Here is a 425,910-nt window from a genome sequence, read left to right on the forward strand (position 1 = left end):
ATGTTTTTGCTGCTGAATGCAATCAAATCATCACAGCAATGCTCCAAAATTAAGTAGAACCCCTTCTCTGGACAATGTATTAGCAGGTATAATTTATTATATTATATTGTCCTCTTTTTTTTAATTCATCATTAACTATTTGCCATTTTGCTTGTTCTCTTTTTCATTTTCTAATATATTATTATTCATAATACAAATAAAAGTGATATTAAAAACACAGGCACAGAATATCACCTTGACCGTTCTGTCATTTATCTTCATTTGGGATGTTGCTGGATGGAGATTTTCCTCTATTCTGTCCATCAATGGCCCGGTGGAGTGCACGGCTGTAGGAAACATATGATTTGAAGCTTGAAGCTCACTGTTGAGAACGTGAGGTGGACATTAATGTAAAACAGATGCTGCAGGACACATTAAATCTCTCTCTCTCTCTTTCTGTCTCTCTGTATCTTTCTATGTCTCTCTGTATCTCAGATATTATAGTGCTGTAGTTTTTGATGTGATGGGTGGTACTTTATTTTTTATCTCCAGAAAGTCTTATTGAACACTCACCAAGTCTCTGGTCAGATATGTGTGTGTCTCTACTTTCATGCTGAAATGAAGAATGAGAATAACAAGAGAAGGATAAGGCGTGAGGAGGTGTGAGGAGCGGGCCTGCATTAGGACTCACAGTGTCCATTAGGTGTTATTAGACTTGCCGAAGGCTAGGCTCCGTCCCTTCATTTGACGGATTGCTTCAGAGGCCTCCAACATGGCGGACCCTATGAAAGCTGGTCTGAATTTGCTGCTGTTTATTCAAAATATACATAGCAGATTCGCCTCGTCCGGCTTAAACACAGACAAATCTGCCAAATGGTTATCAAGTTAAACCGAATTAACAGCGCAAACAGCTCCCCTCGAGACACGTTTACTTTCCAACTGCCTTTAAGAGTCGTACAACGGCTCTTCAAATAAACGCCACAGCAAAGCAAACAAGCACGGCCCTTTAAGTGAACCGGCTGTTAGCTGTTAGCGACTAGCCATGAGGGTCTAATAGAGAAACTGGAAAAACAGCCATATTCATGGCACACCTGGCCACATGGGCAATGGGGAGAGAGAGAGAGCAGGAGAGAGAGTGAGTGAAAGGCCCAGATCTAATTGATTCCATGCCTCCTTGTTAAGACATGCTGTTTTTTTCCCGCCGACACATAAAATAAAAGGAGCCGGTAAGGCTATCTCAGAAAAATCCATTCCAGCTAACGTTTCGGAAAAGCAGGGCTTCATAAAAGGAAAAAAAAAATCACATCACAGCTGCTAAAGGGATTTTCCTCCAAACCTTACCCCCAAAAGTAAGACATCAGGGTAAAACGAGCGAGGGAAAGGGAGAGGGATGATATCATCCATCTTTCACCTTCCCACCCCCCTTTTCTTCCATCCCTCGCTCGCCTAATTTAATTGTCAGGGTGAAAACGAGAAGTTCCACAGTTTCGCTTCATAAACGTCCAGCAGTCACTGTGGAGTGAGCAGGTTAGGCCCATCTCTAGTGGACAGAGAGAGAGAGAGAGAGAGAGAGAGAGTGTGTCAGACTGTCTGTGTGCAGTACAATACACATTGCTTTAGCATTATGGGACATACAATAACGTATTTTTGCTAACTCACTCTATTTCCCATGACATATATACCAAAAACAATGATATCTGTCAAATATATTGTAGCTTTTTTATTATTAGTTTGCCAAAATGTAAATCCAAATACAAACGCTCCAACAAATAAAACTGTTTTACATTGACTTCCATATTATTTAAACTGGGTTTCACTGTTTGGTCATGTATATAGGACTTATTATTATTGCATATTCCTTATTACATATATAAACAAATTTTATATAAATATAAACAGGTCTTTAATAATAAGTCTTAATGTGTGAAAGTCATGGCAAAGGAATCATTTGAAATGATCCAAAACAAAGGCCTACTATCTCTTTACATTAAAACTATGTACCGTATACTCCAAGTCCTTGCATTGTATAAAAACAGAACTGTGCGTGTGTGTCTCAGTCTCTGAGTGTGTGTCTGATAGATGGTGTAACGAGTGTTTATGGTGCATGGTGTGTGATATTCAGGCTGGAGTAAAGAGTCTGCGGGAGGTACGGTGTTCTCTGGAGAAGTATAACTCTGGCAGAGAGGAGGAACGTTCAGCAAACACAGCCGGTTCCTCAGGAAGCAGAACAGAACAGAAAATGAGGCATATTCATGAATAAACACTTCTACGACCCACTGTAGACACAAAGCATACACTACTACTACAGTGGTTCACAACACCCACCAATTCTGTACGGATAGACACACAATAATACTGTATGTTGTCTGTGGTGGTCTTATGGTGGTCTCTTTTTGTAGCTTGACACAGGGCACACGGGGGATGATTGTGCTCAGTGTAAGGTGTAAGGTGATATACTACATCATCTAGTTAGCGTGTCTGATATCAATACTACGGTTGATTGACTGTTGTATACGATGACTCCTTAGATCATCACACCCACAAGTTGGGTCAGTGTTTCACACCACAGCAGCGGCAGTATTAAAGCATTTACCAGAAGGCATCCATATTAAAACTCAATTGTCGTCAGATCCCAAACAGAACCTGAATTTATCACTTAAATACATGATACTTCTGTTGTTTATGATACTTCTGCAAGCGAAGGTGCCAGTGGCTGGCTGATTGATGACCTGAAAGGAGAGCAATTTGTCGAAACGGCCATAGTGCTTTCCTCAGTAAAATGGTGTGTCCCCTCTCAAAGTCCCTCTAGTGGACAAATTGTCTTCATCTCTTACCATAACTGTATGCATAACTGCATGCCAAGTTTTGCAGCCATCCAAAGTACTTTTTTGGTCCATTATGTGGACTATATTTACTTTTTTATTGATCATCAAATAACTGAACCAGAACCACTGTGCAACATTTTTAGATTTCAAAACTTCATAATTATAATAAGGCAAGTTAGTTGCATTGTGGCAGCTGTGAAATAATACAGCAGAGCCACTCACAAGCCTCATATATGGTTATAACTAGCGCTAAAAAGGTCTAGAATGCAGGATATATATTGTATATTTCTGTAGAATACACTTCTAAAAACAGCCCAGCCAAAATTACAGTGGACAAAATTACAACTCTAACAAAAAGATCCAATTAACTCTGTAATTAAGCCTAGGCCTAGACTAACAAGAGCTTAATATATCTGCAAAACTGAACCACTGTGCCATAACAATTAGTATGTACAATGTAAAATCTACTTTATGCCAGAAAACAAATGGAGATTTAAATGGACATTATTCCACTGAAAACATTTACAATCAATATAGTACACAAAGTGAAATCGTCTTTAACTGGCCGTGTTCATCATAAAAACTGAAGATCAAGAAAATGCTGTTATCCTTCATCTCCGCTTCACTGCAGATGTTGCCCTGTGAGTCCGGCCCTGTTAAACTATTTGCTTCGAGTGCTAAGCCCAAACAAAGAGCCACAGTTTCCCCCTTCTTTCTTCTCTGGCATTTCCCTCTCTTTCCTCTCCTCTCTTTCCCGTCCATCTCTCGTTTTTTTCTCTCCCTCTCTCTTCCTTCTCTTATTGTTGCTATAAATCCGAAGGGCCCTTTTGCAGTTTTACTGGAACAGAGAGTCATTAAATGGTTGATTTCAGATGGCAGAGTGCGAATGTTTTAAATTAACTTTATTGATCCGCCAGTCCACCAGCCAGCCAAGGAAAAACTGACAGCAGGCAGGACTGGTGCATGGGCAGTAGATTTGCACCTCCAGCCGTTTAAGACGCCTGCTTAACGGCGCTGGAGCCGCTTCACTCCCTCTCTGGCTGTGGCTCTGGGTGGCAGCGGAACTAATGCATTTACATCCAGCAGGTGAACACAACGTTTCAGGAGGCCCTGTTAGTAAAATCATATAAACACTGAGCTGTGGAGATCTGTTTTTATATATATGGAACATTAACACTGACATAAGCATATTTGTACCTAAAGACATTTGTGTTAGAAAAAATTAAAACTAATAAACTATACATTGTAGGTTAATATGTGTGGGTGTGCAAATTCTCCTGGAGGAAACCCAGTGTTTCCAGTACCCATCCAATATGTAGTTTCACAAATTTAAGGCATATTTACTTACTTACTTATCCATGACAGTGGATTCAACAATAAAGGCAGCATTTACTATATACTGGCATGGTGATGGTGTATGAGGTATTCGTGTATGTTGTGCTGGTACGAGTGGATCAGATACAGCAGTGCTGCTGGAGATTTTAAACACATCAGTGTCAGTACTGGACTGAGAGTAGTCCCTGTAGAGACATATTTGCAATAGAACAGGACTTTATTGCAGATACATTATAATCTATTGGCACCACAGATAATTCCAGCACTTTCAGTAGAATCTAGTAAAATCTAGTTAAAAATGTTTCCTAGACATACATAAAAGCAGAGAATTATATAGTGTAATAAATTATATAGTCTATATAGTGTACAGTACGTGTATACACTATGTATACATGGGCCAAAGAATGTAGTGTTTCAAAAGAAAGTGAGAGAAAAACATGATCAGTTTTAAAATAATCACACAGTTCACAGTTGCGCATTCTACTGTGGAGGCTGCATTGACACATACCAACACTAAATATGTTCTATACACTCTTATACTGTCTTTCTTTTAATCCCTCACTCTCTCACACTCTCTCCACCACAACTGGCTTTAATTCCCTGGTCCCTGAGCTGATCTGTCAATCACTCTGTCAGAGGAGTCCCCCCCAGTGGAGGCCAGGTGACATGCTGGGGGCTTCGTGGCTGGAGGAGAAAATTAAAGGGAGAACAGGGGAAGAGTGGTGTTTCTGTCAACACCTGCCTCAAACTAAACACACACTCACACACACAATTCCCATTCAGTGTTCAGATATCTTATTTATATAGCCTCCTACCCACTCCAGCACCTGAACCATTTACATGTTTCTAGTCACACACACACAAAGCAAATCCACCAACTAAAGAACCAGTTATATACACACTCAAAAGCTACCAAAACTCTACCAGCCAGGAACCAGCCCGCTCTATACACACACACACACACACACACACACGTTCTGCATTCTGTCATCTCTTTTCCTGTCTGCCTGGTTTCCCATGTGTTTTTTTCCCTCTGAATCGTTTCTTCATTAATTTCATGTGTTCTGAGCTGAAGCCCGCCGAGCCGCAGAGAGCGGCCGATTGGAGCTCTGAGCCCATCATTACACCAATAACTGCACACATTAATCTTTCATACCAGTGCTGTTATTACACTGCCCAGGAAAAGGAACACACACACATATACCCATACACACCACAACCTCTGCTGAAACGAAGTAAGAATAAAAATAACCATTATTCCATTCACAACTTCCATTCAGGACTCTAAGCTGTTTGGGCCGTGATCCTTCCGTTCGTCCTCCGGTGGGACGCGGGAGACAGAGCTGAGTCTGGCTTTAATGCTGAGACCAACAGAGAAGCTGTTTCTGCCTTCTAAGCTACTTTTCACCTTTAATGACACCATTTCTCAATGCTGGTCTGATATTTATTTTAATATTTCAAGATCATTAACTAATAAAGCTGAGCATGTGGAAACGGCAAGTGTATGAATTCCGGATGTGTCTTTAAAATGTCACAGTAAATCAAATAATAAAGGTAGCTTTTATATACCGGTACTCAGAAATACAGACAATACAGACCAATAACAAACGATTGTTTTTATGCCAGACTGTTTTATAGCGTTATATCAAACTTATATATATTAAACTACACTGAAATGACAAAAGTAATCGAATAGAAGTGTGTAAAGTGATCAATAACACAGACTCAAGTGAGCCCTGATAGATCTGCATCCATTATGAAGCATTCACCTTCATTTAATAATTAATTGTAGCAGCATCTGGCACTTTTATTAAGGCCAGATTGGACATGCAGCACACTAAATACACTAGGGCAAATTTTTAAGTTGCTGGGGACAAAGCTCGCAAAAGCTATTTTCTCCTCTGAGAGGCCTTTTTTTTTTTGAGAATTTGGTAAGTTTGGCCAATTGTTAAAGTTGTTTTCGAGTCTAATACAGAAAATCTCTGGATCCCCTGAAATTAGTGATTAGGTGTTTGCCTTAGGCAGTCTATGTTGTGTGTGGGCTTACACGATTGATATATTTTATCACGTGACTGCTTCTTATCTACTTATCATCTGCATAAGCCCCTTGTTTCAGTATTGCAAAATGCCCTGACTCTAGAAAGCACTTTTCATTGGTTGAGTGTGTACCTATCTATCAATTTGTAGAACATTTTCTGAGCGTTAAAATTATTGTTCTTGGAACGTTTAATCTGTTGTATTTTCTGGACATTCTTAGAACTTCTTTATAGTTCTGGTAATGTCACTACAACATCACGTGTGTCGATGTCTTAATTTTTTAGTTTTAGTATCTAGCCAGAATTGTTATTTGAGAAATATTCTAATAACATTATGATGCAAACTATTATTACATCACACGTTTTCAGAACATTACTGAAACATTATTTCAGCAGTGCTACAGGCTAACTTTACTGGAACCTTTTCACAATGTTGCTAAACATTCTTATAATGTCCCTGCTAGTCGGGTAATTGTGTCTTTGGGGCAAGTGTAAAAAAAGGCCAAAGTCTTTTAATTATATGTATTAAATGTGACATTTGTGTAATTTAATGTTTCACTGGATACATGAAATTGTATGCCATCTTGGCTCCTCTTGGCTCTGCTAAGGCAGTTTCCTGCGGCTCATGGAGGTCCGAATTTTAGTGCAGGCATCTGCAGCTCAACCGGAGCCAACCGCCCTCAATACGGTCCCAAACAAGGCTTTTAAACCAGAAGAGTCTGTGTTCCAGCAGCTGGCCTTTAGCAGTAAAAAGCAACGCTAGCTCGTGAACTAGTGCCGAGGGCCTTCCTCCACAGTCCTTTCCACTCTTATAATTAGACATACATGTTTATGATTTTCATATTCGGTAAATAATGTGGAAAATGGACTCGGAAAATCAAACTAAATGAATTGAATGAATTTATGAGTAGTGTCTCAGCTGTTTACGGGCATGGCTATGGGTCAGTCTTTCTCACACTTTTATATTCTTCTCGGAGAGGGACCTCGCATTTTGGACCTCGAGGTGTAAACTCTTTCATCTCTCCTGGACGTTCCCAGCGAGAAAGTAGGGAGAAAAGCGATAAAATGAGATTCCAACTTTAAGCTCACTATTCCTTCCAATCCAAATGATGTCAGGGTATGAGGCTTGAGTTTTCTTTGACATTTTTTATTCTTTTCATAATATATCTGCATATTATCTGGCATGCACGGATGGCTATGAGGCAAGTGATCAGTGGATTTGTGTTTCTCTTCAGAGCCGCTCCTGAGAACGCAGGCCAGCGTTGGCAGGCGGAATCGGAGGCGTCCTGTTAGCTGTTTACTTCTGTGTTTGTGTTGAGCTCAGACTCAATAAACAATATTTTCTAATTTGTTACAAATGAGGACTGAAATAATATACTGTGAAACTGTAAAACCTCATGGATTGTTTTTCTTGTCCTGGGCCTGAGAACTTAGGCCTTTGGAGGAAATGTAAACATTTAAACTTTATAAAACTGTTTAATTCTGGAGCTGCTTTCAAACACAAAGGGCATCTAATGCTGTGATGATCTCTGTCTGTGAGAAAAATAGAAGAATTTAGCATTAACACAATGTTTCCACAAAACATCTCTCGTTATGCCAAAAATCTGCAAAGGGCATATTGAGTTTTCAAGGGTAGCTTCTTTGTTTTGTACCAGAGGTACAGGGCTAGTGTAGCTAAAAAATAATGGAAGTTAACTAAATCCATATCAGCAAATCAGCATACTCCACATGTCTGTGGACACCCCGTTTAATGAATGCATTTAGCTTTTTTGGAGATGAGTTAGAGAGGTGATCATCCAACATCAACAAAAAATACCTGGACCTAGACAGTTGAGACAGTTACTCCAAGTAAAGCAGGATAAATTATTTTTTAATTACACTTGTTATATGGAATTACGATTCCGTATAGTATAAATCATCATACATTGTACTTAAATCCTCAAAATGTTACATTGTTAAATAATATCTACTATGCTTGGTCACAAAGTTATACTACAGTACAGACAAAGTACAAACTTCGAAACAAACTGCTTTAAAATCAATATGTTCATTTGATATTTTGGCTTGGGTATAATAGTTTTTTATTGTGAAGAATTAGCTCCAAACTCCCAAACATTTAAAAAACAAACATTTTTTTTCTGACTGCGTTTGGACATAAGAAGAAAATTGTGTAAATATGATTTTACACAATAATTGACTTTGTAAAAAATATTCCTTTGCTTAAGGTACACACTCGCAGTAAAAACCCTGCCTTGTTGCTATTTTGTTCATCACCACACACCTTCATTTTAACTACATAATTCTAGAGCCTGATCACTTCATATAATAAGTATTTGGATTGTATCCTGAAAAGATTTTAGCCGTATGGTTGGTGTGGCGCAGTGGATAACACCACCCCCTGCCAACCTGTAAGCTACTACATCATGTGGGAGACTAGAGATCAATTCCCGGTCTGGATGACTAGGCTGTCTTACACTAATAAAAGTCCTTGGGGCAGACTACTAACACTACATTGACCCACTTCTGTAATAGAAATAACCTTGTAAGTCACTCTGGATAAGAGCGTCAGCTAAATGCCATAAAATTAAATGTAAATTTATTTACACTTTATAGTCAAATGTGTCAGAGGTTAATAAAAATTTAAAAATAATAAAATTTTATCACTGTGTGGGTCAGAATAAAATGTGGATCAAACATGTCTCTGATCACCTCCTGAAGTGTTTTAAGTGAACAGATTTGTACATGTTTTAAAATGTTAATGTGCTTTGGTCTTATCCAGATATAATCCTGATTCTGAAGACGCATGAAGTGACCAGGTGTAAACAGGGTCTCAAACAACTGTATACACTGTAAAAATGATGAACCTTAAAAATGACTTCACATGGTTAAAGGCAGATGAAATAGTTTTGTTTCAGTTTGAACTCCAATAAAATATTTAAATAAACCAATGAATAAATGAAGTGCTTTAAAAAATAATAAAGTGATAAATTGCATCACTCATAATTTACTTAAGTTGAAAAGTCTAGTGTCTGCTTGTTTCCACATGAAGTCATTTTTAGGTTGAACTTTTGAACCATTTTTACTGTGTTCAGGATTTTAATAGTTTATTTACTATATACCATCAAACGCCTCAGTTTAAGATATGGACAGATAAAGAGAGAGAGACAGAGAGAGTAAAGAGAGAGAGAGAGTGAGACAGACACTCATTCTCAGCCAAAAAAGAGAGAAAAAGAGAGGAAGAGGAAGCGTTGAAAGAACCATTAAATAGATGATGGATGACTAAGAGAAAGAAATAAAAAAAACGAATGCCTTTGGTCTGTAAATGCCATTTCGTTATCCAAACTTTAAAACAAGACTGGGGGGGGGGGGGCTCGTTCTCATTAGCTGAGTGTGTTTGGAGCAGGAGTAGCTCTAGTTACGGCAGTAAACTGCAGCTTTGAACTTTTCATAGAGCCCTGAAATCCAAGGAGCCTTTAAATACACATTTCTGCACAACAGAGAGAGAGAGAGAGAGAGAGAGAGAAGGGGAGCACAGACCATGAATTTAAAAGGCCTTTAACTAAGAATCACTTAGGAAAATCTGGTTCCATTCACCAATTAAACAATAATAATACTACACCTGTGTCATTAACAGATTCAACACTTCAATAATTAGCACCACATTTCTCTCAAAACAACTTTATTATCTGATAGTAAACCAGTTCAGATCCTGAGCGTGATTCCACTAAAACTTGGAACAATTTTGAAAGCTCATGTTAATGCTGGTACACTGACTATAGTAGGATAAATGGCGTCTCTGTTATTGCCACTACGGGCTGAAACACTGCTACTGCACTAAGTATCTTTAGTGGATCTTTCGTTAGAACTGTGTAACACTGCATAACCTGAATCACATTAGAATGTATTCTGTATGAATTGTGTTTTTTTTTTTCCAAAATATCCTCTATTATATCGTAATAATTATTAAAATGGCTCAATAACGATCCCTCTGTTTATATCCTTTCATATTGATGCTGGCCATCCTCTTCCATTGACCCCCCAAATCACTTCCATTCAACAGTTCCAAGCAGAACAGTTTTTTGTATCAGTGAACTTGATCTTCTCATAAATGTTGTGTTCCAAAGCCTAGGCTACAGTCAAGATTATGTTTTTGAAATGGGGTCAGAACTGGTAAAACATGTAATATATATCCTTATGAATCTTTAAATCATGTATGTTGTTAAATGTCCTAGAACAGACCTTTTCAATCAAAAAACACATTACAATGCGTTAAAATTAGCTGTTCCTTTTCAACCACTAACTGAGCACACCACAAGATCACATGATCACACATTCACAAACTGTGCTGTGATGCTCTCAGGATGTTCAGTATGTGTCACTTATGGGCTTGATGAGTTAAAGTGAAGGACAGAGTACCATAAGGAAATTTCAGGGTACCTTTTTAGTTCACCCTTTGCAGGGGTTTCTTGTTAAAAGTAGTTTAAACTAAAAAATCTGTTTTAGTAAAACTTACATTTCACTTACATTCAAGTACACTTTACTCATAATTGGGTATTCACATATTCACATTCTCTTTTTAGAACTGTCTTCTAACATATGCATATTTATATTTATATTATATTTCTATGTCACATCAGTCACTTTCATAATCGATGTCATTGCTCATTGCACATTGCACTTTACTCTGTTAAGTATTTAATTATTTATGACCATTAGCAACATCTACTGCACTGCTTCGTTTACAGATAGATCCTTACCTTGTATAGTTAGGTTTTTTCTGTCTATCTAAAATTTACTAATTGTCTACTAATTCTGCACATGCTCATTTAGACTCTTTAGTTAAACAGCCTACTGAGCAATTCTGCAGGGGTTTTTAGTTGATGTTGGTCACACTATTTGCATATTAGGCGTGTCCTCCCCTCTAAGTTTTCTTCAAAACTTAAAAATGTAGTGCAGTAAGTTTTCTCAACATTTTTATTTTTACAGTGTACATGTGGAGAGAATTATGGGTAATCAAGGCCCAAAAATGATATATTTATATAGTTATTTCCTCAAAATTAAGTGTTCTTCACTGTGGAACAGCTTTTTATGACACAACAGTCATGAAATGCAGCCCACCTCTACTGCAGGCTAGGCTTTGGAAAGCAGCTACAGTGTCCAGAGTAAAAGAGCATCAGTTTGATGATCTGGGTTTCCAATGGGAGATGATGATTAATTAGACTGAGGATCAAGAATGATGAAAAATCGCTGCTTTATTCTTAAGCAAAAGTCTTAACCCTGATCTTAGTGTCTTAGTCTAGGAGAAACTACAGAGATATTACAGACATCTACTTTTTGGTGTTCTTTCCTTTGGGAAGCTGGGTGGGCATATTTGAAGAGAAGAAGTTTCTCTAAGGTCAAGCTGGCAGTTTCCACAGCCTTCCAGCCTTCCAACAGCACGTTTCCATCATTAACCCGCTCAAATGTGCCTCAACACACTCACTAATGCACCCTGTGTGTCAGTGTCAAACACAAGGCCAGCGAGCGCGGCCTGATGAAGCTGAACAGCATAAACAATCCGATTAACCATGACCGTTACTTCAACCATCCGCGCCAAGCTAAACCTGCCACACATGATCTCCTGCACATTGTTAGCTTCACAATGATCTGAAGGCAGAATATGTCTTACAATATGAGGAGTAAATCGAGGAAGACTGTAATTAAATGCACCTGTAAATCATAAATGCATCACATATAACACAACTGCACTGCAAATGTAGTGTACACAGACATATAACAGGGATCTGAGCATACCAGCTGAGCTAAATCAACTTCATCAGCATAAACTGCAGATTTGTTATTTAGTTTTTAAATCTTCTAATGGTTTTATATAATTGTATTGTTCAGAAGTGCTATGAGATTAATACAAATAGTAATTTATGTAGTTTATAAGCTGGGTTGGTCCTCAAGGTCCTCAAGTGTGAATCTACATACCCAGAGAACAATTTAATTTTAATGTTTAGCAACATATTTAAAAGGTTCCAGGCAGGTTATGCTGTAACATTACAGAAAAAATATCCCAGGAACATTCTTAAAAAATATGTGACATAATTATGGTTTGCATCACAACATTATTAAAACATTTATCACACAACGTTTCCAGCTAGATAAATATGAATGCTGTGTTTCATTTACCTCAGATGTAGAAGCTGTAAATGATGTTATACCCAAGTGCACTACGCTGCAATTAATTATTTAGATATCAGCTACAGTGGTATGAAGTGGTTTGGGCACTCCTGATAATTGTCATGATTTACATGATTTTGAGGCTCTTATTTCTGCAAAAGGAGTATCGCCTAAATATTGATGTAATTCTTTTCAGCTGGGGTATCCAAATTTATGTACATGCCTAATTTAGTTTAATGAACTATTGACCACTTTCTGTAAATCCTATAAACTTAATTTTACTTCTTAAATATCACTGTGTTCTTCTGCTATATGATATATTTAACTGAAACTGCTGATCTGAACAACCAATGATATACAAGAAAAATCATAAAAATGATCAGGACTGCCCAAACTTTGTCAAACTACTGCATCATTCTTTTAATTACTTAATTATTTTTCCCCATTTTCTTCCAATTTATCTGGCCAATTTGTCACAAGTGATGCCAGTACACAAGGAGGGTGAAGACTAGCACATGCCTCCCCCGATACATGTGAAGTCAGCCACCGCCTCTTTTTCAATTGCTGAGTAGCATCACTCGGTTCTGATACATCAGCTCACAGACGCCTTGTGCTGATCAACATCACCCTTTGGAGTGATGAGGGGAAAGAGCATCATCTACCCACCCAGAGAGAGCAAGGCTAATTGTGCTCTCTCTGACTCCGGCAGCTGATGGCAAGCTGCATAACTAGGATTCAAACCAGTGATCTCCCAATCATAGTGGCAGTGCTTAGTCCACTGGACCACTCGGCGCCCATACATAGTTTTTTTATTATTTAATTGTTTTATTTGATTTCATCGAGTTTGATAAGCTGAAAGAAAGTTGTAAACCGTTTTAACATATATGGTTAAACATAGCATTTTAAAAGAACATTTAAAAGAAAGGGAGGAGGGCTGAGCTACAAACCATATGACACACAGTTATCAGGTGAGATTTAAACATGTGTGAAACCTGCCTCTGCTACTGCATAGTGGTTTGGGCTCCAGAAGTATCCAGCTGGCCTTCAAAGGAAATCATTAATCTGCACTAGTTTTATATGAGCCTGTTTAAAGAGGAAAGCTGCAGGTGAAACATGTGAATCAGTGAAACTGATTGTATATAAACTCTACCACCAATTTTTTTTTTTTCAGTTTTTTTTTGTGACAATATAAATTGCAAATGGATATAAAAAAAATCCATGTTTCTCCTTCTTAGCTTTATATGTATAGCGTTATTCATAATATTTACAGTACCATTTAAAAGTTTGGACACACCTTCTTATTAAGTGTTTTACTTTATTTCTTTATTTAATTTATTTTCTACATTGTAGATTAATATTAAAGACTTACACAATTAAGATTCACATAGGGAATTATGTATTAACCAGTAAAAAAAGTGTTTGTCCTCCACAAGCTTCACAGCATTAAGGAAAAACATCAACTATTGTTCAGCACCTCCAGGAACTCCTTTAAGATGCTAAGAAAACTATTCCAGTTGACTCTCTCTCATGAAGACACTGAGACTAAAATATCAAGAGTGTGCAGATCTGTCCTCAAAGATAAATCTGCAACTTAGAAGAATCTAAAGTATAAAACCTATTCTGGTTTGTTTAACACTTTTTGTTTACAGTACAATAATGCATTTGTTCCTGTGTAGCTTTAATATAGTCTTTAATATTACATTTACAATGTAAAAAAAATCATTAAAAACTTTTGACTGGTAAAAATCTTTGCTAATAGGTGTCTAATGGAATTGAACAGACTGGGGGGATAGGGGGGTGTTCAGAAGACTATGAGGAAAACACTAATGACCCTAACATAGCACATGCAGTTATTATTAATGGAAGAAAGTGTCTAATTTAGAGACCATTATTGAAATTATTTCAGAAAAATCTGAATGAATGAATTTTTATGTTGCATAATATTACATTACATTCTATTACATCAAGCAGTTTATTTAAATATGTATTAAAAAAGTGAATATATATTTTTAGATTTATAATTTTGTAGAATTTGGAAGGGTTTGGGTCACCAAAACAACCCTGCGGAAACGGTTTCCACAGCTGTATCAAAGACATTCAATGCATAGCTTTCAGTACGATACAGTTCATAATAATAGTTACTATAGTGCGTGAGTTATAGGAAGAAAGTAATTATTGTTCTAATGTCCCCTTTCATCTCTCACCTTAATCATTCAATAACTGCTGCACTCAACACAAAGAAATGATAAAAGAACACAGTTCAAAACCAGCCTGAATACCATTTATTTGTAATAATCACACAGCTATAATGTGTGTATGTAGAGTGTCAGAGCTCTTCTAAACAGCACAGTGTTCCTAATCTTTTATTAAATCAGTGTGTGTCTGTACACTGAGCCGAGAGAGGACGGCTGTGCTGAGCAGTGAGAGGAGATTTGTATATTTGAGCTTTATAATGTTTACTGAACTCAGATGTGATGAGAGAATTGGACATGGTGAAAATCTGGATAAAAAATCAGGGTGTTTTACTTCCACTCTGTACAGAAAACCTCACGCTAACTGAGCGAGTCAGTGGAGAGTCTGGGATCACTTGTTTTTGTTATTTATTTAATTAGAAAGTGTGTTTTGCTTGTAAAACTTATTACTAGTATATTTAAAAACAGACACACATGCAGTTAGTGTTGCTGATCAATAAAGTATTAATATGTTGTTCAGAGGATCACAGAAGATCACAGGTCTGTTAAATAGAAGCTAGACAAACTAACCTTTACTTATACTAACCACATTAAATCATAATGGTTATTTAGTTATTTTTTACGTGAAGTTAAAGATCAGGTGTGCATTTACAGGTAAACAGATTTTATTAAATTTTTAACAGTTATTAAATTCCTTTTTCATTTTTCATATTTTTCATTGATGTTTTAAAAATTAATCAGCTGGTAGTTTAACATAGTTCACAAGGAATGATCTGTGTTCAAACTTAAAAAGATTCAATTAAATAAACCTATTTAATTCTAAATAAAATTCAATTGTGAATATCTTATAATAATTTATATTAATAATCTTTTATTTCACATTTAAATATCCATTGTTAAAAGTTAAGAAGAAAAACACAATTCATCACATATATAGCACATTGTGCAATTCATTATTCAATTTAAAATTGGATATAACTTCATTGATGTTGTAGATATAATTTCACTGATTCCTCAAAATAATCTTAAACATATAGATTTTTACACCAAACTAAAATCTTCTATATTTATTATTTAAATGTTATCAAGAGACATAGCTAGTACAGAGTACATTTTAATGTTGTAACCCAATAAGCTATATTTTATATATTTACATATTACCAATTAAACACACATAATAATATGTATTGTACCATATATTTCATGTTTGTGTTGCTTTAACTACAATGTATTAGCTCTTAAACTAAATCGTATGCAGAACCTAAAGATAGATACAACCAAAAACACATGTGATGTAAAGATCAGTAAAGGTCAGTTAAACTTAGGCTCAACCTTAAATTTAATTATACGGGTATTAGTACAATCTTTACACTGCACACTGAAATATGTGCTGCTCTGATTGAATTAGACTGAGATGTGTACATCAGTCCCACTTATATTAATATGGATTAACTGAAATACAAAAATACAATAACTAATCAATAAATGGATAATTATTATTGTATATTAATGTACATCAGAATATTAATCAGATGTTGTGAAAAACATATTGAATGAGAAGAGAGAAGAGAAAATGTTAAATATAAGCTCACATATTTTATGGTTCGAAAATAATAATAGTGTAAATAAAACTGCATGATATTATTACACAATATGGATATATGTACTGAGATAGCTGCTCATTAATTTCTTAAGAAATTAGGGGTATTTTCTACTAGATTTTAAAATGAAACATTGCTGTCATGATTTCATTGTATTCAGCACAAGAGCATTACTGAGGTTAGGATGATTAGATGATTATCACCTCCACCACACCCTAAACTCCACAACTCTATCACAACTCTTCTTATTCAAAAGTACTGGAGCACCATCATCATTCCAGAGAACACACTTCCACTGCTCCACAGCTCAATGCTCTGAGTATTTTACTGTTGACATAAAATCCTTATACCTTTAGAGAATATAGTATTACATTTTTTTCACCTAGTTTGTTGTTTTGATCCCCCCACGCCTGCCAGACCTAATCAACATGCTTGTACAGAAACAAGAGCATAATTTCCACATGAATAAAATACATCAATATAATTACAGCCAAAAGTAACCAACTGACAGACAAAACTGTGATGATTCCATATTTGTCACATTTTTTCATGTGGAAATTCACTTTCGAACCAAATGATACATCACAGGTCTTTGCTGCACACTCTCTATCACACACACTCTTACACACTCACACACACACACTTGCAAAGTAGTTCTCTTGGCTTAATCTGATACTATCTAAACCCACAGAAGTCACAGTGACAGTCTGAGAATCACTGTAGTGCCAAAGGGAAGAAACATGGGAAAACACAAACACTTCTAAACACACACTCACACATACACACACACACACACACACACACTCACACACTATGTGCCCGCAGGCGAGCCCTGTCCCCTCCTGTTGATCTATCTAATCATGTCCAGAAAATCTTTTAAAGGGAAAAGTCCACTCCTCGCTTTCCCAGGATCTGCAGCCTGCAGGAAGCACTCAGAGCAGCCGCTGCCAATCAGAGCGGGAGAGGTCAGGTGGGGTGGGGAGCTGAGGGGTTCAGCTGACAACACACACACACACACACACACACACATACATACACATACAGGTGGACAGCTTGGGTGATCACTGGGCAGATCAAACATGTGAATGCCTGAAGAAAGTCATAAATCCAATTTACCTGCACTAAAATTCCACATGAATAGGATATAGGACATTTTGCCATACCATAGTAAAATACACACTATGAGCCACAACATTAAGAGCACCTGCGTTATATGCTGTTAGCGTAAACAGCTCACTTTACCTATGAAGAATTATGGTATCCACTGGCATCTGACATCTAGACATTAGCATCCTGGACACTTTATCTGACAATATAATGCAATGTAAGCGATGTAAAGAAATATATATATATACATCCATCCATCATCCATCCATCCAAGTATAATTAGTGAGTAAAGCAATTGACATCATTTACATGAACTTACAATTTAGGCATAATAAGTACAAGTTTTTCATATAGTTCATGCTTCAAATGGTCAGATCGACTGTGGTGACACAAAGAGGACAAACTCAGTATTAGCCAGGTGGTACATATATCATGTCATTAGTTATGATTAGTATACATCTATGTACATCATCTGTTTATATTACAGAGACAAATATGTGTAAAGACAAAATTACAATTAACATTATATTAACATTGCTACTATTTCAGTTGCATATTTGCTCATTGTAAATGAATGTAATTTAGTAGAATGTAAATATATTTATCTGGATAGGGGTTTTTATTGAATGATGAGAAGCCGGGATGAAAACAAGCTTAAATGTAATAGGATTAACGAGGCTATTTTTTATTTTCTAAAGTTCAGATAATTGTGTAAAAGTGTAAGAAGTATAAATAAAAAGTCGTCTGAAAAATAATTACTCCAGTAAAGTATGGAAAAACAACATGTGTACTTCATTACTTGACACCTCTAGTTTCAAAACTATTATTGCTTTTTTCAGCTCTAACATATATTTCATATTGATGATGCTACAATACAGAGTGTAGGATTATTATAAACCCAGGTTTTGTACTGTCTGTATATTATATACAGAACTTGGCTGTGTTCTCTCCTCATTTCTAACAGATTAGAGCAGTGGAGATTGCAGTGTGTGTATCAGAGGCCTTGCTGAATGTCTCCATATTCAGTCTGTGTGCTTGGCCTATCTGTGGTGCTTATCATTCCGTTTGAAGTCTGTTTTAATATTCCCGGACTCGCTCTCAGTGCGCAAAATTAAAATATCCGCTCCTTCAATAGCATGGCGGGGCTCCAGGGGCCAAACCCACACGGCTAAGCAAATAAAAAGAGCCCGCTGCACAGATCTTGGCAAAAGGCACATCATCAGATATACAGTTTCAGAAAGCCAGCATGGAAATATGCGCAACCCGAGACAGGATCAACAAACACGTCCTCTGCATGTTCAGGCCCAGATTAGAAAGAGGGTCCGCAGCCGAGTGCAAACAAACGGCACTGTGTGCAGAAACGCTGCATCTGAGACGGACCTCCGATGACCACAGTCCGCCTGAGATCCTGAACAATCAGATCTGTACAGCAACATTGTGCATCCAGAGCAGAGCATTAAACACACACACTGATAACAAGCTAAAACTGTATAGAAATAGAATAGAATAGAATAAACTAAATAGAGTTAAAGATAAGAATAGATTTTTAGAATAGAATAGAATATACTAAATAGAGTTATAGATAATAATACACTAAATGGAGTTATAAAATAGAATACACTGAATAGAGTTATAGAATAGAATACACTAAATAGATTTGTAGAATAGAATAGAGTTATAGAATAGAGTTATAGAATAGGATACACTAAATAGATTTGTAGAATGGAATAGAATTATAGAATAGAATAGAGTTATAAAATAGAATACACTAAAAAGTTACAGAAAGAGTTAAAGAATAGAATATAATAGAATACATTTATAGAATAGAATAGAATACACTAAATAGAATTATAGAATAGAATACACTAAATAGAGTTATAATATATAGAATATAGTATATAGATTAAAAAGCAATAGAATAGAAACACAATAGAATTGAATTAAGTTATGCAATCTTACAAAATAAAACACAAAATAGAATACTAAACTAAAATAGAACCCAAATTAAGAAAATAAAATTAGAAGTCAAAAATAGAAAGCATGCAACAGAATAAGTAATTAAACTGAATTGAATATATATCTGAATAGAATAAATAAAATAAAATACAATAATACAAATAGAACATAAACTATAAAATAAATCTTAAAATTCACTCAAACAGCTGCATTGGCATTTCCCTGGATTTGCTGCGAGTGATATTATTATCACTAAAATGCCAAAACATGAATTCGTAACATGCAAATATACATTTAATGATGTGGCTGAAACTATGTGTATAATTAAAAACATTATCATTATATCATTTTAATTCTCTACTGATTAAGCATGATGTAATAATGACTGATTAAGCCCAATCGTCTTTAATTAGGACTGACATATTTATCTCATGAGCTATTTCATAGTACAATACTAAAATGTTACATTATTATTAAATGAAACAATTACAAACCCTTAATATCTCCAAAAGTAGTGGAAATTATAGTTTAAATAAAATGAGCCATTTTAAATTAAATCTGAATTTTAACAATGTTTTAATTATAAAACAACGGTGTGCTTTTGATCCATTTAATTCAATTGTAAATCATTTCTGAAGAGAATGTGCATTTTTTTTACGTTTAAGACACATTACAATTGATACAATTACTATATTATGTACTGTGTCTGTATAATGTGTTTTATTTGCAGATGAAAATGTTTTTTAAAACTACAGCTTGTTCTTCTACTATTAATGCTAATAGTTATAGTAAAATTAGCGGTTAATTGAGCTAATTTGAATGTTTAAGGTGTATTAAATAGGAAAATTGGTGAGGCTTTTGTACTTTTACTGAGATCTGATTATAGTATTTTCATGTGTTGAGCTCTGTCTCCCTCTAGCGGCTCAAAGTTGCTACCTCACGCTATAAATAATAGCTTATATAGAAACACGAAAACACTAGAGCTGAAAAATTTGTCTGTGTTATTTATATTCACTGTTAGGCACTTCATTCTTCACTCTGCTAACAACTTTTTCCATTTCATTTTCCAGCAGGACTTGGCACTTGGCCCACACTGCCAAAATGGCCAATGGTCTGAAATAATATTCTAATTTTCTGAGACACTGATTTTTTTTTGTATTGGCTGTAAGCCATAATCATCATCAATAAAAGAAATAACCGCTTCACTTCACTATGTGTGTAATACATCTATATACAATATGAGTTTCACAACTGAAAGTAACTTTTCAATATTCTATTTTTTTTTAGATGCACTAAAATATATACTAAATATAACAGATTACTATTTTATGTGTTGAGCTCTGTCTCCCTCTAGCGGCTAAAAGCTGCTAGTTCACCCTATAAGTAAAAGATTGTTAATATACATAAAAATACCAGACCTGAAAAATACCTTTATATTTTTAGATTATACTGTTATGACACAGATATAATAAAATATATATAAATGTTTGTATTCAAATTAATTATTTTAAATAATATTCCCCTCTGAATCTCTTACAGCGCTACGTTTCCCATCATCCCCTGCGCGCGTTACCATGGAGCCGGTAGGTTTAACAGTATGGCGGTGAGTGCAGCCTGGGTTTTCGGCTCTCTGGTTCCAGCCGGTGCGGGATTTAGCGGAGAAATGGAGGAATTAGGTCTTAATCACGCGGTAAAACCGAGTTCCGAGCCCCTGCGAGCCCCGGCGAGGCGCGTGGAGGTAACGGGCAGCGCGGAGCTCCGCTCTCCGCCGGACCGGGCCGCCCTGATCGTCTCCGTTACCAGCAGTAAAAACAGCGTGAACGACGCGGCGAACAGCGTGACCCGCCGGCTGGAGTACATCCTGCAGACCCTCCGACAGCACGCGGTGAAGGTGGGCTTCTTGAGTCACTGCTGAAAGAATCGTTTAACTTCTTTCCGATCCAGTGATTCATTCATTCATTGTTTACCGTGATTCTTTGGTGAATCGGTTCTTTAGGGAAGTAACTCTTCTGTTCATTAGGCCAAATTCAACTTATAACAGTGATGAACAAAATACAGAACAATACAGTTACTTGAGTTACAGTAAAGACACTAAAATTTAAACTATAAATATTACTATTAAAGTAAAAGACTTCACTTTTTTCATCCACTTTAGTAAAAGTTAAAGAAAGTGTAAGAAAATATTGATTTTGTGTCCGACTGTGATATTATTCTACTATTTACTATATTACTATTTTTAAGGATGCACGATGATCATAAAGCTTGGCATCAGCGGCCGGAGCCCTGAGAGAGCACAATTTGCCTTGCTCTCTCTGGGTGGTTATATGGCGCTCTCTTAACACATCACTCCAAAGGGTGATGTTGATCAGCACAAGACATCTGTGAGAATCAGAATCACTAATGATAGTGGGATTCCTAATGATCGTGTTGGGTAATTGGCCATGTAAATTGGGGAGACAATAGAAAAAAATAGAAAAAAAGGATGCACAATGATATCTAATTATATCGGTTTGCAATATAGATGGATGCCGATGATTATTAAAAAAACAATTATCGGCCGGTACATTTCATTAGAATAATCGATATCAGACAATATTTCAAATTGATACTTGCTGATTTACTGTATGCTTGAAAATGAACCAAGCAATAAAAAAAAAATTGTAAGGCAAATAAATGTTGAATTTTTTTTACTGGGGTGTCTAATCTCTCTGAAAGTTATAAATGTGTATATCGGCAGATATATACATGTGTAATATCATATTGTGTAGCAAATATGTAGACGTTTATTTAGTAGGGCCCTATGATTTCTGCAAAAATGGAAAACGTGGAAAACATAGACAGAATCACAGAAATAAAGAATAAAGGCAGAATTCAGATATAAACTGAAGACCAGAGTAATGTAACTAGCTGCAGTCTTTATAAACACATCATATCAAATAGCAGGACTTACCAGTTAGCTTTCAAGCTAACACCCTCCAATCCTCCCTGCTGGGTTCGACTGTTAGGTATCATTGAGCCACTAGCTGCATTCCGGCATTCTGAGGTAAATTACAAAAAACAGCACAGTTCCTTCCATCTGTTAACAAACACCAGCAATTAATTCAGCTCAGAAAACTGTTAGCATCACAAGTTAGCCCTTATGGCAAGTCTGACATTTGGACTTCATAATAAGAGTCCCACAGCAGAAAATATATATGTAGATAATTATTAAATCATATTAAATAATAAAGAACATCCTTTTTATATTGGGATTTTTTTCATCTCATTTTAGTAGTAGTTAGCTACCACTAGTTACTTTTTAATACATATCTAAGTAGCATAAAATCTCCTGAAAATACCCTCTCGTGTGTGACCGTCTTCTATAATTGATTTGTAATTTTTAGGTGAATAGAGGTGCAGTATTTAATTTAATAGATTTTAATCTATGCCAGTTACTCGTTCATTTATTTGCTCCCCAGCTTAATTAAATTAAATTGTATAGTTTTTTTGAGGATGAATACAATTAAATGTGATTCATTTATTTTTTGTTTTCATGGCACTATTAAAAATCTAGAAATCTGAAAAGTTTGATAAATACTGAAAACATAAAAAAGGTAACGGAATTCACCAAATAATAAAACATATTTCATAGGGCCCTAATTTAGTGTTGTGTTTAAATCCCACTTCGTTTTTTTTTTTTTCCTTGTCCAGGTGGCACTTTAGCAAAGGTAAAAGCTGGAATGTATCAAAAGTTAATGTAACCATGATTTATGGTATTAGTCTAAAAATCAGAAAGTAAAATGTGGTATGGTAAAAGGTGGTATTGTGCTACATAAAGGTCCTCAGTTTCCTCATCACAGTACAGTACTCTAGCACTGGCACTGATATCTGCTGCTAAAGTTAATTTACTCTTTATTTTTTTCAGGAAGAGGACACAGTTGTAACGAAACACATTCAGAGAGAAGAGGACCTCTACTGTGTGCAAGCTGAGGTAAGCTATACCACACAAATTTACAAATCCAGCATCTTTCAGCATCAATCAACAGCTGCCTTCCAACATGTAATGTATGTGTGTGTGTGTGTGTGTGTCTTAGGTGAGTGTGGTGTTTTCAGACTTCGAGAAGATGCAGAATGTGCGTTCTGTACTGATTGAAAAACTGGACAGAACTGTATACATTGGAGACCCTCAGTTCTCACACAGTGAAGAGTGCCTCAGTCTGTTAAGGTAACAAATACACTGATTAACATTAGTGCTGTCATATACTATAAATGTTTGTAGACACTTTTTCTAATGGATATATTTAGGTACTAAGGTTGCACCTATTGCTGACACAGATGTGCAATTACACAAACACAGCTTATCTAGTCACTGAAGAGAAGTATTGCCAATAGAATAGGATCCTTTGGAGCAGATAAACATTAGCCTATTTGCACCATGCCTATGAAAGACAGGTGTGGGTTAGAGGGCCCAGCTGACAGAGAACTTTATAAGAACGTTTAATGACATTCTAAAACAGTTACAAAGAGGTTTGTTTCAGAAATAATGTTCCGGGAATGTTCTGAAAACATGTGACATACTACTTGTTTGCATCACAATGTTATTACAATATTTCTCACATAACGTTCCCAGCTAGACAAATGCTAACATTTTGGAAATATTAAAAGTAACATTCCTAAAAGTAAAAATGAAAACACTGACACACATGATGTTGCAGTGACTTTACCAGAACGTATAAAGATGTTAAATAAAAACATTCTAAGAATATCTAGAAAACTTCACAGATTAAACATACTAAGAACATTATTTTAACGATCAGAAAACAGTCTACTTACCAAAAGATGTTAGCTGAGGGGTCACTGAATGCAATCAAGTCCTCACAGCAATTGTCCAAAATTTAGTAGAAAGCTTTCCTTAAGCAGAAGAAACAGTTACTCCAGCAAAAGCTAGATAATATCCTTATTAATAAAATTTATTTCAGAAGAAACTAAGAAATGAAGAAGCAGGTGTCCCAATACTTTTGTCTATATAGTTTGTCAGACTATAAACTGCAATCTTTACATTTTCACGTGCCACGCATGAGCTAAATTGGTTTATCACAGTTTAAAATCAGTTTATCATAACTGGAGGTCATAGTCATGTCTATCCTTTTAACCTAAACATTAAAATTAGCAAACACACCAGTCATTTTCAGTAGATGATCACTTGCTGACTGCATGTCTTACTACAAAAATGGAGAAAACTATCTGGCATTAGATATTTAAACCTATTTAGCCATTTAAGAATGTTTTTAACTGTAGCTTGGCTAAATAACTGGGGAACAGTGGATTTGCTTACCACAGCTCGGGAAAAACACGACCAGCACAGCAGGGGAGCTCAGTGTTAGATTTCCATAAGCTGCCATTGAGGTTTGTGAGGTAGGCCTGAATACTCCGGGGGGAATTACACACATCTTCATAGTGGGCTGAGAGTTTCCAAAGACAAATTGAAAGTGCAGCCGCAGAACAACCTTTCTGGTTTGTTTGTAAGTAGGTTTTAAATATGTGCCTGTAAACTCAAGTCTCTCAAAATATTTTAGACACAATTTAGAACATTTTATGGGCTCACTTAGGCATATGGTTGAAATGCTTTAAGACCATGACTAAAACTGATGCTAATAGGATTGAACTTTTCTTTACTCAGATTTTATACTGTAAATATAAGTTTTTATACTATTACAGTTTTCCTAAAATTGGCATATACAATAAAATTGACTTCTATGACATTTTCCTGGAACACGTAACACTGTATATATGGAGAAATGTTAAATGCCACAAAGGCTACCTGAAGTGCTATCTGGCACCCGGCATCAGGCCTCACTTTAATTCTCATAATTAATAGAGCCTTGCCATGAGCACCTTGGCCATTGTTCAGCCTCACTCACAAAATAACACCTCAAAAATCATACTGGACTGGGCATTCCCAAGCTGTTTCCTGATGTAACTCTTCATGGTCAGTTTTCATACTTCTATCCCATGACTTTTGGCATCACTAATTGTTTTTGTGCTTTCTGGTGCTCTCTGCAGAAGACGCGTGTGTGTTGCGGCTGTGGAGACTGCCCGTCTCAAAGCTACAGAGGTGTGTAATGTCCTGGGACAGGCTCTGGGACGCCCCCTACTGGTTCGAGAAGAGGATTTTCAGGAGTGGACATGTGGCCAACAACGGGGTGCGGCCAACCCCCTGACACTACAGCAGAAAGTGGGCCAGATGACTGTGTGTGCCTCGTCACGGGTGTTTGTCACTTTTGAACTGCGTCCTAAAGACAGCACAAGAAAGAAGCTATGAAGAACACACTTCTGGTTGGAGGTCTGTCTACAAGCGTCCTGTGCTTTTGGGTAATACTTGAATTTAACAATCTGGCTAAAGATTTGCACAAGTTTAAAGTAAAAAAAAAAAAAGTCATTTAGCCAATCATTTTGAGTCTGAAAGTGTACCTGTATTTTGTACTGTAGTTGTATGATATTTTACCAAAGCATCACTTTGAAGGCAGTATGAAGAACCTCAGTATTACATTGGAGAAGTGACTCCTGCTGACATGTTTATACTCAAAGACACTCTTGTCCAAACTTGGTCAAAATGATTGCTTTATTCTTAAACTCAAGCAGCAAGCATGGTCAACTTCTTTTCATTTTCAAAACATTTTCATCAGGCTGAAACAGGATCTGAGTTTCAGGCTACTTAATTTTTTCAATGTCTTCATGGTTTTATTAATGAAAACAATAAAAAAATGACGCTGTAGATTCAACATCAGTCCAAAAAATCTGGCCTCAGATTACCTTTGTTCATTAATATAAATAAACCTCATTTATCTTAACTGCGGAACCCACATAATACACCAAAAGCTAGTAACAGATCTGCTCCATCTAGCTCAGCTATTCAATACATATTCTAAAGCAGTGGTCCCTGCTACTGATAATCTGTTGTATCCTCCTCAGAAGTTCACTTCCAGTTGAACAAATCTTATCCATTTCATCAGTCCACTAAAAGTGAATTCTGCTTGGAGGTTTTTTTTTTTTTTTTTTTAGAAGCATGGTTGGTGATCATTGATTTAAAATTACATTCTAGCCAGACTAAGAAATGCAGCCTCTTTTGGCAATGCACACTGGCAAGCCAAATTACTAGTGCGAATCTATCCCATTACTTTTGCCATGTGCTTTGAGTTAAGAACACTGAACTGAGCTTTCAATACCTGAAGATACATCATCAGAGGCTGTCCTAGTCTGGTCAGGTTTTATTTTTTACCCTTAAGTTTATAATAATGACTATTCATTTTTACAACAAATTTGGCATCTTAAAACCCACTGAAAATATAATACTGTTGTACAGCATACAAAAATCACATGACCCGCATTAGCCTGATTTATATTCACCCTCACCAGTGCCTGTATGATCAGCACTGGTAATTAAATAACAGAAAGAAAGAAAAAGTCTGTCTTTCCATGTTCTATGTCTTTTCATCTATGAAGGTTCCATCGTAAAGGTACAATATATAATATGTTCCTATATTTCAGTTTTTTAAGTTTTAAATCTTTTAAATATGTACTGCAGACACTATGGCTGATTGTGTAAGAGACATTTTTCAGCTCACAAATGACTTTGTACCCTTGCAATAAGATATACATGTATTTTAAATAAAAGGTACACATTGCTCCTTAAAGGTATGCGATTTAAAGAAACACTACATAAAATATCTCTGCTGACCCAATTCAGGGAGCAGTAAAGGCCCTGTAAGCATGAAATCTACAAGTTGCGTCCCAAATTACCTCCACTCTACAGCAGGAGACTTTTAAGGCATGGCAGTAACAAGGACGCATCCCAAAGTGACTAAAGTGCACATTCAAAAAAAACTGCTGTGGTTGTGTGTCCACTGCCGAGAACATCGTCCACATGTTTCCCAGAGAGACTACAGAAGAGCATCTGTACAGTCCTGAAGTGTCCAGTCTCTTTTTCCAGTCACTCTTCAGTCTTCAGGATAGCGTTCCTTCAGCCACTCCTGCATCACAAACCTTTTCCCATCAAAGTGATAGAAATAGTTACCTAGAGTGGGGATGTCCGGCTACAACACACAAGAGAGTCAATACTGTAAACAAATAAATCAATCAATAAAACAAACATATTGCTTGTGGTAGGATTAGAAATGTAAGTCCTCATAGTTTTAAAGTAGAATTGCTTTATATATTATATGTTAAAGCCGTTGTTAAAGCAGTATTCCCAGCCCCAGATAACCCTTGATTAAAAAGAAAATTCCAATTTGATTTACTATTGGACAGTGCAGTCCAAGAGAAACCTAATATAGCCTTAATATGTGTCTGGGAAATAAATTTGGTAGAAAGTGTTGAGTCTAGGGGGGCTCTGATTGGTCCAGCGGACAAAGGTGCTGTCACTATGATCAAGAGATCGCTGGTTCAAATCCTGTTCATGTAGCTTGCCATTGCATACCGAAGCCCTGAGAGAGAACAATTGACCTCTCCCTTCATCACTCCTATGGTGATGTTAATCAGCACAAGGCGTCTGTGAGCTGATGTATCAGAACCGAGTCGCTGCGCTTTCCTCCGAGTGCACTGTGATGCTACTCTGCCCTGCAGCATCAGCAGCAGTTCGAAAAGAGGCAGAGTCTGACTTCAAATGTATCAGAAGAGGCACGTGCTAGTCTTCACCCTCCTGGTCTTGAGGCATCACTAGTGATAGGGGGATTCCTAGCGAGTAGGTTGGGTAATTGGCCTTGTAAATTGGCAGAAAATGGGATAAAAATTAAAAATAAAATAAACAGTGTTGATTCTAAACCTTTAATCAGTAATACTGTGTATTTTATCATGATTTATTATTGCTACACATGTGAGGGAAATTTTTTTGTGAGGGGATTTTTTTAAGTGGCATTAAGATAGTTGTGAACAGAAGTAGTTAAATAGTTAAATAGTTAACAATATATTTAATAAGTAAATAAATATTTAATATTTATCCAATGCATTAGTCTATATAGTGTACACATGGGTGGGGTGAGAGGCACACACAGAGCTGACAAGCAAGCAAGAGAGTGAGAGAAAATCCAGTTTGTGTACCTGGAGTCCATCAAATCGATGTATTGCAGTCTGTGGAATGTATCCAATCAGAAGAGAGGACTGGTCCGGACCGCTGAACAGAATTCTGTAGTGTGGGGTGTCCTCTAGTTTCTGCACCTAAACACACATTACACAGAATTAACTTTTTTATGAATTCTCCAATTAAATGTATAATATACACTGACATGTCAAAAGTCATGGGATAGAAGTAGGTAAGTTGATATATACTACATATATCTGTATTTGTTATGAGTTGTTATCCTGTCAGTGGAGTTGAACACTGACCAGTGTGCTCATGGCAAGGTGATGTAAATTATTGGAGTTGGAGTGATGCCTAATAGTAGGTGCCAGATGGATTGGACATTTTAGTTCTGTTTATGTGTGTATTGGAAATATTTCATAAAAAGCATTATCACCCACAGTGGACAGCGCAGTGGGTGGTAATGGTTGTAACCAGCATCATCTGGCTAGAATTGTCCATGTGACTCACATACACATTTAATGCAGTATAATAATTGTAAATTAAGAAAATAGAGACAAGGCTAAAACATATGGAGATATACTGTGAAATATACTGAGATATTTATTAAATTAGGTTAAAGAGTATTGATAACTCAAGCTTCATTCACTGTGTGTGTATATTGTGTAAGATACACACCTCTGAGTCTGTGTATTTTTTCCGCTTGATCCACTCTGGTGGGGCTCGTAGTCCAGTGTCCCAGCCCACTATCACCCCCACCATGTTATTCTGTGTCTCCATTATAACCTCTCCAACTCTGTGCAGCACGTACTCAGGCCTGGGGCTGCGTGGCTCCTCTGAGACTACAAACACACACACACACATAGTAAAGCTCAGGGCCTTGCTATTTTTAATATTGCCCTTTATAATTAAGGCTGAACTTACAAATGTGTATTGAACTAATTCTTACATAATACCGACTCACTGGGGCAGCTACAGGGTCACTCCAGGGTCATGACATCTACCATAAATACCACCACTCTAAGCTCTGTTTGCTTTCATTTATCTGTAGAATGACCTAGTGTAGTTAAATGTGGAGGGCTGGCTTAACGTCAGTGACTGACCTCACAAATGTTCACACATGATAAGATACAATCCAAAATCATACAGAAGCCTTCCCAGAAGAGAATAAGCTGTTACTGTAGCAAAGTGGGACCATCTCTATATTAATGCATATGGACCACAGGGCCACATCGGCATAATGGCTGTCCTCAAGGGCCAGATGCAACTTAAAAATGTAACAATATGTAACCAAATGAAATATAAAATAAATATAACTACATCCTAATGTTAAATAACTCTGAATGTATTACTTATTTAATTAAAACAAAAAAAATATGATTGCTTGTTGCTCTGTAATAACATAAATTATTTAATTTGTCATGTTATGAAATCCACAAACTCCAGGAATCAAGGACAAAACTATTCAAGTGAATAAAAAAAAACATAAAACACAAGTTATAATATTAACTTTGATCAAATCGTTTGACATACTGAAAAGAGGCTTAATTAGTATGAAATCAAAAATTGTGAGCTGCTAAGAACATGTGTGACAGATGTAGCATTTAAAAAAAATTTTTACTGCAACTGCCTCGCATCAAACTAATGAGTGCATTGAGTTTGACACATATGGCGTGTATAACATGTATGTCACAAAAGAGAGCCCCTAACCTCCAAAGTAGCCCTGGTCATTATTCTGCATCATCAGCTCCAGTGAGAACGTCTCCTCTAGTGCCTGTCTAAAATCCATCTCCTCCTCTTTACTTAAGAACCTGTATGTAAAGCCACACACACACACACACATGCATTACAGCATATAGGTCTCACTAAGGTCCTGGAAGGACACAGGTTATACATAATCTTATAACACACTAAAATCAACTCTTCATCTACAGCTGTAGAATCAGAAGGGTTCTGAGGCAGAATACTGAGGTCCAACCAACCAAGAGTTCAGCCAGTCCTCCCACACAGCCATGTTCAGATACGACTCCTTCACCCATTTCAATGTGTCCAGGATTCTGAATAAGGAGAAAATTGATGATTGAAAAAGCATGAATTAAACACATACACTATATTGCCAAAAGTATATTGTGCTCGCCAGTTTGTTTGGTGATGTGAAGTTTGGAGGTGTGTAGTGATGAACTAATCTGGAGCTACATGAAGTTTGGAGGTGTGCAGTGATGAAATCTGAAGCTACATGAAGTTTGGAGGTGTGTAGTGATTGTGCAAAGCACAGAGTCGCTGTCGTTTCCAGTCTCTTCCATTGTGTTATAATATCACAGACAGTTGGCTGTGAAATATTTAGTAGTGAGTAGTGAAATTACACGACTGGACTTGTTGCTGTACAGGTGCTGCATCCTGTCACGATACGACGGTGCTGGAGTTCACTGAGCTCCTGAGAGCCTGAAATTAATTCTTTTACTAATATTTGTAGAAGCAGTCTGCATGACTAGCTGCTGCTTTTATACACCTGTGGCCATAGAAGTAATTGAAAACTAAGTTCAATTATTTGGAGAGAATACTTTTTTTGAGTAAGAGTGTGTGTGTGTTGACATGACATGCCATTCAGTCTCAAAATTATGCATAGTTAAAACCTGTAATAAAAATGCTTTATTAGGTTATTTTTCCTATTTTTAGCTAAATGTAACAATTGCTCTGTGGATGACTCTTAATCATGGTACATAGGTGGTAAAAATATAATTTTACAAGTGTCTATTCCATATATGATATATGAACTTGTTCCCAAAATAAATGAAATGTTCAGTAAGAAATCTGTAATATAGAGGATTGAGTGTCGCTTATGTGGAGCACAGCAGCAATAAGAGACAAAAGCACACAAATTATATAGGACTATATAATAATTTGTTTTGAAAGAAGAAAAGAAGAAAAGAAGACTGTACCCCTGTGTTGCGAGGCTGCGCTGTGCTGCTGTACCACTGGTCCACCTGCTGAGGAGATACTGTGCAGGCACAGCAGAGAGCAACAGCGCTACCTGCAGCGCTGCAGTCAGCTGGGGCATCACTTTACCTACAAGTTAAGATTTACAGAAAACACGAACAACAGATAATATAGAAAAGGTTAAAAGTTAAATGTAACTTCTTTACTCTTTATAATAAATAAATTCTGTATGTGTCAAATATAATACAAAATTAAATGATCAAATAATTATTTGATTTGTTTAATATGTATAGGGTTAAAACAGCTCTGGGATGCGAGGATCATTATAAACTGATACCAGCTTTACGCCCCAGCAAACACTGTCACAACACTGAAATGCATGTTCTAAAATATATGATGTGTTCTACTGTGAGATGATGTATTATGAATAGAAATGAGTAAAGTTAAAAGATAGTCAAAAGGTAGTTGTATGATCAAGAGGCAGTATTACTAATGATAAGGTTGTGGCAATGCAGTGACATTCTTTGTTAAGAAAACAAAAATGGCTACAGCAGCTAAAGGCATCTCTCCAGTTAGAGTTGTAACTAATGTTAAAGCAGCAATCTCTAAGATTTTCAGTAGTTTTACTAAGTTAGGATGGAAACAAAATATTCTAATTAATGGTATTAGTGTCCTTGCAAGACCATCCCTGCAGTGTCTAATAAATTCATTTTAAAAGCTGAGGGGTCTAGTAGGATTATTGAATTTAATTTGCACTCTACATTTGACAGTATTTTATAAATAAACAAAATAAATAAATAATATACTCCAAAACATATAATTTTATACAGAAATCAATTTATATTGACTTAGTGCATTAAAAGTACTCTTCCACATACACCGTGCATTTACACATTCTCACCAGAGAGGTCTCTAAAACCTCAAATCTGCAAAAACCTACTGACTGTCACTTTAAATAACAGTAAGGGTTCGATCCTCAAACGGCAACTGGCAACAGGCAGTGACACCCACTGGCACCTGCCATTCAACTGTGGCAACAGGAAGTGACACCTACTGGCACCTGCCTTTCAGGAGTGGCACTGGCCACGAACGCTACTGGCCAGCGGCGCTCGCTAGCGGCATCTGCCATTCAGAAACGGATACATGCCGCTTAGCAAAGACACTTGCCACAGCTCCTGTGGCTTTGCACACAGCCATACCCCCTCTCTTAAATAATCAGTGATGCTGGCATTAAAACTCAATTAAACTGGACATGCAAACAAGGCAACCTAGTGGTTCCCAATCCTGTTTGTTAAAGACCTCCGGCCCTGGATATAACTAATCAGTACCCCCTGAAGTAAAGATAGTGTGTAAGAGCAGGAAACCCCATAAAGGACAAGGGGCCACTGGGGTTTAAAATGGAACTGAGGAAGTAGATTCTCTCACTCTCAAACTTCACAGAACATTCAAGAAGAACTGAAAGTAGTGTTGTTTTTAAATTGTGAGAAATATATTATACATGTTACTGTAAGTGATACAGTCAGTATTAGAATACAGTGCCTTTTAGCATTGTTTAACTTTCTAAATGAGTTAAATTCTCCAGCTTAATCATTTTATATTTTCACTTTTCACTATTTCCTGTCACAAGTGTGTCTATGCATAAAATATACTAGAAAACATTACAGTGAAAGCTTAACGTTACTCCTCTATATGTGTAGTAATCAGAGATGTATAGTAATGAAGTAGAACTGGAGTATTATTTTTATTTCCCTACTGTGCTTAAGTACTAAAATGCTGTATCTGTATCTACTGGAGTATAATTTTTTCTCCTACTTTCACTTTTATTTTACTGCATATTTTGGATGTGTTTAATAAGCTGCTCATCACTGAGTGAATCAAGAGATCAAGCTGATCTTATTTTAAGACACCCATTTGCTTTCTGTAATAACTACACAGTACTGTACTTTTACTTTCAGTACTTTAGTACTACATTTTACAGTAAACTACTTATAATAGTTAGGTACAAATAAAATGTTGAATACTTAAGCATGTAGCTAAAATAACACTTCAACTTCTACTCAAGTCACTTTTTTGACAGAGCACTTGTACTTTTACTCAAGTCTGGCAATAATGTTAGAGTAAATTATAATAAAAAAACTATTATCACACAGTGTTTCTTATGCTAGTATTAAACCATTTATTATGTTTTTTTAAGTAAAAGTAATATAATATGAGTGTATCATATAGGCTAACTAGCCAGTACCCAGTTTAACCCACATTAATAGTTGCAGTGTGCAGTGTAATCAGCCCTGAGGCCAGTCTTACCTGCAGTAACAGGTGCACAGGTAGGCTTTACTAAACTCTACAGCACGAGCCTGAGCACCGGTATCCCCTAATGCCCTCACTGTGATCTGAATTTCACCCTGAACACGCTGCCTCGCGCTCTGTAAAACTCGTTATATTTGCATGTGATGGAAGTTTCAGTTCTGCACCTGCACCAAGTACACAAACTGCGCCCAGCCAATCACTACACACACTCACACAGGCGCACCAATCACTGCAGCCCACGAGGGGCGCAGCTGTGCGCGTCTCGCGCCGCCACGTCAGGGCTCAGCACGTGTGTGTTGTTTACAGGATACAGTTCAGGTGTGTGACCAACAGAGGGAGACACCGTCCACAGAAACAACGGGCCCAGTCATTCACTATTGATCATATCAGCTGAATTAAGTGATATTTTTTAACATTTTTCAACATTTAATTTAATAGTAATTGCCTATAAGTTGCACAATATAGACAAAAGTATTGGGACACTTTCCCACTGAGTCATTTTCTTGGGGAGATATTATGCAAAAGTCACTTTTTCATGCTTTTGGGTTTCGACTACCACTATAAACACTCTTAAGCATAAAAAAAACAATCCATTCAAGAATTTGGTGTCAGGAATCATATCTTTCTATAAGCTGTTTGGATGTCTCCCTTATTCTGACGTCACAGTAAGGAAACCTGCATAGAATAACCCTGGCTCCATCCCTCAACCATTTGTTTAAGAACCTCAGACAGTACATAGCAGGATCCGTGGCGGATGCTGGTCTTTCAAGGAGGGGAAGCTCAATTTCGGCCTACATCTTAACATATGTAGTTTTATTTATAGAAAAATTCTACTCTCCCTGAGATGTTTTTTTTTTTTTTGTAAACAAAAGGCATTATTTTCAAGTTTTCACTACACAACAAAAAGGTACCCATTCTTTACATTGAACAATTACATAAAAAAGACGCTATGACATGAATAAACATAAAACATTAAAACATTACGCAGAATCTTTAAAGTTGGTAAAGGAAAAAATGCAGGTAAATTTAGTTCCTTTTTGGACAGTTTTAATTTCCTTGAATAATCCCTTTATTAATTTAAATTATTTTAATTATTTTTAATGATAACACAATGTTAGTCGTTTTTATCAAAGAACATGCCGCTATAAGGATTAGGAAAGTCTCAGGTTCAACTCAGAACAGAATGAAATTGCTCCCATCACGGAGTTTTACACTAAAAGATCGCTGATTCGCTGACTCCGCCTCAGACAGATCATCCAATCATCATGCAGAAGCTGAGCGTCCGGGCCGGCCGAGGCCAGCCCACTGCCCCATAGACCCCCAGAGACGCTGAGCGTCTGATGGGCGGGACAAAGCCCAGCATTTATCCAATGACTCGTCTCTTTTCGCCGCGCGCTTTGCTCCGCTATTGAAGTCTGTGCACTGTTTAAAGCAGCGCTGCGGGAATGAGTGAGAGGAAAGCCGCGGCGTTACCAGTGATAAGAAGCTGATTCTGAACTAAGTTCAGCGCGTTGTAGCGCATATTTAATCAGTGACATGTACACACAACAGTATATATTTAATCACTTATTTTTTTACATTTTAGGGGAAGCTGAGCTTCCCTTGCAGTCTTAGAGCAATCGCCACTGAGCAGGATTAGCCAGTAGACTTTCTCTGAGGGAGGGATCTGTACCTACTGCCTGTGTTAAATCAGCAGATGAGGGAGATGTAAATAAATCAACATAATTTCAAAAGACCTTTGTGCTTATGTTTGCATTTGAGCATGCAATAGCTTGTTTATGTGTGTTTTGTTTGCTCATACTGACCACTAGACATTGAAAAAGGCATCTCATGGCAAAGAACTCACTCAGGTTCTGCACAGAACAGGCTGATAACAACCCAAAACACACCTTCATGAAGCTGAAGGTAAAGGTGAATGACTGGCCAATGTCTCCAGACCTAAGCACAATTGTAGAAGACAGTACATACATTAACTGCTGAACAAGATGCATACAGACTACTATAAGTTAAATCCTCGTTTCATTTTTATAGTATTTAATTGTTTTTGCAAATTTGTGAGGGGTGTACCCACATTTGTAAGATCACTCAAATACAATATCAAATACAATAATAAATGTATACTATATGCCCATAAAATGAAATATTACACCATTGATATTGCCTCTGAAGGCCATTCTTTTGTTTTATTGTTGAACTCTATGTTCCCACTTTCTGATAAGATCCTGGTGAAAAAAAAATCTAGATATGTTTGTTGATTGGATGTTCTTGTCTGCACTCAGGACTGGCTTGACCACTTTGGAGGGTCTTTCATGCGCTGTTATCCCCCCTGCTGGTATGAAAAAGGCCTCCCTGGAATGCTCCAGAGGTTTTAATGAATAATCCACCACATCCCTCTTGAACTGCTGTCATGATTTGTAATGAGTTTGATAACTGGCAGACCCCCTTTACACTGCTGCTCTTCTTATCTACCATCCTCTCACATCTAACACACTGTATCCTGTACAGTACGTCCACCACAATCAGCAGACCATTAGATCTTTCTCTGACGTCTTACTGATACACTTCTAATGCTGGTCATGAGTTTATCTGGCAGATCGCTCCTCTGAATTAGAACAATGCTTCTCTCTCCTAGAGTTGAAAACCATTCATTCCTGGAGTCATTATTTTACTTACACAGCAAATTCTGCCTGTTCTAATAAACTCCCTGTGTGTACTGTCCACCAGCACTACTTCTCCTCATAGGTATTCAGTTAATACTTCAAAAGTTGTAATATTTTTTTCTGGTCATGCAGCTTGCCATCAGCTGCTGGAGCCCTGAGAGAGCACAATTGGCCTTGCTCTCTCTGGGTGGGCAGATGTGGCTCATTCCCCTCATTACTCCAATGGGTGCTGTCGATCAGCACAACACATCTGTGAGCTGATGTATCAGAACTGAGTCGCTGCACTTTCCTCTGAGCGTGCTGTGAGGCTACTTGGCTATGCTACATCAGCAGCAGTTTTAAAAGAGGCGGCGGCTATTTCACATGTATCGGAGGAGGTATGTGCTAGTCTCACTAGTGATGGGGGATATACAGCTGAATAGCAGCTAGATGGGTGAGGTAATTGGCCTAGCTAAATTAGGGAAAAAAAATTATGCTTGCCAGTAAGCAGTTACTCATATAAATCAGATTTTTATTATATATTTTTTATTTTTGTTAAGGCTAGTGTCAGAGTTTGAACATGCATAAGAAATATACTAGTGTATAAAGATCTTTCAGAGACAAAGACAGATAGCAGCACAGAAGGCCCAGTGAGTAGACAGAAGCTAACCTATGACCTAGGTGATCTATCTGTGGAGAAACAACGTGATCAGTCCTTATGAGGAAAAACCAAAAGGGTCTGTCTTTAGGTAGAGGTAAAGTCAAAGGTAAAGAAAGCTTTGTGCATTCAAGTGACCATGTATGTACGTATCAAGCTATTCAAGATTGTGTAAATGTTCCTGGTCCGAGGAGACGAAGCAGTTCCGTCCAACGGCGCCAGCCTGTTACGATGTCACTGCAATAAAGCCTGCATCTCTTTGCTCTTGAAAAGACTAGTTTTGAGATACCTGCTGTTCGAAAGAGAAAAAACAAAAAACCCAACACTAGCTTGTGTTTTTGTTTCTTAACACAAGATAAAATTTGCAATAAAGAAATGGCAAATTGCTCTTTTGGCCTATAATACTACAGACAGGCAGTCAACCAAGCATATTGTCAATACTATAAGATAAGTACAGACCATTTAAGCAAATGTTCGTCCCAGAGAAAGCAGACAATGAAGCAGTATGTGGAAACACAACCGTTTATTTCAATAAAATATCAGTATGAACTAACTAATGACAACAGTACTCCCTACACGTACATTCTATCTTAACGTTTTCTTTTTTTTTTGCATTTACCCTTATGTCTTTATATAAAAGTATACAAACTAACATAGAAAGCCCCCTCGGCCCAGGCACATAGGACCAGTGAGGGGGTCGAACCCAAACCCCTAAACTTGTTATGTCCCTCGGGACGTCTGGGACAGAGGGCCAGGTGCACATGCAGCCTCAGTGTCCGCGGGATGGCACTTCCTGTGCAGGTAGCAGTATGGGGGACTGGGTAAGGGGTCACATGGCCAAACAGAATAAGCTGTGAATATAAACCCATCTTAATGACATGTACACAAACACACACACTCCGATACATTCACACACAGTATAAACCACATGCATGCAGAGATCCACAAACAGCACACAGCCATACGTTACAAATGCCCATCCGCACAGACTCATACACACAAACACACACGTATACACACAAACACAGGGCTCTGATTCACCGAATCAGGTTTGTTTTAAAGCTATGGGCTAAATCAGTATACCACCAAAACACACTAAAAAACTGTGATGCACTGAATTTACTAGAGTGTATTGTGCGTATAATCCCCATCCACATCATTAGAAATTCATCCTGATATTATTTTATAAAGTTCTTTCTAAAAGGTATTAACCCTATAAAACTGACACAAATGTGAATATTCTACACTGAATCTTGAATTTCTGAATCTTGAATCTGCATTGAATATTGAAACTACTCATTATATGTATAATTTCTATAGTATTATGTGTTACTTGTCATTTTACATTAATACTGTTGTTGCATTCATTTAGATACCCCAATTAGCCATAACATTAACACAATATTAAAAATAGCCTGTTATTGTGTGGATCCCCTTCGGTAGTTCTGTAATTTATTGGGCACTTTTGACTGTTTACTGTCTAAACAGGTAACAAATATCTAAATTACTGGATCTTTAAACTGAGATCATTAAACCTGACCAAAGTGCAAAACGCAAATTACACTTGCCAATTATAGGGGGAGCCCCTAAGCAAGAAATACAAATTCTCAAAAAATGCTGCTTTAAAGAGTCTTAAGGAGAATACAGTATGAGTTATACTGTAATGTTCAAGCTACTGTGCACTGAATGAATATCATCTCATTTACAATTATTAAAAATGGACCAATGATTCACAGGATTTAGTGGGGAAATGTTGGAAAAGTGCAGACAGGATGATTGGCTATAAAAAAAAATCCTATACTATAGAGTTTCTGTTGTTTTTCTTATTTTGCATCTCCTAAAAAATAATAAAAATAAATATAATATTTGTGTTAAAAAAAATCGCTCAGTCCTACTGAGGAACAGATGTAGTATTTTGTGCTACAGTAGCTCTTCTGAGAGAACAGACCAGATGGGTTAACCTTCAATTAATTGAACCTTGAGTTCCCTAGACACTGTAGTAGGTTTGCACACTGGAACAATCCTCAAGACCTGTCTGATGTTTTGTAGATGTTCTGACCCAAGTTTCTGCTTGGCAATGTTTCCTGCTTTAACCCAATTTAAAGAACTGATTGCTCACTTGCTCATGTTGCCTAATATGTACAGCCCACCCCTTTAACAGGTGCAATTGGGTGCACATAATCTATAATACCCACTTAATCTCAGTGATTTTAATGTTATGGCTGATTGGTGTGTCATAATTGTTCAATATAAAGCCCATTCATATTTCTACATGAATACAACATACCATCACAATTAAATCTCTTAGATTACTAACTTCGCCAGTAACTGTGATACTATTATTAATTACTGTGGGATTAATCTGCACATCCTCAAGTTCATTCAGTGAATCACTTTCTTCAGAGTACGACCTGACTAGACCACAACTGCTGACTGTGAGCAGGACCTATAAAAACAATAAAATAATAAAAATCTTTCTGGCAATAAAATTAAGCTGTTTCTGATGAAACCAAGAACATATATGTAAAGCATCGACTGAATCAAGAAGAAAAGACCTCATGGAGACTGATTCCTTTAAAATGACTCCAGATTGCAGAATCGTTCATCAAGCAACTGAAGTACCAGGATTAAACTGTTTTACTGTAAATCTATATCTGTCTCTCTCTCTTTCTCTCTTTTACACCATATATCTTTCCAATATCTCTCTCTCTCTATCATTCTCTCTCTCTCACTCACACACATACATATATATTTATATATATATACACAAACACACAGTGTTCCAAGGCACAGGCAAAACCACAGAGACTGAATCTTTCTCTCCCTTCTGCCAGATGACCTTGACCGGCGAATGCATCAGAAAGAAACACTCCCGACCTCCTTCAATACGCTAAGACAACCACACAGTGTTTCCGACTGAGCGTTTTTGCTAGCATGAAAGGAATGTGCGCTTCTAGGAAAAGAGAAAAGGACCGAAACGTCTTGCATCCCATAATGCATTGGAAAAATACCTACTCCCGTCAACCCCTGCTTAGTGGAGCTGTCCTCTTAAATGCTAAATGAGCCCCCCCAAGGTACTGTACAGAAGTGCTGTGATGATGAATAGAGCGCTCATGAATGAATGGGTAAATGTGTGAATGTGAGTGCACGTGTGTGTGTGTGTGTTTGTGTGTATATGTGTGTGTGTCGCAGGTTAATCTCTTTGCAAGTGCCTCACTGGGAATTCAGGGCATAAAAGTGTGTCTATGCCTAATGTCACTTCAATTACATGCCTTACACACCAGTAACAGCATGAGGTCACCACTGTACCCCCCAAATACACTTACATATACACACGCACACACACACACACACACTCAGTGGTAATACAAAGACATAGTGCTCATTAGCCTATTTCACCTGTTCAATAAAACTATTTGTTCTTGATAAATCAATAACAATCAAGCATCCAATCCATTCACAGACGCACACAATACTACACAGTGTGGAGTACAAAGAAAGAACGTTGTATTTAAATGATCAAAAGGCACAAGGTATTGCTAATCATATAAAAACATGCTAAAACCAGTCGTTATGTCTTCCTTTGACTCAGAGAGAAGTTTTAAAGACAATCGTAACAGTTTAAAAGGTCCATCATTGCATAACCACCAAAATATCCTACTCTGAAACTCCACATACACACATATACACACACGCACGCACCCACATTCACACTCACACTCACCCTTGGAGAACACTCTGCTAAAAAACGAAGAATGAAGGTTTGCCTCGTTGCCATTAGCAACTACTACTGCTGTAAAAACATGGTGATGCAGGTGTGATGCAAGAGACGAAACTGCAATGTTCATCAGACCGAAGACTGAAGTACCTCGGCTTTCAATCAGTGCACATGTACGTGAAAACATTGGTAGAATGCATGTTTAACTGCGTGTGCATTTTAACGCAAAGGGAAAGGAAGTGTGTAGGGAGGAGTGGGGGTGAAGGGGGTGTGGCCTTTGGGGGCCGAGCGACCGTTTCTGAGGACTGAAGCCCTATGGTACTGAGTCGCTCAGGAGAGTCAAAAGATTCAGAGTCAGAATCAAGTCAGAGTCAGAATCAAAGATTCAGATTTACTCAAGACAGTCAAGTAGCAGCAGGAATGGTGTATTGCCCCCCCAAAACGTCGTGGGACAGCAGTGGGGCACAGATACGCACTGGAAATATTAGTCTTTGGAACCGACTAGATTCAAAAGTGCTCAGTGGTTGCACATAAAAAAATATCACATCAACATAAGCATCATATTTCAGTTTATTTAGTTTTGGCAACTGTTGTGTTCATGTAATGTTCCCTGTATGTCCAAAAGTATTATTAGTTCTACAGTAAATACAAAAAAAATACTAAATTGTGACTGTGCATCAGTATACCTAAATATATTAGTCCTATGTTGCTGTATACTGATATTACAATCAACAATTTTTAAGTAGGTTTGGCCAGTAGAGGATGCCCACCCCACCTTGTGAGCCTTGGTTCCTCCCAACTGTAAAAAGTGCTATAAAATACATATTATTTGTTTTGATTTCATGTGTACAATATAATCATATTTCTGACCTTGTTTTTTATATATTTTCCATTGTGTTTCCTTGCAATTCACTGATAATAATGCCTTCACACTCATAGCTCCTAATTATAATTAATTAAAAATTAGTTGTCAATTAAAAATGTGTATTTTCATTGCTGTGATATTATATTACCATAATTTCAGTGGAGTTCTCAGCTGGTCTTAAAATGACAAAAATACAATTTAATCACAGTTATTTCTGGAACAATACAGTATACTGTCCACAAAAATAGAACAGGTATATCTATAGCAAACTCTCTATATAACATAATTGCCTGTATGCACTAAAATGGGATGATTTGGAGCAATTAAATATGAAGTTACCATGTTTAATGCCAAACAAAGCTATAAAGCCCCACAGCATTGGGCACGGTTAAGCAGTGGAACTGTGGTCTTTGAATCTGAATGCAATCAAATGCTCACAGCCATGTTCCAACACCTAGTCTACAGCCTTCATCCTGGAAGGATGAAGACTGTTACTGCAGCAAAATGTGGACAAAATCCCAAATAATAATTAAGGAATTTAATTTCAGAAGACTTCTCAACACTGGATGTGAGGTCTACAAACTTTTGGACATAATGCACATTATCTCACAACATAACTGTCGCCTTTCAGTTAATTCCATTTGGCAGTAGCTGTGTTGACGTGATATATTTATTTTATGTGGAAATAATGCACACATTCTGAATCAAGAGGATGCTCCAAAGTGCTATATGTTTCCAGTGTGGTATGAAGTCACAAAGGACCAGCAGGTTGGCACAGTTACCAGCCAATAAGGTTGGCTTTGGCCTTTTCTGTGAGTTTGCGAACTCTGCCTTTGCTGGATGTTCCAAAAGTGATGGAAGCATCCTCGAACAGAAGCTGTCTCTGCTCTTCCTCAGAGTCTTCTTCATTGTAGAATGCTGTCCTACGGCCCTGGTTGCGCGTTCTCATTTGCCCCTTGGAGTTCCCATCGCCTCCAGACTCCTCCCCGTCCAGTTCTGGCTCCGCCTCCCTCAGAGCTGGATCAGGGGCGGGAGGCGTCGTATGTTCATTGCCACGCCTACTGCTTCTCCTCAAGCTTTTAGGCTCTGAAGGGGTTTGAACAGGTGGAGGGGGCGAAGCTTGCTCTGGTGTCCTGACTATTCGTGGTCTGCCCCGCTTCCTTGGTTGCTCGGTAAGCCCCGCCCCCGAGTCTGATAGGCTAGCGTCCTGCGCGGAGGATGAACCCTTACCCTCGTCACCTGTTGATTGGCTGAGCTCATCCTCGTGGGCGGAGCTGTTCTGTGAAGCCTCCTCCAGCTCTTTTTTACTCTTCCTGCCACGCTTCTTCCCCTGAGAGGGGGGCGATTGGGGTGGCTCAGCCACCTCTGGTGTCCTTGCTTGGGGCTCTAGTCTGGGTCTGCCCCGCCCCCTTTTCATCACGCCCAAAGTCACTTGGCTGCTGTGGCCGTTCAGATGAACACTGTTCGGTGGGGAAGGAGGATGATCCACTGGACCTGACAGAAAAACAGTGGATTAATGAAAATGCTCCACAATGAAAATCTCCACAATGTCTTTACATAGTGGAGGTGGTTTATAATATATGCATTCTTGGAAATGCATGTCTGCACCTTTTGGTGGTGTCCTATCTCTTAAATTCTTATTCACTATTATAATGGAAATTAATGCAAACTGGTGTAGGTAGTCTTAAGTCTGGAACTACTGGCATTAAGAGGGTAATTTACTTAATTAAGCACAAAAAAGGCTTATAAACCCATAAACTCTGTGTGTATAATAGGAGTGGGACAATATATCAATATTATGGTACATTGTATGGTTTTCGTTAATTAATTTTAATTAATGAATATTTTTTACTGAAACATAACTGCTCTAAACTCGTTAAAATTGCCCCTCAATATGATTTAATAAAGTTACTGCTTCATTACTCCACGCGGTGATGCCGTAGTCAAATAAATAAGGTAAACATGCGGTGAAGAATATTGGTTCTCATATTTTATGAAACTGACACCAATAAATCCTTAATTCCAGTTATATGCTTATTTAGGAGTCTTTTATCCTCTTCAGTAGCACAGATGCTGTGAAATATTGCAGAGATTTGTCCTGTGATATATGAAGTATCAAAGAATCACTGTATCGTTATATCATCTTTGTCATGGGCAATGTGTAATTTATATGGTAATATATGGTATATTGAGATTATACCTGTGATTCCCATCCATAGTGTACATTGTTCTCTTTAAAAGACGTGTAAATTTCTATACAGCTCGCTGTCCTACACCTTTACATCACAGAACAGTTTGTGAGTGCGTGTACATAAAACCTCATATAAAAATTATTGGTGTGCTTGATTAGTGCTTCAGACAAAACCAGCCTATTTTTAAAAAAAGTGTATTTAATTTGCTTCTAAAGGTCTATTCCAACACATTTAACAGCCAGAAATGTAATATATTACATACAGTTTAACCAGTTATGACCCCAAATATACATCAAAATTATACAATTCAAGATATTAAGGTTAAGATATGTGATTAATAATTTAAATCTGTTAAATAATGTGTTCAAAGTGTAAGTTTCTGATGCTGGGATATGAAATTAATGTATTAGTAAAAAATTGGATTAGGTAGCTATTTGAAATATAAACAGGTTGTGTAGGTTATAGTATTTTCTATTATTTTTATTGTTTTAAAACTGCTTTTTATTTGGTGGAAAAAACCCTAATCTGGTTTCAAATGAGAGAATTCGGATTGAAGTGAAAGAAGGAACCAAAAAATCATATTTTCAGTGTACAGTATTTTCGACTTGGCTAAAAATTAGTTAATAAATTAGATAATAAACAAATTACTATACAGTCAAAAATATTTTTCAGGATGTTTTCAGGATATTTATGTACCTGTGTTACTGGCCTGTGTTTGGTTTCATGAGTAAATACTAACTGAATGCCTTTAAACTATTTGATTAATAATAATAATACCACCAGAAAACAGTACAAATCACGAACCTGGTGTGTGCTTAACAGGAGTACGAAGTTTCCGCCTCGACTCTCTGCCACCACTTTCGTTACTGTGGGCAACGGCAGAGCCCTCAGTTTCCCGGGAGATGCTGGGAGTGGAGTGAGAATTGTGAGCGCGGAGGTTTTTGGAGGAGGGTTCAGTTCCTTTACTCGAGGCGGGGGCAGGGGGTGGAGCTGTCTGTGGGGGAGGCGGGTCTGTAGAGTGAGTTCCAGAACGGGCAGAGCTTCGTGTGCGTCCAGCAGCAGCAGTGGGCTCCACCTTTCCATTGATGTGTGGAAGCGTCTGTCTTAAGAAGTGAGGGCGGGAGGGGCCAGCCGGGGTGGGAGGAGCTGCAGTGTCGGATCGAGGAGGAGCACGAGAAGAGACACGCCTCTTTCTCTCAGGACTAATGGGGAAGATCACAGAGCAGAGCTTAATTTACTGGATTTAACATAAAATCTAACAATCATACTGTGAGTGTTATACGCACAAATTTTAAATAAACCCTATTTAAACATTCTCTTTGTTCTCTGACATGAAGCTCTTTAAGCATTATATATTATTTATCTTTATAGCTATAAGCACTGCACTGAATATTATCCACCCAAATTAAGATTCATAAAAAAATATTCTGCAGTACAAAACATTTCTACAGTACTTGTAAGTGAATATAAATACAGTTATGTTGTAAATATTTTTATATGTAGCTCTGGAAAAAAATAAGAGACCACTTAAAGAGAACACTTAAAAATGATGAGTTTCTTTGATTTTACCAAATTAAAAAAAATCTGTAATATAATCAAGAGGAAGATGGATGATCACAACCCATCAAACCAAACTGAACTGCTTGAATTTTTGCACCAGAAGTGGCATAAAGTTATTCAAAAGCAGTGTGTAAGACTGGTGGAGGAGAACATGCCAAATGTGATTTAAAAACCAGGGTTATTCCAACAAATAATGATTTGAATATGAACTTGTTTTCTTTGCATTATTTAAGGTCTGAAAGCTCTGCATCTTTTTGTTATTTCAGCCATTTCTTATTTTCTGCAAATACATGCTCTGAATACCAATATCTTTATTTGGAATTTGGGAGAAATGTTGTTTATAAAATAAAGCAACAATGTTCATTTTATTAAAACGTATAATTATAAACAGCAAAATCAGAGAAACTGTACGGAGTGTACAGAACTGTACTGTACATTTTTTTTTATATTAAACAGCACTTTCTTTATAAACTGGTCCATAAACTTCAGGTTTTAATTACTGTCTAAGGTTTCATAAATGTCTGTACCTGGAGGCGGAGCTGGATGGGGAGGAGCTTCTTCTCCTCCTCTTCATTGTCTGTCTGGTCGGTCGTTCTGTGTGCCGCTGTCTGGTCAGTCGCTCCTTTTGTAAACTCTGAGCCGCTTTGAAATCAGTTAAGATTGAGCTGACGTGCTCTTCAAACAGGGCAGACAGCCGAAGACTCATACTGTAGATCTGCAAACACACACACACACACACACACACCAGTGCATATAAACCCATTTTAATACAGAAGGATATAATCTGAAAACTGACTAATTAAGTAGTGAGGAGCTTTGCTCTGATAATATAAGAAGTACATAATAAGAATTTCTCTTAATTTTTTAATTCATTTAAAAAAACAAAGTATAAAATGTCATGTCTGTTGAGGTAGAGGTTGAGAGTTCTGTTATAATATATGAAGTACATAATATTAATAAATAATATGTCTTTATTCTCTGTTTCTTACCCTGGACTTCTTGCTGGGTGTGTAAGCTTTAGAATTACTGAAGATGAGCCGCACGTCTTTGCACAAGTCCATAGGAGACTGGTACTGTCCTGCTAGCAGCGTGTTTAAGACCGTCCCAAAGTCCATAGGAGTGTCAACAATGTCCAGGTAATCCTAAAAAAAGTTAAAACAGAATCCCTGACTTATAGTGCATATTTTAATTATGTCCTAAATGATCAGATTAACTGCAAGAAAATACAGAGTTAATATGCTTATTGTTTATTGTTATGCACTCAGTCCACTTTTGCATTACTGTTTATTTTAATATGTAACTAAATATATAAATACAATGTTTATATACATAATATTATATATTGTCCCAGTAATTACTGTAAAGAATATTAGTCATTTTAAGACCACTTTATGCCACTGACATAATCATAATATAAAAGCTTAAAAGCGTAATTACATAATATATAATTATTGAGGGGATTCAGATATTATAATTGTAATACAACTGTTTAAATATCGTTAATGATTACAACAAATAAAAATGCAAGTAAAACAAGTCCGACTATTGTATAGTGTATTAATAATATAATAATCATGAAAGGTTTACGGCTTAACGTTGATTTGTTCTATGTGCACTGGGTTACCGTGTATTCTTCAAGATCCACAGGTTGTCGGAAAGGCTCAGAGTCCTCACACTGGAAAATGAGCTCCAGTAGCTCTCTGCAGCGCCCCCTCCAGGCCTGCGGGTCTCCAGATGCAGGCTTATTCCTCAGATTTCTTAGGATAGGCTGCTGCTTCCCCTGAACAGGATAAATGAGCCAAATTTCAGACTTTTCAAATATCAATAAAGAGATAAAGAGATCAGTATGACTGTAAGTAGGGTAAGTCAGAGGAGTCTGTCAATTCTTTATATTAAAATAGAGTATACTGTGGAAGTTACGCTTTCTATATGCTATCATGTTTTCTAGTACTATATAGAACAGACTGTATAATATTGTTATTAGGGTTGTGTGCTGCAAGGTTATATTATTGACACCTTTATATCAATCAATTTTTTCTGGATTATCCCTATTGTTTTGCCTGATTTTTGTCATGTATCCATCTATGTTTCCCCAAAGGAATTAATGGAGTGCAGAAGTCAGCCTTCAAATGTAACAATAATACGAATACACTATTCACATTGTGTACCACAGCATTCTTTTTGACAACACTTAAGCAACCACCTGGGACACCACAACAACCACTTGGGATTCTATAGCACCTGTAATGCAAGTGCTTAAAGTGCCATAAGAATCACACTGCCACACTGTAGAACCCATTTAGCGTTCACTTAGCAACACCAAAAAACAAAATGTAATATCATATCAGTAGCAACGGCCTTTAGCTGATACATTTTAGCTGTGCAACCATTCTGCCTTTATTATTAATAATTCCTATTATTTACTTATACTACATTACATATTATAGTATATTTTACTTTATTATACTATGTATTTTCATGTATTATACAATACAATACAATTATTTTGATTTTATTGTATATTTTTATATTTCTATTTACTGAGTATTTTATACTTCTTATTATTGTTTATTATTTACTGTGTATTCTACATTTCTATTATTGCGTATTTTATTTTTTGTTTTTTTGTCCTATGATAACGTGTAAGGTGACCTTGAGTGCCAAGAAAGGCGCCCTCAAATAAAATGTATTATTATATTATTATTATTATTTTTAATATACTATACAATGTTCTTTAGCAGAAACCATGGCTGTTTAGAGTGTTCTTATGCTACACTTTGCACTGTAGAAATAGTCACTCAGTGTCTAAGTGTACTTTGTACATTATTGCTGCTGCAATAAAATAACAAAATCTCTCTGGTAACAATTAAATAACACAGTCTAAATACAGTCTAATCAATTAAATCAATGAACAGGCCTTCAGAATTTAGCACACATTCCAGTGCAGAATAACTTACAATTTAATTATGTTACAAAGGTAGATGAATTTGACAGAAGGAACTTTAGTGGTATAGTGTTATGGACTTGCCTGAGCAGGGAATTGAGCCCAAGCTTGTCATCTTGAAGGCAGATATGTTATACATTACACTATTCCACATTTTCATCTGATATACTTGATAAATAAGAGCTGTTGCTGGTGTAGAAAATCAGCAGGCAAATTCACCTGTGGAAAACAATATTAACACAAGAAAGCCTAATATCTTACCTTGCTATTGCGTTTAGATGTACCAGGAGTTTCAGGCTCCTCGTCTTCCTCTTCATCCTGAATTTCAAGAGAAATAGAAAAAACAAAACATAATTTAATTCATTTAAATCCCCAGTGGATCAGTGTGCACATCTGTTCATTAATCTAACAAGTCTTTTATTATGTGTGTGTGTGTGTGTGTGTGTGTATAAGTGTGTACAAGACTGTGTGTCTGTGAGAGAACTACTTACATCACTTGAGTCTGAGAAAGCCGTCTTTTTCATACTGTTATACAGTGGAATAATATCAGTGCAACTTTGGTCCCTATTAAAGACAAAAATAACTTAATGAATGTATGACTAATTACATGAGTAATTCTTCTTTATGAAAACTCAACATCTGCTTTTACATTTTTTCTAAAGTTAATGTTAACCTATGATTATTTCTTAACCTGAGAGGCAAGACAAATTACACACAATACACAATTAATTAACAAAACAGACTCAGTACTTTAAAATACATAGAAATCATATTGTAAGGCTATTCCATGGGGTACCCTAATTGTCTTTGCACACCTCCGCTCTTCACCTTGAGCATCGTGTTAAAAGTACCATTGTTAATCTAATTAAGTCTGAAGCCTGACCAAAAGGCAGTTGACACCTCTTGCTTGAAGATGTCTACTTAGCTGAAGAATCTTTTAAACGCTGGATCTGAAATGTATCTTGTTAATATGAAATGTGAATGTCTTCGTGTTTGGTATCATTTTAATGGTCTCAGTGTGAGAAGTACAATGGTCTCAGTGAAGAAATGTTCTGAACTTTGGGAGAAATGTCTCCACTCTGAAGAGACACTCCCCTTCCTGCTCCTGATGGGTTTAGGCAAATTCTAATTTCCATGTGAATATGAAGTGTATTGTTCTGGTTGGATATTTAAGGAAAGCACAAAGACCTACTCTCGGAGTTTGTCTGGTAGTATGAGACCTCCCATGCTCTGCATGTAACCACCACTTCAAATATACCATACAACATTGTATTTCAAATGTACTGTGCACTATTCTTAACTGTTATCTTTAGATCTGTCTTTAGATTACTTTAGGAATATTGTTATATTATTACATATGTCAATTAAGGTCACAATAAACCATTAACTGTTAATCTGTAGTAATTACTTTGAGTCTTTTTCCTAGTCTGAGATTCTTTAAGTTTCTAGACTTTCATAGTTACATAGTGAGTTTCACTGGGTGCCATACCAAGCTCTTAACCGCTGAGGGGAACAAGAAGTTTGAGTGTTATGTTCTGTAACTATTAATTTAGATTAAGTTGAACCGCTGAACATCTCAACCCAAGTACCAGGCTGTTCTCACGTGTTATGTAGTATTGTTGTCTAGCTTTTATGCCCATATCTCCTATCACTGAACTATTTAACCAGACCTGGTTTTATTAGACTGATTCTACTTCTCAAGTAAGTTTGTTATTGATAATAGTTAACTGGTAATTTACCTAGTTGGTAATTATAAATGGAGTCAGATTAGTTTAAATTAGTGTCTCACCTAAGTCTCATCTAAAAGTACCGGATAGACGGAATACGCATTAGGAGGACAAGGCATAGGCATGTTGTCGCCTCCCTTACAATATATAGTCAACCCATAGTCTATCAGACGGCTAGTAGCAAAAACGGCACAAATAAGTCACGTTTAATTGGATTTATATAGCAAAAACAGGATAAAGCATGATCTATTACTGCAATTATACAGGATAACTAATGAAGATAATGAAGATACTTAAGCCTGTTCATATTTTTCAAAAGTATTTCCAGAATAATTCATATTGCTTTAATTAAACCTTAGCTGCATTCAAACATGAGAAGTTCTCAGAACAGTAGGGGTGTGAATGTAAGAGAGTACATTCACAGAACAGTGTGAATGAAAGACAGAATCCTAGAACAATGAGAACGAGCATTCTAGAACAGCAAGAATGAGTATTCTAGAACAATGTGAATGAAAGAGAGTATTCTAGAACAGTGTAAATGAAAGAGTTTTCTAGAACGGCAACAGTGGGTATTCTAGAACAGAGTGAATGTAAGAGAGTATTCTAGAACAGTGTGAATTATTATTCTAGAACAGTGTGGATGAAAAGAGCGTATTCTAGAACAGTAGCAATGAGTATATTAGAACAGTGTGAATGTAGGGAAGTATTCTAGAAAGTAAGAGTGAGTATTCTAGAAAAGTGTGAATTAAAAAGAGTATTCTAGACTTGTAATGTGTATTCTAGTACAGTAAGAGAGTATTCTAGAACAGTCAGGAAGAGTATTCTAGAACATTGTGGAGGAGAGTATTCTAGAACAGTAAGAATGAGTATTCTAGAACAGTGTGAATTAGAATTCTAGAACAGTGTGAATGTAGAGAAGTATTCTAGAAAAGTAAGAGTGAGTATTCTAGAAAAGTGTGAATTAAAGAGCGTATTCTACAACAGTAAGAATGTGTATTCTAGTACAGTAAGAGAGTATTCTACAACATTGTGGATGAAAGAGAGTATTTTAGAACAGTAAGAGAGTATTCTAAAACAGTCAGAAAGAGTATTCTAGAACATTGTGGATGAGAGTATTTTAGAACAGTAAGAGAGTATTCTAGAACAGTCAGAAAGAGTATTCTAGAACAGTGTGGATGAAAGAGCGTATTCTAGAACAGTAGCAATGAGTATTCTAGAACAGTGTGAGTGTAGGGAAGTATTCTAGAAAGTAAGAGTGAGTATTCTAGAAAAGTGTGAATTAAAGAGAGTATTCTAGACCTGTAAGAATGTGTATTCTAGTACAGTAAGAAAGTATTCTAGAACAGTCAGAAAGAGTATTCTCCAACATTGTGGATGAAAGAGAGTATTTTAGAACAATAAGAGAGTATTCTAGAACAGTCAGAAAGAGTATTCTAGAACATTGTGGATGGAAGAGAGTTTTTAGAACAGTAAGAAAGAATATTCTAGAACATTGTGGATGAAAGAGAGTATTTTAGAACAGTAAGAGAGTATTCTAGAACAGTCAGAAAGAATATTCTAGAACATTGTGGATGAAAGAGAGTATTTTAGATCAGTAAGAGAGTATTCTAGAACAGTCAGAAAGAGTATTCTAGAACATTGTGGATGAGAGTATTTTAGAACAGTAAGAGAGTATTCTAGAACAGTCAGAAAGAGTATTCTAGAACATTGTGGATGGAAGAGAGTTTTTAGAACAGTAAGAGAGTATTCTAGAACAGTCAGAAAGAGTATTCTAGAACATTGTGGATGAGAGCATTTTAGAACAGTAAGAGAGTATTCTAGAACAGTCAGAAAGAGTATTTTAGAACATTGTGGATGAAAGAGAGTATTTTAGAACAGTAAGAGAGTATTCTAGAACAGTAAGGATGAGTATTCTAGAACAGTGTGAATTAGTATTCTAGAACAGTGTGGATGAAAGAGCGTATTCTAGAACAGTAGCAATGAGTATTCTAGAACAGTGTGAGTGTAGGGAAGTATTCTAGAAAGTAAGAGTGAGTATTCTAGAAAAGTGTGAATTAAAGAGAGTATTCTAGACCTGTAAGAATGTGTATTCTAGTACAGTAAGAAAGTATTCTAGAACAGTCAGAAAGAGTATTCTCCAACATTGTGGATGAAAGAGAGTATTTTAGAACAATAAGAGAGTATTCTAGAACAGTCAGAAAGAGTATTCTAGAACATTGTGGATGGAAGAGAGTTTTTAGAACAGTAAGAGAGTATTCTAGAACAGTCAGAAAGAGTATTCTGGAACATTGTGGATTAAAGAGAGTATTTTAGAACAGTAAGAGAGTATTCTAGAACAGTCAGAAAGAGTATTCTAGAACATTGTGGAAGAAAGAGAGTTTTTAGAACAGTAAGAGAGTATTCTAGAACAGTCAGAAAGAGTATTCTAGAACAGTGTGAATGAAAGAGAGTATTCTAGAACAGTAAGAGGGAATTCTAGAACAGTCAAAAAAAGTATTTTAGAACAATGAAAATTCGACATAGTATTCAACAAAAGTATGAATGGAAGAGTTTTAAAACAGTGTGAATGAAAGAGGGTATTCTATTATAGTGTAGATGATAGAAAAGTATTTTAGAAAATGTGAATTAAAGACATTATGCAAGAACAGTGTGAATAATGAATACTATTCTAGAACAATTTAAATGAGGGAAAATATTCTAGTAAAGTAGGAACGAGGTAAAATATCCTGTAACATTGTACATGGCAAGAACACCCTAGAATAGCATAAATGGGTCAACGCTTTAAAACTGCTCAAAATTATTTTAGAACACTGTGAACGCAGAACAGTGGTCTCCAATATGCAGAACAGAGGTGCTATTCACTCTGCAAAACCAACCATTATGTAATTAGAACATGTATAATAAACTAAAATAATTTTCATTTGTTTTGAGAAACTTACTTAATAAACTGCAGCAGCAGGTCAGACACGAATTTGGCAGTTTTGACGATAAAAGCTCCAGGCTCGTTAAAGGTCTGTGCGTTATGCTCAATGTAGCGGACCTCCCACATCAGAGAGGACATTCGCCTGCCAACACAACACAACACACACACACACACACAATTGTCTTCAATCATGCTATAATATAAATTCTATAAACCCTTTTGTAATCGGTAATGTAACGCATTTTACTTTTACCGTTTTTAGTGTCCAAAAGTGTATTTATTAATCAAAAAAATAAATAAAAATTGGGCATTTAAGGATTAATGTGTTATAATATGTATTGTAGGTGCATGCACATATGCTGACCTATAAAAGCGGTTTTCCAGTCTGCTCCGTATGGTGCTGAGGTCTGTGACGTAAGCCACCACGGTGCAGTACGTTGGATATGCCTGCAGATCCACCGGTAAAGCAAATGGCTTTGCAACATCTGAGAGACATCAGGAGAGAGAGAGACTGAAAATAACTGAAAAACTAAACATGCTATATATATACAAATCAATATTAATAGTTTGATGTTCACGCAGACGACCACCTAGCCAATGATAATTTGACTTTTTTCTAAGACTCAGGTTAAACATGTGAAAGAAAAGAATATGTTTAATACACCCGTGTAAATCAGAGGTGGCGTGACCTCCTACCTAGCGTGGACAGCTGGTCGATGCCGTTGATGATGCGGTCACACTCTTGATCACGTGTTCGTGAACCCCACTCTCCTTCCAGAGAACGATACAACAAAGCCTTCTGCTCCTCCTCCGTCAGCGGTACACTCAGCCCCAGCTCGTCAGGAAACACAGCTTCAGAGCGGAGAGGACAAACACAGTTAATATAATAAATCACTGGAAAACACTCTAGAACAGGGTGAACACAATATATTAAATAAGAAAAATATGAAGGGGGATGACTTTGTAGAATAGTGTAAATGCAGGTAAATATACTAGAACATTTTGGATGTAAGTCAGTATATTCTAGAAGGGTGAATTTGTGAAAATACAAATTACACCACAGTGTAAAGAGGTAGAATGTTTGTGAAACACTGTGATTGTTCTAGAATATATTCACCCACAATGTGAATGTGCAATGTGAAGAGTAATATATTCTAGAACTGTGTATATAACATAGAAAGGTGCAGAACAGTGTAAATGTGGGTAAATATGTTATAGAACAGAATGACAGGGTGAAAGAACACTCTAGAACAGTGTGACTAAACAGGAAAATATTCTGCAAGATAATTCTACAGCAGATTTTTTTCTAGAACAGTGTGAATATGGTAGAATATGGTAGAATATTCTAGAACGGTGTAAATGTAGGATACAAAACAAAAAAATATAAATGAGAGAACGTTCTCATAGTGAATATGGGGGAGATATTCTGATACAGTGTAACTGCTGGGTATACATATTCTAGAACAGTGTGAATGCAATAAATATTCTAGAACAGTGAAAATGAGGGAGAACATTCTTGAATTCTTGAACATTAAATATATGAGTATATTAAAGAACAAGTAAAAGGGGTAGAACATTCTAGAACTGTGTGAATAAAGGAAAATATTCTTGAATAGTATGGATGCAGGAGTATATAAAGTACCGGTAACATACCAGTAAATAGGGGAGAATATATTCTGATTAAAAAAATAACAGACCACTTGAAAAAATTATTAGTTTCTCAGATTTTTTAAATGTATTCTATAAACTATTGACAACATTAAAACATTAAAGTGTATTGAACTGCATTAATTTTTATGCCAGGAGTAGCATAAGGTCACCCAAAAGCAGTGTGTAAGACTGATGGAGGAGAACATGCCAAATTGCATTAAACTGTGTTTAAAAAACAGGGTTATTTCACTGAATACTAATTTGTGAACTCTTCCTGAGTTAAAACATTAGTATTGTTATGTCTATATAAATATGAACTGTTGAACTGTTGTTTTCTTTGCATTATTTGAGGCCTGAAAGCACTGCATTTTTCTGACTTTTTATCATTTTCTGCAAATTAATGCTCTAAATGACAATATTTTATTTGGAATTTGAAAGAAATGTCTGTAGTTTATAGAATAATACAACAATGTTAATTTTACTCAAATCAGAGACACTGGTCTCTTATTTTTTTCCAAAGCTGTATTCATCAATAAAGTGTACATATAAAGAGAATATATTTTAGAACAGTCAGTCTGACTCCTGGATACATGTATTCTAGAACAGTGTAAATGAGGATGAACTTTCTCAGATTATGCTGTCAGAGGACAGCATAATAACAACAAGAGTAAATAGGGAAGAATGTTCTAGAACATTGTAAATTGCATAAACTATATATTTCACCACAGTACAGATGGGGAGAACATTGTAGAACAGTGTGAGTGTGGGGTAATTGTACAGCAGTGTGAAAGGAGTGTGACTAATTATTTAGTCAGACTCAGATTTGGCACATGACACATCAGCGGGTCTGGGTTTGTTTCTGGTGTCTGGGTCAGGATGCTCTGACCAGTCTGAATTTAAAAGGCATGGTAACAGTTAACAGACCTTCAATCTAACAACTGTTACCATGACAACTAAGCTTCTAAGCTCTCCTCGCTCAGCCAGCAAGTAATTCACAAAACTGAACAAAATGGACGCATTACTTTCTTCTGGAAGAAAAGCGCTGCTTGTGTGTGTTTGTGTGTGTGTGTAAATGTTATGGGGCAGAGTGTATTTGTGGGGAATACTAGTATTTACATGTATGTGGTGCATGTGTAATAAAGAAGCAGTATCTGAGTTTATGATAAAAAGTTTTTGTTTATACATGTGTTTGTGACACCTTCATTGGGGATCTCCTCCATATCCCAGGGGCTCATCTTTTCTGTGTCTCCATTATCCCAGCTGCAAAACACACACACACACACAAACATACAAAAAAAAACACACACACACACTATCAGAGTGATGCAATCCACTGTAATCTAACACAGTAAATAAATGTTGCTTAACTAAACCATAGACCTCGAGCTGTAGCATCTAATTAAACCAAAACAGAATTTACTGCAATTACGACTCAGCGCCATTCAAAACATCATTTGGACTCAAAACATCCTCTTTTCAGTCTCCCACTGACTTGTGTGACTTGCTTATCTTTTGATACAGTCAAGATCAGGCTGTGCTTTAAGATTATTTTTTAGATCTGAAAGCCCAGACTCCAGAAGACTGAACCAAAGTTTATCGAACATGTTTTTGTAACATTGTATACAATGGGTCAGGTTCACTTAGGTTTCACACTGCAATTCACCATATATTTAACATTGATTGGTTTGTAGAAGGGCGTGATCGAAAAAGTAACTTTTTCACTTTTCCAGGTGTTGTCTCGAATTCTGCTTTTCTGACAAAATCTGCTTTCCACTTATGTGCACAAAGTGCAGTGTGTCACACAGAGGAATATAACAGATTCCCACTTGGATTTCTTTTATTTCTATTCATAAATAAGGGGTAATCTACAGTAGTACAGTAAAATCAGAAATTCAGGAAAAAGAGAGAGAAGCACAGAGAGAAGCACAGAGGAGTTTAAAAAAAATTAACAAGTGCTTTGCAACAAGCTCAGATCACTTTCAGCTGCTTTTAAAAATACTAAATATAAAACAATGCAGAAGATGTAATAATTAAGTAAAAAAAAAGAAAATTTTCCAAAAGTACACTCAAAGTTGATTATCTTGTTTGTTGGCATGCTAACACCAGAGACAACAATTGGTTGAGTGAGTATATGTTATCTATAAAAAACTGATAAAGCAAACCCAAGAGCAAAAAACATAAAAAAATTTATTAATGTGTTTGAATTAATGTACTGACGTCTAAATACATTGAAATGCTGCTTAAAGCCCTTAAAGACTAACTGTACCCAGACTACGTTCATTCATAGAGATCAAAAGGCAGACTGTACGATTAAGCAGTGTTAAATAATTTAAAGTGATAGTTTGGCAAAAAATCTAATTATCATATTTTTGTGCAATCCCCGAAAGTAAGGCAAGGCTAAGGCATGCTTGGTGTCTGAAGTCTGCTGCACAAGTTATTTCCAAGTCTAATGTAGCTCACTAATCAAACTGTAAGCCCATATCATCACACCCTGGCCTCAAACCTAGAGTTGCTTGGGGGCAACTCTAAAAGATAATCTAAAAAATCCATACAAAAGCATGGTTAAAAAAAGAACCAAAAAAATCTCAAAAAATATAAATACATAAAATTATCTCTTAAAAACGGCAACAACAGAATGCTGTAGCTTTTTTGTATGGAAACTACTTTAGTATATAAGTAAATGCAAACATGCATGAAAACAACTACTTTTGTTAACAAATATATAACAATATAGTTCATATATATTTAATATATATCATATCAGTAGTGGGATCACTAACCAGACGTTGTAGCACTGGAAGAGGCTGTCGGGATACTCCGTCTGGTACGGCTCCTGACTCTCTATCGTACCAAACCACCAGGCATCATCGATCACAGAGCGGAACCGATCACCTGAAACAAGACCATGTGATCAACATGAACGTGAAACACTTACATAGTAGAATATTTGAATTCAGACACGCCACTGACCGATCATCCACTGACGCTGTCTTGCGTTGTCAAACTGCTGACGGAGGACAAGGAAGTCAATAACGTCCGGCATGTCATGATATCTGTGAAAAAAAGAAAGTATTAAAGCACTTGTGAAGAAATCTATAAAAGCTCTGTTTATCAATTTAGCTTATCCCAATTTAGTATTCACCCATTCAGCTGCTACTCAGCTGTATATCCCCCATCACTAGTGATGCCCCAACACAAGGAGGGTGAAGACTAGCACATGCCTCCTCCGACACATTTGAAGTCAGCCACCACCTCTTTTTGAACTGCTGCTGATGCAGCATTACAGAGTAGCATCACAGCGCACTCGGAGGAAAGCGCAGCGACTCGGTTCCTATACATCAGCTCACAGACGATCATACGCCTTGTGCTGATCGACATCACCCTAAGAGTGATGAGGGGAAATAGCGCCATCTACCCACCCAGAAAGAGCAAGGCCAATTGTGCCCTCTCAGGACTCCGGCAGCTGATGGCAAGCTGCATGAAATCTCTAAAAGCTCTAAACAGAGAAATGATTCTGTCTGAGTCTGAGTGAGTCATGCCACTCTCACTACACTCACTTCATGGAGAAAGAGCCTCCGGTCAGTTTGCCAGTGTCTGGGTCCAGAAAGGCCAGCTTCAGACAGCACAGAGTAGGCAAACCCACCTCGTATTTAATGCCTACGATCTTCAACAGTTCCTGCTCCTACACACACACACACACACACACACACACACACACACACACACACACAAACACACAAACACACACACACACACACACACACACACACACAAACACACAAATAAAAATCATCAGTTTCCATGATAACAGTTCTCGCCTAAAAATACTTTAGTCCACTATGATCTGTTCTGTTTCTTCATGTCACACTGGAACTGCTAAATTAATTCCACATAATTAACTGAATGAACAGTTGCCATGTTAGCATTCATATTGAAATATGTGTACACCCACCTTTAATTATTTATTCTCTTTCACTGTTAAATGCATTTAGCTGAATTTCAGTGTATGTACGCTGCAATATAAATACTTTAAAGCCATACCCGCAGCTCCATCTTGTGCCAGGGCTGCTTCTTAGGGTTGATGCTGAAGATCTTGTCCTTTTTGGCCATCTCCACGTACGCCTCATGGCCCTGCCGAAAGTAATACACCTGCAAAGACACACATTTATGATAATCAAGTTAATGAGATCTAGATTTGGGTTTTTTCCTACAGATAATATCAAATCAAATCAAATCAAAAAAAATTTTTGTATAGCGCTTTTTACAACTGATGTTGTCACAAAGCAGCTTTATCACAGGACAAAGAATCAGACAAAACATTAAACATAAAAAATACAGAATACAGAACCCCCAGTAAGCCAGGAGGCAAGGAAACAAGAAACCTTGGGAGGACCTTTATAGTCTTTATACATCCACTAATATATATTCTAAAGTCTACGTCTAATATATATTCAGGTGTATAGCGGCGCCAGTAATGGAGTAGTTAGAGTTCAAGTGAACTTTAAATTTAAATTCAATTGGAAAGTATCATTACCACAAGTAACAGCAAATGTGTGCTGAAGATTCAAACTATTTTTGCCAACAGTTTAATAAAACAAGTTCAGAAAAATTTAGCTGAGCAAGCGCTAACTATGTAATTGCATTTCAATAGTGTAGAGAAGCTACAATAATAACCACAATGTCTGTGGACACACCTTATAATAAATACCTTTGGCTATTTTAGGTTGCATCCATTGCTGACACAAATGTGCAAATGTACACACACTGCTAGTCCAGGCCTTGTAGAGAAGTATTGCCAGTAAATAGAACCCTCTGGAGCAGATAAACCTAGAACCCATGAACCTAGTGGCACCATGCCTAATGGCAGGCATGGGCTAGAGGTGTATAAAGCCCCCTGGCATTGATCTGTGAAGCAGTGGAACTCTTCTCTGGAACTCTTCAGTGGAGTTCTCTGGAATGATAGTGATCATCCAACATCCTGACCTCACTAACAGCACTTTTCCACTGACGTGGAACCGGCACTGTTCTGGTTTGTGAACCTAATTTTGAACCCGTTCATCTTGTTTCCACCCAAAAAATAGGTTCCAGATCCAGGAACCGAATACTAAGAAATACTAGGAATACTAGGTTATACTAGAATACTAGGTCCTTCAATGGGAACCATGTTCACCGCCGCTGTGCAGCACCCTCTATTGATTACGTATGATGTGATGTCTTGATGGTTCCACTGAAACTGGTGGAAACACAGGCTGGTTCGCTAAAAAGCACTATTGTTCTTATAAGCCATAATGAAACTGGTTTAAGAACCGAAGTTTTTTTGATGAAAAAGTGCTATAATGCTACTGCTGCTGAATACAACCAAATCCTCACAACAATGCTACAAAATCTAAAAGGTAGCCTGCTCTGAACAGCAGAGACAGTTACTTCAACAAAAGATTTTAGAAGGAACAATGATTAAGCAGGTGTCCTAATATGTTTAGCATTAGACTGTGTGTATGTGTGTGTGTGTGCGTGTGCGTATGTTACCTCGTCGCCCATCTGAGGGGTGAAGGGGCATCTCCGTGGCACAGTATCAGTGATCCAGGCTGAGGGCAGCCACTCCTCTAGAGTTAGACCCTGCTCCTGGAACTCTGGTAACCGCTACAGAAAACACACAGAGACAAACAGACAGGGGGTAAATCACACAAACCAAACACTCAAAGTTTAGAACCACTGAAACTCAAACTCAACTCAAGATCTGAACCCCTCTCTAACCTTCCTCTTCTCCTTTGGCTTCTTCTTCTTTGGTAATGCTCCGTCTTTGTCTTGCTTGTCTTTTCTCCTCTCTTTCTTGGCATCTTTGTCTTTTTTCTTGTCTCCATCCTCCTCAGAGCTGCTGGCATTCTTCTTTTTCTTTTTCACAACGTTCTTCTTGGGTGGTTCTAGATTAATGCCTGCGTCCGCCGTCCAGTCTGAGTAATCGCTTGAGTATTCGCTATAAACACACACAAACAGAGAGACCTGTTCATCTTCACTTCAAGCACAGATTACTGTTTTAAAAGAAATTGCTTTATACAGAACAGTTTTAATTATGAGATTTGGTAAGTTTCCTCACATTAACTGCTTGCTTCAGGTCCATAACATTCCACAATATTTCGATGGCCATTGGCCATTCAAAAACATTAACTTAAAAAGAAAAAAAAAAAAAAAAACAGAATTCTGGCTTAAAAAATGTTTAAGTACCCTGTTGTTTTGTCAGGTGATCCTTGGCCTTCAAAAAAGCTAAATAAGTTTAAAAGGTTAAAGTTAGTAATTCCATCTAACAATAGTTTTTATAAGAATTAATAATATAATATATATAGTAAATAAGTAAAATATATAAATACAAAATAAATATAGCATAAACGTTTAGTTGCAGTTCATAGAAACACAAGATACTAAAAGCAAAGGCCCTAAAAAGTATCCATATGTAGTATTTGGTCATTTTCCTCAATAAATAAATTACCAAGTATAATATTGTTGTCTAGTTTGTTAATTTTAGCACTTGTATGAAGGTCTAATGATGTTTTTGGTCAAATACAGAACATTTGAAAGGGTTCACATCACAGTGTATTATAGGGTTCACATCACAGTGCTTATATCTACTTAAAAAATGAAAAAATATATGTACAAATCCTCTGTATCTAATCCAGTTGTATAAAAGAACATTTGGGAGGCTGTGTAGTAGTATGGTCATATAGTGTATATAGACACAAGTCTATAGCATAACATATTTCTCTCTGGTACTGTGCGGCCAGCTTGCATTGTGCAAATATTTACAATTTCTAGAATATTATAAATATTGACAATTTTGTTATTGCAGCTCCTTTTTAGTGTGTTTATGGAATAAACTTATTTTTCACTAACAAAAGCATTTAGCAGAATGGATGTGTGTGTGAGTGTATTACCTGGAACTGCTGTGGTCATCAGGCCAGGGTTCTTTATCTTCTCTCTCCTCGTCTGATGACTCTCTGCTGGGTGGCCGTACCTCTGCTTCTCCCTGGTAGAGGATATGAATGGGTGCCATTATTTTCATTCCACACACAACTCTTACTCAACATGAGCAAAACCCTGACTCAGCAGATTAAACAGAGAGTCAGCACAAAAACTCTGTTCACACTGGATTCAATTTACTGAATACTGGGTAATTAGGTAATCACCAGTGACATCAGTAATTAATAGAAATGCTGATGTCCCCATTCCAATGGGTCTGATACGTTGGATGGCAGCATCTAATTCATGTAACGTATTTTCAGTTCTAAAGGATAATTACTAATGGACGTAATTATTAAAACCAACCATGCAATTGACGTATATTTGGGCATACATATTAGTAAACATGGTTATTCACCATTATCCTGTATATACAGGGGTTGGTCAACAAAACTGAAAGATCTGGTTTTAGACCACAATAATTTATTGTCCCAACGGACAGTTCTGGTGGAAACAGGAGAGCTGAGGTGCACATTGAATTGTTGGTTTTATGTTTTTTTTTATACAATCCGGGTTAGCACCCGAACATCCCTTTCAGACAGCTTCCTGTTACAGCGTCCACAGTTAATCCTGCTGGATGTGGTTCGTCCTTCTTGGTGGTATGCTGACAATACCGTGGCTCTTTATACATCACAAAGACTTGCTGTCTTGGTCACAGGTGCGCCAACAAGACGTGCACCAACAATTTGTCCTCTTTTGAACTCTGGTATGTCACCCATAATGTAACCCTGCGAACTGAACCTTTACACTCTGCTCTTACTGGTACAATGTGCAACTAATGAAGATTGGCCACCAGGCTGCTCCAATTTAGCCATGAAACCTCCCACACTAAAATAACAGGTGTTTTAGTTTTATTTTCCAACCCCTGTACATCCCACAGAGAATTACCTGTGTATTTTCTAGGGACTCCTTGTTTTTCCTATTTTTACCCTTTCTTTTTTTTTATTTAATGCATTTACATGACATCACAGCTTAAGATATTACACAATATTAATTTACAGGATCTTACTTCACAAAAGGAGCTATTAGCATATCAACATAACACTGACTTTACATAAAGAAAAAGTCAGAGTGGCCATTCCTAGCACTATAAGTGAGCATCTGCTTTCCCTGCTTTCCCATTAGCCTTAAGTTGTAAGTACAATCAGATTAAGCATCCAATTTAAGTATTTTTTCTGCTGGTCTTTTTGCTGATGGCTGACTCAGCAACTTGTTTTTGTAACCCATTTAAAGCAGCACTATAAGAGAACTGGTATTTTTTGCTCCTGTGCTTCCTGTACAGTTGGAAAGTGAGACGCAGCTAAAGGACACGCTTTCAACATGCATTTCTGGACAAGCTGAGAGATATAGAACTGTCTCTGAAAGTGAAAGAAGCAGCAGATTAATATTACAGGATTTCAGGATTTGCAGCGTTACGCAGTTCTGCGTGTTGTCCTGCCGGCTTTACTACAGTTACACTCCAGCATGTAAAGCTCAGAGTATTAATGATAGGGATGCTATTCTCCCTACTTCAAGTCAGTTGTGTAATAAAACGATTTTAAAGCTGCTGATGCTACATAATCTTACTTTAAATTTCAGCTTGTGGTCTGGCTTTTAAATTAAAGGAGCTGATTTGGCTAAAATTGCTAGACAATACACTGCAAATGCACAATTTGCAGCTGGGTTTGTGTGATGATACTACACAGCAACTTTTTTTTCTAAAAAGAATAAAAAAAGAGATTCACAGTCATGAATCTAAACTATGAACATAAAAAAAAAAAAAATAAATTTAGCAGGCTGTTGAAGCTTCTTGTGATATGAGCAATTCAAGTCAATCAGGTGACGTTTTTATCATACCCTGTTAAGATTTCCAGCAGCATCACTTTTAAATTTACACACAGAGAGTACACAAAATAAATTCAGGTTGAATTTGATTCTCACACTGGTGCTTCTAGTCTGAATTTTTTTTTTACACATTCTACTAAAAGGACTTAGAGCTTAGATCAGGCCCAAAAAATCCAGCCCGACTCAGCCTGAGCCCTTGCACGTTCTGCCTGAGCCTGACCCGCCCCATAAACTTTTTATTTATCTCTATTTTATTTATATCTTTGTGAGCCCGAGCCTGAATTAAACCCCACATTTTTTTAGTAAGTAAAGCGTTTAAACTGAGCTTTTCAAAATCCGTTTAGAATGACGTTAATTAACATTGCAGCACTGAAGAGGCATAGACCTGTTATTTAACAAAAATGTTTATTAAGAACTGATCTCCCCATCTACTCAAATGTAATAATTTACAATGACTTTTGTATACTCTAATATAATTACAGTGTTTTAGAATATAAAATTCTTTATGAACAAACAACAATAAGGCTATGCACGGACAAGCGGAGGTGCTGATATGTTCGCAGTTCTCACATGTTCCAGAGCTGCTTGATTAGAACATTTTAACTTGTGCAACATTTTTATTTAAAACACTTCATTATATTGCGATTATCACACCATAATAAAAATAGCATTAAAAAAACAGGGCCAGAGTTCGGGTTGGGCCTCGGGTAGAGAATCTAAAAGGAGTAAATATAGAGTATTTTGTTTGTGTGTGTGTGTGTTAATGTGTGTGTGTGTACCTCTGAAGCACTAGGCTCCTCCTCGTTGGGTTCACTTTGTCTGCTTGTCTCCTCTACAGCCAGTCGCGTGTGGTAGTTGTGTTGGTTGCCCTGGTGACGCCGCCCCTCCTCCACTGCTACGTTCTCCACTGCGTGCTGCTGTGATAGATACACACCTTCATACACACTCTGACCTCAATTTAGAAGTTAAATTACAGACAGTGTGTGTGTGTGTGTGTATATATACCCGGTTTTCTCTGTGGTACTGGCTGTGTACGCTGCGTCTCCTCCGCTCTGATCTGTAGATGTTCATCTCCTCGTCTCCTCTGGCCGCCCTCCAGATCTCCTGTTTACTGCACACACACAATTAAACACACGAATACTATTAGTTATTAAACTGCTTTAAAATAACATCTAACCTAAAACTCAAAATGAGGTGTTTAGTATTTAGACAATTTGTACAAAAACGTGTGTTAAAGATTGTCGTTGAAGGAGTTCCTGGAGGTGCTGAACAAAAGTTGATGCTTTTCCTTTCCACTGTGAAGCTCCAGCTTATCCCAAATCACCTCAAATCACCACCTCAGTTTATCAGGATTAGATCTGGGGATTAATTTTGTTTACCAAGTAATTCCATATGTGTCTCTTAATTGTGATCATGTCTTTAATAATCAGTTACAATGTAGAAAATAAATGAAATAGAGACAACAATTTAAAAAATAAAATAAAAACATTGATTGAGAAGTGTGTTTTATTCTATTCTTACAGAACGTGTGGCATTTTTGCAGTACAGAAGGACATTTACTAATAACTATAATAATAATATTATATTATTATTATTATCAGAGCATATTTCGCTGAAATTTACTGCAAGCACAAAAGAGCCCTTCAAAGCTTTTAAATGAAGGTTGATTCAATGTCAGAATTTCAACACTAGCCGATTTTTATAAAGCAATGATAAATAGATGTTTAAGGATGTTGTTTCCATAATCAACCATAAAAGACATCAATTAATTAACAAGTCATGCAGCTAAAATGTAAATGTCTATTCAGTGTTCTCTGCAATCTGATTTAAACTACACCTGATTAGAACACATTCACTAACTGTTAAGTCCTTCATGAGCTGAGGCAGACGTCTCACAGCTAGACAAAAAATGTGCAGAGTTATGGATTCAAACTGAGGAATTTGACAGCACTGCATGTAAATTATTAAACAAATGTGAGAACTGTGAAAAGAAAAACTGATACAACACCTCAACATTTACAGTGAAAAAAAGTATCTATTTTATCATTTTTTATGAATTTTTATTAGTGTACATTTTTGAAGAACTCATTTTCCAAATATCTTTATTTTTCACATTTCTCCTTGCCCCCAAACATTTTCCAAGATCAAATTAAACAGACTGTTTCTCTTTTGCCTTCACGACAGATAAAATGATAAATGGCCTTCATTTAGATTGGATGTCATGTTTTATGCTTTACTCAGAGAGCACTGAAAGTAATAAAATCTATTTTAAATAGTCATGCATAAAATAATGATTACTTAGGAATGTAAATATTATTGTTTAATATTCGTTTGACAATACGGCAGTATATCGTTGAATATATATTTGTTAGTTATAGAGGTGGGCGATATCACCCTAAAATAATATCACAATAATATCATGGTATTTTTGCGATAGCGATATTCTTGGCGATATCACAAAACATTCAATTAAAACATAAATATTTTAAGAATACCCTACTGCAACAAAATGAAAATTAAATTTCAATATTGCATATGATATGATATGGCACACCCCTAACTGAGATATTAAAGAATACAAGAATTGTCATCAGATTTGTAACAGACATCAATGATCCAGTCATGATACTAATAATAATGCACTCCAAATATCTCCATATATCCAGAACTGAAGTAAAATAAACGATACTGGACAGATATAATCTGTCTCTAGTAAATATATAATGGGAAATGAGAACAGTGTGAATTTTTCTTTTGCTAAAAACAGAAAAAAGTAGTACGCTGATGTGATAATTAGTGGTGGGTGATGTGGCACGATATTTCAGGGTACAATATCGTTCACGCTATTTAAAAAAGTTGCCAATATTATCGCGTACAATATGAAATGGCACACCCCTAGTTAGTGATACATTTTCAATATGTAAAACAAATATTGATATTTGATTTTTTTTTTGTATTGTTTTTATGTTTTAAAATTTTACCAGCAGTAGAACAGTTTTAATTTATGGCAGTTTATGGCTATTTTACAATATTGGAATAATAAGAGCCTCACTTGAAAGAGCTACAGTCACTGTACATGTGTTACTGAGACACGAGAAGTAAGCTAAGCTATGTGATCTGTTGAACATTGTTTCATATTGCTCGTCAAATTCTGTAAAACTGACACCAATAAATCAATAATTCCTGGTAAAAAAAACATGACGGCCTGGTTTATGATCAGTTTATCATCCAACCTCTACAGTCATTTACATACATACACACACAGACACACATTCAAAATGGCCACTATCTATTTTTAACTATATCTCTTTGTGAAGCACCTTCAGGCTCTTTATTTGGAAGCAGCATATTTACAGAACCAGCTTTTCTGGTCTTGCTGGGCACGTTTTGCCAACATCTACCAGCTACTGCCTTGCAATATATCAACAAACCTAAAGCACAAACCTTTAGAACCTGCTAGTACTGATTATAGTGTAGAGACTTATTTATACTGAAAAAACTCTGGTTAAATGTTTTCTAAATGGCTGCATCCTTTACATAGTTTTTTTTTTTAATAGTTTTTATACTATAGTGAGGCTAAACTCCAAGTGGAGCACAGATTAGTTCTGTCCACATAAAAGAGCAGAACTACTAGGCCTGTCACAATGATTACATTATTGACTTATCGTTCAATGTTTGTACATGACCCCAATCATTTTTGCAGACCTCAATATTACTAGAAAATAGCTCTGGGTGGTCCAGCAGACCAAGGCACTTTCAATATGATGGAGAGATCGCTGGTTCGAATCTCGGTCATGCAACTTGCACAATTGAGCACAATTGGCCTTGTTCTCTCTGGGTGGGTAGATGGCACTCTTTCACCTTACCATTCCTAGGGTGATGTCAATTAGCACAAAGCATCTGTGAGCTGATGTATCTGAAGTCGCTGCGCTTTCCTCCAAGTGCACTTTGATGGTACTCGGCAATGCTGCATCAGCAGCAATTAGAAAAGAGGCCGAGTCTGACTTCACATGTGTTGGAGGAGGCGTGTTCTAGTCTTCACCCTCCTTGTGTTGTGGCATCACTATTAATACGTTGCCCACAATAACAATGATATCATGATACTGTGATTCTGTGATACTCGATATATCACAATATCACAAGACAATTCTCTGTGATACCTCATGGCATTTGTGGTACTGAATTACGGTACTTAAATATGCGAATGAAACAAAAAGAAATTAATCATTTGGTTGAATGCCAAATACAGAACTCCTGAAGACAGAGCTCTTCAAAGAGCACTTACTCTCTTAACACCTCTAACAAACTAACTCTTTCTAACCTCATTTCCTTCTTCCTCTCTTTTTCTCCTCTATCCTATTATTTCCCTTTGACCTCCTTTAGGCCCTGTCTAAAATGTTTTTTACCTTTAACTTCTATTACTCTATGTACTTCACTATTGTAAGTCACTTTGGACAAAAGCGTCTGCCAAATGTAATGTAATGTAATGTAATGTAATGTCATGTAATTCGGGAAACTATATTAGTATATCTGTACACAGTCAGAACATAGTCTGTATATAGTATGTCTGTGTGCTCACTGTGCACAAGTGGTTTACCTGGCTGTTCCCAGTGAGAGCTCAGGAACCAGTACCCGTCTGCTCCAGGCCACCAGGTCCGTCTCTGTGGCCATCTCACTGCGAGGAGCGTTACTGTGCATCTGACGGACCCCCTCAATCTGGCCACTCCGCCTCAGACCAACATTAGGAGGTGAGGAGACTTCTGTAGGAGAGCTTACAGATCCTGTATACACAACACATAAACATCTATTAATATTAGGGCTGCAACGATTACTCGATATTTTCGACAACGTTAATTATTTAAATCTATCAATTACATATTTTATTGTCGACTGATTGTTAATTTGTAACAGTACTGCTTTTCACAAAGTGCTTTAGACAGAAGCGCAATGGCAGATGGGTAAATAACTCACTCACACAGTTTACACTCAACTTAGTCTCACCATAAAAGCCCAAACACAACAGATTATATACTTAATCACTAAATATTAGTACTTTGCATGTTTAAAAAACATCCAGACATTAAAATGCCTTTTAAATTTTATGTTTAGCTGTTCCTATCAATTCTAGAGATGAAGGGCATTGCAGAAATAATAATTGACAAATCGGCTAATCGACAAAAAGTAATCGTCAGATTATTATAGTCTACTACCCAAATAATCATTAGTTACAGCCCTAATTAATATCAATACCATCTGCATTAGGAATAATATTTAATAAATACATTATACTGTACATACAGACACATGCCAAAGTTTGGGTACCTCTGGTCAAATAGAAAATAGTTTGAGAGTCCACTTCCATTCATTTCACTATACAATTACTGTTTTTCCTTAAATCTATAATGTTCTATCATATGGAAGAATACCTAAGGAGATTGCAAGCATGTCCAATGGCATTTGAGATCTAGATTTTGCTGAGAATTGTCATATTTAAGGTTTGATTTAATAGATCATTATTATTGGATTTTATCAATGTCAAAAATCAACAAAACATGTTATTTAAACAGTGGTATGCAAATTTTCACATTCTACTTAAAATGTCAAGGATTTAAGGATTCAAGGAGATTTTATTGTCATTTCACATCACATGGGAAACATGAGGTGGACTGAAATTGTATTCCCACGGTCCAGTTTACACCCACAGAGCAATTTAAAATAGATAAATATAAAGAAGAAATAAAATAAAGTAATTCTTCTTCATCATAATTATCAGCAGCAGCAGCATGGTTACCTCGAGTGGCTCGAGAATCTGAGCCCAGTCTCTGGTCCTGCTCCTGCTGTAGTCTCTGGATCATGCTATCCAGGGGACTGGCACCTTCTGCAGCCTGCTGACTCAGCACCTGATTCAGTCCTGCGATAAACAGAGGGACAGAGATGTAAAAACTGAGGGAAGGTGTGGCACAGAGAAGACAAAAAAATCAAACAGATTATGCATATCTGTTTTAAGCAGCAGTTTACAGACATTAAATATAAACGGTGTCTGATGATTGCTTCTTAAGTTTTTCCCCTGAGCTTTAAGGGGCTATTTAATGTAGCTATCAAGTGATTAACTCTGTGCTTAAAGCAAGCCTAAATCTTTACAATTTTTGCTGTAATTTTATTTACCTGATGAAGTCAGACCCATCTGTGGTATGAGCTGCTCCTCTCTGCAGTTCTCTCGGCCGGGCACTAGCCGCTGGAAGCGAGGAGGGTGAGGGTTCCCGTCCACATCCACCAGGAACGGAGGGGGCATGAGGTGAGGAGCCTGCTGCGTCTGCTCATCCAACACGTAGTTATGGGCATCTCGGATCAGCGGCCGGTAATCTGTGTGGAAGAACATCTGATCCGCTATCTGGAACACAGATCAGAACACAAACATGAGCAACAAACAAAACCACAGAAAGAACAGCTACTGTAACCACTGATAAACACGTGCGAGTCACAACTCCAGCATATTTTAACTTAACTTAAACTTAATTTAAAAAAAATCATGAAATTATATATGAACTTAATTAAACTTGAATTAAAATATTTTACAGTAATAAGTCTGGATCAGAGATCTTCACATGATTGATCTTCAAACATGCTCATGCATTTTTGCTTCTGATAGAATTGTCCTGCTCTTGACTGATCACCCAAAATCACACATATTTCACAAATAAATAACTTTCTTCAAAAAAAAAAAAAAAAAAAGAAATCTAATGGACACCATGCCACTTTATTTCATAAAACATTTATACTTTTTTATTGTTAAACAGGCTGAAAAAATAATATACAACATTTATTTCGGTCAGGTATGCTTTGCTTATGAAATGCAAAAAGTATCAGGGTTACAGGGTAACTATCAGGGTTTTGCTATTTTCAAATTCCATTTTTTGTCATGACCGTACGAATCCTAAACTATATTGTCAAGAAACCCACAAGTGGAAATGCAGACCTCTAGTCTGGACTTTGAGTTTACTTTAAGACAAAAATAAAAAATATAAGTCTAGCATAAAAGAGACAAAAAAAGGCATGAAAAATTGTGAAAAAAAAGAAAGCAAGGAAAAAAAGTAAAAAATGTAAAGAACAGCAACCGATACTGAAGTAAGTATTTCTGGGAGATACAGCACCTTGTCATATCGGCTGCTGGAGCCAAAGCCAAAGATGAGCAGGTGTCCATGAGAGTCTGTGCAGGCAAAATGCTGACCATCTGGAGAACACTTACAGTCAAACAACGCACCATGCCCCTGACCCTCAATCTGAAACACACACACACACACACACATATATACAGGTCACAGCATACAGAGAGAGGCAAATCACAGAAAAGGTTTAAACAAAAGCTCAACAAAAAAAAATACAGAACATACAGAGAAAAAAAAGTATATTCATTTACTGTTTCTACTGAAATTAGGTTTAAGTTTATACAGCTTTTGTTGGAGTAAATGTCTCTACTGTCCAGGGAAGTCTTTTTACTAGATTTCTAGATTTTATAACATTGCTATTAGGATTTTATTTTATTTAGACACAAAACTGTTTGTGAGGTCAAGATGTTGAATGATCACCACCCCCACCTCATTCCCAACTCCACAACTCCTTATCTCATCCTTAAGTACTGGATCATCATCATTTTAGAGAACACGGTTCCACTGCTCCACAGCTCAATACTGGGTGGCTTTATACCCCTCAAGCCCACACCTGGCATTAAGCATGGTGCCAACAGGTCATGTTTATGTCCGCTCAAGAGAGTCCTTCCATATTGGCACAACTTCTCTAAAGAGACTGGGAAAGGTGTGTGTCTGCATTGCACATTTGTGTCAGCAATGGGTGTAACTCAAAGTAATCAAATTCAGTACATTTAGGTATGGGCAAGTGTGCATGCACATAATCAAGTGCATAAAAGAATGTGTGGAAGTGAAAGTCTCAGAAGCCTATATGTTTGATTTGTATTTTATTTTTCCTGCCAATTATTAACTAATAACATTATAATTCATGCCAAAAAGTAACAATGTTAATTATTTAAATCTATCAATTACATATTTTATTGTCGACTGATTGTTAATTTGTAACAGTACTGCTTTTCACAAAGTGCTTTAGACAGAAGCGCAATGGGAGATGGGTAAATAACTCACTCACACAGTTTACACTCAACTTAGTCTCACCATAAGAGCCCAAACACAACATATTATATATTTAATTACTAAATATTAGTACTTTGCGTGTTTAAAAAACATCCAGACATTAAAATACCTTTTAAATCTCATGTTTAGCTGTTCCTATCAATTCTAGAGATGAAGGGCATTGCAGAAATAATAATTGACAAATCAGCTAATCGACAAAAAATAAATCATCAGATTATTATAGTCAACTACCAAATAACCATTAGTTCAGCCCTAATTAATATCAATACCATCTGCATTAAGAGTAATATTTAATAAATACATTATACTGTACATACAGACACATGCCAAAGTTTGGGTACCTCTGGTCAAATAGAAAAAGAAAAAAGTCCACTTCCAGGAACTTCACTAAACAATTACTGTTTTTCCTTAAATCTATAATCTATATCTGCCTATTATTAACTAATAACATTATAATTCATGCCAAAAAGTAATTTTAAGTAAAATGAGAGCGAAAGATGAGAAGCACTAACTGACAATCTAGCAGTTAAAGAAGTGAGATGTAAAAAATGCACCTGGCTAAAGAAATCATTAAAATATATGAAATGCTCTTTTCTGTTCCCAGCAGGAATGTTTTAAAGATAAAGAAAACAACCTCAGCTGAAAATTTCACCCACATAGAGAAGATGATTAAAATCCATGTCTTTATCTCCTGTTGTTTGCGTATTATTTCTAGTCTGGATACAAAGAAATGACAGAAAGCAGATGATTATGTAACTAGTGAATAACCAATGCATTGAACTGCTGTAATGCTGGACTGTTGAATTTCATAAGAGCAGTTTATTACTGTTATTCGATTACTATACAAGTTAAAATTACTGTATCATTTGATCAAGATAAGAAGGATAGAAAGAAAGAAATCATAAAAATGTGTTGCTAAATTAAGTTTCACAGAGTGAAGGAAAGAATTATTACATTAATTTACTTTAAGTTACACCCAATATGTGCAAATGCACACACACACAGCTTGTACAAGTCCTCCATTGACACCAGAGAAAGTTACTCCAACAAAAGCAGGAGAAACTCTATATAAATACGACTAGTTTCTGAGGAAATAATACATTGACAGTTGTCCCAATATTTTTGTCCATATAATGTACTTTATTACTGTACTTTAAGTATGTGCTTTTAATATATATATATATATATATATATAGGGAGTTCTATAACGTGTAATACTGGCACTGCTGTGCTGCGGTCGTAGACACGAGTGAACCTTGAATGTGTTTTTGCAATTATACCACAGTTCCATTATAGCTGTTTATTAATAGATTTTGAGGTAAAGAGGAAGAGAAAATATGATCTTTTTGACATAAAAACCCTGCGAGTTAAAATAGTTCCATTGCTGCTCTGTTTGTAACTGCGCTGTTTGTTTTTGAGCGCTGCATTGTTGCTAGGTTACCTGTATGTGGCGGAGTAATACATGTAGAGCTTTGGTTAAAGTAGTGCATTACCGGCTGATAACGGCACTCATAGAACACCTCTCAGCCAATCACATTGCAGGGTTGGAACTATCTGTGGTATAATAAGTATTTACTTTCACTCCGGTACAGGACATCTGTACTTTGTTCATGAGCTGATTTTAATTAACCTCAAAGTAAAGGATTAGCAATAGAAATACAAACAAATAGGGCATAAATAACATTTAAGGTGAATATAACCTCAGACTCTCTGTTATGAGGCCTCAGACTGCTATGTATACGGGTTTTATATGCAGCTAAAATGTTCTAGCTGAGATCATTGCATAATAACAAAATTAGTGCAACTATAAAAACTATAAAAGTAATTGTAGACCACTATTAATCAACAAACCACCAATTAGAAAACTATAAAGAGGGGTACAGTGGGCTGTTTACCATGTTGAAGTAGGAGCGTATTTTCGCTCCTCGTGCCAGATCCCACACAATAGCGTTGCCGTCGTGCCCAGCAGAGAACAACACTCTGGGATCAAATGGATGTGGCTCCAGTACAAACACCTCGTCCTCGTGGCCCTGAGAACACACACAGGCATTAGGTGTGATTTGGGGCATTCAATTGGATTCAGCAATGAATTTTAAAACAAACAATTAGTTTTAAAATGACCAGAAATTAAAATCACACTAATATTAAACCTGCATGCATCATGTCCCATGACTTTTGCTATGTCCTGTAGAAGCTAAACTCGCTTGTCTGTTTGCATGTATAATTGTAGCCAGACACCGCTGGTCACTATTGTGATCCACTAATGTGTATTAAGTAATGTTAAATTAACTTAAATGTTCCATCTATCTGCCACGCACTATCATGCCTCGCTTTATCTATCATATTTCACATCGCCTTGCCATGAACATGTTGGCCAGTGTTCAGCATTACACACAAGATAACACCTCACAATTTATACAGCTTTTCGCATGTCAGTAGGCTAGAAACAATAAAATAAAAGCATTAAAACCTTTTTTTTAATCGATTTTTTTATGTTGAATATTTTTTAATGTCTAAATAATAGAGGTGTGCCATATCATATCGTAAAATATCGTGCCATATCACCCATTCCATTTCCCATTATATATCTATTAGAGACAGATTATATATGTTTAGTATCATTAATTTTACTTTAATCCTGGATATATGGAGATATTTGGAGTGCCTTATTATTATTATCATGACATTCTGGATCATTGAATTCTGTTACAAATCTGATAAAATTATTGTAATTTTCAATATCTCACTTAGGGGTGTTCAGTATTATATTGTATGTAATAATAAAATAAATATATATATTTTTTTGCAGTGTATGGTGTTTTTTTTTAAAGTGTCTTGTCATAGCGCCAAAAGTATCCTTATCGTAAAAATACCAAGGAATATCGTGATATTATTTTAGGGCCATATATCGCCCACCCCTCCTAAATAACATACCGTACTTTATTGAATATTACTTAATACAGCAAAATCCATTCAATTAAATCACCACCTTTACACTGATGTCCCACAATGCAATTCAAAATGCATTAGATTCATGTATTTTAATATTTTATTAGAAGCGGCAGAGTACAAAAGAGAGATGACCTTCTTTTCATTCATAAGCAAGCGTTTAAAACGTGTATCACTCAGTACAAATGATGTACACGGTCCTGCTCTGTGAAGCTGTAGCTGTAAAGGTCATGATCAGACCTATATAACCTTTTCTTAGAACTGAAGTTTAATGAAAAACGGAGAGCTTTCGGGAGGGGGGACAGTCGCACAGAATAACTCGTGACAATTTTGGGTTAACTCATAGTAGCAGAAGTTATTACTAGAGCAAGGTGTAATCTGATACTGGGGGAAAGTAGGGCAGAACCCAATAAGATACAGTACAACATCAAGAGTCTTTTGTCCATGTAGTTATTGTCTAACCACACTCAAGTAAAACATGCTTTTACTTTTCTTTTTCAAAAAAGAAAATTTACAGACAAAAGAAATGTAATTCCAGCTGTCTTTTTTCCTGTAGCAATGCCTATAACATAATTCAGTTTTATAGTTAATATAACAATTTTAACAGCTGTCATTTTAACAAACTAACTACAAACACACTGATATCAATATTTAAAATAATGTATGTAATCTAAATATGTAATCTAATTTTTGTATTTTGCACTGTTTGTGCTTGCTTAACCCTTCACCAAGAAAAAAGCAATGCATTATAGGGAGGGGGGGTAATAATAAAAACTATTTCATTGTATATTTACTACCACACAGTTTTTCTATCATGGCACATTGGTAAAGAAGGCAAACATCAAATAGAAGGAAAAATAATTGTGTTAGATTTTGTGGCTTTTTAAACAGTTAAATCATCTGTGTGGTGGTGCAACAGCATCAGTATTATTTGGCATTTCCGTTACTTTTTATGATTTGCTATTTGTATTGATGGTTTGCATTCAGTAAAATGTATACTACTAAAAAGTCACCTTCATATATGTCATCAAGATGGCGCCGAGCACCACTTTCTTTGCAGTTTTTCCTTGTTTTTGTGTTTGTTTGTCACTCTTTTTGACTGTAACGTAAACTGTATATTTCTATTTTATCTTATTATTCTACTTTGTTGTAAATATTGTTCTCTGCATACTTGTGTGAACCTGCGCCCAAGTTTTTCACTCACATGTACACCTGTACTTTGTGACGTGACAATAAAAATCTTTAATAAGTTACAGTGGTTAAAAATGTGCTTTACCACATAGTTGAGCATAATGTCAAAGGGCTAATATGTATATTTTTGTATGGATGTACTTATACACAGGTACTGTAAGTTTAAAAGCTGGTTCTAACACCACAAAATTGAAGAGAACATTTGCTGACTGAATAGAAATCTCACCATGAGGATGTGAATGAGGTTGCCCGTGTAGGAGTTCCACACTTTCAGGGTCAGATTGTTGGCTGCAGTGATGACTGTGTTGTCGTTCCGATCCCAGGCCACCATGGTAACTTTCAGTTTAGTCACTTTGTCCTCCAGAGGTGGAGGGTTGTACTTCCTAATTACAAAAAAAAAAAACAGAACAAAAAATAAACAAACACACAACAGTTAAATGATACTTTTACTCCAAATAGTCAAATATTAATGTTAATTAATTAAGTTAATTCGCCTTTATCTTTGATTGCTACACGCATTCACTGTGGCATATGCTTCTACAGTGTTACAAGATTTATTTCAATCCAGTGTTGCATTAATTTTTCACCAAGATCTTGCAGCAGCATTGATGATGGTAGAGTCTGACCACTGCACAAAGCAGCTCTTCTCCATCCAGCACATCCCAAAGATTCTCAATGAGGTTAAGATCTGGACTCTGTGGTGAACTCTCTCAATCCATGTGTGAAAATGATGATCACAATTCCAGCCCCATGAATCCTGACATTGTGATCTTGGAATATATCGTGTTCATCAGGGAAGAAAAATCCATTGATGGAATAACTTGGTCTATTTTTGACTAGTTTATATTTTTCAAGCAGTATAAGAATCAGAAATCATCATTGTAGCATTTTGTCATAAAGGTATTGATGTCCTCACTGTAAAAAAAAATATAACATGTGCTTGGGAGCAAGGTGTGTCGTTTCTTTTAAATATTTAGATCACTTTTTATTTGACAGTGATGTTTACCCTGGTAGTTTGGTGGCCATGTCCAGCAGAATGCTTCTCCAGTCCTGCTGCTGTAGCTGCCACACTCGCGCTGTCCCATCTCTACTGCCACTCACAAACCTGTACACACACACACACACACACACACACACACTGGTTAAACTGCAAGGCAGTATTTCAGCTGACACTTACACTATGGTGTTGCTACTGAAAATGAAAGTTTAATAAAAAAAATAAATAAATAACACTTGTCTTTCACTAAATCCCTAAGTGTAATTGATCAGCTGACATGTCCGGAGTTTGATTCACTTGTGCCTTATTTAGTTTTAGCTATAGCGCCCAAAGTAAGTCACAGCTTTAAAAATCTCAGAGGGGTAAATATAAAGTAGGGCTGGGTGAGAACTAAAAACTCAAATGCTGATGATGTTTAACCCTTGTGTGGTGTTCATATTTTTGTTACTCGTTTACTTTGTTACTTGTATTTAATTCAGCAAAATTAAGCAATTTTACATTAAAATGCTTTACACATGCTTGCTTCACCTAAATTGCAAGCAATATAAACAGCTTACATGGTTAATATTTGCCCTTTACCTTTCTTATGTTACATTTCTTTTAAAAAGTGCTACTCTTTTTTTATTAGTTTTTTAATAAAATGTAAAAGAAAATGAATTAAACTCAAGATATGAGTAGAAAATTTGTTTAGTTTCAAATTCACAAATGAAGCAATGTTTATTAACCCTTGGCCAAACAGACTGTATGTAATATAAATGTGTAGGGGGGGATGTACAGTGTGTGTTTATCGAAAATGTGTTTTGATATATGTTTTTCACAAAAAAATGAGACAATGCCAATGAGTTAGAAAAAATATTTTTTTAGTATCATTTGATTAAAAATAAAAACGGGTCCCACAGACCCGAACACCACACAAGGGTTAAAAGAAATGGCAATATACAATATGATATGATACAAATATTAGATGAAAAAAGCTTTTAAATATTAAATACATAATTGCATTTACAAGAAATATAGATTTCTATTAATCAACATAAGGCAATTGCTCTCTCAGGAATGGATAACTTTGTTACAGATTGTATAATTATGTCAGTAAACTATTTTTATGGCCTAATTTGCACAAGAATGTACTCTGTTGTATACCAATCTTAAGAAACAAAGAAAAATAAATGACCCATTTAAGTTTGTTTTTTGGACCTAGAATATTAGTATGTACAGTATACAGATGTTCAGTTCTGTACTGTTCACAGCAAAAAAAAAAGTGCCAATACAAAGCAAATTTCCAAGTATGAATTCAACTATGCTACTGTTAATTTAACACTGTATTACAATTTTACCTACAGTGTTTCTTTAGCACTGGTGAAATTGCTGTGTGCAGTACAGTATACAGCATGTAGAATGGAATACATGACAGTATTGTATACAGTAGCTGTGTTACAGGAGTGCTGTGTCACCACTTATGGCTGAATCTACCTTTTCTTTCATTTTTCTTTCATATATTAACAAACAGTTATTTATTGAGTAGCTCATTTGCTATAACATTTTCTTTTTTCTTTTTTTTCTACTCTTTTCTCCTGTTTTTCTGCGCTAAGCGATTTCTTCTAAAAACATTCTCTATGCATACAAGCATGCCTATTTCTAAAACCCTCTGGCCCTGTTATACACCTCTCTCGCTCCTCTGTTCTGTCTCTCTCAACCTGCCTCCCCTTCCCCTCATTAAAATCAGTGTGATGGAAGAAAATAGAAAGATACACTCTGAGAGGAGGGAAAGATGTGATTTGTGTTTAGTGTTTTATTGCTGTGAGCTTCACTGTAATGCACTGTTACTGCAAAAGAAGCTGAAATTCACATAGTTCATATAGTGTTTAAAACTGATTTGTATCTACTAGAAATGTGTTTGTGTGTGCTTGGGTATGATTTTCCCTTCTTCCCCTCCTTCACTCCTCTATTCCATTATTTCCCCTTGACCTCCTTTTATTCCCTATATAAAGATGTTTTTACCTTCTATTACTTTTGTACTTCACTATTGTAAGTCGCTTTGGACAAAAGCATCTGTCAAATGCAACGTAATGCAATGTAATGTAATGTAATGTAATGTAATATAATGTAATGTAGGTGCTGGATTTTTACTAAATGTATTTAATAGCTTATTCATTCTTGCTGCAATTGATGTGCATAGTGTTTTTAAAACTGATGTATAGCTACTAAAGTATAGTGTGTGTGTGTGTGTGTGTGTGTGTATGCATATGAACTTGTGATAAAACGTCCATGTTTGTGTGAGTGTGCGTGAATGCGTAGGTGTTACCAAAGGAGTTGGATTAAAAAATATTTATTTATTTTGCTGACAACATCAGCTCATAATACCCAGAGGTTTCATTAATCCAAGAGAAAATCCTTTAACAACACACCAACGCATTTACACACACACACACACACACACACACACACTAGTGACAACATCTCACCTGTCTCCTCCGTGTGAAAACTGGATGCTGTCAACTTTATCCTGGAGAAAGTGTCAGAATGATCAAAACAATGGTTAAAAGACAAAATTATATTTGTTAGTTACATTTCTTACACACACGCACACACACACACACACACACACACACACACTCATTCACTCACTCACAGTGTGCGACTCCAACTCAGCTATCTTCTCTGGCTGCTCGCCGCCAAAGTAATAAACTCTGATAATGTGATCGGTGCTGCCTGTTGCCAGAAACATCCCACCTGAAAAACAACACAACAGTAATCAATACAAACATAAATCTACATATTACACACATATCCATTAGAGATGTTTAATATATAACAAATATAAAATATATCCTTTTTTTTATTAAAGTTTTTTATTACACATTTTCTTTATACATTTTTCAACAAACACAGGGCAAATCAACAGGTATGATAAAAATATATACATTCAGGATTTATTCATAGAGTCAGATGTGAAAAGGAACAAAATAATAAAATAATAAGTGAATGTAAAGGTAAATCAAATAAGTCAGGAGAAGATTGGGCGGCCAAAGGGGTGTATAAAATATATCTTTAATATATTTTTATATATATATATATATATATATATATATATATATATATATATACAAAAGACACATGTTCTTAAACAGAGAACAGCTGGATCCATGTCTACCTCTTGCCATGTTTCTGAATAATTATCCAATTAGTTGAAACCAGTAAACCAAACATTGAGATAAATGAGCCAAAAGTGTAAATTACGATAGATCAGGGTTTTTGCTCCTTTTTAAGTCAAATTTAATGCTTTTCAAGACCTTTTAAAGACCTCAACACATATAATTTATTGCCCAAAAATGTAGTCATAACTTAAGTTAAAAATAATGTATTGTATTGAAAATAAATCTTAACATTTAACATGTTATCAATTTCCTTTTTCAATTTTGTTACATTGTGATGCAGAACATGTTAGCATCTTAGCTAGCTCACCGCTAATGTTAGCTAGCTCTCTGCTAACTGTAGTTTAGTTAGCTTAGTTAACTCTCTGCTAATGTTAGCTAGCGCTACACTAATCTTATTTCTCTCCCCAGTAATGTTAGCTAGCTCACAGCTAATGTTAGCTAGCTTTATGCTAACATTAGTTCTCTCCCCTGTTAACTCACCGCTAATGTTATTATGTGCTTTCCCACCATCTAAAAATTTAATACCTAAAGCAAATTTACAGTAAATTTAGGACAATTTAAGACCTTAATTATCCAAATTTTAATGTAAGACATTTTAGGACTTTTTAAGGACCCGCGGGAACCCTGTAGATACAAACCAAGAATGAACGCTGGATATGCAATGGCAGGGTCGTCGATGCTTGTCAATAAGTGTGAGTAAGAATTAGTATCCTGGGGATAATGAGCGTGAAAACTATTCTTGATTGGTGAAATAGTGACATGAGACAGAGTCTTCCAGGAGAGGGTGGGGGGGGGGTTATGGGAACTTGACTGAGTCAGAAGTGAGACCAGGAATCATGACAAAAGGTAACATCATTTAAAAATGTCCACACAGCCCTAAAATCAGATAAAAAAAAAAAAAAAGTGTATTTTTTCCCCGCCTAATATAATCTAAAACCTCATGAGTCCTGTGTGTGGTGCCTGTGGCATAGTTAGATGTGTTTATTTGATAAGGTTTTTAAAGTGCTGTCACACTATTTTTTAGAGAAGCTCTGGTATCTCTCTGAAAATAGGATATTTATAGCTCTACTTTGAGGAAGCAAGTTTAAGCCTAATCAGTGTAGCTGCTGCACTACCAGTACCCACACACAGCAACAGAGCAACAGGTTCAGGAGTAAAAAGAAACACTGATGACAAGAAACAACCACATCCTTTTGAAAGTTCTAGCCCACTAATATTCACTTCCACATGATACTAATATCATAGTGTTGTAGGGCTGTTTACTGGCAAGTACTTGTCTAATATACAGCCCTACAAAACATAAAAACCCAATCAAACAAGTAAGTAAAGTAAGTAAAGCGATATGATAGTTGTTTAAATCTAATTTTAGACATGAACTGTCATCGTCTAAAATCACACAATTTATAACATATTTATAAAATCTGAATAAAAGAAAACTTTACTTTTTATGCAATAAGAACAGTGCTATCTATCTAGAGGTGTTCTATTTTGTAAAAAACAAAGTGTTATAAACAGTGTCTGACACCAATCTTTACATGTCATTTTATAATTAAAAATGCATAAATTAAAAAAAAAAGCTACGATACAATAACAATATTTTCTTACACCCCTATATATTTGTGCTAGTGTATTATCTATGACAAGTTACATATTATCACTGAGTCATAAAAAAAAACTTTCCACATTTGGACATAATTTGAATCTTGAATTTTAATTTGAATTTTATCAAAATTTCATTATCAGTGGACCAACAGAAGTGCACCTCAAATGCTGGCTAACTTAATGCACCAAAAACAAAATGAGAAAACTTTTTTAGCCACTACGCATCAAAACACACGTATTTACACTGGCATTTCTTCAAAAATAGTTCATTTATTTAATATACATTTACTTTTACATTTATTATTATCTTGCGTATTCTATTTCTACTCTTAATGTACATCTCTCTAAATGTATTTCTATTTTGTAAACGTTTTAATTATTTAAATAAATAATTAATTGTATATATATTTATAATGTATTATTTTATACATTAGTGTATTTAATGTTTATTTTTAATAATACTAGCATCACTTGTCTCTTATATTTTGCTTATAATTCATTTGTACACCTGGATATACAATTTATTATTTTGCTGCTTTTGTTCTTGATTATTATCTGATATTGTGAAGCACTTTGAGCTGCATGTTATGTGCAAAATCATATATAAGTTAAGGTATTATTATTAATATTGTGCTGTCTAAGACACAATATGCTGAATATTCTGAAAGAATGATGATTTGCTACATATACAGCTTATATAGATTAAGCAGGAACATATCCATTAGTGGTACAAGAATAGGTGCTTAAAACTATTTTATTTGTATCCAAGGTTTGTATGGTCCTCGTACAAATTATTGTAATTAATCTTGCTCCAATATTTAATTAGGTTTTGCCCCGAAGTCCCCTTAATTAAATGTAATATTATTTGGTCTGCTGTTTAAAATTATATTAGGTCTATTCAGCTCTGAATTAAAGCTGTTCCTGAATGTGGGTGATAATCAGCTGCCAAGGAACACCATTGGGATAATTTTCAGTCATTGATGATATCCAATTTTATCAGATTATTATCCTGCTCTAAATGAGGATTACAGTGATAAGGGTAGAGTAGAAGGGCAGGGGGTGATTACCTGCACTGAAAGATGAACAGATCATCTGCACACCAGGCCTGGGACGCTCTGTGAATTTGCTGGGTCTGGTTCTGTGTAGGCAAACAAACACACATGACCCCCCCCCACACACAGACACACACACACACACACACACACACACACAGACACACACAAACACACACACACTGTTTAGAAGCTCGAAAAAGAAAGAATCGCTGCATTTTTCTGACAGATGAAAAGACTGGCAGGGAGTGAATACCACCCACCCGAATTTGAGTGTCCGAGCATCCCACTGCCAGAAGCAGATGGTCCCGTCTGCACCAGTGGAGGACAGGAACCTTTTATAACCACTGCACAGAGGAGAAAACTACACACACACACACACACACACACACAGACAAGCCAAAAGAAGTGATATTCAGTACGGTGTGGTTTTGGAGCATTTATTTTAGTGGGACTGAACAAATAGGTGTATATTATCATATCATAAAACATCTACACTATAAACTGTATGTTCAAATCTTTGTGGGCAGCCCTTCTAATGAACGCACCAAGTAGAAAGGTGTCGCCAATAGAATAGGACTCTCTGGAGCTGATAAACATGAGACAATTAGCATTGTGTCTAATGCGGGTATAGACTAGATAGAATAGAGTATAAAACCCCACACAGCATTGAGCTATGAAACAGTGGAACTCTGTTCTCTGGAATGATGAAGCTCCAGCTGAAACTTCTGGAATAGTTAGTTGGGGAGTTGGGGATAAGGTGAAGTAGTAATCTTCCAAAATTCTGAATTCAATATCGCTAATGTCATTTACCTCAGAGCAATGCTTCAACATATAACAGAAAATCTACCATGAAGAGTAGAGACAGTTAAACTAACAAAAGCGAAATAAACTCTTTCATTCAACAATGAATGATAAGTTGCATCCCAATAACTTTGTAAATATACTGTATTTTTCGCACCATAAGCGCGCCTTATGTATGAATTTTACCAGTTATGTTGTAAGGAGCAGTAAAGCCACTCCGCCAAATTGCAGTGTTAGTTTAGTGTTTTAGTTTAGTTCTCCAGCACCTGGGCTGGAGTAGCATTAGCGTTAGCCGCTAACCGCTATTTCCATGTTCAGAGTGAAGTATTATCAGCCTGTAGCTTGTTCCTAACCCCAGCTAGCACTGCTGGAGAGGTTAGCCACTAATGCTCCAGCCTTAGTGCTGGAGAAATTCGGTAAGCTTACCGTAAATGAATGAAAGCGCTTTACTCAACCAAATAAACAGTTTTCAGGAGAGAAATCTGTGTAGATTAACATCCAGCTCTTGTTTCACTTAAAAATATTTTTTTTATTATTAAAGTTTTGTTTACTTAGCTTAGCTTTACTTAACTTAGTTAGCTACTCCCCACCACCATCCAGTGGCGAGACCTGCTAAACCAGAAGTTCCTTATAGTGTCTCGTAAAATGCGCCTTATAATCTGGTTCACCTTATGTATGAAAATAGACCAGAAGATAGACATTTATTGATGGTGCAAAAAATAAGGTAATGCATTTGCCAATAAACTGGGTATCCTAACCAACACCAATCCATGGTGCATAGTACATGTATGGTTACACCTTAATAATCACACAGCAACACCTCAGCATCTAATAGCTAGACTATAGCAACATTTCAGCAACCACCTAACAACACCTTAAACACCTGTTTGTGGTGGTTCCTTCAGGAAATGCACTTTACTATTTCAATTAACTTGATTTAGATACTTTTTGTAATCTATACAGTATAGCATAGTATTTTATATAAAGTCATTTAGCCAAGTTGAGCATCTCAAAGCAGACTACCATGTTTAAACTACTCAAACACAGTACTAAGTAACTCACAGGAAGAAACAAACATCAGCACATCACACCACACATTTATGTGCTATTCCAAGCTAGGTTTCCTTTTTACTGTTGTCATTTTTCCCTCTGATATCTGATCCATCATTTTCTGCTGATCCTCATTCCTACAATCAATACTAATATGCCATCTCATGCTTATTAGTGTCTTCCCTGTCGCAACAGAAATTATTTAAAATCTGCCCGACAACACACTGCTATTTAAGCATTTGCAGTTCAATAAGACATTTCTGATGTGCTGCAAAGTTAATACCGGGAATTCAACCGTGACATATAAACAAAATCACTATATGCATTACTATCACAAAACATGCAATATGCATCGTAATTAATTTAATTAATTAAAATGTGAAGATACTGTCATTATATACTGATGATACTGATGGACAGTACAGAAAACACTATGGATATAAGTACTGGTACATCAAGGATAATTAAAAATAGTTTACACTGTTTTTGTTGGAGTAACTGTCTCTACTGCCCAGGGAAGTGCATTGCAATGAGAATTTGACTGCATTCAGCAACAGGAGCATGATGGAGGTCAGAATGTTGCATGATAACCATCTCACCTCATCTCTAACTCATCCTAAAGGTATTGTATGGAGCTAGATCATTCCGGAGAACAAATTATCACTGCTTAATGCCCAGAAGCTTTATACCACTCTGGAATTAAACATGGTGCCAGTAGGTTAATGTTTATCTGCTCCAGAGAGTCTTATTCTAATGGCAGTACCTCTCTACAGAGACTAGACAAACTGTGTGTGATGTGTCTTTGCACATCTGTGTCAGAAATGGGTGCAACATAAAGTAGCAGAATGCATGAATTAGAAGTGACTCATAAATGTTTAGACATGGATGTGTGAGGTTACATTTAGGGGTGGACAATATGGCATCAAAACTATATTATGAAACTTTTATCAACTTTACCAAAAAGTACCAATCACTCTTGGTAAAAAAAAAAAAACAAATACTGAAAATACTATTATATATAAACAGGGATCATTATATTATGCTCAAAATAACTAAATATGCAGTTGCTCAGTTTTAAATAATGTAATTTGAAGTACTGACTAAATGCTCAGAAAACATATATTATTGTATTGTCATACTGTCCATCTATAATATCAGTTGACACAAACATAGATTATTATCAGTTATCTGAATAAAGTTTAGTGAGTAAACTTTTCCTTCGACCTCCTTTAAGCCCTATCTAAAAATGTTTTACCTTTAACTTCTATTACTTTTGTACTTGACTATTGTAAGTCACTTTGGACAAAAGCATCTGCCAAATGTAATGTAATGTAATGAGTAACTGTATCAGTGTTATCCCATCAGACTCAGTGTGTGTGCATCTCACCTGTAGAGATGTTATAGATGCTGCGTGTCCCTCCAGCACAGCGAGAGGAGCACACGTCTGTAGGCACCAAACCCTGATCATCTTATCACAGCTACCAGCCGCCAGCAGGGTGTTCTCATAATTCACCGCCATGTCTGAGATTTCCGCCGCGTGACCCCGCAGGGTCGCCAGCAGACGCCCGTCATCCGTGGCCCAGATCTTCACCAGACAGTCATCTGAACCCTGACAACACACAACATACAAGTGCTTATCCAACACTGTCCCAACACCAAATCATACTGACTGTAAAACAACCCCTAAACCTGTAGAGAAGTTATAAAACCAACAATAATTAAGTTACTTAATTTTCAGATGCATTTATAACACTTTGCTGATGTACACAACCACTTACTCATCGAAAGCCACAAATATCGCCAAAAACACAAAAAAAAAGCATGGTGCAATTTAATATATAAATTATTTCTCACTTATGGAACTGAAGTTCTGCTGCAAGTTTTAATTCTCTAAGTTGACTCTAATTTTGATATTTTATTTTTATAAATATTATACCTTTTGCGTGTACAGTCTTGTTTAGTAGCAGGAAAATCATCATTTTGTTTGTGGTGTGTTTTTGTCAGGTTTCAAGTCAAAAGTACTGATTCAATCCCTATTAAGCATCCTGGCTTGAGAAAAACTTTTTTTTTCTAGAGCAAAACGATATTTCTTGAGCATTTCCTTTGGTCCACTCAATAAGAAGAATAACTGCCAGATTCACATTATGAAAAAAATTTAAAACGGCAAAAAAATATATAAATAAATAAATATTTTATTTATAAAACCTGTTTGGGATGACATGAAAAAAATGTAATACAGCACACATGCCATTATAACATTATATAACATTATTACAGTTTAAATAACACCTAAACCAACAATTAAAAATATATACATTCACAATAATTATGGTATATATATATATATATATATATATATATATATATATATTTTTTTTTTTTTTTTACAAAAAATAAAATTATGTCTCATTGGAACGTATGAATGACAAACTAAAAATGTTTTAAACATGCAGTTAAATAAATTGTTATACAATCTGACTGTCAGCTGATACATTCTTGTGAACACAACAGAAAAGTTCTGATCTACAATGACCAATTTTATCAGATAAATCAAAACCTTAAGACCTCCAACTGATTAGTTTAAACATCTGCACATTTACCAACACTGGAATCTGAAATACTGACCCAGATCCAATCAATATCCACCAAGAAACAACACACCACAGTTTAACAGATTACTTTAGGAAAGTTAATCACAGTAACTCTCAGGAAGAAGCAAAACAATCTTCACCTACAATAGAAGTACATTTAAAAACATTTCATTCAAGTGGTTGATTTATTATGAAAGTTTGATCCAGCATAAAGAACCATTAACAGATTCACTTCCTGGTCAAATGTCAAAAACAGAAAAAAGACATTGATAGGTTAACTTAGGTTAACTTTTCATTGATGGTAACGTTCAATTCTGATCACCTCTGATCATCACATTTCTTATAGTCCATGTATGCTGAAGATATTACACAGATGTGGAATTTGAAGGAATTTTATTATATTTATTGTGTAAAAAATAATAAAATAATCTCAAAATTAATTTTAAGATTATAACTACAATATATTCTAAAAATACAAATACTGTATTTTTATAACAAACAATTTGGGGAAAAAAACTCCACTAGGGTGTTTTGGATAGGGATTCTTTTAAAACTATCCTATATTTAATTAAACAAAAAAAATGTATCAATTCACTGATCAACACATTTTTATTTGACATACTGAAATCATAGTCAATCATTATCAGGTCTTCAAAATGACAGCTATGACTAAAATTGCAGCAACAGCGATTCCCGTGATGAAGAGTAAAGCAGCAGACAAAAGAGTGATACCTGCAGCCCTCAACTTCTCTACACCATCTCTCTCTCAGAAACACTAAAACATCAGCAGAGCTTCACAATGATTAAAACTATCTTTAATTTAATTGTGTAAGCATAAATGCAGCTTGATAAACAGCACACGTTTCACTGCTTCAAATGCGCTCTGAACACAGTAAAGAGCAGCAGCAGCAGCAGCGCGGCCTCCAGACACGCAGCGAGAGGCGCATTCCTGAAGACGCATGTTAAGCACAGACTGAATGCCAATGACACACTGGCTAATAGCTCCACCAATATGAAGGAGATGATGATTCTATTCTCAGCTTCCTGCCAGAGCCACAAAAGAAACACTTCCCCAGCACACACATACAGACACACCCCCCCCAAACACACACACACACACACACTCACACACACACACACTCACGCTCAGAGAGACAGAGAGAGAGAGAGAGAGAGACAGAGGGGGGATCGAGAAGGAGAATGAGATGGAAGGGAGGGAGCAAAGGAGAGAGAGAGGGAGGGAGAGACAGGGGGGAGTAATCTTTGCAGTTCAGCCATTTTTGGAGATTTAAAAAACTATAGTGGAAGAAAATGGAACCCAAGAGTACAGAAGCAAACATCAGAAACACAAACACACTCCACTGGATCACTCAGAAAACGTCAAAACATCGTTCTGACAAGCTGTGCACTAGGGGATGTGTTATATTCCAGCATCAAACACAATAACACTGTGGTAATTTTTAAAACAATGAGAAATTCAAAATGGTGCTAATAGATAGATAACTATTGATACAGATTAAAAGTAAGTTTGAACACACACTCTCATTCAAAAACGTTCTTTATTTTTTATTTTATTTATTTTCTACATTGTAGATTAATATTAAAGACATGAAAACAATTAAGGGACACATTGAATTCCGTAGTAAACATTAAAAATAGTGTTTCTTTTCTTTACAATCACCTGGCCTAAACCTGATAAACTGAGATGGTGATTTGAGGTGATTTAATTTGGATGAACTGGAGCTTCACAGCGTGAAGGAAAAACAGCAGCTATTGTTCAGCACCTCCAGAAACTCCTTCAAGATGCTGAAAAAACTATTTCAGATGACTCTCCCTCATGAAGACACTAAGATTGAAATATCAAGAGTGTGCAGATCTGTCCTCAAATATAAATGTGCTACTTATAGAAGAATCTGAAGCATAAAACATATTCTAGTTTGTTGCTTACAAAAAGCATTAATAAGAAAGAAAACACAATGAATAAGGTATGTTTCAATTGTATCTGGTACTTTCTATAATATGTAAAATGCCAGATCATATTTGATCTTATATACAGAAACTTTGACCACTCAACATTATATTAATAAGGTCCTGCAGTTTCTAAATTATCACACTGTGGTGCACTATTTCAACAGGACAATGCTAGTCCCCATACTGCTTCCATCTAAGGAGCTTGACTTGAAGACACAGATACTATGCCATGGCCCACCACATCACCAGACCTTTATGTTAGAAAATGTGTGGGATCCTATTTGATATGCCATCAAAACTCCCCTTTTTTCCATTACACTGACACTTTGACAGCATAATGTTATGGTAATAAGGTCTTGCTAGTTCTAAAGGAACACTGTGACGGACTATTCCAACATGACAATGTTCATCCCATAAATACCATGAAATACAATGATACTGTTATTTTAGGGCCATATTGCCCAGATCGGTTGTACACACACAAACGCATTACATACACTCATCAAAGTGAATGGGGTAAATTAACAGGTGTAATATGGTCTCCTAAAACTGGACAGCACTATATATCTATATTTTAATATTTGACTGACAAAGTTAATAAACATGTGATTTCTAAACACCAGTATTAAAATTGCAGTATTTAAGTGGGATGTTTCATATAATAAACACCATCATATGAATACAAATGATTTTAAAAACATAATTTTATTACTCTTATTACCATACAACTTCAAATATTGTTTTGTTTTATTAATCAGGTAGACTCAGTAAACTCCAGAATACCTCCAGAAAAACTCACAAGACCTGCCTGATGTTTTGGAGATATTCTGACCCAGTCATCTATTCATCACAAACTAGTCATCATAGCTCTTGTCACAATTCCTCAGGGTTTTAATTGTGATCATGTTTTCTGTCTTTAACACATCAGATTTGCTATCTAATGCGTAAAATTACAACCAATATCAGGTGACATTAAAAATAGGTCATTAATCTTATTCACTGTACTTGACTTCATGGCAGTTGTTTTATTGCTATTGCTATTTTATTATCAGATGATATATAGATGAAAGTATACTGGATATTGGCAATAGCCATACATTTCCAAAATCATGTTGTATGCCATTAATACTGATAATACATATCAATAATAATACATATTAGAATAAATGTCAATAATTGGCAGTCTGTGGTTTGAGTCCAGACTCCAGACACGGGCCGTCCTATTAGGACCTGGACATACAAATACTAAGCTATATACTGATAATATACTGACTTATCATTATACATACAATTTGACATTAAGCTCCTGACCACATAAACTGTTAATATAACTATAAGGCTACTTGTATATACAGGACATAGCACTGATTTATGACAATAGCTATATGCACTGATTTATGGCACTACTAATAAAACAGCCCTGGTATAGTTTACACATAAATACAAACATCCACAAGCATCTCATATTTAAAGAGCCACAAGCAACATTGGGTATTGTATCTCATTTCATCCCTGGGGAACACTGGTTACATCTGTGTGGGGTTACACACTAAAAACAGCCATGCATCATGTGTAAATGATAACGCGACAGTAATAAAGACCAAAGGCAACATACAAAACTGCACCCCACACCAAGACAACAGGCCTTCTTGGGTGTGACATCCGACAACAAACAGCTCATCTTGGTGCTGACCACAGTGGCTTGTGACACTGTGTAGGACACAAAGAAACTCATGGCGCAGTAACAGCCTGGTTAAAGAATGCACAGACTTATAGACAGCAGCTTTTTTAATTAATAAATTAATTGCAGGAAATCATTGATTGCATTCATTGCAGCATTAATGTCAAAAGCTCTACCATCACTTTTTTATGCGTGGGTTTAATTGGTTAAAAAAATGGAGACATTATAATATAATATAACATATCAATAGTGACGATTTTTCTCCTTCAAAATTAGCAGTCCCAGGTTTTTAAGGTGCTGAACTGCAAGCAGAAGTCAACCAAAGGAGGCTCCGAGTGGTCCAGAGGGCTAACTATGATCAGAAGATCGCCAGTTTGAATCCTGGTCATGCTGCTTGCCATCTGCTGCCGGAGTCCTGAGAAAGCACAATTGGCCTTGCTCTCTCTGCATGGGTAGATGGCGCTTTCTCCCCACATCACTCCAAATAGGTGATGCCCCCAGCACAATGCTTCTGTGAGCTGATGTATCAGAACCAAATGTGAGCTGTGATTCTACTCTGCAATGCTGCATCAACAGCAGTTCGAAAAGAGGCGATGTCTGACTTGTGCTAATCTTCACCATCCTTGGGCATCACTAGTGATAGGAGATGTCCTAATGAGTGGGTTGGGTAATTAGCCATGTAAATTGGGAAGAAATAAATAGTAATAAATAATAATATATATATATATAATAAAATTACGATCTTTTGGGGAAATGCAGCCCAGAATAGTCCCTAAATAGGGCTGTAATTGGCAAAAACCAAGTGAGAATATGCCACTATATGCCTTTCTCACAGTGGCTGGAGTGTAGGACACAAAGAAACCAACAACCCAATGTTATGTTAATAATGTATGCTATTTCTGAACGCACACTTCGGTGGACTGTTCCAACAGAACAATGCTCATCCACATACTGCTGTAATCTAAAGAGCATGTCTTAAAGACACAGATGTGCTATCAACATTCCTCCTCAACAAAATCTGCAAGAATATTGAAGTTGTATGGGACTAAATGTTCATTGCCACTTGTAACATAAGTGTGCTGTGCATGCCCAACATGTGTACACGCTGCTTGTTACAAACACATCCAAATCAACCAATTTTACATCAACAATAGACAACATACAAAACAAAGTAACATTGCTGTTCCAGTAAATGACCTGCTTACGCTCCGTCAGTTACTTGAACTGGACACATCCAGGTAGCTGCGCCATTACTATAGCAATCTGCCAAAGTCAATTAATATCACAATTACAATGCTAAGCCAAGATTTCATGAAAAGCACTGCAAACGTGCTAAGCTGTTCCTAAATTACACCAGTGAGGTGTGAGAAAATGACAAATTGAAAAATAACAAAAAAACATTTATAGTGTGTCTGTTGATGCACATCACAACAGTCAATCAGGATACCATGCAAATAATAAACCCACGCTGTTATGGATGTTTTAGTCTTTATCTGCATCAGAAATCAGCCAATAAAAAGTGGAACTAATGTTAGCATGCGCACAAGAAACAATCAGCCCTATTCACAACACTGCGTCTTTAAATAAGTCAGAATTAAAAGGCAAGAATGCAAAGCAGAAAAGAATAATCAACTAACAAAAACCACTCAGCCTCAATCAGAACATTCTGTAACTTTTAAACCACTCAACCAGAAAATCTAAGGCATACCCTTTTTGCATTTACCTTACTCACAGAAACATTTACCACAGTGCTGCTGAGAACATAAAAACACACTGCTTGCTGTTTTAGCGCCAGTAAATCTAGTGCCCTCGTGAAATCCTGAAGGTCTGTTTTACTTTTTCTCATAATTTATTAACTTATATTAGTAGCTGTATAACATTACCAGTGATCATTGTGATAATGTTACATAAAATGTAATCATATAAACTGTGAATAATGAGAATTGAATCATTAGAATAGCAAAAGAAGAGCAAACCACCAACACCAACCATCATCAACCAGCAAACAGCCGGTTCAAGTACGGTCACATCATGCGCTGTGCTACTCCCCCTGAAGAACCTAGCATCATTGCTCATTAAATCAGTGGGCTGGGGCTATTATTACACCACATTATTCAGTAATTGCATATTTAATTGGGATGGGTAACAATGCAAAATACTGAATGCCATAACTTTCATATATTTAATTTTAATTAAGCATTTCATTTTTAAAGAAGGTTGATGCCTAATACAAAAAATACCTAGTAGTGCCACTTTCTAGAAATAAATATTTTCAAAAACAATATTTAGAAATATTTTTAAAGTATGTAGCTGTTATAGACACTACAGAAATACTAGAAATAGATGCCATTTTCATAAAAGTATCCTAAGACGAAATTGATCATAATAATGAACAAATGCTGTCAAACATGTGTTAGTGGCCACCACCAACATTTAAAGATCAGACAAATACCAGACAATGCATCAAATCTACAACTGATCTCTATTCTGTATTAACAGCTTCAAGACTGCACTTCTGCTATTGTTATCATGTGAACAGGCCTGTCAGGACAGTTACATTGTTGACTTTTTTTCTAATAGATGTACTGATCTTGATATTGTCCATTGTGTTTCTGTGTGCCTTTATTTGCACAAGAATCTATATTAAGAACATATATTAAGCCAGTTGTGCAATGACCAAGTAATAAAAGCACTATAGACACAGAATGGACTGTGAGAGGTGAAGGCATGTTACTTAAGTCTAATAGTTATTTTTGAAAGAATTCAACATGAAGAATTATGTTATAAACACAAATCTCATCATACATACATAAAAGCTATTTATAATAACTGCTCTTGATTAAAATAATGTTGTAAAAGCTGTTTTATGCTATTAAATAGTCATAACATCAGTGGGAAAATGGTATTAAAAATAGATATTTTAAAATGATTTCCAAAAAACACAAGACTGTAAACACAACACTATCCATGCATGTTACAATAATTATTAAGATAAATGACATTATTGTCATTTTAAGATGACCAAGTTGAAATCTATATATACTGTATTACTGTAGCAGAGCAATGCAATGGCATCATTTAGGAAAGCAGCACTGGAATTGAAAATATAACCTTTTTCAAATATCCTAAAATAAATACAACATAAATAAAAATAAAAATGCTATTTTAAACATAGTCAACATACCAGCTTATTCATATAAATAGGTTATCTTTCCTAAAATAAACATAACTGAGAAAACTGAAGCAAGCAAAAATGAATGAGGTGTATATGTATATTGTACAATACATATATTTTATGATAAGTCATTAATGTAATTATCATGACATGCCTCACACTAACAAACAGAATTTAAAATTTCAATAATTAAACATTTCCACTTCTGGTTACAAACACAACAAGATTCAGTACATGTGCGTTTAATAAAATTACTCTTACTGTTTAAATAACTTATGTAATATATGAGCAATATATAATTAAAAACGACATTTAATAACAGCTGGTCATTCTAACAGGGATAGCTTAGACTTGTAAAAATTAGCCATTAGATAAAAGTGAACAAACTGACCAACTTTAGTAAAATCTGTGGGCTCCATACCCTCATCGCCATCCAACCTACAGAACACTCTCACCCCCTATCATTCACTACTGAGAACTGCAAGCCCTCAGAATGCCTTTATAATGCCTGAAGACTTACTATATTTACTCCACAGTACTCCACAACTCCTACAAACACTCTTGGAGCTAATTCAGATCAACCTATAGCACCTGATACATGTGCATTTGATCTTCAAGAAACTTTGCCAAACTGATCATGCCACAAGCAAAAACGTGGAATAATTTAAATGATGGAACCAATTATGAAGCACAAACAATGCACCCAACAACACACCTTCCCATTTTCAGATGATCCTGTCTAAAACTGAATTATCAAATGGACGCTAAAGTAAGCTATTTATAGAGAACACACACTCCACTGTATTCTCTATTGACTATATCATTTTCCTGACCTCAGTCCAATAGAAACTCTGCGGCTGGAAAAAAACATGAACACAGTCACAAGTCCACCCACACACACGTCATCTGAAGGATCAAGAGCAACCCAGGATATTGAGGAGCAATCTCTTCCTCTGTAAATTCCAAAATCCAATGGAGCGTAACTCCTCAGACTGCAGCACCAGACAAACCTTCACTAGAGGAGAACATCCAATGCACTGACTAAACTGTGTGTGCAGCGCTGACTAGACTGTGTGTCGTGATCATAAATAATCCAATCTCATTTCATCTAGTTCTATCAGTTCTGCTCACAGGGACATGCAGGCATACACACACACACACACAAATGAGATGCTTACCGTGAAGATACGGCGGCCAGTCCGGTCGAAGGCCACACAGTACACAGAAGACAAGTGTCCCAGAATCCTTTTGTGCATCTTCATGTGGGAGTAAACGGCTGTAGGGAGTAGCTGACCCAAACGATATGAACCATTCAGCCTCCGACTGTAAGCTGTCTCCACTAAACACACACACACACACACACACACACACACACACACAAACACATACAGAAGAGACAAACATTGACATTTAATACAGAAATTCACTACATTACATTACATTTAATACTGTACAGTAAACTAATGCACTGAAGTAATTTGCTTGATTCTAATCTAATAATATTCACACAAATAAAAAATATATTTACTTACTTTAAGCAACAATAATGTAAATATAATATATTTCATATAATATAATTCATCTGCAAATAATGTACTCACTAAACCAAATCATTTTCATCATTGATTATTGCTCATTCTTCATTGCTCAAAGCTCCAACCACCACAGCCACACAGTCCTCAACATCTGAATGAAAAGAATTCCATACTTCGCTCTACCCACCCACCACAGCCAATCAGAAGAGGCTTACCAATATTGGGCGGGCTTCCATAGATGACTGGCGGCTCGGGTGGCCTGCCACAGTGCAGGGCTGCGAGGGCGGACCCCTTCCATACCACGTGCTTACAACCTGTCAACACACAAAGCACTGTCAACAAACACACGGCCAGGGTGTTGTAGAGTGGGTGCAAGGCTTTGGAGGCATGTTCAACCCCTTATAGCGGATTATCATTAATTTAAGAAAACTGCAACACACACTTGTAATTAGTGCCAGTGTTTACTATAGTGTAATAATGTATGTGTAATTACTTAATAGTGGAAAGATCAATCATGTAATTTAAAATTGTATTATTTATATGCAATGCAGATTGCAGGCTATAATCACCCATTAGTAATTATAACCATGATTTTGAGCTATTAAACTATTTAAGCTACATGCTTATTACTCCTATAATAGTAACAATCATACATTTTTTTATTTAAAGTAATGTGTCTAATATGTGTGTTTTATGATACAGTATTAAACTGAAGTGCAGGCCCACATGCAAACCACATATATATAGTAATTACAATAAAACAACAATTGCAATTAAAATATAGAACAATATTACATACATATTTCATTATATTTAAAATGTTTCTCTATATAAATACAGCAGAGTAGAAAGATCTGTCAGAGTGTTTGTCTGAGACAAAAACAGAGAGTTTACTTTTGTTAGTGCGAAGAAGAGACTGGCGTCCCACTCCCAGTAAAGAGTTAACTCCAGGTACGCTGGCTGGAACTTCCCTCTCTAAAAGAGGACCCACGCGCTCACACACTTGCAACAGGTGATCTGGAGAAATGTGCTTATACAGCTTCACCTGTACGCACAGACAGACACACAAGACAAATATGGTTATCGCAGACAAAACCAATTTCCTTTCAAACAATTATTCTGCTGATTAGACAAAAAATGCTTGATAGCAGAAATACCAAAATTACATATTTTACATATTACATATTTACATGCAATTTAATATTAATATCAGTCTTGCTACATATGTATTAATCTGGATATTTGTAATATTATCAGAATGCACAATGATATAAATAATGCCATTCATTTACACACTTAAAAAAAACCTTAAAAGACAGACAACTGAAGAACCTGCTTTCATTGTCATGTTTTCAGCATCAGTCTAATCCAATGGCTGCTCTCTCCAGCCTGCTCTTTATCTCTCGGTTCAGCAGACGCTTCCAACGCCTCGCCAGTAATTAATGTTGCTGTAATTGCATTTAGCATTATCCCATTGGTCCACATATGCCAGTCCCCCTGCGCTCGCGTGCACGCGCGCACACACGCCTAACACACACACGCGCGCGCGCGCGCCACGCACACACACAAACACGCACAGTGTGACGCTGTTTTGTATCTTAAGGTCGATGGATGCAAAGAACCACAGCCTGTAATACCAAACTGACAATAAATCAATCGGGAGAATGGATATATATATATATATATATAAAGAATAGAAATATCTATATTTTTGTATTGCGATCAGTTTGTAGCCACATAAACTTTCATTGTGTGCAAATATATATACACAACACGTTATTAAAAAAGAGAAATACGCTAATAATAATTTATATAAATAATAAAGTTCATTTGTTCGTTTTAAATTAATATTACATTTAGTAGTTATAAATGTTAATAATGCAATAACAATAAACAGTGATGTTATTATTGCTAACTATCATAACAATCGTTATTATATTATTATTACTATTTATTTTCTTATATATTTATCTCATTCTGTGACCACAGTTTAATCTGACATTCAATCGTTTGCCAATTGATCTAAAATTACCATGTTAAAAAAGAATATGCTAATAATAATAATAATAATAGTAGTAATTAGCATAATTAATAGGGTTAATTTGTTCATTTTAATTAAGAATACATGTAGTTGTTTTAAATGTTAACAATGCAAGAACAATAAACACTGATGTTATAATTGCTAATTATCATAACAATCCTTATTATATTATCATAATTATTATTACTGTATTATATATTTATAATCAATATAATCATTCTCTATTAATAAACGTGATGACAATTCAATCTGACATTTGCTTAATCGTACGCCACATCTAATCTAAATTAACCATTACATTTTATTTTAAAAAAGGTTAATTAGCTACTATAATTAATAAGGCTAATTTGTAATCAATAATACAATCAGCAGGTGTGATTATAAATAACATTAATTCATATAATCCATACTCGCTACCATTTATAATTATAAACGTCATTATATCATAATTACATAATCGCTGCTTAAATGATCGTTATTACTATTAATATAATCGTTATTATTATTATTATTAGTGTTATTGTGCTATTGTAAGTGTTCAACCAATTGAATCACGCCGCGAGCTCATTCATCCTACGTGCGAAAAAAACATAGATAAATAAAAAAAAATAATTATAATAATAAACGCTTAAATATTAAAAAATAGCGCCAACCGCAGGCGGTGCTTCTGCTCTTTCTAAACGATATGATGAGCCGAGCTTTAAAAACCTCAAATCTGGGCTCTCTCTCACACACACACACACACACACACACACACACTACGTATACGCAGCCTATCGTTCAGAATCAGCGTCTCTGCTGTCCGTCCACAACACACACACATACATATATATACACACACAAATATACACACACCTCCCTCAATTAACCCACCCAACGTGAAAACACACACACAACACACACTGTGTGTACTGACTAGTTAACAGCCCGTGAAATAAACCATCCGTCTATTATTAGTTGCGCAACTCTTACTGCTGATGGGGGGGCTGGAGGGGGGCAACAGAGGGAGGCACAAATGATAAACTTTTTAAAATGCACATTTCTTCACTTTCACCCCGACAACCATTCAACACTGCCTTCCTAAGACCCCTTAAACCCCTGTGCCACACACTCCTAAAAAGATAAATAAATAGATAGATTGATGTTTTTAATTAATCTAAAAAAAAAATAAGCATCCAGCAGCTTTAAACAACAAAATGACACAAACACAACTAACAACACACAGAAGAAGAATACAGTAGAAAGATACATCTACAAAAGATACAAAAGCCTTCTGATAGAACAGTCCAGTGCATTTAACTAATAGCCCTGCAAATAGTAGCCAACAATAACTCATCAATTAGTTATGGTTATAATCGCTATTTACCTGCATGCAGTTTGTATGCAACTTCGTCCACCCTCCTTTACAAAAAAAGTCTCGTGCTGAAAGAAGATTTGGTTCCAAACAGAAGCAGAAGGGTCAAAAATAATTATAAAAAAAAATTTAGCTAACCCTCCTGCGTTGTTAAGTCCAGGTTTAAAAAAATATATAATGTGCAACTGTCTTAAAAACTCTTTTTAAAAAGTCTCGCGCTGAAAGAAGATTCAATTCCAAATAGAAGCAGAAGTGGAGTGCATGGTGTTGCATCAAAATCGTATAAAATAAATAAAAATAAACTAACCCTCCTGTTTTTTTAAGGTAAAAAAATGTGTGTGTAATAATAAAGTAAAGCATGTTAAGTGTGTGTTTTTAGTTAAGTGCTGCTGCTGTTTGTTGTATTGCATGGAACAGGGCGCCTCCATCCTGCCCAGCTAGCTTTCTCTCTCTCTCTCTCTCTCTCTCTCTCTCTCTTTTTCTCTCTATAACACACTCTCTCTCTCTGGCGCACTGATCCCTCCTCCCCACACACACACACACACACACTCACACACACTCAGTGCCTCCTGCCCTTCCAGCACAACACTCATGACGTATCTTTATTTCTAATACATTTTCCTCCTAACTACTCAAACCTATGGTCACCAAACTCAGACCCCCAGGGTCAGTGTAAGTTTGGGGCTTTGCCTCTGAGAGTGAGAGTAAGTGTGGATTTTTGTCTGTCCTGCTCACTTACTTTTATTTCCTCCTGATTTAAAAATTGCGGGAAATTCAATTTCTTATTTTGCCCTGTAAAAAAAGTTTTTCTCATCAGAAGGGAGCCCTTACCAAATTTTCGTAACTCCCAGGGTGCTCCTTTCCAGTCCAGTCTATCCTTTTGGGTAACAGCTGTAATGGAAAAAACAGTGCTGTGAAGCGTGCCCACTGTTTAAAGGGTCGTTTCAGGGGGTTTTAAATAAATTGCACGGCGAAATCCGCGACAAATCAGCACGCTAAACTAGCTACAGTGCGGCGCAGTGCAACGCCAAGTAGTCTTGTGCAGCTTACCTCCTTCGCCTGAACCTCCCGTATGAGGGTCTGAAAAAGGCAGAAAGGCGCTGTGTTATGTCACAAAACAGTGCATGGCTATAGTTAACAGTCTTAAACGACAAATTCACCCACCTCCGCCGCGTCCTGACACGGTCCAGCTTCTAAAAAGCGGGCTATTAGGAAGTACAGTTCTGTAAGGGAGGAAGAATACATGAGCTACATTAAAGGGCGCTGTGGGAGAACAGATCTGCTTTTCCAAGGAAAAAACCTCCCCAGCTCAAGCCTCACAGCGCCTTTTACTCACCAGACTTCACCTGCGCGACGTGTTTGCTGTCAGTGGCCATATTTTTCACGTTGTTTTGGGGCTCAAGGAGAGGGTACGGTAGGTGTGTGTGGCCGTGCGAGTGGTAGCTAGCTCGGCTGCCCTGTAGTTGTCAGTGTTTGTTCACCACCAGGAAGAGCTGCGCCTCCATTCACCCAACACACACACACCAAATTCCGTATAGGCGAGACGGCACACTCGACGACCGCCTTCGCTACGCAGCCGGCCTGTTATTTCCAGGCATATAAGACCAACCTCCTATCTGTTTGAATGGGAGGGAGACTGAAAAATGGTAAAACAAACGTCAAATATCCGCTTTGGACACATATTTGACATCACTGATAATTTTTTAAACAAACCACTTAAAAGATGTATAGATTTTCGCTCTTTAATACATATAAAATACGATTTTTCTGCTTGCTTTAGCTACTACGCATGCGCACACATCCAACTGACCCAAATCGAGGCGTGGCTTCCGCCACAAGCACGCGGACCCTCCTCCACTTTTGGCAAAAGGATCAAGCTGATTGGCTCTTGTTTTGTTGAAGGGCGGGGTTTTATCCTGTAAGCCTTCGCCATGATTGGGAGCGCTAGGGGAAAATCATATTGCATTCATATTGCAGCCGAGTGGCTGGTCTCTGCATTATTTAACGTCTCTCTTTACACACACTTATATACACACTCACACACACATATATAGATAACCTAGCTACAAATATACACACACACATGCTTTCTCTCTCTCTTTTTCTCTCTCTCTCACACACACAGCTAGCTAATGCTGCTGCTACTACTACACACAGAGGCAGCAAAGGAGTGCCGGTGTTGCGTCAAATTGTGCTACCCATCGATAAGTGCTTCCTACCACCAGCACGCATGCGCGGACCCACATTCTTTTTATGTGTTTTTATATGGTGGTTTTATTTTACTTGGTTTACTTGTCTACATTGAACAACCAGGGCCACGTCAATATTTGTCTGAATGTTATAAATGTGTAAAATGAATATAACAAAAGTAATTATAATAATGAAACAATGAAACATACAAAAAACGGTTCTAATCACCTCTATCAATAATTTTAATAATTTTAACCAAACCTTAATATATGAATTTGGGCCTTTTTTAATATCCTGCCGAGATTTTTTTTTTTTTTTTTTTCAAATGTGTGCAAATAATTTATAATTATTTTTTCTGGCGTTTTTACGATTAAATATACACTAGGGTAGCAAGAATTGTCAGGGTGGCACATTTTGTCAAAACACCGGCCACGCTCTTCTTTCTCAAAGTCTTCCGCGCTTTAACAAATAGTCCCTCTCTCTAATACAACGAGCGACATCTTAAATTCGGATAATCCGACTTTAAACACAAAAGCTTAATTTCTACACTTTCAGATGCACACTCTATCAACAGAAATGAGCCGTTCGCGTTTGTTTGGGGCCCAGTTTGTGCTCGACGCCCCCTTCCTTCCCTTCAAAAAAAGAAGCACAAGCGCCCTCCGCGTAGGGATACTAGGTTAGCTATAGCTATAGCTATCTGACGCTAGCTAACCTAAGCACAGACAAGCTAACGGAGCTAGCTAACACACAGGCATACACACACAGGCAGGAGACATGAGTGTTGGGATGCTACACTAGCTAGGTTAGCGAGCTCTCTCGGGCTTATTCAACGTTTATATATAGATAGTACAGTATTAAACGTGCTGTTTGTGTGTTTCACTCGTTCATATCTGGCAGGTTTGAGGTTGTTTTTATTTAAATCAGATTTAACTGTGTGTGTTTTCGACCATGCAGATTCTCTGACCAGCGCTGCCATGTTGTCTTACTACGGACTTCACAGCTTTAACAATCATCAAATAAATGAACACAGACATTAGACAGCCTTTTATTTACAATTATCTCAGTTTTAAACACATATACTCGTCTCCAACGTATTGGAAAGGGCTTGGTAAAGCTTAAGCCGACCCCCCTGGTCTCGTTTTGGGCTCTGAAGTCCTCCATTTCTTTCCCAAATCCGAGCAGGCAGGCAGGCAGTAAAATGGGGGAAGGGTTGTAAAACAGGGGAATGTAATGAATTAAAGCTCGTCACTTACAGGAATCCACGTCTAATAGCAACAATAGAAGATGGACGACGTGGATAAACACTGTAAAATATTTTATTAGATATTATTTTGCCATACAACACACAGAAACCTGTCATTGAGTACCACCACATTTATACAGTTAATACAGTTCATACAATAAATATTACTGGACTGAACTTGAGTTAACAAACTAGGTTAAATTTTGACCTTATGTTTAATTGGTTCAGTTTTAGCTAATACTAACAAAAATATTAAAATCTCTGTAATTTCTGTAAACACTCATATTTACACTCAATATTGTAAAATGACAGAGATAAACCCAGCAGGGACACTTGTCACCACGTACTGGTAATGTAAGGTAAATCATATGTTGGTTAAATATGGACCATAACTGTATGAATTATACAATTATTATTATAACATCAGTTTTATATAATTACAGATCTCTACAGATCTGAACATGTAAAATAATTTCAGTCAAACACACACACTCACTCGGTACGCCCTTCTAACTAAATGTATATCTTGTAAAAATTGTAGACAATAATTGTATGAATTGTATAACATCAGTATTATATAATTACACATCTCTATATATCTGAACCTGTAAGGTAAAATAATTTCAGTCATACACACACTTGATACACGTATCTAACTAATTCTGTCTTGTAATAATTATGAACAATATTATATGATTTGTATAACATCAGTATTATATCATTACAGATCCTTTTGAACCTGTAAGTGAGGTTAAGCCAAATCAGTCATACATACACACTCCATACACACTAGATTTGGCCTGTCTGTTCTCAGTGTTAGTTTGAGGGGTATTAACTAATTTTACATCTTGTAATAATTGTGCAATTGCAATTTTGCTTATTTTACCATAATTATAAAAAATTAGGCCAGTTTTCTGGTCACAGGACACAAGTATGTGTTATTGTGTATATTTTCACATCAATTGTCAAAAGAGTTGTCTCTAATTATATTGGTAATGCAACATATATATTATGGTTGTATGATTGGTATAACATCAGTATTATATCATTATAGATCTCTCTAGATCTAAATCTGTAAGTAAAGTAAAATATTTTTTTCCATGTGTACACACCCGATACACACTAGATGTATCCTGTCTGCTCTCAGTGTCAGTTTGAGGGGTCTAAACTAATTCTACATCTTGTAATAATTGTGCAATTACCATTTTGATAATTTTACCAGAATTAAAAATTACAGGCCAGTTTCCTGGCCATCCACTTCTGTGTGAGTGCGTAAGTGTAAAGAAAGCTAGAAGTGGGTGTTAATGAGTTTATTTTCAGTATTATCAGTAGAGCTGTCTCTAATCATATATTGGTGATGCAATAAGACAGACAATAATTGTAAAAGGAATTGTATAACACTAGATACACACTCAGTACATACTAGATGTATGTATGTTTGGTCTCAATGTCAGTTTGAGAGGTCTTAGCTTATTTTATGTCTTGTAATAATTGTGCAATTATAGATTTGGTAATTTTACCAGAACTAAAAATTATATGGCAGTTTTCTGCCATATAATTCAGGTCAAGACTAGATCACAACAGCCTGTGTCTAGAAAGCAGGCCTGTCTCTGAACGGAAGGCCATTTTTTAAGGTGTTTATTTTCAGACCTTTAACATCCGCTACTGTGAGACAGCTTAAGTGTAAAGAGAGAGCTAGAAGAAGGTGTTAATTACTATATTTTCACATAAGTTTGAGGAATCATAACTGATTTTACGTCTTGTAATAATTGTGCAGTTACAGTTTTGGTAATTTTACCAGAATATTTTTTTATAGGTTGGGCTCACTTTCTATATTAAACTCAAAAAGGATTTCTATCAGGTAATCTTCATTGTCATTATACTAATTCAGTTCAAGACTAGGTCACGACATCCTGTGTCTAGAAGGGTAAAGGTAATGAAGGGTATTTTTAGGTGTTTTTTGTCATCTGCTCCTGTGAGACTGCGTAAGTGTAAAGACACAGTTTCAGTTCTGTTTTTAGTATTACCTCATTCATTGGAGTTGTGCCATATATAGGTTCACAACATGGCAGTATAGAGTGACAAATTAACAGTATATAGGGCCTACTAATTGACCATTTGGTAGATGATGTGTACATGATGTACACATGAGAACTGAGTACATTTTAGAATTCTTGTATATTCAAAACTGGTTTCATGCATGTACATATAAAATTGCATTTACTGCTTAATTTAAGGCATATTAATATGCAGTGTATTACAACACAAAATTATTATATTAATAATATTAAATTCCAGAGAAGTTATTCATTTATTATTACATTACTACAGTAGATATTTCGTAATTGCACGTGAACAATATATAGCAAACTATCTGATATAAATATAAAGTTATAGGAGTGAGCCATGGAAGCATGAAATTAAATGCACTGCCTGGCCAAAATAAAGGGCCACCTTTAGCTTTGATTGCTGCACACATTCACTGTGGCATTGTTTCGATAAGCTTTTGCAATGTCAAGATTTATTTCAATCCAGAGTTGCAGCAGCATTGATGATGGTAGAGTCTGACCACTGCACAAAGCAGCACTTCTCCATCCAGCACATCCCAAAGATTCTCAATGAGGTTAAGATCTGGACTCTGTGGTGAACTCTCTCTCAATCCATGTGTGAAAATAATGATCTCATGCTCCCTGAACCCTGAACTCTTTCACAGTTCCAGCCCCATGAATCCTGACATTGTCTTCTTGGAATATGGGCGTGTTCATCAGGGAAGAAATATAAAATCCATTGATGGAATAACCTGATCTATATTCAGTATATTCAGGTAGTCAGCTGACCTCATCCTTTTAGCACATACTGTTACTGAACCTAAACCTGCAGACCAACTGCAGCATCAACCCCACATCATTTGCTTAGTTAAATCCAGGTGGAGACTTCTCTATTGGCCAGGAAGTGTATATACATATTTTATGCTATAAGAGCCGTATTGAAATACACATTTACGTACATTAAATGTCTGATGTATTGTGATGTAAATCATGGTATTATGACTTTGTGTATCATTAATCTTAATGTAGTCTTGAAACAAAGTAAAGGAAATTACATAGTCTAATGATCACATGCTTACAGTGAACAGGGATGTGCAGTAACTTTGCTCATCCACTGGAGGTCAGGATCACTCAGGTGTCCGAAGTGCAGAGGCCAAGTTGGGGTCAAAGGTTACCAGGCCAAACTCAGTGGAGGATTAACCTGCCCAATTAATACCAGCCTGTGGTTTAATCTGACCTTAAGTTAACTTACTTAACCACAAATCCACTACGATTGTAACTACGAACGTACGATCCACTACGATCCCTGCGGCCTGTCTAACTCAGCCCAACCATATTCAGAGTGATTAGCAGATATAAATACTGGTAACATTCTGACAAAACACAATGTGAACAATATGAGATTTTTTTACAACAATGGAACAATTTCTGAACTATACTGAACCATTCTTTAACAATACGTATTTTTCTTGTAACTCCTACCTTGGCCTGAACAAAAGAGGCCTGAACCTGAATCTTAATTGAATTAAAGACCCATATAAACATATATTATGATTGAGGGGTTTGCCAGTTCATTTAATGCACCCTGTAACGTCAGTCAGTGACAATTGTTGTAAAAAAAAATGTATTATATTGTATTATATTGTAGTATATAATGTAAATATATGAAATGTTTATGCTCAAATGTTTAAAAATCATATCACTAATATTGAAAGATTTTCTGTCCAGCCCTATTACAACTCTGGACACCAACTATGTGCATAATAACAATTATAGTATATTGTGCATATATTAGGGCTGTCAATGTTAAAGAGTAAAGATTAATATAGAATCAGTAACACGTTATTATTCTTTTAATACAAGTTAATTACGCCATCAAGTTCGACCCTAACTTTCGCTGTAATCTGCCCTTCCAATGCCCAACACGCAGCCTTTTTTTCTGAAATTCGCTTGTGGTAAGAACGTGATCTGGTATGGATCCGACCGAGCTATGAAATACACAGTACTTCCTTTACTTAATTGAGCTAAACTAACTGCTGATAAAGTGCAGGTTAATCTAATATATTAGCCAGAAAATACATTGCTATGAACAAACGTTGTCTCTGCTGTTCCATGCTGTTTACACATGCAGTAATGTGCAGTGTTCACTGCTAACATCTGCGCTGCACATCCCATTGAAAACACTGTGTTTATATTTACTTTCTTGCGCCCACACCAGACAGCTCTGACCAATCAGAAGAGAGAATGTGCCTACATAGTTTATTGGTGCCCATTTTGGTGCGTTTAGGTTTATGCCTGTGTGAAACCAAACCAACCCAAACATCTTTTATACAATAAATTAAATTCAAATTCAGAAATCCTTACAACCAAGCTGAGATGTTTACACTAAAGTACAAAAAAATCCTATTTATCATACATTCTGTATTCCAGCGCCTCACATTGGTTTTATCTCCCTTAGAATATAAAAGTATATACTAGTATTTTAATTGCCACCACTAATATATAATAAGTATATAATAGCATTTTACATTTCTTACATTCATTATTTTATTTACATTTAAATATCCACTATAACAATTAGCATTTTAAGAAACACAAGTGCAATAAATTGCAGTTAATCACAGAATACTGTTGTTTGTGATTAATCTGATATCAATTTTTAATAGATTGGCACCACTAGAAAATATACTGTATCCATAAATCTGTCGCTGAAGGCATAGTACAATCTTTCAAAGGCCTGACAGGTTAATTCTGTCTGTCTGCATGTTTACCTTACTTCACATTCACCTTAAAACTGTCTAACCAGTGTGACCTGACACTGTTGAGTTACATTAAGTGATATTTTAATAAACAAGCACATATCCTTCAGGTACAGCTACAGCTATAAAGCTATAATACATGGCAGAACTTGTAAATGTTTTGTCCCGTGCTTTTGAGTGATCTTGGTCCCGTCCAATGAGAAGCAGCCATTCAATTTCCCCTCTCTGTTCTGATCTGTGTCTGGCACTGCTGACCTTTCACTTCCTGACATCAGCAGTTGTATTTAGTGAGTGTGTGTGTGTGTGTGTGTGTACAAGTGGTTGTTCAGGATCACGTGTCTGTGTATAGAGAAGCCCAGTGAAAAGCCTTTGTGGCGACCCCTCGGACCCTCAAGAGCTTTCCACCGAGCTAAAAATACAAACTGCACCTAAACTGAGGGCACCAGGACCCTTTGTGTGTTTACAAATACTGCTTCTGTAAAGGTCACAAAATCTGTGCACTGTAAGCCTGGATAAGCTAAATTTACTTTAATAATTTGAGGAAAGTGACATAAATGTATAAGTAATGTTTTCTAAAAACTTGAGTTAAGTAAACTTAAGTTATCGTTCCTAAATTAATGCTTAAGTTAATTTATTAATGTATTTTTGTTATACCACTTGCTTTACACAATAATTCATCCTTAACATTTGTGGTCAGATGAACAACATTCTAAAATATAAACTAAAACATGTTTGAGAAAGAAAATGCTACTGAAAGAAAAGTATAGCACACAGCCAGCACAGATTTAGCAGCTCAGAAAATGATGCGTTCTACAACATTGAGGCCAGGTACTTAAATATAAGGTTGGTTTGGGGGGAGTGACTACGCATTGACAGTGAACGTCAAAAACTGGGGGACACACTATACAAACAGACCTTTGTACAATTAACTAAGCATAATTATTATTAGTTAAATCAATTCAAAGATCTCATTTGAATGTTGCCGCAGATGTTCACCTCAAACTCAAACGTAGTAGTGTTTAGAAATAATCAATTATAAAATATAAAAAGCACCAAAAAAGCATTATTTTTGTCTTTTATTCGTTTTTATTTGAAAACATTTTCACAGACAATATTCCAAACCAAGCAAGAGGATCTCCAGAACCACGTCAGTATCAGATTTAGAACGCAACTCTCAGAATCTTTTCCAGCACCCCTCGTTTATTGCTGTGGTTATGTAGCGTCTTTAAGTGTCTTATTCAAATTATCAATTTTAAAAAGTCGAAAACGCACACGAGACTTAATCCGCCTGACAGAGAGGATTAAAAAACAAAACAAGACTTGGAAATTCTGAAAATTTAATTATGTGATCTTTAGGGATCTTCTTCTTAACTTTTCATTCATTCACATACTGGAATTAATAAGATTTCAAAAGAAAAGTCCTGCAGACTGTACAGTACACACTTAACTCATCAACCTGGATGTCCGGACTGATTGTCTCATACAGGGCACTCAGGATATGAGTTTAAGTGGCACAAACTTCAAACTTTCAAAAACCATGTGCTTGTTATGGTAATAACGGTGACAGGGTGCGGATTCCCACTGGCTAAGTGTTATGGATTGATATGGCGGCTGCTGGTGAAACATTTAAGAGGAGGAAGAGGAGAATAGGAGATCTGTCCATGTTGGTGGTGAGGAGAGGAGAACTGGGGAGGCGTGGAATTTCTGAACTTCTGAGAGGAGTGGAGTGTGAGTTCGCTAAGTGAATCTACAATGACAAGTCTAAAAAAAATGAACATTTTACAAAATACTCAATAAAGAATACAAAAAATTGTCCTTCGATTCCCCAGAAAACCAGCTAGAGTCACTCCTTATCGTCACCCTCAGCGGCATCAGACTCCTGCAGGACAGAAAGAGAGAGAGAGAAAGAGAGAGAGAGAGAGAGACAGAGAGAGAGACATAAGAAAATATGGTCATTTGATGTCAGTTAACTGCTGTTGTGGAAAGTATCAGTGTTAGCTTTGACGAAACTGAAAGCACATGGTTAGTACCACACAATCTCTATATCACGCCTCAGAAATGAGAAACAGGCCAACAGCACATTTTAATTTACTCACCCAGCCTATCTGGAAAGAAATTAATCATTTTGAGCTTTTTATACACATTGAAACACTCAACAAACAGATCTCAAGCAAGCGGCAAAACAGACTCAAACGCATATACGTGTTTTTTATGTGTATCTTAAAATTATGACGTTGTGGCATCACCTTGCAGAGCATTTTAGCTTCTATCTAACAGGGGTTCTTAACCCTGGGCTCGCAACTTACTTACTTACAGTCATGCTGCAGCCAACAAGACATTTCATCCCATCATTCTGTCCAATACTGATGACTCAAAAACTTTGCATATAATACATAGATTATAGCGTTTGTTATCAGAAGAAACTGAGCAAAACTGTATTTTGTCTCTAATAAAATGAAAAAGAAATTGTAAAGTATTACACGTAACTCAAGCCTTGTTTTGTGTTAAATTATTTAAGACTGTTTTTGCTGTGTATCTAATAAAAAAACAGACTTAACACTTATAACTATGATTTGAATGTAATGAGACCAATAAATGCAGATTAAAATATGTTACAAATGCAAACTGCATTAAATCGACTATGCAACACTACAGGCATGATTACTAGATAGGCATGATTACAATTCCATGTGGCCCTGGGGTAATTCTATCTCTCACAGGAGTAAATTTAAAACGAGGTACATTTAAAATGTATTTATTTTAGCTTGCATCCTCTGATAAAATTACAGAATCCATACTATGTATCCTGTTTACCACCTGTTTTACTGAACTACTGAGCTTTTCCTCTATTTAAAAAAATGCACTTCACTCTGTCTCAAGGGCACAGGGGATCTGAAATCCTCCAGTACAAATTATCACTCTGACAACCACAACTACTACTAGCTTTCCAAATGGAAAACATTCTGAATCACTAGGCCTTTCACAATTATACATTTTTTGGGATAATATATTGTCCCAGAAATAATTGGGTTAAAATATATTGTTGTCATTGTCACTAATATAATGATGATATAACAATGCAATTACCGGTAAGATATTTTAAAACACAGTACACTTTAAATTAGTAAGAAGTGAATTGTATAAATTCAATAAAACAATACAATAAAACTACTACTTAAAAAAAGTTTACATATCGGCTCATTCACATTACTGAGCTCTCCTCAGCAAAAATGATTGAGATCATGTCCATATATTGTATGATAAGTCAATGAAGTAATTATTATACCAGTCACAATATTAAATTAAGCAAATTTGTTGGTAAAGCTTTGGTTTTCCTAATGTTATCATGTGACCACATGATGCAAACACTGAGATACTAAAGTTGGTCGACCACAGAGTTTATTGGATTAATTTCTAGTTTGAGTTTTATCTATAATCCGTGTAAAACTAATCCACTCGGAATAGGCATATAGAGTATATTGTTGCTGTCCAACGAAAAACATGCATTTTTAAACAAGGAGAGAGATAAAACCTAAAAAAAAATTGTTTAGAAGAATTTCTATTTGTCCATTGATCAAGATGTAAAAAGGACATTTTATATGTTCAAATTATGTATTAAAAAAAGGAGATTGTTTTCGGTGTGACCTGTCGCAGGTGCAGAATGTAACATGTAACACAGACATACTTTTAGCCTCAGCACCCTCAACACCCTCACACACGCAAACAAATACACACTGAAGTGTCACTCTTCACACTCCCATACCCTTTTTACTCTCACTGTCTCCCACTGCCGTCTGACGGACAGGAAGGTGGGGGATGAACTTCTCGTGGACGACACAGTAACAGAGGAGCGAGAGATGCAAATCTATGTGAGTGAGAGTGTGTATGTATATGTGTGTTTGTGTGTGAGAGGGAGAGAAAGCAGGCGAGGGAAAGGAAAATGAGATAGAGGTTATGATTACATAATGAAAGTTAATACTCCTGACGCTCTACGAACAGCCTAGACACCAAGAGCTGTTTCCTGTTGATGTTCTTGGTAAAACAGCATGCTCAGAGAATGGAAATAATAGCTGTTCAAAGCAGGTTTCAGGTTCAGCTTTCAGGTTGTTATAAGCTGGAAGTCACAGCAGTACAGGCACTTATCAATCAGATCATTAAGCTTGATACTGTTACTGATAAGCTGGTTGGAAGAATCCTGCAAACGCACATGCAGCAATTGAGCCCTTCCAACAAATAACTGTTTATCTACCTTTATTCCTTTTTGGGGAGAAATCAGTTATTCTTTCTTTTTTATATTTTTAAACAGTGCTCTATTTTGACTTACAATTCTTTATTTATAAAGGCACATACTAGGGGTGTACCATATTCTGTCACACGCAACATTTTTGAATATCGTGAACCATAATATGTCCTGAAATATGGTGCTGTATCACCCACCCCTAATTATCACATCATAGTACTACCTTTTTGCTGTTTTTAGCAAAAGAAAAAATCACACTGTTCTTATTTCCCATTATATATCTACTAGAGACAGATTATATCTGTCCAGTATCATTTATTTTACTGTAATCCTGGATATATGGAGATATTTGGAGTGCATTATTATTAGTATCATGATATTCTGGATCATTTACTTCTGTTACAAATCTGATTAAAAAATTCGTAATTTCAGTTAGGGGTGTGCCATATTATATTGTATCATATGCAATAATTAAACATTTAATTTTCATTGCAGACTACTTTGTTGCAGTAGTTTATTGTTAAAATATATATATTTAAATTAATGTTTTGTCATATCGCCAAGAATGAAATATCCTGATATTATTTTAGGGCCATATCGCCCACCCCTATCCACACTAAGAAATGTAAGTACAGATTTGTACTTAAAAGGGTACAAAGTTTGTCGCTGGGGCTGTAGCTTATATTGAGGTACAAAAAAGTACCTTTCAGTGAATGTCCTTTTTTTAACCCATGGTTTTTGTGGCAGTAAAGATTATAAACATAATAAACATTATCATCAACTAAATATGGCTCAAAAACTTGATGATCCAAAATTGTCTGGCTTTCAAATGAAAAATGTGCAATTAAAATATATATTGTTTATTAGTACAGTGATACAGAATACTGAATGTACCTTTTGGCTGGTTAAATGGTACAAATCTGTACTTATTGCTGTTAGAAATTACTTTGTATCCTGTAAAGACCAATATTGTACCTTTGAGGGTACAATTATGAAGAGTGTACCTTTGAGTACAAAAAAGTACTCATATCATACCTCTGTTTTTAGGAGTGTCACATACAGTTAAATTATTACAGTAGTAAAGAAAATAACTGATTTCTCATTAAGGAGAGAAAAATGGTTGATACACTATTTGATTCATCATTAAAGGAGCTCATTTGTTTCAGCATAAGAATATTTGACATCTAGATAAACTGAGCAAACATACACTCACCAAGCACTTCATTAGAAATATCACTTACTCATACTAATCAAGCAATCATCTGAATAGAGCTCAGATATGCCCGTAAAGGCTAGAAGCTTCAGGTAATGTTCACATCAACCATTAGAATAAATAATAAATAAATAAATGAATTTACATGGACATTGTGGTCCTATTACCTTCTATTCTGCATAAATTAAGCCACAGAAATTGTCTGCCATGATATAAAAGTCAATTAGAAGGTCAAGAGGCTTTTGTTGTCATTACATCTGATTACAAGTACACAGTGCAAAGGACTTTTGCTCCTGCAGAACCATGGTGCAACCTCGAACAACTCTACACAATAGACAGCATGAAGTGCAAACATGCGACACAGATCTTATATAGATCTCGATCTATCTATAGATCTTGACTTGACTTATTTTGTCCAGATTGTAGTGTTTAGTGTTATTGAATGTGCAATGACTGCCTGAGTCATGGTTTTTGGGTTTTTCCAGTCCTGCTCCTCTCCTTATTAATGAGCGAGTTCCAGAGAGAATGGACAGACTGGTTAAAGCTGACCAAAAAAGACTACAGTGACTCAGATAAGCACATGTACAGTTGTGGTGAAAAATATCTCAGAATGCACATACCACCAACCTTAGAGCTGAAATTCTACTTCTGTCAGCCAAGAACAGAAAGCTGAGGCTGCAGCAGGCACAGGCACCAGCAATAGCATGAATTCATGCACCCAACATGCTTTGAGTCAATAGTCCATGCTAAAGGAGGAGGTGTAATAGTGTGGGGAATGTTTTCTTGGCACATTGTAAACTTAATTACCAATACCAATCAATCGTCTATCATTGCTTGAATGCTGCAGTCTATACAAGCATCCCTTCATGGCAATTTATTCAGTTTGAGTATATAAATATATAATATATTTACATAACTCTGGAAAAAAATAAGAGACCACTTCAGTTTCTATATGTTTGAGTAAAATGAACCTTGCTGTTTTATTCTATAAACTACGGACAACATTTGCCTCAAATTCCAAATAAAAATATTGTAATTTAGAGCATTTATTTGCAGAAAAAGAGAAATGGCTGAAATAACAAAAAAGATGCAGAGCTTTCAGACCTTAAATTATCCAAAGAAAACAAAAAGTTCATTTTTATAAAGCTTTAAGAGCTCAGAAATGAATAATTGTTGTAATAACCGTCGTTTTTAATCAGTTTTCATGAATCTTGGCATGTTCTCCTCCACCAGTCTTACACACTGCTTTTGGATAACTTAATGCCACTCCTAGTGCAAAAATTCAAGCAGCTTGTGATCATCCATCTTCCTCTTGATTATATTCCAGAGGATTTCAATTTGGTAAAATCAAAGAAACTCATCCTTTTTAAGTGGTCTTATTTTTTCCAAAGCTGCATACTCTTGTATATTTCCATCCACATGTACACAAGGATCCTTCTACTGTTGCCTCTACAGTATTTCCTCCTAATAACAGCTATGTGTAAATGAAAAGTCTAAAATGCTTAAAATCTTTTAAATCAGTTAAACGTTTTAGATGAGATAGAGAAACTTGTAACTGAACAGCAACAGCAAATAACTTACCCCCTCTTGCTTGGTCTCTCCATTCTCAGCAGGCACCGCCTCTTTCTCCTCCTTCTTTCCTTTGGCTCCGCCCTTCTTTCCTTTTACAGCTTTTTCATCAGATGGCTTCTGGAATCAACAAGGATTAATGACTGAGCCGGATACTGAAAACAGTCTGAAGGGTCACTAAAGACTCTTGAGTTCCAAAGACATCACTACTACATACTGACTAATTGGCACTATTTCCACAATTTGTAAGTGAGCTTGATTTAGGGCGTGTCAGTGTGTCTTTGCTGTCAAAACCCCGGGAAAAGTATGCATTGCGCATTTTTAAATGGACTTAATACACTGCCTGTAATGAAATGTACAGTTGGGTATGTGTTCTTTAAGCACTGATGATATCTTTAATATTCTTAATAAAACTCTCAATAATATAAGAAAATGTATCATGATGATAAAATATTATCATATTGCCCAGTTCTAGAAGAAATCTTGAATAAGGGAGTTCAAATGGGATTCAAATCTCAAAAACAGTTGCTTTCTTTTCCTGAAGCAACTGCAGGGCATTTTGTACACACAAAGAAATGTAAGTACAGATTTGTACCTAAAAGAGTACAAAGCTTGTCTCTGGGGCTGTACCTTATATTGAGGTACAAAAAAGTACCTTTCAGTCCTTTTTTGTACCCATGGTTTTGTGCAAAGATTATAAAGATTATAAACATTATCATCAACTAAATATGGCTCAAAAACTTGATGATCCAAAATTGTCTGGCTTTCAAATAAAAAATGTGCAAATAAAATATATATTGTTTATTAGTACAGTGATGCAGAATACTGAATGTACCCTTTTGGTCGGTTAAATGGTACAAATTTGTACTTATTGCTGTTAGAAACTACTTTGTACTTCAAAGGGAACAAATCTGACCCTGTAAAGACCAATATTGTACCACTGAGTGTACAATTATGAAGAGTGAACCTTTGAGTACAAAAAAGTACTCATATCGTACCTCTGTTTTTTAGAGTGTACCTTGTCCTTAGGGCCTTTGTTCTGCTGGAAAAAAATATCAAATCAAATGCAGTTTTAAGTCTTTAACTATTTAACTATATGTTTTAACTTTATCCATTTGTCCTTCTATATAAATTGACTGAGAAATAGTATTGAGACAGTGTTAAGTATAGCAAATGGTATTTTAAACCAGAAAGATTTATTTTGTCTCATCAGACTTTTTATCATATTTTTATCATATTCCCCTTTTATTATAATGTTTTTAGGATTGGGGGGACATTTTTTGCAGCTTCATTCTGAGCTCTGAGGCGCCAATGTCTTCAATCTAGTTAGCATCTCATAGAGGCAACTGATGAGACTTTTTTCCTACAGTTATGGTTGGAAGTTTACATACACTACATTTTTTTAGCTGGTAGTTTTGTCTGCACCCACATTAAACAGCAAGAAGAAGCTTTGGTGAGAAGAAAAATGTCCTGATGCTCAAGAACCTACAACCCAAGATCCATCAGGACACAGTCCTACCATGAACTGGAAGCTGCTGGAAAACCAGCACACTAACCCTGTTACAGTCAAAATTGTCAATCAAGGGCGGCTCTGAGTGGTTTAGTGGGCTAAGCGCTGGCACTATGATCGGGAGACTGGTGGTCTGAATCCCGTTCATGTAGCTTGCCATCAGCTGCCGGAGCCCCGAGATCACCAGTGATAGGGGGAGTCCTAATGAGTGGGTTGGGTAATCGGCATTGTAAATTTGGAAGAAAATGGGCTAAAAATATAAATAAAATAAAATAAAATAAAATAAAATAAAAGTCGATGAAGTTTTCCATGGACTGAAAACTGCCATTCAAGAAAGAACCTCCCGCTCCAAAACTGACACATTCACTGAGCAGCCAAAAGTCTAAATACCATTGTATATAATCTATCCAAAAAGACTCTACAGTATATGCACCAGAATCTGACTGAATAGCATAATATGCAAAACCAAACCTAAAGCTTAATATCTCACCAAATGAACACAGGCCACATGCAAAGTACATGCAAAACTCTAAAAAGTAGCCTGATGTGTGTTTTCATGCACATGAGTTTATTAAGGTGTGTGTGTGTGTGTGTTTGTAACTGCTGTTACCTTAACTGCAGCTTTCTTGGGTTTGGGTTCAGGTTTAGGAGGAGCTGGTTTCTGTAAACAAAGAAATAAAAGACAGTGAAGACACATTGTCATGATATCAGTAGCACAAGTGATTCAGCCCTAAAACATCAACTTCACCTCTTCAGCTCTGTCAAATACTCTAAATTTATACTCCTATCAGTTTTTAATCAGCTTTTTCAAACAATATATATTTATGTAAATGGTCAGTACTATTATTGCAGTAAGTAAGGGTTTATTTTATAGTTTTCCTATAGTTGGTTTGCTCTAGTCTGAGACAGTTAACGAACCACTCTGTATTTACACGAGCACAAACAAATAACATTAAGGGTAAAAATGAACCGGTCCAGTCCGGTTCAGTTGAACCCAAACCATCCAGATTTAAAAATCCCATTAGTAAAACGCTTCTAGTTGTGTGAAGTTTTTGTAATAATCACAGATGTGTATTGATAATTTAGTCTGGAGGGGACTGTGAGGATCAATACTCTGCTGTAGAAGCCATCCTCTTTTTAATTTCAGATTTTCTGTTTGCTGGTATCACAGGCATCCAAAGTTGCAAAAATTAATTTCAGGGAGGTACTCCTAGGCCTGGACTTGGACCCCCCCATTCCCTGTCCAAAAAATGCACCAGGAGTGGAATAAAGTTATCTAAAAGCAGTGGTTAAGAATGGTGGAGGAAACATGCCAAGATCCATTAAAACTGTGATTAAAAACCAGGGTTATTCCACCAAATATTGATTTCTGAACTCTTAAAACTCTATGAATATGAACTTGTTTTCTAAGCTCTGCATCTTTTTTGTTATTTCAGGCATTTATTATTTTCTGCAAAAAAAAAAATCCTCTAAATGACAATATTTTAATTTGGAATTTGGTCTGTATGTTGTCTGTAGTTTATAGAATAAAACATATAGGAGCCATGGTGCTCCTGAATGGTAGACTCTCGCAACTTCTGGGAGACTTGGCAAGTCTGGTATCAATCCACCCCAAACTTAAAAGCTAGACAGGAGTTCTTTTTATTTCCCTTAACATTTCTTTGCTCGTTGTTGACAGCAGTTCTGTGTTAAATTCATCAGTCCATAGGGCTTCTTATCGGCTTCTCCTGCTATATGGGAATCAGTCATTTATAGTTTTTATAGTTTTAAGAGTTATAAGTGTTATAATTAATAAATATGAAAGAATCATCTCGTCTTTCTTAAATATTACTAAAAAAGACAGAACGCTAACAAGCAAATGAATTATTTTTAATATATTTTAATTGGTTCATGGTGAGACTTACCGATGACAGGCGCTCCGACCTACGAGTGGGCTGAAAGAGAAAAACAGTATGTTAGCAGTTTGTGTAAATACTGACTGAGAGCTTTAACCCTCCTGTTATGTTCAGGTCATGTTCTGAAACAAAAAAAATCCTAACAAACAGTGTAAATATTGAATTACTAACTCTATTACTAATTATTCTATCAATATTTAGTGCAGGGGTGTTCCTTACCTCTAACAGGTAGTGGTTCAATTAGGATTAATTGACTTGTTTTTATTTTAAAAAATACATGTTCCAACTTTTTAAAGTTCATTATTTTATTACTTTTAAAAGACCAACATATAAAACAATAGTTTTACATAACATTGAAACATAACATTGTAATTTTGTTTTAGTTTTTACAGGAAGTGGTTGCAAATATTTGAGATGAACCATTTTCATAATATATGTTGATTACAGTCATTTAGGCAAGCAGCAGAAGTGTCATACTGAAAAAATACTTTTAACTATTTTTCCTAGATCTTCAAACTTTAAAACAGGTCAAATTGACCTGAAACATAACAGGAGGGTTAAATGCCCTACATTCTTTTAGCAGAGAGGTCCATATATACTGTATATGAACTGTTGTTTGGCATAGAGGTCAATATAAATACAGAATCAGTATATATAACATATAAATATATTATAATATCTATGATCACATTTGAAAAATGCTACCTCCCGCCCGCTGCGCTCTCATCCAATGAACGTCATTATACACAACGTCAACATACACAAAGCAATCCAGGCTGTTCTCATACAGAGTTCCCCAATAGTGGAACAAACTACCTTCCACTACCAGATCAGGAGAATCTCTCACTATCTTTAATAAACTCCTGAAGACAGAGCTCTTCAAAGAGCACTTACTCTTCTAACACCTCTAACCAACTACCTTCTACTACCAGATCACTTACTCTCTTAACACCTCTAACACACTAATTACTTCTAACCTCATTTCCCTCTTCCCCTCCTTCACTCCTCTATCCCACAATTTCCCTTCGACCTCTTTTAAGCCCTGTCTAAAAATGTTTTACCCTTAACTTTTATTACTTTTGTACTTGACTATTGTAAGTCGCTTTGGACAAAAGTGTCTGCCAAATATAATGTAAAAAAAATGATGAAAAGAATATATGATAAATAAAAATATTTACATATAATTGTTCATGTGATCATAGAGAGAGATTTCATAATTATAGTGGATATAATCCTCTTGATATTTGCTGAAGTATGCTAGATTGTAAAACTTACCTCCTGCTTTGTAACTTTAGTTGAATCTTTCCCCTCTGCTCCCTCAGGTGACTGGAGGAGAAAACACACACACAATTAAAAATGAGTTATTTATCAACATATACTTTGCACTGGCTTTCCCTTAGCTACGTGAAATATGCAATAAGCAATAACTGTCAAAAATCAGTAATTAGAAGATACTGTGCTACTAATTAACCCAATAAAGCAGAACAGTTTTAATTACAACATAATTAAAATGTAATTGTCTTTATTGTTTAATTTACTGATCTATTCAGATATTCCACTCCTTTATCTTTTGCATGCAGCTTAATTGCATAATTATAAAGGATATTTGCTTTGATATAATATCTTAAGTACTGTAATAAAAGAGAGTATACCCACACTGCCAGCTAGAGCATGTCCTAGACAAATCCAGAATAACTCCAGCCTAATACTGCAAATATTTATACAACGGATGTTTATATACATGTTGAACTAATCTTTTAATCAATTTTAATGCAATACATTTAATGCCCTGGATTATACTGTAAACTAATATTTTCAGTAAAGCTGGATTACAGGAGTTAGGATGATGATATAAGATGGAATGTGAGAGATTTGCATATGATACATATAATACAGTAAAATTATTCAAATAATAAATCTTCTGTTTTACTACAATTTCTAAAACATCCTAATTCACAAGTCTGATAACTGCAAATTACAAGAGCTTGCCTGCCAAATGACACGTAAATATGAATCTTTCCTCTGGGTGTTTAATGTGACAAATTAGTCAAATTGGAAAATTCACAGTTGTAGTTTTTAACATAAATGGAAAAGTCAGCAAACCCTGATATAATTTAAGACTGTAATGATGTAACTTCTAAATATACAGTGTTTATTGAAAAGTCCATAACTTCTAGTGAAATGTGTTTACTGTATGTATCTGTGGCTTACTGACTATAAATAACAATGAGGACCCTTTCCAAGGTGTCCAAGCAATCATAATGTAAGTCTCGAGTCTGAACTGATCAGTCTACAACATCAAAGTAACATGTAGGAGAACTTAGGGTTAGGAGAACACTGAGCCATCTGAGCAACACAATTTATATTATTGTTAATTAATAGTAACTGGGGGAAAAGGGTCAGTTATTTGTTAGTCAAACATTTTGACACACCTTCTCGTTTAATGTTTATCTTTATTTCTTTTTTATTGATTTTCTTCATTGTAGATTAGTATGGAAGACTTTTTAAGGGACACATATGGAATTATGTAGTAAACAGTAAAAAGTGTTAATTCTCCATAATCCCTTGATCTATACCTGATCTACTGAGATTTGGGATGAGCTGGAGCTTCACAGCGTGACGGAAAAGCAGCAACTATTGTTCAGCACCTTCAGGAACTCCTTTAAGACGCTGAGAAAACTATTCCAGATGACTCTCCCTCATGAAGACACTGAGATTAAAATACCAAGAGTGTGCAGATCTGTCCTCAAAGAAAAATATGCTACTTGTAAAATAATATAAAAACATATTCTGTTTGTTTAACACTTTTTGTTTACTAAATAATTCTGCATGTGTTCCTGTATATATTTAATATAGTCTTTAATATTAAATTTACAAAGTAAAAAATCTATCTATCTATGTGTATATATCTTACAAATGCCAATGTGTTTAAATATGTATAAAATCATGACTAAAAGTAACCTAACTAACACTGGAGGCATTTATCCTGGTTTCTGCCTTATCTACCTGAGTGCGTTCGTGTAAAATGTTGATGAAATTGTTGTACTAATAGCATTAATGGTATTTTTTTTATTTACTGTGGTTTATAATTTATCAAAACACAAAATATTTAAATATATTGATATAGCGAGTCATCCAGTATTGTGATACACTTGTTTTACCATATTGCCCACCATTCATTTCCTCTAAATACTTCTGTCTACTTAATTAAAACATACCTGTGTGTTTGAACATGTATTAACTCATTGTGTGAAATGGTGAGACAGAAATTGCACTGATTTTTGATGGTATTTCTTGTTTATTAAACACACACAAATCAATATTATAAAAAAGTGAGCCTTCTGATATTGTGATACTCTATTCTTTTTTACCATGGTGTTTACTCCTTCTATCTATGAAGAATAGAATACTTCTATCTATGTATCTCAAACATACCTGTGTTTTTAGATGTGGTTTAAATCATGGGTGAAATTGGTAAACCTAACTAACACTGGAAGCATTTATTCTGTTTCTACCTCATTATCTTATGTCCACAAACTGGAGCCCTGTGGAATGATTCGCATGTGCATGTCACCTCCAGCACTTTCACTGAATAGCCCTGACCTACAATGCAAATGAAGGCAGGCTGCTGTGTGGGGGAGAACCTGGGCCTGCTGTTCTCCTTGTTCTGGCCTAATCCACACGCTCTAGTTTAACTAGTTTAAGGGTCTGTGTTGAGTTGGGTTTTGGTGTTTGTGTGGTGCAGTGTAGTTACACTGAATTGTGAGTGGCACTCAATGGCAGCTGTTTTAGTCTTACTCCTATAACTCAATCATTAGTCTAATGTAGTTTTTACAAGTAATACAAGTAAAAACTCTAATTTCAGATCAGCGATGAAATATTTACTAGTAGTCACTTAGTCATTTTAAACTTTATCTAACCACCTTCAGACTGCCTGTACCTGTTTTACGTATTTATTCTTAACTTTTATTTTAGTTCCCCCCTAGTTCTTTTTTATTTCTTCATTATTTAGTTTTTTATTTTTAATAGTGTTGTATTATTGCTTTTTAACTTATTAGTGTGATTGCAGTATGCAATCACAGTATTGTTCTTCTTAAGTCTTATTCTTCTTCTTATTATTATTATTATTAGTGTGATTGCAGTAATGCAATCACAGTACTGTTCTTCTTAAGTCTTCTTCTTCTTATTATTATTATTAGTGTGATTGCAGTATGCAATCACAGTATTGTTCTTCTTAAGTCTTATTCTTCTTCTTCTTCTTCTTATTATTATTCCACTTGTTTTTTGTCCGGTTAACTAGTGCCTAGGGCTGCCACGATTAGTCGACTAGTCACGATTATGTCGACTATTAAAATAGTCGACGACTAATTTAATAGTCGATTAGTCGTTTTTTTTTTTTTCTTTGTTTTTCTCTCCAAACTGCTGCGACTGCCTTTCTGTCCTGGACGCACATGCGCAGTAGTGGAAACCGGGGTAGGTAGTGGACGACATCTCAGGACATTATACAGACAGGCTCTGGTTTCATGGCTAGAAGAACTTGCCTTCCTCGGCAGCACAACCGCGATGCACAAGCACCTGAAAAGGAGGCATGTTGTGGCTGATTAAATGACGAAGAAGCTAAATTGCTATTTAGCTGCTAAAATTAGCGTAAACAGAGCGTTAACTTAGTACTTAACTTACTCATCTTGATAGCTTTAAAACAGAGGTCACTAATAGGCGGACCGCGATCCGGATCCGGACCCAGACGTTGTCACAAATGCCGTCCCAAACCGATAAACTACAGAGAAGGATTTCATTCTGACAGTGGCTTCTGTTTTCAGTGCTTTTCGGTGCAGTAAACTGACAGATCAGTCATGTGTGGTGTAAAATCACCAAACGCTCTCCTCTGCCAATCAGATCTGTGCAGACCGCTGCCCTGTGTACGGTAATGTACACAATATCTGGACAGAGAGGCATTTTTTATTAATATACTTTTTTTCATAATAGTTCAAACAACCTCACGGTTGAGATGTTTCATAAATGCCAGTGCCTTATCCTTATTTTACACAGTTGTTTACACTTTATGCTAAACAGTAAAATAATTGTCTGTTACAACAAGCTGCATATTTCATTAAAGGTTTAATGAACTATGATTTTAATTGTTTTTATTTTTAGTTAGCATATAGCTGAAATCTAATGTTGGTTGTATAATAGCAGCTGCATTCTATTGTGATAAACTGTGTTTTATATTCAATTAACGTATGATCCGATTAGTCGACTAATCATAAAAAATAATCGGTGATTAGTCGACTATAAAAATAATCGTTTGTGGCAGCCCTACTAGTGCCGCAGTTTTCGAGATATCAACTTCGTTCAAAAGACAAAACGTGCGTCCTTATCGGGAATGGTGGGCTTGTATATAGCTTTCCGATCAGACTTACGTTTTTCGTAAAAACTTCGTAAGTGTGCGCTTTTTTGCCCACTGAAAATGAATGGGCAGAACTTTGCACGGCCGTGTACATCACAATTTTTGAGATACTAAGATGAAACCAATTGTGGACCTGTAGAACTTATTGAGCTCTTTCCGAAAATATGCGTTACGAAAAGTTACGACGTACGGATTTCGTACTATTGTCGTACGAATTGGCCCCATAGGAATGAATGGGGCCATCGGAGGATGGCAGCTAGATCGAAGGACGGCAGCTAGAACTCCAGTACTGTGTGTAATGGAGCCACGGGTCAAAAGTTTGGGTACCCCTGCCAGCACTGCAATCACACTTGCAGTTTCTGCAGGAACTGCAATCTAGTTTTGATTAGTTTCTTTTATTACAATTTCTAAATTTCTAAACTCTATTTGATCTACCTTACTTGACTTTAAACTACCTCATTCTACCCCACTCTACCTCATTCTACCCCAATCTACCTTACTTTACCTCATTCTACCCCAATCTACCTTACTCTACCTCATTCTACCCCAATCTATCTAACTTTACCTCATTCTACCCCAATCTACCTTACTCTACCTCATTCTACCCCAATCTATCTTACTTTACCTCATTCTACCCCAATCTACCTTACTCTACTTCATTCTACCCCAATCTACCTTACTCTACCTCATTCTACCCCAATCTACCTTACTCTACCTCATTCTACTCCAATCTACCTTACTCTACCTCATTCTACTCCAATCTACCTTACTCTACCTCATTCTACTCCAATCTACCTTACTCTACCTCATTCTACTCCAATCTACCTTACTCTACCTCATTCTACTCCAATCTACCTTACTCTACCTCATTCTACTCCAATCTACCTTACTCTACCTCATTCTACTCCAATCTACCTTACTCTACCTCATTCTACTCCAATCTACCTTACTCTACCTCATTCTACCCCAATCTACCTTAATCTACTCCCTCTACTTCAATTTCAATCTACCTGACTCTACCTCGCTCTGCCTCACTCTACTTCACTCTACCTCATTCTACTTCAATGTACATTACTCTACCCTGCTCTGCCTCACTCTACTTCAATCTACATCATTTTACCCCATCTACCTTATTCTACCTCACTATGCCTCACTCTACTTTGATCTACCTTATTTTACCCAAATCTACCTTACTCTACCTTCCTCTGCCTCACTCTCTTTCGATTTACCTCATTTTACCCAAATCTACCTTATTCTACCTCATTATGCCTGACTCTACTTTGATCTACCTCATCTTACCCCTATATACCTTACTCTACCTCTCTCTGCCTCACTCTACTTTGATCTACCTTATTCTACCACATTCTACCTTACTCTACTTTAATCTACCTCACTTGACTTTAAACTACCTCACTCCACCCCAATCTACTCTGCCTCACTCTACTTCGATCTACCTTATTCTGCTTCACTGTACTTTGATATACCTTATTCTACCCCAATTTACCTAACTCTACCTTGCTCTGCCTCAATCAACTTTGATCTACCTCATTCTACTCTTACTCTACCTCACTCTGCCTCCAGCCTAATTTTGTAGTTTGCTTCAGGGTTTGCTGTTAGTCATGTTATTATTGCAGTTCAAGGTTACAGAAAAACACGTTATGTGTGTGACATAATATTCGTTATTAAAATGTTTCTCATATATTTGAACATTCCCAGCTAGTGGGATTCTACTAACGTTATGGAAATGTTAAAAGTAACATTCGCAAATCTGTTAATGTTGCAGCAATGTTATCAGAAAAAAAACTTTTAAAAGCGTTAAATAAAAACACCATCCAAAAAGAACATCCAGAAAACTTGATAGATAGAACATACTAAGAATGCTATTAGCAATGTCTTGAAAGGTCTACAGGAAGGTTACAGAAATAACATTACAGAAACGTTCTGAAGATGTTTGTGTGTATGACATTATAATGGTTTGCATTTATGGTTTACTCAGCTGTTCTCACATAGATTCACATAACTTTCCCAGCTAGATGAATTTTAGTAACATTATGGCAACACTAAAATTAATATTGCCAAAACGGTTAACGTTGAAGCAATGTTACCAGGTTGGTTTAAGAAAAAAAAAAAACAACATTAAAAAAAAACATCCAGAAAACTTGACAGATGGAACACTATAAGAACGTTATCATCAATGTTTTGAAAATGTTCCAGTAAGGTTCTGAAAATGTGTGTGACACAATAATGGTTTGCATTTATGATGCAGTTATTAAATGGTTTTCACATAGGTTTACATAATATTCCCAGCTAGATGGTGAATACTAACATTATGGAAACGTTAAAAGTAACGTTGCCAAAACTGTTATCGTTGCAGTGAGGTTCCCAGAACGTTCAAAAAAACGTTAAATGAAAACAAAATCCAAACAGAACATCTAGAAACCTACGTTCTAAGAACATTAGCTAACTGTAACATTCGGAAAACGTTCTACTAGATCAAATGTTGTGATCTCTGTGTATGTGCTCTCTCTCGTTCCCGTTCTCAGTGCATACGGGTCTGCACCGCAGCAATGGGGGAGGTGGCTCGCGGGAGGGTGTCTGTCTGTCGTTTCATGTATATATAGAGCTATAAATAAATCATAATAACATCGCAAAAGGTGAGCCGCTCAAAAAATACGCAAGCTAGTTTTTTTGGCACGCGCAACTGTAGCTCGATATTTATATCGTTCGTTGCTGCATAACGTTGATGCGTTAATTGCGTTTGGCGCGAGGCAAGGCAGATGAGCACGGATAGATAGTAGCTGCTACTGGAGAGATAGATAGAGGCGCATCCTCGACAGGTGACATTCAGCGCAAGTGTGCGCACAAATTAGGGACTCTACCTGGGAAATTAATTAAACAACTAGGTAGATATCTATATATTTTTTACACGATTTATGTGGCTAACAAAGTACTAGGAAGTCCAGATCCAGATAGTAAAAATCCGTTCCAGGGTTTTGTTCCCACTGGCTGTAAGGCTCGGCTGCAGCCCATAGCTGCCTAGGCAGTCAAAACAAAATCCTGGAACGGATTTTTACTATCTGGACATGGACTTTTTACAGTACTACAACACATCTAATAACAATGATACCAGATACGACGTTTTCCCCTCCAAACTTACCTGCTAATCTAAGCATACCTGCGCTATTGCTACATTTTTAAGACAAAATTACTCACCTGAGAAAATGCACACGTTTAAACACCAGAAAAAACACCCAAAAACGTTGGAAATTCCTCTAAAAAGATATAAAAGAAATGTCCTTACCTTCCTCTTGGGCATTTTGCCAATTGTTCGTTTTTTCCTGTAACTTGTTTACTTGAAACAGCTCTGTTTATTGATTGACCTTAGAGGTGAGGGAAACAGTGAGTTAGCTAGTTTATAACTAACCACGGAATAGTGAAGCTATACCGTATCAATATCTAAAACACCTCTACTAATAACATGGTAATAATATGCAGCCCCGAAACCCCGCCCATCCACCCTTCCATTGGCCACCTCCTTCGCCATGGCCCCACCTCTCCTGTCTGATTGGCTACCCACTCGATATGTAAATTTCCAGATCGCAGGCATTGGCTCATCGCGTTCCACGAGAGGCTTCTTTCTCGACTCGCCGCGACCTCGCGCTGATTGGTTACGCGCTTTTTTCTTTTGCCATGTAAATCAGAGCACGGCGCGCGCACGGGATTGGTTGAGCGGGAAAAAAGGCGCCCGTCCAATCAGCGCGTGACACCGCGAGCTCGGTTCGCGGCGGGGAAAACGCATTCCAATATAATTCGAATCCTTTTTTTGATGCGTGTGAACAGGAAAGAAAGCAGATTGTGTATATAAATATTAAAATAAGTATTGGAATATAAAATAGTTTTAGGATCAATGTGTTTATTAGGAAATGTTGACAAATAAAACACTGAGGTGTAAAACTTTATCATTTAATATTTTTCATTTATTATAGTAAAGAAGAATTTGCAGAATTTTTGAAATTAAGTTTTCAATTTCTGCCCCTCACAATCAGAAATACAGTAAAAAGATTTATATTCATTTTTTTATTGTCCAATTTTTGCATTTTGTAACAAAAATCTGATGGTATAACCCAACCTGCTTCTTTTACAAGATGAAAAAAATATATATTTTAATTTTTTTTTTCATTTTTCCTGAAATTCAGATCCCTTAGGGGCAGAAATGAAAAAGAAAGTTGGAAAAACAAATGGACACCAAGGGTGGGTTTCCCAAAAGGTTCAAAGCAATAAGATGATTCTTAGATGGTCGAACAAGCTTCATACTGAGCATTCTCTCTCCATGTTAAAAGGGTCTTAATGCTAAGATGCTTTTTCGGAAACTGGGCCCAGTTTTTTCTTGACAATGTCAAATGGACAAAATGCAATAATTTAGCTTTACTCTAAATTTTCTATTTTCAAATGTAGTCTCAAACGGTCAGAAAATCTAAATGACCATCAGCGTAATGTTTTCCTTTTCATTATTTAATTGTTCACAGTAAAAAAAGAAATGCAATTTCACAAAAAAATTAATACATGCACATTTACTCAATTTTCAGATTTTCATCCCCAATCTGATGATATAATCAACATTATATGTCAAGATGCAAAATTTACAAAATATTTTATGAAATGAAAAAAGATAATTGGAAAAAAAATAAAAATCAATTTCTTACTACACCAAATGTGAAAAAATAAAATTATATAGTTTGGTGCCTAATTTTCTATTTTTTTTTAATGTTACACTAGTTCTGAAACTATTAAAACACTTTTTTTTATTTGGATGTGCTCTTTAATCCTGTTCACAAAAATACTATATTTTGCATCCTGTAACAAAGATAGGTTGGGTTATACCATCAGATTTAGGTTACAAAAAAATTCTAAAAATCTAGTGAAGAGAAATTAAAGTATACTACTATTCTCATCCCTCTCCAGGTAAATTACAAGGTATTGAATCAGACTCACATTCTCTCAGTGTTAATTTAACACGGGTTCACAATAAGTTTGCGATCTATGGATGGAGTTTTGCCACCCCTATTAGACAGTGTGTTGATAGGTGACCTTTCCAGTAGAGTTAATGGGATGCACTGCTGTACAGTGTTCTCGTACAGGTGAGAAACATAAATACCTGCCCAGGTAGGTGCTCCTCTAATGGAGACATGCCAAACCAATGGGTTAAATGTGATGCAGTGCTGTACAGAGTGTCCCTACCTGTGTGTGGTGATGTGGTGTTCTAATGGTGCCCTCTCAATAGGATAAACTGAAATTGATAGTAAAAAACTTTAAACATCTGTTCCATTCAATTCTCGGCCTTCCCCCTGTACAATAATAAGATATTAGAGGGGGCTAAATGTAGTCTGAGCTGTAACCCTGATATTCTACTTCAGTGTCTGAGAGATAATACAGCAAGCGATCTTTAAATTAACAAAGCCTATAAATGTAAAGATAATCATAATCTAGAATATCTTTTTAATTTTATTTTTTACTTTTAATTTTTCTGCCCCTGTCCTTCAAATAGCCAGTCCAAACCCAGCACAATAGGCCAATGGACATCCCTTTCCCTCACAATTACAATAGACGACATTCTGCGGCTGACCTCACAATGGAAGACTTTCTATAGTGATGATGCCACAATGGTCAACCTTCTATAATGCCTAACATCACAGAACATGCATGCACCTCTAGAAGCCTGCTGCCTCCCAATAGTAAACAATCAGAGGCTTCCTGTGCTTGTGTGTGTGTGTGTGTGTGTATGTGTAAATATGTCACCAAGCATATTCTTTAAATCAGATGATGTAGATCAGTCCAGCATAACATGAGTGTAAAGAGGAGAAGCTGAAAGCAGCATGAGCTGGATTGAAGCTTTATGTATTCCAGTGTCATACCAGGGTCTTTCTGGCTTGTGCTGTTCTGTGCAATGCTAGACAATAGGAGACAAAACTCAATCATTTAGTTAAACTTATATTTTAAACCATAAACACTGAGATGTACTGTCCTATACATTTATACAAAATATAAAAAAATACCATGTCACAAAAAAACAGACACTGAACAACATTGATACTGTGGGCCTTTCTTAACTATATGAAACACACATGATGACAGAACTTAAAAGAAAGATAAAAAGGTGCAAGTGCGTAGTTCTCAGATAATTATGGTTTGTATTTAAGAGCAAATGCTCCTGTAGCAATTGTTTAAATGTAAATGTATAAATCAGTTTATAATAACATTTATAACAGTAATTCCATGAATGGAGGTAATATAACAAAACACATACAACTGAAGAAACCTTTACACATTTTATGTATGAATATAATTAATAAAAATGCATTTTTTTTAATGTATGGGAAAAATTAGGAAACCCCTAAATGTATTCCTGCACACACTGTGCTACACTGTGACTAGAGATGTAAAAAGTTCTAGAGACCCAGACTTGAGTAAAAGTACAAGTGCTCTATCAAAAAAGTGACTTGAGCATAAGTTAAAGCTCTACTCTTTAGTAGAAGTATTTAAACTTTTTTGTACTTTATTCTAAAATGTAATAGTATTGAAGTACTGAAAGTAAACGTACAGTACTGTGTTATTAGTGTATTTATTACAGAAAGCACTGGAAAGTTCTCAAAATAAAAAGAAGAATGGAAGAAACTATGTCTTCTTATAAGATCAGCTTGATCTTTTGATTCAATCATTTATAAGCAGCTTCATCAAACTCGTGATCGGTGCAGATCATCTACCGCTCTGCTCTGGCTTTAGTGATAATGTGGGTTTGGAGTGATTCCTAAAATGTTTATAATTGTAAAGAGTAATGATGCAGCACATAAACAATGTATCAGAGTAAAATAGAGTAAAAACTCATCCAAAATATGTAGTGAAGTAAAAGTGAAAGTAGAAGAAAAATAATCCTCTATTAGGCACAGATAAAGCATTTTAGTACAGAATAAAATACTTTTACTTTGTTACTATACATCTCTGGCTTTGACATAACACCAGCTGCAGACGATATGAACATGGTTAAGAGAGTTTTTTTGGAGGAGCCTGTTTTATTTAAACCTCAGACAGCTGCATGTGTTTAGTTATGTTACCTTTGTCTCTGCATATTATTCCAATGAAATGATCAAATATCCAAATGTTTAACAGGATAAAGAAGTGTACAGGGGGTGTACACTTACATGCCAAAAGTCATGAATGTGAGTGTGGTGTCTGCAGCATTTAATGTGGATGTGATTTCTGCCGGAGTCTGTTCACATGTTAAATGCCTGCAAAACATTAGAAAAGGAACAGAATGCCCCCATCCACCTGCATCCGCTATCAGGCCTTGCCATTAGCATGCTGGCCAGATAACACCTCACAACTTATACAGGTATGGGCATTCCTTCCGTCCATTCATTCCGTTGCCAGGATCAACTCTTCATGATCAATTCACACACTGTCATCCCATGACTTTTGGCATGTCAGTGTATAATATTCCAAGTTTGTGATACTACATTCTCAAACGGAGTGCTGCTTCTGCAAGAATTTCAATGTTTAACTAATGGCAACTGTGCTCGATACAAAACATTTACAGTTAAAACTTCTCTTTCCACGTCAGTCCTTACCCTGAGATATTTTTAATACAGGTCACACTACCATATTTCTGTTTCGTGGTTAATAAACTAGTCTGTATTAACAAAAAATATACGCCAAAAATATATACATAAAAAACATGAATTCTCATTATCTTTTGTAAGCTAAAATATCACAAGTGCTCATATTCTCACATTATGATTTATAAAAGGCTAAAATCAGATCAAAAACTCTTTAGTTTAGTCTAGAGGGAAAAGTACTTTCAATTCTTTACAAATATATTAATGATTATCAGAAACATACTGTTCACAAATAATAAATAAAGACATGAAAACTGTTCTAAACTGATCTAAAATCTGATGTGAATCTAATTATGTGAAAGGTCACTGTTCTTTGAGATAAATCTCTTATTGTTCATTCTTTCAAAGTGTTTGTGGGACTGAAGCAGTAATATAGTGGTTTCTCTACTCTGGCACATCCAGTATCTGGGTTTCCTCAACTCAATATTACTCAATATAACCCTGTTTACACCTGGTAACTTTATATCCAATTAGATTTTTTAGCCACATTCATTTTTATACATGGGGCTCTATCTTACAACCTGTGCAAGTCACGTTGCGATGCAGGCGTGTCGAGTGTGCCCAATGCGAGTGCACCCCTGCTTGTTACGCAATTCAGTTCTAATCCCAATACTCAAGACGCATGTGATGTAAGTGACCAGGGGTAAACAGGGTCTTTGATTGGTAGTGCTTTTGAGATAGTGTGTTAAGTTTGATTGGTCAGCCCTGAAGGCATAGGAGACTAAACTCATGCCTGACGGTGCTAGGCCACATGGTGGCCATATAATGTGCTTATATTGTGTACATTTGGTTTAGATGTGCCAACATGACATCTCAAGCCTAGTATAAACTTAAAGGACCGGAAAGAAAAAGGGAAATTCCTGGAGAAGCACAGAATGAAATGAAATTATGAAATAAAATAGAAGTGACTTCTCTGCCACCCCTAACAGTCTGTGTCCTGAATTGTGCCCTTCCCAGAATACAAAATGGAAAATAATGCAAATAATCAGACAATGCCATTGTTTACTCAGTACAAACTTCAGGTATATAATAAATTAAGTATACTAATGTGTATAATAATCACAAAATACTTCCTGAAGATGGATACAACCTCATCTGCTGAGGTTTGTAAACATCTCTGTTCATCTCTCTACCTTTTTGGCCTCTCTGTGTTGCTGAACACTAATTTTTCCACCTGTGAGGTCATTAAAACTTCTCTTTTTCACAGAGTCACCTCCTCAATGTCGTCGTCGAATGACGTAATGGCCCTAACCGCAGGACGACTCTCAGAAGCTTCAAAAACACTCTTGCTAGAACCGGTGATGTTCAGTCCGGTCGGCGTATCTGCGTCCCTCCTTCTTCCACTCTGGGTTGCAGACTGAGGTTTGGCTGTGCTGACAGAACTCAGGATCTCCATCTTGCGAGGAGACTCAGGAGGGGAAGCTGATGACGCTGTAGATCCAAAAAGTTGCTGCATCAGGTTGGACTTCCTCTCTTTCACTAGTCCGTTCAGGTTCAGCCCTGTATCTCCATCTCCTGACAGCTGGCTGTTGGGCTGGCTTTGGTTGCGATGTCCGAAGCTTGATCTAGAGGATGGTTTACCAAATGATGGTTCATAGCTGCCAAAAGCAAAGTCAAGCTCCTGACTGGGTTTCTGTGCTCTGAGAGCTCCACCCCTTTTCCCAGATCCAGGTGTGCCCACCACACCCTCATCCGGCTCTGTGAAGCTGAAGATGGCGGAATTCTGGTTCCGTGGCTCGGATAATCGAGGAGGAGAGCGAATGCTTCCAGTCTCATCTGAGAAGAAGTCTGAGTCGTGTCCCTGAGTCTGCATGTCAATTTCACGCATCTTAGCCAAAAGTTGCTCTTTACGTTGACGCTCTTCCTCTGCACGCTCCTGATTGGCCAGGAGTTCCTGATCTCTCATCCACTGATCATCTTTTGGTTCATGTGACTTCTTTTGCTCTTCCTCACTCTGGAACTGGCTCCACCTTTTCTGCTTTTTCTCTTCTCTGTCCCTCCCTGCTGCACACATTAACAATTCAGCATTTAGAAAAGATTTCTGAATATGCATGTATCTCAAATCGAAAGCACAGAAGAGGTTCAATTACATAGATTTTTGTAGAAGATATACAAACCAGAAAAAGGGGGCATTATGAAAAAGGCAAATAAAACAATGTTTTTTATGCATTTATTTTCACCTTTATTTCATTGCAGACCAGCAACATATGTTTTAAACATATGTATTAAAGCGACATATGTTTTCTGCAAGAAAACTTCTCAACATATTTTCACTGCCTGGGACGTCCATGCATTTTTCAACAAGATAATGCAAACCTTAATGCTGCACACAGTACATAGGCTTGGCTGCAGAATAGTAGGCTACAGGTACTGGACATGCCTGCCTGTGGATCTGACTTATCCCGAATCAAGAATAGGTGGAGAATTTTAAAACTAAAATGTTAAAGCATATTTGCAGGAAGAATGGGGAAAAAAATCAGATGATACACTTTATCACTTGTAAAAACAAGTGTCAAAACATATTTTAAGAATTAGCAACATTACAAAGTGGTAAATGCTTTACTGTCCCAACAATTTTACAATGTGCTGCAGACCTGAAATGTCTTAGTAGATAAAAAGAAGTCGACCAGATGACCACATGAAATAACTTCTGTTTATGCTTTCTGCAATGAAATAAAAGTCCAAGTAGGTGTAATGCTTTTGCACATTTGGGGTTGTATTAGTTGTACTCTTATGTGTGAACTGAAATAGTGATCACACTTGTACAGTGTGGTAATTTTTGAGTTTATCTTGATTCAAAAAGCTATAATAAAACAAAACACCAGCACTGTTGAAGTACATAGTCAATTAGTCTAAGAATTTATAGGCATATAAGGACCTACTGCACAGCCCATAATGGGTTCTGAACAGAAAACCTGAATACAACAAATGAAGCCTAAATGAATGACATCAAAAACCGAATGTGCTCAGTGACTTACCGTCTCTTGGCCTTGCTCCCTTCTGTTCATTTGAGTTGACCTCCTTGTCTATTCTCTGCTTCTCAACCTTAATTCTGTCTTTCTCTGATTCTCTCTCTGTTTCCCTGAGTCGATCTCTTTCTTTCTCTCTCTCCCTCTCACGTTCAAAGGCCAGCTCCACCTCTTTCTCTCGCTCTCGCTCTTTCTCCCGCTCTCTCTCCATCTCCTGAGTTCTCCATTCTTTTGACTCCTTCTGCTTCTGTTCACTGCTTTGCTGCTCCTGCTGGAAAAGATGAAAGAAAGAGGAATAAAATGGGGAAAAAAGATAAATTACATAAGATATATCAATAAATAAGTTAGGAAAATGCTTATTCTTCAAGCTCATTCTACAATAATGACACTGAAGGTCGCTGCGATGCGGCATATTTTTTAAATATGCTATTCTATGTATCTTTGACACATTTGTTCCATGTTTTAAATGCATTCCACTGAACAAAATGAAAAAGGTCACAAGCGCAGACACGTTAAGCTTTTTAATACAGAATGCAAGTCAAATATAAATATTTTATGTTAATGAATAATGTTAATTTATTGCATATCTCACTGTGTAATTACAAAATAATTTCTAAACATTAAAAAAAAACATTCCAGGCTTATATGTTAAGCAAAATTCAAAACTCTTCAAAAAAATTAGCAATTTAAAACATCTCTAATTTATAGTGACAAATATATACGCTAGTTTATAAAGCCAGTGAGCAACGGGACCATCCTCACTCTGGGATTATCTCTAATCCAGTGCTATCTTTAACCAAAGGCTATGCTTCATGCTGCAGGATTAATCAATTGACTACTGGTTCAGCATTTAATTAACTAGGTTACAGATTTACTTTTAGAAAATTAGCTGGTCGTAGTCACTTGATTATTAACACTACACAATGCAACAATACATAAAGGGATAATTTACACCCAGTCCTGCACTACACAACATTTTCAATTGAGATTTTCTGGTCAATTGAGAAAACAATCTACAACTAAAATTAATCTTTGTTTGGGAAACTAACCCTAAAATGCTACATACTAAAATGCTTAGAAAAATAAAAGCATGAACTACAATAAATGTGTGAGCTTATGCTATATATAAATGGCATATATTCTATTAACAGTGTTGCATGCAGGGATGCAGGAGAGCATGCATTTGAGTCCAACCTTTTTTATCCTCTGACTTTGATTCAGAGCAGGTCGTCGAACCTGTGAATTAGTTGGTAAAGTCAATGTATTAAGCTAACATACTTCAGCAAAACTGTAAGCTAAGCTAAGTACATTAGCAAAATCAAATCAAGTGAAACATTCAGTACTGTACGAAGGTTTAGGCACTTAAAACATTTATGTATTTATGTGAGTTAGTCTGAAGAACAAAACTTGGCTCCAGATTTCTCCTGGTCGCCCCCAGCCAGCACTTCAGTGATTTACCATTAATAAATGCTGGTTTACCAAATTAGTTGTTCATTTGATGAGCGCCACCAATAATACTAGACATTGGAAGTTTTTTAATAAACCCAGTGTGGTTTTAATATTAGTGCAAAAAATATTTAATTACTGACCTATATTCTGACAATATTAGTTCATATATATATGAATATATGTTCATTCAGAGCCTTGGAAAAACTAAGCTTTAGTCCTTTTTTTCAAAATCTAAGCTCCTGCAGCAGCTAGCTTGGTAAAATCTACAAGCCTACTGTATCTTTAAAACCAATGGCAATATTTTTTAATACCATTACAATTAATACAATTCCCACTGCAGCATTTTACGACTTTAATTTAGTTTTATGTCTTTAAAAGTCTTTTTATGGATTTGTGGGAAATGATAAGTCTCAAGGGCAAGAGTAACTGCAAAAATAGCAATGTCAGAAAATTCCATATCATAAGTGAGATCATAGCCAAACTTTAGCAAGCCCACTTAATATTTTAACCCTTCTAGATTCTCAAATCAGAGCACACACTCAAACAGAACTCTCCTCCTCACTTGTAAAGGCAAGTCAGGTCTGCTGGTGAAAGTGTGAGGGACTTGCCTTTAGAGAAAGGTAGTCATCAACCTGATCATCAGCAGGAAACTCGCTGCCGTCTGTGATGGCAGGAGGAGGGGAGGGGAATTCCAGAGACAGAGCCCGCTCTTCAGTATGTACAGCTTTACTACTGATCTTAGCAAGACCTGAGACAAGAAAACACACACAGAAACACCATTAGACAAACAACTGGGCCCTTTATGATAACTGATTGTGCTTAAATAATATGAATTTTATATATTCTATCTACCGGTACATTTACTTTTATTTGATATTTGTGTATTGTATATTCAATTTACTTTTATTTTTATCTTATTTCAGTTATTACTGGTACATCAGTGTATTACTATCTATGTGAGAAATCAACATGGACTTTGAACTATTAGTAATACTATGCTAATACTATACTAATGCAAATTTTAGGCACAATTTATGCACAAAGTATTAACTAATTAGACATTAATTATTAGACATTAATTAATTAGTATTAACACATCAGACTTCAAATACCACTCGGAGTCATGCCACATGCAGAAGTTCTCTGACGACACTGCAATTGTGGGGTGTGTGCGTAATGATGATGAGAGGGAGTACAGAAGCCTGGTTGAGGAATTTGTGATGTGGTGCAAGATGAACCATCTGCAGCTGAACATCTCCAAAACCAAGGAGATGTGCATAGACTTCAGGAGGTCCAGGCCCTCTGCTCAGCAGCCAATCTCCATCGAGGGGGTCGACGTGGAGGTGGTCAAATCCTACAAATACCTTGGTGTGCACCTGGACGACAGGCTGGACTGGTCAGTGAACACTGACTCCCTCTACAGGAAGGCTCAGAGCAGACTGTACTTCCTCAGAAGGCTCAGGGCTTTCAACATCTGCCAGAAACTCCTCCTGATGTTCTACCAGTCTGTGGTAGCCAGCGTCCTCTTTTACACTGTTGTGTGTTGGGGAGGCAGCATCAGCAAGAGGGATGCTGGACGACTGGACAGGCTGGTGAGGAAAGCTGGTTCTGTGCTGGGATTAGAGCTGGAGTCCTTAACACCACTGGCAGAGAGGAGAGCCCTCAGTAAGCTGCTGAACATCATGGACAATGTTCACCACCCTCTGCACAGCACCATCACCAGGCAGAGGAGCTCATTCAGCGGCAGACTGCTGTCCCAGTCCTGCTCCACAGACAGACTCCGAAAGTCTTTTGTTCCTCAGGCCATAAGACTGTTCAACTCCTCTCAGCACAGCAAACTAAAGACTCTGTGAAACTGTTTCATTCCGGCCACTCTGGCCACACCATGGACACACCCCCAGCTATGGACACACCCTCAGACTTGCTGATGCCTAGAACACTTTTTAAAGTTCTACCATATTTTGCACTAGTAGTTCATTCACTAGTTAATTCATCTACTGTTTACGTATCTTTTGCACTGTTTACGTATCTTTTGCACTGCTTAATTTAATTTAAATTATTATATAACTGTGTATTTGCACTTTCTGTTTGGCTGACATCAGTTATCCTCACATTATGCACATCAACTGGTGTTCACTGTCTATTGTGTTCAACTGCACTACCTCCATTCTCCATCTCCATTACACACACACACACACGAAGACTGTACATTTACACTGTATATTCTATTTCTTATTTGATTGTATTTATATGTATCTTTATATTTTATATTTTATCTTTTTTAACTTTGTGTATTGTGTAACCTGCTGCTGGATGCCAAGAATTTCCCCCCGGGGATCAATAAAGTATCTATCTATCTATCTATCTATCTATCTATCTATCTATCTATCTATCTATCTATCTATCTATCTATCTATCTATCTATCTATCTATCTATCTAAATCAGGGATTCTTAACCTTTTTTACTGTGTGACCCCCCTTATAGGCTCCAGAAAATTTCACGACCCCCCCCCAAAAAAAACACCCCCGAAACACAGATACACACATACAATCTTTGGCAGCACAAATAACAAGTTATTACAAGCTAAGTTTTCTTACTTAATGTGATGGTTGCGCCTGCATTGAAGCACAAAGATGTTCCATGCGTGGCTTAGTAGGGCTCAGGAACAGTCGTAAATCATCTTCCACGTTGAGACGGGCTCTGTATTTGTTTTTTAGGAATGTAAGTGCAGAAAATCCAGATTCACACAGAAATGTTGATCCAAAGGGGAGGAGTTTTTTCAACGCCATTGAACTCAGTGATGGGAACTCCGTAAACAGGGAAATCCAGAAATCGGGCAGAGAGCGTTCTGTGAACCTCTGTTTCAGGGCTGTGTCTGTGGCCAGATCAATCAGTGACTCTTCTGCTTCAAGAGACAATCCTGCGTTCTTTGCAGAGAAAGGATTCCGTATCCATTCATCTCTTGCTGACACTGCACCGTTTTCAGGAAAGTACTCGCGAAACTGTGTCGTCATTCCATCAAGATGAGCCTGAATGACCACACATATCTCAGCCTTAGCAACTGTGCTGTTGTTCAAAAACTCCTCTAGAGCAGGAAATGCCTCAAAGTTTTCGTTTTCCAGACGAGATTTCCACAAGCACAGTTTTCTGATCCAAGCCTCAAGTTTGTCAGAAAGCGTTTTCCCCTGCAGTCCTGCATTTAACTCATTGAGCCGTCTGAAAACGTCAGCCAGATAAGCTAACTGTGCAAGCCATTTTTCTTCAGAAAACTTAGCAGCTAGAGGAGAGCCTTTCTCCAATAAAAATGCCCTCACCTCATCGCGGAGCTCGTAAAGGCGACTTAGTACGTTACCCCTGGACAGCCATCGTACCTCGCTATGGTACAGCAGCTGGTGGTGCTCTGATCCCATTTCTTGACAGAGAATTTTGAAAAGTCGTCCACTTGTTGCACTTGCCTTGATGGAATTCACAGCACGAACAGATTCATCCATTACCAGTTTGAGATCAGCGGGCATTCTTTTAGCTGCGAGAGCTTGTCTGTGAATCATACAGTGTGTCCACAATGCAAGCGGGGCAACAGCCCGGACTTTTGTGACTAGCCCACTGTGTTTGCCAGTCATTGCTCGTGCGCCATCTGAGCATATTCCCACACACTTGCTCCAGTTAATGTCATGGTCACGTACGTAAGTATCCAGCAAAACAAAAATCTGTTCGCCAGTGGCTCGTCCGGGAAGGGGGCGACAAAACAGAAAATCCTCGCCAATTTCATTTTCTTCGACAAATCTGGCATAAACAAGCAATTGTGCCTCTCCAGACACATCTGTAGATTCATCAAGCTGCAAAGCAAAGTACACACTTGACTTTATCTTGCTGATAACCTGCTCCTCGACATCTTTTGCCATACGGCCAATTCGGTTAGCCACTGTATCATTTGAGACTGGTATTAATGCTAGCTGGTCTGCAGCACTTTTTCCACACATTATTGAAACCGTTTCTTTAGCACACGGTAAGAAAAAAGTCTCACCTAGTGTGTGGGGCTTCCCAGTCTTTGCAATCCAGTGTGATATTACAAAAGAAGCCTTCAGAGCCTTTTGGTTAACAGTTGTGGCTTTTTGGAGTAAAAGTTTCTGGCCTCTTAGCTCCTGCAGTTTACGTTCAAAAAACTCCACAGGTTTTGACTGCAACGCTGAGTGCTTCGTCTGCAAATGGCGTAGCAACTTGGACGGCTTGAGACTTTCCTTGGCTAGCACTTCGCCACAAACCACACACTGCGGCCGTGCATCCTCTCCTTCGCTTGTCTGCGTAAATCCATATTCTATGTACTTTTCGTCATATTTTCTCGCTTTCTTAGTCTTTTTTGAAGTTTCTGGAAGCGGGCGTTTTGCCTCTCCACCTCGACCTTCTAAAAACCGCTCCATTTTAATCCAGCCTGGACTTGCAGAGCCACGGTGCGCATGTGTGAACCTGAATCAAGATTGAGATCGAAGAGTCGAGTACAGCGGCGAATGAGTCAGTTTGAATCAGTGAAAAGAAAAAAGTGACCTATTTTACGCATGCGGTACCTTGAATCATGAGTTGAATCAATGAGTTGTATTTACTCTTTTTTTTATCTACTTTTAGTTTGACGCCCAAATCTGATTCGTCGCAAATTTAGCTGAAAAAACGCGACCCCCCTGGAAGTATGTCGCGACCCCCAGGGGGGTCCCGACCCCCAGGTTAAGAACCCCTGATCTAAATGACTTATACTCCGAACAAAATATACCTGTTTTACAACCAATTAACTTAGCCTATTTTTTGTGCTTACTTATACAAAATAAAATTAGTGTCTGTAGAAAATGTAAATTCAGTAATGAAAATATTATTTTATTATATTTTATCTGTTGGTCAAATCTTATAATGTGATATTGAGTAACTCTCCTATTCCACGCTTTTAGACATGTTGTGTAAAACCTAAATTAAGGTTCGCACATGGAGTTAAGGCACAAAATGGTAGAACATGTCAATTATTAATGATTTTAATAATAATCGCTGACTGATTGTGAGGCAGTTTAACTATAAGAAGTTAACAGTAATGTACCTTTTTTCTTGTTGGGGTTTTCAGGCTCTTTCTTTGAAGCCGCTCTCGTGATTCTGTTAGCATAAATGTTTCTTGCATCCAGCTCCCTTTCTTTCCCCTAAAATCACAATCACAAAGCAAACACAAACAGAAAGTCAGTGTAGATTATTGTTACACAGAATCTGTCAACACAGAACCAGAACAGAACAAGTCAGCATGAGGAGAACATTCACAAAAAGTCTGGAACAGATGTTGTAAAACAAAACATGAACTGGAAAACCATTCCCAGAACTGTGTGATATGCATGGAGAATAAAAAACAGCAACAAATCACCTGGATTTGATTTGTCATACAAAATGCACAATAACCTTCAGCTCTGAATGACAATGTCAATACAGTCATATTCTAACGGATGAGGTTTCAGCTATCATATGCCTATATGATCCACTGGTTTTAAATCTCTCCACCTGTGACATAGACCAGGTGTAATAAGCAGTTTTAAAGGCACTATAACTCTATAAAGCATTGTAATATAGGTAAGTCAATAGGGAGGTCAATCCAATTGTACTGCAATACCTTAAACACACTCTAAAATTACCATAAAAAACATTAATGTTTATAGACAAAACTCAGATAACCATTTTTATAAAAAAGATCATATAAAATGTATTTAGGAAAACACCATTACGTGATATATTTAATCTTTTTTGCATCATAAATCAGCTGAATTTAACCATTCTTTTCTATTTTTATTGTAGTTTGCTATGCGAGAATCACCACCAAGATTGCTACACAACTGTAATTTGGGCAATAAGAATAAAGGAATCAGTTAATCAATCAGTCAGTCTTGCTATATATCTATCAATCATTACTGCATTGACTATAAAGAAATCTATCCATTCATCCATCAAATAATCTATCATAATTGAAATGACAAAAAAATAAATCTAAATAGGTCTGTCAGTCTATCTATTTAACCATCTATCTATCCATCATTATGGCCCTTAGGATCAGAGAGGCCAAATAAACATTCAGAACTATTAGGCACTAGACTGTGGTACATGAATTCATTTATTTACATACACGTAATTTTAACAAATGTAATATGCTGCATTTTTATGTTTATATCTGTGTACCTTAAGTATGGCACTTAGTTTCTCCGTTTCCTCCCGCAGTGCTTGAATTTCTTGCATAGCATCATGGGTTTTCCTCCGCTCGCCAGCCAGCTGCCTCTGAAAGCTTCCCTTACTCAGCTCTAAGTTCTTCTCCAGCTCCTGAGAGCAGAAGATAAAGTGCATGTGATTATTAATATATTTCTACACACACTATAAAAACCTAAACCTACACTCATCTACAGATCTTGTTCATCATTCTGAATACATGCTTTACAATTACAATAGTGAACTAAAAAGTATTTGGAACTTAAGAAATTGCAGTGTTAGCCTTATATACAGTAACAGTCGTAAGTCTAGAGCCACCACTTTCCCTTGTAGATTACTTTTGAAAGCATCAAAATGATGAAGTAACACATATGGAATTATGTAGAAAAATAACAAGTGTTAAACATCCAGAATATGTTCTACACTTTGGATTCTTTACAGTAGCAGTTTTTGCTTTAATACCAGCTTTGCCCACTCTCTCAGTCAGCTTCATGAGGTAGAACCTGGAATGTTTCTCCACCTGTCTTGAAGGAGTTCACAGAGGTGCTGAGCACTTATCGGCTGCTTTTCATTCACTCTGTGCTTCAACTCAAATTCAAATCTCATACCAAACCAGCTCAGCTGAGTTTAGTTTGGGCGACTGTGAAGGCCAACCTTATATATATATTAGGGGTGTCACGATCTCGATATTTTATCGAAATCGAATCGAAATGAGGTCACGATCTCGAGTATCGAAGTCAAAAAGAGGATCGACGATATCCTCCCGCGCGCGCTACGCAAATAGCGCAGCGCGCTACGCAAATGGCGCGGCACCAACACAGCGCATCCTATTCATTTAAATAGAGATAGCCACTGCATGAGCGCAGTCGGCGGGAGTGTGATCACTGTTTTTATCTGTCCAACGGGGGAGGGGGGGCGGGGGTTGGGCGCGCAGGTTTTGTATCTGTATCTAACGGAGGGGTGGGTGCGCGCAGGTGAGAGCGTGTGAACTCGCTGAAATGCGTGTGTCAGTGTGACTTGAGAACACTGACTATAGATCACAGTGAGGTGGATTAAAAATCTTAAACTTATAATTGACTACACCTGTTGCTTTCCATTGAATTAAAAAAACATCTTTCTCTCAGATAAAGTAAACACAAGCGTGTTTCTGACTAAAATAAAAGCTTTTCAGGAGAGATATAAGTTATGTGTAAATATTTATAAGACAATACCCACATCACTTATCTAACCAGCCTGTACTGATTTCTGCCCCCCAATAATGCTTTCAATAACCTCTTGTAACCCCTGGGAGCCAGGGGTTACACTCTAATAGCCTTTAATAGTCTTCAGTAGCCTTTAAAAGACTTACCTGGCGGCCGTGGTGTGTCCACTAAACTCCGTAGTTATAAACATCCTGAGGTTAGCAGCGCGCTAACTGACCTGTTTATAATGTAATCCGAGCAGTGACTCCGTGTCGGCTGTTCTAACCTGCTGCTGTTAGCTGCTTGGGCTGAAAGATGAACTGTAGTGAGCTGTATTATCCGGTTAGTGGGGTTAAAACCTTTATTTGTTTACAGAAACAGTAAAAACGGACTGGCTGAGCTCTGTAGCCCGTGGCTGGGCTGTACTGAAGTAGTGACTGAGTGAAGAGAGCGGGGCTTGTGCTGCTGCTGCTAGTGGTTGGATGAAGAACTGCAGCTTCATGTAATGAGCAGTTTCACCAGCCATCCATACACAGCTCTGATAAACTGCTTGTTTTAATAGTGCACACTGTTGCTACCAAAAAAAGTCACTAGATGGCATTACCATATATATATCTTAATAAATAATAATAATAATATTTATAATAATAATAATAATAATAATAAATATATTATTTAAATTTTATGAGGCATAAAATAATAACAAGAAAAAAAAACAAGAAAATCGAGAATCGAATCGAATCGTGACCCTCAAATCGAAAATGAAATCGAATCGAGGATTTAGAGAATCGTGACACCCCTAATATATATATATATTTACTACACAATTCCATAAGTGTTTTGATGAAGAAAAACTAATAAACGGAAAAAAATGAAAAACACTGTCTGCGCTACAACAATTGGCCGACACTGGCTGTGCTATCTTATGCTTATTACTCTTATTATTTTTATTAGTTAAAAATTTCTAAAGTTATGCTGGGTGTCTAATCTCTCTGTAAGATTTAAATGTCTATATTTGCGTCGGCATTGGCATTAGCAGATATTATACATGTGATATCAGATATTGGTATCGACTCTGAATTACCACATTGGTGCATTCCTAATAATTCCTAATAATTCTAAAAATTAATTTGGTCATGTACAATAGGATAATAATGAAACTTATGACTGGTACTGTGCATATAATTTTGTTATATGCACATAATACTGTTTATCTGTCTAAAAATGATCATTCTAAACTTGTATGCATGTGAAAACATCTACGTACTTTGACCCTGCGGTCGCTCTCCTGTGCTCTGGCCTGGGCGTGGGTCAGTTTGCGACTCAGCTCATCTCTTTCCCCCAGATTCTGGTCGTCTGCGAGCTGCTGCAGTTTCTGCAGCTGGCTGCGGCATCGCTGGAGCTGCGCATCTGCCTCTCTGTAGCTGCGTTCTGCTGTGCGCTCTCTCTCCTGGCTGCGCCGCAGTCTCTCGCGCAGTACATGAGTCTCGTTGTTGTGGCGGGAGATGAGCTGAGATATTTCGCTCTCTGTGTCACTGTACTTGTGCAATGCCTTCTCATGACGCAGCTGCAGCTGGCGGAGAAGGCGGTTCTCGCGCTGCAGCTCGTCTGCGTGCGTCCGTAGTTCAGACAGTGCGTTTTTTAGCTCACTGATTTTCAGCAGGCGTGCAGAGAGCAGGCGCTTGGTCACCAGATCCAGATCCTTCGGAGGAGCATCTTTACCGAGGCTCTGAGAGCGCATGCCACTGGATCTCTGCTGAGGGTGATAAGCTTGGGCACCTGGACGACGAGACACACCTTTACGCACACCTAGAAAGACAGACGCAAGGTTAATATAACATAAAATCTATGGACAAAAGTAATTCCTTGCTCATTCCTTGTTTCTACTGAAATCAATGATATTAAAAAAATCCTACTTTTACTGGAGTAACTGTCTCTACTGTGCAGGGAAGGCTTTCTACCAGATTTTGGAGGATTTGATTGCATTCAGTGACAACAGGGATAGTGAGGTCAAACTGCTGGATGATTACCACCCGACCTCATATCGTATCGTACACAATAATATCGGCAACATTTTTGAATATAGTGAACGATATTATATCCTGAAATATTGTGCCATATCACCCACCCCTAATTATGATATCAGGGTACTACTTCTTTACTGTTTTTAGCAAAAGAGTAATTCTCACTGTTCTCATTTTCTATAAAATATCTACTAGTGACAGATTATATTTGTCCAGTATCATTTATTTAACTTTAATACTGGATAAATTGAGATATTTGGAGTGCATTATTAGTATCATGTGACATTCTGGATCATTTACTTCTACAAATTCTTGTATTCTTTAATTTCTCAGTTAGGGGTGTGCCATATCATATCATATGCGATAATACAATTTTATTTTCATTTTGATGCAGTAGTGTATTCTTGAAATAATTTAGTGTTTTGTCATATCGCCAAGAGTATCGTGATCACAAAAATAGGGCCATATCGCCCACCCCTACTGGATACCCCTCTAGCTCACATCTGGCATTAGGAATAGTGCCCATATTGTCATGTTTATCTACTACCTATTTGAGTGTCCTATATTATTAGCAATACCTCTTTATAGGGACTAAACAAGCTGTCTATGTGCATTTTTTTACATCTGTGTCAGCAATGGGTGGAACTAAAAGCAGTGTAAGTTTTAATGTGTTCATTACAAGGGGTGTCTGTGAACATTTGGTGGACGAATAGTGTATGTGGAGACCCTCTGAAATGGTACGTTATATGTTGTAAAATTTGTAGACAGTGATCACAGACACTGGTGTGGCTACTCCAGCAGCACTATTCATAGGTAGGGATTTTAGTGAACATCATGGAAGCTGTGTGTGGATACTTAAAGGTCTGTGTCAAAAAATAGTGCAGTGAATTCACTTATTTTGGTACACACAGGTTTGGGATACACAGTCTTAACTAGGGGTGGGCGATATGGCTCTAAAATAATATCACGATATTTCAGGGTATTTTTGCGATAACGATATACTTGGCGATACAGGAAAACAGAAAAATAACTATTTAATTTCAGGAATATAGTATAATAGTTTAACAGCATAATCATAATGTGGCAAAATAAATAATATAGCATAAACTAATATGCAGCAAAAAATATTGCAGAATATTTAGTGCATGCATATAAACTGCAAACTAAAACAGTTATACAATAAATACACTTAAAGCTTCACAGTAAATAACTACAAAAAAAGACTACTTTTAAGACAGAACATCTCTATCATGATATGGATTTTTAATATCACGAAATTTCTGTATCACGATATATTGTATACAATATAATATTGCCCACCCCTAGTCTTAACATTACTGAAGAACAAAAACATTCTCAACTAAATAACAGTTTACTCTTGAATGGTTTGTTTTTTATATTCCTCAAAAATGTTTAAAATTATATACATATATACAGTTTTATAACAGCAATTTGATCACCTGCATTAGTTCAGAGCTTGATTACTGACATAATAAGGGGAATTCCAACCAGGAAACATTATCACGGTTTTGTTTTTGGCCTCACTTGTACCACCTGCTGGTCTTTACTGGCACTGCAGATCACATCATGTCCACTGAGATAGACCCACTAATGAATTTTAAACTGCCCATAGTTAAGACCAGAAAAGACACATATACTTTAAAATGTTAGTTATTGTAAAGTGTCAAAATAACCTTTTTTATAGTAACAAATAGAATAATCTATATAGAGTATATGTGGTAATAATATGGTTCAATACTGATGTAAAGTTCTTTTCCTTTTAGTTTTCTTAAGTAAATTTCCATTCACTGTTTGGTTAAACATGTACTGGGGTTTTGAAGATTACACACAATACACACTGTTTCATTACAGCAGGCACTGTATTCGAATTAGGTGTCAGGGGTGAACAGGGTTGTGCAGAGCAACAACTTGTCTTTGATATTCAAAGACCTTCACACCATCAGACCCTGCTCCACCTCGACCTATGCTATATATGTAGGTAAAACACTGTTTGCTGCTAGAACTGAGAAAAGTCTTGTAGCAGAGAGGGTAACTTAAGGAGTTAATGTTTTTTGCCAGAGAACGCTTTCAACAATGGTACGTTTGCTAATTTTATCTACTTATGTCTGTATATATTCTATAGCTGGACAATAAAACTCATATCTTAATATGTTTGAGAAATGTCAATATATAGCATTAAAGTATAATTATTTATTTGTAAAACTAAATACTACGTTTTTAAAATAAAATTAACATTACAGCTCATTCAAGATAATGGACTCTCCTTATTATGGTCAGCTAAATTAACTGAGGTATTATTATTATTATAATATATAATAATATTATATTACATTATATTTCAAATATAACACAATTGCACCCAGAAGGGTATTTCACTAACTCATTAAACTGCACTAGATTATGTTGTTTGAGATGTAAAATTAAAATTTAATAATAATGTTTCTACTGTAATATTTGTACTCTGTTGGGTGTCAACCCTCAAGAAATTCAGTTGATACACAAACAAAATCACAAACAAATGTTAGCCTGTGTAGCAGATACAATATTATGATCTGGTCATTTTTATATACCTTCTAAAGAATAGCTTATATAGTATTTACAATACAATATATTGCCCAGCTCTAGTATATCCCCTCCTCCAGCTCTTAAACCCACTGTTTGCAGTGCACAGGCGTTATCTGCATCCTGTTTCCTAGATACGCGTTCACAGCTCAGTCAGCAATAGGTGCTCTGGCAAACAAAGTCAGCATGTGGAAATGACAGGTGTGTGTGTGTGTGTGTGTGTGCATGTACAAGACACATTCGTCTAAGTGTATATAAAGGTGTAAATCCCTGACAGTAAAATAATTCCACCATATATTTTTGAGAATACAGGATACTAAATAAATTATTTGCGTTCATTTTGATTTCAGTTTTCAATATAACCACAGAAATGAACAAAAAATGTCATATACTTGTTTGAACACTACTGTACTGTGTTTAAACTACAACACCGATTTCCACAATACACTGTGTAAAATATACATAAATGTAAATAAAGTTAGAATACAATGACTGAGTATCTCATACACCCATATTTTGTCAAAATAGAACACAGAACTTGATGGCAGCAATGCATCTCAAAAAGGTTCAGTATTAGTGGTACTATTAAAAAGAAACCATATGTCAACACGATCCCAGCTCAGTGTTTCTGGATGGTGTTGACATATGGTTTCTTCCCTGCAGGATCAAGTTTTAACCTGCTTTTATGGGCCGAATGGTGAGCTGTGTTCATAGACAGTGATTCCTGAAAGTTTTACTGAGCCCATGCAGTGATTTCCAGTACAGAATCAGTATGGTTTGTTATTAATGCAGTGCCATCTGAGGGCCTGAAGATCACCAGCATCCAATACTGAGCACTGAATATGCACACAGGAACTTCTCTAGAAACTCTGAATCTTTTGATGATATTGTGGGTTTTCTGTCTTTGCAGATTGGTGAACCTCTGCCAATATTTGCATTTGCTCTTTTTTTATTAGTACCACTTATTTTTCCAGGCTTTTTTGTCCCATACCAACATTTTTGAGATGGGTTGCTTTTATCAAATTCAAAACGAGATAATGTTTTAATGTGTTCTATGTTTTAATGTGAATCAAATATGGGTCTAAGGAATTTGCAAATCATTGGATTATCAGTTTTTATTTACATCTATCTATATTTTACACAGCATCCCAACTTCTTTGGAATTGGGATGGTAGAATCAGTTTTAATATTCTAAACCTAAAACAGCCGAATCATCACTTTCAGATTGATTCTTGCATTTCTCCATTTACAGTGTGTACCTGTTCTGTGTAAGGGGCTGCTGGAGATCCTTCGAGTCCTGGCTGTTCTGTGTGTCGGTGGTGAGGGAGACTGTGGTGAGAAGGACCTCTCAGACAGAGAAGCATTTTCATAATCATCCGAATAGAAGGAGGCTCTGCTGTGTTCTTCATCACTGATCCGGTCCTGATCCGGGTCCCGCTTTGGCTCTCGTGTTCTGATCCGGGCTCGACCCCCTAATGAGCTCTCCGAATTTTTATGAAACTTGCCGTTCTGCTTTCCTGAGTGGAGTGATGATTCTGAATCCTTTCTGTTTCTGTGGCGTGACGGTGAGCTCTGCTCAGACTCTCTCCTTCGGTTATCCTCGAAGAAATCTAGATCATTCTCAGAATCCATGTCTGAACCTGGATCACTCTCCAACCTACAGAAGAGATGCAGACTTAGATTAGACTAAGGTGTTGAATATGAGGTAAAGATTTAATGTGATTATGGATGATTTATTGGTATTATTAATCAAGGAATTTTCTGCGATATTGATTTTAAATAAAATGTAACATTATTTGTTAAAGCCAAACAATAAATACAGGCTAAATAATAGTATGTGTACAATAGTGTACAATACCTAATTGAAAGCCTTTAAACAGACATAGAAAACATAAAAAATGTGTCTATTAGAGGTGTACCGGTATGTGTGCTCATCCCAAATACAGATCACACTATGAGGGTCCCAGTTCGGTGAACACAGTCCCACAGAGAATACACAGTTTGTCTAGCTTACAGATACAAAATATAGACAAAAATATTGGGACACTTGCTCACTGATTGTTTCTACAGAAATCAATGGTAATAAATAGAGTTTATCTTGCTGTTGTTGGAGTAATTGTCTCTACTGTCCACAGAAAGCTTTCTTCTAGATTTTGGAGCATTGCTGTGAGGATTTCATTGCATTCAAGGGTGATAAGAATTTTAGTGAATGAATACCATCCACCTCATCCCAAAAGTAATGGATGGATTTACTCCAGCTCACACCTGGCATTAGGCATGGTGCCAACAGATCCAGTCTGTCAAGACAAGACAAGCTGTGTTTGCACATCTGTGTCAGAAAATTGACATCTGTGTCAATTTTAATATATTGTCATTTATTGTCATCTGTCATTCATTTGTTATTATGTTGAATACCCAATCCACATTGACTGCAATTTGATATAATCAAAGACTTCACTGTTATTCACTTATTCAGTCTTTTCACTTTTCACGATTTTAGCTAAATAATTATGGTTGTCAAACATCTGTTGTAGAAATATTACATCATACTATAAATAATTGTAAAAACAGAATAACGCACATGCTTCTCTACATCTGTTCTCCGTACAAAAGCCACTTCAGCCATTCAAATTTGCTAATAGATTCAGTCAAAACAAGCTTGTTCCCCTGTTATCATATGCATTAGGCTCCACTCAGACTGACTCTGAATTTCCATACCTGACAATAGAAGTGTTTAGACTCCTGTCAGCCTCAATACTGTTGTCTGGATCAAAGTGATAGGCCTAAACATTAACATCAAACACAATGGTGCACAAGAGACACAGAACAGCTGGATTACTGAACGCAACACAGATTACACTAACACTGTAGCTAGGCCAACTTCTGACTCACCCGACCCAATGGGTCCAGAACATTCCATACTGTATCTGCAACAGAGATACCTCAGCTCTGCACAACCAGAGAGAGCAGATTCTGCATTTGTGACTGAGGAACTACTGTGCTTTTTTTTATAAGTATAATAACTGTCAGTACCTCTTCTGAGAATCTCTTAATATGCTGCCTATCTTTTATGGAAACAACTAAATATAAAAACCTAAAACAGTAACAAAGCATTTGTTTAAACTGTGGCTTTTGTTGCTGTCTGTAGAAACTACAGAAACTACCTGGTGTCTGTTTGTGTTTTTGTGTTTTTTTGATATGAAGAAGATTGCCTTTTTCCTGAGTCAAACAACTGTAAGTAGGTAAGTAAAAAAAAACATTTATATAGCACTTATCCCAGACAGCTGTCACAAAGTGACAACAAAACAAACATTTAACATAAAAACACATTAAAAAACCCTCAAACAGTACACCTAAATAGATTTACCAAACGCCTCATTAAACAGTTAAACCTTAAATTGATTTTTAAAAGACTCCATTGACTCAGCAACTCTCAAAGAATATGGTAGAGTATTCCAGAGTTTGGGACAATGACACAACTTTACAATGACAAATGTCATAGAAAAGAAAGTGTTATTTCAAAGGACATCTTGGGAACACCTATGCGTGGTTGTGTAGGCATTTCACATTCTTCGATCCACAGCGAGACCTGTGTACTAGGAATACATCATAGAAGGCTAATATTACCACACACAGCAGACAGTGCAGAGGGTGGTAGTGATCATGACTGGCAGCGTATGGACAGTACTCTTCATTTGAACAAACAGTGGTTCATTTTGTGTTGTGTTTAAACCCTGCCTGCTAGCAGTGTTGTACACTGCCTTCTGATCAGACTGTACTGAATGGATAAAACTGGAACAAAAATCACAATATAGCACCTTGGTTATAGCATGGCAATATTGCAATATATTAAATCATAACCCCTGTCTCATAATATGTTTCATATCAACAGGTTCTTGATAATGCACAACCTGAACAAAAAACCCGTAATGCATTGGTAATAACTTGGTTTGTGAGGCAGTGATGTGTGAAGCAATGATAGATCTGTAATTGATTTTACTAGTAAAATGCCATTATAGATAAGAGTGAGATCCATTGTAAATCAATAGTAATATATGACTAGTCAAAATTATTATTAATTTGTAAACAAAAAGTGTTAAACAAAGCAGAATAAGTTTTATACATTAGATTCTTATAAGTACATTTGATTACTTCTAGGCAGCTTTTGATTACAGATTTGCACACTTGTTTGGAAACAGAAGTTTTAAAAAAGTTACTTGCTCTTTAAAACTATGTAATTGTATTATTTCGATACTGAATCAATATTTTAGCAACATAAAATGATCTTAAAATGAAAATAATATCACTTACACACAAAAATAGCCTTGTGACAGGCCTAACTACATAAACCCTTTATGTCACTCTTAATTGTTTTTTCATGTCTTTAATATTAATCTACAATGTACAAAATAAATAAAATAAAGATAATACAAGAAAAACACTGAATAAGAAGGTGCACAACACCACAAAATGCTAGCTTCAGTTGTCAAAAACAAAAGATTTTTCAAAACGTTAATTTAAAAGGATTTAGTCGTGTATAATGGATTAAGTAAGTAACTGTTACAGCTCTGAAAAAAAATAAGAGACCACTTCAGTTTCTAAATCAGTTTCTCTGATTTTGCTATTTATAGATATATGTTTGAGTAAAATGAACATTGTTGTTTTATTCTTTAAACTATGAAACTGCAGAAAATAAACTTCAGAAATCAATATTTGGTGGAATAACCCTGCTTTTTAATCACAGTTTAATGTATCTTGGCATGTTCTCCTCCACCAGTCTTACACACTGCTTTTGGATAACTTTATGCCACATAAAGCAGTTCAGCTTGTGATAATCCATCTTCCTCTTGATTAGGTTTTAAATTGGGTAAAATCAAAGAAACCCATCATTTTTAGGTAGGTCTCTTTAATGTTTTTTTTCAAAAGCTGTATATATTACATGACAGAGGACTGTGTGAGATACTCGACTATCACTAAGAAGTGCTAGTCGTTAAGTTGTTTAGTTAGATAAGATAACTAGTAAGCTAGTTAGCTTGGTATCTAGCTACAAAACAGAGGGTAAAGCTAATCTGAGCTGCCTGTTTATCACTGCCGCTAGCCACAATTCCCCACACCAGCGTCCTGCTACCCACAGCCGGTTAACTGCCAGCGAGTTTTAGCTAGAATTCGCCTTTTTATGCAAATAAAATCCCAGTTTACCGCAGTTTCTCCTCAGGTATCCATCTGTCCTCTCCCGGGCTGGATAACAGTCGGCGGGGTGGCGGGTTTAGCTAAGCAGCTAACTAGTTAGCTTAGCTAACTTGGCTAGCTAACAGCAGCTAACGGGGATTATTTTACCAACGGCGGGTTAAAGAGTGTTTTACAGCGCAGCCGCTCAGCAGCGCGTCTCACCGCGAAACAGAGGCAGAGAGAAAACGACCACAGACATTAATTATCTACAAATTAATCGACTTTTACGAGTATCTCTATCTAAAGCTCAGCCCAGACAACAGCAGCGCGCTCTGAAACACAGACGCCTCGCCATGGCAACGCCTGTCCTGCCGCGCGCGCGTAGCAACCACTAACAAAGGCGGAGCTTTAACATAATTAATAATTAATTACATAATTAAACAGAATTAAATTAATGAATACATGCATGATTATTTTATTATTTTGTAATGCCGTATCTATCTATCTATCTATCTATCTATCTATCTATCTATCTATCTATCTATCTATCTATCTATCTATCTATCTATCTATCTATCTATCTAGATTGTATTATCAAAATACTGGAATCAGTAACCTATCAATAATCTATCTTTTTGAAACTCTCTGTTATAAAATGTACAGAAATTTACAGATTTCTTCAAAGAACCGCTTAACCCTAAATAATATATATTTTTTCATTAAAAGCTGAAATGTGTTTCTTACATTTTTATAAACATTTCTTAACCTTAAAAAAAACTTTTATTGCAGTTATGTCCACCTCTGCAGTGCCTTCACAGGTTCAACTTTGCTATAGGTAAATATGATATTTCCATGTACATTTTTATACGCAGATGCTCAAAATATGCAAATCAGTTCATCAATAGTACCACCCCCTCTGGTGGCGTCCATCTATCTGCAACTCACCGCTTTTAGAGGGACACTGTTCAGCCCAATCAGCTCTCCCTTCTGACCCACCCCTAAACCCATACAACACACCTTGCCAAACTACTCCTCTCATTTTAAAGCTTTTTCATATTTGAGCTGAGGGTGGAGTTAGAAGGTTTAGTTACCCTTTAATCACTGATGATATCCTTCATATTCTTATGAAAGCCTATTGTTGATACAATAAGAACATTTAAGAACATACGATAAAATATCAATATATTGTTTAGGTCCTCTAGGTCCAAAAAGTTTTTTTTTTTTTTTATAAATGACGGAATACATGACACAGTTCTGATATGATGTGTTATTGGTGGGTACCATGACGACAAATATGTGTAATAAAAATATTTACGATATTACTATATACTATTAATATTAATATAATTAGTAATAGTTTTATGATAAGTAGTAGTTGTAGTGTGAAGTATGGTATATTTATTGTACTCTTTATGTCTAAATATTAAGTTGCACCATTTATCTATCTGTAGTGTAGGTATGTATCGGAAACTACACTTCCCAGCATGCACCTGTGGGCCGCTCTGGTGAACGGGACACGCGCTGCGAGTTCCCCGCGATTCCTGCTGGGGGAGTGAAGGGCGCTTGAGCTGCGGACTGCATGAGCGCCGTTATTATGGTATAAATACCGGGGGCGCCCCTGTTCACGCGCTATTAAAGCACGCACGACCCAGCGCACGCCCACAGCGAGCGCGCGCGCGCGAGAGAAAGAGAGAAATAGGGACAGTGGGTAGAGAAAGCTATTGAGAGAGAGAGACAGTGGGACAGTGGAAAGAGAGAGAGAGGGGGATTAGGATGGTGATCAGGGTTTATATCGCCTCATCGTCCGGCTCTCTCGCGGTGAGTTACTGTTTTAAACAGTGCATTTATTATATGCATTATATATTACTGTCTTAAACTGTGTGTGTGTTCTGTAGGATGTCCTGCAACAGCAGCAGGTACAGGCTCGTGCAAATCTCTGTGCTATCAGTTGGTAGTATCATCTGTGTGATTAGATGTTGACATAATGTGAGAGGTCATTAATTAAATCTTAAAGTGTCATAAAGAGGGCTAAAATGTGTGTGTAGTTTTTTATGGGTCATATTTGGGCTGAATGATATGGCCAAAATTCATGTCATGATATAGTTTTTAATTTTTGTCAATACAATATCATTACGATACCGATATGAACAGTGTAGTCAGTCATAGTAATAGAGCTGGGTGATATGGTAAAAAATATTAAATCACATAAAAAAAAAAACAGGATACATAGTATATATTGTGTTTTGCTGCACATTCTATATAATTCAATGTCCAGCAGGTCAGTGTTCATTATATTTTTTTATTTTATTATAGCATATTGTATATGATAAGAATATGATAAGAGAATGTATCAATAAGATTAAATATGTATATTTTGTCCAGCTCTAGGTCTAAAATGTTTCTATATAAATTATAAAAAACATAATACAGATCTGATATGATGTGTGACTGGTGGGTCCCATGATGACAAATATGTGTAGTTACAATGTTTATGTTATTATTATATATTAATAATTGTATTATTATTAGTTGTAGTATAAAGGTTAGTACTAGTTGTAGTGGGAAGTAGGATATTTATTATACTATATTTATATATGGCTAAGTATTAAAGGACACACAGGGCAGTCTTAGGGCATTTAAATATAAGCCTATATTGGCACCATGTCAAAAGTAAGGCGTGGGGCAGTGGATCTGTGTTCTATGTAATGATGGAGCTCCATCCAATACTTTTGGATAAGATGTGTTGTTGAGTTGGGGATGACATGGGGTGATGATCATCTAACATTACTGAGCTCACTAATGCTCTTGTCACTGCATTCAGTCAAATTCTCACAGCAATGCTCCAAAATTTAGTAGAAAACATTTCCTGGACAATAGAGAAACAAAAAAGAGGAAGTGTCCCAGTACATTATCCATATATTGTGTTTATTATTAGCAATGTTGTAATATAATTATTGTTGTAATATTATATCATTAAGTAATATAGTTATTATATATTGTACTTACTGTACACTATATGTCCAAATATTTGTGAACACCGTATTTATTGAATGATTTATCTGAGACACTCTGAAGCAGATAAACATAAACATATTTACACTACAATCTAGCCCACATTTTATAAAGCCACCAGTGTTGAGCAGTGGAATTGTGGTCTCTGACAGTATGGAGCTACTTTCAGTAATCTAAACTCTACTGAAAAAGCCTTTTGTTGACAGAACACAGATATTCCAACAATAATACTCTTTGTTTCAGAAGAAACAATAAAGCAGCAGGTGTCCCAATACTTTTGTCCACATAGTGTGGTTATTATTATAATGCAATTCTTCATTATTATTTTTGCAAAATGTATATAGTAACTTTAAATAATAACATTATGAAGATGATCCTAATTTTTATTGTATTATTTTGTCTTATAAAAGGCTTCTTGTAGTGAACAAGAACTAAGCCTTCTAACCATAAAGAACAACCTTGAAAATGAGAAAATAAATGAAAACATTAATCAAAAACAGGAATATAAGCGACATATAAGCTGTGTGTGTGTGTCTTCATTAAATGCCCCTAACCCTGCTGAGCAGCTCTTTACATGCTCCACTGGTCTGTGCTCATGCTCACGGCTCTTCTGCTGCCGTACAGTACAGCGTTTCATTATGTAACCTGAGACCCTCTCCTATAATCCCGCTCACTCTCAGTTAAACAGACATCTCTCTCTGTGTTATCCCTGATTGTGTGATTGTTTGCTGGTCAGTCATGGTTCACAGACTCGTTGTGATCTGGCGTTCAGGCCTACAGTCTTTTCTCTCCACTCCTGTGGATTACTGTGAGCAATAAACAGCGAGGCTGAAGAAAGTGCATGTTTACTGTACAAACTAAGCACTTTCCCAAACCTTCAGCAGCAAATAACACAGGGCCTCGCTCAGCTCAGCTCAGCTCAGCTCACACAGGCTCTCTCCTGCCAGTTAGCCTTCATGATCATTACAAATGTCCCAGTCTGAGACTGGAGAGCGGGGATTATATTCCTTTTCTAGAGCGGAGCGCATTGATTTTTAGACCTCTTAAGACAGAGCTGAGTGGTGAGTGGGAGTGTTTTAGGCTTTAAGTGTTCTGTATGCGTGTGATTATAGAAAGTATGCTTAAATTTAGAGGTTAAAAATATAGTTTTTCATTGTATTTTTGTTCTTTCCCTAATGGCCCCTCCTAAAGCTCATAAAGAAAGATCTCTTCAAAAAGAGCACTTACTCTCCTAACACCTCTAACAAACTAACGATTTCTAACCTCTTTTCCTTCTTTCCCTCCTTTCCTCCTCTATCCCACCATGTCCCCTCAGCCTTCTTTAGGCTCTGCCTTAAAATGTTTTTATCTTGAACTTCAATGTCCTCTATTGCTAATGTACATCATTATTTGTATGTCACTTTAGATAAAAGCATTCGCTAAATGTAATGTACCAAAAATACACAAAATTTGGTATTTAGTGTTGATCAGACAGACTTTTGGTTCACTGACAAGCCAAATCATGGGATAGAAGATCATGGGATAGCAGTATGTAAATTTATCATTAAGAGTCACTGGGAATGGCAAATAAAACATTATGAGGAGATACCTTGTGAGCAAGGTCAAAAACTGACTTATAGGATTGTATATGAATTATAGGAATAGGAGCATGGCACAATAGGTTGAACTTTTAACATTCCTCGATCCACAGAGTGTGGATCAGGTGTACCAGGATTACACAAAAAAGGCATTACCACTCACAGTGGACAGTACGGTGGGTGGTAATGATTATGACTGGCTAGAATTGTCTGTGCTCACAGGCAAGCTACTCAAAATTCACATCCCCACTCATTCAGGAGGCCCCATGCACACATTTCCCACAGGTCAGGGGTTCTTTAGCTTCCATAAAAAGTGATAAAATTATGAGCCACAATACTAGGGAATTGACTTTACGAATAAATAAATAAAACGGTTTGGTTTAGATCCTAGTGTCCGTATATGGTCTGTGGAGTGAGTGGTTCTGAAGCTGTATGTGCTCAGTTCAGCTGTTCTCTCTGGTTATCAGATGGAGGGGTGCATTAACGGGGGCAGCAGTAGTGGCTGAAATGAGTAATGCACTGATTTCCTCTCTGTCCGTATTTCTACAAAACGTGGACTTGTTTAGTCAAGGAGATATTTTTAGACAAGCACGTAAATTCTTTCTCCCTCTCTTTCTCTCTCTCTCTCTCTCTCTCTCTCTCTCTCTCTGCCTCTCTTTCTCTCTCTATGTCTGGATTAAGCAGTACATACATGTATGATTTACAGTAATGAACAAGTGGATCATAGTTTTTTACATTCAACTTTCTTTCTTTCTTTCTATCGCTTTTTCTTTCTCATTCTTTAAATTCATTTTACTTTTTTTCTCTGTATATTTATCTCTCTACAGCAGTCCCTTTATCTCTTTCGGTCTCTTACTCTTTTTGTCAATTTCTCTTTTTGTCTCACTCTTTCTCTATCTCTTTCTTGCTCTCTCTCACTCTATTTCTTTTTGTTTCCTTCTACATAATCTCTTTCCTGCTCTCTTTTCTCTCTCTCTCTCTCTCTCTCTCTCTCTCTCTCTCTCTCTCTCTCTCTCTCCCACACACACACATGCACACTCCTTCGTCTTCTCTTCTTTTTTCACATTTTCTCTCTATACATCTTTTTCTTTCTTAACCCCCTCTCTCTATCTCTATCTATCTTGTTCTGCTCCTTCTCTCTCTCTCTCTCACTCACACACACACACACACACACACCATAATTTGATGAAGGAGGAACTGGTGATTAAGGTGAAGTAATTAGATATGGTGCACACACACTCCAACACTGTAATCAAATCACTATAAATCAGAATCTATCTGCATAGAGGTCAGGCAGGTGGTGTGTGGATGAGTGTGTGTGTGTGTGTGCGGTCTTGCAGCTCTGAGATGTGTGTGTTGTGTTGGGTGTGTTTTGCAGGATGTGTGCAGGATGATGTTCAGAAGAAACAGAGTGTAGGAGTTAGAACAATCCCTGAGCAGAGGCAGCTGTTTATTAACAGTAAAAGAAGAAATAAAGAGAGATGTATATACACTGATTTTGTCATGTTCCATGGATGCTAAAAAACACTGCACTGACCTGTGGGATATTCTGTTAAGTCCTGTATTAAATGAGGAGGTGATTTCTGCCTTTTCTCTGTTTTATTGGAGGATTCTATCCGGACATTGCTGGTCACAATCAATACCACACACTGTTCTGTCCACTGAGAGTGGTAATGCCAAACATGACACTGTGGATTGAGGAATGTTAAATACCCACATAGGTTCAGAAATGGAAAATCCCATCCGTCCCCTTCACTCACAAGATAACACCTCATAATGTATTCAGGTGAAACACAATGATCAATTTGATCGATTTGTTAATAAATCACAGTATATCACATGCTTACAGTATTGCAATAACTCTTAACATATTGAATTGTGATGCCTGTATAAAATACATATTACATTGACATGTTCTTGTGGGTTCTACTTCAGTGACAGTCAGAGAGAGAGAGAGAGAGAGAGAGAGAGAGAGAGATGATAAAGCAGATTATGATCATGTGAGCACAGGTAAAAACTACTCAGTGTCAAACTGTTGAATGCTTCTAATCTCCTAGGCTGACTGTACACTTTCTATATACCAGATAAACACTCACACATACACACATTCACTGACAAAAAGGACTTAACTTGACATTTTTTAGCTATGCCGATTTTCTCACCCACCTGCTCAGCAGAGGCCATCACTAGTAATCACTAGTATCACTAGTAATGCCCAAAAGGGTAAAGACTAGCACATGATTCCTGTGCATTGCCAAGTAGCCATTACGCTCGGAGGAAAGCACAACCACTCAGTTATGATACATCAGCCCTGTACACCTTGTGGTCATTGACATCACCTTAGCCTGCACATTGTCATATTATATATCATACTGTCCACCTGTAATCTTCATTATCTTAGAGATAGAAAATTCATTGACTTAATACACACTTATAACATACACCAATCATATATAACATTAAAATCACCTCTTTGTTTGTATATTTAGCTACTTTTTCAGCTCCACTGATCATGTAGGACACAGTGTAGTTCTATAATTACATACTGTAGTCCTGTAATATGTTTCTCTGCATACTTTATTACCCTCCTTTCACTATGTTCTTTTAAGGTGGTGGATCATTTTCAGCACTGCAGTGACTTTGATGTGGTTGTAGTGTGTTGCACTGTTATAATAATATATATAATATATAATATATAATATATAAGTGGTATTAGACACAATAGTGCTGCTGGAGTTTTTAAACATCCTGGCCAAATAAAGACCAAACTATGATGGCTATATGAGTCTTATTGGTCCATAATATCTTCAAAAAAATCAGGCAGGTCTTTTGGGGATGTTCCTGATGTGCAGTGGTCAGTACTTACTAAACGAACTCCATGAAAGGAAGACCAGGGAACAGGAGTCATGGGCACCTATGGCTTATTGATGTGATTCATAGTTTGGCAGCTGCTAATGTTATGGCTGATCGTGTAAGATAATGGGTTATAAAGCATCTTCTTTTGTTCTGTGCATGGACTGTAGAGGTTACATTATTAATGACGTTCAATGATGTAAAATCAAACTTTTTATTGGATGGTCATAAGTTGCTTGTTGATAGATATGGGTAGCTTAACAGACAACACTCATCATTCATCAAGACTGAATGCCTGATCCAGGTCATGTTTCCTCATAGTCCGTCTGGCCTTTGTTTAGAGATGATGTTGTCTGAGACAAAGAGATTCTCCAGCAGTAATTCAGACAGCAGAATGAGATTATAGTATTTATGATAGGTCCGATGTGGCGATATGAAAAGAAACAGTCTGATATCTGCTGCTGTTGTGTACAGTATTGTTTTTTTCCAGAGAGGAGTTATTAAGAGCAGGTCCAGGGCTGATCTTAACGGTCTGCTCCAGAGCAGCGAATGAAATGGGTTTTTAAAGAGGTCATCTACGATAAGCAGCACAACACTCCATCTTTATCTGCACTCTATTGTTTTACAGATTAAACAATAGCTACATTGTGTGACATGCAGGAGAACACCAGACTTTGTCCTGTACTCTATATTTAATAGAGAGTTATTACACCAACACACACACATTGTCACAAATTCAAGTGGATGCTGTAGACAGATTTGCTTATTATGCTCTACTCATGACCAGCTTGCAAAAACTAAATGTGTGTGTGTGTGTGTGTGTGTGTGTGTGTGTGTGTGTGTGTGTTTGTGTGTCTGTGTGTGGTTACTGTGTAGTTCAGCTAAAACAGTTCTTTTAGCAGTGCCCAGCAACTCTACACTGTCAGTCAACAGAGAGAGACAAAAAGTGACAGAGACAATAAGAAAGAGAGAGAGACAGAGACAGAAAGAGAGAATGACAAAGAAAGAAAGAGAAAGAGAGACAGAGAGGCAGAAAGAGAAAGCGTGAGAGAGACAGAAAGAGAAAGACAGAGAGAAACAGAAAGAAAGAGACAGAGAGAGAGAAAAACAAAAAGAAAGAAAGAGAGAGATGGAAAAAGGGAGACAGAAAGTGTTAGAGAGAGAGACAGGAAAAAAGAGGCGAAAAGAAAGAGACAGAGAGAGACAAAAAAGAAAGACAGAGGGAGACAGAAAGTGAGAGAAAGAGACAGAAAGAAAGACAGAGAGGCAGAACGAGAGTCAAAGAGAGAGATCTATGGAAAAAGAGAGACAGAAAAAAGGATGAGACAGAAAGAGTGAGAGAAAGAGAGAGAAAAGGGACAGAAAGAGATATAGGAAGAGAATAATGGCAAAGAACAAGAGAGACAGACGGAAGGGATAAAATTATATGAGAGAGACAGTGAGGAAGAGAGAGAGGGGGGATGGGTGGGAAAGAGAGACAGAATGAGAGAATGATGGCTAGAGTGAGAGAAAGAACAGAGGCAGAAAAAGAAGTGGGAAAGATAGTAGGAAAGAAAACAAAAGAGAGATTCTCTTTTCACCACTCCCTGCTCTCTCTCTCTCTCTCTCTCTCTCTCTCTCTCTCTCGCTGAAATCTTTTCCAGACATCAACCAGACACACCTCTGCCTCACCCTGTGTATATGTATTTGTTTGTGGGTAGACGTATGTGTGTGTGTGTTTGTTGGTGTGCTTATGTATTTGATTTTGACTCTATATGACACGGGACTGAAATATCTGCATTTAAATACATGTGTATAGAAGTTAATGCCATATTTCTACATAATGCAAGTTAGATGTAGGTGGATAGCATTTCAATTTCTTTCTGAATGCACATTGTGCAGCTTCTTCAGGCTGGAATTTCCATATTGGTGCATTCTAAGAAAAATGGAATATAACTGTATAGGGACATAATTTTTGTTGCACAAAAAAATAAGTAAAAATAGTATTTTATTGTTGCATCTTATTATTATAGACTGCATGTGTGTTGCATCAGAGTTTTAATAACAGTGCATCCAAAAATATATATCAAATCTGCATTCAGCCAGAACAACCATAATGGTATATAGAATATATCTGCATTGAACCAGAATTCCTATAGTGGGGCGTTCCTAAAAAAATAGAATGCATCTGTATTATGTGCAGGAATTCCAATACACACTAAGAAAAATAAATACAGATTTGTATCTAAAAGAGTCAAGTCAAGTCAAGAGGCTTTTATTGTCATTACATCTGAGTACAGGTACACAGTGTGATGAAATTACGTTCCTCCGGAACCATGGTGCAACATAGAACAACAAGCAATAGACAACATAAAGTGCAGGAGTGACGACAGTGCAACATAAAATTATAAAATTATAACACTAAATAACAATAAATACAATAAATACAAAAGACGAGACAATTTAAAGACAGGACAGTGCAGTACCGATACGGTATAATAAAGTGTATAGTGGGGATAAGGTGCAGAGATGTGTGACATACTGTAACATATATAATCACAGCAGTTACTGAGGTAGAGTTTATAGTTTTTAAAAGTGCAGCAAATAAAGTCATGTCAGCCTCTGTGTGCTGACTGGGTGTGTGTGTGGGTGAAGTTCAGTTCTTTGTGAGTGTAAAGGGGGGGGTGGTGTACAGTTTAGTTTTGTGCGAGTGTGTTGGGTGAGTGGTGGGTGGGGTGGGAGTTCAGTTCTGTCTCTGTGCGTTGAGAAGTCTGACTGCCTGGTGGATGAAGCTGTTGCAGAGTCTAGTAGTGGAGGCTCGGATGCTCCTGTATCTTCTGCCGGACGGCATCAGAGCGAAGAGTCCGTGTGAGGGATGGGTGGGGTCGTCCACAATGCTGGTGGCTTTGCGGATGCAGCGTGTGGTGTAGATCTCGGCGATGGAGGGAAGAGAGACTCCGATGATTTTCTCAGCTGTCCGCACTATCCGCTGTAGGGTCTTGCGGTCTGAGGTGTTGCAATTCCCAAACCAGACGGTAATACAGGTGCTCAGGATGCTTTCTACAGTCCCTCTGTAGAACATGGTGAGGATGGGGGGTGGGAGATGTGCTTTCCTCAGTCTCCGCAGGAAGTAGAGGCGCTGCTGGGCTTTCTTGGTTATGGAGCTGGTGTTGAGGGACCAGGTGAGGTTCTCTGCAATGTGAACACCGAGGAACTTGGTGTTATCCACAATTTCCACAGCAGAGCCGTTGATGTTCAGCGGGTGGTGGACACCTGGAGCTCTCCTGAAGTCAACAACCATCTTCTTGGTTTTATCCACGTTAAGAGATAGGTTGTTGGTTCTGCACCAGTCCGTCAGCCACTGCACCTCCTCTCTGTATGCTGACTCGTCGTTCTTGCTGATGAGGCCAACTACAGTTGTGTCATCAGCGAACTTGATGATGTGGTTTGAGCTGTACTTTGCAGTACAGTCATGAGTCAGCAGAGTGAACAGCAGTGGGCTGAGCACACAGCCCTGGGGGGCGCCGGTGCTCAGTATGGTGGTGCTGGAGGTGTTGTTTCCAATCCTGACTGATTGTGGTCTCTCAGTCAGGAAGTCTAAAACCCAGTTGCAGAGGGAGGAGTTCAGGCCCAGCAAGCTCAGTTTTCCGATCAGATGCTGAGGGATGATGGTGTTGAATGCTGAACTGAAGTCGATGAACAGCATTCGAACATAGCAGTCTTTGTTGTCCAGGTGGGTGAAAGCCAGGTGGAGCGCAGTAGAGATGGCATCGTCTGTTGATCTGTTTGGACGATACGCAGTAAAGATTATTAAGATTATAAACATTATCATCAACTAAATATGGCTCAAAAACTTGATGATCCAAAATGGTCTGGCTTTCAAATAAAAATGTGCAATTAAAATATATATATAGTTTATTAGCACAGTGATACAGAATACTGAATGTACCTTTTGGCTGGTTAAATGGTACAAATTTGTACTTATTGCTGTTAGAAATTACTTTGTACTTCAGAGGGAACAAATCTGACCCTGTAAAGACCAGTATTGTACCTTTGAGGGTACAATTATGAAGAGTGTACCTTTGAGTACAAAAAAGTACTCATATCATACCTCTGTTTTTTAGAGTGTATAAGTGCATAATAAAATACTGGTATATATGTATGCATCCGACCCGAATTCCCATATCAATGCATCTTAAATTATAGAAGGGTATCTACATTGGGCCAGTTTTCATATCTTTACATTCTAGTTGTAGAATATATCTGCTTCAGAAGATTTGTATTGCTATCTGTGTCTGAATTTCCAGATAAGAGGATCCAAACTCACAGCATGTTTGATTTGCTGTTCTATAGCAGTTAATTCCCATATCAGTGCATCACTAGTGATAACAGCACTCAGAAATCGCAACACCAGGAGAGGAGATTATCAGAAGAGTAGATTAAATGCAGCAGTAGCTTTTTTTTTTACCTCTGCATTTAAACAGTGTACCGTCATTTCAATTATATTAAAATCCTATGCACAGACATCATGGGATGTCAAAAATCATGGGATAGCAGTGTGTAAATTGGTTCGATTGGGGTCTAATGATCATGACTGGCAGCTTCTGGCTACAATTGTCTGTGCAAACAGAAACCACATCCATATTCAATGCAGAATATTTCCAGGGAGTTCTTTAACATCCATGGAATAGGGCAAAAGCTGTAGGGTATGATTCCAATTCTTGATCCATGACTTTTGGCATGTTTTTGGTCTGTGCAGCAACATACTTTACTTTGCCAATAGAAGCTGTACTGCAGCAGGAATTGATCCCACTTAAGAGATTTCTTTACAGCTCTTATTCTGGTATTGTAATATCATTGCTACCCCCATGGACATGGACATTAACTATCTTGGTAGTAGGTGTGTGTGAACACAGAGTGGTCATTGTGTTAGTGTGTGTGTGTGTGTGTGTGTGTGTGTATCTTTGTGCATAGTCCAGCTGCATCCTGTCCATTTTACCCTTATTAAGTCCTTATAAGGGGTTAATATCTTTTTATCTCTAATGATAATCAAATGATCTCCCCCTGATCATCAGCTGTCTGGTGCATGTGTCCAAATATATTTTTTCATATAGCATATTTAATGCAAGTATCATTCAACATTAAAGCATTTTACCATTAATTTGAATGTATTTGACATTATATTTAGACAACTTTATGTTGCTTCTCAGGTGAAAAAGAATCAGCAGGCTGTGGTGGGCTTTCTAGAGGCAAACCGGATCAGTTTTGAGGAAGTGGACATCACCATGCTGGAGGAGCAGAGACTGTGGATGTACCAGAACATTCCAGAAGAGAAAAGACCAGAGAAGGGCAACCCACTGCCCCCTCAGATCTTTAACGAAACAGTTTACTGCGGGGTGAGTGTGTCTAATACAGGCACCTAAACACACAATCAATAAACCTGATAAACTGCTTGTCATTGCTGCCATGTCACAACTCAAAACAACTATGGCACTAAAAAATGGACACTAAAAGTCATATTCATATACATTATACAGGGTTTGTATGGAACGTGAACATAGCACGTTTCAGTCCTGGATACATTTTGGAAAAATAAAAACACCCATAAAGTTTTGGAAAAGTCATGGAAATTCTTGAATTCTTTCTTTCTGTTTATTCACTGAGAAAAGCTGTTTTGGTTCTAAAAAATCATTTAATAATTTACTTTAAATTAGCTAGGTGGCTGCATGGTTCTTACTCTGACTGGAGTTTTAGCTGCACTAACTCTAAATTCACACAGAGAGAAAAATGAAAATTTTATGCTGTCTATCTTCATTCAGACAAATGTAAGACATACGTGTGCAGAAATGTTATTTAGCTAGTAAAATGTGATATTTTATTTTTTAATACAGTTTAGATTTAGTTTTTAAGAGAAAGACAAGTTTTTACAGACTTTTTTTTTTGTTTTATTGTCCACACTGCAAAAACATTAATCTTAGCAAGTGAAATTATCTCATTTCAAGGCAATACATCTTATTATTTTTTCTCTGATAATTTTTTTTGTCTTACTAAGCATCTTAAGTGTAAGATTGTTTAGAAATATAATCTTATTCAGACTCACTTAAAATTATCACCTTATTTTAAGTAATTTGAATTCAAAATAAGCTCAAAAAGATACTAGTCAGGTTATTTTGATTCTTCTGTACAAATTTAAGCCAAGAAATAAGATATGAAATTTGATAAGATTTTAAAAAATCTTACCAAGAAAGATTTACTCACCCCTTTGGCAGATTTACATATATTTACATATATTTTGTCTAGGTTTTGCCAATGGATTTTTTGCAGTGCATGTCTGTATTGATGTTTAAAAGATTATGATCATGAGAGTTTGCAGCGAAGGCATGGAAACGTCATGAAAAATTCATGGAAATGTATTGGTTAAAAGGTGTATAAACGGTGATTATAATTTACATTATAGATGATTACATTATAGATTTCCTCTTAAATTTAAAGTAACCAGTTGAGAAATATAGGACATATATGATTAATTAGTTCTGTTCGGATTTATAAATGACAGAGAATGTGAACAAAGCATCAAAGAGTGTGGCTCACAACTCAGACTAGATAACAGCCTAAATAAAGGAGACAGCCAGAAGGTAACATAGACACAGGGGAACAATGAAACATTTCCATCCATCTGCTTCACCACCCACAAACCTGAGTGATCACATACTTTCAACTAAAATATCACAATTATATGCTATAATGCTAGAAATCATTTATTTATTTCTGAGAAAGAGAATAAACATCTCTATGGTACATTTGTTTATTCTGCTTTTGTTGAAGTAACTGTCTCTACTGTGCAGCATTGCTGTGTGGATTTGATTGGAATTTGATTGGATTAGCAATTACATTATTTAGTCAGGACATACCTGATGATTCTTTATTGGACTTGATCTGACTGGAGACTTTTTAAAGATCAATATATGGTGGTTTATTGACGTTAGAGCTTCAGCTAGCATGTCTTCTTTTGCTTATTCAGTACTGCCTGATCTCAGTCTTTCTGGCAAATATTTGTATCAGAGATTTTCCACTAATACTCTCTGTGCTGGATTTCCACTGTTTTTAGTCAGTGATATACTAGTGTGTTTTTTGCGACCCAATCACATGATCACACATGGTATTTCCTTCCTGAATTTGTGGTGTAAATTTTCCAACCTCTGTTTTGACCAGCCTGTCAGTTTTGATTAGTTTTTGCACTTACACAAACACCACATATATATAAGTTTCCAGTTATTCTTTATGCTTGTTTTAGGACACTATATGTTGGAATATTTGTGGACACTTCTTCTAATGAATGCATTCAGTTTATTTATTGCTGTTACTTGAGTGAGCAAGTGTCCCAAAACTTTTGTCCATACATAGAATGATAATGAGATACAGTCTCAGAGATTTTAGTGTGAATGCATTTTATTTAGCAGTGTGTTGATGGATAAGCCTTCGCTGGATTAATGATAAGTATAATAGTGTATGTAGGAGAGCCTGTAGGAGAGCCTTTTCCCCCCAACAGTAATCTTTATATCAAACTCTGACCTGGGATTTAGAGCCTTCTGTTCACGTGGGTCTGTGTGTGTGTATAATGTTGTTTTGTGTGTGTGTGTGTGTGTGTGTGTGTATGAATGACCAGTGGTAGCATTAGTTGGATTTTACATTGCATAGCCTGCTATTATAATCTCAGTGTAATTTCTAGAGCCCAACGTCTCATTTCATGCACTGTACAAAAAGATTTAAAACTAATATGGCATCTCCAATGTCAGTCAGGATGGATATGCCCATCCCTACTTGCCTAATTTGGGTTGGATACCCGAGACTGTTGGGCCCTTGAGCAAGGCCCTTAACAGTCACTGCTACCGGGTGCCACAGCAATGGCTGCCCACCACTCCGGGCACGTGTTCTCACAAAAACACTGCGTGTGTCTTCTGAGTGTACTCACTCACTGCACAATGAGGACAAATTTCATCCGTGGCCAGCACACAAGTATAGTTAATATTATTGTCTTGTCTTGTCTTAACCTATGGTATGTGTCACTATCCGAATAATAACATAAAAACAGTAGAAGGATTAGACTAGGACATGAAATATCTTTGGTTTCATATTACATATATTTATGTATTTTTCCTTCAGGATTATGAAGACTTCTTCCAGTCTAAAGAAACCAACACAGTGTTTTCATTCCTCCGCCTCAACTCCCAACCTTCAGTGAAGGTACAGACACACAACACACAACCAGACACCAGGATTACATTACATTACATTTACAGTGTTTAGCTGATGCTAAATTTTTTAATTGAATGCTCTCTACTGAAAAAAAAGTAGATTAAAGTATACTAAGCATTATTATGCTATAGTGCACTAAAGTGTTCTTGTAGCCAGATTATTAATCAGAGTATTTAAAGAAGGCTAAAATGGAACATTTGTTTTGTCATTATTATACCTTATCTGTATAAAAATAGTATAAAAGTTACTTACTTACTTACTTACTCACTTAAATTGTGTACGTAAGTGTACTTAACTGTCGTAATATACCATACTACAATAGTATATTTACTTTCATTTTAATTTACTTTCTAAAAAGTTACATGATACATTGTACTTTAAGTGAACTACTGTAACAATTGTTTTTAACATGCTTTGCTAAACATTCACAAAAGTATATCTGGAAATAAGTATTGTAGAAGTATATTAAATTACATTGAACTAACTTTATGATTAAAGTTAACTTTCAAACATTTGATAAAAGCATAATATTAATGTACTTTTAATATATTTTAAGTAAGTACATTAATCTGGTAGTATATTTACAGCATACTTAGACATTTCTCAATAGTACAATCAAGTATATTTTTTGTTCACCAAATTAAGCATATTTATGGCTAGCAACCCTCAAAAGAGAACAAAGATGATGATTTATTTATTTGTGTTATCAAAAACATGAAAAAGAGGGCAAACACATTTTCCCGCCCTTGTATGATGAGGAATCAAAAATATGCAAATTAACCTCTAACCAGTCAGTGTTTTTTATTGTGTGCTGTGACATCTTAAACTTTTATTAATTCCTACTTATTAATGTTCTACAGAAATTCCACACACATCATGTCTTCTATATTGGCCATGTCTGTGTTTAACCCTTGTGTGGTGTTCGGGTCTGTGGGACCCGTTTTCAATTTTAATCAAATGATACTAAAAGAATATTTTTATTCAAACTCATTGGCATTGGCTCATTTTTTGTGAAAAACATATATCAAAACACATTTTTGATAAACACACACTGTACACCACCCCTCCCCCCCCCCCCCCCCCCCCCCCCACACACATCTATATTACATACAGTCTGTTTGGCCAAGGGCTAATAAACATTGCTTCATTTGTAAATTTGAAACTAAACAAATTTTCTACTCATATCTTGAGTTTAATTCATTTTCTTTTACATTTTATTAAAAAACTAATAAAAAAAGAGTAGCACTTTTTGAAAGAAATGTAACATAAGAAAGGTAAAGGGCAAATATTAACCATGTAAGCTGTTTATATTGCTTGAAATTTAGGTGAAGCAAGCATGTGTAAAGCATTTTAATGTAAAATTGCTTAATTTTGCTGAATTAAATACAAGTAACAAAGTAAACGAGTAACAAAAATATGAACACCACACAAGGGTTAAGGGACTTATTTCTTTCTGATTCAGCAGAAGCACAAAATACTGAAAAAGCAATCTGATAATAAATGGAAAATGAATCAGTATGCTTGATATGCTGAACGACAGATTTGAAACTCGGTGGCTAATAATAATTTGTGCTGTCATAGCGAATGTCAGCTGACATCATATGAAAAGGCAATTATCAGCAGAATTTAATTTCCCATAATGCATGCATGCAGCCAGGCTCTGAGCTTGGGAATAATCTGATTATCCGTCCTGGGAGAAATGTAAAGCCACACAGAGCACCAGCATCATTCAACTAGCCGGTGTGACACGGTAGATCCAGTATTGCATTTTACAAGATATGTTTGACTCCAGACATTCTGTACACACAGATGGCTTATGAGGATATGACAGCAAATAATACATGGTAGATAGATATCATAGAGAACTAAAAGATACAGTTAAAACAGTTACTGTATCAAAATGAAAAGCTCACTTAATACTAGTTAGAGTTTAATTTGTCAAGCCCTGCCATTAAAGGCAACACATGTGGCCACAAGACATCCCACACATATCTGTGTAACAATTTGTTTTAACGCTCCTGTTATGTTATAAGTCAAATCGACCCGTTTTCAAGTTAAAAAGTTTGAAGATCTAGGAAAAATAGTTAAAAGTTTTTTTTCCGGTCTGAAACTTTTTCTGCTTGCCTTTATTAGTGTAATCAACATATAATATGAAAATGGATCATCTCAGATATTCGCAACCACTCCCTGCAAAAATGCAATCTAAATGTCACGCAGGAAGGTGAGAAGATGGACGTAATTGCAGTATTTAAATTTAATATAAAGAAACAAGATAAAGAAAAACAAAACAGCAACACTGGAAATGCAGAATACTCAAAAAATAAACTGGGAAACCAAATAACTAAGACTAGAACAAAAACTCAATCAAATCTTTTAATGAAAAACAAACCTGCCGCATACACAGCAAAGTATCACACAAAATACTCCACACTGAACACTGAAACAGAGGGGCTTAAATACACAAGGAGGGTGAGGAACACCTGGGCCAGGAAAACGAGAGGCGGGGTTACAAACAAGACACTAGGTGAGATCACTAATGGCTAGGGTAGAGACAGGACAATAAAAAAACAATGCCATGTGCTTAAGAAAAAAACATGGCTGGGAAAACAGACAGAAAAACAGAGGGCAGAAGCACATAGAACCAAAAGAGGAAAAAACACAGGACAGACACAGGTTAAGGTGTGACACTAAAACAACATTGTAATTTTATGTTTCAGTGTTATGCAAACCTACTGTGTTTTATTTGTTATAATAAAGTAGTAAAACATTAAAAAAAGTTTTACTGAAAACAAGTGAGTTATCCTAATTGAGCCATTAGCTGGTAAAGGTAAAGAACACCATTGCACTAAATATTGATAGAATCATTAGCAATGGAGTTTAAAATGAAATATTCACACTGTTTGATAGTTTTTTTTTGTTTGTTTTAGACATCTTTTGGATAATTAAACATGCACCAGGTCAAATTCACCTGGAAACACAATTGCTCTATCATTTTCCAGACAAATGAACATAGCAGGAGGGTTAAGGAAAAGCAAATTAGGGGTCTTTTAATGTTTTGTTACTCAGTAAATTCAGTATCTGACAGTTCTAAATGATTTATTGACTATGCATTAGTATTATGACTCTAAGTAACACATAATCTGAGGCCTGTTGTGTGAAAACCATTAATAATTATAGGATGACCCTCCCTATTCATCCTTCACTCAGATACTCTGGTGCTAGTCAGCATGATGAGACAGAACAGACAATTAGTGTTCTCCTCTAAACATGTTGAACTACGCAGTGGTGTAGGGTTAGCATCAGTTCAAAAAAATGGTTCAGCAAATGTAGCATATTCTATACTCTTTAATTCTTTAAATCTCTGACGTCTTCTCCATATTCAGGTAATTTTCCATTTTAAGTTGCTTTTACATTTATAGAGTGCAAATGTCACTGAATAATTAATAATTTAACATATTTTAAAACCTTGTTATATGTCCAAATGTTGCACCCACTGCTGACACAGATGTGAAAATACACAAATACAGCTTGTCCAATCCCTGTAGAGAAGTACTGCCAATAGAATACAACTCTCTCTAAGAGCAGATAATAAACATGTACTTATTGATTGGGGTGTGGGCTTAAGGTGTACACCTGGATTGATGTACGTATTTAGAGATGGGAAGAGTACCAGAATCGTTCTTAATAATAAAAAAAAAAAGATCAATCTCTAAAAACTTTGACTCTTCTGCAGGATTCTGAATCCTAGGTTGGGTAGGGAACATTCCCTGCAGAAGCACTGGACTGAAGCACTGTGTCGCTGTTTTGTGATGTATCTTTCTGCCCGAGAGCGTGACGCCTTCACTGCCAGCCATGCTTTTGCCAAATCCCCAAAACCTGCTGCCCACCAGCCGTGAATCATTACTCTCAGTGGACTACAGAGACCTCTCCTGGCCTGTGATGTTTATATCTGATTATATTGTTGTTGTTCCTGATGTTTTTTAATTTTTTGTTTGTATTGTTGCATGACCTGCTATTTCTGTGACGATCAAACTGATACTTCCTGTGTTTGGTATACCGATGTACCACTTTCTGGCTCTATCTGGTGTATTATGATCCATGTAAGCTGTTTGAAAGCATCTATATACAAGAGTATATACATGTATATGTGTACTGTACTTAGTAGCAGGTAATTCCTTGTGTTTTCTATCTAACGACTAACTAAAATGGATCAAATTCAAGAATTAGAGATGCCCAACAGTCTCCCCACATTCTTACACTGCAACTGTTGCAACGTTGGACAAACTTTGCAGAACTGGCACAAATCCTACTTATATATGGACAGAACTATTGGGACGCCTGCTTAACCCTTGTCTGGTGTTCGGGTCTGTGGGACCCGTTTTCATTTTTCATCAAATGATACTAAAAAAATATTTTTTCTAACTCAAACTCATTGGCATTGGCTCATTTTTTGTGAAAAACATTTATCAAAACACATTTTCGATAAACACACACTGTACTCCCCCCCCCCACACACATTTATATTACATACAGTATGTTTGGCCAAGGGTTAATAAACATTGCTTCATTTGTAAATTTGAAACTAAACAAATTTTCTACTCATATCTTGAGTTAAATTCATTTTCTTTTACATTTTATTAAAAAAACTAATAAAAAAAGAGTAGCACTTTTTGAAAGAAATGTAACATGAGAAAGGTAAAGGGCAAATATTAACCATGTAAGCTGTTTATATTGCTTGCAATTTAGGTGACGCAAGCATGTGTAAAGCATTTTAATGTAAAATTGCTTAATTTTGCTGAATTAAATACAAGTAACAAAGTAAACGAGTAACAAAAATATGAACACCACACAATGGTTAATCATTGTTTCTATTGAAATCAATGGTATTAAAATAGTTTTGTCTAAGAAAATAATCCAGCAAAGCATAGGGTAGCTTTTAAAGTATAAACTCTTGTATATAATGGCTCACAGGCAAAACCTGATTTTATTTTCTATTAAACTAAATGGGAATTTCAAAGCAATGCTCTGTAGAAGCTTGTTCAACCTGGCAAATGTTGCTTGAAAGAATGCAGCTGTGGGCGGAGTATTGACAGGTCAGTGTGTGTGTGTGTATGAATGATGGTCAGTGAGAGATAGCTGAAACTCCTCTGTGGAATAAGGAAAGGCATTGGATGGAGGTAATGCGGGAAGCAGAGATGGCTCCTGACGTAGTGTTGTCCTTTATAAAGCTTTGAAGTCTGATGTTGTTCAGGCCAGAGGGCCAGGGCATGATCCTGCACAGGAAACACAGAATCAGATCAAAATATGCATGCACTGACCTCGCCTCTCTGTTTCCACTGCCTGCAAAACTTCGGTCAGGGACCATCACAGCTCCCCAAACTATACTGTTTTTCTGTTTGGACAGACCACATTGGGCTCACAAAGGATCAGGGGTCACATTTACAAAAACATTCCCAGTTTTTGAGATAAGTCTAAATCAATTGCCTAAATTAGTGGCTTCAATTAAAAATCAACATCAACAGTATTCTGTGATTATTAATCACATTAATCACACTGTACTTCTTTGCATTCTTTACTTTAGTGAGGAGTAAAAAAAAACCAAATAAATATGTAATATAGTATGCATTTCAGGCTTATTAAATTAGAATATCTTAATCTGCTGAATAAACATTTCAGGGAGAGTGTTAGCATTAAACACAACAAAGCTCAGACACAGAAGCCTTAATGGAGCTCAAACTTCTGGAGAGAAGCAGAAGAATGAAGAAGGGGACAGAGGAGATTTAGTCCACATTTAAACTTCAACCAAAATTCATCTACCTTTTGAACTCAGGAGGGACGCTGTGTTTATACAGAAATAAAACCACTAATGCCTCATCAGGCTCTGTAAAAAGAGGGACTCGTGGGAGAAATTTGTGACCAAACCTGATAAAATGATTCATTCGCATTTAAAAATTCATACATTAAATCATCCAGAATGATTGCATGAATTTATGTGTTAATATTGACAGCACTGTTCTGAATCAGATTCATAATGTGTTTTTAACTGCAGTATTATACACAGCTCTGCTCTTGTAAAGATGACCAATCACAAATAAGAAAACTCTAACAAACGTCAGAAAATCTGCTTTTGAATCGTTCTCACCAACTGTCCTTAAAAAGACATTTTTAATTAAAATCAACCTTTAAATGAGTTTTACAAAGGTTTTGATATTCACCATTCGCTCAAGCAAATCTTAAGCATTTTCTTTAGAGGCTCTTTGTGGTTTTCTTATAGAGCTGCTCCTACTGTAAACTTGTATTCTGCATTTTACAGCTTATCACAAACAATGCAAAACATTTTCCTATACCTAATTTATAATTGTCCAAATTAAATTTGTAAAATGAAAAAAAAAAAAAAAAAACGTAATTCAATGAATTGCTTAACAAATGTATTCCTAACAAATAGTGTACTTTTCCTAGAGAGAAAAACTTCTTGTATCCAAGATCCTGTGTTGATTCTTTCTCCCAGCTTTGCTATGAACACTGCCTTTTCCTCTTCTTCTGAATCTTCTGAATAATATGTAAATGTAGAATTCTGTTTGTGAATTATCTTCATGTTGTTGTTTATGTGAACTCTTCTATGTCTTTCTCTGACCCATCTTTAACCCAGCATCAACATGTGAACAGCACACGCATGTAATATTGTGTATACTGTACCTCAGTTCATGCTGCCTGCCATCAGCGGCCGGAGCCCGAGAGAGCACCGGGAGGGTAGATTCGTTTATCAGCTACAGAGATTCTATTCTATTTACCGTAATTATCTACAGGGACTAGACAAACTGTGTGTGTGCATCTGCATTTGCACATCTGTGTCTGCAGTAGGAGTGGTGTCCACCAACATTTGGACATACGGTGTGCATTAATGGAAATATGTCTGTTAATATATATATATGGACTATTGTTCACATGTTAATGCTAGTTTCTGAAGGGTCAGCCTCTCTCTCTCTCTCTCTCTCTCTCCTCACTGCCTCGATTAGACTCTCTCAGGTGTATGCACTATAGCATGTTTGATGTAGCACACTGTGATGCCTAAAGACAATGAAACTCTTCTTTATCAACAAGAGAATACTGTATATCCTACCGCTAAACTGCTTTATGTACTGTACCTATGTGAGATATATTATGTAATGTTTACTCTGCTTAACCTCCACACACACACACACTCTTTTTCCCTGTCTCTGTCTATTCCATGACTCTCCCACCCCCTCCTCTCTTTCATTAAATGATTCCACATGAATGATTTCTATATTAATACATTAACACACTCACTCACACACTGCTCTTCAGCCACTGCTCAGTCTTCCTTCCTTTCCCACACACATACACACACACACACACACACACACACACACACCCTCGTGTACACACAAAAGCCTACTGAAGCACTCCTCTGTCTCAGCTGTAGATGACGTATGTTCAAGTTTACTATTGTCTATTTTTCACACTAAATCTATATGACCCTAATAAAGATCAATGATTTATAATAAAGTGATATACTTGTGAATTCTTGACGAAAAAAATGGGTGATGGATGGAATAACCCTGTTGAAACTATAATATTGTTTATAAAAGCTGTGTATACAACCACAATCAGCCATAACATTAAAACCATAAAAATAATAATAATAAAATAATGCCTCCAAAACAGCCCCACATGAGCTCTGAATGTATTCTGTGGTACTAAGGCCTTAGGAAAAGATGCTTTAAAGGAGAAATCCAGTGTAAAATGAACTTGGATTGTATTGAAACACGATAACAAGTTTGACCTTTTGTTAAAAAGCCCCCACCCCCATTACTCACCCCCAGCTTTCTGAAATACAATGTTTTAGCTTCTTTAGATTCTACCAACAGGCTCACAATGCTAGTGATAGGGGCACAGCATTGCCCATGCAAAGGAATCAATATTTTTACACCATTAACAAGATCAAAGTAGTAACCACACTTCATTGGTAGATTGGTAGAGGGCCCTGACGTTTAAAACGAGACACTGAGAGCTTTAAAAGTGCACAGATAGTTTATTAAAACACGGTTTATACAGACAGTACATTGAAGTAGTTCTCCTGGCGCCAACTACATAAAATGAAGTCACATTAATTTGACTGATGAGCACGAAATTCAAGTAATTTCTGTTTATATTGGTACTGTCATTCCCCTTTTTAATCCCCCGATCATACCTAACTAGTTCACTCTCACTCTCACTTTTATATTGCACTATTACTTTGTTTCTCTTGTCTCACCAATGTCTGTGACCTTGTTGTATTGTACATTTAGTTTCTATCTCTGAAATTCTTACATTATTTATAATATTATTTATATATTATATTTTTGCATTTTTTGAGAGTAATTTAAATTCTCTGTATGCCCTGTACATATGCAGAATTGACAATAAAACTATTTGACCTTTACTCTTGACGAGTTCAGCACAGCTGTTAACTGAAAGCCTGAATTCCAGGTGACTCTACTTCAAAAAGCTGACTGAGAAAATCCAGCCAAGATGTGCAAAACTGTCATCTAAGCAAGAGGTGCTGCTTTGAATAATCTAAAATATAAAACAAATTCTGCTTTGTTTAACACTTCACTTTTTGTTTACTAACAAAACGTTAGTATTATTATTCTATAATGCAGAACATTTTAAACTTTGGACAGGTACTGTGCATTCAGTCAGGTACATTCTGTGCCTGATTTAGTTTTTTTCTAGTTCACATATAAGTAGATTGGAATTTCTGAAATATTATAGCAAGGCCTCATTATGCAATATGTAAGCAACAAGGTCTACATAAACATAAGGGGATTGAACTCTTTGTCCAGTAAGCTTGTAAATGTGGGTCACTCAACATCAGCCTCGAGAGAAAGGAGAGCCAAAGAGCGTGAGAAAATTTCCAGCACCATAAACCACAACACAATAATTAGGACTCACTTATTCACCAGCAGGGGGCTTTCTCTCCAAAAGCCCAGTATTTTTTAAAAATAATTCTAATAATAACAATCAGAAAAAAAATCTAATAAATACTCATCAGATACTGGAGAAAGATACACAAAAAAAGCATAATATCACTTTTGTAGGAATTATATACTGCACATATTGTATGTGGTGATTCACTGACACTAACCACAGCAAATGCTAATATTTTATAATTATTTAATTCTTATGTGCATAAGACAAAATATTCTCAAATAATTTTACTAATATTACAATATTATGAATAATATTATGAAAAATACATTATATATTTATAAATGTATGGGTGAGTGAATATCATTGGCAATACAGTGTATTGTCTGTACTACTAATAATGCCCCTATAAACAAAACGTGGACCTTAGATTTTGGGCTCATTTAAGCATCTGAAGGGCAGATTTTGGGCTGGATATTTTTGCTTGCAACCCTAAATATAAAATAAATGTATACATAATGTAATTAATAAAGATCAAAACACATTGTCCTCTGCTGCCATCAAGTGGACACAAAAGGGATTACTTAATTCCTTTGCTGTCTAAATATAGAGACTACATATAATTTTGCTTTCTGCATATACTCAGGCAGGGAGTGGCCAAGTCATAGGTTTAAGCTGGGAGTGGCCAAGTCATAGGTTAAGAATTGCCCAAAGGCACAAGCAGGAAAAACTAGTTAGCCATAATGGGGAACAAATTAAGCACTGCCAGACAGACTGGTTTGAAAAGAATAAAGACAAAAACATCCAGTGAGTGATAGTGCCTTGTTAATAATTAAGGTCGAAAGAGAAAGGTTGGAGCTGCCAGAAAGCTACAGTAACTCACATAACCAGTCTGTATGACTTTTGAGAGCAGAAGAGCACATCAGAATAAATAACCTTGAGGAGGATAATCTACAACAGCAGAAGACCACATCAGAGTTTCACTTCTATTAGCCAAGAACAGAAAGCTGAGGCTGCAGTGGGTACACTGTACTCACTAAACTAATATATTGTATACTGTATATTAATGTGGATTAGGAAGGAAATTAAGGCCCATAATATGGAAAAAAGAAATTTCATATTGTTGCAGACCCACCTGAGGAAGAAACCCCTGAATGACTAATAATCCAGTTAACAAAAGGTTAGCAAAACAATTCACACTACCTACCTACAAATCAGAAATGGTATAACTGCAACACATCACACAACAGGTAGTGACAAACACACTTATCTATTTCTGTACTGTAATTAAAATTATAGCCCACGGTCTAGCTTGTAGAGTGGGCCAGTGGTGCAACACGGCTGCACTTACTCCCAGTTTCTGGAAGTCCACATCAACAACCACCACAGTTAATGTTAAATATTTAAGGAATTTGATGCAGTATACCTCCCAAGTTCATAAAACCTTTATATGTTATCTAAGCTGAATGAGGCACAGTATCATGCAGCCAATCAGAAGAGAGTACACCGATAAGTATAACAAAAACAGCCCAAAATGACACTGATATGCCAAAAGTAATGGGATAGAAACTAACATTTTGGCATGCCCAATTTGAAGCTAAAGAACACTGCAGCGATCTAATACATTGAATGTAGATGTGATTTCTGCCAGAGAGAATTGTCACCCACTACACTGTCCACTGTGGGTGGTAAGGCCAACTCTATAATGTACATGTGACACTGTGGTTCGAGGTATGTTAACTATCACCACAACTTTAGAAATGGAAAACACATCCATCTGGCACTCCAACTCCCAGAATTCACACTGCTTCGCCATAAGCATGCTGATTATCTGTTGTTCAATCTCCTCCACAAGATAACACTTCACAACTTATACAGGTGTGGATGTTTCAAAGACTTCCCAGGCAACCTTTTATGTTCAAGATACATGATTTTTGGTATGTCAGTGTACAGTGACTTTTGGTAAAGGAATAAAACAGACACATGTATCATATGCGTCTTTAAAACTAACGCAGTGTTTGTTCAATAATACACATATACACTACAGCAAATCAGTTTGGCACATATATTTATTGATGATTGCACATTAAAAAAGATTATGGAATTCAGTGTTGTGTCTCAGAGTTTGAAGAACGCCTCTGGTTTGCCGTCTTCCACTGCGTCTGAGAACGCTTGATAGTCCTACAACACATACACAGCATAGAGAGAAAAGGTCAGAAACATTGCTCCAGATGTTAATACAGCCGTGCCTGTGTGATTACCTCACTCTATAATATTAACATCTCTTTAAGCGAAAGATTGAGTGAGTGAAACTGCAGATTTTGCGTGCACTGATTCCACCCCTCGGTGAGTTTGACAAGTATGGATTGTTCTAGGCGTAATAAACAAATGAGCCTAAAGACTGGAGTGTTGTGCTAAAGAGAATCAAATCAGCTCCTGCATAGAATAGAGTGAGGTGCTTAGTTTAACCTATTCAAATGCGTACATAATTTGCACATTAATAAAATATACTACATTATATCATTAACACTATTATAGGAAACGTGAATACACTAAGTGACATAATTGCATTTATGTAGTGTACTATTTAGGTGGTAAATTTGCATTGGATGTTTTGTATTAAACCACAATAAATCCAGTATTATGGCGTTGACAAAAGTTGGTGTTTCAGCAGCAGTGTTGTATACAGGTCAGTGTATGTAAGGCATGTGAGGAAAACCATCTCTGCTGGTTTTCATGCAATGTTTACTTAAAGGAATGCACTTCTTATGTAACAGCTGTTAAATACATACACACCCTTTCTAAATGAAGTCTTATGACTCACAGCAGAGCACAATACAGTAATACTACAGTGCTCAGACTATATGCAGCTAGAAACACATAGGCTAATATTTATATTTATATTCATCATATCCATCTTTCAGTGTCAAAATTCCACATTGCACACTCATTACAGACCTTTTGTGCTATAACTGCTTCACAGGTCACTGATAAAAAAACACTTACTTTTTCTTCCTTTTTCCCATCAAAAATTTGGAAGGCTAGTTACCCAACCCACTCATTAGGACTCCCCCAATAACTAGATAACACCAGGAGGGTGAAGACTAGAACATGCATCCTCTGATACATTTGAAGTCAGACTCTGCCTCTTTCCATTGGAGGAAAGCGCAGCGACCCAGATTTGATCAGCTAGCCTAGCAGACACCTGTGTTTAAGCTACATCACACTAGCAGTGCTGTGAGCATAGTTGATTGATGCTCTCTCGGACTCTGGCTGCTGATGGCAAGTAGCATGATTCAAACTGGTCCACTCAGAGTTAATATACAGGGATTTTACTAATGTGAAAACAATGTATATACACAATTTACATGCAGACAAAAGTATAGGGATACCTGCTCACTCATTGTTCCTTCTAAAATCAAGGACATTCAATAAAAGTTTATGCTGCTTTTGTTGGAGTAACTGTCTCAACTAACCAAGAGACATTGCTGTGAGGATCTGATTGCATTTACGAAACAAGAGCCTCATAAGGTCAGGATGCTGGATGATCTCCATCCCACCTCATCCCACCAAGTCCCCACCTCAACAATCCCAAAAGCACTGGATGGAGCACAATCCCAGCTACCAGAGAACGTTATTAAAACCTTTTACAAGGATAACCTGTAAAGCTAGAGAAATAAAGTTCCAGCAACGTTTAGAAAAAATGTAAAACCATAATGGATTGCATCATGATGTTATTAGAATGTTTTTCACATAACATTCCAAGCTTGATGAATTTTAACATCATGGAAGCATTAAAAGTAATATTCCCAAAACTAAAAGTTAAAATATGTGTTATTGCAGCAATGTTACGTTAGAACATTCAAAAACGTTAAATAAAAAGAACATCTAGAAAAATTGAAGAAACGTTGTAAAAATATTAACTGTTATGATCTGAACATGTTCTACAAAACAAAAATTGTTAGCTGGGATAATTCCAGAGAACACAGGAACGATGCTTAGAACCCAGAAGAGGCTTAAATGAAGAACTGGAGCAAAGTAGGTTCATATTTATCTGCACCAGAGAGTCCAATGCATCACTTCTGCTCTGTGAGTGTATGAACCAGAAAAGGACCTGGTAAAGAGACTCACCCCGCAGTATTTGTCTCCGTTGAAGATCTGAGGGGGCAGAGCTGTGTTGTTCCCCACCTTCCTCCTCATTTCGTCTTTCACATCTGAGCTCTGTGTGATGTCCAGCGCACGATAGATGATCTTCTTTGAGTCCAAAAACTGGAAGATCTCACTCTGCCTCTGCTTCACCTGAGAGGAGAGATTAATTTACCGCCAATTTACCACTGATGTACTAACTAGCATGAAAGATCTAGACTTAATTAGTGCGAGCAAAGATGTTCGCTGTTGCAGTCCTGTATTCCAGACACATGCATACATTTTCAGTCCATTTATACAGTTTTAAAACCAAATCCAAAGCTCCTGTCTAAGGGTAGACAATAGGATTATATGTATTATTCTTTTTTTTTCTTTTTTTTTTACATAATTGTCCTACAATGAGTAATTTCTGCACTCCATTGGTAGATGATTAAGGAAAAAAACATGTGTGAAAAAAATACATATAGATGCCTGAAGAAATATAAAGTACATAAAATATTAGAAAAACATACACACCAATGTTTACAAAGCTTTAACATACTTAATGGCATCAGTCCACAAATGTTTGTTGCCTAAGAATGAAAGAATCTAGTATTACTAGTATTAATACATATTTTTTCTAATAAAATGTAACAATAATTAAATAACTACATTGTTTATAATTGTTAATTGTTTGCAGAGTTTTCGGTGGTTACTGTGTTGTTCAGGCACATATTTATATTAACCCTGATGATGACCTAAGTTCTGAAGTGCGTTGGTACGACTTCGTAAAAATAAAAACAGCAAATCTACAGTAAAAAATATTTTTAGGTTACTAGATTTTTTTACTAAGCCCTCTGTTGTCCAGTGAAGTTGTGCCAGGTTAATCTACCTTTAGTAATACATAAACAACACTGGCCAACTGCATGATATTTTATAATGAAAGCATATATCAGTTAAACCATTAGCACCACTGACAGGTGAAGTGAAAAACATTTATTTTCTTTATCTACAGAGGCCTCTGTCAAGAGGTTGGATCTAAGAGAGTTTTTGAGGGTGAAGTATTTACAGACAAAAAAACTATAAAAAAAAACAGGAAGATTAAGTATAGACAAAAGCATTTAATGTATTATATTGTATTTTATGTATTTTTCTGCTGCTGTCTAACAGAGAAGACACACCAGGCCATTGTGTGTAAGGCCATGTATTAATCAAAAACAGTATCAATTCAAGAGAAAAATCATTGTGTTTGGCTCAAAAAAAAGATACAGATAAACATATCCGCATGCCTAAGCAAGACAAGATAAGGCCTAGACTAGACTCTCAGCCAGTCTAAACAGATAAACAGAAAGAGCAGATAAACACACAGCGTTCATACTGTACCTCTCTAGAGCCACTGGCGCTGCTGAAGTACACAACAATAGACATGGTGAGGGGAGATGTGTGTATGGTGCTACAGACCCTGAGAGAGCGACTGGAGCTGTAGACTGGAGCTGAGCTGGTGAAGGTGTGTGTGCATACCTTCTCTAAGACAAGGTGGGCAGGCGAGTTTTGACATGGCTCACTTGACTGCCACACCTCATGTGCTTACACACACACACACACACACACACACACACACACACACACACACACACACACACACAGATACACACACACACACACTCCTCCCATAACATTTACTATTAACATGTCAGGGCTTGATTGTTCAACACTGTGTCTGGTGTAAAAAGTAGTAATGCCACCACCTTAAAATGTAACGTTAATTTAGAATAATTGCTATAATGTCCTTTAGACCTTATCGAAAATACATTTTATCTAAAATTAGAGTGCTGTAAGCAAAACTGTATTTGTCAAAAAAGCAAAATTCACTGCTTAGGCCTGTAGATACCTGCAGATTTAGATACTGATACAGGCCACCTACATACAGTACACACACACATACACAGCCTGCAGCAGTCAACATAAGTAGCTTTTTTCTTGCCCTAAAAACTGTAATTACTAATATGAATGCATAGATTCTTCACTTAAAATATCCCACTTAAAGCTATATGGATAAGTCACCAGATTTCATAGCAAAACTGAAAAACCTAATCATTTATTTTGTGTAATGCATTGTTGCAGCTTTTGTGAGTCACTGGTTCCACCCATGTGATCAGTCTTGCTGCTAGACACTTTATAGAGGTTAAAGTTCATTAGCAGTTATGAAGGCTAAATAAGGGCACATATCACACTTCAAAACAGGACAGGTTGTGAGAGGGTGAGGACATTACTCATTTGACCAAGAAAGAAAAAGCAGGGGCTGTGAGAGTACAGTGTGTGCAGGTTTACAGTCTTTTGTAAACAGTTTTTAGTGAGAATGTATCATTGCACAGAGCATGCTAAAAAAGTACTTTTAAAGGGTGCATTTTAGTGCAGTCTCTACACTGTAGTGCAGTCTCTACACTCAAACTATATCTCTTTATCTGTGTGCATTCCTGTTACTGGCACTCACTCCTGGTACTTTTTTTTGGTAACATGACTGAAAGTAACAGGAATGAGTTTTAGTATAGAATTAGCAAAAACATGAAAAATAGCTAAATGACATCTATGCTAATAGCACGAGGACACTGAGCACATCTAGTGATATCCCCCTTTTGTTCTTTCCATGATCTCCAAAGAACCAGCTGATGTCACTTCCTGTTGTAGATGTGACTTGTAGAATGTTCCAGATGTTTCAAATGGGGTAATGTGTTACAGTAACAGGGCTGAGTGAAAACCCAGGGACACAACTAAAATGTGTGTTTTAACTTAAATATTATGGATTTATTATGATTTTTTTTTAAAGCATAGATGGGATTTGAAGTCACAATGCACAACAATACAAAGAAAATTACATCTCTAAAGGATTTTAGCAATTATATTCCATGGTAAGGTTTATAGTTAAAAAGTGGGGACAGGTAACAAATACTATTTTTTCTAAGTGTTCAAAGTAATTTTTAATTAATGTTTTTAATTACACGTTTCACTTTTTCAATTAGGTTAATGTACAAGACACTATGCTTAAAATGTATTTTAAAGTTTTTTTTGTGCACATTTGTACATGTAATTTTCTGGGGACTGAAATGGCTCCGATTTGGTGAAATGTGCCATATATGTACAGCTCAGCGAAAATTAGGAGATTTTGCTATTTATAGGCATATGTTGGAGTAAAATGAACATTGTTGTTTTATTCTATAAACTACGGACAATATTTCTCCCAAATTCCAAATAAAAATGTTGTTATTTAGATCATTTATTTGCAGAAAATGAGAAAAGGCTGAAATAACAAAAAAGCTCCAGAGCTTTTAGACCTCAAATAATTTTTTAAGAGTTCAGAAATCAGTATTTGTTAAAATAACCCTGGATTTTAATCACAGTTTTCATTAATGTAGGCATGTTCTTCTCCACTAGTCGTACACACTACTTTTGAATAATTTTATGCCACTTCTGGTGCAAAACTTTAAGCAGTTCAGTCAGTCTGTCACTCTATATATCTCTGCATGTATATTTATTTATTCTGTAAGTGTAAATAAATAAATCTAACAAATATATCAGAGGACTTTTCTTCTTTTTCTGAGGCGTTTAATGGCAGTTGGTATCCAAATTGTTGCATTGCTGCCCCCTTTAGGATCATTTGGCCCTTATTCTAAATTCTCTTTATGAGTTCAGTATCTTTTAGATATTAAAAAAAAGCAGCATTCTAAAGACCAAATTCTAAAATTATATCCACTGACACCACTGTCATACCCAGTTTCTTAAGCTCTGAAAGAGTTCTTGCCTTTCTTTATCAAATTTAAAACATTCACCTGAGAACTCTCTAGGATTTTTAGCTTTAACCGCCAAAACTTTCAAAGGCACCGCCTAATGGTGAAAGTAACCGTTACAGTTTAAACATTACTATCGAACACAAAATCACATCCGCTTTTTAAAGTCAGTTTGAATTCAAAATTAAACGGTCGTTGTTATTTTTTAAATCAGAAGTATGAATCTGGACTGAATGCGTTATTTAGCTCTAGCAGAAGCTGAGGCTGTGTGTTACAGGCAGCGCTGCGGGCAGCCCGGGTCCTGTTACCCATAAAGCGGTGCGGTCGACTGTGTGACGTTCTCTTTACCCGCAGACTGAGGGAGAACAGGGTGAGTGTCTTGAGTCGCTGAGAGAATCCGGCTTAAATCTCTGCAATCATGCAGTTAATCCCATCAAAAACATGGCCAGCGTATTAAACACTAACCCAGCCCTCTGTTTATCTCCCAATTTCAGAGTCGTAGCTCCAACATCCATCGCTGATCTACAATGGCCGAGGAAGGGTAAGCGTGTCCCCCTTCCCCACTGATTCACACTCTCACACAGGCTGGAGAGCTGCATGCTGGGGGCTGTAGTTTAGTTAAATCATTTTAATAAATGGTTATCTAAAGCACACCCTGGGTTTTGGCTGTTAAAACTACTTTAAAACTCACTGTAAACCCTGCAGACTACTGTAGCTGTCTCTGCTTAGCATTCATGCTGTTCATGGGCTTTAGGTGCAGAGCTTGGTGTGTTTTAACCAGGTTTTAAAGGATATTCTTGCCCAAAATATGATTTAAATAAAGAAACATGGCTCTTGTACTAAATCCTGGAAGAATGAAGTTAGAAAATATTGAGCTATGGACTCAAATAGCTAGTAAACTTGATCTGAATAGCAGTTAGCAGTTTGTCTCCCCAAAGAAGAACTTGACTTAATATTGCACCCAAAACTAATGTTCTTCCTCCTCCTTAACATTTAGTTTATTAAACATGAATATTCATGCAGTCTTAGCATGTCAAATACATTGTATCTAATGAAAGCTGTTATACATAACACAAATAATGTCTTTCTGACCTGTATAATAGCTCAACAATTAAATACCCCCCATGAGCACACACAACCCCTTGCCACTTGCATCTCTAAAGAGATTTATTCTGATGTAGCACTGACATTGATAGATTTTTTTTTTGTTTGTTGTGCTTTTCAAGTGTTGTAGAAGGGAATGCTCACATCTACTTTTTGGATTTTATTACTATTTTAAGATAATAGTACTTAAGTGTAAAAGTAGACAATATTTAGGGACATACTCTACTTGATCTAAAGAGTGGTTTGTGTTAAAATACTTAAGAGCTGGACAACAGGATTTTGGGAGAATCCAACTCTACATTCCATAAGTGTTTAATTGAATAATGTGCACCATAACACATTACAGTAGTAATTTGAGTTTCATTAAAACCTACAACTAGAGTGGGGCAATATTGATTTTTATCTAATTATTGAATTGAGTATTAAACAGGATTTGCCACTAACGAAACTAATTTACTTTTATATACTTATGTAGTGAGTGTGTGTGTATGAATGTGTTAATTACTAAACACATTACGGTAGTAATTTGAGTTTCATTCAAACATAGCATAGAGCATGGTGTGCTTAAAGAAAACTGACCTAACTGTACACTTTATTAATAAGTTTCATTAGTGGCAAATCCTGTTTTAAATGGATTATTTGCACCAAAAGCTGCATAAAATTGACTCATTTTAATCATGCCTGTTTCTTATCTATTTAAAGCCTAGGCAGGACCCAGTGCTGACATTGCAGTGTATTCTATGGCTAGGATAATCTCTTCCTGTTTTGGTTATTCACTACTGTTGTTGTGAATGTTGGGTGTTTTGCACTTGAGTATACTGTAAATTCTTAATTTGAACCTCGGCTGATATGATGATACTTTTTATCTTTAGTCGGATTTCCCTTCACTCCAACTATGAGTGATAATCGCATTCTGACAAGCCGATGGTTGTTGAGCATGATTGTGTTTTGAAACAATTAGCGAAGTCTTGTGTTAACTTTGTATTTGTCTTGTTGCTGCAGCATTGCTGCCGGAGGAGTGATGGATGTGAACACCGCCTTGCCCGAGGTGCTGAAGACCGCCCTCATCCATGACGGGCTTGCCCGTGGCATCCGTGAAGCCGCCAAGGCTCTGGACAAGTAAGTTTTACCTAGCTGTGTAGTTTGTATTCTGTTAATTTGCTTTAGGGCTGTGTGATTGACTTTTATAATTACGTGAAGTAAAATTTGCATTAGTATTAATCTATTAATGTGCAGCCCTAATGCATGTTGTGTATCTGTGATGATAATTTGGCTCCCTCTACTGAAGTCTCTGAGGATATCTGCCATACGTTACCCAATATTATTACTGAGATACCTTTAACTTACAGTAATGTTTGTGTTATGCACTGATAGGAGGTATTAACAGTTCCTCTTGCACTTTCAGGCGCCAGGCTCATCTGTGCGTCCTTGCTGCCAACTGTGATGAGCCCATGTACGTCAAGCTGGTAGAAGCCCTCTGTGCCGAGCACCAGATCAACCTCATCAAGGTATGAATAAATGGTCCTCTACTCCTTTAACGTTTTGCACTAGTGCATCTAGTGCATTCTATGGGGCACCTGTTGGCTATTGTGTCAGTGATGACAACTTGGCTCCCTCTACTGAATTTAGTGAGGAAATCGCCTTCTGTTACCCAATTGTTACTGAGACACACTGCCTTGACAGGTGCATGAAAAGATTGCTTATAAATAAATGCCTTTATCATGACTTTTAGTTTTGGTTTTAACAAATGCTTCCAATGACTTTTAAATCATTTGGCTGTAGTCAAGCTGACTTGCTTTGCATTGATCAAAATCCTGCTAATTGGGCAGATGTTTCATACTGGCTTTGAATGGATCTTGCTAGTAGAACTGGACAGTATGTTGACTCATCTGTTAAAGAAATTGTGATGCATTAGGTACCTTTTTTTTTTAAAGTTTGATGCACCTTTTTTTAAATCACAACAAAGGCATGCATGTTTTCATTTTTGGAATTTAGTTGTGCACCCAGGTGGTGCAATATTATACTATGCTTGTATAGGTTTTGGTTTTATTTTGGGATGTTACAATATAATAAATGCAAGCAAAGTTAATATGAGTGTTGGAGCTCATTTAACAAATATGCTAAATGCATTAACATGCTCTTCACAAGTGAGCTGTGATTGAGAGCAGGGGATTTAGAGCTACTTGCAGTAGAGTTTACAAAGTCATGCAATAATAAGTGTTTTATGAAAAGTATGGCAGTCAGGTTTAAATGTGGAGCAGGTGTGCAATCTGATTTGCTATGTAAAGTAACCTGGCCTTAATGCAATTAAATACTTCAGTTTTAAAATATTTCCTGGAACCAACCAAAGTTACCATGTTCTGACAGCTGCCTGGTGCTTTTGATTTGGGAACTGATGCATTTATTTGCCACAAACCTGAGTGATTCTCACCTTTATTGAACTTCCATAAATGGTCTCTGTGAGGATGCAATGAAATGTCACTGCAGTGAACAGGTTCTAACGTTTCCTTAATGTTCTCTTTTTCTACAGGTAGATGACAACAAGAAGCTTGGTGAGTGGGTCGGTCTGTGCAAAATCGACAGAGAAGGCAAACCCCGCAAGGTGGTGGGCTGCAGCTGCGTGGTCATCAAGGTGAGCCGGGTGAATGTGGGTCAGTGGTGTGTGAGCATGTTGTAGCCAGGACGAGTCCAGGCACTGGCTGTCTATGCTGTGTGGCTGATTTTGTTTTTATACTGGCGAGAGAGAGGCCTGGCTTACGAGCCTCAAGATCTAAACATGGTCTCTGAGGTCCCAAAAAAGGGCAACAAATTTTAGTTCTGTATGGTGATTGGTTGTTCAGGACTGTGCAGTGTTTAGCTTGGTGATCTGCAAAGATGTGTACCTGTGTAGTTGAACACATGGATTTTTAGCTGAATTGAGCAGTTTTGTTCTAAAGATCCAGTTATACCCAATAGTGTGGAGTGCCTGGGGCGCATTAAATATTTATTAGCCTTCAATGAATAAATGCATGTGCTTGTTCCTCTTTAAGCATACAATGCTAAAATGCACGTTTTCATCTTGCAGGACTACGGCAAGGAGTCTCAGGCCAAGGATGTCATCGAGGAGTATTTCAAATCTAAGAAATAAGGCGATAAATAAACCGTTTTGAAAAAGATTTGGTCTCATGGCTTTTAATACAAACTGACCTTTTTAATCTGATTTGTTGGATTTGTTTGCATTGGGCTGTTTTGGTGACTGAGCAGGATTTTCTTCTCCAGATTCTACTGAAAGTGTAATGTAAATATTTTTTTAATTTGCATTTTTATAATTTCTTAACTTTATGTTGATTATTTCCAGTGTATTAGCCAAATATACAAGAGGGTGATGCAACTTTAGATTCATTAAGGATTTCAGTCATGAGTCTTCACCCCACGATTCTGATTTGGCAAGTGTTCTGATTGACTTGATGATTTCACACAGTACCATTTTCAATTACTTAATACATTATGCAGGAACCCCTTAACTGCCCTAAACCGCAATGGGTTAAGCAGTGAAATAAGCATGTCCCTTTTTATAAGAAACATTTTGTGTGCTTTATTAAGCCTTTTGGAGCAGTTTAATTTCCTAGGTTTTAAGCTGATTTTCTGCTATATTAATGGGGAAGCTAGTACAAACTGCATTCATTGATTCTCTATACCTGCAGATTACACTAAGCTTAATGTAAAGCTAACAGAACTACAGATAATGATGCAAGTTCTGTGTCCATGATGGCTGGAGAGCTTCTAGTGGTTTATGGTGGCATAGCAGTGCAGAATTGGAAATGTATAAATGTATGTGGTATTAGTGTGTAGTATGCAATTTGGGACACAGCACCTGTCTCTGCTACAATATGGTACATCACTTCTGATTTATGTTTTGTTCAGAAGCCTAATAACTGGACATGAATACACTGGGGGCAGGCTAATTTCTTTTTAATGGAACATCTCCATTCAAAATGCTATGCAGTGGAACTACTGCCCAGATGTCTAACTGGTGTTCATACACTATAATGGCATTACTGTGTAGTAGTACAAGACTTCTACCACAATTTAGTCTGCTAGAGTAATAGAATATTATATTCTTTTGTGATCATTTTTATTCTATCAGCAATATGTTTTAAGCATAAAAAACCTGTTAAATTGGATGCTGAGCTGGATAAATTGAATAAAAATCACTTGAGTATTTATATAGTTTTAAAAAATCTGCTACTGCTGATGGATTTTGTCTTGATCAAAATACAGCAAAGAATTCTGTGCATCATGAGTGTTTTTAAATATACTAATATTTTAACTATACTTCCCAGCTTGTTTAGTGCAAATGAGGTATTCCACAGTCGGTGTGTTTAACTCTGTACGTAATTATATAAATTACGGTATTAAATTTGGCCATCTTGCCCAGCCCTTAGGTCCACTGTTTAGTTCCTATGATATTAAGAAATGAATTACAGACACCACGTTTGCATTTCAGTCTTTCATTTTGTTTTATCCTTCATCTACATACATTTTCAAAATAAACAAAAGTCACACAAAACAGTTCATAAGGCACGACAAATCATTATACACATACTTCTTAGCCAAAAACTTACAAAAAGACCAAATGAAAAAAAATATGCATTAGCAACACACAGCGTCTTTACTGTTAAAACTAGTTACCGTAAAATAATTTACATGAGTTATCAATCTATGCTAGACTGTGCATTGTATTATGTATTTTTTGGGATAGTACATTTATATCTATTGGTTTACAGCTGAGAAACCTGGAGTCTCTCTGATCAGAGAGGGCCTGTGTGACTGTGGGCTGGAGTGTCGTTCCTTTACGGTTTGTGTTGAGAGAAATGAACACCCCAGTGAAATGCAGTTTGTGAGTGTGTGTGTGTGTGTGATGTAAGACGTTTGTGAGCTCTGGTCGAGCCTGGTTTGACCGTTTAAAACCCAGCTGCCTCTTTCCCAGACAGTCCGAGTCTTTTTTTTTTAAGACAGTGCAGAGTTACCTCAGAAGCCAGAGAAATTATTAAAAAGACACAAAAACAACATAAAAGGAGATTACAGTGTACTGTTGTTCTTAAATAGTTGTACAAAAAGAGGCCTATGATACAGTCGTCGAGTGTTACAGGTACTCGAATTCCAGTGCTTGGTGAAGGGCGAGCAGGTCCGAGTGGCTCGATATTCGCCAGAATGGCATGTTGTGCTGGAAACGGAGAGAGAGAGCTCAGTCAGGTTCGGGTTGTGAAAGAGTAAAGAGGCTTTAGAAAGCCATGCTGTATACAGTATACACTGATCAAGCATAACATTATGACTACCTCTTTATTTCTACACATATTATCAATTTTCTCAGCTCTACTGATCTTATAGAAGCACTTTGTAGTTCTATAGTTACAGACTGTAGTCCCGTATCTGTTTCTCTATATGCTGTAGTTTTTTAATGCTATTTTTAATTCCTTTTTATATACTTTTTAATATATTTTTATTGAGAAGTCTCAATGCGAAATTGTCGCTGAAACAACCTCAGGTTTTTTTTTTCCATCCCTTCTTCTTATTTTTTATTTAATATAAAGCTCTGGTGTGATAATCACAAAACAAGCCTGGGCTAGGCCAGATCTAAGATCTAAGTTAAAGCATCTAATATAATTTGGGTGGTGGGTCATTTATTCTCAGCACTGCAGTGATTAGCATGGTGGTGGTGTATGAGGTGTTAGTGTGTGTTGAGCTGGTGGTACAGTGAGTAGATCAGATACAGCAGTGATTAGCAGTGATTAGCATGGTGGTGGTGTATGAGGTGTAAGTGTGTGTTGAGCTGGTGGTACAGTGAGTGGATCAGATACAGCAGTGATTAGCAGTGATTAGCATGGTGGTGGTGTATGAGGTGTTAGTGTGTGTTGTGCTGGTGGTACAGTGAGTGGATCAGATACAGCAGTGATTAGCATGGTGGTGGTGTATGAGGTGTTAGTGAGTGTTGAGCTGGTGGTACAGTGAGTGGATCAGATACAGCAGTGATTAGCATGGTGGTGGTGTATGAGGTGTTAGTGTGTGTTGTGCTGGTGGTACAGTGAGTGGATCAGATACTGCAGTGATTAGCATGGTGGTGGTGTATGAGGTGTTAGTGTGTGTTGTGCTGGTGGTACAGTGAGTAGATCAGATGCTCAAGTGCTGCTGGAGTTTTTAAACACTGTATTTAATCATCTCTTGCTGTCCTCCACTCTATAACACACTCCTACCTACAGCTGAAACACCCTGTAGATGAAGTAAAGTCAGAGAGAGAAGCTCTGAATCTGTTGCTGCACAGTTTACAGTGTTGATCCTTCATCAGTGCCCACAGGATATATTGTTGTTTGACTATATTCAGTCCTGCAGTGAGACTGAGGTGTTTAAAAACTCCAGCAGCACTGCTGTATATGATCCACTATCCCAAATAAATAGCTGCTCTGGGTGGTTTTCTCACCTGCTGGGGTTCTGAGTATTGAAAAACAGGGTGAAAGGATGATAAAAAATAAAGTATACATAGAAACAGATACAGAACTAGTCTGTAATTATAGAAATATGGTGTTTCTATATGATCAATGGAACTGAAAAAATATATAATTGTATAACAAGGATGTTATAATGCTATGCTTCATCTGTGTATGCTAAATTACACATCCATGCACTGCTTATCCTACATTTAACATACTGCTCCTAAGTGTTAAATCTTATTTATTAAGCTCACTACTGTAACTAAAGAGACAAAGCACTCAGTTACAGACAGGAGAGGCTGAGAACAGCACAGTAACAGCTGCATAAATCACATTTTAATAAAGGGTTTATTAAAAGTTCTGTGTCTTTCACTGTGTTGAGTATTGTTAAATACCTGACTAACTTTGTTTCATTTAAATTGTTATAAAGATAACATGAATGGACTGAAAAGCACACAACCTTCCACAAACCCTTTATTATATAGATACCAACATGTAGACATTTTGTTATGTAACTGTAAAAGACACACTGTTGGCAAAAATATCAGATCATATTTTGTACATTTCTATACATGGATAAGAAATGAAACAATGCGAAGTTCTCTGGTGTTTTCTAGAACAGAGATATTCATCCAGGATGAAATGCTGCTTAGCAGGAATATCCAGGAAACTATCTTTACATTCTTTAATATCGCACCAGAAGCTAATATGTGATAGGGGTGTAACAATACTTTGTGTCATTAGATTCAAATATTTTTTATTTTAAATTCCAAGTCCAATTGCCAGAAACCAATGTCTTGTATACGTCTATAGAAGGTCAGAAAGCCACAAGCTAATTATTTTTATTTTATATATTTTATGTATGTGTATTGCTTAGTCAGAATAACAACGGTTCTTTTTCTTAGTTTTTAATTTTATTTTAATGTAACAGTTGTTTTGTAGAGATCGGAATTAATTGCTTTCTCAAGAAAAATAGATTTTGCACATGAGAAAACATTTTTATCAAGAGAAAACAACAGTTTTCCACCTACAATCATTCAATAATCTGATCATAAATGGATTTCTGCAGTTATCCAACAAATGCAGAAAATCTGATTTTGTCAGCAATCTGATCTACGCATTTCATGCACTTGGGTAATCAGATGCAAGCAAACTGATTTTAAACAAGTTTACTTCACATGCTTTTGTCAGACTTTTGGCTGGCAGGAAGTAGACAGACACTTATTGCCTGACTCATGTAAACCCAGAGATTTGACATTGCCTGATTACCCAAGTGTATGTAAATTGATTGATCAGAATAGTGACAAATGTCATTTTCTGTAGTTATCGAAAAACATGCTTCTGCTTATCTGCACCACGATACTTTATTTTTTTATACTTTATTTTACACTGCCTGTACCATCTAGTGGTCACATGAAAACATTATACTCAATTTATTGAAAACAAGATGGCAGGAAACCCATCCAAAAGTTTCTACAGCCAGACAAGACATGGGCCAGATTAAAACTTTGTCTTAAACTAGTTTATTTGCTGTAGAAGTTAAAATGTTGGTTTTGAACCAACTGGGTCATTTTGATCCCAGATGGCAACTGTTTAAATATACTACTGTCCCCGTATGAGGACATTTTTTTTGCAAAAACAACTGTCAGATCCTATTAATTCCAAATAGCTAGGATAAATAAAAAGAAGTTCTTGTTATCACAAGAAAACTACTTGTGTAATCTTGCAAATCAACTTGTTTTGCTTATAAATCTCATATTGTATAAAATAAATCATTATTTGTGTATCGTGACACCCCATACCCCATCTACTGTCTTATTAAAATGCAGGCATGCAGCTTTGGTTGATTAGCTCTGTTCTGGAACCTCAGAAAGCTACAGAGCGACTGCCAGACAGAGAAAATGCAAAAACAGGTTTCAGGTAAGCAAATAAAACCACACCATCTACCATCACCAGCATTTACACACCAAACAGAGAAACCACACAACTGAGGGAACGGGCCTTCAGTCAGTCTGAGCTACGGTAAAGCACTGCTACAGCACACACAGACAGGAAGACCACTCTGGGGAGGGGAGGGGGGGTCACACACTGCTTCTGGGTCACCCGGGGGTCGTTACCTTGGCAGCAGCCTGCTCCTCTTCCACACCGTCCCCAATTACAACATACACTACCTTCCTGCCAAACCTTTGCATTACGCGCTCAAAGCAACTCTCTTTTCCTGCAATATAAACAGGGTTAAAGGTCAGACAGGTGAAGATCAGAGGGGGGTGAGGTTACCTGGCTGGCCGCGTGCTCCTCATCGCGCCCATCGCCAATCACTACATATGTAATGTTAGTGCCAAACCTGGACACTATACGCTCAAAACAGCTCTCTTTACCTGCAAAAACACGGCAGCGGCTTTAGGTCGTACACACACATATTAACGGATAGAGATGGGGCAGCATAAAAAAGTCCTGTAATGATATATATCAGTGACCAACATAATTATGCATTAAACTGATGCAACAGCAACTTTCCCACTGACTCTGCTGTACTGAATGAGCATTTATTTAAAAGTGGAATATATTTTTTATATATATATATTTTCTTTTTATTTATGCTAATAATAAAAAGCTTAAAGGATGAACCTCTATTCTTATTCTATTATTAAATATGTGCCAAATGTGAAACTCCTTTATTCAATTGTGAAAATAAATTAATACATAAAAAAAAACTTTTAATTAAAACATTCTTGGAATGTCTAAAAATAGATTAATGGATAGGGATGGGGCAGCATGAAAATGTCCTGTAATGATGTATATGACATGGGTGGTTAAGTTTACTCAGTGGCAAAAAAACAGACTGAGTGGCAGCGATAGCATTCAGTAGCTAATCTTTCACAGGATGCCAAAAGCTAAAGAAGTAAGAAGCAGATGGATTCCTGCAATTCACAGAACCAACTGGAAGCCAGGCAACCAAACGAGTAGCTTTCAGACTTTGCTTAGTGAAATGGTTTCCAATCCTGGGCCAAGAGTAGCACTTCCCTCAGGTTTTAGAGTTAATACTAATTACAGTTCACCTGATACAACTAATGCACTAACTTGACCAGCCCTCACTGAGGTGAACTATGAGTGTTACACAGTGTTACAACTCTAAAACATTTAGAGCATTGTAACTCAAAGATCAGGACTGATAAGCTCTGGATTAGCATATTTCCTTTGTAGTGAATTCAGTAATAGAACAATGGCAGAAAATCTGATTTTCAGCTGCACATCAATATCCATAGGTAATATCAATTAATTACAGTCACAGCCATGTTTTAAAAGGTTTTGACCTTTTTATGTAACATAAATGCATACCCTCTATATGGCAGGATGATTAAAGGGCTAACCCAATCGGTTTTTAAAATAAAATCTGCATAATCTTACCTTTTACATTTTAAATGATGTGGAAAAGATGAAGTACAAATTAAAATGATTCTTATCACTTTCTCTAACAGATAAGATGGACCTAACGGTATGGGCCAGATTCTTGTGAAGGAATTATGGTTAAAGAATTTTAAATTGAAAAAATATCGTTCTAGGCTGAATCCCTGTCTGGGAATCCAGACCATAGATTATTTTAGAAAACCAGACCAGGATTCTTGTTTTGCCCTTTACTGTATCATATCACTGTGATGCAAAAATTGTCTCCAAATTGGCAACCTAACAGGAGAAGGGAAAAACTACACTTTGTTCCTGTATTGGTCCATTAAACTGGGACACAATGTTAACAATAACTGCTGAAGTTCAAATTACAGGTGCACAACTACAGTCCCAGACAGACTCTTCACATCTTTAAATCTGGACCATGAATGCTATTTCAGTCCTGGATGTTGTTCATGCTGGAGGTTAGGGGAATAGTTATTGTAACTGAGTGGCCATGTAGTATCAAACCAAACAAAAGTCCAGGACTGGAAAATTAATTCAGGGTCCATATTTGAAGACGTCTGCTATAGACAAACCTTTATATTTAAGACCTTTAAGATACAATTTCTTCAAGTATAACTATTATAAATGAGATCTCAAAGAGTAAAGGCCATTTTAAAGTTTAACACTTAGAAACCTTAGCGGTTTAAGAATGCAGGTTATTTACTGGGGGAAAAATGGCACCATTACAACCCAGTGATTGAGACAGCTAACCGTCCCATCCCTACCGCTGTCAGAGTGAAGAGTGAAGATGAATGTGGTGATGAGAGCAAGTGCAGGAATAAGGGAGATAAAAAGTGCATCTGGAGGGGAGATGAGAGAAAAAAGGATTTTCCATAAACACTGAAGAGTGATACGGATTCATCCTGACACACACACTCACACACCCGACCTCCCAAACTCCCTGTTTTACTGTTCCCACGACAACCTAAATGAGCATGGAGGAGTAGGTGTGTGTGTGTGTGTGTGTGTGAGGAATCGGACTTTGGGTCAGAGAGGGACAGAGGGAGAAATACAGTGAAGTTTGTTTTAATCTAAACTACAGTTTCAATCGCGTTTAGAGGGAGGTGTGTTTTAGACTCTATGTACACATAAAGAATGGCATAAATTCAGGGTGGGGGTGGAAATGTTTTAAAGGGAGATTTTTGACCTCACTGACTCTGGCATATTATATGTAATTGAATAATTCTGAAAATATGAGAAATACACCAGCTTTCAAAGAATTAAAAAACAGTTAACAATCTTTTTCAAAAGTTTCCTGGAAGGTTAGCCTGTAACAATAACAGAATAATTCTAAGGCAGACAATAACATTATAGAAACATTTAAACATTTGAAGTAATTAAAAAAATTAAATTAAATTAAATTAAATTGATACAACAGGAACTTTCCTACTGACTGAATGAATCAATATTTCCAAATGAAAGAATTGCAGCATTTATTTAAAAGTAGAATATAATATAGTATATAATATATATATTATAGTTTATTTTTTAAAAAGCTTAAATGATGAACCTCTATTACTCTAATGCCAAAAAAAATCCAAATGTGAAACGCCTTTATTCAATTGTAAAAAAAACAAATTATGAATGTTACCAGAACATACAAAAAACATTCTAGAAACATTCAAAACTTGATTAAATATTTAAAAAATGAACCAAAAATTGCCCCATGTTCAGAATACTAACACACATTCAGAAATGCTATTTTAGGGTTATTCTTGTGAAAAATTCAAGATGAACTATTTGCTTGGGGAAAGCTGGGAAAGTGGCACATGGCTTTAATCAACCAATCAGAATCAACTCCACATGGCCACAGAGAACGAGAGCGCGAGTCATGACCAGGTCACCCTGATCTGTTTTGATTTATCATTTGATGCTAGGGTCTGAGCCAAAGCCTGTTCCTTAAACACACACACACACACACACACACACAGAAAAGACCAAAGTGATCAGAAATCCACAGTGAGATGTAGTCTTTTTTTTCTCGCTGAGGCCCTCAAGTTCTCTCACTGCTGACGGAAGCACTGCTGAATGTTCATTTAAAGTTCAGTTTGAGGGCATTTGATAAGGAATGTGAGTGTGTGTGTATGTGGTCATAATGTCACATTTACTTAAAACTTCTTTATGAATTTAAAGGGCCCATATTATGGAATTTTCTTTTCTTGCTTTTTAAAATAATAGACTGCAATGCTATGCCAGCAATAATAATATATAATAATAATAATTAATAATAATAGTTAATAAATAATAATAGTTCAATATAGTCTCAGACAGACTAATACCAGTACTGTTTTTCCCCCAGAAAATTAAGTATTTCTTCCAGAAAAGTACTGCAATCACACATGTTTATTTCCTATGCGTGTGTTGAAACAACAAAATACTAAAAATTGGACGAACACAATTATTGGCACCCTAATTTCGGCCATGACTGTACATAGTCCAATGTAAATATATATATTGAGTGTTAGGGGTGTACTGTTACATAAATACAAGTCATTTTGAACCTCGATATTGGGTGTGAATTTGGTACAATAGCACAATTCCCCAAATCCCATGTAAATCCAATGGGTACAGCTTAAGGTTTCTGAGTTATATTTGCTCTTTTGGTTCGACATTTTGTTTGGTAATGTTTATTCATTGTGTGGTTTCTTTGTCTGTAACTTTATGTATACTGTGTACACCGAACTGTGACAGCCATGCACACTAAGAAAAGTAAGTACAGATTTGTACCTAAAAGAGTACAAAGCTTGTCGCTGGAGCTGTACTTTATACTTAGGTAAAAAAAAGTACCTTTCAGTGAAAGTCCTTTTTTGTACCCATGGTTTTTGTGCCAGTAAAGATACCGTAATAAAAATTATAAACATTATCATCAACTGAATATGGCTCAAAAACTTGATGATCCAAAATTGTCTGGCTTTCAAATAAAAAATGTGCAATTAAAATATATATTGTTTATTAGTACAGTGATACAGAATACTGAATGTACCCTTTGGCTGGTTACATTACATTACATTACATTACATTTCATTTGGCAGACGCTTTTGTCCAAAGCGACTTACAATAATGAAGTACAAAGTAATAGGAATTTAGATAACCCATTTTTAGATAGGATAAAGGAGGTCGAAGGGAAATAAAGGGATAGAGAAGTGAAGGAGGGGAAGAAGGAAATGGGGTTAGAAGTAGTTAGTGTGTTAGACGTGTTAGGAGAGTAAGTGCTCTTTGAAGAGCTCTGTCTTCAGGAGTTTATTAAAGATAGCGAGAGATTCTCCTGATCTGGTAGTGGAAGGTAGTTTGTTCCACCATTGGGGAACTCTGTATGAGAACAGTCTGGATTGTTCTTTGTCTGAATGTTTGTTTCGTAAAGCGAGGCGACGTTCATTGGAGGAGCGCTGCGGCCGGGAGGTAGCGTAAGCCTTCAGGAGTGAGTGCAGGTAGGAAGGAGCCTGTTCTGTCATCACCTTGTAGGCGATTGTAAGAGTTTTGAATGTGATGCGAGCATCAACTGGTAGCCAGTGGAGCTCAATGAGCAGCGGGGTGACATGTGCCCGTTTTGGTTGGTTGAAGACCAGACGTGCTGCTGCGTTCTGGATCATTTGGAGTGGTTTTACTACACAGGCCGGGAGGCCAGTTAGCAGGGCATTGCAGTAAAAATGGTACAAATCTGTACTTATTGCTGTTAGAAACTACTTTGTACTTCAGAGGGAACAAATCTGACCCTGTTAAGCCCAATATTATACCTTTGAGTGTACAGTTATGAAGAGTGTAACTTTGAGTACAAAAAAAGTACTCATATCGTACCTCTGTTTTTTAGAGTGTGCTGTGACAAGCTGGTATGAATACACATGCCGTTACACCCCTGTCCTGTGTGTTGTAAAGGTTTATGTCACAGTAACCATTAGACTAAGGACTGACACGCAGTATCATTAATGTGAAGCATCAAAAGCAATTTGAGTACTAGCATCATCCCCTAGTGGAGAATCAGTCAGTGTGTAAGCTACACATTAGCTCCATTTTATAAGTGATTTTTTCGAGGGGAAAATTAAAAAAACAAGAAAATGTGATAAATGGGCCCTTTAAAGTGCTGTATGAAACTGTGGTTCTGTCTATTTCTTAAAGACTCACCTATTTTGGTTGCACTGTAGATGTTCTCGATAGGAAACGCAGAGCCCAGGCTGTACAGCAGCACTTTAGCAAGAGCTGGTATTAACTGTGTCGTAGTCACCAAGACATTCACACAGTTACTCCTGACAAACAACAGAAACAGACAAAATCTCTACACACTGTCATTCTATTAGTGGATATAAAACATGAAATACACTATATAAGATTAGTGCTCAAACCTGGAACTGATGATTGACAGGGACTTGAGTGCAGTTGTGAGCCATGAGTCTGTGAGAGCCTCAACCTCTGCCCTAAGTTGGAGCCACGCCTCTCTCTTGGCTGGCCCTAGGAGCCCTGAAACACATGGAAATCAAGAAAAACTGAAGCAAATATTTAAAGACCCAACATTGGAGCTACAAGACTACTGTTGCTTATAGCTCACAGGATTATAACCCCCACCAAACCGGACTGTTACATAACAGTCTTACCTCTATATTTATGTCCCCTAAATGTACATACATTCATCTCAATATAGACAGAGATATGACGCTAAATGCAACACATACAATAGGGTAAAAGCTGGTGCTAATCTAAAAGTTAACCCTATCAGATTCAACTACAGTCTCTTCAGCATAACGACACCACAGCTATCTAACTATATTATACTATTATATATTATACTGAATGAATTCCTTCTAAGTGTGTATTGGGGGTTGTGGTGCTGTAAGCCATTAGATAAAAGCAAAGCTTCTTATTTATGAAAATGTGCAAGGGTGGGTGGTGCTGTGCCGAGTTTAGGATTGAGGAAAAAATATGCATTATATAAATAAATAAATAAATAAAGTACAGTAGGAATCAAATGTTCACAGAGAAGACTCTGTCTGTCATCGGTCAGAATCATTTGTTCGGCCAATTGGTGTACAATGTCACTATAACGAGTCATAATTAATTTCAGTTCCGCTTGCCACTTCCATAGGAAATGAATGGCCGCCTGTCACTCTGTCGCATGGACATGGAGGAAGTGTGTGTGTAAAGGTCAGGCGTGGAAGCTTACCCCCCACATTGTTTTTATACGTGCAATACAACTCCTTCACTCTTCTGTAGCGGAAGGCCAGCTTCCTCATCCAGTCCACGCCTCCCCTGACGCCGGTTGCTAAGCAGAGGCTGGCACTAGTCGCAGCTGCATGGAAGCCATCAGTGGCAAAACTGTAAGTACTGTTGATAATAACAATAACAATCATGTTTAAAATATCCACAGTGATGAGAGGAGAAACAAACAGAGATAAGAGAGATAACAGAGCAGGGTCAGTGTGATTATCTGTAGCTTAGGAGCTAGAAATACTACGACAAGTAAGAGGAATTAAATATTAAAATAACAGGAATAGAGTTTACATTATCTGCCTTAGCCCGACTCGATGGCCAAACCGAGATTGGAAAAAAGCTGCACAAGTTATGTTATAATGTTATAATCACGCATCTCTGGAGTGCTCATTCATTTGCATTATGCACATGACGGGCAGCGCTGTGTGTAGCTGTTCTTAATAAACATTTTCCTTAAATAATAGGTCTGTGCTTCTTTAGTGCTGAATTGCTAATTAATTCTGCTCATTCTGAACAGATTTCACTCATTCAAACAGCCCAATTTTTTTTAAAGAACTCAGTATTGACGCTCTAGTTACTAAAAAAATGTTGTGTTTAAATTGGGCTCGGTATACAATGACAGTTCATGGGGAAGGTCGGGTCGGGCAGAATGTTTTGGGCCCGATCTAAACTCTTAACAGGAATCGTTTAACAAAATATCACATTTACACAATTTCCCTCAAATTTAGTCAACTGGTCAAGACGTTTGGTTTCTGAAGTTTCTTAAAATCTATAGTGGATCTACGATGTAAATGTAGCTCACAGTAATGACAATTAGTGCTGTCAATGTATATGCATTAAAGATTGTGATTAATCTAGGAATTTTAAGGAGTTAATATATATTTGACCAAGTTTAGCCCCAACCTTCTCCCATTATTCACTCTTTTTACAGAGCCTAGTAACGTACTAACCTAATAGTTTTATTTAGCAGTATAAACACAGAGTCACTACTGCTGAGTTCAGAAGATAGATGACTATTTATTTGTGTTGAAATATGGATTAAATCTCATAACTAACTCTCGCTCTCTTACCCCTCCCTCTTCTTCTCATGCTTCTGCTTCTCTTTCTTTTTCTTGCATGTACACACACACAGCTTCTATTTATGTGAACATAATTTAGCAATTTTCCCTCTCCTAAACAGGTAATTTACCTGTTTATCTGCTAAAATTGTGTTTTAAAGTAGATGTTTTGCTGTTTGAGCTGAGAGCTGCACTATGGCAGCTGTGGTTCACTTTTTCTCCATTAGGGCTTCTGTGACTGAGCTTTTTCATGTTGGATACTAACTTTCTCCCTAAAACCTTTTTTCAGCAGATTAAGAGATTATAATTTTTAAACGACAGCACTAATGAAAATACTATAAGTTTGACCTCTTATACCCCACATCTTTGATGGTAGAATATGTTCGAGGTTAGTGGGACATCTGCATAATTCTGATCTTATGGTGATCTTTCCAGTCCTGTAAGAGTGACAGCAACAAATAAACATGCTACAGTTACAGCTAATGCATGACTCACCTAAGGTCCTGTCCATTATCATCTGATGACACGTCATCAATGTGTACTTGATCACATTCCTGTAATGAACACACACACACATATACACACTTATGTCACCAGCGGCTGCCACCAATGATTTGTTTTCCCATCCAAATCCACCAGGGGGCAACATAACATCAAACAAATGCACACATACAGCATATACATTATATATTACATGCTAATATGTTTGTGGATACACCTTTTAATGAATGTATTTATTCCTTGATTCTCTCGAGCAGATAAATATGAACCTGTTGGGGCCATCCCTAATGTCAGGTGTGGGCAAAAGGGATACAAATTCTCCAGCATTGAGCTGTGGAGCAGTGGAACTGTGCATGGGGTGTTACTTCAACATCATGATCTTAGATGAATGCAATTAGATCCTCACAGCAATACTTTAAACTTTATTGGAAAGTCTTCTCTGTACAGTAGAGACAGTTACTCCAACAAAAGCAGGATAAACTATTTTTTTAAATAACCCACATTTGGACAAAACAACGAACGAGCAGGTGTCCCAATACTTTGTACACATCTTCTTATTCAACATTTTTATTTTTGTATTTTTTTCTACATAGTAAATGAGTATTATTGTCATCCAGACTATAAATAAACACATAAGGAATCATGTAGTAACTTAGAAATGTTAAACAAACCAAAATATTCTGTGAAACTTTTATGTTATCTTATTCGGGGAGCTGTTTGTTAACTTGCAGGTTTCTGAGGCTGATAACTCTGAGGAACATATTCTGTACAACAAAGGTAACTTATGCTCTTCCTTTCCTGGGGTGGTCCTGATGAGAGCCAGTTCCATCATAATATTTTGATGGTCTTTGTGACTGCAGGTGAGGATAATTTTTTGTAAAAAGACTGACCTATATTTCTTAAAATATTTTTTTTACTTAGTTGAGTAGTTCTTGTCATAATTTTACTCTTAATATTACTTACATCGAGCTACTCACTGTATACCTGTAACTCTACCTCTTCACAACTTTACAACTGATGCTCTCAAACGGCAAGAAATTTAAGTATTTAACTCTTGATGAGGCACAGCTGTTAACTGAAAGTTTGAATTCCAGGTCAGGTGACTCCACCTCATAAAGCTGACTAAGAAAATCCAGCCAAGATGTGTAAAGCTGTCATCTAAGGAATAGATGCTACTCTGAAGAATCTAAAATATAAAACGTATTCTGGTTCAACATTCTTTTGTTAACTAAATAATTTCATGTTTTTCTTCATAGTTTGGATGACTTTAGTATTAGAGTATGATGCAGAACATTTTAGGATAATGAAAAACCACTGAATTTAAGGTGTGTTTAAACGTTTAAATGGTACTGTATGTCTAGGTTTACATCATCTATTTTGCCAAATCAGAGATAACAGATCACAGAATTATGCAATAAACACAAGAAATCATTTATTACAGAATATATTAGGACAGATGAGGAGAGGAAAGTAGGGCTTACCTCCAAGTCATTAAAGAAGAGATGTGTGTCTGCGAGGTTAAAGATCATCTCCTCCATTCTCAAACCCAGCGTCACTGCCATAGGAGCATCCTGCCAAAACATCATTATATATTATCATTACTATTAGAGACTGTGACTACTGCAGCAGTGCTTTTACCACAGGGTACTGTGGCCAAAGGATAATTAAAAGATTAAAAGACTTCAGATAAATACAGGATTTTGCAAAGGTTTTAGGCAAGAAAAATACAATAACATGCCAAAAGTCAAGTGATATCAATATGTACATTGTATACTTTTTATGTTTTAAGTTGTTATCGTGTGAGTGAATCTGAATATGGGCCAGTGTGCTTACTTCTGAGAGCTGGAGTGAGGTCTGATTGTGGTTGCAGATGGATGATCTAACTTTCTGAAATATTTATTTATTTAATTGTGATATTTAACATTCCTTGACCCAACAGTGTCACGAGTGTACCAGAAATATGTCACATAAGGCATAACCACCCACAGTGGACAGCACAGTCAGTAGTAATGATTGGGTAAGACTTCACAATTAGGGTCACAAATAGTAATAAACAGTAATAAACACAGTTAATTGGTTAAGCAGTCAATTAGTTAAGATATTTTCAGACTATGAGGCGCATTTAAAATCCTTTAATTTTCCCAAAAATCATCAGTGCGTCTTATAATCCGGTGTATGAATTCTACCGGTCAGGTGTTAAAGAGAGTAGAGCCACTCCAGCACTAAGGCTGGGTGCAGCAGCATTAGCATTAGCTCCTAACCGCAGCCCCAGCTATTTAGAGAAGAGTATATTGGACTGTAGTCTATGTGTTTAACATGTAAAACAAACAAGCTACGTAGGTCAAACGGCTAGTTGATAGCGCCCTGGGTTACCGTAACACTCAGGGTTCCTCAGTTTAGCGATATCGGGCGGCATTTACATCCCTCTTGGACAAAATATTCGAAATCTAAGATTACTGTAAATAAACGGAAGCACTTTACTCATCCAAATGGTTTAAATAAACAGTTAAATAAACTTAGGTGCTTCCCCCAGCTTCCCCATTAGGAGGAAACCATTACGACAACCTTGCTCACTTCAATGTAGGCATCCTTTGTAGTGTTGCTTAATGCTCTTTATAATCCAGTGCACATTATAATCCGGTGCACTTTATAGTACGAAAAATACGGTACTTTAAATTCAGTGTCCCAATTAAATGAGGTAAAGAATAATGATGGTGTATTTTTACACATTATTACAATATATCATATACAATATACAGTACAGGCCAACAGTTTGGACACACCTTCTCTTTTTTAAGGCGTTTTATTTATTTTCATGACTATTTACATTGTAGATTCTCACTGAAGCATCAAAACTACGAATGAACACATGTGGAGTTTTATGTACTTAACAAAAAATGACCTGACTTCCACAGTCACTGGACCTCTATATATATATATAATATATATATATATATATATATATATATATATATATTTTTTTTTTTTTGTTATTTCACATTTTTTGTTAAGTACATAAAACTCCACATGTGTTCATTTATAGTTTTGATGCCTTCAGTGAGAATCTACAATGTAAATAGTCTTTGTAGGCATTGAAAAATTTTGGCCTGTACTGTATAATGTTTCTTGCCTTGATATTAGTTAAGTTATATAAAAGCATGTGATATACAGTGATGTCATTTAACACAATAACAATAGCACATTATCATATTACCCATCCATAACCATCATCATCAGCACCATCATCACCATCATCAGCCTCACCACAGAGGAGCTGTATTTAGTTTCTCCATGGCCAGGATGATGAGAAACTACTTAGAAGGCCTAGGAGTGTTTACGGTTCATAATCCTGGTCTCAAACAGGTCTGTCATTTACACACACACACACACACACACACATTCTACGCACACACACACACACTCATATGCACACACCCACACAAATTTCCTGTACATAGTCTCCAGCTTCTTCTCCATCCCCAGACTGCTATGTCTGCCAGTTTAAGCAGACGATGACAGACGCCCAGCACTTGTTTCAGCCCATCAGCCCACTCTCACTCCCACACACACACACACATATGTAAAAAAAAAAATAAAGAAGGGGAACGGAGGAGCAGATCAGCAGTGCTTAGAGAAGGGGGGCAAAAAGGAAGAAATAGAGCGAGGGGGGGCAGGAGAGAGAGAAGCTGTACAGATTCTCAGCTGTAAAAATCATCACATGTGAGTTGGCTGCCTTGTGTTCTGATTGGCTGGAAGTGGGGAGCCAGAATAGAAAATACTGTGTGTATATTCACACACACACAGCCTTTCTGACTTCTCGCTCACTCCTCACTGTCACACACACACACACACACACACACACATATATACATACACATCTACACTCCTTATACACACCTAATATTTATTCTGACGTTTAACACCTGCAGTTTAAACTATTTCACATATATTAGAATTAATGCAGTTGATCAATTTTAGTTTTTAACTCTATACAACTCTATACTGAATACACACACAGACATTACAATAAACATACGGTTAGACTATACTGTATAAGCTCTAGCACATTCTAAGTGGATGCAAGTGTGTTCCTCTGCCCAAACATATCTATCTGCATGTGTGTGTGTGTGTGTGTGTGTGAGAGAGAGAGAGAGAGTGAAGTCAGTTTGGCTCTCCCTCTGACGGAGTGCCTAAGATCGGGGGTCTTGCTCGTCACAGCACTGTCAGAAATAGCCCCTCAGCTGGGAATAGATGCAGCTGTCTCCATATCTCTCACAGAACCAACGACAAGAAACGAGCGAAGGTGCGAAAAGAGGACTGACGCTTCACACTTCTACTGTGGCTGCTCACCACAGAACCAAGCTAACCTTATCCGTGCACAGGGAGCAGGGTCTGCCTTACACAAACACACACACACACACACACACACACACACACACACACAAACACACACACACACACACACACTTCCAGGAGCTGAAACTGCTGAAATGTTTAAAACAACAAAAACAAACACGTTCTCCATCAAGACAGGCCGTCACCACGTCCAGTTACTACAGACAAAAGACTGAAAATGAAAAAGCTAGAATAAGAATGAACCCTCTCAATCTTGACTTTATAATATTTATTCGTAAATAATCATTAATGCAGAAACTACTGTGAATTATTTTGTTTAATGTATTTTGTGGTATCCCACAGGGTTCTATTTTGGGGTCTATAAAAGTGTGGCTCTATACATATACAGCACTGGAAAAAAATAAGAGACCACTTCAGTTACGGGCAACATTTCTCCCAAATTCCAAATAAAAATATTGTCATTTAGAGCATTTATTTGCAGAAAATGAGAAATGGCTGAAAAAACAAAAAAGATGCAAAGAAAACAAGTTCATAGCCATTGGCTTCATGCATCTTGGCATGTTCTCCACCAGTCTTACACACTGCTTTTGGATAACTTTATGCCTGCACTCCTGGTGCAAAAATTCAAGCACTTCAGTTTGGTTTGATGGCTTGTGATCATCCATCTTCCTCTTAATTACATTCCAGAGGTTTTAAATTCAGTAAAATCAAATAAATGTATAATTTTAAGTAGTCTCTTATTTTTTTAAAACATTTTTTCTACATTTTATTTTATTGAGAGAGAACAAAAGGGACAGAAAGAGGGTAAGAGGAAGAAAAAAGGACAGAAAAGAGAAAGAGACAGAGAGAGAGCATACCTTGCCATATTTCTGTGCGTAAGACCCAGTGAGAAGTGAGTGGAACACAATAATGGTCTCATCCAGATCCCAAACAAAGACTCTCTGTAAGCAGATAGACACACACATACTGTCTTATAACCCAGCAGCCACAGAGACTGATTATCATGAGATTATCCAGAGAACAATGTCCCAAACTGACCAATAATTTACTACAATTTACTAACCTGCAAAATTGGTTAAAGAATTATCTGTATGTACTGTAACCTAAGCTGTAAACATATGTATAAATGTATCCACCGATTCAGCCTACCACAGTTTAGCCCCACCCACTTTTTTGCGGACGTTTTTAGTGTTTCAACTTGGGCTGCATTTAAAATAAGGATAATACAGTATATTATTGTTTTTTGTATGGATTTATTTCTAATCTTTTCCCAATTTAGCTAGGCCAATTGTCCAACCCCAGCACATGCCTCCTCCGACACATGTGAAGTCAGGCACCGCCTCTTTTCGAACAGCTGCTGATGCAGCATTGTCAAATAGCATCACAGTGCACTTGGAGGAAAGTGCAGCGACTCGGTTCTGATACATCAGCTCACAGATGCAGTCTTGTGCTGATCAACATCACCCTTTGGAGTGATGAGGGGAGAGAGCGCCATCTACCCACCCAGAGAGAGCAAGGCCAATTGTGCTTATTCTCTCTAGCCGACGGCAAGCTGCATAATCAGGATTCAAACCAGGGATCTCTCAATCATAGTGGCAGTGCTTTAGAATGCTGGACCACTCAACACCCCTTGTATAGTGTCAAATATAGGAAAAATAAACACACCCAAATGTTAGAAGTGGACTTCAGGAAGAAACATAAAACGCAAGAAGAATGTAAGCTACAGGCCTTTAGATAAGATAGATGCGTTTTGCATTCATAAACTGTTAGTGTGATAATTCCAGATTATGGCTAAGACTAAATCAATTTTCGGTGGCGACTGATGACCAAGTGTTTTATTATGGGTTTGCTATTAAGCATTCTCATACTTTACTTGGTTTCAGGTTCAACCATACATTTATATGAATACACCTAATTATGAGCTTGACCAATAAATATCTTTCCTGTCACTCAAAACCTTGTATCTTCAGCTGTTTTATTTTATCCAGTCAAAACTCAAGCTGTTGTTCCCTACACCATGTTTAAATTATATGATAAATTGAAGCTTTTAAAACAGTAAAACAGGTTTTTATGGGACAGCAATGACATTTTACCATCACAATGCATCTATATGTGTGTGTGTGTGTGTGTGTGTGTGTGTATACCTCCAGGTCACTGTCAGGAGGTGGAGAGGGGTTGTTTTTCCTCCCTCGCCCCCTTGTTTTAGCTCCGCCTCCTCGGCACGTCCTGTCCTCCAGCTCTTTTATGGGTGTGGATGGACTCTGGCCCGCCTCAAACTCACCTAAACAAAGGTAACACACATCCTTCAGTCACTGGAGGCTTGATGCATGTTTATAACATACGTGAAAACAGATGCTGGTGTTTCTGTTGAGGCTAAAGCTGTACTGATTTGAAATTGACTATGTGTTTTTGAGATAATAAACGAATGAGTGCAGGTGTATACAGACATAATTCTAGCTTACATCTATAGCTACAGTATCTGTAAAAAATGGTGCATTTGGATGGACTTGATACAAACACAGGTTTTTTATAAATCACCCAAATAGAATTGGTCCATTTCAGAAGAAACCCCTGTACCCCTATAATGATTATTATCAGTGTCTCAATGACATCTTTTGCAGAACTCACCTGGGTGCAGTTCAGGAGCCTGTCCTGTTATAACGGGGGTGGGTTCTTGCAGCTGATAGTTGGAGGTGGAGCCTGTGTTATCCAGTGTGCTGTTGGATGTCATATAGGAGCCGTATGATGAGGCGGAGTAATACTGAGCATACTGATTCTGCCCAAACGCTGTGTATGATGGATACTCCTATAGAATAAAAAAAAACAAAGAACAAAATAACATTAATTCTATTCATAAGTTACTGCACAATTAATCATTATCAACACAGACTGTGGGTTCAAATAATTCACATTTGGCTCTTTTACAGAGGTGTCAAGTAACTAAGTACAAATACTTCCTTACCTTACTGAAGTTGAATTCTAAGTAGTTATCTATATTTTACTGAAGTAATTAGTGTTTACTGTACTTTTTTACTTCTTACATTTTAAAAATAGCCTACTTTTTAGTTTTAGTTACTCCTATTTCATCTCAGCTTGTGAATTCAATTCAATTCAATTCAATTCAACTCTCTTTGTACTGCATTTCCTAGTTTCCAACACGCTCTGAGAAAAAAGCGCAGCGACTCGGTTCTGATACATCAGTTCACAGACGCCTTGTGCTGATTGACATCACCTTATGTGTGATGAAGAAAAAGAGCACCATCTACCCACTTAGAAAGAATAAGGCGAATTGGCTCTCTCAGGACTCTGGCAGCTGATGACAAGCTGCATGACCGGGATTTGAACCAGCAATCTCCCGATCATAGTGGCCTCACAATCTCATGTGGGGTTCACATAGGTGGAATGTGGGTTAGGTGGGGGTGGGAATTACAGGGCATATCATGATATAATATTATCATTATACATTGCCAAAACTATACACACATATCACAATAGTTTCATTCTTCAATACTCAATATATCGTCAGTCGCTGACATTCATATGTGGAGCCAACACAGAACCTGTGGACAACTTTCTGGTGGGCTCCACATACAGGCCTCACATGTGCGATGCTAACTGGAATAGTAGTTGATTATTTGGGTCACTCACAACCTGAATGTGAGCTGTGAATGCTGTCAAATCGAATTAAACCAAAAAACAGAATTCAGCTTTAGGTTTTTAATGTGAACGGGTCACCACAGAATCTGTTAAACGTTAGTGTCATTTCTGGCCTCACTGTTCTGGCAGCATTTGAAACAAGAAGCACAGTGAAGGCGACTTTTCCCAGAGAGAATACGAGTAAAAAGAGAGCGAGAGAGAAGACTTGGTTGGTCCTTGGCTGGAGCACAGAGAGAGTATTTGACGGGAGGATTTTATGAATCCCTCGGTTCTTCTCTATCTGTGAGTGTTCTTCACCCACACACACACAGATGGAGATTTTTAGAGGAGATGCCTCTAAAACTGTCACTAAGTCAGTCTCAGAGCACATGAATGGTGTAGTAAAAATGCTCTCAGGAAAACGGCTTTCCTTTTTTTGCCTTCTATCATCCATTCATTCGTCTGTAGAACGCTCACTCCTTTATTTTAACCATGGTCAGAACTTCCCACACTCCTCTTTTGTTTACAAAGCAGGTTCATTTAGGGAATGTGAATAAAGTTTAGCTCTTTCCTCTGACAAAATGTCTAAGAACAAATGTTTTTACTGTGAGAATAAGTGTTTATTAGATACATGATGGCGACTGTGGTGTCTGTTGATCCAACAGTGACATAACAGTGTTGGACAGTGAAGACAATGGCATACTGACCATCAATGAACATCTCTGTGGGTAAATAAAGAACAAATGAACAAACTAATCAGTCTAAATCAACGTGAATCGTAAACAGTGTGACCAGGGGGATTTGGAATATTCCAAATAGTTAAGGTGCTTTTATTTTAAATGGTATAGGTGGTAATGGATGGTGATGGTTCAGGCCATGACTCACAGAACCATCAATCAATCAATTTAAACAGTATTAAGCCGATATAAGTGTGTAGGTAAAGACTTGGGTTACTTACAATTTAAATGTGACCTATAAAGGCTGTGAGATTTAACTGAACCAAAAACTATACAATTCATCTATAAATCTTGTAATATAAACTAGTCATCAAAAATTCAGTAGCTTCAGAAGTATCTGCACAATGAAAGCAGTTTTTTTCAGGGAGAAAACCATGACGTCAATCTGACCCATCAATCCCAAAAATCATTGACAAGCAGTTATCTGTGTGTATCGATACTGATCCAATAAAGTGCATAATCCAGTGTGAATCAATGGGAATTGAAAACAGTGTGCATAAGAGATAATAATCTAAATAGTGAGAGAGTTGGTGATGGTACCTGCTACAACACACTCATCCATCATTCCTCAACAAACATTAATAAACAGATATCTGTGCAAAGATACAAGACTAATGAAGTAAAAAAAACTGTCAATCAATGTGAATCAGTTAATAGTGTGAATGGGGAGGGCATTCCAAAAAATGAAAATGTGGTGTTTTTATTGTAAGTAAACTATAGCACTGATCCATCATTCCCCTAGCAAACACCAACAACCAGTAATTTGTGTGTAGAGAAAGAATCAATGTAGTAAATGAACCAGTGTGAATCACTGTACATTTGACGACAGTGTGAATGAGAAGAACATTCCCAATAGTGTCAATGTGTTTTTTTGTGTTATGATGGTAGAGATGATGATGGTACAGGCCATGATGGAAGAGTTGATAAACAGAACAAATTCGGTGAAAGAACCAATCAATGTGAAGTAAAAAACAGTGTAAATGAGGGAAAGGGATTCAAAATAGTATATATGAGTAAATGTGGTAATCCAGATATTCCATGTGATTTATGTGGGGAAGTGATGGAGAAACACAGCATTCTAAGGTATCCAATAAACACACAGCTGTGTTTGTGTTAGTTTGTGTTTGTGGGGTCAGGGTGCTCTGGCATTAACAGTACCTGTTGTGTGCTGAAGTTGGCTGGATTGGAGACAGAGTTGCTGGAGGTGTAGAGGCCGGGGGAAGTTGTAAACCCTGATGCTGGAAAGAGTGAGAGAGGACAGAGAGTGAGAGAGAGAGAGAGAGAGAGACTGTTACAAAGCGATTCCCAAAGAGGAACATCTGGAGAAAGGAGCATTAGATTATATTGACTCTGTTGGCCGATCTTAATGATCAACATTTCCTTACTTTTCATGGCGTCAGGACTTGGGCTGTGTGATGACTGTGGGGATTAACTGTACCTGCTTTTGTTGACTTTTAAAGTAGGGCTGCACGATACATCGTTTAAGCATCGTCATCGCAATAGTCACATCACAGGACGAGCAATGTAACTTCAATTCAAGGCAATTCAATCAAACACGTCATGTTGCAATGTTTTGATTCTTGACACAAGAAGTAGATACACAGCGCTGTCTCTGTGTCTGTGTGAGTGACAGGCTGCTGCTGCCTGAGAAGCGCGAAGGGGAGGGGTACAAGGTAACCGCATGGCCTTCATCCACATGGTTGGGCATGTGCTTGTAAGCGCACGTGTGGAAAGCTGTGCACCTCAGTCCAGCACAGTTTTGCAGCGCAGATATTTCCAGTTACAGCTGAATTCACACTTTTAATCCCAGAAAAAAACGCTCTTATTTACTTTTTAAAAAGCCATTTTAATGACTGATTAAAGGGTCGATTAGTATTGTTTTGCTGTTTTCCTTGGGTTTTGAGAGCGGGGTTGGCGAAGTCATGGGCTATATACATTTTTTTCCCAATATTGTGCAGCCCTACTTTAAAGTTACTACTGTCCACCAAATTTCAGGTATACATACTACTAACTGCACACTGTTGGACAGGGCTGTTATACTGAACTGTTTGTAATTGTCTGCACAAACTAATCATGTCCCTATCCACGTTACCTTAGGGGATGACATGGGAGTGTCCACACCAGTATAAGTTATGGGGTGTTATCTTGTGCGTGAGAATTTACAAGCTACTAGTCATTTATGGGACATTCCATTTCTGAGGTTATGCAGGCATTTTCCATTTGTTGATCTACAGTGTCACGTGTAAATCAGTGAATATATCATAGAAGACCTAAAGAAGAAGAACACTAAAGTGTGTATGGCAGGGGGTCAGGACCAGGATTGAAATCCACTGAGCTATATGATAGATATGGGCCTGATTACCTGGCATCTGGTAGGGTGAGTAGGCTGTTTGTCCGGGCTGAGGGGTGGTGAAACCAGGACTGTAGCTGAGCCCTGACTGGAGGGTGGACTGGGTCTGGGTTAGACCCCCTTCTGTCTTTATCCCTGGTAACATCACCCCCAAATCTGCTGGAAATATAGACCTGAGGATGACCTTTAAGCACTTTGCAACAATCTGACATAAAGATACAGGAATTTTAGACTGATAGCAGATATCCAGTTTTTTCAGCATATGAACACACTAGGTATAACTAGAAACATAATTAGAATGCCTATAGATTGTAAATCTTGAAACACCAATCAGTGTCCAAATGTAAAGCACATACAAAAACAAGTGTATCTAATTTATAATGAGTTATATGTGAGTGCAGCCAAAACATGTGTTTTATGTGCACACCACACCATTTAGATACACAGATAAATATATATATACATATAAAAAGAAGAAGTGGTACCATAAGTGGAGAGGCCATAGGGTTGCGTGGTTTGGGAGTATGGTGTGTACACCGTGGACTGCTGCATACTGCTGAACTGGGATTGGCCGTTATAAGGGGACATGGGCGGAGCCACAGGCGTGGACAGAATGTGGGGGTAAGGCCTGTCAGTGAAACATATGATGATGTTAAAACATTCAATAGAGAACATGAAAAACTGATGTGATTGAACGGAAGAGTGTGTGTGTGTGTGTGTGTGTGCATTCATGCCTTACTTTGATGGGTAGAGTGGTGGTGAATACTGGTGCGCAGGCCGAGGGCTGAATCCGCTGCTGGTTATAACTGCACATAAAAAATAATATATTGAGTGGTATCAGTTTAGGTCCATAAATCATTTTTGACACAGACACACACACACACACACACACACTCACACACACTAGCTACACAGAAAAACTAAACATGTGTCATTTATCATCTGCTTCACTTTTCTCTTTACTAGATCCTCAAACTATAAAAGAGAATGTACATCTTATTCTAAGGGAGTCTTATTCTAAGGGAGCATCTGCCAAGAGCTGTAACCCCCCCCCAACACACACATACACACACACACACACTCACACAAATTGTGAGTGACAGTTTACAGAAATGTTGTGCTGTGAAACAGCTGGACCTCATTCAGTAAAGAAGAGGAAAAAAATAACAGGAACTTCCCATCCAATCAAAAACTCCAACACCCGTCTACATCAAACACTCCAACACCCGTCCACATCAAACACTCCAACACCCGTCTACATCAAACACTCCAACACCCGTCCACATCAAACACTCCAACACCCGTCTACATCAAACACTCCAACACCCGTCCACATCAAACACTCCAACACCCGTCCACATCAAACACTCCCAACACCCGTCCACATCAAACACCCCAACATCCATCCACATCAAACACTCCAACACCCATCCACATCAAACACTCCAACACCCATCCACATCAAACACTCTCAACACCTGTCCACATCAAACACTCTCAACACCCGTCCACATCAAACACTCCAACACCCGTCCACATCAAACACTCCCAACACCCGTTCCCATCAAACACTCCAACACCCGTCCACATCAAACACTCCAACACCCGTCCACATCAAACACCCCCAACACCCGTCCACATCAAACACTCCAACACCCGTCCACATCAAACAACCCCAACACCCGTCCACATCAAACACTCCAACACCCGTCCACATCAAACACTCCCAACACCCGTCCACATCAAACACCCCAACACCCGTCCACATCAAACACCCCAACACACATCCCATTAAACACTCCAACACCCGTCCACATCAAACACTCCCAACACCCGTCCACATCAAACACTTCAACACCTGTTCACATCAAACACCCCAATACCCATATACATCAAACACTCCAACACCCGTCCACATCAAACACTCCCAACACCCATCCACATCAAACACTCCCAACACCCGTCCACATCAAACACTCCAACACCCGTCCACATCAAACACTCCAACACCCACTCACATCAAACACTCCAACACCTGCCTACATCAAACACTCAACACCCGTCTACATCAAAAACTCCCAACACCCGTTCCCATCAAACACTCCAACACCCGTCTACATCAAACTCCTTCAACACCTGTCCACATCAAACACTCCAACACCCGTCTACATCAAACACTGCAACACCCGCCTACATCAAACACTCCCAGGACCCATCTACATCAAACAGTCCAACACCCGTCCACATATAAAAACTCCAACACCCGTCCACATCAAACACCCCAACACCCGCTCACATCAAACACTCCAACACCTGCCTACATCAAACACTCAACACCCGTCTACATCAAACACTCCCAACACCGGTTCCCATCAAACACTCCAACACCCGTCTACATCAAACTCCTTCAACACCCGTCCACATCAAACACTCCAACACCCGTCTACATCAAACACTCCAACACCCGTCCACATCAAACACTCCAACACCCGTCCACATCAAACAACCCCAACACCCGTCCACATCAAACACTCCAACACCCGTCCACATCAAACACTCCCAACACCCGTCCACATCAAACACTCCAACACCCGTCCACATCAAACAACCCCAACACCCGTCCACATCAAACACTCCAACACCCGTCCACATCAAACACTCCCAACACCCGTCCACATCAAACACCCCAACACCCGTCCACATCAAACACCCCAACACACATCCCATTAAACACTCCAACACCCGTCCACATCAAACACTTCAACACCTGTTCACATCAAACACCCCAATACCCATACACATCAAACACTCCAACACCCGTCGACATCAAACACACCCAACACCCATCCACATCAAACACTCCCAACACCCGTCCACATCAAACACTCCAACACCCGTCCACATCAAACACCCCAATACCCATACACATCAAACACCCCCAAACACCCGTACACATCAAACAACCCCCCCCTGTCCACATCAAACACCCCAACACCCGTCTACATCAAACACTCCAACACCCGTCCACATCAAACACCCCTAACACCCGTCCACATCAAACACTCCAACACCCGTCCACATCAAACACTCCAACACCCGTCCACATCAAACACCCCCAACACCCGTCCACATCAAACACTCCAACACCCGTCCACATCAAACACTCCCAACACCCGTCCACATCAAACACCCCAACACCCGTCCACATCAAAGACCCCAACACACATCCCATTAAACACTCCAACACCCGTCCACATCAAACACTTCAACACCTGTTCACATCAAACACCCCAATACCCATACACATCAAACACTCCAACACCCGTCCACATCAAACACTCCCAACACCCATCCACATCAAACACTCCCAACACCCGTCCACATCAAACACTCCAACACCTGTCCACATCAAACACTCCAACACCCGTCCACATCAAACACCCCAATACCCATACACATCAAACACCCCCAACACCCGTACACATCAAACAACCCCCCCCCTGTCCACATCAAACACCCCAACACCCGTCTACATCAAACACTCCAACACCCGTCCACATCAAACACCCCTAACACCCGTCCACATCAAACACTCCAACACCCGTCCACATCAAACACTCCAACACCCGTCCACATCAAACATCCCCAACACCCGTCCACATCAAACAACCCCAACACCCGTCCACATCAAACACTCCAACACCCGTCCACATCAAACACTCCAACACCCGTCCACATCAAACAACCCCAACACCCGTCCACATCAAACACTCCAACACCCGTCCACATCAAACACTCTCAACACCCGTCCACATCAAACACTCCAACACCCGTCCACATCAAACACCCCAACACCCACTCACATCAAACACTCCAACACCTGCCTACATCAAACACTCAACACCCGTCTACATCAAACACTCCCAACACCCGTTCCCATCAAACACTCCAACACCCGTCTACATCAAACTCCTTCAACACCTGTCCACATCAAACACTCCAACACCCGTCTACATCAAACACTCCAACACCCGTCCACATCAAACACTCCAACACCCGTCCACATCAAACACTCCAACACCCGTCCACATCAAACAACCCCAACACCCGTCCACATCAAACACTCCAACACCCGTCCACATCAAACATCCCCAACACCCGTCCACATCAAACAACCCCAACACCCGTCCACATCAAACACTCCAACACCCGTCCACATCAAACACTCCAACACCCGTCCACATCAAACAACCCCAACACCCATCCACATCAAACACTCCAACACCCGTCCACATCAAACACTCTCAACACCCGTCCACATCAAACACTCCAACACCCGTCCACATCAAACACCCCAACACCCACTCACATCAAACACTCCAACACCTGCCTACATCAAACACTCAACACCCGTCTACATCAAACACTCCCAACACCCGTTCCCATCAAACACTCCAACACCCGTCTACATCAAACTCCTTCAACACCTGTCCACATCAAACACTCCAACACCCGTCTACATCAAACACTCCAACACCCGTCCACATCAAACACTCCAACACCCGTCCACATCAAACACTCCAACACCCGTCCACATCAAACAACCCCAACACCCGTCCACATCAAACACTCCAACACCCGTCCACATCAAACACCCCAACACCCGTCCACATCAAACAACCCCAACACCCGTCCACATCAAACACTCCAACACCCGTCCACATCAAACACTCCAACACCCGTCCACATCAAACAACCCCAACACCCGTCCACATCAAACACTCCAACACCCGTCCACATCAAACACTCTCAACACCCGTCCACATCAAACACCCCAACACCCACTCACATCAAACACTCCAACACCTGCCTACATCAAACACTCAACACCCGTCTACATCAAACACTCCCAACACCCGTTCCCATCAAACACTCCAACACCCGTCTACATCAAACTCCTTCAACACCTGTCCACATCAAACACTCCAACACCCGTCTACATCAAACACTCCAACACCTGTCCACATCAAACACTCCAACACCCGTCCACATCAAACACTCCAACACCCGTCCACATCAAACAACCCCAACACCCGTCCACATCAAACACCCCAACACCCGTCCACATCAAACACTCCAACACCCGTCCACATCAAACATCCCCAACACCGTCCACATCAAACAACCCCAACACCCGTACACATCAAACACTCCAACACCCGTCCACATCAAACACTCCAACACCCGTCCACATCAAACATCCCCAACACCCGTCCACATCAAACAGCCCTTTTCTTTTCAAATGTTTTTTCTCCTCTCTTCTTTTTTTCTCTTCTCTTCATTTCTCTCATCACCATTTAGACATCTATTTTTCTCTTCTCTTTTCCCCTTTAACTTCTCTTCTCTCATCTACTTTTCTGTCTCATGTTCTTTCTATTTTTTCTCTTTTCCAACATTTTTTTCTCATTATGTTGTTTTCTTTTTGTCTTCTTCTCCTCTTTACATATGATGCTTTCTCTTCTCTCCTTTCCTTTGTCTCCTCTCCACACTTCTCTTTTCTTGTCTTCACTGTTGTCTGCTGTTTTTCTTTTCTTATATCCCTTGCCCCTCTCTTGTTATTCGTCTCTGCTCTTTCTTCCTCCTTTCTTCTTTCCTTTCCTCTTTTCTCCTATTTAAACTCTTTCCATCAATTCACATTTCCTTTGTCTGTTTTTTCTCCTATCCTCCTTTCCTCTCACTCCTCCTTCATCTCCTTTCATCTTCTTTAGTCTCTTCCTTTCTTGTTCTCCTTTCCTCTCCACTTTTTCTTCTGTCTCTGATTTTCTCTTTTCCCTTTTGACCTCTCCTCTACTTCCTCTATATTTTTATCCTCCTATTCACATCTCCTCCCTTCTTTCACATCTCCTCCCTTCTTCTCTTGTTTTTTTGTCTTTTGCCTCTTGTTTTCATTTGTTTAATTCTTTCCATGTTATCATCTCTTCTCTTCACTTCCCTCTTCTTTCTTTTTCTGTTTTCCTCTTTTATTCTCTCCTCTCATCTATTTGCTTCTTCTTTCTTCAAATGTATCTATTCAATAAAGAAATTTTGAAGCTACTTCATAAATAAAGCTTATTTTATTTTCTCTCCCACTAAGAGACAGGTAGATTCATACACTCTTCTAATAAACTCACATATGAAACCATGCAAAGCTCTCTCTCTCTCTCTCACACACACATACACACACCCTATTCTTCTTCTCTGACTCTATTGAGACATCAGGCCCTTCTGTCAGCTGGAGTATGGGCCTCAGCTCTCTCTGCAGGGGGGCTAAATGGTTGGAGAATTCCTGAATCTGTGTGTGTGTTGATGTGTGTGTACGCGTGTGTGTGTGTGTATATGAGTGTGTGTGTATGAGTGTGTATATGTAATGTGTCTAAATAAAGAGTCAGTGCTGTCCTGATGACGTTAACCCAAGGACAGTACAAAGATTGAGGGCTCAGAGCTTTCAGCGAGTTCTCCAGCAGGGTTACGCAAGGTATTCTCTGTGTGTGTGCGTGTGTGTATGTGTGTGTGTATTAGTGTGTGTGTACGTGATATCTTACCTGACCCTGTGTAAGTGTCCAGCCCTGTATCTCCTACTGTGCTGACGGCTTCACTGCTGTTCAGAGGCTCAGTCTTTACTGAGAGATAAAGAGATAAAAAGAGGGGGAGAGTGTGAGAGAGAGAGAGAGAGAGAGAGAGAGAGAGAGAGAGAGAAAGTTTAACTTATTTGAGCTTTATGTAAGAAAAACACATGATAAAAGTTCAGATCATTCAAAAACCATTAAAATCAGGAGAGAATAACCATGAAAAGGTATGCAAATAAGAGATACACACACACAGAGAATAATGATAGAAAAAAGTACATACGAGAGAAAAAGAGATTGAGAGGAAGTGTAGGAGAGAAAAAGAGGAGAGAAAAGTATGTCAGAAAGATCGATTAAGAGAGTGAGATGAAGGAATGTAAACAAGGAAGAGGGAAAGAACTAGGAAAAAGAAAGTGTGTGAAAGAAAGATAGAGAGAGCACTGGAAAGTGATAGAGAGAAAGTATGAAAGAGGAAATGTGTATAAAAGAGAGAGAAGGAAAAAACTAAGAAGGTGGAAGAGAGAGAATTAAAAACAATGATAAGTAGGGTAAAAAGCAATGAAAAGTAAGGCTGTGACCATAAAAGGAGTGATACAGAATATGAAATTGATAGAAAGACAGAAAGGAAATAGAGAAAAAAGAGAGAGAAAAATTAATAAAAATAAAAAAGCAAAAGTGAGGAAAAGTAAGAGGTAGAATGTGTATAAGACAGAAATAATTAAAGGAATAAGGAAAGAAGTAATGAAAGAAAGAAAAAAAGGAAAGAAAAAGAAAGAAAGCAAAAGACAGACAGAAAAAGTAAATGGTTGCAAAGAAAACGGAAAAAAATGAAGGAAAAAAAAATAAATATAGATGAATACATAGAAAAGTGAAAGAGAAAAAGAATAAAGGAAGAAAAATAAATACTAAATATTAAAAAAGAGGAAAAAAGAGGGGGAGAGAATCATAGAGTGATAGAGAGAGTGAGAGAGAAAGTGAATGAGCAAGAAATAGTAAGTGATAGAGAGAAAGAGCAAAAGAATGATAAAGAAGGGGGAGAGTAACACGATGAAGGTATAAAGGTAGAGTAACACGATGAAGGTATAAAGGTAGAGTAACACGATGCAAAAATTCAAATATCAAACTCTACATTATTACAGCCAGCAGTGTTTATACACCTCCTCCTCCTCCTTCGATTCACAGCACAGCACAGCACACCCTAAACACACTCTAACACAGGGGTTCATCTCCACTACTGCAGCACAGTTCAGTCACACCACTAACCCTGGTGAATCACAGTGAGTTAAATCAGCTGTGCTCGTCCAGAGAAATCACAGAACTGTGCTGAACCAGAGCTGGACACCCCCATTATACTGAGGGATCAGGTTTATTCACTCCACACACACATGCAGTATACCATAGTCCTGCGTACTTGAGGCAGTGGGCGGAGAGCTGCAGCCCAGCAGCCAATCAGCCGTGTTTAGAATTGTCATGTTCTCTCCTGAGGGAGGGGGCGGAGTCAGTACATCACGGAGAACAATAACCATAAGCACAAAGGAACCAACACACATGCAGGACAGGTTTTTTACTTTTTAAATAACACAGGTTTACAGAGTTAAATAACAGATATATATATATATATATTTTAAGAACCTTGTTACTCTACTTTTATTGCAGCATCTCAAATAAAACTGAAAAAATAATTGGGATTAAAATGGAGGACACAGGTTCAGGTGCTGATCATCTCTCTGCACTCCACACACTATATGGATTAGTTCAGCTCCACCAGCAGAAAAACTTATTTAATTTAATGAAAGACTGATTAGATAAGGACTTTATAATATCGATAAACTTAAAATAAAATGAAATTACATACAATAAAACTTAGTAAACCATGTGACCTAAAGGTTACAGAAGCAGACTTAGGTTCCTAAGGTTGTGTGATTGCATTACAGAGAGTGTAAAATATCCTTTTAATTAAAATGACATGCTAAACAACTATAAATACTGTGTATCATAAGATTATCTTTGAATACTCTGACATAATGTTTTTCTGTATCGCCCAGCTCTATCAGCGCGTATTTAAGTACACCAAGGGTGGTGGCTTTTATACTGTTCATATCGATATCAAAATTATTTCTTATCGACCATAATTAATAAATATCATGATAGAATGTTTCATATCATATCATCCAGCACTAGTGTAACATTTAGAAAACGTTGATTGTACTAATCAAAAAATGTTAGCTGGGTATTTGCAGAAGGGGCAGAATGAAGAGCTTGATAACTCACTTAACCCTTGTCTGGTGTTCGGGTCTGTGGGACCCGTTTTCATTTTTCATCAAATGATACTAAAAAATAATTTTTCTAACTCAAACTCATTGGCATTGTCTCATTTTTTGTGAAAAACATATATCAAAACACATTTTCGATAAACACACACTGTACACACATGTTTCGCCAAGGACTAATAAACATTGCTTCATTTGTAAATTTGAAACTAAACAAATTTTCTACTCATATCTTGAGTTAAATTCATTTTCTTTTACATTTTATTAAAAAACTAATAAAAAAAGAGTAGCACTTTTTAAAAGAAATGTAACATAAGAAAGGTAAAGGGCAAATATTAACCAAGCATGTGTAACACATTTTAGTGTAAAATTGCTTAATTTTGCTGAATTAAATACAAGTAACAAAGTAAACGAGTAACAAAAATATGAACACCACACAAGGGTTAAAGTCGTGTCCTTGTTAAATGACTTTTGCCTCAAAAATAAGCATATTTTCCCAAATTTACAGCTAATGACATCTTTCATATTTCATTTTGTGATTATTTTGTAAACTCATTTTAAACTCATTCTTGGGTTCCTAGATTGTGGGTTTTATCCTCTGGACTGGCAGGAAGTGGGAGGTGGCTAAAGGAACTCTTGAGCAAAGTACTGAAGCCCCTTTTGCTCTAGTTTACTCTAGTTCTGGGTGCTATAGATGGAATAAATGCAGTAGATGAAGTGTGCTGATGTGGATTTTGGTACAAAATAACTAAAAAGAAAACTAGGTGTAGGAGGGGAACTGTAAATACTGCCATTCCTGCAGGAGAGCTTAGGAAATGGATATGCTAAAACCCCATAAGAGCATTAATATTTGATTATATTAACTGAAATTCAGATTTATAGACACACCCATTTATCTCAAACACAATATTTCCAAAAACAAAATTGACAGCCAATGCAATGTTAAAAGTTTTAGGTCATGTGCCTTCGGTGTGTGTGTGTGTGTGTATGTACGTGTGTGCACACAGGTCACTGAGAAAGTACACTTAAGTAAGATGAATGAGCGCTCAAATGCAGTGGGTTCTTGCATGTGTGTGTATGTGGGTGGTTGTGTGTGTGTGTGTGTGTGTGTACTTCACTAGAACTAGACTGTGAGTTGATGAGGTAGACTGAGGAGAATGTTGAATATGTCATTGTATTGGCAGAGTGTGTGTGTGTGTGTGTGTGTGTGTCTGTTAAAATCATTAGCTGGACTCTAATCTGAATGATTTACAGAGATCTGCTCTCTTTTCCTCTCTGTGTTCCTCTATTGTTTCATTCAGCCAGCATGTCAAAACCAGATGAGACCAGCGCTGCCCACTCACACACACACACACACACATACACAGTTTTAGACATATCATCAGTGAACTGTTCAGGGTGTGTTTAATTAACATTTTTCTCCAGAGGGAGAGAAAGAGGGAAAAAAGGGAAAGACAGAAAGAGAGAGAGTAAGACAGAGAAATAAGTGAGAGAGAAAATGCAGAGACAGAGAAAAAGAGAGAGAGAGTAAGTAAGAGAGAGAGACAGTGAGACAGAGAGAGAGAGTAAAAGAGTAAGACAAAGAGAGAGAGAGAGACAGTGAGAGAGAGGGAAAATAAAAGAGAGAGAGACAGTAAGAGAGAGAGAGACACTGAAACAGAGAGAATAAAAGAGAGACAGTGAGAGAAAGAGGGAGAGAGAGAGAGAGAGACGGTGAGACAGAAAGAGAAAGAATAAAAGACAAAAGACTGCGAGAGAGAGAGAGAGAGAGAGAGAGAAAGACAGTAAGAGACAGTGTGAGAGAATGAAAGAGAGACAGTGAGAGAGAGTGAGAAAGAAAGATAGAGAGAGAATGAAAAATGTTAAAATATTATTCTTGTGATTATTTAGTTTTAAAAACAAAATATTTGTAAAATAATTTTGGTGCGGTTTATCTGAAGTATAAACACAATATGAACCAAAGTCATTTAAATAACCCAAACTAAGGATGCAATGTGTTTTAGGCATTCCTGATGCACCCACACAGTATTACATTTTACAGCATCATTCCATGTGAATAAACATATGACTTATAACAAAAATATACACATATGCATTTAAAAAACAGAAATTTTATACTGATTTAGGAAAACATGATTTTGATAAGCCAGCTTTAAGTTATAATCTCACTTCATACTGTGGGATATATATATATATAAACTACAGAAAACATTTCTCCCAAATTCCAATTGAAAAAGATGCAGAGCTTTCAGACCTCAAATAATGCAAAGAAAACAAGTTCATATTCATAAAGTTTTAAGAGTTCAGAAATTAATATTTTGTGGAATAACCCTGTTTATAATCACAGTTTTTATGCATCTTGGCATGTTTTCCTCCACCAGTCTTACACACTGCTTTTGGATAACTTTATGCCACTCCTGGTGCAAAAATTCAAGCAGTTCAGTTTGGTTTGATGGCTTATGATGCTCCATCATCCTCTTGATTATATTATAATTTGATTAAAATCAAGAAATTCATCATTTTTTAGGTGGTGTCTTATTTTTTTTCAGAGCTGTATGGCCACAGGACCCACAAACCCACCTACTTTCTGCAGACCTGCACTCAAAGCCTTCTGTCATACATGCATGCCTTTACTTTGGTATGATTAAAAAATGCTAGCAATGAATAGAAAGAAAACCCATATTAAATGTAACAATGCAACCTTTATTGTCAGCTCCAGACAAAAGGAACTGAATGTTTAAACACTTCCTGAACTAATGCAAGTTCTCTACGCCTTGCTTTCACTGTGTGACATTTAATAAACCCAACATATAACACTGAAAAAGGCAGCATAATGCAGAAAAATCTAAATTATAACCATATTTTTTCCTTTAATAGCTGCAATGTGTTCCTTTGTAGTTATAAAACATACAGTCCTGCTGAAACATTTTATAAACATTTCCTAAAACTTTAAAAACTATTTATTGCGGCCATTTCTGCCTCTGCAGTGCCCTCTCAGGTTGAGCTGTGCTATAGTTGTGGATGATGTTTCCATGTACTTTGGTACCCAGACACATTACAATATGCAAATCAGTTAATCAATAATAGCGCCCCCCTGCTGACGTCCAACCATCTGCGTCTCACCGCTATCAGCGACACCCTGCTGCTGCTGCAGCTCAGCCAATTAGCTCTTCCTCCTGTCCTGCCTCTAAACCCATACATCACCCATTTTTCAAATTTGAGCTAAGGATAGAGTCAACCCTAGAAACTCTTTAATAAACTACATCCCCATATGATTTCTGCTCTTATGTTAATATCTCGCAAATTATGCAAATTAATAATTTCTCACCACAAAAATTTCCAAGCCTTTATTACTATTATAAGATGTATAAAATAGTAAAAGCCCTGTATATACAACATGAATCTGAGCAGAAGCTCTAATGCAATCTTAGTAAATACTGTACATTTCCTGTTTCTGTCTCTCACCTCCCGTTCCATTGGTGGAGATGTTGTTAGTGAGTTTGGAGCTGCTGTCGTTGCTGCTGGTGACGGTGTGCTGAGGGCTGGTTAAGTCCTGCATCTCCAAAGACCTGTACACAAATGAGAGACTGCTGTTAAATTATATGAGGCAATGGTCCTGTATAGATCTAATGAACAAAAACAAACGTTAGTTAGTTCTATGCCTGGTTTAAAGTTAATCAGGTTAATGAAAAACACCGGTATATGTTTTAAAATGGGTTTATTTCACACAAAAGAAATGTTTAATCACTGAGTCAAAGAACTATACAGACATACAGCTCTGGAAAAAATAAGAGATCACTTAAAAATGATGAGTTTCTTTGATTTTACCAAAGTGAAAACCTCTGGAATATAATCAAGAGGAAGATTGATGCCATCAAACCAAACTGAACTGCTTGAATTTTTGCACCAGGAGTGGCATAAAGTTATCCAAAAGCAGTGTGTAAGACTGGTGGAGGAAAACATGCCAAGATGCATGAAAACTGTGATTAAAACCAGGGTTATTCCACCAAAGATTGATTTCTGAACTCTTAAAACTTTATTATTATGAACTTCTTTTCTTTGCATTTTTTGAGGTCTGAAAGCTCTGCATTTCTCATTTTTGCAAATAAATGCCCTAAATGACTGTTCTATTTGGAATTTTGGAGAAATGTTGTCTGTAATTTATAGAATAAATCAACAATGTTCATTTTACTCAAACATATACATATAAATAGCAAAATCAGATAGTTGTATATATACCAGTCAGCCTTAACATTAAAACCACCTGCCTAACATGCCATTTAATTTCCAACCTGTTCTTTAAGGCATGTATGCAAATAGACCTCTGATAGAGTCATGTGATGTCTAGAACCCCAAGAATTTAACAGTAGATCCTTTAGAAGTCTTGTAGGTTAGTAAGGTGCTCTCTTTGGAGTTGGTAGGACCTGTCGCTGGTAGGTACTGACCACTGCATACCGGGAAACTCCTCATGAGAGCTGCCTGATGTTTTGGAGATGTTCTGTCATCACATTTTGTTTTTTGTCAGAGCTGGATTATTATGCTTGTTTAGGCCTGTCACAATAACACTTTTGTGAACAATATTGTCCCAGAAATTATTGGAATAAACAATATTATTTTCATTTTAAGATCTAACGTTTCTTGTCAACATTTCATTTGTACATTTACATTCATTACTCTAATCTGGAAGATCATGTTTCCACTGTGTGATGACTCTCCCAGATTTCTCAGAGCCCAGAGAAGTAGATGCTGTTTCATGGTGAACATAAGGCTTGTGTTGGGTACAGTAGTAAAGTTGTAAGTGGTATTAGTGAATATAGTAACTCTGTATTGTAGTAGAGAAGTGGGCGGAGCTTCTGGACATGTTGAACATAAGGCTTGTGTTGTGTACAGTAAAGGTATTAGTGCATAAATATAGTAACTGTATTGTAGAAAAAAACATAATTGAATTATATTATTGACTGTAGAGGGATAATTATAAAAGTCCTTTCTAATCTTGGTTTGAGAAACATTTGTTGGCAAACTAGATATCATATGCCCATCCTTGCACATCAAAAGCTTTGCCATTGGTGAATATTGCTTTTGTTACAGATTTGTTTATCTCATTACTGGCCTTAAATTGTCCAATCGCAATATTTTTGAAATGTTTTGCAGACTGGAAATTCAGGAATGGATGTTAAAAAATAAAACTTATTACAGAAAATATCTTGGAATCTGCCATCAAATAAACATCAAAGAAAATGAAAGCAACTCTGAGTACATGGACTTCGTTCCACCTCATGTACCACATGTGATGCGAATGACAATAAAGTGTTCTTGAATCCTTTATCATAAAAAGATGAGAGATGGATGAGAGAGGAGAGAAAAGAGTGAGAGCAGCTCTCCATCGTTCCTGAGAAATTACGACTATTGCTCGTCCTGTCGGAGGATTTTCCCACTCGCTTCATCACACCAGGAAATGAAACAACTCTCTCTCTCTCTCTCTCTCTCTCTCTCTTTCTTTCACACACACACACATACACACACCCTCTCTCTTTCTCTCAATCCCTCTTTCACTATCCCTCTCTCACTCTCTCTCTCTCTCTGTCTCACTCTCTGCTTCTTTAATCATGCTATATCATTCAGGGTGACACAGCCGCTTTCTTCCTGCTTATGGTAGAAACATTTGTATGAAAATTCAATAAGTCACACAGAGATTGAGCCAGCTAGTGTGTACACACACACACACACACACTCACACACACACTCTCACATACACACACACACAGATCCAGTCTCAGATCCAGGTATCAAAATGTCTTAGAATAAATACTCTTACAGTACACCCACTCACTTGTTCAATGACTTCAACATCTCTCTCTCTCTCTCTCTCTCTCACACTCTATGTGAGTGTGTATATGTGAGTGTGTGTGTGTGTGTGTGTGTGTGTATGTTGTACTAGCTGGCTCGATCTGTACATCTGCTACTGCTGTGCCTCTCTGAAAACACACTCTCACTGTCTAATACCACAGACCGTCATAAATAACCTCTAAATGGACATCTTTGGACACAAGTGTGTATGCCTCTGTGTGTGTGTGTGTGTGTGTGTGTGTGTGTGTGTCTGTGTGTTACCTGTTGTCTGAGAGGTCCGGACCTTGTGTATCAGAGAGAGCTTTCTTCACCTGCAGGTAAAAAAAAAGAGAAAAATATCAAATTTGCTGAATAAAAAGAATTCAAATCATAAAAAAAAAAAATCATCTTTGCCATATCAAAAGGTATAGAACAGCGGTACATAACTGATCACAAAGTGAACAATGAACAATGGCCAGTGTGCTAATGGCAAGGTGAAGTGAATTATGTATATTATATGAGTTATGAAGTGAAGCCTGATATTGGGTTTCTGAAGTTCTGCAAACATTTCCCATTCCTCAATCCTAGGGGTGGACGATATGGCCCTAAAATAATATCATGATATTTCATGGTATTTTCACGAAAACAATACTTGGTGATATGATGAAACTAAATTAAAAAAATATATATTTCAAGAATACACTACTGCAACAAAATGAAAATTAAATTGTATTGTTGCATACAGTACGATATGGCACATATATTAACAAATACAAGAATTTTGATTTGTAACAGAAGTTAGTGATCCAAAATGTCATGATACTAACAATGCACTCCATATATCTCCAGTGTGAATTTTTCTTTTGTTAAAAACAGCAAAAAAAGTAGTACCCTGATTTAGGGGTGGGTGATATGGAACAATATTTCAGGGTATAATATTGTTCACGATACTCAAAAATGTTGGCGATATTATTGCCAGGTCATGTGTCATGTGTGCAAAACATCATAAAGGCATTGCCACCTACAGTGGACAGTTCAGTGGGTGGTAATCAAAGGTGTGAAATTAATGTTAAATGTATAATGTTAATGTTAATGAAAATTAATTTACTATTTAAGTAAAAATGCTTGAGTTCCCCCCCAAAACATATTTTTCTAAAAGCCACAATGACTATAATGTTATATTAAAGTGCTAATGTTAATAAATGTGGGATGCACTAGGCTCCCTGTTTCAGCTGCATATATGCCCATTAAAAATGAATATATTTTATTACACTGCAGTTATGTGTTACACAGATCTGGTGAGAGTTCCTTTGGAGCTCCACCAAAGTTACACAGTGCAGTTCCAGAAATATTGTTCCAGGAACATTCTGAAAACATGTGACATAATAATTGTTTGTATCACAATGTTAGAAGAACAGCTAGAAGAATAATAACATTCTCTTTCACTCTTTCTCACTTTTTGCACAGTGTAGCTCTTTTACAGTATCACTCTCTGCTTCTCTCTCTCTCTCTCTCTCTCTCTCTCGCTCACACACACACACACACACGTTCCACAGTCAGCAGGTTCTTGTTTAAATTCCTCTTACTGACTTTTTGAAGGAACTAATTATACCAGACAATCTGCCAGATGAGTTTTCATGGGATGACGACGCCCTTTAATAAAACACTGCCGGATAAAAAATAAACGGGTACAGCTGATCAGAGACGACTAGAGCAGCATAAACACATACTCCAGCACACTGTCTGTGGTATGAACAGTAAATATATAATATATTACAAAGAATCAGATTAAAAAAGTCAAACTTTTACTATATCCAGTTCTATCAGCAAAGCATCTGTGACCTCGTTTACACCTGTTCACTTTATGTGTCCTAAGTATCAGGATTATATCTGTATAAGATCCGGCCACAAAGATGATAGAAGATGATTAGAGATTTTAGTAACATATTATATCAGTGTGAACACATTCTCCTTTCTATTTAATCAAATTTAACTGCTATGCAATGATCAAATTTGTATATTCAATCGCACGCAGCAATCAGATTTCTGTCTGACTACACAGAGTCACATTTTCCTATTAAATACAAATGCTAAAATATCTATTCAAGCAAAAATCCAGATGCTACTCGCAAAAATAAGGTCTGATCTAAAATTTAATGATACTAGAGATGGGAGAACAATCAGAAAGACGTTCAGATGGTGTCACCAATTAAATAAATCAGTAAAAGTAACAAGTTGACTAATATAAGCCTACTTTAGTAGATGAAAATGTATGATAAAAAAAAAAAAAGAACTCAGAGGGGTGCAGAGGGGTGCAGAGTGATCCAGCGGTTTAAAGAACTGCCACTACGATCGGGAGATTGCTGGTTCACATCCAGGTCATGCATCTTGCCATCAGCTGCCGGAGCCATGAGAGAACACAATCAGCCAGGTGTGGAGCAGTTGTCTCTGTTGTCGTCATATTCATTATATAATTAAACATCAGATTTTTTATTTACCCTCTAAAACTGCAGGGGCTCAATTTCTAATTTAATTTTTTTAACTACACTCTTAAAAACTTTTTCTAAAATATAAGTGCAGTATATGTCAAGAACCTTGTAACAGACTAAAAAGGTCTGTATAAATATTCTTTACCAATTAAACGCCCTTCGGACTCATTCAAATGTTTTTTATTGAACCCTTCAGGAACATTTTGGGTTCAATTTGAAATTATGGAAGAATGCCTTACTGTGCTTTGAGGAACCTTCAAGGAAATGGTTTTAGAAGGAAAATGTTTCATGAAGTTTCCTTAAAGTGGCTTAAGAGGTTTGCCAAATGTAATAGGACATGAGTTACTATTGTGTCCCATGACTTTTGTCATGATGTGATTTCTGCCAGAGACATTTGTCTGATCACATAATTCTAAATAGATGTTGGCTATACATTTAATGATGTATTCCTGACACTTCCATAATTCACTGGTTCCCAGGGATCAAATGCATTCACAAGATATCACCTCACAACTTATAAAGGTGTCTGAGTTCTGAAGTCGTCCCCTGAGGTAACACTGCTGTCCCATGACTTCTGGCATCTCAGTCTACATTGAGCATGCTTTTAGTGTCAAAGAACTTATTACAGATTAAAGATAACACTTTATGGACAGAAGTATTGGGACACCTACACACTACACCTACAGGAGCTTTTCTGCACCATTTTTTCAGGCAAAAGTCATGGGACACAATAGTTATACCTGTCTCATCATGTAAGGCACATCAGTGCATGTTCAGAGTTCTTCTCCCTCTTTTCCACCTACTCTCTCTCTTTTCTCTGCATTCATTTGTTGAAGTGTCAGGCTAATTTGCGCAGTCTCTCATCTCCTCTGTGCACACACACACCACAGCGCCATATTTAGTTTTTTTTCCTCGTTCACCCCTTAAATTACAGCATCATGGAGCTCTGCAGTGACATGCGCTCCAGCGCACAAAGGAGCCGGATCAAAGCACGACAAAATTCAGACTGTCTATAAACTTCTCATAATCAATTTCAACCACTTAGCCCCTTCCAAACTACACAGCCGGGAGACATCTGGGCCTAACTGAAAACACACACACACACACACATAGACATACATGTATGTATGAGTATATGTATGTACACGAGTGCACATGTGTGTCAGATGTAGCGTGTGGTTTTGGGAGGGGTCCAACAGCATGTTTAGAGTGCTGAGTGGTCACTGCACAATACCACATACACACATACACACACACACACACACACACACACACACACACACACACACACACACACACACACACCTGAAAGTAATGTACATGTGTGTACGAGTTCCAAACATACAAGCCTACAAGTTTGGAATCAACCCTGGTCCTGAGAGCTACCATCACACAGACTTTAAATTCAACCATTACAGTGTAATAATAATTAGCATCACATGTACAGCTCTGAAAAAAAATAAAAAAGAGGCCACTTAAAAATGATGAGTTTCTTTGATTTTACCAAATTGAAAACCTCTGGAATATAATCAAGAGGAAGATGGATGATCACAAGCCATCAAATCAAACTGAACTGCTTAAATATTTGCAGCAGGAGTAAAAACATAAAGTTATCCAAAAGCAGTGTGAAAGACTGGTGGAGGAGAAAGGATGAGTTTCTTTGATTTTACCAAATTGAAAACCTCTGGAAAATAATCAAGAGGAAGATGGATGATCACAAGCCATCAAACCAAGCTGAACTGTTGAATCTTTTGCAGCAGGAGTGGCAAAAAGTTACCCAAAAGCAGTGTGTAAGACTGGTGGAGGAGAACATGATGCCAAAATGCATGAAAACTGTAATTAAAAACCAGGGTTATTCCACCAAATATTGATTTCTGAACTCTTAAAACTTTCTTTGCATTATTTGAGGTCTGAAAGCTCTGCATCTTTTTGCTATTTCATTTCTCATTTTCTCCAAATAAATGCTCTAAATGAGAATATTTATTCACATTTCTATTTGGAATTTGGGAGAAGTGGTGTCCGTAGTTTATAGAATAAAACAACAATGTTCAGTTTACTCAAACAAATACCTATAAATAGAATAAATAGAGAAACTAAAGTGTCTCCAAATGAAATGGAATGTCCAAATTTGCCGGCTTTCACTGGAGACAATGACATATTGTCACTTTAAAAAATAAAATAATATATTTACAAAATATAATTTCTCCCAGTATCATGAACTTCAAAATGCATTTCTATTGGAATCTGGAGAACACATTTTAAAAGCATAAATTTATTGTGTTTACACTGACAGCATTATAAACATATTAAGCATTTTTGTCCATATGCCCTAGTTTGTTGCGTATGTTCATGTGGATGATGTTTAGGGCGTACTGTGACTTTTTAGTTTGTGGGTGGAACATGATTTAAAATGTTTGAGAACTACTGCTCAAGTGGATGTATGTCTTAACAACCATGCCAATATAAACGATGCACAGTAGTATGTGGGCCTGTGCCAACCAATTACTGCATTCAGTATCAGAAAAGGAAACATGGTGTTGTGCCAGTAAAGGTACATTGCACAGAGATTAGTGAAAGCCATACAATCCATTTAAAGAGAAAAAGAGTGAACACTGAATCTGTTCTTGAGCCAATTAAATTCTGGGTGCATCATGTGCCATCACACTGCAGTCTACTCAAGCCTTTATCAGGACATAAACTATGGTATTTCAATACAAGACACTTGAGAATAAACATATACATATATACAAACACATGTACAGTATCTGCCCCCTACCTATCAGGAAGACACTGAAGACAACTGGATGCAGTGATAGATGCAGGCAAAGCTGAAAGTCAAGCCCAGAGACGGTTTCAGAGTGTGTGTAGGAGGACACTGAGGATCCTGCCCAAGAAAAGCTCTGCCAATTACACTGTGTGGGTCTGAAAGACACTGACAGCACAACATTTCCCCACAGTAACAAGTGACTTTGGCCACATGCTTCGCTTTTCTTGCATTTCACTGTCTCTCACTGTACTGAAAGAAACTGCACCTTGAATTTTGCACAAATATATCTTCTAGGGTGTATTTCTAGGGCTAGGTTAAAAAAGTATTTATTTTTATTTAAATTAATCATGATATTAATTCACACAAACCTAAGATCAAACTTTAAAATGAGTCTATTTTTTCTGTACGTTAACATAATCCATGTTTTCCATTTCAACAATTCAACATTCAGATTAAAAGAATATAAACTGCCTGGCCAAAAAAAAGTCTCCACTCTGACTAAAGTGAGTAAATGTAATAATAATAATAATAATAATATAATAATAATCTCAAAGCCCTTTTCCATGTTCAATTTTACCCTAATGTGTATACCATATAAAATATCACCCATCCCATTTCCTATTATATATCTACTAGAGACAGATTATTTCTGTCCAGTATCATTTATTTGGAGTGCATTATTATTAGTGTCATAACATAATGTATCATTGACTTCTGTTACAAACCTGATAAAATTCTTGTATTTTTTAATATCTCACTTAGGGGTGTGCAGTATTATATTGTATGTAATAATAAAATATATTTTTTATTTTCTTGCAGTGAATAGTGTATTTTTGAAATAGTTTTTTTAAAAGTGTTTTGTCATATCGGCAAGAGTATCGTTATTGCGAAAATACCATGAAATATCGTGATATTATTTTAGGGCCATATCGCCGACCCCTAGTTGAGTGTTGCTTGTACAATTACAACATTAGTTCTCTAAAAATCTCTGTCATATCTGATCAAAATCTGTAACTGTAACGAAAGTATTCATATGAAGCCCTTAAATCTAATCGATTCTGTAAATCAGTGATTCAGTATTTCTGAGCTTTTCTTCATGTCATCATTGCAGGACTCTAAATACAGTGGTAAAAAGTCACCTGATCCAAATCAGATTGAGATGATTTCTCATTAGATAAAATGTTTCAGCAACACAATTCCTAAAGATGTTTATGTGCTACTTACAGAAACCCAGGTTCAGTTACACCTGAACACACACACACACACACACACTTGTTTTGAGCTTTCGAGTATTACGGTTATCACCACTGTAACTTCATCCTCCTCCTTTCATGCTTTCATGTAAAACACATTGTTACACCCCCTCCATACTCCCCCCTCCCTCTGCACACACACACATTTCAGAAAGCCCCCGGGAGGTGTAAGACTATATCATGCGTCTCCTCCCAGAAATACTCCTTTCTGCAGGTCAGAGAAACGCTAAAAGGAGAAGAAAGAAGAGGAAAAAAGAAAAGACACACCCACATACACTCACTCACAAGCACACACACTGAAAACACACACATACAAAAACACATATATTGTCTGCGTCTTCCAGGTGACGTGCCATATTGTCTACAGAGGTGAAACCACCTGAGGCAGCGAGCCAATCAGAAACAAAAACTAAAATTAGACCAACTCTCTCTCACACACACACACTTCACACACATATATCCTACAGTGCTGAAGATCCGTCTTACCAACCTCTGAAAGAATGATGCACTGCCTGACCACATACAAATGAATAAATAAAGATTACATCAACAAATCTGTTTTTCAGTTTAGTTTTAAGTTTTCTTTTTTTGTTTTTGTCCAAATGTTTGTTGACCGCTCTTCTAATGAATCAGTTATTTAAAGTTGCACTTATTCCTTAAACAGACATGAAAACAAAACACACAACTTGTCTGTTAATTAGGGCTGCATCTAATGATTGTTTTGGAATAATTATTTTTTCAATAGGTCGATTAGTCAACAATTATTTCTGCCATGTCCTTCACCTCTAAAAATGATAGAAACAGCTTAACATGAGATTAAAAGGCTTTTAAATGTGAAGGGGTATTTTATTAGAAATTAGTATGGTCCAGTTGGAGAAAATTTTGCTAGTCCAAGGTCCGGACCATCGCCATTTTAGTAAGTAAGTAAGCTTTATTTATAAAGCACTCTTTACACAGCTTCCACTGCCCAAAGTGCTGTACACAAAATGTCTAATAACTACACATACATACAACCAAAAATTAGGTAAAAGAAATCACTTAAATAACATATTAAAATAAGAATCCCAACATAAAACAGAAATAAAATAAATAAAATAAAAAATGCTAAAAATACACATAAACTAAAATTTTAACTTGTTATGATTCAGTGCTTTATCCTGTATACTTTATATTATATATATTTTGTGTACATTCCTCCCCTGTCTCTGTCACGCTCGGCGTGTCTTTAGTTTCCGCATGTTCTCGTTTTTCCGCATGTTCTCGGGCTCCCTATCTCTTTATAAAGGCGTTTTTTCCCGGCCGCGTCCCAATTCACTAGCCGCGGCATCGGTCTGCACAGATCTGATTGGCTGAGGAGAGCGTTTGCTGTCAGAATTAAATCCTTCTCATCCTTACATCCTTCTCGCAACGTCTGGGTCTGGACCCGGATCATGATCTGCCTATTAGTGACCCCTGGTCTAGATGTTGTTTAAGCATGGTGAGTTCTGATATTTAGTTATTAAATATGTAATATGTTGGGTTTGGGTACTTTTGGAGACACCGACACTGAAATTCAGTGTAAGCTGTGTGAGTGAGACATTAACCTGTTACACCTTAGCCCATGTCTGTGTTATGTTTCTCCCTCATTTGTTCCCTAGTGCTCCTGCCCCTCTGTTTTCCTGTCATGTGTTCACAGCCACGTGTTTCTGTTATGTATCTGTCACGTCTTAGCCCTGCCCTAACCATCAGTGTTCTCACCTGTGTCTTATCTGTAGCCCTGCCCCCTCATCAGCCCTGCCCAGGTGTTCCTCCTGTATTTAAGCCCCTCTGTTTGTACATGCTGTGTCGAGTCTTTTGTGTTTTCTAGTCTGTAAGTCTAACCGTGTTTCCCGTTTATAGTGTCTAGCCTCAGTATCCTAGCCTTGTATCCTAGTGTTTGTATCCCAGTCTTTACCCTAGTCTTCGCCTTAGTTTATGTATTCCGTTTTCGTTTCTGTGTTTGTTTTGTTTGTTTAATAAATAATTATCTTTGCACTTACGTCCTCCTCCTCCTTCACACCCCTCCGTCCCTGCGTGACATAAGACTCGACCGAAATATGGACGTAGCAAAGTGGAATGCCACGAGGAAGGCGGACCTGGCGTATCTCCGGTTCCTCGCGGAGCTAATTCGGGGGGATGAACCGCTCCCGGCGCCTCTCCGTGGGGTGGAGAGTGTCGGCCCAGCTCCAGCTAAGCTAACTAGCATGTTAGCTCCACCGCACTCTCCAGCCCGGCCGACTTCCAGCACTCCAGCTCGGCCGGCTTCCAGCTCTCCAGCGCGGCCGCCTTCCAGCTCTCAAGCCCGGCCGCCTTCCAGCTCTCAAGCCCGGCCGCCTTCCAGCTCTCAAGCCCGGCCGCCTTCCAGCTCTCAAGCCCGGCCGCCTTCCAGCTCTCAAGCCCGGCCGACTCCCAGCTCTCAAGCTCGGCCGGATCCCAGCTGTACAGCCCGGCTGGATTCCGGGTTTTCGACTCCTGCTCCGGAAGCAAGCTCCGGTCCGGTGTTTTCAGCCACGCCCACTGCTGAGTCTGCGGTTCCAGTCCGGATCCTGGCGGCAGCCGCACTCTCGGCTCCCGCTGAAGCGGCTTCTTCGCCAGCAGGACCCACCGCCTCTGTTTCAGCGCTGCTCGCGGCTCCGGCCGCCTCTGGATCAGCGCTGCTCGCGGCTCCGGCCGTCTCTGACTTTGTACCCGCGGTGCCTGCCGCGCTCACGCCAGCAGGACCCACCGCCTCTGTTTCAGCGCTGCTCGCGGCTCCGGCCGCCTCTGGATCAGCGCTGCTCGCGGCTCCGGCCGCCTCTGACCCAGTTCCCGCGGCCCCGGCCGCCTCTGACCCAGTTCCCGCGGCCCCGGCCGCCTTTGACCCAGTTCCCGCGGCCCCGGCCGCCTCTGACTCTGTGCCCGCTGTTACCCCAGTTCATGTGCATGGGGGTCCAGCCTCTGCTCCTGTGCCTACTCCCAGGTCACGAGCTCCTAGACCCGCCGCGCCTGCTCAAGCTGCACCCGCCGCGCCTGCTCAAGCTGCACCCGCCGCGCCTGCTCAAGCTGCACCCGCCGCGCCTGCTCAAGCTGCACCCGCCGCGCCTGCTCAAGCTGCACCCGCCGCGCCTGCTCAAGCTGCACCCGCCGCGCCTGCTCAAGCTGCACCCGCCGCGCCTGCTCAAGCTGCACCCGCCGCGCCTGCTCAAGCTGCACCCGCCGCGCCTGCTCAAGCTGCACCCGCCGCGCCTGCTCAAGCTGCACCCGCCGCGCCTGCTCAAGCAGCTCCCGCCGCGCCTGCACCAGCAGCTCCCGCTGCTCCAGCCTCAGCTCCAGCACCAGCAGCTCCCGCTGCTCCAGCCTCAGCTCCAGCACCAGCAGCTCCCGCTGCTCCAGCCTCAGCTCCAGCACCAGCAGCTCCCGCTGCTCCAGCCTCAGCTCCAGCACCAGCAGCTCCCGCTGCTCCAGCCTCAGCTCCAGCACCAGCAGCTCCCGCTGCTCCAGCCTCAGCTCCAGCACCAGCAGCTCCCGCTGCTACAGCCTCAGCTCCAGCACCAGCAGCTCCCGCTGCTACAGCCTCAGCTCCAGCACCAGCAGCTCCCGCTGCTACAGCCTCAGCTCCAGCACCAGCAGCTCCCGCTGCTACAGCCTCAGCTCCAGCACCAGCAGCTCCCGCTGCTACAGCCTCAGCACCAGCAGCTCCCGCTGCTACAGCCTCAGCTCCTGTGTCTGCAGTGCCTGCCGCTCATGTGGTACCCACTGCCTCTGACCCTGTGCCCGCGGCTCCGGCCGCCTCTGACCCTGTGCCCGCGGCTCCGGCCGCCTCTGACCCTGTGCCCGCGGCTCCGGCCGCCTCTGACCCTGTGCCCGCGGCTCCGGCCGCCTCTGACCCTGTGCCCGCGGCTCCGGCCGCCTCTGACCCTGTGCCCGCGGCTCCGGCCGCCTCTGACCCTGTGCCCGCGGCTCCGGCCGCCTCTGACCCTGTGCCCGCGGCTCCGGCCGCCTCTGACCCTGTGCCCGCGGCTCCGGCCGCCTCTGACCCTGTGCCCGCGGCTCCGGCCGCCTCTGACCCTGTGCCCACTCCCAGAACTTTGTATGCCCCCCGGCCTATCCCCAGGCCTGCTCCCAGGTCACGGGCTCCTAGGCCCGCCCCAAGGCCCCCGGACCTCTGCCCAAGAACTGTGCCCAGGCTGGCCCCTCTAACTACCCCACAGACTTTAGCCAGTCCTGGGCATCCCCAAGTTGCGTTTGTACCCATGTCTCTCCCTGTCCTGGTCCCCGTGTCTGTGTTTGTTCCCGTTCCTGTCCCCGGTGGTTTTCCTGTTACCGTCCCTGTCACTGTGTTTGTGTCGGTCCAGTTTTGTCCAGCCCCCTGTCCAGTCCCAGCCCCGTGTCCAGCCTCCTGTCCAGCCCTGTGTCCTGTCCCCTGTCCAGTCCCAGTCTCCGTTCCCTGTTCAATCTCCGTCTCCTGTTCGGTCCCCTGTCCAGTCCCAGTCTCCGTTCCCTGTCCAGTCTCCGTCTCCTGTTCGGTCCCCTGTCCAGTCTCTGTCTCCTGTCCAGTCCCCTGTTCAGCCATGTGTCCTGTCCCCGTCCCAGTCTACGTTCCAGTCTCCGTCCCATGTCAAGTTCCCTGCCCGGTCTACGTCTCCTGTCCAGTTTCCATTCCCTGTCCAGTCCTCTGTCCAGTCTCCGTTCGTGTCCCCTGTCCAGTCCCCGTTCCCTCTCTCTCGGCGCCTCTGGAAGTGGCGCCGTTGAGGGGGGGTTATGTTACACCTTAGCCCATGTCTGTGTTATGTTTCTCCCTCATTTGTTCCCTAGTGCTCCTGCCCCTCTGTTTTCCTGTCATGTGTTCACAGCCACGTGTTTCTGTTATGTATCTGTCACGTCTTAGCCCTGCCCTAACCATCAGTGTTCTCACCTGTGTCTTATCTGTAGCCCTGCCCCCTCATCAGCCCTGCCCAGGTGTTCCTCCTGTATTTAAGCCCCTCTGTTTGTACATGCTGTGTCGAGTCTTTTGTGTTTTCTAGTCTGTAAGTCTAACCGTGTTTCCCGTTTATAGTGTCTAGCCTCAGTATCCTAGCCTTGTATCCTAGTGTTTGTATCCCAGTCTTTACCCTAGTCTTCGCCTTAGTTTATGTATTCCGTTTTCGTTTCTGTGTTTGTTTTGTTTGTTTAATAAATAATTATCTTTGCACTTACGTCCTCCTCCTCCTTCACACCCCTCCGTCCCTGCGTGACATAACCCATCTCACATTATCTTTCTGTCCAAAGCACTTTGTGTAAAGCAGGACTGTTACAAATTAACGATTAGTGGACAATGAAATTTGTAGTAGGACTCATTATAGCAGATGAACATGACCCTATTGGCACCATGTCTAATGCCAGAACTGGGCTAGAGGGGTATTAAGCCCTCCAAGATTGAGCTATGGAGCAGTGAAACTGTGTTCTCAAAAATGATGAAAACTTCTGGATGTAATTGGACTGATGTTGATTTTTAAGTTTTGTTAAGTTTAAGTTTTGTTTAAAAGTTAAAATCATATACATCACAAATAGAGGTGGGAATCAGAAGGTATATCACAATATATCGATATTATCGATATTACCATGATTCCGTGAACTTCACGGCACCTGTGTTACTGAAGAGGATAAAATACTCCTAAATAAGCAAATAGAAGAAATTATAGATTTATTGGTGTTATTTTCACAGAAATTCCCAACTATTATTCTTCACCGCAGGCTTACCCTATTCATTGGATTATAGCGCCACCATGTGAAGTAATGAAGCAGTAACTTTACTGAGTCTAATTGCCGGTATGCCTGTATGGAAGTTTACAGTGCCTACGTTTTAATAAAATATCTATATACAATATACAATACGATACAATCAAAATTATACAATATATCGCAATATTAATATATTCTCCCACCACCAATCACAAACCAACACTGGGTTGATTTTAAGTTCTAACAGACAAAATGTTTATTTTTTTTGGTTAGAAAAAAAGTGGCATATCTGTCAAAAATGAGCATTGGAAGTTCTAATGTTAAATTCTAATGTAAAATATTGTTTACTTAAAACCATTAATATATAAACCTCTAAAAAGTTTCATGTTAGGGCTGTGTATTGACATGAACCTGGCGATACAATACATATCATGATACAGGTGATATGATTCAATGTATTGTGACATATTGCAAAACTGTAAATAAGGCGATATATTTTGGTTTTTTTTTAAAAAGGACTAATTTTAAAAACTTTTAACAGTAGAATCTAAAGACTAATTACAGCACTGCTATCTAACACCAATCTTTAATTTCTTTAAATGTATTTATAATTTTTTTTTTCCACATGTCCTCCCAATTTATCTGGCCAATTGTCCCACTCATTCAACTGCTACTCAGCTGTATAACCCCCTATCACTAGTGATGCCACACCACCAGGAGGGTGAAGACTAGCACATGCCTCCTCTGACACATGTGAAGTCAAACTTCGCCTCTTCTCCAGCTGCTGCTAATGCAGCATTGCTGAGTAGCATCACAGCGCGCTCAGAGGAAAGTGCAGCGGTTCCGATACATCAGCTCAGAGACGCCTTGTGTCTCACAGACACAGACACCACCCAGAGAGAGCAAGGCCAATTGTGCTCTCTCAGGGCTCCGGCAGCTGATGGCAAGCTGCATGATATGGACCCAATCTTTACATTTACAGTTAATAATTAAAAATCAAAATAATACTCTGTTTTTATGAAACAATACAGTTTTGCAAAACATAAAAATGTGATACTCCCATATATCCATATTTTATTACAGACTATTTCACGTAGTGTGGACGTTAACGTTATAAAGTCAAGCCGATGTTGTTAGGTTATTATCACTATACCTCACAACTAAATGTTAGATATCATTCGGATAAAAATGTCTAATATGGTTGGTGGTTAGCTAGCTAACAATTAAAAAAATATATATATTGTTTTTTAAGGAAAAGTTTGAATGTGTTATAACGAATTAACCAATACCAATGCTTGAAAATGACGCTAAAACAAACCATATTAATTTTAACAATGATGTGATGTTGAGTTTCGTCAGCGTTGCTGTGTTTTCCAGTCTTTTATCACTTTGACCTCCCTGTGCCCACGTCTTAGACCGCCCCGTCTCCATCGCAACCTGGTGTGCGTGCTTACAGTGGTATATTCCGCCAGGGGGAAAGAGGACAGAGGGAAACTGGACACCAGAGCAAGCCAGACACACCTACGCAGCACTTGAGAGGGTGTGTGTGTGTGTGTCTCGCTGTGTGAATGCATATGTGTTGTGTGCGTTTCTGTCTGTGTGTGTGTGTGTGTGTTTGTATATCTGCGTGTGTGAGGGTATGCAATGCGTGTGTTACAGTATAAACTGAAACTTTATATAAAAAAGCACTCTAGCATTAAAGTGCCCCTTTCCCCTCTGATTGGAAACGGACAAAAAATGCTGCTTAATTATTCATGAGGCCTTGTGCTTGTGTCAGCTCCTCGTTAATTATTTAAATTAATCTCATTACCGGGGGGCCGGGTTTCAGCAGCATTTAATTAAATGATGAATTGCTTCCCAGATGTCGACGTGCTTGTTAAATAATGTGCTCAGTCTGGACCCAAAGTGTCCTTTCAGGCCTTCACCCAAAACCAGACATACGCACACGTACACACACATACACAAACACACAGCCCAGAGTGGCCTTTGTCTCAGCGCTAACTCTGCTAACTCTGCTCAGCATCAGCGCTGAAGGAAATGAGGCCTGTGGCCGTAAACAGCATTGAGACACATTCATTGTTTCTTCTGAAATAAAGGATATTAAAAAAGACTTTATTCTGCTTTTGTTAAAGTAAGTTTAGTAAGTGTCTCTGTGTACTGTCCTGAAAAGAAGTACACTTTCTAATAGCTTTAAAGCATTGCTGTGAAAATTTGACTAGATTTAGCAACAAGAGCATTAGTGATAACCAACCACCATTCCAGAGAACACAGTTCTACTGCTCCACAGCTCAAAGCTGGGGGGCTTTACACACTTCTAACCCACGCCTGCCATTAACAGAGGTGGAAAGGAACTAATTACATTTACTCACATTACTGTAATTGAGTAGATTTTATGAGTAATCTGTAATTTTTAAAGTAGTTTTTAGACACATTTTGACACAAGTAATTTACTTTACTGCTCCTTTAAAACTCCCCATTACTGAGTAAAAAATTAAATGCTGGGGAAAAAAAAACAAATAATTTGAATAAAAAAAATAATAATTTTGTTCTCCATGGCAGCGCAGCTAAACTTTTCCCAGCAGTGTTTATTACGGTTAGCGGGAGAGACGCTGTGTGAATCAGCTGTGCTCGGGGGAACCGGTGTTCTGTTGAGTTATGCTACCCATCGAAATGTGCTTCTTTATGGCACTGCGCATGCACTGACCAACATTTTTTTGTATGTTTTCATGTTTTTAAAGATAAGTTTTAACTGGGAACATTAAACAATCTGAACATTAAAAAACATGTAAATAAAGCAGTTAAAGCACAGCAATGGCAAGTAACAAAAAAGAACTGTAAAAATATAAAAATACGGTTTATAGTCACCTATATGACTATCACTTTTTAACAGTAAAGAAAAAAATGGATCATAGACACCTTTGCCACTGGTTCTTAAAAAATGTTTTATGGGGTGGTCTGAACAAATACTGCCTGAAAGATCCAAATTATTTAGTTGAATAATTGTTTAATTTATGAGTTGTACTTTTTTTACATCAAATAATGAAAAGTAACTTTGTAACTTTTACTCAAAGTAGATTTTTATATGGGTACTTTTACTTGAGTAGAATTTTAGCAAAGTAAGTACTTTTACTTAATTACAATTTTTCAGTACTTTTTCCACCTCTGGCCATTAAGCATGATGCCAATAGGTTCATATTTTTCATGTTTATCTGCTATAGAGAGTCCTATTCTATTGGGAACACTTCTCTACAAGGACGAGAAAAGCTGTGTGCAACTTAAAGAAGCTGAGTGTATTTATTAGAATAGGTGTCCACAAGCATTTAGGGTCATGAAGCTTTATATATGAAGCTGCGTTTGGTTGGTAAACCATGTTGTTTTGAAGTTTAAAATTATTGTTATACTCTGCTTTAATCAGTATCTTCCAGAGAGCATTTGACTCAACAAGAAATATAAGAAAATCTAGAATTAATTCATGTTTATGGTATTCCATAGATTGCCGGCAGCCTATCAACCTCACAGCAGAAACAGAAAGAAAAAGAAAGTTACCAGCATTTCTCATTGTATCATTTATTGGTAAGCATATATTTCCTGTAAGTGCAACTATATTGCGATTTAATGAGCAATGGTTTGAATCCACATATTCCAGATATCTTTTACCAAAATCTGGCTGCGTTAAAATCATTTCACAGTTATACATTAAAGTAAGCGAGCAAGTGATTTTCTGAGTTTTCACGGGCCGGTTTTACACAAAACATGGATGGACACACAAGTACACCTGCACTGTTTTTGGACAGTTTAACATGTTTTTCCCATGCCTCAGCAGAGTTAAAATGCCTCAGCAGAGTTAAAATAAAATCCAGTTTTAATTCAAGTGAACTGGCCATAGGTGGGACACTGAAAAAGCTAAAGAAAGAACCTGATTCAAGTATTCATTTAGAATTCAAAAGTTACAAAAATACATTTTTGTAATATGGTGTCTGGTTATTTTGATTAACTTGGTCTAAATGATCTAACATTTAATATTTTTCCAAAAAAGAGACCTGCTCGGAAAAGTGCTTTTTAAATAAGATTTATATATGATTGTTTAGTTATTTGCATCCAATCAAACATGCATATCTTTGCTGTCCATTGTGTCAACTTTTCTTGATAAATGGACCAATAGTACTTCTCCAAAATTACCGTAAGAAGGTTTTATCTTTCTGCTGTAAATTTGCTGTTTTGAAGATACTTGTTTTTCATTGGACAGGAACAATATATGAGAGCTGATGGAGAGCTGGGTGTTTTTACTTTAGAGGTGCTGTTATTTAAAGTCCAGGGCTAAATTTAAATCCCAGTGAAGGAAGTGAAGTGAAGGATAGTTTGATAAGTAGATAAGCGGATTGATTAACTGGACAGCATGCTAATCATCCAAGCTATTAGATACCAATACACGCCTACTAGGTGTACTAGCCATATTACGGTACTACTTTTTTAACTGTTTTTATCAAAAATTATATATCCCATTACATATCTACTAGAGACAGATTTTATCTGTCCAGTATCATTTATTTTACTTTACTCCTGGACATAAGGAGATATTTGCAGTGCATTATTAGTATCATGACATTCTGGTTCATTTACTTCTGTTACAAATCTGATTAAATTTTTGTATTTTTAATATCTCAGATAGGGGTGTGCCAAATCATATCATATGCAGAAATAAAATGTATTTTTCATTTTGTTGCAGTAGTGTATTCTTGAAACAATTTTTTAATTCAGTGTTTTGTCATATCACCAAGAGTATCGCTATCGTGAAAATACCATGAAATATCGTGATATTATTTCAGGGCCATATTGCCCACCCCTAACGCCCACACACAACAGAATAATTAGAATCTAACACACACCCCCAAGACCAACCAACTGCCAATGTTAACACAGGGTGACTTTTCTAGCATAATCCTTTTTTGCAATGTTAGGATGTTTTTATATTTGTTACTTTTTCAATTTATGTTTTTTATGTGCATTTTTTTCTCTTTTTGTATTTCATTCTCTCAGTCTCTACCTCTCTCTCTCTATCTCCCAGACTCAGTGGCAGTGTCTCTCTATCTTCGAGTACTTATGTGTGAATGATGTGAGTGTCACTGAGTCACTGTGAGTTTGTGTGTGTGAGTTTGTGTGTGTGTGTGCTCGTAATCTGACTCCTCCGTCTCTCTATCCGTCTCTCTCTCTCTCTCTCTCTTTCTCTCTCTCTCTCTCTGGGTCTCTGTGGTCTCAGCTCTGGGGCTCGGACTGTGCCAGAGGAAAAGGCTGCAGCTAAAAGTGTTTTTTTTTCTTCTCCATTCTTTTCTCTGTTTCTCCTCAGCTTTCTTTCTTCAAAAGCCTGCACACATCCCCCTGGGTCACTCTACATGCCACTCTCTCACTCTCTCACTCCGCTCTCCCCCCACTGTTACTGAAGGAATCAAACAGCACTAGCTAGCTGTGTAGCGATACACTTTTTACAAGACAATACATACATACTGTGCATGTTGCACCACAATAAAATACAATACAATATTATTAAAAAGGTAAAAACAGAGATGCAAACTTTTGTTTCCATATACTTTTGTTTTCAGTTCTATTTTTTGGCTAAAATTACATTTAAAATGACTCTTGGTAAAAGAATAGGGCAAAAAAAACTAAAACAATTTCCGTAAAAGGTAGAAAAACTCGAAAAAATTCGTACATGGACGCAGTGAGCATTATTATATCATTATCAGTGAAATCTTTCAGAGTTTATGTGAATGTCTATTGTCACTGATTCTAATGAAACCATTCAGCTAAAATGTAGCAATTTAAAAGAAAAATACAGTTTTTAATGCACTAGTATTTCTGAGTGGGGAGGGTACAATATATTCTACAAAAATGGCATCAATGTGCTTGCAACCATTCCTGCAAAGTCAAATATATTAACTGTGTGGTCTAGTAGGTTTTCAGAAGGGCTTTTCTGGTCACATTCTGGCAGCAAGCATGGTGCTGCTAATGATGCTGATACAAGAGCTACTGCGAACATGGAGATATTGGAACTGCAAACTCAGCCTTTAACTGCTGATTTAAACCAAAGAAACACAGAATAAAAACTGAAAAGCGCTGGCAAACTTAACAAGAGTGCAAGTGGAGTCCTCGCTAACACCAATATGAACACTGGTTTAGCTTCAGAGAGGAGGCTGTACCACAACACACGTTTTAAAAGTACTTTTTAGTTTTCCAGAAGCTCTCACCTGAGAAGTCTCTAAATGTTCAAACTTCAAAACAAGGCTTGTTACATGTATTTGTTACATTGCATATCAGACATTCGGCCCAGCTATTATTTAATGGGCACAATAAAGAACTTTGCTATATCTTGTCATCATCACCTGCTTATATTACATCTCTAAAGTGTACAATGGTATACACTGATCAGGGACATTTGGTCAGTTCAGCAAGATTCCTCGCCAGGTGTTGTGCCAAATTTTTATCTCCCTACCAGAATCCGAGAATTTAATTCCCCTTGAGTGCACATGACAGAATGAGTGTAACAGATTTATATACAGATGTTTATTAATAAGAAATAATCTACAGTAAGGTTATTCACAGAGCTTCTACCACTCCTATGAAGCGTAACAAAATAAAACATGCTGACAGTCCAAGCTGTCATTTATGTAGCAACAATACAGTTGGTACAACACTGCATATGTTAGGGACTGTCCTGAAGTATCTAAGCCCTGGTCTAAAGTATCCTGTGTTTTATCAGATCTATTTTACAGTTATGGTTTAACCCCATTCTTACCTTATTTTGTACTTGGATTTCCAATATTCTGTCAATTGCTATTCACAAACGATGATGCACTAGACTTTAGGAATCTTCCAGTAAAACCATTAATATATGGTCAGATATTATTAACCAATTTAGATTTTTTCTAAACAGGCTTCTTCTTTAGAAAAAAAAAACAAATATATATATATATATATATATATATATATATATATATTGAATCTCAGTTCAGCATAATTATGATTATTTTTTGTTGTTAATAATACTGTTTATATGGTCTATATTTGTGTTTTACATTTTCCACTGTACTGAGCTGTCCCACTGCTCATTGTTTCAATAAACAAAAAATTGTTCACAAAAAAAAAAGAGAGAATCTACAGTTACAGTAGATACAGGACTCACCAGAGTAATCTGTTCTACTCATACTGCTGCATGGCATGTCTGTAGATCAAGGGGATTTGTAACGAGGGACCAGACGGGAGGCGGACGTAAAAGCGGGTAAGACAGACAAATTAATTAAATAACAAATAAACACAAACAAATAAGGAATAAACGAGGAGATATAAATACTCAAACAAACAAACAGGGAGTAACGTAAAACAGATAACTAAACAGGGCTAGGGAATATATACAAGGGATAAATATGTAAATATATACAGGTAATAAACTAGGAAACAGACAGGAACTAAACGTGACAGAAAATAAGAGTGAAAACAACAAACTAGAAATAAACAAGAGCGTATAAATGCAAATAACCAACAAACGAGGGATAACAATAACGTAGCGAGACAGCAAACATAGCGAGACAGCAAACATAGACTAGCAGGTACTATTTATACTAACATGAAACACTGAACACCTGGGGAAGGGGCGGAGCTACAAATTAGACACACGTGATGGAAAATTACAGGAGACACACACTAGGAAATGGGGAAAACGCAGGGGAACAGAGCGAGGCCGTGACAGGATTCAGATTTCAACACAATACCAGTTATTTTTCTGCTTCTGTTGTTTTCTCTCTCTTTTTCTGACTTTCATTCAACTCAAAAGCAAAATTCTGTGAGTTAAATTGACTGTATGGACTTTGGATTGGATAAAGGGCTCAAAACGGAAAACAGAAAAAAAAAAAACTTCAAATTCGCTGCCAAACACAGACCCTCACAGCAGAACTGCAAACTTCATCATCTACAGCCCACTCCAGCCAGCCTCATCCATCACTGACCACACATCACTGTACTGAACCTACTGCACTTACTACAAGCGTAAATGTTTTTCTCATTCTCTTTTTGCTTTCTATTTACTCGTACAAAGCTGCTTTGCATGCATTATTTTCCCATTGATTTCCCTTTATAGCACATTTATAGCAAAGTTATTGCTAATAAATTGCTTCATTGGATTGTAAAGCACTTTGCTCAACATCTGTTGTTTACAAATGACTCGAAAACAAAAACACAACTTGACTGCACTTCAGTTAGATCCACATATTAAATCAACTCGATTCTGCCTTTGAGTCTAGCTCTGACTGGCAGTTATAATGCTGACGTGATGTGTTTTTGCTCAGATGGATTTGGTTCATATCATCTGATTTAACTGATTATTTCTGAGGAGCACATTTTTTGTGGCTGGATGTACCAAACACATTTTCTGTTCATAATTTATTTTAATGTGACCTAATGGTGAAAATGCTGTTACACAACAAAATATTCCTTTTTAACATTTTTCACCCACAAAATGGATGGAACATTCTATTAAACATTCCTCTAACCACAGTTAGCACTTTTCTACTGACGTGGAACTGGCACCTTTCTGGTTCGCAAACCTAATTTTAAACCGGTTTGCTGCGTTTACACCAACAAAAGTAGTTTCCAGAACCGGGAACAGTCATTCACAGTGGAAATTGAAGATCGATAGGTTCTTCAGTGCAAACCGTAGGGGCGTATCTGTTTGTACAGGAAGCAAAAAGCCTGTGAGACACCCTTTATGGATGATGTACGATATGACGTTTTGACAGTTGCTGGTTTTCTGAAAAAAGTACCACGGTTCTTATAAGCCAGAACTGAACTGGTTCAAGAACCAGAGTGCTTTTAGTGGAAATATTGTACTTGAAATATGCAATAGAAGGCATTATATATAATCTATATGTTATATATTATATGTAATAATCATGACCAGCAGCATCTGTCTAGAATTGTCTGTCTAAACATAATAAAGCAACTCTGGCAGGTAAGTGTAGTGTTTTTTTTTTTAGTTTTTTTTTTAGCTTTTATGGAATATGGCAAAAATCATGGGAAAAAATGTTTCCCCATGACAGTAACGGTATATCAATATAGAACACTGCAACATATGATTGGGTTTAATGTAGCTAAACATTCGTAATGTGTTTTTTTATATAACAATTACTAACTTCTCTTCATTATATAAATATTTTTTTTTTACTGTGCTGTCTAAACTGATGTATATAAATGTGCCAAGTTACTCCTTATATGATTACCGTAAATGGTATGGCCATTCCAGATCTTTAACCATTTATCTTACATTTATAACGTTTACACATCACATCAAACTGCCTTATTTAAAACAAGTAAATGTACCAAGAATCTACGTAGAGAATTAACCAAGATATGGATCAAAGTATTGGGACACATGCTCACTCATGGTTTCTTTTGTACTTAAGTGTATTAAAAATTAAAGAGTTCATCTTGCTTTTGTTGGAGTAACTGTTTCTACTGTCCAGGAAATACTTTATACAAAATTTGACTACATTTTGGAGCACTGCTCTGAGGATTTGCTTGCATTTATCAACAAGAACTTTAATGAGGTCAGGGTGTTGGATAATCACCACTGTACCTACCTATCGTTTCTACAGTAATTTCATCAATTATTCATGCAAATATATAAAGTAGGCTACGATGAAATGTATTGGCGTGGTCACTTTGGTTTATCTAAGTGATAATAAAGTAATAATCTTTGCAAAAAAATGTCACTGAAATAAAGCTGGAAAAAGTAAGCAATGACATTATTTTGTCATATTTGTCAAAGAACAACTTAAAACATACTTAAATGTGGTATATCATGATATATATTTTTATAAAAGGTTCCATATCGTGATATATATTTTTCCCATATCGCCCAGCACTAATGTATCTCATCCCCAACTTCTGTACAGGCACTAGTGAAGCTGTGTATGCGCTTTTACACGTCTGTGTCAGCAACAAAAAGTAGCTAAAGTGTCCACGTACATTTGAACATATCGCCGCTGTCCAATGAAAAACAAGTATCTCCAAAACAGCAACTTTACAGGAGAGAGACAAATCCTTTTAAACTTTTAATGGAAGTCAATGTAAAAAGAGTTTATTTCAGATCATTTTTAAGTATTTCTATTGGTCCGTTCATCAAGAAATTGTGGCACAGTGTAAGGAACAGTTTGTCTGTTCAAATTATGTAGTAAACTAAAAATCGACAAAAATGGAGATACGTGTTTTTTATTGGACAGCAACAATATAGTCTATGTGTGTCTTTAACCTGGCTGTGATCACACTTTGACTATTTCAGTGGTTCATCTTGAAGTGAGGCCGGCTTGTCTAAAACAGCACACACACACACACACACACACACACACACACACACACATTAGACTAATAAATTTACATATGACGGATTTAGGATGCACCACTACCCCCCAAAAAAAATAGAAAACAAAGCCAAAGGCTGTCAGCAATCACAATCACACACCATTAATCACTGCCACTGAAAATCTGAACTATTAATAGCAGAAAATGTAAATACCTCAAAGCACAAGGAAACTTTACACCTGTTACCCAGCCCTGTCTTACAGCTACAGCTCAGCTTCACCAAATCTACAGCGCACACTCTCTCTCTCTCTCTCACACACACACACATACACACAAAAAATCTGAGGTAAATTACAGTATGGATATTTTTATATTTTTGATTAATGCACTGCTTACAGAAACAAATGTAATGTCCCATGACTTTTGCCACATACTATAGAAGGTTAATAACACTGCAACCTGTGGGATGTGTGTGTGGGGTCTCCTGCATTAAATAGGTATGTGATGTCTGCTTAAGTTGCTTTAGTCTGTTTACACAGACAGTTCTAGAAAGATGCCGCCCACAGCCACAAACACTCTTTACCACCCACTGCACTGTCCACAGCTGGAGGTAATGCCTTCTCTCACATATTTCTGGTATGCAAAGTTTACTGTAGATCAATGAATTTTAAATGCCGTTCAAAAATTCAAGTAGCCTTGCCATTAGCACACTGGCCAGTGTTTAACCTCACTCACAAGATAACACCTTTCAAATTATACAGGTGTTATACAGGTGTGGGTGTATTTAATTAGAATTTAGTACGATCCAGTTAGAGAAAATTTCGTCAGGCCAAGGTCCGGACCGTCATCATTTTTAGCTTGTGTTATGATTCAGTGTTATATCCTTTATACTGAAGAAGACTAGTAGTTATGTCAGTGTTTCATGTCATCAACAACTGAAAGACAAATACTATTCAGAATATTTTAACAATATTTATTGTTTTAAACAGGCCTGTCACAATAATTACATTATTAAATTATCATACAATAAACGGAAACACCCTCAATAATTTCATTTATTCAGTCTATTAATGTGAATCTCTATGTCAACTTTGTTTCAAAATGCTATATTTATTGTATTTGATTTTATTTCTATTAGATTTAGGCCTGCCTGTCATGATAATCACATAAATGACAAATCGTACAACATATGGAGAAATGTTTGCTGAACTTTGCCAGAATATCAGTTTTGTTTAAAAACAGCATTTTTTTAAATTTAATATTATTACTGTTATTATGTTTTATAAAGGTAGTATTTTAATCTCTTTTTCTGGTGCACACCATCTAAATTAGCCTTCTCTTGTGTGAGCTCTGCGCTCCCGCATCTGCACAGATCCGATTGGCAGAGGAGAGCGTTTGGTGATCCTACAACACACGTGATTGGTCTGTGAGTTTGCTGCACCGCAAAGCATGTTTGCTGTAAAGACAAGAAAAGTTCCTCCGCTTAAATAAACACTTTTAGAATTAAATCCTTCTCAGTAGTTTATCGGTTTGGGTCTGCTTTGGACAACGTCTGGTTCCGGACCTGGACCGCGCTCCGCATATTAGGGACCTCTGGTCTAAGGTATCACACTGTGATTAGGATATATATATATATATATTAGGGCTGGGGCGGTATTGATCTTTTATAACCGCGGTAAAAAACTAACGCATCACCGCGATATTGCGGTTAACCGCGAGACCCCAACCCCCCCACCCCCCCCCCCCCCCCCCCCCCCAAAAAAAAAAAAAAACACCGCAAATTTATTGGTAACAAATCTTTATTCTTCAAACCATACAGCCTACATACAACTTCTACATAAACCATAAATACAGCATAACAAGTGAACATATGCTGCCTGTATAATTCGTCATTGTAGAGCTTGTCCGCCTCCCCCTTCTCCATCCATAGATCTATTTTAGGGCTGGCCCGAATAGCGGTTTTGAGCTCAGGATATTCGGCAGTAATTGGTAGCGAATATTCTAATATTCGTTTAAAAAAAAAGACGAATTAATCCACAGCAAAATTTTCCACTGACCCCCGGCCCCGAAAAAAATATATTTCTCACCCCTTTCCTCGGGCCGTTCGGGCTCAAGGCTCAAGAAGTCTGTGATAGGCGTCTGTTTTTTTTTTTATTCACACTCTTCTTATTTCTCATTAAATATCTACTAGATACAGATTATATCTGTACAGTATCATTTATTTCACTTCCCTCCTGAATATTTGGAGTGCATTATGTATCCTTATGTTGTGTAGTTATGTAGTTTTCACCCCAGAATTTCTGCTGCTGCCCAGGCTTCGGCTGCATCGCAGGGCAGGAGCGCAGCTGCGTTATGGCTATTTCGTTTGAATTGTGCAGTGCAGAGTATTACAGATTTTGTATTTTTGCACTTGGGCTATTAGCTCAATATTAAATATTTCGTTTGTTTATAAATTATTTTATATTCTTAAACCATGTTAAATTATATTCGATTGGAGGAAATTAATTCAGACATCATTTCTTTTTTGTCCCGTTACCGTTCCGCAAAAAAAATCCTTCTTTTAATCCCGCATCAGCCCGCCACATACACAGTTTTGCCGCACCTGCCCCGCGGTCCTAAATAAATTTAATAAATTACATTTAGTGCTTAAAATTAAAAAAAATATTTATTAAAACCGCGCGCGGTCACGTTTCTTACCACATTACAAAAAAAAAATCGGTGTGTGTGTGCGCGTGTCGGTCCATTCTCCGCTCCTTTTTTGTGCTTAGGGTTTTTTTTGTTGCGTGCATGAGAATCACTGCGTGATTATTACAATTTTCTTAACTATTTATTAATGTGCTCCCACATCCTCTGGATTGATTAAACTCCTGTTCCCGCCAATAACAATTCAGTTCTGTCTGTGCCGCAAGATATCCTGACGGGACCCGCGTCATATAATATGTTGATTAAAATGTCGTGACGTTAAGAAATCGGCTCGCAAGAGACAACCGACCAAAAAAAAGACATTAGTTCCATTTTAAAATAATAGAAACCTGTCCTTTATGTTTGACAATTTTTGTTTCACTTTACGTGTCCTTACTCATCTGAAGTTTATTTATCTGAACTGAGTTTCATATGGTTATATTTGTAGCGGTTCTGAACTCAGTTCCGCGTGCTGTGAAAGAGACAAGGCGCAGCGCATTTTACCTCAGACTTGGTCAGATAACAACATTTCAGTAAAGATGGTGGTTATAGTTTTATATCATTGCTTTGCTGTTTGAACTACACTTCAACCAACCTTACTATTTTTACCAAGACTGAGGCGCAATGCCGCGCGTTCTCCGCGGTGCTCACGCAGAACAGCCAGCAGCCAGACAATGAATTAATATATTTTACTTTCTCAAAATGTGACCACGGAACACCTTACATGGCTCTATGGTTTACCTTGAGGTGGGTGAATTAGTTTGATGTGTTGGCGAGAGGTGCAGACACCACTTTCCGGCAAATCTTGCAGATGATTCTCTTCTGTTCTGAGTCTTTTTCTTCCTTTTTTCTCAACTTACTGAGCCTGCCCTGTAGCTTCCATTTCCGAGCCAATATTAGTGCTGCTAATCTTCACTCTCTTCAGCAGCCTCAATGGAGACGAAGTGAGCAGGACCTCAATGAGTACCACGCACCGCGTTTTGCTTAACCCATTCGCTGCCGCGCCAGTGCAGCGGCAGCACAGATAAATGACAAAAAAAATTTATATTCGATATTATGAATTTTGAGATCGTTTGACACCAATATCTATCGCGATCAAAATATATTTGATATATTGCACAGCCCTATAGTGTAGGACTTACACTTGACATATTAATACTGAATTCACCACAGTTGTGCTTATATGGAGCATTTTACTACCGCTCAAAACGCAGTCAATCAGATTTGACAGCCATAAAAAAATGCGGTAATGACGGTAATGAGCTCATCACCGCGGTGACGTCCCATAACCGCGGTATTGCGGTAATAAAATTATCGTCACAGCCCTAATATATATATATATATATATATATATATATATATATATATATATATATATATATATATATATATTGCTATCCCATGATTTTTGGCATGTCAGTGGATTAATGAGCCTAGAGTTTAAATGACTTAAAACGAGAGAGTAAAAAAGAGAGTATATGGACACCATTCAAACTTGAGGTGGCCATATGGCTACTGTGTGCGACCCCCCCCCCCAGCCCAGTCTTCATCTGTTATAATATTAAAGCCCTAGTGCTGCTGCTCACTACATGCCTGGGTGGCCTTCAGACACACACACACATACACACTCTCTCTCTCTCCCCACCTTCACCATTTAAAGACAGGCCAGCAGTACGTTCCAGATGCACAGTAACACAATTTCATCTGAGGAATCAACTCAAACGATGTGTCCTTCAGAAAGTTCTGCACAGTGAGGGAGTGAAACAGGTGGAAGAGATCAGGCTGAGAAGCTGTCTGAATCATCTACAGCCCACTACGACAGTAAAATCAGCTTGAAGGCTTTTGACAGTCAGATCGAAACAGTGGAAAAGCTGTTTTTGAGCTCTGCGTTCTTCATTGTGCTCTTTGGAAAAATAGTTTAACGGCTTATGCATTTAAACAGCAACTAGTCATCACACAACACAACACACCCCTAGTTCTAGAATTGGGGGTACTTTTCAAGCCTCCTAGATGTAAGTAAATGTGATAAAGTTTTTAGAGATTAATGTATTAACAATTACATACTGATATACAAAAAGTCATAGAATAGAAGTATGTAAATTGTAGTATGTCATAGAAGGTGTGCCATATCATATCAGATGCAATAATATCGCTATCATTTTTGAATACATGTACAATATTGTTTCATATCACCCACCCTAATTATCAGGGTACATAATTTCCCATTATATATCTACTGGAGACAGATTATATCTGTCTAGTATTATTTATTTTACTTTAATCCTGGATATATGGAGATATTTGGAGTGCATTATTATTAGTATCATGACATTCTGGATCACCGACTTCTGTTACAAAGCTGATAAAATTCTTGTACTTTTTAAGATCTCAGCTAAGGATGTGCCATATCATATTGTATGCAATAATAAAATATTATTTTTATTTTGTTGCAGTAGTTTATTTGTATATATTTTTTTAAATTCAGTGTTTTGACAAATACATATTGTGATATTATTTTGGAGCCATGTTGCCAAACGCTAGAGGACATTACCACCCACAGTAAACAGCACAGTGGGTGGTAATGATTGTGACTGGCAGCATCTGGCTAGAAATGTCCATGCGAACAGACAAGCAACTTTGGCAAAAATCACACTCACATTTAATGCAGGAGACCCCGCCACATAACCAACAGCTCAGTACAGTGTTCTTTAACTTCCATGGGACATAACACAATACTAGTTGCTGTCCCATGACATTTGGCATATCAGTGTATATCAGTTTTTAAAACGTGACCTGCTCCCATTGTCACTTCCTCTTGTTAAAAACAGGAAACATCATCAGTACCTTAATTATTGATCAAATGCAGCACTGTGATATGAAGCAAACCTCTTTTGAGATTTTGAGTCACAAAACAGTGTAAAACATCACCTGCATTAGTGGATTAAACTCCTTAAATTGTTTAACGATAACAGATAATCAATTATCACCTTTCCATAATTGAAATGTACCCAGAGTTCTAGAATAGACCTAGTATTTAGAGACACTCTTACCGCCTGCTCGTTCAGCTCCTGTGTATTCTCCATCAGTTGAACGCTTCCACCCTGGTTACCTTTAATCCAGATACCTGTGGAAACACACACCACACACACACGCCCTTCAGTGCCCAGGCACAATAGCACTGTGTCTCACTGCTGTTGTCACATTTACTTTAATAAGTGAGGAACATGATCCTAAAAAATAACCTTTTTGTACACTTGTTTATTGTTTTTTTTACTTTACTTACGCAACAATATCGTCATCCTTTTTTTTTAAATATGGAGAACGATATTATACACTGAAATATCGTGCCATATCACCCACCCTTAATTATTACATCAGACTACTCCTTTGCTGTTTTTAAGCAACAAAAAAATACAAATAAAATTCACACTGTTCTCATTTCCCATTATATATATATAGATATATTTAATAGAGACTGATTATATCTGTTCAGAATAATTTATTTTACTTTAATCCTGGATATATGGAGATATTTGGATTGCATTATTATTAGTATCATGACATTCTGGATGAATAACTTCTGTTACAAATCTGAAAAAATTCTTCTGTTTTTTAAAATATCTCAGTTAGGGGTGTGCCATCTCATAGCGTATGCAATAATAACTTTATAAAAAATTTCATTTTGTTTCAGTAGTGTATTCTTGAAATATATACATTGTTAATTCAGTGTATTGTCATACTGCCAAGAGTATTGCTGTCATGAGCATACCATAAAATATTGTGATATTATTTTAGGAATATCGCACATCCCTAATCAATATAACTGCCATTTTATACCAATGAAAAATGACTATACTCCAGTAGTTTTAAGACAAATGAACTTTTAGTCATTAATAATATTTAGCCATTGCAACAGGAATATAAGCAGCATATTGGGACTGGAAGTATGTTAAGTGATCATGGATGCCCACATCTGTAAAGTTGTGAGGTGTTATCTTGTGAGTGAGATTGTGGCTGTGTGACTTATCAGAGTGAACTATCAGAGTTAGAGTGAGGTCTGATAGTTGGTGCCAGATGAACGGGACATTCAATTTATTAAGTTTTGAAGTGCATATATAGCAGGGGTCGGCAATTAGTTTTTTGCCGCGGGCCAGATATTTTCCAAGCCATTACGTGGCGGGCCACAAAAATAAATGAAGCAGGTAAACTCAAGAAGAAAAGTTATAAATAAACACACAGCTCCTCACGCGGGGATCTAACCTGAGTTGTCAGGATCGCGGTTCAATATATTACCGCTGCCCCGGCTAGTGAACTGAGTTACAGCTGGAAAAAAAAACGCCTTATAATGAGAAAGGGAGCCCGAGAACGGTTGGAAACTAAAGTCACGCCGAGCACGACAGAGAGACAGGGGAGGAATGTAAACAAAAGCTCACAAGAGATGCATTTTATTTTTTATATTTTTAATTATTGTTCATTATAGTTCAAACAACCTCATGAGCCAGATGTTTCACGCTTGCGGGCAACATCTGGCCTGTGGGCTGCCTACTGCCGAACTATGATATATGGTATTATACACTCCTCGATAAGCAGTGTCACATATGTACAGGAAATACATCATAGAAGGCTAATATTAACACCCACAGTGGACAGTGCAGTGGGTGGTAATGATTGTGAGCGGCTGCTTCTGGTTAGACTTTTCCTTGTGAACAGACTGAAGCAACTTTGGCAGAAATTGCATCCATATTCAACCCTTATATCCTCTAGATCAGTGCAGCGTTTTTTTTTTTTTTAGCTTACATAGGATATGGCAAAAGTCATGGGACGTATGTAATATACATAATATATACAGAATAGTTCCTACCCTATGGCATATGGCATGTCAGTGTATGTAAAAAAATACTAAAGCTGCTGCTTTTAACTTGACATTCATGTTGATGGGCACATATTAAGGTCTGCAAAAATGCATGCAATCATGTTCATACACTGTGTAATAAATCCATAACGTAATAACTGTGACAGACCAAACACTGATAGAAAACAGAAATGTACTCTCACTGGAGAGACTTTAAGTTAGAACAGGTTCATTCAGCATAATTCATAGTACTATATGCTTTCATTTATAATGCAGAGTTGGAGTTATACGTTCCTCCCAGAGCAGAGTGTATGAATCAGTGTGATAAATGTCAGCCTTATACAAAAAAATAACACGGTAAAATGTGCCATTACTATCCACTCGCTACATGATACTGTAATACACACAGCCATGAAACAGTACAATAGCCACTGTTACTGCATCACGGTTTCTGTATGTGCAGACCTGTGAACGAGTGTGTGTGTGTGTGGGCAGATATGGGGAAGAAGAATGTCTGGAGGCTCAGTATCATAGAAAGGCTGAAATTATATATATATATATATATATATATATATATATATATATATATATATAATTTACAGAAGTAATAAACAATAAATCGAGACTTCAGCCCCCACCCAAAAAGACATTACCCACATGCTGCACACAAAACACACACATATATATATATATATATATACATATATATATATAATAAAGTGTAGAAAAGCACTTACATGTGTGCACACATGATCACACACACACATACACACGCACAACTTGACCTGGTGACAGTGGTGTTAATATAGCAGCAGCCATAAAGCACTGCCGAGACCACCGAGACCCCACTGGAGCCTCTCTATCTGCACAGCTCATCAAAAGTTTGGGGACATCTTGATCTCTTCTGACATGTTCACTTTTTAAAACAACTAAAAATAAATATATTTCTCCATCATGCCAAAATGTAATCTCAAAAATGTGAACAATTTTCAATTTCCCTAACTTCAACCTCAATGCAAAAGTTTTTTCCCAGTCATTTTGCAGCATTTCTATTAGTCCAGTTCCATTAGTGATGTTTTAACACAACATAAAGAAGAACTGCCAGATGCACAAAATGACAAAAAGTGAAAATGGCAAAAATGCAACTGTACAATTTTTGTATGTATATACAGTATTGTGCAAATGTTTTAGGCACCTGTGAAATTTCTAGCAAAGAAAAAGCTTCTTATCTGTGAAGTAAGTGTTTGTTTATTAGCTCAGTAAAACACATTACAGCATTACAATAAATACAAACAGCAATTTTACAAAAAGCTGAGCTTTTTTCCTTAAAACATCTTCTAATCTCTCCTCCTCATCTGAGTTTAATAGAGTTTAATATTTCTAGTTCTCATCATATTAATCAACACCTGGTTTGGTAAATTACTGGTAAATGTGGTAAATCAGGTGAGCTGCTGAAGGAACTGAACATAATATAAACATGCTGGCTGAGGAGCATCCAGGAGAAATCTGGAATCTCTACACTTTGTTCTTCAGCTTGGCTCACAGGATATAACATACTTAGTTAAATAAAGTGAGAATTCCTTGTTGCGTTTTATTGTATTTAGGTTTATTTGCATCTGTTCAAATCATATGTGGTGCTTTTTTCAGGTAAAAACACTCATATTGCTGAGATAAATAGATTAGTGTAATTTGCTTTGGTGCCTAAAACTTTTGCACAGTACTGTACAAAGACTTATTTTACATAAACAGGTTTAAAACATATCTACAGAAATATGTTCAAACACTCTTCAACTGAACATGAACATTCAGCTACTTTTAATGTATTACCTATTGCTGTCACAAATGTGCAAATGTACATGCACACAGTTAGTCTAGTTCCTGTAGAGATGCATTGCCAATAGTACTGGTACGAATGCGTAATACTAGGCTGGATGTAGAGTGAGGTAGTGCTGCTTCTTTTTCTGGGAAAAATACGTGCAGCCAAGCCCAATGCTGAAAAAACTTTTCAAGGAGCTTGAAGTAATAAAATAAAAGGAAATAAAATATTTATTTATTTACCGCATTATCATAGATAAATATAGATAGATAGATAGATAGATACATAGATAGATAGTACACAAAGTTACAAAAAGATAAAATATAACGATACATATAAATACAATAAAATAAAAAATAAAATGAATAGTATAAGAGTACAGTCTTTAATGTGTGTGTGTAATGGAGGTAGTGCAGTTGAACACAATAGACAGTGAACACCAGCTAATGTGCATAAAGTGAGGATAACTGATTTCAGCTATACAGAAAGTGCAAATACACAGTTAAATAATAATTTAAATTTAGCAGTGCAAAAGATACATAAACAGTAGATGAATGAACTAGTGAATTAACTACTAGTGCAAAATAGGGTAGAACTATAAAAAGAAATACATTTAAATACATTTTATGCATCCCTTATAAGTATTTACAAATATATATAGTAAAAAACAATTGACAGATTTCACATTCGCAATAACTATTCTAAAAGAAGAGTGTATGTGTGCGCTGAGGAAGTGTGTCGAGGAGTGTGTGTGTGTGTGTGTGTGTGCGTGCTGCAGGCTGAAGGGCACATCATTTTAATTTTTCATTCGCACAGTGTCACTGTGTGCTGAAACTCTAGCCTTTAATGCTCAGTGGGGAAGGAGCTGAGCAGCATTGATTTTTACTGTTATCTGTGCCCTCTGAGCCCACTGTCCTACTACACACACACACACACACACTTAACAGTCTCATAACCCGAGGTGAGTAATAGCTGGCTCCATTTACTCAGTTCCATGTACTTAAGCAACATTCTGATGGATTTATATTTCTCTGAGTATTTTCAAACAGCACTTTTGGTTCTATTTAAATACACAGAAGAAGCGATAGAAGCAGTGTAGAGAATTAAGTCATTTAAATAATTTGCAGACGAATAAAACATAAATACACAGTTTAAATACATTATTAGTAAAAGTCCTTTAGCTCTGAATACACTTAATTTTTATTTTAGTCTTAATTTTAGGTCCTTTAAAAGAGAAAAACAGTCTAACGAACTTAATTTCTTCTGCTGATAGAGGCTGTGAATGACATGTACTGGGGAATAATAAAGAATAAAGAAATTGTATTTTATTAACCTCTTAAACCTTAAACCTGTTAATTAATGTTACAGTTAATAACTCGAATACATAAATGAGGGTTCACAAACGTTTTAATCAAATATATTTCCATGATTTTTTCATGACTTTTCCATGCCTTTAAGGTAAATTTTCATGATGGACAATAAAACCAAAAATCAACTACAATTATAATTAAAATTGATTATAGCGGGTCTAAATATAAATATTGTGTAAGGCTAAAAATAGATTGTTAGCTCAAAATAGATTTTCTCCATCGATAAACTGAAACACAAAGATTTGTAAAAAAAAAAAAAAAAAAAACATGACTTTTTCAAAATTTTGTGTGTGTTTTTATTTTTTCAAAACCAAATTTCAAAACCTGGAAATTGCTATTTTTAAATTCCATGACTTTTTCTGGTTTTATATGACCGTACAAACTCTAACGAATAAACGAATAAATGATTACACTTGCATGTCAAAATACTGGTATCTCATTTCACGATTTTGCCATGTCTGATGGAAGCTCAATGCTGCACTGACCTGTAAGAATATTGGATGTGGATGTGATTATGTGTTTGCCACCCGTCATGATCATTACCACACACTGCGCTGTCCACTGTGTGTGGTAATGTCAATGCTGTACTCATGTACACCTCACCCTGATCACACTGACCAGTATTTAACATCAGTCACAAGATAACAGCTCACAACATATACAGGTGTGCGCAATACCAAGCTATTCCTCTCAAGCAACGCTTTATGATCAATGTTCCTGCTACTATCCCATGATTTAGGCATGTCAGTGTATAAACTATTTGGTAATCTTTTTGTTTAGCGTGTTCTGTGGAGTCCCACAGGGCTTTATTTTAGGGCCAATAAAACTGGGGTGAACTGTGACAGTAGTGTAGTTATGAGAGGGAAGATCTGAGTAAACTGTAGACCTACTGTACACACAGAGTTTAAACGATTATAGCAGCAACACTGTAGCTTATAATAAGGTTGTAGTTTAGATTTGTTTTATTTAAAGTAATAAAAAATGACACTGTGGTGCAATAAATTAGCCTCACACAAGTAAAAGTAATTAATGCTTCATTTCAGCTGTTTCCTGCAAGCTATCAGCTTTGAAATGAAGAATATGACAAAAAGAATGTCTGACGGAATGAAGCAGTCACATGGACGTACACGTCACTACACCTCAGTATATAAATACAATTCATTTCACAGTTTATTTGGAGAAAGAGAAGATATTTATAGTTTTAAGTAAATAAAGAGAAATGTACTGCATTATTATTTCAGCTGCCTGTAATTAAGCCCATTTAGGCACAAGCTTTACATCACAGACTCTAATTAGCAAGGTTTTAGTTATTTTATGTAGATTTCTACGTTAGCTCAAGTAAGATTGATATTTTATTATGTTTGGAATGTGAAGCAGCTCTAACGAAGCTAAAAATAAGCAAAACTATGTCATTATGCAAAGTAAATGAACCTAGAAAAAGTGACACTTAAGTTAAAATATGTATAAATGTACGTTCCAAGCGAATAAAACTAATTAGATCAAGAACCTGTTTGCTTGTATGTTTGTGTGATATATATTTAACTTATGTCAAAATGCAGTAGCCTGTCTTAGACTGTGAGTTCATTAGAATGCATGTGAAACATCTAAATCTAATGTGCAGACCCATAATGCACCTTTATTTCTGACTAACACAGTACATTTAAAAGTCCTATGCTGCTGATGCATGACATTCTCAGCACTGCAGGACTGTGTAAGGACCCAAACTCATCCTGTCTCTCTCTCTGTGTGTGTGTGTGTGTGTGTGTGTAATCCAATATGCGTAAGAGCTCAGGATGGAGTCGCGAGACAGCGGCTGGTGGCCAACAGGCAACTCACAGCACCATACACCATATTACACACACACACACACACACACACACACACACACACACACACACACACACACACACATACTGGAGTGCGGGGCGAAAAAGGCCATGGCAAGTGCAGCACTCTTACACTCAGGGGGGCAATTATTATTAGCACTGTTATTATTTTTATTATTAATCTTAATGTTATATTAACTACCTCGTATTACAACTACTTCTACTGACTATGTTCAACTATTTACATTTATTACCAATCATTTTTGTGGGTGAGAGGGAGAGTGAAAGAGAGAGAGAGAGAGAGAGAGAGAGAGAGAATGAGATAAAGAAAGTATACCAGGACCTCTGCTTTTACAGCTGTTAAATTGATCTAATTTCTTTGCTAATTATTACTGTTGATGTTATTATTGCAGAAATCATTACTTTATTATATTGGTTAATAATGCTATAATATATTAACAGTGTACATAATATACACTTAGGAGAGAGTACGAAATCAAGAGAGAGAGAGAGAGATACCAGGACCCCTCCCCATATAGGATGTTAACTTTATCCAATTTGTTTGTTTTTTATATAGTACTGTTAATTACAATAACAATAATTTATTATTACAGTTTATTTAGCATTACAATTATTAGTGTTACCACATTAGTGCTTTTATTATTAGTTATTAGTTTTTATTTAATACAGTTATTAGTTTTTTTCCATGGTGTAATTAAAGCAACTGGGAGTGGAGGAAGAGAGAGAAAATAAGTAACAAGAACAAGATCTTACTAGAACCCCTCCCTATTTTTGATGTTAAATATATCTAGTTTATTTGTTCATGATTTTTATCATTATTACAATTATTGTAATTGTTATAAAATCCTTTTTATAGCAGCCAGTATCACTATATTTAATATTATATCTAATATTTAGTTATAAACAGCAGTGTGTACTTGATACACTTGAGAGACAAGTGATAGAGACAAAGAGACAACGAGAGAGAGAAGAAAAGAGACCTAGCCAGACCTTTCCTAATAGAAAATCTGTCTTGTTTTCTCATTCTTAATTTAATTTGTATAATTATTGTTATTACAACCAATACTGTGAATAGAATTAAAACAAATAAATTCACACACACTTTTCTTTTTAGTTTTCTCTTTTTCTTGTTGTGTAGGAGCTGTATAAGCCTGTCTGTTCTACAGAGGCCTGACTGTTAAAGTGCAGCATAAAGAGAGAATTGTTGCAAACGACAAAATGTGAGCGAGTGACATTTGAATGAAAAGGTCTACAGATTCTCTCTCTCTTAATCTGGCTGACGTGTTAGGAGCAGAAGGTGACACCTTTTAAGCAGAAGCGAACATCCACTGAACTTCCATTAGCCTGGGTGTTCAAGCAAGTCTGCTCCAAAGAGCTGCAGCTCTGAAGCCGAGCTCATTTACACAGGACACACTTCAGTTAAGAGCAGAACATGTAGCAGCTTATGGCTTAATAAAAGGAGAAAAGACAAAAGAGGAAGGTGTGAGATAATTAAAATGTTTAGAAATACAATTGAAAAAAGTACATAAATTAACCAGGACTAATTATTAGGGTTTACACTGATCATTCATTTAAAATCTGTATCACCTTTTTACCTCGAATTCTGATTGTTAATAGCATTAGATGTACAGTACTAGCAAATATCTATTCTATTTCTATGTTTATAAGTCATGTCAATCATTATTATTGTTGGCATTATCCCAATTACTGCTGTTAATGTATCTAGTATCTGCAACACAAAGCGCATTATTGTCTTTTAGTATGCTCACAATCAAACCCAAACAGCATCCCTTCTGACCATACTGCTACTGTAATGAAACACTCAGGTGTACTGAAATGTATTATAATTGTCCATCTTAATACACTCCAAATAATTCAATTCTGGAAGCAGATGTATTTTTAATTATTTGTATTTTTGTTATGAATTTTATGCACAATGTGTTTACAGGCTGTCATTGAGTATCATTGGGTATTACTTAGAGGTGTGCCAAAAAATCGATTCACATAAGAATCTTGATTCTCATTTACTACGATTCAGAATCGATTTAAAATGTCCCAAAATCGATTCTGAGGGGCGGGTTTTAGACTGATTTTGGGCTGGGTATTTTTGTTGGACCTGGCAACCCGGGGGATAGCGCTTGTCCCTTCAAACGGAGATCTCCCAGACCCACACAGAGCGTAGGTGTTTGAGAATCACCGGTAAGATGGCAGAACAAGCACTATATTACCTTAGATTAACGTGTAGTTTTAATGTTTTATGGCAGAATGCTTCATAACAAGCATAAAAAAGATCGCTAGTAGTTAGTTTCAGTAACTGTTAGCTAGCTAACTAGCTAACTTTCCAGTTCCACCTTAAATAATGCTACAGGTGGCAGCAGGCTGCAGCATTTAAGGCGGAACGGAAAAATAACAATAAGCTAATCAGAGCTAATTTCAGCTCCTCATCACAGAGGAATTAAGGAATGGACCATATGAATTAATTTCTCCACCTCCTGCCCCCTTTCTGAAGAAATACAACCACCTTAAATTAACTAGTTAATCAGCAGCTGCTCCTGAACTTTAGCGCTCCACTGCTATCATCACATCAGCCCAGCAGCGTCACCTACACACCACCGCTAGTAGCCTGGTAATAAAGCAGTGTTATTTATTATTTATTTATTGTTCATTAACGTCATTGTGATATCCCAGTGATTCCTCTGTCACTGAAGACCCACATTCCTGCACATTTTATTGTTTTTGTAACACATTACCTTCTCCAGGACCAGTGTATATTATGGATGGGTTTTTTTTCAATAAGATTCATAAGCCAGAAGCAGAAATTTTTATAATTCAAATCGTTTTGAATCAAAAATCGATTTTGAATTGAATCGTGGCCCCCAAAATCAGAATCGAATCGAATCGTGAGATAGTAATCGATTCCCACCCCTAGTATTACTGACAGTGTGGTTAAGTCCTCTAATAGGACTTTGTCTATTAATATATCATTTTATACACGCACAACAAACTGACACTGTGTTATATTGTTGTTCTGGGATATGACAAAAAATATACAAACTTCAGTCCACAAGTAAGTGATCCCATATGTTCTGCTAATAATACCACATTCTGACACTGTGTGTAATAAAAACTGGAGTAAAATAAACCATATTGGTTAAGTGACATTGCACCTGATGTGATGGGACTGCTTGTGAGGACAATGCTGAAATGATATTTTGTGCATATATTACACAATTGTACACACATCCACACGTGTGTTTAATGAGATTATATGACCTACCATATCATAAATCTACAGCACGGTGTGAATATATATATATATATATATATATATATATATATATATATATATATATATATATATATATACCCCTCCCTTTATACGAATGTATAATATCATTGTATCATCAGTATAGTTAATAATTAACTATTAGGAGCTACTAGCCATAGTAGAAACATACAGCACTAGATAGATAGATAGATAGATAGATAGATAGATAGATAGATAGATAGATAGATAGATAGATAGCATGTGTGTGGTATTTATATTTATGCGTACATACATTTATATATACATAAAGAAATTGTTGAATCCCTGTGTTCTACTTACACTGTGCAAACATATATTACTATATAATACCAAACACATTCATAACTCAGAAAAACACTGAAATTCTGCAGCAGTGTGATGACATAAACGCATCAACATTATTACATTCATCTCAGACACCAAAAGTATGTTGAATCAACCTTAATTGATGCAATAAAATAACATTTATCTCTTAGGTTAGAATGTAACATTCATTAACCGTGATTCAACACCGATTCAATGTTGTGGTTTTACATATATTTAGACGTTTGTATTACACTTTACTGACATTACTGATGTATATCTTGTTTGTGTTCTATTATAATAGTTTATACTGTGGTCTTGCATTGTAAAAATGGACATTTAAATAATAATTTAATTATTAAGTATTATTATTATTTGTTGGGAGCACATTTCCCCAAAAAGCATTAGCCAATTGTAGCCAATTGAGTGTAGAATGAGTGTAGAAGAGCTCAGCAGCCCAATCATTTAAAACCTTTAGACTAACTAAATGGATGTTGATTCAATGTCAGAACATTAAACAATGATGACTGTTAGGCAATGTTAAATTGTTTTAAGGTTGTTTTTTCATCATCAAAATTAAAAGATGTAATGCAACCAAAAATAAACGTTGATTTAATGTCAGAATTCCATCATTATTTCATTATGCCTATTTGGAAATGTTAAATAAATATTGCTTTTTCATTATCAACATTAGGAGATGTAATGCAAGCAAAAATAAACGTTGATTCAATGTCAGAATTTCGATATTAACCTATGATGACGATCAGACAATGTTGAACCAATGTAGTTTTTCCATCATCAACAAATAAAAGATGTAATGCAACCTCTAGTAAAATTAACGTTGATTCAATGTTCTTTGCTATCAGGGACATACAATCAACAACCACCATCACCATCAAAAATAAACTTTCACCAATAGTTACAAACTGAGGTATAACACGGTAGCATGCACGCACGGCGGGGCTGAGTGCACGGGAACTTACTGTGTGCGCGCGTGGGGTCGGTGCGAGTTCAGAGATCCGCGCGCCGTCCGCGGGGCCTCATCCAAACACACTGAAAACACGCTTCACGTGCTGCAGCGAGAACACGAGCACGAGCTCGCGGAGGGGAGCGCGCGAGGCTGCTGCTGCTGCTGTCGCTGCTGTCAGGAGGAGAAGCTCGCGCTCACGAGAGAGAGAGCGTGAGAGCGTGTGTGTGTGAGAGAGAGAGAGAGAGAGAGACCGTGTGAGCAGCGCGAGCTCCCGTGGACGACGGCGTTGCGCGCGCGGCGCAGGGCAGCACTTACGGTGACCGGACCGCTCCAACCTTCCCGTTCCTCCTGCTCTTCCTTCGCGCGCCAAAACTCAACACTAAACGCACACAGACGCGCTGTTTACCGGCTCCTGTTCACCCGCGCGTTAGTTCGTTAGTTTTCGCGCGTTTGTTTATTTTCTCCTGTTAATGAACTCCCTCAAAGTTGGCCCGCGCGCTCGCGCACTCTGCTGTCTGCCTCATCATTACAACTCCTCAGGAGCAGAGACCTGGCCGCGCATGCGCAGTGAGTCCGCTGCCTGGCTGAAGTCCAGACCGGTTCTGAAACTAGTATTAATAGCGGTGTGTGGACCCAGCAGCACTTCACACATGTACTTCACACTTCAACACTCCACAGAGAGAGCAGTTTCTAACATGGAGATACGAGTTTTTAAAGTAACCCTGAAATCAAAAACAATCCAAAAGCACATTCTGTCATATACAGTTTTTAAAAAATCTAAATGTACAGATGTTTACTTTCCATTTCCTCTAAAACAACAAGCTAAACTTGTTCTCACTGGTTTCTAAGGTGTTGCTTGGTGGTTCCTAAGGTGTTGCTGTATTGCAGATGTTTGTTGCTAAAGTTTTGAAAGAGGATAATGAAGTAATTAAGTAAAAATACTTTTAAACCTTCCTTTTGATTATCAATACTTTACTGGAATAATAATATTAACCACCAGAAACATGCGTTTACTTAAAGACATGCATATTGGTTGTGCAGATAAAGTGTTTTCCACTCATTTCTAAGGTGTTACTAGCTGTCGGTTGCTTTCACGTTGCTATGGTGACAGGTTGGTAGCTAAGGTGATGCTAAGCAGTTCCAAAAGTGTTGCTGTGCTGTTTTTTTAAGGAGCCCTTTTAAAATGTACCTTCCTAATTTTGATGATGTCACCATGCACCAGTATGTTGCTAGATGGCTGCTAAGGTGTTGGTATGGTATAGTTGTTGGTTTTAAAGGTTTTTCTGGTAGTTGCCAACTTGTTGCTTGGCAGAAGCTACGTTGCTGCTTGGTGATTGCTTAAGTATTGCTATGGTATAGTTGTTTGGTTTTTGGTAGCTGTTAAGTTGCTGCTTGGTGGTTGCTTAAGTGTGGCTATGGTATATTTGGTGATTGCTAAGGTGTTGCTTGGTGGCTGCTAAGGTGTGGCTTTAGTGTAGCTGTTTATTGCTAAGGTGAGCCCTCTGAAACTTACCCTCCTAATTTTGATGATGTCACCATGCACCAGCATGTTGCTATATGGCTGCTAAGGTGTTGGTATGGAATAGTTGTTGGTTTTAAAGGTTTTTCTGGTGGTTGCCAACTTGTTGCTTGGCAGAAGCTACGTTGCTGCTTGGTGATTGCTTAAGTGTTGCTATGGTATAGTTGTTTGGTTTTTTGGTAGCTGTTAAGTTGCTTGCTATGGTATATTGGGTGATTGCTAAGGTGTTGCTTGGTGGCTGCTGAGATGTGGCTTTAGTGTAGCTGTTTATTGCTAAAGTGTTGCCAAGCAGTTCCTAAGACGCTAAACTGTTCCTTGGTTATGATATGGTACAGTTGTTGGTTGCTTAATTGGTTAATAAGCCATTAAAACCTACAAAAAGAGAAAAAAATAGTAGATTTTGCTTTCAGCCCCAACTCCCCTATCTACCTATCCAAAAGTATTGGATGGAGCACCATAATTCCAGAGAACTCAGTTCCACTGCTCAACAGCTCAATGCTGTGGGATTTATTTCCCTCTAGCCCTGCCCGCCTGATATTAGGCATGATACCAGTAGGTTCATGCTTTTTTGAACATCAGAGAGTTCTATTTTATTGGTAATACTTCTCTACAAGGAGTCAGCAATAGGTGCAACATAGGATAAATTAGTTGAATGCATTAATTAGAAGGGGTGTCCACAAATATTTGGACATATAATGTAGTAAGTGCAAACTTTATACATACACACATTCGCACACAGTAATTATGTCAGTGAAAACACACACACCCAGAACAGTGGGTATGTTCCCAGCACCCATGGATCATTTGGGATATGGGTGACTTTCTTAGGGGCACCCAACTGCTTCGATCCTAGAAACTGAACCAGGACTGTCTGAGCCCGAGCCCACTCTGTCTAACCTTTACACTAAACGACTTCTATATTATTAGCCTATAACTGGCCACGAGCCAAATCCCTGCATCTGAACAGGAAGTAACATACACATCTGCTATAACCAATATAGAAATGCCCATTTGCCAGTTCCCACCCAGACAGCTGCAAGCCCTCACTCCACACACACACACACACACACACACACACACAGCGTGGATTATTCTGTCCCCTGCTAACGGGCAGTATAGCTTGTGGCAGTGTTGCGGTTCTGGAGCTCCCACTGGGTTCTGATCAGGGTAAAATCTGCACCCTACTGGGTCCTGGTCGGTCCGGTCGTCCAGCGCTGTGCCAGACAATAATCTCTGTAAGACAATGACATCACTTCTGTCTGATCACTTCAAATTGCCCATAGCCAGACCACAGTGTGGACCCCTGCCCAGTGGAGTTGTGCCTAGAATGCCAAGCCCTCTCTCTCTCTCTCTCTCTCTCTCTCTCTCTCTCTCTTTCCCCTTCTCTCTTTGTCTTTCATTTTCACTCTCTCTCTCTTTCTCTCATTCATTCTCCCCATCTCTCAATTTCTTATTATAAACTCACTCTTTGCTATTCTCTCTCACTCTCCTGATTCTCTCCTCTTTCTCTTTTCTTTTCCTCTTTCTCTTCTCTCACAGTCTCTTATTCTCTCCCTCTTATCCTCACAAAATCATTCAATCTTTTTCTAGTGTTTTTCACTCATTCGCTTTCTCATTCTCATATCTCTCTCATTTATTCTTTATGTTCTCTCTCTAGTTTACCTTGTCTTTTTTCCTACTTTCTTACTATCCCTCTTCCTCTTCTTTTATCTCCTTCTTTGTTCTTTTTTTCTTTCTCTCTCTCATTTCCTCTTTCTCTTGAGTTCCCTCTCTGTTTCTGCCCAATGAAGTTGTGCAGAGAATTTTCTGTTCATTCACTCTTTGACACTCTTCTGATTTTCTCCTCTTTTTTTCATTCTTCTCTTACTTTCCTTTCCCTCATATCTCTCACTTTTATTCTTTATGTTCTCTCTTTAGTTTACCTTACTCTCCTTACACTCACTATTTTATCTCTCTTTTTCTCCCTCTCTCAATTCCTCTCTCTCTCACTTGTTTTTACCCTCTCTTTCCCTTTCTTTCATGCTTTCTTTGTTCTTTCTTTCTTTCTCTCTCATTTCCTTTCTTTTTGGTTTTCTCTATCATTCCTTCTCTGTTTCTGCCCAGTGGAGTTGTGCCCAGAATTCCCAGCCCTCTCTTTCTCCAATCCCTGTCCTCTCTTTGTCTTTCTTTTTCATTCTCTTTCTCTCTTTCTCTTATTCATTCTCGCTGTCTCTCGCTTTCTGTCTCTATTCATTCGCTCTCTCATTCTCTCTCGTTCATGCTTTCTCTCATTCTCTTCTAGTCATTCACTCTTTTCTGTTCTTCCATTCTCTCCCTCTTATCCTGACTCCATTATTTTCTCTCACTCTTTTTCATTTGATATCACTCTTTCTCATTCTTCTCTCACTTTCCTTTCCCTCTTATCTCTCTTTTATTCTTTTTATTCTCTGTCTCTAGTTTACCACTCTCTCTTTCCCTCCCTCTCTCTATTCCTCTATCTTTTTCTTTCCCTCTCTATTCATCTCTGTCTTGTTTTAACTGTCTTTTCCTTTCCTTTTGTTTTCTTTGTTTCTTTCTCTCTCTCTCATTTCCTCTCTTTTTGGTTCTCTCTCTTTTATTCTTTCTCTCTTGTTCTCTCTCTATCATTTCCTCTCTCTCTCCCTTCCCCATCCTCTCTTTCTCTTATTCAGTGCCTCTCGCACTCTCTCTCTATTCACTTGCTCTCTCAAGCTCTCTCTCACTCATGCTTTCTTTCAGTCTTTGCTGTCCTCTCTCACTCTCTTGATACTCTCCTCGTTCTATTTTCTTTCCTTGTTTCTTTTCTCTCAGTCTCTTTCTCTCCCTTTTAACCTTAATCCATCATTCTCTGTCTTACCATTTCATTCTATCTCACTCATTCTTTCTTATTCTTCACACGATCCTTTTTCCTTTTTTGCCACTATATCTCTTTTATTCCTCTTTTCTCTCTGTAGTTTACTCTCTCCCTAATTTTACTGTTTCATCTCTCTTTCTTTTCTTTGACCTCTTTCTTTTTCTCCATCTCTTTACTCATCTCTCTTAATCTGTCTTTCTTTCTTTCTTTCTTTAGTGTCATTTTCACAGGCAGGCTTAAATACAAAAGGAAGGGAAAAACAGAGAAAGAGAAAAAGAAAAAGGGAAAACAAAAGAGAAAGAGAAAGCAGATTGGCATGGCAAGAGATATGTCAGGAGCCAGAAAAAGTGAGAGAGCGAGAATAAAAGAGAGAGATTATATATTATACATATAGAAGTGCATACATGTATATAATACATAAAGGAAATATTCTTATTTTTATTAGAGAGAGAGAGAGAGAGATGCAGTGCTCCTTGCTAGTCCTGCGCTCTGAGGAGAACTCTCAGAGTGACTGATGATTGACATCATGTTCCAGAAAGAAATGAGAACTTCATGCTGGTGTGTGGATTTGGAATAGCAGGGGGTTACTGTTGATCCTGAGCCACTTCACAGCACGTTCTGTGAGAATCTCGCACCAAAAAAAAACACACATCACCTCTTTCTCTCTATACACACACTGCACACACACACACACATACTGCACACACATGCACACTCGTATGGATACACTTTTTAGCTTCATCTGACGCGTGGAAAATAATTGCAAGGCAATTAAAGGATGCAGGCTGAGTATTTATTTTTGACAGCTGTTGCTTAGGGGGTAAAAAGGTGTGTATATGAGCAAGTGCTGTGGGGGTGGGGTGGGGTTTTGGGGAGTAGGGGGGGGCATCTTATTTATAGACACAGGGCCTGTGGTGTGCTGACGCTGTAGAAGCATGGGATGCCTGCAGAAGTGTCTGTCAAACAAATTAAAAATACTCCGAGTGGTGGCGTAAGCGGGGCACGGCCCCATTCGCTCTCCCCAGTTAGTGTACCATCCTGAACATTTACAGCACTGAGCAATAAACCCAGAGATTTATTACAACAATCGCTGAAAGTCTTCAGATTTAGACCCTTATTGTGTTCCCAGAAAGAGAAAGTTTTACACGGAGACACAGAATTACAATCAATGATTAATAAACTATGATAACCATTTGTTTACTGGTCATGTGTTCTTTTACTGGTCATATATGTTCCATTTATTTACTGGTCATATGTCCTTCTGTTTGAGCTCCCTTCACCAGCGCAGCAAGGAGCACTGCATCTCTCTCTCTCCTTCTTTGTATGTATTATATAACGTGATAGATTGAAATTCGAATTAACACACTTTTCTTTTATATCAGACTGAAGAAAATAAGAATATAGATATATGAAACACATACTAAAAGAAAATATGAAATACTACTGAATAAAAATCAATTTTGGTGCTATATGGAACCATTTTTTAAAGCTTACATAAAAACTCTATACATTTCTGTACATCTTATTCTCTTGCTCATTTGTTGCACCCTTTTAAATAAATAAATAAATAAACACCTTTTTATTGTACCTCACCAGACAGTTGAGGTTAAGGTTGTAGCACATTTTCCCTTGTTGTTTGTTCAAAATATTTCATACCAATTCTAAATAAAAAATTTGAATTTATATATTTTAGATATATTTTAGATCTATTATTAGATATTTAGATTTTGAAAAATACAGTGGTGATTTACAATGAAGCTTGTGATTTCTTTAGAGTTTTCTATATTTCTGCAAAAATCTCCAAAAAGTCCCAAAGTTCTAAAAGTAGAGAACCAAACGATCTTTATGATCTCTATTCCTTAAATAAAAGATGGCTCCACCCACTTATATCTGATTTTCATCCCATTGATTGAAAACACCTCACTCTAACTTATGAAGCTATAGAGAAAATAATTTCAAAGCAAAATGGTTTCATATTATATGTACTTTTAATATAAGAATACACCTACATATCGTAGTACAGTATATAAAGTCTGTTAAAGTCTTTATAAGGGGCTTTATACCCCTCTAACCCACACCTGTCATTAAACATAATGTCAACAGTTTCTTCTTGATCTACTCCAGTGCTTTTTCTATTCTATTGCCAATACTTCTCTACAGGGGTGTCCAACAACATTTGGACGTACAGCATGTGTGCATCAAGGAGAAGATGTTAAAACACCGTAAATGCTACAAGCAGACGACAGACACGGTTTAGGCTTTCAGAGTTTCAGCTGAGCGCTCAGAGCTCAGGAGCTCCAGGCGAAGAGGCGCTGTGGCCGGCTGGCCTGCGCTGTGCTGTGCTGTGCTGTGAGCCCGTGAGAGCGGCTGTGTGACGGGTCTAATGAACTCGTCTGAGGGACGGCAGCTCTGATCGCTCCAGCAGCCGCACGCCACAGGAACAAAGGAAATATTTAACAGCTCGTAAATTCTGCTAATATACCGTCGAGAGGCTCTGCCCACACACTCATCTCAGACCAAGAGCACAGAGAAAGAAAGAGGAAGAATCTGTGTGTGTGTGTGTACATTGTATGTGTGTGTGTGTGTGTGTTGCTCCAGTAGCTTTAGTGTTTCCATTTGACATTGTTAAAAACATTTATTTAATCTCTTCCCACAAACACATTGTTTCCTAGCAACTGTTGTTAAGTTGGACAAGCTTTCCAGAAGCACACTGAGCCAAAGGAGAACTGTAGCTCACTTAGTTCTTGTTACATTACCAACTTTTGACTTAATAATTTCAAAGTTTGTGATGTAATTGAGCCACTGTGTGTCTATGTACGTTCTAGGCCTGTCACGATAATTTTTTTTTTGCAAACGATATGTTAGAAATGATTGCGATAAACGATATTGTTGGCATTTTAAGACCATTAAATGGCACCAATATAATGATAACATAATATCATAACAAAGGAATTGCACCTTTCTAAAGATAATAAACTTTCCATTCCTGTTCACAGACCTAATTTTGGAACCCAAAAAGTTCCCAGCTTGAACCAAAGTAGGTTATAGTCATAAATAATAGATATATACACATTGCGAAGTGTGGAGGCAGGGGAACCATGGGACTGACCAACACCATGACATGCAGCCCCGCTCTGTCCCAGCTGGTCGATGTTGGACCTGCATAAAGACTTTGCCTCAGCCTTTACTCGAGAGATACGCTGACGGTGAGAGGAAGGCTGAGGCAACTAAGCAACTACAGCCACACTGCTCCGTTCCCATGTTTCTTTACGTTCGTTTTGGGTGTTGATTTTTCCATTTTTCCTAATAAAGCTATGTTTTGAGTTCATTTACTTCCTGTGTCTGTGTCTCTTTGTGCTTCTGCGCTACCGGGTCACGCCCACAGTCACAATATATGTAAGTGCATTTTGTAAGTTCAAATTTAATAAATGACATCACGATTATTAAAATAATTGAGGTCATGTTCATTTATTATTATTAATGTAATTATTGTCCCATCACTTTTGTCATGTTTGATGTAATCTAAAGAGAATGCTGTACTGACCTGTGGATATGTGTGTAGGGTCTACTGCATTAAATGTGGATGTGATTTCTGCCAGAGTTGCATGTCTGTTCTGTTGTTGGTGTGGTGCAGTGGATAACACCACCCCCTGCCAGTGAGCTAACACATCATGTTGTAGACTAGGGTTCAATTCCAGGTCTGGGTGAATGAATGCTGCGCTACACCAATAAAAATCCATGGGCAAGACTCCTAACACTACATTAACCCACCTCTGGATTAACCTTGTAAGTCACTCTGTATAAGAGTGTCAGCTAAATGCCATAAATGTAATGTAATGCATGGACAATTCTAGCCAGATGCTGTCGGTCACAATCATTAACTCTCACGACATGCAGCACTGTCCACTGTGCATTGTAATTGCCCACACAACTTCATAAATGCAATGTCCCTCTCCCATCCACTTATTTGATCCCACTTTCAGGCCTCACTCCAATCTATGAATTATGTTGCCTTGCCATGAGCACACTGGCCAGTGTTCAGCCTCACACACAAAACAACACCTCATAGCTTATACAGGTGTGAGCATTATCAAGCTGAGCATTACCATGACGTAAAACACTTCATAATGCATTTATATACAACTGCTATCCCTTGACTTTTGGCATGTCAGCATTTAAAATGTTTTTTTAAAACAGCAATTTCACGGGTACATATCTGTTATAGGACCACATATGTAACTGACTGAAACACACACACACACACATACACACAGACACACACATATAGACATAAAGATGTATTGTACAGTCTCTTTGAGATGTCCTCTCAGAGGTCAAAGGTGTATTGATGTGTACTTTCACTGCACTCAACCCAAAGTTATCGGTAATGTGTGTGCAAATGTGTGTGTGTGTGTGTATTAGTGTACAGATGTGTGTGTCTTCTACCCTTGAAGTACTAGTAGACAAATCATATGACAAAGAAAAAGAAGAGCTGTAGAGCAAGTGTGTGTGTGTGTGTGTCCTGTCCACCACCATTGTTATTTCATTAGGGTGTAGGATTACTTCCATTAACTCAGCATGTCGGCTGGACCTAAAGAACCCACCCCCCCCCCCCCCCCACCCCCCGGTCTGTCTCTCTGTCTCTGTCTCTCTCTGCCCTCTCTCTCTTCTGTCTCTCTCTCTTTCTCTCTCTCTCTCTCTCCCTCTTTTTCTTGAACACATGGACTTTCCATCAAAGTAATTCAAGGCCAGTTTAGCTCTAACTGAATTAAAGGTCTGACAGTCTCTTAGAAGACATGCTGTCTCTCTCTGTCTCTCTCTCTCTTTATTTCTCTCTCTATATTTTCTCTCTCTTTCTCTGTATTTTTCAGAATGTACATTTCCTTTTTTCTATAAATGGGTCTTAGCTTTTATATTAAAAGTCCTCACTGAGAAAAACATGAATTAAAGTGCAGATCAGTTCAGTATATTATCACAGTGGTGATGTAACATTTTAATTGAATAGAGTGCATTTGAAACATATAGATAGACAGACGAAGAGAGAGAAAGAGAGAGAGACAGAGGTCAGACTGGCTCATTTAGACACCCAAATCCACTGGAACAGAATGGTGTGTGTGTGTGTGTGTGTGTGAACGGGGAAGGTAAGTGCATCTGACATTGCCATCATCTCTCCTATTTTCACTATAACTTAAAGACATTCCTCAAGATTACTGTCTGTTACACTGAGCATTACTGTGCTAAGTCTAGAGCTCAGACTGGCATGAGAATGTTCTGAATGTATGTGTGTGTGTGTGTGTGTGTGTGTGTGTGTGTGTGTGTGCGTGCGTAAATTACCATCTGTGTTAATGCACTGTAAGAAGCCATTCATTCTGCTATTATATTATATTATAATGCTATTCTGTGTGTATTTACATAATTAGTCATTATTACATGCATACATCTGTATTAAACTATACTTTACCTTCAGTTTACATTCTCTATTAAAATGCTTAGGTTTTTCCTTAAATTATATAATGGGTGTTGTAAAGTGATTTTGAATCTAATCTATTACATGCTCTGAATTAATCTTAATTAATTGCATTCATCATGTTTTGCTAAGAAAGTATTTTAAACTGTACAATTCAAAGTAAATTTAGCTGAGGATAACATTAATGAATAAATAATTGGCTCAGAATTCCCTGTAATAAACATCAGGCAGTAACAGATGCTGTAAATACTGTTATACAATTATATGAAATATGTTGCTCTGTACTAATAAAATATTCCATCTCTGCATAAAAATGCTTAAAATGAGAAGCAAATGTTATCAGAATTTAGATATTTGACCATATTTTGATCAAAGGTTCACTTAGTAAAGTCTGAATAAATGTAAATAAACTGGATGTTCTTTTTATTTACTATACATCATATTAATAATATGATCAGGCCTTGGGGACTTTGATAATAAAACCCCAAATGTTAGATTACCTATAATGACTAATGGCTAACTGACGATGCTAACTGTATTCTGAGCCAAATTATTGGTAGGTGTTTGATAACAAATGGAGGGCACTATGCTGGTTAGGTTAGTAGGTTCTGTGGTTTGATATGATATGTAAATTATGGCTATAGTTCACTCCAGTCTTTAGTTATTGAACTCAGAACCCAAAATGCAGCTAACAGCTCAATACTAGCTAACAGCTGAACTCAGCAATAAGGATTGGAGAGTTAGTTTTGGATGATAACTGTTTCTGATTTTGGTATCAGAGTAATGTTACTGTGAGGAATAGATAGAACGTTCTGCTGTTTGATATGATATGTATAAGCTATTATTTTGTAATAAAGTATTTGTAACACAAAGGCCTAAACTGTTTCATAATTAAACAATTACCAATAAACACTATCTAGTAGGATTAATGCACATTATCAGCAGCCACAAATCTACAAGTCTAATCAGCTAACCCAGACTAACGGAGACACAGAAAAATGTTCTGAGCTCCCAGTATGCTTTGCGGCTGCAGCCTTGGCACTGAGAGCGGTCTCCTATGGAGAGGTGTGATTGGACAGCGTTAAAGCTCTGCCTTTGGATTCAAAGTAAGGACAGCTACAAGACACACACCCTGAGACATACACACATACACACACACACACACACACACACATGCACATGCATGCACACCCCCTGATCAATGGTTCTCTCCCAACTTTGGGGAGTAAAAATGTGCTCAGTGTTTTCATTGGTAATGAGCGAATGAGGGGAAATAAACACATGGGGTTATATTAACAGAGAAAAGAGCAAAAACAGCAGAGAGAAAGAGAGAGAAAGAGAAGAGAAGGAGAGAGAGAGAGCGCAAATCTTAGCACTTTCCAAAGAACACCATTCCTCTCACATGCTTTAATAATTTGTCTAATTAGGCCAGCTGTTATAGCTTTAATTATAAACTTCCTTCGTGAATCTGTGCAGAAATGTTTTCATTTTGATTCCAGCGGCGCTAAATCTACAGTGCTAATGATGTTGGTCTAAAAGGTCCCCAATTTCCCCCCCGCCCCTCTAATCCACCGCCGTGGGTGACACTGAACAGGCCTGAGCAAATTACGCAGAAACATATTTTACACACCATCATCACTGCTGCTGAAACCGGGCTGCGGTGATGCGGCCTTGGAAACTGAAGCATGAAAAAAATGAAGCTCTGCTCTGTAGGAGCCGTGTGGGGCAGGACAGACCCCACCAGACATTACATTACAGCTTTACAGCTTTTTAGACCTAATTTTAACGAGAAAATTTGACCATATTAGTCCAGTACTATCAGCACTGCACTGGCTTCCAGTCAAATTCCGCATAGACTATAAAATTCTCCTGTTAACCTATAAAGCCCTACACGGGCTCGCTCCTGAGTATTTACAAGACCTCATCTCCTGTTATGAACCACCGCGATTACTTAGATCTCAGGGTGCTGGTTTATTAGTAGGTCCTAAAATTCAGAGGAGCTCTGCAGGAGGAAGAGCTTTCTCTTATAAAGCGCCTCAACTCTGGAATAATCTCCCCGAATATGTTCGGGACTCAGACACAGTCTCAATCTTTAAGTCTAGACTGAAAACTAGTTTAGTTTAGCTTTTGGTAATTAATGTTTTTCCCTTTAGATAAGGCTGCAGATTCAGGGGTTCATGGACAGAGGAAATTGTGGTAAACTGAGATGCTGGTGCTGTTGTTCTCCCACTGCACACGGTCACTCAGGTTTGTGGACGGTGGAGTGGGTGGATGCCAGTGTTTCAGGGAGCCTCCATGTCTATGTTACCTTCTGGCTCTCTGCCTTTAGTTAGGCTGTTTTATTTAGATCTGCCGGAGTCATTTGCCACACTCTGATAATGTTTTATATTCTCTGTTTTACATAAATCCAGTCAAAACTAATTCCATCTCTCTGCCTTCCTCCGAGTTACTGACTGCCCACCTGTCTGACCCGATACCGAGGGATGTTGGACCCTCAGGCTCTCATGTCCTCTGTCTGGCCAGACTTGAAGTTTCTGAAGTCAGCTCTTCTCCATCCACCACCACAGATCAGCTGCTCATCATCCATCTTACTCTATAAGCCATTAGTGGAGCTGCTATACACCTGAATATATAAAACCTATGTGGATGTATGAAAGACTTTTTAAAATGAATTTAAAAGCCATTTGACCAGTGGTAGGATGGTCCCGCCTTTAATGTGAGTCTTGGTCCTCCCAAGGTTTCTTCCTCCTCCTGCAGCTCTGAGGGAGTTTTTCCTTGCCTCCGCGCTCACTGGGGGTTCTGTATTATGTATATTCTATGTTTAATGTTTTGCCTGATTCCTTGTCCTGTAATCATGTTTCTGTAAAGCTGCTTTGTGCCAACACCAGTTGTAAAAAGCGCTATACAAATAAATTTGATTTGATTTGATTTGATTTTGATGTCTGATGTACAGGAATGTGATGACACTCAGCTTCTGCATCACACAACTGAATACCCCACTACTGCTCTGGGCTGCCTAAACCGTAGGATATTTAAACCACCATATGTGTGGGTGTGAGTCCAACTCTGAAGTGAAACCCTTTAAAACACTGTAAGGGCTTTAAGGTGGGTCTGAACTTCCACTTCCACTTTAAGGAGAAAAAGCAATGTTTTTTAAACACATCCAAATGATATTATATTGTAAGGCTAAGTTATGTAATTGTGGAAACAATGATCAAATCTTATGTCATTATATTCAAGTGTAGAAATTATTCAGTCTTTTTACTCATTATTAACTGCTTTTCCCAGCCAAATGTATTGCTATAAAATAATCAGTGTATCCCTAGCATAAAATTGTACCGGGAACATACTGACAAGTTCGATTTTCTACTCAGAAAGTGAGTAAAGCCTCCCCAACCCAGAGTTCAGAATCCAAGATGGCTGCCCTAAACATGAACAACAGTAAAATGCATAGTACTATATATAGTTTATTATCACGTCTATATATTTGTGTCTTATTAAATCAATCACACACACAGTACTGCCCAATTTCTATCTAATTACGTGTTTTCATGTTGTCTAGATGCACAAAATCCTGTTTTGTCTTGCTAATAATGTCAACCTCAGACAATAACTAACAATGTTAACACAGATTTTTAATTTTATATTATATACATGCTGTTTTTTTCTTTTTTTATATCTATATTTAATCTATATAAGTGCAACAAAATGCATCACAACAAACAATGTAAGCTCATTCTTTCTGATTATTTAGCTAGAAAGTAAATACAATAAGAAGGTTCTGTGTACCAGATCAACACCTAGAACTGTGCAGTGTTTTCAATATGATGCATGGTGCAGATGTCAGTGACGGCTGCACATACAGCTTTCAGTGTAAAAACAGCTTAGCATGGAAACAGCATTAGTGCATATCTGCAGTAATAATCTGGGTAATAAATCAGATTAAACGCCACCTGAACAGCTATTCACTTCAAACATGAGTACATTTAAAAGTTGGGTCGGTTTGAGGTTGTATCACATTCTCACCACAAATTGTTTGTTTGAAACTGGACTGAGGCCACCTCCTCTTGTAGGTCTCGGTACAGTTGTGTGATCACATTTACATCTACCAAAACGAACCGTACCAAGAGTATGTTTTAACTTGACTAAATAATGCTGGTGAAAATACCCAAATTCTGGCCATTGCTCGCACCAATATGCAAATGCACATACTTAGTTGTCTAGTCCTAGTAATGAATAGAAGTATTGCCAATAGAATAGGACACTATCCAGATCAATATGAACCCATTGGCACCATGCCAGTATTGAGCTGAGGATCTGTGTTCTCTGGAATTCTATTTCTTCAACCAGAGCAATAAAATCAAAACCATTAAAGTGTACATATTATAGAAAACAGAAAATAGAATGACATAAAAGGGTTTTACTAAGGTGTGGCCACACAATATTATTTTGGGACCACAATTTGACCTTCTTGAGGCTATTGAGGCTACAAATTATAATTAATGTCAGTTTTATAATATACCCTTTTGTGAGTCAGTGTAACGTTTAGTAGTTTAATTGTCTGACTGTATCAAGCCAAATTTGAAAATAAAAAATTGTGTATAAAACTCAATAATTTTTTTCCCATTCAGTAGAATGAAGGAGAAATGGGTTTTCAACCAATTTTTTAATTATATAGTTTTTCATTTCTGCCTTTCGCAAACTGAATTTCATGAGGTGCAGAGATGAAAAAAAATGTATTGGAAAAATGGATGAAAACCTATTTCTTGTACACTGTACTACATAAAAAATAAAGTTTTTAAGTACATTTTACATACATACATTTTCTATTTTTGTATATAGCCTCAAACAGTCAGAAAAATAAAGTAATAAACGTTACACTGACCTTTGTGGCCTCAACATATTATCTTATGGCAACACCCTATTACAACAATGACTGTGTTACCTTAGCGGCTCTGTACTTTTTTTTTAATAAATGCAAATTTTACTACAAGTTCCAGAAAATAGGTTCGTTCTGCAATTCCCAAAATGTTTATTGTTATATTTTTGAAAGAAATAAAAAATACAATCAAGAAAAGGAAACAAGGAAAAAAAACGGTCATGAACAAATGGAATGATGTCTGTTTTTGTTGCAGAAAGCCGCACTAATGTTTTAAGTGAACCACAGTAGATAAACATAAATTGCAGGGAAATAAATGTACTCTTTGGGGCCCTTTAAGGTCAGTTGTGAACTGATGATTCAGTACTGTGGTGAAACTGGTGTCAGACACTACCCCAGGCATTTCCTGTCATCAGTACATCACAGAGTGAGGAGCGCTAAGCTAATCTGGCTAATTTATGTCTGTCTTTGATATTGTGTTTGTTGAACATTGTTCTTAATTAAACGGCACGCTGCAATTCATTCTGACTGCCGCACTGTTTAACCAGTCACTGTCCACCAGCCAACCCTGCTGTTAGTGTGTGTGAGCTGACGAGCCCCCCGCTCACCCTCGGCCTGATTCATTTCCTGAGTGTGTGCGACCCCATCATTCACACTTACACTGGTATTTACAGAGTGAGGGAGGAATAAGATCTAATTACTTATCATTATCAGCATCAAACACTGGAATTATGCTCCATACAGACACACTGACACACACAAACACTGACACACACACACTCCTTAAAATACTTGGCACCCCATTTGACACTGGGAGCAGAACATAATTTTTTAAGGAATGAGGAAAACATTCTGCTATTAGATCACTCTCAAATTGACTGGGTGGGTGTTTGGTCAGATGAATGGATAGATGGATGGCTGGATAGACAGACAGATCTTTCTATATGGCTGCAGAAATCTGCCCTAAAACTTCATCCGAATTTCACACAAATATTAAAACGGCCTTTAGTTGCTTAGAAGTTACACACGTTGCTCTTAGCCAGGCCTGTATTGGTTGAGCACTCCTGATGAGGGTAATAATGTTACTCAATTTCCTCCATTTGTACAGACTCTGTTTTGAGAGTTGGTTTTGTAAAATAGATAGATAGATAGATAGATAGATAGATAGATAGATAGATAGATAGATAGATAGATAGATAGATAGATAGATAGATAGATAGATAGATAGATAGATAGATAGATAGATAGATAGCAGTCTTATGGTCAAGAGGCAATGTTAAGTAATGAGGTTGTAGCAACACTAAAAGAAAAAATAAATGTATTTTTACGATGGATGGGTGGATGGATGGATGGATGGATGGATGGATAGAGAGATAGATAGATAGATAGATAGATAGATAGATAGATAGATAGATAATTTCATGTCAATTAAATAAATAAGTGAAACACATCAAATATCAAATTAATTAAAAAGTACACAGCTAATTAAATCATGGTTTGCAGGTTGTTTCTGCAATCCTTCTGCAGTTATTGTAATTAAACTGTGCTGGTTGTGAGAACAGAAGTGCCAACTCGTTACTACGTGGGGGTGGACGTTCGATTTTGAGTTCAAGGGCCACTCCAGCGGTCAAGTGGGCTAATGAATGAGCGACTGAGCTATTTTAACCCCAGAGAGGAGCCTGATGGGTCGGATCATATTTCAGCTAATACCCTTAGTGCTTTAACCAAGTGTGTTTACGTGTGCATGTGTGTGTGTGCATGTGTGTGTATGAACTGGACCTGACAGACAGAGAGACCAATCCATATCCTCAGAGATTCAGAGGGTCATAGCTAATGCTAACGTGGGAGTGCTGATGTTTTTTTCATTAGCTAATAGCAGCTTAAGTTACCTTTGCATGTGTGTATGTGTGCGTGCATGTGTGTTTGTGTGTGTGTGTGTGATTGTCTGTGTGTGCGAGTGAGAAAGAGAGAGAGAGATGCATTGTATTAAATGACAGTTGAATGATTCATCGCTGATATGTTTGTGAGTGAGTGTGTATGTGTGAATGTGTGCCACCTACATTACATGGATTCTCAAACAAACACAGGGCTAAGCTAAGTCTGAAATAATGCAATGACCCCAGTGCTCTCTTTTGTATACACACACACACACACACACACACACACATTTAGACACACTTGTATCTAACCTTCTGTCCAACACATTATTACAGCGATGATTACAAATGAGATTCAGGATTATTATATAAAATATGCCTGGCTATTATAATTAAACACAAAGTATAAGACCTTTGGGCTTTAGAGCAAAAATGGAAAGAAATTATTTAAAAAAATATTTGAGAAAAAAAAAAAAACAACGACACAATTTAAGTCATAGATTTTTTAACTATACTCAATCTGCAAGTAAATATTCTATATCTATACATTCTGTAACTATATATTCTGTAACTACCCAATTTATAGCTATATTCAATATCTGTAACTAAACATTCTGTAACTACACAGTTTATAACTATACTCGAGCTGTAACTATACATTCTGTATCTACACAATTTATAACTATACTCAAACTGTAACTACATATTATATATCAATACACTGTGAACCTACACAATTCTTAGCTATAATCAATAAGTAAATATACATTATGTATCTATATGTTCTGTAACTACACAATTTATAAATATACTCACTCTATAACACTACATTCTACATCTATACAATCTGTATCTACACAATGTAAACTATACTTAAACTATAACTATACATTCTGCATCTATACATTCTGTAACTACACAATTTATAAGTATACTCAATCTATAGCTATACATTCTGTATCTATACATTCTGTAACTACATTTATAATTATATTCAGTCTATAACTATACATTCTATATTTATATATTCTGTAACTACACAATTTTTATCTATAATCATTCTGTAACTATACATTTTGTATCTATACAATATCTACATAATTTATAACTATATTAAAACTGTAACTTGATATTCTACATCTATACATTGTGAACCTACACAATTCCTTGCTATAATCAATTAGTAAATATACATTCTGTATCTATACATTCTGTAACTACACAATTTATAATTATACTCAGTCTATAACTATACATTCTATATCTATACAATCTGTATCTACACAGTTTATAACTATACTTAAACTGTAACTATACATTCTTTGTCTCTACAATCTGTAGATACACAATTTATAGCTATACTCAGTCTGCAAATATACATTCTGTAACTGCACAATTTCTATTCCTACTCAATTTAAAACCTGACATTCTGTATAGAAATAGAATGTGTACACACATTATACTGTATATCTGTACATTCAGTAACCCCACATAATTTGACACTAAACAATGTATAACTACTCAAATTTGTAACTACACAATCTGTAACTGCACAAATTTATAACTACACAATCAGTAACTTCATTAATCCAAATTCATCCAAATTCAGCATATGATATACTGGTCAGCAGCTGTTTAACCAGATGGTTTACTAGCATAGGGAATGTGTTCTCCTGGATTTCCAGTTTTATAATCGTGCCTCCTTCAAATGATTGTGTTAGTTCTCTTTCCATCAGTATGTTTTTATGATATTATAAACCCACACTTTAATAAGACTGAAGCAAGTTTACTGTAATGAGCTAAGCTTTGTGAGTGCACTAAGCTTTTGCGAACCGACATGCAGAAATGTGTTGCATGGAACTGTAGATCAGTAGACCCATGGTTCAAATGGAGTTCTTGTGTGTGTGTGTGTGTGTGTGAAAGCCACTGAAAAACCCTGAGCCTGCTTCCCCAAACAAGCCCAGAATGAGTCCTGGACTCCTTTATTCTGGAGAAGCGATTAAAACACGCTTAGTGTACTCCTGCAAGCGTGTTCAACTGTCAAGTGATGTTGTGACAGGCTTCACCCTTTATTTAACTGGTTGCTTAAATGTGTAAATTTCCAACTGTTTAGTTTTTTTTCACTTATTTTTCTTTCACTTTGTCCTTCCTTATGCAAGACGCTTATCATTAAAAAAATAACCTTTTCCTTTTTCTTATCTAATTTTACTTTTTAAATTGTGTTATTTTCCTTTTCTCTCACCCTCTCTCTCTCTCTTTCTCTCTCTCCGTTAATGCGTCCTTTCATGTCATCTCCAGTTTCCTGGATTCTGCCATCGCTGTGGTAACCCCTCCCTCCCTCCAGTCTCCCAGGTCCTGCAGGATGGGATGCTTTTGTACGGCCGCCACATTTTTGGGGTAAACCGATCCCCTCGCCTCCTGAGCCTCCCCATGGACACACACACACACACACTCACACACACACACAGAAAGAGAGTGAGAGAGAGAACAGTAGGTCAAATTTGGCAACGCTCCAGACTTTGAGATTTGAAGGGATTGGAGAAAAACACGAATGTTTCACACACGTCATTTTGTGTCTATTTTTTATTTTGACTTAGCCACCAAACCTCGCTAACTGACATGCCCATGGCACAAGACTTGTATTCTCTTTATCTCACTGTCTCTCTCTCTCTCTCTTTCTCTCTTTCTCTCTCTCACCAACACACCACATACACACACACACACACACACACTGGCCTTTACCGAAAGTCCATCTGTGATGCAGGACATCCCTGACTAGCTCAACAGCTGCAAAGCACAGCCACTATGACAGGTAAAAAGGAGGCCAGGTGTGTGAAGTCTGTGTCAGGACTGTGTGTGTGTGTGTGTGTGTGTGTGTTTGTGTGTGAGTCCTTCAGTACCTGTTTGTTGTTTTGGCTTTTATGAACACCTATGAACTTATTACTGACATTCTTCCAAAACAATGATATACGTCTATATTAATAATGGGACATATACAGTATATAAGACATATAAAGCCTATCACAGAAAAAAATCATTTATCAATTAATTTGTCAAGAACAATAACTTTAATTTATATTTATAGCAATTAATGTACATTTACTTTTTAAATGTAAATGTAAAACGTGAACAAAACTAAAAGTATGATGGACAATGATGATACAGATTCATAAATATAAAAATATATAAATAAAAACTAACATAGCAACAGTCATGGGATACCAGTGTGAAAACTGATCATTAAGTGCTATCTAAGGAGATGGCTTGGAAATGCCCACACTTGTATAAGTTGTGAGGTGCTTTCTTGTAAGCTAGGTTGAACACTGGGCAGTGTGCTCATGGCAAGGCGGCATGTACAGTATTATGGGAGTTTGAGTGAGGACTGATAGTTGGTCAGGTGTGTTGTGAGAATATGTCATAGAAGGTATTAGTACCATTACAGTGCTGACATATGTGGTAGTGACTGAAGACATCTGGTTAGAATTTACCGTACAAACAGATTACATCCATTATATACTTCAGGCCGTACAGGCATGGGATGTGGCAAAAGTCATGGGATAAAACACATTGTTGTACACCAGTGAAAATAAAAAAAATCTGCTTAGCATCAGATTTAACATATATATATATATATATATATATATATATATATATATATATATATATATATATATATATATATATATATATATATTTGTCATGTATATGTTTACTTGTTGATTATGTGTACTTGTATATTATGATAGAAAATGTAGTTTTTTTACTTTTATTATTAAAATTATTAAAAATCAGTACCAGATCTGTAACCTTTTTGCTCTGAAACGCTTTCTTGTGGTTTTAAGGTGGTAAATGGGGATGTGTATGTGAGGGTGTGTATGTGTGTGTGTGTGCGCACCCCTTGGGGGGCATGCCGTGTGTGTACCTGCTGAACGTGGGAGTCAGAGCATCTCGGGTTTCCCTCAGTAAATGATCTGATTAAAGAAGTCCTTTCAGCGCAGCCCAGCCCGAAAACACACACACACCCGCAGAGGAAAGAAAGGGAGAGAAAGAACGAGTGAAACGAAGACTTGGACGTGGACTGAAAGAAGCATGCCAAAGCCTGGGGCTAGAAACCACCAGACAATGACTGTCAGGAATACACACACATGCGCACACAATCACTACACACACACACTGCTCTTAGGAAACACGGTTCAGGTAAGTTTTAAAGGGTTTGGTAATGTTAAGAAATGGAGAGGAAAAATATTGGGGATGTGTTGTTTTAAATATAGAGTGAAAAAATATAATCTGTATTATTAATGTGGTCCTCTGTCTGTTTCTGAGCATCTCTCATTTACTATTCTCCATGTGGATCACTGTTATTGATCAAAACTAGTAATCTAATGCCTATTTTTCTTTTTTTTGTATCTCAGGTATGCAGAATAACATGCTACCTACCATCTTCTGTTTGGATTTGACTTAGACTTAGACTTAGACAACCTTTATTGTTATTCATAATACACACATGTATGCAGAACACAGTACATAGAATAAACCATACCTGTCAAGTCTCCCGTTTTGGCCGGGAAACTACCGTATTTTACTCCTCTTTCCCGCCGTCCTCCCGTATTAGTATTTTCCCGTAAATTTCCCGTATTATATTAAAATTAAAAAAACTTCATTATTATTATTATTATTTATTATTGAGGAGATCTGTGTCTCTTAACTAATCGTGGTGCCGTTTCAAGGAGAAAGTCTCGCCTTTCAGGAGAAACAGCCAATCAGCTTGCTGGTTTCGCGGAGCGCAGAGGTATATCAGATTCTGATAATCTAAATTTAGTGTGTAAGTGGTTCACATGTGGTTATTTTAGATTTCTTGTAAACCTGTCTTAAAATGTAAGGAATACTAAATCTTGGTTGGGCTGGTGGGACGACTTTAAGCGGACGGAGGAAAATATCCCTTATTTTTAAATATAAAACTTGACAGGTATGGAATAAACAGAAAAAAAGAAACATTCCATACACTGTATCAGAATTTAATATAAAAATATATCAATGCGTTAAATAGCAGCACAAATGTAAATTTTAAGAATGTTGGACGACATCGCGGGATTGAACAAGTAAGTACAAAAGTATCTAAATATATAGAAATGTAGCAGCATAAATTTTAAATATAGTTATATGACATAGATACATAATGTACATCTGTATAAATATACATACATCTAAGGTAGCAGAATAAATACCTAAAAGTAAAGTGACTTATGGAGTCATGTACATATTGTAAGGGTAGATAACTAGTGCAGAGTTGGCATATGGCTCAGAGTTTCCTTAAAATCAACCAAAGTGTTAGGAGTTCTACAGTGTAATGGCTTGGGGGAAAAAACTCTTACAGAACCTGGTGGTCCTGCACTAAATACTCCTGTATCTTTTAATAAAAGCCAGCAGGAAAAACAGTCCACAGTGAGGATGTCACTGGGGGTCACTGATGATGTTGTGCGCTCGGGATATGCAGCGTACTGATGCGAGTATAAGTATCTGAATGTGTGGTAGCATCATAAAATTTTACAATATTAACAATTATCGACTTCTCATATGTCTCTGTGCTGTAAAAATATAAGTTGAAGCAATTTAACATGGTAACATAACTGATAACAAAGTGATTATTTTTTTGTTAAATAATCTCACATCTGCATCTCAGTTTGGACGACAACAACATACAAATTGAGTTGAGACTCCAAAACATTAGTAAATGAGCTGCAGAATTATCTGAAAATAATTACCATAAATATTGTGTAAGATGTACAGTTTATTTACTCTTTGCTGCCATATGCAAGTTAATACTCTCTCTATCTCTCTATGTGCAGAGGCCTTTCTATTCTCAGATTCCTGATCACAGAGGGTTGTGCTGTTGATGAGATTTGAACTTACCATCTCTTCTCTCTTGACAAGCAGCAGTTAGTCAGTTGCGCCACTCTGAATCACGTTCATATCTGAAAGAACTAAAGGTAAATTTGACATGAAAATCTTAAATGACTTATGCAATCTATGCAATTAATGTTATTTTAACACAAAGGACTGTAGTTCATTCAAATAAATATAGATTATTTGAGAACTGTCATAGAGGAACCACTATTGGTGGTGTAAGTATGATTCACACATCTCAATTACAAACATGGTTCTTTATGAAACCAAAATGGTTTATTTGAATTTAAATTTGCTATTAAACAAAGAACCATATTCTATATTCATACAATATATTTATAAGACAGAATTAGTTGGTATATTTACAGACTTCTTATTAACTGACACAAAGTGCTTGACGTGAGCTAGTACACACAGTACCATGACCTCCTAAAAACCACTGGTACACAGAAAATGTGCAAAACTAGGACAAAAACAACAACATCTTTATTTAAGGGAGGTGGTTGAACAGAGTCAAACTCAGAGACCTTATTAATGAGGAGACAGGTAACTGACCGCTGTATAAACAGGGTTCATACACTTTGTAACCAATAAATTGCCATGACTTTTCCATGCCTTCAAGGCAAATTTTCATATGATTTTTAAAACATCAGTGCAGACCTGGACAATAAAAACAAAAATCAACTAAAACTATAATTAAAAAAATATTATAGTAGGTCTAAAATAATCACATAAAATGTTGACACACAATCTTTAATAATAAAATGTGTTTCAGATCCTGAGAGCTCTATTATGTAGAGCAAAATTACTAAACAAACTTTAAACGGATGTATCTGTTAGCTTAAATTTTAAAAAAGATATTCTCCATCGATAAACTGAAACACAGAGATTTGAAGACCAAATATTCATGACCTTTTCAAAACTTTCTGGGTATTTATTATTTTTCCTAAACTCATCCAGGACTGGAAAACGCTATTTTTTAAAAAATTACATGACTTTTCCAGGTTTTCCATGACCGTATGAACCTTGATAAATCTTGTAACAGTAATCACGGCATCTGATTATGGATAAAGCCCCCCTCACTGTGGAGATCTGCGCAGGTGCAGTAGCCATAACAACCCAAAAAAAGAGCGGAACTTCCCAAATTGAGAAACCTGTACAAAATCTGATTTAGTGTGAGAACCCAGGAAGTGCTTTTATTATAAGTCATGAATTAATTAAAAGTTTAACATATTTGTTCACAGATTTCAGCTTCATAGAAGATTTTCATGATTTCTCAGAAGACGTTTTAAAAACGTTTGAGAGCGGACACATTTTCTGACGTGTGTTAAGATATCTGATTCATTGTCAAAGCCACAGGGCATGAGACAGAGGCCATAATAAACCAATATTCCCAACCAAAGACTCCCAGTATTGATCTGGAACCAGAGCCCCGCCTGAGTTATGACCTTATTAGCCTCCTGTGGCCAGTCTACCTAATGGAAAAGCTGTGGTATGGAAATGACCTCACCTCACAGTTAATCAAGGTAATGAGATTAACGTTGTCTCACTGATGTGTTGATATTTTGGAGCTGTTGGAAAGAAAAATAAGACTTGGATTAACCTCCTTAATTCCCCCAGACATAATGCATCATGGAGCTAGTAGAGGTTTGAGACATGCAGTTTCTACAGTGCATCTAAAGCTCTGTGCAGCAATTCATGGTGTCCATGCACTTTTAACTAGCTATAGTGGAAAGATTCAATGTAAAAAACATTTGGGAAACTTGCTGGAGGAGAAAAAAAGGTGTCAGGTTATCCATTCAGTCACAAATTGTGTTATTTCTACATAAATCTACTCACCAACACACACTACTGACATCTCTCACTGATAATAATATAAATTAATGCAGAATAAATGAAAGTTAATGTTGAGTTTAGTCTTTTTAATCACTTTTCTAATTTAATGTCATTTTAAACTGAACCAGAGTGAACATAAGGCTGAATTGTTTAACTCTGCTATTAATACTTCTGCATTAACCAACATGGAAGTGTGAAAAAGATCAATTACAGTACCTTTAAAATACTACATTACTTATTACAGTAATATACACAATACTGTAGCTAATTATTATCATAGTTGTGAGTGCATCGAGCCTCGCAGTTTCTTTTACACGCAACACGTATCAAAAATAAAAGGTCTTAAATCCAAAACTTCTCTTGGTTGCTTTATCTTCACTATGAACTTATAATACAACACAAAAGATGAATTCCTAACTAAGTGATGTTACATTCCTTTTAAAGTTACACGACGGTCAAAAGACTGTGATGCTCCTGGCTCGAGGCTTCTGGAGTCTTCTATGCGTCATTACGCTTATTTAGTGGAGTTATTAGCCAATCAGATTACAGCATCACACAAATTTCTGTTAAATATTAACTAAGTATTAAATCCACATCACAACCATATACAAATTTAACCAAACCAAAGAAATGGCTCTAACAATAGTAATAGGCTGCTGTGAAGGCACTATTGCATTTGTTTTAATATTTTAAACATATAAACAGAAAATAATTATATACCATAAACTAAAGACACTGTCTTTATCACAAGCTTTATTTACTGTATCTTTTTTTGACATTTTGAAACATTTATAAAACATATTGGCACTAAATAAACTGTTGTTTGTGGTTTTATTTTGTAAACCTTTAGTATTAGCTATGTTCAACACTGCAACACTGCTATCCTGATAATAAAAAAATTAAATATGAAAAAAGAAACATTATAGCAGAAAAACAACCTTAAAAGCTTGAAAGAAGTAAAAAAAAAAGTTAAAAAGTTGTATTTAATGAAGCTAGCTAACACTAAATACTTTGCTAGGTTAACTAGCTAGTCCAGCAAAATACGTAGCTTAGCTTGTTAGCGAGATATATATCCATTACCAGGGTTGTCAGAAGCATTTACTCAGAACTGGGGATCAAGAGATTAAGTCACTTTGGTTTTACCTACAAAAGTTCAATTCAAAAAGACTTTATTTTAAATGAGTGAATATTTTAGAGTGAGACACAGCTCCCTTGTTTGAGGACACATTTTTCGCTGTGCAATCCAGCTAAAGAACCATTAAATTGTATTTTGTTTTACCACTAGTTCATATATACTGGACATTAATTAACATTGGTTGCACTTCTCCAATGTCAGTCTGACACTCTACCACTGTCAGATTATGCTATCTTCTATCATGCTAGACAGTAATTCTTTATTGCCTGCATTTCTCCTTAAAACAAACCGGAAAAATATATTTGCATTTTTACTCCACTAAATTGATTGATTAATAATGAACTAAATAAACTGTTATAGCCTCATACAGCTGTATTCTTCTGAATAGTCAGCTCTGATAAAAAACTTTCCATATCCAGAGCGGAGCTGGTACTAAAAACAGACCCAGAACGGTGGGCTGGTGTAACTGAGACACAAGGTCAAAATCCTCCCACTCCAATTTTAGCCATTTCATCCAAAAATCTCAGAAGAACACTCACTAACAAGAGATTTTGGGTGGTGGTTGTCTTTTCAGGACAAGAATGTATATGTCCACCAATGGCCTATTAAAACTATACACTACACTGTGTTTACTAAACTACACAGGCTAATAAATACACTGTTCAAAAAGTAATAGATTTAATCCATTTGGCATTTTATTTTATTGGCTTTAAGCAACAAACCACATTATTATTATTATTACACATTACATTTGCATTATTTAAATTATTTTGCAACAGAAAATGTCTCTTAAAATAAAATTAGGGCTAAAAATTGGTTTGCTATTGCATTTGGGTGTTGAGTGACGATTTTAGAAATTAAACCCACAAGAGTTACTGCATCAGCAATTAGCACAATATTGTTTTTTCCATTTTTCTATTTTAAGTAGAATCATTTTATAACAATAATATAACCATATTAGGGATGCATTGATGTGGAAATTCTGGGCCGATGCTGATATCTGATATTACACATGTTTATATCTGCCAGTGCATATGTCGATACACATTTATAACTTAAAGAGAGACTAGACACCCTGGTATAACTTTAGCATTTTAAAAATAATATAAATAAATAAATAAATAAAAAACTGTCTGAATCAATGAATTTCAAAGTAACACATGTAGTGTCCACTAATTCTATTAGCTTGTTAATTGGCCCTTTTTCGACATACAATAAACACAACAGCAAGTATCGGTTGGAAATGTTTGACCTATCGGCTGATATGCCGATGATTCTAAAATAAGCAAAAATTGGCTGATATCAATATAATTCTGATATCATTGTGCAGCCCTAAACAATATGTATACTCTATGTGCAACAATATATTAAGACATATGTTTGGCTATTTTAAGCCATGTTTTGTTTTTAATTTATTAAATTTATTTGTGTGTATTTCATAATATGATGCAGTTAATTCACTTCTGCCAGGGTAAATATGCTAAAGCAGTGTTACTCATGTCACTCATTTGAATCAGGTATGTTGGAGCAGGATTGGGGTCTCTGGGACCAAAATTGAGAATCACTATGTTAAAGACAGGATGTGTAGTTATGGCAGTATTTTTAAGAGAGGAATGAATGTGATCAGACAGTGAGCTTGATATAGGTGACAGTGATATGACTTGGCATCAGGTAAGAAGTCTGTGGCCAGTAATTTTTATGATTTTTTTTTAGTATTGATCTATCAACAGGAACTCCCAACAGTTTTTCCTCCAAATAAATAAAATGTATTCCATAGTGGGTAAATAAAGCCAATTATTCTATAATATAGTTAAAAGAAGGTTAGAGACTGATGCTTATTTGTGGTTTATATAATAATGTTAAAACTACAACAACATGACTTTACTCTCAACATTACGAACACAGCAGGAATCCTGAAAACAGTTATTGTGGATGTTGTTTATTATTGACATATTAAATATCAGTACATAGATAAAAATCTAAACACTGCAGAAATGTGATCAAGCTCTGAAGTTGCACCTAAAAAGGCAGGTTCAGCTCTGCATGCTGGGTCAGACTGCATGGCAGAAATTACAATATGTATTATATTACATAACATTCTGTTATACTGCGGCCTGCTGTCCATGTGTGCTAAGCCTGCAAATCATGAAAAACATTCAGAAAATGGTTCAGAGTTAATTTGGTTGTAAACGTCAATTACTGGTCTAATATACTCAGAACCTGTTGTACAACACATATCGTCGCTGTCCAATGAAAAACAAGTATCTAATTTTTTGTAGATTTTTAGTTTAAATGAATGGACCAATAGAAATACTTCAAAATGACCTGCACTCTAAAAAACAGAGGTACGATATGAGTACTTTTTTGTACTCGAAGGTACACTCTTTATAATTGTACCCTCAAAGGTACAATATTGGTCTTTATGGGGTCAGATTTGTTCCCTCTGAAGTACAAAGTCATTTCTAACAGCAATAAGTACAGATTTGTACCATTTAACCAGACAAAGGGTACATTCAGTATTCTGTATCACTGCACTGATAAACAATATATATTTAAATTGCACATTTTTTATTTGAAAGCCAGACAATTTTGTATCATCAAGTTTTTGAGCCATATTTAGTTGATGATAACGTTTATAATCTTTATGATCTTTACTGCCACAAAAACCATGGGTACAAAAAAGGACTTTCACTGAAAGGTACTTTTATGTGCCTCAATATAAGGTACAGCCCCAGCGACAAGCTTTGTACTCTTTTAAGTACAAATCTGTACTTATATTTCTTAGAGTGTGCAATAAACTCTTTTTACAGTGACTTCCATTGAAAGTTTGCAAAGTATTTTCTCTCTCTTATAAAGTTGTAAAAAAACTTGTTTTTTATTGGACAGTGACGATATACAGTACATACATGCCGCTCTGGGTCCCTGAAATTTTAGCTGATTATCTGATTAGAGGGTTATCAGTGGCATATCTGTCCATATGATACAATATAAACATCTACAATATAAAACATCTCTGATTATTCTAGTTTTGTTTTATGTCATTTGACAATCAATGCTCAAATAATGTTGTCAAATATGTTTGAATTGTTAAAAAGAAATTAAATTCAATTACACAAGATATTAATTCTAGGAATGCACCTCATGTTCATGCTATTTAAGAGTTGATATCTGATATATCCACATATACATGCTACATCTGCTGTATAAGCAGATCCTTTTACAATATGCAAATGATAAACATTTATTAGTACACTATCAGAATCAGCTTTGGAGTAAAATAATATATAAGAAATTATATTTCTGTTTGGGTTATTTACTGACATGACAAAAGTCATAGGATAGCAGTATGTACATTGATCATGAAATGTTACCTCAGGAGACGGCTTGGAAATGCCCAAGGCTGTATAAGCTGTGAGGTGTTATCTAGTGAAGGTAGCGTGCTCATGTGATGTATATCTTGGTAGTTGATTACAGGCATTTAAAATGCCCTAATCCACAATGTTACCTGTGTACAGGGAATACGCCATTGGTGGGTGGTAATCATGGTGGCCAGCAGCATCTGGCTAGAAGTGTCCGTGGGTACAGACAAGCTGCTCTGGCTAAAATTACATCTAAATTCAATGCAGGGACACTTTATACACACATCCCACAGGTCAGTGCAAAATTTAATGATAATATTTGCCAATATCTGTAGGAATTCTACATTAACGTATTTCTTTACTTTTTTTTACAAAATAATTCTACTTTTGGAAGAGTATGCAGCTCGAACGCAGTAAGTTAAGCACCATCAGTTCGTTTTCAGGGTGTGTGAACATTAATTTGCAGGTGGATATCTTAAGCCCCATCTATAAGACTGGAAACACAATAAGGGCAGATTCTCGTTTAAAGTGAAGTGGAGCTGGATGAGAGCTCGGTTTGTTTAAGCAAGTGAGAGAGTCTATTTTAATACTATATGAATTAGAATTAAACCTCTCTGTAATCCCAAATTAATGAAAGTGGCCCAGTTTGCCCCCCTCTGTGGGTTTAAGTGATAAGAGCGTAAAGCGGTGGATTAGGGCGAGTTGTTGGAGGAGCAGCACTGCTGTTTCACGGCGGCCTGCTGCTGCTGCGGCTGCGGCTTCTGCTCCTGAGCGTGTAACTGGAGCCCGCAGCCGTCCGTCAGAAATAAAAAATCATTTGTCCAGTGTGGGCTTGATTAAATATTCATGGCGGGAGGGAGACTCTTATCCGGTGTCGCGTGTAAACCGATCCCGACCGCTCCGGAAGGGCATCGTCATGGTGGACAAACGCAGAGAGAGAGAGAGAGAGCACAGCCTGAAGACTCTCTACTGAGTGCTCTTTGAAACAGTGCTACTGCTGCTGCTGCTGCATACATCAACACTGTTTCTAAAGAGCGTTCCTCACTAACCCCTCCCCCTCCAGACAGACCTGAGCCAGGTAACTAGTTCAGAAAGATATAGTAAGAACCATAAAGCTTTATCTGTCCAACATTGTTACTTATAGTACACTATGTTAAATATTAAAGGAGAACTCTGGTGTAAAATGGATTTTGGTGTAGTAAAACATGATAAAAAGTAATTACCTTTGTTGAATAGCACACCTCCGTTCTCCCACAGCTTTCTGAGATCCAGTATTTTGTGCTTTTTGCCCAGAATTGCTTTTTCCACCATTATCCAGGCTCAAAGTAGCTCCACACCTCCTTGCTAGAATTTGGAGAGCCCTGAAATTTACAACAAAGCATTAATAACTTATAAAGTGCACAAGAAGCTTATTAAAAAACACTCTTTACATCCCATAATGCTAGCTTCAGCTCTGGGCGCTGCCATCACTGTACTGATAATGACTTAGACATATATATACATAGACTCCGCATAGCCTGCCTCCTGACATAGCAGCCGGAGCCCAGTGCATTTATTTATACTGAGGAAGATGTATAATACACCTATAATAATCACAACTCTACCAATTTTTACACGGTTGGGTTTGTTACAAACAGCAGAGATGTAGTAATGATTCAGGACACTGTCACACATTAGAAATATGGTTCAATTAGCAGGGTTAGAGAACAATTTTGATCAAAATATTATGGGTGACATACTAGAGTTCAAAAGAGGACAAATTGTTGATGCACGTCTTGCTGGCTCATCTGTGACCAAGACAGCAAGTGTTTGTAATGTATCAAGAGCCACGGTATCCAGGGTAATGTCAGCATACCACCAAGAAGAACCAACCACATCCAACAGGATTCACTGTGGACGCTGTAAGAGGAAGCTGTCTGAAAGGGATGTTCGGGTGCTAACCCGGATTGTCTCCAAAAAACATAAAACCACGGCCGCCCAAATCACGGCAGAATTCAATATGCACCTTTTGACACCACTAATGTATATCTTATGCAGTGGTTTTAATCAGTTGGGGCCCTTTAAACACACACACACACACACACACCCTCCACACACACACATCCAGATCCAGGTGCAGTGAGATAACGACCCCATGACACAAAGGATGAGCAAGTCCTGTGGAGTTTATTTTCTTACTGCTGATTGCCCGACACAACAGAGGAGGGCAAAGAGTCTCTCGCTCGCTTTTCCATCACTTCTACCTACAGTCTGCTCAATATGTCACTTCTTCATCCTCTTTCCCACCATCTCTTTCTCTCTCTCTCTCTCTCTCTCTCTCTCACTCTCACTTATGTTTTCTCTCTCTCTCTCTCCTCTGTTTTCTTAGTTTGACCTTCACCATCTGTTTTGAATAAGAGCAGTGCTCACTTTTGTTTAAAGAAAAGCTAAAAATCAGACATTCTCTCTCTCTCGCAGCCCAAACAGTCCTATTGCAGAACTCAGAGCTGGGGAAATGGAAGCCTCAGCTGTTCCCAATTACCTCCAAAATCCCCCTCACACACTCACACACACCCACACACACACATACACGGCACAGAGTCACTTGTACTGTATGCCCACACGTGTATCTGTGCATACACACACACACACTCCTCCGTCGCTGTGTGGAGGACTGGGAGTTTGGGGACACCCCGGAATACCGCACCGCTGGTGGGGATGAGAATGACTCCCGTCTTGAGCCTCGGAATTCCGCATTTAACACACTCCATGTGTGACACTGAGAGTGGCAGGAACAGGCCTGCTGCTGTCTCACATGTGTCAGTTCCAGCGATGAGGAAACGAGTGTGTGTGTAAATGTGTGTTTGCATGCTTTGCTTATCACATCTGTGCCATAATGTGCTGTATTCATGCATATGCTGCTCTCTGTCTCTCACTGACTGTCAGCAATACAGCTAGACCGGTAACTCTTCATTAGCATTAGCTGCGACACTGCTAATGTCTCTTAAGCTGGTCAAGTTGGTTAAGATGGTTGACCAGCTTAGGTGTTTACCAGTTTATATGGTATGTGTCAGTGTTTTAATGTGTAGTTTTGGGAATGTTACTTTTAACGTTTCCATAAGTCTCATCTGGTCTGGAACGTTATGTGAGAAACATTCTAATAACATTGTGATGCAAACATTTATTATTTTATTCACAGGCCAGCTTCCCAGCTAACAGTGAACATTATAAGAACACTTGTTTTAAAAAAGGTTTCTGGAACATTATTTCTGTAAACAGTGCTAAACATTCTTTTTTTATAATTTTATTTCTAATTTTTCCCGTTTTCTCGCCAATTTACACGGCCAAATACCCAACCCACTCATTAGGACTCCCCCAACACACCAGGAGGGTGAAGACTAACACATGCCTCCTCCGATACATGTGAAGCTTCTTTTCGAGCTGCTGCTGATGCAGCATTGCTGAGCAGCCAGCACGCTTGGAGGAAAGCACAGCAGCTCGGCTCTGGTACATCAGCTCACAGACGCCCTGTACTGCAGACATCACCATAGGAGTGATGTGGGGAGAGAGCGCCATCTACCCACCCAGAGGGAGCAGGGCCAATTTTGCTCCCTCTGACGCCAGCAGCTTGATGACAAAGCTGCATGAGCGGGGGTTCGAACCTGCGACCTCCCGCTCATAGTGGAAGCGCTTTAGACCGCTGGACCACTCGGCGCTAACAGTGCTAAACATTTTTATAGCATTTTCTGTTAGCTGAGAAGCTGGTTGACTAGCATGACCAATATGACCAGCATAAGCACACTAATTGAGCAGTATTACCAGTACAGCTAAGCTGGCCTCCCAATGGTACCATTATCATTAGGCTGATCACCCAACATGACCAGTATGACTTATTATGCAACATGAACAGTACAAGAAAAAACAACATGACCACGCTAACTAACCAGCGTGACCAGCATGACCACACTATATGACCAGTATGACCACACTAATTAACTAGAATGACCAACATGACCACGCTAATTGATGAAAATGACCAGCATGACTACGCTAACTGACCATGTTCAAAATGACCAATATGACCACGCTAATTGACCAGCGTGACCACAGTAATTAACCAGAATGATCAGCATGACCACAGTAGTTGACCATGATCAAAATGACCAATATGACCACGTTAATTATCAGAATGATCAGCATGACCACGGTAACTGATCAGAATGACCAGCATGACCATGCTAATTGACCAAAATGACAAGTATGACTACGCTAACTGACCAAAATGACCAATATGACCACGCAAATTATCAGAATGATCAGCAGAACAGAAGGAGAAAGAGAGAGCAAGGGAAAATAGAGAGAGGGAAGAGAAAGAGGTGTAAAATTGTATAATTTAAATGGTTTGTATATAAAGCAGGCTTATTCTCAGAAGGAAGGTATTAGAGTGAGCCACCCTCATACCCCACTACCCCACCCTCCATCAGTAATTACCCCCACCTGGGCAAACATTTCACACCTCATAAACTCTCTCCATACTTAAACACACATGTACAAGTGTGCATGTGTGTATTACTGCTAATTCTGCCCAAATTATAGTGAGTACTTTCTGGATCACAGAAGGCAAATATTAGTAGTATGTATGTGTGTTTTGGTACATGCTTTTTTAAGTCTATCTGTCTGTCATAAATCATTTCCATGTGTGCATTAGTGTGACAGAGAGGGAATAAAAGAACGTATTAGAGAGCAAGAGTCCCATGACTTTTGCCCTATCCCATGGAAGCTAAAGAATGATGCACTGACCTGTGGGATGTGGATATAAGTGTATGTGTGTGTAACAGGATGGAGTGCTACAGACTAGTAGCTCTTCAGCCCAGAGGGTTGTTGAACACAATTGCAGAACAGTTGACTTTAAAGCAGGTAAACCCAAAAAGAAAGAAACGCGGGATCTAACCCGTGTTGTCAGGGACACAGTCCATTACACTATCGCTGACACAGATAGTAAAAAAAGACCTTATAAGGAGATAGGGAGCCCAAAAATGAGCGGAAAAATGAGAATGGGCGGAAAGTAAAGTGAAGCTGAGCTCGACAGAGAGACAGGGGAGGAATGTAAACAAAAGCTCACCAGAGAAGCTTTTTTTTAAGCTTTTTTTTTATTTTTTTCATTATCGTTCATTACAGTTCAAACAACCTCACAGGCCAGATGTTTCATCAGTGTGTAGCCTCACTCACAAGATAACACCTCCCAATTTAGACAGTTGTGGCCATTTTCAAGCTGTCCTCTGAGGTAACACTTTATCGTGTGGAAGCAATGCATCTACTGTACCTTAGGTTTCAGGTTTAAAGTTCACATTAATCATCTGAATATGGAACGAATTGTTGATGCCAGAAGGGCTGATTTAAGACTTGTCTAGACTTTCTGATCTCCTGAGATGTTCAGGAGATCCGTTTAGGACCTATGTATGACTCCAACCATACAAACAGTATGTTTACTGTAATCTAAAAATCACAAAGACTGATAGTGTTCATTTCAGCTGTAACTCTATCCACAGCTACATGGATCGTATCGCACAGTATAACAGAATAAACACATACATTCAGAGTTCAATAAATCAAAGTTACTTCCCTCACCCAAGTTCCTGTGGAAACTGGCATTTGCAGGCAGCAGAATACAGAATACACCATTTGCAGGACAATGCGTCTGAAAACACAAAGGAGACGAGATGGCCTACATACAGTGAAAGCCCAGAGATATTATCCAAAACAGAAAAAGAGAACATCTTCATAAAAAGGGTGTTTTGTAGACTGGCCTACAAAAAAGCCATGCAGAGAAATGGGCCTATATAATGTAATAAAATACTACATGACATTTCAACAACAGGAGACAGTTTTATGATACAATATATGAACCATAATAGTTTTTGGAATGCATGAAAAGCAGCAGGAAAACAGTTCCTTTACATTGAAAAGGATTTTAAAACACAGACTACAACAATGTGTTTTAAAGCAGCATTTTTCAAGAATTGTTATTTTTGCTCCTGTGCTGTGGAGTGTGATTCACTTTTAGACCACTGCAATAAATTCAAATCACAGTATGAGCTCTCCCACTTGGAGAGCTGTACACATGCATTTGTTGACCAGCTAAAAGATACAGAAGCAGTACCTGAAAATTAGATACGCATTTGCACTAATAATACAGCATTTTACACTAAATTTACTTGATTGGGTTATACAGTGTTACACAGTTCTGAAGACAGGCCTTCGGCAGCTTCACCAAAGATATAACGTGCAGTAGTAGCACTACTAGTGGCTGGGAATGGGAGTGACAGAGAAGGCATTCTCACTATTACAGTCAGTAATCATTGACATGATTCAACAAGGATATTTGAACCCTTTAAGAGGCATTGTAGTTGTGTGGTCAACCTGTTTCTGGGGGAAAAATGCTGCAATTAAAATTTAGCTAAATCTATCTTTGGCTCGGGCCATTTCCCCCTTATTTCTTTAAAGCCATTTATTCTGCATAATATTTCTGTTAAAAACCATGATAGCTGAGCCACACTGAAGAACCCAGCATTGCTTTATTATAGTACTTTAAATTCAGTGTTTTTAATTAGAAACAATTTTATGATTTTTGATTTTAGATTTTTTTTTTAATCAAACAACTGGTATAAAAGAATTAAAACATTAAGTTAATAGCATAATTGACTGAAATCCAATCAGCTACTTGTTACTGTACAGTTTATATGGATACTTGGATACTATGCACTGGTTGTTGCTGTTTACAGGTTCTCTCTAATTGGTCAGTTGTTCAGTGTTCTGGTTTTGACTGTGTCTATAAAATAGACATTGAGTGTGTGTGTGTGTGTGTGTGTGTGTGTGTGTGTGTATTCTTGGAGTTGATTGCTTCCACCCGAGTGTGTCTAAGCAGCTCCTCTTTTTGCTCTGGTCACCATCTGCACCCTGAATGAAGAGCAGTAAATTTCTACTGGGAGCCAGCAGGTCTGCGCTTTACACACACGCGCACACACACACACACACACACACACACACACACACACACACACACACACACACACACACACACACACACACACACACACACAGAAAAAGGGCATGCTACACCTAAATCTAACTATAATTATACAACCATACTAACCCCTAAACACAAACACATACACTCAACATATACAACATGGACAAAAGTGTTGGGACACAAGTGTTTCTCCTAAAATCAGGGTTTATGCTGCTTTTGCTGGATTGTGGAGTATTTTTGTGAGGACTTGATTGTATACAAAAAGAACATTAGTAAGGTGTGGGTTAGGGGTGTGCCATATCGTATCGTACACGATAATATCGTCAAAATTTTTCAATATCGTGAACGATATTATACCCTAAAATATTGTGCCATATCACCCATCCCATTTCCCATTATATATCTACTAGAGACAGATTATATCTGTCCAGTATCATTTATTTTACTTTAATCCTGGATATATGGAGATATTTGGAGTGCATTATTATTAGTAGTAGTATCATGACTCTATGATGATTCTGGATTATTGACTTCTGTTACAAATCTGATACAATTAATGTATTTTTTTAATATCTCACTTAAGGGTGTGCAATATTATATTGTTTGTAATAATATTTTTTTTTCTTGCAGTGTATAGTGTATTTTTGAAATAATCTTTTAAAAAGTGTTGTGTCATATCGCCAAGAGTATCGTTATTGCGAAAATACCATGATATATCGTGATATTATTTTAGAGACATATCGCCCACCCCTAGTGTGGGTATTAAATGATCAACAATACACCTCATCCCCAATTCCCTAAATCTTAAAAGTATTGGATGGAGCTCCATCATTCCAGAGAACACAGAACACATGAGTCTTCAAACCCCTCTAGCCCACACCTGGCATTAGGCATAGTTTGAATATGTTTGTTTATCTCCAGAAATTCCTATTCTATTTGTAGTACTTCTTTGCACAGAATAGACAAGATGTGTGTGTATGTGTATGTGCATTTGCACATCTGTGTCAGCAAATGCTGCAAGCTTTGCACAGATAATAGATATAACACTAATATAATATGCCAATCACTGCCATAGAGAACTGCATTTTCACAACTCTAAAGACTAAAGACTAAAGGTGGAGGCAATGTTTGAGGTTTTTCACCCAGAGTCCAAAACCTGATATAGGTGGAGACATATAAGGAGAGAACAGAAGAAAAAAAAGAAAAGAATAGAAAAGAGAACAAAGCAAAAAAATAAGCAAATAGAAGAGCAGAGAAAAGAAAAAGAGAAGCGCTTGGTGTCACATTGCCACCTGCTGGTTAACCTACAGGCAGTACAGGCACTTAAATGCGCAGCAATAATGTCAGTAGAGTAGCTAAACTGTTGTCCTCTAGCGCCCCCCTCAGGATTAGTCTGGATAATGCCCATGTACAAGTCACAAATCATCACTCTATACTTCCAGATAAATGGACAGGTGGATAGGAAAAATAATGAGAAAGAGAAGGGTGAGAATCATACAGAGAGAAGGAAGAGAAGATGAGACGTTTGGAGATGTGAGTAAGAAAGAGAAAAAGAAATGAAGAAGAAAAAGGGAGGATAATAGAGACATATGGAGAGATAGGGTAAAAAATAAGTGTAAAACAAATGAGGCTGAGATTGAATGGAGAAAAACATAGTAAAACTAAAAGAACACAGAAATAAATATATATACCAACACCAAGAGATGACATGTCTGTCCAAACCATCACTGATCATCAGTAAATTCTGCATTTCATTTGTTAATCAAGAGACCAGAGTCTGGAGGAGGAGTGGAGAGACACACAGTCCAAACTGCTCGAGGTCTAGTGTGAAGTTTCCACCAATCAGTGATGGTTTAGAGAGACATGTCATCTGCTGGTGTTGATCCACTGTGTTTTATTATCAAGTCTAAAGTCAGTGCAGTTTCGTTTTCCCGCAAAACCTCACAGCACTTCATGCTTCCCTCTGCTGATCACTTTTTAATGGAGATGCGGATTTCATTTTCCAGCAGCACACTGCCAAAAGTACCAATTGGTCTTAAATAATAGTCTAATTTTCTGGATACTGACATTTGGGTTTTAATTGGCTGTAATTCATAATCATCAAAATAAAAGAAATAAACACTTAAAATAGATCACTCGGTGTGTAATATGTCTATATAATATATGAATTTCACATTTTGAATTGAATTACTGAAATAAAGTGTTTTTACAGGGCACTTTACTGTTTTTATTTTTAAGGGCACTTTAGTGTTTTTATCCCATGTACAGCTTAAAAAAATGCCTAATCTGTCTCTGAATTTACAGATTTAAGCATCAATCAGAAAGGTGATCATTTTAAACTCCTCATTCCAGTATATCTTAACTCTAACAGCACACAGACTAAATATTTCATATCCATATTCACTGAATTTACAGTATTAGTACTTATTTGCAGGTCCACTAATATTATATTTTGTAGCAACGATTTTAAGTTTGAACAAGCTTTGATCCCGTACTAATATTTTATAGTATACTGTATTGCTATGTCATAGACGTTATGTTAATATCCGCTGGTCTCAATATTAGGAAATATTTTCTCGTAAATATATCATACTGTGTATCATAATGTGATCACATTATTTTGTGTTGCATCTTTTATTTGTGTACTTTATACATTATATTGTGCCCTCTGTTTATTTATACTGGTAATTTTTAAACTATTTTTTTTCTATTTCTATTTATTTTTATTTTATTTTTCTCCTAAATTTAGAAGGGCAATGACCCAGCACACTCATTAGGACTCCCACTGAAGCTTAGCACATGCCTCCTCTGATACATGTGAAGTCAGCCACTGCCTCTTTTCCAACTGCCACAGATAAAGCAGAAGTGAGTAGCATCACAGCGCAGGAAAGTGCAGCGACCTTAGCTCTTATACATGAGCTAACAGATCTAACTGTGCTGACCGACATCACCTTAGGGGTGATGTGAGGAGAGAGAACCATCTACCCACCTAGAGAGAGCACGGCCAGTTATGCTCTCTAAGGCTCTGGCTGCTGATGGCTGGCAGCATGATCATGGATTTAAACTTGCAGCCTCAATTTATTAACTTATTGGATCAATTTCTGTCGCTGTTCATTGTTTGGGTGCTGAAAACATCATTATTCTGCACCTAAAAGTTAAGGCATGAATATATTTTAAGATATTTAGATGTTTACATAATTTGCTCATGTAGGAAATATCCTGCTTTTCTTTACTACTGGAAGTAACTGATTGAAAAGATTAATATTTTAATATTTTAGCTGACTTGAGATCTCAGCATGTTGTGTTCTCTGCATGTTCAGTTCTGCAGGAAACAGTTGATGGAGTCCTTATTACAGATCACAGTGCAGTTCTGTCAGGGTGTATAAAGAAGATGAACTGGTAGAAAATCGTTTAAGGCTGAAGCTATTAGAATGAAGAGCGACAGAGCGAGACCTCCGACAGAGAGCAGACTCAGGAGATCTGACATCTGCTCTGCTTTATACCAGCTCTGAGCAGCCGTCATAAAACCTTAACACACAGACACACTCACACTGACACACTTACACACATATGGCCTTTCTCTCTCTCTCTCTCTCTCTCTCTCTCTCTCTCTCTCTCTCTCTCTCTCTCTCTCTCTGTCTCCCTCTCTTTATATCTGTCTGTCTGTGGGGCGGGGGCTATAGAAACTGGCAATGTTCTTTTTCAAGAGGTTTTGGGACGAAAAAAAAAAAGGTTTTGGCAACGAGCCAACTAAACAATTAGGCATCTTTTTTCTCCCAGTCCATGGGAATCTAGGGTCTGCACACACACACACACACACACACACACACACACACTGCTCTCCCTGTGGTCCCTCAGTGATGGAGCACCTCACCACATCCTCAGCGATGTATAAGGAGAGTGAAGCACAGGAAGTCAGGGGGACAGTGTAACAGAGAGAGAAAGAGAAAGTAAGAGAGGGAGAATGACAGAAAAAAGAAAATAAGCAAGAGAGAATAGAGAAAGCTCTATTAAAACCCTCCTGTTATGTTACGGGTGAAATTAACCCGTTTTAAAGATTGAAGATCTAGGAAAAATAGTTTAAAGTATTTTTTCATTATGAAACTTCTTCTGCTTGTCTTAATTTGTGGAATCAACATATAATATGAAAATGGTTCATCTCACATATTTGCAACCACCCCCTGCAAACTAAACTAAACTAAAACAAAATTGCAATGTTATGCTTAAACGTTATGTAAAACTATTGTGTTTTATATGTTGGTCTTTCAAAATAAATAAAGTAGTGAAACATTTAAAAAAAGGTTGAACATGTATTTTTTTGTGAAAAACAAGTGACATATCCTAACTACAGCGTTACCTGTTAGAGGTAAGAAAAATACCATTGCACTGAATATTGATAGAATAATTAGTAATGTAGTTAGTAATTCAATATTCACACTGCTTGTTATTATTTTTTTGTTTGTTTAAGACATATTTTGGATAATTAAACATGCACCAGGTCAAATTAACCCTGGAACACCACTGCTGTTCCTGTTTAACGAACAGAATAGGAGAAGGACAAGAGAAAAAGATGGATAGTGAGAGAGTAAGAAAGAGAGAGAAAAAAATATTAAAAGTAACAAAACAGAGAAAAAAAGTCATGGGACAGGAGCTGGTGTCATGTTATATAACTCTTGGCATGTTCCATAGATGCTACCCACTATTCCTCCCAATCTCTTCCAATAAGCACGCTGGCCAGCGTTCAGTCTCACTAATATACAGTACCAGTCAAATATCTGGACACACCTTCTCATTCAATGTATTTTTTTTATTTTAATTATTTTCTACATTGTTGATTAATATTAAATAAATGCAAATAATTAAGTCACGCATATAAAATTATGTAGTAACAGTACAAAAATATTGTCCTCCACAATCCCCTAATCTAAACCTGATCAACTAAAGTGGTGATTTGGGATGAGCTGGAGCTTCACAGCATGAAGGAAAAGCAGCAACTGTTGTTCAGCACCTCCAGGAACTCCTGAGAAAACTATTCCAGGTGACTCTCCCTCATGAAGACACTAAGATTAAAATACCAAGAGTGTGCAGATCTGTCCTCAAAGATAAACGTGCTACTAAGAAGAATCCAGGTTATAAAACATATCCTGGATTGTTCAATACATTTGGTTTACAACACAATACTATGTGTGTTCCTGCATAGCTTTAATGTCTTAAATATTAAATGTAATGTTCAAATGTTTTTTTTTTATGTAAAATGTTGAAAATAAATCATAAAAAGAAAAAATGTGTGTGTGTGTGTGTGTGTGTGTGTGTGTGTGTGTGTCATGATTGAAAATTAAACTACCTTAGAGAATTGTTGGGGTGAGGTAACATATTGTTTCCATGTATGTATATTACTATACCTTCACACATTTTAATATTTTTTTATATATTTTATATAAATAGATCTGTGTGAGGTATACATAGTGTGTGTGTGTTCCTCACAGCTCACTGTGCTAAAGTAAACGTCCTCCTATCACACCTCTTCTTATCAACTGATTTCAGAATGATCAATGAGACTGACAGCACTGCTTAGGCCACTCGCATCTCTATGAGAGTTTATAAGATTTAGAGCAGCATTTTCATACAAAACACGTGGAAAACCCCAACACACACACACAAACAGACACACACACACACACACACACACACACACACACACACACACACACACAGTAATATAGTTTATATATATCATATCTATAGTGTATGTGTGTGTGCGCGCGCCTCCTTCTCTCCTTATAATAACACTGGGTGATGGATGAGGGCGGCCTCGCTGTTGTCTCGCGCCATCAGATCAACCTCACTACCGCGAGCCTTTCTTTCCTCCCTTCCTCTCTCTCTCTCTTTTCCTCGTTTTCTTATGTTTCTTTCCCTTCTCACCCTCCTTTTTTCTCTAGGTTTCTATTCTTTATCTTCTGTCTGTTTATTTCCTTTCTTTTATATTTTCTCTTTTTTTCTTTTTCTTATTTTTTGTTAATCTCTGTTAGCTTAATTTCTTCTTTGTATTTTCTTAAGTTTTCTTTTTCTCTTATATTGCTTTTTATTTCTCCCCTTATTTCTTTGTCTCGTATTTTACCTTATTATTCCATATAGACTTTCCTTTGTTCTTTTTCATGTCTCTTTGTCATTTCTTTATCTTCGGTCATTCCTGTTTTTCTTTCTCTCTCTTCGTATGGTCCTATTCAATTTTTCCTTCTGTTTTCTCTTTTTTTCCCTTCTCATCCTCCTTTTTCTAGCTTTCTAATCTTTATCTTCTGTCTGTTTATTCCCATTTTTATTTTTTTCATCTTTTTTGTCTTTTTCTTCTTTTTGTTAATCTCTGTTTTATTTGTTCTTTGTATATTCTCAAGTTTTTCTTTTTTTTTTCTTATATTGCGTTTTACTTCTCCCTTTATTTCTTTGTCTCGTCTTTTACCTTATTATTCCATTTGCCTTATTTTTTGTCATTTCTTTATTTTCTCTCATTCCTGTTTTCCTTTGTCTAATATCTCTCCCTCTCTCTCTCTCTCTCTCTCTCTCTCTCTCTCTTGGTTAAGTCCCCCCAGCCCAACCAGGAGTGACGCATAAATATCTGTCCACTCGGTATAAACACATCGGTCACAACCCCGCGCGGAATTAAACAAGGGGAGCAGCGCGAGATTAAGGGCTGATTTAAACTAACGGAGGACACGTCAGCGCGCGCGGCTCTCAGCTCTTCATAAAGAGGAAAACAGAGACAAACTCAAGTCTGAACATTTCAGAAAAGTGAACAGACCCTAACAAACCCGCAGAACAAAACCTCATACAGAAACTAATCAGGGGAACCTCTTAGTACTTTCAGCCAGAGATACGCAGAATTAACACATTAATTCATTAAGAGCTTTGCCTTCTCAAGCACACCTGATTCAACTCACCTGTTAATTCTCAACGTTTTAGAGAAATTAACAAACTGCTTGAATTTGGATTAAATTATTAAAATGAAAGTACGGGGAAAAATATTTTTTTCATTGTAGATTTACTTGTGGACACTAATTTTCTACACACCAAGGGTGCTATTAAAATAAACATTTTTGTTGATGCTATAGAAGAACCACGCTTTTTTAATGAATATGTTTGTAGTAGAGGTGTAAAAATCACTAAATGAATAAAGAACCTTACAGCAACCTTTGTAAAATGTCCTGCACACTTATATCTCTAGTACAAACATGCTTCTTTAAAAAAAAACAGTGGTTCTTTTGTGGCATCACCCATCACTCCATTTGTAGCACCTCTATTTTAGGCTGCTCTTTGTAGCGTAAGGTGCTTTATTTTTCCAGTGCAAATATATGTCCTTTACCCGTGATAAGAAAGAAAGTTCAGGAAGGTCAGAAAAGGCAAATAAACACCATCTATCTGTTCATGATCTCTCTTTGAAACAAACCCTATCAGACCCAAGAACACAAGCAGCCTGCAGCCTTTTGTCTTAAAAAGTAAGAAATCCGCCCATTTTATTTACAATATAATGCTATAAAAAACGTAAAAGGTAAAAAAATACAGCATGTTGCATTTTTTGAGAACACCCACGCCCCCAAAAGCATAAAGCTATTCGTTTTAGTTTCTGTATTAAAATGATTATGAAACGATTTACATAGAACAACTGTATAGCTGTATATATACAAGCCCACACTGAACTTCCTTGAACCAGCAAGGTTAAGACGTGTGAATGATTTTAAATAAGAGTCTCTCTCGCGCCAGGACGTGGTCCTTTCGTTTTTTTATCTCCCCTCCTCTTGTGGGAGATGACGTATCATGCACTGGAATATAAGGATCATCAAATCTGAGATAAGTCCAAAAGAATCTGAGATAAGTCCGAGAATTGGTGGTAAATCCTCTCAGGACGCGGTGGTCCCACACAACCTGCTGGAGGTCAGCATATCTTTGAGGTCACTGTCCGGTTTTCCTGCCACCATGAAGGGCCAGGTCTGAGGAGGAACATCACACAATCAGATATAAATGTATTAGCAATAATAATAACAATCACAACATAAACAAATACATGCATAGATAATAACTGAACATTTGAAACGGAAATTTAAAGTTCAGGGTTTATTTGTAACATCACTGAGAGCAAAGAACTTTAAATTAACACAATGTTTTGATTGCATGACATCGTTAAATGCTGATAATGAAAAACAACGTTTAAACAACTGTTATTGAATATTACCTAATTACCGTCTGATAGTGTTGAAATTCGCTTAAAGGTTTTTAATGTTTGGGGCTCTTTTACACTCAGGTGGTTCCCGATAAATAATAATTATATTCTTATAACTTGAAATGTGTTGCAGTATAAAAAGTGGCATTTAAATAACAACAAAACATTATTTTAATTATTTTCATTTTTAAATGCTCCTTTCTACATTGCAATAACACATTACAAGTTATAAGAATACAATAAAAATACATGTATACATCAAATGTAAGTAAAGTTTAATACAAACAATACATTTAAATGATAATGGTAAATCTATTTAAAATCGATGTGCAAAAATAATTTTTAATCAATTGTTTTATTGCATTACCGAACGTTGAACGTTATTGAACGTTGATTTAACATACTTTTGCTATCTGGCTTTGATAGTCCTACAGCGTACAATTTGCACTGGAATGTGACCAATAATATCAATAATAAAAAAATAACTATAAGTAACTGCTAATTCAGTTTTCTGAAGTTTAATCTTGTTTAGTGCTAATCTTGCAGCACTGAACGCGAAAAACAGTATGCTATACATCGCCATAACCGCCATCTTTAAGTTTGCTTCTGGAAACACCTACAGATTGTAACACGTTTCATTCACGTGCTAAACAAGCAACACGTTTAATCAGGTTAGATTAGCGCGTCATTCGCATGCAGCATGAATTTAGTCAAATGGTTAAACCGCGCATCTATAAAGTCAGCTTTGATCACTGTAATGCATTTATATTAATCGTTTTTCTATGCTGGTCTTTACATGATCTTACTGAATGAAAATCTTTTGACTGAAAAAAGTACAAACCAAAAATTATTTAGAAAAAAAAAATAATAATCAAAGTTTGAGCTCATAATGACCAAAGGGCTCGTGACAACCTTTGCTATTTAAAATAAGACTTAACACCTGTCTGTTCCGTCTGGCTAATTAGTTGTTGTTAATACACTTTTAAATATATATATTTTTTTCATCTTAAAAATCTATTTTTTATTTTATTATTATTTTGTAATAATATAATATATATAATAACTAAACTTTAGTTAAACATCTCTTAAATTTATAATTATCTAAATGATCTAAATATAAGCCAGTTTCGCTTAAATCTGGTTTATTCAAACGGATCACATGGTTGCTCCTGAGCGAATTAGCTACACCTGCTGTGTTTCGGTTCATTTTAGGTGCTACAACCTGATACACCTGAACCGTGTAAATTCATAACGATGATTTTTAATCTGTGCCGGACTGACCCTCCATGCCTTTTTCAAAATGTGTAAAACAAATTATAAAAAAATGTTTAAAAGTGTTGAAACAAATATATAACGGATATTGTCATTTGTTAAAGAGCAAATGTGTTCCCTGCTGTGGCTCTACAGCACAAAATGCACTATAATTATTGCACAAACTGTAAATGAAATTAAAAATAAAATTATTAAAAAAGTATTTGCCCTGTACGTGCCTTATCTTTAAATAAATCATGTTAACTAAGACCTTTCATTTGGTTTTATTTGCTTCCCAAATTAAGAATTGCATCTGTAAATATGATTGTGTAAGGGTGTTATTGTGTAAAGTGTCATTAACTATGTTCTAATATCACAATACATGCCATGCTGTCCATATATGCCCTATTTTTTTCTACACAGGATATTTTACCTATTTAGCAGTTATTTTTCCTGCTAATGTCATATTTTTCCTAACCATTTTCATATAGAATTCATTTTTACTATCCAAGTAAAATTTACACTATACATATCACATAGTCCTTAAACAGGCCCCATTTTCCTATATACAGACTTGATCATCCCTTTGTTTTCGCTGTACATATCATATTTTATCCACACAAGTTTGTGCTGATATAAGCCATATGTTTCAAATGTTTTAAAGCATATGTTCTATATCCATAATTCCTATAATCAGTACATACCATATTATGCATCATAAATGCACAAAAATAGTATAAAACTAATATTTAGACAAATTCAAAAATACGCCACAAGTACAGTAACACCCATTGCATACACAGTTTACTCCATTTGGCCATGCTTCATCATCATCACACCTTCCACCCTCTCCCACTATAAACTGAGGAAAGAATCTGTTTGGGGCTGATCTGTATCTGCCAGCGTTCAGCTGATATCTGCACACATCTGGCACGTGGAGACAGTGATTATAAACTGAACCACGCCACCGAGAACATGTTGCTTCTATAGGATGGAAGAATGGTAAAATGCACGTGCATCACAAATGTTTACAAATGTTTAGCATCATGTGCCCCATTTCCAGATGGTACACCTGCCTGTTTGTTTCTGTATTTATTGTACTTATTCTTATGTTGGTGTTTGTTTCAATAAATAAAGTCAGAGAGAGAGAGAGAGAGCATTTAAATGGATGCTCACTCAACCACTTTGTAATCGAGTTATGTGTACATGAATACTTTTTTTTTCTTTCCACCAAAATAAGAATAAAGACAAAGTAACACGCTTAATACTTTTCAAAAATGTCTCAACAAATCTAACATCCACTTTATCGTCATCAAGCTAAATCAGGTGAGATGCTGGTGGAACTGAATGAACAGCATTCACCAAATGTTCAAGTGTTTGTGGACACTCCTACTAATAAATGAATTTAATTAAGAATACTTTAAGTTGTTGACACAGATGCAGATGCAAATACAGTAGAGAAGCAATGCCAATAGAATGGGACTTTTCTGAAGCAGATATACTAAACATTAACCAATTGGTATCATCCTCAATGCCAGGTGTGGGCTAGAGGGGTAAAATGTGTGTGTGAACAGTGTGTATTGATGAGTGTGAACGTACCAGGTTCACCGGATGGACGTAGCCGTTCTCGTTCTTGTCGCTCGCGAGGATCTGCCGCAGGTGCGCGATGTAACTCGCCGCGAGCCTCAGCGTGTCCAGTTTGGACAGTTTGGTGTCCGCGGGGACCCAGGGCAAAGTGGTCTTCAGCCTCGAGAAGGCTTTGCTCAGCACGCGCATCCTCGCCCTCTCGCGCGCGTTGGCCGCGTTCCGCTGGACCTGCTTCCCCTCGTGCCCCGGAGCAGCCGCAGTCCCGGCACCACCGTCGGCTCTGCGCGAGGAGGCTGTTTTGCGCCGTTTGGCCGCGCACGAGCGCGTTGGGCCGCCGTCGCCCGCGCTGCTCTCCTCCGCGCTCTCGTTAGACGCGCCGTGATCCGATTTACCGGCTCCGATCCGCAGCAGCCCGTCCAGCAGATCCGACTCGTGGAAGTCGTCCACGTCGCTGATTGAGCCCGTGGACATGACCGGCGCGCTTGAGCTCAGAAAAATAAAGGAATAAAATGAAAAAGAAAAAAAAAAGACTGAGAGAAAGAAAAAGAGTAAACAATCCCACGCTTGGAAAGAGAGAAAGAAAACTAACAATAAAAGAAAGAAAGAAATTAAAAATTCGTTCAATATTTGTTTAATCGCCTGCGTCAGTTCAGGACGGCTCGCGTCACGGTGGAGCGCGTGCACCCGCGCAAGAGCCTACATTTGTAGCTGTGCAGCGCGCGGACACTGGAACGCGTCTTCATTTATGTCTCACGCTCTGTGGGCGGAGATACGAGGGTCTGGGATTTATTTACTTAATTTTATACGCCCGTTTTCAGACATGCTCCGCCCGATGGACACCTCAGACTCACTACACCGTGCACCATTATTAAATACAATTATGTATCAAAGTTTACATTAATACACGATACAGCAGTACAATGATTTGATTAGATAAACACAATTATTAAAATTAGGAAAGGATCAACAGTGTTAAAATAATAAAAAAAAAAGTATGAAAAAAATACAATTAAAAAATAACCAAACACGTTCCAGGTTACTTTACCTCACGAAGCCACTAAGAAAATACGAGTGTGCAAATCTGTCTTAGAAGCTAAATATTGTCCCTAAAATCTAAAGTATACAACATATTCTGGTTTATTTTAAAACTCTTTTAAATAAAATAATTATGCATGTGTTTTATAGCTTTAATGGCTTCAATACTAAATTTAAAAAGTTAACACACTGAATGAGAAGAGTGTGAGAAGAGTGTGTAGAAACTTTTGACTGGTACTGTATATATACAGAGAGAGAGAGAGAGAGAGAGCTTATATATATGGAGAAATAATAAATAAATAAATAATAATAATAATAGAAACTAATTAAATCAAAAACACTGCAGTTCTGAATAAACGATGGGCTATAGATTAAGATTTTATAAAAGACTGGATGGAAAGAATGACTTATTCTTATTATGCAGCCTTTTCATGTGTCTATAATAACTATAAACACATTAATCCTTAATAAAATACACATACTACTAGTACTATTACTACTACTAATACTATTATTATTATTATTATTATTATTATTATTATTATTATTATTATTATTATTAGTGTGTGTGTGTGTGTTGGGGGGGGGGGGTACCTGGCAGGTGCACGCTACATTAAGTAAGCATCGTTCAAGATGCGCGCGCCGCAGGTACTGGGCTGTAGCGGTGCGCGCTCACGTGACCCCTTTGGCGCCTCCGGAGGGTCGCGCGTAATGGATACACCGAGCACCCCTCCCGACTATCCCCCAGCTCCCATAAACTACACACCCCTCCACTCCCGCGTGCCCTGCGCGAGCCAAAACATCCCGAGCTGCGCGGTCCTGTAGGCCTAAGTGCTGCAGCTCCACAGTGATGACTGCTATGATACACATGCGTGTGTGTGTGTGTGTTTGATGGCTTGTTTGTCATGAGATGGCTCTTACAGGAGATCCGTGATGGTTCTCCAGAGATCTGACCTTTGCCCCCTGACATCTCGGACTTCCGGTGTCTCCGAATCAGCGGCTCTTCTCTCCATCAAAACACTCCAAACACTCCTAATCCGGGGCCACAGTGAGTCTACTGAGCTTCCCCGACTCACACTGCTCATTAGTGTGTGTGTGTGTGTTATTGCAACTCTATATGCCACGAGAGCCGGAGAATTCTTTTTCCAAACTGCTCTACAAAACATGCTCTAAAAACAGAGACCAATAAGTGTCGCATAAAAGTTAGTATAAAAGTTATTTATATTAAGTCTATATTATTTTTTTTTAATAAAGCTTGATTTCATCAACACCAAAATCAGTCGAAAAATCAATCCGAAAAATTTAAAGAACTTTGAAAGAATCCTCAAGTGCATTTGCAAAGATCATCAAAAAGACAAAAGTATTAAAAAAATATTTGTGATGAGAAAAAATAGGTACTGGTAGGCCAAGGAAGTCCAGTCTTTATAAACAAACAAATAAATATGAATACGAACAACTACCATCCCAACTTATCCCTTCTCTCCACATTAATCTCAGCTATGGGGGGCTTGCAACCCACCTCAAAGCTGCTCAGAACTCCAGAAGTCAAAGGTCCTCTGAGTTCTCTGTTCTCTCAGTGTCAGATTCTTAGGTGTGATACATACTCACAAAATATATGTCATATAGACAGTACAGACACAAGAGCTCCTGGTAGGCCAAGGAAGCCCAGTCGTCTGTACTAAAGACCACTTTGAAGACCAAAACGAAATATATAAGGTTTGAAATGTGTATCATATATCATCCACTTCTACTCTAGCAGTCTGCAAAAACAGCACTCAGCATATTGGATAATGATCATTACCACATCTCATCCGCTCTTAATCTTGTTCGAAAATACTGGATAAAGCACCAGCATTCCTGAAAACACACTTCCACTCTCCACAACTCAATGCTGGGGGCGTTATATACCCCTCTAGCCCATGCCTGGCTTTCCATATGGTGCCAATAGGCTATGCAGAATCTATGTATATATATGTCTATGTCATTATCAGTACAGTGATGGCGGCGCTCAGAGCTGAAGCTAGCATTATGGGATGTAAACAATGTTTTTTAATAAGCTTCTTGTGCTCTTTTTAGGTTATTAATTCCTTGTTACTGGATAAAGCACCGGCATTCCTGAAAACACACTTCCACTGCTCCCAACTCAATGCTGAGGGCTTTATATAGCCAATGCCTGGCTTTTCATATGGTGCCAATAGGTTTGTGTTAAAGGAGAACTCCGGTTTAAAATGGACTTTTGGTGTAACTTAGTAAAACATAATAAAAAGTACTTACCTTTAATGAATAGCCCACCTCTGTTCTTCCTTTAACTTTCTGAGATCCAGAAATTTTAACAGTTTGTCCAAATGTTATTCAGACTGGGTGACACGGGGCATAATTTGCCCGATAAATCCCTTTTTCCACCGTGCGCAGCCATCACTGTACTGAAAATAACATAGACATATATATACATAGGCTCCGCATAACCTAGCAGCCAGCACCAGGAGGCAGGCTATGCAGAGTCTATGTATATATATATGTCGATGACATTAGCAGTATAGTAATGGCGGTGCTCAGAGCTGAATCTAGTGTTGTAGGATATAAACAGTGGTTTTTAATGAGCTTCTTGTGCACTTTTTAAGTTCTTGCCTTTAAGTAAACGCCTGGTTTTAAATGTCAGGGCTCTCTGGATTCTATCAAGGAGGTATGGAGCTACTTTGAGCAGGATAACAGTGGAAAAAGCGATTTATCGGGGCAAATTCTGTCAGTCTGAAGGGTGTTTGGACAAAAAACTGTTAAAATTTCTAGATCTTGGAACGCTGTGGGAGAACGGAGGTGTGCTATTCATCACAGGTAAGTACTTTTTATCATGTTTTACTACAACAAAAGTCATTTTACTCCGGATTTATCCTTTAATATTCTATTGAGAGTCCTATTCTTTTGGCAAAACTTCTCTACAGGGAAAATACTGGACATGCAGCTTCAGTACTGACCCATTGAAAACTACTGAAATAACCACGCATATGAACATTGTCAGAAGAGGAATTGTGTGAGAGGGTCAAACTGTAAAGCTATTTTATTACAGTGATTTCTCTTTCTTTCTTTCTCTCTCTCTCTCTTTCTCTCTTGTTCGCTCTCTCTCTCCCTTTCCTGGGTGGGCTACTCAAAGGAAAATAAAAGGGATGCAAGATTGATAGTCTTTTTCTGTGTTATATAGATAGCCTAAAATAGACCCACTATCCCCAGAGCGCAAATCCAGTCACACCCCCTGACTCTCTCTCTATATGGTCAGAATCATTAATTACAGCCTTTATTCTGGTTCAAAAGCTTTTGGACTAATGCACATTTTTCATACAAGTACAGTTATATGCAGTATTTATATGGATACATGTGACAGTACACATATTTGTCTAGTTTAATTCCACAGTATAACATGGATGTGATGTGAAAGGCTTAAAAAGGCCATAAAAGCCTATTAGAGATAAGACTTACAGAGATAACACTTTACAATTAGGGGATATTTTTATTACCAGTATGACAAAATGTCTCAACTAATTATTAATTGACAATATAATAAATTATTATTAATTACAAATGTTTTAACGAATTTCTCACTTTGTTATTATTTACAACATTCTTAAGCTTTAAAATATATTCATGTTTAATAATGGCTTAACTGGACATTACTAGACAAGACATTACTTTTTTACAATTTTTCCATGTTTATTACTGTCAAAAGTACTGTTACTTGTGACCCTTATTGTACCATTTATCCATGTTTATTACTGCCAAAAGTACTGTTACTTGTGACCCTTATTGTAAGGTGTTAGTGGGGTAATATGAGGCATACTGGAGTCACAGTTTAACCAGAGGAGATTGTGTAAATGTGTGAGTAATCAGAGTGTTTGTTTGGTAAGTTTGGGAAATTTGTATGAATGGTTTATCCACAAAAAATCCTCAAACTTCCCAAATTCCCAGACTAAAACGTTTTGATTTTAGTTGAGTGTTTAAGTTAGTGTTATGCTATGAGACACAAGTGAATTCAACTAGATACAACTAAGTTTGAGGGAGTTAGAGGAAGCCATTTACTGCTCAATCTGACTTTAACAAGAAAACACAATGAAGATTCATACTGGTTTACACCCAGTCATTACTGTAGGATTATAAGTACTACACAAGTTACATATTCATACTAGATTAGAATAACTCTGCAAATATTACTGCCAAAACATAACTGTCAGACTGTAAAACTACATGCTATATACAATCATACTATATTAAAATCACACAATTTAGATTCATACTGGATTAAACTCACCCACCACATATTACTGACAGCAGAAATACTATAGAAAGTTATAATCGTACTGAGTTATAATTAGCAATCAATTATTGGAGGAATGCATATTATAAAAGCATAAATAATTCATGCTGAATTAAAATCACTCACCACATACTACTGACAGGTATAAATACTATATATAATTAGATTCATACTGGGTTATAATTAATAATCAATTACTGGAAGAATGTATGTAATAAACACATTGATTAATAGTAAATTAAAATAATTTACCATATTTTACTGACAGATGTAAATACTATATATAATTAGAATCCTAATAGGTTATAATTTACAATCAATTACTAGAGGAATCAATATAATACAGTGATTTTACATTATTGATAAATATATATAACCACATATTACAAAGTAACGTTTTAATTTGAACTGGTTATCAAGACTTTACTTCGAATCGAACATTTGTTTCTGTTTTCTATCATTAAAAATATTATTTTCAGTCATTTTTATGCAACGTTCCTTTTTTACACTAAAGCATCTTTTTTTTACTCCAGTTCTGATAGGAATGGAATGTGATGAGCAGTTATTAAAGAGCGAGTACTTAAAGAGCATTGTGCTTTCAGAGTGTGATGTGGAGGAACAGGTGACGGGGTGATGGGGAGGTTAATATTCTAAATGAATGCAGATCGATGAAGGAAGGCCGGGGAACGGAGCTGCTGAATTTGAGGCGACCCCAGTTTTAAGGGGATACTGCTAATTAGCCTGGCAGGGTCAAAGGTTATTGAAACTGGACACTAACAAGCCTGCATCCAGAGAAGAGGCTAAAACCTGTGTGTTCACACATACACACACACAGAAAGAGAGAGAGAGAGAGAGAGAGAGAGAGAGAGAACTTACTAAATGAGCAGAATGACTGAAAGTAGCAGCTGGAAGCCACACACACACATCAAACCCCGCTCCTGCCTCAGCACACACACTTACTTCACCAAAAAGTTTTTTTTTTGTTCGTTAGCAGCCTCTGACTAATTACTCAACAATTCTGCACCAGTGTCAGGTCTGCTGTTTAATGTATATATAATGTAGATTATATAGCACAAACCTTTAAACAGAGATTTATAGTGCAGTGTTTCTCAGTCACAATCTGCCAGCATTGCAATAAAGCACAGTGATGCTGCCGACACTTTAAAACTGTTCTTTACTAGGAATAAAATAGTAATGGTTTCAGTACAAAGTACATGTATCCTCGGTTTAGGTACCCAAACCGTGCCCCTGATTAAAGAAGTAAAATGACATATTATGTTCGCATCAATGAAATTTAACTACTTAACAATGTTCACTATTCACACTTATTCCAAATATATAATTCACTCAATTCTAGTATGTACTCCTCATTGTATTTGGTGACTATAATGTTTATTTAAATGTAATATCGCTCTTGGACAAAAACCTTTTCCAAAACTGCAACTGTCTGACTTGATACTATAAATTATATATATATATTTTAATTATGAATGCAAATCCCAACTTTGTAAGATTAAGGTTTTATATTTTTGTAAAGACCTAATTCAGGGGGTCCTATTTTACATCCTTTACAAGGCGTGCCGTAATGCTAATTGCTATCTTACACCCCGCAAACAGTCTATTAAATGACGCCTTCTCCTGCGTCGTTTAAATAGCAAAGGTACTTGTGAATATATCTATCTATGATGAGTGTGGTAGTCTGGAAATGAGGTGTGTACAGGTACATTTCTAGAATATTGCTATCTTGGCAACAGGAAACACAGGTGTGCCACTGACTGAAATAAACTGAGGCACATGTTAACAGTCAGACAACTAAAAAAAAACAGTGAATTCAGTATAGTTGTGTTTACAGCATATATTCTTTTATGAACTACATGAAGTGGAGAGAGATTTGGTCACAAGTTTCACTTATTACTTCTAAATACTTTATTCAGGCTTCCATACTTTTGACCTAAAACCTAAAACCTTCATGTTCAGGCCTTAACATAACTTTTAAGTTAAAAGGGTTAAAATAAACATTGCACTGCAGAGTGAGATTAGAGGATTGGAGAGAACGAGAAAGAGTGTGTGTGTGTATGTGTGTGTGTGTGTGTGTGTGAGAGACCCAGAAGGCCAGTGGAGGTTTCAGTAGGGACACATTCAGGACCCGGAGGAGGAGTGAACAAGGAGTTAGAATGGATTGGTTGTCGGATGTTATCAAGATGTCTTGCAGCTGCACCCCCTGTTTGTGTGTGTGTGTGTGTGTGTGTTTGTGTGTGTGTGTGTGTGTGTGTGTGTGTTTGTGTGTGTTTGTAGGGTACTCCCCTGCATAGAAACTGCTCATTGCCAAGGTTAGTGTCCACACTAGGAATGTGTGACTGTGCCGCTGTGCTGCTGACCCTCAGGGAGGAACAGCTTTAAAGAAGGAAAGTGTAAAAGGGTCACTGAAGTTAAGTACAATCTCTCTCTCTCTCTCTCTCTCTCTCTCTCTCTCTCTCTCTCCATCTAAAAGGACGGCTACTACTGGAATTGACCTCTTTCTGTTCCGCCTACAAATACATCCCTCTACTGGTCCTTTCACCTGATTGGGAAATGTTTTGGATAATGCTGACAAAAAGGCCCTTCAGCCTAATGGGAAACTGTTCAGAGCTGTTATAATGCTGTGTTTGATTAAATATAATGTAGGTAATGAAAGGCAGGTTAAACTTAACATGAAAAACTACAGGGGTTGGACAATGAAACTGAACGCCTGGTTTTAGACCACAATAATGTATTGTCTCGACGGACAGTTCTGGTGGAAACAGGAGAGTTGAGGTGAACACTGAATTCTGCCGTGATTTGATCAGCCATTGTTTTATGTTTTTTGGATACAATCCGGGTTAGCACCCAAACATCCCTTTCAGACAGCTTCCTCTTGCATTCACAGTTAATCCTGTTGGATGTGGTTGGTCCTTCTTGGTGGTATGCTGACATTACTCTGGATACCGTGGCTCTTGATGCATCACAAATACTTGCTGTCTTGGTCACAGATGCGCCAGAAAGACATGCACCAACAATTTGTGCTCTTTTGAACTCTGGCTGCTTCATTCCAAAAAAATATGTTATGTATGTAACTGCTGTGATCATGCATGTTCTATATGTTACAGTATGTTACATTTCTCTGCACCTTATCCGCACTAGAACATTTCATTGTACCGTATCGGTACTGCACTGTGCTGTCTGTTAAATGATCTTGTCTTTTGTATTGATTGTGTTTATTGTAGTGTCACAGTTCAATGTTGTTTTGCACTTTATGTTTGTCATGATTTTTTTTTTTTTTTTACCTGTACTCAGATGTGACGACAATAAAAGCCTCTTGACTTGACCTGATTTGATGAGCTTGATTATACAACATTAAGATCCAAGTTAAAAATGTAATTGGTTGAGAGATGTTCTAGAATTACCAATATTGCACAATAATGGCATTCTGACTTCCTGAATTCTTAAGGAATTTCTCCGCCACAAGATATGACAAATACAGGATATAACAATGCAGCAGGGTTATTATAATAAGGTAGGCTACCAATACACTAAAGACATTTTTATCTTTAACACATAAAGGCTAATACACTTTTGATACTTTAGGGAGATACGCCATTTTCCTCTACATTTTTCTCTTTTCCTCTACAACCTACTATATAAACAAGGTTATATATGTAAAAGACTGATAAAGTAAATTTAATTTGATGCTCGTATCTTTATTCTATTCCATTTTTTTTTACAAATTAAAGCAAAATCATTACTAAAAGTGAAATGTTTAATGATTTCATGCATTATTTACACAGCATCCCAAACAACAGACACATTAGTACACTAAATATCAATGATATTTAGAAGAAGATCAGAAGCAAATAGATCAGCTAATCAGTGGGAACTTGATCTGCTGCACTATTTAATTATTAAGTGCAAAAAAGGGCATACTTACTAATGACACATCAGAAATGAACTTAAACACCCATTTTTAAATTTCTGGTATGTATAAGTACGAATCTCAGTACTGCATCTGGACTTTTTCTCAAGTTAAAGTAAAAATATATAAATAAAAAGAATAAAAAGCCTGATGGTTGTTGTTTTTGAGGTGTCTATTCATTCTCTCTCTCGCTCTCTTTCTCTTTCTCCCACACACCCTCACAGATGTGGGTTCATCATGCAGTTGTGTTTATGTTCTGGAGCGGAGCGTGGTGTGTGAGATCCAGCTGAGTGTCTGATTAATCTCTAATGTAAGACTGAGATTATTTACACTCCGTCCGCACTCACCCAGAAATAAACCACTCTCAGCTCAGCCGGCCGTCTGTACCTCTGCTCATCACTCACATTACTCACACATTCTACACACATCTTATACACTCTCTTTCTCCACTCTACACACTTTACATACACACACAATGCTCCAAAGTCAAAAAGACAAAAGCATTAAATGAGTTAAAGGGATATTTAGGGATGAAACACTGTCTTGTCTATATGGTCACACTAAATCAAAAATATTCTACATAAACACTTTTGATATATTTAAGTTAAGGCTATTTTTAGCAATTGTTATGGGTTCATTATTTAGTTATTGCTTTATTTTTACAGGCATTGTGTATATTGTATAGTTTCCATTACATTTCTATTGGTATTTCATCAAAGTAAAACAGTAATTGAAAATGAAAAAAAATATATTCAATAAAAAAGTTGAATTAAAAATCCAGTTGCCCTTTGCTAAAACTTTTTTCATGATAAAGGTAGCAAAAACAACTAAAAATAATCTTTCTCATTCCCTCGTATACATAACAATCGTATAAAAATAACACACACACACACACCATCCAGGTGCCTGAAACAATATACTATATACAACTATGACAAAGGGTTGTAATGTTGGCTATAGAGGGAACGGAAGAGATGAGCTCATTAATGACTCCATTCTGCCTTCTATCAGTCCTCCCACTGCTCTGAAAGAGTGGATGGGACACTATCTGTGTGTGTGTGTGTGTGTGTGTGCCTGACTGTGGGAGTCCCTCACTTGGGACCCTCGTATCAACATACACACAGTGCCAAGGCAGTCCATTAAATAAAACCATTACAGTCCCATAGGCAGAGTGTTATCAGCCTGGGATAAAACATAGAGCTCAGAGGATATTACAGCTCACCGCTCCAAACTCACTTCCTGTTCAGCCTCGCTCCACATCCAACTACTTCCCAAGCCTGGTATATCTTATTATCTCTTTATATATGACAGAGTTGCATTTCTAAATATGCTTTTGTTGGAGTGACTGCCTCTACTGTCAAGACAAGCTTTCTACTAGTTATTGTAGCATTGCTGTGAGGATGTGAGTGCAATGAACTACGAGGGCATTAGTGAGGTCAGGATGTTGGATGATCATCACCCTACTCCACCCCCAGCTGGAATCTCTGTGTGCAAGACTGGAATACCCTCTGAATAGGGCACCAGGGTACCACCTAAAGAGTTTCTTTGATTTTACCAAATTGAAATCCTCTGGAAAATGATCAAGAGAAAGATGGATGATCACAAGCCATCAAACTAAGCTGAACTGCTTGAATTTGTGCACCAGGAGTAAAGGCATAAAGTTATCCAAAAGCAGTGTGTAAGACTGGTGGAGGAGAACATGACAAGATGCATAAAAACTGTGATTAAAAACCAGGGTTATTCCACCAAATATTGATTTCTGAACTCTTAATACTTGTTTTACATTATTTGAGGTCTGAAAGCTCTGAGTCTTTTTTTTGTTATGTATATATTTATACCTATAAATAGCAAAATCAGAAAAACTGATTTAGAAACTGAAGTGCTCTCTTATTTTTTTTCAGAGCTAAATATATACTGTATATTATTTACAAATTTGCTCTCTTATTGACCACAGTAGCAAAAATCTCAAAATGTGTCAAAATATGAAAATATTTAATATTAAAATCTCTTAATTCAATAAGTCATATTTTTGGTTAATGCTGTGTGGTCCATAGAATATGGCCCTGTCTGTGTTGCTAAGTTGCTAAGAAAAACATTGTTTTGCTCATATGTACACTAGACAACATGGAAGAGAAGACATGGATAAAGATCTTTTTGTCTCTAAACTTCCTCTTTCATAAAATACAACCAGGTCTACGAGAGTTAGCCCTGTAACCCCGTCCCCGTTCTCCTGCATCATAATTCCAGCCGAAGTGTGTAGCTGCAGCGGTAGCTCAGCTCCTGCCAGACAGCCCATTAGAGACAGATAATGAGAGGAAGAGAGCTGGCCATGTACTCGAGTGTCGTAATCCCACATCTGCAACCTACACACACATACATATGCCAACATCACACTCTCATCTCTCTGTTTGACAAGAGTGACACCCGTGTTTAAATCTATAAAACAGGAATTAGGATCATTTCTGAGTTAGAAGGGGAAGAGAGGGGGTGGTGTGAAGCTTCTCACTCCTCTTAAAGCGATAGTTCAGCCAAGTCTCAAACTTGCAGCTTTATCTGCTTACTCCACATGTACTCAATCTGCCAAAATATCTGAGATTATTCAGGCTTCTACATGGCTTATTGCTACTGCTTCTACATCAAGTACATTTTGTCATTTTTGTAGACACTAGTAAAAAGAATGATCATATTTTTACATTTTTTGCAAATTTCATCCAGCAAGTTTGAATATAAAATAAAGATGACATGAGTAAAAGAGACTATACAGCTTCTAAATGCTCATTTTTTTCATCCGCAGGATTTGTGTATGCGGGGTCTCCTTTATCGAAAGTGGGTGTCATTCTAGTGCTATGCCTCAAGTCACAATTATTGTCACCCTCTGCACTGTCCACTGTGGGTGGTAATGCCTTCACACTGTCTTGCGATGAGCATGCTAGCTAGTGTTTAACCTCACTTACAAGATAACACCTCGCAACTTATACAGCTGTGGGCATTCCCAAGCTGTTCCCTGAGGTAACATTTTATGATCAATTAACATACTGCTATCCCATGACTTTTGGCAACCATTTAAAGCAGTGTGATTTACGAATTGGAATTTGGAATTTGTTTGCTTGTGGGGTTGCTAAAGGACACTGTTTACACATGCATTTCTGGACAAGCTGAGAGATACAGAGCCATCACTGAAAGTAAAATAAATGTGGTAGAGTAATAGTAAAGGATTTTACAGTAATTGATGTAAAGCTGTGACTGATATACAACTTTACACAGTTCTTATGAATGTTCTCTGTAAGTCCTTGTGAGTAATGTAGTTCAGCTAGCAGTGTGCTAAACCCTGAGCAGCAATGACAGTCAGCAAAGTGACAATCGGCACAAAGCCAAGGAAGCAATATTTGTACACCATATATGTCAACTTTTGTGTTAAGTGGAAAATAATGCGTGTTTAATCTCTGTATTAAACTTTTCCATATACAGACATTTACACACATGCTTCCCCTAGCTCAGCTCCTATCTCCATCCAGCCTTGCGTGTCAGTGGTCGGGGGTTGGAGGTTGGCTCTGACCTCCGCCCCCAGGAAGCTCAGATACAGGCTGGTCTCAGAGGGCTTTTCTCTGAGCTGCTGAAGAACCGAGCCGGTCCTGGAGCCGATAAGCCGAGGGATAATCAGGCTGGAGCCGGCCGAGGAGCAGCCCGGGACGAGAGGAGTCTGATATCAGCTGCACTGAGGGACGTGAAGACAGGCTTGAATGTACAAAAACTCCAACTCCTACAGTAATGATATTACACATGCTTACCTCCCCTTCCTTACCCACAGTGCACACTCAAACACTGCTCACACCCACTTTCACAACATCTATATGTATGTGTAACAATTATGAGCCACATTCTGTGCTTTTACACTAATCAGCCGGAACTAATATCACCTCATTGTTTCTACACTCCACTAACCATATAGTAGCAATTTCTAATTCTATAGTTAAAAACTGTATTTCTGAATCTGTTTTTCTCCATACTAATCTCTTATCCTCTTTTCACCCTGTTCTTTAATACTCAGGAACCCACAGGAGAGAAAACCACCACAGAGCAGCTACTATTATTTGGGCATGTGCAGGTGTGATGGATCACAGTATAAACCAATAGGGTGTCGGAAGTATATGTTTATACTTCTCTACATCCAATCACAATCAGATTCACTCTATCTGAAAGGAGAGATTCATCTGGATAGGGCTTTTATTGAACAACGAGGAGCCAGAATGAAAAACGTAATGAAGTAAAAATGTAAAAATTTATTTAAAAAATTACTCCAGTAAAGTAACACTTTTACTTAAGTGAGGTAATAAAGTATTTGTACTTGATTACTTGACGACACTGGCAGTGACACTGACATGATGGTGGTGTATGTAGTGTAGTGTGTGTTGTGCTGGTACGAGCGAATCAGACGCAGCAGTGCTGCTGGGGTTTTTAAACACTATTTTAAACACCCAGCTGCTCTACCTTGTAGTAAAGTCAGAGACAGAAGCTCTGAATCTGTTGCTGCACAGTTTGTGTCAGTCATCTTCTAGTCCTTCATCAGTAATCACAGAACACAGCACACAGGACTCTGCCCATAGGACACTGGTCATACTGTCCAACAGGATGTTATTGGCTGAAAATGTCTGGTTGGTGGACTATTCACAGTCCAGCAGTGGCACTGAGGTGTTTAAAAACTCCAGCAGCACTGCTTTGTCTTATCCACTCATACCAGCACAACACACACTAACCCTCTGTTCACACTGGAAAGCGGCAACACGACAGGTGACCATTCATTTCCTATGGCAGGACGCGATTTATAGCCGCGGCACGCCAAAGGTGACAAGCGACAAAGCGGCAGAGCGACAAGCAACATGGAGTTGAAATTTTCTCAACTTTATGCAAATGAATTATGATGTGGTATAGCGACATTCTAACCAAATTTGCTTCTAGCATTTCTTTGAAACCCATCACATACAAGACGGTCCAAGGTCCTCACGGTTCTACTCTCTGAATTTTTGGTTCCTTTTGCATTTCCTTCCTACCATCGTAGAAAAACATGTGGACACACAGGTAAAAATCACAGAAACGACCAATAGTCTGGCAAGCTCGGGAATTATAGCTGCAGAATTAGGTGATCTAGCGATTTCTCATATTTATTCCCATTTCCCTCCAAAATGTATATATATATATATTTTTTTTTTTGTCCTGACGGACAGTTCTGGTGGAAACAGGAGAGTTGAGGTGCATACTGAATTCTGCCGTGATTTGTGCAGCCGTGGTTTTACGTTTTTTTGAACATCCCTTCCTCTTGCATCCACAGTTAATCCTGTTGGATGTGGTTCGTCCTTCTTGGTGGTATGCTGACATTGCCCAGGATACCGTGGCTCTTTATACATCACAAAGACTTGCTGTTTTGGTCACAGATGGGCCATATATATAAAACATTCACCATATCATATTAAAAATGTATTTTTTCCCATTTTAGTGATTTTAATTTAGTTAATGAATACATATTTAATGAAAACACTCATTTAATAAATATTTGTTTCATTTAATAACATTTTTTTGTGCCTTGTTGGAAGCTGGACCATGATGCACGAGCAACTCGTCGCGTTCTAGGGTGAACACAGGGTTAGACACCACCACCATGCCAATCAATGCAGTTCTTTAAAACCTTTAAGCCTACATTTTACTTTGGTCTTAACATTATTAACCTAAAAAAAATGAAACATGGTCCTTATGAGGGAGATGTTGGTTGATGTTCCTGTAGGCATGATTCTTCACTCTGTTTTTTTCAGTTTTTCTCTACGAATTCAGGACAAATTTCTTCTGAAAATAAACACGCTCACCAACTCAATCCTTCCCTCTCCAAGTGTTCCATCCTCCCCAGCTCTGGGCTTCATAGCTCCATCATGTTGGGACAAGAACAAAAGGTCATTCCTCTCCACAGAATGAATGTTTTCAAACACAGCAACTTTAACTCGGTTCTGTTAAATGCAAAGAGCGAGAGATGAGATCTGCTGTAACGGGGTTGTATCTGTGATGCTGGGGGGACATCATTAGTCTGAGAGTGGGGGAGTGAAGACTTCAGAGTGATGTTTCTACAGGAAGGAAGGAACACAGAGGAGAAGGAATGGTCCCTAGTGAGTGTGTGAGTGTGAGGATCTGAGGGGGGATGTAGGGATAGTTAAACGAGGTGTTGAGGTAAGCACTTATCAGTCACTGCTGCAACTCATTATGTACACAAATACACACTTAAAGACATTCTATCTGTCTCTCTTTCTCTTTCTCTGTCTCAGTTAAGTGAGTTTCGAACTCTTTAAAATCAGTAACTCCAAATTCAGTATACTGGAAAAATCTTAAATTTGCAATTAAACTTTTTGACAATACAAACACTTTTCTTATAATCATACGAGGCGGGTGGTTATAAGGTATGGCTCTATAATTTGTAATGTTATAAGTAAAGCTGTCATTTCTGTCATTCTGCAGACATTTAACATTCCACAGTGAACAAGGCAGTGGGTGGTAATGGGGTGGTAATGATCATGTCCGGCAGCATCTGGCTAGGTTTGTCCATGTGAGCAGACAAGCAATCTGGCAGAAATTCACATCCACATTCAATGCAGGAGGATCCAAACACATTTCTCACATGTAAAAGCAGATTATCTTGGCTTCTATGGGACATGACACAAGTCATGGGACACAATATTACCCTATGACTTTTTACAAATGAACAAAATGTATAAATAATTACATTTAACTTATGCAGACCAAAATACATCATACAAATAAACTAAACTAACAGCAGCATTCATTTGTTTACTGGCTGTCAGAAACAGTGTTAAATGTTTGTTCGAATGGCCATCTGCATCTTTATACACAATTTCATATTTCTCTCTCTCTCTCTGTCTCTCTTTCATTTTTTCTCTGAACCCCAGTGTAGAATTTGCCAAGTCTGCAACATTTCTTCCAGGTGTTTCAGGATTTTCAGAGTCATCTTCACTTCAGTAGATCAGTGCAGTCTGGCTAAACTAGTCCACAGCTCAGTGCTTTGAGTGCTGTTTTAAAACCCTACAAAATACAGTCAAAACAAAGTTCAGCAACATCAAATGCTTGGAAAGGCCAACGGAAATGTCCAGAAATTGGAGAAAAATGCTCTATATGTAAACAAATTCTGCATTTATGCTGCCAAAGTCTTGGCGGAGTGACCTTCAGAGTTGAAACAGATCATAATAATAATAACTGAATGAGCCAAAAAAAGAAAACCAACCATACTGTTGATACAAATACAAGAGCTTACAATTAAGCTGAATACTGGGGTAACACTATATAAACCAATAACACCATTACATCCAACTAACCTGGGGACTACATAACAACAGCCAAACATCTTCCTGAAATCACTTAAGGCTGCTTTCACACCTACCTTGTTTGATGTAAACCAAAATAGCAGATATAAAAAGTGCCACATACCATGGTCTGGACCAAAATTAGTTCCAATCAGAACAATGGCTTGATTTGCTTGCAGTGTGAACACAATTTTCTAGATGGTTCAGACTTATAGGAAGCTGAGGCAGGTGATCATTACCCATTAAACAACAGATAAACAAAAATAATCAGACTCCTTATTTATTAAGATTAATCCTTATTTATAACATTCATTTAGGTTTGTGATGATACACTTGTGATGATACACTTAAATATGTATTATTAGACTTATTTAAGTTAATATTATAATGTAATTTTATATTTGACCTGTTGATGGAACTGTTTTAAAGTTATACCAAACAGGTAAAAGTCCTTTGTAAAAAAGTCCCTTTTACACACACACATACACACACACACACACACACACACCTTATACATTTCCCTTTGCTTCCTATAAGACCCTTTCATCCTCTCTCTCTCTAAACACTGCTCGAGTTCGCTGATGAATGAAGCTGAACTTCAGAGATCACGGAGATACACAAGCAGAAGAATTCCCAAGTGCTTGCACATGCACACACATACACAATAGTAAATGAAAGGTGGTAAAAATACATGGTCCTTGTTCTATTTCTGTGCCAGGCTTCAGATATGAAAAACGTAATCTTTTGACATCTTATTTTCTGATTCCTTATAGAGTTTATCATATCCTATGCCTGTATATTATGTACAGTACAGGCTAAAAGTTTGGACACACCTTCTCTTTTTCAATGCGTTTTCTTTATTTTCATGACTATTTCCATTGTAGATTCTCACTGAAGCATCAAAACTATGAATGAACACATGTGGAGTTTTATACGTAACAAAAAAAGGTGAAATAACTAAAAACATGTTTTATATTCTAGTTTCTTCAAAATAGCCCCCCTTTGCTCTGATTACTGCTTTGCACACTCTCCTTGCATCATTCTCTCAATGAGCTTCAAGAGGTGGCCACCTGAAATGGTTTAGTTTTCCAACAGTCTTGAAGGAAGGAGCTCCCAGAGGTGTTTATTAGCACTTGTTGCTCCTTTGCCTTCTTCACTCTGTGCTCCAGCTCACCCCAAACCATCTGGATTGGGTTCAGGTCCGTTTTTTTTAAGTACATAAAACTCCACATGTGTTCATTCGTAGTGTTGATGCCTTCAGTGAGAATCTACAATGTAAATAGTCGTGAAAATAAAGAAAACTGATTTAATGAGAAGGTGTGTCCAAACTTTTGGCCTGTACTGTAAATGTAAAAGAGGGAGGTTCTGGGTGAAAAGAAATTGTATGTATGTGAGGAGGTGAGGAGCATGGTGTGGAGCTAAGGTGCATGTCTGTGTGTGTGTGTGTGTGTGTGTGTGTGTGTGTGTGTGTGTGTGTGTGTACAATCCATCACTTTAATGGCAGTATGGTGGTCCTTATCTCTCTTCCTCGTAATTAAAGATAATAAACCCACACACACTCGTCTCTGAGCCTCTTCACTTACAGTCTCTCATCCATCATGCGCGCACACACACACACACACACACACACACACACACACACACACACACACAGTCACACATGCATGTTAGACTAGGGTTAATGCATACATTCACTCACTCATGAACACACAGCTGCAACCGTAACTATTAGTTAATCCACTCTTCCCACCCACCCACTCAACACACACACACACCTACACACACACACACACACACACACACACACACCTACACACACACACACACACACACAACCCAAGATCTCTAGAAGAGAAAACTGAATATCGCTGGGACAATGATGACCCTGCCACAGCGTTTCATCTTTTAAGGAAGCAGGAAGGCAGTGCATTTTGACAGAAAAGAAAGAAAGAAAGAAAGAAAGAAAGAAAGAAAGAAAAGAAAGAAAGAAAGAAAGAAAGAAAAGAAAGAAAGGCATTGTGACACAATGTAAAGCAGAATTTTTTCTTACATACATTTTGTATGACATTTAATATATATACAAAAATATACGCCAACAAGTTGAAATTGAACTTTACTTTATGAATGTAATGACGAGTTTATATAGGTTTATATATGTTTATTGAGAAAAACTGTACAGATGAAGAACCACACTCTCTTTTGTGTGATTTGGAAATTAATTTTACATGTCATTTAATATCCTAGGTCCACTGAAACATAGGTCAACTTATAATGTGGGTTCACATTTCTTTACTTGACCAACTTTAAACTCAGTTCATGCCTTAAAGCAACATTATGCAAATATACGACACATATCTAATATATAATAGCTTGTCCAGAAATGCATGTGTAAAGCATGTAAAGCAAATTTTTTACGACTCATCAGTAAAACGGGTGCCTAGGAGCGAGAAATGCTGGTCTCCCTCACATCACTATTAGGAGTGACCGACTGTCTTATGCGATGCCAGATCATCACACCAGCAGCACCATGCAGCTTCTTTAACAAACATTACTGTTGTTGGATGCCAAAGAGAACATGGATTCGTTGCTGAAACAGATACTGTTCCAGAACATTTACATTTACAGCATTTAGCTGATGTTTTTACTCAGAGCAACTTACAAGGTTATTTCTATTACAAAGTTGCCCAAGGACTCTTATTGGTGAATTGCAGCATTCAGTCACCTACACCTGGAATTGAATCCCAGTCTCCCACATGTTAGCTCACTGGCAAATGGTGGTGTTATCCACTGCACCACACCAAGCACCACATAAAATATCTGGTTTCTCACTGAAAACACCACTGCAAACTAAGGTGATGATGACAGCCTATATGTCAGCCAATTCATTAAAACGTACATCCTGCTGCTGAACAAATGAACCCCCTCACAAAGTCAGTGCGAAATTCATCATAGAGGCATATTCAGCAGTCAACAGTCTCTCATTAAGAGGTACACTACCCAAATAGGGGAGCGGGAGGAAGCAGTTTTACACCCGCTTTTGGAAAGACCCTGTGTCTAATCAGACCACGCCTGTATTTAGACAAAACTGCATGTACGCCAAGTTATTTCTTACATTTACATTTACTATAAATATAATACATTTCCCAACCAACCATGTATAGAAGCAGCCAGACATTAGACATTGTCAGTACTGGTGGTGCTGATTTCTGGGATGTTGGGAGGGGTGAGTGGGCCTTATATTCGGTCTGATTATCTCACTGTGGAGGTTAAGCAGAAATTGAGTTACAGTGAACTGGAGGGGTTTGGCTGCAGTCATGAGAGCCTGTAAATCAGTACTGCCTTCCCTGCACTCGACTCTGAGAACGAACACAGCACACTGCTACAGCCACATGTCCTAACACTGCAGCAACCGAGGAGAAATCAGTCTCTCACACACCCCCACGCACTCTCACACACACACACACACACACACACACATATACACACGCACGCACACATACACAAACAAAAACATATCAGTCTGATATTTTCACTGGGGATAGATAAAACTGCAGCTATCGGGGGAATGCACTCCTTTTAACTTTTATTGATACTGCCTCGTCTTTGATGGGCGGGTATGAGTATAAACACAGTTAGTTCCACTGATTCATCACCAACAGACAGAAGCAAACAACAAGCACACACGCACACACACACACACACACACACATGCAGAGCAATGGCCAAAACTGTGTAATAGTTTATAAGGGTTCAAGAATGGGGTGCTATACTGGGGTCGGTACTACAGTTAAAGAGAATGCCTGACTATGAGAAAGAAAGAAAGAAAGAAAGAAAGAAAGAAAGACAGAGAGAAAGAAAGACAGAGAGAAAGAAAGAAAGAAAGAAAGAAAGAAAGAAAGAAAGTGTCTATGGGTGTATCCCCATTGTGCACTAATTATTAATAATACCTAGTTTTGGAATATGAAGTATGTGATATAGATGAATGAATGAATGAAATTCAACTTATATAGCACCTTTCTAGAAATCCAAGGTCGCTTAACAGTTTACACAAATTACACACAATCATTCATACTCAGCACTCATCCACACACCAGTGAGAAGAGGCAGCCAATAGCGCACAGCGTACTCTCAACCGGAAACAACCGTCCACCTGGAGGACTGCATCGGGCACTACAGCATTTACCCAGAATCTAGAGTTCCAATCCATATCTGCGCACACAGTCATACATACGATTTACACACACAAACGTACATACATGACACACACGTACACATACCAGATCAGTTTAGAGTATTCAATTTTCTCTGGGCAATTTAGAATATCCAACTTAACCTGAACTCCATGTTTTTGGACTGTGGGAGGAAACCAGAGTCCCCAGAAGAAAATCACACAGACACGGAGAGAACATGGAAACTTCACCCAGATAGGGACTTGAACCCTAGACCCCAATGCTGGGAGGCGAATGTGCTAACCACTAAGCCACCGTGCCGACCAATAAAAGTGATAAAAGTGTCAAAGTTGACTATACACAAATATCATGATACATACTGAGTTTTAAAATCTGGTTATGGGGACTCTGATATCCCACAATTTGAAAAAAAGTAATAACCCAGCCGAGCAACACTTTATCACTGTCTGTTAGTAAAAACATATACATGTACAGTAATAATGTGTGTACTAACCTGTAGTTATTACAAAGTCATACTATTAGGATTAATATACACCTTAGGTTTAATTTGAATTTTGCAATTCAGATCCAAACCAAATTTTGTGTTTGAAATTAGATTACAACTTGTATTTTGCACAACCTTTGTATTTGAGAAATTAATCTGATTAAGTTTCTGCAGTCTAAACATACTCTATATAGTCTTATAAGAGCTAGTGTGTTGTACGCAATAAGAACGCAGACCCTTGAAACCCTTTACGCAGAATCAGTTCTCCTTCACTGGTGTTTGTTGGGAGTGCGTGAGCTCTTCATTCACTTGTTTGTTGGGGAGTGTGTGAGCGTGCTGAGGTCAGATCAGTGATTTGCTGGTGTGAGGAGTTGCTGTGAGCTTGTTAAGTTCATAAGCTAAGGCTTGTTCCTCGTTATGATTACTAATGAGCCCCGCCATGGTGATGATGAAGAACCTCTTTCTGGGAATCCTATTCCCCTGATGACTAACAACCCCTGGCTGACTCCCTCACATCAGCTTTAACACACACACACACTACGAACGGCTTAACGACCTTTAAGAAAGGTCATTTACTGGGACAGTCACCAGAAATAGCCATTCAAAAATGTAGAAGATATTTCTCATGTCTGATTGCTCTTCACAGACACCTCCCTCTTCTGGAAGAGTGGACGATAGAAGGAGTTGGGGTTGGAGACCACTTGTCAAAGTATGCTTCCTGAACTCTACAGCTACACACTACACACACACACGTCTTTCTTATCTATGTCTGGATGTGGAAGTCAGTTCTTCATAAAGAACAGGATTCCTGAAATATTTTGCATACATCTGAACCATTTATTCACATTGATAAGCCATAACATTAAAACTACTTGCAGAAGACATAAGCAATATTAATTATTTGGTTACAATAGAACCTGTCAGTGTTCTAATTGGGTGTTTCTGGCTTTTGAGAAATAATTTTTGCCAGACATTAATAATAAATCAGTCCGTTTTCATCTTTTTTTATTTCAAAAATTTTCCCATTTTCTCCCCCAATTTACACGGCCAATTACAAATTACACAACCCACTTATTAGGACTCCCCCTATCACTAGAGATGCCCCAACACCAGGAGGGTGAAGACTAGCATATATTGTGCTCTCTCAGGGCTCCAGTAGCCAATGGCAAACTACATAAACAGGATTCGAACCACAATCTCCTGATCATAATGGCAGCGCTTAGCTCGCTGGACCACTCAGACCCTTCCAATCTGTTTTTATCTCTTTTTAGCTAGCGGTTGCTTATCATATTGTATCCAAATTTTACACTAAGTGGATAAATAAAAATGCACCGAAATTACTTGGAATAAAATATTTTTACATACACACACGCTCATGCCAGATTTTCTGTTAAACTCAGTAACTCATCACAGTAAAATATTCTATTTTTAAAAGCATGAAAACTACCCTAGGGTGTTTGAATACATTTAAAACAATAAGTCTAATTTACTGTTGATTCCCAAAACAGGTGCTATCAATGGTGGACAGGGGTTAACAGGGGTTGGAATGGCAGCAGCAGGCACTAAACTCCAGTTACCATCATTCAACATTTCTGACAGTTTGGCTCAGTCGGAACAGCCTTCGTTGCCCTCACTTGTAGATGAACTTTGGGTGGCTCACTCACTGGTTTGAGGTTTGTGTGGTTTGTTAGAAAGTACTCACCATTGCTGACCAGAAACACCTTTACAAGCTGTGTCATTTTTTTGTTGGGAAGCTTTATCCCAGTCATCGGTCTGAGAACAAAAGAGCATTATTCACTTAATCGCTCATAATGTTTTGGATTGTTAGTGTTTTCATATATTACTTATTTTGCTATTTTGTAGAACACCTTGTATCTCATAAATGCCAGATTGCAGTTTTACAGGAGATGAGAAAAATCTTTTTACGTTTCAGTGAAAGTCAGCTTGAAAAAATTTCAAGCCATTTTGGAGGATTTCTCAATCGGATAGGAAATAGTATCATGTCCCATGACTTTTGTCATGTCCCATGCAACCTTAAGAATGCTGCACTGAACTTTTGCATCAAATGTGGTGTCCACAGGTGTCCACAACTGTGGTGTCCACTGTGCAATAGGTAATGCCTTCTATAACATATTTCACAATATATCATATAGAGAATAATATATATGCTTTATACAGAATGTATCAGAGAAGTATTACATTTTTGTATAGCTGCTTTCTGATAAAATTAGTTGTAAAAAAAAAGCGCAATACAAATAAATTTGATTTGATTTTGATTTGATATACACATGGCCCTGTGAATCGAGGAATGTTAAATGTCCACAGATCTTCAGAAATTGAACATCCCATGCATCTGACACCCAGAAACTCTCTCCCAGTCTTCACTCCATAATTCACACTGTCTTGCCATGAGCATGCTAGCATGTGTTCAGCCTTGCTGACTAGATAACACCTCACAACTTATATTAGTGTGAGTGTTTCCAAGCAGTCCTCTGTGGTAACACTTCATGATCAATTTACACACAGCTGTCCCATGACTGTTGGCATGTCAATGTATATTGTACGTAGTAGGGGTGTGCCATATTGTATCATACGCGATAATATCGCCAACATTTCTGAATATCGTGAACGATATTATACCCTGAAATATAACCCCTAATTATAACATCAGGGTACTACTTTTTTGCTGTTTTTAGCAAAATAAAAATTCACACTGTTCTCATTTCTCATTATATTTCTACTATATAAGGTAGATTTTACTTTAATCCTGGATATATGGAGATATTTGGAGTGCATTATTATTAGTATCATGACATTCTGGATCATTGACTTTTACAAATCTAATACATTTCTTGTATTTTTTAGTATCTCATTTAGGGGTGTACCATTTAATTCTCATTTTGTTGCAGTAGTGTATTCTTGATTTTTTTTTTATGTTAATTCAGTGTTTTGTCATATCGTCAAGGGTATCGTTATCGCCAAAATACCATGAAATATCATGATATTATTTTAGGGCCATATCGCCCACCCCTAGTATATAGTATATGTATGTAATAGTATGTAATGTTTCAGTATTATATACATATAAAATATATCTCTGTATGTGTGTGTGTGTGTGTGTGTGTGTGTGTCAGTATGTTTGCATGCATGCGTGTGTGTTTAATATTGTAGTTGTCTATAAGACATACAGTGCTAATTCTGTGGAGACTCTTAAATCAGACTCTTATTTTCTTAATAAACATGATATCAAGCAGGCTGATGGGTGTGTGTATCCCCACATCACATTAATACAGAGCACAGAACCAGACTGACTGATACCCAACCTCAATACAGCTCTAACACACACATACACACACACAGTCATTTGTTGGTGGTTTGTTGGGGTAATCAGCTGTGTAATTGGACAGATAACTGAGGCCTCCACACAGAATACGATACTCCACTGATATCCTCCCTAAACCTACACACTGTACTCTGTGTGTGTGTGTGTGTGTGTGTTTGTGTGTATGTCTGTGTGTGTGGGGGGCTTTGACTTGAGTGTGGGAGAGATAGAGAGGGAAAAAAATAGGAGATAGACAGGCATATGCAGTTACGTTTACATACAGCATTACTGAGTAAACTAATTTAGAATAAAGAGACTCAATATGATGACTTGTTTTTGCTGTAACCATGGAGAGCCACTAGAGTATGGTATGTTTTGAGGTGGCTAACTTGCTCACTATATACAGAAAAATGCAGGCCATTATGCATCGGTTGCACCACAGACCACCCACCCAAAAAGGCATGCTGAAGGCCTCCAAGCACTGTTCAATTCAATGGTATTACACCTTTTTTATCAATACATTAAATTAAAATTCAAATAAATCCACTAATTTCTACACTGCCTGGCCACCAAAGAAAAGGTCACACACTCTAATATTTTGTTGGACCGCCTTCAGCTTTGATTGCAGCACGCATTCACTGTGGCATTGCTTCGATAAGCTTCTGCAATGCCACAAGATTTATCTCAATCCAGCGTTGCATTAATTTTTACCCAAGATCTTGCAGCAGCATTGATGATGGTAGAGTCTGACCACTGCACAAAGCAGATCTTCTCCATCCAGCACATCCCAAAGATTCTCAATGAGGTTAAGGTCTGGACTCTGTGGTGAACTCTCTCAATCCATGTGTGAAAATAATGATCTCATGCTCCCTGAACCACTCTTTCACAATTCCAGCATCATGAATCCTGACATTGTTATCTTGGAATATGGCCGTGCCATCAGGGAAGAAAAAATCCATTGATGGAATAACCTGGTCTATATTCAGTATATTCAGGTAGTCAGCTGACCTCATTCTTTCAGCATATACTGTTTTTTGGCCATTCACGTGAAGTATATTATCCCCTATGCAGCTTGTTGCCAAATGGTTGCTGTGGTGCCACAAGTGATTAGTTCATAGGGTTATCATGGTGTAGTCAAATCATTGTGATATTTAAAGGATTCAAAATCCTTTGCACCTAATTTATTTCTTCATTAACATCATACATTAAATTTAAACTAAAGCAATACAAAAATCAATCAATCATCAATATATGTATGACTTAATATATGATGTTAATATCTTCAATAAGTTATGCAGTGAAACACCAACTGATGAATAAAAAGAAGAAGAAGAATATAAATTGGAGAACAGTATAGTAAAGAAGATATAACAAAAAAAACTATAACACGGTATTGCTTCTTTGATGTAAGGACACAAATGTTGTACAGGCTGAAAGTGATTATCATTAATAACCGTGATGAATAAGAGTAAATACAGGTGTCTCCAAAAGGTCAGGAAGCAGAGTTTCTCAGGCAGATCGTCCTCACCGTGAGCTTTGATACGCTTAACGACCCCAAACGCACAAATATACAAAAACCTCACTTTACCCTGATGGTGTGACATCACTAGCGTTCAGGAGGTTCTGGAGGTCCAGCTGACGTCATGGCACCAAGACAAGCCATCCTCCCCTCTATTATCAGCTTATTTATCTGAGCCACAGACCTAATGGGAGAGAAAGAGAGAGAGAGAGAGAGAGAGAGAGAGAGAGAGAAGGTGGAGAGAGAGAGAGAGAGAGAGAGAAGGTGGAGAGAGAGAGAGAGAGAGAGAGGTGTTTGTGAAGATAGAGAGTCTTCTCTATAAACATTTCTTCATTGCCTCTCTCTCTTAGTCCAAACACAGCCAAAGACAGACACACCCATTCCCTTTATCTCCATCGAAACGGGATGACCCCTAGAACCCGGTTTCACAAATCCAGTTCTACCTGCTGCTCAACACATATCATTTATATTGAGCTGAAAATACAAGCACTGAAGAAATAGAATAGGACTCTATAGAGTAGACTAACATGAACCCACTGGCACTGTGCCTAATGCTAGGTGTGGGACACAGAGGTATAAACAGCCTAACTAAAAGGAGAGAGCCAGAAGGTAAAATAGACACAAGGGCACCCCGAAACAAACCTGAGTAGCATCTCAGTTTACAATTTTTTATATCTATTAACTGCTGGATCTGCAGCCTTTATCTAAGGGGATACAATCATTTCAGAACACTAGACTAAGTAAGTTTTGAGTCTTAAAAGACATTTTCTAGAGTGTTATTTCAGTGTTGGTGTATTTATAAGCAAACGCTTGTGCCCTTGCTAGTTTGTTTGAACTAAAATAAGTTATATTAAAGTCATATTAAATATGTAAAACTGAATATTGCAATTTATTAGGGGTGTCACGATCTCGATATTTTATCGAAATCGAATCGAAATGAGGTCATGGTCTCGAGTATCGAAGTCAAAAAGAGGATCGACGATCCCTCCCGCGCGTGCTACGCCCTCAGTTCTGCTGTGTGAGAGACAGCTGCCTTTCAACCAAGGAGGAGAAACTGAAAACGGATTTATAGAAATATAGACAGGGCTCTCAAGTTTTGAGTGTCGGCGGGAGTGTGATCACTGTTTTTTATCTGTCCAACGGGGGAGGGGGGGCGGGGGTTGGGCGCGCAGGTTTTGTATCTGTATCTAACGGAGGGGTGGGTGCGCGCAGGTGAGAGCGTGTGAACTCGCTGAAATGCGTGTGTCAGTGTGACTTGAGAACACTGACTATAGATCACAGTGAGGTGGATTAAAAATCTTAAACTTATAATTGACTACACCTGTTGCTTTCCATTGAATTAAAAAAACATCTTTCTCTCAGATAAAGTAAACACAAGCGTGTTTCTGACTAAAATAAAAGCTTTTCAGGAGAGATATAAGTTATGTGTAAATATTTATAAGACAATACCTGACAAAATCTGTTTTAATGACGTTAATAAACATCACTGTGACAGCGCTAGTCACAGTTTCACCACATCACTTATCTAACCAGCCTGTACTGATTTCTGCCCCCCAATAATGCTTTCAATAACCTCTAATAGCCTTTAATAGTCTTCAGTAGCCTTTAAAAGACTTACCTGGCGGCCGTGGTGTGTCCACTAAACTCCGTAGTTATAAACATCCTGAGGTTAGCAGCGCGCTAACTGACCTGTTTATAATGTAATCAGAGCAGTGACTCCGTGTCGGCTGTTCTAACCTGCTGCTGTTAGCTGCTTGGGCTGAAAGATGAACTGTAGTGAGCTGTATTATCCGGTTAGTGGGGTTAAAACCTTTATTTGTTTACAGAAACAGTAAAAACGGACTGGCTGAGCTCTGTAGCCCGTGGCTGGGCTGTACTGAAGTAGTGACTGAGTGAAGAGAGCGGGGCTTGTGCTGCTGCTGCAGCTCCGACTAGTGGTTGGATGAAGAACTGCAGCTTCATGTAAGTGAGCAGTTTCACCAGCCATCCACACACAGCTCTGATAAACTGCTTGTTTTAATAGTGCACACTGTTGCTACCAAAAAAAAGTCACTAGATGGCATTACCATATATATCTTAATAAATAATAATAATAATATTTATAATATTTATAATAATAATAATAAATATATTATTTAAATTTTATGAGGCATAAAATAATAACAAGAAAAAAAAAAGGAAATCGAGAATCGAATCGAATCGTGACCCTCAAATCGAAAATGAAATCGAATCGAGGATTTAGAGAATCGTGACACCCCTACAATTTATACATTCAAAGATGATTTTTGAGTTTATTTAACTGTTGGTTGCCATTAGCATTTTCCTCTTTAAAAGCTGTCTGACCAGTGGTAGGATGGTCCACCCTTATATGTGAGCCTTGAGGAAGTTTTTCCTTGCCTCACTGGGGGTTCTTTAATGTACATTGAGTGTTTTGTCTGATTGTCCTGTAAAGCTGCTTTGTGACAACATCATTGTAAAAAGCGCTATACAAATAAATTGAAATTGAACTAGCACCATCTACCATGCATAATTTACACCATGTAGGCATCATTCTCCACAGACTACCCTGGTTAAACTAGTATAAACTAGTCATATATAATGGTTAACTGCCTGGCCTCCATGTAGTAGGCTGTAAAAAGCATAATTATTGCACAAAGCAATGGATATAAAAAGGTTTGATTAACTCAATTTTTTGAGTTAAATTTACTTAACATTTTAGGTGGATCAGTTTCCTTCTGTTAATAAAGTAAATTCAATATATCCAGGCTTACAGTGTAGAACAGGCCTAATATGGTTAATTTGTTCTAAGTTTTAGTAAAGACCCTGTTTGCCCTGCAGCATGTTTGCTGTTTATTTAGGTTACTGTTAGAACATCCTGACAGAAGCACATTACAATAGTCTAGATGATTTGAATCAGTTATAGCACCAAAATGTATTAGCTACTGAACCAGATATGAAATCAGTCAAATATAACGTTAATATTAACATTACATGTTAATGTTAATGTGTGTGTGTGTGTGTGTGTGTGTGGTTGTTCATAGTGACGAAAGTGCTGCTGACTACTCTGGGAAGAATGGCTGATGTAAACAGACGGAGGTTCCCAGCTCAGTGTTTACGGCCAAGAGCTGAGGCTAAGTCTCTCAGACACACACACACACGCGCACACACACACACACACACACACACACACACACACACACACAGTTCTCTCAAACATACTTACAGTATAGCTACATATAGGTGCACACATTTTAACTCTCCATTTATCCTATTATACCAACACGCACCCACACCCGCACCCGCACGCACGCACGCACACACACACACACACACACACCCACACACACATACACATACACGCACACACACACAAACTACATATATACACAGACAGCTCTGCTCTTCAGGGCCTCCAGACACTCACTTCACAGTCATAAATCTACTGCCTCTAAATCAGACACAACGTAACCATCACACAGGCGTGCCCTTCTCTCTCTACACCTCTCTCTACCTCTCTCTCTCTCTACCTATCTCTTTCTCTCTCTCTCTCTCTCTACCTCTCTCTTTCTCTCTCTCTCTCTACCCCTCTCTCTCTTTGTACCTCTTTCTCTTTCTCTCTACACCTCTCTCTACCTCTCTCTCTCTACACCTCTCTCTACCGCTCTCTCTATATATACACCTCTCTCTCCTTGCTCTTGCTTTCTTTCTCTTCTCAGGTCAATTCTGTCTCTCTCTACATCTGTTTTTTTCTCTCTTTCTATTCTTTTCACTCTCGCTTTCTTTCCCATGTTTGAACTTTTTTTCTCTTTTTTAAAGTCTTCCTCTCTTTCCCATGCTTTGTCCATAAAGATTATTATTTTACTCTCTCTTACATCTCCTGTTCACTTTCTCTCTCTACCTCTCTCTCTCTCTTTTTCTCCCTCTTTCTCTCTCACACACACAGTGTCTCTCAGTCATGTTCACTCCTCCGCTCTCTGTCCCGAATGCTGACTCAGAGTCGTCCTCTTTATCTCACTCTCTTTTCCTCTTTCCCAGATCTAATAAAGACAAGATGCAGAGCTCTGAACAGAGTGAACTCCGCTGAACCCGCCCCCCGTCCCACTACAGCCTGGAATTCTGGGACAGTCCGGTCTTCATGTATTAATGGCTTGTTTTAGTACAGTTTTGTAAAATGGATAGTTCTGGCTCTGAAAACTGACTGGCTGAATCACAGTCTAAGCCACTGTTAAATACTCAACACACACACAGTCACATACACATCAATTGACTTCGGTGTTATTGCAGCAAGTTATTACTTTAAATACTCGATATTTATGGACCATTTTTATGAATGTGATATCATTGTTGGTAATTGACTGATGAACTGGATCATATTGTATTTTTTTCAGCTGTTTGATGAAACTCAAAATCCCAGCTGTAGTCCATTTAGATACTTCAGTGATGGCCCATTTATATCTGCCCAGGTTCGCAGAACCAACAAACCCACCCACTTTCTAGGACTACCCTCTATCCGGACACTAGAATGTAGAGGATAAGTGCTTGCATCATTCCGTACATGCCACCAATGCAGCATTACTAGGTAGTCAACACACTCACACCTGATCCACAGTTCTTATTCATCAGCCAACAGATGTCTGTGCCAAACAGAATCACAATGGGAGTAATGTGGGGAGAGAGCACTATCTACCCATGCAGAAAGAGCATGGCCAATTATGCTCTCTCAGGCTCTGGCTGCTGATGGTGAAGCAGTATGAACAAGGATTCGAGCTCTGATCCAACTGATCCCACAGTAAAATAGGTCAGCACTATTTTAACTGAACTGATTATTGGAACTGAAGCTATTATTCCACTACCAGTTTCTCTGCCACTGTGTGAGATTGGGGCACCAGATTTTAGGGATTTAGAGACCTCTCTGTTGAGTATGTGTAGATACACTGAGCATCTGTACTTTTGAAATGTGCATTGTGGTGTGGTCTCCTTTTAGAGCAGATAAATCTGCCGATTTTAGAAAGAACTCTGTCTTTCTCTCTTTTAGCTTGCCGGCTTTCTTCAGTTCTAATTCTGTGTTTTGTTGGTTTACAGATATGTAAATGAGCAGATAAAGACTGAATCAGACATTCTGATACCATCTCTGGTATCAGTGCCATTAGCAGTGCCCAAGTTGCTGTGTTACAATGGCAAGAAAAGCCTACCAGATACCCTGTTTTTAGAATGAATATATTTGGTTTTGCAAGAATGGTAACAGAAGGCACATTGCTGACATTTATTAGAATATTTATTAGAATATTTTCCCTTCCCCACTCCAGAATACTATTGCTTAAAATTCTTGCCCCCATTCATGAAGACAACACAAACATCTGCATATACACAAATCTGCATGTCCTCAGCCAGTGCCTCCCCAAAACTAGTAGTTACCCAGAATGCAGTTGGGTAGCGTTTTGGTGCTGCGTTCCCAGTTTTTGGCTCCTGTGATGTCAGCCCAACATAAACACCAAAGCTGGGTCATGCTCCGCTCCGCCCTGTTTACAGATTACCCCCATTACCTCAGAAATGCGTCCAGCCGAGCAAACAACCTTTAATACGACATGGCATCCAAATGTCTCCACTCTCACACCAGACAACAAGGCGTCCAGATGCCTTTGATTCACTTTTATAAGGGCTCTGAAGGGCTCCGGAAACTCAGGCCCTCCAGCCCCTCTGCTAACCCTAAACACTCCCGTACAAACCCAGGCCTGCTAACCTGCTATTCCCAAAGCCCTGCCTGACCCGTGGCCTTCTCTTCACAAACACAATATGGACACAGTGCAGAATGAAGCCAATAACTGCTGTTTTGCATTCAAATTGTCTGCTAGGATTTCAAGAACCTCCTCAGATTGATCTTCAGTATGGATCTGCTAACTGAGGATGCTAGTCTTACAGCAAAGACTGTCATTCCTCTGCAGGAAAGAAGGGAGAAGACAATAAAGAAGGAAGAGGTCAGGAGAGATGGTCAGTTAAGCAGGTGAGGAGAATAAAAGGATAAGAGAATAAAGAAAAAGAGAATAAATGAGAAGAGAATAAAAAAGAACAGGGGTTAAAAGAGGAGATGTAAAAAAATAAGACATAAGAGAGGAGACCAAAACACAACAGAAGATGAAAAAAGAAAGAAAAAAGAAAAGTTAAAAAAGAGAAAAAAAGAAGGGAAAGAAAAAAAGAAGATGAGAAGCAAGTAAAAATTATGAGAAGTAAAAAATGATGAAAAAAGAAGAGAAAAGTAGAGAGAGGAACAAAGAAAAAGAGAGAAGAAGAAAACAACTGAGACAAGGAAAGAAATGAAAAGAGAAGAAGAAGAAGAAAAAGAAAAGAAATAAAAAGGGTAAACAAGATGAGAACAAGAAGAAGGAACAACTGGAGAAATTTAAAGGAAGAGATGAAAAGAGAAGTGAAAATATGAGAAGAGAAGAAAACAGATAGAACAAGATAAGAGAACAAAAGGATATATGAAAAGGAAGACAATAGAAGAGAGAAGAAAGAGTGCAGTCGTTGGGCTGAACTCTCGGAGGAGCAGAAGGAGCAGAGGGAGTGATGGAGGATGTGTACTCTCTCTGCTGCCTGTTTATGTATCTTCTATCTTAATGAACGCTGCATTATTTCTCTCAGGAAGAGAATTTCAATGACGTTAAGTTCTATTTTATAGTCTATAAACACTCTTAAGACTCTGAAGGCTGCAGCGGCAGGGAGGAGGAGGGCGGGGGTCGGAGGGGGGACAACGCTTGTGGTCCGACACTGGACTAACCTGCTTTAAATCTCAGGCTTTATAGTAAACAGCTCGGGACATCTCTACAGGGCTTTCCAAGCAGAATTTATTTTATTTACATCAGTATATTTCTGCCAGAGTGGCCCTTGAGATTTCACAAAGCCTATCTGGTAACCAAGGAGGACCCAAACAACAGCACTGAATCACTCCAAAGCTATTGTGCTGTTGTGTTTGGGAAATGTCCAGTGCAGGAAGAGAGAGAGAGAGAGAGAGAGAGAGAGAGAGAGAGAGAGAGAGAGAGAGAGAGGGAGAGAGAGAGAGAGAGAGAGAGAGGGAGAGAGGGAGAGAGAGAGAGAGAGAGAGAGAGAGAGAGGGAGAGAGAGAGAGAGAGAGGGAGAGAGGGAGAGAGAGAGAGAGAGAGAGAGAGAGAGGGAGAGAGAGAGAGAGAGAGAGAGAGAGAGAGAGAGAGAGAGAGAGGGGAGGATGGAGAAGAAGAATGTGTTTTTTCGGTAAATTTTCGAACTCAACTCATTACTACATTTAGTTTTTTTCTTTAAAAAACATTTTTTGAAAAAACATTAATTTAAAAAAGCTAAACTTCAAAGGTGCCATAGAATAAGGCTTTGGTTTGTGGATCCAACAAATGGTTGGCCTCAATGATTGTAGAAAACATGGACAGCATCTCCTAAAGTAAAGCCACCACAGGTGCACCTCTGCTGGCTGGTTGCAGTATGATGTGTAGCTCCACCCATTGCCATTGCCATCATTTTTCTCCTCTAAACTGTATTTCCATGTCCAGTATCCAATTCCAACAGTTATCTGTCCTGTCCATATATTAATTTTTTTTTACATTTTCCCCCAATAATCAGTTTTAAAATCTGTATTCTGCTATGCTGTAAAATGTGGGGATACACGTATGAATAAAATTACTTATTTAGAGGTGTTTCTGTACATTACATGTATTAGCAGGGTTGTAGTGGAACTTGTAGTGTAAACTGCATCTTTTCTGTTGAAACATTTCACTGAAACATTACAAACTGAACATCCAGTGGAAAAAAGGTGCTTTGTTTCTGCTCCAATAGACTAAATTCTGAAATATTATTGGTCTGGGGAAACGACGTTAGGTCTACCAATTGAATAGAACAATTATGTTCATGTTTTCTACAGTCTTTGGTCTAAACTCTTAATAAACAACCAGAAATGGTCCAAAATTGCTTGGAAAAACCATGGTCATTTTAAAGTTGAGAACATTGTCATTTCGGTAATTCACAATTTCAGATCTAGAGATACAAGTGCATCCAACGCTAGCAATGCACTGTGTGAACTTGATATGTCTCCATAAACACATTCTAATAACAAATGATGGGCAAATAAAAGCAAAATCCCCAAATCTCTCATGCTCACCATCTGTTTAAAAGTTAAACTGTGAGAACAGAGGCATGGGTCCGGGCAGACAGAGTTCATTCAGTAAACTCTAACTCTGCTCTCATTCATGGTGCACTACAACAGCTGAGAGCCCTCAGCACCAGTCTCTCGGCCCAGCCGTGTCAGGGCCACTGCTTAGATCCCGCTGTCACCTTTCCAAAAACCGCAAACCACAAACAATGCAGTCAGACCAGATGTGTCCACTTCGGACAAAAAGCTGCTGACCTCCAAAACTGGACCTGAGACAGGACAAAATAAACACAGCCGTGGAAAGCCGTGAATAAAGAGTGTCTTGCAGCCACAGCCTTTCACAGGAAGGGTGTCAAACACAAACCTCATTAAGTGCTGTGTTGGACGCGTCCCGAATCCCTGGATTCATGGCAAAAGTGCAATTTTTTACAGCCAACCGGTCTTAGACACGTTTACATCCTGTAGAGATACAGTCTGGCCTGTATCTGATGATATTAACCCATGTAATTATTAATTCATTATACAGGTGAAGCCAATCACAAATATTTTAACAATGTTTGTAAGGTGCCTTAAAATAGAAATCTCTATTTTCCTTAGCATAGCTGAACAATAACTGTTACGTACATAGAAGTGACAAACAGTGAACCTTAGACACTGTTGTGTTTCTATTAAAAAGAAAATTGATTACTAAATTTGAATCATCTTCAACCATTCTGACCGCAGCTTTTCCAGTGCCAGTGTCTACAGAAGTGGAGCTCAAACTCACCAAACCAGTTAACTAAAGCCCAAAAAGCAGGAAGGTATGTGTGCTAGGCTAACAGCTACCTAAGAAAAGCCATGCCTGTGGAAGCACCTGGAAAACCTCTCCTCAGGAAAGCACCATGTATGCTTAGATAAAAGCAATTCCTAACCAATCACTGGTAAACCTAAAATTGATATGCAGAAATTAAACTATTGGTTCTTCTGGTAAATATATCAGACATTACATAAACATGACATTGATTATTAATTTATTTATTTGCACAGTATTTTGTTTTATTCTGGGATTAGATTTAGGACTCTAGTCGTTTTTTCACAGCCAAAATGTGTAATATATTAGTACACTTGGTTTAATGGTGAAAATGTAATATAAGTGAAATCTGCTGTTCCAAGCACACATTTGTAGACATTTGGGCCTCTACTAATCCGAGACACTGTTTTACCATAATTTTGTGAAGATTTTCGAAATTAAATACGTTCTTAAAATTAAACTTTATTAAAATAGTAGACAAGTACAGACAGAGCTTTAGTAAATATGCAGATATTTTTAAAAATAGTAAAGTCTGCAGTGCTAAGCACAGGGTTCCTTGATTATAGAATCTTACTTAAGCTTTACTGTAGGAGCATTCAGACTGTGGTTCTTCTCAGGGTAGTTTTCCCTTGCCAATGCCACATATAAAAAGGCTTGGACTTTGGGTTTAATAGCCTAGTTTCAGAAGTGTTCACAGGTGTACATAAGATAATCTCTGTAAAATACAGGTAATGTTATGAGGTCTCTCAATTTCCTTATTTTACTTCTGTTTCTCCAAAATGTAATGTTTTTTGTTTTTTTGCTTTACAGTCTGCAAATATTATAAAAGCATGATTGTTTCTAGTACTTGTACTGCATAGCTTGCATTAAAGGAGAACTCCGGTGTTAAATTTACTTTGGGTGTAGTAAAACATGATAAAAAGTACTTACCTTTGTTAAATAGCCCACCTCCGCTCTCCTACAGCTTTTGTGTTTTTTTGCCCCCTTGTACTATGTACAAGGCCGTATCGGGGCTTTTTACACCATTATCCAGGCTCAAAGTAGCTCCACACCTCCTTGCTAGAATCCAAAAAAAAAAACACAATAAAACGAGGCATTAACATCCTAAAAATTTCTCAAGAAGCTTATTACTAAACAATGTTTACATCCTGGGCTGCTAGCTTTTAGCTCCGTGTGCCACCATTACTGTACTGACAATGACAGGCATACACATAGACTCCGCATAGTCTGCCTCCTGGCTCCTGCTCTCCTTTTTTTTGGTCGAGGTCTTTTTTTATTATTATTATTATATATATTTTTTAATTGAACATAGAATTGAACACAACATACATTCAATCTTTACACATTTACAGTCCACAATTATAACAAAGGACATCTCAAATCCTCCTGTACTTTTTTAAAGTTATTAATGCATTGTTTTAAATGTCAGGATATAACAACTTTACGGATTCTAGCAAGGAGGCTTGGAGCTACTTTAAGACTGGATAACGGTGTAAAAAGCAATTTATTGGGGCAAAATATGCCCAGATACGGACATTGTACAGAAAGATTACAAAATTACTGTATCTCAGAAAGCTGTAGGAGGGCGGTGATGGGCTATTCAACAAAGGTAAGTACTTTTTATCATGTTCACTACACCAAAAGTTCATTTTACACCGGAGTTCTCCTTAAACTATAACTTAAACATGTCGGTTTTACGAATAGTGAACATAAGTGACTGTCAGCAACCCTCCGAGTCCACTGCATGGCGCTGCATTGCTAGCAGGCCTCACTTCCCCGCACCATAACAGGACATGACGGTGATGACAACAGTAGCCGGGTGTCTGTATGTATGTATGTATGTATGTGTGTGTGTGTGTGTGTTCACTCCGGAGCCTTTTGTTCAGTGTTATGCTGTTTTTATTAAACCCTGGAGCTAAAAGAGACACGCGGCGTTTACAGCATTAACACTGAATACAGATATCAGCAGCAGCTCTCAGCCCGCTTTAACCAAACCCGCCCACGAGTAAGTGCTTCATTTCTGACTGCTGATGCTGCTGTAGTGCAGGGATGCACTGTTAGCGTTAGCTGGCTAGTAACGCCTTAGTAACGTTAGCTAAGCTAAGTTAGCCTAACTGCTGATTTCCACACACTGTGGAAAAGATAAATTAGATAATTAGGGGTCTTATTAAATATCTGCTGCTGTTAAGAGTGCAGGAATATCTGTAAAAAAAAGTCTAAGCTGCATAAAAAGGCGCGAAATGCGGAAATGCGTAGTGTAAACAGACTAGCTTAGCTTATCTAGGTTAGTTAAACAGTGCAGCTAACCTAGCTTAGCATAACGTTAGGTTAGCTAACCTAGCTAGTTAGCTGTTTTAAAGGTAAAATGAGCAAAAACAGGGCTGGTTTACCTTATTTCTGCTTCTTTAAGAGTTGCTGGTTAAATCTTTAAGGCTTTTCCACAGTCTGAAAACATGAATGTGAATGTTTCACAGTGTTCTGAGGAAGCTGGCAGGGGTTGGTGTGCGGGAGTCCAGGGCTGGGTTGCACCAATTTTGCGTAAGTTTCTTCAAGTCTGTGTGTAAAATCTCTACCAAGTCCTTATTTAACACTAGTCAGTTTTTATCTATTTTTTTATTTACTAAATCCGGCTGCACCTCAAAAACCTGTATGTCGTGTCTTAACTAGCAGCAACTAACTTAACTCTCACCCAGAGTTAGCGACTGTCGCTAATAATGGTAATCAACGTGTTGCCATGGAAACGCGGTTGTCCACCAGCACAGGTGTTTTTATAATTTATGAGGGAATAAAATATTTCAATAGTTTTCACGGCCTTAACATCCTCTTATTGCTTGATATATGGGTTTGATATCATTAGCGTTATTTTATATATAACGTTATGTGTATAACGTTACAGCTCTGGGAAAAAATAAGAGACCACTCAAAAATGTTTTTGCACAAGTAGTGGCATAAAGTTATTCAAAAGCAGTGTGAAAGACTGGTGGAGGAAAACATGCCAAGGTGCATGAAAACTGTTATTAAAAAACAGGCTTATTCCACCAAATATTGATTTATGAAGTCTTAAAACGTTATGACTATGAGCCTGAAAGCTCTGCATCTTTTTTGTTATTCCAGCCATTTCTCATTTTCTGCAAATAAATGCTGTAAATGACTATATATTTATTTGGAATTTTGGATAAATGTTGTCCGTAGTTTATAGAATAAAACAACAATGTTAATTCTACTCAAACATAAACCTATAAATAGCAAAATCAGAGAAACTGATTCAGAAACTAAAGTAATCTCTTAATTATTTTCAGAGCTGTATATAATATGTATGTACAAATGCATCTGTATTAAAATTGGAATATAATTAAAAAGTTACTTAATTTCAGTAATTCAATTCATGCTGGTTACCTTGCTTAGTGAGAAAGATCATGCTTTTAGGTCAGATAAACCATCAAACTGGCCAAAATCTAAGATGGTCAATCAGATAGATGCTGCTAGATATTATTTTTTTTTATTCAATTTTTTAGGGTAGACTATGTTCACACTATTTAGTGATAATATACTGCATTTAATAATCTAGATGTTTTTAGAGACTAACAAACTAACAATTCAGGTGAACAACAAAGGTGTTTCTAGTAGATCCTTCAATATTATAATAACAATATTAATATATTTTCTCAGAAGTAATGGTAATTAGCAAGGTTGCAAACATTTACACTTCCAGTGCAGTGCATTAAAACTCTCTTCTGTAATGCTTGGAAAAGTGTCGAGGAAGCAGACAGCTCCAGAAGGTTCACCAATGGCAACAGCATCCGTAAGCCATTAGGGCCTCCTGATGGCAAATTACCACCTACATTAGGTAGGCTATGCTTACAGGGTGACATGCAGTCACGGAACATCAACTACCATGCCATCATTAATGTATAGCGTAACTGTGTGTCTGTCATTATTTCTCCACCAGGTTTTATATTTTAAAGGGACATGTATTTTTAAAAAGCCTAGTTCACTCCGTCCAAAGAAGCTTAATGGAACCTGTGGAACAGAGTAACGATGTGGCGCTGGACATCATCATTACCAACGTGGTTTCTGTCTTCAGGACGAGGTGCCATCTGAACCTGCGCACCATCGGCCTGGAGGGCACTAACGTCATCTACAAACCAGAAGTGGGAGTAAGTTCCAGCAAATTCTACTGGTTATAATTTAGAGATTCATACATTAATTAGTTTAAAGAGGAACTGGCATCAGGATTTGATGGGTGCAGATTTAGGTCTGTAATTAACGTTTTAACCCATCTTGAAATGTTTTTTTGAGGAAATGAGGATATAGGTAATAATGATGATAGAGATGATAGAGAAGATAAACAATGATATAATGAGTTTTGATATCTGTTATCTGTAGACAGCAGTATCATGTCTCTAGCTTTAACCCAACACCTAACACACCTGTACCGGGTATTCAGTTTTCTCAATATCTTGGATGTGGTAAATGTGGACAATCTGCCTCATTATTCATTGCTTGTGTTTCTTGTCCTTGTAGAAAGTTCTAATGAAGCTGCGGAAACCTCGAATCACTGCCTCCATATGGTCATCAGGGAAAATCATTTGCACTGGAGCAACAAGGTCTTAAAATGAAAGAAATGTTATGTATTTATTTCTTCATTTTTCAAATAACAAGCATGTAATAAGCCCTGTATGTAAATATAATTTTTCTCTACAGTGAGGATGAAGCAAAACTCGGTGCCAGAAGGTTAGCTCGCTGCCTCCAGAAGATAGGATTCAAGGTTTACCTTTAGTTTATTACTCCTGCATATTAATCACATACATATTAGTATTGTGAAGTATGAATTTGTTAATACGTATTCTATTGGTAAACAATCTGACACATGTGTCTCTCTCTCTTTCTCTCTTTCTTGCAGGTGAGGTTTTCGGACTTTAAGGTTGTAAACGTCCTGGCAGTCTGCTCCATGCCTTTCCAGATCCGTCTCATCGAGTTTACTAAGAACAACCGTCCCATCGCCAGGTACAACTATTTATTTACACACACACACACGTCTCTGAGGAATGCTTGCATTAAGTTAATTGTGATTCTGATATGCCATTGTATTACATTGCCAAATGTATTACTCAATTTTAATGACAATGTTAAGGAGGGTATTATTGCATTATTTTGACCAGTCATTTTTACAGACAGACAAACAGACAGATAGATACTTTATTAATCCCAGAGGGGAAAGTTGTTGATCAATTTGATTTGCAGTACTGTGATTTGTAGAAACACTCTAAAACTGTGATACTGACAACAAATAAAACAACTATTGGAGTACTTGGAGCACACATATGCAAAACAAATAATATAATCAGCTGCACTGCCCAATAGAGGTAGGGTGTTTTCACACCAGCAGTATTTAGGCTGGGTAAAAAGAATTCTAGTTCATTGGTACAGTTTGTTTCGGCAGGTGTAAAAAACTGGTTCCAAACGAACTCCGAAGTGGTGTGCTTATGGTGAGAACCTGATCCATCCTCCTGATGACCCAAATATTATATATATACATTCAGGAGCCAGATACCACTGATCAATCAGAGGAGACCACATGCTCACGTGGTTTGTTGACACATTTTGGTGCATTTAGGTTTGTGCCTGTGTGAAAACTAACCAAACCAAAGGGGAAAATGCTTCCAGTACTCACCCGGACAGAAGAAACAAACTACAGGAAAAAAGCTCAGTGATTTAGTAATGATTAAATTAATTTGTACACGTAATGCATACACTGTTCAAAAAATATGTGGTAACTGGGCTCCTCAGGGTTCTATTTTAGGGCCTATGAAATTAGTGTAAACTGGTAGTAGTGTAGTTTTAATGGTGAAGGATTGAGTAAAGTGTGGATGTAGTATATATACACAGGGTTTGAAGGCTTAATGCCTTAAATACACCACATACTTAACATTTCAGGACATCTCGGTGCATTTTGCATTGTAATGTGTTTTTTTTTTTATAATGCAGTAACATGTAGAGTGCATGTAGGCCACAAGGCTGTGTTGTTGTACCACTATTTTTATAGACTGAAGAAGAGCTTTAAAGGAGATCACTGTATAAGAAGAGTAATAGCTCCCTCTATTGGTAGGAAGATTAGGTAGAGTACCAGTTGCTAAGAGAATAATGCTCAAATGTGTGTTTCTGTGTATCTTGAATTGGGCTTAAGTTATTTTTTTTTTCATGAGTTTGATGAGATTTTCTATTTTGTTGTTTTGTTTTCTTTAGCTATGAGCCTGAGATTCATCCAGCTGCTTCATATAGAATCAAAAACCTCAGGGCCACAGTGCAAGTGTTTTCCACTGGCAGCATCACAGTAACAGGTAAATAATACACAGGTCCCACCCCTGGTCCTGCACAACCTTATGAACTGTATATTTTGTATTTTCCTGTTTTAACATGTCCACTTTTACTAATATGGGATGTACAATAGGTATGCTTGTAATATTAAAATAGTACAGAAATTTCTAACATGATCTTTTGATATTATTAATGATAATGATAAAAATGATATTTGGGCAGTTTTAATCTGAATTAAAATTAGAACAGTTGCAGATTCAGCATTTTTATCAGGCAGCAAAAAAGGACACCACTTCTAATGAATGCACACATCTACTTTAAGCTGCACCCAGGTGTGCACATTTACATAAACACAGCTTGTCTATTCCCTTTAGATAAATATTGCCAAAAGAATAGGACTCTCTTCTTATTTTGACAAGGCACCTATATAATACATATATAATGTCTGTGGAGACAAATAAATATTAAATAAATATATTTGCAAAATGTTAGGAACTAAATATATTTATTAAACAATGTTTATATATATACTACAATGCTTTACTAAAGTGCCCCCAGCAATGAGTACTCCAGGAACACGGCTGGAAACCTGGCCAACGAATCACGCGTCATGAACTAACAGCATGACTGGACAGAATTAAAAAAAAAACCTGCCAAGTCAGGCTGATCCAGTCAAGTCCTGAGATTTGCCATATATTAGTATAATAACAATGTTGAACATAAAGCAGAATATAAAAGGCTTATATCGGCTTTAATAGTCCTTCCATAGCCTACAGATGCAATTAAAATGTATGGAAAATTCCATAGGATTTGTCAAGTCTTTGTTGAGTGCTGTTGCTGTGTTATTTATATGGAGGGTAACCCGATTACAGCATTAACCACATAACTTAAAGACTTACCCACTGATTTAGCCTGTTAAACGCTGATCACAGCTTTCTCTACTTGTAGTTCTCTATCTACAGTTAGTGGAATAATATACAGCGAAATTATTGCAAATTATTAATGTATTTTGTGTATATAATTGAGCAATGCTCAAAGTTTTGAATAATTCAGTTGCAAATATAAAACTAGGCCATTCCAAATGATCTGCTGTTGTTGAGAAATTTTACAAAGATAAAAAGTGGATTCAGATGTCTAAAGAATTTAGTGCCACAAAAAGTAGTTATTGCACAAAATAGTAATGAGTGATTTGCCATTAATTTGTGTATTTTTTTTTTTTAACAAGGATTTGGCCTAGGCATGGACAATATGACCGCAATTTACCTCACAATATATTGCATACAATACAATATATTGCATACACAATACATTGATTGATACAAAAAACACATTAAATGGTGGTATGCCCAAAACAAATGTCTGTATCTGAAAACATCTCAAAAATGGAACCTGTGATTAATGTTAGTCAGCAACAGATGATGTAAATATTCTACATAAAAATATTTGAAATGTCATAAAACTAAAAAATCATATCAGTGTGATTGAAAGAGTTTCATTTTTGCAATATATAATGAAATTAAATTATTGCCCAGTCCTGTTTAGGTCACATTTCTGAATGCGAGCAAAAATCTATGATGCAAGCAAACAAATATGAGTTTATCAATATGGCTTATAATGGGAATGTAGCTCAGCAATCTGATTAGAACTGAATACATTTTAGTTTTTCATTTTTTCCATTCTCCTAATAAGTTTCTATTTTGAAAATTCTAGTGCATCTCAAAAAACATTTAAATTAAACTAGAAAACAAATTGGAATATTATATAAGACCGACTGGTACTTTTGGCAGTGTGGGCAGTGTGCCAAGTCCTGCTGGAAAACGAAATCCACATCTCCATAAAAGTTGTCAGTAGCAGAGGGAAGCATGAAGTGCTGTAAGATTTTGTGGGAAAACAAAACTGCACTGACTTTAGACTTGATAATAAAACACAGTGGATCAACACCAGCAGATGACATGTCTCTCTAAACCATCACTGATTGGTGGAAACTTCACACTAGACCTCAAGCAGTTTGGACTGTGTGTCTCTCCACTCCTCCTCCAGACTCTGGTCTCTTGATTTACAAATAAAATGTAAAATTTACTGATGATCAGTGATGGTTTGGAGAGACATGTCATCTGCTGGTGTTGGTCTATATATAATCTATATAATATGATTTTTACATTTTACTGAAGTTAAGTAACTTTTCAATGATATAAAAAACTATTTGAGATGCACTAGTACAGTATATTAGCATTTTGATGATGACCTGTATGAACTTTTAATCCTCTTCTCACTTTCTCTCCAGGACCAAATGTTCAGAGTGTCGCCTCGGCTGTGGAACAGATATACCCTCTGCTGCTCGAGTGTCAGAAAAAACTGATGTGAAGAACTGAGACACACACACACACACACGTCCACACATGCACCGTCTGAAATGAAGAAGCACCTTATGAGTGAATGAGTGTTTTAAGTGTTGAAGACTTTAAACTGTTGTAATGTATGTGACAGAGACAGCACCTCTTCAGCCTGAGTCTGAGCAGGTCTGAACAGCCTGAGCTGTTTGCCCTCTGAACTCTGACCTCTCGTTACAGAACAGTGGCCTCGTCGTCATTGTGTAGTTCCTGAATCTACGTTTTAATCAAGCGCTGTTTTGGTGCACGATCACCCGACTGGATCTGCGGATGGAAATCAGTGTCTGTTTTTAAATGTCTGAGTTTTACAGAGAGCGAGGCTGAGGAAGGTTTTAGTGGAACCATGTCTGCTGAGAGGTGAGGTCAGATCATTAAAGAGAGGTTAAAGGGCAAACACACTAGAGACATTAAATAGGATATGATGTAATATTGATTACTGCATTCTGTTGAACAAAAAAACTGGTGGTTTGTGAAACGATCTGCAGCATACATGTTTATGTAAATGTTCCCATTTTGTATTTTATAATAAAGATTTAAAACTGACCCTGGTGCTCTGTATGCCTTTTTTCATGGCATGACATGGAGGTAAAGGAACGCAAAGGAATGTTGTTGAGAGCCTCGAGAGTGAGGGCCCAATACCCAATCATCAGTAGCATATAATTGAAAGGTTTCCTTTATAGAGGTACTTTTATACAGCTAATAAAAACTTAAACATCAGTATCTCAGAAAATTAGAATATGATAGTAATACTATTAAGTCCAGTTGGCACTTTTGGCAGTGTGCCAAATCCTGCTGGACAATGAAATCCACATTTCCATCTCCATAAAAGTTGTCCTCAGAAGAAAAGCAAGTCTAAAGTCAGTGCAGTTTTGTTTTCCCACAAAATCTTACAGCACTTCATGCTGTTTTTATGGAGATGGGAATTTGGTTTTCCAGCAGTACCAATTGGTCTTATATAATATTTTAATTTTCGGAGACAATAATTCTTGGGTTTTCATTGACTGTAAGCCAACAATAAAAGATATAAACACATAAAATAGATCACTCTGTCTGTAATACATCTATATTTTATATAGAGTTTCATGTGGCACAAGAGGGATGTACTTATGGGAGATGGTACTAAAATTATGGCAGATCAATTATAATTTGGACTATTACACTTAAAAATATTAAATTAAGCACTACACTTAAGATGGGCGTCTAAAACAGTTCAGTTAGACTGAATTTAGATTGGATCGGAAACCAAATACCAACATAATTCAACATTTACTGATTTTTTTTCTGCCCATTTCTTCCAAATCATACTGGTTAATTTCTCAGCTTCTGTTTTAACAAACTAGTTATACAAAAAAATGGACCCCCCCACAGTTATACCCATCAATACCTAACATTGTAAGGCAAATGGATCAAAACGATATGCAAAATGTCAATTAATGTGTTGCTTTTTGTTTGAAAGCATATATATCTAACAATTAATAAATTTGTTCACACTGTGTGACAGTTACAAAAAAAAAATCATGACACAGAAGAGAATTTAAAAAGTGTATTGAAAAACAATCTTAAAACTTAAAAGACATAGTAAAAGACAAAAATCTCTCTTTTTTTTAAATCCAGGCTTTACAGATGTCTTAAAATCTGCATCCGTACCAAAACTACTCTACACATTTCCATAGCATTCATTTTTAAACAATCAAGGTGCTTAAAAAAGATTAAGACAACAAACACTTGCATATTAAACTCATTTCTGTGCTGTATCTCAGTTCATGTGTCAGAAACAGATAATACTCTCTCCAATCTCTCCAATCTCTAACAATCAACATCTCTCCCTCACTCTCTCTCTCTCTCTCTCTCTCTCTCTCTCTCACTCTCTCTCTTTCTTGAGTGCAGGGTCAGACCGCTGATAGGGACTTCTCCTCCTGGGTTGGGTCAGATTTGGGCTTCTTTCGCCACGGGTGGCAAAAAAATGTGCCGTCTAAGTGGTTCCTGTAAAACAAGTCAGTCAGGTCAGGAACACACACACTAAATACATACATATATATACATTATATGGACACCTGCTTTTTCTTAGTTTCTTCTAAAATAATATGTGAAATTGGATGACCACAAGCACCAATATCAGACAAAAATTCATATATCTGTCTAAATTCATTTTGCAATCCAAAATGCAAAATTAATTCAGTGGAAATGAATGAATATTAAATAGATATTTTTAACAACAGCTGGAATTTATGTATTTCCACTGAATTGATTTAGAAATCTGTTAACCTATCTTAAATAATCTTTTGTGCTCGTCAGTCAAATTATCATGCCATAATTTCAGGACAGTGGCACCAAAGATCTACCCAAAGGTACTGTGTGTATAAACAGTGTTTTAATAAAATATCTGTGCACTTTTAAATGTGCACAGTGTCTCGTTTTAAATGTCAGGGCCTCAGAATTCTACCACAGAAGTGTGAAGCTAATTGAAGCTTGTGATTTCTTTGCGTGGGCAGCTCTATACTAAAAGCTCTGTATTTCAGAATGCTGGGGGTAAATGGAGTGGAGCTATTTGAGAAAGGTTCGTACTCATTATCATGTTTTACTACAACCCAAGTCCATTTCACACTGAATTTCTTTTTTAAGCAAATTAGCTTAATGATTTGCATTGACCTTCAGCCAAAGTTGCATTAAAATAAACAAAACTATTTAATTTAAAGAGTATTTTATTTTTAATGATTTATAATCATTTATATGGAGACTTTGACCATGAAACAATGCTTTATATCCAACACTGGATACAGATTCATTCTAATTTAAATTTAAAGGGTTCCACCCATCATGGAGAAACCAGACTAAGTGAAAGCAGCTCAGAGGGGTGTAAGCAGTGTTAAGCATAATTGTGTAATGTGTGTGTGTGTGTGTGTTTGCTCACTTCATGGCGAGCTCTTTGGAGATCTGCTCCAGCGATCGTCCCTTTGTTTCTGGCACAAACACCATCACGAACATCAGCAGCAGGAAGCTCATAGCAGCGTATGAGAAGATCACACTGGGCAGCCCAATCCTCTCTGTAAACACAAAAAACAATATATAACATTACTGTGCATTCCTGCTGCCCTGGTTCTGGAATTCCCACCTGTAATAACAGCCTTTTTTCTCTTATTATAGCTGAATTTTACATATTGTGGAGAACTGTATAATCTGAATCACTACCTTTCACACTTCTAAACACGTGGCTTTTTATAGGGATTCCCATTAATCAAGTCACTTTTCAGGAACTTGTTGGCAGAACTTCAGTGCCTTACGTAAGGAGTGGAGTGTCTGGAGGGCATTCTGCACATGGGCTTCTTTTAGGGCTTCACACACAAACACTCCCCACTGTTCACATATCCTGTACATAATGCCCAGTTAAAAGTGCTGCATCTTGCCATTATTAATGTTTATCTTCACTTTAACTTCAGCCTCATCTTCTATACTTTCTATATGAATTGTATACGAATATTTAACTTTTTTTTATCTACAGAAAGTGTCTTATTACGTTGGCAGATGTTTATGCTTGTTTTAAATCATTTGATCCAACACCAGCAGATAACGTCTCTCCAAACCATCACTGATTGTAGAAACTTTACACTAGAATTTAAGCAGTTTGGACTGTGTGTCTCTCCACTCTTCCTCCAGACTCTGCTCCCTTGATGTACAAATGAAATGTAAAGTTTACTGATGATCAGTGATGGTTTGGAGAGACATGTCTGTCATCTGCTGGTGTTGATCCACTGTGTTTTATTATCAAGTCTAAAGTCAGTGCAGTTTTGTTTTCCTGCACAATCTTAAAGCACGTCATGCTTCCCTCTGCTACTGACAACTTTTATGGAGATGAGGATTTCATTTTCCAGCAGGACTTGGCACACTGCCCACACTGCCAAAATACCAACTGGTCTATAATATTCTAATTTTCTGAGACTGATTTTTGGGTTTCTATGGGCTGTAAGCCATAAATATTCATCAACAATAAAGTAAATAAACGCTTAAAATAGATTACTCTGTGTAATGTATCTATATAATATATGAGTTTCACATTTTGAACTGAATTACTGAAATAAAGTAACTTTTCAATGATATTCTACTGTTTTGAGATGCACTAGTGCATGCCAAAGCACCACCTTTAGGTTCTAATGTTTTAAACTGCTTCTAAACCAAAGAGCCAAAATAATAATAATGCAAACTACATTCCCAAAAACAGCCTGCAGGAACATGTTTACTTATGTTCACCAATTGGTCTTATATAATATTCTAATTTTCTGAGATGCTGATTTTTGGGTTTTCATTGACTGCAACAATAAATAATCAGCAATAAAAGATATAAACGCTTAAAATAGATTACTCTGAAATAAAGTAACTTTTTAATGATATTCTGTGTATTTGCACTTTTTGTATGGCTGGCATCATATACCCTCTTTATATGCACATCAACTGGTGTTCATTGTCTACTGTGTTCAACGGCACTGTTCATCTCCATTACACACTACTGACTGAACTTTTGTGTTTTTAGACTTTATATATTTTATTGGTACCACTTTAAAATAAGACTACCTTTATAAAGGGTTTATAAATGGTTTACAATTAGTTTATTAATGGTTACTAATTAGGTTGTAAATGCCTTAAAAATCATTAATAATCAGTTATAACACATACATAGAAAGGGCAACAATATAGATGGTTGTGTGTTCACTGTTTGGCAAACAACAGGTCATTGTTGCCCTTTCTACGCATGTGTTATAACTGATTATTAATGATTTTTAAGGCATTTACAACCTAACTAGTAACCATTAATAAACTAAGTGTAAACCATTTATAAACCCTTTATAAAGGTATTCTTATTATAAAGTGGTACCCTTTTATTGTATTTGTATTTTTTTCTATCTATCTATCTATCTATCTATCTATCTATCTATCTATCTATCTATCTATCTATCTATCTATCTATCTATCTATTCTGATTTTTAAATGTACTAGTATGTAGATATTTAGAATACATTAAAGAGGATTTTGCTTGCTAAGATATTATTCTTTGCAAACCAGCTCTGCTGATATCTGTACACTAATTCAGCTGATTTGAAATATTTAATATTTAATATTTAATACAGGATTAATGAACCAGAGAGCACGTGCTTACTTACACTCAGAACCAGCCAACCCGAGCCTGGTCTGTTCTCTTTCTGCAGGGTTTTAACCCACAGCACGTTTCACCACTACACACTACACATTTCATGTGTTTTTTTCTCAGACAGCTGCTCTCAGCAGACTCCTCTATCACTCAGCAGCAGGTTAGTAATACCTGGATGAGCCAGTAACATTATAGCTCACATGAACTCTTATGAAAACTATTACCTAACAGACAGACAGTGTTGATTCATGTTATTTAAGGGGTTGCGTAATCTTTCATACAGGACTCCTCTCAAAACATCCCACAGGTCACATGCTCATCATGTGCTAATGATTGATACTGGCTCAATTCCTTTATTTCCTTTTAATTCTTCAGGTCAACAACTGCTCCTCTGCTCACCTCACATGTTCATAACATTATTATGTAAATCACATTAAATATTTAAGGTATTAAATGCTAATTAGTAACAGACAGAGTCAATCATTAGACCACTAAACTAGAGGCTTATTATTCAGAACTTACTACTGAAAACAGTTTAGTAAATTCTTTGAAACTATTAGACAAGTTGTGTAATGATGTAACATCACATTTTATGTCACTGTGAGGAAAAAAAAAAAAACTTTCCAAAAGCAGAGCACAGTTTGTTTGCAAGAGTACACTGAAAAAAAATGTTGAGTAAAATTTACTTTAAAAAAGTTTCACAACTTTCTGCATTTGCTTTTTTTTTAGTTATTTTTAATTTCAGATTAATTTTAAGTAACTTCAACTCGGTTTCAAGACTTAAATGTTACATAGAGTAAATAAGTGAACTGAACTTCAGTCAATCCTTTCTTTTACTTAACTTTACTTAATTTCTATATACAATGTTACCTCTTTACAATTACTTAATTTATACAATATTACTCAAATAATTTATGATACATTATATATTATAATTCCTGAAATCAAAAATGTGTTAGTTAAAACACATATATTACATTGTCTCAACACATGGATGGCATACATTCTTTTAAGTATACTTAACATGCCATCCATGTGTTGAGACAGTGAGACTTGGTCTGTTTACAAAATAAATAAATACATAAAATAAAATATAAAAAAACATATATTTGATTAATATTGTATGAATTAAGTAATTGTAATTAGGTAATATTGTATGCAGAAATTAAGTAAAGTTTACTAAAAGAAAGGATTGATTCAGCAAAAATAAATTAAGTAAAATTTAGTAAAAAAAAAGGATTGACTGAAGTTCAGTTCACTTATTTACTCTATGTAACATTAAAGTCTTGAAACCGAGTTGAAGTTACTTAAACTTATCTGAAATTAAATTTACTTAAAAAAGCAAATGCAGAAAGTTGCAAAAACTTTTTTTACAGTAAAATTTACTCATTTTTTTCCAGTGTATTAACTGGATCCTTCTTAGATTTGAAGGCTGTATTGCTAATTTAGCAGAAGAAGCATGTGTCTAAAATGCAGTGTAAAACAAGACCCGTGGGTTCTGTCACACATGTCTTGCTTGGTATTGATTTTTGAGACTTTTCAGTTTAGTCCAAACTGAAAGAGAAGCTATAAAATGTACTGCACTTTTTCTCAGTCTGTTTTATGAGGTAGAGTCAACTGGAATTCAGGCTTTCAGTTAACAGCTGTGCTGAACTCATCAAGAGTTAATTACTTGAATTTCTTGCCTCTTAATGTGTTTGAGAGCATCAGTTGTAAAGTTGTGAAGAGGTAGAGTTACAGGTATACAGTGAATAGCTTGATTTTAGTAATGTTCTAATCCAGATTATGAGAAGCAAGAACTACTTAACTAAATTTATTTAAGAAATGTCTATCTAAAAAATGTAAAGAACTTTGAAAGCATCCTCAAGTGCAGTTACTGCAAAGACCATCAAAAACATTACGATGAAACTGGCTCTCATCAGGACCACCCCATAAAAAGAAAAGCAAGAGTTTCCTCTGTTGTACAGAAAGAGTTCATCAGAGTTACCAGCCTCAGAAACCACAAGTTAACAGCTCCCCAGATAAGAGCATCTAAATGCTTCACAGAGTATTTTTGTTTGTTTAACACTTTTAAGTTGCTACATGATTCCTCATGTGTTTCTTCATAGTCTGGATCACTTACGTTTTCAAACTTTTGATTGGCACTGTACATCAGATTATGCTATTGATTCATGTATCTTCTGTAACTGTAGATTAACCCTTATTAATAAACAGAGAGAAAAGAAACTCAATCAGCTAATTTTAGCTCATTCTGCTGCAGGATATTATGTTTGACACAATGATAGTTATGAACTTTACCTTACCTATCGTTTATTTATTTATTTTTTTTTTTGTTATATAATGTTTCTTTTAGGGGTGGGCGATATGGCTATAAAATAATATCACGATATTTCAGGGTATTTTTGTGATAATGATATACTTGGCGATATAGGAAAACTAAAATAATTCATTCATTTCAGGAATATAGTATAATAGTTTAACAGCATAATCATAATGTGGCAAAATAAATAATATGGCATAAAATAATATAATGCAGCAAAAAATATTGCAGAATATTTAGCGCATGCATATAAACTGCAAACTAAAACAATTATACAATAAATACACCTAAAGCTTCACTGTAAATAATATACTACTTTTAAGACAGAACAGCCCTATTATCACAATATGGATTTTTAATATCATGATATTTCTGTGTCACGATATATTGTATATGATATAATATTGCCCACCCCTATTTTCTTTTATGATTTTTAAGGAAGTCATTTTAGATTACTTATTTGTAATACTGTATTTTTAAATCTTTGAAAAGTTCATAGAAAGTTCATAATTGTGACATCCATGTTTGTGTTATTTTTTTGTTTTTAAACTTGATTAACATTGTGAGGGTTGCAGGTATAAATTCCTGGCTCCTGTAAGTTATAAAGAATAACTTGAACCTGAACAGGTTCTGTTGTCTTTTATGGAATTATTAAATATCAGCCTACAATACAGAGTTTAAAAGGTTAATCACCAAAATTAGCAATAAATATCTTCATATCTATATCATTTACTAAGCAAAAGTGATAATTCTAATCCGTATCTCTGTGTACTTTGAGTCTGGACTGCTGCTGTGAATGGGTCTTACCTGTTAGTGAGAGGAAGGTCATGGATATGAGCAGATTCATGGCCCAGTTAAAGGCAGAAACCACAGAAACAGCTTTTCCTCTGATCCCAGTGGGAAAAATCTCACTCAGAACTACATAGACCACTGTAACACAGAGGAGATCACAATTACTCACACACACATAGAATAAAAGATGATAAAAAAAACTTATTATAGGACTAGTAATATCATTATTATGCACTGACTGAATGAATCAAGGCATTCAGATGGAATGTTAAGAATGTGAGGCCAGAATAATCAGATTTAGAGTAAAGTGCTGATATGTGGGTTAGCATTGTGGCGTGTTAAACCCACTGATCACTGGAGCCCACTGGCCAGGAATGTTTCAGACTGGCCTAGTGCTTTCTGTTCTGTTGTAGGGCTGCACGATATTGGCAAAAAATTACATTGCAAATGTTCTTTTTTAGATGATATATATATCGCGATATTAAACAATGCAGGGCCCATTGTCAGCGCCGAGCACTCAAAACCCAAGGAAAACAGCGAAACAACAGTAATCGGCCCTTTAATCAGACATTTAAATGGCTTTTAAAAGATAAATAATGGCATTTTTCTTGGATTAAAAGTGTGAATTCAGCTGCAACTGGAAATATCTGCACTGCAAAACTGTGCTAGTCTGAGGTGCACAGCTTTCGACACGTGGACACGTTTACAAGCACGTGCCCAACCATGTGGATGAAGGCCATGCGGTTACCTCGTGTTTACTCCTGACCCCGCCCCTTGTGCTTCTCAGGCAGCAGCAGCCTGTCACTCACACAGACACAGAGACAGCGCTGTGTATCTACTACTTCTTGTATTAAGAATCAAAACATTGCAACATGACTAGTTTGATTTAATTGCACAACCTGCGATCTTGCACAACCTGCGATGTGACTATTGCGCATGAGCACATCGCGATGACGATGCCTAAACAATATATGGTGCAGCCCTGTTCTGTTGGATTCTCAGTTCATTATATGAACCTCAGCACATGGTGAGAGGTATGCTGGTAGGCCTGTGTTTTCTAGGAAATAGATAACAGGGTGGTATGACATCTCTGTTCAAGCACTTAATAGATCACAAGACAAAATACCCAGGATTTAGTTAGAAAAAGGTCTGTTTTAAGATAATCATGGTGCTGTGAAGTACAGTAAACAATAATTCTGCATTTATACTGTTTATACTGTCACGGCTTTCTGGGAAATGATTTAATCACTGATTTTACAGTGTAAATGATAATGTTTTCTGGGCTAAAACTACCAGCTTGTGTTCTAATGTCTTAATAATAGTTGTTTTGTGGGATTCACCAGTTAGGAGCAACTAAACACCCATGCTGGGACAGTCTTGCATACTATATTCAGCTTTCATGCCTCAAGCCACAAGTAAAGACAGTCAAGAAGTGGTAAAAAGCATTTTTTTACACAATTTGTTCCCCATATTTCTTTAGCTGAGGCACACAGTCACAGTCCAAATACTACAATTAAATATTTACCCAAACTCATTCATCCACAGATACAATGGGTTATTGATTGGCCTTTTTTGGCCAGAGTTTTTGAGCAAAAGCTGTGAATAGTCTATGTAAGGACCAGTTAGGTAAAAAAAAAAAAAAAACGAAAACAAGTTTCTCAGGAGACCTTTCACACAGTATTATGTGTGAAAGGTCTCCTGAGAAACTTGTTTTCGTTTTTTTTTTTTTTTTTTTTTTTTTTACCTAACTGGTCCTTACATAGACTATTCACAGCTTTAAACTCTCTTTTTTTTAATTAACAGGTTAAATAAACAGTTTGCAATATCAATATATTGTCCCACCCCTAGTGTAAATGTACAGTGGTTGTGAACTGCAGTGTTACTGGTGTGACTCTTACTTGGTCCCAGGCCGAAGGAGAATCCAGCCACGTAGACTAGAAGACTGACCAGGGAGATCCACTTCAGCGAGGGGGAAACCTCACCCACTGACATGGATTCTAGTGCAATTTCAGCTCCTACAGTCCCAACATGCTCTGCTGGTATCTCAAAGTTCCTCACTACTACACTACGGTCCTTTGTAGAGTTGAATCCCTGGTGTACCTGAGTGTTGTTGAAGGGAATTGAAGGGACGGGGCTTGTTCTACTGTGTGAGTTATTCAGTTTGGACTGAAGGTGTGCATGATGATACAAGCCCTGAGGCAGGTCTGTGTGAAAGTCACTCTCGAACCCTTTGACCATTGAGGTATTGTTGAGTTGGACTGGGCTTTGGCACAAGCTGGAGACGTGGGTTTGGCTGTGCAAGGTGACGGCACCTAGCGTTGCCGTAGACAGCGTCATTACCACGGCTCCCAGGCACAGGAAGGCTTTAGGCCCAACTCTGTCCACCAATAGTATCGCAGGAATGGTCCCGCCAACTTTAACCAAACCCAACCCAGTAGAGGCCAGGGTTGCCGCCTCGTTGGAATGGAAGCCCACGCTGCGAAGCACTGTAGAGGCGTAGGCTAGCAAGTTGGGCTGTCCTGTTGCCTGCTGAAGAAACACCAAAGCCAAACCCACGCATAGCCTCCTGCGCATGTTGTCACGTGAGCGGAAGAGGTCTAGAAATCCCTGCTGATTTTCAGCCCCCAGAGCGACCCTGATAGTCCGCAGTTCTTCCTCAACAATGTCAGCATTGGTAGCTCCTCGAAGGCGAGCCAATGTGGCCCAGGCTTCTTTCTCTCTCCTCTGGGTGATCAGAAATCGAGGGCTCTGGGGAAGCAGCGGCATTACACAGATCTGAAGAAATGCAGGTACCAACACCGCACTCAAGGTGAACCTCCAGCCACCCTCTACGCCTGCAAACGCCCAGCTCAGCCCGAACCCCAGCAGCACTCCCAGGACCACCATCAGTTCATATACGCACACGCACCTCCCACGCCAGGCTGCAGGTGCCACCTCCGCTACATAAAGGCAAGAGGCTGTGCCCGAGAGAGCAACGGCCATCCCGACGAACGTCCGGCCGACCAGCAGCGCCCAGAAGGACGTCACGCACACGCTCAGCAGCGTTCCACAGGCGCACAGCACCGCTGTAAAGATGATTGAGAAGCGGCGGCCGTAACGATCCACGATAGAGCCGCCGACCACCGACAGGAGGAACGCTCCCAGCAGAAGAGCCCCCACGGCCTGCTCCTGCTGCGGGCACGACAGAGCCAGAACCTCCCTGAGCTGCAGCAGAGCTCCAGAGATCAGACCCAGCTCATATCCCAGCATCAGACCGCTGAGGGACGCCACGGACACGGCACACACCACCAGCATCGCACCCTGACCTGAAGAAAGAGAGAAAGAGTAATTAGTGTAGATTCATTAACGACAGTGGTGTAAAACAGGTTGGCAATAGGCAGCCCTGGCTGAAACATCTGATCTGTAAGGTTGTTTGATATATAATAAACGCTAATGAAAAAAAACAATAAAATGCTTCTCTGGCGAGCTTTGGTTTACATTTCTTCCCTGTCTCTCTCTATTGCGCTCGGCGTGACTTTTGTTTCCGCCCGTTCTCATTTTTCCGCCCGTTCATGGGCTCCTTATCTCTTTACACTTTTTTTCCCAGCTGTGTCCCAATGCACTAGCGTGAGGAGTGGAGTGTTTCGTTATTTATTTTTTCCTTTCTTCTTGGGTTTACCTGCTTTGAGATCAACTGTTCTGCAATCGGGTTCAACAACCATCCCATCCCATTACACTTCACTTCATATTTTTGTGGCCTGCCACGTAATGGTTTGGAAAATATCTGGCCAGTGGCCAAACTTAATTGACGACCCCTGGTGTAAAACAACAGAACAGCATAGGGCCCTCAATACAAAATATAAATTCTGAGTTATATCGTTTCAATTTAATTATTGATGCACAGCATCAAATATAGATAGTTTTAAAGCACTCTAAATTCCCTATAAATTACCCACAAATTTGTTTTATGAGTTAACACAAGTTAATGCTTCATTGCTTCATGTGGTGGGGCTAATCAAATGAATTGGGTAAACCTGCGATGGTTGGTTTGGCACAGTGGATGCACCACTCCCTACCAGTAAGCTACCACATCATGTTTGGGATTTGGTTCAATTCCTTGTCTGGGTGACTATGCTGCACCAATCAGAGCCCTGGGGCAAGACTCCTAACACTACATTGGCCCACCTCTGTAACAGAAATAAGTTGCTCTAAATGAAAAAAAAAAAAATATATATATATATAATGGTTGTTAAACTTCTAAACTACTCCTAATAAATCCATGATTCCTGGTATTTGCTTTTTTATGAGTATTTTATCCTCTTCAGTAATGCAGATATCGTCAAGTATCATTGATATCATAGTCAAAGTATTGTGATAATATCGTATTGTAAAATGCCCTGTGTCTGATCCACTTATACACGTATACTAGCACACCACCACCATGCAGAATGACCCACCACCCAAATAATCTCTGTTCCGTGGTTGTCTATCCTGTGGGGTTCTGAGCACTAAAGAACAGGGTGGTGTATGCAAAGAAACAGATATAGGACTACGGTCTATAATAATAGAACTACAAAGTGTCCTATATGATCAGTGGAGCTGATATAATGTATAATATATGTGGAAAAAGGAGGTGGTCTTAATTTTATGCAAGTGGACTAGCCTTTTTGCTTTTCTAAACCTCTGTGTTGATATAACTAAAGTGAGATCCAACTGTTTTATAGCTCCAATCTGCTCTATTCTGGTCTAATATCCTTGACATTTCTATGCAAGTGATTATGTCATTATCATACAGTGAGCAGGTCTCTGCTGATGGCGCTCTGGAAATGGTAATGCAATCAGGGGTGAAGAATGACTACATGCTATATAACACACTCAGCCAGCAGCATGATTATCAAATAATGAAGCTGGTGCATATCACTGGGAGCCTCATAAATCGATTAGTTAGCGATTATTATTAATTACACACTATTAAGGATATAATAATTACTGGTGGGTGGTTCTTGTACTGTTCTGTGCACTTTTGACCTCCTGTTTTGTTCCATGCAGTAGAAGATTAGCCTGCATCAGCAGCCACTGTAAAGTATTATGTATGCTCTGTTCTTTATTGTTCTATTTTTTTTGTAACTGTAACACACATGTAGTTTAAACACATGTCCAAAGTAATTTGTTCAGATTTTTCATCTGCTTTAATAGTGTATTTTGTTCAGCTAATTTTTACTATATACACTTTTCAAATTTCATTGTGAGCAACAGTACAGGTGCATCTCAAAAAATCGGAATGTCAATAATTATTCAGTTCCTGCTGGAAAATAAAATCCGCATCTTCATAAAAGTAGTCAGCAAAGGGAAGCGTGAAGTGTTGTAAGATTTTCCAGGAAAATACTACACTGATCTTGACATAATCTTGATATTATACAGTGTACCAACACCAGCAGATGACATGACTCTCCAAACCATCACTGATCATCAGTAAATTTTGCATTTCATTTGTAAATCAAGGGATCAGAGTCTGGAGGAAGAGTGGAGAGACACGTAGTCCAAACTGCTTGAGGTCTAGTGTGAAGTTTCCACCAATCAGTGATGGTTTGGAGAGACATGTCATCTGCTGGTGACATGGCTGGTGACATTGCTCAGTAAACAGGATATATTGTGTGATAAAAATTATGATAAATAGTAGTGCTGTGTGATATGATGATAAATATCGTGGGAACGATAGAAAAGTGTCTATCGTTCTACTTACCTTCTATCCTCCCTATCGTTTCTACAGTAATTTCATCAATTATTCATGCAAATATATGAGTAGGCTACAATGAAATGTATTGGCATGGTCACTTTGCATAAACTCGGTTTATATTAGAGATAATAAAGTAGTATTTGCAAAAAAAGCTTCATAATGTAGTTTTGCGACATGACGCTGCTTTACGTTATTTGACAGATACTTTAAAAAATGTTAATTGAGTTTATTCTGATAACTCAATTTAAATACCTGTATAAGTTTGAAAAAAGAGCTACTGCATCTACCTCATCTGTTTTTTTATTTGATACATATATATTTCTGCACTAAAATGTAGTAATTCTCATTTGTGAAAGTTTGGTTTAATGTCACTTTGAAATAAAGTTGGAAAAAAGTAAGCAATCATTTAATTAGGCATATTTTTCTAAGAATTACTGAAAACATAATCAAATGTGGTATATCAATATATATATATATATATATATATATATATATATATATATATATATATATATATATATATATACATTTGAACATTATATATATTGTTATTGTGATATAAAAAATCCAATATCGCGATATAAAAAACTCCATATTGTGATATATGATTTTTCCCATATCGCCCAGCACTAATAAATATAATAAATAAAATATAACTGTATATCTGTGTTTGTCTTTATCATTACATAGTATCATGTGCTCCCTGAACCAAAGCGAGTGATTTTTTATTAACAGGAATGAGTTCCGAGTGTTGGGGTCAGAGAGTGACCAGTTTCATAACAGCAGATCAGGAGTAAATTATTAATGTATAAATGTTTTTTTTTTACCTGGAGACAGGCTAGCGTAGCAAATGGCTAATATTTACCAGAGATAAAGGCAAGAAAACAAAATACGTCATCACGACTCTGTACTACAGTGTTTACTTCCTTTCAGCAAAAACACAGGAAATGTGCAGGAAAATTGTGCTGACATTTATAATTCAGGCTAATTCAATATAAAAAATAATAATAAATCGGTTATACGTGAAGATTAGATTTAGGCTTTTTACTTTACGTTCATATATTGTAGTCTCTCAACGTTTCAGTGGGTCCCTAAGAGACTAGTGCAATAAATATATATAAAAAAAACATAAATTCTAAACAAAGATTTGCTGTATTTATTCAATGTGCATACACTAGGTGGAAAAATGTATTGAGACCTCTCATTCAGTGTTTTGTCTAAAATCAAATGTATGAACATTGTGAACACTGTGCATGGCAACATTTCCCTTTCTTTACTCTCACAATTGCATTACAGTTATAATGGACCCTAAAATAGATCCCTGTGGGACTCCACAATATGTGATCAATGGTTTACAGTGATTCATAAAAGTTTTTGCATTTGCATTAATAAATAAATCATAAACATATAGCATATCGAGAATAAGAGTTTATCCAGCTGTTGATTTGGGAGCACTGCTGTGAGGATTTGATGATTTTGTATTCAGTAAGAACATTGTTAGAAGTATCAGGATACTACAGGATGATCAGCACCATACCTCATCCCCAACTCATCTTAAAAGTACTGAATGGAGCACCATTATTCCAGGGAACACAGTTACACTGCTCAATACTGATAATTTGACTATTATATGATTATGAGTTGCTTAAAAAAATCTAAATCACAGCAATATTTTGTGATTAATCATGATTAAAATAATTTCTGTATGCATGTACAAGGTTAGTATGTATGGGTTGGAGTCTAAACCTTGGCTGGTGAGCAAACACACAGTTTCAGCCCAACACTTCTGCACACAGACAAGACAAAAGAACCTGCAGTTCCAGATCAGCTCCCATCTCACACCACTTTACAGCTAATTCACACACAACAGTTTGTGTTTTTTCTAACCAGAACTCCCATTCTATAACTTTTAAATGTTCATTTGTGAAACGATGTCTTTGATACCATCAAACAGATTCATTACATGTCTGCATCCTTTTATAAATAATAAATATAATGCTTGTATTTTGAAAAGTCTATTAGTTAATTATAAGTGCATTTGCTGCATTACAGACATTTATAAACATGCTCACGAGATGAGACACGATATTGGGTTTATGAGAACGAGATGAGCCGAGATTTATATAGAATATATACACACATATACAGCTCTGAAAAAAATTAAGAGACCACTTGAGTTTCTGAATCAGTTTCTCTGATTTTGCTATTTATAGATTCATGTTTGAGTAAAATGAACATTGTTGTTTTATTCTATAAACTACAGACAACATTTCTCCCAAATTCCAAATAAAATATCGTTATTTAGAGCATTTATTTGCAGAAAATGAGAAATAGCTGAAATAACAAAAAAGATGCAGAGCTTTCAGACCTCAAATAATGCAAAAAAAAAAACAAGTTCATATTTATAAAGTTTTAAGAGTTCAGAAATAAATATTTGGTGGAATAACCCTGGTTTTTAATCACAGTTTTCATGCATCTTGGCATGTTCTCCTCCACCAGTCTTACACACTGCTTTTGGATAACTTTATGCCTGCACTCCTGGTGCAAAAATTCAGGCAGTTCAGCTTGGTTTAATTACAATATATATCTTTTTTTTTTCAAAGTTAAAATATATGATTGGAAATATTTTATTTGACTGAAACGCTCAAATGCAAAAGTGCAGGTGCATTTTTCTATATTTTGTAAGTAACCTTCTTGTATTGGATGTCAATCAATTTTTGCTTTGATTTGGAATTATGTATGATTTATCATTTGCAGTAAAAGACAACAGTATTCAGGTACTGCAGCTGATTTAACTATAAACCCAATAACTTCTCTCCTGTTTGATCTCATGTGAGTCTCTTTAGACCTTACAACTATTGTCAGAATCCTCCCCAATACAGACCTGGCAACCTATGACCAAATACCTATGGTTTATGGCTCTGCATCGTGTCAATGCGTTGCTGCCCAAAATGATCAAACATTTGTTTTGGTTACCTGTACGTAAGTCTCACAAAACCCATTTATTACCTGATGAGAAATATTGTGCCGATTTAATCTCGTGAGATTTTGTCGAACCTCTAATTATTAATAATTTGTAATGAGTTATAACTGCATTTATAATACTATACCTCCACAGAAAGTGTAACAGAACTGATTTATGGAAGATTCCACCTGAACTTAAATAGACAACAAGCTGAGAAATCTAAAAGGCTCCTCTAAAAATACTCCTGTACTCTCTGGAACCTCTACAGGTACTTGATTAAACTGGTTTAACAGTAAACAATAGCAGACCCACCCCACCCCTCAGCACTCTGGCTTAATACGCATTACAAATAACTGTCCTGCTTTTCTACATTCCAGACTAAAACATCACAAAACAAATATTTTATTTAAATCCACAGCCAATGCTCACCCACTGACTGAAGCTGCTGGACCTCGGTAAGACGTGGAATTTAATCTACAGGTAAGTGAAGGTGGGAGAGTTATCTACCTGAGGGAGCAGGTGAGCTTTTCTCAGGCTGCTGCGTCTGCTCATCCTGCTTCTGCAGTGCTGTCCTGGTCTGGAGCTCAGAGGTCATCCTGTCGGTTTCTGCTGGAGCAGCCATCGCCTGCAGCTGCAGGTGCAAGGAGTTAAGAGGAAAATGCACAGAGAGGTCAGCGCTCAGAGAATGCAGAGTAACCGGGCTTAAGAAGATGGGCTTTCCCGCTCTGATGTCACACTTGCTTTTTTACTACTCATGTTTATTAATTATTAATAGCATTTTGCATAACCCTGACAGTTGGCTCAGACATGCCGCTCAGCAGCAGTTCGCTCCTCCTGCTGTACGCAGTGCACCAAACAGAAATGCAGCAATATTTCATAGAAAAAAATCACAGTTTCAGACAAGAAAAGACAGTTGTTTGTTTGTTTGTTTGTTTAAAATGAATATTTTTCTTTGCTATAAAACTGATATTCATAAAAGCTTCATATATTCATATTTATATTCATCACACCTATTATTTTTGCATGTAATATACTATACTGGAATATACTGCAATATTATACAGAAATGTTAATTATTGTCATATAGCCAAGAATATTGTTATCACAAATTTATACTGAAATATCATGCTATTATTATACAGCCATATCACCCACTCCTATACTCTATGCCACAGTTTGCATGATTCCAGCTCTCCAACCCTGGTTGAAGATATATTTTGGCTTAAATCCAGAGCTTAGTCTATCTAAAACCAGCAACTAGCTAAAGCTGGTATTGAGCTGGATTTTAGCAGGGTATAATAACCAATTTAAAAAGGTTTTTCTGACTCCATATGTCTCTCTTCAGCTGGACATTTCACACCAAGTCACTTAAGTCATCTTAGTCACTTAATAGAGTTGGAATGTTGGTATAATTCCATGTTAATAGTGTAGGAAATGTGCATGTGATTTGTCTAGTTTTGTTTTTACTGCATTTTCTTTTAGTTAGATCTATTTACTTTCATGTTTGTTTTATCTACTGGTGCATCTCAAAAAAATAGAATATCATTGAAAAAATTACTTTATTTCAGTAATTTAGTTTAAAATATATATATACTCATATATGATATAGATATCCAAACCATCACTGATTGTGGAAACTTAGCTTGGACTGTGTGTCTCCTCACTCTTCATCACTCTTCCTCCAGACTCCTGGAACCTTGGTACCTTGTTTTTTTTAATGAAATGCAAAATTTACTGATGGTCAGTGATGGTTTGGAGAAAAATGTCATCTGCTGCTGTTGATCCACTGTATCAAGTCTATATCAAGTCTAAAGTCAGTTTAGTGTTTTCCCAGAAAAATCTTACAGCACTTCTTGCTTTCCTTGGCTGAGAACTTTTATGGAAATGCAGATTTCATTTTCCAGCAGGATGTGGCACACTGCCCACACTGAGTGGTGCCAAAAGTATGAATTGGTCTTTTTATTGGCTGTAAGCCATAATCATCAACAATAAAGTAAATAAACGCTTAAAATAGATCACTCTGTGTGTGTAGTACATCTATATAATATATGCGTTTCACATTTTGAACTGGATTACTGAAATAAAGTAACTTTTCAATGATATTCTAATGTTTTGAGATGCACTAGTACATGACAAAACATTGTCATTAAGTTCTTATGTATCAAACTACTTCTAAAGCCAGGAGTCAAACTAATACTGCACACTTCGTTCCTCAACAGCCTGCAGGAACATGTTTACTTAAAAAGGAGCTCTGGGCGACTGGGAGAACCCACCACAACAAACTGTCCTCAAGGTCACTCCAGCTGAGCATGACAGCCAAAAAAACAGCAACCAAACAAGTGTGTCCACCACTCTACACACTGCCACCCTGTGCACTACTACTACTACACACACTGCACTGTAGTGTGAGTTCACTACTGGCCTACTACTGGTGTGAGTGTGAGTTTCTGAAGGCATGCGGCTCCATACTTAAGCTCCAATATCCTCAGAAACTGCAGGACCACCCATTCAAGGAAGTCCCTCAAGGACTCATAAAAAAAAAAAAAAAAACTCCAGCACCGGAAGCACTGGCAGCTGAAGCTAGTTAACTACCACTTACCTGTCACCTGTGTGCGCGCGCGTTCGGGTCACCTGGGTCCCCAGCTCGCGCTTTATGAGATCATTGCTGTGGTGGGAGCCTCGTTCTTTCTTCCACAGTCTCGGAGCAGCACACACACACACACACACACACACACACACACACACACACACACACACTCTCACACTCCTGCTGTTCTGCAGCTTCGTGCCTTGTTTTGGACTGCTGGCTCCTCTAAGCCCCGCCCACTCCAGCAGGAGAAAAAAACAGCAGAGCCCCAAGTTATCCACGAGCACACAGGAAGCAACGCTAAAAAAAAGAAGTTTTATTAATAATTAATTATTAATATTATAAATTAATCTTAATTAACGCCACTTGGGACATAATAAACTCAGCCACACAGAACCTGGAACGTTGTAGAGACGTTTTCTGTGAGTTCATTTAACTAGAGTTCCTTACTAGAAGTGTATACCAAATTAACAACAAAACTATGTTCTTAGAACGTCCCCCCTACGTCATATTTTAGTTGTGGGAGCGTTTTCTACTAGGAATGTTTGTCTAACACGTTTAGAATGTTATATATTGTTATTGTGGAAATGTGTGTATAACACTATTAGATTGTTACATTATTGTTATTGTGAAAATATATGTGTAACACTATTAGAATGATACAAATATTGTTATTGTGGAAATGTATTTGTAACGTTTTAGAATGTTATATATTGTTATTGTGGGAATGTTTGTCTAACACTTTTAGAATGTTATATATTGTTATATATATTGTTGTGGAAATGTGTGTATAACACTATTAGATTGTTACATTATTGTTATTGTGGAAATATATGTGTAACATTTTTAGAATGTTACATTATTGTTAGTGTGGAAATGTGTGTGTAACACTATTAGAATGTTACAAATATTGTTATTGTGGAAATGTATTTGTAACATTTTACAATGTTACATTGCTGTTATTGTGGAAATGTTTTCTCCTAACATTTGGGCAATTTTGAACAAGTTGGTGTAACATTATTAGAATGTTATATATTGTTATTGTGGAAATGTATGTATAACATTTTTAGAATGTTACATTATTGTTATTGTGCAAATGTTTTCTCCTAACATTTGGGGAATTTTGAACAAGTTTGTGTAACACTATCAGAATGTTACATTATTGTTATTGTGGAAATGTTTGTGTGACATTTTTTGAATGTTACATTGCTGTTATTGTGGGAATATTTTTTCCTAACATTGGGGGAACTTTAAGCAATGTTCCCACAATAACATAAATGTAATATCCTACAAACGTTGCACAACCTTCTTTAAAATTTCCCCAAAGTTGGGAAACACTGTTCCCACAATAACATTAATGTAACATTCTAAAAATGTGACACGATCTAAAATTGGGGAAACTTTGAACATGATTATGCCAAGTTTTTAGAACGTTACATCCATGTTACTGTGGGAACATTTTCCCCTAACATTGAGCGGACTTTAAACAGGGTCATGCAACATTTATGGAACGTTCCATGAACGATACAGTTGTATCATTGTTTCATTAAAGTTATTGCGGGAACGTCAGCTCGTAGTTTTGGGAGAACGTTTAGATAACGTTAGCCATGGTTGTGGGAACGTTTCCTGTTAGCTGGTATAGGGCTAAAAACAGCTGCTCTAGACGCGCGTGCATGTATGTGTGTGTGTGTGTGTGCGCGCGCGAGTTATGTAACACTTATAGGCCTGAGTGCAAGGCAGCGCTAGAAAAAAAGACACACACACACACACAGACACACACACAGACACACACACACACGAATGTGCTGATTTGGTTTCCCCGCTGAACTGCTGAACTGAACTCGTTCTGTAACACGTGTTGATAAAAACAAGAAACTTTCTTGGGACAGAAGCCACGCCCAGTTTTACAACATGGGGCTTTACTATTGGTCTTTTTGAGCTGTTGCAACACCTTTTACCAAACACACACGATAGAAAGGAAAAAAAAAGAGTGCTAAAGAGAAGATCCAGTGTGGGAAGAAGAGGGAAGAACAGAAAAACAGAAACTTGTGGTAAAAAAACAGTAAAACCAGATCAAGCTGGATACGGGGGTAAACTAGAATAGGGTAAGTTTGAGTTTGCTGGTGTAACTGGTCTACATGCATTATCAGCCTGATTAAGTATGGCCACCAGTAGGGGTGTGGGATATGGGCCTAAAATAATATTGTGGTATTTTAGAATATTTTTTGCGATAACAATGGCAAAACATTACATTTTTATGATTCATGATTAATGAACATACAATTTACAATTTACTTTATTCAGTTTAAATACAAGTGATTTTATAAATTCAGTACAAACAAAAAAGGTTTGTCTATTTCGTAAATAGTAACTTGGAACTTTGACTCTGATATTGTAGAAAATAATATTTGTGTAACAAAATAAAAAAACAATCTAATGTAACAGCAATTATCGAATACAAAACTAAAGTGCGGCATATTTATTGTATGCAAAAACTTCAAACAAACAAAGGTTAATACAGTGAATAACAAAAATGTCACTCTGGTGCTAAAAGGGCTCCTGTCTCTCCCACACTCAGCTCCACCTGTCAGTCCTGTCAGTCTATACCCAGGATGCACCACACACTGACAGTCGCGATCACATGACACTGCACCTCATCTGAATACTTAACACCTGTTCACTCACAGGCAAGGAAATAAATGCGTTGTAGCGTGGATATACCGATAATACTCAGCCATGAGTGAAGTGGAATGAGGGGTTTATATAGGCCAGTGAGCAGGTGTTCAGTATTCAGGTGATTGGTTCTTGGAGGTGCCGTGTGCAGTATCATGTGATCGTGAGAGTTAGTGGGTGGTGCATCCTGCAAGTCTGAGATATTGAAGATACAGGTGTTCAGCTTAGGCTTGTGCTCTTACACTTTAACACAATGAATCCCTTTCAGTTGCTTGAATGGTTTAATGATATTATGGGCTATAGAGGGAGAAATATGTAAATCCAATCAGATTTTGAGGAACACAACTTTGTCTGACTTTGGGTTGTGGGAAAAATACAGAGAGAGGGAGATCAAAAAATAATGAAAGAAGAGAAAGAAATTGAGATAGAAAAGAAAAGGAGCAAAAAAAAATGAAAGAACGAGGCGAGGAGGGAGGCGAGAGAAAAGACAAAGAAGGAGGTGAAGAAATAGTAAAGAAAGAAAGAAAGAAAGAATGAAATGGGAAGAGCAAGAAAAGACATGTGCAAAATAGGACACAGGATGTTTAAGGAAAAATGAAAGAACGAGGCGAGAATAGAAGAATGAAAGAAAAGAATGGCAGAGAGAGGAAAAAGAAGAGACAAAGAAGGAGGGAAAGGAATAGTAGAAGGGGAAATAATAAATAAATAAATAAATAAATAATAAAAACGAAGGAAAGAAAGAAATGGAAAGAGCAAAAAAATAGGACAAAGCATTTAGAATGAACTTCTTTCTTAATGTTGTTGATTTTAGCAGAAACAATTAATAGAAAGGTGTCCTAATACTTTTGTCTAAATAGTGCACTAGTCAGAATATATCCCTTTAAATAAACATACAGTATATGACCTTATCTGACAGTAGAGGGCGCTACACAACAGCAGATGTTTCTGACATCACTTGTTCTGTAAATGTCATGGTCTTTATAGGACAGAGTACTGCATGTACTGAACATCTTACAAAGCACACCAGCATATTTCATACATTAAACATTAGCTCAGTCTGATGCAGCAGTTTACTGTTTATCTGACCTCTTAGAACACCTTGACTTATTGCGCAGTTAAGACGCATTACTGAGAAACAGCACTCTTACAAATACAGCTTCCAAGAAGTGCTCCTCAGAAGAACGATACGTATAAATATGTCCTAATGTTGGACACTCCTTATAATGAATGTATTCAGATACTGTCGGTTGCTGTCACAGCTTGTCTAGTTCAGGTAGAGAAGTATGTTTCTGCCAATAGAATAGGTCTGGAGATCTGAAGAAGATGCTGTAAACTAATTCCAACCAGGCATGAGATAGAGAGGGATATAGCTCCTCCAGTATTGAGCTGTGGAACATTGGAACTGTGTTCTCTGAAATGACGGAGCTCAATCCAACCCTGAACTGTATTGAGGTTCTAGGGGTAAGCTATAGTGATGATTACCCAATCAATCCTCAGCAATGCAACAATCTTTCCTGGTCAATAGAGACAGTTACTCCAACAAAAGCAGAATAAACTCTTAATAACTCCTTTGAATTTGAAAAAAAACATTGGACAATCAGTTGTTCCAATACTTTTGTCCACGTAGAGTATTTTTTTAATCTTAAAGAGCTTGCAACAGCAGACATACATGCTAAAGGTAAGATTTCAACAATACACACCCTAGTGAAAAAAGTAGATTAAAGTATACTAAGCATTATTATGTTATAGCGCACTACAATGTACTTGTTGCCACATTATTAATCAGTATATTTAAAAAGTGCTACAATGGACTTTTTTTGTACTTATTATACTTAAATTGAATAAAAATAGTACAAAAGTCTTACTTAAATTGTACTAATTGTGCTAAAATTGAACTATTTTAAATATACTTAAGTAGCATTTAAACACTTTTATTTAAACTTGATTTTCATTAGAGTCAAAATATGCTTCTTGTTCCTGTTTTGTAAGTAGCTCACTTATATACTTAGTATACTTCGTTGGGTATAAAAATATATATTTCAATATACTGTACTACAATTTGCAGCATGTTACAAATTTACTTAAAATTTTATAAATGTAGTAATTTAATTTACTTTCTTAAAAGTTACATGATACATTGCACTTTAAGTGAACTGCTGTAACAGTTGTTTTAAACACACTTTGCTTAAAATGTACAAAAGAATATTTCAAAATAAGTAAAAGTGTACCATATAGTAGTATAGTCTATTTATTTAAAATACACTATGCTGTATTTTTTTTAATATGATCAAAGTTTACTTTCAAACATTTGATGAAGGCATAATATTAATGTACTTTAAATATATTTTAAGTAATTACATAAATCTGTATACAATTAAGTATATATTTTTTTCACCAGGTCAAGAAACTAGATTCTGAGACATCTTCAGAATCTTCAGATCACAGAAGAAGGGCATGGATGGAAGATCTTTAAATTAAAATGACTAAAGACGAAAAGGAAAAAGCTTGTCATCAAGCACAAACACTATCTATCAATAGTAGAATAAAACTAATCCAATATAATTGGCTTATGAGAACGTATATAACTGCTGAAAAACTAAAAAAAAAAACTTAATATCCCTGATAGTTGTATAAAGTGCAGAAAAAAAAAGAAAACATTTTTCACAGTATGTGAAAATTCACAAAATAATAACTTACAAACAAAATCATGCATTCACAGAAGAGACGTATTTATACTGAGACTAAATAACACACAGCTGGACTCTATTAACTAATTAATTGACTTCTGAAGGCAGGTGATTGCACTGGATTTTATTCAGGGGGTTCAGAGGAAAGGAGGTTGAATACTGACTAATGTTCTTGTTTCTGAATGCAATCAAATCCTCAAAGCAATGCAAAACATATTTCCTGGTCAATAGAGACAGTTACTCCAACAAAAGCAGAATAAACTCTTTTAATAACTCCTTTGAATTTGAAAGAAACAATGGACAATTAGGTGTCCCAATACTTTTCTTTTAATCTTAAATTAAAAGAAACAGCAACAGCAGACACACGTGCTAAAGGTAAGATTTCAACAATACGCACCCTAGTGAAAAAAAAACGTAGATTAAAGTATACTAAGCATTATTATGTTATAGTGCACTATAATTTACTTGCTGTCACATTATTATTTGACTTTTTTATTATTAATTGACTTTTTTGTACTTATTATTATATAATATACTTATTATTATACTTTAATTGTATAAAATAGTATAAAAGTATTACTTAAAGTTGAATACTTTTTTTTCAGATTTTTATTTGATTAAAAAATTTAAAACCTTGTATCATTTTCGTTCCACTTCACACTTACGCAATACTTTGTGTTTGTCTATAACTTAAAATCTCAAGACAATACATTTAGGTTTGTGGTGGTAAGGTGACAAAATGTGGAAAAGTTCAAGGGGTATGAATACTTTTGCATGCCACTGTATAGTGTAATTAATGTAGACGTAAGAGAGAGAGGATAAGGATGTGTGGTGTGGGCTCACATACAGACCCTTAGAGTTTACCGGGTCATTAACGCTTAAGACTGGACATAAAGATGGCTTCCCGAGACACAGATTAAACCTAAGCCTAGACTTTAAAAAAGGGCTTTTTGGTGATAAAGCACTATTGACTTTACCATTTCTTCCATGGCTGTGCTTAATGCATGCCCAGAAGACTTATCGTTAATCGTAGGACTCTTCTTCACTGACCCTTGACCTGTTTTTCTATTAAAATCATAATGATCAGGCTGGGCATGTTCTCTAATGAAGACCAAAATGTTTCAAATGAAATCTCATTACCTGAGAGTGTGTGTGTGGCTTTCTCTAAAGCTGACATGCACTGAGCAGGTCACTGAATTGCAGTGCCTCTTTGAAATAGCTGGACTTTAATCTTGGAGATGATGCTATGCTGTTATGTAATGTGTAATTGTGTAAGTGTGTAAAGAATGTGACTTGGTCTACAGTAGGTGGCAGTAGTGCACTAGAGAATAAGTGTGCACTAGTACTCTGAATGCTGAGAATCAGAGGTAGTTTGGAAAGAGGCCTGTTGCCTTTTCCATACACCAGCATCACACTGTGTTCCAGTGCTGGTGGTGCTGGTACCCCACTTGTGATTTCACTCTAGTGTTAATCTAGTTGCTTTTATGGGTCTGTATTAAAGTACTACATTATGCTGCTGTATGCATTAATAAAAATGAGTAGGCCTACTGTAGGTTTTTAAGACATTATCATGCCACTGATAATATTATGATACTATAATAGCATAATTTACACAGTCCAGTTAGAAAATCATGTCCTTGTTTTTGGCTGAATATGTATAGTTATTGGACTATTATTCTGAGTGAATCAGTGACACTCAGGTGTTTAAATGCCTCATTCTGCTAAAATCCATTTTTACTTGTTCTTTGTGAAATATTATAGGTCTCTCTGAGTTGTACAGTATATGATGCTGCACATGAAACTGTTCCTCAGCCTGCCTTGTCTGCAGTAGCTAAGAAAAAAAAAACCCCTTAGAAATATAAGTTGATCAGAGAGACATTAGGGTGTCTACGTCAACCCACAGGCGGCGCTGAACCTGGGCTACAGCATTAGGAGCCATAGCTGAGGAGCTAACAGCTCTGTTTACAGCTCTGTTTACAGCTTCTGTTTACAGAGCTAGTTAGCGTTAGCTATCTTGTGTAAGTAAGTAACTGTAGGTTTAAATCGGATCTCTGGTTGATTCTGTGTTTTACCGAAACCTTAAATAAACACTAAGGAAGCACAGTTTGGAAGGCAGAACACCGGTCAAAGCGGATGCCGTTCACGTCGGATTTTATGATATAGAGTGGACTCTGGGGCTTCAAAGTGTTGAAACTTCCACTAGCCTTAGGTTATTCACGCTGCCGTGGGGATAGTTATAGATATCTTTATAACTAAGGTTGTATCTCTGAAAACATTTTGTCCTTTGAGTTTTAGAGTTGTAAAATGGACTGTGTGTGTGTGTGTGTGTGGGGGGGGGGGGGGGGGGGGTCAGGTAGATGTTCTCTGCTGCAGTGCTGTGAGCCAATTAGAGGCAATATATTTATATGTATGAATTTTCATGAACCTTTCTTTACTCAGAGACCTCTAATTCTGTGATCTAAAGCAGGGATAAATAGAAACACCTGAGCACTTTTTTTTAAACGGCTCATTAATTCATTTTAAAAACCACAACTCGCTCAAAGGAAAGGGGACTCGATACATCAACTCACATATAGTACTCCTTAATGTGGTCAAAGAGGGCCATCTACCCACCCAAAAAGAGAAGGGCTTAATTGTGCTCTCTCTGACTCTGGCTGCTGATGCCAAGCAGCATTATCTGGGATTTGAACCAGCAATCTGCTGATCATAGTGGCAGCAGTGTAGTCAGCTATGTTAATATCTTTTTACTGATTTTCATACAATAACAAATCTTTGCATTCCAATGGCCCAATGGAACAATATAAAAGGGACATGAGAAGAGGTGGTAAGATATAGGGCATCAGTAAGAGAAAATGCAAGGCAAATAAGGGCCAGTAAGTAAGTCAGTCAGTAAGCAAAAATCATGAATGGGTCAGTTAAGAAACCCTTTCCAAGTTAAAGTGCTGGGTATTGTCATAAGGTGATTAGGCAAATAACTGAAAATACCAAATAGTTTATACAGAACAATGTCTTATTTATTTTAGGTCAAATTGTGCTGTGTTGGAATGTCTGCTGGGACCTTAAACATTTTCAGTGTTAAATAAATATGTTTGGTTTGGAGTGTTCCTTTTTTAAAGGCTTTTTTAAAACTGAATATATTGATGTGGATAGAAGTTTTAAGAAGTTTTATCAATTAACAGGCCCATTCTACGTTGAATCTCTGGGTAATAGGAAAACTTGGGAAAACATTGTTACACTTTAAAACTCCAATACAAAGTTTTATAACCCGTGCTGTTCAGTCAGTGTTTATTTTCCTTCCCTTTCCCTCTGCAAACATGCACATCTACTTTATTCTGTCTCTGTGGCCTAGTTTCCTTTGTAGGACGTTCCTGATTCAGCTGCTCTGCCCCTTATACCTGCTCTTATATATACTGCATATTATTATCATCAGTTCAGAAGGTGAAGTTCAGATACGGGAGGTGAATGACAGGCTGTAAATGTCTATATTTCTACGTCAGAGGACTGGCTTTGTGGAACAGCCCTGACGCAGGAGACTGGGCTGCCAGTAAAGAGCAGAGGAAAGTCCACCAGCATTCAGCTGAGTCACTGGGCATGATCAGCTGCAGCCACTCAGCCTATAGGCTTGCTATGCGTATAGCAGGTAGATGTTAGAGATAAGCAGCATTATGTACAGCACATAGAATAGGTCTGTATGCTTTAAGGGGTTCTCACACATAATCAAGAGCTATCATCCGAGAGAAAGCAGCACATTTCCCATCAGAATTCTGCAGTGAACTGCAGTCAGCACATTTCAGCACATTTTATCCCGCTGTCCCCAATTCAGATTCACCCCAAGCACTGAGTTACAATATTTAGAAATAAACGGAAGAGAAAAAAGTTTGTTTTAGGGGAAAATAACAATAGAGTTTTATTGCAAACCAAACAAAGTCACGTAAATCCAACATTTTACAATTTTACAGTACGTTTTTAACAGTTTTGAACAGTTATTGTTACATATAAGCATATCTTTAGTTGCTTTGTTCCATATACATTAAAACTAATACACAGACTCAAAATATACAAACAAACTTAAATAGCAGTACACCGTCAAACTGAATGGAATGTGGCGTCCGGACGGAATGAATCGGAATGCTTTTCTGAGCGGCTTTATTACATTACAGAGGAGACTGGAAGACTAACACGAGTCCAGGGCATCCCTTCAGTTCGTCCGAGAGTCTATCTACACTCATGTAGCAGCAGAACCCTCCAGCATTTATTTGCATTTGCCCACTCACTCAAGCTAACGTTAAAAAAAATGTGAGAAAAAATGAGAAAGTGTGAGAAGAATGAGTGGAATGGATTTGATATTTAAATCATATCAGCGAAATGTGCAACAGGCATCTTCACACCAGCTGTAAAACTGATGCCGTCACGCCAAACCAGGAACGTCTCAAGTGATTGTAAAAGGTTGGTCACGTTATATATGAGTGTGAGGAAAATGAGGAATGAGGAGAGAGAGAGAGAAGATAAAGAAGATGAAGGCACATCTACACATTCCTGTGAAACATCATATTAAAAATAATATTCTACATCTCCAGACAACAGCAGTACCCTCAAATAAGCAGATGTGTTGAGGGGAAAAATAATAATTAAAAAAATTATATTAAAAAAAAAAAAAAAAACTAAAAACGAAACTAAAAACTAAAGTCCGTTCATCGGCAATCCAGCTTTGTCCCTCTCTGCCTCCCTGTGTCCATCCAGAACGACCCGGGCGTAAAGCGGAGAAGAGTAACCATGCTCTGCAGCGCAGTCAAGACCATGATGATGGTGATGATAGTGAAGAAGATGATGATGAAGATGATGATTTAGATAAAGTCAGTTCTCTCAATGTGTGAAATTCAGGCCTTAACTCTTCAGGCCCGTGGAGCTGCCTTAGGCCATGTGCAAACATGCCCCCCTCTATCTGGGGGCGGGGAAAAATGGGGCTGGCTTCGTTCTCATAGTGATGCACTACAGGTGTGACTCCATGGGTACGGCGTTTCCATGGCAAATGAGCTACAGGTAAGAGTCTATGGGATGGTGTCTCCATCCTGACGGGCTACAGGTAGGAGTCCATGGTGGGAGCGTAGGAGAAGCCCAGGAAGGCCTCAGCCGCCTCGCTGATGCTGGCCGTCACTAGAGCGCTGTCGGGCGAGCAGCCGATTGAGTTGGGAACCGGCTCATCCGTGAACTCTGGGTCGAAGTGCCGAAGGTCATTAGGGCCAGTCTGAAAGACAAAGGCAAATAAAAAAAACTTAATTTTCTTCCTTAATGTTGGATTTAACTATTGTAATCGTCATGACTCTATATATAAAAAAATAGAACATTAGAGGAACTGAACTTTGAACTTACCACGTTGGGGTTGAAAGGAGGGGTGAGCTTCTTAGCATTCAGATCATCCCAGTTGATGGGGGAGAAGAACATGTGGTTCTTGATCTCAGTCTGTGAAGAGAAGAGAAAGAGGAATGTGAGTGAAAATCTGCAATTATTACCCATAATTTACTATTAGTACCACAGTGGCAATATTGCGTATCTGACGATAATGACACCAATCCTGTACCAGCATTTTCCTGACCTAAAACTGTTAAACAAATACTCTACTTCCCTCAAGGAACATGTATATATAAAGTTATATATTACTTGCCAATACTTGATGACAGGTCAATGACCTCACCACTGTAATTAGGTAGAATCTATGCTGTTTATTATGATAAGTGTCTCTAAGCTACACTGATCCTGAGTTATGAAGCCTAGAATTTCAGCATGAAGGCATTCAGGCTAATGGATTAGATTGTGTTAGTTTTTTGTTTTTCTGATATTCGATGCATTAATTTTGCCCAGTATTAGACTAATACTGATTCTAAGTATCGGATTAAAACACCTCTAAAAAAACAACTAATAGAGTTTTTCACACTGATAATTTAAAGAATTAAAGTCATGCATATGGTTACACTTACAAAGTCATCAGTGCAGCCCAGTCTCTTGGTCCGGTCCTTCTGAAGGAGACCCTCCAGCAGGTGTCTAGCTGCATTGGAGATGTTGGGCTTCAACTGCAGAGGCTTGTTCAGGATGTTGTCATACATCTCTGCTGTATTCCTGCTGTAGAACGGAGGCTGTTGACCAAACATGATGAGAACAAGAAGTTAAAACCTCGCTCTCAGAAGGGGGTATAATTGCACGTAGATAGTGACGATATAGAATGAAGTCCTAATGAAGTCTTATTGCTTTCAAAGGCACTCACCAGGCCATACAGCATCTCATACAGCACGGCACCCAAACACCACCAGTCCACCGTTCTGTCGTACGGCTGCTTATGCAACACCTCTGGAGCCAAATACTGGAAGATACACAAACAGACAAAGAGAGAGAGAGAATGAGCATCTTAAATGAGAGAGGAGCTTGATTTTCCTTTCAGCCAGCACTTCACTAGAGTAGGCTGGAGTAGCTCAATTCATCTGAGATGAAAAGAGCCTACCACTGAGGATTTACAACAGAGAATAATCAATCCATCTGAAGCAGTGTATTCATTCCTGCTTTATTAGAGAAGCTAAAAAGGTATGAGAGCCAAGACGAGCCTTACAAAAATGATGGTGGCAAATAAAAAAAAAGATGGAAAGCTACCTCTGGTGTTCCACAGAAGGTGGATGTGGTTCCGTTGGGCTCGATGTTCTCCTTGCAGAGGCCGAAGTCCGTGAGGATGATGTGCCCCTGTGAGTCCAGCAGAATGTTCTCTGGCTTCAGGTCTCTGTAGACGATGTTCAGGGAGTGGAGGTAGCCCAGAGCGCTGGCGATTTCAGCAGCGTAGAAGCGTGCACGAGGCTCGAGGAAACACCGCTCTCTCTGCAGGTGGTAGAAGAGCTGGAGAGGAGGAGAAACAGATGAGGTTTGTGTTAGAGCTCTGAAGGTGGGTATTCAAAAATTGGGCTAATTTAAATGGAAAACCAATGTTTAATGCTTTGAGACAAGCTAAGCGAGTGCTATCTATAGATCTGTATCAACAATGGGTGCAATTTAAAGTAGCTGAATGTTAACGTTCATTGATTAAATCACATATCAAAGTAACTGTTATGAAATTTGATATTTCACAATAGAACTAATGATGTCCCAAGAACTATGATCACCCCACTAGTCTTTGCTTCCACTTCCTGAGAGCCATATTTAATCAGGGCTTTCTTCACTCTTCGCTGCTGCAACAAAGGCAGGAAATGAGAGTGTACTTTATAGAAAGATCCCCCTCAGCACACACACACACACACACACACACACCTCTGTTGCTTAGAATGGAGCAAAACCTCACTCTACCATCACGGCTAAATTAGGCTGCCCCCTCACACACACTCCGCCAGTCTCCTCCCAGCCATTTCCCCTGTAGTTTCCTTTAAAGAACACAGCCTCAGCCTCTCTCTCTCTCTTTTTTCTCTCTCCTTATAGCAGGATATCCGTTCTTTCCCTCTGTCTCTGGCTCCACTGTCTGGCTGCCTTTTTTGTCCTTTTTTACTCTCTCCTTCAGCTCAAATATCACTTAAACCCCCTCAATTCCACCCACCCCCCCTCAAATCTCTCCATCTACTGATCCTCAGTTTAAACCCTTTGCTATCTCTCTTCTCCACTAAGCAAACACCTCTCCGATACCCCCCTGCAGAGATTCTCTCCTGCAGGTATCCATAAATGTTCCGTAAACAGAACCGACACCATGGCCTTACCTCGCCTCCATTGATGTAATCCAGTACGAAGTAGAGTTTGTCAGCAGTTTGGAAGGAGTAATGCAGTCCCACCAGGAATGGGTGTTTCACATTCTTCAGCAACACGTTACGCTCGGACATGATGTGTTTCTCCTGCAACGTACAGAAGGAGGCCAGGAAGGGTTAGAGATAAGGTTTCACACATTAAAGGAGTCAGAAAAGAGCATTCTTGACCAGCCAAGTCATCAAGATAACAAAAGGGCTAAAAGCAAATCAGTGTTTAGTGTGTCTAAAGTGGGAAATTTACAGGAGAACAAAAGAAGTAATTTTTTAAGGAATTAAACATCTGCTGTTTTCCAATAGTGTAAAAAAAGTTTCTAAACAAATTAAGAAATAAAGTTACAAAGTCAATGTGATGATATGCAGACATGAAGTTTAACTCTAAAATATAATTAAAAAAAAAAGTCTACATATTCCATTAGGCTCTCTGTTTGATGTAGGACTTTGAAGAGCGATCCTGTACAAGATATTTCCAACCCAAAGCCAACAGGCAGCCAGCCTACTCAAACAGATCAGCTTTCTTACCTCTTTCTTCTTCAGGATGGCTTTCTTCTGTAGCACTTTGACTGCATAGAACTTGTCATCGCCCCGATGGCGAGCCAGCAGCACCTTGCCAAAGCTGCCTTTTCCAATGACCTTCAGGAAGTTGAAGTCCGAGGGCTTGGCGGTCGGGTTGGAGGAGGGACCCAGATTTATCTGCTGCGAGGGACTGGGCTGCAAGTGGAGATATATTTTGTTAGAGTCAGACAAAATGTTCAAAATGTTATATATGCAAAAACTATATCTTCATTCGAATCTGGAATTTGTGTTTGAAATTGTGAACAAATCTTTTGATAAATGATTGAACAGAATCTTTTTACACTGACTTTTATTATTTTATTAAGTTACATCCATAAACTCAGACATGCACAGCAACTTACAGGAGGAGACGGGTTAGTGTTCATCAGCTCTGGATCTTGTGGTGGTGTCAAGTTCAGGATAGACTGGACCTCTGGGCTAGAAGACGAAACATCATCCAAAATTAATATAAAACACGACCATTGATACCATCAGTGCTGCAAATTTTACAATCAAACTCAAGCACTTGGCATTAAATCATAGTTTTAAAAAAATATTTAACTAGCAAGCAACAGCACAGTTTATCCATAGCAAATCTACACTCTAAAAAACAGAGGTACGATATGAGTACTTTTTTGTACTCGAAGGTACACTCTTTATAATTGTACCCTCAAAGGTACAATACTGGTCTTTACGGGGTCAGATTTGTTCCCTCTGAAGTACAAAGTCATTTCTAACAGCAATAAGTACAAATTTGTACCATTTAACCAGCCAAAGGGTACATTCAGTATTCTGTATCACTGCACTAATAAACAATATATATTTAAATTGCACATTTTTTATTTGAAAGCCAGACAATTTTGTATCATCAAGTTTTTGAGCCATATTTAGTTGATGATAATGTTTATAATCTTTATGATCTTTACTGGCACAAAAACCATGGGTACAAAAAAGGACTTTCACTGAAAGGTACTTTTTTGTGCCTCAATATAAGGTACAGCCCCAGCGACAAGCTTTGTACTCTTTTAAGTACAAATCTGTACTTATATTTCTTAGAGTGTATAGTATATTTATTGCAGTATACAGTAAATATATAGTAATACTCACTGTTTGCATGCATACGAGTTGGTGGCAAGCTTCTGAATAAAATCGTTCAGCCCCATTCTCCTCTGTTTCATAAAGGCTGTGGGATGAGAAAGAGAGACACAGAGAAAAAAAGAGGAAAAAGAAGAAAAAAAGGAGTCAGTTGATATTCTTCCATCACTCCACAGAAGTAGGTTGGCTCAAGTAGCTCCATTCATCCCAGATAAAGAAAGCCTACCACTGAGATTAGCCACTAGTCCCCTTGTCTTAGAGTAGGTCAGCGCCGGCGCTGGGACGCTGGTCTCCGTTTGGATGGTCATGGCAGTAGTTTTCCACCGTGGGCAGAGACCCAATAGCACACAAAAGCTTCACTGAACTCCTACACCTCTGTTCCAACTTTAATAGCGGACGGAGGGGGTAGAGGGCGGGGCTTCGAGCTCGCCTTACCCTGGGGCGTGGCTAGGCTTGACGCTCGTGCCTTGTGAGCCAATCAGGGGCGTGCGTTCATGAACGATTAATTACTGACTTAGGCCACCCCTCGTGCAGAGGAAAAAAGCGGCAGAGCAGAAACTTCAAAGAGTGGAAATATGACAATATGAAGCAAATCCGATTTAAAACGAGCCAAAACACTTTCTGTTCATAATCCAATTCCAAAAACATTAGAAACTAGGCATCTACTACACTACACAGCAAAACTGGCAGTGTTAAATGAACTTAAATTAAAACTGTCCTAGATTACAGATGGTCCCACTCACTGTAGTGTTAAAATAATATGGAGTTATATATTAACTCTATGTAACTTCCATCAGTTTAAACACATTTTACCCCACAGGGTAAAACAACTCTCAACATTGTTAGTCCATTTTTTTTAAAGTTCGTTTAAAATGATTTTTTATATATTTTTGAACTTAACCCTTAACTATACAACAGAGTATAAGACATTATAAATTGTGAGCTATACCACAAAATTATAAACTTTTTTTTTACTCTATCTAAGCTTTATTTAGAACAAGTAAGACCATCGGAAATGGCATAAAAAAAACAGTGGTTCTTTCTAAACACAATAACTCTTTGGAGTAGACCCTCCATTCAACCCAACACCAAGATGGTGCATAAGGATCCATCAGGAAAACCACCACAATTAAATCCCATTTACTTACAACACATATAACACACACACATAATAACAATTTTAACTCTAAATAATAACACCAACTCTGTGGATTGTGGATTTATCACTGAAGGATGTTAGAAAAACTCCCAGAAATTTAAAACATCTGGTTTTAACAAAGTGGATTTTACTGTGTTGTAATTTTAAAAAAGTTTTACGCATGCACACACACACATACATGCACAATCAAGTATATAATCAACATTTAAACTACTGATACAAATAAACTAGCTACACTAGCTCTGCTGTTTGTTAGCTAAATCCATACAACTCAATGCAATGCGTTTCGTGCACCCTTTTCTCGCACGTGCATGTGCCAGTTTCGGCAACAGGTGAGCCAACCAGTCAGCTCTAACTCCGCCCACCTGAAGAGCCCAAATCAGGTCAATGGTACAACACAGCTCAATCAATACCTTTAATACGTATGTCTCTCTGTCTGTTTGATGTTGCAGGTGATCCTCCCCGTCAGTTCTAGAATCTGATCCGCACGAGCTGTGATCTCCTCCTCCCTCTCCCACTCCACTCTCTCCCATCTCCCCCCTGTAGCCCAACCTCTCGGTGGTCTCCAGTGACGCAGGCAATGGAGCATGCATCACGAGACAAAAGCTATAGAGCTCGTGCCAACACCTCTAAACTCTGCTCTGTTCTGATCTCAGGTTTCCTTCAAATATACTTTTGTTTTTTTATAAACAAAAAGGTCTTCAGTCATGGGGTTTAAGGATATAAAGCACTATAACTCTATAGCTATGCATGCATGCACTCGTGCTGTGGAAAACTACTGCCCGTGCACGAGCTCTCTCTCTCTCTCTCTCTCTCTCTTTAGTCTAGTCTATACCATGAAAGCCACGCTGCCCTACATTGGCACGGTTATGCAATGATGTACCAGGCTGGACTACTAATTAACCCGTGTGATTATTTCTGAGGAATCATCAGTCTTCATTCATTTATGATGATAATGAGGAGGGTAAGGCTTTAGCTCGTGTGGTGCCAGTGCCAGCTGTTCACACATTTAATTCAATCCAGCTGTGAGACTTGCATACAGATGAGTGGGGATGCTTATAATTGCAGTGACTAAATATTTATAAAGTATGTGAAGCCATGATTCAATCCAAAGCAATGTCTACTTGTATAGCATCATTGTACGTATGAATGTACAGTACAATATTACCACTTATTTATTTTTATTTGCTACTTATTTACTTTATTAACTATAGAATATGTGCAATACCACTGGTCAGACATAGTGGGGACCATGTTTGTTTCCTATAACCTTATAGTTTTTTCTAGATTTATATATCTATTTTTAGCATTTATATATTCTCTTGTACACTTTTTTTGTATGATCCTTCTGTTCTGCCCTCTGTGCTGCTGTTACGTTGCATTAATAAAGGATTATCTTATCTTTTCTTTTCTTATCTTAGCTTACTGTAGTCAAACCAACTACAGTAAACTAACTACAGTAGAGTACAGTATAGCAAACATTAAAAAATAAGGCACTTACTGAGCTTAGTGAAGAGTTTAAGGAATGTCTTCAAGGAATAATATTGTAGTTAGTTAAGTTAATGTAACTTGTTCACTAGTTACATCTAGATCACATAAACCTCAATTTAATCATCCATTGAAGTTCTTATACATTAGTTAGTCAGCTAGCTTGTGTATTAAATAGTCAAATAATGTAATTTTTTCATTATTAAATATGTAGTTATGGGGTTTAAGCTATAGGTCTCATAAAGTAACTTAGTTTAGTGTTTAGCTTGATGCTAATTAAGTACTAACTTGTACAGTATTATACAGTGTGTTGTTGCTGTTATTGAACAAATAACCTGTCTACTAAGTTTAGAATGATCTTTTAACTCATTAAACTAAATACAACCTCGCTAAGATATCCAACAAAATATTAATTTTATCAACTGTACTGATGTCTAGCTAGCTAGTTTTCCTAGTTAATAAATCAAATAACAAAATAAAGCTTCCAAACCTGTTAGTTCCTCGCTGTTCTTCATCTCCGAACTACTCAGAAATATTCAAGCCAAGTGACTTTTCTAATTAGTTTATAGTTATAAATCAATATAAATGATGTTAAAGCCGGTTAAAGCTCTCCTGAAACCGAATGCAGCTGCTGCCGGTGTTTTTCCTCCAGCCAGCTTCACTAGTTAACTAACCGCCCTTCACCACCACTGCTACCACCACCATGGAGACCCGCCCGCATTCAGCCTAATGAAACACACACACAAACATCTCAACTCCGCCGGTAGATTCAACACTTCACTTACATGTAAACGGCGAGGATCTGTCTTTCATAGGGAGGCGGATAAATAGAGAAATCAGTTTTTTTCAGAGCGGGTGTTCAGAGACTCGCTCCCCCGGGCTGCGCTCTCTCCGGCTGGGACCGACTGACCGACCGACCGGCTACACAGCGGAAATGGGCGGGCCTGAACACTGCATTCAACTCAAAACTACTGAAAATACAGCGATTATAACACCAGAAAACTGAATTAAACTGCTTCTAATACTCATACTAATCAAATGATCAATGAAAAAGCAGTTCCACTTTCCAGTGGAGTGCAGTATTGACATTCATTACTCTGTATGTAGAAGTATAGATACTAGAGTTTAAAATACTAAAGTTAAAGTATACTAAAGTTAAAGTATCAAGCTTTTTACTATTTAAAGGAGAACTCTGGTGTAAAATGGACTATGTAAAACATCTACCTTTGATGAAACATCTACCTATGAATAGCACACCTTCGTTCTCCCACAGCGTTCCTAAATGCAACAATTTTAACAGTTTGTTTAAATTATGCCCTGTGTCACCCTTCATACTGGGTGATACGGGGCATATTTTGCCTCGATAAATCACTTTTTACACCGTTATCCAAGTCAAAGTAGCTCCAAACCTCCTTGCTAGAATATGGAGAGCTCTGACATTTAAAACGAGGCATTAATAACTTAAAAACTTCAGCTCTGTGCGCTGCCATATTTGTATTGATAATATCATAGACATAAATATACATAGATAACGCATAGTAGCAGCCAGGGCAAGGAGGCAGGCTGTGCAGAATCTATGTATATATGTCTGTTATTTTTTAGTTCAGCTATGGTGGCGCACGGAGCTGAAGCTAGCCTTATAGGATGTAAACAGTGCTTTTTAATAAGCTTCTTGTGCACTTTTTAAGTTATTAATGCCTTATTTCAAATGTCAGGGCTCTACAGATTCTTGCAAGGAGATGTGGAGCTACTTTGAGTTGAATAACAGTGAAAAAAACTATTTATTGGGGCAAAATACGCCCCGATACGGCTGTTGTACAGAGTGCTGGGCAAAAAGTAAAAAATTACAGGATCTCAGAAAGCTGTAGGAGACTGGCGGTGTGCTATTCAACAAAGGTAAGTACTTTTTATCACGTTTAACTACACCAAAGTACTTATTTTTCTTAGTGTGTAGTGCACTGTTTTTGTGCATATTTTTTTAAAAGTCATAAATGACTATAATGTTATATTAAAATGTTAATGTTGATACATCTGGAATGCACTTGGCTCCCTGATTCACTTGCATGTATGTATAGGAGTGACGAGGCTATTTTGAATAATGTAAGGAATAGAAAGTTCAGACAATTGTGTAAAAATGTAAGGAGTAGAATTAAAAAGTCGTCTGAAAAATAATCACTCCAGTAAAGTATAGATAACCAAAATATCCGCCTGGAAAAACATATTTAAAATGATCAGACCAATGCTGAGTTCATAACATAACATCAACAAATCTGCAGCCTCGCATTTATTTATATTTATGGCATTTAGCTGATGCTCTAATACAGAGTGAATTTTAGTGTTAAAAGTCTTTCCCATGCACTCTTATAGATGTTTTGAATTATGCTTGCCCAGCCATGGCACTAAACCTCAAACCTGCTGAGGGAAGGGGAGGGAGGGAGGGAGGTGGTGTTACCCACTACACCAAACCAACCATGGCATTCCAGTTGCATTCCAGTCGACATGGTGCCTGACCCTGCCTTCCTTATACTGATTATAGGATGTAGATTGAATGACCTGTGGTTGATTTGATCTCTTTGTTCTGAATGATCTGCAGTGTCATCATAAAACAGAAAAAACATTCTCTTTATAGAGACATGGGTAGTGCAATGACAGTCACGCAATGAAGGGTGAATAAACTCTCCCTTTCCACTTCCTTAGCAGTTACTGTTATTCACTTCCTCATAACAGCTTGAGGTTCCTTTGAACTGAATGTTTTTACTGAACTTTTAGTGGTTTGGAGTCTTGCTTGAAACGAGTAAGGACCATATGCTGTCCACTAACAGGGTGACTGAATGGCCAAAAATGCCATACTAAATAAGACCCAGAACATATGACTATTAAAAACATGTTTAAGGCATTCTTGTCCTTTTGCAGGACAAAAAAAAACATACTGTACATTACGTTTGTTTGATGTTAAGCTTATATCAAATGTTATTCCTATGTACTTAGTCAATTAAATATGCCATTAAGTTGGAATAGTAGAGAAAAGAAACTGGTAACGATTGATGTCTTGTGTTTAGGAACAGGTAAAATACCTGTGAGTGGTGTGTCTCTGGGCATTTGTTTTTTTTAATGCAGTTATATGATGCAACTAGAAAACCAGAAATGTGCATCAGTTACGATTGTCTAAAGCAGGTGTGTCAAATCTTTACACACAAAGAATCAATGCTGGCTGCAGGTTTTAATTCATGTAGTAAAGTTAAAGATTTGAATCAAACCAAATACTCTGTGAAGCATTTAGATGCTCTTATCTGAGGTGCTGTTACTGTAACTCTAAAGAACTTATCCTGCACAACAAAGGTAACTCTTGGTCTTCCTTTTTTGGGGCGGCCTTATGAGAGCCAGTTTCATCATAACGTTTTTGATGGTTGTTGCGACTGCACTTGAGGATACTTTCTTAAGGATAAGTTCTTGAAATGTTTCATTTCTTTTACTGTATACAAACTCTACCTCTTTACAACACAACTAATGCTCTTAAACACATAGGAAGGATAGGAAATTCAATGTTATCCTCAGATTCCTTTTATTTCTGTTTCTAAATAAAGGTTAATCTACAGTCACAGTAGATACAGGAATCCCCAGCAAAGGTGTTTGTATCCATAAGGCTGGTCGACATGCCTGCATGTCAAGGAGAGTCAGATTTTAGAACAACTCTGATTTGTTTTAAGGATTTTTGCTTTTTTGGTTCAAACAAAACTAGACAGACGTGAACCCCTTCATTATTCCAGAAAACACAGTTTTACTCAATGTTAGGAGCTTTGGTAACACTTTACTTGGATGGTCCATTTTATGGCCTTCTTGATGCTCAACTGACATTCAACTAACACTGAATTGAATGTCCATTAAATTTAACTTAACCCTATGTTGAGTATAAATGATTCAAAATAGAACCTAACCATACACCTATCCCTAACCTTAACCCTTAATCAACCATAAAATCGAACCCTACACCTAACCCTTACCCTAACCTTAACCTAAACTTAAAATCTAACCCTAAACCCAATCCTAAAATATTAAGATAAGCATTTGGATTAGAGTTGAATGTAGGGTTTTATTCAATAGAGAATCATTTACTTTCACCTTTTAGTTCATTTGCATTTAATAGACATGTAGTTGAATTTTAGTTGAATTTCAGTTGAGCATCAAAGAGGCCATCAAATGGACCATCCAAGTAAAGTGTTACCGGAGCTTTATAGCCCTCTAACCCAACAGTTCTCTACAAGGACTAGACAAGCTGTATATGTATTTGTGTATGTATTTGCACATCAGTGTTTTTATTTATTTTGATTATTTTCTACATTGTAAAGTAATATTGGAGACATAAACACTATGAGGAGGTGGGGGAAACATGGGCCTGCCTCCATGAGCTGGCAATCATCTCCCAACCATACCCAGCTGAGCGGCATTCAGACTGATTAGCTCAGCTGGACAAATAAAAGCAGGACACTTCAGCCTCACAAGAGAGGAGAGGCTGAGGCGAGAACTGGACACTGAACCCTGTTCAACTGAGTTCTAAAGAGACTAGAACCCCACTGGGCCAATTTCGAGTTTCTTTGAGTTTCGTTTGGGTGGTGGAGGGCAGCATTTTTACAAATAAAGGTTTGTTCATCCATTTGAGTTCAACCGATCCCTGTGTCCGTTTCCTTCTGTGCTTCCTGACTACCAGGTCATGTTGGCCACACCCCAATCTCTGGAGACATCGTCACAATATTTTGAAATTTAATAACTTTGAGAAATGTTGGTTCCACCCATCATGTCTTTGTGAAACACAAAAAAGGTACACCTTCGTAGGTCAACAATCAAATCAGTAACACACACACACATACACATGTTTCAGTCTCTGGTGTTGTGTTTGTCCAGTGTACACTAACTGACCGCTCATCGGTCATCGGCTGACGTCAGCTGTCAGCGAGCATGGCGCACAGCTGTCTGAAATATTACATCACACCGACTGACTGTGCTTACACTAACTGCGCTGTACCCAAGCCATGCGAATCAACACACACTGTAAGGGTTTTGTTTCTCACGCTGCTGACGTTTAACTCTGCATCACTGGACGCCAGTCAAGAGGAAGCACTTACACTTGCTCTATCATAAACTCATGTACACTAAACAATAAACACAGTAAACAGAACATAAGAGTGTTTATCAGTGAGATAAACAGCAATGTTCTTCTTATTGACCGTATCACGCCACTTTTACACACTCTTACAGAGACCATGTTTCTCATTCAAACCCAACTGCAGTTTAAACACCACCCATGGCTGCTGGATTCTTCTTCTGCTTATACTGTAGTACCACAAGTTTTTTGACATGGCCTAATGAAGTTACACTATCTGCCCTATTTTAGCGGTCTATAGCGGAACAGTCAAAAATATGCCTGTGTACTAATTCTCTTAATTAATCATTGGGGTGTTTTGGGCATAACATGAAATAAACAGTGTTTCTCAAACTTTCTGCATAAATTTCAATAATATCCATGTATTTTTATCCAATTTGGCCATATCTTAATTCTGAGTGCTACATGAAGGTTTGTGGAACTTGAGGGAGGTATTCAGTATTGGGTTTGAGCCCCTTGACTGAGATTTTTTTATCTCAAATTTTCTTCCATTTCTCTCCCAATTTAGCAAGGAAGTCTAGCACATGCCTCCTCCAACACATGTGATGTCAGCTAACGCCAACATGTTTGGAAAGCACAGCAACTCAGTTCTGATACATCATCTCACAGACAGATGCTTTGTGCTGATCAACATCACCCTAGGAGTGATGAGTGGAAAGAGCCACTACCCACTCAGAGAGAGCAAGGCCAATTGTGCTCTTTTGGGTCTCTGGAAGCTGATGGCAAGCTACATGACCAGGATTTGAACCAGCAATCTCCTGATCATAGTGGCAGCACTTTAGATTGCTTGACTACTCTACTTCCCCCTGCTTTTTTGGTGTTGAAGCTGCTGTGTGGAAACTGGTGGTAAATGCAATCAGATTGTCACAGCAATGCTGCTAAACCTGGTAGAAAGCAATCAGAGACAGTCACTGTAACAAAAGCAGAATGAAATCTTTTAAATAGCCTTGATTAATACACTCTTGAGTGAATTTAATCCTCAATGCTCTTTTCACAGTGTTGGTTCATACAGCATTCCCATAGGCTCCTGGCACCATATATTTGCATATTGGGTATGGCCTCTCCCTTACTAACCATGTTACCATGTCTGTTGCCCAAAGCTACCTTATTCTAGGCGTGTATTGGTGTAATACATGCGTTGTTTGCCAGGACTCAGTGTTCTAGGCTGTAAGAGCAAGTTACCTTTATTCTGTGTTCCTAGTTCCAATCAATGAGCAGGTGTAGCAACACTTTTGACCAAGCAGTAATATATGCATCTATCAGTAAGATTTCACTAAGAATATTTAGAAGTGCATTTAATTTAGTTTCACAAACCTCTCTCTCTCTCTCTCTCTCTCTCTCTCTAGTGTGTGAGTAAATGATGGCCTGTGATCACCGAGACAAAAACGAGATGAGCCGGATGGAAGAAAAAAACGAGGGATGAGGCAGGATGAGAGGATCACAAGCAGCAGGGTTCAGCTCGAGTGTCCAAACACTGTGTTCACTTGCATTTGAAGATGGAGATTACATAAAACGTTTTCAAAAATTTCAACTAAAGCCTTGAACACAGCAACCAGCCATTATGCATACTAATGTGGCTTTGGATCATACAGTGTTTTGGGGTTTGGAGACGTTATGTAACTACACATAAAACACACACACACACGCACATATAAAAGCACACACGTGAACACACACGCACAAAAACAGACGCATAAACATGGCCATGCTCCCCGGGGATGAATCAGATTAAGAAACACATTACAAGCGCTGTGGTTGTGAGAGACGGCTGATTTTATGAGGTAGTTAGAATGGATTTAGCGTATGACTGGACACTTGAATAACATGCAGACAGACAAACACACATTCATTCATACATTTATACATTCATACAGGTTTCGCTGTTCAAACTGTGACTGTGCATATTTTTCAGCACTGACAAAAACAAGCGAGGCCTGGAATTATCTGATATATTTATGATTTGTGATTTATCAGTCTACTCATGCTTTAGTAGAGCTCAGTAACTTTTAAATAAAAACCTGATCAGCACAGGGATTTATCAGTCTACTCATGCTTTAGTAGAACTCAGTAACATTCAAATAGGTAACTGTTTAGCGCAGTGATTTATCAGTCTACTCATGCTTTAGTAGAGCTCAGTAACTTTTAGATATATACCTGATCAGCACATGAATTTTCTCAGTCTACTCATGCTTTAGTAGAGCTCAGTAACATTTAGATATATACCTGATCAGCACAGTAATTTATCAGTCTACTCATGCTTTAGTAGAGCTAAGTAACATTCAGACAAATAGATGTTCAGCAAAGTGATTTATAAGTTACTTATGCTTTAGTAGAGCTCAGTAACATTCAAATAAATAGCTGTTGAGCAAAATGATTTAAAAGTCTACTCATGCTTTAGTAGAGCTTAGAAACATTCAGATAAATAGCTTTTTAGTACAGTGATTTATAAATATACTCGTGCTTTAGTAGACCTCAGTAACATTCAGATATATAGCTGTTCAACACAATAATTTACTCATGCTTTAATAAAGCTCAGTAACTTTTAGATATATACCTGATCAGCACATGAATTTATCTGTCTACTCAAGCTTTAGTAGAGCTCAGTAACATTCAAATAAATAGCTGAACAGAACAGTCATTTATCAGTCTACTCATGCTTTAGTAGTCCTCAGTAACATTCATAAACACTAGAACACTGGGAACAGTGCCTCAATTGGAACCTGGAGGACTGGCAACATCAGACGCATGAGTCATGGTATCAATTGATTTGGGCTGATGGAAAAGTTGGTGTTTGGTGGTTGTTCCATACTGTCTAGGGGGGAATCCCTATTTGGGTTTTGGGTTGATTGACCAACTGATTATGTCACATGTCACTATGTTTCACTGATTGGTGACCATTTGCAGCTTTTCATGGACCCCAACAATGATGATGGGAATGGGAATGTACTGTGCCATTGGGTCCAAGTAATCCAAAATTAATTCCAGAAACACTTTAAAGAGCTCTGACAAATGACAATGCCTGCTCATTTGTCTGACATAAGGCTAACTGAGCATTTTTGAGGATCTGCTGGAGACGTGCAGTTACACCTGATATCCCACGTCTAAAATAAACATGGAGCTAATGTGGACTCGATGCCAAATTGAATTTTTGGACTTCACTGGACCACAGGGGTTCCTACAGGATGCTAGATCAAGGACTTTTGGCACGGTAGTATATGTTTCCTTATTGGTTAGTCTAGTGTTGCTATGTTTCCTCACTGTGTTTGTATTTGGCCCACATTGCTATCTCTTTATTGCCGTATTGTTATCATTTGTACCATTGGAACATTTTAAAGCTTGTTTTCCTCTTTCTTAGAAGTATCATTTTACTCCTACTAGAGGGTTCAATCCTACCAATGGTGACCTTTTGTACAGTTTAATTATGCTGACCGTCAATCATACTGTCATGACCAACAGTACTGGCACCCCTGAAAATGATTTATACATTTAGAATAAGTCTCTGAAGCATAGAGTAAAAGATAATATGTTTAATCGTGTTTAATTGCTTTGTGCATCCAGCAACACATCATTTATCTGGGAGCAGAGTTCAACACAGTTCAGTTGTAAAATTGGTCAAGCAAGTGGAAAAAATCTGTAATTAGAGATAAGCCCCAATGGAAAGTCAGCGGGTGCTCATGGAACCCAGCAGTGATACTCAACAAGTCCTCCCACATTTCCATACTCCACACTGGGTCTGTAAGAGCAGCTGTGGAACTGTACTGTATCTCTGAGGTTCTCCATTTAGAAAAATATCTAGATGAATCTCTATTTGCTGCATCTGTAGCATATGGTCAAATTAGCATGGACAAGCTTTTTAAAAGTCAAACATTGATTTTTAGGTTATGTTTCCATTTAACTTCTATTTTATTTTACATGGACAAAAGCATTGGAATGCCTATGGATTACATCTAAAGGAGTTTTATGACTTCCTACTCTAAACCTAGAGGCATTAATGTGTAGTCAGTCCCTCTTTGCAGCTCTAACAGCAGATATTGATCCTTAGAGCGTTGGAGGCTTTTCAGACGTTGGCCCAATCTCATTTCACCCCTTGGCCCTACCTATATCTGTTTTGCGTGTGCACGCACTCAGGCGTAGGGGTGTTCCTAATCTTGTTAGGTTGGAGGGGTAGGTTAGGGGAAGGGATAGGGCTTGTTAGCCTTTCAAAGGGAGATTTTTCAGATGCACATTTGAAACGAAGGGTATGAGAATCACTGGTAAGAAAACCACAAATGTAAAAAAGTCCTTGATAAAAGTGATGATTAGCACTATATTACCATAGTTTAATGTGTGTTTTATGGCCAAATTTGTCATAAAAAGCAAAAAAAAGAGTGCTAGTAGTTTGTCTCAGTAGCTAGCTAGCTAACTGTCCCATTTCACCTTAAATGGTGCAACAGAACGCAGGGGCTACAGCATTTACACAGAATGGAAAAATAAAATAAAATAAGAGCTAATCAAAGCTAATTTCAGCTCCCCATTACAGTGAAATTAAGAAATGGACAATAATAATTAAATTTCTACATCATTTTCCCTATTCTGAAGATATATAAAACCCTAAAGTTAACTAGTTAACCAGCAGTAGTTAGGTTGCTAAAATTTGTGGTGCTTGAAGGTTTGTCACAATTCTTAGAGGGAGAATTTCACCCCTTCCTCTTCTAACTCTGTTCCAAGGGGAAGAAGGGTTACACTCGAAAACAAGGGGTAGGGGTAAGTAGTAGGGCCAAGGGGTGAAATTGGATTGGGCTGTTATTATTGAGGAAACACTGAAAGGTCCTTGCTTACAGGATAAAGTCCTGCCCTTCAGTAGAAAGAATTAATGTGCTCTTGCTGGTTGTGGTTGAGAGTGTAGGAAGGTCAGTGTGCTAGTGGAGAAGCTCTCCCAAAGGTGTGGAGATCTGCGCAAGTGCGGTAGTCATACCAAGCAGGAACAAAATCACGTTTTTGGGCTTTTTTGAGTCAAAAGTTACAAACTGTCCATAATTGTTTAAATCAGATTTTATTAGAAATGTAATCATCTCCCCATGCAAAAAGATGAGAGGTTGGTCTTGTATGTCTGGAAATAAATGCGGCACCACAGTTATTCACAACTGACTTGCTTGTTGTTTGTAACTTGTATGTAAATTGCAAGCTCTGATTTATTCTTTGGCAACCTAAAATCACATAGGTCAAAAACCTAAATCCAACAGAAGCAAAATTGGTCAAAAAAAAAAAAAAAAGCTAAATATTTCTCCTCAGAAATTACTAAAATCATATTTTCTCTACCAGTTAAAAGTACATTTTCAACACACTCATTTTCAACATTCTCACTCAAATAACGCATTCATAGCACTTTTATTTGTAAAAGGAAATGACTGCGTGTGGTAAGGTACAGATGTAAAAGATAAGGTCAAAGACACTGGGGTATTCTTCTTAAGCTCATCTAAGAGGAAATAAGGCAGAAAGCTAGAAGGAAATCTGATGCGGTATCTGTGTGGAAATCTGCCCATCTCTTTTCTCTACTGTAATCTTGGCACTGTGCTGTAAAGGCTTGGACAGGTAAATGGAAAAAAGCTGATAAAGTGAGCTCTGAGACTAATTCACCAGAAGAATTCCTGGTATCTCGCTGTAAATAGCCGATCACACACAAGATCACACCTCTACTGAGCTGGAATTGATTAAACACTGATACATGATCCACTGATCCATGACACCAAAGCTATTCAAACACACTGAGCAACCCACTGCTCTCGTGTATTCAGAGCTCTGCAGTGGGATGAACTGACTGCACTCCTGTCTGTTATTGTGGAAAAGATCCAGTTCAGAAGCAGGAACAGGGAAGATGGGAGGGGGTGATGGGTTAGTCATGATCTACAACAGTGTGCTGGGTGAGCTGTTTTTCTTGCGTAAGTGCTGGTTTTAGTGCAAATGTTCTGACAGCAAACGATTATTAAAGCTCCTTCAACCTGCTGAGGCTGTTTACACTGATTAGCAAGCTATAATTACAGTGGGCACTGGTGAGAGGGGGAGAGAGGGAGAGAGAGAGAAAGAGAGAGAGAGAGACTCAGAGGCTTTTTGAACTGAACTGAAATGAGCTGAATTGAGTATGGCTCAAGGGTTCTGAACTAAAACTTGAACTGAATTGAGCTGAGTCAAACTGTACTGAGCTAAAATGAATTTACTTAAATAATTAACTACCTGAACACAATCAAGATGACTAAAAAATGGACTTAAATTGTATGGAAATGAACTTGAAGATGTCAGCCCCTGATGCTGTCAGTCTGCACATTCAGGACAATGGTTCTTCTAAAGACTCCATTTCCCAGCATTCTTAGCCCATGAACTACAATGACTTATAACATGTGACTCTGCAGCGTTCTGCCTCACCTTGTTCAACCTTCTGATTGCTCATTTCCCACACCTGTTAGTATCAGTATAAATAGTCCTCTGTTTTCTCTGTTACCTGCCGAGTATTATCCAGTTTTCTAGCTCTGTTACAAAGCGTTTTCCTTTAGCCCTCTTATTTTTTTTTACCCTTGTACCGACCCTGCTTCTGGCTCACTACACTCTGGTATGTTGCTCTTTATTGCTGCCCTTTTTATTTTCTAGTGTACTCCAATCCCTTTGAGATCTGTGTTGACGATAAACCCGTGTTTTCACATGTGTAATCAGCACTTGTCTCACTTTGTCCTGGCCCAGCTGACAGTACATTTTGCATAGAAATGAACTGAAATGAATCAAACTGAACTGAAGCTGAATCACTTGAATCAACTTGAATCAAAGTGTATTGATTAAATTTAAAATGATTTAATTCAATGATCTGAACTGAATTGAATTGGTTGGTGCGGTGCAGTGGATAACACCACCTTCTGCCAGTGAGCTACCATGTGGAAGACTGGGATTCAATTTCAGTTCTGGGTGACTGAATGCTGCGCTACACCAATAAGATTCCTTGGGCAAGACTCCTAACACTACATTAACCCACCTCTGTAATAGAAATAACCTTGTTGGATTCATTTGCATTATGTTTTAGTGTTGTTTAGTAAATTTGGTTAATTTGAATTGAATTCAGTTCAGTTTAACTAATCTTGAGATCAAATTGATTCAGTTTGTTTTACTGGTATAAATAGTAATTCCATTTTTTTGCCACAATGTAATATTGACACTTGCATTATGAACACACAATCTGTCCATTCAGTTCAGTTTACTTAAATTCACTTCAATTGAGTTTAAATTGAATTGAATAAATTCCGGTTAATTGCAGATTTGTTCAATTAAATTGAATTGTATTCATTTGGATTCATTTGCATTATGTTTAGTGTTGTTCAGTTAATTTGGTTAATTTTAATTGATTTCAGTTTAGTTTAACTAAACTTGAGATCAAATTGATTCAGTTTAATTCAATTCAGTTTGTTTTACTGGTATAAATAGTAATTCCGTTTAGTTTTAAACACAATCTGTCCGTTCAGGATAGTTTAGTTCAATAAAATAGAGTCCAGTTCAATTTGAATTTGATTTAGTTCAGTTCAGTTGAGCTTTATACTCATTTCTTAGTTAATCCAGTTAATTCAGCTTGTTCTTCCTCCTGCTCTTAAACTGTGGCAGATTGAACCGGTTTGGATGCTGATCTCTTTCTCATCCTTTAAAACACCCTTTAGAATTGAGCAATCTGTTTTTGTCTTTTTAAATGATTGACTTTTGTGTCACATGCAGCTCAGAACAGTGTGCTGCAGTGACGCAGCAGAGCAGACGTGTAACTGATTGATGGAGAGGAGTGAATATTAATAACCCTCTCTTTATCAGAGTGTTACAGTAGAACAGAACAATAGAAAGTTCAGCTGAGAGTAAACAGTATTATTGAACAGCTGTTTTTACAGCAGCACACGCGATAAAACAGTGACTAACACTGACCACAGCATTCAGAAACACAGAGATATCGCAATGTGTTATTGTGATATACTATGTCATCACATCCCAGTATTACTACAGAACACTGAACAAACTGTCTGGAACAAAACATCTATCTATCTATTCAGCTATAATATAAATCATTTAGCTCAGTTTAATTCTGGTAAATTTAATCAATTCATTTAAGTTTAGTTCATTTATTTCAACATAATGTAGTTTAGTCAAGTTCAGTTTAGCCTATTTTATTTTAGTTCAGTGCACTTAGCATCAAGATTATTTGTCACACTAAGAGTCACACTGAGAACTTAACCCCACAATTCAGTTCAGCTGAATTCCATTAATTACATAAATCCAGTCAAAACTAATTCCATCTCTCTGCCTTCCTCCGAGTTACTGACTGCCCACCTGTCTGACCCGATACCGAGGGATGTTGGACCCTCAGGCTCTCATGTCCTCTGTCTGGCCAGACTTGAAGTTTCTGAAGTCAGCTCTTCTCCATCCACCACCACAGATCAGCTGCTCATCGTCCATCTTACTCTATAAGCCATTAGTGGAGCTGCTATACACCTGAATATATAAAACCTATGTGGATGTATGAAAGACTTTTTAAAATTAATTTAAAAGCCATTTGACCAGTGGTGGGATGGTCCCCCCTTTAATGTGAGTCTTGGTCCTCCCAAGGTTTCTTCCTCCTCCTGCAGCTCTGAGGGAGTTTTTCCTTGCCTCTGCTCTCACTGGGGGTTCTGTATTATGTATTTTCTATGTTTAATGTTTTGCCTGATTCTTTGTCCTGTAATCATGTTTCTGTAAAGCTGCTTTGTGCCAACACTAGTTGTAAAAAGCGCTATACAAATAAATTTGATTTGATTTGATTTGATTTAAATTTGACTTGAATTGATTAAATTCCAAGAAATTCAATTCAGCTAAGTTTAACTCAAGTTTAGTTACATTTACAATTAATTAAGATTAAACTGATTTAGTTCATGTTTCTATTTAGTTTGCTTCATTACATGTACATTTATGGCATTTTATTATGGACAGATTGTGTCCATATTGTGTCAAGTGTCAATATTATATTTTGGCAAAAAAAAATAATTACTATTTATACCAGTAAAACAAACTGATTTGATTAAAATTAAATCAACCTGATCTCAGGTTTAGTTGGACTGAACTGAGTTGAATTAAAATTAACTGAATGAACTGAACAACACTAAAACAAAACTCAAAATGAATCCAAATTAATACATTTTAATTTAATTGAAAAATCTGCAATCAACCAAATTGAATTAAACTCTATTGGATCAAATTGAATTAAATTCACTGTTACACAGCTTTACACAGTACAGTGTTCAGCGCTGCATGTGACCCTAAAGTCAATCATTTATAAAGACAAAAACTGAATTTAACTGAATAATTAATTCAAATTAAACTCAATCAAACTGAATTTATGTAAACTGAACAGATTGGACAGATTGTGTGTTCATAATGCAGGTCATCATTTGGCTAAAAAATTATATACAGTAACTTATGTCAATAAAACTAATTGAATTAATCTCAAGTTGAATTGAACAGAGTTTAACTTAACAGAATTGAATTACACTGAAATAAACAAAACTAAAACAAAGCTCAAAATGAATCCAAATGAATACAACTTAATTGAATTGAATAAAATATGTAATATTTAACATTTACACAGCCTTGCACAGTACAGTGTTCAGCACTGCATCTGACACTTTAGTCAATCATTTATAAAGACAAATACTGAATTTAACTAATGGAATTGATTCAATTCAATTTAAGCTCAATTAAACTGGATTTAAGTAAACTAACTGAAAGGACAGATTGTGTGTTCATATTTTGTCAATATTACATTTTGGCAAAATATATTTTTTTTTACAGTAACTTATGCCAACAAAACTAATGGAATTAATCTCAAGTTGAATTTAGCAGAGTTGAACTGAACATAATTGAATTACACTGAAATGAACAAAACTAATACAAATCTTAAAATCAAATGAATTCAAATGAATGGAATGAAATGTACATTTACATGGCCTGCTCTGCTTTCATTATTTACAGTACACTGTTCTCCTCTGCAGTGTGATGCAAAGCTTTATCATTTATTAAGATAAAATCAGATTGCATAATTCTGTAATGTGTTGGAGGATGAGCGAGGGATGAGCTTTAATTACAGCAGTTCAGTCAAACAGATGAATGCAGAGTTAGAGAACAGGGAAATGTTAGCTGGTAAAAAGAGCAGGCTTGTTTTTCACTGGTGAACTGAAGGGCTAATCAGTGGCCGGTGATTCACGCGGCTATCTTTCTTTTTTACAGCTCACACATGTGGGAACAGGGTGCTTATTCACTCAGGAGCTCCCGGAATGTGGGGCAAAAGCATTACACCACAACTACAACATAGCTGTGCTGAAAAAAACAAAACACCAGCTAACTGTTATAAAAGCTACACTGTACATTAGGTGTATACACTGCTAGCCTTCGCATGCATCATTTCTTCTGGTATAAATGATATTAAAAGAGTTTATGCTGTTATTATTGGAGTAACTGTCTCTACTTTCCAGGATAGGCTTTGCTGTGAGGATTATAATGCATTGCATTCAGTGACATACGCTTAAAAAGGAGAATAAAAAGTACAGTCATTTTGTGCTTTTTGCCCAGCACGACCGTATCAAGGCATTATCCAGCTCAAAATTGCTCCACACTTCATTGCTAGAATCTGAAGAGCCCTGACATTTAAAACGAGTCATTAACAACTTAAAAAACTCTGTTTAGATCCTCTAACACTAGCTTTTAAGACTTTGTGATGTATCAAGAGCCACGGTATCCAGGGTAATGTCAGCATACCACCAAGAAAGATGAACCACATCCAACAGGATTAACTGTGGACGCTGTAAGAGGAAGCTGTCTGAAGGGGATCTTCAGGTGCTAACCTAGATTGTATCCAAAAAACATACAAACACAGCTGATCAAATCACGGCAGAATTCAATGTGCACCTCAACTCTCCTGTTTCCACCAGAACTGTCTGTCGGGACAATAAATTATTATTACTAAAACCAGGTGTTTCAGTTTCATTGTCCAACCCCTGTATATATATATACATATACTCCACATAGCATAGCATCTGGCGCCAGAAGGCAGCCTATGTGGAGTCTATGTTTTCATATGTCTGTCATTATCAGTACAATGATGGCGGCACACGGAGATGAAAGCTAACGTTATGGGATGTAAATAGTGGTTTTTAATAAGGTTCTTGTGCACTTTTTAAGTTATTAATGCTTCGTTTTAAATGTCAGGGCTCTCCAGATTCTAGGAAGGAGGTGTGGAGCTACTTTGAGCTGAATAACGGTGGAAAAAAGCGATTTATCAGGGCAAAATATGCCCCGATACGGCCATTCTAAAGAGTGCTGGGCAAAAAGCATAAAATTACCGGATCTCAGGAAGCTGTACGAGAAAAGTGGTGCGCTATTCAACAAAGGTAAGTATTTTTTTATCATGTTTTACTACACCAAAAGTGAATTTTACACCAAAGTTCTCCTTTAAACCTCCCCAGCTCCATCGTTATAAATAAATCTATTGGTATATTAAGAAAGGTTGGTCATCTGGTAAACACAAACTTATTTTTTATTATAGGCTTAATTATCCATATCTTTTATATTGTAATGTTGTTTTGGTTAAGTAAATTGTCTACTAGTCTTAATCTTACAAAAATATTTTTTCTCCAGATTTTTATTATTTATAATATTAATACAGTATATTTAAAATATGTGTGTATACATTCATGGCTGAAAGTATTTTCTCAGAAAATTATTGCAATAACACATGTTTTGTTTTACACATGATTGTTTTTGTGTGTGTGTGTGTGTGTGTGTATTGGAACAACATTAAATACGTTAAACTAAACATATGGATATGAATAAGCAGCTCCAATCAAGTTCCAGAGAAATTCAAGCTGTCTTGCAGGCTCAGGGTGCATCAGTGTCAGCAAGAATTATGCATCAACATTTATTATGCATCAAATGTAATGAAATTCTATAACCCCACTGCTGACACAGAGACATAAAAAAGCTAGAATGCAGTTTGCCAAAATGTACGTGAGTCAAAATTCTTCTAGGAAAACATTTTGTGGACAGATTTGATCAATATACAGCTTTTTGGGAAAGCACAATGAAGCCCACAAAGATAAAAACACAGTGCCTACAGTCAAATATAGTAGAGGTTCAAAGATGTCTGGGGTTGTTTTTCTTATACTGGTTGCCTTCTCTGTGTGCAAGACATCATGAAATCTGAAGATTATTAAAGAATTTTCAGTTGCAATTTAGGCCCAGTGTCAAAAAGCTGGGCTTAAGTAAAAAAAATTGCAGATAGAGGATGATACTGTACTACATTGATACTGTACTATATTTTTTACCTTTTGTTTATTAACTTCCTGTTTTATTGCTTTGGCAGAAGTTGTTACTTGCAATTCATGCCAATGAAGCTCCTTTAAATTGAGTCCAAGGCCATGGGCCTTCCAGCAAGACAATGACCCAAAACATTTCTTACTTTAAAAAAAGCACCCAGAGTTGTATGGAATCAAAGTGCTGGAGAGCTCTAAAGGGGCAATGAGCAATGACTCCAGATCTAAACCCTATTAAACACCTGTGAAGAGATCTTTCAATTGCTGTTGGGAGAAAAAAAAACCCTTTAAACATGAGAGACCTGGAGCAGTTTGCAAAAGAAGAGAGGTGTTAGAAGCTTGATGATATTCATAGGAAGATATTTATTTCAGGTATTTTTTTCAAATGGTGTAAAAACAAAACATTAAGTCGAGGGTGCAGATCATTTTGTCAAGACTATTTTTGGAGTTTAGTGTGAAATTATTTTCAATATTTCAATTTAGGCTTTCTTTTCCCCTCTGTTTCTTTGTGTTTGTCAAATACACACAAAGGAAATAAACGTGTGTCTGCAATAATGTTCTGTGAGAAATACTTAATTTTTTGGAAAATGTCAAGGGTGCCAAAACTTTTGTCCATGACTGTAACATATACTAAAATACAAACAGTTTGTTAACTGTTTAAAACAGCAGCTCTTACTGGTGTCTGAGGAGCAGCTGTAGTCTGGGTCTGCGTCTCCGTGGTAGTACAGGTCCATAGCCTGAGAAAAAAAAGAGCAGAAGTGGGTCAGTATGGTGGAATATAACACTAGTCTGTAACACTTTTACCCCATTATGTTAGTGCAGTGTTTCTTATGTCACACACACACACTCTCACACATACACATACACACATACACACACACTCACACAAGTGTGTTTTAAAGCTGGACAAACAAAACGTACAGCTCTATGGAACGGCTAGACTGACCCAGATATTTCAGATGGTCTATTATGTACTAATTCACTAGATGTTCTTACAAATAGGGAACATACAGCTGGGATTATTAGATTATATTTAATTCTCCTGGATAGTTTTCTGAGGCCTATCAAAGGATATTCATTTATTCAACAGAAAATCTTCACTAATGTGAACAGGCTGGCTAATATTATCTTCCTAAAAATAAGTGACAAATAAGACTGGTCATTTCCTGCAGTGTATAAAAGATGTACAAGCTTTAATAAGTAAGTTTATGGTATTTTCTTATTAAAAAAGTGTATCATTTCAATATGTGAATGATCTGTTGTTATCTGCTTTTAGATGTGTTGTATTCGTTGTTAAACAAAATAACAACACAAGCAGAACTTTTTCCAGTATGTGACCGTGATAGTGCAGTAAATTTGTGATTTTTTTTATATGTATTGTTCTTTTTTTACCTTTTGTTTATTAACTTCCTGTTTCATTGCTTTGGCAGAAGTTGTTACTTGCAATTCATGCAAATAAAGCTACTTTAAATTGAGTCCAAGACCATGGGCCTCCCAGCAAGACAATGACCCTAAACATTTCTTACTTTAAAGTGTATAAAAGATGTACAAGCTTTAATAAGTAATTTTTAAATAGTATTTTCTTATTAAAAGAACAAAAAAAGGATGCATATTAAAGTGTATCATTTCAATATGTGAATGATCTGTTGTTATCTGCTTTTAGATTTGTTGTATTCATTGTTAAACAAAATAACAACACAAGCTGATTTATTCCTGTATGTGACCGTGATAGTACAGTACATTTGTGAAAATAAAGACATCAAAAGAAAAAAAAACTAAAATTGAATGTTTATATTATGGTGTGATTCTGTAAAATGTATAAAAGTGGTCCATTCTTGCAAATAACACTGAAAGCTTTTCATTTATTCATACATAAATGAAATAATTTCATATTTCTTATATGGCATTTTTCCATACAACCCTTTTCAACATCTTTCAACATTTTTAAGATCTTAAGATTTCTGTTGATATCTAGTCATCTGGAGTGCTCTGACTCTGAAAGGAGGATTCAAAAGGCTTTTTGCTCTGAATCTGCTGGATGCCGCAAACTGATAATCATCTGTAGACTGAAAGATACAGGTCAGATGTTTTCCTGTTATTCAGTCTTGTTTTGCACTGCAGTGTAAATGGCAGCTAAGGGCTTGTGTGTCAAATAACAACACAACCCATATAACTCTCTTCAGTGAATGTACAGTAATTGTTTTTAATGCGATCATGTTCAAATCTCTGCAGTGAGAGTATAAATGTAAATATAAATGTAATCAATTTAGCATCTTATTAATAAAGATTAAATACAGTAAATATGATTTTACAGTAATTCGATGTTATTTGCCTGTTGGGCACAACATCCCAACCCCAGTGGTCATCCTCTGGAGTCTACTTTATTGGAAACTATTAAAAATATCAGGCCATCCCAGAAGTGTAAAGTAATGAATTACATTTACTCAAATTACTGTAATTAAGTAGGTTATATGAGTAATTTTTAAAATAGTTTTTAAAATAGATAATTTTACTTTTACTAAAGTACATTTTGACACAAGTAATTTACTTTGCTACACTGGAAAACTCCCCGTTACTGAGTACAAAATAAAATGCTGGTGAAAAAAATAATAATAAATGTATGATTTGTTTGAACTTTTTTACATTGCATAATTAAAAGTAACTATGTAACTTTTACTCAAAGTAAATTTTAAATTGAGTACTTTTTTACTTTTACTCGAGTTGATTTTTAGATGGGTACTTTTACTTTTACTTGAGTAGAATTTTTGCAAAGTAAAGGTACTTTTACTTAATTAGAATTTTTCAGTACTTTTATAACCTCTGGGCTATCCTAACATAGTCGTTAGTGCTGCATTTAATACATGTACATAACGAGTATGCAGCAGAAGTCCCAAGTCTTCCAGAAGTTGCGGGAGTCTACCGCATATCAATAACGGCTTCCTGATGCCTGCAAGTCAGATAAAATCTCCTGGAATCTAGAATGAGTGGCCCAAGAGTGAACACAGAGATGACACAGCCTATTTTTTACTCAATCTTGTGTGAAAGAAAGAGAGAGGGAGAGAAAGGTGCTCCATTTGTGTGTATATTCATGAAGAGCATGAAAAACAGAGAGTGTTCTGATTGGCCTGTTTTCTACATAGAGTCTGTGAGTCAGCCAATCAGTTTTTAGTGTGGATGTGTTCAGGAGCATCATGGCTCCCATCAAAAAATAATTTCACCTCTGACTACTCTAAATATATCCATGTCTGGTAAAAGTAAAAACACAATAAAAGTCTTGCCCGCTGTACAGTTTTCCTCCATAAAATTATTTTTTGCAACTTGGGATGTCTGATGCAGTCAATCTGAAGTCAACACATTGAAGATTTTTGATTCCTAATGTTATTCCTATTACAGAGGTGAGTTAATGTAGTGATAGGAGTCTAGCCCAAGGACTCTTATTGGTGTAGCACAGTATAGTCACCCAGACCTGGAATTGAACCCCAGTCTCCCACATGGTAGCTCACTCCTTCTCATATTCATTCAGTGTTTTTCTTCATTTATATATTTAATGTATTTTCTACATTGTAGATTAACATTAAAGACATGAACACAGTTAAGAGAAACATATGGAATTACGTAGTAAACAGTAAAAAAGTGTTGGTCCTCCACCTCATCCAATCTCCTGATCTAAACCTAATGAACTGAGATGGTGATTTGAGGTGATTTAATTGGGATGAGCTGGAGCTTCACAGCGTGAAGGAAAAGCAGCTACTATTGTTCAGCACCTCCAGAAACTCCTTCCTTTAAGACGCTGAGAAAACTGTTCCAGGTGACTTTCATGTTTTTTTTTGTCTAAACGATGAGTGAATGAGCAGATAAAGACTCAGTTTGCTTGTCTGATATCTCCATGTTCGCAGAAGCTCTTGTATCAGCACCATTAGCAGCACCATGCTAACCAGCAAAAGCTGTTATAGCCAGAAAAGGCTTCTGGGTGTCACGTCTTAGCCCTGTCTCATGTCTCTGTTTGTGTCCCACGTGACCTGTGCCCCTGTGTTCTGTCTCAGTACTTTTCCATGTGTTTCTCATTTGTAGCTCCGCCCCTGCCCCAGGTGTTTCCAATTCTAGTGTGTTTCCTGTTTGTTAAATAGGTCCCCTGTGCCACTTGTCCGTCGGTCTTTGCACCTTCCCATGTCGTTTTGTCTCTTTCTGTGTTTAATAGCTTCGCTCAGTGTTTACCTTGTTTTCTTAGCCTTAGTCCCTTGTTTCACGTTTATCTTCTTGTATATATATATTCCCTGTTTATTTTCTCATTATTATCTCTAGTTGGTTTAGTTTATGTTCTTTAGTTTCTCTCGTTTGTTTTGGTTTTTGGTTATATGTTTATCTATTTTCCGTTATTTAGTTTATTCCCCAGTTCCTTGTATATATCTCCCTGTTTTATGTTTACGTGTTTATTTGTTATTTATTTATTAAATTATTCGTTTCGCTCCAACCTGCACTTGTGTCCGCTTTCCTCGTCTCCCTGCCTGGGTCTACCTGACACTGGGACCTACTAGACCACCCTGTTTTTAGAATAAATATATGTGTGGCTTTGCAGGATTGGTAGCAGGAGCACACTAATGCAATTTATTTATTATAATGACTAGGCGAGGAGTGGTCCAAGGGTCTAAAGCGCTGCCGGCGCTCAGAGGGAGCAAAATTGGCCCTCCTCCCTCTGGGTGGGTAGATGGCTCTCTCTCCCCACATCACTCCTTGGGTGATGTCTACAACACAGGGTGTCTGTGAGCTGATGTATCAGAACCGAGCCGCTGCGGTTTCCTCCGAGTGCGCTGGCTGCCCTCCTGGTGTGTTGGGGCATCACTAGTGATGGGGGGAGTCCTAATGAGTGTGTTCGGTAATTGGCCGTGCAAATTAGGAAGAAAATGGAAAAAAAAAAATAGAAATTAAATTATATAAAATATTAAGGACCGCTGCTTTAAGTAGCATTTTTTGTTTAAAAAATCTTCTTTCTATATATATATATATATATATATATATATATATTGTGATATACTATGTTCGCCATATCACCCAGCCCTACTTCTGCAAGCTCCCATACATTTAAAACATATTTTGGGATGTATTTTGCTTTTGTTTCTGAAGAAGGCAGCTTCAGTGAGCAGTGTAACAGCAGGGAGGCTGGAATGTGAGCGAGTCTTTTGACCGCTGACCTCAACCCACTTACAAGATATATGAAGCACTCAGACTCACACCTCCCATTTACACCCCCCAACACCCCCCACATCCCCAGAAACATCTTCCCCCTGTCTCTTTGTCTAGAAATACTTATACACTCTCTCTCTCTCTCTCTCTCTCTCTCTCTCTCTCTCTCTCTCTCTCTCTCTGAAGTTTCCTCCCTGACACTGAGGCTGTATCCATAGCAATAACAGATGTAGGCCTTAGCCTCATTAATAATGCATGGCAGAGTTTTTTTTCTTTGCTAAGTAAAACGACACAGTGCTGAGAGTTCTGCATGAGCCTCCAAAACCCTGCAGTGAATCAGCTCCCCAATCAAGAAGCAAACACACTGAGCGCTGGATGAGTCACAAAAAAACAGAGAGAGAGAGAAAGAGAGAGAGAGAGAGAGAGAGAGAGAGAGAAAAAGAGAGAGAGCAAGACTTTTGACTTTTAAATGTAATTAATTAAACCAATACACTTTAAAAAAAACAAATCATACGATTACATCAAACAAAACATACATATATCAAATTAATCAACATTACAAATTCATCTCATACACACCATACTCATCAGGCTCACAAATGAGCCCCTCTCCCACACACCCACCTCACATTAAAAACAGAGTACAATTCCTCCACCAGTTTACAGTATGCAAGCTCAATATAGAGGCGTTCATAAACAGGGTCAGTCCCTCCACTGCCCTGGTCATATATGGTCATTAAAAAAATTAAAAAATAAACAAACTATCCTTAAAGAGGCACTAAAACCTACAGTTGCAAGAAAAAGTATGTGAACCCTTTGGGATGACTTGGGATTTCTGCATAAACTGGTCATTAAATGTGTTCTGATCTTCATCAAGTCACAACAATAGACAAACACTCATGCAATGTATTATAATTATTATTTTGCCCTCTGCCCACTCAGTAAAACTACTGCCTTCAATTTAAATCTTAAAATCTTAAGGACTGCTGCTTTAAGTAGTATTTGTTCTGTCAAAACAGCCCTACTTCTGCAAGCTCCCATACATTTTAAACATATTCCCTTTGGAATTACTAGGATTTCTGCATAAATTGGTCATTAAATGTGTTCTGATCTTCATCTACGTCACAACAATAGACAAACACATCATTAGAGTCTATTAGAGATTGTTTTTATCTTTTAGAGATGCTTTTGTAACCCTTTCCAGTTTCATGCGAGTCAAGAATTCTTGAACGTAGGTCGTCTGAGAGCTCTTCTGCAGTGCAGCTTTAACCAACACATCCAATCTCATCACATCCTGGTTCCAATTAGCTCTTAAAAAGTCATTAGCTGAGGGGTTCCCATAGTTTTTCCACGCTACTCTGTGAATTTTACCATGTTGTGTTCAATAAAATCATGCAAAAATATCATTTTTTGTGTGGTATCAGTTTAAGCAGACTGTGTTTGTCTATTGTTGTGACCTAGATAAATATCAGAACACATTTAATAACCAATTTATACAGAAATCCAAGTAATCCCAAAGGGTGTACATACTTTTTCTTGCAACTGTAAACCCTATGTTTTTCCATTAATAGCTGAAACGTGTTCCTTTGGTGTAAAGACAAACCAGTCCTGCTTAACACCTTTAAAAAACAATTTTATTGTGGTCATTTTTACCTCTGCAGCACCCTCACAGGTTTAACTGTGCTTGTGCTATAGGAGAGGATGATATGCAATATGCAGATCAATCGATCAATAATGCCAGCCCCCCTGCTGACATCCAATCATCTGCGTCACTCTGCTATCAGAGGCACACCACTGCTGCATCTGCAGCTCAGCCAATCAGCTCTCACTCATGCCCTTCCTCTAAACCCATACATCATCCAGTGCCCCTCCCAAACTACCCCTGACATTTTTTTATTATTTTTTTTTTTTAGCATTTTTCAAGTTTAAGCTGACTCCAGTTTTTCACTAATACCAAAATCTGGCCTGGTCGTGAAAATTGCTAAAAAACATGGAACAAAATTTCAGAAGCACCACAGGAAATACAACCCTCCCCAACTGTGAAATCGATTTGTGATGCATGTCTGTATATGGCTAAAATGCAGTGTACAATCCTCCACTGGACAAAGAGAGAGAGAGAGAGAGAGAGAGAGAGAGAGAGAGAGAGAGAGAGAGAGAGAGAGAGAGAGAGAGAGAGAGAGAGAGAGAGAGAGAGAGAGAGAGAGAGAGAGAGAAGAGAAACATATCATATATAAGATATATGGACTGGGATTTTACTGGAGTAACTGTCTCTACTAGATTTAGATTTTGGAGCATTGCTTTGAAAATGTCACTCCCTTCAGCAAAACCTCCCTCACTGTCTTAGTCCACTTTTCCTTCTCAGCACACATTAATGATGAGTATGTAGCTGGATGGGGTCATGTTGTGGCATATCAGACTTACAAGATTATTCCTAGTTCAACATGGACCCTCAGTATTCATTAATAGATTAGCTTTATTTACTGTAAACACTGCAGAACATAAGCATCTAGCAAAGCTAATAAATGCTATAAACACTCATGTACAAAATACACCTGTTTTTAAAGGATTTCACAGTGTATTTGGAAAATAGAGCAGCTTTTTAGAGGACAAAAAATATCACTTGATTGTTATTGCAGTGAATCTGGAATTGAACTGACCAGATTCAGTGTCTTTTTGCCACCATTCACACTGTTACTCTGATATCACATCTGCACTACATATGATAAACCAGAATCAATTTGACCACTTTTACCTGCTGGGTGAGTGTAACAATAGAATAGCCTAAAAGTAAGAGCCCTGACAGCATGAAGAATCATCCTAAGCTCAGCAGATGAATGGTAGGATTAGCTAAGACTTGATATTGATTTCAATACTATACTCCACAACTGGGGTGTTGGCACATATGGCTTGGTTTTAATATTATACTCCACAACCATGGTGTTGACACATAGGGATCGGGCTGATTCCAATGCTATACTCCACAACCATGGTGTTGACACATACGACTCGGGCTGATTTCAATATTATACTCCACAACCGGGGTATTGGTACACACGGCTTGGGCTAATTCGAATACTATACTCCACAACCAGAGTGTTGGTACATAGAGCTTGGACAGATTCCAATACTATACTCCACAACCGCGGTGTTGGAACACACGACTGGGGCTGATTTCAGTACTATACTCCACAACCGGGGTGTTGGCACATGCAGTACTTAGCCTGGATGCAAGCTGAGCATTTAGCCCAGAATTAGGCCTAAATTTAAACTAGAGTCAGTCTGATGTATCTCAGACTTGGCATGAGGTATTCGGCCAAGGAATGGCTGAAGTGATTTTTGCTATCTGGCATGTGATGACACCCAAACCTCAGCACCCATGTATGTAGACTTCACACAGCGTAGCATAGCGTTTTAAATGTCAGGGCTCACCGTATTCTAGCAAGGAGGTGTGGAGCTACTTTGAGCTGGATAATGGTGGAAAAAGCGATTTATCGGGGCTAAATATGCCCCAGCGTCACCCAGTCTAAAGAGAGTTTGGACTTACAGAGGAAAGTACTTTTTTTATCATGTTTTACTACACCAAAAGTCCAAAACCATTTTACAACAGAGTTCTCCTTTAAACTAGTTAACATTCAAAACCATTGTTTATAAAGTAGGCACACATATGCATTAGCACCATGTGTTTACCCAGGCAGGCACTTCATGACTCATGAAGATTAGATTTCTCAGCACACCACAATATGCTACACAGCATTTTTGCAGTATTTTATTAACTTAAAGACATATGGAGACGCATAAACACACAGTAGATCACATACGGGCTGAAATTTTCACAGATAAAGGCAGTTAGTAGTTTTTTAGCTAACGATAGTATCCTAGCCCTGTACAGCTCACAGTAAGTAAGCTATACAGCTATAATACCAAGCTTGATAAGTGACAATGAATGCTTAATTTGATTAAACGAATGCAAGCATAGCATAAAAATAAACCTCAACCTGTTGAAACAAATCCTAGTGGTAAAACTGCTGTAGGTCTTCTGTAATCCGCCGGGAGAAGGAGTTAGTATCTGAGTGTGTGGTAGCACTTGTGATGCCATCTATGTTAAGCTAACTCAGCACATGTGTCTTCTTTCTGCTTTGAACCTGACTTCACATCTATACATCTGTGTGTGATATAGCCCACCAGAGCTGGAGGGGGAGGGGTGGAGCGGGGAGATGAAAGCTGGGAGAAGTCTATGGGGAAAACAGCTGGTCTGAATGCTGAAGAAGAGGGAACCTCACATGCATGAACAACGTTTACCACATGTCTGCTGATTCCACAGCAGGATTACGCAACATCTACACAGTATATACCTCCAAAAGTTTATAAACACTGGCTTTTCCAGCTTGCACGGGTATTATAAAGGTGTGTGAGGGAATTAGAGTAGATACTGGAACATGGTTGTGAGGATTTGGCTGCTCACGAGAGCGTAACTGAGGTCAGGATGGATGACTTTATGGATCACAAACACCACGGTGACTCAATCCACAGGTATTGGATGGAGCTCCATCAGACTAGAGAACACAGTTCCATTGGTTCAGAGATCAATGCTGAAGAGAGGGAGGCATCTGAACACTTTCAGGGCGTTTTCACAACAGCTATATTTGGTCTGGTTAATACGGGCTCTGGTTCATTTGTACCTTTAGTGCGGTTCGATTGAGTAGGTGTGAAAACACTAATCAAACTCTGGAGCGGTTCACTTGTGGTGAGAACATGATCCGGTTTTGATCTGACCCAGCTGTCAAATATCCTTCTTTTATTTGAGCTAAACTGATGATAAGGCGCAGTTTAATCTGATATATTAGCCAGATAACACTGATTACCACATCTGTGAACAAATGCTGTGTTCATGTACGCATGGGCTGTGCTGCGTTCACTGCTCTAAGCCGCGTGACTCTGTTTACTTTGTATACATCTGCGCTGCACATCCAAAGACTGTGTTTGAAAGCGTAGCGTTTCAGCGTTCAGTTTTGCGTTAAACACATTGCGTTATTCGTGCTGGAACACAGAATCTTCTCGCTATATCACTTTCTTGTATATTTATATTATCTCCCACGCCAGACAGCTCTGACCAATCAGAGGAGATGATGTGCTCACGTGGTTTATTGGTGCGCATTTTGGTGCGTTTAGGTTTGTGCCTGTGTGAAAACAAACCAAACAGTGGGGAAAAACGCTCCAACTAAACAAACTCATCAACTGACCCGGACCATAGAAACCAATTACAGGTGTAAAAACGCTCTTAGACACACATATAGACTATGTGGACAAATGTATCAGACCAGTGAGGTCAGTAAAGCTAACAGGCTAAAACTAGCATTTCGGGTAAACACACAAACACACACATGATCAATATCTAGGTTGGTTGTTCACTCTGTGCTGTAGACAAAGTGCTACCTAGCTTCGAAAACACAACGTCAAATCTGAAGAGATGTTTGGAATGTCAGCATTACTCTTACAGTACAAGCTTCCAGTAAAGTGAGTTTTGGCAAGTTATGTTATGTTGAGGTGGCAAGTTTGTGTGTGAAAGTGTCTAATAAAGTAACTTAAAAGTAACTTTTTAAAGGAGTAATCAGTAATAAGATTACTTTTTCTAAGTAACTATGCCATCACTGATTGGGACACCTGCATATTTTTCCAAATTAAAAGGTATTAAAAAGAGTTTATCCTGCTTTTTAAAAAAATATTTCTCTCTATTGTCAATGACAAATTGTATACTTATCTTAAACTGTTTTATATTATTTATTTTTTTTGGGTGTAAATGGACTGTTAGAATACAATGTCGTTCCACCTTATGTAATACACATGATGTGAATGACAATAAAGTCTCTTTGAATCCTAATAAACTCTGGAGCATTGCTTGAGGATTTGATTGCATTCAGCCACAGAGTGTTTGCTAGTAAGGTCCGGTTGTTGGATGGTCACCACCCACCATCCCAAAGGGACTGAATGGAGCTCCATCTTTCCAGAGAACACAGTTCCACTGCTCCACAGCTCAATACTAGGGAGCTTTACAGTAAACCTCTCCAGCTTACACCTGATATTAAATATTATCAGTATTATCACTTATAAAATAAGTGTAATCAGTATTATAACTTAAGTAAACAGAGCTAGTAGCCACCCACCTACAACCAGCCATAAACAATGCACATACCAGAAGTCCAGTCAGTATGCTTGACCAGTTACCAGCAGGGCCTGTGGCACAGGGCGGATGTGATTCAGGAGAGATGGAGGTGTGTGATCTGGATGTTTGGTGCAGAGGAAGTGTACAGTATGTGAGTCATGTTGTTTTGTGTATTAGATTTGCAGTTTGTGTAGTTTTGGTGAGTTGAAATTGGTATGTAAGGGAGTGCTAGACACATCAACACAGTTCCTGAAAAGTATTTCCTAAAAAGTAATTGTAAGGACGTTTATAACATATTTTTTATTTTATCATAAATCATTTGTTGTCTTTTTTGGTCATTGGTTTAGATTGAAAAATCTACATAAACTAGTGCATCTCATAAAATTAGGATATCACTGAAAAGTTACTTTATTTCAGTAATTCAGTTCAAAATGTGATACTCATATATATTATAGATGTATTACACACACAGAGTGATCTATTTTAAGCGTTTTTATCTTTTATTGTTGATGTTTATGGTGTACAGCCAATGAAAACCCCAAAATCTGTGTTTTAGGAAAAGTGTGCCAAGTCCTGCTGGAAAATGAAATCTGCATCTTCATAAAAACAGCATGAAGTGCTGTAAGATTTTGTGGGAAAACAAAACTGCACTGACTTTAGACTTGCTAATAAAACACAGTGGATCAACACCAGCAGATGACATGTCTCTCCAAACCATCACTGATTGGTGGAAACTTAATACTAGACCTCAAGCAGTTTGGACTGTGTGTCTCTCCACTCTTCCTCCAGACTCTGCTCCCTTGATTTACAAATAAAATGCAAAATTTTAATTGATATTCAAATTTTTTGAGATGTACTAGTAGATACATTCTTATAGAACTAGACAAAGGTATTGGGAGAGAGTGCTTTAGAGAGTCCTATTCTAGCAGCAGTCCTTCTCTATAGTTTAAAGAAGCTTATTACATTTATTCAAAGGGGTGTCCACACACATTTGGACACACTGTGTAGCATATGTACTGTATATACAAAAATACAGTTTATATGTTTGGGATTATACATAGACCTCATACACCTTGTTAATGAGAGAGGTCAGCAGTGAATCGTCAGACTGGCTGGAGCTGACAGAAAGGCTACAGTAACTGAATAACACATTTCTGACACAGTCTTGAGTTGGATGGGCCACAACAGCAGAAGACCACGTCAGGACCCGTTAAGAACAGAAAGCTGAGGCTGCAGTGAGCGCAGGAACACAGGTGAAGACTGTGCTAATGTAGAAGACACTAACCTGCGTGCGCTGGCGTGGTTGCCATGCTTCCTCACTGGTGTAGGTGATGAAGGGGCCGCTGCAGACACAGCACTCCAACAGCACAGGACTCCCCAGCAGGGGTGACATGGCCCAGGGGCAGATCACCTGACTCTCCAGCTCCGCCTCCTTCGCTTTGCCGTCGCTGTGATGACGACTCAGCATCTTCCACTTTCTGACCTGCAAATGGAATATTAAAACGATTTGATGTATTAAATGTATTAATAGTAAAGTAATTACAAACATAATGTTTTCGATTGCTATTGGGCTCTAGTCACTAAATAAATACAGCCCTGGAAAAAATTAGGAGACCAATTCAGTTTCTCAATCAGTTTCTCTGATTTTGTTATTTACAGGTTTATGTTTGCATACCTTATATATAATATGTTATATATTGTAATTTAGAGCATTGTTCTGTCAAAAATGAGACATGGCTGAACCTACAAAAAGATGCAGAGCTTTCAGATCTCAAATAAGTTTTAAGAGTTCAGAAATCAATATTTGGTGGAATAACTCTCCTCCACCAGTC

At 37.4% G+C, this 425,910-nt stretch overlaps 13 protein-coding genes and 2 non-coding genes across 37 annotated transcripts in view; 6 read left to right on the plus strand and 9 right to left on the minus strand.

Annotated features, from left to right (window-relative positions):
• Positions 1-20,749: 20,749 nt before the first annotated feature.
• On the plus strand, positions 20,750-25,626 carry irak1bp1 (interleukin-1 receptor-associated kinase 1 binding protein 1). Its single transcript, XM_007257866.4, has 4 exons — positions 20,750-21,087; positions 23,101-23,166; positions 23,270-23,400; positions 25,239-25,626. The coding sequence occupies exons 1-4, from the start codon at positions 20,794-20,796 to the stop codon at positions 25,495-25,497; spliced, it is 750 nt and encodes a 249-aa protein (XP_007257928.3). The 5' UTR covers positions 20,750-20,793; the 3' UTR covers positions 25,498-25,626.
• Positions 25,627-25,778: 152 nt separating this feature from the next.
• si:dkey-261l7.2 lies at positions 25,779-33,650 on the minus strand. Its single transcript, XM_007257864.3, has 7 exons — positions 33,493-33,650; positions 31,191-31,317; positions 30,234-30,308; positions 29,962-30,062; positions 28,930-29,093; positions 28,272-28,388; positions 25,779-27,268 (listed from the first exon to the last, which is right to left on the minus strand). Exons 2-7 carry the CDS (start codon positions 31,307-31,309, stop codon positions 27,173-27,175), a joined length of 672 nt encoding a protein of 223 aa, XP_007257926.2. The 5' UTR covers positions 31,310-31,317; positions 33,493-33,650; the 3' UTR covers positions 25,779-27,172.
• A 3,648-nt stretch (positions 33,651-37,298) lies between these two features.
• On the minus strand, positions 37,299-100,069 carry LOC103042438 (pleckstrin homology domain interacting protein). Of its 4 annotated transcripts, none has more exons than XM_022676865.2 (39): positions 99,856-100,069; positions 99,684-99,742; positions 99,570-99,599; positions 99,351-99,410; positions 96,019-96,169; positions 95,340-95,438; positions 94,768-94,928; positions 85,559-85,780; positions 82,581-82,681; positions 82,333-82,403; positions 79,138-79,238; positions 78,971-79,011; positions 76,515-76,613; positions 75,735-75,891; positions 73,264-73,398; positions 70,358-70,486; positions 69,372-69,597; positions 68,998-69,117; positions 67,804-67,987; positions 64,212-64,317; positions 63,986-64,120; positions 61,298-61,389; positions 60,126-60,345; positions 59,898-60,011; positions 58,413-58,520; positions 57,929-58,053; positions 57,342-57,424; positions 57,152-57,263; positions 55,570-55,631; positions 53,418-53,573; positions 53,086-53,206; positions 52,738-52,863; positions 48,563-48,635; positions 48,333-48,389; positions 46,752-46,907; positions 46,117-46,269; positions 45,655-45,842; positions 44,372-44,769; positions 37,299-42,869 (listed from the first exon to the last, which is right to left on the minus strand). In XM_022676865.2, exons 1-39 carry the CDS (start codon positions 99,893-99,895, stop codon positions 42,154-42,156), a joined length of 5,487 nt encoding a protein of 1,828 aa, XP_022532586.2. In that variant the 5' UTR covers positions 99,896-100,069; the 3' UTR covers positions 37,299-42,153. The 4 variants fall into 4 exon arrangements, with proteins under 4 accessions (XP_022532586.2, XP_022532583.2, XP_022532582.2 ...); XM_022676862.2 differs by having other exon boundaries at positions 55,555-55,631; XM_022676861.2 differs by having other exon boundaries at positions 55,555-55,631; positions 63,986-64,123; positions 99,856-100,068.
• Positions 100,070-107,820: 7,751 nt separating this feature from the next.
• hmgn3 (high mobility group nucleosomal binding domain 3) lies at positions 107,821-126,069 on the minus strand. 3 transcript variants are annotated; one of them, XM_049462786.1, is made up of 6 exons: positions 125,895-126,060; positions 118,462-118,512; positions 117,196-117,225; positions 115,902-115,952; positions 113,794-113,901; positions 107,821-108,638 (listed from the first exon to the last, which is right to left on the minus strand). In XM_049462786.1, exons 1-6 carry the CDS (start codon positions 125,907-125,909, stop codon positions 108,603-108,605), a joined length of 291 nt encoding a protein of 96 aa, XP_049318743.1. In that variant the 5' UTR covers positions 125,910-126,060; the 3' UTR covers positions 107,821-108,602. The 3 variants fall into 3 exon arrangements, with proteins under 3 accessions (XP_049318743.1, XP_049318742.1, XP_049318741.1); XM_049462785.1 differs by lacking the exon at positions 107,821-108,638 and adding an exon at positions 110,487-110,624 and having other exon boundaries at positions 113,794-113,898; positions 125,895-126,069; XM_049462784.1 differs by lacking the exon at positions 107,821-108,638 and adding an exon at positions 110,487-110,624 and having other exon boundaries at positions 125,895-126,066.
• A 2,499-nt stretch (positions 126,070-128,568) lies between these two features.
• lca5 (lebercilin LCA5) lies at positions 128,569-152,230 on the minus strand. 5 transcript variants are annotated; one of them, XM_049462770.1, is made up of 9 exons: positions 151,886-152,230; positions 149,405-149,469; positions 147,946-148,343; positions 143,347-143,888; positions 140,875-141,012; positions 139,760-139,856; positions 135,290-135,429; positions 133,242-133,503; positions 128,569-132,267 (listed from the first exon to the last, which is right to left on the minus strand). In XM_049462770.1, the coding sequence occupies exons 3-9, from the start codon at positions 148,316-148,318 to the stop codon at positions 131,465-131,467; spliced, it is 2,355 nt and encodes a 784-aa protein (XP_049318727.1). In that variant the 5' UTR covers positions 148,319-148,343; positions 149,405-149,469; positions 151,886-152,230; the 3' UTR covers positions 128,569-131,464. The 5 variants fall into 5 exon arrangements, with proteins under 5 accessions (XP_049318727.1, XP_022532578.2, XP_015463518.3 ...); XM_022676857.2 differs by lacking the exon at positions 149,405-149,469 and having other exon boundaries at positions 128,569-132,264; positions 133,242-133,500; XM_015608032.3 differs by lacking the exon at positions 149,405-149,469 and having other exon boundaries at positions 133,242-133,500.
• Positions 152,231-153,405: 1,175 nt separating this feature from the next.
• sh3bgrl2 (SH3 domain binding glutamate-rich protein like 2) lies at positions 153,406-175,063 on the plus strand. Its single transcript, XM_022676852.2, has 4 exons — positions 153,406-153,673; positions 164,487-164,672; positions 167,440-167,520; positions 171,266-175,063. Exons 1-4 carry the CDS (start codon positions 153,629-153,631, stop codon positions 171,278-171,280), a joined length of 327 nt encoding a protein of 108 aa, XP_022532573.1. The 5' UTR covers positions 153,406-153,628; the 3' UTR covers positions 171,281-175,063.
• A 3,451-nt stretch (positions 175,064-178,514) lies between these two features.
• zgc:153284 (GRX_SH3BGR domain-containing protein) lies at positions 178,515-182,156 on the minus strand. The gene is made up of 3 exons (XM_007257857.2): positions 181,972-182,156; positions 180,595-180,762; positions 178,515-178,644 (listed from the first exon to the last, which is right to left on the minus strand). Exons 1-3 carry the CDS (start codon positions 182,014-182,016, stop codon positions 178,582-178,584), a joined length of 276 nt encoding a protein of 91 aa, XP_007257919.1. The 5' UTR covers positions 182,017-182,156; the 3' UTR covers positions 178,515-178,581.
• A 2,371-nt stretch (positions 182,157-184,527) lies between these two features.
• On the plus strand, positions 184,528-188,632 carry rps12 (ribosomal protein S12). Its single transcript, XM_007257856.2, has 6 exons — positions 184,528-184,743; positions 184,868-184,914; positions 186,480-186,596; positions 186,883-186,985; positions 188,008-188,109; positions 188,542-188,632. Exons 2-6 carry the CDS (start codon positions 184,901-184,903, stop codon positions 188,602-188,604), a joined length of 399 nt encoding a protein of 132 aa, XP_007257918.1. The 5' UTR covers positions 184,528-184,743; positions 184,868-184,900; the 3' UTR covers positions 188,605-188,632.
• LOC125780709 (small nucleolar RNA SNORD100) lies at positions 186,729-186,814 on the plus strand. The gene has a single exon (XR_007423987.1). It is a non-coding gene; the product is annotated as a small nucleolar RNA SNORD100 (small nucleolar RNA).
• Positions 187,066-187,148, plus strand: LOC125780708 (small nucleolar RNA SNORD100). Its single transcript, XR_007423986.1, has one exon. It is a non-coding gene; the product is annotated as a small nucleolar RNA SNORD100 (small nucleolar RNA).
• A 1,325-nt stretch (positions 188,633-189,957) lies between the features above and the next one.
• On the minus strand, positions 189,958-352,123 carry eya4 (EYA transcriptional coactivator and phosphatase 4). Of its 8 annotated transcripts, XM_049462772.1 has the most exons (24): positions 351,987-352,123; positions 297,704-297,824; positions 291,661-291,721; positions 290,157-290,227; positions 288,169-288,232; positions 256,239-256,312; positions 228,215-228,264; positions 225,572-225,675; positions 221,248-221,316; positions 219,813-219,890; positions 213,971-214,037; positions 213,717-213,859; positions 213,244-213,390; positions 212,040-212,119; positions 209,137-209,314; positions 208,653-208,789; positions 207,366-207,449; positions 203,634-203,723; positions 202,147-202,205; positions 200,547-200,707; positions 199,732-199,846; positions 199,514-199,635; positions 194,062-194,162; positions 189,958-190,683 (listed from the first exon to the last, which is right to left on the minus strand). In XM_049462772.1, the coding sequence occupies exons 6-24, from the start codon at positions 256,269-256,271 to the stop codon at positions 190,603-190,605; spliced, it is 1,899 nt and encodes a 632-aa protein (XP_049318729.1). In that variant the 5' UTR covers positions 256,272-256,312; positions 288,169-288,232; positions 290,157-290,227; positions 291,661-291,721; positions 297,704-297,824; positions 351,987-352,123; the 3' UTR covers positions 189,958-190,602. The 8 variants fall into 8 exon arrangements, with proteins under 8 accessions (XP_049318729.1, XP_049318730.1, XP_049318731.1 ...); XM_049462773.1 differs by lacking the exon at positions 288,169-288,232; XM_049462774.1 differs by lacking the exons at positions 290,157-290,227; positions 291,661-291,721; positions 297,704-297,824; positions 351,987-352,123 and having other exon boundaries at positions 288,169-288,258.
• tcf21 (transcription factor 21) lies at positions 310,070-315,495 on the minus strand. The gene is made up of 2 exons (XM_007257851.4): positions 314,552-315,495; positions 310,070-311,471 (listed from the first exon to the last, which is right to left on the minus strand). The coding sequence occupies exons 1-2, from the start codon at positions 315,008-315,010 to the stop codon at positions 311,382-311,384; spliced, it is 549 nt and encodes a 182-aa protein (XP_007257913.3). The 5' UTR covers positions 315,011-315,495; the 3' UTR covers positions 310,070-311,381.
• tbpl1 (TBP-like 1) lies at positions 351,399-358,847 on the plus strand. Of its 3 annotated transcripts, none has more exons than XM_049462781.1 (8): positions 351,529-351,601; positions 352,071-352,134; positions 353,546-353,753; positions 354,121-354,203; positions 354,301-354,364; positions 354,500-354,603; positions 355,843-355,937; positions 358,199-358,847. In XM_049462781.1, exons 3-8 carry the CDS (start codon positions 353,610-353,612, stop codon positions 358,276-358,278), a joined length of 570 nt encoding a protein of 189 aa, XP_049318738.1. In that variant the 5' UTR covers positions 351,529-351,601; positions 352,071-352,134; positions 353,546-353,609; the 3' UTR covers positions 358,279-358,847. The 3 variants fall into 3 exon arrangements, with proteins under 3 accessions (XP_049318740.1, XP_049318738.1, XP_049318739.1); XM_049462782.1 differs by lacking the exon at positions 351,529-351,601 and adding an exon at positions 353,349-353,443 and having other exon boundaries at positions 352,066-352,134; XM_049462783.1 differs by lacking the exon at positions 352,071-352,134 and having other exon boundaries at positions 351,399-351,601.
• Positions 358,848-359,833: 986 nt separating this feature from the next.
• Positions 359,834-377,996, minus strand: slc2a12 (solute carrier family 2 member 12). The gene is made up of 6 exons (XM_049462775.1): positions 377,837-377,996; positions 375,745-375,868; positions 368,455-369,861; positions 366,572-366,694; positions 361,216-361,348; positions 359,834-360,287 (listed from the first exon to the last, which is right to left on the minus strand). The coding sequence occupies exons 2-6, from the start codon at positions 375,857-375,859 to the stop codon at positions 360,194-360,196; spliced, it is 1,872 nt and encodes a 623-aa protein (XP_049318732.1). The 5' UTR covers positions 375,860-375,868; positions 377,837-377,996; the 3' UTR covers positions 359,834-360,193.
• A 9,065-nt stretch (positions 377,997-387,061) lies between these two features.
• The window catches only part of sgk1 (serum/glucocorticoid regulated kinase 1), a 73,020-nt gene continuing 34,171 nt past the window's right edge, over positions 387,062-425,910 (minus strand). The window contains exons 4-14 of one of the 5 annotated variants that reach the window (XM_049462776.1): positions 425,364-425,561; positions 413,414-413,474; positions 392,610-392,685; positions 391,865-391,940; positions 391,470-391,658; positions 390,906-391,037; positions 389,824-390,060; positions 389,444-389,539; positions 389,160-389,315; positions 388,555-388,644; positions 387,062-388,429 (exon numbers count right to left, since the gene is read on the minus strand). In XM_049462776.1, the coding sequence (XP_049318733.1) occupies positions 388,262-388,429; positions 388,555-388,644; positions 389,160-389,315; positions 389,444-389,539; positions 389,824-390,060; positions 390,906-391,037; positions 391,470-391,658; positions 391,865-391,940; positions 392,610-392,685; positions 413,414-413,474; positions 425,364-425,561 (1,479 nt within the window). In that variant the 3' untranslated portion in view covers positions 387,062-388,261. Of the gene's footprint in view, positions 388,430-388,554; positions 388,645-389,159; positions 389,316-389,443; positions 389,540-389,823; positions 390,061-390,905; positions 391,038-391,469; positions 391,659-391,864; positions 391,941-392,609; positions 392,686-392,823; positions 393,190-394,169; positions 394,280-395,734; positions 395,908-396,029; positions 396,159-413,413; positions 413,475-425,363; positions 425,562-425,910 lie in introns of those variants that run through there. The other 4 variants (XM_049462778.1, XM_049462779.1, XM_049462780.1 and 1 more) reach the window with 4 other exon arrangements.

Source organism: Astyanax mexicanus, chromosome 13, assembly GCF_023375975.1.
Source record: "Astyanax mexicanus isolate ESR-SI-001 chromosome 13, AstMex3_surface, whole genome shotgun sequence".
NCBI classification, from domain to species: Eukaryota; Metazoa; Chordata; class Actinopteri; order Characiformes; family Acestrorhamphidae; genus Astyanax; species Astyanax mexicanus.

Excerpts from the sequence above, each read along its gene's own strand:
- LOC103042438 (XM_022676861.2), bottom strand. The coding sequence starts at position 99,895 with ATGGCCACTGACAGCAAACACGTCGCGCAGGTGAAGTCTG. Across the intron at positions 55,632-57,151 it reads TTCCAGTGCTACAACGTCTG|CTGGGATAATGGAGACACAG; the intron begins GTTAGTGATCCC and ends TGTGTTTTGCAG. Across the intron at positions 53,574-55,554 it reads TGAAGGTGTCACAAACACAT|CTGTGTTTCCTGACGAGCTG; the intron begins GTATAAACAAAA and ends TCCGCTCTGAAG.
- slc2a12 (XM_049462775.1), bottom strand. The coding sequence starts at position 375,859 with ATGGCTGCTCCAGCAGAAACCGACAGGATGACCTCTGAGCTCCAGACC. Across the intron at positions 366,695-368,454 it reads CTCCTTCGGCCTGGGACCAA|TGGTCTATGTAGTTCTGAGT; the intron begins GTAAGAGTCACA and ends TCTGTGTTACAG. Across the intron at positions 361,349-366,571 it reads GACCTTCCTCTCACTAACAG|AGAGGATTGGGCTGCCCAGT; the intron begins GTAAGACCCATT and ends TTGTGTTTACAG.
- rps12 (XM_007257856.2), top strand. Across the intron at positions 186,597-186,882 it reads GCCGCCAAGGCTCTGGACAA|GCGCCAGGCTCATCTGTGCG; the intron begins GTAAGTTTTACC and ends TTGCACTTTCAG. Across the intron at positions 188,110-188,541 it reads GCAGCTGCGTGGTCATCAAG|GACTACGGCAAGGAGTCTCA; the intron begins GTGAGCCGGGTG and ends TTCATCTTGCAG.
- hmgn3 (XM_049462784.1), bottom strand. Across the intron at positions 115,953-117,195 it reads GGTCGGAGCGCCTGTCATCG|AAACCAGCTCCTCCTAAACC; the intron begins GTAAGTCTCACC and ends CTTTGTTTACAG. Across the intron at positions 110,625-113,793 it reads GAGAGACCAAGCAAGAGGGG|ATTTGCATCTCTCGCTCCTC; the intron begins GTAAGTTATTTG and ends TCACTCACATAG.
- zgc:153284 (XM_007257857.2), bottom strand. The coding sequence starts at position 182,016 with ATGTCTATTGTTGTGTACTTCAGCAGCGCCAGTGGCTCTAGAGAG. Across the intron at positions 180,763-181,971 it reads GCGCCAGTGGCTCTAGAGAG|GTGAAGCAGAGGCAGAGTGA; the intron begins GTACAGTATGAA and ends CTCTCCTCTCAG. Across the intron at positions 178,645-180,594 it reads ACGGAGACAAATACTGCGGG|GACTATCAAGCGTTCTCAGA; the intron begins GTGAGTCTCTTT and ends TATGTGTTGTAG.
- irak1bp1 (XM_007257866.4), top strand. The coding sequence starts at position 20,794 with ATGGCGGTGAGTGCAGCCTGGGTTTTCGGCTCTCTGGTTCCAGCCGGT. Across the intron at positions 23,167-23,269 it reads TCTACTGTGTGCAAGCTGAG|GTGAGTGTGGTGTTTTCAGA; the intron begins GTAAGCTATACC and ends TGTGTGTCTTAG. Across the intron at positions 23,401-25,238 it reads GAGTGCCTCAGTCTGTTAAG|AAGACGCGTGTGTGTTGCGG; the intron begins GTAACAAATACA and ends TGCTCTCTGCAG.
- tbpl1 (XM_049462783.1), top strand. The coding sequence starts at position 353,610 with ATGGAACCTGTGGAACAGAGTAACGATGTGGCGCTGGACATCATCATT. Across the intron at positions 354,204-354,300 it reads ATTTGCACTGGAGCAACAAG|TGAGGATGAAGCAAAACTCG; the intron begins GTCTTAAAATGA and ends TTTTCTCTACAG. Across the intron at positions 354,365-354,499 it reads TCCAGAAGATAGGATTCAAG|GTGAGGTTTTCGGACTTTAA; the intron begins GTTTACCTTTAG and ends TCTTTCTTGCAG.
- lca5 (XM_007257858.4), bottom strand. The coding sequence starts at position 148,318 with ATGGATTCTGAGAATGATCTAGATTTCTTCGAGGATAACCGAAGGAGA. Across the intron at positions 143,889-147,945 it reads CAGCCCCTTACACAGAACAG|GTGTGCGTAAAGGTGTGTCT; the intron begins GTACACACTGTA and ends CTGTCTTTCTAG. Across the intron at positions 132,268-133,241 it reads GGGAGCAAGGCCAAGAGACG|CAGGGAGGGACAGAGAAGAG; the intron begins GTAAGTCACTGA and ends TAATGTGTGCAG.
- si:dkey-261l7.2 (XM_007257864.3), bottom strand. The coding sequence starts at position 31,309 with ATGCCCCAGCTGACTGCAGCGCTGCAGGTAGCGCTGTTGCTCTCTGCT. Across the intron at positions 28,389-28,929 it reads AAAAATACACAGACTCAGAG|GTGCAGAAACTAGAGGACAC; the intron begins GTGTGTATCTTA and ends ATGTGTGTTTAG. Across the intron at positions 27,269-28,271 it reads ATCGATTTGATGGACTCCAG|CCGGACATCCCCACTCTAGG; the intron begins GTACACAAACTG and ends TGTGTGTTGTAG.
- tcf21 (XM_007257851.4), bottom strand. The coding sequence starts at position 315,010 with ATGTCCACGGGCTCAATCAGCGACGTGGACGACTTCCACGAGTCGGAT. Across the intron at positions 311,472-314,551 it reads ACGTCCATCCGGTGAACCTG|ACCTGGCCCTTCATGGTGGC; the intron begins GTACGTTCACAC and ends GTTCCTCCTCAG.
- eya4 (XM_049462773.1), bottom strand. The coding sequence starts at position 256,271 with ATGGAGAATACACAGGAGCTGAACGAGCAGGCG. Across the intron at positions 221,317-225,571 it reads CTCCACCAATGGAACGGGAG|GAGAGAACATGACAATTCTA; the intron begins GTGAGAGACAGA and ends CCCCTCCCTCAG. Across the intron at positions 212,120-213,243 it reads CTCACCCTACCAGATGCCAG|CATCAGGGTTTACAACTTCC; the intron begins GTAATCAGGCCC and ends CACTCTTTCCAG.
- sh3bgrl2 (XM_022676852.2), top strand. The coding sequence starts at position 153,629 with ATGGTGATCAGGGTTTATATCGCCTCATCGTCCGGCTCTCTCGCG. Across the intron at positions 153,674-164,486 it reads CATCGTCCGGCTCTCTCGCG|GTGAAAAAGAATCAGCAGGC; the intron begins GTGAGTTACTGT and ends GTTGCTTCTCAG. Across the intron at positions 164,673-167,439 it reads ACGAAACAGTTTACTGCGGG|GATTATGAAGACTTCTTCCA; the intron begins GTGAGTGTGTCT and ends TTTTTCCTTCAG.